At 45.3% G+C, this 453,965-nt stretch overlaps 2 protein-coding genes across 2 annotated transcripts; one reads left to right on the top strand and one right to left on the bottom strand.

Annotated features, from left to right (window-relative positions):
- Positions 1-260: 260 nt before the first annotated feature.
- LOC138578496 (potassium voltage-gated channel subfamily V member 2-like) lies at positions 261-42,072 on the bottom strand. Its single transcript, XM_069649711.1, has 2 exons — positions 40,549-42,072; positions 261-12,288 (listed from the first exon to the last, which is right to left on the bottom strand). The coding sequence occupies exons 1-2, from the start codon at positions 41,812-41,814 to the stop codon at positions 12,022-12,024; spliced, it is 1,533 nt and encodes a 510-aa protein (XP_069505812.1). The 5' UTR covers positions 41,815-42,072; the 3' UTR covers positions 261-12,021.
- Positions 42,073-54,841: 12,769 nt separating this feature from the next.
- Positions 54,842-397,050, top strand: LOC138551759 (transcriptional regulator ATRX homolog). Its single transcript, XM_069642527.1, has 4 exons — positions 54,842-54,953; positions 170,825-170,964; positions 202,203-203,783; positions 396,859-397,050. The coding sequence occupies exons 2-3, from the start codon at positions 170,907-170,909 to the stop codon at positions 203,153-203,155; spliced, it is 1,011 nt and encodes a 336-aa protein (XP_069498628.1). The 5' UTR covers positions 54,842-54,953; positions 170,825-170,906; the 3' UTR covers positions 203,156-203,783; positions 396,859-397,050.
- Positions 397,051-453,965: the final 56,915 nt, after the last annotated feature.

Genomic DNA, 453,965 nt, shown 5'->3' with positions numbered 1-453,965 from the left:
GATGTGGGCACAGCACGAGACATATAAAATAAATTAAAATGGAGACAAAATGCAAGAAAAGATTGAGAAATGACATGGGCTCTTAAAAAGGGAAAGAAGAAGAATCTGAAATCTAAAAGTAAATGTTTAAAAAATAATAGCTTAAGTGAACAGGACGGTAGATCTGAAGGATGATATATTTGTCAGAAATTAAGAAATCTAAACCTGGGCTAGAATTAGCTTTTAACAAGTGTTTTGCAATATGTAAAATATCGAGATCATGCTATGCAATTACTTTAATTTTAGCATTTGTGATTAAAAAAAAACTGCTGCATGGACTTTTAGTAGCATACAATTGAAATCCCCTTCACTAGGAACTGCTGTAGACAAACGTAGGAAAACTGTGATTAATAAGTGTCCTAACCGGGGGTCTAGATATATATTGGCTGGCAACTGAGGAGTGATACGCACAGGGGTGGAGGAGGTGCAAGACATGGTTCCTACACCATACAGTGGCAGAACGACAAGGGGATACATTTGACAGATATTCAACGGGCACATAACAGATGGGGTGAAAACCATACTCTTAACTCTGACATTCTTTACTGGAAGGTTCTGAAGTAACATTGTCATGTACCTCCGCGTACAATCTGGCTAAGGTCACGCGATCTGAAATTGCCCGGTTTTATGAGGGACGATGGCCTCCTCTCCCAGGCTAAGAGAGTGCACTACAAGGGCGAGCCTCGTCATAAATAGCGCACGCTCAGGAGCACACCTGAAGAGAACGGTCACGAACCTCAAACAGCGATGGAAACTACTAAAGCTTCAGAGGATAACAAAATGCATATGTGAGGCTATCACGTGACAGTGGCAGGTGCAAGGTGTCCTAATGCAGCGCAATATCCCTGAACTTCATTCTTTTCAAATATGCCATGCGCCACGCCATAACACTGTGAAGACTTCCATACCATCACCCACATCATAACAAAGCTGTATTGCTGCTCGTCCAATCCTATAGCCGGCCTCTCCTCTATTGTTCCATCTCCATCCTGCCCACCCTGTCCATATTCCTACCAGTAAGCCTTCTCCATGTTTTGCGGAAGTACTGAGCATCAGAGCCTTTGACCTATGGCCATCAATGTTTTGCAAAGACTGCAATGTACTCCCACCCTAGCTGTCACAGCGGCACAGTAATAACTATGTGTTTCAGAATGGCTTCCGTGAATGTAAGCAATCTTTTATTCTGCGCAAATAAGCTCTCAAACAATGCACATCTTACAACTTGTGTTCTCTATCAGGAAATCTCAAAATAGTTCACAAGCCAGTTCCAAAACTTTAGGGAAACTCACAATCTACAGTGTGACCCTTAGTCTGGGCTTAGTCCACCTAGTGCAGGGGACTTCGAGCCGGTCTTCAGGCGTCACATCCAATGTATGTTTTCAGGGTCTCCCTACAAAATGTATTGAAATACAGTGAAATGAAATGAAGCATTCACACCGGTGTTCGAGTGCAGTGATGGGCATTAACGGCCTACCAGACTGAGCCAAAATAGTTAGTGCCCCTCACCATCCACGAATATGGGTGTGAACGCTATTATCATACTGGCTTTGGGCCAAGGGTATACCTTTTTTTTTTTTTAAAGGGCAAATTCATTCCCTTTCTTGAAGGGGAAGCTTTTCCCAATCAAAGATGGCTGCATAGATGCGACAGGAACACAGTCAGGAGCAAGCCCATTGTTCCTCTCTAGGGCAGTGGTTCGTCAGGAGGAACATGGGGTGACAGATTGCATGGGGGTGATTCTGGACAGAGGAGTGATGTGGGTTAGATGGGAGCGGGTTGGCAGGGAATGAAGGGACCATGTGGGTAAAGAGTTCCCAAACAGGATAGGGGGAGCCAGCAGCTCCCTCCCAAAGCGAGCATTCACTCTTCATTCCAGCCAGGTATTGGAGGGAGTTGATTGTCTGGCTCTCCTGCACTAGATGCTAGTGGGATTTAATGACATTGTGGTTAGCAAACATAGTGGTTACCCTGAAAACATGGTGTGGGTGGTATTCTACTGGGCTGGGCTTGGATACCCTTAATCACCTTAGGAGATATCCATCGATATCTCCTAGTTTCAACTAACCATCCTGATCCAGCTCTAACTAGGTTTTACGACAGCCTTCGAGTGAATTCACTCTTTTCACTCCAGTCAAAGCCAGCAGATCTGAATCAGCACCACTATGTTCTTTCAAAAATCTCTGTGTGCATGCATTCTAGGGGTCCTTGTTATCCCTGCTTTTATATGCCGTAGTTGGCTCAGGTGATCACCCTACAGGCTCTTCAATTCTAGATATTTTTAGACAGCGCACATAATGCAGTGCCAATGGGAGAATGTACCTTAAATCAATGATCGCTCCACTTAACCCTACTTCTCTCCAGTCAAAGCTCAACCCCTCCACACTGGTATCCATCCCGGCTCCTCTGATACCCCTGCCTGCTACTGCTATATCTGGGTGTGTCCCCAGCGTGCAGAAATCTGTTGCTTCAAGGGTAAGGTTTGCACTTTATAAAAATCATACATACATACATTCATAAAGCTGTGAAAATATGTAATATAAGTCAGGATGTATGTTTGTCCCTGTATATTTGTCCGATGCCGTCATGTGTAGTAGAGACAAATCTGCATAGCTTCACCTGTTGTCACCGCTAGAGGGAGCTGTTGCCTTAGGATACATAGAGGCAATGCCAATTTACATAGCTTCACCTGTTTGATTAATGGATCCATGGGAATCCAAATACAGTCTATAATGAAGAGACAGTAGGCCAGGCAGAGGGTCCAAGGCAAAGGTTTCACAGGATATTTGCCGCCCTGCATAATTCTCTTCATTACCATACAGAAGTATCTGTACAATGCATGTCTAGGACCTCTTAGAGTTAAATGTATCCAAATGAGATTATTGCACTCTATAGGGACACTTTGGAAGATTTATTGAAAATCCTGACTCATTTGGCAAGTTGTCTTGGCATTCTCTTCTCGCCCTCGTTCCTGCAATCACCCCACCCCACCCCACCCCTCCACTCCTACACTTTTTGTTACTCATTTACCTCTATATATCGTTATACTTTGCTTGTTTTTTCAGTATTATGTGTGCTGTGTGTACCCTGTACTCTGCCCCCAATGTTTACAGCAGACCGGGGTTGACAATTTCAAGGACGTGTGCAATTAGGTCTTTTTATTTGGGGGTGAAAGCAGAAGTGAGGTGTGGCAGGAGGCACTGGCCCATCGCGGAGTCTCTCCTACCCATCAGTTGAATAACTCTCCCACATATTAATTAATTTCCAGAGTGGTAACCATCTCTCCCAACCCTAGAACAGCGAACATTATGTGTTAGGTGTAGGTATATCCATCTTGGCCATTCTACTCAAAGTTCTGCCCATAGTCATCAAAGTGCAGTAGCCACTCATGTTCCAGTCTAGCGTGACACCGCTGCAGAAAGATGCTGTTGTCTTACTTGTACACAGATGATGTTAGTGTGTAGTGAAACGAAGAGCTTGACGGCATATGAGGCCCACCTGGCCCAGCCCCGTCCAGGCGTCCTATTATGCCACCTGCCATTATGTTAGGTTTCCCTGAATTTGATGCAACATGAGGCCTCATTATGGACGACACAAGCACTCGACTCCGCTCTTGTTTTTGTTGACTTAATGGCACATTATTTTAACAAACAAAAACAATGAAAACAATGTGCTAAGTTAGTGAGGATGCTCCATCGTGACTAAACATTCTGGACGACTAAAAAAAAAGGTGTTTGATTATCACCTCTAATATAAATACAATACTTTAGGACTGTCTTTCTGTAGTGACACCGCAGCCTTCAAGTGGATTTGAAACTTTCATATTGCTTTTGTTGAACGTGTGTAGAAGTGTGTAAGAGTTGGAGTGGCCCTAGCTCCCTTACACTATCCTGAACCGGTAGGGTTTTAACCACGTAGTTTTTCTTGCTTCTTACGTGGGCCATGAAAACAAGGGATGGGCAATTGTCTCTGACTTCCCCGCGGGCCACGAATCAGCTTTTCTACAGACCGCCTTCTCTCTGGGTTTTAACGGGGTCTCCGGAGAAGAGCCTGAAACTCCCTGAATTCCAACACGGTAAGAGCAAGCAGCAAAGTGTGGCTGACAAATGGGGGAAGGCTCACAGCTGTGCACAGCAGTTTAAAGGTGATGCACGTGAGTGGGCCGCACGTGCTGCCTTTGTGCCTCTTCCTGGTTGATGGCCTCCTCTCCTATTGATCTAGCTGAAACTCTCCGTTTGAAAAACTGATTTTACAGTTAACAGTACAAAAGTACACAGCAGCCCTGTATGGCAGAGCAGGGAAGAGCGGAGGACCATGAAACAAAAGCAGTGTGTAAAAACATGTATCTGCATTTAAAAGGAAAGTGTTTGAAGCACGAAGCACTTGATTCAGCAGTGACCTCTCCTGTGATAAGCACCAGATTTAGGTCTCAATATGTTTGCAGACTTAAAAGACAGAAATCTGTTGTAGCGTATTATTCTAGTCTTGTCCTGTCCTGCTGGCCACCTACGTATGTTGTGTAGAATGTTGATGACTGATTGGCAGCTCAGGAGAATGGTGTGGGTTGCTATGTGAGTGTTCCAAGAGTGTCAGTTGGGGCCTGAGCTTGGATGTGTGAGGATGGGCGGTGAGTGTGCTGTGTGCGTCCTGTCCTGTGATATATACTAAGAGTAACTGGAACCCCTAACCTGTAAGTATGTATAATACAGTCTACCTGGTTCATACAAGTGGCCCCACAGCTGGTCTGTGTCCGGACATCTGAAAAACTTTGTTTTTCAACATATTGGGGACGAGCTGAATCCAAGTGAAGGAACAGGTCATAAGGAGTTTTGGCAGGAGTCAAGAGATCAAGTAAGGAGAGCTGTTGTGGGGAAGCAGTGCCAGTCAGCCACCCACCGCTCCCCCATTTATTTCATCCATCCTCACCAACAATGAGGAGTGTCCCAGCGACGGCCAGTAGAGACCTGTGGGCTCGCATCCTGCTCTGTGTCCGTTTAGAGGAGTCCTGACACTGCCCCTAAGGTCAGTACAGACTGACACAACATGGAGAGCTGGGCCAAGCGTGTGTGATGGGGAGACCCAGGGGGCTGTGTGCGTTGTTGAGCCCTGAGGGAGATGAATGTCTCTCCCGGTAGGTCTCCTTTCCCCTTGTTTGGCTGAGATAATGAGCGCTGTGACTGGCGGCAAGCCATGAAACTGTGGGCGCTCTCAGCAAATTGTGTTTGTCAGCTACAGTTTTGCAGATCTTCCGTTAGAGAAGTTAGTCATATTTTACATTTTGTTTCGGTAATATGGTGCTGCCAGGAGTAGCCACGTGTGGAATATGTTATGCTCTGTTTTCTGTTTGTTGCGTGCATGGTGAGTGGTGTGGTTTGTTCTATATTTGGTGGTTGTTGGAGTGTAAGTGAGGAGTAGTTGGGGTATGAGTGTTCTGTGGTAAACATCTGGATGGGATATATGGTGGCATAGGTGATGAGTGATATGGTTGTTTGAATTGAGCTTTTGAGTGTTAGGGTGGAAGATGGCAGATTACGTACCCCATTTTGTGTTGCTGCACTTGGATATGTGTTGCACCGCTCTTCTGGTTTGCAGTCCTATGGACGTGGGCATTCTGGTTGCTCTGCCTGGGCTCTGCATCCATAAAACAGGGCTGCATCCTACTCCTTTTGTATGGGCTACCTGCTTTTCCCTGCCCTGCTATTTTTCTTCCCCACCTTTTTGGTTCGTTTGTTTTGCTCCTAGAGTGTTTTCCTGTGGCTATGTTTGTCCTAGGGTGTGGCAGGCCCTACATCCAAGATTGGCAGTCTTGGATGGAAGGTGTTTTGGTTTGGTGGTTGGATCAGGCTGTGGCAGTGTGACTGGGTGTGTGGAGGTGTGACAGGTGGTGTGTATGTCGCTTCTATTGGTGTGTGACGTTGTGTAGGAACGTTGGTGTTGTAATGTATTTTTCTAGTCTTGTCCTGTCCTACAGGCCACCTATGTATGCTGTGTAGAATGTTGTTGACTGATTGGCAGCTCAGGAGAATGTTGGTGTGTGTTGCTATGTGAGTGTTCCAAGAGTGTCTGTTGGGGCCTGAGCTGAAGTGTGTGGGGATGGCCGGTGGGTGTGCTGCGTACTTCCTGTCCTGTAAAATATTCTAAGAGTAACTGCAAACCCCTAACTTTTAAATATGTATAATACAGTCTACCTAGTTCATACAAGTGGTTCTGCAGTTGGTCTGTGTCCAGATATCTAAAAATGTCATTTTACAACACAATCCTGCATTGTGATGTTGGATACATTACATAGGTTAACTGCATGGGTTGGCCTTCAAAGCAAATCTGTCATTTGCAGGTCCCTCAATCCGCCTCCGTCTCATTTCTGATGGAGTTGTCCAAAACAGTATGGTATCTTAAGTATTAACAAAGACTGGGAAAGGTCTCCCCTTCGAAGACAAACATTCCACATTAAAAGGCTTATACTAGCTGCCTCATAGCTGTCGACTGTTCCAAGTTGCAGATTCACTCCTTAGATGGGGACATGCTTGTGCAAGTGGCCGGGTGCGAACCTCCCATTACGTTTCATTGGACTTGTAGAATATTTTCGGAGGATGCAGCAGAAATTCAGAATTTTCACACGATTCACAAGATTCAGATATTGGCCAGGCACAACTTGTTTTTTCTGTTGTACATGAATGGATATGTGGTATGTTTTGTTGTAAAAGAATGTAATAAGCCCCTTTAGGAACCATTGTAGACATATACTTGCTCCTTTGCTCGCTACTATTGACTTGGCCATGCAGATTGGGTGCAAATGTTGTGAGTCATAGTAGTGTGATAAGGCGTGCACAGATCCCCCAGTCAATGTTTGGAGTTTTGTTCTCCTTCTAGTGGGCGGGGCAGGTGGGTAGAGTCTTAAGCACATTCGACAGAGTCTTGAACGGCTATTGGCGTGGGATTGCGTGAGGTAAGTCGTAGGGTTTTTGATTTTCAAATGTAGGCAGGTCTGGCTTACTGATGTATGGCCAACCTAAATTGAAGGGAAAGGACTCAAAGTTCTTTTGTGCTGGCTTTGAAGGGATAACATTCTTGACCCGCAAGTGTTTTATTTTGAAACAGTGAACTGCTATGGAACCGTTCTCATGGGTGCCAGTAAGGTTACATTTTACATTCAGTGGAATGCTAGGTCATGCTGTAGAGGTGGAGCCAAGTATCCCCACCCAAAGCTCCTCCCACATGTTGCCTATATGTTGGGAGCCAGAGTGTGAGACACGTGCACTGCCAGTGAGAATACCTATAACAAAGAGAATCCTGGAAGTAAGATTCCCATTGAGAAAGCCATATATGGATTCACGACAATATGATGGCAATTTGAATGAAATCCCGAAAGAAGCATGAAAACTGAGCAAAAGAGATGATTGGTGACGTCATGAAGAACAGAGCTGACGCAACCAGAAGAGATGCCGAGATGAGAGAATATAAACACTCTATAGGCACTCTAAGGAGGAGGTGTCAAAGATGAACAACATTTTGGGCTCGAGATGACAATGTTCATGCTACAGAAATAATTTAAAAGATATCAAGTTGTTTTATAATTGTACAGATGCAGTAACGCAAGTAGACAGAGTATTCTTAAAGGCTGGCTATGTAGTGAATAGATTGAGGCGATGCACCAGCGTATGTTCATAGGAAACTTATGAATTATGGATGATTCCACAATGCACTTTAGCAGAGCTAGATCCAGTGAAAAAGAAGTTTTTCATTGTGTCGTAGTCAGAAATTGGAAAATATAACCATGCAGGTGAACCTAGGAAGGGCTTGGCTGGCTCAACACCAAGAGGTCAAGGCCACCTAGGGCCTGAATGTTCGCACAGTCGTTAAGAACGTGTGAAAAGAACACACCTCCTGGCCTAGTTGAGGAGTGAGAACATTGAAGAAGTCAGAGATTCATCATTTAATAGTATTTTAAATGCAGAAAGACTCAAAAACATGGTCTGCAGTCACGTGGTTGGATGAACCTAGACACTGGGTTGTGCTGTATCGAAACCGAGAAGACAGAGTATGCCTATACTCCCTCATATTCTCGAGCTCAGAGAACATTTCCGAGGCTAAGTTCAAAGCTTAATTGACTGGCAGACTGCAAGGGTGATGATAGATGAACAGGCTAATTGGTGGGAAGCTATGGTTATGATCAGCCCAACCGCACCTGGATGTTAGCCAGCCTTCTGCTTGCGTAGGTGGAATATTACAGAGTGGTAAAAGGGTGCCAACCAATTATATAGGGCCACGTAATAGAGAGCCCTATAGTTTGTAGAACCAATGGGGCGTTGTGCATTTGATGACGTTCGTAGAAATCTGCACTACAGGAGGACTTAGTTGCCCCACCTGATGTTAGAGACCCAATCACCTTCCCAACAAGTATGGAACATATACCTAGATGTTCCCTGTAATCCTATCACCTTCCCAAATAGGTTTTTGTAGTTTGCAACATAGGTTGACGTCATGATGACAGTTTTTAGTATAGAAATTGTTTTTTCATGACATGCATTGAGTGTGAAGATCGAGCAAATTTGTTGATGTTTGTTGTAACTCCTTGTTTTAGATAATTGATAATAAAACAGTTACAATTGCCAACTTCCTGAGTTAGTTTGATTATTGATGTCTGAGTATATTCTGCATCTCCATCCATCTCAAAGTATTGCTACCTCGTCTTAAAGGACTGGGTCGGACACCCCAGTTCAATGCCATCCACGTTTCCCTGTAAGATGGTTCAATGTTGATACAAAGCAAGGGCAAAATGAGAAAAACAAGTATTTACTTACTGAAATCAGGGTAAACCACATGCATGTGTTATTTGTAGAGTTTGAAACTGAGCTACATTATATAAAATTCTAATTGCAGGATTTTACACGGACACTGGCGAGATGAGCCTTCGGCCTTTGCAAACTCTCAAGTGATCGCAAATACATACACACACTGCTTTAGTGTATTCTGCTTACTCAAGTATCCATGAGGATGAAGCAATACCAGGACTATTACTAGTGGGTCCCAGGCCCCTTCCAAGAGGGTCTCCACAGTGCACAACACTTGGTACAGCCGACAAGCAGGGGTAAATGCAATGCATTTCAGCAGCCAGTCTATTTTGCGTTCTTTCACTGCACCCCTCAAACTGAAGAGGTGGAGAGGATGGAATTTCTGTGGGATCGTCATACCCCCTGTTTATAGCCTCCCATACACACCGAGACACCTCCGTTCAGTGGTTTCGAAACACTTGGCGGCTGAGTTTCTAGTTCTTAATGAAGAAATCACAATACATCAAATGTGCATTCACTGAAGAATTGTTTTGATAATTTTCTATTGGGAGCACAGGCTGGCCTGGGCTTACATTATTTAACAGGAAGAAGAGTTGTTTTGCCAGAGCTCCGATCTGTCCCGCGGGCCAGGGGTTTAACCAGGAACCTCCCACATCTGCTCCCAAGATGCGCTCTGACGCAGGAGCGGCCCGTGCTAAAAAAGACTTGCATGAGGGACTGGATGAAGGAACAGCCAAAGCCCCACATACTGTTCAGAGGCTGTCCAAATAAGTATGTCTGTTCTGCACCCTACAGACATATTTCTTTTAGGGTGAGTACCGTGACCAATAAAAAGGGCAGCGTTCAACTACTATTACTCGCACAAAAAACTTTCTTATCGAATCACAATCACAGACAGGTTTCACATTTACAATTGTGGGCATCCTCACTCTCCCAAAATGCTCTTTGCTTTTATGCAAATTCATCAGGCTTCAATTCCATTAAAAGATGTGACCTGACCTGAGGCCAAGCCCCTCAGCCCTCCCCACTACTGACTTAGCTCCTACCCCCGCCCCCCAAGGAGTAGAGGGTTCCCACAGTAAATTGTGCACATTTCCAGCAATGAGTGCCTGCTGTCTCCAGCTTCCATATTATGAACATGAGGCAGTTGGAAGTACATTAACTGGAGTCAAGCACCACCATGTGTATTGTGTGCGCGCGCTGAAATAAACACTATTTCTGCTAACCTGGCTCTTGCCTTCATTCGCTTGTGGTCACTCAGGGGTGCCAGGGGATCCCTCTCATTTTCCCGAGGCACTGCATCATAAAAGTTAAGGCATTCCCATCAGGGAATGTGTGGAAGGGGACCTCCACCTGTGCAGCAGCTGCATAGCATTTTCGAAGTGCGTTAGGGAATTCCCTTCAGGGAATGTGCTGGAATAGGATCTCCATCAGCGCTTTTAGCGCTACAGATACCCTTCTGTAAAATGAAAGCGCTCTTTCCACACAGGAAGCAAGGCAAATGCAGGTGTGCTTCCTGTGTGCGTGAAGCACACTTTGAAAAGTGAGTCCAAAGATCTTGCATAGCCTCACACCATGATCAGGTCCTAAGTACCTTGAGAAATTGACTCACGCATCATTTCTTTGGAGATCCATTAGCAATAGCAACTGAAGGGGGTCAGTCTAAATATAGCTATAATTCAGCCAACAAACTGCTCCTGACATTGCATTGTAAAGTTTGATGTCACATTGTTTGCATTTTCATTGGCAAGCTGGAATTACTTTCTATCTTTGGCTGATTGGTGATGCAGAATCAGAGGCGTACTGCAAACGAAATGTTCTGTGATGTTGTTATCCTTCCACACCTTCTTTCCTACCCACCCCTCTGGTCCCCCTGTGATGTTCCCTTGTGCCCCCCCTTCTAGGTTTTGCCTGTTTTGCTTGATTCTTCTACCCTGCTCCCCCTCCCCGCCCTCCAGCCTACTTCTGCAGGAGTCTGTCCGGATACATTTTGGGTTCACCATCACCATCTTGTGGCCAATGCTGGATTTGACTTTTATGGACTTCATTGATTCCCGGTGCGTCACCCTTTGGCATGGTGGCCCTGAATCATGCTGTTCCCATCTTCATCTTGTATCCAGGCTTGCAACATTATGTGTTACGACTGACTGCTGCAATTGTATTCTCTCTCCCCTCTTGCTGCTCCACTCTTTTTGACTACATGCTCTCTGTTCTCTCCTCCTCTCCCTTTTCCTGTCTCCTCCCCTCCTCCCCTTACTTTCCTCTATGCACTTGCTCTATCAGAATTGTCCCTGGACCTAGTATGATAGCAACCTTGTTTGTCTTCTCCACCCTCCCCTTGCTTGTCCCCCCCACTCCAGCACTATCTGAAATGTCAGGCCTAGCGCGATAGTCGCTTGTTTGGTTCCTCCCCTCCCTTTCTGCACTCTTCTCCCTCACCTTTTGTTTTTCTCCAGCTCTACCAGAAATGTCGTCAGGCCTATTATGGTAGTCGCCTGTCTGTTTCCATTTCCTTCCCACTCTCCCCCTCCCTTCCTTATCTATGTCTTAGCTCTTGCACTATCTGAAATGTCGTCAGGCCAAGTACGATAGTTAATTTCATATCCTTCCTGTTCATGGCCTGTAAGAATGTAATTGTATTTTCCATTGTTCCTTCCCTTGCTTTGAAGCGCTTTGAAACACATTGTGTATAGGCGCTTTATAAATAAGCTATCATATCACATGCAAAAGAGTGCATTGAAAAAGATAACAAGCATAGAATGTGGCAGAGTGCAATAGATCTGCCTGAGGCAGGGTGTGCCATTGCAGTATAAAGGTTAGAGGTGCACCCACCCGAGCTTTACCATTCATGACATTTGATGCTAGCGCTTGACAATGAAGTGAGTAACTGGGTGTTTCATGGTAATCCCGGGCAATACTATTTGAATGTGGATATTTTAATGCTAAAACCTCCCAAAGATATGAGTAGCTGGGATTTTGATAGAACGAGTTTATAAATTATTAAAATACCCTTGCAAATGATTAAAATGCCAGTCATATAATCTGACAACCAGAGCAAATTGTGTTAGTAACTACTAGGCATATAATAGCAACAGCTAGAAAATTGTGACGATAAGTCAAATGCTTATACAGTGTGCATCCCATAAATCTTCAGCAATGTCATTTGCACCAAAGACACCTCTTCCAGTCCCCTTCATCTCGGCGGATCTGAAGCCACAAAGCAGCATTCTACGAGTTTCTTCATGGCCCTCGCTTTGAACCTTATTTCTGTTCCAGATTTGATGGTCGTCGCGCTTTCTTGTGCTTTAAGCTTGGCATAGAAGTCTGAGAATTTGTTGTAGAGAATGGAAATCGGCATTCCATTCAGTATGATGCCGAAAGAGATGCAAAGGAACGCAACGACCCGGCCCAGTGCGGTATCCGGTACTGTGTCACCGTAGCCCACCGTTGAGAGACTGACCTGCAAAAGAAAAAAAAGCAATGACTAGTTACACACTCAACCATTTGGGTCCCAATCACTGCATTTTGCTATCACTGAAACTAGCGCAATGTCAGTCTCTGTGGCACAATGAAGTACTACATTTTCCAAAAATGTGACGTTGATTTTGTGTCTCAACACCATTTATGGCCCCTTTCAAGCCCTGGGCCGGGAGGATAGCTCAGGGGCAACATGTCTGTCTTAGAAGCAAAACAGTTCAGAGGCTACACATTTGTCTTAGAAGCAAAACAGTGCAGAGCAACACAGGTTCAAATCCCATACTTAGAGATGTGTCTCGAATATGGAGCTCATTATAAAAGACAATTTTTTTATCAAGTAATTGTCATTTTCCTATATTCACAGCACTGATTTCTGTCCAAACCTTCTATTTGTGGTCCTTTCTCGTAGTTTTGTGCTGGCAATCCACTCTTCCCAGGAGCAATTCCAAAGACACTGGCCTTATTATCGTTGCAGCAAAGAGATCCTTCCATCCAGTGTCGGACAATCATGTCTTCCTGTTTTCAAAGCACTGTCTACTTTTGAGCGCCGTGTGCCAGTTTCTCTGAAAGCTACACATGGGCGAACCTAATGCATTTCTGTTAGACTGTCCTGGTCGATGGCTTGTCCACGTATCCAAAAAACATGAGTAATTTACTTCTTTCCCAGTTCCCAGTACTCAGTACACCTATCACTAGAAGCCAACCCAAAGTACTAAGCTGGATGATGTACCATTTCTTTGGTCATGTCACTGCCACGTTTTGACAGTATGGAATACAGTGACCTCATAGCCACTGTGCGCCATTGATAGCCATGGTACACCAGAGCCTGCACCTTTCTCTTAGATACGTTTCCACCATGACCAGTCCTTCAATAGGTGTCCTACTTTTTTCTCTCATGTCCTCTATCAGTTCACTTAACATAACATCATGCCAAATTGCCCTTCCTATCACCCACCAAAGCGACAATATTTGAGCTTGCGGTGCTTCTGTTTTCCAAGTGTAAACCATAAAAAACTATTCTTGGGGCCCCAGCCAATCGGGAACTACTTATAGGAACATCCTATTCACTTTCAACATATTGGGTTAGTGCCTTTTCATACTTATAGTTTTACAAAGGTAGCGGGCGCCCCTCTCTCGCAAGAACAGACATGATAACCTGTTCAGTGGTTATTAACCACTTGAGAGTTCGCAGCCACTGCTTTTACTCACTGTGCCTTTCACAGATGGGAAATATCCATTTGCATATCAGTCTTTGTCCTGCCCTGGGGCAGTCCAGCACCGAAATACAATGGCAATTCCAATCTGAACGAGAGTACCACCAGCAACCCCATACACGTGTTTCACCCTTGTTGGGGATCATCAGTGAGGTGAAGCTGATGCCTCTCTAAGCACAGTGAGAGGGAGACCACGTCTGGTTGCCCCCAGGAGACCTAGGGTTACCAATCCCAGGTTCCTTAACAAATAGTTTTACAAAGGTAGCGGGCGCCCCTCTCTCGCAAGAACAGACATGATAACCTGTTCAGTGGTTATTAACCACTTGAGAGTTCGCAGCCACTGCTTTTACTCACTGTGCCTTTCACAGATGGGAAATATCCATTTGCATATCAGTCTTTGTCCTGCCCTGGGGCAGTCCAGCACCGAAATACAATGGCAATTCCAATCTGAACGAGAGTACCACCAGCAACCCCATACACGTGTTTCACCCTTGTTGGGGATCATCAGTGAGGTGAAGCTGATGCCTCTCTAAGCACAGTGAGAGGGAGACCACGTCTGGTTGCCCCCAGGAGACCTAGGGTTACCAATCCCAGGTTCCTTAACAAATAGTTTTACAAAGGTAGCGGGCGCCCCTCTCTCGCAAGAACAGACATGATAACCTGTTCAGTGGTTATTAACCACTTGAGAGTTCGCAGCCACTGCTTTTACTCACTGTGCCTTTCACAGATGGGAAATATCCATTTGCATATCAGTCTTTGTCCTGCCCTGGGGCAGTCCAGCACCGAAATACAATGGCAATTCCAATCTGAACGAGAGTACCACCAGCAACCCCATACACGTGTTTCACCCTTGTTGGGGATCATCAGTGAGGTGAAGCTGATGCCTCTCTAAGCACAGTGAGAGGGAGACCACGTCTGGTTGCCCCCAGGAGACCTAGGGTTACCAATCCCAGGTTCCTTAACAAATAGTTTTACAAAGGTAGCGGGCGCCCCTCTCTCGCAAGAACAGACATGATAACCTGTTCAGTGGTTATTAACCACTTGAGAGTTCGCAGCCACTGCTTTTACTCCCTACTTAATAACCACTGAACAGGTTATCATGCCTTGTTCTTTCGAGAGAGGGGCGCCTGCTACCCTTTTTTGTATTGTTGAAAGGAACTTGGGGTTGGTCACCCTAGGTTACCTGGGGGCAACCAGACGTGGACTCCCTGCTCACTGTGCTTAGAGAGGCTCAGTTTCACCTCACTGATGATGCCCAACAAGGCTGAAACACGTGTATGGGGTTGCTGATGGTACTCTTGTTCAGAGAGGAATTGCCATAGCATTTCGGTGCTGGACTGCCCTTGTGGGCGGGACAAAGACTGATATGCAAATGGATATTTCCCATCTGTGAAGGTACAGTGAGCAAAAAGCAATGGCTGCGAACTCTCAATGTGGTTAATAACCACTGAACAGGTTATCATGCCTTGTTCTTTCGAGAGAGGGGCGCCTGCTACCCTTTTTTGTATTGTTGAAAGGAACTTGGGGTTGGTCACCCTAGGTTACCTGGGGGCAACCAGACGTGGACTCCCTGCTCACTGTGCTTAGAGAGGCTCAGTTTCACCTCACTGATGATGCCCAACAAGGCTGAAACACGTGTATGGGGTTGCTGATGGTACTCTTGTTCAGAGAGGAATTGCCATAGCATTTCGGTGCTGGACTGCCCTTGTGGGCGGGACAAAGACTGATATGCAAATGGATATTTCCCATCTGTGAAGGTACAGTGAGCAAAAAGCAATGGCTGCGAACTCTCAATGTGGTTAATAACCACTGAACAGGTTATCATGCCTTGTTCTTTCGAGAGAGGGGCGCCTGCTACCCTTTTTTGTATTGTTGAAAGGAACTTGGGGTTGGTCACCCTAGGTTATCTGGGGGCAACCAGACGTGGACTCCCTGCTCACTGTGCTTAGAGAGGCTCAGTTTCACCTCACTGATGATGCCCAACAAGGCTGAAACACGTGTATGGGGTTGCTGATGGTACTCTTGTTCAGAGAGGAATTGCCATAGCATTTCGGTGCTGGACTGCCCTTGTGGGCGGGACAAAGACTGATATGCAAATGGATATTTCCCATCTGTGAAGGTACAGTGAGCAAAAAGCAATGGCTGCGAACTCTCAATGTGGTTAATAACCACTGAACAGGTTATCATGCCTTGTTCTTTCGAGAGAGGGGCGCCTGCTACCCTTTTTTGTATTGTTGAAAGGAACTTGGGGTTGGTCACCCTAGGTTACCTGGGGGCAACCAGACGTGGACTCCCTGCTCACTGTGCTTAGAGAGGCTCAGTTTCACCTCACTGATGATGCCCAACAAGGCTGAAACACGTGTATGGGGTTGCTGATGGTACTCTTGTTCAGAGAGGAATTGCCATAGCATTTCGGTGCTGGACTGCCCTTGTGGGCGGGACAAAGACTGATATGCAAATGGATATTTCCCATCTGTGAAGGTACAGTGAGCAAAAAGCAATGGCTGCGAACTCTCAATGTGGTTAATAACCACTGAACAGGTTATCATGCCTTGTTCTTTCGAGAGAGGGGCGCCTGCTACCCTTTTTTGTATTGTTGAAAGGAACTTGGGGTTGGTCACCCTAGGTTACCTGGGGGCAACCAGACGTGGACTCCCTGCTCACTGTGCTTAGAGAGGCTCAGTTTCACCTCACTGATGATGCCCAACAAGGCTGAAACACGTGTATGGGGTTGCTGATGGTACTCTTGTTCAGAGAGGAATTGCCATAGCATTTCGGTGCTGGACTGCCCTTGTGGGCGGGACAAAGACTGATATGCAAATGGATATTTCCCATCTGTGAAGGTACAGTGAGCAAAAAGCAATGGCTGCGAACTCTCAATGTGGTTAATAACCACTGAACAGGTTATCATGCCTTGTTCTTTCGAGAGAGGGGCGCCTGCTACCCCTTTTTTGTATCCTTTTCATACTTAGCTGAAAAATAGTGTGATTCTTTCCCTATTGATTAGAGACCTGTGCAAGATCATTTATCGTTTTGTTAAACACCCAAGACATGGTTATTTTCTCAAAGTTACATTAAAGGTCTACTGCAAAGCTGGCTGGCGGAAAGTCTGAGGAAAGCAGTTGTTTCTGGTGGGTTTCATCATCGAACTTGCTCTTGTAGGAACGTGCAATCTAATAACATAACTAATGAACAATAAATGCCTGATATGTGACATTTCGCTAGATTAGTTTGCCACGTAGGATGACGTTAGTACATACGTAGGTTAACGTCATTGATGATGAGTTTTCCTTAAAAGATCTCAGTTTTTACTATCTGTTTGAAAAAGAGGATCGAGCAAGTTCATGTTTGTTATGCTCCCTGCTTTAGATAATTGATATTAAAACAGTCTTCCTTTTGCCAACTACCTGAGTCATTTCAACTATTGATGTATGAATAAAATAACTAATGAACAATAAATGCCTGATATGCGACATTTCGCTAGATTAGTCCTCTGCATAAGGGAATTCTCTGCAAAGAGGGATCAAAATAGTGTCTTCATAATCTTTAATCAGTAATTGTGAAGGATGCCATCTGGCAAGGGTGTAAATGATGTGGGCAAACCATCTCAGATAGGTTGGTCTACTAAACAAAGCTCCCTTTCCTTAAAATTCATGCCAAAACCAGTGTACACTTGTGCCCTGCTGCCTCAGTATCCTGGTCTGCAGCTCCTTGTCTCCAGTGGCACAGAGAAGGTTCAGAGGTCACAAGTGTCCTGTTTGAAATTGAGAGCAAAGTCACTGTAGTACAGAGGTTGTAGCATTTTGAAGGTTTAGAGTCTGTCAAAAGCAGCACAAGCAGGCACTGTTGGTTCAAAGCTAGTCAAACGTGGTTCAAAGATAGCTCAAAGCGGTTTGTGCTCTGGCTCTCAGGATGCTGCGATTCCCAATCCAGGGGCTCAGGGACAAAATGAGTTCCTGTTCTCCCAATATCGGGGAGACTTGCAAAGACCTGCAGAGGTCAGTCACCTCCAGTGAGAGCTTGGGCATGGGTGTAGCTGGCAGAAGGGCAGGTCTTGCTCCAGCAGCAGGTCAACTCCAATGTGCGCTGGGAGTAAGGGATCAGAGAGTTCCTCTGTCTTGGAAGGCTCAATCTTTACCTCATTGGCAGAGGCCTTTGGAGAAGACTGCTCTCCCAAAAGAGGTCCAAATGAGGTCCAAATGAGTTCTTCTTGCAGGTCCAAAAGTGAATCAAAGAAGGACTGGGAGACCACCTCTTTTGCTGGCGAAATGCCCAATGGAATTGAATGAAAACAGGCATGCTTTAAGTGGTCCTATGTATGTCTTTTGAACAAGTGTTTTTGGCTAGATGCAACAAACCAAAAGTGCTTTGTGCTAAAGGAAGGGTAGGAGGGAAGAAGAGATAGAGAGAAAAGCAAGATGGTGGAATCCTTTTAAAAACTGTGCTGGGATCTCTCTTTCTGTGCCAATAGCACCACTTTTTAAGACACATAGCATGAAGGCCCTTTGGTATGCAACTCCCTGGTGTGAGGCTAGTCCTTATGTTTAGGGTGTTCCCTTTGATTGCTCTTTCCCAGGAACGCTTCTGCTGAGGGATGCCCTGCTGGAGAGAGGTGTTGCCGACCTCACAAAGGATCAAAGAGAGACAGCTCCCACTGAGTACTGTCCTGCTGGTTGCAGCAGAGACAGTCAATTTGGGTACAATATACGCAGTCTATCCATGTTTGGTCACGCCTCAGACTGTTGCCATAAGTATGGTACAGATAGTTTCTGGCTTCAGTTACGTGAATTACCAGCCACCGTAACCCAACTCAGGTATGGGTATGTTAAAAGATTAAATTACCACCAGGATGGTATTAAATCATAATTATGCTGTTTCTTGACAGAGTTGCAGATTTTAAATGCAGCCTCTGTTCTGCATTAAATTGGGTGTTACAGCAGCTGTAGAAAAGGCATATGTGATCTTTCAACCTGCTCTGTACCCCCAGGGCCTCCCACTTCTGAACCACACTCAGCTGTCTACTCTCATGGGCATTGCAAAGGGTTTTCTGCTTCAAAAACCTTCATTGCAAGCGATTCTGCCTTTGTTCTGTGGTGCTCTTCAGATATGCATAATTATCCCTGATAAGAAATTCTGTTAGGGTCCGTGTCAGCTGTGGATGGGCCCTGCAATCCCTTCTATGCTCAGCATTCCATGCATTGCAGAGGTAGGAATTTGCACTCAATGTTATCAACTCGCAGATGCTGGTGTGCAACTTACCACGCTCATACCTAGGAGCAACAATGAATGCCTTCCTAGGTGTATCCCTGGGCTCTAGCTGCCACTGTTGGCATCACAGAGGTACTTCACATGGCTTGCTTTTTCTAGTTGACTACCAGTAAATACCGGGGTCACTTGATAGCAATGTCTGTATTAGATCTGTATCGTTCTGGATGTAAAAGCTGAACTTGCAGTGGGAAAAGTACCCAGCGAGCAGTCTTTGCCCTACTCTGCACACCAGATCGAGAATGGGCGGGCGGACCTGGCCAGAGGCCAAAAAAGTGATGGGCAGAAGGTTTTAAATTAATCTGAAGCACTGGTATTGCTCTGGGCAATCTTCCACACCACCGTTTGTTATCTCGTCTGTGCCATTGCAATCCCCAGAAACCTTCTTCTCAGCACAGCAATTCAGGTTAGCATTTCAGGTTAGGTTATGGCAGCTGGCCCATGGACTGCACAGATCCAGTCCCGGCCCAAAATATAAGACTTCACCACAATGGACAAACACCTCACAATATTTGCTGGATCTCTGCCCAATGTTGTTTTCTCGCTTCTTGTTGATAGTGGCAAAAAGCAAATTAGTCCCATTGAGAGTACTGTACAAATCAAGCAAACGTGATACATGTATGTAGTGTAGCATGCTGTATTTCTCCAGGGTTGAGCACTTTAACTATCAATATTATTAACCAATTTAATTGTACTCAGTTGATTGACCTCTGGTAAAGGGCTATGTATGCCCTGGATGGATTCAACTTGTTAATCAAGATGCCCTCACATCTCTGATGGGTGCGCTTGGCTCTCTTCCCGGCCTAGGCTCTGCCATCACTTTGCTCCTTAGCAGATCATCCCACACAAGGGGCTGTCACCGATTGGCCTTACACGAAAACATTAAGATATATAAATCAAAAGTTGTTATTAGGAGATTTCTTGGGGTGTTTTCTTGATGTGATGTAGGGGGCCTGGTAATTTGACTAAAGCAGTCTTCTAGCTGGTCCATTAGCCTCACAGGGTCTGCCATCACCCCAAGCCGGGCTTCACTGAAACACAGGATCAAATTGAATGCTAGAGGTTGGAAAACCCTACTGTCTGGAATAACCTCACACCCAGGGGAGAGTCTGAAGCCGGCACCTTCACTAACTAACTTCTGCTGAGACTTCCTAACGGGTACCCTACTCCAGTTCTTCCCAACAGATAATTTTCCAATTTGATTGGTGCCTGGTTTCCCTCAGACACTCTCTCCCTCTCATGCACTCCTTTCCATTCCCTTACATTTACTTATTTTCTTCTCCCATTTCCTCCCTTTCCAGCCCCCTCCTTGATCTTCCTCTTCCTACTTTCCTGCCCTCTCACGCCGTCTCCCACTCACTCTGATCTTTCTCCTTCTGTTCTCCACCTTTTCTCCCCACCCCCTCTCACTCCCCACTGACTCTCTCTCTCCTCTCACCTCGTTTCCCTCAGTCCCTAAAGTTCATTCACACTCTCACTCCACCTACCTCTAGCATCTTTCATCTCTGTTCTTCTACTTCCCCCTCTTTCCAATCCTACCTGTCTCCACTCTATACCTTTCACCCCTCCAATCACTCTCCATTATCTTTCTATACCCTCCCCTACCCCAAGAGCACTGTTACACACCCCCTCACTACACTTCCATTCTCTCTTACACCCCCTCTCATAAAACAAAGCTACACTCCACTAGGTTCCATTCTCTCACACATATAATCCCTCACCTACACTCCTATCCAGCTGCTCACAGGCTCCTGAGCACTCTGATCCACCTTTCGTCCTCCTTTAGATCTTTAGGTCCACTTCCACAACTCTTTAACTCACCCGAACATTCCTCATACTCTGCGGCTACACCAAGGTGTTTATACCTGTGGGTTCTGCTTCTCCCCCTCCCCCATTCGCTGTGTGCTCCACCTGGCCCTGTGTCAAACTCACCTGTGTCTCTGCAGGAGCAATGGATGCGCCTCCTTTGATCCCGAGTTCTTACTTCCCCTGTTTCACCCGGAGTGTTATGGAGAATTAATTTCCCTCACCTAGTGAGTCCCCCAGCAGCTTTGCTGGATTTCTGGAGTTTATTTTTTTCACTTGGTAAGAGTGTGAGCTTTTCCCCGACTCTTACCCATGTTTTGCCATGTGTCTTTTACCTGTTTTTTGTGATTGTGGACTCTGGAGTACACCACTTCAGTAGTCCCCTTCTTTTGTGTGTTACACAGCACCTTCCGTGCAGTGACACAGGGTTGTCTTTTAGACTTCCCACCAGCTCCATTTCTGAGGCTGACTACAGTCTCCCAGAACAGGGTAAAGTTGCCATTAACTTTACTTAGTCATTTAACCACAGATCCAGTAAACCCCATTTTACATGGAGTACTAAAAAGGGTTACTCCTTAGCCCTTTTTATCTGCACCTCCTAGAGCATTGTTTCACTCTTTTAACATTTACACTTGGCTGGTGGCAGTGGTATCTACCCTAACTTTTCTACCGTGATTATATTATATAAACGTGGTATTGTTTTAGGCTATTATATTAGCCTCGAACATAAACCCGCTTGACCAAATACTTTTTCTTTTGCTTCTGGTCGGGTTTATTTTCCATTTCTTTTTGTAAAAGTCCTTCTTGTGTTTTACTTTGCGTGGCAAACCAGGTTTGCCTCCTTTTTTCACTGTCTTTTGGCAGGCTTCTGCCAAGAAGCCCTCCTCCAGGCGCCTGGGTGTCTAGGTGGGCTGAATGTGAGGGAGGGGTGTAGTCACTTTGCCATGATTGGCAGAGGTGGTTGTCTGGGCTGGACAACCCCCCTGTTGCGTGATTGACAGCCAGGCTGTGTGAATGGGAGATTTTCGCATAAAAAGCCAGTCTCTTGGGCTAGAAGTCAGAGTCGCCACTGGAACTACAAGGACCGAAGAGAAGCTGAGAAGAAGACAGCTGCTGCAACTACCCCGTCCCAGTGAAGCCCTGCTGCAGTCCCGAGCTATCTACCCTTCGATGACAAGAGAAGATACAGTCCAGAGTCTTCTTCCCTTGGGACTGGTGGGAATAACCAGCTCATCTTCCACAGCCAGAGGATCCTCTTCTTGGTCGAAATCGGTGCACACTGCTGTAGTGGTCCGGATAGCCATCTGAAGAGCCTCTCCTGTTTTTAAGGAGTGCACCTTTTATTCACCGTCACTGCTGCCGGCTTCATCCCTGTGTGGTGCAGACCCCTCCAGACGTCCTCCTTTGCACCGAAGCTCCGGGAACCGTGGGTCTGCAGGAAACCAACAGGAGCAACTGTCGTGGCACCAGCTTCTTCATTGAATAAGGTACTGTGTTCTGCTTGAGGAATTAGGGTGAATAGCTTTTCTTCGCCTCCAAGACTTGCCCTTGTTTTCCCTCCTTCTTATGACTTTTGCTTTCTCTGTTGACAATATCTAAGTACTGCTGGCAACGTTGAATCTTGAACTGTCCGACTGTGTGATCCTCGACAACAGGAACCCGGTTCCACTTGACACTGGCTCCGGCCTATTGACTCTTGAATTCCATCAAATAGTGTTCTCTGATTCTGTCTGCCTTGACAAAAGTATTGCCTATGATTTTGCCCCCAACTCTCTCTGGTTAACTCAGGTGCTAAGTGTGTTTTTGCCCCGGTAACATTTATTGCCACGGATACGCATTTCTTTAGTAAGACCGAACTGTCATTACTGTCAAAAAGTGATCGCAAGTGTATTTTCCCGGTAATGTCTTTTGTTTCACAACACCGGTCCGTTAAACATGGGGTACTTACCTTGAGTTAGAGTGTACCAAAGTGAATTGGTTGGTTGTAGTGTATTTTACGTGTGGTTTTGAATTAATAGAAGTGTTGTGTTTATAACAGATGGTTTAAAAATAAATGTACTTATATTTGTTACCTGAAACCTTGAGTCATTCTTTGCTTGAGTCACAGTAATTGTGGTCCCTTTGTGTAAACTCTGCTACTGCTCATATACTCTTGAGATAAGCCTTGCTACTCCGCTACTGCTACCACTTTAACATAGTAGTACAGCCTTGTACCAAAGGTAAAACCTGTATTGCCACCTGTAGTCTTAATTGTGTGTAGTGATCCCTAAGGGCACTGCACAGGATTCTGCCTAACACGGAGGAACACCTATCAAATATAAGATGCACACTCCGACCTGGGTTCACCTGATTCCCCTGGGCCCCTTCCCTTCTCTCTACTATGTGATGTGATGTCGCCTAAGGGCTTACCTTGGTTTTTAGTGGGGTGTGCACTCCATCCTGCATTCGCAGGGGCGCGATTCTATGGGAGATTCACAGCCCTACACTCGTAGGGATGATGCCAATGTCTGTTTGCTGAGTTCTGATGCCACACGCTGTTATATGCCTTCACAGCGATGCAGAGTGTTCAATGTGCTAGTTTCTTCACTAGCAAGAAAGTCCTTTCCACAAGGTGAACGTTGCGCGGTGGATTTTGAGAATCCGGTAGTGTCCGAATTGTCTTTATTTTGCCAAAGATATCTTGGGTGAGTAGCGCTGCGTGTAGAACTCAGAACCACCGGAGGTTGATCCGGAGCAGGTAAGCAGAAGCAGGATGATCCATGACGCCCTTGGGGCCTGTCTGTGGCTGTCTTTTCCCCTGTGGGTTGGTCATGCCTTGCAAAGGCACAACAAGTTCTCTTAGCCACGCCCACTGCAAATAGTGTCCATACTCTGCTGGCTCGAGACTCAGGTGAGCGGTGTCTTTTTCACTTGATTCTCTTGACAGGCACCTGGTTGTTGTCTCTCATCAGAGTTCCTCTGCTGCTTGCTAAACCCATCTGGTCTGGTAGTGCATTCTGGTAGGGTAGTTCTGAAAATAAACAAAACGAACTCGAGGGAGAATGGAAGGTGCATGGCTTTGGGTGATCAAGGGTGTTACTGTTCAATTCATCAAGAGCACATTCAGGGGGTTTCAAGGAACCCCTAACTCCCTCACCCACCTTTGCCGTATGACAGCCTCTGGCATTTATGGGAGGGGTCACTGTTCGCCGGCCAGCCATTGTTCTTCGCTTCCAGGACAGAACAGATTTGACTAGAAACACCTGCTACGGAATCAATCTACTTTCCTATTAAGAGTGAGCATTCCTTTAGCTTTTTCAATGTTCTGTTGCGTTGCCTTTATGCCTGTTGTTAATGACAATTTACCAATATCCTGCCGACTCAGGTATTCAAGAAATGTTGTTTATGAATACCATAGTCGATCACGGATATCACGTAAGGCTGCTTCTTGTCATGTCATTGAAGGATCAAGAGACATGTGGTGTCAGCTTTTTCTACAGCAACGTGTTTCTTGAAATGACCCCAGAGCAGTTGCATGGTCTTTGACAGCTGTTCACTGCAGTCAGATTCTGGACATTATCAGACGCACAATCATACAGCAAGTGACGAGAAGGTAGACAGGACAGTAGTGAAACAACAATCCTTCCATTTTACATGAAATAGACGGTTTCCCATCGCTTCTTGCACCCAGATGTGCCCTCAGTGAAGCACGTGATGCCTTTACAAACCACATAAGTAACGAGTGTCTGTGTAGTTCTGCGTTGCTTTATATATCTAACTGCTCCTAAATTGATAAATTATGAACTTTAAAAAAACATGTTTTTCGTCTAGGTTTTGTGAATAAAGTTCAGAAATAGCTGTGCCTGGACTGAACTATAGCGATATGATAACGAATTCTCTATTGACCAATTAAAAAAGCTGTGACTGATGCCAAGTTTATGGATTTGTTTTGGCTATTAGATGGTGCGTTTGCGCCACTTATGAAGCCAGAACTATCGGAATAGGAATAGATTTAGAAGTGAGATGGGATGTGAAGGGGGACGCTGAGCCAGTTAGTGTACTGACTTCTTATCATCCCTTGTCCATCAGCGACCATGCTAATCTCTAAGCCTTTCCCACCCACTACCTGCCCCTCCCACCCAAAACACACCCTCCTGGGATCTCTTTGCTCTAGCTCTGGTATGCAGTAACATTAGACTATAGACTTGTATTAGGAAGCCATTGTTATTTTTGAGCAGTCGTCTTCTTTGTGATAATAGAGTAATTGCAGTTGTCAATCGACTCCTTGCGTAATAAAAATATTGCAACCAATTTTGTCTTCAGACACTTGATTTTGAAGCAATGTGTGTGTCCTCACATTCGTTTCTTGCATTGACTTCCTGTTAAAAATAAGCATCAAGCATCAGCAAAGTCAATATTTCTGTCTCTTTTATAAGTATTAGGTAGGCGTGTGCCAGGCACTGCCATCATATGCCCTGGCACTCGCATTGCCAGCTGCTGCCATCTTTTGGCAAGTTAGTACCATCATATGAGTGCCTACTAAGGGCCAACACGTTTTTGCTTATTTTTAACAGCGCTCTGTTTGTAGATGGATAGCCTCTCAGGTCACCCGGGATCCTGATATAGGCGTGGCCATGAACAGGTAGGCAAATAAGCCAGAACAGGCTGAATGCCGACAAGAATCTGAATATGTTGCAAACTATCTGCCAGGAACGTAAGGCTAGAATAATGTGGTCTTTACACAGCGCATATCTTTGAGGTGCTACATGATTACACTGTATAGACAACATTAGAATTTGAATTTGTATTTACTTTGGTTTATTTTTGTATATTTTCCTGCATTTATGTGCCATAGAATAATTTGTCTTAGTCGGTGAGCACAAGCTATAGTCATAAGTTATTTCTGGATTCAAATCGTTTAATGCATTGTTTTAATTGTAATAATATTAAAAACGTGTACAAGTTTTATAAAGAAACACTTTTGGTAACATGGCTATTTTGTGCAAACAAGTGTTTTGTGTATGGTGAATCCCACTAATTAATAATACTTGGTCTGGATATTTCTGAGCACCTCAACACCACCATTTGGAACCATTGTGAATATGTCCTTCACTAGACCATGGGTCTCATTACGACCTAGGCGGAAGGGGGTTAACGGCCCCGGTAGAGCTGCTGGCGCTGTTCCACCCCCTACCGCCTCATTGCGAGGTCTGCTCGCGGGTCCCGCTAAGGACGCCCGGTAATTTCTTGTGAAAAGCTTTTGTGTGTTAAGCATAAAACAGTGTTTTGTGCATAGGGTGACTATTGTGATATGGTCATATTTTACTTCTTAAATAGCCTATCCAATGAGAGTCACTGAGTTTACTTTTTCTTTACATGGTCTGTTCAATTAAGTGTCTTTTTTAAAATCCCTGCAGCTCATTGCACCATTTTTTCAAAAGCATCTCTAGTAAGTGTTGTTCATTGTGCTTTTCTGTAAACTGGCTATTCAGGGAAGAATTCATTATTGCTTCCTTATGTGAGGCAGAGAGACATTACGTTCATTAAGGATGTAAGTGGTCTTATATTGCACCATCCTGCCAACAATGTTAACCTCGCTGTGCATGGTTCTATAAGAGAAAGGGGTAGGCAGTGTTAGTGGGATAGAGGGAGGCAGATACAGAAAACCAGTGGTGTTGATGAGTGGAGGTTAGAAGCACCTGTTCACCATGTGCAAATGGGGTACTCTGTTCTTGTGAGAGGGTATATACCACAGCAGGTTAGCCATACGTGATACCCTTCGGTTACAAACAGCATTTGTTTGGATTGTCGATAGAAGGGCAATAGGGTAGGGGCATGTTCAGTACACAAGCCCTAGGGTGTTGTCTGATTGGGGAGAGTGAGGGGCAAGGTTGCAGGATTGTAATAGCAAGGTGTTAGGTTAATGAAGAGAGGGTTGGGAGGAGGTGGTGGTAGGCTAAGGTAGCTTCCTGGGTCTTGATTGTGGATAGTGAAACTGCAGTGTGCTCCATTGCCAGGCAACGGTTAACATCTGCAACCCGGACGGGTGTGTTATACGTAGACCTGTATAGCGGTTTACATGGCTTGTGTATAGGAATCAGATTCTGATTAGGGTGTTGCCTTTGGGCTGAAGGGGATATTTATTTGACATATTAGTTTGGGAGATGTGACACACATAAGCCTTATAAGTGAGAGGAAAGGCTTGTGAGTGATTTTTGAAAAGCTGAGGAGCGTCTTAGGTTGGATTGACGGTTTAGAGTGATTTTGCCAGGTGGTTAGACGCCATGTCCGTTTACTATGCGTGGTGAGGGAACAGGCTGTTACTTCTTGTTGAAGTCCGGTTCATTGCTCTTTATCTAGTTCAGTTAGTTGAACAGCCATGCATTGAGCTGTTTCCTAAATGCCTGGCATTTCTTCTCCATGCAGAGATATTTAGATAGCATGTTCCAAAGTGTTGTAGTCACTAGGGAGAGTGAGGATCCTCCCTGTCATTTCCAATTAAAGCTCTGGTCTTTGGCTAGTGCGATGTTACTTGACCTCAGTGTCCTGGAGGTTGTGCAATGCTGGACCGTCTGCATGAAAGATAATGGCCCCTTTCCGTTGTAGAAGAACTGAGCAATGGGGAGCGCTTTGAAATGTATCTTTTTCTTGATGGGAAGTCCATGAAATATGCAGAATGCTGGGGAGTTGTACTCAAACCTTTTCATCCTGAGGGATATACTAGCTGCTGCATTTTGGTAATTTTCTCATGAGGTAGTCTAGAAGTCTGAGATAGAGGCTATTTGCTTAACCCAGTCTTGATAGCACTGGAGATATCGCAGCCATGGTTTGGTGGGTGAATGTTAAGCAATGTAAGGTATGATGCAGCATGGAGTGCAGAACTGGAAAAAAGCAGTTTCATACAATAGCTCTAATCTGTGGCTCAAGTGTGAGAGCAGTGTCCATAGCAGTTCTGAGCTTCCTTAGCATGGAGGATGAGGTTGGAAATGGGCCCATCTCCTCAGGCCAAGGGGTTGATGCAGTGTTAGATGGAACTGGATTGCAAATCATCATTTCAATTTTATGACGGATTGAGTTTTAGGCTAACGAAACATGGCTTTACAATGCAGCAGGACCTTCACTTATGTTATCTATCCCGGATGGCTATACAATAACTAGGCAAGACCAAGATGGTGCCTGAGGAGGTGGCATTGCCATCATCTCTAAAACGTGTCTCTCGCTAAGACTAGCCCCCACGCATCTGTCACAATCATGAGAAGTTCTCTCTTTCTAAATTCCAGATAAATAACTCACAATCACTTACCATCCACCTGATATATAGACCGCCTGGTCCTCTCGGCGCCTTCGAGGAGGATCTACACAACATACTCACGAACAACCTCAAACCGTCCTCTCAATTACTCCTATTAGGGGACTTCAACATATGTTTTAATGACCAATGGATAAAAATGTCACAGATATAGTTAATACAATCAACTCACTAGGTCTATCTCAAAAAGTTAATAAACCCATCCACCTAAAAGGGAGAATACTGGATTGGAGAGCGGACTATAACTGCACAGCTACTATCTCATCTATCCTGCCTCCATCGTGGACAGACCACTCACTGGTGTCCTTCTACCTATCTACAATAAGACCCACCCCATTGGCTCCTCCATTAGCACCACCATGCCTAACAAGAAATAAAAAAGGTATTACAGCAGAGAAAGTAATCCCTGCTATCCTCCCCACTCTTAATGCATTGCCAGAAAATCTTGATCCTAGCACTCTAGTTCATGAATTTACCAAAAAATATGCTCACCACACTGCCCCTCTCAAACTAAGACCCAGCAGACCAATAGCCCACATAAATAAACGGTTCACACCACAACTCAAAGACCTTTGTATCTTGAAAAGAAAAAGTGAAACCAATTGGAGACTTTGCCCCTCCAATGAGAACAAAGCTAAATTAACCTCACTCTCCTCGTATTACAAGAAGGAAGTTTGCCGGGCAAAACGTAATTCCTATGACGAGCGTATTGCCAAATCTAATTCTAGTATGAAAGAACTTTTCTCCATATTAAAAGAACCAACGTCACCAATAGCCATACCTGATATCTGTACCAAAGACAAATCTTGGTGTGCAGACATCCAACATGGGCTAGCCAACAAAATTAACATGCTCCAAAACAAAATTCAGCAAAAAAAAGAAATACTGAATCTACAGCACTCACCTAAACACCCTCTACCTAGTGCGTCACCGCCGGCTTACAATGATATATTCAATTTCTCTAAAATGTCTACTTTGGAAGTAGAAAAAATCATCCTGTCACTGAAGCCCTCTAATTGTAAAGGAGACATTTGCCCAGCACAACTAATAAAAGATGCTGCCAGAGAACTATCTCCATTCATCACTAAACTGATTAATGCTTCCTTTGCCTCAGGCACCATTCCTGCCAACCTTAAACAATCTTGGGTGCTCCCTCTCCTCAAGAAATAGAAATTAGATCCTCTCATCCTTACTAATTACCGTCCCATTACCACTGTCCATTTCTACTTAAAATACTGGACAAAGCTGCCTACAATCAAATTCAAAAACACCTTGATTTGCACAAACTCCTAGGTAACAGACAATCTGGCTTCCGCCCATTACACGGAACGGAAACAGCATTCATTGATTTAAAATCCCAAATAGACGAGCTGAGAGACAAAGGGAAGACAGTACTTCTGCTCCTACTTGACCTCTCAGCCGCATTTGATATGGTTGATCATAAAGTCATCTGTAGACACCTTGACTCTGCCGCCCATTTCTCCCCAGAAGCTATCAGATGATTGAATCCTTCCTGAGTGAGAGAACCATGAGAGTCTTCTCTCTATCGGCAGCTGCAGACCCAACCCCTATCCTGTGCAGTGTTCCCCAGGGCTCTTGTGTTTTGCCAACTCTCTACAATATCTTCACCAAACCCCGGTTTGATTATCTGGACTGTCTGGGTATCACCTACACCAACTAGGCAGATGATACTCAGATTCTCCTCCCGCTTTCTGTGGATCATAGCAAGGACACGGAGTTGGTAAACAAGGTATATCTTATCATCCAAGCATGGATGGCCATTCATGGCCTATGCTTGAACGATGATAAGACCGTGTTGCTAATTCTGGATTCAAGGGCCAACATCAAAAAACTAGGCCAGGAGTTTTCTTCATTCAATATCGACGGGAATACCATCAAAGTCTCCAAGGAGGTAAAAACCCTTGGTTTCTACCTGGACTCCACATTGTCCTTTGATAAGCAGAGAAAATCCTTGACCTCTGCTACGGTCTACACTTGCAAGCTGCTAAGAGCTGGCAAACCATTCCTCTCTGATGATAGCTGCTTGATCCTGGCCAGAGCCCTAATACTTTCCAGAATTGATTATTGCAATGCCCTATATAGTGGTGCCAGTAAAACCACCATCCGGAAGCTCCAAACTTTACAAAACCATGCCTTAAGAGCAGCCCTAGGCATAAACAAAGGAAATCCTATCTCCTCCCTTAGACGCCAACATAAATGGCTGTCTACTGGGAATAAAATACAGCTAAAGACGCTGTCATTGACTCATAAAGCTCTCCAGCTACCTTACAGACAGATTTCAGAGAAGAATCTCTCCTAGACCTACCAGAGCTAGCAATGTTAACTGCCTGTCTATACCCAGATACAGGCTTACCACTATAGGTGGCAACAGCTTCCCTGTAAAGGAGGCTAAATTATGGAACTTACTGCCACAAGACTTGAGAACTGACCAACCTTGGTTTATAGTGATAATGTAGAAAGACAAAATGTAGAAAGTCAAAATGTTGAAAAATAAATGTAGAAAAAAAAATGTTGAATTTTATTTGATGACGTTTTTATTCGAAATGGGGGGTTTCCCCCCAACCCCCCTTTTTTTCTTTTTTTTGTTTTACCTATTTTTTTTTATTCCAGGACCCCAAAATAAATATATAATTTAAAAAAAGGGAATTCGACATTTTTTTTTCTACATTTATTTTTTGACATTATTGTCATTCTACATTTTATTTTCGACATTTTGACTGACCACCACCAACCTTACCTGCACTTCAGAAAAAATGTTATAAAGCACATCATCTCGACTGACATTTAGCTTCCTACCTTTTAAGCTGTGTCCGCAGCTGGAGTCACCTACTCCTACTCTACAGGACATTATCCTCATCTAACTCTGCGCTACCAATTGAAACTCATGTGCTTTCTATTCTAATTGTGGATCTAAGTGCTCTACGGAGTGTAATACTCTGTAATCTGTATATTTGTACATTACTTATTGTTGTAACCATATAAACTGCTACATTTGCACTTTGTATAATGTTGTAACTACTTAAGCCTTTATATCATATTTGTATTTATCTGCATATTGTGTAATGTGTAACTATGTAAGCTTTGAATTTCCATACTGCTGCGCCCTACTACTTACAGGTCTGGTGCGCATAATAAGTGAATAAACAAACAAACAAACAAACATGTATCCACTTGTGCAAAGCATGCTTTTATGTCTGAGGGGTTTGTTATCGCTTTGTTATGAATTGTGTTTAGATTATTTGTGTGTCTTCTGATTAGTTGTGGCAGGCGGCACCAGCATTGTTGATGAGGTCCAGTAGCAGTGGTGTGTAGATGTTGATACGAAGAGCTGCCAGTGTGGAACCTTGGGGTAATCCGCAGGTCAGAGGTAAAGGTTGGGAATTGCAGGGAGCCATGAATGGTTTCAGTTCTACAAGTGAGGAAGGAGGTGATCCAGCATAGAGCTGTTCCTTTCATTCCAAACTCTACCAGTCTCTTTAGGAGGATTTTGTGACTGATGGGGTCAAACGCAATTGAGAGGTCCATAAGAATCAATGCAATCTGTGAGTTTCCTTCTGCGTTGTTTTTGAGTGTGTTTCAGATTGAGTGCAGGGTTGATTCTGAAACTCTGAGATGTTCTGAAGCTAAACCAGGACTCATCCAGGAGGTTGTTTGGGCATTGGTCTGATGCTAGCATAATTTAGTATAAGTGGGACACTCTCAGCCTTTATGAAATAAATAGAGAATGCTCTGTTATGGATTGGAACACGTTGATAGGGTACAGATACTCAGGATGTCCTGTAGGGTTTCAAGAGTCCTATGCAGAGAAAAGGCAGAAGAAGGTTGGAGTGGTGGGATGGGGATGGAAGCATCATTGGCACTGTGTTGTGGCAAATGTACTTTGTTATTCATGTGTTCATGGATTTGGAGCATCTTTTCATTGAAATTGACAGCAATCAAATACCAGAGTCCATGAGTTGAGTTGAAGTGAGGGTTGCATTGCAAGCCATCAAGTTTTTGAATTCTTGAATGATCTTAAAGGGGAGATTAGGGTTACCTTGTGGCTGGTATTCCCACCTCTAAGGTTGCTGAAGCTTTTAGCAACCGTCTTGGTGGAGGCTGCTCTTCATAGCCAAAAATAAATGAGGCCGAGACTGGGGCACGAGTTTCCTTCGGCTTCACATTGCTTTGGCAATGGGTGTGCCCTGATGGAAGCCACGCCAAGAAGAGGGTGCTAGATATGGCGTTCAAGGGTGCAGTCTGAAAGGGAGAAGCAGGCAAGCTGGAGGCAGTGGATCAGCAGGCAGTGCTGATTGCCTGGGAAAGAAGAGAGACACAGGGGGAGCGGTGGAGGAGCGGTGAGTAAGAAGGGAGTGGGGAGATGGGCAGCACAGCGGAAAGAAAGCTGGTGCGGAATGGGCCATCCAGTTGCATGGTGATGGGGCAAGCCGGAGCGGGAAGAGCGGCTATGTGGAGAACCTACAACAAACCGTAGAGTGAGTGGCCGTTATGCTGGGACACCGGGGGACAAATTGGAGAGTTCATAGGATGTCCGTTTTAAGGGAAGGAGGAATTCCGCACAACTACCAGGTATTAGTGCCTGGCATTCCTCGATCCTGACTGCCTGGGCCACTCTGGACATTCTGAAAAGGGTGGTAACCCACCTATAAACTCTGAGGAAGAGCCGACCGTGCTCCAATACATGCACACACCCGAAAATGGCTCTGACAGAACCCCGGTAATTGTCTCATGGGTCAACTTCATTGCATTGCAATATCATCCTGAGGAAACAACTGTTTTAACACATTGGTAATATAAATAACTGTCTTTCCTGCCTCCTCACCCACCTTCCAAACATACAACGGAAAATACATGGGATTCAGCCAATAAAACATTCATGGAATAACTAAAGACAAAAGAATGATATGGGGAGTTGCTTTACTTGCGACTCTGCGGAATAGCCACCCGCTTCTCATGCTCTGTACTCTATGAGCTGGGCACCTTCCCAGTTTCTAAACACGCAATGCAACGGAGTCGTCTTGGAGATGGGCAAAGCAGGTACAGAGGCTGCCCAAGTCAGCAGGAATTGGTACCTACCACCGTGCTGAAGCTACTGCCCCTATGCAAGCTGTGGGTAACCGGGGGAAAAATACATTGCAGAAAAAAAGCGTATTTTAACATGGTGTGTTAAGCAAATACAAGTTGGCCTTTTTCACTTGGATGAAGTTGCTGCATTTGGGTTTTGGGATATTTGTGCATCTTTATGTATTTCATTCGGAAATAAGACACATTCTATGGATTGAATAAAATATCAACTAAAACCATAATACCATATTAAAAACCAACAATCAGTTGCAAGACTAGATTCAGTTGGAATGTTCTCTCGAATGGGTCCAAAGCCCCATATGATAGCGATTGAATTCAGCAGAAGCCATTTGCAACTGGTCAACTGGAATTCCCACCAAGAATCACAAGAGGCAATGCCTTAAAGATTCTGTCCTCTTGTTAACATGACAAAGTGTGCCAGGCTGGCCGTGCTGCTGCCATTGCAACAAGGGTACGCAAGAGGCAGATTTGTGCTATGCAAATGTCAGTTAGCCTGTCATATAATAAAATACAAAAGCATCAGTTCACTGCACAACACATTTTGTCCATATACACAATTTGTTTAGTCAACAAACACCCAGGACAGTTATTCTGATTTGTTCATAGTGATTGCAGTAAAGAATGGGTAACTTCTTCATAATACTGCAAATGTAAGTTTCAGGCGTTTCCCCATATTTGTCTGCCTTGTTTTTCCAGGCACAGGCAGTGATTGCCATATGTTTATGGCATCTGCTATGCCTGTAAATTCGAATTAAGGTAATGTTGCTAGCTTCTGGCATGTTCATATGCCTGTTGTTTTGCCTCTTGCCTAGGGTGGCCTCCAAAGTTGGGCCCACCAGTAGGAAACTGACTGGTTTAAAGGTGGTACAAATGATGCGTCTAAATTACACATTTTCCCCAAGACTGAGATCTTTATGGCAGTTTCATGCTCTGAGAGCCACCAGAATATGATCTGAGTTTGTTGTCTTCATTTGTCCACCATTTCACCATTGGCGCCAATGTGGTTTGTGATGCCCAACAGTACATCTGACAGTTAAGCACTCTGCATGACAGCATCGGCTCATACCTGCAGACAAAGGACCCTAAATACAACGGGGCACTGTCCCACATGAGTGCGACAAAAGGCCTGTGCCCTTACTGGCACATGGTGGCACGATTGAGTCCTGAACACAGGAGTCCATGGGTGTGTCAAGTCTGGAACCCGGGCATGAAACTCCAAATACAAGATCTTAAAGTCTCCTCTAAAACCTATGGAGGTGGAACTTAAGGAGAGAAGCTGTTCATTTACTTCCCCTCTGATTTTCTGTCCCCAAGGCTGTAGTGGCAGAAGTAGGATCAGCGGAGCCAAGGGACTAGGGCAAATAAGTATTTGAAATAAAGTGTGTGTCTGTATGAATCTTTGCAAGGGGAACCGCGATGGCATTTTGGGGGCACAGAGTGACGGTGGAGAAGAACTTGAGCAGAAAGCACCAGAAAAATCTGCTTCACAGAGGCAATTCTTGTTGAGACATATCCATATGAAATATTGAGATGGGCTACATGGATGTTTTTGGGCACACAAGGCATAACTTCTGTATTTTACAGAGGCAACACAGGCACCTATTGTTGAGATAGGGCTCTGACATTTTACTTTGGCACAGGCAGCATGAAAGGGGGCAGTGCTGGCCTATATTGTTTAGGTAGGCAACATGATCCTGTTTGGATACACACAGCACGAACATTTGTTTTGCAGAGGCAATGCTGGTATATATTGGTGAGCAGGAGCCTTGTGATTTATTTTCCACTAGCAGTACGAAAGGGGAGGCCCCACTGGCATGTATTGTGGAGTCAAGTCTCATATTCTCTTTGGCCACTAGAGGCATGATATGGGCACAGGACAAGCGTATATTATTGTGACAGGTCCCATGATAAACATTTGGGGTATGCAGTGATTTGAACAAATTCAGCTACAGAGAATGCTGTAATAACGAAAATGTTATAACGAAAAATATTGTATTGTTTGTTTAAAATGTATATGTGATTGGGGTAAGGGGTTAAAACGGGTGTGGAGGAAGTTTGGGTGTGTGTAAAACCATAGGGAAACAGGGGGTTTTGGGGGACCCCCCAAATTAAAAACAAAAAACTAAACTAAATTGAAATTGATATTTTTCGTTATAACATTTTCGTCATTACAGCGTTCTCCGTAATTTAATTAGTTCAAATCACATGGAACCACATTGGGCACACACTGGCGTGAATGGACAAGCACTGGCATATGATCATGAAATTCTTAGGGCACAACCAGCATCCCAGGAAACCTGTGCTGACATATTCTCACAATTTCCTTTGGACACTAGCAGCATGATAGGGGCGCAGGACTGGCATATATTGTTGAGACTGGACTCATGCTATTCTTTAGGCACTATTAGCGTAACTACTATGATGGCGGCAGCTCTGGAATATATTGTTAACTATCCTTCATAACATTATTTGGGCCACAGCAGCGTAAAGGTGGGTGAGTTCGTGGTATGTAGTGTTGAGTCATGGCTTGTTTTGGGTACTAGTAGCATGAAAATGCATTTTACATTGTTGAAACATGCTTCATGATTTTCTTTGGCCATAGACAGCATAATAATGTATTTTAAAGTGGGGAACAAGAGGCATGAACGTGTGCTTTTTAGGGGCAGTGCTGAGATACATTGTTATGAAGCCCATGTAAAATGGCCTTTAGGCATAACCAGCATGAAAGGGAGGCATCACTGGCATATACTCTTGAGTTAGGCTAATTATATTCTTTTAAAAACAAAAGAGGTGATGGCTGATAGGTTTAGAATTCATCTTAACCTCTGGCATTGCTTTGGGCAACCATCCAGACCATTGTTCTTTACCTGCCAAGCAATTAGAAAAGGGGAAAGACCATATGCATATCAGGTTTCGTCCCACCCCAAAAGGGGCTGCCGAACCCGAACTGCTTGGTCACATCCCTTTTGCACGAGACCACAAGCATCCCCAGACATGTCCGGCCTCATTGTGTGTCATCAGTGATGAGTAACGTGGGTCTCTAGGCCCAGCATGCATGTGGCCCACGTCTGGGCATACCCGTGATATTCTTTGGGCACAAGTATCATAAGAATATTTTTATAGTGATGATGCCGGTATATATTGTTGAGCAAGTCGTCATAATTTGGGTAACATTTCTGTTCACCCCCTTGCCTACTTACAGCTTCCTTCTCAAATACAGACCCCATGGGTACAATAGACACTTTGCAGAAACCCTTAGTGACTCTATAGCAGCCATCTTGGTCTCCCACCTGCTACTCACAACACTAGGGGACTTCAACATGTGGTTCGACATCCCACAGAACCGGATGACACAATCCCTACTGGACAACATTGAAATCCTTCATCTATCACAACTAGTCTCAGGCCCCACTCACTCTGCAGGTCATACTCTAGACTTAATGCTCAGCTCTACAGACCACATTGTCTAACTGCCACCCCACCCACTTGTCTGGACGGACCACTGAACCATCCTCTTCACTCATTCAATTTTAGACCCTGCCTCGTCCCCCCTCGCAGCACCAGGGATGCCCACCCACCCCTCTTTGGAAGAAAATGAAAGTTACTCCTGACCAGGCAGACTCCCTACTTGCCTCCCTGTCCTCCACCCCCTGTCCCCATTCGGGCCATACATCCACCACTTTGATCTCTCACTCTCAGAAGCACTCAGTACACTCACCACAGTCAGATCATACTCTAGCAGACTAGGCCTATCCCCTAGATGGTTTACTACATCCCTCAAAATTCCCAATTCCCAGAACAACCTCCTAGAGCGCAGTGGCGTACATACTCATACATGAAAAAACAGAATAACCTACTCCCGTCATCTTAAAACTTACCAGGCAGAAATACGCAAGGCCAAGAAACCCAATTACTGGAATAGATTCACCAACACTCTGAATACCTGTAGGGAATTCCACAAGCTCCTCTCCAAATTCATTGCCCCAGCATGCACCAGCTCCTCACCCACCCACACAAAACAGTCAGTGACTCCTTCTCAGAACACTTCCCAACACAGCCCTAGAAAGAAACATTGCCATAGTCACTAAAATAGCATCACTCACCACCCCCTGCCCAGCTACTTCGAACAGGACATCAGAACCACATTCTACACTCCTATTCTTCTCTTCCTTCTCCCCACTCTCCCACCCTGAGTTTCTAAAGCTACTGTCTAACAGCAGCCCCTCAGGATCCCCTGGAGACTCCTGTCTCCACTCTACTAAAAGAAATCCTATATTCAACCTGTGTCGGCACCTCACAAGATATATTGGTAACGCATCCCTCACTTCCGGCACCTTTCCAGCAGAATTCAAGGCCTCATACATCAAGCCCCTGCTCAAAAAGCCCTCTCTCGACCCCTGTGTCCTGACAAAATACAGACCCATCTCTAACAGCCAATCCATAGCTAAACTAATCAATCAAACAGTCTACACCTAACTATGCCAGGTCACAGAATCCAACCAACTCCTCGACCCCGCCCAATCCGGCTTCAGACCCCTAACAGGAACTGAATTGTGCCTATTCTCCATCTGGGATGATCATAAAAGGCACTCAGAATCGGAAGGCTGTGCTGCATTCATTCTACTCGATCTCTCAGCAGCCTGTGGCATCATTGATCACCCTACCTCAAGTCCAAATTCCACTCTGTTGGCATCAGGGATGCAGCTCTGAAGTAGAGAACCTGCTTCTTCTCAAACAGATCCCAAATATTACACATGCCTCCATTCTCCTCGACTCCCTGACCTGTTACCCACAGAGTGCCACAGGGTGCCTCTCTCTCCCCTCTGCTCTTTAACCTCTACCTGGGCCACCTCCCTGCACTCATCCAATCATACGGCCTATCTTGCTATAACTACGCAGATGACACCCAAATCGTCTTCAAAAACCCAAAGGAGATGGCCTTCGCCTATCCCTATCTCGCATCATGTCTCTCAGAAATCGAACACTCGATGACTAGTAACCACCTCCTTCTCAACCCAGGAAAAAACAAGCTCATGCTCTGCAGAAAGAATGCCCTCTCCCTCCAACCCACCCTGTGGCAGCTCTCTTTAGATCCACCCCACCTCCAACACAGTAAAAGACCTTGGATGCATCATGGACACAAACCTGACCCTATCACACTACATCAATTCCGTGGCAAAAAGCTGTTACCTACACATGCGCATTCTCCGCTGCATCTTTTTTCCTTACCTGACCTTCTCTGACAGAGCCTCCACAAATATTGCTATCGTCCACTCACACTTAGACTGTGCTAACGCCCTAAACCTGGGGGCCCCCACATCACAACTAAGAAAACTCCAATGGGAACAAAACACTGCTGTAAGGTTTCTCCTCGCCCTAGGCCCTAGAGAACACATCACACCCGCCCTACATATCCTTCACTGGACATAAACTTACACACTACAGCCCCACCGAAACCTGAGATCAATCGCACTCCTCTTCGACATTCCAGGGGCAAAATCATCCAGAATGGGGGGCTCGTCTTTCTCAGGCCCAGCACCCACCATCTGGAATGCAATCCCATTGATCATCTGTCTCAAAGAGGATCAACTCACTCTCAGAGTAGACCTCAAAACGTGGCTTTGCTCTTCAGCATACTGACAGACTTAGTCCATGTCGTAGGTGAACTATCACCCCTCCGGACAGGAATGCAGGGGAACCTAATAAATCAACAAGGCGGAACCAGGGCCCCCACTGAAAACATTTCAGTCAGGCCTTATGCCAGGAGAGTCCATCATGACACTCATCCTCACGTCTGATTGCTATGGGCTGCTAGTATGGACGTAGCCATTCCCCACGTACCTTCGGGCAGCTTAAAGAAAATGCACACACGCGTTTTATGATATTAGGGACCTAGCCACTCCCTACCTACCTTCATGCTGGCAAAAAATGCACACATGCATTCGAGAATCCTTCCTTCACATCTCACATCTCAGACCACGGTCCTCCAAATAGCGTTCTTCCACACAGCAATTCGAGGCCCCACCAATGGCAGTGGGCACTATACACATGCCATACAACATATAATATAAAACATATCATTCAAAAGGTTTTATTGTGTCAATTTGGCAGGTATTCTAACATTGCCAATTCTCTTCTTTGGGCACTGCCAGCATGCAGATGTATTTCAAAATACTCCTCTCTACTGTTGATGGCCTGGCATCTGTGGGAGCATTTCATTTGTCTCCCTACTGAACGTATTTTAAATCCTATACCTTTTTCCCCATATGTATTTGCACGTGCACCGCTTAGAACTCTTATTTTAAAATATGTATCCAAACGCCACTGATTTGGTCCAGGCTAGCTCACTAAGCGCGCTCCCTCTGTATGACCAATCTGGGGAAATCAGTTGTGCTCCACCACTTCAAAATGCACCCTCTACCACTGCATTTGTGAGCGGCTTTTCCCTTGACTATTTTAAAAAAGTAAAAAAGTACACTTTCCAATATCTCACAAAGACTATGAAATGCACCTATCTGCTCTCTACTGCCTGACTGTTTCTTCACTCCTCTCACCATCCTGCCAGCATTGTTCAGTAAGCCACCTTTGCTCTGGCCTGATACAAAACACAATTGTAGTCCATAAGCTTTCATAATGAGTGGCTGGTCAGTGTTAGATCACTTCCCCATTGGTGGTGGCAGTGCTGACAGATACCTGGACAAAGGGATCTAAGTGAATGTTACCCATGACTGCTTGCAAGTGAAAGCTAGGATTCCATGAGTTGGAGTCATCTCTCCTACAATCGACACAGGGTATTCTCTTGGACAATGGCACTCCCTACTTATGCTTTCCTTAAATCAACTGTGGATAGGGACAATAATAGGGAAACGTGACATTGTGCATGAAGATACAGATCTCACTCATAAACAGACAACATTAGGACTCCAACAGTATACGCAGATATTTTTAAATATTAATCATAAGAAGAGGCATTGTGCATCCGTCTCGGGGGGATAGCTCAGCGGCAACGTGCTTGCCTTGGAAGCAAGATGACACTGAGCAACACAGGTTCCATCCCCGGGTCCGCGCTTAGAAACCTCTGGGTATTAAGATCATATCATATCTCTCCTCCAGAACACGGACAACAGCAGCATGTCAGAACCGTAAGTATTTAAATTGGAGAGGCATCGATAGCAAAGTCCTCCAAATCAGATATACCTGTGTTAGTCCTAATTTTCAGGTGCAGATTTGAGCCATTTGTTATGTATTTTTCTTCTATGCTTTCTCATTCATGCACTCTGCCTAATGCATTTAATCGGGGCGCCCTGCCCTGCACTTCCTTATGCCTCAAAATGTCATTCTCTGTAACTTTCTCATGCCAGCGAGTAAGTCCTGATGGGCCTTCAAGTCTCTTTCACTTCCAAGCCACCACTTGCAAACGTTTTAAAGCATTTCCAAGAGACAGCAGGCTAGGCCTGGCAACACCCAATGCTACTGCATCTGACTGAGACCCCCAACATACATTCACTGTGCATACTACTCCCGCAGGCATGCTCGACAGAGAGAGGAAAGGACCCAAACTTACCGCTGCCCACCACCAGGCAACAGGAATGCTGGTGAAATTCGTACCGGGCACATCATGCTCAACAGAGTGCATTAATGCAGAGAAGGTGAAAACTCCCATGGCGATGAAGAGGAAGAGGCAGCAGACTTGCTGATAACACTGTCGGATAGTGAAGCCAAAGGCTCTCAGGCCTGTGGAGTGCCGTGCCAGCTTCAGGATGCGGAAAATACGCATCAGCCGGATGATCTTCAGCACTTTTCCCAGTTGCCCCACCCGCTCCATCTTGTCCATGTCATTGTGGTGCAGGTGGATATCGGCGTCCTCGGACAGGTGCTCGAAGATGATCTGAATATAGAATGGCAGGATAGCCACCAGGTCTACAATATTTAATACCGTCTTCAGGAACTTCCGCAGATCTGCGGTGGCGATCAAGCGCAGCAGATACTCAACGCTGAAGAATATGACGCAGAGGGTCTCTACGTGCTCCATGCAGGACTTGCCATTGATACGCAAGTGGTGCAGTTCTTCTACGGTGCTCAGACACATTGCGACAATGGACAGCAATACGAAAATGCTGGACATGACGGCTAGGATCTTGGCCGGAACAGAGGAGAAGGGATTTTCCATCAGATTCCAGATCTTTTTCCTGAATTCGCCCAGCCACTGGCCCTCAAAGTGTTCCTCCTGGTCCAGAGGCTCGAGCTCGACTTGAAGCTCCTTCTGGATCTTCAAGTAGTCTTTCAGCTCATCTTGGTGTTCCATGAAAAGTGTCCGGCAGCACTTCTCAGAGCACGACAAGTTAATTCCCCAGTACTCAATCTCCTCAACGAAGTTGGTCGGGCACAGTTCATCCATGATCCACAAGACCCCACTGCGGTAAAAATGCAAAATGCAGTGGAAGATCATGGGATCCCGGTCAAAAAAGTATTCATTTCTCTGCACAGAGAAATCGTCACAGAGGTCTAACTTCTTCACCGGGTCAGCCCATGTGGCCAGCTTTCCCAGCCGTGTGACTGGGTAGCGGGCAGCCAAGCGGCAGTCCATCTGGAAGGCTTTTCCACCAACATTGATGTTGAGGCTGAAGCAGTTCTTTGTGGCTGGGATGCCTGTGACATTGCTTCCAGCTGCGCCAATGTTGTGCGAGGAACTCCACGGCTTCACTATGCTTGCTTGTGCAAATGGCAGGGAATGGTCCCAGATACCGGCATCCATGGAAGTCCCATGTTCACAACTGCCAATTTTTAGGTTTGCTGAAAGACTTGATCTCCTCTCCGCGTAACCTTGCATTGCCTCCTCTGTGTTGGGCCACCCTTTGCAGTGGCACAGACGCGCAGTGTTGATATTCCGCTAGGTGGACACTGAGCTGGTATCCCTATGCATCCGGACCCTCAGACGGACAGGGAGCACTGGGCACCCCCATGCCCTGTCTATGGGCATCCCTTTTGAAACTGGATGTTCCCAGTTGTGGCAACTCATTTCACAATGATTGCAGGAAAGAGGATTCGCCTGCTGCATCTTGCTCCCGTTTATGGAGTCAGAGTTGAGAACAGGCCGCTTCTCCCATCTTAAGACACTAATAGGATTGACTTCGGAGCCGAATTAACTGCCGGAGGGCAGGCCCCTTCCTAGAATGATTAGCACACGGACAACTGAACGTCTCACTGTGGCAGATCGCTCCTCCTGCGCCGCAAAACCTACATGAAGAGCGAAGCCAAAAGCGTGTCACCCTAAAATACTTACACGTTGTTCAATCGCTCATAAGAAAAGATATATTCTGAATTATTTGATGGAAATTCCCCCTCAACCTATGTGGCCAATATGTATTTTCTATAGCACATATCCGTGCCATTCTTACCTCACTTTTTTACCTTATTGTTTGAACTTGAGAGAGATTGACAGTAACGTAAAGCGCTATTGACACAGACACAATAACATCACGTATGTCTCTGCAACTCACTCTCTTTCCATTGTGCCCCGCACTCTCTCTTTTCCACCGTCATGGCTTTCATGGGTCAGAACAGCACTGTACCACGATGGCTACACGGAGTGTACCTTGAAAGCATCAGAGGACAGGGCCCCTGCTGCGGGACAAACGTAATGGAACAGAGCTCTAATCTCAAAAGCAGCTTCCGCATGAGCAGAAAACGTTCAGTGTCACACAGTCAGACACTTCTCTGGCACCTCACAGCCTCCCGTAGCAACAACTCGCCTCATGGAAAAAGGCGCCAAGACGAGCAGGCAGTCGACCGTAAAAAAGCCTTCGCAAAGCCAACAGGTCTGGCTTTTTACACTCTGGAGGTAATCTTCGTTCTGAAGCGAGTCAGAAAAGATGGAGGTAAATATAATTACCACCAATTTGTCTGCTCTACCTCAGATTTGTGAATTTGTAAGGCAGAGATGCGGAGTGGGGCGTGCATACTGTGTCTGCCCTTATTTTCCACTCTGTCCTACCTGCCTAACCTCTGGAATTTTTCCAGAGACTCCGGAATTTTAGGCATTTCTCCTAGTCTCTGGAAAAGACCCTGCAATCTCAGGAATTTTGTCGGTCTTTCCGGGTCCTGTCATATTCTCCACCTGATTGGCTGCCGCCGGTAGCCAATCCGGTGAAGTGGGCGGGACTCGGAAATGGTGAGAAATGTTCGTGCCCACTCACTGCCGTCACCACTATATGAGGCCGCTGCTGGCGGCCAGCATTCACTGACTTTTTTTTCAGTGCGACCGCTGTAATAATGCTACTTACAATCCATGTCATTGGATTGAAAGCAGCATTATTTCGGCTGCGGCGCCGCCTTCATTTTGCTTACTATAGCATTGAATGAATTAATGATTTTCAGTTCTATAGTAAGCAAAATGAAGGTGGCGGCGCCCTGCCAAAATAATTTTGGTTTCAATCCATGTCATTGGATTGAAAGCAGCATTATTTCGGCGGCTGCGTGCAAATATCATGTACTCGATTTGGAGCGATCTGGTGGAGTTGAAATCATGATCCCTGGGGCAAAAGAAATCTCCCGGCAATCTCTCACCTGCTCTCGGTCTGTTCTAGTTCCACTTTGGTTGGGGTCTCCCTGGGACTAGGCTCTCTTCACTGCTCCAAACTCTGAGGAGAGAAGAAGCACTAATCATTGCATTGAAAGCAAGAACCGAGTTTATCTTTTTGGCAGGTGGGCGGGGTGTGTGGGCAGAGCCATGTGAAACTAGGCAGAGTCTTGTGTGGCTGTGGGCGGGGCATAAATCTCAGGAATTTTGATTTTCAAATGTAGGCAGTCTGTCGTACAAATGCAAGTGCATTCTCACAAGTATGGATTATCATGCTGGCGCTCAGGCTATAGAATCCTGCGGAATCCGCTAGAATTACCACCTGGTAAAAGTAAGAGGAATCCATAAGAATCCATTATAAATGCCTCCTAAAATCGTTAATTGATGGAGGCATTTACACTTTTTCACCACATAGTTGAAAAGTGAAGAATTTCACCATAGAGTGTTTTCTCCTCTCGTTTCCACCACGTGGTGGAAATCAGAAATATTGCACGAACGGGACCTGGGACCTTTTGAACAAAATTCCAAACTAAAACCGTCCCCTCCATGCAAACAACTTGAGGTATCAAAATGACTCACTTTAATGGAAATCTTTCTGAGAGTGCAATTTGCATTCAGGAACACGCCACTGTGTCTACCTCAGTTCTCCGAAGGTGTATATTCATCATTTTAGTTTTTAAAAAAACCACTGATGTGATATTCTGTGTCAATTCCACATCCGGTCATGCCTAAAAGTGAGACACGTACTGGAGAGGAAAGAACGCACAATGGAGCATAGAGCCTAGAAGCTGCAGATATGGAGAAAGGTGTCTCAAATCTTCATCCAGACCCAACATAGGCCCATCTGCCTCATTGAAATCCCTCTTCAAATCATCTGCAGGGAGAGGAGGCAGCCATTTGCTCCCCTGGCACCCGCAGCCATCCACATTGCAGTGCAGAGCCCCTCATGCCCTGCAGTCCCCCACAATGTCCTGCAGAGCCCCTCATTGTAGCCCAACCTACCTGTGCTGATTTCATGACCTACCATGGAAAAATACCAAGAAGGGGTGTGCTATGACTACGATTTGAAGATTGTAGTTAAGATAGCAAGTGGCTAATGAGACTGGAAGAATTGGAGAAAGATGGGATTTCTTTGTTTACGTTTTGTCCTATCACATGTGGGGGGTGGACTGTAATAAAATATATTGGAGTGTTTTAACTGTTGCAAAAATGTAAATCATGTGTCAAATTATGTGGTCCAGTAAGACTTGGGTTAGTTTGACTAGACAGGATCATCTAGCTCCTCCCCAGACGATTATACAATAAACTTGCTTTATGTACAAACGTGCACTCATTCCTTAAGTGGTGGGCCTGCTTGGTTCAGGTAATAAGGGGCCCAGCCATACACCAATGATTGAAGTTGAACTGCAATGAGAGTCCTCTCTCTCTCTATAATAAAGTGATGAGCTAAACAGAATGCTAAATTCAATGCAAAAATCAAAACATTATTGAGCTGTGGCCGCCCGTGGGGAATATCTGTCACTGACAATGCTTTGTCTTATATGATAATGCATTTTACTGAGTAAATTTTACAGGGTAATAAAGGAAAACAACAGACTCTAGGCAATCAGTCTTGGTTGTGGGGGTGGGCGGGGTCGAGGCAGGGAGAGAGGGAGTCCCATTCTCTCTGTAGTGGCTGGCTGAGTGTGCTGCTAGGGGTTAGGGAATGTCACTCATGCTGCGGCAGCTAGCTATGCCGCATTAATCATCGTACATGATATAAACTTTTCTTCAGATCATAATAATACACTTTATTTCCTAAAAGCGACTAGCCACTGGGAGCCTTAGATTTCCAGTATATACTACTCATGTTGGTTTCACCATTTTACCGACACACACCCCACTAGTCTGCTAGTTGTAGCAGGCATAGAAACTTGCCAAGGCTTATTGTCACTCCTCTCTAGTGCTTTGTTTGGTTTCCCCCCCCACCCTGTCTTGTAATCTGACTGAGTTATAAAACTGCATGCCCCAGTTCCTACCTTGCTTGCCACCTGTCCCAGTGGCCCTCTCATCACCTTTGAAAAACTGCCTTAGGTCTGCTTTCATTAGTTTGCAGTATATGAAACAAATAAGTACTATTGACTAAAGTGGGTTCGGATTTACCCTTGTACTGCATTTCCGAAAATATCATTGTAGAGAAGGAGCCAAGTACCCCTACCTCAACCATCTCGCCCATATTGCCTATATGGTGGGAACCAGTGTGTGAGACACGTGTAGTACCATTGAAAATACAGATACTGAGGAGACTCCTGGAAGCAAGGTTCCTATTGAGAAAGCCATACCTGCATAAATGACAGAATGGTGGCCATTTGAATGAGATCCCAGAAGATGCAAAGCAAATGTCTGGAAGAGAAGAACGGTGACGTCACACACGAAGCTGGACTGACGTACATTGAAGAAATGCAGAGACAAGAGAATGAAGATATTCTATAAGGCATCAAGAAAGTATCAAAGATAGGTGACATCTTGGGATCAAGATGAAGAGGCTTAAGCTACAGAAATGACGAAGATATCAAGTCATTTTACACATGTACATATGCAAAGAAACACAAGCAGACAAAGTATTCTTGAGGCTAGCTAAGTAGTGAATAGATTGCGGGATGCACCAATGTATACGTATATAGGAGCAAGTAAAGAATGGATGATTTCACTATGTGTTATAGCAGTGCTAGACCAGAAAAGGAATGCCTTTTCCAGTGTGTCGCAGTTGAAAAAGCAATTGAAATACAGAAGCAACCCTCAGAAAGCCGAGGCTGGATGAGCCCCAAGAAGCCAAGGTCGTAGTGTAACTGCGATGAGCAGACATTAGGTACAATCGTGTGAAAGAATGAAACTCCTGTTCAAAAGACATTTACACAAACAAGGAAGACGTCAGAGGTCTATTAAAAAATAGTATTTTAAATAAATACACCAGTGCTCAAATGTGTGGTCTTCAGTCACGTTGTAGGATGAAGTTGGACAAACATGACGAACCACACCTACGCAGGGAGGCAGAGCATGCCTTCACTCCCATGAATTCTCCAGAGCAAAGAACATTTCCAAGGACAAGTTCAAAGCCTTAATTGACAGCAGACCGCTGAAGTGATGATAGATGATATGCTAATTGGTGGGAAGCTATGGTTATGACCAGCTCATCAGCACCTGGAAGTCTAGCCTGCGTGCTGCTAATGTAGGTGGAAAAGTACTGTCAAATGTAAGAGTGCCAACCAATTGTAGGGGGCCGCGTAATTAAGGGCCCTATAGATTGTGTAGCCAATGGGATGTTGTGTATTTAGTGATGTTCATAGTGACCTGTTTGAGGGGAGGGCTTAGTTGCTCCACCTGATGTTAAGGAGCCTATCATTTTCTTAGACTAGTATGGAACGTTTACTTAGGTGTTCCCTTAGAACCAATCACTCTCTTCAATAGGTTTTTGTAGTTTGCCACGTGGGATGAAGTTAGTGAATTTGTAGGTTAACGTCAACAATGACGGGTTTTTACTATAAGTATGATGTTTTTTATGAGAATTGTTGAGACCATGCTGTGAGACGTCCGTTGATGTCCGTTGTATTCCAATTTTTAGATAATTGATATTAAAATAGTCAACCTTTTTGCCCACTACCTGAGTCTTTCGATTATTGATGTTTGAGTGACTTCTGCATCCCCATTCATCTCATAGTATTGCTACCTCATCTTAAAGGGCTGAGTCGAGTCCCCCAGTTCAACATACTATAACATTAAGTAAATGTGATGACAAAAAAAAAAGACAGCTCAGTTTGGCTGTTGTGCTCAGTTTGGGGGGTATATGCAGTTTAAGGTTAAATATCATCCTTATTTTGGTTGTTAAACTTTCAAGTCATGACGGTGTTTGCTACATCCAAAAAAAGGCATTAGTTAGCCTATTTGTGATTGTTTGAGCAAACCTTTATACATTGTCTGACTCCCCTTGAGTTAAAACGATTTTTAGAAGGGAAGTCGTGACTGTTTTGTCTTTGTGTTCTAGAAAAAGGATCTTCTCTTTTTCTATTGTTTTTGTGTCATTTTAACCCTAGCAATCCAGGGTCAGTGTGACAATCTGTGGGCTATTAAAGGACTGTTCACCCCATTAGATGCCACACGAGCCTTTGGAGAGGAATATATATCCTCTTTAATTTCCCTGGTGCGCTTCTTCTTTTAATTACAGTTTCTTCCAATTTAAATACATCTGGAAGAAAGTGGTATAGGACGTACAAGGCTGGATGTATTACACATTATAGAAGCTGGTAATTTGACTCTTATTCTGTCACTATTAGACAGGCGTTGTAACACTACAACCTAGTTGAGAGCACACTTTAGGCAGGGATAGTATATTTCTTGTTCTATCCTTCTGTCTTCTGCCACAGCCTTGTTTCTACATTTTTCTCGATGTTTAGCTAGATATTAGCTGAAATTGTTGTCCTGACCACAGTTGTTTGGTTTATGCCGACTGGACCGCTTTTGGGTCTTATTTGGCTGCTAACAGTTTATAATACACATGTGTGTTGCCTATCTATTGTGTGAACAAACTTTCAAGTCACACAGTTCCAGAGACTTTTCTTCCGTCCCGTGACAGTGACCTGATAGTGTAAAGGTCCAGATTTCTAGTGCCCCTTGTATGTAGTGGGTTCATTTCCCCTGGAAGATGGGGATCAATGACTAGTATGATATCACCCCACATGGCACAGGCACCACACATATCTATCAGCCGGGTCTGTCTTATACATTACAGTCACAGGTCAAGCTTCACTCTGTCTCAATACCAAGTGCCGAAGTGGCGTCTCCAGTTCCACTCCTCATGGAACAAGGCTAATATATTATCCCTGGCCTGGCTGCATATATACCTTCCTCCTATGTCATGCAGTATATCAGCGATATACTATATCTATCTCAACAGACACCGATATATACACAATGCATCATGCTCCAGCACACCCTGCGTAGGTGTGCCCCTATGGGAGAAAGAAGGGTTGTGTCTTCTGTCACCCATTTTTGCAAGTACATCACTGGCTGCTGCTGCTAAAAAAACCAACACAACCTGTTGTTGGTTTTGCTGCCCTGGAGGGCTTCAATCCGTAGAACACATATTAAAACTATATTTATTTAGGTCTTTCCTTTGAACAGAATTAAGCTGCAATATATATCACCTTTCTTGGCCTTCTCTCTGAGCCTGCTGTGGGGGTGGTGCTCAGAGGTAATAAATAACTGGTAGACCTCCTGAGAGTCTGGTGCCGTGTAAAGGCTCCTTGGGCTGGGGCAGAGCCAGATATGTGTAATAGTGGTTAGACAGGAGCCCCAATGCTTCACCACACTACCAAGTGCACAGACCCAACTTTGCACCAGTTGGCCTTTGTTAACTTTGTAGAGGAGCAGATGTATACATCCTCAAGAGATCCCGCCCCCTACCTCCTTTGAATTAGAGACATGAGACCATCCATGCCTTGTCGGACACCAGCTATCGTGCCAATACCGCAGCAAGTATTTGGAAGGAGATATCATTCAGACAACCTTATCGAATGTACCCTCGAGTTGATGACACCCTACAGGAGGCACTCCCTGAAGGAATATGAGAAAGAGCTAAGAAAATGAACTGATGAATGACATCATAAGAAAGTGTGTGCGACATCCTGAGATACTGAATGAAGACAATGCATGGATCCTAGAGGATAAATCACGAGTAAAGAATCGACTAAACTGTCAATATAGAAAAGAAGATTACACGTTAACAAAGTGCTGCAGAAAATAGACACATGAAGAATGTACAGAAGCTGACACGTAAGGTACATCAAGTCATATAGGCTAGCTATAAGTAGTGAATAGAATGCAGGTGAAGCCGCCATTGTACAGAAAATGGACATTGGCATCATGAAATAAATAAGCCAAAAACCATTAAGGGGGGGAGAAAACTCTTGTTGCAGTAGAATAGCAGGCTAGTGGAGCTGCCTGGCAAGGCTGTCTGGCCTGAAGACAAGATCTTAGAAATCTAGGTCAGCTATCTACTCTGAAGAAGAACAAATGTCCAGCGGATGAATCCTCTCACGTTAAGTTGCAAGAAATAGCCTCCCTGACTCTCTGAGGTCAGAAGCAAACCACCTTGTATTTAGGAAACGGATGAAGACATACCTCTTTAGATAAGAATTGGTGGCGTCAGCGGCTGTTAGGTCTTCCCAGCCAACAGCAAGTGTCATTTCATGCCTGTCCTTTTTAGTCTGTATTGTACTGTTCAAGTGCCCTGATGCCCTCGGGCTACCGGCACTATATAAAAATAAATACATACATACATACAGAAAGAATACTAAGGATGCCAAGTTTTAATTCATTTAAAGCATTTAAAAGCTGCAGAATGGACCAAATTGTGTTCTCTTGTCACGTGGGCCAAGGATGGAAATAGAGTTCGAACTTGGAGTTCCAGACACGATAGCGAGTGCCCTCCCCCCCGTGCATTTCCATGATGAGAATACTCTGCAAGGCCAAGTACAAAGACAATTTCATCGCAGAAGGCATGGATGAATGCGGTAGCTTCATATCCTATCTCCCTGCACCTGGGTCTTGGCTTATGTGCTGCTAAATGTACCAAATGTTCCAGAAATGCCGCAAGCATGACAATCAATTGTATTAGTCTGTATAACAAAGGATCCAATAGCTTAGAAAACCAATGAAACACTGTGTAACAATTTTTTCTTAAATGACATGTTTGAAGAGGTAGGCATAAGTTGTGCACCTGATAAAGAACAGCCAATAACAAGCCTAGCTCCAATATGATTGTACATCTAGATGTGTATCTTAACCAATCCCGACCCTTGATAGGTTTTTCACTATTGCCATGTAGTATGATGTCACTCTGACGCATAATGAAGTATAAGAATTGTTTTTTTTGTGGAAATCATTGAGAGACTAAGTGTACGTCTGATGATGTTCGTTGTAACCTCCCTGTTTTAGATAATTGTTAATAAAACACTAACTTGCCATCTTCTTGAGTTTGATTTGGACTCAGAATTATTCTGGTGTAATCCCATCCATCAACAAATGCACGTTCCAAGGGCCATAAACTCACGTGGTAGCAGCGCGGATGGTTTCAGATCAAAACTAGTTTGACTTCAGAGTTTTGGATGATCGGGCATCCTCCACCATTACCTGGAAGATGGTGGAGTTTCCTGTGGAGAGCGGCCGATAGAAATAAACTTGCAAAAACAATTGAGATGGTGGTAAGGACCCTCTTTGAAGAAATTCCTGCTCGGTTTCCACTGGCGCTACGCGGACAGAAGGCGAAGTGGTAGGATTGGAGAAGGAGTCAATACCAAAGGCCTTGAGTTGATTAATGGATGTAAGTAGACTTAGGGAAATGGCAATATAAGGGGCTGGATTGTGTTATTTTTGGATAACAGGAAATTTTGTGTGGATAAAGGAACGCCTAAGTAATCCTATTTCAAGGGAGATAAAAGAAGACGTCTCAAATTCCAGTCGGAATATTAAGAGAGAGAATACGCACTGTCAGGACTGTGTAAGGTGGCGTCTAAAACCCTGCACGGGGTGATATAATTGGAGGCAAGGAGAGAATACCTCTTATTATAAATAATTATAGGGAAAGGGAAGGTGATCACAGAAGTTATTAATGTGTATTGTGTTATTATTTTAAGTATGATTTCATGTATGAAATCTCGAGAGGTAATAAGCTGTGAAGGTTGAAAGTGACGTTGTTTTGGGTTAAAGGGTAGTAAACGATTGGTACCAATCAGAAGGCAGATAGGTTGTTTAAGCAAAAGAGGATTGAGCGGTGATTGATGGTGCTTGCTCATATTTATTGAGATTAAAAGTGTTGAGCAATAAACTGTGAAATAGGTAGACATTTATTAACGATCTGGTAAGTATCGACAGTCAATTGTGACTTGTCATTATGGAGGACACTCCTCTCATGCACCTTTGTACAACATTACCACGACATGCGTCCAAGCTCAAACAGTACAGTGCAGAATGGGTAAAGGGCACAGCTGATAGAATGTTCATGCCATGGCCACAAGGGGGATCATTGTCAAAAGAAGTATCACAACACATGACCACATATGTGCACACTGCGTACACAGGAATGAAATTAGGGAAAAGCCTGTCAGTTTTAGACTTTGGAAACTGTACCAAGAGGAGAAAGAAGACCCAGTACAGGAGGAGTGGATGCTTAATCAGTATAAAGGGGAGGGCACTGAGCCCTCAGCTCCTCTTACTTTGCCCCAGATTAAGAGCGTAGATACAGAGGAGATAGGAGTTTATCCTTTAAAGCAATTAAAAGCAGCAGTGGGATATATTAATCCAACATATGAACCCCCCGCTTACAATAGTGATGACAGTCCAGAAGACAGCAAAAGGAAAGAAGATGCCAGTATGTTAGTACGGGATAAAGAAGAAAGAGACAAGAGATCAAATATATCGACAGATATAGAAAGAGAAATTAAGAGATGGAAAGGAGGAAAGGATAAAGCTGATGAGGTAACGCTTGTACAGAACAAATGGATGGGAGGACAGATTTTACTCAAGTTAGATGGAAAAAGCATTGAGGAGGTTAGGCAAAGGGAAGACAAAGACGAGCAAGAAAAGAAGGATAGGGAATAAGAAAAGTGGCTGAGAGAGGATGAACAAGGAAGTAAAAGTAGGGAATGACGGGAACAGATGTATAGAGAAGAACAAGAAAAATACAAAAAGTGGGCAGAGAAACAAAGGAAGTACGACACTAGAAAGAGAGAGATAGAAGAAAGGGATAGGAAAGAAAGAAAGAGAGAGGAAGAAGAAGCACTACAAGCAAAGGAAAAAAATTACAGAGAAGGAGAGAAGAAGAAGAACAAAGGCATGACGAAGGGAAGAACAAAGGCAAGAAAAAGATAAGGCAAGAAGGGATGCGAGAAAGTGAAGGGAAGTGGACGAAAAAATAAAACAGAATAGAAGGCAGCAAGGTCTTGATGTCAGTCTCATTCTTAAAGAACGAATAAGACCAAGCGAGGAAATACGGGGGCAATGGGACACAATAAGTGCATTTCTCCCAATGAGAGAAAAGAGATGGAGAAATACCTAAAGTAGCACAGTAAGAGGAAAGATAGGATGCAGAAAGGATTGATAAGATATATCAGCAAATAAGAAAGAACAGCAAATATGGGACTCAAGGGAGCGTTAACCGATCCTGATACCTAAACCACGGGATGAGGAGGAAAACATGTTTAGTGATGAACATAGAGCATTGTGAGCAGATTACATTTAGATAGAGAAGAGGAGGATGATAGTCACACTAGTTGGGGTCTAGCAATGTCATACGAGGAAAGTGAGTCAGGTTGTGAGATAGAGGGAAAGGGTACATCTGGTTTGGACACAGAGGTAAGACGGTCAGATCTGGAGCATCCTAAGGAAAGAACACCAGATCTCATACCATATCCTGAACTTCCTCAAAGACGATCTTGTAGTGAGAGAGGAGTATATCCACCTTATGTGAGTAGGTTAAGGTAATTACCAGCACAAAGAGGGACAGGCAAGATTACCCCTGCATTAGGCAAACTAATAATGGGATCAGATTTTGGGATGGGGTTCTCACAGTTCCCCTTGCTAGAGAAGGGGGAGCAAGACCGCAATATATTCCATGGCCGCAGATGGATAAGGTTAACTTAAAATGCAAGCTCCCTAGTTTGACTTCGAGGGGCTCGGAAATGGATATACAAATTCGAGAAAATGACAGGGGGAAACACGCTGGCCCTAGGAAACATAAATGGTCTACTGGCAGCTATTCTTGGAGAGAGAGGTGATGACATTTGGAGGTAAGCGGGATATGCTAGTGTGACAGCACAAAACACAGCGCATGATGGAGCACCATGTAATACTTGCAGGGAAGATGTTTGGAGGGCTCTCAGGGGACAGTATCCTGATACATCAGATATGGGTGCAATTATGACGACAGGTAAAATGAAAGAAGATGAGGACCCTATTGCTTATATTCAGGATATTCAACCTCAACTCTTTCCTTTACCATTGGCAACATGACTCTCAGAGGCGATTAAGGTTAGCTGAGGGCACCATGAACATGTGGGTTCAACTCAGTGGCGCACACATGGTGAGCAAACCTGGAGTAAAGTCCTACCCTGGCTGCAGTGGATGAAACAGACTACTCTCGGAGAACAAGCACGTGGGCACTGGGAGTCACCTCTCAGGAGGAGGCCATCACAACCAAGAGAGTATCCAGTCCCCCTCAGCACTACGTATAGAATGCAAATTGTAGCTTAACAAGAAATGATCTGTCCACTAAGGCTATACGCATGCCAGTTTCTCTTGGGCATAGGGGAGGAGGGTCGGACATTGTCCCACATGTCGAGCTTTTGGGAGGGCTGACTGTGTCCTTTCCCTGGGACCGCATATTAAGGGGCTCCAGAGCCATGGAATAAGCGATGTTCTTCTCCAGAAAAAGCAGCTCTCATCTGCTCCTCTCCACGGTAAACTTCGAAGTCGTAAGTCCTGTTGCTTTCTTTCTCTCTTTCTTTCTCTCTCTCTCCAGACTCTCAGCAATCACACAAACAGCTGCATTCATACACCAATCAACTCAACCAATCACATGCGGAGGTACCCTACAGGTACATTCATCAACCAATCAGACAGTAAGGTGCTCCAGCAGCAACACCTCAACCAGGAAAGGGGCAAAACATTCGACCTGGTCGGTGGCTGACACAGTGCAGCTGAAAATGCCCCACCAACTACTCCAACCTATATAGTGATGCCACTGTGCCACAGCAGCAAGACACACGTTTAAAACATTATTAACCAATAAAAGGGAACCTACCCCAAGCCGAGAAAAGAACACATGAAGCTGGACTCTTAGCACTCCTACCACGAAATCATTACCATAGTCATTCAGACACTCCTACCTAAGTCTACCTAAGGAGGGAGATTGCGCGCTTAATTAAAGCTTTGTATTTTGTTTTGGATATTCATTTATATGATGGTTTCCAAGTGTGTCAAAACTCTAGTGTGTGCTATCACTGCCTTAGCAAAACGTACTGCAGCTGTGCATGTTTTAATCCATGCCTGTTCCGTGTGGCCCTTCCTCGTTCACTATAAGGCATGTGTAATTTGCCACACAAAATTAACGCTAGCCTTGCTTCATCCCATTGTATGCCACATGCATCCCTTTCCGCTTTGACCCTGGCGTATCAATCTATGCCAGGGAGAGCAGAATGCATGCATTGTGACAGGTTGACTGTGATGTCAATAGAATGCCACAAGAAGACCATTTCCTCGCAGGTGGAGTCTACTGGACAGCACTGGGACCCCTCCCCGAGACCGAGCTGGGATGAACATCTGGCAGCCTCTGCCTCACCCCTTCAGCAACATCTGAGGTGCTATAGTTTTATTCTCAATCACATCATAGCAGCGCCGAGATATGCAAGGGGAAAGTTGTTCATGTTGCATTACTCTAAATTGCCAGAAGAAATTGCGTTTGAACACTGAAGCAGGTCTATTAGGGAGATCGTGTGTACAACTTCCGTGCCCAGAAAGACTAAAAAGACTTATGGTAAAGTGCATTAATGAGATTCGGGTATACTGCACTACCTTGACTTAAAATCTCACCACATCTTGGCTCGATACAATGGTGTCCAGTGTTGGATGTATACTTTTATTTAGATTAATGTCACTATCGCCACCATTTAGTAATAGAAAATGATGGACGGTAGCAAAATAAGGTATTGCACTGTCCATTTATTTCCTTAGTTTGAACAGTCCATCCGATGTGTATAGTTCTCTAAGGAGGTCTGTGCATTGCAGATGGAGCAGGTGCACAACTATCTGTTATAGTTTGATGCTCCCAGCTGGAATTGCCTGTGATGTCAGAGTGGAATGCCTGTGAGTGTTCCAGGAGTGACAGTTAGGTCTCGGGCTGCCTGGGTGTGAATGGCCCAGAGGGTGTGACCTTGTAGTAGTAATAGTAGTACAAGGAATTATTAAGTGCACTCATTACCAGGAAAAAACAGTTTCAAGGCGCTGTAAAAAAGTGCAAGCAATCCAATACAATAAATAACGTACACAGACAAAATTATGTATGAAAACAGTAAGACAAAAAACACCAATCCGAGTAATCCTGCCAATCCTGCTCAGTTTGTTCCATTATGGAGCATACACAAATTGCAAATTATGTTTTAATATGATCTTAAAATTCTGAAGATCATCACTCTTTTTGTAGTGTAGGCCCACTCCCCGACTTACACGTTCAGTACAAAGAAATAAGACACATCCCAACGGGGAATGACACTAAGAGAACAGGCTGCAAGAGTTAGTTGTCTTTATGTAAAATTGGCATCCAGAGAACTCCGCTGCTTGAGAGCGCTCTGGAAAACATTACAATTGCATGAGGTTATCAAGGCAAAAATCGTCATTGATGACGTCATCACATAGGGGACTACATGGACACAGGATTGGGTAAAACATTCGGCTACATATGCTGCTGTAGGTGATTGGCTGTTCGGTTGACGGGAGGGTGAGCGTCACAAGGTCCATCTGCCTGTGTCCGGGCGGGGAGAGGGTCAGGTCGCGATGAAGCAGGGCAGGCACTAACTATTCTAACATAATATACTGTTTTTAAACATGCACTAAATAACAGTCACTAAAGCTCCTTTGAGCAAATCATCAGACCCTATACATGTTACACTTGTGGTAACACCATTATTCACTGGGACTTATATGGCTTATCAGAACTCGGGGGTCTTGGCCTAGGTGATATCATTGGTCGTGGGGTGGTTCTGGGCGCATCAAAGGGGCTAGAGGGCATGCTGACATTTGTTAGTTCTAGGGTGCAATATACTGTGACAGAGGTTGGCTCTTAGTTGGGGGCAGACTGGGGTGGGCATCACACCAAGGTTACATGTCTGGTATATCAAGAGAATACCTAGCGGGGCCATGGGGTTATACTGGCAGTAATTCTCCAACAGCGGGAGTAAGAGGGCACAGGCAGGTTTGTGGAGATGGATGAGCTGCAAGGCATGGTTTGAGCCAGTTCACGCATAGGACAGTGATCTCAGAGGAAGGGCGAGGCGTTACATTTGTTTTGTTGCAATTACCTCCGGCTCAGGCGTGAGAATGGAGCTGCAAAGCTTTCAGACACGGGGAGAAAAGGTGGGGGCCATGAGTGCGATGTGTGCGGCGCTGCAGAGGGGAGAGAAGCCTTTTCATATCATCACAGTGAGGCCTAGTCCAAAGATGGAGTCGGGGGTACACAAAATAGATGCCAAGTGTCTCTACAACAGTCCCACCTATGTCATCGTCAGCACGAGGTCTGGTTATAAGCATAAGAGCCATGGAAGCGTCCCCCACTGTTGGTCGAGCAAGTGATGCATCTTGAGCTGAATGTATGAGGGGGGCCCAAATGCCCATCACTCCCACACATTCCCCCCTTTCATTACATCTAAAGTAACAAATTACTTTTTATTGTTATTCTCATTGCGATAATACTCTTCTTCAGTTAGCGCTTCATCCCTTGCAGGTGTACCGTCTATTGGCATCCATGCCCTACATACACTTCCCAAGCTATGCCCATTCCTGGCATACTCATCAGGTGTGCACGTCATATATATTCCTCCATCTCCATCCAGGTCCACCCACACTTCCCTGTACCACTGCAGCTTCCTTGGTTCTTTGATCGTAGTGTGATATAAGTTATCTACCCTATCCCCATGTTGGTGGTAGATAGCAGTCATGCGGTATTTTGGGGGGTTTGGCTCTCCAGTTTGTATCTGTGCATCTATCATGGTCGTTACCGTTGCCTGTCGGCCCACTGTTACCATCATCATTGCTGAATTAGGCATAGATTTTGTGCAACATCGGATACCTAGTTGGCACACACAAAAAATAGTAAAATAAAAATGATAACTGGAACAAACATTTTCACCATGTCTCTGAACCAGGATGGTATCCAATTGAACATGTTGTCAAACCAGCTGCTTGGCTCTATTCCTCCTTCTTCCCACATTCTTTCCCCCAGACTGTGTACTGCTGAGATGATGTGGTAGAGGGTCCCATTATCTGCATCTTCAGAAGGTACGAATGTACAGCATGCGCTCCCGATTTTTCGGCAAACACCACCGTCAATTGCTGTGAGGAGGTCCAGGAAGTACCGGTTCTGCATTGTCATTAGACGCAAGGCACCAAGTTCCACCTTGATAACGTTGAATCCCTCTTCAGTGTCATTGGCCAGTTGGATCAGCTCCCAGCGGACAATCTGTAACCATTTGGTGTTTGTTCGTGTCTGAAGTCCTGGCGTAAGGAGGGATGCAAAAAATGTCTCTGCTGAGTTAAAGAGCTTGTACTTTGCAGGAATCTCAGCAAGGAGGTTGGACGATTCGGTAGAGATGTAGTTTGATGACCTTCTTTTGCGTGACAGCATTTTTTTTAAGTCATTTTCAGATAGAATATCGTAAGAGAAAGACTCTGTAGGTGCTGGTTGGGGCGCTGCCGATGTGCTAGCCGATTGCCCTGCTGCCGATATGCCAGCCGATTCCCCTTCTGCCAATATGCCAGCCGAACCTCTCCCCCCTTGGATATTGCTTTCTGGAATCACCATCAGTGCGAAATGCAGAGTGGCCAGGGCGCTAGTACCTCTCCATGATGCCAGTAGATGCACGTAGGCTTGTTTGCTACACACCCAATACATGTCCATGAGTGCGTCTGTACCTTTTTTCATGTCTGGGATAATGATGGCTTTGTATTATCGCTTGTTGGCACCCATTGGCACCTTCCCTTCTCCGTGGAAACAAAGTTCATGTGAAATTTCCTTTTGGGTCTTGATAGATTTTTCGAGAGCAGTAACCCATGTGAGTTTTGCAATGTGCTGGGACTAAACGGGAGCACATGTTTCTTTGACCCATTGGAAGTTTTCTTCAGTTAGTCCTCTCACTGCTTCAGCTTGGCACTCGATTGTCTCGTCATGCCACTTATTGGGCCTCATTACGACCCAGGCGGTAACCATGGTGCTGGTAGCGCCATGGTTGCCGCTGGTATTTTACCAACTCCGCCATGGTGACATGGGGAATTACCGCCCCATTCCAAGGTTGGCAGGGCAGTGATTCCCCATTCACCATTGGCCCTTCTCCATTCCCATTTTTGCCCCCATAGGGCTCAATGGGAATGGGAAAGGCGGTAATTACAGTAATTGTGGTACCGTAATTACCTCGATAGTCCCTTTGTGGGTTCCTTCCTTAACGGCTGGTAAAACCAGCCGTTAAGGTCGGGACCCGCAAAGGGACCTCGTAATTAGGCGGTAAGGGTTTAACGGCGCCGACACCTTTTACGGCGCCGTTAACCCCTTACCGCCTGGGTCGTAATGAGGCCCATTCTCTGTAAATCTTGTTCCTTTTATGACGGAAAATGGCTCTTTGATGCAAATCACTCCTTGGCGCTTGTTTGTGCACGTTTTCTCGTTCTGCAGCATTTCTATTGTGACTGTGTGTGCCTGGAAGGTGCTCCGAATTCTACACAATACAAGATGAATTAAACATTGGGCGTCTGGCAAGGGCACTTCCTGAGGTATAAGTATTTTAGGTGTGCCTGATGCATGCAGTATGAGAGAGCAAACATAGCAGCTCTCATTGGTGGCTTGTTTTGCGGTTTCACTCATGTCTGAATACCATTTGTTGGACTGATCTGGGTGGCGGGGGTCTTCTATTTCATCCAATCCCAAACCATGGTAAATATCATATCTTTTCCCTCCCGCCCCCCTTTTCCATCTTCTCCTTTCCCCCTTCCCTCTTATTGGTCATTTTTACTCTTTGATAGAGCATGGGAAATTACCCCGGCCCATGTCCTGTCATTGCGTTTATTAGCAGCTTGCCAGGCCTGTGGGTCTGGTGTTTCTAGTTCATTAGTAGCAGCAATATTAAAGTGCATTATAGTGTTTTGCGAGGTAGGTTCTGCGGTTGTTTGTACATCAGTATTCATTAGATCAGGTTCGCTTTCCCAAAAATAATCCTCATCATACTGATTGGTCTCGTTCACATTAATTGGCTTTATAGTAAGAGGTGGAAAAAGGGGCACTGGTTCTGTCCGGTTCTTGTGCAACGTGGTGAGATTTGCATGGGCAGAGGGACTGTGTTTCCACATTGTTTTCACACCGGCCCATATAATTGTTGAGCCTTCTCGTATTAAGTTTATCCCACTCCCCCCTTCTTTTATATCCTTTACAATAAAAGACACTGTATAGTACCATGCCATAAAAATAGCATCACAGAAAACAATATAATTGAGTATCTTATTCCGCACTCGTAATTGTAATACTTGTTAGTCCTATTAACTACCCTATTACCAACTAAAATTGCGTTGTGATCGGTGAGTGTAGTCCTTTCTGCCATTGTACCTCCTGAAAGGGCGATATGAATTTGTTAAGTAAAATGCATACATGCGTTATCATTTTACAGTTATTATTTTTTCCACTACTTTGTTACTCTATTTATTATTCTTATAGATGTGCACATCTCACTATTATTTTCATATTTTTTTTAACTTTAACAGAACACATTTGCTATCTGGTTTACTTTGTACTTTACAATCATCAATTACTTTTCTTATTCAATAGTCAATTAAATCATAGATCAGTAGACGGAGAGACAGATAAGCAGAGATAGCGAGACAGAGAGATAGAGAGAGTGATGGAGACATATCTCAACATAATTGTTTGTCAGTACATTTCATTTTTTACTCATCTCTTCCTTTGTGCGTGTTTTTACTTTTCTTTTACCCACTTGCAACTTCTTTGCTATCACCATGTTCATTTTGAGGAATTGAACTATTGCGTGCCTTTCTCACATCTGACAAATGCACCCAATATTTCAATCCCTTCACTTTCACTGCTGTGGGTGTGCAGTAAATGTCCTCATAAGGGCCATGAAACCTCTGAGAATTCCATCTCTACACAAAACTCTGTACATAAACATGTTCACCTGGCATAAATTGACCCTTTGGGCTGTCGTGTGTTGGCATTGTGGTATCTGTTGCTGCATTTTCTGTAAATTGTGGTGCAATTTGTCTTGCTATGCTACGCACTGCCCGAGTTAAGTTGGTGAGGTATTCCTTAAATTCATCCCCCAGCACTGTGGCAGCTCGGTGAGCATCTGAAGCTCCTCTCACCGGGGAGAGTGGTGTGTGAATGCGCCTGCCGGTCACTATTTCATGCAGGCTTAAATGATGGTCCTTGCTCGATTGCGTTCTGAGTTGGAACAGTGCTAGCGGCAAGCAATATACCCAGTTTTTCTTCAGCGTGTTACACAATTTTGATAATTTTCTCTTGTGCAGGCCGTTGAACTTTTCCACTACACCGTTAGCCATCGGGTGATAAATGGAACAAGATTTGTGCTTGACCCCCAGTAACGTCGTCACTTCCTTGAAGAGGTCATTCACAAAGTGTGTGCCATTGTCTGATCTTATTAAATCGCAAATGCCCCACCTTGAGAAAACCTCCTGCACCAAAAACTTGGCCACACATTTCGCATCGGGGTGTGGACACAGTCCAGCTTCCACCCACCTTGAAAATGGGCACACAATCACAATTAGGTATCTCGCTCTGTTACACCTCTCCCCCATGTCCGCATAGTCTATGTGGAGCTCTCTGAATGGACCTGCTGGGCGTGGCAGTGTTCCTCTCAATGTCCTCAGTGTCATTCCTGAGCTGTATGTCTGGCAAGTTGTACCTTTTATTGTAAATCTAGACAACTGCTCTTGCAAGTTTGGGATAAGCCAATGTTCCTGTATGTCTGCTGCAATGTGTTGTTTTGTTACATGGGTTGGGAAATGTAGTTGCTGAAATGCAATTTCCAGTAGCTCTACTGGCATCACTACCTTCCCTGTTAGCTCTTGTCTCCATATCAAATCTGTTGCTGACTGTTTGCACCCTCTCTTGGACCACAGCTCTTTTTCTTCTATCGGCGCACGCCTTTGAATTTCTATTACCTGGGAAATTGGTGTGTTGTTGTATCCTTCTCCTAGTATCTCTGTTGCTGGCGTTTTAACAGTACATTATATTGCTTGTGGCATATTGAAATAGTGGCATCTTTCGCTGCTGCGTCTGCTGCCGCGATTCCCAATGAGATGAAGTCTGTGTTGGCTGTGTGGGCTTGGCATTTTACCAAAGCTATCACTGACAGTTCTGCTAATGCTTCTATCAGTTCATTCAATAAGGCGGCATGTTGTACTGGCGAGCTGTCTGCCCTTCGAAACCCCTACGTCTCCATCGTGACAGGCCTGAGTGTACTGTTGTTGTAGCATATGCTGAGTCAGAATATATTGTGAATGCACATCCTTTAGCAGTGAGCAGCACTTCAATTAGCGCTGTCAATTCTGCTGCTTGAGCTGAGTAATGAGAGGGTAGGCGCTTCTGTACAATGATCTCATAGTCTTCCTCTTCCATTCTTACAACTGCCACCCCCACGTGTTTTTTTCCCGTCTCACTGTCAATTGATGCTGATCCGTCAACGAAGTATATTTCTGCCTCCTGCAGGGCATTCTCTTTTGCTTTAGGAATGTCATCCTCTTCTCCCTCGTAAGTGGCGCAATCGTGTGTTTTGATATCTTCTACTTTGCAAGGTTCTGTGATGAATGTAGCTGGGTTCACTGTTTTGCACCTGACGACATGGACATTGGGACTCAATATGATTATTTCGTATGCTGTTGCTCTCTGTGTTGTTAATGTTGATTTTGATCTTTCTATAATCGCGAAGAGTCAATGTTCAGCGTACAATGTTACTGAGCATCCCATGACAATCGTGGCACTTTTTTCTATTGCGAAGGTCACTGCAGCGAGAGCTTGTTCGCATGGGAAGTGACCCTGCATCGCTGAATCTAGTGTGCTGCTATAATAGGCCAATGCGATGTTTTCTGTGTCAGCACTGCAGTCATTAAGATACCATTGCTGTGTGAAAAGAGATAAAATTCCAGGTCATAATCAGGGTTTGCTAAAACTGGTGCGTGTGTGATGAGATCTTGTAGTTTAAAAAACTGTGTCATCATTTAATTCGACCATTTTATTGGGACATTATTCTTTTGCACTTCCTTCAGGGCCTGTAACAGTGGGCGCATGTAAGCTGCGTAGTACAGTATCCATGCACGGCAGTAATTACATATGGTGAGAAATTTTTGCATGTACTTTACTGTTTTTGGTATGATCATGTGGCGTATTGTTGCTGCTCTGTCAGGTAAAATTCTTTTGCCATCTTTTGAAATCAACTGTCCTAAATAGAGCACTTCTGCTAGGCAATATTGCAGCTTGCCTTTGTCCACCTTGTATCCTTTTGTGGCCAGTAGATTTAGCAGTGTTATCGAATCGGCCCTGCACTTTTCTTCGCTTTCACTGCAGACGAGCAAATCATCTACGTACTGTATTATCGTGCTTTCTACATCAATGTTGCCAATATCTTCATGCAAAATTCTATTGAAAATGCTGGGGCTCTCACAATATCCTTGAGGTAACCTACAATGTTCGTTTCTGTTTCCCCCCAGCGTAAATGCTGTGAGGTACCGGGAGCATGGGTCAAGTGGTATTGAGAAGAAAGCGTTCTTCAAATCCACTACTGTGAAACACATAGCATCTTTTGGTATGCTACACAATATTGATGCTGATTGGGCACTAATGGGAACTCTTTCTGGATCATGTCATTAAGTGGGCGTAGGCCTTGGATCATCCTCCAAGCCCTGCCCTTTGCTTTTTTGATCGGAAAAATCACTGTATTACACAGTGAATTAGATGGCACTATTATCCCTTGTTCTAGTAGTGCATTTATTGTTTCTTGTAATCCTTCCTCTGCCTCCTTTGATAGTGGGTATTGTTTTACTCTAGGGGGTATGGTGCCTGGCTTCAGTTTTATTCTGATGGGCGTAACCTCTTGTAATAACCCTACATCATGGGGGCCTGTCGTCCATATTTCTGGGAATACTTTCTCCATATCACTCTTGAATATGGTGGGTGGTACATTAACACTGGCCATGAGGGGGTTGTGTATTTCTCTGTGTTGAATCATGATGTCACACAGCACACTAATTTCCATTATTATTTCCCCATCACACTCGTTGTCAGTAAATAGCTCTTCATCAGTTAAATTGCGCAACTTTATGTTTGGGTCTATACACAGCACTGTTCTCCATTCACATCCATGCGTGTCCAGTCCTATTACCGCAATAAGCTTATTTGAAACCTGTACCCCTTCCAAATTGATAGACAAAATTGTTCCTGGTACAATATCTGTGGTTACAATTGGGCGGAAAACAAAATCTGAGGGCACCTTCCATTCCTTCCTTGTTATCGCTGGCACCACTCTTGCCAGCACCCTGATACCATAAATGAACATATCCATATCTATGGGCACCCCTCTTACCGCAACTTCATTTGTCATTGTGCTAATCATCAACATTGCCCGCACGGGGCACACTCCTGGGGTAGAACAAACTATTCCCCGCTCAGAAAAAGATATGATCATATTTGATTTACTCAAGCAGTCTCTTCCCAACAAATGTATTGGCGAGTCTTCATGATACAATAGGGGTGCTCGCACTGTTTTGCCCCCCACCGTTATGTCAAGATCTTTTGTGTAAGGAACTTTTAAAATAGCCCCAGAGAACCCTTGCGTTTCCAAATTTCTGCCCGAGAGTGGGAACTGGCCTTCCATGAGGCACGATCTTTCAGCTCCTGAGTCCACCATAAAGATGAACTGTTTGTTGCCTATCACTGCCCCCACTAGTTGTTCATCTTCTGCACATAGGGTGGTCTATAGGACTGGACACGCAAGCGCTTTCTGTGGACTGTCCTAATCTGCATATGTCTCTGTTCCTGGAACAGAGAATACATTATCTCCCACCACCGCTACACCGCGGAAAGGTGCTGGTGCGCCATTTGCAGATGTTGCGAAAATATTGTTGTTTGCGTTACCCATAGTGTTTTGCCTTGCCATTTGTTGTGGCATACCTCTTTGCTGTGGATGTGGTTGAAGCTGTTGTCTTTGTTGCATTTGGGATTCGTTATAGCATTGCTATTGTTGTCCACTCCCTCCCACAGGTAACCCATAGGGACTACCTGGGTGTGGGTGACCATACTGCTGTTCATTTCCCATAGGGGGCTGCCCTTGATAGTATCCCGTAGGTCGCATTCTACACTCCCTTGAGTAATGCCCCACCTCCCACAGTTCCAACATGATCCTTGTGGTCCTCTCCTCAACCCATGTCCTCCGAATCCTCTATTCCCGATTCCTCCAAACCCACCTCTTGGTCCTCTGAACCCACCTCATCCTCTCGTAGGCCTCCCTTGCCACTGTGGCCCTCCATACTGCTCCTCTCCATCCCACTGCTCCTGCCCATTTCCTGTCCATGTTGCAGCCATTCTTGCTGGACTATTTCCTCCCCCTTCTTCTCCTTCACTCTGTCTGTCAGTTGATGTTGTGGAATTCATAGCCGCGACCTTCACTAACTTATTTTGCACTAATTTCGCTTTGTCCGCCAACCTTCACTGTGCTATCTCCTTCTCTCTTTCTTTGATCCTCCTACAATGGTGTACAATTATACTCTGAATCCAGCCCTTGGCTTCTATCCCAGCGATTTTATCCAAGGCCTTCTTTACCTCCTTCGGGAGCCCCTTTTTTATTATAAAGTAGATCATAAAGTAGAACAAGGTGGTAGATTGGTCCCACGTCATACCCGTTTCACTTCTCCACAGGTCTTGCACCCAGAGAATGAATTGAGTAGGCTCCTCCTCCTCTCCCATAGTACATTGCATCACTAAGTGTAAGTCTGGAGTGCAGGGCCATTTTAAGCACCTTTGGGGCCCTGGGCACGGACATCTTTGGGGCCCCCCTCCACCAAAGGAATAAAGGGATCAAGAATACTGGTTGCGCCCCCCACCCGTCGCGCTCACAACCTATAGGTTGATATGCTTTCTTGCAGCATAATAAGCATGTTTACTCCCTTTATGTCTCCTTATCCTCTTCATTGTTGCTCTAATCAGAATAATAAACAAGTAGCATTTGAAGACCAACATTAGCAATCTACAAAGGGGTTACTGTTCTAGTACATACAGGATACTTTTGATCATTAACATCCAGGACGGTAGATGTAGTATTAATGCAGGACTGTATGTAAAAGGTATATGTAACCCATAATAGACAGAGAGCACACATTAGCTGCCTCACAGAATGCACAAGTGCTCAAGCATGGATAACGACCACCAATTGGAAGAAAGGAGAATGCTACACATACCGTAGCATGGATAGTGGAGGCAGATTAGAAGCTACAAAGAAGGTGTCTTTATCCAGACAGACTGAAATTAGAAGTGGGATATGGTTTCAAATAGTGTTGCCATTAGCTATCAAAGGGACATATGCCTGTGGTGTGTGATATAAATATTTTCACTATTAACAGAGTGAAATCGCGAATAAGGCTTTTATGAAGATCATACCATGAGAAGGAAATCACCCCGAAGGGCTGACAATTTTCAAAGGTTTAGGGACTGGCAATATTTAGAGGTTAGTCAATACAAGAATAAATGAGATGCCCAGGATCACCCATTGGTTAAGGGGTGAGGGGTGAAAATGGGATTTGTGCCAACTTATTTGAACACTTTCTTTTCCAGTTCTTACCATGAACTAAAACATTCTCATTTTATCAAAAAACGGACTTGGAAAGTACACAAGTCACATTGCCAAACATTACCATTTTTAAACAAAATATTATAGAAGAGCGTTATGCAAAATGGGACTGATTCTAGCTTAATTCTCTCCATCAAGGGAATATATAATAACCAGCATACCAATCTATGTGTTTTACCAAATTTAATCTGGGTTTGTCTTTTATATTTTAACTCTTGAAATACTTCCAAAACAATGGCTTGTGACATTTTCATTTATAAACATGCATGAAAACCTTTGACTTTTACCAAAAAGCAAACCGTTTTTTGTGTCAAACAGGCAGACCTTAAAATATGCTTGCATGAGGCTTGCAACATATGGTCCGCTCTCTTCTGTCTACCACCCAAATGGCCTACATAAGAAGAAAGATCAAGTAATGGGCTAAACGATACCAGCAGCATGCAAGAAGGCAAACCTCACAGAAGACAGCACAGTACTGTAAGATATATTAGATGATTTGACCAGGATTACTGTATCATCTGCTGGCAAATCCATGATGCAAACATGAACGCTGTCATTCCATAGTCTTGAATTTGGATACTTATTCACCTCTTGGACTAACAGTTTATGCCATTGTTGGAAGCGATTGCCTACGTTTTACAAACCTCATCTGAACAAACCAATTTCTAGACCTTCACCATAAGGATGATATGTTCGTTTTTATAGCAGCCCCTATCTGGTACAGGTACATTGCTGATAATAGCAGATGTTGTTCTGCAAAACCAAGTAATTGCGCAGGCAGGTTTATAAACTTCAGAAATAGGAAAGGCTCTGCCAGCCTTGCTGGAATGTGATATTCTCACCTTGCATAAGAATACATATGTCTGCAATGGGTGCTTCACACACTGAGCTAACTTCCGAACCAATGGCTCTCAATTCATCAATATGCATTTCACTGTTGCCTATTGCACATGATCAACATAATTCCCACAGGAAGGAAAGAATGCTACAGAGTTGTGCCGTAAGGAACACACAAACTATGTATAACACAGTGAACACAGAGAGCAATACATGATGAATTGATCAAGGCAGAATTAACTTGTCAAAACAGAAAGGCAATGGGTTTAGAGCCTCAGCAGCACCCCATGAAATATCCTGATGTCTGCTATTTGAGACTGATGAACAATGGAATCTTACTTCTTAAGATCAGCTAGCCTTGTGGGGCCCCCTCCAGGGTGGGGGCCCTGGGCAAGTGCCCCGTTTGCCCTCCCATTAAAACGTCTGTGCTGGAGTGTCTGGAAATGTCCTCTGCAATGCATCCCATACATGAGCTCTAACGTTATTGAATGCTGACCCATCATGGCGGTCACAATTCGTAGTCACTCCTGGGAACCCCGCCTTCACCCACACTGCGTCCGCTTGATCACCAACAGCGGACTGCAACAAACTCTTCACGTCCCCTATAGCTAAAGGGACCCCTGCTGTGTGCTTTTCGAACTCATGTATCCATTTCCCCGCCCCGCCCAAAAGAGGAGGGGAGAAGCTTCAACAAGTTGCTCTTATCCATCTGTGCCCATGGTATGTAGTGGGGCCTCCCTGCCCCCTTGAATATCAGAGGCATCTGTAGCTTTGTTTTTCCTCCTCTCTTGCTTACCATTCCCTTCTTCGTTTTACTTACCAGCATGTTTCCTACTCTTTGTCTTAACCTCCCTTGCCTCCTTGGTGCTGCCCTTTCATCCTCTTGGTCGAAGTGGAATGGCAGTGGTGATCCCGCCGCTGCCACCCCTTCTTCATATTCATCTAGATCACTCCACACTTCCTCTACATCTTCCTCTGACCCCCTTTCTCCTTGCCCCTCCCCTCTCTGGCTATCTGGGGTTGTAGGTCGTATTATTTTTACAGGTCTGCCATTCAAATGAAACAGGAATTCCCCTGATTGCCGCTCTTATTCCTGACCTTGTGGGATTGGCGCTGGCGGTGGCAGGGACGGTGTAGAGCCCCCTGCAATGCTCGGCGGATGCATGAGGTCACCCGTTGTCATATGGTCGTCTTTTCCCTGCCCCTGGCAACATTTGGCCCCTATCGCACAACGCTCTTAATCGTATTATCTCCATCTGTGCATGCGCAAGCTGTCTGTCTAAGTCCGCTGTTAATCGCGCCACATTCACTGGAGGGGCACTAGTTGATCTTACAGCCTTCCCGTCTCATAGGGAGGCGGGGCGGTGGCTGATGTTGTTGTCCTGGGCATTGGTGTGGTATGCGCTGGAACTTACAGGGGCTCACTCTAACCTACTGCAGGTCTTGTCAATAATGGGTAGATTTTCGTGGGATCATTCTCTTTTGCGGGTGTCGTACATTCTCCCCCCGCAGACCCATCTCCTCTTTTTTAATTATCGCGTCTTTACTTACCTCACTACTAGGTGCTACCTTTTCGAACATATGCCACAAATCTAGCACCTCCCTTCTGTTCTGCAACTGCTTACCACTGTATTTCGCTGGCGGGTGTGTTGATACCAGATCCAGTACCCTCTTATCAAATGACCCTCCCTCCGGCCATATAGGCTGCACGCTGTCACCTTTTATTTCCACCACCCACTGATTGTGATACTTTTGAATTTTTTCGCTATATAGAGGGAGATGTTGACAAATATGTGCTAATGGTGTGTTTCCTCCCATAGTGACTTGTGTGTTTCTCTTGCTTGTGTTTACTTCCTTTTTTTTTTTTGGGGAAAATTAATATACGTTCTCAATTTTCTTTAACTCTTTGCACCAAAAAACTTCAACAATCTTTTCACTTACAACCCTTTTGCTGGGACCGAATTATATCAACATTTAGTATTAATTATTCTCCAACATTCAAAACATTTTTGTTCATCAATCACAGTTTTTTCAGCACCATTTCTTGCTAACCATTATATTTGTCAAATCACAGATACAAAGGCACTTACTGACAGACCGACATGTAACAAAAACACGAAGAACATGCAACATGAACTACCTTCTCCTTGTCCACTGTTTTACTTATTCTACCTCATCGCCCCTTACTCTTGCTGTCTCATGCACTCCCCACCTCTAAGCCCCCTTGGGCTGCCTCTTTAAGAATTCTGCTCACACAGAAAAAGAATAATCTATATTACTACTCCGAGTCTACTAAATATATGAGACTCCTACTTTTTCTCTTTATCTTCACTTGTTCCCTGCACTGGACGAGACAATGCTATGCGGCGTCGCCTTCTACCCCGTTCGGGCTAGGCTCCCTTATTTCTCTTTACTTCTTTTTACCACAAAACTTAATGGCCATATAAGGATAGATAAGAAAAAAGCCTCAGTACCATTCACACAGACCCTAACTTTATCCCAGCTCATTTATGATTTTGCCCAATCCTTTATCTTGTTCCCCTTTTCCCGGACCCTCTTCTCTCCCTTAAAGGTCTCGCAGCTGGTACTCACGTGTTCAGTGGGGTGGTCCGAGAGCCACCGTTCACGGTCTATCCACAATCTGGTCCGCACCCCAACCAAGCCATGGCCCACTTTGGCGAGCAGTTTTTAGTTGGGTATTTGGCAAGTGGGAACCCTTGAACCCTCTCTTTTTTGCACACAAACTCGTCAACCGTGGAGGCGATGGTTTTGATGGGGAACATCCCGGATCTCGCCACACGGCACGGGGCCTCGGGGCACCTGTCCCAATCACGTTGCGGGGGTCACCAAATTGTAGGCCCACTCCCCGACTTACACGTTCAGTACAAAGAAATAAGACACACCCCAACGGGGACTGAGACTAAGAGAACAGGCTGCAAGAGTTAGTTGTCTTTATATAAAATTGGAATCCAGCGAACTCTGCTGCCCGAGAGCGCTCTGGCAAACATTACAATTGCATGAAGTTATCGAGGCAAAAATCGTCATTGATGACGTCATCACATAGGGGGCTACAAGGACACAGGACTGGGTTAAACATTCGGCTACATATGTTGCTGTAGGTGTTGCTCCCTCTGGATTGGCCGTTCGGTTGGCGGGAGGGTGAACGCCACAAGGTGTGTCTGAGCGGGGTCAGGGTCATGTCACGATGAAGCAGGGCAAGCACTAAATAATCTAACATAATATACTGCTTTAAACATGCACTAAATGACAGTCACTAAAGCCCCTTTGAGCAAATCATCATACCCTATAAATGTTACACTTGTGGTAACACCATTATTCACTGGGACCTATATGGCTTATCAGAACTCGGGGGTCTTGACCTAGGTGATATCATTGGTCGTGGGGTGGGTTTGGGCACATCAAAGGGACTAGGGGGCATGCTGACATTTGTACTGTGGCAGAGGTTGGCTCTTCGTTGGGGGCAAACTGTGGTGGGCATCACACCAAGGTTACATGTCTGGTACATCAAGAGAATACCTAGCGGGGCCATGGGGTTATACTGGCAGTAATTTTCCAACAGCAGAGGTAAGAGGGCACAGGCAGGTTTGTGGAGATGGATGAGCTGCAAGGCATGGTTCGAGCCGGTTCACGCATAGGACAGTGATCTCAGAGGAAGGGCGAGACGTTACATTTTTTTTGTTTTTTTGTTTTTTTTGTTGCAATTACCTCCGACTCAGGCATGAGAATGGAGCTGCAAAGCTTTCAGACACGGGGAGAAAAGGTGGGAGCCATGAGTGTGGTGTGTGCGGCGCTGCAGAGGGGAGAGAAGCTTTTTCGTATTATCACAGTGAGGCCTAGTCCAAAGATGGAGTCAGGGGTACACAAAATGGATGCCAAGTGTCAACGTCAGCACGAGGGCTGGTTATGAGCATAAGAGCCATGGAAGCGTCCCCCACTGTTGGTCGAGCAAGTGATGCATCTTGAGCTGAATGCGTGAGGAGGGCCCAAATGGCCCATCACTCCCACACAGTAGTATGGATAGGTAGTGTCTTACACAGTCGGCAGCTTGCAACACATTAAGGTTTTTTCCATAGGACATTTTTTGTGGTTTTCCCATAATGAGCACTTAACTTGAGAAGGCGTGACGGGATGTAGTGTTGATCCACATTGGATAAGTACTCTGGTGAAATGCTATTCAGTATTTTCCAGAAAAATGTGAGGACTCTAAACTGAACCAGCCCTCCGATTGTCTCTGTGCTATGTAGTGGCCAGAAACAAGATAGAGAAACAGCCAACTAAGCACTCCTTTCAAGATGTCTAGATAGTTTTCCTTCCAATATTTTACTAAGGAGGATTGGCTTAAACATTTCTGTGGGTTGTACAAAGATGGCGTGGTTTATAAATGTGTGAATATTGAGGGATTTTTAGATAAAGGCCTAGAGATGATTGAATGTTATCACCCCCGTGGCTGCGAGGCTCAAGTTCAAGACACTCTGCATTGTCCACAAGGCTTTCTGGGGCCTGGGACCTACCTATCTGGAACTGTGCCTACCTAAATACTGTCCCTCACAAGCCCTCTGCTCATCTACCTCCAACTTTGGATTTGGAGGGAGATCCTTATCCTCAGCAAGTGCCTCCCTCTGGAAAGAGCCTCCCTGCCGCCCTGCGTCTTGAGGCTGATCTTCTTAAGTTCCGGAAACTTCTCAAGAACTTCCTCTTCTCCTCTTCCTTCTCTCTCCCTCTACCCTGCTAACCTACCTCTCTGCTCTTTCCCTCTCCCCCTCCTCTTCCACACAGCGGGATGACTGGCCGCCTGGTTTACCTCAGAGTTGCACAGGTCCCGGGCACACTGCCAGTCCTCTCTCGCACTCGCCTCAGGGCCCTGCACTCACCCCACCCTCACTGCACATGAGAAATTACCCAAGAGAGTTGCTCTCTCTGCACTTACACCAGTTTCCACCGACTGCGTGCACTTGGACCTCCCACTCCCTTTATCCATGTGTGCACTTGCACGATCCGAATGTACTGTGCTGGAAGATCGTCTGTCTGCTCTACCCTGTCTTCACCCCTTGATTGCACTTGGTAAAACTGCAGAGTCGCCGCCAGGCCTATTTTCTTTGTCTCATCTGTAATTGCTTTATACGCACTTAACTCTGCCTGTGCAGAATATTATCGTCTCAGAATTTCAAGGACTCTGATTCGACTGTTGTCTTTCCCCATGTTCCCACCATGCTTGAGTGCTTTGAAACACTTTCCTTGTGTATAGGTGCTTTATAAATAAACATTACCATATCATAAATGGTTGTTACACTGGTAGAGGCAAACAGTGCAATTTTGAATTCCAAGAGTCAGAAAGCTCCAGGTCCAGCCGACTTGCTGTAGGAAGAACCAGAAGTCTGGGCACCAATTATATTTAAATTGTTTTTAGCAGTTGTTAAACTTAATCAAGTCCCCAATTCCTGGCGTAGTGCTGAAATAGTGCTGATTTAAAAAAAGGTGGCAAGGAAAAACCCAGAGAAAATAGGCCTATTTCATTACTCAATGCCACCGGAAAAATATTTGTGAAGGTGGTACTAAAGCAGTTGCAGGATTGTGACAATTAACAAACTGATATTTCATCTCCAGTCTGGTCAGGGACAAGCACTATTGATCCATGTTTTTGCTTGTCCCTCATCTTACAAAAATATACATTACTGAAGAAGATGAGGGTTTCAGCAGGTTTTTTAGACTTTCAGACTGCTTTTGACTTTGTCCCTGGTGACCAGTTATGGCAGGTAATCTTAAAACAGGGTATGCCTGTCCAATTGGTAGGAGTAATTCGACAACTCTTCGGTTACGGACCAGTTTAGGGTGGACAGGGGGATGCAACATTAATGAGGTCCTTTTGGAGCTAATGACTGAATGTCCAGGAGGTAGTGTTGATCCCTCAAAACTCGGCACTGATACCTCCCGCGCACTATATTTTGCAGATGAAGCCATGCTGCTGGCAACATCACCTATGGGGATCAGGCGGTGCCTGGAGTGTTTCATCACTAAATGCTCCCAATTGTGCTTGACCCTAAATAAGAATAAGACCAAAATACTGTATTCAGACCAAAGAAAACAAAACCCTGTGTATGTTGATAGTAGATGGAACTAACCAAACAATTTTCTAAGAGCACCACTATTTCTTTCAAGAATAACCTATGATTTGTTCAGGTTCGGTGAATCTTACTCCCAAGTAACCTATTATGATTACTTGGGAGTAAGATTTACCGAACCTGAAAAATCGTAAGTTATTCTTGAAAGAAATAGTGGTGGTCTTAGAAAATTCTTTGCAGAGCATGGTGAAAGCGCTGTCTCGATGGCTGTTAACATCTACAAGATCCAGACTGCATCGGCCACTCTCTATGGAGCCGAATTATGGGGTCACATTAACTGTCAGAAACTGGGGTTTGTGGGCAATACATTTTTAAAAATGTGATCATGGGTAGTATAGCTCAGAGGCAACACGCTCGTTTTGGAAGCAAGACGACGCGGAGCAACACAGGTTCGAATCCCGGGTACATGGTTAAAAACCTCTTCAATTTTAAGTGCGTTATAAAAATCAGTTATAATTATTAAGTGCGTTATAAAAACCAGTTATAATTATTAAAGCTCCCAAGAAGCTTTCCCAATGCCGCTTTGTTGATGGAGTGCAGTCTTGAGCCGATTGTTACACATATAGGGCCTCATTACGACCCTGGCGGTAAGGGGTTAACGCCAGCGTTAGCTGCGCCGACCCCTTACCGCCAATTACGAGGTCCCCTAGCGCCATGGTGCTTTTAACACCTGCTTTTAGCAGGTGTTAAAATCCATGGCGCTAAGGGACCATGGAGTTAATTACGCCACCGTAATTTACGGTGGCGTAATTAACGCCTTCCCCACTCCCATTATGCCCTATGGGGCAAAAATGGGAATGGGGAAGGGTAAATGGGGATTGGGGACTTACCGCCCCGCCTAGGTCGGAATGGGGCGGTAAATCCGCCAACCACCATGGCGTAAACGTAGTTTACGCCATGGTGGTAAAGTCACGGCCCAGGCGGTAACTTACCGCCTGGGTCGTAATGAGGCCCATAGCCTAGTAACCAGTATTTTACTATGGGCCTCATTACACGGATGGCGGTATTAGCACATGGACCAAGGTGCCATTAGCACCTTGGTCCATGCCGGTAAAATACCAGCACCACCTTGGTGGAAGGGGGAATTACCGCCCCATTCCAAGGTTGGCGGGGCGGTAATTCCCCCTTCCACCACTGCCCTTCCCCATTCCCATTTTTGCCCCATAGGGCATAATGGGAATGGGGAAGGTGCTAATTACGGCACCGCAATTTTGCGGTGGCGTAATTAGCACCAAGGTCCCTTAGCGGGTTGGTTTTTAACGCCTGCAAAAAGCAGGCGTTAAAGCACCAACCCGCTAAGGGACCACGTAGTAAGGCGGTAATGGTTAACGGTCACCGTTACCATTAACGGTGACCGTTAACCATTAACGCCATCCGTGTAATGAGGCCATCAGACTCTGGATGGCTCCAGATCTTGGAAGATACCGTGAGGCCCTTATTAGTTTAATCAGATACCCAGCAAGGTACTCACTTCCATGGGTGAAATATGTAAAGCAGCTGCTGAGCGGACTGGGTTTAAGTGACATCTGGCAGAATCCCCAGAATGTATCCAGCCGTACCTAAGAAGAGGTGAAACTGGCTGTTAGGCATATCAAATATGAACTCCTCATAAGCTCCTGTTTAAATTTAAAAATAGGATTGGTTTATATGCATTTGAAAATTGAACAAGGAACTGAAACATATTTAGACTGAATAACATTGGCCTATGCGCACACATTATTCATGGAACTCAGAACCGGTACCCTTAAGAGTGCGAAATTCACCAGTGGCTGGAAAGAACAAAATTCAGAACTTTGTCTGCTGTGCAACACATATCCAGAGACAATTGTGCATTTTCTGCTATTTTGTGATAGCTATAAAGACTTGAGAAACTGTATGTAGTACCCCTGTTCAGGAAAGCCCATATTACATGTGTTGTAGAAGTTTTGGTTTTATGCCAAGTTACTGAAATTGCTAATGATATATTCTTTGTGGCACAATTCGTTTATGGAGCCTGGTCATGCAGCAATTACTTGACTAGGGAAATAAACTAAGTCTGAGCTTGACGATCTTTTAAACATTTTCTACATGAAAACTGTATGTACTTTTTAGCATTTCATTATTGTTGTTTTTAATGTATGACATATGTACCCTGGATGTGACACAGAAGTGTTGTTTGAATGGTGATGTATTGAATTGTGTATGCTGAAGGCAAATTTGTTGAATAAAGCATAAAGAACAAGAACAGAACTAATGAGAGAGAGGTTGGAAATAGGTCTGAAATTAACTGGCTTATCTGGGTCCACTTTTGCCTTTTTTAGTAAAGGGTTAACTAGCGCTGCTTTTAGTTGAGCTAGCATAGTGGCCATAGTACCACATTAAGGTTTTTTCCATAGGACATTTTTTTTGGTTTTCCTATAATGAGAAGATCCTGTGCACTTTACTTGAGAAGGCATGATGGGATGTAGTGTTGATCCACATTGGATAAGTATTCTGGTGAAGTCCTATTCAGAGGCCGATTCATGGAATTAATGAGCGCTGAAACTTTCGGCGCAAGCGTGCGAAAGCGTGCGAATCACAGTGCAAGTGCGAAAATCACAGCGAAACCCGCGCACAGCGATTCATGGAAGTCTGTGCGCGTGTAAATCCCTGTATGTGCGCTAAAATTCTGCGTGGTGCACACTGGCGCACACGTCTCCAAACAGCGTGCGCTAAGCGCACAGCGAAAGCGCACATAGCGCAGTGCACACAACAAAAGTAGGCGGAACAGGGGACGTAACACGCAGAATGGGGAACAATGCGTGAAAATGTGGGTGTCACGGGGAAGTACAGGAGGCAAATGCGCGGAACGCCCACACGCGCGTCCACAACACGTATTCATGGAATCGAACGGGGCTAATGCGTGCGCCAAAAAAGACGCGCTAATCCAGAAACACGTATGCCAGCAGGAAGCAGGCGTACGTGGACCCGCGCAGCATAAAAAAGCGCACAAACAAGAAACAAGCTCAGACGCCAAAATTAATATACCGTTCCTAGCAGCAGTGGTCGTGGGACACCGCAGGAGGAGGAGGAGGATAATCAGGCCCAGAATTTTTACACTCAGAACCAGCCTTTTTGGGATGCCTGATGACCAGGTGTATGGGAGGTACAGGTTTCCACCTCACATAATACTCGACCTGGTGAGTGAGTGGGAGGATGACCTCACATCACCCACCCTGTGCTCCCAAGCACTCAGCCCCCTGGAGAAGGTCCTAAATGTACTGCTCTTCTTGGTCACTGGATCATTTCAGCGGACAAGTGCTATAGTGGGGGGGTGTCACAGGCCACGCAGTCACGCTGCCTACACCAGGTGTTGGCCATCATGACTGCACGCCCATCAGTCTGTAGGCACATATACCTGCCCAGAACACCTGCAGAAAGGCAGGCTGCCGTCCAGGATTTCTATGGGGTGGCACAATTCCCCAAAGTGCTAGGTGCCATGGATTGCACCCATGTGGCTCTACGTCCCCCCAGGGCATCTGAGCACATCTATAGAAACCGCAAGCACTGGCATTCCATCAACGTGCAGGTAGTATGTGATGCCAAGGGAATCATCACCTCAGTATATGCCAACTATCCAGGGTCCACCCACGACAGTTTCATTTACAGAATGTCAACCCTAAACCGGGACCTAGAAGCTGGGCGGCACGGCGATACATGGCTGCTTGGTGAGTATAAATGCCACTGCACATGCATCATGTCAGATACTGAGTAATGTCACAACCCCACTAATGATAACCATCACCACCTCCCCAGGGGACAGTGCCTACCCTCTGAGCACCCACATGATGACGCCAATTCGGAACCCCACCACGCCACCCGAGGTAAGATACAACACAGCCCATATTGCAACCCGGGGCATAGTGGAGCGCACATTCAGAGTGCTCAAGTCACACTTTCGCTCCCTTGACCGCTCTGGTGGGGAGCTGTTATATGCTCCCCCAGTAGTGTGCAGGATCATAGTGGCAGCATGTGTCCTGCACAACGTTGCAACACGCCGGGGCCTGCAGGTGGACATGGTAGTGCCCCCACATCCCAACCACATGCACGGCTGCTGCGCATGGGAGGGGAAAGGGCACGTGGTGAGGCAGCCTGTATGCAAATGGTGGCTAATTACTTCACCTACAATCACACCCCGGTGGAGTGCACACAGCCCTGGCACATACCAGCTGACAATTAATGATGAAGACATAAGGGACACTCAAATGTCACAACCATACCATCCTGAGATTGGTCACCTGGAAGTGTTACATTGTGTGCATCTCTACCTACCCAAACACCACCAATGCTGTGGTCATCAAAAGACATACATCTATGCTGATAAATCCATTACCCCCTTGCTAAATACATCATGAGAACAGCTCCATGTCACCCAACCCCTTCCCAGCTCCACCACCAAACACACCATAGCATGTCATGCAATGTGAAAGCAAACAAAGCAATGCAGAAGACCTGACACAAGTGTCACAAAGTACACTGTCATTAATGGAAACTGCCCACACACAATATGCTCCCAGTAATGTAAAACTAACAGCACACATTACCAAATACTTACCACCGACACAATGCTGCAACACACCATGGGAAAATGCAAAAACATGACAGTACTAAGTTCAAGTAGTGGTAGTCTTACAACCTGAATACGCCAGCACATCGACCACTTACAACTGTAGAGTGTTGCTGCCACGCAAATGTCTCAGTGTACTGCATACAACATGAACTGCATCTGCAAAGTAGACGGCCTTGTGAAGACATGAGGAAGGAACCTGCAGATTAGGAGGAAGACATGGATGCACAACCACATATCAATACACCATGCAGTGTACAATATAACCACAATATCCACTAGGGATGTCTACACAGTATTGACTACAGACTGCCCACACAGCTCATGGGAGCCCAACGTCATTGTGTAATTCACTGTCAATTGGTCACACCCTTTGCAAGCCCATGGAAACGGGAAGCAGGAGGGGTGTGTGTCTCACGAACCCAAGCATCTAACCCAAACTCAGGACAATCCTGTATGTGCCCAGCCGGAATACAGTGGATGCCCACAGGAGCCACACAAGGCAACAAACTGTAAAAAAAAAATCAAAAATCAAAAATGGCCATGTGGGGACCGGGGGGTGGGGGAGGCCACCCAGGAGGTTTGAGGACAGGGTACACACCAACACCCACCTGCGTGGATGTTGGGGAAAAAAAAAACCTCCTTGGGCTCATGGCCTGCACGGCTATGCCATTGTGGGAGAACTGCTGTCGCTCTGCTCATCCTCTGCTGCTGCATCAGGAGGCGGTGGCACTATGGGATGCAGCCCACGCAAAGCCCTGGTATGGTCCTCCCTGGCAGCAAGCATGCGGGTCTGGAAGGTCTGATTCTGGAGGATTAAAGTGCAGAGATCCCCATGCAGCACATCACAGGTTGCCTGCATTTCTGCATGCATGGCCTCGCGTGATGCCCAGATCTCCTCACGTGTTGCATGCAGCTCAGCTGAGAGCGAACGTGTGAGCTGCTCCAGCTGCTGTTCTGCCCTTAAATTACTGGAAGCTTCAAGTTCAACCAGAGTCTGCCTGAGGTTATGTAGTTCTACCCTCAGGGCTTCCCTGTGGCCCTGGGACTCTATTGATATGGATTTGCGCAGAGTCTCCAGCGCCGGCCGTCTGTCCCTGTTGGACGCCAACATGTCTTCCCTGTGTGATTGGCAAATGGATTCTGTTGCCTGCTGTTGTTGCTCCATCTGCCTTTCAGGGGGGATAATAGAAGTGGCCACCCTCTCCATTGCCTGAGCCATCATTTCTACTGATGCTGCCTGTTGGGTTGCCATACCGTACATGGAGTTTTCCCATACTTTATTGCCTGGTGGCGCACGGCCACCGCGTCGACGGGCACCACACCTGTTTGGGGCAAGGCGATATGCACCTTGCTGTGCTGGCACTGGCTGAGGCTGCAGGACTGCATTCCCCCTCTGATCTGTTGGCCCAGGAACAGGATCAGATGCTGTGGTGTGTGACCCTGCATCCGTAACTGCCAAAGGCGGACCTACCAACACTGACATCCCCATAGAGGGTTCTACCCCTGGTCCAGGTGGGTTGGACAGAACAGAATCACTGCCAGAAATACTTACCTGCGACGGCACATAAGTCTCATCATCCGACTCAGCACCTGAATAGAGGTCTGGCGAGGTGCACCCAGAGGCACCCCTGGACAGTATGGTCTGCAGTAACATTGGGTTTTCACCCACCACCACACCACGTCCCCCACTGGTGCCTGGTCGTGCCTGAGATTCCTCCTGGGTCTGCACCATCTCCTCAACCTCAACAGCACCAAGTTCGTCATCACCTGCAAAAACATGAAAGACAACAAATGGAAACAGGCATGAGCACCATAGCACACACATAGGCCGTGACAAGCCAGAGATCCAGTACATGATTTACGCATGTCCCACATGACTATAACCATGCCATGCATGCACTTTCAAAGAGTTGGAAGTGGAGCCAAAAAGGCAGACACTGGGGAGAGCAAGATGGAAATGCAACACATTTGCAGCATGTTGGGTAGCACTGGCATCAGACATCAGGCTGAGAGTGGCATGTCCAATACACATACATGACACATGCCACCACACAGATGTCATGTAGCATAGCCACGGTAAATTACAAAACTACAACAATATGTCAGTGAATTAGTACTGTCACACATCCATGTCACATCAACATGATGTGAAGATTGATGCTGAATAGTGTTGCAAAATATGCATGTGCCACACACTGAAACACATCCAGTGTCCAATAACACAGTCATTGTGGGCTGATCAATGGTTGGTCACTTTAACATTACAGGAAACATTTGTCATCTTCCACATACAAACAGGCCCTAATAAAAAATGTCTGCAGCCCAAAACTCCATCGGCCTGAATGGTGTAATCATTAACATAACCAGGTAAAAATAGTGGTCCAGTGTGGGCTGTAAACAATGACCGAAGCATATCACATATGTTGCAATAGGGCAGAATAATGCGTAGCAAAAGTGGGACAGTGGAAACAATCAGCCTGAATGAACACTTACAAAATCTGAACAATGTAGTTGCAAGATGACAGTTCAAGGTAAAGTGCACTAATGTGGGTCTAATTGGCAACTGTGGGCAGAAGGGATAAAGTCATACCCAAATCCAAGGCACGTGAATGTATGGGAGGAAGCAAATGGGTGACCCATAACACTCAGGAGTACACACCCTCACCTGGCACTCAATGAGAACCCGTCACCCAAACAACATACACATGGATTACACACACATGCATGGGCACTCACCGGACAATGAGTTGTAATCAGGTAGTTCTCCCACACCTTGGATTTGTTCCTCTGTGATGAAGGTCCCAGCAACAGACTCATGTTCAGTGAGTTCATTGTCCTCTTGTGGAGACCCACCGCCAGTCACCAGAGTAGCGGCATGATTTGAGGCCAGCTTGTTCTTTGCTCTGCGTTTGAGGTCATTCCACCGATTGTAGCAATCATCAGCTGTGCGCCTCACAAATCCAAGTGTACTTATGCGGTTCGCGATGGTCTGCCAGTGTGCCCTACGTTGACCAGGTGTGGTCTTGCACCCTGCAGTCACCAACATTTCATGGCTATGTGCCGACACATAGCTCACAAGTGCATCAAGTTCAGGGTCATTAAAGCTAGGCTTCCTTGACGTGCCGGACTGTGTAGCCGTGTCTGGGGTCTCAGCCTGTAGTGCCAGAGCACCCTTCTTCCTCTTCTTCAAAGGTGGAGCTGAGCCTGAGTGGCTTGCGCCGCTCTGGTCAGTAGGGGCAGAAGCGCAGGTGAACTAGGTACTGGGAGTGTGCGAAGGCACAATGACCATAGGTCTTGGTACAGGCATTGGCTGAAGTGTGATGTTGGCAGGGGCAAAGTTAGTTTGATGGACCAGGACCGACACTGTCCCGGCTGGGAGACTCAGAGCTGGGGTAGATAGAGCTGCACGTGTCCCTGCAGCCTCCCCACCCTGCCTACTTGGGGCAGCAGATGACATCGCTGCCCTAGATCCACATGGCCTGGTGACACCAACTTGCACCGATACATGTAGCTTAGACTTGCTGACCTGGAAGTCAGCCTGGGAGTCATCCTGTGCCGGCTCAGGTGCCACAATGGGCTGGTCCAACAAGGGCTGAGCTGGGATGGTGTCAGCCACGTTTCCCTCAACCATGGGGGGGGCATGGGTGTCCCTGATTGGTCCTCCACACATGGGGGTCTAGAGGCACCCTGCAAATCCTGGCCACTTCCCATACCGCGCCCACCACGCCCACCTTTTGGAGGTCAGCCACCTTTGCCTCCCTTAGCGCTAGGTCGCCTCCCAACCATGCCACTGATGTTGTTGTGCGTATGGGAGTTGCAGTAAACAATTGTCCTGGACAATTGGGGGTGAAAGGGGTAGGGTACTAGATGGAATTCGTACCATAGTGCTCTAGCAAGCCTCTGTGACCCCTGGGGGAAGATGACGGGTCACGCAAGGCAAAGGCACCCCAAAAACAAAATGTAACGTGCACGCAACCCCTCATAGACCACGTGCATGGAAAAATGAACCCGCACTACACTGTGGCACCCAGAAACACAAAAACAAGCGTACGCGTGTTACACGCAGCCTACAATGACCTCTGAAGGGGTACGCGACACACGGGGCAAGCACAGTTGGTAAATGCATGCGCGACTCACCGTCTGCCTGGAAAAAGAACGTGAAAAAAACGCGCGTGTGTGCGTAGGCAACACCCCCATCAAAAGAAGAACTGCATGCTGTCTGAGGAGACAGGACAAAAGAAGAAGTGAACACTGTTTGAGGAAACAGGCCCAAAAAAAATAAAGAACGCTGTCAGAGGTAACAGGGAGTACGTACTTGAAACGCTGTGAAGTAATCGCATGTGAACCGACAAGAAGTACAGAATTCACCCACTCGCTCTCCATGAAAAGCACATACAAGGGAATGGGGTCCTACACGTACCTTTTAAAGAGGCCCACACGTACAGCGTCACTTACGCGTGTACGCGCTAAGGCCCTTTCCTCCAATTACACGAGCTGACACTCGGACGTGCAGTTTTTGGACGTGTTGATGGAAACGCCCGCGCGTGTCACGTCACTTACGTGCGTGGGCCCTTTCCTCGGATTACAAGCATCCACACGCGGACGTGCATTTTTTTCACGAGCGCTGAACCACTATGCCCACGTCACAAGGGAAATGCCCCCGCGGGTCACGTCACAGAAGCGCTTATGCGCTAAGGGCCTTTGCTCCAATGAAACCGCGTACGTGTGCTGATGCGCTTATGCGCGAAGGGCCTTTCCTTGAATTACACGCTGACGTCCAAGATTTTCGCATGCCAAATCACTCCGTATCAAGCTGGCCACGCAACATCACACGGAAGACCACGCTCCTGCCCAGAAGGCCGAATTACTGCCCCCCAGAGCCCTGAGCACGCTCCCACCTGCCATCTGCCGCTGCCTGCCTGCCTGCTGCCCACGTGCCCTGCTATTTGGTGCCTGCACGTCAGCCAGGGTTGCAGTTGCTGTGTCCACCCCTGCTGGAACAGAAGACTCCCGACTGGGATACCATCGCTCCACAGCCCAGCCCCAGGACCCAGTTGCGCACCCACGCCTGCCTCGGGGGTTGCCATGTCAGGGCAAACACCATCTGAGACCACTGGCAACCCCCAGCCAGAGAGTCAGAGGGCCACCAGCTTCAGTGTGAAGGAAGTTGGTGTCCTGGTGGAGCATGTCCTGGGGCATTTTGATGCCCTCTTCGGAACATCACGCGCCAACAAGGAAGGATGGGAGAGGATCTGGGGCGACATAGTGGTTGCTATCAACGCGGAGGGGGTGGCAACCTGCGACATCAAGCACGTCAAGAAGCACTGGGAGGACTTGAGGTCCAGGACCCTCTACAAGGCCCGGCGCCTCGCGGAGGGGGGCCGGGTCAGCATGAGTGACATCCAGATGAGGGTCCTGGAATGCGTAGGCCCAGCGCTCCATGCACAGATCCTGCAGAGGAAGACCCATCTGGAGTTGAGCGGTAAGTGGCCAAGCATTGGTGTGTGGGACAGGGCATGTTGCAGTGTGCTGCTAGTTTGATACTTGCCTGTATGTGTGACATAGGCCATGTATGGATGTGTGTGTGCAGGGACATCATGGTCATGCATGTGAGACCAGTAATGTGTGAACCACATGGTTGGTGCATGAGTTACAATGCAACATGGGTAGCTATATGGCAAATGCACACATGAAAGCATGCCAGTGTCTGTTCTTGCACATGGTGGGGGTGTGAGGGATGGGTGATGCTATCATGTACATGTATGGTGCACATGTGTGTGTGTCTGAGAAGTGTGTGTGTGACTTAGGTACGCCATGGATTCATGACACATGTCTGTGATAATGTGTGCATTCACTCATGCAGTGCGCTCACCGTTGTATGCACTGTGTCTACCCACTGTGTCTGTGGTGTGCAAGGCATGATGCATGACCCTCCGGTGATGTGTGTGCATGGGATCAGTGTGAGCCATGATGCATGTGAGTTTGAAGGCAAGATTCTGGTTAATAGAGACCCTTGTACATGGATGCTGATGTTGATTGCAGGCACCGTGCCTGTTCATGCATGTGTGTTGCGTGCATTCACCCATGTGTTTTGGAGGGACAGGATGGAAGTGATGTTAGACACTGCAACTCATGTGTTATTGCTTCCTGTCTAGGGGAATGTTGTACTGTACCCTGATGCTTGTGTTCTATATCTCCCTCTACGCAGCGTCAAGTGAAGAAGAGGGCGGAGACGGCGCTGTGGAGCCAAGCGGCGTGGATACCTCCACCGGGCGGCGACGCAAGGCCCAGCCACCCTCCCAGGACTTGCCATAATCCGGGAGCAAGAGGGCTGGTGCCGCGTCTGCCACTACGGCTGTGGCAGAAGGGCCAGGTAAGCCCCCACAGGGGCTTGCAATGGCGGAAGACGGTACGGAGACATCCAGATTGGTGGTCTCCACAGAGGAGGAGGAGCCCGCTACTGAGCCGGACATGGGGCCTGGTGGGGGTAGTACCACTGGTGCAAGTGGTGCAGTCCAAGGCCAGGGTCAGGAGGCAGCACAGGTCACCGTGGAGGGGCCTGTGCATGTCCCTGTCCTTGACCCTGTGACTGCACCACCATGTACCAGCAGGGATGCCCCGTCCCAGGCGCGGCCGCAGGTAGGGGAGAGTGCCATGTCATCTGCCTCTCCACTACCTGCGGACGAGGGGTCCCATGACCGCATGGGCTCCGTCCTGATTGGTGTTGCATTGCGCACGCGTGACATTCGTGATGACATGCGTTCATCCTGGGCGGAGAACGCACACCATCACGAACAGCAGCGTTGCGACGTGGCACTGTTGGGAGGGGCACTGGTCGGTGGGTTCCTACATGTGTCACGCACTCTGGTGGACCTCTCCTCCTCTGTGGAGACTATGCGCCAGTCGTTCTCCCTGCCGTCTTCCGGCCCAGATTCCACCAGGGCCCCCTGTGGACCTGGCCCGCCCAACACAGCCAGCTTGGTGGAGCTCACATCCCTGCCACAGTCGGGAGTCGGCGGTCCAGCAGGGGTGGACACCACAACTGGAGACCAGCTGATGGAGGATGTGCAGGCACCATCGGACAGGGCATATGGACAGCAACAGCAGCAGGAGCAGGCTGTAGGTGGGAGCAATGATGGCTCAGGGCCATCGACATCTGAGGGGCAGGCATTGGCCAGAGGGCAGGAGGCCCCAGGAATGGGAGTGTCTTCCAAGTGGCAGCGGTTGGGCCAGCGGATAGATGCGGAGCGGCGGCAGGCGGAAGAGGCGCGGCTCACCATGGTCAGGGCGGAGTTCTCCATGCATCGGGCATTGAGGCGGGCAGAGTGCCTCGAGACAACTCACAGGGAGTTGGAACAGGCCATGAGTGCATCCCTGCGAGACCTCGGGGCCAGGGCAGAGGCCCGCCTCTGGGACATCGACATGGAGTTCGATGATGCCCTGGCCCGGGACAGCACAGAGTGAGCCGCAGGACTTGCCCGCCGCCATTGTATATAGTTAGATAGTGTTAGGTTTCCTTTCTGTTTTTGTTTATTTTGGGGCGCTTGGACAATGCACCACGTTTTTGCATATAGTTCTTTATTAGGTAGTCTTTTTTGTAGGTTTCATTTCATTTGTTGGGCTCATGGACCCTGGATTGGTGATTTGTATATAGATGAACAGTGGATTTTTCTCTTTTTTTTCAATTTCACCATGGAGCAATGGATTTCACTTATTTTTTTCCCTTGGATTTGCTTTGTTGGACTGACACTTTGGACACATTTTCATTTGGATTTCTTTGGATTCTGATTTCATATTTTTGATTATTTTCTGGACATGCTGCGTTTTATTTCTTCTTCACATTATTGTGTGTTTTCTTTTCATTACATTCATTTTGGGTTCAATACATTTTTGTTTCATACTTCGATATGTGGTATTCTCTCATTGATTTCATGCATGTCATGATGTGGGTTTTCACATTCACTTGCACCCATTGTGTGTGTGTGACGGACATGTGTTTACATACTTGCCATTCGGGTTGTATCATGTAATGGCCATTTCTATGTGGGTGGATGCAATACTTGGTTGGGTCTTTGGGCTGGGGTGGCGTGGCGTGGGGTGTGATGTGGCTGGCCATAAGGCCCATGATTGAGGATCGTCATGACGTGGGGGCATGGGGACATGAGTGGGGGCCTGCTGGCAAGTGCCCCTCACTGCTGGGGGGTGGGGGTGCTGGGGGACATGAGTGGGGGCCTGCTGGCAGGTGCCTCTGACTGCTGTGGGGTGGGGGTGCTGGGGGACATGTGTGGGACATGAGTGGGGGCCTGTTGGCAGGTTCCCCTGACTGTTGGGGGGTGGGGGTGCTGGGGACATGTGTGGGACATGAGTGGGGGCCTGCTGGCAGGTGCCCCTGACTGCTGGGGGGTGGGGGTGCTGGGGGACATGTGTGGGACATGGGTAGGGGCCTGCTGGCAGGTGCCCCTGATTGCAGGGGGGTGAGGGTCCTGGGGGACATGAGTGGGCATGAGTGGTGGCCTGCTGGCAGGTACCCCTGATTGCTGGGGGGTGGGGGTCCTGGGGGACATGAGTGGGCATGAGTGGGGGCCTGCTGGCAGGTGCCCCTGACTGCTGGGGGGTAGGGGTGCTGGGGTACATGAGTGGGGGCCTGCTGGCAGGTGCCCCTTACTGCTGGGGGGTGGGGGTGCTGGGGGACATGAGTGGGGGCCTGCTGGTAGGTGCACCTGACTGCTGGGGGTGTGGGTGCTGGGGGACATGAGTGGGACATGAGTGGGGGCCTGCTGGCAGGTGCCCCTGACTGCTGGGGGGTGGGGGTGCTGGGGGACATGAGTGGGGGCCTGCTGGCAGGTGCCCCTGACTGCTGGGGGTGAGGGTGCTGGGGGACATGTGTGGGACATGAGTGGGGGCCTGCTGGCAGGTGCCCCTGACTGCAGAGGGTGGGGGGTGATGGGGGGCATGAGTGGGGGCCTGCTGGCCGGTGCCGCTTACTGCTGGGGTGTGGGGGTGCTGGGGAACATGTGTGGGACATGAGTGGGGGCCTGCTGGCAGATGCCCCTGACTGCTGGGGGTGCTGGGGGACATGAGTGGGGGCCTGCTGGCAGGTGCCCCTGACTGCTGGGGGGGGTGCTGGGGGACATGTGTGGGACATGAGTGGGGGCCTACTGGCAGGTGCCCCTGACTGCTGGGGGGCGGGGGTGCTGGGGGACATGTGTGGGACATGAGTGGGGGCCTGCTGGAAGGTGCCCCTGACTGCTGGGGGGGGCTGGGGGACATGCGTGGGAATTGAGTGGGGGCCTGCTGGCAGGTGCCCCTGACTGCTGGGGGGTGGGGGTGCCGGGGGACATGAGTGGGGGCCTGCTGGCAGGTGCCCCTCACTGCTGGGGAGTGGGGGTGCTGGGGAACATGTGTGGGACATGAGTGGGGGCCTGCTGGCAGGTTCCCCTGACTGCTGGGGGGTGGGGGTGCTGGGGGACATGAGTGGGGGCCTGCTGGCAGGTGCCCCTCACTGCTGGGGAGTGGGGGTGCTGGGGAACATGTGTGGGACATGAGTGGGGGCCTGCTGGCAGGTGCCCCTGACTGCTGGGGGGTGGGGGTGCTGGGGGACATGAGTGGGGGCCTGCTGGCAGGTGCCCCTCACTGCTGGGGAGTGGGGGTGCTGGGGAACATGTGTGGGACATGAGTGGGGGCCTGCTGGCAGGTTCCCCTGACTGCTGGGGGGTGGGGGTGCTGGGGGACATGAGTGGGGGCCTGCTGGTAGGTGCACCTGACTGCTGGGGGTGTGGGTGCTGGGGGACATGAGTGGGACATGAGTGGGGGCCTGCTGGCAGGTGCCCCTGACTGCTGGGGGGTAGGGGTGCTGGGGGACATGAGTGGGGGCCTGCTGGCAGGTGCCCCTGACTGCTGGGGGTGAGGGTGCTGGGGGACATGTGTGGGACATGAGTGGGGGCCTGCTGGCAGGTGCCCCTGACTGCAGGGGGTGCGGGGTGATGGGGGGCATGAGTGGGGGCCTGCTGGCCGGTGCCGCTTACTGCTGGGGTGTGGGGGTGCTGGGGAACATGTGTGGGACATGAGTGGGGGCCTGCTGGCAGATGCCCCTGACTGCTGGGGGTGCTGGGGGACATGAGTGGGGGCCTGCTGGCAGGTGCCCCTGACTGCTGGGGGGGGTGCTGGGGGACATGTGTGGGACATGAGTGGGGGCCTACTGGCAGGTGCCCCTGACTGCTGGGGGGCGGGGGTGCTGGGGGACATGTGTGGGACATGAGTGGGGGCCTGCTGGAAGGTGCCCCTGACTGCTGGGGGGGGCTGGGGGACATGCGTGGGAATTGAGTGGGGGCCTGCTGGCAGGTGCCCCTGACTGCTGGGGGGTGGGGGTGCTGGGGGACATGAGTGGGGGCCTGCTGGCAGGTGCCCCTCACTGCTGGGGAGTGGGGGTGCTGGGGAACATGTGTGGGACATGAGTGGGGGCCTGCTGGCAGGTTCCCCTGACTGCTGGGGGGTGGGGGTGCTGGGGGACATGAGTTGGTGATCACTAGTGCAAGGTGACATGTCGCTTGGCTGGGGGGCATGCCCATGGTGGATGGGCTGCCTGTGGGACATGACCAGGGGTGCAGGGTAGACCCCTGTGGTGTGGGGTGCATGCAGGAGCCGTAGAGGGTGTAGAGCGAACACCTGGGAGGACCCACACTGCCAATTCACGTGTAGGACTCCCAGCACACCTCCGAAAATCACGTACCCCGCTCTGACAGCAAAATTGCGTGTGAAACTTCCCACGCACCCCAGGAATGCACGTACCCCAATCGCACAGGGCCTATCGCGTGTGAAACTTCCCGCGCACCCCAGGAATACACGTACCCCACTCGCACAGGGCCTATCGGGTGTGAAACTTCCCGCGCACCCCTGTTATACATGTACCCCACTCGCACAGGGCCTATCGCGTGTGAAACTTCCCACACACCCCAGGAATCCACGTCCCCACTTGCACAGGGCCAACCGCGTGTGAAACTTCCCACGCACCCCAGGAATACACGTACCCCACTCGCACAGGGCCTATCGCGTGTGAAACTTCCCGCGCACCCCAGGAATACACGTAACCCACTCGCACAGGGCCTATCGCATGTGAAACTTCCCGCGCACCCCAGGAATACACATACCCCACTCGCACAGGGCCTATCGCGTGTGAAACTTCCCGCGAACCCCTGTTATACACGTACCCCACTGGCACAGGGCCTATCGTGTGTGAAACTTCCCGCGCATCCCAGGAATACACATACCCCACTCGCACAGGGTATTTCGCATGTGAAACTTCCCGCGCACCCCAGGAATACACGTACCCCACTCGCACAGGGCCTATCGCGTGTGAAACTTCCTGCGCACCCCACGAATACACGTACCCCACTCGCACAGGGCCTATTGCGTGTGAAACTTCCTGCGCACCCCAGGAATACACGTACCCCACTTGCACAGGGCATTTCGCGTGTGACACTTCCCGCGCACCCCCAAAATACACGTTCCCCTCTCCAATCGTGTGTGAAACTTCCCGCGCACCCCAGGAATACACGTACCCCACTCGCACAGGGCCTATCGCGTGTGAAACTTCCCACGCACCCCAGGAATACACGTACCCCAATCGCACAGGGCCTATTACGTGTTAAACTTCCCGCGCATCCCAGGAATACACGTACCCCACTCGCACAGGGCATTTCGCGTGTGAAACTTTCTGCGCACCCCCGAAATACATGTTCCCCTCTCCAATCGCCTGTTAAAATTTTCCTGCACACCCCAGGAATACACGTACCCCACTAGCACAGGGCCTATCGCATGTGAAACTTCCTGCGCACCCCAGAAATACACATACCCCACTCGCACAGGGCATTTAACGTGTGAAACTTCTCACGAACCCTTGTTATACACGTACCCCGCTCCAATCGCGTGTGACACTCCCGTGCAGCGGGGTACGTGTATTCGGAGGGGTGCGCGGGGAGTTTTACAGGCGTTTTCGTGGTTGGGGGCCTGTGCGCCATGTACGGGATTTGAGTGCTGTGCATGGCGCATGGGGAGGGGTTGGGGGCGTAACTGGCGCTGCTGCAGGGTCGCTGCGCCACTCTGCGCCACGGCTGGTTTTGGAAACTAAAATCCATGAATACGCTGTGCGCGGAAATGGATTTTAGCGCACGCGGCTGGCGCTGAAATTCGCACGCGCACACTGTGCGCCAGCCGCGCACGCCACTTGTGCGCTGAATTCTACGAATTACCCTCTCAGTATTTTCCAGAAAAATGTGAGGACTCTAAACTGAACCAGCCCCTCAATCCTGAGAATGAGAAATATGTATTATTAACCATTCATAATGATTTTTTGAATGCCTAAATACATCTTAAATTGATCCTTATTTAAACTTTTATTTTACTGGGTAATGTTGTAAAGGTAGAATTGTGAGTTTTTAACTACTGCATCAATTTGTGGTAAGAATGTAAGTTGGCTATCCAAAGGTACACCCAGGTCCGGGCCACTATCACTAGTACTGGAGCATGCCCAAGACTAGAAGGCCAGGGGCATGGAAGAGCAAGTTCAGTTGAGCAGCCTACGAGGAGACGTTCATTGTGCCTCCATTTAGACATCAGCAACTATCTTGCATCCAGCGCTGGACTGATGTTGGACACTGTCTCCAAGCGCTGAGGCAGGATTTTATGGTCGACATTGTGGAATGCTGGTTATAGTTCCAAAGTTTTCTCCCGTGTAAGGAGTACGGTTCTCTCCATGCTATGTAGTGGCCAGAAACCAGATTAAGAAACAGCAAAGTAGCCTCTCCTTCCAATATTTTACTAAAGAGGATTGACTTAACCATTTCTGTGGGTTGTACAAAGATGACGTGGTTAATAAATGTGTGAATATTGAGGTATTTTTAGATAAAGACCTAGAGATGATTGAATGTAATCGCCCATTAATGGTTATTACACTGGTAGAGGCAATTTGGAATTCCAAGAGTCAGAAAGCTCCAGGTCCAGTTGACTTGCTGAAGGATGACACAGATGGCTGGAAACCAATTTTATTGAAATTGTTTTTAGCAGTTTCTAAACTTAATCAAGTCCCCAATTCCTGGCGCTAAAATAGAGTTGATTTAAAAAAAAGGTGGCAAGGAAAAGCCCAGTTATGATAGGCCTATTTCATTACTCAATGCCACCGGAAAAATATTTGTGAAGGTGGTACTAAAGAAGTTGCAGGTTTGATGACAACTAAAAAACTGATATTTCATCTCGAGGCTGGTTTTCAACAAGGGACAAGCACTATTGATGAATGTTTTCGCTTGTCCCTCATCTTACAAAAATATACATTACTGAAGAAGATGAGGGTTTAAGTAGTCTTTGTAGACTTCCAGACTGCTTTTAACTGTGTCCCCAGAGATCAGTTATGGCAGGTAATGCTCAAGCAGAAGGTGCCTGTCCAGTTGGTAGCAGTAGTTTGACAACTCGTCTGTAACAACACTGTGGTGGGGAGGTGGGGCCTCACAGGCGAGGTTACTGACCAGTTTAGGGTGGACAGGTGGATGCAACATTAATTAGGTCATTTTGGAGCTGGTGACCGAATGTCCACAAGGCAGACTTGATCCCCCAAAACCCGGCACTGATTCCTCGCTGGGACTATATTTTGCAGATGATGCCGTGCTGCTGGCAACATCACCTATGGGGATCAGGCAATGCCTGGAGTGTTCAATCACTAAATGCTCCCAATTGGGCTTGACCCTAAATAAGAATAAGACCAAAATACTGGTATTCAGATCGAAGAAAACAAAACCCTGTGTATGTTGAATGGAAGTAGATGGAACTATCCTTGAGCAAGTAAACTATTATGATTACTTGGGAGTAAGATTCACTGAAGCTGAAAAAATCATAGGTTATTCTTGAAAGAAATAGTGGTGGTCTTAGAAAATTCTTTGCAGAGCATGGTGAAAGCGCTGTCTCGCCGGCTGTTAACATCTACAAGATCCAGACCGCATCGGCTGCTCTCTCTGGAGCCAAATTATGGGGTCACATTAACTGTCAGAAACTGGGGATTGTGGGGAATACATTTTTTTTTATTATGTGTAGTATAGCTCAGTGGCGATGTGCTCGTTTTGCAAGCAAGATGACGCAGAGCAACACAGGTTTGAATCCTGGGTCAATGCTTAGAAACCTCTTCAGTTTTAAGTGTGTTATAAAAAATCTATTGTAATTATTAAAGCTCCCAAGAAGCTTTCCCAATGCCCCTTTGTTGATGGGGTGCAGTCTTGCCCCGATTGTTTTACATATAGCCTTGTAAGCAGTATTTTACTGGATCAGACTCTGGATGACTCCAGAGCTTGGAAGATACAGAGAGGCCCTTATTAGTTTAATCAGATACCCAGCAGGGTACTCACTCCATGAGTGAAATATGTAAAGCAGCTTCTGAGTGGACTGGGTCTAAGTGACATCTGGCAGAATCCCCAGAATGTATCCAGACGTACCAAAGAGGTGAAATTGGCTGTTAGGTCTGCCTAATGTTAAAAGAGGCTTTGGTTATACCTTTACTGAAGAAGCCATCCCTTGATGCCTCAGTCCTGGCTAATTATCGCCCTATTTCACTGCTTCCCTTCCGTATGAAGGTACTAGAAGCAGTGGTTACTCCTCAATTGCAGGCCTTCCTCGAAGGAGAGAATATCTTGGATAGCTGCCAAATGGGCTTTCTCCCACTGATGGGCACGTAATCGGTCCTGGTATCAGTTTTGGATGACCTTACCATGACTAAAGACGAGGGGGGCTTGGCAGGCCTTATTTTACTGGACCTGTCTGCCGCCTTCATGGGATTCTGATATCTAGGCTACAGGAAGCAGGCTTCACGGGGCGGTTTTGAATTGGTTCTGTGCTTTTCTGAGTTCACGTTCGCAAACAGTTTGTTTCTATCCCTATCTCTAGCCCTCTCTCTATCCCTATCGAGCATCCTCGGTGGCAGTTATTTGTGCGGTCCCATAGGGCTCTGCCTTGTCCCCATTACTTTTCAATGTATATATCAGGCACTTATTCACTCACTTGGGTTCTGGGTTTTCTCCAATGCTGATGACACTCAGATCTTGTTTAGACTGGATCCATAACAGGCTGACGTGAGCAAAAGATAAAAAAAATTGCATGTACTCTGTCCGGGCTAGATGGAGGCAAATTGGCTCAAGTTAAATGGTGGAAATACAGAGGTCGTGATCACCGGCCCCCCCTGAGGTGGCTAGAGGATGGAGCTACGATTTCTGGGCAATATTACTTGGTCCTTTGCCTGAACCAGCCAGAGTGGTTCGAAACCTGGGTGTTAAAATACCGGAATCATTGTCTATAGAGGCCCAGGTCAACACAGTATGTGGACTGGGTTTCCTTAAACATAAACAATTGAAGAGGGTCCTCCCTTTTGTTCCTGAACATTTTCATGCACAGATAGTGGCAGTGTGCGTCAATGGTAGCATTGACTACTGCAATGCTATTTATTTAGCACAACCATTGTATCTCATCCAGTGATTGCAAGATCTGCAAAATGCAGCATTGCGCCTAGTGAAACATCCCGTTTGGAGCAGGAGCTACCAAGGCTCGGCAATCGCTTCACTGGTTGCCTATTGAGGCCAGGGTAACATTTAAAACCCTGTGTATTATTTTATTTTTTATTTTATTGTGTTACAACAGAAATTCGGTTGTTCACATACAAAACAAATAAAATCATACATTTTTCACATAATAAAAACAAATAGCCATACATATTTTTAAATAACCGAGGAATAACAGAGGAAGGGAAAGCAGCACATAATGTTACATTAAACTTGGCTTTTAACAATACTCTGGTGCGATAAACTGAACTTGCTGTAAAACACGAACCACGTTTATGGTCAACGAGGTCTCGTGGCCAGCAATCAGCCTTTCCCAGAACATCATTGAGGATAATCAATCGATTGAGTCAGTAAAACGACCAAAGTACTCTGTCTAGCGATCCACGTCCCTTGACATTCTCTTAAAATATGTGCAGTAGTCTGTCTGCTTGGATCTTCGCATCCTGGGCACAATATTTTGGCTTTCTCCTTTAATCCCCAGCGTATTAGCACATCTCCTGTCTGGACTGTATTAATTCGAACTCTCAAAAAGTTCTGCCTCACTTTTACATCTGGAAATTTTAACAGATATTTCAGTAAAAAATCCAACTTTTTGTCACACGTGGAAAAGGAAGCAGCTACAGTTGATCCACGCATATGGTCTATTGTGTTTATCCAATCCATGGTTATCAAGGCCTTCTTGGTCTTCATAGGATTAGAGATTAGTGTCCCCACATCACTATCACAACCAACCATTATTTTTAACAACCGGTTCTCAAGATCCCTCAACAGGGTTGACCAGATGTGCCAGAAGATCTTCATACAAAGTATTGACCTGAGGGTTTATTATCAATCGATAAAGGGACAAGAGCCTGCAATCTGCCTGTGATTTGAGGGATCTGAGACCTAACTCATACCTCAAACTTACCATTGAGACATTATTGGGCAACCCCAACACTTTTTTCCGAATAGCACCTTGAATTTTCTGCCAGTTCAGGTCCCAAGCCATTGGTTTTGATTCAAGACTGTACATGAGTACAGGTACAATTTTAGACATATAAAACCTTATCACTAGCATTAGGGAATATTTGCAATACTGCCTATTTAGCTTCTGCATTTGAGACATTAACTTGGATGCTTTGGCGGAAAAATTGAGTACATTTTGGCTTACTTTCGGAATTGAGTACAGAGTATATCCCAGATACACAAGCTCCGCAACCACTGGGATTGTGTGACCTCCCACTGACCAAATGTATTTATGGCCTTGAATCCTATTCTTCCTAAAGATTATTATCTTTGATTTCCCTGGGTTGATAGTAAAATCGTTCCTCTTGATATAGATATCTAGGGAATTTAACAACCTTTGGAGGCCCACAGCTGTATAATCCAGAAGAACAATATCATCAGCGCACATTAGCCATTTGATGGAATTTGTGCCGATATTTGGGCTTGCTAGTGCCGCCAGATCTATTTTCCTGCCAAAGTCTGCCATATAAAGGTTAAATAAAAATGGGGCAGCCATGCAACCTTGTTGGACTCCCCTACCTACTTCGACATACTCAGACAGTAGGTCTTTGGTGGTTAATCTTACTCTAACTGTATTGCCCTCATGAAGAGCTACCAGCATAGCCACAAGCGACTTTGGAGCTCCCCGTCTATCTAATTTGGACCACAAACGATCTCTATTTAACAGATCGAAAGCACTAGAAAGATCAATAAAAGCGCTGTATATCTCTCGTATTTTCTTATTTCCAGGTTTTTTCGTGAGAGTAGCCAATATTATACCATTTAGGGAAGTGGAATGACCCCTCCAAACCCCAGTTTGTTGCTTAGACAAGATGTTATTTTGCCTATCCCATTTTTCTAATTCTCCAAGCAGAAGATTTGCAAATAGCTTACTTTCAATGTCCAACATAGTGATTGGTTGATAGTTTGTTGGATTCTTTCTGTCCCCCTTCTTAAAAATGGGAATAATGATTGCAGACTTCCAAGAAGGGGGAATCGATTTTCTCCTCAGTATTTCCTGAAAGAGCTCCATCAGAATTTTGGCCCACACATTTTTATTGCCTTTTAAAACTTGATAAGTTAGTCCATTAGGTCCGGCCGTTCTTGATGATGATGCACTAGATGTCAACTCGGAAACATCATCCTCTGAGCATTCCACAGACCAAGGTACATACATCAGTGATCTTATAAACAAATTCTCCCTTTGGTTTTTGAAATTGTTGGGATGAATGCTTAAGCCAGTCTGTTTCTGAAACTATATTGGCTTGATTAGACATTTGGTTACTACTTACTTACCGAGTTGATAATTGCCCAAAAGCTGCGAGATGTAATATCGCAAAGCGCCTTGAGCATCAACTCCCCATCCTTCTGCAGCTGATTTATTTGGCGCTGTTTACACCAGCTTTTATAGTTGTTTTTAATGATTGTTATCCTTTCTAATAACTGACCAGTATCTGATACTTCCCCCCTCATGAGCCTTATCCTATTACGCATTTCTTGTTTTTTGAGCCTGGGAACTTCGTCAAAGGTATGGGTGTTTGACAAAGTCTTACGTACAGTCATACTCTGAGGACGCTCTATGGACAAGAGCAAATTATAAAAGCCAGAAGGGCTACATTTATGCCTCAAATCAGCGGCTTGGTGATCCCTCCAAACTAGTTGGAGAACATCATTTAAATTCACACCATCTCTCTTATATTTGACCAAACAATTTTTCTGATTATTAACCATCACAGACTGTAACACGAACTCAGATTTTTGTAGACCTCCAAGAGAACGATGCTTCAAGACGCTTATGATCACTAGTTCCACCATCTCTTACGGCAAAATGTGTACACCTACCAAACAGCCAGGAGGATTGAAAGATGTAATCAATCGTAGATGTGGCTTTCCCACGGCTCCATGTTTTAGCCGGGGGAAGGTCCCCTTCAATGGAGCCATTTATCATCCTCATATCCCAATCCAGAAAAAAGGCCAGCCATCTTCTACCCCTGACGGACACAGTTTTGTTTTTTGATTCGTCATCCACCGATTGGTTGAAAACACGTTGAGAATTCAGGTCTCCAGCTACTAAGACAGGTGTCCCTGGATAAAGCAAGTTAGCCTGAGTCAAAAGATGGGCCAAATGCTCCAGAAATGTTTTGAGTTTTACACCGGCGGGGTTCCAGTATAAATGTATGGCTATCAGTTGCATTAGCCCCTCATACAATGATACAGATAAAATAGCAGCCAAAATACCTGCCTGACTAGTGGGAATAAACTCTGTCTCCACTATAAGGGAGGTCTGACCGGCTATCATCAACACTCCTGCTGGTCTCCCCCACTCCGGGGTGATGGCCGGCTGATGTGTAATTCTAAACCCCATGAGTTGAGGAGAGTTAATTAACCAGGTTTTCTGAAGGAAAATTAGGTTGATATTACCAAAAACCTCTTTCCTCTTTTTCAACTCACAAATCTCTGATTTTCCCGACTAAAGAGAATCCTGGTCTATCCCTAGTCTCTGAAACACCTGGGTTATAATCTCTGATAACATAGTCCATGCTACTTTTGATGATTCGCCTTGAGAGTTTGAGCTGTTATTTGCTGGTACACTACTAGAGTTGTGCTTGCACTTAACACCCCTAACTTCTGCTTGGCCTTCCTTGCTTCCCTGTGCCTCTTATTGTGTCATGAAAGTATGTACATCCAAACCATATCGCTGGAGTAGCCCTGTAGCGGCCAATTCAGCGTTTGCTCCAATCTTGGAAGAAAACCCAACTTCTACAATGTTGGCTGTTTGAGGTTCGAGCAACTTTACAAACTCTATATCCATAAAGTTCTGCTATCTTTTTAAAGAAAGCCAAAATAGCCCACTGATTCAGGAATTTTGTGTTGAGTTTGTGCTTTAGACATGAGAATTGACAAGGGGGGTCCTGGAAGTCTCTCTGCCAGACATTAGTCCTGGTTACGAGAGACTTACACCCCTTGTCAATTTGCATATTTAAGTAACTTTGGGTCTCACCCTAAGTTACTAGGGGAATCCAGACGTGGACCCCTTGCTCACTATTCTTAGAGAGGCACAGCTCCTCCCTACTGATGAGGACCAACCAGACCGAAACACGTGTCTGGGGATGCTGTTGGTACTCTTGTTCAGAGGAGAATTGCCTAGCATTTCGATGCTGGACTGCCCCAGGGCAGGACAAAGACTGATATGTTTGGGATATTTCTTCTCTGTGAATGATAGTGAGCTAAAGACTCTGGGTAAGTCTCTCGTAACCAGGACTAATGTCTGGCAGAGAGACTCCCCGGACCCCCCTTGTCAATTTGCATATTTAAGTAACTTTGGGTCTCACCCTAAGTTACTAGGGGAATCCAGACGTGGACCCCTTGCTCACGATTCTTAGAGAGGCACAGCTCCTCCCTACTGATGAGGTCTAACCAGACCGAAACACGTGTCTGGGGATGCTGTTGGTACTCTTGTTCAGAGGAGAATTGGCTAGCATTTCGGAGCTGGACTGCCCCAGGGCAGGACAAAGACTGATATGTTTGGGATATTTCTTCTCTGTGAAAGATAGTGAGCTAAAGACTCTGGGTAAGTCTATCGTAACCAGGACTAATGTCTGGCAGAGAGACTCCCACGACCCCCCTTGTCAATTTGCATATTTAAGTAACTTTGGGTCTCACCCTAAGTTACTAGGGGAATCCAGACGTGGACCCCTTGCTCCTTATTCTTAGAGAGGCACAGCTCCTTCTTACTGATGAGGTCCAACCAGACTGAAACACGTGTCTGGGGATGCTGTTGGTACTCTTGTTCAGAGGAGAATTGCCTAGCATTTCGGTGCTGGACTGCCCCAGGGCAGGACAAAGACCGATATGTTTGGGATATTTCTTCTCTGTGAAAGATAGTGAGCTAAAGACTCTGGGTAAGTCTCTCGTAACCAGGAATAATGTCTGGCAGAGAGACTCCCAGGACCCCCCTTGTCAATTTGCATCTTTAGACATAAAGTCTTGGTACTGAAAAGGGTGAAGCTTCCTCTTGACAGGCCCCAGGAGCCCTGCCACATGGGCTAACATCCTCTAGGCATGTTCCCTTTGCTCCTTCAGTTCCTTTAGCAGAAAGCCCTGTACTACTGTCCTCGTGTAAAACTGAGCAAGCTGCCATCACGAAATCAGAGTCAAGCTGGGGTCCAAGAGGTTTGAAAAGCGGTAGATCTTTATTTACAACATCCAACATCCATAGCTGAGGCTTTCCCTTTTGCTAACCCCTTGAGAAAAATCGTGGCCATTTTCAGAACATTTCCTTGCTGTGATATCATTTTTGGCTCCAATTTTCTCCTTGGGATGTAAAATTGGGGTAAGTTTTACTGATCTTCCCACCGCAGTGCTTTCCTTCTGACCAATCATTGGATTCCTTATTTCTCTGTCAGCTATCTTCCCCATCATAGATGAACCGACAGCAGAAGCTCCTAGCTTTTCCCCCTGTGTATCATCCGTTTGGATTCCGATGGTCACCTTCCTCATTTCCGTCTCATGAATCTCCAACATCTTGAGATTGCTCTAGCGGTTCCATCCCATCTTTTCTTGGTGCTTTGCCCGACAAATCACCTAATCCATTCATGAAGCTATTTACACCAGAGTTCTTTATTCTTTTAGCTTTCATGGTTTTCGTCTTCTTTTCTCTGGGGAGCACAGTGGGCCTAGAAACTGAGACAGATTTTTTTGTTTCTTTTGGCCCTTCTTCTCCCCTGATAATTTTACTATGAGCTTTCTTTCCAATCACCTTCTACCTCTTTATCCTCAGGTTCAGAGGGAGAAATTACCTCCCTTATGGGATAAATTGTTTCGCATAGTTCTAGTTCCACCACGTGAGCCAATCTGCAGAATTCTTCTAACACAGACTCTGAGAGGGGAGTGTCATCGAAGGCATTGGATTCGAAAGAATGGTGCAAATTATGGGTAAATGGTAAAAATCATGACGATTACTGTGATGGATTTCCATTTGCTAGGGGGAATCGCCTAGATTTTTAAAATGTTGGGATACCTAGTGAATAGATCATGTCATGACAGTCTGATCTGCTATTCTGTCTACATTTCAGACGGCGTTCTGTTTTTAAAAAACTGTTGTCAGTGGGTTTGTATCCAGATGGGCTTGCCAAGCCATTCAGTGTATAATTGAACTTATCACCATGCATATAGAAGACACTGCATGCATACTTCCTGCTGGGCATCAGTATTTCTCATGCATTGCAGCAGCATATCAGCACTAACAGAGCTGAACGTTTAGAAACCCCAGCTAATTTGATCACTACAAAGTGTTAACCCGTTTTTTGGTTGTCAAAACATCTACAAATGTTCTAGAAGTCTAATTGGAGGGAACTTTCTTGACCATTTAAGGAAAGGTGCTCGCCAAAGCATTTGTTGCTGGTATGTCTAGAAACAGAGTTATTCTACATTTCGCATTGGCCTTTTTTGGATTGAAAATGTGAATTCCTTTGAGTGAAAGAAAACTATACCAGTACATTACAAAGGCCTGGTGGCACATTCAGTGGTAAAACTTACATCTAAAGTTATATCTAGCTTTATGTGGTAGTCTCGGAGGAGATGCATTTATAAATAGCCAAAGCCCATTTGATATCTATTTATTCAACTGGTTTTCCAATGACCCATACAACTATGAGAGTTTTTGTGCATCATTCATTGTCTGGCCTTGAATTTTACCCACAACAAACTGTTGGGTCCAGCCTTAAAGGGTCCATTCTTTCTCTGCTGGGAAGGGTTGAGACCTTCCGAAGAGGACAGAATATCCCTGCCCCCAGGGTAAAGTGGAGACCAGTGTGTCAAAGAAAACCCTGCCAGCACAATAGGAATGCCACACCAGGGGAGACATGACTTGAGTCTGTTTGATGTAAGACAGGCAAGGGAGGGGGAGTTCATAGTAGCACAGGAAAGAAGTTACAAACAGGACAGAGTTTGTACACTCTTGGAAATGTCTAGGCCACACACACTTCATACACACCATCCCCATTTCCTGCAAACAAGGCACTCTGGATGGCAGATATAAAAAAGCAAATCTCTTGTTACATAAGCTCAGATTGCCTCTTTCAGAAGGCTTGAAATGGAAAAATCTGCTATACAATGGATATATAGCTTAGTTGAATCATTTTTGGACTCAAGAAGATGGATTTCACTGAAACTATATTGATGTAGAGGCTGCCCAAAGTCATCAACTCTGCCTTTGGGGTGAAGACAAAGCTTTTCACAGAAGGAGACAGGCCAACCCATCAACCAGTTCAGAGGAACAATTGACGTGACCTGCTGTTGGAAATGGCCACTTACTGCCTAGACATCTGTACCGTGGACTTGCCCTGCTGAAGTGGCAAACCAGGCAAATGCCTATAGCAACTTAGATGGCTGTGAAGGGCAAAAGGACTCCCCTTTACTTAGATGCCCTGTATAGGGCCACACAGCAACCTAGGAACAAAATAAGCTGCATGTGGGGCACTATGCAATTTTAAACTGCTTTAAGTGCATGCAAGCAACGCCAACCCGAACATCACCTGCCTGTGGCAAGCTTCTTTGAGCCAAGTGGTGTTGCCACTTGGTGAATTGCAACATGTTTGACAACATGTTGCTGAATCCAGTTGCATCAGCTCAACCGCCTTAAGCTCAATTTGACGCACCAGAAAATGGCAAGTGTGATGCTGGAAATGCATTGGAGGGACAGGGCCTCCATGTCCTTGTCCTGTACTCACTTATTATGTGTGTTGTGTTTTGTTTTCTACACAGAAGTCCAGGTGGAACCCCTGGCAGTGCAGCTCTTCCTCTTTTTGGTTGTGGTGAACAGAGACCCTTGGGATACGCTTATGGCACCTATGGGTGGGAGTATAACTCTGTACCCCTATTGTATGTTTTTGGGCACCTGTGTGTTGCCCATAGAGCAGGGTATGGGCTGGTGGCAGCTTCATGCTGATATGACAGGAGCTTTGAGTATCCTCCATTTTGGGATGCCCAGGCCCTGCCGTAGCAATCAGTGGATTCCTGATAGCAAGATGGCCACTGGGGCAGCTTGGTTTCTATTGCCTGTTACCTTGTTTTCCCAAAGTCTCCCGTCCCCTGACTGGCTGTTGGGTGGAAGAACCATATATGGTATGGCGGGTAATTGCATGCCAGACTGGCTGGAGCCTTTCCAGTGACTGTATGTTGTGGGGACACCCTTGGGTGGAATCTGGGTGAATGGAGTATGTGACCAATATGCATTCTATGTTATGGGTGTTTGGTTTCTGTGTGTGTGACACAATGAATGAGACAGCCTTGTCCGAAACTGACATGAATGCAGTATAGTGTGCTGAAAGGCTGGTTCTTGCCCCAATCCACATTCCTTGTTATGGGTGTCTGGGTGGAAGTGAATGGGCTGAATGTCTTGAGCCTGATTGGCTGGCTGCCTGCCTGCATGAATTCCCTTCTGTGTGATTGGCTGACTGAGCCGGGCACAGCCAGAGTCAATGAGGTATGGATGTGTATATCTGGGGACCTCTCACTTACCAATTTGTTCAGAAGCTGAAGTTGAAACTTGAAGCTCATCCTTGAAGCCCAGCTGGAAGAAGAAGACTGCTGCTGCATTCCTTCAAAGTAATCTAAAAGCTGTCGAGTCTGTTGAAGACTGATTGAAGAGAGGACCTGGCTTGGAGACCTCTTCCCGAGCTACGAGGGACCATCGTGCAAAACTGCTGTTCTTCATCGAAGCAGCCTGGAAGCCAGTTCTGTGAGTCTGATATCCGGGGAAGAGGTCCACCGAGAATCCTGAAGAGAGAACCGGGACATCGTGGCCATCGAAGTCCATTGCTGTTCAGAGGTTTTCTGTGACCGCTGGAAGCCAAGTCAAAGCGTGTCACCCAGAAGCGGGGACACCTTGACGCTGTGTAACTCGATGGCCGGAGCCGCGAATAATCAACCATTGCCTAAGAACATTGACAGAGGGCTCCCTTGCCATCACCATTGACCACCTTGTCCCGCCAGAGAAAGTCGAGGTTGTCGGCTACTGAGGAAAGTCTGCCAGTGGGTTTCCCACCACCAGAAGCTGACAAAGACGTCCCGAGGACACTGACGGAGTGAAGATCCAAGGTCCAGCCCATGGTCAAGTCCCGATCTCCAAAGCTATCCGAGGTATGTGCTGCAGCTGCAGCACTGACAGGCCAGAGGACCGCCGTACGTGATTCCGGAGAGCCGACGCCCACTGCCAGACGTGAATTCATCAATGAGTCTCATTTGTGGCACCAAACACTTTGCATTGAGGTGTACCACACCCATTCACAGGACTTCCACGATCGATCATCGAAAAGCACTGCGAAGGTCGAAGCTGCAGAATCACTGAAAGTTTTCCCCTTTTCCTCAAGGTTCTCAAGGATCTCGATACCCCGTGGTTCCCACTTTAAAGGGAGTCCATCCTCGAAGGATACTGTCGATGAACCATCAAAGAAACTCTGCCACTTCAGGGACATTGGGGTGGTTGAACTTTTTAACCAGGAAGCAAGGCGTATTAAATATTTATGGACTGGGATTGTTAACTCTTTATTTTTTTTTTATTTTTTTATTTATTGATTTAATTGCTTTGCAATTTTTACAATATTTACAAAAAACAAGAAACAAACAAAAGACAAACAAAAATCCTCCTAAAAAAAACAAGTGGTTAGATTAGCACAGTAAACCCATCAACAGGGCCTCATAATCAAAGCTTGCATGGTTTTGGCTAAGCACAAACTTTCTCTAATCATTTTTTTATGTCCAATGACAGGATCTTGGTTAAGAACGAAACTGCAGCTATAACCCATGTTGTAGAGTCTCCATTTATCACAGCTGACCATCTACCGGGTGGTAAAGTTTGTGTTAGTGGGTGGAAAAAAAGTTCATATTCAGATCTCAAAGCTTTGCATGCTGTCAGTAGATGTTTAATAGATTCCACCTGGTCTGGAAGTTGACAAAATCTACAGTGTTTCGACTGGGTTAGTCCTCGTATACACTTAATCTCATTCGTGGGGATTTAAGCGAGTTAAGCCCTAACATGGTTTCACTTTCGGGTATTTGATGGTAAATCAGCCATCAGTTTGTAGGTTGCTGCTTTCTCCTCTGTGAGAATCCAATCTGATTCGAGAAGTTTCTTCTTCACTCTTATAGGATTTCGCAGAAGATCTTCTTCTGAACAGACTAGGACTTCTAGTTTCTCCTTAGATCTCCCCACCCATTTTATCAGCATTGGGCTTTTGTCTCTCAATAGCATGTTTTATCAATTTCATAATACTGATGTTATGTTCAACCAAGATTTTCCTACCAAAGCCAATTCCTTCCATTGTACCACTCCTTCTAACGAGGAAAAGCCCAATTCCCTTCTGATGATGGAAATGGGAGTGGCGTTGGGTAGATTCAAGGTTTTTTTCCACACAATTGCTTCTAACTTTGCCCAGAATTTCTTTGGAATCTCCAGTGTGGCTTCCGAGCCATATGTGAGAATAGGGACAATTTTTTGTTTGTAGAACTTTATAGCTGTGGAGAAGCTGCCAAATTTCCTATCTAACAGTCTTGCCTGAGTTGCTAGAACTTTTGCTTTGCCCATTAAAACTTCTTGTTGAGGGGTCTCCACCAAGCTGTTACTAATGGTGGCCCCTAGATACTTGAAAGACTTAACCTTTTCGATCTGGGTTTGGCCCAATCGCCATGTAAAGGTTTTTGTTTTTTCAGGGACTCTCTGAAACGATAGGATTTTGGTTTTTGTCTGGTTTATTTTCAGATTATTCTGGTCCACATACCTCTGAAGGCTATCAGGCTATCTAACTGTCTTTGCAGACATATCTGAGTCTGGTTGATTAAGACCAGGTAATCTGCGTAGAGTAGCCTTGGTACCTTATCTTCTCCGATAGTTGGGGGAAAAGTTTGCAGATCTACTTCAAAGTCTTGGATATCGGAGATAAAAAAAGTTGTAGATTGCTGGTGCCAATGGACAACCCTGTTTCACTCCCAAAGATGTTGGGACCGGGGTGGAGAGTAAACCAGCCTGTCTTAACTGGATTTGGATCTTCGTATCTATATGCAGAGCAATTAGTAGAAGTAGAACTTCCTCCGGGCAGCTTCTCTTCTTTAGCTTTGACCATAGCAAGTGACGATCCACCCGGTCAAATGCTTGTGTAAGGTCCACAAACACAATATAGATTTTTCCATTATCTGAATGGGCTTTGTTTTTAGGAGGTTCAGAATCAAGATGTTTGATGAGGTGGTAATAGATTTTACGAATCCCATTTGAAATGGATCAATTGAATTCAACTTCTTTGTCCAGTTGTTAAATTCCTCGAGAAGGAATGATCCAAATATTTTACCAATTACATCCAACAATGCGATTGGTCTTTGGCAAACTGGATCGTCCTTTTTACCTTTCTTGAATATCGGCACGATGGTAGCCAATTTCCACAATTCAGGGATTTTCTTCTACTTGGAAATATTCTCAAAAACAGCATTAATTAATTCAGCCCACTCGTTGACATGTTCTTTTAACATGGTGTGTGTATGCCCATCCAGCCCTGGGGGTCTGGATGAATTTAGCTTCATGATTTTAGTTACTATTTCCCCTTTATCGTAGTTGAATGCCCCGTGTTTCTCAGAATCTGTTTCTGTTTTCCATTGCAGTTGTTGAGTATCCCTTTTAAAGAGCTTTAGAAAATGATCATGCCAAGTCAGTTCGCTTATTGGATTTTGTTGTGGGTCTATATCGATGGTTATTGCTTTATTTATTAAGCTCCAGAAATCGTTTGATTTCTTCTTGCTCTATATTTTCAACATTAGCTCAGCGTTGTTTTGTAAAAGTACATGTCTTTGAACTATGATCCATGCTCTATAGCTTTTACATGCCTCTTTTGCTTCTTTTTGGCGTCAAGTTGGCTTGAGAGGGCAGCCAGGCATTTTAGACGTCTCGTTGTTCTTCTTTTCGTCACTAGTTCATGATCATAGACGTGAGATATAGTTCTTGTTGGTTGGTGAATGATTTGCCCTTCTTATTATGAGCATCAAGAAGGGGCCTATAATCAATTGGTCCATTATCTGTTGAACATGAGTCTATGTATTTCTTTGTTAATGAAAAAATATCTTTGGATTTCAGACTCAACGATTTTTCCCATTGTTCACAGCAACTGATGTCATGGCGATTTTCATTTTCAACCTTTGCGGTAATGCTAAAGTCAGGATAAGTGGGTTGTGATCACTATTTGTAGTTCTTACTACTGTATAGTCCTTTATTATTGGGAGGAGGTCTTGTGAAACAAAGACTTGGTCTAAGTCTGCCTTCTCCGACCCTCTTTCCCAGGTCGGGACTTTAGTGATATCATTCCAGTTCTTCAGTTTCAATCAGTTGATATCCCAAGGTTGAGTTGCTTCTGAAAAAAGGCTTCCACGCTTCTCCCCTTTTGTTAGTTTAGAGTTCGTTTTTGCAGTGGGTGATTGCCATGTTGTATTCAAGTCGCCACACTATATCACATTCAAAGTCTGATTATCGGCCAGTGCCAGTTCCAACACACTTGTGATCACCTCCAAGAACGTTTTTTTCCACTATTAAGTGAGGGTTCCAATAGCATGTAATTATAGCTATATTACTCACAACTTTTGTGGAGTTTCTGTCTGACTTGGTGGCATAGTTCACAAGCACTGCCAAACAATAAAGGTCAACAAGCAGAATCTTCAGTAAAGTCACGCCTGATCCTGCTTTTAGGGCTGTTAATAGGCCTAAGAAAGGACGGCCTTTGTCACTTTTCGCTGCAGGTGCTGCTGTGATCATATAGCCATCTAAGTAAGGTTGGCTCTGAAGCTAGGTTTCCTGGAAGCATAAAACGTCATTTGTCCCCAAATTCATCTCACTTTCTTTCATTAAATGTGTGAAACTGCTGGTATTCCAAGATATTGGCTGGTCAAGTGGCACAGCGAGTAGATCGCTCGCTTTGACATCTGTGCAGAGCCTGCTAAAGCAGATTCGAATCCCGGCTGGGCCAAACTCAGCCTTTCATCCTTTCGAGGTCGATAAATGAGCACCACACACCGTGGGTAATAATAAGCAGCGCTCAGATACCTGACGGTTCGTAGCGCTATATAAATGTCAAATTATTATTATTTAGTTTAAGCTCATCATGGGACTGTTGATGAATTCCTGGCAAATGGATTATAGGAACCTTTTGAATTTTTAAAGCTTTCTCTGATGGCTATTTCTGGTTTCTCACCAGTGCTTCTGCGATAAATGACCAATTGTCTTCCACATCCTTCAGTTTAGGTCTATCAAATCATTGACCTTATTAGAGGTTACCTCAGAGATAATTCTTGGACCATTAGGAACTCTCCCTATATTAAGGGGGGGTCATCATATTTAAATTACGTTGTTTCATTTGTCTGCATCTGATCATGCCACCTTACATCGATCTTTGACTTCACTTTGATATCCGCCATGTCAGTTTCTTTGTTTCGGAGTGGTTGGTTTTTAATTGTGTGATCGACTGGTACTAAATCGAATACAAAAATCCTCAAGTTGTCCTTTGCGTCTACCAACATTCGCTTCACAATTAAGGAAGGGATATGTAGGAAAACAGAATCTAATCGATGTTTAATTCCGAATTCCACAATCTTTAAGTCGTCCGAAGTCAATGGACGCAAGGATGGGACTTGTTGAAAAATGTGCATTAAATTCTCCTGTTAAGGATCAGCTTCTCTTTGTTGCTCTGCAAATCCTTCAAGTTTGTATGACCGCTCACCTTTTTGTTCCCAGATATTTCCCGCTGGAAGGTCATGATTCACTGAACAATGACTTTTTTGGGGGGATCTTGGATCTCTCTTTTTTTTAGTACCGCTTTCTTTTGATAGGCCACAATCTCTCGGTAATCTGTGATATCCTTGTTATCCTTAGGGTCTATGATGGTTAAGTGGGCAGTATCTCGAGTGTCTACATTTTTTGTTAAATGTCCTTCATTCTCTTTTGTTTCTGTGTCTTTGTTTAAAGTAAAAAAGACACTTCTGTGTTCATTACGTCTCTTACAGACTGTTGGGTCTGTATAACCTTGAGTTCTGTCGTTCTCCTTTTTTCTGATAAAGTTAGAAATTGCGGATCATAGTTAGTCATCGGAATTGCAGATCTTGTAGTTTCCTTGTTGACCACTAAATCGTGGTTAGACTTCACTTACTTTAAATTAGACTCCAGGGGTAATTCGTATTCACAATGTTCAATTGAATAGACTGACATGTCCATCAGGTTAATCGATTGATCTGATCCATCGTTTGAGCAGTCGGCTGCAATTTCTGCTTGATCACCGTCGTCTTCAGGATAGTAAATAGTTGCAACTTGTTGCACTGTTCTTTCTTTTCCGTCTCTAGTATGTATAACCGTAATTTGCGCTTTCTGGTTATTGTATCAAGGTTTCTTTTTATAGTTGTTGAGTTCACCTGTTTCTCTTTTTGAGCACTTCTTGGGGGAGTAGCCTCCTGATCAGGCCATCAGAGGTCTTGCTTAAAATTGGATATTCTTTATTTTCTTTTTCTTTAATCGAGAACTCACTTTTTTGGTTGTCAGATTTTGGTGAAGCATGCTTTATCGTGAAGACGGGCAGTCCATCCTCTACTTGCGCTGTTAGTAGAAGTTTTATGGGTTCTGGCAGTTTTTTCCCACCAGGTAGATCACTTTCAATAATCTCCATGATAGGGGCAATATAATCTCTTCGCCGTTGGGCCTGAGGTGCAGGGAGGACATTTGTTGTAAGAATCTATTCTGTTGTCTGACAACCTCTTTCAGTTTGATGCTGTTGTAAATCCTCTTCGAGTTGATGTTGCTTTCTCATAGCTGTAATATAGCCCTCAAAGAAAATTAATTTGGTGTGCATCATTGCAATTAAGGTTGTATTATCCTTCATTGCCTCATTTAGCCCTTCATAAAGTTTTGAAAAAGGTGCAAGGACTATGGTAACTGTTTAACAGGTCAGGTTTTTTTGAACTATCACTTGTTCTGGCCTCCAAAATATCCCCAGATTGCCTGCTTTTAGAGTAAGAGGAAGAAGAGTTCGGAGTAGAGTAAGAGTCCATGCTCTTCTTTGATCTATGGTGTTGGACCTTATCACGGTTGGAGTGTTTTGGGGTTTCCAGTTGAGCAGAACCCCCTCCATGTTGAGAGGGGTTTAGAAAAAACCTGGGCCCCTCCGACACAAGAAGATCATGACTTTTTTCCAGGACTCCTTCAAGCAAAGCCTCTACTCTTTGAAAGTCAGGTAGGGAAATCGCAACACTAGCCATTGTAGGTCGAGGGACCAGTGTTTCAGTTTCAGTTGTCTTTTTTTTATTATTAGGACTTTTGTTGTTCTCCCAGCAGTCTTTGATGGCAGTAAGAGCTGCGTTCTTTGCTATCTCGTCCGTGGGTATAGGTATCACCTGATCATTTGTCGATGTTTCTGCTTGATTTGGTGATTTTAGCATTTTTCAACTTCCGGTAAGCCTATATTCAGCAGCCCCAGTACGGGCACCCCTTCCGCTGATGGTAGGTCTGACGGGTTGCCCAAATCTCTGGGATTCTCCGTTCTGGGACAGTCTATTAATTCTAATGTAGGGTCTCGATCCAACCTCTCTGCCAGGAGTATAGAGCTGATAATCGAGTCCTCATGGGCTCATTCTAAGATTTCTGCATCTGAGAGTTCATGAGATGAAACTGGTGATGGTTCATCTGGATTCATTTTTTGTTTAAAAAAAAATGTAGCAAGCTTTTTGAGATAATAGGGCCTTTTGAGTTAATTTTCCTGAATGTTCTTTTTGTAGGTTTCTTAAGAGCCAAGGTAGACATGCCCCTTGGGTTCAATAAGCGTCTAACCCCCCCATGGCCCTTTTTTTTAACCTAAGGTCCAGTTTTAGAGAGAGTTCTTGATTTCTTTAGCCTTTTTGTGCTATTGATTTTATTCGCCTGATTTTTCTTTTTTCTACAAAACATCAGCCTTTTGGCTGGATTTGTCAATTTCAAGAGGTCAATGGCCGGTACAGAGTTTTCTGATGACAATTCAATTCCGTTTTTTTATTTCAATGTCATTGTCATTGCATGTAGTGTCCAAAAGACTAGGGCTTCACTCTGGTTGTGATTTTAATAGGGTGGAACTAGGCAGAGGGAGTGGGTTAGCTTCTATGTTATTAACCATCAGGGTAGCTTCCAATCCATCCATTTGGGGAGGATGGTGCGAGTTGAGTGAGAAGGGAGCCAAAAGTTGTTCCTCCCCACTGACCTCCCACCCTCCTGTATTAAAAACATTGACCAAATTGCTTTTTGAGGATGTATTGGCATGTATCACTGCTTTCACCAATGTGATACGCGGTTGAGAATCCAATAACATACTCGCTGTATCATCACTCGCGGCCGGGTGTCCATTTACCTCCGGCCTCAACTCAATCTCCATAGATGTATTGTGGAATGCATTTCGCCCAGTTGTCACGCTCCCATCCCTTCCCCCCATAAGGCAGGCTGCCCCCACTCCCGGGGAGCCACCAAAGCGTACGCCTGCTCATGGCTCTGCACCAAGTCTGTCACACTGAGAACCCTTGCCATGCACCGCAGGGATTCCCCAGAAGGTGGCGGCTCCTCCAGAGATTCCACCCCAAACACTGGGCTCGGCGATGGTAGGAATGAGGTTACATTATTACGTATCATATCCAATGTGTCAGGGTTATCAGGCGCAATATGCGGAACGCCACATCCTTTGAAGGAAATAGAGTCTCACAGCAGTGTAGAGTGCCACGCAAGCAATGTTCCAGCAGTCAACAGACCCAAGACTCTATGTTCGACTCTGTGTCCGCCCTGCGGAATGCTAGAGCTTTTGAAGGAAATGATAGAGTCTAACAGCAATGTAGAGTGCCACGCAGGCAATGTTCCAGCAGCCAACAGACCCAAGACTCTACGTTCGACTCCGCGTCCTCTCCGCGGAATGCCAGAGCTTTTGAAGGAAATGATAGAGTCTCACAGCAGTGTAGAGTGTCACGCAGGCAATGTTCCAGAAGCCAACAGACCCAAGACTCTATTTTCCACTCCGCAGAATGCCAGAGCTTTTTTAGGAAATGATAGACTCTCACAGCAGTGTAGAGTGTCACACAGGCATTGTTCCAGTAGCCAAAAGACCCAAGACTCTACGTTCGACTCCGCCTGTACTTAAGTCTTTATTAAAGGTTGCCCAGGTGGGGGGATCCTCATTCAGAAATGTGCATCTATATCCAAAGAAAGCATTCTGCTATTGTTTAACTTTAACCTGCCTTCTTTCCTTATTATCTATGCTGATACACCTTACTGAAAGATGTGTATGTTCTACTTTAACTGTCAGCAGTTGATGCATTTTAAAGGAATCTAAAAGTTAGGTGTGGTACCACATAGCATTGTATAGATTTGCCATATTAGAATTACCAGACTACAAAGTGTGTTATTAATTGTGTATATACCGCTAACCCTTACTTTTATATAAAGAACTGTGTTAGCACAGAGTATGGACATTCCTTTGTGGGGTCCTGGGGACTCACTGTACTTAAGAACCAGCCTGCATCACATCCTGAGAGCTTAAGCCCTTGTTGCTTGTCCATAGCTACCATATAGAGAACCTTGGCTGGGGTGCTTTGTGCCTCTACACTGCCATATAAAGGGCAGAAGTACAGATACCCCTCCAGTCTTTACAGCAAGAATCTTGGCTCGATACAGTCAAACGTCAGGAAGAAGCTATTAATGTATCCTCCTGCTCTGGTTCTTTTGACCCTAGTGACAATTAACAGCCAATTCCTTAACTTTTTAAAAGACATATACTTAAACTTGAACATTGCTGCAAAGACAATTTCTACCATACCCTCATGTTCATACCCAGATTGCCCTGTTCAACATTTTGCATACATTCTCTGTCCTCTAGAGAGCACCCCCAATGTGTACAAATCAGGTTGGTGGTGAGCCAGCCTGCAATCAGACATGGCGATTGCATAAGCCATATGGCTACTAGATAAATTCATGCAGCCCTTAAGGGACATTGGCTATGTTGATGTTAATGTTAAAGGATATTTATACTGCGCACTATCACCATCGTAGTGGTCCCCTGGCACTCTGGTGGATCTGAATGAAAGGGGACTAGGTTAGGGCATGTTAGTAGGATTAAGTTTGGAGAGAGAGCAAGGGATCTGTGATGTTCTGTTGGCAGCTTATGTTCAGTTAACACCGTTCGCTGATCTTTTTGGTGTGGTATCCGGTCGGAGTCTGTTGTGTGCTGTTGTGTGAGGCTCTGTGTGGTGTGTTTGTTGTTGCAGAGTGGTGAAGTGTGTGCGGGTTGCTGCAGTTAAGAGGTATGGTTGTGTTTAGTTATGGTTTGAGAGGTGTGTGAAGAGGGGTGAGGTTTTAGTAGGGTTGGTTATTAGCATAGTTGTCGGGAGATAATACACATTCATTTTGTGTGTCTTTCGAGATTTAGGCAAAATGTCTTCCTTACAGTGATCTAGTTTCAGCATGACAAGGCTGTCTCATCTCTCTGTCGATATGTTGCATTTGTTAACCTCTACAATTCTATCTTTGTTCTTACTTAGGCCATCCCCTAGATCCCAGTCTGTGGTTGATGCAAAGTGGTCCCTGAGGATCTATCTACTTGAGACCTATGCCCATATCCATTGCTCTGTCTAAGTGTGACGCAGTACAGTTCAGTCCTTACCAGGATGTCTGGATTGGTGTACATGAATCACCATACCTATGTCTCAGATGCTTTTGTTGTGTGTGTTGGGTTAATCGTTAGGAAGTCAGTACATCTCCAAGAGCACTGTTAGGGTATCGTGTATATCAGTCTAGTGCATTCAGTCTTCTACTTACTAGCTTGGGTGTGGGTTCCTTAGTGTGGTGATAGTGGTCTCGGTTTTATGGTGGGTTCGCTTATATGCAGGGGTTGGTTTGACGATGGTTGTCTTGTGAGCATGAGGTAGTAGTTGGTAGTGTGGAAGCACAATTGCGTTGGGTTGGGGTTTATGCAGGGTTCATGTAGTCATGTCTGTCAGGGGGATGATTGGTAGTGGGTAAGGTTGATAGTTGTGCCTGCTGTTTGAGTCAGCCTTGTTAACTATTGTTCTGTCCTGATTGGGTTGTCGCTCGCGGTTGGTTCCACCTAGCACTGTCTCTCTTGTTCTTGTGGGTGTTCCCCTCTGTTGGTTCTAGGTGTTGTCTGTACCGTCATGGGTTCTGTCAGCTGGTTCTCTTTGCATTTTTGGTTATATTGTTTCAGTTGTTTCGGTCTGGTTCTGAGGTGTTGAAGAGCCAGGCTTTTAGTAGTTTTCTGAATTTGAAGGTGGTCTTTGGTGTTTCTTATTCCTTTCGGGAGGTTGTTCCTGGTTTTTGCCGCCAGGTGGGAGAAAGAGGGGCCTCCTAGTTTTTTCCTAGCATATGGCTTTGGTTCCAGGTGGATTTCATTGCTTGATCTTAGGAGTCTTGTTGACCTGTTTATGATTATTTTTTTTTGTAGGAATTGTGCTCTCTGGCCGCTGATTGCCCTGTGTGTTATGCACATTATTTTGAATATGATACATTGTTTAATTGGAAGCCAATGTAGCATTTTTAGCGCTGGTGTGATGTGATCTATTCTAGATAGTTTGGGGAGGAGTCCAGTGTAAAGACTGGTAGGGGGTGTCTGTACTTCCGCTCTCTATATGGTAGAGGAGAGGCACAGAAGACCCCAGCCAAGATTCTCTATAAGGTAGCAATGGACGAGCAATCAAGGCCTAGCTTCTCAGGAGGTGATGCGGGCTGGTTCTTAAGTACAGTGTAGTCCCCGAACCCCCACAAAGGAATGTCCACACACTGTATTACTGAAAACACAGTCTTTATATAATTAATATTCAAAGGTATGTACACGATCACAATAACGCACTTTGTACTTGGAAGTCAATAATGATAAATATATACACGTCTAGAGTGGTACCACTAATGTTATCAAATCTCATTAAAGTACATCAACTGTACGGTTAAAATGTCACACAGATCAATAACGGGTAAACCAGCAATAGAGATAGGAAGGAACGCAAGATGGTTGAAACAATAGGCAGAATACTGGCCCCGTTACCTAGACACAGTTCTGTGTGGAGATCCCCCCACCTGGGCAACCTGTAAATAAAGATATATAGTACAAGCCCAGTCCAAATGTTCAATAGTCTTACTTCTTCCTGTTAAGGCTTTACCCCCCCAATGTACCTGGTGGAGTAGAGATCTCCGACTATGCACCGACCGATCCTTCTTAAGTGCCTCCTTTTAAGGCAGGAGTCACGGGTCGTCGAATGTCCGACGGTGAACAGGGTTAACTATGGTAGGGAATTGGCAGCTTCAATCCTAGCGCTGCTCGTCGACGACAGAGCGTTGGCGTCCTGCAAGGAAGAGGCATGCGGGGCACCTCGGTGACAATAGTTCTGGACCGCAAAGAGATGATGAAGAACTGTGGCCCAGCAAGGGCGTCGAATCGTCGGCATCTCTGTGGTCTTTAGGTGGCGGGAAACCCACCGGTGGATGCTCCTCGCCGCGTCGACGGTCGGGCCTTCTCCAGCGAGCGATAAGCGGATGCCGATGCAGACGAGAGCGTCTGATGATCAATTGAAGTTCTTAGGCAAACGGGTCCACAGCGGCTCCGGTCGGCGATGGCGGTCGTCGACAGTGGCGGACAACAGTCCGAGTGCTTCTCCTTGGAGTTCTGCAGCAGTCCCCGTATCGGGTCGGCAGCCTGTCAAAGGTCTGTCTACCAGAGAGCGTTGGCAAAGATCAACTGTGCACGATGGTCCCTCGTAGCTCGGGAAGAGGGCGCCTTACCAGGTCCTCTCTGGGTCAGTCCTTGGAAACACAGCAGCCTTCAGATTGGGAAGGAGAGCAACAGCAATTCTTCTCGTCCAGCAGGGCTTCAAGGTCAAGCGTCAGTTAATACAGTTACTCGTCGTAGTGGACTTCAGCTTCTGAACACGATTCCTAGCAGTGAGAGGTCCCCAGATATACTCTTGATCTCCCATTCATTCCGCTGGGTCACACTCAAGCATCCAATCACGACTACGGGCATTAATGCAGGCAGGCAGACAATCAGGCACATGAGGTATTCAGGCCATTCACTTCTCTCCAGACACTCACAACAAGTTACGTGTATTGGGACAAGTACCGAGCCATTCAACACTCCAAGCTACATTCATACCGGTTTCGGGCAGGGTTGTCTCAGTCATTGTGTCAACCACCAGATACTAGACACCCACAACACAGAATGCATATTCGTCACACACTCTATTCACCCAGGTCCCACCCACAGGAGGTACCCACAACATACATCACCGGGAAGGCTCCAGCTAGTCTGACTGGGCCTTCACAACAACACCATACATGGCACTTCCACCCAACAGCCAGTCATGGGGAAAGGACAGAGTCAGGGCTTCCCAGGACTTTGGGAAAACAAGGTAATGGGTAATAGAAAACAAGAGGCCACAGGGGCCATCTTGTTTTCCATCAGGAATCAACTGATCCCAATGGCAGGGCCGGGGTATCCCAAAATGGAGGATACGCCGCACACCTGTCACATTCAGCATGGAGCTGTCACCAGCCCATACCCTGCTCTGCGAGCCACCCACAGGTGCCCAAAAACATACACTAGGGGCACAGGGTTGTTCCCCCACCCATGGGTGCCATAAGGGTATCCCTCGGGTCTGTTTACCAAACCAAAAGAAAGAGAGCTGCACCGACATGAACTCCTGTGCGGAAAACACGACAGAACACACAATGAAAAGCAGTACAGGACAAGGATACGGAGGCCCTGTCCCTCCAATGCATTTCCAGCATCACATCCAGCAGCTGCATTTTGGATGTGTCGCAGTTTCTTCATCAGGTGTTCCGGCATTATGAGGTAGAGGCTGTTGTTGTAATCAATTCTTGACATGATGAGGGCAACCATTGTCGGTGTTTTGTGGGTGAAAGACAGGAATAGTAGGATTCTTTTTTTTTTTTTTACTTGTTTTAATGGTTTACAATTTTTACAAGATTACAGTTGCCTTAACTTTTTATGAATAAGTCCTTTACATCAAATGTGTTCCTACAAGGAGATGAGGGAAAGAAAACAGAAAGATGAAAGGAAGATAAAAGAAAGAAAAGCAAAGAGAAGCATAGAGTTAGAAGAGGAAGAACGATATAAAGCAGCAAGAGGAGAGAAAACAAGGCAAAAACCCTCCCCATAATGTCCTCCACTAAATATCCAACATCTAGTGTGTGAGATGGCTGTGCTGGATTTTCCAGAAACTGTCCTCCCATGACGTTCATATTCTTGTTTGTTTAGGCTTTTCGTTTCCTTTTTTCTTACATTTCATTTTGCTCCTGCGCGAGCCAATGTCTGTTGCAGGATTTGTGCCACTGCAATCACGAGTGAAATCTTCTCCCCACTCTTCAATCGTGACCACCTGGCTTCCTCCTCGTATAGTTTAAGTGTAGAAAAATGGTGGTTCCGATACGTTTTCCTTAGTTTGTTGGTTCCTGAGCAGGATAGCAGTAGATATCTCACATTTTCTATCTGCTCTGGGTTTTCACAGTGTCGTCACTTGTTCGAGGTGGACAAGCCTCTTATGGCCAAAATTTCATTGGTGTCTAATAGGTTTAAACAGGCCCTTAGAAAGGTGTTCCGAAGGGCTCTGTTCAGGAACTTCTTCATATATTCCAGAATTTGGTTTAACTTTTTTATGTTGATCGGCAAGTTGGTAGTTAATTTATTTTTCGCAGCAATTTCCTAGGTTTTAATCCAATCCATATCTTCCATTTTCCTTTTGACCTTGATTGGATGCTGCCTTAATTCTTCGTCTGAGCTGGCTGTCTCTTCAAGTTTTTCCTTGTTTTTATTTCCCACATCCTTAACATTTTGTTGTGACCTGCCTTGATTTCACTGTTAATTATATCCAATATTTTAGGGCTTGTGGGAAGAAGGATCTTTCTATACAGCATGAAGCTGTTTACGAACGATCGTGGCCTGGAGTGACTGCAGACTCAGCTCTCTATGTATCAAGGCCATTAGTGTTGATTTTGGCAATCCCAAAACATTTCGCCAATAAAAGCCCTCCAATTTCAGCCATATTTTTGCAGGAATATATGGCATGGCTTCTGCTACATATGACAGAGATGGAATTGCTTTTGCTTTGTAGAAGTTAATTAGGTTCCATGTCATTTCATTGCAGAATGTTTTTTCGCTGGTTTTTTTTACCACGAATATCTTTACCAAAAAACATCAAATTTTGTATTTTTTATTTTTGGGGAGTTGCCCCCCAAAACCCATCCCCTTTAAATTTTTTTATATTCCCGTACACCCACACCCAATTTATATATTTCCCCCCACCCCAAAAAAATTCGATGTGTTTTTTCGGCAAAACAATTGAGGTAAAAAGAAGCGAAAAAATATCCCGCCATGAAGGGACATTGTACCGTTAATTATGGGTACAGTAGAAAACTGGCCACATTTTTTGTCCACTGCTCTTGTCTGTGCTGCTAGCTTTTTTCCTTTTTCAAACAAAACTCTTTGCACCGCTGTTTCTGTGGTGATACTGTTCACTGTTACTCCAAGGTATTTGAATTCCTTTACTCTGCCTATCTGGATTCTGTCTAGATACCACTTTGGTTTTTCAGTTCTTTTGCTTGATTTTTCCAAAATCATGATTTTCATTTTGGCTTTGTTGATTTCCAGGTTGTTAAGCTTTTTGTATGCAGATAAATTGACCAATTGTCGTTGAAGACTGACTGCCATCTGGTCTAGCAGAATCAAGTCATCTGCATACAAGAGATGTGTTTTTTGTGTGTGTCCTATCGTTGGCGGGAAGGATCTTACTTTCTGCTCAGAGTTTTGGAAGTCACCCAGGTATGTGATGAAGAGTGCTGGGGCAAGGGGGCAGTCTTGCTTTACCCCTCTCGTTGTAGGGATCTCCTCGGATAGAACACCCTGCTGGTTTAATCAAACTCTCAGAAAAGTTTCGGTAGAGAGAGCTTGTTCTGGCTCCAGAATGAATTTTGGGCACCTCCAAGCTGTCAATTTCTTCCATAATGTGCCACTATGACCTGATCAAAAGCCTGCACCAGGTCAATAAATGCTATAAAGACCCTTGGGCTCCCTTCCATAATTTTCCTTTCAAGGTGCTCAATAGTCTTATATTTGCTATTGTTCCTGTATTTTTTACAAAGCCCGCTTGAAACGGGTCAGCACAAGGTGCCTGCCTAGCCTTTGATTGGAAACGGGTCAGTAGTAGTGAGCCAAATACTTTGCCAATAACATCCAATAATGCTATTGGCCGGTAGTTCTTGGGGTTTCCTTTACTAATTGGGACTACCATTGATGTTTTCCAAGATTTTGGTATTGCTCTAGTTTCGACACACCTTTTAAACACCATGTGTATAAAATGTGCCCATTGCTTTGGATGGTTTTTGAGGTTGATGTTGGTTATCCCACCTGGGCCCGGAGCTCTCGAGTTGTTTGACGTCCTCATTTTTTCCAGGATGGTCTCGCTATCATGTGGGATGTCCGAGATTGTGCGTCGTTTCTTTTCCACACTACAGATTTCTCCAGCCAGTGATTCAAAAAGATCCTTGAAATGAAACAACCAATATATTCTCCCCTACGTTGTTTGGACGCACATTATTTTTGCTTGATGTTGCTCTCACAAGCAACCAAAATTCTCGTGATTTGCGTCCACAGATCAGTTGCAGCATCTCTTCCAAGTATTATCAGTACAATTGTAATCGCTATCCCATTATCAAGGATTTATATTTTTTTTGCTGGCAGTAGGATTCTTTTTGTTGAGTGAAGGCAGAAGAAGCATTTCTTAATTATTGTGTTTACTTGTGGTTCTAAGGTCAGTGCGTTGTCCATTCGAACTCTCATGTTTTTGACTACATTTGATGGTGTGGCCACAGTTCACAGTTCTATCGGCCACAGTATGTAGGTGTTGTTCTTATGGTTTTTGGATAGAATCATGATTTTTGTCTTTCCTGGGTTGATTTTTAGGTTGTTGGTCTTCATCCAGTCATAGATTTCTTTTAGACATTCTCCTAGAGTCGATTGGTCTGCTTGTGCATCTTCGATTTTGTAGATGTTTTGAGTGTCGTGTGCACACGTAAGATTGTATTTTTTGAAGATCTTGATTAGCAGAGTCTGGTAGATGTTGAAGTACAGTGGTGATAGTGAGGATCCTTGTGGTACTCAGCGGTCGTTAATTCATGGAGCAGATTTGAAGGACTTTATGCAGACAGTTTCTGTTCTGTTCGCTAGGAATGATTTTATACAGAGCAGTGCTAAATCTGTTATACCTATATATTCAAATTTCTTAATGAGGGTGTCATGGTTGTGTCGAAAGCTGCCGAGAAGTCGAGCAGAATCAGGGTGGAGATTGTGTTGGAGTCAACGTTTGTCTTTAGGTCGTCCCAGAAGGATAGGCGCACCGATTCTGTTCCTCTTGCTGGTCTCAAGTCGACTTGTGCTTGCTCCAGCAACTGGTGTTTTTCTACAGGCTCTTGGGCTTGTTTGTATACGTAGGTTTCTAGGAGTTCTGCTGGGAAGGGGCTATTTGAAATAGTTCTGTAGTTGGAGAGGTCTTCCATATCACCACTTGTGTTCTTTAGAAGTGGTTTAATATATGCTGATTTGAAGGATCATGGTATGGTCCCTGTCGCAAGCAACAGATTCAAGAGATTTCTGAAATATTTTGATGGCATTCCTTGTGTGAGGATTGATTTGTAGAGGTCTGGGGGCAGGGATCCATGGGCGAGCCTGCTTTCTTGCTATGTTTTACCAGCTTGACAAATGTCTCCACTGATATTTGGGGGATGTTTTGGAGTTTGTGCTCTGGATCCTCATTAGATACGGTCAGTTGTCTGTTAGAATTGGTCGGTCTGTTTTGTATGCTTTGACGGATGTTGTTCATTTTATTTTTGAAATGGTCTGCTAGGTTGTTGCATAGTTGCTGTGAAGGTATTGGAGTGTTTTCGCAACCTGGTGGGTTTCTCATTTCGTTTATGATGTTGAACATTTCTTTTTGTTTGTTGGTGGCTTTAGTGATTCTGTCATCATTATGCTTTTTCTTTACCTTTTGAATTTCCTTCTTGAACGATCGGATTTGTCTCTGGAATTCAGTTTTCCTATTTTGGTCATATTCTTTCCTCCATTCTAGTTCCAGCTTCTTGTTTTTTCTTTTTCATGGTGCTTAGTAGTGGGGTGAACCATTTTGCCAATGCTCTTCTTCTTGAGGGGGTGAATGGTTTTTCCAGGGAGATGTTTTCGATTGTATCAGCAATCCATTTATGTAGTAGGTCTGTTTTTCCGTCTCGGTCTGCCTTCTCCAGTTCGGTTACGGATGGTTTTGTCAGCTCTAGTTGTTCTATTAGGTTGCTTGCTTTGACAGTTTTCCAGTTTCTTTTTGTAGTGGTTGGGAGTTTGAGGGGCTGGTTGGTAGCGTGATCACAAATGTGATAATGAGATGGTCACTCCAAAATATCTGTTTGGGGGTTCGGTGGTGATATGTTTTTTTGGTTATGGACAATCAGCTGTTATTTTGTCTTGGTCTCAGTATTTTGAGCTTTTAGGAGCGTTTCTGTCTGTGTTGACTTGCTTCCCCTTTCATCTGAAGCATTCCAAGTTTTACATCTGCTAAATGGAATTGTGGGTTCACTGAAAATGAAAACCTGGCATGTGTGTTCTATAATGAGGTGCCTGTTTCTTAGGGCCCTGGGTAGGGTGCTTACAGATCCCAGATGCCACATAGCACAGCATGCTGCTACACTATATTGGGGAACCCCTAGACAACCCACCAGGCCCAAGCTTTATGGCAGAGGACTCTCACTGTATCAGGATTCTGCAAGGAAAATATTCCAGGAAGGGGAAGGTGGTGCACAAGGTTGGGGGTATATTGCCTATGAGAAGTAGGGGAAAAGTAATTGGAGTGTGTGTGAGTGTTTTTTGAGACATCAATGTTTCCTTAACAGGAGTTTCATCAGGAGACTGGATTTACCTTTTTCCAAGATGGAGGAAATGTCCATTGAGTCTGATTGGTTGGAGACCTAGAAAGGCAGCTTAGAATGTTTGGTGGAATTCTAAACTGCCTTTCCTTCAAGACATGAGCTGAGCAGGTCACAGCACACACGAGCTTCCGATTTAATTGATAATACACAGTCATTTCTGAAAGAAACCACAGAACAAGTATACCGACAAGAATCCTTAAGCTAAGTGAATTCATTTTCTTAATTTTCTTTTAATGAACTCAGTCGTAGGTTAAGCAGAGTCAATAAGTAGTGTAAATAGTTGATAGATGCAGTGAATAACTAAAAGTGCTTAAATGAGTCCTTGCGTTTTAAATCGTGACAGGAGCAGGTGACTTAGAAGGTCAGAGACACAGGAGACCGTTATCTGCTTCTTAAAATGAGCTATAGTAAAACGTGAGTGGCGGTGAGACCGAGGAGTTAGAGGAAAGAACCTCTTTGTGTGTGGGAGCACAGTGACGTAGCACTGCAGGTATCCTAGCAATGTGACGAGAGTGAGCAACTGGAGCACAGCAGCGCAGCAAATCTTGCTGAAGCAAGCGTATTCAGCAAATCACATAGACGAGAGCCTGGAATCGCAGTGAATCTAGCTGACATTAAAAGCTTACTGCGCATGAAAGTAAATGAGAGTGTGGCAGTGCGGACAACCAATACAGGGGTGAAGACTTGACAGAGCAGAGCAGCCAGGTGAAAGGAAACAAACGCCTGAGAGAATGCAGGGCGTAGCAGCGCAGCGTGATAAAGACCCAACTAACTGCAGGCTCAAAGAATAAAGATATCTAGGAAATTCTAAGCATTTATGCAGACTACAGAAGGAACATTAATAGGTGTAATATCCTGAAGAGAAAAAGACTAAAAAAAACTCAGTAAAGAGACCAGGTCAGCAAGTTTGATCAAGAGAAATGTACTGATGGGACAGAATTTAAGATACACAGTAATAGTCAAAGAAAACTAAAGAGAAGACAACTACAAACACAGGATAAACACAGGATAAACAAATGAAAAGGACTGTAGAGAAACATCCAATGAATTCCTCTAGCTGAACTCTTCTGTAGAGAAAGTTATCAGTACAAAGAACAAACCGTCAGTATTGTGAAGACTAGTAAGAGGATTCAGAGGTGCCTTACAGCGCTGACAGAAGGCAGGCAGGTAACCAGCAGAGGAGTTGTTCTTCAAGAGAAGGGAGTTAAGGAGATAAGAAAATAATAATCTCTTGCATCTGGATTGTAGGTCTACAGTTAACGAATGAAGAACCGTGGAAGAGATTCATAGCAGTGCTCTGTCATTTTTCTGTTTTATCACTTCCCCTTTCACCCGGGGTTGTTGGCTCAGCAGTAGTCAATAAACCTGTGGAGTCCACAACCTTGCAGGGGTTAGCAGGGCTCTTCCTTAGCCTCCATGGGGTCAGAAGCTGGGACCTGACACGCTGGAAGTATGAGAATGTTATTGCTGTCCTTTAAAGGATGCTCTGATGACCAGTTTGGTAGTGCTGTATTTTGTGATCAGCCTGCTGGCTTGTAAAGGTCTCACAATAGTGGATAAAACTACTGTGTCTGTTTGAGCAGCAAACAGTGTGGCACACCCGATGGCAGTCAAACCACACAGAGTTTAGCTTGCTTTACCCATGGTACACAGAAACTACAAACCAAGTGAACCAATTCCAACCCCACATCAATCATGCCAACAGGTGCACACACTCCCAGTAAGCACCATCTAGCTAGAGAGCTCAGAGTGTAATAAAAGCCCTCAGCACGTTGGCTTCAGGTGAGAGTGAGGAATTGGGAAGGGCAACATGGAGATTAGGTAGATGCAGAACGAGAGGGGAAGGCAAGTGGATGGAGTGATGAGCAAAGATGTGGAAGAATTGTGGAAAAGGACGGTGGTTGCAGACAAGAAAAGGAAGGAGGAGAGAGTATTGTGAAAAAGGTTAGAGAAAATGCCAGGGGGAGGCTGGAAGGAGTTTAAGGAGATAGCTGGAGAGAACAGGAGGGAGGATGATGGGAGGAGGTTTGAGGAGGAAAAACATCAGAAAGGAGATTGGAATGAGTTGTGATGAGGAAGGTGGAGAGAACATCAAGAAGGAGGTTGAAGGTGAAGTTTGAAGTTTGAAGCGAGATGGAGGATGGAGTGTTAAGTGGAAGGTAGAATGTACTCAGGAGGAGGTTGGAACAAATCATGAAAAGAAATCTGTGAGCACATTAAGGAGGAGGTTGGGAGGGAGGACCTATGAGGGATTGAAAGACAATTCAGGCAGAAGCGGGTGAAAATGCCAGAGAGAGAAAGGAGGATAAGAATATTAAGGATGGTGGAAGATTATCAGGGGAGAAACAGAGGATAGATGCATGGAAGTGAAGGTCGAAAGACAAGAGAACAGAGGGGAGAGAGTTCCCCTTGGGAATTAGACCATTGCAAATCATTGAGAAGGAAAACAAGGTCATGGATTTAGGCCTAGATTCGGGACCCTGGGTGAGTGGGGTGATTAAATAGGGAGAGTACAACTGTTACATTACCAATTTCTTGGTGGAAGCTCTTGCTTTCTCTAAGCCTTTGACAAGACCCTGCTTCAGACCTTCTGAGGCTGAGCATTCAGGTGGGCAGAATCTCCTATTGCATCTAGGCAGAAGAAGTGGGCTGGAGCCCAAAAAAGCAAGAAAAAAGAAAGAGAAGTTAAGAACACTAAATAAAGTAAAATGTTTGTAAAATAAATGACATCTAACTACTAATAAAAGTTTTAGGGAACGACTTAGATATAGTGTTTACTTGTTATGTTATGTGTACAGGTGGTCAAAATAGGGACACACACAACATTTAAAAAAAATATTCCAATTCGAGTAAAATATGAAAAAAGCATACTTTAAGTTTTAGCTTGTTCAATTTTTAAAGATGTTCTATTTGCAGTGTGGACATTTTCAGAAAAGTCGTATGTAATGACTCTGTGTATTGAGTCATTACACTGTGGATGTTTATTGTTTTTTATAATTATTATACTAAATTGTCGTAAGCTTCTTAAGTGTGTAGGTGGCCAGAAAAAGCGTGCACACCAAATTAAAAAAGTAGTAGTGTAATGGGTAGTGTAATGGCAATTCAGACATAATTTCACACTGCACACAACTATCTGGGCAAATATAAGTTTAAAAAACTATTCCCAGTTTTTAAATATTTCAAATATAATGTCTACATTTTGAAATGTCATTATTAACTTCTCATGTGTGCATGTGGCTAAACAAAGGACCCACACAGATTTGACAAGAAGTAAGGAAATTACATTTGTTATGTTCTTAGTGTAGCTTTTGCTAAGTGTTAATATGTTCACACACACAAAGTTTTTTATTGTCTACCTGTTATTTAAAATATTGCTATGAATATACTTTTAAAAGATTTATTTTCACCTTTCTTCTTCCTATACCTTTGTCCTTTCTCTTGTGCTTTGCAGTTTGTCTGTTTTTGTTATTTGAGCTTTTTATATGTTTGTAAAGTTTTTTAATATTAAGTGGCAGAGTCCTTTTTGTGTTGTGTATTTTTACAGTTTTTATTTTTCCTCGATGGTCCTGCATTTCAAAATGACCATGGCCAGCAGTGATGATGAGGTGTTGTAGGTGGCTTCAGCTTTACCGCCACAGAAGAAGCAATGTGTACAAAAAAACATAGCTGACAGTTGTCAATATTTCTGCTTAAAGGACCAACACAGCAAAAAGGCTTCATTCTGTGTCAGTGATGCCCCACTGGTGGATGCCGGTGCTGGAGGTGGTGCCAATTTCCGTGCACATAATGCATGAGCCCGATGCATTTTTATTTTGCAAGCTTGTGTGATTTCTGATACGCATCATCCACATCAACCCAGTGGACTCACACCAGATGATTTATCATGATTGATGTTCCCAGGCTTTGTGACGGAACATTAAAGGGCCATGTCTTAGTGTTTTCTTGCACAATGTGCATAGTACATACTGCACCACTTTTTGAGAACAGTTTTCTTTCACCTTAAAGTATCGCCAACTGTCTGCTGTGGTCTTGATTCCAGTAGCTTTCTTCCTCAGTGGCAACAGATTGGGGTTCCAAGTGGCATTGTCATCGCTGCTGCTATCACGGTTGGACATGTGGAACGTCCAACTGGGGAGGAGAATGTAAAACAGGAAAAAGACAAGGCCACAAAAAAGTAAAACACTTTTAAAAAAAAGAAAACAAAAATAGACAAGCTGAACAAATCACAAGACAAGGGAAAAGTGGATTAGAAGAAACGTGGGTTAAAAGGAAGGAGAATCAAAGGGTTAAAGTGCCAAAGGTTCTTTCAGTTACTTGGATAACCTTACACACTGCTGAGTGCCCTGAATGGTCACTTTTGCACACACAAATGAGCTCATACGGTGTGGGGATAGCCATATAAATACACGTAGGAGTTATGTGTAGGCACGGAGCAGCAGCATGTGGTATGATTGGCTGGTGCATCAGGCATGAAGATGTTTAGTCGCATTGAAGGAGGTTGACATCCTATTGGCTCATTTTGCATGTGACAATTTTGTTAAACGGCATTGGTGCAGCTGCATCAATATATTACAACGCGTGATTGGACCGTTCGTTGACGCGGATAGGAGTCACAAGTAGGCATGGAGCTGCAGCGCCTAATATGATTGGCTGGCGCTGCAGACACGCAGATTGAAGGAGCTTCATTTCCTAGAGTGTTATTTCACACATGCAGATTCCGTTGTTGGGGAGAAGCTGGACCCCCCCCAGGGCTGTGGGGGGCCAGCAGCCATACCCTCGCCAGCTATGGGAGGCCCCAACACCTCCCATATGGCCCCCAGAAATGCAACAGAGTCCCAAGCAGGCAGCAGCATGTTTCAAACTGCATTTATTTCTGGGCAGCAAAAAAGAAAAAAAACACACAGAGCATCGTGCACATCGCGAGTTCAGGCGCCGTCTCCCCCGGGGCTGGCTTGCAAGCCAGCTTTGTAATCACACTGCAGGCTGACCTCACAGAATTGGATCAGCTCCCAGAAACCTATCTCCTCCTGCTATTGGCTGCTAAGTGGTAGGTTACCTATGTAGCCCTTATAGTGAGACTGACAATTGGATATTAACCTTTTGCGTCAGTGGGTTGATTTAGCTGTGCCAGCCCCCATTATCTAATTCTACCTTGTTGCAATATGACCTTGTTCCCATAACTTTTTAGCTGAACAAGCAGTTCGCACCTGGGCTCTGGGTGCTGGGCTGCGCCATTCTTGTTACAATTTATGTTTCAAATGTTGTGCGAGTCCTTGAGAAAATGTCTTTCTTTCCCGGAAAGAAAAAAAAAACACACTGGGTTGCCGTGATTTATTCGCATTTGTGGATAATTAAAAAATGTCTGTCTGCAGAAAGCAATCTTATCTTGAATGTGCGGCCTTGGCAGGTCGGATGTTTTGCGAGGAACATTGATGAAGGCTCCCGCAGCCAGTGTTCAGTGAGGGAAATGAACTTGGCTGTAATTTTCCTGAAACATGGCTTTACACTGTGCATTTAGACCATGTTAATTCATATAGGCATTTGCAAGCCTTTAAACAGGGATTTTTGTGTTTGTAGATTCTGATATTGCAGCATTGATTCTAATGTAGCATGGAAGTTGCACTGTTGGTGAAGTGGGTGTGTTTCAGCATATTTGTCACCCATGGGTGCGCTGGGGCCTGGTTCAAATGATAAGTGCGCTCCTTGTTCTTCCTGCTGTTCTTCTATATATGCGCTTGGGGTGAGGGGGCATGGTTTTGGTCTCGATTTTCCCTCTTCAGTCCCCCCTCTGGTCGACTTTGTCGACCACACCACCAAGCAACATTCACCTCCTTCCGGTCTGCATATCTTTGTCAATTCCTTGAAGTGTCCATAATTTTCTGCATTGTTGTTGATGAACAGTACATATAGGAGTGTTCTCCTTCTGTGTTCCACCACACTCACTTCCCTTCGTACTTCCTCTGATCACAGGGAGTGGCCACCTTTATTACTGCTGGAACCATGTTGCACACCGCTATCTTAGTCCGGCTCTTCCTTTCACCATGTCTCTTATTTGCATTCCGATGCCTTCTTCTGTTGTTCTCTTACACCTTGCAATGTATCTCTATCTTGCACAATGATGCTGTGCTCGGTACTAGTCCTTCCGTTATCACCTTCAATCAACCAAGCAGTCATGATGTCATCCATTACCATGCAAGCACTAGCTAGTTCTTTGCTTTCTCTTTTCAGATGCATTTTCTGCTGATCATTCTTTGGTATGCTAGTACTTCACCCAATCATTCTTCTGTCTCGCTCGAGAAGTAATTCCCCCCCTCTTTTTACTCCTCTGTCTGTTTCTCTTCTTCCGTTGTTTTCTATCTTGGTGAATGTGTCACTCTTCACATCTTCCTTGGTCATCACCAACAAGGGCATGCTGATGCGCACCAATGAACACTGTCCTCCCCAATTCAGTGGTAGTTTCTCTTGATCTTTAGATGCATGTGCTCAATAGTAGTCCATAAGCAGTGATGTTCCTGCTCTCATCTCGCAACTTCTCTCAACCTTCTTGCATCCAGAATGATTGTCCACTTCTTGTCACTGTTGTGCTGGTAACATAACGCTGGTACCTTAACAGTATACGTCCTTCTTCATTCTCCACCCAAGTGACCATCTTCGCTCTTTTGTCTCACTCCGTTAGGCACTTATCATATTTTTGTCTTTTATTTTATTTTTTTCTTCTCTCTTTTTGTTTTTCTTTCTTCTTTTATTATTTATTTATTTATTTATTTATTTTTCAATCTCAATGTTGCTGTCTTCCCTTGCAATCTTCTTCGCACCTTGGGATACATGGGCGTCGTGCTCTGCTATAGTAATTTCTGTTGTAATCAATTCTCTTCCGGCATATGTTAAAGAACAGTCAGGACAGCTCTCTCCAGTGGTGTCCCTACCAATTTTGTACATATGTGCATGTTGTTGGTCACTTCTGATATGTGTGTTATGTGTATGTTTTACTCCCTTTGTGTCTGCCCTTAACTCTCTTTACTTTAGCAGCAGCTTTTCCTTACCCACTGACGCCGTAACTCTTCCTGCTTAGGTTAGGGAATGTTAGCAGGGGATACAGCGGTAATGCTCACTATTACATATAATTTTCAAAGTACCACCCCCATTATTCCGTTCATCATTAATAGTCCCATCGTGAAGGTAAAAGTCCTTATTTGCGTGCCCATAACCACTTACGCTGCTGGGTCCTTCCAGCTGATGAGATGATAAAGTTGCCCGCCTGAAAATCGCAAGAAAGGCGTTAATACGTTAGTACTTGTTAGTAACCTCAAGCTCCGCGACCTAAACAATCACTAAGGGCAAAAATCAAACCTCCCCCTGGACATTTCGTGTTTTCAAAATTTCTCAATATGGGTAGGGAAAATCTTGGGCTGTTTATTCAATGGAAGCAAGGAAATATACTTCAGGGAAACATGCTCTAAGGGGTCTGAGGTTCTTGATAGGGTGGGCAATTGAGTGGGGAATGCTTCACGATGTTTTAATCAGTAGGCCTCACAATTTCTAATGGAAGATAACATTAAGGAAATTTCCTACACATTTCTAACAGCATACATACGCAACAACCTGCATGTGCGGGGAAAAGAGAAGAAACAAAACACTGTTACAGCTGTAGGTGCAAAAAATGTAATATGAAACTCAATTAAACTTTGGAAATGCGTGTGTCGGTCCCTATTCTAGTTGCTAGTGTGCGTTGGACCATAGGATGGCCATGTTTCCCTAACTCAGGAGTGTTCGTGCTGTTTTGCAGTTCATGAAAATCTCTTGCGTTGGCCCTGTTGATCGTTGCTCCCTCGTTGCCAGGGTGGCCACCGCTTTGTAGGGCTTGACGCCTTACACTTCTAACAAAGTCTGTCAGGAGGGGAAAATGTCCCACTGTAGTCCATAGCCATTGGGTGTTGGTTGTCGGTTGTCTTCAGGCCTGCCCTGGGTCCTTTATATCTGACGAGAAATGAAATGGAAGCGCTTGAGACCTGAGAATTTACATATTCTTCAATTTCTTGACCTAACCTTTCTGCACTACTCTCACACTATTCAGTGTCCTAGTGGGAGGAGCCAATGGTACACCTATGCACCATCCTGTCACCACCTGGTGGCGTTCAATGGCGGTCTGACTGTAAATTGTTACACAATTCGAAATGTACCCAGAAAATGGGTAGGCACTTAATTTATGTGAAGATACTCATTACACACTTGGATCATATATATGCAATTTGGGTGCTAGTGTACAAATGGGCCTTTGGATCTTTATATTTACTGTGCTTTTGTTGTAAGCTATTTATAGTGTGTGCCTTTGTCCCGTGGGGCACCAGGCACTGACAAGCTAAATAGGGAAACATCAGGGTGGTAAATTTGTCATATAGGGTGGCTGTGTTTCTAAATTAAGTGCACCATGTTACTTAGTTAAGATAATCGCAGGGTTTTTAAATCTTTTTTTTTTTTCCTCTGGCTCCTCTCTCACTTCTCAGGGCGTGCCTCGCAGTGAACTGCAGGCACTTTAAGCTGGTACTAATGAAATCCGCTACCAATTATTCGCTACCTGTCTCTCCCCCCTCTTTTGTATTTATTTATTTATTTATTTACTTATTTATTTCCTCTTTTCTTTCAAACCCAACCCTCACAATTTACTCCCATTCTCTCTATCCCACCCCATGTCCACTTTTTAAACCCTACCTACTCTGTTAATTACTCATTTAGTCTAGTATTTTATTACTCCACTACTGTAATTACTGTTCCATTTAAACAATATATTTCTCCCCCCAATATCTGCTCTCAAATTTTAATACAACCATCATTCTCCAGTTCGTGCAGCAATGACCTCTTTCCCTATGTGTGTTGGCTAATGCATTTGTGCCGGTGCTATTTTCAAAAGCGCTAGTGGCATTACCACTTGCACTGTCATTTTGTCGCCAAATTAATTCTGTTGGGAACATGGATCATCCACCCCTTACCCCTATTTCTCTCCTCCTGTGGTGAACTGTCAATGAAATGTAGGCCTCCCCCCTCAAGTGCACCTTCTTCCACCTTGTGTGTCTTATTTAATTGTTCTGTGTTAATCGTGTATTCATGAGCCCAGTCTCCTCACTGAAAGATGTGTGCTCAAAATGTAGCTAAATGTACTCTCTTGTGATGCGCTATCATTATGCACCCCCCTCTGTACCGTGTACCCCCATTATCCTTAAACAATCTTCCTTACTTTCAACATGTGTATGTCTGGTGTTTAACAAGTTATGGGTTTCTCTGTTAATAAGGTGGTCATAGCCACATCGCTCATGATGTCACAAATGTCTCTTCCCTAATGCATGGCCTAGTCGCCCCACTGTCACCCAGAAAAGAAAATGTTTTGATACCTATCACCACCTCTATGCAATTGTCCTCTGCATTATTGAGTGTGCGTGAGTGTGTGTGGCAGAGTGAGTCAAATCAAGTTTGTCTTGGGCTGTCCTATTAGCGGTATAATGTCAATCTATGTCCTTTGAAAGGTTTGTTCCCCATCAGGAAGACCCCACCCAGTCATGTAACCGGTACCATTGCTATTGTGTCAGTGTTCTGTATGGGTGCTGGCTGCTGTGCAGTGTCCCTGTGTTGTGATTCTAGTCAGTCCTGGGGTAGTGGTGCTGTCATTTGTTGTGTCTGTACATGTAGTGGTGACAGTACCTGCGTTGGTGCTTGTGGTGTCTGCTGAAATGATCCCATCCTGCCCCATGTATCCTCCCCACATGGGCGGTGCATATTGTGATATTGTGGTGATTGTTGACACTACTATTGTGATTCTTGTGCGTGTGTGTTGAGGCTGTTTTTAACTGCCCCTCCCATTGCATACTTTAATAATTTATTTTGTGCCTACTTATCCTCATCTGCCTTTCTCTGCCCCTGTGTCATCAAATATTACACTCCCGGAGGTTCAGAAGGGTGAGTCCCCTCTTCCCTCTGCTCGTGCTGGTTCACCATCAGCTGACCCCAGGCATCTTCCCTTTCCTTCGTGCACACAGTTCAACTGTAGCCATGTGCTTTTAAAGCTATTCCCGTGTAAGTGCTGTGTATGTGTGTCCTTAGCGATTGCTGCACGCTTCTGGAGAAGCCGCCTATGAGCAGCCATGGTCTTTTTTAATTTACCTTCAGTACTTTTGAATCTTTGCACACTATGTTTTACTGACTTATTTCGGCATGGAAGCTGTGTGCTACACAACAGGTGAAGGGGAATCGTTTCTGTATTGTGTGATACATTTTACCTCTATTCAATTCGAAAATTTCGATAGTCCGCTGTTCAGGGAGCAAAAGTTAGAAGATAATTGAACATTTTTCAACTTCTGTGAGCCTTCTTGGCTCCGCACCTTAGCCAGTGCACTCCACGTGCAGCCCATCTTCACCAAACCATTGCCTTCTCCGGCACACCCCCACAATCTTGCGCATGTGTCTTCCACACACCGCCTCTGGGTCACCTATTCTCCAAATCCAAAACCACACCACTATCTCCTCACCATCAAAACTCTGTGTCCTATGCATCAATCTGAAGGTGACGTCACCAAACTAAAAGCACAGTGCAAATGAACAGACAAATGTGCATACACAGAACAATAACTCATTTCTCCCAACCCCACAAAAATCCCAAGATAAAACCCCACAATCCCCACAGCTGTCTTCCTGTCTCAACTGGAACAAGGTAAACCACAATAAAACTCTTATAATTGGACTGCATACGCTGCGTCGCCTAACGTGTGATACGCTCCTCACCAGGGGACCTTAACCAGCCAACTATCATCCACTCACTGAACTAAAGCGCTCAATTAGCAGGGAACCTCATCTACTCATTGATCTATAACGTCAATTCATAGGAAATCCAGACCCCGTACATGAAATCGCCATCCAGACAAATCAGCGCGGCACTCCTGTTCTATATGTAGGGAGTCACTACCCCACCCAATAGGCTCAAAAACACAAGAAGGGACCACTGCCACCGCCCCAGTCCCAACTACAATTCACGTGCCGATCACCACCAATGCGCTGAATTTTGCGACAATGTACAATCACCCACCACCCAATTTACAATCCCTCCCTCAGTTTCTACCCAAACAAAAGAACTTAACATTTCTGCAACATACTGATCAACAATGCATCATAATACTTTAAACATTCCCCCCCTCAAAGCCCATGTTGCTAGTTGACTTACATTTTCCTATGCTGCACTGGCAGTTGCTCCGTTGCTGGACACCCCCTCAAGGCGCTTCACCGGACCCCTTCTCCTGCAGGGTTCTCACCTGCCCTCAAGCGGGGTATTTCCAAGTGGCCCCCGAAGCCTTTAGCCGGTTACGCGTTTTCCGGTGGTCTTCAGGTGCAGGCGAGGGTCCCACAGCTTCCTTGAGTCGGCGGCAGGGAGTTCAGTTCAACGCAGGGCTTGTGCAGGCAGTGCTCATTTACCCATGTTACAATGAGCAATGAGCCTCACAGAGGGCACCAACTTGTTGGGGAGAAGCTGGACCCTCCCCCAGGGCAGTGGGGGGCCTGCAGCCATACCCTCGCCAGCTATGGGAGGCCCCAACACCTCCCATATGGCCCCCAGAAATGCAACAGAGTCCCAAGCAGGCAGCAGCATGTTTAAAACTGCATTTATTTCTGGGCAGCAAAAAAGAAAAAAACACACAGAGCATCGTGCACATCGCGAGTTCAGGCGCCGTCTCCCCCGGGGCTGGCTTGCAAGCCAGCTTTGTAATCACACTGCAGGCTGACCTCACAGAATTGGATCAGCTCCCAGAAACCTATCTCCTCCTGCTATTGGCTGCTAAGTGGTAGGTTACCTATGTAGCCCTTATAGTGAGACTGACAATTGGATATTAACCTTTTGCGTCAGTGGGTTGATTTAGCTGTGCCAGCCCCCATTATCTAATTCTACCTTGTTGCAATATGACCTTGTTCCCATAACTTTTTAGCTGAAAAAGCAGTTCGCACCTGGGCTCTGGGCGCTGGGCTGCGCCATTCTTGTTACAATTTATGTTTCAAATGTTGTGCGAGTCCTTGAGAAAATGTCTTTCTTTCCCGGAAAGAAAAAGAAAACACACTGGGTTGCCGTGATTTATTCGCATTTGTGGATAATTAAAAAATGTTTGTCTGCAGAAAGCAATCTTATCTTGAATGTGCGGCCTTGGCAGTTCAGATGTTTTGCGAGGAACATTGATGAAGGCTCCCGCAGCCAGTGTTCAGTGAGGGAAATGAACTTGGCTGTAATTTTCCTGAAACATGGCTTTACACCTTGCATTTAGACCATGTTAATTCATATAGGCATTTGCAAGCCTTTAAACAGGGATTTTTGTGTTTGTAGATTCTGATATTGCAGCATTGATTCTAATGTAGCATGGAAGTTGCACTGTTGGTGAAGTGGGTGTGTTTCAGCATATTTGTCACCCATGGGTGCGCTGGGGCCTGGTTCAAATGATAAGTGCGCTCCTTGTTCTTCCTGCTGTTCTTCTATATATGTGCTTGGGGTGAGGGGGCATGGGTTTGGTCTCGATTTTCCCTCTTCACCATCAAATGGCATGGGTGTACTCATGTCAATGCACTGCAATGCGTCATTGGCTCGTTCATTGATGTGGCTACAAGGGTACAGCAGTCCATGATCTGATTGGCTGTTAAAAACAGGCACGAAGCTGCGTAGCCGTGTCAATGAGGCTTTCGAAGTAATTGGGCCTTCCATTGGCACGGCTACTGCCGCGTGCAAGTGTGACTCCTCATCGGGTCATGAGATTGGTTATTAATTTAGGCGTGAACACTTCATTGCACTTGGGCATACCCACGCATACGGAAAACACATCACGGTTATACCGCTCTCCCAAACACCTTTTTTCATGTTTGCTGTCATTGCTTTTTGTCTCTTGTTGGGTGAACTTCATTATGAGCCTTCAGGAACTTTTAAAAGCAACACCTTCATTTATCCATTCCTTTTTTGCCTTTCTTCTTCCTATACCTGTGTCCTTTGTCCTTTGTCTTGTGCTTTGCAGTTTGTCTGTATTTGTTATTTTAGCTTTTTATATTTGTGTAAAGTTTTTTAATATTAAGTGGCAGAGTCCTTTTTGTGTTGTGTATTTTTACAGTTTTTATTTTTCCTCGATGGTCCTATGACTAGCAGTGATGATGAGGTGTTGTGGGTGGCTTCAGCTTTACTGCCACAGATGAAGCAATGTGCATAAAAAAACATAGCTGACAGTTGTCAATATTACTGCTTAAAGGACCAACACAGCAAAAAGGAGATTGAGGAGGTCATGTGTAATTGCTGTGGTAAGATTTTGCAGAAGGGACCTTCACACAAGCCATTACAAAGCTTGAGGACATCCACATTAATTCAAAATCGTGTCCATGTTCATTGGGATGAAGTGGATGAATCCTATCAGAAGACTCATGTGAAACATAAGGTCAAAGCACATGGAGCAAGATCAGCACAGCAGTATTTGTGCCACAGACTTCCAATTCGATTACCAGCTATTTTTCACCAACTAACACCCAACCTTAGTCCATCCTGCCTGCACCCAATCATTCGAATTCTTTTGTGATGTGCAAAACCTGTTACAGCTTGATCAGGAGGTGGCACCCTAAACACTTGGGACAAGGCTCTTTCAGAACATGCAAGCTATTGCCAACACTAAGTATATTTTTAAGGGTCCATTATTTTTACCCCATTCTTTAGAAAATAAAACACAAAAAAAGTATAATATAAAATGCAAAGAAATGTTTTTCTTTTTTTAACCTTATGTTATATGTATGAATCCTTGTGTTCCGTCCCAGTTCCTACCTTGTTTTTCATTAGACACCAAAATGGTCCTTTCCAGGGCCAACTTTTCTTTTATAAAAATAGATGATAAAACCCATACTGTAAATATGGATCAAAGACCTTTAATTGATATTTCCAATACAGTGTGTGTTAAAAAAAAACTATATATCCTTATGCATTTTATTATAGCCGCGATTATGCCATGTGGAAGCCGGGGGTAGACCGCCACAGTCATTGCTTTATTTTGCTGTGCATGCATTTTAGTAGCCGCGGCTATAAAAACATTTTTTTAAAAACATATCTACATATATATGGGAAGTAGTCTTGTGAAGATTTATTTTAATATATAATGTGGGTAGTCTTTGTACACAGTTACTGTAACACTTTAATACCTTCCTATTCATCAACAGTACATATATATGTAAACACTTTAAGTAAATATACAAACAAACTTTTTTAAGAACAGGTTTATTTGGGGGAATGTGGTTGCACAATTTCTTTTTATTTTACTATATACACATGATACATCATTTTCATTGGCCAAATTGACTGTATTATTAATGTCAATTATGTATGTGTAAAAAACCAGAGGGTGTTTCATGAGCTAGTCCGGGGGATCCCATACTCAGCTGGCCAGAGAAAGGCCATCACTTTTGGATCCTGAACCTGGGGGTGGACAAGCGAGGGAGGATCACCTGGAGAATGGGGGAGAAGCACCCGATGGTGAGACATGGTATCCTCCTTTTTCCCTTAAACCCCTATCCCTGTTTATTTGATGGGGAAAACACATCTCCCATAATTCCTCCCCACGCTACATTGACAACACTGCTGAGCCAAAGAGGATGAGGAATGAGGTCAAATATATTACTCCTACTGATATGCAATGGCTCTGTCCCTGTAATAAGTCCAGGCACATAACCCTAACTTTGTACACCTGCCACTTGTCAACACACCTGGTCAGGCGGATAAAAGCTGGTGAGCAAGGATGGGTACGAGAACAGCTCTTTCGTGGCCGATACGAACCAGGCGATGGAAGTCGGAAGACCAAGGGGCTGATCTGCATTTACCGAGGTCAACAGAGAGCCAAGAGAGAATCCCGCACTTTCAGGAAGCCATAAGGGTTTAAATGCTGAATCTGACAGAGTGGAAGAAGGAAGCCTTCAAGGTAGTTGAAAGCGGCTTGCAACCTCCCTGGTAAACAATAGAGTTGGAGAAGAGCAGAGGAGCTGTTGGAAACAGCTTTGACTGCTGCATGAAGCATGTTGATGAAAGAAGAATGATTAACACAACTAGTGAGTTTTCGAATGCAACACAAGTCTGCTTTGTGTTAAACAGCAAAAGTAGCTGTAACCGAAAAGTTGCTGATAAAACGCATAATGAAAAGGACATTTGCTGAATTGTAAAAGGAATAACAAAGTGGTCCTATGGCAAGAAAGTAACTGCGATCCCGAAAGAAAGGAGAATGAATGAAAAGCAAAGTATGTAAACTCTGAATATGCCAAGAGGGCAACATTTATCAACTTTGAACAGGGCCAAGAAGGCAAACTAAAGAAATTGAGAGACTACAAATACCAAGAGGTAGTGGTGTTACATATGAGTTTTGGAAAAGGCCAAGAAGGCAAAGCAAAGAGAATAATAAAATCCAAGTACCAAGAGGCATTGGTGTTGTAAGAGAAGGAAGATTGTGAATTGTAACATTATTGAAGGAGAGGTCAAAGTGGTCATATAAAGGTCTATGTAACATCTTTGCAGGTTCGAAAGTCTTCAACAGTGAAAAGACACCCTTGACAAAATGTGGGGAAGGGAACCCCACGAAGAGCAAGACATGCTCGAGCCCAGCCAAGGGAAACCTGTGCAGAACCGTGCGATAAGGTGAAAGGTGAAAAACAGGCTTGAGCCCGGCCAATGAAAGCCTGGGCAGAACTGTGTGATAAAGTGAAAGGTGAAAGACAGGCTTGAGCCCGGCAGAGGGAAGCCTGTACAGAACTATGCGATAAATGAAGAAAGTGAATGTGATTAAAGAGGCAGGTTTGAGCCCGGCGGAGGGAAGCCTGTGTTGGATTGTGAGAAAGTAAAGGTCCAAAGTGGAGCTGTTTATTTGTGACAAGGCGGACGAAGCCTACGGAAGTGATTGAACTACCAAAAGCTTGAAGCCCAAACGTGTACTGTTCATTTGTACCAGTAAGCCAAAGTGTGCAAGACTGAAAGAACTGTACCAACCATCTATACCTTTTAGGAAACTCTCTAGACCTTGTGGTGCTGAACGTGGGAAGGTTAGTTGTTATTTAAGCCATTCTGACATTTCCTTTTAGACATTATTTTCCTTTTCTATTCCCTTAACACATTTGTCATTTTGAGAAGGAGGGCAAGGTTCATTTCTTTTAGTATAGATCTTTTTATTTTGACTAGACTGACTTGGACGTTTTTGTTATTCATTTAATGGAGGAGATTACTCCCATTCTAGAGTTAGGGGGGCCAGTTAGGAATGCTACCAACCCAACCAAAATACCAAATAAAGGTTTTGAAACCTGTATCCATTGTGTCTGTGTCTACTATTGATACCATGCCTTCCTTACATATGGAATAACAAAACCCTTGAAATTCAAGGAAAAAGCTTTAGTTGCAGGGACGTTAACATAGGCAATGCATTCTAATAAAACCTTTAAAATTCAAGGAAAGAACTTGAGTTGCAGGGACGTTACGGTGAGAACAAGGAAACCTCTGAAATTTAGCTAAAACCACCTTAACTTCGCACCCCTTGTTGCACAGCCTATGACCACAATGAGGACAACACAGATCACATCACTGATGACAACACTAATTACACGTGGTAGGAGAACACTGATAACATCATAAACATCATAAATTGCATCACTGATGACTTCACTGGTGACAACACTAATTACATTGTATATAACAGATTACATCAATAATGGCATTACACAAAACATGATTAATATTTTAGCTCATAAAAACTTTCTTAATAACAATTCAGGCCATGGACCATACCATAGCAAGTGGTCAGTTAGTGTTGCAAAATACTAATGTGCATGGTTAAAAGCCATGCCTAGTGTCCCGTCTCTGTTTTAACATATACAGTGACCAACATTGAACGCTGTATCCAGTGGCCATTGCTAAAGGCCATAGCTAGTGCCTATTAGTTTGTTAGAATATAGAGTCGGCACAGCCAAAGGCCGCAGCCACTTGCTAGTATTGTGTTGAAGACCATGTGGTTAGTGTGCATAATATACATTGGGCACAGACAAAGTTCATTGCTTATGGCATGTTAGTATTTTAAAATATACAGTGGACATGGCCGAAAGATGTACAAACTGCTCATGGTTAAAGGCCATGACTAGTGGGCCATTTATATATAAGAATATATAGTGGGCACAGCCAAAGATTGTGACCACTGGCCAGTATTGTGCTAAAGCCCATGGCTAGTGGCTGATTAGTGTGTTCACTATACAGTGGACAAAACTGAAAGCTGTAGCCACTGGTGAAGGCCAAGGTCTACAGTTGGTGGCCTGTTAGTGTTTTAGAATATACTGCGCACATGGATGAAGACTGTGGCCAGTGTCCATGGCAGCCTTCTTATATGGGGCTACATACTTTTATGCTATATGCCTTTTCATAGTGACTTTCACAGCTTGTATTTTCTTGCACATTTAGGGCATTTGATGTACTCTACAATGTTACTGTATTCGCCAACATTCCCATACTCCCCAACATTCCCCCCTTACGTCCAATGAGGGAAGAATCTCCCTAGAAATTCTCTCTCATACTCCTCTCCCTCCTGCTGCCAGTCATAGACACTTCTGGGTATCCATATTTTTTATATATATATATATATCCTAAATCTACTCCACATATGGCATAATCCCATGGGGTGCATCTTAAGCAGCTGGTTTGCCAATGAATCTTATTTGATGTTTATGCAGCAAGTAATTTTCTGGGTCTAGGATGGTGACCACTGGGTGTCTTCTACCAACAGTGCCTATATGTTGGGTACTTTCTTACCTCTCCTACCTGTGGTTGTGGGTCGGTTTGACAGCTTTCATCTTTCCAATGAGGAGTGGCACCACCTGTCATAACTGCAAGGAGGTTACGTTTATTAACATGAGACACACAAAAAGTGGCATTTATTTGATAAATACACAAGAGTATTATTAAGAGGATGAGAATAGGAAACAAAACTCTGCAAAAATTGGTGAGCCATTCAGGTATCCATGATGTAAGCATTGTAGCCAGTAATCATCCTTAACAATTCCTCCTGCCATGTCGGTTGTCAATCTGGACATTTGCTTAATTGCGAGGACATTTGCATTGTCTGCATTGTTGAGAGGCACGTATGTACAACAGGTGCTTCCTATCTTCTTGCAAACCCCACCATCCATTGCTGTCAGGTTAGGTTGAGCAGCATCTGATTCTGAAGTTCCCCGATCCTAAGGGTGTGATGTTCCTCACGGATTGCATTGAGACCATTGTCTCTGGTGTTCAAAGGTTTCATCAGGTTCCAGGGTATAATTTGGATCCATTTTGAATTGGTTGCAGTCTGTATCGCTGGAGCTAAGAAACAAGGCAAAGAATACTTCAGTGTTTGAAAGTAGGTGGTACTGTACAGGTATCTTTCCCAGAGCCTTATCTGCCTCCTTTGAAAAATAAGCTGAACATTTCTACTTCTTGCCCTTTGTGAGTTCAATTTGTCCTTCAACTATTGGGGGCTGTGCAAGGGACTAGGGTTGTCCTTAGGGAAATTTCACATGCTTCTCCAGGACCATCATGACATGGGGCATGCAAGGTTACTGGTGAGTAGAGGCCGCTCCATGAGGGTGGTCAGTAATGATAGGCTTTACTTCTGTATTGCCACAGGATAATCATCATTGTGGCTCAGTCTTCATTTAACGCTGGCATTAGGTACGTCTGATTGCAGTTGCTGTTACTGTCAATGGGCGTGCTTCCTCCGCCTCAAGATCGAGTGAGCTTCTGTACTGTGAGAGATGCATGGTAGCAAGAGATGACACAGTTTGAAAACCTTTAATCTCAATGGTCAGGATGGTGTTAACGCCTAACTTGCCCTAACTGTAAGATGGGAATGTTCCCTAACAGAAAGAAAAGTAAGGGAAGTCTAAGTCTGTCAGTCCAAAACAAAATACTGCCTGTGTCAAAACCTATGGTTGTCCTCACTTCTACAGAATAATAGGGCGAATGGGATTTGGCCAACTCATTAGTGTTCAAAGTAAAGACAATGGGCCTCATTCCGAGTACGGCGCTAACCAATGGCGCTATTAACGCCTTGGTTGACGCCGTACCCGGACCGGCAGTGCCTTGGTGGATGGCGGAATCACCGCCCCATTCCAAGGTTGGCGGGGCGGTAATTCCCCATTCACCAAGGCTCTTCCCCATTCCCAAATGAGCCCCCATAGGGCTCAATGGGAATGGGGAAGATGCAAATAACGGTGACCGTTCATTACGGTCACCATTATATGCTTGGAGGCCCCTTTGCGCCATCGACTTTAACACCTGCTCAAAGCAGGCGTTAAGGGCGAGGGCGCAGAGGGAACTCGGAGTATGGCGGTAAGGGAATACCGCCACCGGTCTCGTTACCGGTGGCCGCTATCCCTTACCGCCATACTCGGAATGAGGCCCAATGTGGCAATGGAGCCTTTCTGCAGCTCCCTTCCCCAAGTTTAAGGCATTCATGAATATAAAGCTCCACACGTCTCACAGGTTTCACTTGGCAATGAAAAGTTCACATAGCACAATGTTCACTTGGTAAAAAGTTCACTTGGTAAAAGAAGTTCACTGTACCTTTTCCCGGTGCGTTCTTCGGGCTTCTCGGGTCTCCTTACCCTGAGCCCAGAAGCCTTTTAGATCATGCAGCTCCTTGATTTCAATGTGGCTATTGTGCTCCCCTGGTCATGGCGCAGTTGTCAGACCACAAGGTCCCATTAAAGGTCGCGCAACCAATAGAGTTAATAGAGTTCTCTTCTCCTTATACTGAGGTCTCTTTTCAGAGCCACCACTAAAGAATAAATAACTGAAATTGCATTTAATTTCCACCCCACTCCCCTTTGAATGTCCGTAATGTCCATCGGCACCGCGGTAGTCCGTGGACAGCACATGCCACATCCGGGTCTTATGAGGATGCTTGGCATGGAAAGGTGACTGCGGAGACTGCAGGCAGTCGTGTTGTCTGCAGACATCAGGGGGATCAGCCAATCAGGTTTCCTGGGTGTGGTGTACAGGAAGTGAGGGTAGCAGGAGTTCTGTTAGTAGAAGTTGTGAGAGCATTGACAATGGCTGTGACTATGCATTTGAGAAGGCAGAGTGTGTGGATTTTGGGGGACTCTTGTGTCCATTGGTGGAGGAATGAAGTGGATGGACTTGCTCCCATTTTGTACAAAGATGCTTCAATTGAAACATCTGGACATTATCATTCTTCATTGTGGAGGAAACAGTTTGGTTTATGTGACTGGAATGTTATTGCAGTTTGCAATGAAGGAGACATTGGGAAAGTTAAAGGAAATATTGCCAAATTCGAAAATTAATTTTTCTTGCATTGCACAAAGACAGATATAGATGTGTTTGAGTTTATTTGGTCCACAAATGGAAAAAGTAAAGTGCAACAATAAAGCTTTGTATGCGTTTTTCTGCGAGATGTTGGCATGACATATTTTCAGAATGATAACATTAAATTTGATATTGCCAACATTTCTTTCGGAGAGATGAAGACAATCTAACTGATGTGGGTAATCAAATTTTCTGGAAAATATTCAAAATGTTTGAAGCAGTTTTTGTGAAAGTTAGAACAAATAATTAAGTTCAGTAAAATGTTTCTTAGTTCAGTATATAAAACCAAAAATTTTAAAAAATATATAAAAGTCAAACACACACAAAAAAGGTTCTTTTAAGAGCCACAATTTTTTAACGCAAAACAGTTAAAATGATTTCAATTCTCCCACCCCACGCCTGCACTTTTTTAGACGCAGGGATCTTCACTTCTTTTTTCTAACTGTGAAAGTTGGCTGTTTTGTGTTTTTTTTGTTTTATAGTTTTTGGGGATTTGTTCTGTTTTTTTTGCAGGAGAGGCATACTAAGGTGAGGAAGGGAAGGGATGAGAGGAAAGGGAGGGAAGGAAGGGGCACCAACCACATAGAGGCAGGGGCAGGTAGACAGTGGAAGATGTTGAGCGTGCCTTAAATTTAAGATAGGTGGCAGTATTTCTCATGCTCCTTGTGAACTGCCTAAAAAGTACTTTGAAATGTCTCTGCCCCGCAGGGCAATGTGTCACAGTACATGCAGAACACTGTGACCCTCGAAAGGTAAGGATCTACAGCATCACATATGGCCTGCGGGGCGGCCAGTGGGATACTCTACCCCAAAGGAGTACTGTGTGTGCTAGCAGCAGTGGTTGAGGAAGATGGCACAGTGTAAGATAGCCTGCTCCTCTCTGAGAAAGAACCAGCCTTTCTCTGTGCAACCAGGTGGTTATAACGGACGTGGTGGTGCATTGATGTGGTCCTGAAGGAGAAGTGCCCCTGTTGTCGGCGACTGAGTTTCACCCCACACTCAATGCATTCAACAGGGACAGCCTTTGCCTTTGGGACCCCACCCATGGTCCTAAAGAACTGCCACACCCAGGACTCACTCTGGGGGCTTGAGGTAGGCACTTCCACAACCTCATTTTCATCTTCCTCTTGATCCTCCACTACATCATCATGTCTGTTCCCCTGTCCAGGCCCTCTAGATGGTGATGGTGGTGGGGATGGTTGGAGAGCAGAAGTGGCCATAGCAGATGCCATGATGCTGTCCACAAAGGAAGTTCTGCAGAGCAGGTGCTGTAAAATGCTCTCCCCTGGATACCCGGATTGAGAATGAAAAAAAGTAATAGGTGAGTCCCTTCTGAGGAACCGTCTGCGGACAGTCGTGCTGTCTGCAGACAGCCGAGTCGCAAAAAGACCTTGAAAAGTTGTAGAAAGTTGCCAGATGAACCAAGAAGGGTCCTGGAAGCTGTGGAAGGGTAATGTTTCATCTTGAAACACCCTATATTTCCTGAAAATGCCCTTTTAAATTGTCTGCGGTCACAGACACCATTCACGAACAGGATGACATGCCGCATGGTTGCGGTCACCGGATGACACCCGGGTTTGTCTGTGGCCCTGATGGCCGTCTGCGGACACCCATATGGTTGGAATCATAGGGCGCATTGGCTGGGTGTCCGCAGAACAGGCACAGTGTCTCCAGACTAAGTGAAAGTGTGTCCCGTGAGAAGGGACATGTCCGGATATAGTGCCTGTCAGGGGGCACCTACATTTTGAGTGCAGACACCCTGATAGTCGTAGTGTCCGTGGACTCATAATTGGAGTTTTAAAAAAAAGAATGAAATATCACACAACAATATGCAACACATTTTTAGTATATAAAATACATTTATTTATGAAAAGGATGGGGTATCGGAATAGGAAACATAAACAGGAGAATTTGATGGAGATGATTGCTGGGGACAAGGGAAACAGGTGCAAGAAGGATAGTGATAGGGAACATTTTTAATGACATGATTTTTCACATATTGTAAAAGTTCTTTAAAATCTATACTTAGTTCATGATTTGATTATTTCCAGTTGGGATAGGGCTTCTCTTTGTGATTCTTGGGATTGTGTATAATTAAACTGGGGAGTGGTTTCTTCATGAAAAATGTTTACTGTAACTAAATCAGAAATTACTATTTTAGTAAGGTGGGTACAAATTACATTATTTGTTTACATTAAAATATGTATTGTGTACCATTAGATATGTTATCGTCACTCATTTCTTTGTTTGGGGAGTTCTCCTCTCTCTCAAGTGTGTTTGCCATTTCTGTAAGAAAAAAAAGTGCTTCTGTCTTATAACACATGTTTATATAATGAAAGCTAATAATAGAGAAGTACATACAATGCACTTACTATTTGGTGAGAATATGTTCTGCAATAATAAGGACCTGGCGTTTGTCAATCAGTATGCAGAGTTCTATTGAGGAGATTATATGAAGTGTACAGTTATGGTTTATGGGTGCTAAATGAAAAAATCATTTGTATTTTTTAAAGTAAGTGTTTGTACAAAAAGGGATATTTGTGTGTCATATACATTAGTAATCATTTTACGCACATGTGTTTGTTGGTTGAAGGGGTACAACTTTCTTGGGTGTGCCCTATGACTCTGGGCTTTGTAAATGCTGCCCGATGCCTGCGGACTACCACACTATTTGCTGACTCCTTATCTGCCACATTGGGGTTGAGTATAATATAAGGAACGTGTAGCAGATTAAGGGTGCACAAACTTTATTTAAGGGACAATATGGTTAAGTTGCACTAACAAAAACCTGTGAAATTCAGTGAAAAAACTTTGTTACAAGTAAAACTGAAAAACCCTTGAAATACGCCAGTGTTCGTTCTTAGCAGTGCTCGCAGGTGGCACGAGTTATGGTTGCTTAGCTTATCATAACCGGCGAATTTCAAGGTTTTTCTGTTTTACTTGAAACCATACCGTCCCTTTAACAAAGTTTTTCCACTGAATTTCATACTTTTTTCTTAGTGCAACTTAACCATAACGTCCCTTTTAACAACGTTTTTTCAGTGAATATATATATTTTATATAAAACCTTTTTTTCCATAGAAGCATTGGAAAGAAAATGTTGCTCAAGCCTACAGCCCAAACCACTGGACGGATTTTCACCAAATTTGCAACAGGAACGGTGGATTGGTCCTGAAAGCGTGCTTTTGTAAATGGGTCCAGTAGTTTTCTATAAAATAGGTGAAATGTAGGTAATAAAAAATGGGTGATATCTGGGTTCGGTCCACGGACTCACTTCCATGTTCGTGCCGCAGACAGGCTTCCGATTCATCTGGAGGGCGGTGTGATGTCCGCAGATACCCAATGTCCGTTAATTGGTTGTTGAAAAGCGTGATATGCATCATATTTTTCTGAAACGCCCGCCATGTTCTATCCACGAATATGTGTGGCAGTCCATGAACAGCGCAGTGGGTAACAGGGCTGGAAAACATGTTTTGAGTCATGCAGTGTTGCAAAGAAGGGCTGGGAAGGGTGGGGGAGTGAAAGAAAGATGATATGGGGCTATTTGTTTAGGCAGAATAACAGTGTGTGGGGCATGGCAGGCACGGACACTGCGGTAGTCTGCAGACAGTGTCTTCTGCATGGAGCTTATCTGGTGACTGCAGGCAGGCTTTAATAGGGTAGGTGAGTGGAATGTAGATGATATGAGGATGTTTGCGTACGTTAAAAAGTATGCCATGCACCCAGGAATCTAGGCGGTTGCACAACCACCACAGCATAATATGGCCATGTAACCAAGAATCTGGCCACAACCATTGTAATAGCTGTGGTGTGGTGGTTGTTGCCAGTGGCCAGATTCTTGGGTGTATGGCCGTATTATGCTGCGGTGGTTATGGCCATTGCCTAGATTATTGGGTGCATGGCCATAGGCCATAGGCCATAAGCCATGCACCCAAGAATGTAGGCACTGGCTACAACCACCATAGCATAATAATATGTGTACAGAAATGGAATTTGGCCATTGGAAACAACCATTATAATATGTGTATAGTAATTATACATAGTGTGTAGGCATTGTATAGTTTTTGTAACATGGTGACACAATACCATTGAAGTGGAAATGGTACTTTTGATTGATGTACCATTGGGGGTAAAGGTTGACTTTGTTGTACATGGTAATGCAGGAGAAATCTTCTTTCTCTGAAAAAAACATAGCATAATATGTTAGGTAGGATAGTTCACAATGTCACATTGCATACAATCTCACATATTCATGTACTTTGTAGACCCTCATTATTAGTACGTTCCAAGTACTATGCTTCAAACAACAGTACTGTGTGTTTTGCACAGTTGCTGTTTTTGTTTGCATAATCATTGGGTCTTTGGGAAAACAATCCATGTAGGATTGAAAAAACCCTAGTACATTTATTTGAGGTTTCGTGTTACACTATGTTTGATTGAATTGTGCAGTACTTAAAGGATTGTTTAAGGTGCACAAATAAGTGTATTTGTTGTTATAAGCAGTGTTGCAGTAGGAAGAATTGTAATGGTATAAGTGTTTTGCTTTTCAAACGTGCTGGTGGTATAGCTGCAGGTAGATACCAGTTGGTGTATTCTAACTGTTTATAGTTTTGCAGTTTTGAAGGGTATGTTTTAATGCAGTTTGATTCCTGTTGGTGGATTCTATTTTACTATTGGAAACTAGTATTCCAGTATTATGGGTGCAGTTAGATTCCGGTTGGCGTATTCTAACTGTTGATAGTTTTACAGTTTTGAAGGGTATGTTTTAAAGCACTTTCATTCCTGTTGGTGGATTCTAACTATTTCACTATTGGAAAGTAACATTGCAGTATTATGGGTGCAGTTAGATACCAGTTGGCGTATTATAACTGTTGTTAGTTTTATAGTTTTGAAGGGTATGTTTTGAAGCACTTTGAGGCTTGCTGGTGTATTCTAGCTATTTTGCTATTGGAAAGTAGTATTGGAGTAGTATGGCTGCAGTTAGATACCAGTTGGTGTATTCTAACTGTTGACAGTTGTACAGGTTAGTGAGTAAAGTTTGTAGACCCTCATAATCAGTACATTCTAAGTACTATGGGTGAAACAACATTATGTGTGTTTTGCACAGTCATTGTTTCTGTTTGCATAATCATTGGGGAAAAATCTATATAGCATTACCAAAAATGTACTACATTTACATCTGTTGGCATATTGAAACTGTTTTCCATTTCAAAAACCGCATTGTAGCACTATGGGTGTAGTTAGATACCAGTTGGTGTATTCTAACTGTTTATAGTTTTACAGTTCTGAAGGGTATTTTTGGAAGCAGTTGCATACCTGTTGGTGTCTACAGTGCACCAACTAACAATAGTTTTACAGGTCAGTGGCCCTCATTACGACCCTGGCGGATTTTTTCCGCCATCGACGGACTTTCCGGCCATGGCGTAAAGTCCGTTTACGCCATGGCGGATGGTGGACTTACCGCCCCATTCCGAGGTCGGCGGGGCGGTAAGTCCCCATTGACCCATTTACCCTTCCCCATTCCCATTTCGGCCCCATAGGGTATAATGGGAGTGGGGAAGGAGTTAATTACGCCACCGTAAATTACGGTGGCGTAATTAACACCAAGGTCCCATAGCGCCATGGATTTTTACGCCCGCAAAAAGCGGGCGGAAAAATGACCATGGCGCTATGGGAACTCGTAGTTGGCGGTAAGGGGTCGGCGCAGCTAACGCTGGCGCAAACCCCTTACCGCCAGGGTCCTAATGAGGCCCAGTGTCTAAATTTAGGTTTAAGGAATATTAAGTAGGCATTTGTTAGATTTGCTGGTAATCTGTGTTTTAGAGTAATGGAAGTGTCATTGCATTCAAACCAACCACATTTCAATGTATGCATTATAGTGACCTGCAGTGGTTGTGGCACAAGTGTGGTATATTATGCCTACTGTTTTGAAGGTTTTCTTGCCAAGAGATACTTGCCCATGTGTGAAGCTAGTAAGCTTGCAGTTGTTTTTGTTACCATCTACGTTGTTCCTTAGAAGCATTACAATTACATATTGGCTATGTGAGTGTAAGGTGGAACGATGGTCAGAATTACAAACAGTGCATAATATGCCATTATTTGCATTTTGGACCAGCTGATGAAATGGAATGGATTCACAATTAGGTATTGATACATACACAAATCCTTCATTAGGGATCTGCTCTTTGCAACATGGTTGCCGAGATTGCATGTATGCTCCCACGTGTATGACATCTGGAAGATGTCATTTATAGGTATATATTTGCTTTTTAGCACTTGCAGTAAGTACATTAGAAATTCTTACAGATCTTCCTGTGTGTTTATGGTGAATTTTACCATTCCTGCACAGTAGTCCAATTCTTGCCTTATTCCTGAGACACTGTAAGTGTTGTCAGGATTATTTGTTGCATTTCTATAAAGGACGTGCATTTGCAAACACAACTGGTCTGAGCTGTTCACGTAAATGTTTTGCACAATTGGTGGCAATTGGAACAGAAGATTGATTGCTAAATTTGTATAGCAATTTACACTAGTTGTGTTGGCAAATTTAAATGGACCAGAGAGTTCTATCTCTGTGTCATTTTCTGGACCTCCACTTGTTTTGTCAGAAGACATATTTCTATTTGTTTGTGTTGATAGTTTGCACTAGATAGTTTTGTGGTTGTACTACTCGATGGAGTAGCAGTTGTTTTTAGTTTCTTTGGTGTTACTGTTGGGAGATCTCTTATAAGTTCTGTTTGTATTTCTTTTAAAAAGTTTACCTTTCTCTGGAACAGGGTACATATCGAGATGGTGTGTGTAGAGTGCATAGAGTCTGTTGTACTCTACGATGCAAGGAATGTCAGCCTTGACTTTGTTTGCATCAAAATGTAATTGAAATAGTCCTTCTACTCTACGTAGACGTGACAGTGCTACATAACTCATAGCTTCTTTAAAGAATGTGCTGCCAATGTAAACCAATGTCTGATCTGGGGTTAGGCCTTGTAATTTGTGAATAGTGACTGCATATGCAAGAGACAGAGAGAATTGTTCTCTGCGTACATACATGTCTTAAAAAAGAAGGAATTGTGCTGATGAGCGCCCTATCCTTTAAACCTCCAAAAGTTTGTCAAAGTGGATGTTGACAAACTGAATGTTGTTGTCATGTGGATACATCTAAAAGGCAACAACTGTACCAGTTGCTCTAGTGATTAAACCTTGCTCCACGTCAAGGTTATCTTTCAGAATTACTCTGCAGTTTAAACACAATTTTAACATTTTCTCCAAACCAACTGTGTTGGAGATGCATTTTTGTTAGCTATTTAATCGTGCTGTTGCTTGTTGACGCACAGGGAGTTTGGAGCTAATATGCACTTTTGGTTGCATTTCCTTTTTTAACATTGTCTGATTCAATTGCATAGAGCTTGCTAGGGTTGGCATTAAGGACATACATTTTAAATTTTATTGTGCTAATTGTTCCATGACATCGGGAGCAGATGTGTCATGCCCATATAGCTCATGGATGAGTCTTCTATTTAGAATACATTGGGCATCTTTAGAAAGAAGACCAGTCTTAATGCTTTTTAAAATGTTAGCATACTCTGCAGACTGAGGCGTGTTTTGAGTTAGTTCTCTGTATTGGAAATTTTGCCAGAGATTTACATTTCCTTTACTGCCAAGTGTGCTGCAGCATTGTGTCCTAAGGTTTTAACAATAGGTTAACCTTTCACTGGTGTTAATTGTAGGAGATATCCAAAAACAATAACGTGTTTTCCTCCAAAGAGTTCTTCTTGTAATCTGAGGTGAATTAAAGCCAACATTTGGTTGAAGACCATGCTCACATCATCTATTCGGAGCATTTTCATTTGTTTAAGACTTCTGCGTAGTTCAGTAGCAGCTTCTGTTGAGAGTATGTAGTACTTTAATTTGTTTTGGTGTTCTACTGGAAGGAGCAGTATTCGGTGTAAAGTAACACCTACTATGTTTTAGGCAGCTAAACCTGTGGGGGCTGTTACAACAGCTAAAATGTTGGTGTTTGTTATCTTTTGTAGGAATTTGCATATGATTTTTATTAAGAATGTTTTGCCTGAACCAGCTTCACCACTTACATAGAGGTACAGGTTTACAATTTTGACAGCTACAAGTTTTACTTTCAAGTTCAATTTCTTTAGTCACTTCTAGGAAAATGCTAAATTGTTCATTATTTAGTTGCGATTTCAGCAGTGCCAAGTTTTCTTCTGATTGCTCACATTGATACATAGGGCCTCATTACGACTTTGGAGGCAGCCGTGCCCTTAGCAATGGCACGGCTGCCTCCAAAATCGTGTCCAGGTCCGGGTTCCCTAAACGGGGAAATACTGGGCCATTCCGAGTATGGAGGGCCCAGTATTTCCTCCTTCAGGGAACCCGGGCCCGGTCCTTCCCCATTCCCATTCGAGCCCCCATAGGGCTCAATGGGAATGGGGAGGGAGCTAACAACGGGCCCATTACAAACAAGCCCGTTGTTAGCTTCCTGGTCCCCTCTCAGGACCCGCTCTGGATGTCTGGATAAACCAGGCATCCAAAGCTGGTCCTGCGAGGGGACCTCGTAATAGTGCCGAGTGGGTTTAATGGCGCCGGCACCATTACCGGCGCCGTTAAACCAATTCCGCACTTGTTGTAATGAGGCCCATGGTGTTTTCTACTTCAGTCATGGGTAATTCTGCTTCATTTACTATGAGTGGCTCTCCAAGTGGTTTGTGGCTCCCTGTAACAGAAGGTTGACTGCCCTCAGGATTTTCTTTATTAGTTGTGCATGAACTTCTTCCTCTTGTTGGCGTTCATTGTCCAACAGTTTTTGTATTCCTTGACATTGACATTTGTTATACTGCTTACATTTGCATTGACTGCAGCCTCAAATGAGTCATGGGTGTCTAATACATTTTCTTTTCTCCATGGTTTAAAAGGTTGTAGTAGGGACATGTAGTAAAGTTCTCTACGTTGAGGAGCTTTAAATGATAACTTCATATGATTAATTAGGCCTGGTTTGGTAAGGTTGACGAGGCTCCCTTCACAAGGTGATACCATGTATTTTCCACTTTTTTTCATCTGGTTTAACATTATCATTGTAGGAGAAATGTTGGGCTATGTGGCATAAGCACATGTTTTCCGAAGCAGTACTTCTGTTTGGATAGTATGTGTCTAATACATTGTTTTTCAAAATGTCCTGGCTGTCGGGATCTTTTTTTACTATTGTTGCTATATCTTGGTAGGATTTCAGCACTCTTTTTCTGGATGCAGCAGGACCAAGGCTTAGCCAGACTATGTGTTCAGATTTGCCATATAAGGCTGTGCCTGTTAAATGGTCTGCAACTTCGTAGCATCCACATTCTCTATGGGAGAGCATTTTTATGCCAAAGAGGTACAATTTTTGTGACAGTGTTTTGTCATCCCAGAGGTCTTTAGCTCTGTTTTCTCGGCTTTGGTTAGGTAGTCTGAGACATATCTTTGCAACAGCAGTGGAATTTTCTGCAATATATTGTATATCTATGTTTGCATTCCACATTAGGGCAATGATTGCATTGTAATCATTGATGTACTTTGAAGCTTTGTTTCTTTTAATGCAGTATGTGTTTTTAGGTCATTTGCCTTTCACACTGTGTATAACAGAGGACACAAAGCTCTTTACTTGGCCTTTTGCTGAAACTGGTAGAGGGAAACCAAAGCAGCATTTGGTCTAGTATTTACCTTTGTTTTTATATCTGTGTCTGCGGTACTTGCCACACTTACGTTTTTGGAAGTGTAAAATGTGTGTATGTAGCTCACTATGTGTGGTTTCTGAGGGGATGTCATAGGTTATGTATTTGTGAATAAACTGCAAAACAGTGGCATCACTGTCATTACCAAATTTAAGAACATCTTGTATCCACAAAAGCATGTGGATGTGTGGTGCTCCCTTGGATTGATATTCCGTTCTCCAAAAGAAGTGTTCCACTTCTCTGAGGGGAGAAATATTTTTTTACAGGTGAAGTGCAGCATGGCAATAAAGCGGTGGTGAAAGTATCTTGATACATTTACAGGGTCAAGAGAGCAGAGTTCTCCTTGTGTTTTTATGTCTACCCCTTCTTTGTTTTGGTTTACTATGCGTAGGAAGTCGTGCAAGTCCTCCCGTGCATATTCTGCACAACTTAAAGTGACAAACCATGTGGGTGGGCCAGGGTTCCTTAGCTTACACCATACATCAGTGTGATGTCAGAAGCAGTATTCCTTTGTACCACACATGTTTGCCAAGAGATTTGTGATACTTGAATGCAAAACTTTATCTTTGTCTTTTGTCTTTTGAGTAGTTGGGTAGCATACATGTTTAAAAAAATAGAACCTGTTTTCAATGTGTGTGCAACTCCGTAACATAGAGTTGCTATTCACTTTTGAACAGGAGGTGGAATATGTATTCAACATTTTGTCTGAATCTGGAGTCTTCAGAATACATTTGTAAAATAGCTCAGTGGGTTGAGCTCTCGCTGCTGCGATCTGAGCGTGATCTGCAGGTCACATGTTTGAATCCCGGCAAGGCCAACTCAGCCTTTCATTCTTCCGAGGTCGATAAATGAGTACACACTGGATAAAGGCACTATATAAATAACACATCATTATCATTAAAGAGCAGTATTCTGATGCTGTTATTTGTGTGCATCTTTCATCATATCTTCCCTCTTTTCCTGTAGGAAAGAGTAGAGGAAAGGCTCATGCTTCTACACTTTTTTCCCAATCTGGTGATTGGAGATCCTTTGGCTTGACACATTTGATATGTTTCTAGTGCATCATCTATGGTGTCTTTGGAGTGTAGTGGGTGAATTGTATACTGCTCTAAAATATTGGATGCCGTAATAGAATCTACAAGTTCAAATTGGCCAGTTGGTGAGAAATCCTCAATTATTTTGGCGGTTTCCCTTAAATTGTGTTCAATATTTTTATTTTTGTAGTACTCATTGTTCTCTAAGATATTGTAGGGTTTTCCTAACTTTGTTTAAGTCTCCTAGTTGTTGCCAAATTATTTTGTATTTCATTGGTACACCATTCACTAGGTCAATCAAAGATTGATCAGTTGGCCGTTCTACTCCTAGAGTTTCTACATTTTCTTTAAGATCTAATGGCAAATAAACTACTTTGTCATGAATGCCTTTTAGTAATTCAGAAGGAGGCAATTTGGCTGTTTTGGGTTGAAGGCTTACGGGAGTCAAAATAGCTAGGAACAGCAACAAGCGCTTCTATTCCTCTAAAGGCTTGTTTCGAAGGCATTGGGGGTTGCCATGGCGACGATGGCCAGTACTACGTCTACAGTCACGTGTTGCTCCGGTTTCCCGGTCACGTGACTCCCGCGTTGTGGTCACGCAATCTTAAGTCCGCCCAGTTTGCTGTTTCGGTGCTTCTGATTGTTTTCTTTGGATTACTACAGTGGCGCTTGCTATTTTGGATCTTGTCTCTTCTTGACCTCTGGCCTGTCTATTGGATTTTGCTCTTGTCTTGCCCTCGGTACTTCTGCTTCGAACTTCAGCTACGAACTCCTGCTACGACCCGGACTTCCTTTTGACCTCGATTCTTGTCTCATGCTTGTTTTGTCTGATTACCTGATTCTGACCCGGAACTCTTGGATCCTTCATCCTAGGCGTACGCGTGCCGGCGGGAATAGGATACGAGTGCTGGACTAGAGACTGCCTGTAGCACTTCTGGGATTATTCACTCTAGGCGTACGCGTGCCGGCGGGAATAGGATACGAGTGCTGGACTAGAGACTGCCTGTAGCACTTCTGGGATTCTTCACTCTAGGCGTACGCGTGCCGGCGGGAATAGGTCTTGCACCGGACTGAGGATTTCTTCAACTCCGTGAGTCTGGGCTCATTTCGGACTCTTCTGTGGATCCGGGGAGATCAAATTTATCCTACTTTCCTCGTTGCTTCCCGTCTCACGGATATACAAGTAAGAGTCCTTATTTCCCGTTCATTTTCCAGTTATTGGTTCTTTTGCCTTTCCTTGTCTTATATAGTTCTTGTATCTTTACAGAGGCTGTCTGCTTCCATTCTGTTGTCATTTTCTTGTCGGGATGTACCATACCTTACCCTACTGACAATCAGTGAGTTTTCAGTCTATCTTGCGAAATTACCATTCATCGGGAAGGAACCTGCAGTCATCAGGAGTTCCAGAGGGTCCTGTTCATCCTTCAAACATCTTTCAACCAATTGACCGCTCAGACTGTTTTTATATACAACTGAGTGTTACATTGGTGGGAAGAATATACCACTGCACTACGGGTTCAACAGCTTCTCTTCGGTCACCAGGAGCTTTACCCTGTTAAGGTTCAGTGCTCTGACAGTCAGGATGGGCATTGAGAGACTATTGTGTTTGATCTAATCAAAGCCCCACAGTTCCAAATAATACTGGGGATACCTTGGTTGGAAACACATAATCCTTGTATTGATTGGCGAGAGAAGAGAATAACCTTCCCGGATTGTGCACAAACCTGTTACCCAAAGAAAAATCAGAACGCAGGCCTGGCCACAGTAACCACAGCAGTCATGCAACTACCTCCAGAATACCAAGAATTCCAGGATGTCTTCCAAAAGGAACAGGCAAACACCTTACCTCCTCACAGATCGTACGATTGTCAAATCAATCTCATACCCGGTGCCCAACCCCCTTATAGCAGGATCTATGCCCTTACGGAACCTGAGAACCTTCACCTACGACAATACTTAGACCAGTACCTTGCCAATGGCTTTATTCGCCCATCCAAGTCCCCTGCATCTTCAGCTTAGTTCTTCGTACCCAAAAAGGAAGGTGACCTCAGAACGTGCATAGACTACCGCGCATTGAACCAGATAACTGTTAAGAACCGATACCCATTGCCTCTGATCCCTGAACTACTAGACCAAGTGAAGGATGCTTGTATATACACTAAATTAGATCTCCGGGGGGCATACTATCTGGTACGTGTAAAGAGGGCGACGAATGGAACACTGCTTTCCGCACTAAGTATGGGTTATTCGAATATACCAGGTGATGCCTTTCGGGTTGTGCAATGCACCAGCAGCCTTCCAATACTTCATGAACGATGTCCTTCGTGAACTCATTGTGTTGTCGTGTATATCGATCTTATTCTAGTATACTCCCCTTCAGTATCTGACCATGTGAAGCACGTCCAAGCAGTCCTTGAGAAATTGTGCCAGCACAAACTATATGCAAAACTAGAAAAATGTGTTTTTCATGCCACAGAAGTTGAATTCCTTGGGTTTATCCTGACCCCAAAGGGAGTCCGAATGGACTCACGGAAGGTGGACGCAATCCTTAAGTGGCCATCACCAAGCTCAGTTAAAGGAGTACAAAGCATGCTTGGCTTTGCCAATTTCTACCGCAGATTCATCCCAGATTGTTCACATGTTGTACATCCCATCACAGCACTCTTGCGAAAAAATAAACGCTTTATCTGGACTGAAGAAGCAGAAAATGCCTTCCAAGAGCTGAAAGGGAAATTCACATCTGCACCTCTGTTAAAGCACCCACGCCCTGAACTTCCATACATAGTGGAAACCGATGCATCCAGTCTAGCCATGGGAGCTGTCCTGTCTCAAAAGGATCCTGAAACTGGCCAGTTTCACCCAGTAGCATTTTGGTCCTGAAAGTGCTCGGCACCCGAGTTAAACTATGCGGTTACCGACAAGGAGTTATTAGCCATTAAATCCACCTTCAAGGCTTGGAGGTACTATCTTCTCGGTGCCAGGCATACCATTACTGTGATCACCGATCACTAGAATTTAGAGTATTTAAAAACAGCCAAGGCCCAATCGTTCGTCAACTCCGATGGGCATTGTTCTTAGCCAAGTTCAATTTCGTGATAACCTATCGACCAGGTTGTAAGAATGGTAAAGCAGACGCCTTATCCCGAATAGGGATGGGAGAGGCAGAAGTGAACCCAGAACCAGTACCTATAATTTCCGAACAAAGGATTCTTGGCATGACTACTCTAAAGACACTAGAGGACATTCAGGTAAAGATCCAGCAACTCTTTGATCCTACAGCCCTGCAGGACTGGGTAAAGAAAGGCCCAGACTACTCTGTCACCAATGATCTGCCTTATTCCCAAGGGCGGCTATTTCTGCCACACAAGGAACTACAAGAGCTAGTCATTTCCCGTTATCATGATACCCTAATGGGGGGGCACCCAGGTATTGCAAAAACTGAAGCTAAAATTAAAAGACAATTCTGGTGGCCCACCTGGCGAAAGGATATTAAATCATTTGTGATGTCTTGTGGCATTTGCGCCCAAAACAAAAGTCAAAAGAAAAAACCAGCTGGACTCTTACAACCTTTAGACATTCCGCCTACACCATGGCACACCTTATCGTTAGACTTTATTACCGATCTACCTCCTTGTAATGGGTTTAACACCATTCTAGTTATTGTGGATCTTTTTTCCAAGATGGTCCACTTTATCAATCCTGACCAAAGAATTCCTCGAAAACATTGTTCGCATACATGGATTTCCATCCGTGTTGGTCTCTGACCGGGACAGTCAATTCATTTCACATTTTTTGAAAAAATGCTGTCAATTGGCGCAAATCTATGTGAGGTTATCGACCAGTCACCACCCCCAGACCGATGGTTAAACAGAGAGGACCAACCAGACTCTCGAACAATACCTGCATTGTATGTTACATCAGATGGAGAGTAAGTGGAAAGACATTCTTTGGATCGCCGAATATGCATACAATAATTCAGTACACTCTGGAACTAACTGGACAAAGCCCCTTTTATACCTTATATAGGCACCATCCTCGAACCTCAGACCTTGACTCACCCCAAGACTTAGAAATGCCAGCAGTGGACCATCTGCACGCTACGATTACACAAGCCTTTAAGGAAGCAACTACACATTTAAAACAGGCGAAAGAAAAATACAAGAAAGATGCTGATCGGCATAGAAGTGATTCTCCACAATACCAAATAGGGGACCAAGTATGGTTAGCCACAAAACATATACCTCTAAAGGGAACACAGACCTTCAACCCCAGATATTTGGGACCTTACTCTATTAAGGCCATTATCAACCCGGTGGCTGTCAAGTTGGACTTACCTGCTAATATGCAAATTCATCCCGTCTTTCATGTGTCACTTTTGAAGCCAGTACAACCAGGGACAAGACTAACCAAGCCTTCAGACCCCATCCTTGTAGACGGAGAACCCGAATTTGAAGTTAAGAACATCCTGGACTCCAAGCTGATAAAGTCAAAACTTTTTTATTTAATCGACTGGAAAGGTTACGGACCACAGGAAAGGTCATGGGAACCTAGTGACCATGTTCATGCACCCCGATTGGTGAAAAAATTCCACCGAAATTTCCCAGACAAACCGAAACCACAGGAAAGAATGACTTTAGGAGGGGCCTTGGGGGGAGTGCTGTCATGATGCCTACCCCCGGGGACCCAGACCAAGTCCAGCAACCCTGGAAGCAGGCATCAAGTTACCCCAAGCAAGCCCAACAACCCCCGCTAGGGGCTATTTGGGTGCAGTCCTGGCACCTATGGTGTCAGGCTCATATGGAGAGTCAGTCCTGGCACCATAGGCGCCAGGCTCATAGATTAAAACTTACCTGATGCAGACCATGCTGCAAACTTACCTGATGCAGACCAGGCTGCAAGAGCTCCAAGCCAAACGAGGCTAGGGACTATTTTTTTACTCAGGTGGGGCTGGGGAGGAATACTTACCTGGGACTACTTTGGAGGCTATTTAAACCACACCCGAAGAGCAGCACACGCTTCGCGTTATTCTGCATCCAGCAGCGTAACGCTCAACGTGCCTGCAAGTCTGCATCCAGTCTTCTGCCACGCCCGCCTCAAGTTTGGAGCTCCTAGAAAAAGGGAGAAAGAAGGAGTAAAGGTTAGAACAAGAGCAATACATTTGATCCTTACCTGAATTCCCGATCCATCGCGCCTTCGAGCTGGAAGAAAGAAGTTATTTTATGCGTGTCGCCTCACCTGCTGCAGCGCCGCGCTGAACTCACCGGCCTTCGCAGCATCTTCACATTTCACCGCATCCTCCTGCATGTTACCACCGCACTCCGGCACCTAAGGAGAAGACAAGAACAGCAAGGTGAGCCAAGGGAATACACAGAGGATTACCCCCCATAGACTTACCTGATTTTACCACCGGGGGTACTATTCTTCTTCATGGGTCGGCGCAGCTTCCACTGCATCCTAGCCGAACCCCGGCCCCTAAGGGGAAACAAAAGGACAGCAAGGTGAAGCAAGGGACTAAAGAGGGGAACCCTCCTCACCACAAAAGACTTACCTGATTTTACCGCCGGAGGCATTATTCCCCGAGACTTCATACTTTCTCTCAGCGCCTGAATAAGGGAGAAAGCAACAGGTTACATATGGACATTATTTTATCGAACTGTGTTGGATAATACAAATCCTTACCAGAACATTACCGGTTGCCACGAGGAACTCTTCAGTAGGGTCAAGCTGCAACCTGCAAGGAATCGGACAAGAGTGAAAGTCAGGCATTTGACCTCTTATGAACTACATACTTACGGCGTCTTGCCGGGAATATCGGAGTCAATATTGTCCTGGAACTCACCAATTCCTTCGAGCCAGTGAAGCAACTGGTTATCTACACGCCCCTGCGCTCAATGCAGGATGGAGAGCTCATCTTTTCAAATCATCAGGTGAGACTATAAGAGGGAACAACCAAGGTGATCAGTGGGGAGAACAGCAGGGTGGGGGGATTTATGCTCAACTCCACGGGTGGTTAATTCCCTTTCTCCACTTGCAGAAGAATATTCCTACGGGCCAAGCAAACGAAGCTAGGTGGGCCAGTCCAGTCCATCATCTCGGCCCTACGCGTCACATTGGTGGAGACCGCAGCAGTCCAGTCCAGATCGACACCTCTGTGGAAGCCAGGTGAGCGTAACAGCTGTCACATTGGAAAGGCTGGAGAACAAAAAAACATGCACAAGCCAACGCCAAGGAGTAGTTTGCCTCGAGGAACCATTTCTTGTCATCAAGGGGACACGATTTGCAGATAATAAATGGCACGAAGAAACAATACAATGCAAAGCAGAAGCGTTTCGAGGCCTACCAAATGACACTTTCCAATGCATAAAAGGGGCATGTAGCCACATCTGGTGACAACACGTCGCAAAGCTGACATGGGTCACAGCACTAGAAAAACCTATCAAAATACAAAAAGAAGTGCCACATGAACTGTGTTTTCGCGGGGAAGGAAAGGTAAACATGGGAGAAGCAAGAAAATGTAATCCCCGACATGAAGAAAGGCACAGCTGCATTAATGGACATGTATTGGGTTTGCGGCAAACAAGCTTACCTGCACCTCCCCACATCGTGGAAAGGAACTTGTGCTTTAGCGACCCTCCACACAGCCCTGATGGTAATACCGGAGAGCCACATCCAAGGGACAGCAGAGCAATCGGCTGGCATATCGGAAGCAGAGCAATCGGCTGGCATATCAGCAGCAGGGTAATCGGCTGGCATATCGGCAGCAGGGCAATCGGCTGAACCATCGACAGCACCCCAACTAACGCTAACAGAAGGTCCAGCATATGAACTATTGTCAGAATATGAACTAAAGAAAAGATTGACATGAAGTAAAAGATCCTCCAATTACATCTCATCTGAATCATCGAAACTACTTGCTGAGATCCCGCAGAAATACAAGCTCTTTTCATCAGCAGAGACATTTTTTGCCTCACTTCTCGCCCCTCGACTACAAGCATGAGCAAACGCCAAATGGTTACAGATCATGCGCTGGGAGCTCATTCAATTGGCTAACGACACTGAAGAGGGGTTCAACGTGATAAAGATAGAACTCCGGGCGCTGCGCCTAATGACAATGCAAAATAGATATTTCCAGGATCTCCTCACGGCGATGGACAGTGGTGTTTGCCGAAAAATTGGGGGGGATGTGTTGCACATTCGTCCAACTGAAGACGCTTATAACGGGACACTCTCCCATGTAATAAGTGCAGTACACAACCTAGGAGAAAGGATGAGAGTGGAAGAAGGAGCAGAGGAAAGTACATGGTTCGACAATTTGTTCAGCTGGATACCATCATGGGTAAATGTGACAATGAAAATACTGATCCCCATCATCATTTTTGTGCTCCTGTTCTTTTGTGTGTGCCAACTGGGACTACGGTGTTGTGAGAAAAGCATGCCGACATCGGCTATGATGATGGTGACAATGGGCCGACCGACAACGGTAGCTACCATGATAGATGCACAAATGCAAACAGGGGAGTACACCACACCACAGTACAGAATGACAGCAATTTACAGGCAATATGGGGATATAGTGGATAATTTGTATTACACAACAATAAAGGAACCAAGAGAGTTGCAATGGTACCAAGAAGTATGTGTAGATCTAGATGGGGATGGAGGTATTTACTTAGCGTGCACCCCAGATGAATATGCCAGAAGAGGAAACAGCCTTAGAAGCGTTTGCAGAGCATGGATGCCCATAAAAGGTACCCCTGCGTGGGACGAGGCAGTGGCAGAGGTTGAGTACTACCGAAGGGAGAACGAAAAGAATAAAAAGTAGAAGTATTCGTTACTTTAGATGTAACAAAAGGAGGGAATGTGTGGGAGCAATGGGCCAATGGGCCCCTCCCTACCATAACTTCTCAGTACAAAACTTGGACCAAGTGCCTCTGGTGGTGGGTACGCCCCTAGCCCTTATGCAACACTAACTTTTGGTTATATTCGCGTAGATGGGACCACCGAGCAGGACACAGGGCATCCATTTTCTGTACCCCCTTTCGACTCCATCTTGGTAACTAGGCCTCACTGCGATAGTACGAAATGCATCTCTCCCCTTCTTCCTGCCGCTGTAGCTCGGAGCACATGGCCGCCACCCTCGTCCTCACTCCAACTGGAAAACTCTGCAGCTCCATTCTCACGCTGAGGCCGGAGCTGCTTGCAACAAATAATGAATGTAACACATCCCTTTTCCTCTGAGATCACTGTCCTGCATGTGAACCAACATGAGCTAAGCACATAGCTCGTCCATCTCCACAAAAGTGTCCTTGCCCTCTTAACCTCGCCAGTTGAAACTTATTGCCGTCATAACCCTGTGTCCTTGCAAGGCATCCCTTTCATGTGCCAGACTCCCAACCTCGCTATAAAGCCCACCCAACAGACCCCTGTGCAGTATATCATGCCCAATACTAACAAGTGCCACATACCTGAGATTCTTGTGAGACTAACCCTATAGTTTAATGACAGTATTATAGTGGTCAAGGCCTTTAAACCTCTGACCTGTGTAACCCAAATGTATAGATGGTGTAAACCCTCGAGTGATTTGTATAACGACATGAGATACTAATAAGAGTCTTTTTGATCAACTGTTATTTAGTGCATGCATTATTCAGAATGTATTTTCTTAGCTTAGATAGTGACCACCGTGTTTCACAGCGACCTGACCTTCACCCATCCGGAGCACACTGTCTGACGTCAATCCTCCCACCAACCCAGCAACCAACTCGGAGGAAGAGATGATGCCCACACCTAAGCCACCACCACAGCTGACCAATCCTGGTCCAACGTAGCATCATATGTCAACTTGTAGAAACATTATATAAATGTGTTATAACTTGTATGTGGTCAGAGTGCTCTCAGAGATTTACATAAACTTTCCTTGTAACTCTCGCAGTCTGCGCTTTTGTGCCTTATTCCCTGTCCAGGGAGTGTCTGTCTTATTTATTTTACACCTGTAAAACAGGAGGGCACTAACACAGGGCATGCCACATCTGGGACTTTTATGGATGCTTGGCATGGAAAGGGGACTGTGGGGATTAGCCAATCAGGTGTTCTGGTTGTGCTTCATAGGAAGAGATGGTAATAGTTTTTTGCATTGCTGTGTGTAGTGAAGATGGCTGTGGTTGCAAAGATGGAGAGGCTCGGTGTGTGGATGGTGGGAGATTGTTTTATGACTAATCTGCAGAGGTACACAGAAATATGTGGCATTTCTGCCAACCTTGCATTGGAGGGAGTGGAGGCTCTTTGGTGTGGTGTGCTTGGGCAAAGTTTGAAAGGTTTATTTGCACTTTGTAAAAATATGGATGTTTTCAACACTCCAGATGTCCTTGTGGTGCATTGTGGGGGACTGTATTTGGGGTACGTTAGTGCAATAACTTTGCAGAGTGCAGTGAAGAAATTGCTGAAGGCACTAATGCAGCTCTTTCCATGTGCAAAGGTGATATTTTCCCATACACCACTTCGGGCTCTGTGGTCCTGCCCCAATGTCTTTGGTCTTCAACAAGACGCAGGAAGGCGTCTTGTCAACCAAGCCATATCTTATTTTTTTGCGCTGTTGGGATGTCATCATTCCCAAATGACAACGTTCTGGAGGATGGTGCAAGTCATTCTTTTTGTAATGGCATCACTTTGACGGATTGTGGCAATGAAATCTTTCTTGCTAATCCTCAGAATGCACTTAGAAAGTTCTTGTAAAATCATGTAGACTGCATTTAGTACGTAGAGCTAAATAATCTAAAAAGCCCCAAAAACAGATAAAAAAGCTCTTTTCAGAGCCACCACTAAAGAATAAATACCTTACCATGGGCCTCATTACGACCCTGGCGCTAAGGGGTCTGCGCCAGCGTTAGCTGCGCGGACCCCTTACCGCCAACTACGAGTTCCTGGAGCGCCATGGTCATTTTTCCGCCCGCTTTTTGCGGGCGGAAAAATCCATGGCGCTCTGGGACCTTGGTGTTAATTACGCCACCGTATTTTACGGTGGCGTAATTAACTCCTTCCCCACTCCCATTGAGCCCTATGGGGCCGAAATGGGAATGGGGAAGGGTAAATGGGTCAATGGGGACTTACCGCCCCGCCGACCTCGGAATGGGGCGGTAAGTCCGCCATCCGCCATGGCGTAAAGGGACTTTGCGCCATGGCCGGAAAGTCCGTCGATGGCGGAAAAAATCCGCCAGGGTCGTAATGAGGGCCCTTGTGTTTAATTTTCCTCCCCACCCCTTTGAACTGGACGATCTGTCCGCGGACCCTGCGGTAGTCCGCGTACGGCACGTGCCACATCCGGGTCTTTTGAGGATGCTAGGCATGGAAACGTGACTTTGCATTCCAGGGGATTGGCCAATCAGGTTTCCTGGGTGTGGTAGGCAAGGAGAGAGTGTGGCAGAAGGTCTGTTTGCTGAGTGGAGTGAAGATGGCTATGGCTGTGTCTTTCAGGAGGCAGAGTGTGTGGATTTTGGGGGACTCATGGATCCATTGGTTGAAGATGTATGCGGAGCAGTGTGAAGTGTATGGGAATCTTGGATTTCATGATTTTCATGTGGAATGGTATGCAATTTGCGGCATGAAGTGGGTGGACTTTCTCCCATTTTGTGGCAATTTGGTTACGCTCCAACAACTGGACATTATCAATGTTCATTGTCGAGGGAACAGTTTAGATTATGTAACCAGAATTTAATTGGTAAAATTAAGGAAATGTTCCCAACTCAGACTAATCTTTTCTCGCATTGCCCAGAGACAGATGTGTATGCACTCCAGTTCATTTTGTCCGCAAATGGAGAAAGCGAGGCGCAGTGTCAACAAGGCTGTGTGTGCATTTTTGGGAGATGTTGGAATGACGTTTTTCCATAATGAAAATATTAAATTTGGCACTGCCAACATTTTCTGCAGAGATGAAGTACATCTTACTGATGCTGGAAATCAGCTTTTTTTGCAAAATATCTAAAATGCTTTGAAACACTTTTTGCAAATGCTGAAAGAATTTTGCAGTAGGTTTACTAGGCCTAGTTTACTTTAAAACTTGAAAAAACTTTTCAAAACAAAAAATACAAAAAAGGCTCTTTTCAGAGCTACCACTTTCCCATACAAGTTGAATGCTTTTGATGACACCACCACTCACTTTTTTTTTTCAATGTCCACTGACTACCGTGCTGTCCGCGGTCTTTGAATTCTATTTTTGAACTGTGAAAGGTGGTTCTAAAAGGACCTTTTTTTTTATTTGTTGTGTTTTATATTTTTTTGCCTTTTTTCACAGGAGACACAAGGAAGGGTAGGGACAGGAATGGAGGGTAGGGAAGGGGCTCCAACCACAGGGACGAAGGGGCAGGTGGAGAGAGGAAGATGTTGGGTGGGCCTTAATTAGGTAGGGGACAGTGTTTCTCGTGCTCGCGGACCACAGCCTCGAGAGCACTTTGAAACTGCTCCCCCCTACAGAGCGGTGTGTCAAGGGTCGACTGTGTCATCTATGGCCTGCAAGTCTTCCGCAGGGATCCTCTGTCCCACAGGAGTGTCTCTTGTGATGGCAGGAGCAGATGATGAGGATGTGATAGTGGATGTCAACCTACCCACCCCTTCGAAAGGTACAACCTTTTGCACTGCTCCCTTGGTATTCAACCTTAGGTGTGGCCGCATGAAGGTGGTCCCGTAGCTATACAGACGCAGTTTTCCATGACTGAGTACAACTTTGCACTTAGTGCATCTAACCTTGTCTGCACGCACCTTGGGTACCCCCCAACAGTGGTAAAAATCCTCCACACCCAAGATTGACGCTGGGAGCTGGTGATAGGGATTTCCACTTCCTCTTCCTCCTCTTGATCCACCTCTGTATCTACACACCTGTTGCCCTCTCCAGGCCCTCCAGATGGTGGTGGTGGTGGTGGTGGTGAGGCAGCTGTAGCAGCCATGGAAGCCATTCTCAAGAAGTACAAAACAAAGCAGAGATAGGCAATATCATAATCAGAAGCAGGTGCTCACTCCTGGACAGCCAGAAACACAATGAGGAGCAGCAGTGGGTGTGTCCCTTTCAGGGGTGCTGTCTGCGGACTGCGCAACTATCCGCAGAGAGTTCAATACACACGCAGGGCTAAAAAAGTTACAAAAAGTTTCTAGCTCAACCAGGACATTGTCTAGGACCTCTGTAAGGGTGAAGTTTCGGCTTAAAACAGCCTGGATTGGCCAAAAATGCACTTTTTAACTGTCTGGCGGTACGGACAGTGTCTGAGGATACTACAGACATGCAGTCCAGGTGCAGTCTTAAGATGACGTCCCCGGACGACCGCGGATAGGACGGCTGTCCTGCAGACATCTATTGCACGGTAGACGGTGTGCGCATGTGTGCCATTGTCCATAGGACAGGAGTGGGGCTCCCAAACTAATTAAAAGTGTGACACGTACGAGCGGACAGTTTCAGACAGGCACAGTTTTCGGTGGGAAATCCAGATCAAATGCGCATGCGTCCAGGTGTCTGCAGGACAGGAGCAGGGTCCCCAAACTAATTGAAAGTGTCACACGTGTAAGCGGAGAGCTCCGGACAGGCGTGGTGTTCGGGGGCACAGCGAGATCAGATGTGCATGCGTCCAAGTGTCCGCAGGACAGGGGCGCAGTCCCCAAACTAATTAAAAGTGCAACAGGTGCGAGCGGACAACTCCGCAAAGGCACAATTTTCGGTGGCAAATCCAGATCAAATGCGCATGCGTCCAGGTATCTGCAGGATAGGAGCAGGGTCCCCAAACTAATTGAAAGTGTCACACGTGTAAGCGGACAGCTCCGGACAGGCATGGTGTTCGAGGGCACATTGAGATCAGATGCACATGCGTCAAGGTGTCCGCGGGACAGGGTTGGTGTCCCCGAACCATTTAAAAGTATGCCACGACCTTGCGGACACCTCGGGACAGGTGCGATGTCCGGGGGCACCTCCATTTTTGTTACGGACAGCCTGGACAGTCGCGCAGTACGCAGACTCCAAATGGGGCTTTTATAAAAAGAAAAAACACACGCACCAGCAGTACACACATACATATTTATTAAGACAAATAAATACAATCAATTAGGAAAGGGATGGGGTAGCAGAATGGGAAACATACACGGGGAATTGGGGTTTTCTACAGACTGTTCATGAGGGGAGGAAGGGATTGAGGTTTCATTTTAGCGTCTATGATTTAAGGAATTTGATGTGGATGATTGTTTGCAACAGGGTAAATGGGCACAGGTACAAGTGAGGCAATGGTATTGAATATTTTATTTAACATGATCTTTAACAAATGTAATTAACTGTACAAAATTATTGTTTAATTCATCCATTTTTGCAGATAGGTTTAGTAGTGCATTTTCTGCATTTGGAGTTAGGGGCTGTCTGTGGGCATCTTCTTGGTCATTTAATAGTAATTCGGGGCCACTTTCTTCATTGCACTATGTACTGTTAAAAAGAAAACCATGTTTTAGTGACATGTCAAACTACTTTATCGGGTTTAAATATTGTATTCTGTATCATTAGAGTTGTTTCCATCACTCATTTCCTCATAGGGGAAATGTTCTTCCAACCACTCCTGGGTGCTTGCCATTTCTGTTTAAAGAAAACAATACTGCTATTTCTTACAAGTCATTTACATATAACAAACTGTAATGGTACAGAAAGAAATATAGTGTACTAACTACTTTCTGTAAGGGTTTCTTCTGAGTAGCTTGGAACTGCTTGTGATTGTGTACGCAAGGTTGCACTGAGGTAATACTGTTAGATGTACAGTTCACCTTTGTGCTTGGTGCATTCCATTATGTTGTGCAACCTATAAAAATGTACTTCTGGTTTCTTAAGTACAGAATTTGTACACATTTTTTTTTATGTGCTACATATATCTCTTGTTGCTCAAAGTACATGTCTTTGCCAGTTGCCTTATACAACAATGTAAAGTAACCACTGTGCTTTTGGGCAGTGTGAATGCTGCCCGCAGTCCACGGACAGTCGCACAGTCCGAGGACCCTGTGGCAACCGTGATGTGTGACAGTATGATGTAAAGGACATGTAGACAAATTAACGGTATCCTGGTAAAATCCCATGAAATTCAGTGAAAAAACTTTGTTAAAGGGACATTATGCTTAAGTTCCACTAGTAAAAACCTAACACAATCAGTGGAAAAGCATTCTTGAATGGTTATTATGGTTATATGTAAAATCACCAGAAATTTGCCAGTTATGGTAAGGTAAGTAACCATAACTCACACCACCACTGTGCACTGCTAAGACTAACACCCACAACATCAAAGATGACATGACGATTATCACGTCCTTTCAAAGGGTTGTGTTTATAATGTTGATACAAGATGTTACGGGGGATTGTGAGATCTATACAAAACTACTTAAAATATGAATGAATGTATTAATGCAAAGAAAACATTATATCATAATGTTCTTCTGAATAGAGGAAGGTACTCATAAATACACATAAGAAGTGGTTGCAGCATACACTGTAGAAATTGAATATTTTTATTCTGCGAATTTTGCTTTGTGAAATCATAAAAGATATCCTTGCACAGTTTTCCGTAGTGGTAAGTATGGAATACATAGGTAATATGTCAAGACCTACTACATATGTGTCTTAGTACAAACAATACATACAAAGACCCACAGTGCATACAAATTAGAGGATTATGCTAGGTTTTTACTTGTGAAACTTAACCATAACGTCCCTTTAACACATTTCTTTCACTGAATTTGATAGGTTTTTATTAGTGCAACTTAACCATAATGTCCATTTAACAGCGGTTTTTCACTGAATATAAATATATATATATATATATATGTACATTTCTTGTATAACTTGAAATTTCACAACATTGGCCTTATTACTATTAATACATACCGTGAGGGTTATTCAAGAAGTTGTATGAGAATCACTAATTACTAATTCATCTTACTTCATGGGTAATAGCATTTTGCATGCCTTCTCTCTTAGCAATTGGTGCTCTGATGGTGCAATTTATCCTACAGAGGGAATTGTCACACCTGATTCATTCTGTCTCATCAGGCAGGTTTTTACACGCTGCTCTGCTCTGAACATTGCTCTGTTCCCACTGACTTGTGACCTTAATTATAATACATTTTGATGTGCTGCTTACGAACACAAATTGTTATATCTCTTTTGAATACAGGCTTGGAAACTCAGCTAAACTGATGTATTTTGACCAATCATATGCAGTGTCTTGTCCTTTAGCTTCAGGGTCTGATATCTCCCTTTGTTGCTGTTTCATGACCTCACTTCCGCAACTCAGGCCTGGAAAAATGCTCTCCCCCTTGCCTTGACCATTCACTGTGCAGCATTCATTTTTTGACTTTGAAAAGTTGCAATTTGGAATGATTGTGCCTCTTCTGCCAGAGTCTAGCTAGTGTTTTCTGCTGAGGGGATGGGGAGTTTTCATACTTCAGAGATAGTTAACTAGATCATGAGGCCTACATGTAATTTGTATTTAGCTAAGTTGTGTATCCTAAAAGCTCAGGAAATGCCGTTATGAGCGATGGGGTGCAGCATTCACTTGGAGCACAGGGTTAGAGGGGACATCTTCATGACAGCAATCTCAACCCCACTGTCACCCTCCCACTCTATTTGCCACATGACAGCAATAAGCACACTATCTGTGTATTTCACCTCACTCTCTGTTCCATACTACTCTGCAAACACAGGTGTCAGTAAATAACCTCTGGTAAATTCCTTTCAGTAGACCACCATTCAACTCATGTGAAACAGAAATGCATTAACATCATTAAGGCCCCTCCACAGTTCCATAAGCTCTGGCGCTCACTACTTCTCAGCGCTAGTCCCATGTAATGCTCATACCATTCGGCTTTAAACTTGATGTCTCAAGTAAAAATCAAGGCACATCCCTAAACATATCAGTTTGGGTAAGCCACTGTACCCACACGTTCCTCTCATTCTTCTTTCTAGGAGAGCTGCCCATCAACCTGAAAAGTCAACTTAAGTGAAAGTGGTATCCAGCTTGTGTGAGAGCTCACTTTTTCAATTTTGAAATTGTGCATGGTCCAATGCATCTACAGGAATATAAATTATCCTGTTGTCTTTAGTATGAGCTAGAGTGGGAGTAATCTGGAAACCGTAGATTGAATTAACTGGTAGCCAGAGACACACCATAATTTGCCCACAGGAAATGGTTAGCGGACGAGTTATAGAAAAAGTTTGGGTTTGATCTGAATATGTAATGTTAATGAATATGTGGTGTTTCACTTCTCCCTAGAATTAACCAGAGGTTTACATATCAGGAAACTGACCATAAGAATGAATCAAATGGTAGGAGGAGTAGCATGCTTCAGGTCTATGTGCAAAGGGCAACCCCTTAATATGAGTCTTAGGGTGTATGGCACACAAACAAAATCAGCCACTAAATACGGTGCATCGCTATGGGGTTTTATAGAAATCACTTCTGTAAGAATCTTTTTTGTCTTCCGAGACCTGCACCAAATTACGTGGTACATACCGAATAAGGTGTACATTTCTTGGAGAATGAATGGCGCACAGAACCAGTCCAGTGTTGTCCTGGCTGTGCATTTGGTCGAACTCCAAGGCCTCTCTTACGCAGAACATTATTAAAGAATTATTAATAACAGATTGTGCTTTTAACATTTCTTGCCTGATTTACGTAAGAAAAAGCCTATCCTCGTCATGCATGATGGACAAGTCAGTGCAGATATGTTTTAAAGAAGATTATCTTTCACGTCTAAAAGATAAACGTGAGTTCAGAGAACTTTCAATTAATGTTAACAATAAACATGCAATTATTAGTACTGTATATACTATACAGGAATATCTTACTTGGAGCCATAAAACACACTATAGATGGCTACTCACAAGAGCTTGTTTTAACTGTCTAGCAGCTGAATGACACTAGCTGCCCTTTATGCAATGAAGCAACTGAAGATCTGCTACAGTTTGTCATGTTTTGTCCTGCATAGCTGCAAATCAGAAATCGAACAATGTTATTGGTTTTAAGACAATTTGATTGGATCCAGTGTCGCCCTGCATTATGTTACCTTCTCTCGGCCAATTCACCGTGTACCACCTAGTCTTACTGTTGTTTCTCAGACAGGCATTTAAGAAATAAAGGGATCATACTGGCAACGCATGTACTTTGTATATACAATGCTTTCAACGGAAAATGTGTTCTACGATATGTCTATGGAAATATTAACTAATTTATTTATTTATTTTATTTTATTTATTTATTGCATTTGATTACACGCTCAATCCCTGCTGTATCACGACAAAAGTTACAGACATCTTAGTTATCATACACGTAAATTACATACATCTTGATTCTCGTAATCAGTTACATTGACACATACAATTGTCTAGAGGAGGGTCTTGTGGAGCAACTTTGTGTATTTAGTATTTATTGAATATTTTTTATTCAAATGCGGGGGATGGTATTTATAGATAATTCCATCACTGCCACTTTTTTTGGTATAGGAATTATTGCCATTTTTCCCACAAGGCCAAATTATAGTTTTTGGTGGATTTACTGAAGGCAAAATTACCAAGCGGTAAATTTGCAGATTCTTGGAGGACAAGTGGCAGATTTCCCTTCAGCTTGTTATGGTAAATGATCCACTTCACTTCCAAAATACCAGATTTACCACGCAGTAATTCAGACGGTGGTAAAACCACCAAAAATCCCCATTGAGTCCAATGGACTCCATAAACAGGAACTTGCACTGCCCTGCCACCATTTGTAACCCTATGATAAGTCCACAGGACCAAGTGGTGGTAACAGTAATCTAGTTTGGTGGCAATTCAGCGGATGTACCACCAAATTACTGCCAAACTCTGAATGAGGCCCATTGGCCCTTACTCCATGTTTAACGCTGAAGTGGAGGATTAACCTCCAGCATAATGCCGGAGGTAATTCCCACACTTTAAAACCAAAAATTGGCAGAATTACTGCTCACATTAATACAGCCAAAAAAAAAACACCCTATCACACTTGTAATCCTGTGGGAAACCCACAGGGCCAAGTGGTGGCCATTTTGTGCAATTGCCACCGAATTACTGCTAAACTCTGAATGAGGCCCATTTTTCTAATCCTGTTCCTTCCCCCCGCAGTCTCATACTATGATCTCCAGTACTGAGGATAATCTACCCTTGAGTAATCTTCCCTCTTGCTTGTAGCTGAGGATCTCCTCACTGTGGCAACAAAATACAACTTCTGTAACTGGTTGCCAGTGTAGTATGTATGGTAAAAAATGGGCATGTGGGAAAGGTATGGTGTTGAGATCCCATTCTGAAGGTGGGTGAGGGGAACATAATTGAGATCTCACACTTGATCCTGAAAGTAACGTTTAGCTGGCTGCATAAAGGCAGGTAACTACCCAGGTTTTAAAACATATCTCCAAAATGACATACCAGCTGGTAATAGCCGGTCAGGTAAATGTCACACAATTACTGTAATTTACACTCTCTGTCCACTGTGTCCCAGACCTTAGTTGGCAGATGTTTTACCCTGGTATTTAAACTCATCATCAATTCCTAAATGGGTGATTTTGACATGGCATCCTTCAGTTTATCAACAAAGTCTTTTCTTTGGTGAAAATTGCTTAAAGTATTACACTTAGTGCATTGTTGAAATAAACATTTGTGCCTTTGAAAGTCTTCTTAGCCATTTGAGTCTAAATTAAATTGGCTCTTAATATGGTGTTAATCCCCTGTTCAAAAGGCTGGAATGGGGGTTAACAACCCGGCAGCCCAAGTTATCGGGCCAAGCGATGCAAGGATGGATAACGAGCACACCAGACCATTACTCCCCCCCCCATTGCAGCACTTGGAATAGGGAATAAGGCTATTAGCACCCAGGATTGCCAAAGCAGTATTTTCCTTTGTTGAACGGGACACTGCGTGCGTCCTGTTGAACGAAGGAAAATATTTTTCCAAGATATAGCTGCCATAGTTCGGGAAGGCCAGAGCTCCGTTCAGAGCCTCTCTCTCCTTTGCATGGTGGCCTGCGGGAGCTAAGAAGAAAAACGGCTGCGGTAGCACGCACCGCTGCAGAAATAGGGTAATTGGGGGGGTGGGAATGTGTGGGAAAAAAGGGGCAGAGGTGGGGGGAAGATGGCGGCAGGTGTAACCAGCCATCAGGCAGCATGGAACGTGGGCTAAGATCGCCGGTTTCAGCACATGTTCCTAGCCACCTGATTGGCTGGCTCCCCCCACCAGGGTGCAAATGCTGTATAAGTAATACATTTTTCACTAGAGTAGCGACATTGAAGCTCACCCATTAGGCTTCCATTTCCTTACAGATGGTTCTGGATTCACCTGGTCCAACACAGCTCTCCTGAACTTTGCTCCTCCAATACGTGTTCGCAAGACATCGCAAATGACATGGGGAAGAGTTGTTGCAAGCACCAGCCCTCAGTAAAAGACATTGAAGAGGAAGACGGTAAGTAAACTCTCTGAATTTGTGTATTGCTTTTGAAACATGTTTCCATCCACCAGTAAGTTTTCTCGAAGAGCAAAGCTTAACAGATTATTTGGGAAAGAGTCTGTTGGGAAAGTCAGTTATAGATGGGTAAAAAGAAATGGAGGTGCTGTCATGTCAAATCCATGCAAAATAAACATGTTAAAGACAATGGGGATCATTACGACCTTGGAGGTAACCATGCCGCAAATTGCAGCATGGTTACCCCCTTACCGGGTACCGGGTCCGGGTTCCTTGAATTAGGAATTACCGGGCCATTCCAACCTTGGAGGAACCAGTAATTCCTCATTCAAGGAACCCGAACCCAGTACATTCCCATTCCCATTAGAGCCCCCATAGGGCTCAATGGGAATTTATGGGAATGGGGAGGGAGCTAACAATGGGCCTGTCAATAACAGGCCTTTTGTTAGCTCCCTGGTCTGCTAGCGGGACCCGCTAAGGGCACCTGGTTTTACCAGGCACCCTTTGCGGGTCCTGCGAGCAGACTCTTAATGGGGCAGTAAGGGGTTGACGGCTCCGGCACTATTACCGGCGCCGTTAACCCCTTACCGCCAAGGTCGTAATGACCCCCAATATCTGTATCAGTTGTACAAATTGTTCAAAGTGACAAATCAGCTATTGCCTTTTACACTCAAAGATGGCTTTCTATCTTTTGATATGGCCTCCATTGTTACAGTGCCACACTTTGCCATCCCACTCCATGGAATTTTGAAGCCTTTCCTGTCGGGATGTTATCAAGCATGGTACACCTGTCTGTTTCTTGTACAGATGGCTTGAATGTCAGCTATTCCTACAGTGACCACGATATAATTCCACATTTTTCATAAAGTAGAAAGAAGATCATAGTCCAATTAAAGGAATAGTGCACTCAAAAATTGTATTGTCCGGAGCGTTCAGGCATGTGCTTTTAAGAAAACTGGGATCGATCGTAAAAACATTTCCTATGGACCTTACCTTAGTTTTCCACACTTTTACACATGAAAAATCAACGAGCGGGACACAGCCATCTTGTGCTAATTGTATCCGTGTATCGATCGCCCTAAATTCAAGTGCCCCAGTGGCACTTAATCATATCACCCACCCCTGAAGCTGACATCACTAGATGCACACGGCCCTTTTCACAACGCAAATGCACGTCTCGTGTCAACATTCTCTGTGCACCAACTAATGATGAGTCTCCATGGAAATGGCAGGACGCCTCTTTCCTCAATGACTATAAACAGACCGTTTCTCATCAGACAACATCAGAGTTGCTTTTTCAATCGTTTCACTCTATATTTTTTGGATAGCTTGTGACTCGTTTCAGCTATCTTCATTGCACGGAGCCCCTGCGAACAGATACTTATACTAGCATTACTATTGATATCAATTTTGCTGCATAATGGCAACAATACAGCCCTACCAGTACAAGCCGGAGTATTCTGAGGCGGAATTACTTGATAGAGAAAGATGCAGAAACGATGGGGCAATGGACGACAGTTGGGAAGAGGAATCGATGGATCCTGAGCCAGAGCCTAATCGCATAGAAGACATTTCCACCTAGTGTACCTGCAATTGGGGCAAGGTCATGCCAACCGAGGAGGAGAACTGCTGCTGCCAAGAAAACTCTGGATGCTTGGCCTACATATCTGAGGACGATCCACCACCGCTATGCGTTACCAAGCTGCATGACTTCAAGGCAGCCTGCCTCGCAAGGTCCGTGTTGAGGATTATGATGGTGCTTATGCACGTACTTCACGCAACATTTCTCCCTCGCAATAAAGTAACGAGTAAGTGTCCTCTAGATGTGATGTCATTTTGACCACTGAGCCCACTAACATTTCATGTTTGTCTCCTATATTGTTGTAACTTTGATCTATCACTGACTAATGAATGTAGTCTGCCAACTGAGTACATTTATCGTGCTTTGGGGAAATCAGAGTGTTCATCCTATGCGTCTTTCACGTTCAACTAAGAAACAATATTTCTCTGTGCCCCACACGTTATGGATTGCATGGGTGTTCACTTTTGTTATGTGTCTACTCAAAACCCGAGTTGATTGATCCATGAAGTAACATTTGTACAAGCAACTATGCCATAGGATACAGGGTGCATTTTCAAGTAAGGTTTGTACACTTCTCAGGTTACATTTAAATACAGTATGTGTGTTTCTCTTCCACAGGTGGTACAAGCTGGTGGCCTACTGTTCACTAACTATGGTGGCTTTATCCGAGGCTTGGATTCCGCGTTCAACCAGTTATACCCGCCTGTGTTGTTGGGGCCATTTGCGCCCCATTCCCCAGTGACAGCGGACAGTACAGGGGATTTTCCCACACTGTTCCACAACCCAACGTATACAATTGGTAGTATATTTGTGCCATCAACATCAACAAAATAAAACACAAAGACCTTTTATGAATAGTTGTTTCAATTTTTTAGTGAATCAAGGACACGCTCACTTGTCTATGAGGGACATGAAAGAATGGTTGGTCCCCTTTTAGGCTCACCTCCTCTGACACAATGTACACTTCAAAGGTATCGTCTGCACTGGGGCCATTGTTCACATGGCCTCCCCAGACCCAGTGTCTCCAGGCACTCCTTAAGTAGACAGCACCCCTGCAATCCACATAAGTGTGTCTCCCTTCAGCAGTGTTCCGGCCCTTTTCCGCACGCCTCTTGCCCATCCATCCTCCCTCCACTATCAATGGCAGTTTTCACTTGTGCCGTGCGCTCCCAAGGGGGCTGTCAGGGTGGGAACGGCCAAGATGCCAAACACCATTTACACTTCTAAGATATCTTCTGCACAGGGGCCATTGTTCTCATGGCCTCCCCAGACCCAGTGTCTCCAGGCTCCCCTGAAGCAGACCGCGCCCCTGCAATCCACATATGTGTCTCCCTTCTGCAGTGTTCCGGCCCTTTTCCGCGCTCCTCTTGCCCATCCATCCTCTATCCACTATCAATGGCAGTTCGCACCTGTGGCCGCACGCTCCCAAGGGGGCTGGCAGGGTGGGAATGGCCGAGGTGCCAAACATCATGTACAATTCAAAGGTATCTTCCACACAGGGTCCATTGTTCACATGGCCTCCCCAGACCCAGTGTCTCCAGGCTCCCCTGAAGCAGACCGCGCCCCTGCAATCCACATATGTGTCTCCCTTAAGCAGTGTTCTGGCCCTTTTCCGCATGCCTCTTGCCCATCCACCCCCCCCTCCACTATCAATGGCAGTTCGCACCTGTGGCCATGTGCTCCCAAGGGGGCTGGCAAGGTGGGAACAGCCAAGGCGCCAAACACCATGTACACTTCAAGGGTATCTTCCAAAGAGGGGCCATTGTTCACATGACCTCCCCAGACCCATTGTCTCCAGGCTCTCCTCTAGCAGAACCCGCCAGAAACACACCCACTTTCCAAATCCTTTATAAACCCCTTGATATTTATCCGGAAAAGTTCTCGGGGCACTGGAAGTCAACTCTTGATCGTGCTACCTGTTCTCCTGCTACTACCTCCCCTGCTTGGTGAATCTAATTGTTTGTTAGTCAAGGTAAGGGCAGGTCACCTATTAACTTCATTATATTCGTCTCTTTGTGATCTCAAATTTTCTATCTATATGTACCCAGTAGGGTAATGTTCATTCATCTCAATGACTTTACCATTGTCTAATGTTTCAAGTGTTCTGATTTCGATATATAGCACATTTCATCAGTGTCCATTGTTATAGAACCGCATCTTTCTCGGACCATGTCTATAAGCATGTTTCCTTTTGATGCATGGAAGTACATTCAACAGACGAGTAACACGTTACGATTTGTGTCACATCAATCAATTTTGTAAGAAAGTTATCCCAGTCTATGGTCGACTACGCAACACAGGTTTGTCTTCTTTGACCAAAACAAACATTACATAGAAAGATGTGATATAATTCCATCAATCTCGTGCCTTTAATTATTTATACTTTTTTAATGCAGATCTTGTAGATTTTTTCAAGAATGCCTGCTTATATGGTTTTGGGTTGCTGTTCTAGGAGCCATGTCAAAAGTCAGGGCACAATCCTGCATACATTCCTGAAGGAGATTGATTTAATAAGAAGATGGGTTCGATATTGTGGTTTTGCGGTGGTCGAGATTGAAAGTAGAGCCCAGGCTGTCTTTGGAGACTTGCGCGCCAATCGTTTCCACATCTGCAGCCTGCACTTTACCGCAGATATGTACGACCAATCGGAATACTCAAAAAAGCGTCAACCCAGAATGTTGAGTAAATTGCTTCCAAATGCAATTCCAACTCTTTTGATGCACACGCTGCCTCAGGTGACTCCCGGATGATGAATTAGCTGTAGGCGGTGGTGTACTAAAAAGGTAACTTCATGAATGGATTGGTGCTTTCGGTGTAAATGTGTCTTACTAAAGTTTGCATATTTACCAGATTGAATTACATTTTAACTATACCACATTTTACTATACAACTGTCCCTGGTTTAATGGAGCCTGAAATGAAGTGATTATGACCATGGAAAATAATGCCATAGTGCCCTTCAAAAGAAGGATAATGTTTTCATAATTGATTGCTTGACATGTCCATTTATTTAGGAGAGCATACTGACGGAAGCACAGACCCTCGCAAGTGACGAAAACACTGACACATCCAGTATACCAATGGTGAGCCCTACAGACTTGCAGAAGTTCATATTCTCGACAGTTGGATCTTCCCACATATCTAATGCCAATCTAATTTTCCCTTTTACCACTTCATGACAATGCACTGAAAATGAAGGAGCAAGATTCTGCATCCATTTCTTTTCCGGAGTCAACAACAACTTCAAGCGCCTATCAGTAATTTTATTTCCCTTTTCAATTACGAGAATGTATTATGCTTGGAATTTCAAATAATATGAAATTGTTTATGTATGCTGTCAGTTGTTTACACTAGGTGTCATTTATGGGTTTCTCTTTATATGTACCATTGTATGCATCCCATTGTCTCTGTTCCATTTCGCAGGTTTTCATCCGTACCAAAACAAGTGCTGTGTTACAGGGGGATGCTGGTCCTTCGACTGCAATTACATTGTCCTTTGCAGCTGGTCCAGAGTATGAGGTATGCATACTTACAGCTCCTTTGAATGAAAGAAGGTAAATCCTACATAGGATACCATTAGACAGTGACATTCATATAAACTTGTAGTGCTTCAAACTTTTATAATTTCAGTTCTAACGTTACACTTCCTCTCTAATGCAGAATACATTGCAAAATGTTTGAGGGCAACATTACAATCAGTATGTTTTGCACAGTGATATCTGATCAAGTACACTTGCCATCACTCATGTGAAATTTGGAATGTATATTTTGTCTAAATGATGTACACTGTTTGCAAGGGTATGTGTGTAAGCGCTGTGTGCGATGAAAGATTTTAATTTGCAATTCTATTGACTTTTAAAAAAAATGTATGAATATTCTATTCAAGGAATGTACACAAGGTGTGGAATTAGAAGTGGAGGCACATGATCAGAGGTGGTGGATCAGCTTGCTGATGCGGTCGTTACAGACAAGACCACAGGTTTTACAGAAAATCAAGAAAACAAGGATAACTAACAAACAATTTCATTTTCTAGAAGGGTTTTGGGCTGGTGTTTTCTTCATGACATGTTTTTGAATTTATTGTGCTATCTGCTGTATGTGTGCTATACATTGAACATGTTTTTACAACATATCTCCTAGAGGCACAGAAGGAAAAGACAACAAATGAAACCAAAGATGTCACTTGCCAAACAGATTTCACCATGGAGCAACCACTATTTGAGGCGCAGCGTGGTCCAGTCAATAAGCACACTTGTCAAGATGAAACTGAATATAATGAAGATGCATTGGAATTCCTTGCAGACCACTTGACACAATCTACACCCACAAAAAAAGGTCCACCCAATAAACATTTGAATTTGACAGTTTCTCCAATTCGTGTGCAAATAACACATGTTGAACTAACAGAGACTGAAGCTTCAATGCAATTGACCGATGAACTTACCAAAGATTTTGACTTCAGTTTGGCTAGTTTGAGCGATCTGTCCACCACAGTTGAGTCACAAACCACATTCACATTCATTTCATGCAGGATGATTGGCTAATAAAGGAGCATAAATACATGGGGCCTCATTATAATTTTGGCAGTCCGGGAACTATGGTACCAGTAAGCTTGCCGGTACCATAGTTCCCGGACTGGCAAACTGCGAGTTGTGCTCGCAAGTGCCTTTCTGCCCACTAGGTCGGACTTGGCGGGCAGAAAGGCACCCGCGAGCACAACTTGTCTGATGCACCGGCACCGTTATAAACGGTGCCGGTGCATCTGACCTCCCCATTCCCATTCGGCCTACGGGGCCAAATGGGAATGGGGAGCATCTTATTTCCGGCGCCCGCGAATGGGCAATTACTGGGTCCAGCAGGGCAGTAATGACCTGGTAATTGCCCATTAGCGGGTGCCGGAAAAAAATGACACCAGCGGTAGCCCTGCCTGTTTTACAGGCACGGCTACCGCCGATGTCATAATGAGGTCCATTGTTTTCGACAGCTGCCTGGTAGACATTATACTGATGCTGAAATGTGTCCATACATTGAGGGGGAAAATATGCTGGCAGTCATTGGTGCATGTGTCTCGTGTATTGCAAGGCACTAACCTGAAAATCCAAGCCAGCTGTGTCAGCCTCCATCATACATTTTCATGGTCCGCCCAATCGATGCTGGGCAAAGTGCCAGCTGGAAATCTACTATGTTCAGCAGCTTTACTTTTCAGTGGCTCTACTTTCAGTAAGATACCCAGTTTCTGTCAATTTGTGAGAGTTCAGTTTGTTGCTAAAACCCAGTACTACAAATATCAAAGGGAATTCTTATTCCCCGCTATTAGACAAGCCTGGAAAATTGAACATATGTCAATTGAAAGCACATTCACTGGCAAACGATTCTGGCTAGCTGGCGACGGACAGTGTGACAGCCCCGGATTTTCAGCAAAGTACTGCGCATACCACTTTCAAGAAATGGAAACAAAAAAATTGTGAGTTTGGAGATTGTGCAGGTGTCTTAATGTAAATCCTCAGTGGCCATGGAGAAACAAGGTTTCATAAAATCCCTCAAACATCTTCAATCGAGGGGTATGCAAATAGACCTCATAGCCACTGACAGGAGTGTTTCAATAGCCAAGGCCATGTGAGAGCAGTTTCCAAACATTCGTCATCAATTTGATGTATGGCATGTTGCCAAATCAGTGAATCCAAAATCACAGCTGATGGTAAAAAAAAGGGTTTGGAAAATATTTTAGAGTAGTCGCAGTCTTTCAGCAACCATCTTTGGTGGAATTTCAAAACTTGTGATGGGTCTGTAGAAATTCTACTTGAAAAATGGCGCTCATTGAGGCACCAATGTTCCAATGTTCACTCATGGACAGAAAACCAACATGTTGACGAATGTGCACATGGACCGTTATCGGAGGAGCAGGAACGCAAGAAGAAGTGGTTGGTGCCATGTTCACCTCCACACAAAGCTCTTGAGAAGATCTGTATGACAAAACTCTTTCAAGAGACCTGAAGGGACTCACAGAATTCTGGCACACCGGAGATTTGGATGCGTTCCACAGTACGTGCCTAAAGTACAGGCCCAAAGGGTGGCATTTCAGGATAGACGGTATGCAAGCCCAAACATTACAAGCTATATTAGCGCATAATGGGAACCTAGGTAGTGTGTGGGAGGACAGGTCATTTTGGACCCCCACTCCCCTCCATTCCCTATCCCCGACTGACCTCTGCACTTGCCCCACTGCTGGTCATGCATCTCTGGCCAAAGGTGTCGAGCAGCATTGGGTTGACACGTGGGTGCAGCACCCGTAATGAACCCTGACTCCATTTTTGTTGCTCAAGCAGGCCTCATAGCAAAGCCAGCTTGCATGCCTGCAGCTCTCCCCTGGAGCTGCGCACAGTTAGCCAGCTACTCCCCCCACCTCCGCCTGTCTGGTTTCCCTGCAGCTGCCCTGTTCTCACGGAAGACTGGGCACGAATGGCTACAAACTAAACACTGTTTCTCCCGCCTTCCTCCTTACATCACTGCCCTGCAAATGACTGGGCCAGAGCCTGGGCCTGGAAAAGAAATATTATCTCCACAAACCTGCCCCATTATTTGCAGACACTGCCCATAAGATATATAACCTGTATAGCCCCCAACCTCACACCCTTTTGATGTAGCAGATGCGTGCCCCACGACTGTGTGCCACCCTGCTTCACCCGAAATGATAATCCCATCTGAGACAATAAATTCCCTTCTGTGTTAACGTGTGATGAAGCTGTCCCTATGAGATGAAACAGAACAATCTATAAATAATTGAAATGAAAATGATATTTAGAACCCACATGCTCTTGTTCGATGGTGTAGATTATTTGTTTTTAGTATTGTGCATATTTGAAAATGTGTCAAGATACTAGGAGACTTATGCGCGTGATGTAAAAGGTGCAGTCTATGGGGCCAATGTAAATAGAGCAATTTGTAACACAGTGACCATAGTATATGTGAAGATATAACCCACGATATAATCAGAAACTCCTTTTTACTTGTTGTGAATGAAGTCACAGTAAACATGTTCAAACCCCATTCCAATGGTTTACTTATAACTCCACTAATCGATCTAGGCCAAACTTGAAGAGTCAAAGGGTCTTCTCTCCCCTCTCCAGCAGCGCCGCGCACGATGAGCGCACAGCCCCCACCTTTTTTCCTCTTTATGATAGTGCTCCGGCCAAAGGCCCATGTCTCATTGGTGCCTTACTGCAACAAATGTATCCGCTCAACCATCCAGTGGGCCCGCACAGAGTGTTCACCCCCACGCCCCCGGACACAAAATAACCCCCATAGCGTCTTCCCTTTCAGGGATACAATACAAATGTATGTATATATAACCTGTGAAATATATGGTTCTCCCCCAACTGTCATGATGTCAATGGTTATTTTTTAGGTGCCTTTTATTACGTACTTTGAAGTAATGTTTAGATTAGAGAGTTAGTATCAATCACCTTATCCGGAGCCACATAACCTTCACCTCACACTGACCAGCCCGGCTGAGGCACGTGATGTCCGCCTTCCCGCCAAGCAACTATCCACTCATCCGGAGGCGGTGCCTATGAAGCTATACTGGATCCATGGCTCCTCCAATGAACTGTCATTTCTGTACATTATACAATTTCGTCATTCATGATGCTGTAACCCTTTTTAAAGTAATGTCAGAGTAATGTTGGGCAGAGCGTTCTCAGAGTTTGCAGAGTTCTTTGCTTGCCCTATTTTGGTTTTAGATAAACTTTACCTTTAACTTCACCTACACTTGGTCTTGGTCTCATTCCCTCCTGGGGTGTGTCCATTATTGACTCTCATTGGGGAGTTTGAATTTCATTTTGGGGGACTGCTCACTTTCAGTAGAGAGCAATCAAGAACTGCCGCAAACTTTGGGATGTTTCGTTACACCTTGGCCTTTGTAAAACAAAGCAAAAAATGAGTGGCAAAGCCAATATACCAGGAAATGGAATTCGATTTTGTGAAAGATCTCACTTTGACTGTGTTGGCCATGCATACTCATGGAATGGATCCTGATTTTGTTCCTAGGACACATAAAATTCCACAAAACATTGCAAACAAGCCCTGTCCACCTAAAGCTGAACTTGTTGAACAGTTGACTTCCCGGTATAAATGATTTGCAGCAGTGTTCTTAATGTGCTCACTATAACTTTTGGGATATGTTCCCCAATGTTTGTACATTTTACACCAACAATGGAATGCTATTAAACTCGAATTTCAATGCTATAAAAAGTATTAAGAAGTGATTAATTATGCAGATTTAATCTGGTTTATGATTCATTAATTTATATCTTTCTCCTTCCCTTCATTTATATTACTGGTCCTCGAACAATAACATAAATGCCCGTGGCTGCTAGGTGCCTGTAAATCGCTCTGCTAGACCCAAACCACATTCACACATGCAGTGCGTTGATGGCCTAAATTGTCTTTTCAAATGTATCCTCTTTGTCAACTTTTTGCTCCGCTCTTTTCCCCATTCCCCCTCAACTGGACCTGCACAATCATCTGCACTGCTTGGGTCCTCAGGATATAGGTAGACGTGTGTTGCTTTTTGGGAGAATGTATTACTACATGGGATAAGGGCTGTGATGTGGGTCCTTGACTGATCAGGGCACAGGAGGGTCAGATGGATATCAGCATGAAAGGAACTGCAGGGTCTGAGCTGGTGGGCTCACGCCTGGCGGAGGGAGTTTATTTGTGCACGGGAGGTTCAGTACATACGTGCCAATGGGGAGGAGATGGTGTGGGCTGGCTGAGCGAGGCGCAGGGGATGAGAGAGCTGCATTTTTACAGTCAGATGGTTTTTCGGGCCTAGTAGAAAGATGTCATTCGGGCTATGTCATTCGGGCTATTTCAAAATGGTTTCCTAATGCTGGCCTTCAATGTGTTATTTACGATGGGGTGTGATGTAACTAGATGTGAGTGGGTTGGCTATGCCTCCCTACTTGGTTATTACATATGTTATGTTTCGAGAGTGACAAACAACGGAGATTGGGGGAAAGTATCGTCTACTTCCCAACACTAGTAAGAACGTTGTCTCTGTCTTCCCTCTGTTCCCCCTGCATTGCCTCGTCGCACCTTGAAGCACATGTGCATTGGCACATTATAAATGCAATATATTGTATCATCATATGCTATCATGGTCTGTTTGAGACAGACACAAATGGAATCTTACCTTACACCAGACTTTCAGTGGCTTATATTATCTGTTTTACTGACCTTCAGATTAACTGGTGGATGCCAGCAAACAATTTGTTTATTTTTTTAACATATTTCGAATGCCACGTTGGTCGGCCGGGCTCATCGCTCCCATGGAGTGAAGGTCACTTTGTTTGATGTTGCTTGTGGGTAGTTCCCACCGACGCATCTTGTACAGTATGTTTTAGATTGATGGCTTTCCATCACAAAAATGAAAACAACCAGGCATAAAAGCTCTAAAGAAGCTTCAATTGTTATTCGACCTTGGACGAAAAGGAGGATTCGCTATAGCTTGAAGGGGAGAAGGTGTTGAAAACCCGCAAAAATTATAAGATTCACTATTTTAAAAATGGACATTCGAACATTTATTTACATTCTATGAAAACAGTTGTTCTGAGCGGACACTCTGCATTACGCCAAGAGAATGGAAATACCAAATATTATCTAAGTTGAACTATTCAGTTTAAAGACAAGTTTATAGACAAACAAGCAAAGGTTTCATTTTTTGACCGGTATTGCTTGCTTACATTGTTATGGGTTGTTCGTTGGAGCATATTGTGACGATTATTCATCGACGACCCGCAAGCACAACCTGTATGCAGGCTAGTGATATATAAATCACTTCGTCCCATGGCATATCAGTGTGTGCTATAAACGTTGTATTATTGGATGAGCCGGGTGCAGAACATTTTCAAGGGGACTTGGTTCGCTTGTCGAAATTTGATTTTGCCAGTTCTGTTACATTTTTAAAAAAGTTAGCAGGCACTCCTCGCTAGAAAGAACATAGCATGATAACCTATTGTGTTTTTTTTTTCACACTTTGGGTGTCTGCAGCTTTTTGTTTCCATAGTTTGTGGTTTGTGTTCATTATTAGGTTTCACCCAGTGCAGAATTACAGGGTGAATGGATACATTTTAATAAAGAACGGCTACTAAAATATATTTTTATGTTTTCTACACAGCTATATTTTGCCATTCTGTGAATGCCGTAGTTTCCAGATTCCGACAGATGGATTTTTCAGATACGCCTAAATGGATGGATTTACATTATGCGGATGTCGGGCGATCGCCCGGGACTGATATGCCCTTTGGTGGTACCTGCAACAAGGAGCAACTTGTCACCGTTTACAGTGGTCTAGCAAGAAGCTGATGCAGAAGCATTGTGATTCAAGGTGCATTGAATGAGCATCTTCTTCTGAAAGGAACACTGTGTGACTCATGATAAGGTTTTGATAAAGTTTTGATACTATAACCCAAGGACTTTCATTAATTGGTGGTAAATTGAAATCACCGGATGTTCTCAGAGTTTGTTTGTTTGTTTGTTTTATTATTTGTAGTGCGCTCCAGACCCGAGGGTATCAGGGCGCAAGGGCAACAAGGATATTCTCAGCTTGGTTACAATGCTGCACAGAATGTACAAGTTTATACAGAGGTAATATAGGTGAAGGTACGTGACGCATTAACAACAATATACAAAATGATCATAGGAGGCAAGGATCGGAGGTTACCAGTCATTTTCCTTTACCCAGTGGATATAGTTACGCCTGAAGTGAGGGTAGGCGTGGGCTGTTCTTAGAGATGGAGGCTGGGAATTCCAGTGTTGGGCTGCCTTCACCTGGAAGCTATTCTCTAATTTGGTTCGTTTGAATCTGGGCACTGTGAGGAGATTGGAATTCGCTGATCTAGTTGATCTCTTGGGGGTGTATCTCATGAATCTGTCTATAAGGTAGCGGGGGGCTGCATTATTGACGCATTTATGCGAGCGTGAGGCTACCTTTAGCAAGATTTTGTCAGTAGTAGTAAGCCAGTTGTTTACTCTCCTGCTGTTGGTGATATGTTCTTTTTTGGGGATGCTCAGAGCTGCTCTGAGAGCATTATTTTGCAGAATTTGGATTTTGTTTGTGATATATTCATTAGCCCTGACGTAAAGGGCATTACAGTAATCCAATTTGGATAGGATGAGTGCTCTGGCTAGGGGAATGGAGCTGAGAGTTGAGAGGAAAGGTTTGGCTGCTCTGATTAGTTTGCAGGTGTAAGCTGTAGCGGATGCCATGGAGCTGACCTGTTTGTGGAAGGAGAGGGTGGCGTCAAGGTAGAATCCCAAGGTTTTAACTTCCTTGGCCACATTAATCAAATTACCATCTATAATAAAGCTAGAGTATTTGTGGTCAAGTTTGTTTAGGTTAAGGGCGGTGCCCGAGATGATGAGATCTGTCTTGTCATCATTCAGGCATAGACTGTGAGCGGCCATCCATGCCTGGATGATGAGGTACACTTTGCTCACCAAGGCCAAATCCTTGTCGTCATCTCCCGTCAACGGGATGAGGATCTGGGTATCATCAGCATAGTTGGTGTAGGTGATACCCAGACCGTCGAGATCGTTGAAAAGGGGCTTCGAAAACACATTGTACAGAGTGGGGGAGACGCATGAACCCTGGGGGACCCCACATGTGATAGGGATAGGATCAGCGAGGCTGTGGTGGAGAAGACACGCATGAACCTGTTGCTGAGGAATGATTGAATCCAGCCGATGGCCTCTTGGGAAAAATGGGCTGCTGAGTCGAGGTGGTTACAGAGCATGTTATGGTCCACTAAGTCAAATGCCCCTCAGAGGTCAAGTAGAAGTAGTAGGGCTTTCTTCCTGTTGTCTCTAATGGTGTCAATTTGGGCTTTCAGGTCAATGAGGGCAGTCTCAGTCCCGTGTTGTGGTCTGAAACCTGAGTGTCGGATTCCCAGGAGGTGATTTTTTTCAGGGTATTGCTGTAATTGGAGACAAGCTGTCTTGTCTAGAATTTTGAGCAGGAAGGGGACGGTAGGGATGGGTCTGTAGTTCGTGGGCATTGACGGGTCTAAGGAGGGTTTTTTGAGAAGGGGGAGAACCCAAGACTCTTTCAGGTTACTGGGGATGGTGCCTGAAGAGAAGGATGAATTGATGAGTTTGGTGATGAATGGTCAGAGGTCTCTGGCAGCGTCTTTGATAATTTGTGCGGGGCAGGGGTCACCTTGGCAGTTTGAGGGTTTGAGGGTGAGGATAATTTTTTCAATCTCTAGTGTTGATACTGCTGAAGTGGTGGGGGGGTTTAGGTGTAGGAGATTGGGGAAGAAGGGGGGTGTTGGCTGCGTGGGTGGTGCGGGATAAGGATTCTTTCTTGTCATTGATTTTAGTTTGTAGGCCAGACACTTCATTGAACAAGGCATTTTGGATGCTCGTGCACCATTGTTTATCTTTCACACATGTGTCAGGTACTAGGATGGGTGTTTTCAGCTCTTTGAGGATGGTGAATAGTTCTTTAATACTAGAGTTGGCTTGCAAGATTCTTGTGTTATAGGTCTCTTGTTTGGCTAGTATGATTTATTTTTTGTAGAGGGTGGAGATTTTATTGAGGATCATCTTATTTACTTCCGATGGAGATAGTCTCCATGCCTGTTCACTTTTACATTTTTCAAGTCTGAGAGATTTTAAGTAGGCGGAGAACCATGTGTTCAGGTGTCTTTGAGGCTTACTCCTTCTAAGTTTCATGGGGGCAATAGAATCCAAGGACGGTGTCATGATTTTGTTATATTCATCTACAAGAGTGTGGGAGTTGGAGGTTTCAGGAAGTGAATTAAGGGATGGGATGATGAGGGAAATAAGATTTTCCGTAGTAATGTTTTTCTTATTTCTCGTGGGAGTAGCTGAGGCTAGTGAGTTATTAGTGATGGCTGGGGTGAAAATCTTCAAGGAGAAGGAGAGGAGATGGTGGTCAGACCAATACTGGGATGAGATAGCTGTAATAGATGCAGCACAATTATAGTCTGCCACCCAGTCAAGGGTCCTCCCTTTGATGTGGGTGGGAAGGGTCACTCTTTGGATAAATCCTAATTCGGATAGGGTGTTGGCAATAAGTGTGGCTTGGGAGTCTTTAGGGTCTTTAAAACCTAGGTTGAAATCGCCTAGAAGTAGGCTTTGGGTAGTATTTTTTGGTTGTTGGTGAGGATGGTTATTAAGTCTTCCTAGAATGAGGCTAGGGAACCAGGGGGTCTGTATATGAGGTGGATAGTGAGGGTCTGAGAGTTGATGATGAGTAGTTTTACTAATAGTGATTTGCAGGAGTTGGAATTATCTGAGTGGGTCTTGGCAATAATGGTGAGGCCTCTGCCTTTAGAGCCAGTTCTGTCAGCTCTTAGGATGGTGTAATTTTTCGGGATGGCTAACGTGAGGGCTGGGCCAGTGGCTGCATGGAGCCAGGACTCAGTGATGGCTAGGAAGTCCAGTTTTTTGGCTAGTATAATGTCTGCTATGTCTGTAGCATGGGCTACCATGGAGCGTGCGTTTATAAGGGCCCCTCTAATGGGAGGGATAGTAGTCTTAGTAGAGGCAGGCCTTGTGGCCTGATTGTCAGGATTGGGCGTAGCATAGGTGTTGATGGGGTTGTGTGTGGTCGGTATCGTGGGTGTGGCCATGTGCTCCGGTGTGGCCCAGTTGCTGGGTTTGGAGTAGTGGCAGTCCCTAGCATGCGCCTCGGATATATTGGGTAGCCGGGCGCATAGTCTGAAATTTCTAAGGGGAGGGCTACGAGGGGTGGACATTTTGGAAACGGGGGTGGGGGTAAGGTAGTTGGACTGGCTAGTCAAATGAATGAGGTGTAGAATTACTCTTAGTAGCGCTGAGCAGATGCCTGGGATATACATTATAAGTACTGGTGGAACTCAGAGGAGAGGTGAGGTGGTATTGGTTCTGTATGGGTGAGCAGGTAAAGTGGGTTGAGAGCATACAGGTATATGGTACTATTCTAACAATACCGATGCAAATCAACTAAGGAACTGGAAAATTCTACAATGGCGTGGCAGAGCAGTGTTGGGCAGGAAAGCTCTGTCAGATAGCTTGGGACCGCAGCGAGCAAGAGGTGGTACAGTTATATCACTTCGGGTATCAGACAGATCTCTACTAGCTAAACAGTGTAATTACAGGTATTAACACTTCAAAGATAGTATCAATTAAAGCAGTGGTAGAACTGTGTTAGCTAAACAGAGTGTATCAGGCAGGCACAACCGTAAAACGTATTAGCACATCAAAGATAGTATCAATTAAAGCAGTGGTAGAACTGTGTTGGCTAAACAGAGTGGATCAGGCAGGCACAACCGTAAAACGTATTAGCACATCAAAGATAGTATCAATTAAAGCAGTGGTAGAACTGTGTTGGCTAAACAGAGTGGATCAGGCAGGCACAACCGTAAAACGTATTAGATCATCAAAGATAGTATCAATTAAAGCAGTGGTGGAACTGTGTTAGATAAACAGAGTGTTTTCAGATAGGCACATCCGTTTTGCGTTTTGGCGTGTCACAATGATGTTAGACAGGCTCGTCAGTGGAGCTAATGGGTGGGCAAAGTCGGTTATTAGGCTGCATCTAAGTACAAGGTAGTACCCGTCCAGTGGAAGTGGATGCGAATGCAGTAAATCGGTAAGGTGAAGCTGGTGGGCAGACACGTGAAATCAGCACCGTGATGTGTCACATTCGCCAGGAGGCGTGGCGGGTAGGTGAGGATCAGCTAGTGCGGACGTAGTTAGAGCTCTGATAAAGCTGGAGGCCTTCGCAGTGGCAACAGGAACAACAAACAAGAAAGGCTTTCGGCACGAGCGCAAGCAGTTGAAATATTGCAAACACAGCGTTGTTAAGTGTCAGCACAGTGCAAGTCAGGGTCATATACAATGTCACAACAATAGTAGTAGTAGTGCGTAATGGTAAGGCATACGCCACTCTATACTCTGCATGTGGGAGGAGCAGTACAATTATGTGGAACCGTGGTTACGGCTCGTTTCGAGTGAACAGATTGAGTAAAGTTTGTGAGGTAGAAAGGAGGGACTATCACATAGATATGTGTTATGAGAGTCAGAGTGTTTTTTGTGAAATAAAAGCACATTGTAAATTGCAGAGTATTGATGTTTCCTTTAAGAATTGTGTTTTCTATTCTGATTTGGGATGCGCTCTGCTGTGTGAGGATGTGTGTGTTAATATTCCAGGTTCTGCGTCAACTGATGTTAAGACGAAGGTGATGACTGGGCGCATTTGGCTACACTGCCCACTAACGTCATGAAAATAGGTGGAGAATATCGCTAGCAATAGTGATGTAAGCTTCAAGGGAGGGTGATATGATTTAGTGCCTATGGGGCACTTGAACTTAAGGCGATCGATCCACAGATAAGATTAGCACAAGATCGCTGCGCCCCGCTTGTTGCTTTTGCATGTGCAAAAGTGCAGAAAACTAAGGTAAGGTGCATAGGAATAGTTTTTACGATCGATCACAGTTTGCTTAAAACCACATGCCCGAACGCTCGGGACAATAACATTTTTGAGCGCACTATTCCTTTAAGTTGAACTTTCAACCAATCGTGGGCAATTATCTAACAGGTAGCCACAGGCAATCAAAATAAAAGTCCAATTCAATTTTACAAAACAGGTAGACAAAACATTGCTTTGTGTTGCTAAATATTATTATAAAATATCCCATGCAAGTCCTTTCAAATAGTTTCAAGTAAAGATGCGGAAGACAGAGCTGGTTTGATCCTGGTTGAAGCCAAATGCCTGATTCTGGCTTGGATCGAGCACATTTGTGGAAGAAGAGCTCAACTGGAGCCAAACCAATCATCACCACATCATCCGTTACATTACGAGACTAAATTAAAGTGGCACTGCCACCCAGTGACAGTTAAAAGAACAGAGTACTTTGCTCATCTCTTGCCAGGAATTGGATGTTGCCGAAAATCTAAAGATGCAATCGGAGCATGTATGGTCTGAAATCTGAAATATTTCAAACTGCAACCAGAAGCCTTGGCCTCTGCACTTGACCAATATGTGCAATCTTCAGAAAATGATTATCCTTAAATGGGTAATTTTTCCTTTGTCTGCCACAATTGGGCACTAACGGGTGATTCTATTAAAGGTGTACTACATAAAAAGGCCCTCTTATATATATAGTGCATTAAACTACAGTGTTTGTGCCAAAATAATACAAATGTTGATTATTTATACTATGCACTCCACAGGTTGAAGAACCCCTAACTTGCTCATTGCTCTGTCACTTATGAATCTTGTTTCTCTCCTAACGGAAAAGTGAAATAGATGATGTACTAAACTGTTTGGTTGGCAAGAGGGTTTGCATGGGGTATTTTCCTTTACTTTATAAGGAGCCTGCCAGGATCATTTCTTTCACTCTCCCCCTGCGTTATGAGCAGTGGCTGTGGATTCTCCACATAGAACCCGGTTTGTTAATGAGACGGCAAAGGGCATACTGGTCTTCAGCAAAGTGGATACTTGTCTACCCATGAGGCTTTCGACCAGCCACACAGCCTTTTATTGTTTGTACTAAATCTCCTACTATCCAGGATGTGTGGGTGCTGCCTGTTGCACACCTTTGTGCCAGTTAAAAGACTGAGGATAGTTCCCCCAGGGTTTAAGCCTGCTATCAGCTGTGCACAATAACCAGCTCAAACTCTGTGTGAAAAATGACTACAAGTAGCAGTGTTTTTGTTCTGTGTCTAAGTTTTGAAAGTACAGTCGCAAAACACAATGGATTGATAGAACAACACTACTTTGCATCCTAGTACATTCAAGATAATAAAAATAAAATGATAATCACTTGTTTTGCTTAATGTAAAGATGTATTTATTTGTCAGGTTGTTTTTAGTGTGAGTCCTCTTTTTCAAAGAGAGCATTATTTTAGCCCCTTTAACCCATACATAAACACACACACATATATATCAGCTAGAGATGAGAAGATATGTTGTCAATTGTCTAAACTGCAGACAGGGATTAAATCCCATTTTACAGAAAGTGGGTGATAGTGGACAAAACATTTAATTTGTATCTTCTAAAATTTGGATGCCAGTGATAGGTTTCCCGTTATGGGTGTAAGGAGGCAGAACATCAGTTTGTGTTGTGGGGTCAGGGAGGAGGATGCTAGATATTGTTTTTTTTTGTTGGTGTTGCAGAGAAAGGATAACAGAAAAGGGGTTGGTATTTGAGGGTGGGGAGGCAGATGGAAATGTATGCATCTTCTACTGAATTGGCTCATGCCTGGCTCTTTGAGCTAAGCCATGCCCCGTTTTTCTGCTCAGGATCGGATCTACCCCTACCCATTCATTTATTTACTACCCCACCTCTAGTTTCAAGGAGAGCTTTGTATCCATTAAGAGTGTATCAGCTATGCAACATTCTCAACAAACATTGGCATTTACTGACATTGGATGAAGCACTCAGCACATATAGCTGAAGCAGGTCTAACATTGTTTACCGTAGAGCTCCTATCCTATGGAATACATTGTGCCCCAATCATATGGAGGTGCAAGAACCTGTTAGAACTTGGTTGGTTTCAGCACAACAAATAACATTTTTTTTCCAAATGCGGACACTACAGAATGTGCATTTACGCAGTTGACAACACACGTACATTTTCTGTTACACACTCATATTCAATAGATATCAAAATTTGATGGATTGTCAGACCAAATATGTTATCTATGTGATTATCTGTGTATGCAAGACATTTTACATAGGACGTACAAATCGTTTTCACCAGCCGGGAGCTTCACATTCTAATACGAGATGAATTGAGCACAACTGGCAGCCAAGACCTGAGACTACCATTATCACTGCATTGGAACAAAGTGCATCACATGGATAATAAGAAGGACATTACATTTCTGGCAATCGATCATGTTAAACAATCAATGAGAGGTAGCAACAGAAAAATGGAGCGCCAGTGTTTACCAAATTCGATCTTTGTGGAGCGTATCATTTGGTAAGAGTGCGTCAGGGCGATGAATGGAAGACAGCATTCCAAACCAAATTTGGGCTGTTTGAGTACCAAGATATGCTCTTTGGTTTGTGTAACGCTACAGCAGCATTCCAATTTTTTATCAATTAAGTTTCACAGGATTTTTTAGAAATATTCGTAGTAGTGTACATTGATGATATCCTAATATTCTCCAAGGATCTGCAGCAACATGAAGAACATGTTAGAAAGGTTCTACAATGACTAAGGTAAAACGACTATTTGCAAAGCTGGAAAAGATCCAAGTTCATACTCAGGAAGTGGAGTTTTTGGGGATTACCATCTTTCCAAAGAGTTTGGAAATGGACATGAAGAAGGTTAAAGCTGTTAATGAGTGGCCATCACCAGCTTGTGTGAAGGATATTCAAAGTTTCCTAGGCTTCACACATTTTTATAGGAGGTTCATCAAAGATTTCTCTCAGACTGTTTCTCCTATTACCAAACTTCTTAAGAAAGGAGTCACATTTGTTTGGACGGAAGAGCCAGAACAAGCTTTTCAGAAATTAATTACAAGTTTTACTTCAGGACCTATATTGTTACACCCTGATCCCCTTCAACCTTTTTTTGTGAAGGCAGATGGGTCCAATTTGGCAATTGGAGCAGTACTCTTTCAAGGACAGCCGGAGGCTGGTCAATTACATCCTGTCCAAAAAATTGCTTCCAGCTGAGATTAATTATACGATTACTGATCGAGAACTTCTGGCTATTAAAAAGGCTTTCCAGGAATGGAGAGATTATTTGTTGGGAGCGAAGTTCACAATCACAGTTTTAACCGATCATAGGAACCTACTGTTCTTGAAATCAGCCAGAACATTATCTCCTCAGCAGCTTTGATGGTCTTTATTCATCTCAGATTATGATTTCATTATTACCTTCACACCTGGACGTATGAATGGTAAAGCTGATGCTTTATCAACGATAATGTTCAATGGTAGAGGCAGAGTGCAAAGTTCAACCGGAACCAGTGAATGCAGAGAATCGATTTATTTTGAGTGCCACGTTGGAGGAGGACTTATTTCTTAAGAAGATCTTATAGCAGATGTCTGAGAAAGAGATGCAGTCTTGGGTAGAAGAAAAACCAGGAAGACGTATGGTTAATGGTCTTCCATATTTTAACTCCCAAATATATCTTCCCAGTAAGGAACTGGCCAAGGAGATTTTACTATAATGTCATGAGTAGGGCATCCTGGAATTCGTAAAACACTAGCATTAGTGGAAAGACAATTTTGGTGGGAATGCATGAGACAGGATATTGAAAACCATGTGAAAACCTGTGAAGTTTGTGCTCGGTCCAAGTCAGGAGGAGGTAAACCATAAGGTTTACTCAATCCTTTGCCAGTTGCTCCCAGTCCTTGGGTTACTGTTTCCATGGATTTCATAATGGATCTTCCTAAAGATCAAGGTTGTGCTACGGTATTGGTGGTGGTAGATATGGTGACCAAGGCGGGACATTTCATTCCTATGAAGGGAGAGATCTCAGCAAAGAATCTAGAGAAGAGTTTTTTGCAGGAAGTTGTGTGGCTACATGGTTTGCCAACACAAATTGTGTCTGATTTGGGGCTGCCATTTATCTCTAGATTTCGGCAGGCTTTCTGCAAGAAGTTGGGAAATGAAGTACAGATTTCTTCTAGTTATCATCCACAAACAAATGGGCAAACTGAGCATGTGAATCAGGATTTAGAAAAATATTTAAGATCCTACTGGCAGGAAAAGAGGAGTTGGGTTGATTTACTATGGTTGACAGAGTTCAGTTACAACAATTCCATAAAGGACTCTACTAACTATTCTCCTTTTTTCAGTAATTATGGTTTCCAGCCCAGATTTTTGAAAGAGATAGGGGGTCATTACAAGTTGGGCGGTAAGGGATACCGGGCACCGGTAAGGAGACCGGTGCCAGTAATCCCTTACCACCCAATTCCGAGGTCCCTTAGCGAGAACTGTAAAGGACATGTGGTCTGATCTCGGAATGAGGCCCATAGTACCATCAGAATATTCAAATCCAGAGGTTGAGCACAGATTGACCAGTATTAGAGACAGTCTGGCTAAAGCCACTTTAGCTCTTTCAACATTCAAGTTTAAGGCTTTTGCAGATCGGAAACGTCAAAATGGTCAGCATTATCAGGTAGGGCAGAAGGTGTGGTTGTCTACAAGGAATTTACATCTGAAAGGGAGGACAAAATTCAGATTGTGATTTATTGGTCCATTTGAGATTGAGAGAGTAATTAATCCAGTAGCGGTCACGTTGAGGTTACCTTCCAATATCAAAAGTAATCCTACATTTCATGTAAGTTTGTTGAAACCCTGTGTGGTAGGAATTCATTTGGGGAAGCCACCACCAGCTGTCATTACAGAGGAGAACAAGGAAGAATTTGAAGTTAAAGAGATTCTTGATTCCAGGGTGGTTAGAGGAAATCTACAGTATCTAATAGATTGGAAGGGGGATGGCCCAGAGGAAAGATGTTGGGAAGACAAGACAGACGTGCATGCACCTCGTTTAGCAGGGACATTTCATAGAAGGTTCCCTACTAAGCCAGGCTCTGGGACAGGGCTTAGTGGAGGGGGTACTGTCAGGGCTGGCAGGTGTAGGTGGTCTGGTAGGGGGAGGTGGCCTCTGGTGATTCATAGAATAGGTTTTTTTTTTAATAGGGCTGAGCATTACAGGCTTCCCAAGCTAAAATGCTGAAATGTTGGGGTTATCTGATTGGTAGGGAGAACAATGGCCTGGTTACTTGGCTAGTGCACAGGGTTATTTAACTGCCTTTCATCCAGAGAGTTTCAGAGACAGGTTGCGTAATTTATAGTTCCTTAACTTAGGCCCCAATCCAGAGTCATGAAGGCCGGCCAAAGAAGTAAAGAAGTCATCAGCAGCAGAGAGAGTCAAAATGCTTAGCAGACCATTAGGTGGGAGCGTTTCAATTTGAACTTTTATGCTGGGAGGCTTATAATCTGAATTTTACAGCTCACTCTGTCAATTAAGAAGGAACGAGCATATGAACAGTATGAACAGTTTGAGAGTAGAGTAAAGACTGCTGTGGCAGAACTGTAACCTTCCTAGTTATTTGTAAATACGTTTTACAGAACTGTAATCTCCCTAGTTACCTGAAAATAAGTTTTGGTTTGATGTCAGCATAAGTGCTTCGTATGAAAGCCCTTAGAGTTGTTCCTCCAAGTGTAGCTAAGCAGCATGTGATTCAACAGCTGATTCCAGGAAAAAACAGCAACGTTGATGTAATATAGTTTTCACGCGAGCAGCGCGAGAAGAGCTGCATATTGCATGAAGTCAGCGTTGTGTTTTAGATGCTGTTGCCTAGGGATCTAGGCCCAATGAAGGACGCACACACGGAGGGATAGGAGGAACGTCTTTATTCTTAAACAACCAAGCAAGCTCTGGCGCTTACCGCGCACGTGCCCCATAATTCCCTTGCCCAGTTAGACTCCGCCTTTCCAACGGAGGGGGCTCGTGAGCGTTAACCCGTTGAGCCCCGGGTAACACTACCCCCGAACAATATGTCCAAACATCAACTTGACACTCTGTGTCCAAACAATAACTCAACACTCTTCAACAAGTCTCATCGGCTTCCTTATGAGTCGTCTCGGCTTCTCACCTTGAGTCCCAGGATCTGGCTCCTCTTCAGTCGCTCCCCTCTGGCTCATGTCCCCGGGGTCTCCTTCCGGGGGAAACCATTCATCATCCCTCTGCAACCTTGGTTCTGGTGAGAATGCCCGCTGAGGTCCTTCTGTGTTTTCTCTTCTTGCGTACTGCCTGAACTGCTGACAGTTTCTGGTGACGGCCCTGTTCTCGTCTTCAGCCGTTACCATCGTCCCTTTCACTGCAACTACCCTCATGGGGCTTGGAGCAAACCGCGGGTCTGTCTTTCTAGCCGTCGGTTGTTGTACCAGGACTTCATCTCCTACCTGGAACTCCGGCGGCACCGCTCCTCTTCGTGCATCGGTGCGGAGCCTCGCATTTTCTTTTGCCACCGCGTCTCTCTGGAGCAGATCATGGTCAACCGGCTCTGCCTGCGCCGCACTTCTCGGGATGCGGGTTCGCACCTCATATCGGAACATGAGCTCGGCGGGCGTCTTATTCGTGACCTCATGAGGAGTGTTCCTATAGTCTCTTAACAGACGGCATAGCGCTTGGTGTGTATCAACTGCGTCAAGCCGGGCCCTCTGTATAGTCTTTTTGATCGACGCCATGAAGCGCTCGGCCATTCCATTTGCCTGGGGGTGGCGAGGTGTGATCTTCATGTGCCTGAACCCCAGGTGCTCTGCCAGTGTCCCAAACTCATGTCCACAGAATGGTGGTCCGTTGTCGGACTTGACCCATTTGGGGATCCCCCACTCACTAAAAACCTCTTCTATCGTCGCCGCCACTTGAGTGAACGCCGTGGAATTGACCACCTTGGCTATCGGGAACCTTGAGTGCTCATCTATGAAGAGTAAGATGTAGTCACCCGCTTCGGTCGGCCCGTAGAAATCCATGGCTACTCGTTCCCATGGGTGATCAGGTATTTGAGTATGCTGGAGTGGGGGCGGTCGTTCAGCAGGGGCTGTGCACTGACAGGCGTGGCAGTTCCTTACCCACTCATCAACGGCTGCATCCAGGAGAGGGAACCACACGTGGCACCTGAGCTGCTTTTTTGTGTTCTCGGCTCCTCTGTGGCCTTCGTGCGCTATGCTGACCACCTCACTCCTGAGTGTGGCGGGGATGACGATCCTGCACCCTCTGAGCAGAATATTGTTGTCCTTCACCGCAAGTTCACCATGTACTCGGGCTAGCCGCTCAATTTCTTGTTTGTTCACCCCAGGGTGCGCTAGGATGGCTCTGTGGTGGTCTTTCCATTTGCTGGCCATCGTGAGGCTGATCGCCAGAGCTGTCGTTGGATCGGCTGCTGATGCGGCGGCTACTCTTTCAAGGGACAGCGCCGGAGGCAGCGAGTGGGCCGCCACATATTGCACATAGGCGACGTCACCCCTCCGCGCGAGCGGGGCCCCTACGGGGTGTCTTGAGAGGTAGTCCGCGGGGTTAAGGTCGCCCCCCGGGCGATGTACGATGTCATAATCGTATTCCTGGAGGCGGATGCCCCACCTCTCAATCCTCGGCGGCATCTTGGTGTGCGGGTTCCCAAACAGTGATAGAAGTGCGGAGGAGGAGCAGGAGGAGAAGGATCGCTGGGTTGCCCACCACGTGGGAGTGGAGAACAGCGGACTGCTGCAGGAGGAGGAACAGCGGACTGCTGCAGGAGGAGGACTCCAGTGTGCAGGAGAAATCCTCGTCGCCAAATGTTGCCTAGGGATCTAGGCCCAATGAAGGACGCACACACGGAGGGATAGGAGGAACGTCTTTATTCTTAAACAACCAAGCAAGCTCTGGCGCTTACCGCGCACGTGCCCCATAATTCCCTTGCCCAGTTAGACTCCGCCTTTCCAACGGAGGGGGCTCGTGAGCGTTAACCCGTTGAACCCCGGGTAACAGATGCACGCGTGTACTAGACTGAACAGCAAACTCCAGCGCAAGGTTTTTGTTAACCTTTTTTTTAGACGAGGTGCTTGAGCAATGCATGCGTAATAAATCACTAGCCACGTTAGTGTCGTGTTTTTGAAGTGCGCAATTTCATCCTGCTTACAGTGTTGCACGCGTGTCGTTTGTTTATTCAGAGTGCGGTGAGGTCTTGGGCAAGAATACTAACAACGCGTGCGTAATAAAGCTAACTCATTTCTGTACGAGGTACCTAGCTTTCGCGTCAGCAACATGAAACTCTTCAAAAGTCAATTGCAGCAAGTCCGTTTTTGTATTGACTTTCCCACATCAAAGCATTTCTAAAGGTGTTCACAGCAGTAGAATTCAGGGAGAATTCTACATGAGGAGTTCCTTTTGTTTTAGCTAACAGCTTACTATTGAAGTGTTAGAACCTTAGAAAATGAACTTTCCTCCAATTACAATTACAAGTAAATGGAAAAAAGATATTAACTCCAGTCAGCACTTGCAAACAGTTTTAAAGACATTACTTTCAGTCACTAACCCCAGGTTGTTTTAGAGATATAATATTTATTACAATTTGCCAAAAGAAATGGAAAATACTCTGTTTTAATCTACCATTGTTTGTGTTGAAAAGACGCCCCTTCAACGTTTCAACAGCATCAAGGCAAAACAAGTATTTCTTCTAGAGGAAGCTGAAAATGCAGAAGCTGATCATTCAGTAAAAGTTACAGGAAGAGACTAGTATAGTGTACATACATTCTTAAACCTTATTTACTGGGAGCACCAGAGTTAGTCATTTTTAGGAAGAAAGATTCAATCTGACTAAACCACGTCTCTAAGCATATTGCAGAGACAGAGCAGGTAACAGATTTGATAGTTACAGTAGTTATCCAAATGTATATGATCTACACAGAGTGAATGTAACCTGTTTTACTACAGATACCAGTGACGTGCCAGAAGGTTGGGAGTCTGCTGTATCTCATTTATTATTTTATCCACTACCCCTTTCCCTTCCTTGGGATTCTCGACTCAGCTGTTAATATAGGGTTGAGCAGGGGACGCCTGGTGAGGGTCTGTGGGATCAGCATCACTTCCTGCGTATTAAAGCAAGCCAGTCCTGACAAACTGGAGGCCACGTAGATCTGTAAATTACGTACCACAACTCAAGGTCTGCCTATGGAAAATGAACTAGATGTTTTCCTGTGAACTGTCATATAGCAGGACATGTTAAAGAATTCTAAAAGAATATATATTAACATGATTATCAGCTTTCTTTCAATTTATATCCAACTCAAAGGAGCATGTGCACTGATGAGTATTAGAAGTTAGTAACGCAGTACAAATGTAATCTAATTAAATATATATTATTATGGCATCGTCAATTTCAATGGAACCAATATGGCTTTGACTCGAATCAATGAATGGTAATCATATGGGTAACCAATATACTATATACACTTCTACTTATAATTATATTTACAATTTCAAACAATGGGCATCACAAATATAAATATTTCCAATATACTTTTCCTGATTTAAGCATGAGCTTGGGCAGGGCAATACAACTGGGAACTTTTTCAGCCTCCATCGATTGAAAAGAGCCTCTGAAACAACACACCTGAAAACTGAAACCATCATCACCCTGGTACACGCAAGAACTCAACCTCAGCAAAAGAGTCATCATGAGACACAGGAAAACCTGGTGCTTCTGCAGGACCGCATCCGGCCTGACACTCCTCAAGGAACTCTGAGAAACCTGCCAAAAACTCATCAACACAGCCAAGGGCTCCTACTACCAGAACACCATAACAGAAGCTAAAAACAAAAGCAGAGCCCTCCTCAAAGTGGTCAAGCACTGCATCAACCGACTACCCACCGCTGCCATGCCACACTCCATCAAAATATCCACTGGCATCAACAACTTCTTCATTGACAAAATCAGGAAGATTTGCCAACACATAAATACTAGCTCTGCATCCACAGAGCCACCTCACGTCTCTCCTCACGTAATCTCCACACCCTGGAAAACATTCAAGACACTCTCAACAGAGAACATGGTAGAAAAGCTGGCCACCCTCAAAGCCACATCGTATAAGATGACATCTTCCCAATATCCATCTGCTATTCTTCCCTATCTGGAGATCATCAGCAGCTCCCTAACTCAAGGCACTGTCCCATCGACCCTAAAAATAGGACAAATCCTCCCTTTGTTAAAGAAACCCACTCTGGATCCTAACAATCTAGGTAACTATCGCCCCTTCACCCATCTTCCCATCCTAGGTGAGATCATCAAAAAATTGGTAGCCGCACAACTGCAGCAACACATTGATGTTTCATGTTGAAATTTTATCCAATGTTCATTAATGTTATGTTGGTTTTTCAGGAAATGTTGAGTGAACGTTTTATATTTAGACCAAATGCTCCACTTATTTCTTAACCCAATGTGGTATTCTTGCTGGAAATTGTAATGAATTGTATTCTTTAAAAAAAAACTGTTTTGTTGCTTAGTTGAAGGTTAATTACTGAAGAAAAGATGTGTTACTGACGACTGATATGGACACCAGCAATCTCCTCCAAACCTACAAATCAGGATTCAGACCCAGATGCAGCACAGAGACAACAATCATACAGGTGGTCGACGACACCATCAACTTCCTTGATGACGACCACCCCTACCTCCTGGTTCAACTCGGCTTCTCGGCCGCTTTCAACACAGTAGACCACAGGTGCTTACAGACACCCTACATCAGTGCATTGGGATCAGCAACCTTGTCCTACGCTGGTTCAAGTCATATCTCACCAACCGCAAGCAGTTTGACTCCTCTAGATTGCCAATGCTACCCACCACCTGTGGAGTCCCGAAGGGTTGCATCCTCTCCCCAGTGATGTTCAATCTATAAATGGAGCTTCTGGGATCCCTCCTAGCCACACACAACATCCACATCCACCAATATGCTGATGACACACAGCTATACCTCAAGATCGACTCCATCATGGACATGCATGGGCTCAAAACCTGCCTCTCACTCATCCAGTCTTTTATGTCCAGTGCATACTTGAAGCTCAACCCCTCCAAGACCGAATTCCTACTCCTCACCAACAACACTGAACACCCAGACATAAAGACCTTTCTATCAACCATGAAATCTGAGGGCTTCACACCGGAGCTCTCAAAAAAGGTAGCAGGCGCTCCTCTCCAGAAAGAACATGGCATGATAACCCGTTCCGAGATGAGAGTTTGCAGCACACACTTTTTGCTCACTGTACCTTTCACAGATGGGAAATAGATGGGAATAGCCATTTGCATATCAGCCTTTGTCCCGCCCACATGGGCAGTCCAGCACCGAAATGCTATGGCAATTCCTCTCTGAACAAGTGTACCAACAGCAACCACATACATGTGCTTCAGCCTTGTTGGGCCTCATCAGTGAGGTGAAGCTGTGTCTCTCTGAGCACAGTGAGCAGGGAGTCCACGTCTGGTTGCCCCCAGGTAGCTCAGGGTGACCAACCCCAAGTTCCTTGCAAATATTTCAAAAAAGGTAGCAGGCCCTCCTCTCCAGAAAGAACATAGCATGATAACCTGTTCTGAGATGAGAGTTTGCAGCAAACAAAGACCATTATGCAAATTGATATTTCCCATCTGTGAAAGGCACAGTGAGCAAAAAGCATGTGCTGCAAACTCTCATCTCAGAACAGGTTATCATGCCATGTTCTTTCTGGAGATATCACATTGTCCATTTGGGGACCATTTAATCTCATCATTGCAATCACACCTTCTAAATCACATCAAAGGCAGCTTCTGCAACCAGGTCCAACCGACTTTACTGTGACACCATTATACAAATATCTACAAGATACTAGCCTTGAAGACGACGCTTTGTCGAAACACGTGTCGGCTGAACATAGGATTCCATTAAACTGTTTAAAACTTGTACCAAAAGAATCATCATTGTATACCGCATCACTAGCCAAGTACTGAAATGTGGATTAGCGTGTTTGCATGTCACTCTACTCTATAATATACCACTTTTTCCAGGCAGCAGTGGGTGCCTGGTAGTTAGGCTTGCAACGCAGCAGAATTCCAATATTAATGCAAAGTGTGCATAGCGCACGCACAGGACTGTTTGCCACTGCCCCGTTGTTGGAATTCATATATTATTGCACACTGTTATGATTTGATAGGAAGGAATATCAAGAACAGCAAACTATGAGAAAATAATTGAATCATTGCACCAATGATTGACTGAACGAAAGAATGTGTCAAGCTTGAAAAAGCCTGGGTGGTGAAACTCATGGCCACGCAGTCAGCCTTTCTGTAATTTCACATGAACTGCGTCCTAGAACCACAAACATTTGATAGATATATTGTTAAGCAACATTGACTATTTGGTTCTGAAATTTAGTTTGAATGGGTTTCCACTACCACTTGCATTTGTTGAATAAACTGAAGCAACAATTACCACTTGACTTTTCTGAAATATTATATGGATGGTTTTCTATAACCACACGTTTATGTCGACACATTGTGAGATAACAAAGTGTATCAATCACATAATTTAATCAACTATATGACTACAAACAAAATAATCTTTGCACTATCTAATGTCATTGGGGCACTTGTACTGAAGCCTGCACAATGTTTCATGCCTTTTATGCATTTTGATGTGCATCAAAAAGATCTGCATGTCAAAAGATAGACAGTAAATCATCAACCTTCTATAAATGTGTACATGCCTGTTTTAAAATGAAAAATATGCTATGTTTCAATATTGTAAACAACAGGTACAAAGAAAAAAGCGTTGTAATATCGGTAGTTTCACTCTATAGTCCCTTGTAGCTCCTTCCACACATTTTGTCATGCAACCCTGAATAAATAAAAAAATACAGACTTAAGGTCAATTTTTCCCTTAAATTCAGATGTCTTTACATGTTACAATAGCCACTTCCCCAGTGTATAAATTCACCAGAAGGCTCAATAAATCCTCATCAATGCCTCTGTTTACAAGAGTCTTGCAAAGAATGGGATGATCCATATTGCGGGAGGCTGTGTGCAAGTCTATAAAAGGCAAGATATGATTTCTCATTTCTCGCCTCAAAGTTCTTGTCCATGATGAATGCCAAGTGTATACACTGTTCCGTCGTACCCACTGACTCATGAAAGCCAAGCTGTAAATCAGATAACTAACCTTTTTACTCACCGCAGGCTTGCAGCGTATGTATTAAAAACTTCCCAAGAGTTTTACACAAACATTTGATACGGAAATAGGTCTATAGTAAAAAGGAGCTGGTTGGTCTCCCTTTTTAAATGTAAATAAATTGACAATACATGATAAAACCTAGGAAGAATGGATCATTGTAGTAATTAGGAAGCTTGAAAAACATTGTCCAACAAAGGACCAGCTCAGTGCTTGTCACTTGGGACACCATCCGGTCCTGGGGCTTTCAGTCGGTCCAGCAGGTTGGCATATTCAGTAATCTTTGTAATAATCACTTCAGCTGCAAGCTTATTAAACCATGTGTACATATCAACAAAAAGGACATGAACAATATTATCTCTACAATAAACATTAAGAACATTTTAATACCATACAGAAGCTATGGATTGCCCTGTACTGCATCAACAATGCTATTTGATGATGAACTCAAAGCAACCATCCCGTAAAATGTTGTAGTGTCCTTGGCAGAGGACTCTGCATGTACTGTGTCCCACACTTCATTTTCAGCCTTTATATTGGCATTAAATAGTGAAGCTCTATAAAAAGCGCTGACCTCCATAATATGCGGTCTTGCAGAGTTGGTAAACCAATTCACTGATTAACTTTTTAATTTTAATTTCCGTAGATTTTGTCGTAATGTGGATTTGTTTCAGGATATCCACCTATCAAACATACTTTTTTTAATCCTGGAATACAAACATGTTCACACTAAGGTGCCCCTATGAAGTAAAATGTGCTATAGGTGTTGGTGCTTTAAATTTAGGAAATCATAGTTGTGTGTTTGTTTGCTTTCTTCTATTTTATGCGTAAAAAACTTACTACATTGTTGCACGATGGAGCCTACTGTATGAATTGCATATGTGAATGTTAAAGCTTCAATCAATACATTTGAAAGGAAAAGGTAACATGTAGTGTTATCTTTTTTAGATGAAGTAAAAAGAAAAATGAAGCAAGAAAATATTCCCCCACAATCGACAAATAAAAATGCTTCAGAAAACCATCGACATATAACAAAAGTAGAGAAGGAATACAAGCATGAACAGGAGCGAGAAAGGGTACCAAATAAAAGGCAAAAAGCACAGGAACAAGATGAACATACAAGCAGTGAAGAGTGGAGTGATTCTGAAGAAGAGCTTAATAAAGGATCAAAGAAAAAACCAAGAAAATATAACAGAATTCAAAAGGGAGAGAACGAAATTGAAGGAAGGGAAAAAAGAGTAACTAAAATGCACAAGAAAGATGTAGGTGTGGATGGGGAAGAGAAAGCAAGGAACAAAGAGGAAAGGCAAGAGAGGAGAGCAAAGAAAGTCAAAATAAAAGAGGAGGATGAGAAAGAAGTGGGCGGCAAGGAAGGAAAAAGAAATGAAGTTGAGGAGGATGTGAAGAGAGTTAAAAGAAAAGAAAAAAGTAGAACTAGAAAAGAGCACGAAATGGGGGACAGGAAAAGATCAAAAAGAGGACGAATGAAAGACAAAGAGGAAAGTTTAGCAAAATCAGCTGAAGACGAGGAAGAATGGGTGGGAGAAGATCGAGTAAAGGTAGTCAGTAAGAAATATGGGGAAAAGAAAAGGGTTGTCAATAAACAGGGAAAAGGACAAGAACTTGAAAAATCAGAAAAACAACCAGAAGCCAAGCACAAAGGATATACAGATTCAGATAATGATCAGGGGAGCAGAGAAGAAAGTGAATTGGAGAAAGAAAAGAGAAAGAAAGGACTAAAAGTAGAAAGAACATCTAAGAAAGGTCAAAAGAAAGAGCGGTCCCTTGAAGAAGCATTTTCGAAAATGCAGTTGGGAGGACTACGACAACTGAAAGGACAAAAACTTGCAACTATTTTTATGAGGGACAACATACTTGAAATAGTATTTGAGAAAGACTAGCCCCTTGCTACAAAATATAAGCAAAAGGATAACACAAAAGGCAAGGGCTAAATAGAATGTGAAAAGGGCACTTTAAAGGACAATCAAAAGGCATTAATAATGGGTAAATGTGAGGAAAAGGATGAACAAACAAAATAGGATGTGGGAAAAAAAAATTTGAAAGGAAACTGACAAGAAAAGGGAACAATCAAAGTTATAGCAAAAAGACATATAGAGACGGTAAAAGTGAAGAAGCAGCTGAGATTGGAGAAGGTAAATAACAGGGATCAGAACAAAAGGAGCAGGGAAAGGGCAAAGTAAGGTTTCGGAACTATGGAAATGGTTTAACAAAATCTAAAGAATAAAGCCCGGAAGAGATGGACCACATTGCAACGGTAAGAATACAATCTAAAATGAGGACAAGTAAAGGCAAGAGTCAAATGGGACTGATGATAATGGAGTTCAGGCAAAGATACAATGAAGGACATTTAACATTCAAAGAAGAGAAGAATGATATGGATATAACAAAAAGAGATGAGCCAATAACTGTGAACAGAAAAAGGAAATGGGAAAGAGTGACGAAAGAAACCACAGAGGGAAAACACAAATAACCAGAAAGCAGACAGCAGTGACATCCCGAACAAAGAAGGTGTGTATAAAACAGCATATTGCACAATTGAACACATTGAGGCATAAAGATAACTCAGAAACAACTTTCCTACCTTAGTGTTATAATATTGACAACTATAAGAATAAGAAAAGAAATGTTACTTTTTACTTGCGTGTTTCTCTCATCCTCTCTGGCCATTGTACCAAAAGGATACTAAATTGGCAAATTGGTGGGGGAAACTTGGGCAATTTACTTTATATTTGTATAGTGTGTTTAGTCATCAGTTTCTTCTATTGCAGTTCCTGAGAGTTGACTGCCACTATAAATCTCCATTTCCAATTCATACAGTCACAATGAATTCAACATGTTTTAATGACACATTAAATGAAAATATTTCCATACTTAAGGCATAGCATAATAAAATAATTGCCCAGTACACAATGAAACTAACACATGCACAGACATCCTTTTTTCAGCAGCATCATCCTCTGGTCAGAAAAGACAATAAATGTGGCCTTTTAGGTTAACAGTGAAAACTAGAGACGTCTTTATGGGAGGGCAAAAGGGGCACTTGCCCAGGGCTCCCACCTTGGAGGGGTCCCACAAGGCTACCTGATTTGAAGATGTAAGACTCCTTTGTTGACACGATTTAAATAACATACATCATGATATTTTATGGCATGGTGCTGAGGCTCTAAACCAATTGCCTGTCTGTTTTGGCAAGTACATTCTGCCTCGATTAATTCCTCGTGTAATGCTTTTTGTGTTCAATGTTGTATGTATAGTTTGTGTGTTCCTTGCGGCGCAACTCCTGTAGCATTCTTTCCTTCCGGTGGGAATGATGTTGATCATGTGCAATAGCCAAATTTCAAATGCATATTGGTAAATTGAGTGCCAAAATGGTTCAGAAGTTAGCTCAGCGTGTTAAGGACACAATGTAGAGATATGTGTTCCTATGCAAATTTGAATAGCACATTCCTGTAAGGCTGGCTGAGCCTTTCCTATGTCTGAAGTTCATAAACCTGCCTGCATATGTACTTTGCCTTGCAGCACAACAGGTGCTATTATCAGCAATTTACCTGCACCAGATAGGGGTTCCAATAAAAACGAACATGGCATCATTATGGTGAAGGTCTAGAAATTGGTTTCTTCAGATGGGGTGTTGCAGAGACGTCTTTATGGGAGGGCAAAATTGCACTTGCCCAGAGCCCCCACCTTGGAGGGGGCCCCACAAGGCTGCCTGATCTAAAGAAGTAAGCCTCCTTTGTTCACAAGACTTAAATAACATACACCATGATATTTTATGGCATGTTGCTGAGGTCCTAAACCTATTGCCTGTCTGTTTTGGCAAGTACATTCTGCCTCGATTAATTCCTCATGTAATGCTTTTTGTGTTCACTGTGGTATGTATAATTTGTGTGTTCCTTGCGGCACAACTCCTGTAGCATTCTTTCCTTCCGGTGGGAATGATGTTGATCATGTGCAATAGCCAAATTTCAAATGCATATTGGTAAATTGAGTGGCAAAATGGTTCAGAAGTTAGCTCAGTGTGTTAAGCACACAATGCAGAGATATGTGTTCCTATGCACATTTGAATACCACATTCCTGTAAGGCTGGCTGAGCCTTTCCTATGTCTGAAGTTTATAAACCTGCCTGCATATGTACTTTGCCTTGCAGCACAACAGGTGCTATTATCAGCAACTTACCTGCACCAGATAGGGGTTCCAATAAAAATGAACATGGCATCATTATGGTGAAGGTCTAGAAATTGGTTTCTTCAGATGGGGTGTTGTAAAACCTAGACAATCACCTCCAACGATGAGCATAAACTGTAAGTCCAAGAGATGAATAAGTATCCAAATTTGGAACCAAAGCATTCATGCTTGTATCCTGATTTGCCAGCAGACAATACAGTGATTCTGGCCAAATCATCTAATATCTCATACATAACTGTACTGTCTTCTGTGAAGTTTGCCTTCTCGCGTGCTGGTGGCATTGTTTAGCCCATTACTTGATCTTTCTTCTTATGTAGGCCATTTGAGTGGAAGGGGTGGTAGACAGAAGGGAGCGGACCAGATGGTGCAGGATTCGGGCAAGCATATTTTAAAGTCTGCTCATTTGACACAAAAAACACTTTGCATGTTTGTAAAAGTCAAAGTTTTTTCTGCACGTTTATAAATGACAATTGTACATACCATTGTTTTGGAAGTATGTAAAGATTTAAAATATAAAAGACAAACCCAGATTAAATCTGTTACATCACACTGATTGGTATGCTGGTACTTATATAATCTTGATGATGGAGAGAGTGAAGCTAGAATCATTCTGTGTTACACCCTTCTATATTATTTTGTTTTTTAAAAATTGTCATGTTTGGTAATGTGATTGGTGTACCTTCCAAGTCAGTTTTATAAAATGAGATTATTTTAGTTCATGCTAAGAACTGGTAATGGAAATGTTCAAATGCAGAAATTGCAGAGTTGGCACAAATCCCAGATTCAACCCTTAACCAGTGTGTGTAATACTGGGCATCTAATGTCATCTTGTATTTCCTAGACTCACGAAATTGCCAGTCCCTAAACCTTTCAAAATTATCAGCCCTTCAGAGAGATTTCCTTCACAGGGTATGATCTTCAAAACAGCCTCACTCATGGTTTCACTGGCTATAGTGTTGCTTCCACTATAAGAGTGTACATTGATATAAACCACAGGCACTTTATTCTTTTGATCTCTATTGGCAACACTATTTGAAAACCATGTCCCACTTCTAATCTCAGTCCGTCTGGATACGGACGCCTTCTTGTTAGTTTTTAATCTGCATCCACTATCCATGCTATGGTATGTGTAGCTTTATCCTTCCATCCAATTGGTGCCCTCTATTCATGCTTGAGCACTTTTGCGTTCTGTGAGGCAGCAAATGTGACTTCTCTGTCTATTCTAGGTTATATGTACCTTTTACATACAGCCATCCATTAATACTACAGGTTGCACACCTTCCTGGATGCTATTGATAAAAAGCCTCATGTATCTATGCTAGAAAAGAAGTAACCTCTTCATAGACTGATAATGTTGGCCTTCAAATGGTACTTGTTTATCATTCTGATTAGAACATGAATGAAGAGGGTAAGGGGACTTAAAGGGAGTAAACATGCTTTTAAGCTGTGAAGCAGCACATCAACCTATGGGTTGTGATCGCGGCAGGGGGTCGGGCAGATATTCTTGATCACTTAATTCCGTTGGTTTGGTGGAGGGGGGCCCCAAAGAGGTCTGTGCCCAGGGCCCCAAAATTGCTTAAGATGGCACTGGTGAAAACGAGTACAAAACATTCCTAGATTCAAGGAACTCAAAGTGAAATTATCAGGGCACAGCTAATCATACTTACATGAACGCGGTGTCATCCAAATGCATCTTTGCGAGCGGGGTACGTGTATTCTGGGGGTGCGTGGGGAATTTTACACGCGATTGGCCTGCCGCGAGCGGGGTACGCGTATTCTGGGGGTGCGTGGGGAGTAATGCACACACTTTGGCAGTGTGGGCCCTCCCGGGTGTGCCCTTCCCCCAATCCCCATGCCCTGCAGGCAGCCCACACCACAGGGGACCACCCTACACCACTGCCAGCAGCCCCCTGACTCAAAAAAGCAAACCATTCCTCCATGGTAAAAAAACACAGTAAAATCAGGTCCATAACTATATACAAATTAAAAATCAAGGGTCCATGACCTCAACAATCCAAAGGAAACCTAACAAAAAACCTACCTAATAAATAACTATCTACAAAAAGGCGGGGCATAGTCCATGCGCCCCAAAGGAAAAAAAAAGAAAGGAAACCTACACCTATATAACTATTTACAAAGGCGGCGGGCTAGTCCAACGGCTCACTCATTGATGTCCCGGGCATCATCGAACTCCACTTCAACGTCCCAGAGGCGGGCCTGTTCCCTGGCCTCAAGGTCTTGCAGGGATGCAGCCATGGCCTCCTCCAACTCCCTGCGAGTTGCCTCGAGGCACACAGCCCGCCTCAACGCCTGGCGCATGGAGTTCTCCACCCTGACCATTGTGAGCCGTGCCCTCTCCGCCCGCAGCCGCTCCGCATCTATTTGCCAGCCCAACCGCTGCCACATGGAAGACACTCACAATCCTGGGTCCTTCGTGTGGTGGACATGTTTAGGCCTGTGCATGTCTTTTGTGAATCAAACCTTAGAAGAAAGGGGATAGGGGTCGTGGGAAGTAATATAGAGGGGCCTGGCAGGACACTGTGGTTTGTGGGGCTGTCCCCCCTATAAGATAAGAGAGATGGGTGGGAAGAAGGGCAGTTGCGATGGTGTCTCCCGTAGAGCAGCCTGCAAGGGGGGGGGCAAGAATAGTGTCTTCCTGCAGCACCAAGGCCGGTCCCAGGAACCTGTCTATGGTCAGTAGTATTCTGTGCATATGGTGGAAGCATACATTTATTCCACAGAGTTTTCCTTTTTTGGTGTTCTTTGTGTGGGAATCCATCATCCACAAGGTGTATGGCATTCAGCACCTACTTCACATGTATTAAAACACTAAGGATCTTATTTTTGTTGCGGGCATAATGTGAATGAAAGGGATAAAAGCTTTTTGAGTATGGTTTTAGCACCTTTCATTCACATCACGGCACATGTTCAAACATTTGCATGGCTGAGAGGAGGGGCAGAACGCAACTTGCATTTCCGCCACTCCCTTCCTCTCCACCATACAAATGCTCCAGCATCTGAGCTGGCATGGATTACACAGCAGGAATTCAATTATTTAAACCATCCAGAGGACAGAACCCCCTTGTTTTACGCCATACCCAAAATTCATAAAAATCGGGAAATCCCCTGGATGTCTCCTAAAAACCCTCTAGGGTGCTTGCTAAGGGATACTATGGACACAATTAATAGTTTTGAGAGGCAACCCTTCGATCCAACAAATTAATTATTTTTATTAATGGATACAACACCAGCATTCCTCAAGAAGAGGCACTGGAATGTGCCCGCATACAACTGAATTTCAATGATTTACAAGGTAGGGTTCCTGTTGAATTTATCATTGAGCTTCTCCAAATAGCTTTAACGAAGAATTTCTTCAAATTCAACAATGCATTCCACCAACAGGTGAATGGCACTGCAATGGGAGCCACATTTGCCCCAAGCCCTGATGTTATTTATATGGCCTGCTTGGAGGAGAAATTCAATTACTCCACGATGAACCCCTTTGTGGAAAACATCCACCACTGGAGGCGATTCATTGATGATATAATCTTTATATGGAAATGTAATGCGACAGCTCTAGATGAATTTTGGCATTGGGTCAATGAACAGGATCTCCATATTAAATTCACAATTAGCTGGAACACACAAGAGATCCATATTCTGGATTTAAATATTTTCTAACAGGAGGGGGCTCTCCAATATATACTCTTTAGAAAATAAACGGATCCAAATATCTTACAGCAACACAACAGTTTCTATCCACATATATGGGCAATATTTGAGGGTACACAGTAAGTGCTCTTCTCTCAGTGATATCCAGACACATGCAGCCTCACTCACTCAGAGATTGAAGGCCAGGAGTTACTCCAAATAATTATTGAATCATTCATAGAAAAGAGCAAGGTTTACCCCATGGGAAATACTCCTGCCACCCAAGACCAGAGACAGAGAAAATGAAGATCTTAAAATTACATGTGTAACCACTTACTGTCAAAGTAAACCCAGGCCAAGGACAATGGTGAAGAAATAGTGGCCCTTGGTAAGAAGAAAGGCCCTGAAAAGATCAAAGAATCTTAAGGAATATTTGACACATGCCCAATTCCAGAAGAGAACAGCGAAGAGCACATTATGGAATTTGAGACAACTAACATCACCCATGCGGCAACTGCACAGTGTGCACATTCATGAGGAAAATGACATCTTTCACAGTGGAAGACCGCCAGTGAAAACTAAAACAATTCACCAATTGTAAGACACCAAACACCATTTATTGTATTCAATGCCCTTACGGCAAAAATCATGTGGGCCAAACTAGTAAACCAACCAACAAAAAGATTGGGTAACATCACTCGTGCATTCGATGCATAACACAGACAGCACTGTTGGTGGAACATTATGTCTCACACCAACATTCGGCAGATGACATAATGTGGTGGGTCCTGGATACAGTGAAATATTCATCTAATACAATCAGGGCACTCCTCCACAAGGAAGCATGGTGGATCCACAAGCTAGGGACCCTTATTTACTGGACTGAATGGGGAACTGCTCTTTCCATAAAAGACAAATCCCACCCCTACACTAAGAACACTCCCGAAAATAACCCTCCATTAGGAAACAGGGAGGGAGGTATGGCGGCAAATGAGCTTAACATTGGGGTGTTTGGTACAAGACGGTATACAGTGGGCTGTCCACAGTGGCATGCCGGCCCACACTGGGCACCCAGAGATACATATCCTGTAACCAGTTACATAAAAATTAGACACTGCAGTCTCCCATACAACCTCAAAGCATGAGCACTCAAAGAGTTATACACCAGGTTCGCACCACAGTATCTTTCTCCCATCACTTCTGACAGCGCAAGTATGCTGATCCAGGCAGCCTGGGCAATGAAATAGATTTCTACATATTGCCAGGTCAACCCAGTATATTGTATAACTACCCACGATGTGCATAAAGATGCGTGCGTGGCTGGTTGTGTTGGTACATATACATATATGTATACAGGTGTGGGTTTGCGCATGGGTGCGTTGGTCAGCATGCATGTACATGCATGTGCGAGTGTGCATGCACATGTGGGTATATGCACGCTCCAAGTGTAAGCTTGAATACGTGCACCCACACATGAGTGGTAGGTGGTAGCTTAGATAAATACTCACACATACATACAGGCCGTGTACATACAGGAGAACTCGCAAATAGGGACACATACAAGCTTTCCCATCAGAAAAATGTAGGTTGAAATAATAGGGTAACGGCTCACTGAATGGCGGCGTCAATTTGTAAACACACTCCACAACGTTGGATTGTCAGGAACAATATAGGGTCATCCAGTATGACAGTAGAAAAACTAGCACGAAATCAAGGAAGGCAACTAGCACTTGGAAGGCACGCATTGTCATTTGCATGGCGATCCCCAGGCGGCATTAGGCTCACGCAGGCAACCGTTTGGTCACCATGGTAATGGTACATGGATTCCAGAAAACATAGCCATGCCTAGTGATGCCAGGTTACCCCAAGCGACGCTTTGAAACCGCTAACAACAGCGCAGTACAAACTTTGTGAGACGCCAAGAGTAAGTGCTCCTAACCCACCGATACGGCTACCCGAGATAATGCATGGGTGAGCCAAGGCTTGCTTTAAGTAGTTACAACAGCCACAGAATAAATATGCTTAGGGCTGACCGAGATGTCCTTCTTGTCCCCTAGCACTCTCTTGATGTAGGAAAACGGCAGTGATACGAACCTGACAGCCAGTGGGGAAACGCCAAAAGGAACAGGCAACGGATGCTGCAGAGGTAAGACACAACTAGGGAAATTAAACCATTCCATCCTTAAATATATATACACAAATAGCGCAAAAGGAACAAAGTTTCTGTATAACGGGAATGTATGAGATCAAACCACAGCATCTATTTAAGATTGGCATCAAACGTGTTCTACACATAATTCTTTTAGAACCAACATGGGAGGCATTGACTCACCAGCCTCTTGGGGCTCCTGGCTCCTAAGAGTCAGGGCCCAACATGTACAGCTGACTTTATAGAAGCACTGCTTTCCGGGTAAACAGAGGTGAACCCATATGAAATGTAACATTCTAATTTATATCCCACTGTGACAAAAGTACAGTTGGCAATATGTTATTAAGAGTCAATAGACTTCCATACAAATGTACAATATACATATCTTACAGGCTCCACAGAAACAATTGAGAACCAGACGGTTCCAACTAATGGAAGCAGCTGACCATGAAGCATGGGCAGACAAAGCGCTCTGCTTCAAGAAAGGCGCTGCAACAGCTAAATATAAACTATTAGGTAAGCAGCTTTTCAACTATGCTCAGCCCCAAGGGATGCTACATGAACAAAAAGTACAGGAGGGTGGGAATCTGCCCCAGAGGGCTTCACAGCATCCTGTTGTTTTCTTTGCACAGTGCTTGACAGTGGCACAGAAATCAAATTGAGGGGGAGAAGGGAATCAAGAAAGTAAGGGGAAAAGGAGATGCCAAGCGGGTTGCGAGGCAAGTAGCTTTATATACTTACACTTAGATGCAAATTGGAGCTTATGAAAACATTATACATAGAGTTTTTAGAAATATAAGATTAAGGTTTTATGTCATTTTTCAGGGTTGAGTAATAACAATAGGTCCTGAAGAAGGCAGTCTAATTCTTACACTGGCGAAACGTCAGATTAGTAGAAGGGGTCGCTGAGATCCTTCTGCTAGCTTGCTACAGCATAGAAGAGAAATTTTACAAACGTATTCTCTGTTACGTAGACTCTGTTATATTCAAATGTTATGTATAGGCACCTAGGTATTTAGAGATTCTGTTGTGTGCAAATTGTGTCTGTTGACACATAGGGGGTTAGAGGAATCACAGTATAAGGTGATACTGAGGAACGTATTCTGGATTTTCTTCAGATTGATGTTGTTATGATATTTTGTATTGAGAAAATGTTTGTCTTTTTGTAGAAACAGACTTTATACAATGCATACTTGTAGAAATGAAATTGGTTGGAAACAATGTGCATATAATGCAAAGAAAGGTTGTAAAAGAAGAACATGAGAACCGGAAATAGTGGAAGGTCAAAAAAAATACCAATAAATATATTTGGTTTATGATATTGAGTTTTATGAATTGTTATTCATTTACTGCAACAAACCTAAAGGAGATCTCTGCAACAGGATAAAGCCGGCAGAACCCATAGCATGGCAGGGCGCATGTACAATCACAATTAAACCCTCCCTGACATGCTTGCATGGCAGGGAGCGTGTACAATGGATCCATATGGGTTAGGCCTGCTTTATGCTGTTCCAGGGATCTCCTTTTTTATTTTTCTTTGCTTGCATGTCAGGAAGGGTTTCATTTCGATTGAGAACACTACGTACTATGTACGCATGGTAAGCAGTGTTCCCAGTTGAAATGAAACTCTTATTAACATGCAAGCATGCCTGGGAGAGTTTTATTCCGAGCATGGCAAGCGGCGCTCACAAATAAAGGTAAACGCTGCATGACATGCCAGCTTGCCAGGCAGCATTCACGCACTTTGCACAGTCCAAATGGGAAGGGCAAAAGGCAGTCTATGCTGCCTTTTTCCCCACAGTGCAAATGATGACTAGTGGGCGGCGGGGGCCCGTTTATGTTAAAGCGAAAACGTAACGTGTTCCTGCCACCAAATAACTAATTTAAAGAAAATGAGCTCCAGATATATTTTGGAATCTTACTGGGTGCACTTGTTCAAGATACTGGTATTTACTTTCAATTATAATGTAATGTGGCGTGTCTTTGAAACGTATTGCATGTTTGGGATGTATGCTAGCTACATGCTTAAGTGATGTTACTGCTGTTATTTGTGAGGGTGAGTTAAAGTTCCAACAATGCTACTTTTACTCTGCATTGTTGTATTCTCCACCTTGCAATGCAGATTTCCCATATCCCACTGAATATATATGTATCAGTCTTGGGGAAGTTGAGCGAGCTTTTATTCATAAGAAACGTGGTAAAGCTGCAGGCCCAGATTTGATCCCAGGAGATCTGTTCAGGGACGAGGTGGACATATGGTCCCCAATCCTATGCATAGTCTTCATCATTAGAAAAGGCCAAATACCGGAGTCCTGGAGGAAGGCTATAACAATCCCACTGTACAAGAGGGTGGCAGGAATCTCCCGGCAAACTATTGCCCAATTTCCCTTCTAGACAGTGCGGGTAAATATTTTGGCAAGTTAATCCTTGCTCACCTCCAGGACTGGGCTGACAACAATAATGTAATTACAGACCTACAGGCCGGTTTTAGGAGTAAAAAGGGTACGCTTGAACAATGTTTTTTCCCATACATGTTGATCCAGAAAACCGTTGTTTTAAAAAATGAAATTGCATGCAGTATTTTTAGACCTTAAGACTGCTTTTCATTCAGTTTCCTGTGAAAGATTGTGGAACATTCTAATTTCCCGTAAAGCCCCTTCTAATCAGCTACAAATCGTTGGCCTGTTGTGCTCCGGAAATAGTGCTTCCGTCCGCTATGGGCTGGAAGGAGGGAAACCACAACGGCCTTCGTGGTGAATAGGGGGCAAGGCTGCACCCTGTCACCCCCATTATTTTACTTTTATACACAAGAAGTTATTAATAATCTATTGAAGGAGTGTCAGGACTGCCCAAACAAATATCCAGAACTATTTTATGCGGGTGATGCAGTGTTTTGGCTACCACTCCGCAAGGCTTAGAGAAAGCTTTGGCAATTTCTTTTCCAAAATGCAAGGAGCTACAATTGGAGCCGAATTTAGACAAATCTAAAGTTCTGGTGTTTAGGCCCGATTCTCAAAATTCTCACCTTTGGTGCTCATGGTGGAGGGAGTACAGCTCGCCCAAGTCAAATGTTTTTATTACCTCAGGGTGAGGTTCCAAGATACGGGAGGTTGGGTAGAGTAGGTAAGGCGTTCTGTCACCATCCATGGAGAAACACAGTGAGTCCATCTAGTCCTTTCATGTTACACATGGAGGTGGTGCTATCTTTCCTGCCCTGGACCTATATTGAAAGTAAGCTTTACCTGCAGCCCTATATGGGGCCAAACTATGGGGACACGCTAATGTAAAAGATATCATCACGAGTGAGCACAAGTTCCTAAAAAAGCTGATGTTACTACCTATGAGTGCTCCCTCTGCCTTGGTTCTCATTGAACTTAATGTTGCTGCTCCGGTTGTCCAGTTTAAGCTCAGACCAGTTTTATTTTCGCTAAAGCTGTGGAAACAAGAGGGGTTGAAAAACACTCAGTTAGCACTGATCATAGCATTAGATGGTGGGAAATCTATAGCCTGGGTCCGCCATATAAAAAAATCTCTTTATGATGTGGGAGAAGGCAATCTGTGGATTAATCCCGAGACCAAGCCCGCGGGCACAAAGAAAAGAATTAAAGAGGCTTTGACTAACAATCACCGAGTTTAACTGATGTATAAAGCTACAAAACTTAAAACGGGCCCGGTCTAGCTGGCGCTCACCCCCTTTGGTATCAAACGATATCTGGATTATATTTGGCCATCATTTGAAAGGTCTCTAGACCTATGCCTAAGAATAGGCATTCTACCAGTGGCCGTTTTCACACAATCAGGGGGTTCAGTTAACAAAGCCCAGTGTCTTATGTGTGGGAATACAAAAGAAACTATTTTATCTTTTAGGTTATTTTGTGAAAAATCTAAGCACCTAAGGCGAATGTGTTAGAGTCCCGCCATGCGGAAGGCTGGGACTATGGACACCATATCGGCAATGATATTGCTGAGGCAGAGCTTAGACGCCTTTGTGGTGTTTAGGTGTGCATGTTACATACACAGGTCCTGGCTCCTAAGGAAGAAGTTGCTGAGTCCAACGATCAATTGAGTAATTTTATTTAAGTGCCTACATGGTAGCAAGTAGGGTTTTTGATACGCTATCAACTATATCATAAGGTACCAACTTTTTAATGAATGCATATAAACTTGGCAAAATTGCGCAATGAGGCTGCGAGCACCGCTCTTCTCATTGTTCGCAGCTACCCATGAATTGTCTATATTTTCCTTCAGTTTTAATACTCCCATGAATTACATATATTCTCCGTATCAACTGTGTACTAACTTTGTATTGTTCATATATATATCTGTATCCATTGTGTATTATTTTCTCTTTTTAATGTTTTATGTTTAACTTGAAGGCACAATTTCAAATAAAAGTTTGTTGACTGACTGCTACTTTTAATGTAGTTTTTAATTTAGTTTGCATTTAAAATGAATTTTACATTTATGTTTAATATGTTAAACTTTCATACTATCAACAATTGTAAACTTTACTTTATTAAATAGCAACCTTCAAGAAAGTCGCTTCCAAAGTCGTAGTTACGCTGGTGGAATACTGCAGGACAGCTTTCACTCTGTGGATCCCTAGGATTACTTGCTTTTGGTATGCTAATTGGACTTTAAAAGATTGCTGGACACTTCTTATATAATTTAGGATACTCAGTGATAATTATACATCTTAAATGCACCTCTTTCTTTCCTTAGGTTGGCCCTGCCCCTATTCCAATAAACCTTTGAAAAGGGCTGGGTGCGCGCTTCAAGAATGTTGCTTCCAAAGTCAGCGTTACGCTGTTAAGCTGGTCAGCTATACAGCGTAACGCGACGCGACCATTATTTAGTACATCTTTATCTTTATCACTAGTGTAGTGACTCTTTGACCGCCTACTCCTGTCGAGCAGGCATGTCAGCTCCGTTAATCAATATATCTTTGACATGCCAATGAACTAATTGCCTTAGCCGCGTGTTAGGCAGAATCACATGCAGTACCCTTTGAGACCACTACATGCAATTAGGACTACAAGTGTAAGCACAATTTCACCTTTGGTACAAGCCTGTACTAGACAGTAAAGTGGTAGTGATGGCTAAGTAGCCAGACTTATCTCAAGAGTTTAAGTGAGCAGTAGAACAAGTTACACAAAGGAGCAACAAATGCAGTGATTCAAATATACACTTATTCAAGGTTTCTTGGTAAAAGAATATACATTTATTTACACATTTAGTTAGAAAACATTACACTAGCACAAGCAGCTCAATATCACACACTAATAAACCACAAAAATCAGGAAGTAATTTAACAAGTTTAGCTCCAAAATGAAGTGGGAGCAAAATGGCACTTCAAATACTTATAAAGGTGCGGAAAAGACAAGGTTATAAGAATAGACAGCCCAAATACATTCATAGGCAGGGCAAAGGGTTTCAGTTAAATACAAACAGCAATTCTTCTCATAGGCCTGGGCCAAAGTCAATGGTTCAGAATCTTTGTATAGGATAACACAGTTCTGGTAAATAACGGTTAAGTCTTTGCCACTGAGTTTAGAAGAATTTGGCTATGCGAAAAGTTTGACGAGTGTTTAGAGAAGGACAAGCCTTCGAAGTTGAGGAAAGTTTCACGCACTTTCTCGATGGGCGAAAATATTTCCAGACCGCGTTTGCACACAGTACCTTTTTTAACAAAGAAAGCTGTAGCTGAGACAGTTGTTCCTGGCAGTTCGGAGAAGGTTTGTTTGTTCGTTAATTTCTAATGTGCACTAAACCCAAAGGTACCAGGGAGCAGCAGTCAGGAGATGCAAAGCTTATATAGTAACAAATATAGTTACAGTGAGGCAAATATAATTACAGGTATATTCACAGTAGGGCATGTAAACAAATAGACATGTTAGGACAAGTTAAAGCATATGAGTTTGCAGGTGTATTTACAGTAAGGCATATATACAGATATACAGGTTTAGAGGCGGTTAGGGCAGGAGGGTAAAGAGAATTTTGTTATGGGTGGACAGCCAATTGTATTGGCGTCTAGTTGTAGAGATATGTTCTCTTTTATTCACGCCTAGCGCAGCTCTTAAGGCATTATTTTGGAGGGTTTGTAACCTCTGGATGATGGCCTTATTTGCACCGCTGTAGAGAGTATTACAGTAATCTAACCTGGAAAGTATTAATGCTCTGGCCAAGATTATACAAGATTATACAACTGTCATTAGACAGGAAGGGTCTACCTGCCTTAATAAGCTTGCAGGTGTAGGAGGTGGTGGAAGCCAAAGATTTCACCTGTTTGTCAAAGTACATAGTAGAGTCAAGGTAAAAACCGAGGGTTTTCACCTGGTTGGCTACCCTGATGGTGTTTCCATCAATGGTAAATGCTGAGTATTCAAAGCCCAATTTCATGAGGTTATGGTGGGTGCCTAGGATGATAAGCTCAGTTTTATCATCATCAGTTTTATCATCATTCAGGCATAGACCGTGGCTGGCCTTCCATGCCTGGATGATGGGATACACTCTATTCACAATGCTACATCTTTGCCATAATCTCCCGTAAGTGGGAGGAGAATCTGAGTATCATCTGCATAGTTAGTGTAGGTGATACCCAGAAGGTCTAGATCATCGAACAAAGGCTTGGTGAATATATTGTATAATGTAGGTGAGACACAGGAGCCGTGAGGTACACCACGTTGAAAGGGACATGGTCTGCAGCAGCCGATGGGGAAAAGACCCTCATAGTTCTGTCGCTCAAGAGTGATTCTATCCATCTGATAGCCTCTCTATAGAAATGGGCTGCTGAATCCAAGTGATTGCAGAGGACCTTGTGAGCCACTAAGTCGAATGCCGCCGAGAGATCCAGCAGTAGGAGGAGGCAAGTTTTCCCTTTATCTCTCAGCTCATCAACCTGTGTTGTTAGGTCGATGAGGGCTGTTTCCGTCCCGAGCAGTAGGCGAAAACCAGATTGTCTTACTCCTAGGAGTTTAGGCAGTTCTAAATATTTTAGAATTTGGGTATATGCAACCTTATGAAGTATTTTGAGTAAGAATGGTACCGTCGTGATGGGACGGTAGTTAGTAGGAATAAGTGGGTTTAAGGATTGCTTTTTTAAGAGAGGGAGTAACCAGGATTGTTTTAGATTGGATGGAATAGTGCCAGAAGCAAAGGAGGCATTCATCAGTTTTAGTAATGAATGGTGCGAGGTCTCTGGCCGCATCTTTTATAATTTGAGCAGGGCATAGATTGCCTTTGCAATTGGATGGCTTGAGTGATAAAATGACTTTTCTACCTCTAATATAGATACTTTGGAGAAGTGGAATCTAGCAGTCTGGTCAATAGGTGTTACGCTAGGAGAAGTAGGGTTATCTGATTGTAGAGGTAAGTTCAGCAAGTCTTTTTTTTGGGCAATTTTATTTTGGAGAGTGGTTATTTTGTTAGATAGAGCATATTGGATCTTTGAGCATCACTGCTCTCCTGAACATCCGTGAAGACTTACTCTCCAACCTTGATTCTAACACTCCTTGTGTTCTCATTTTGCTCGATCTCTCTTCTGCCTTTGATACTGTCAACCATGCCATCCTGCTCAACTGTCTCCGTGATAACCTGGGTATCACTGGTCAGGCTCTGGCGTGGCTGACTTCTTTCCTTTCCAATCGACCCTCCCAGGTCCAACTTGGGTCCTTCCTCTCTGACGTCTTCTTCTCCACCTGTGTTGTTCCCCAGGGATCTAATCTCTCTCCCTGGCTTTTCAACCAGTACCTGTCACTCCTTGCCCACTGCATCGCCGCCCTCTGCCCCAACTTTCAGTGCTATGCGGACGATACCCAACTCATTTTCAGGCTACCCTCGGCCTCCTCCTCTCCTTCCCTCTTCTCTGACTGTCTGTCTGCTATCCAGGAATGGTGTGCTGCCAATGACCTCTGCCTTAATGCCAGTAAGACTGAGATTCTACTCATTGGCACACCCACTCCCTCCTTCCCTGCAGCTCTCTGGCCGGCCTCTCTTGGCCCTCTTCCTGCTCCTACCTGCAAGGCTAAAAACCTCTGGGTCATCTTTGACTCTACTCTTTCCTTCTCTCCTCACATATCTGACGTCTCTAAGAAGTCACACTACCAGCTGCACCTCCTCAGAGGTATTCTTCCCTTCCTCTCCTTCCCCCAGAAGCTCACTGTTCCCGAGCCATGGTTCTCTCGAAGCTGGACTACTGTAACAGCCTCTATCTTAATCTGCCTGCCTCCACTCTCCGCCCTCTGCAACTCATCCAGAACAGAACTGCGAGACTCGTCCTTGGCCTCAAGCCCAGGGACCGTATCTCTCCAGGACTGAAATCTCTACACTGGCTCCCAGTGGCTGCGAGGATTAAGTTCAAAACCCTCTGCATTATCCACAAGGCCTTCTGGGGCCAAAAAAACATTCAACTCTCTCTCCCTAAATTTCTTCCTTCCCGAGCCCTTCGCTCATCCGTCTCCAACTCTCTCAGGGTCAGCCGCTTCTCAAAGCAACGAGCTGGGGGTAGATCTCTCTCTGCGGCAGTGGCCTCCCTCTGGAACAGCCTTCCTGCCGCCCTGAAACTTGAGGAGAACAATCTCCGGTTCCAGAAGCACCTCAAAACCTTCCTCTTTGCCTCTGCCTTCTCTGTCCCTCTCCCCTGCTAAATTCTACACTGAAATTGCACTGAATCTGCAACTGGGACACTCTCACCGACCTCGGTCCTGGGCCCAGCCACTCTCCACTTGCACTGCCTCCCTGGCATCGCATCCCCTGCACTGCGGGACTGTCTCTGTATCCCTACAGCCCCCCCTTCCCAGCACTTGCCTGCACTTACCTTGCACTTGCCACCAGCTGGCCCTATTTATTTATTTATTTTTATTCTACTTACTTGTACTGCACTTCCCCCTCCCCCTTGCACTTTCCCTTCCCCTGCCCCTGAACTTGCGCGGTCTGAATGATACCTTGCCTAGTAATTTTGTCTAGAGTGTTCAGCATAATTTTATTATATTGTTGGGACTAGGTTGTCAGCTAGTGCGTTTAGAGTAGGTAGAATGGCAGGGATCACCTTGTCCACTGTGATATTCTTTTTATTCCTTGTTGGACAAGGTGGGGGCATGAGTAGGGTCAACAGAAGTGGTCTGATAGTAGATAGTGTGAAAGATGCGAGGAAGTGGTCTGTCCACAGTTGTAGTGTGATAGAGGTGATGGTGGCCGTGCAGTTGTGTTCAGCTACCCAGTCTAAAGTTCTCCCTGTGTTGTGGGTGGGTTCATTAATTTTTTGTGACAGGCCTAGTCCTTCAAGGATATTGGCTAATTTGAGAGCATGCTTGTCTGTAGGTTCGTTGAATCGTAGATTGAAATCACCTAGTAATAGCACTTGGGTAGTTGTTTTGAAAGTAAACTGTTAGATAGTAAACTGTAGATGTCTTCCTCAAATGTCCCAATTGGGCCAGGTAGTCTATATATTAGATGGATAGTGAGTGACTGGTACTTGGTAAGGGAAAGTTTGGCAGTGATTGAGTGATTTGTGGGTGGTTAGTCTCAAGGAGAGGCTGGATCTAGAGATGATAGCGATGCCTCTGCCTCGCGTTTCATCTCTGTCTTGTCTAACTAATGAGTATCCATCAGGATTGCTAGCATGAGCGCGGGGCCTGCTGCGTCATGTAGCCAAGATTCAGTTATAGCGAGGAAGTCCAAGTTACCATCTACTATTAGGTCTGCAATGTATGTTGCGTGGGCAACCAGAGATCTAGCGTTTATGAGTGCTCCTTTGAGGAGAGGCAACTAATTTTTGGCTGTGGCATGGATGGGTAAGGGTAGGTCAGCGTCAGCGTCAGCTAAATTGAGTTTGTGAACAGTTTGCTGGTTAGTATGTTGGTTAGTATTGTCGTGACGAGGCAGCAAGGTTGTAGGTTTATTAAACTTCTGTGGCAGTTTGTTTTCTTATTTATAGGGGGTAGTGATCTCATAAGTAGTTCGTGCAGTTTGGTGAGTCTGGCACAAAGTTTGAGGTTTCTGTCCTTTGTCGTGCATGGTTGGGTTGCATAAGAAGCTGAGCCTATTGCAATACAAGGGTTAAGTTGGATAGTACTGTGGTTATTAGCTGCCGTATTGTTCAGAGTGGGTGAGATTTGTATCATCTCCACTACAGGAATCAGCCAGTCACAGTCCACTGAGAGGCTAGTTGTGAGGAATATATTGGTAAAAAATAAGCTTTACATACTTTCTAGATTTGGCATAATAGGCACGTGTTAAACTAGGCGTAGGGTAAGCCTGTAAATAGGCTGTAAATAGGAGGGGCCTAGGGAGCAGATTCAAATAGCACCGGATAGTAAGAGCATATTCATGTGGCAGAGGCAGTAAAATGCATACGCATGGCAGGAAGGAGCGAGTACAAGTAGTGCAAGCGAGTGAGCACAGTCACATATAGCTAGGAACAGTGAGCCAGTTTGGCTATCGGGTGGCCACGATGTGTAGATTTAAGTGCCATGACTCAGTGTAGGTGGGAACAATTTGAAATCAGATAGCATTAAGTACGGAGAGCACATTTGGGCACAATTGGTCACTGCAAGGTAGCGGTTCTAGGGCATAATCACAATATATTTCGGTGCAATTGGTCAATACAAGGCAGCGGTTCTAGGGCATAGTCACCATACATTTGGGCGCAATTGGTCAATGCAAGGCAGAGGTTCTTGGGCATAGTCAAAATACATTTGGGCGCAATTGGTCAATGCAAGGCAGTGGTTCTAAGGTGTAATCACAATATATTTGGGTACAATTGGTCAATGCAAGGCAGCGGTTCTAGGGCATAGTCACCATACATTTGGGCGCAATTGGTCAATGCAAGGCAACGGTTCTAGGGCGTAAGCACAATATATTTGGGCGGAATTGGTCAATGCAAGGCAACGGTTCTAGCGCGTAGTCACAATACATTTGGGCGCAATCGGTCAATGCAAGGCAGCGGTTCTAGGGTGTAGTCACCATACATTTGGGCGCAATTGGTCAATGCAAGGCAGTGGTTCTAAGGCATAATCACAATACATTTGGGCGCAATTGGTCAATGCAAGGCAGCCGTTTTAGGGCGTATCACAATATATTTGGGCGCAATTGGTCAATGCAAGGCAGCGGTTCTAGGGCGTAGTCACCATACATTTGGGCGCAATTGGTCAATGCAAGGCAGCGATTCTAGGGTGTAGTCACCATACATTTGGGCGCAATTGGTCAATGCAAGGCAACGGTTCTAGGGCGTAGTCACAATACATTTGGGTGCAATTGGTCAATGCAAGGCAGCGGTTCTAAGGCGTAATCACGATATATTTGGGTGCAACTGGTCACTGCAAGGCAGCGGTTCTAGGGCCTGGTCCCCATACATGTGGGTGCAATTGGTCAATGCAAGGCAGCGGTTCTAGGGCGTAGTCACAATACATTTGGGCGCAATTGGTCAATGCAAGGCAGTGGTTCTAGGGCGTAGTCACAGTACATTTGGGCACAATTACTAAATCAAATGGCAACGGGCGAATGTTCGCGATTATGTGGCAAGTGAGTAGGAGAACCATGCGAGGGAATATGGACAGGGAGTTTAAGACAGTCTAGAAGTGTAATTGCAGCAATGTACAATGGCAAGGTTAGGCTGATGAGGCCACGTGCTATGATTAACAGGGTCTGGCAATTGCACAAAGTAGGCTTTGAGAGTTCAGCCTTGAGTGCGTAGTGAATACCTGTGAAATAGTACCATCACAAAGGTTGTGATGCGGCAGTCCGCCGTGGGCTTTCCTGAGCTTGGGGGACCGGAAATAGTTATAGGTCAATTATGGGCATGCATAGTGATAGTTTGGGTTATAAAAAAAAAAGTCTGCATTTTCGGCTGTCGAAATTCTCAGGTCGACATTTTTTGTACGATTCCCTCTGAAATTAGCATCTAAGACCATTTCAGCATTACTTTATGCTGATGATCCGGTGCTACTTAGATGCCCTCTCTGTCTATGTCAACAAGAATCTATTGACAATTAACTTGGATAAAACTGAAGTTAAGTTATGTAATCCTAATAAGAGAGCCAACATCCAAAACATTAAACGGGTTGTAGAAGAGAAGCCCTTATACCGTGTTCAACAATATACATACTTGTGTGTGGTGATCTCCGATGTTAAGAATGAAGCGCAGTTGCTGAACTGGGTGACGAAATTGGACATGACCATTTCCCAATCTATTATCATTCAGACCAAATATGGCAAATTTTCTATAACACCGGCTCCAATATATTTTCGACTATAAGTTACCCCTATCATGTTGTATAGCCCTGAAACGCTAGAGATTTGAGGCTACATTTTGGAAACACATTCTTGGTCTTCCAAGGTGTATTATAATTGCTTGGATTAGAAACGAATAAGGACTGATATCCTTGTTAAGATGTGTTGTATTTACATGGTATTGATACATTCAGTATAATTGTTCACATGTATTAATGTAACCAGTTTTCTGTTATACAGCATTTAAACAGTTCATGTTACTCATGCCTAATCCATGTTAAGTATGTATACTAGTCACCATTGTGACCTCATGTTATTCCATTAGAGTGTTCTGGGCATGGGAAGTTCTGAAGTGTCAGTTGAGGTTGGCCCTCCGTGGCGGAGCCTGCTGCCGTATGTTTATGCTTAATAAACATTGTTTAATGTTACGTGCGCGTTGCTTTAACTTAACAGCTACATTTTGGAAACACATTCTTGGTCTTCCAAGGTGTATTATAATTGCTTGGATTAGAAACGAATAAGGACTGATATCCTTGTATGCGCGATATGTGTGGCAACTAATAGCCTTATGCAGGAAGTGCCCTTTAGCAAACAAATCAAATATACTTTCTAAAGATAAATTTGCCAGGAGGTGGCGTCAAGCGGTGATTAATGCTTTGGCCTATGCTGATGTGTCCATTACTGACCTTATACAGAATCCATTCCGAGTTAAAACTAAATTATTTCAATGGGACTGGTCGAGAAACAAACAAAAATGTCTTTTTTATCCTGACTTTGATTGTAATGTTTTTCTGCATGAGAAATATAGCATAGCAGAGCCTTACATCAAATCGCCATGGCCAAATCACAGATCGGATTTTTAAGATTGAGATTTAATCTATGGCCAACTCAGGAGGTGTTGACTAGACGCAAGATCATCTATCCACAAGAGAACTTTTGCCATTGTTGCAGAGTTAAAACGCAACCTGAGACCTTGTGCCATCTATTGGTAGAATGTAGAGCGTTGAGTAACAAACGCTCTCTTTATTTGAAACCAGCATTGAAAGAGTTCAGAGAAATGACTTCAGATACCTTTTGGTTGATGATCATGTGCGGATTGTCTACTCCTCTTTGACTTGGTGCAATTAGATTTTTGAAAGATTTAAAAGATTAGAAAATTTATGTGGACTAATTTAATTGACTGTGATGTTTAATAATCTTGATTGGTAAACTTTGTATTCTAATGTGTCCTTACAAGTGTTTCTTTTTTTTCCTTTCTTCCTTCTTTTTCTTTTTCCTTTTTTTCCTTTTTCTCTTTTAATAAGTTTGAACATTGTTATATAAGTATTGTGTGATGTGTTTTTCAGTTTTATTTTGATCTTATGAATACTGAAGTGCAAAAAGTGAAATGCGTAACAATTATTGAATAATGTGATCTATGCCTAGCTAGTATTGTGTTAGGCTTATTTTATTGTATTCTTTTTAATATTGAGTTGATTATGTGAATAATGTAAATGAGATTAATGTAATGAAAATGAATTGAATTTATGATGTTGTATGGAATTTGAAAGGTTGATCCAATCAGCCAACCAAATAAAAAAAAAAAGATGTATGTCAGCTTAATCAATGATAAAAAAATAGCAACCTTGACTTTAGATAAAATCCCAATTTTATTTCTAGAATGTTTGTATGTCTTTTGTCATTTATGTTTCTTGGTGTAAAAATGTAAATTGCAACCAGTATTTTACTACATTTATTAAAAGATTATACGTATATTGATTATGGATGGTAGTAATGGGGACTCTAACGGAGATAGGACCTTGCAAATAAAACCAAGTAATTTCAAGTAATTGTTTCATACATTTCCTTCCCTCTGTTAATCATTGAGGGCCTGCAAGGCACGATTGAACACGCTTAGAGAGTTAACCAAGAGATTTACAATTTCATTTTGATATGCTTTTATAAGTAAATACTGGCAGAAAGCAAAGTGATTTCTGCTTGTATTTTTATGTAAAAATGAGCAAAAACAGTAAACAAGGAGCCTTAATTAAAGTGCAGGTATTGGATGTGTTGAGAGAGCGCATTACATACATGTATTTCTGTTATCTAGTGTCTACATGAGTAATGAAGTTTACGAATATGCTACACCCTAGCATCTCCAAATTGTACATATGTGTTGAATTTACATTGAACTTATGTTGAATCAATCAATGGTAGTTCCACATTTAACTGCCCAACGTATGATTAGTACTATTTAGACATTATGATGCACACTAATATTTATTTTTACTTTTGGTTGCATATGATTTTATGTTTTTACTCTTTGCGATGCAAGTAGCTGAGTAAAATAGTACACTACACTGTTATTGTGATATTTATTATTATCTAGGTTGACTAAGATTTCATTCTTACAGTGCACTGCATGTTTTATACATTAGACTGCATATTTGTGAGCTGTGCCTAGGCATTATGCTCCACACTAAAATTTACTTTCAATATTTTACCTGTGTTTTATGTAATGAAATGTTGACCAAATACTAAACTCTATTTACAAATTCTAAAACCTAATTAGATGCACTATTTGGGTATTATGTTTCACATTTATTTGATTTATTATTAGATCTTACTTTTACATTTTGCTTTAATGGTATTAAATCTTGGAAAATATATGAAAATATGAACTTTGTTTATTCCTTGCCTGGTTTTTATTTTCAGTTATCGTCAAATGGCTTGTTTTAGTTTTAAGTAGTATATTATATGCATTATTTAAGTTAGATGGGAATCTTATGCTATCATGATTGCATTCGTACCGCACACAACTTTCCCTCATGTAAACAATATTGTGACTTCTATTTTTGAATTGCCATGGTGATATACGATTGCTTGTCTGTAGTTTGCTCCATAAATTGAAATTTGATTATATTTGATTATATTTATAATTTGAATTTAACATATGTTGTTTGTCTCCACTAGCCCTTTAAAATGAAACAATTCAAATTAACTACTTATCATTATTTCTTAATTTTATGGTTTGTTTTATTGGAATTTTACATTGAGGGCAGATAATATTACATGAAGCGTTTAAAAATAGTTGTTTAAAAGGGATTTCGCCCACATTGGGGATGAGTACGTTAGTACAGTATTTCCATTACTGATGTACTATTCAATAATTACATTCATTAACATGCTTGGAACTTAACCCTATTAAGTGGTTGTGTACTGTATGACTTGCCTTGGCAAGAAGGAATGTTGCGATGTCATGTGGAGTGTTGATGCTTGAGTGTTGGAATGTATGGGTGAAGGTTCTAGCCTGGTCAGTTGGTTAGCCCTCTGCCTGGGTGATGGGCCGCCAGTCTTATTGTCCTATATGTAACTTGAATGTAACATATAAAACTACTTGTAAAGATACCTGTGAAGCCGGTAATAAAGCTAACAAGACACCTTAAGAAGGATGGGAGCTGTATCATTTCATTGGCGATGAGCTGGTCCTTTATCAAATGGAACCTGAGCGTGAAACTGAAGGAAAGCTGGTGAACCCGCTGCAAGGGGTGCAGGAAGAAGTTGAAGGACAACACTGCCCCCAATCAAGTAAGACTCATCACCCAGAGTGGCAAAAAGGGGAGGTGGAGTGCAGATTACAGGTGCTCACATCGGAAGCGTCCATATTGGAGGTATTGAATCTGCATGTACTGCAAGGAGAGCTGAGTCCTGGGTGTGGAAGGGGATGGTGACCCATCTGTTGGAGAAAGGGAAGCTGTTCCTCAGCAGGAGAAAGTGGGGAGGACACACTGCCCCCAAACAAAGTAAGACCCAAAAGGGAGAGGATCATATCCCCGTTTCAATTGAGAACTACTTTCACAGTGGAGAAGGGACAGTCCACTATAGAAAAGAGGAAGCGTTCATATCAGCAGGAGGAGGGTGTGCCCGTGATTAGGATAAAGGACATATCCCGTGTGCTTGTGAAGGGGTGTATCTCAGTCAAGGAGGCCACTGGAGGGGTTGAAATTAGGAGGTTGCATGTTCTGCGGTTTCCAGGACTAGATGGCAAACATCTACGAGGTAACCTTGGATATGGGCTACATGCCATGGCTCTTCAGTGGCACAAAGTGACGGTTGGACACGGAGAGGTGTTTAATGCTGTCATGACTTGTCTTCGATTCCAAAGCAGGAGCTGCTGAGCCCCACAGTCCCACTAAAGTGTAGCACACTCAACCAGCTTTAAACAGCGGAGCATGTGACACTCCTGGTTGAAATGGGATGTGAAGAAAATAACAATTTCCTGAACTTCTTCGGGTATCTGCAGGAATGAGAGATTCATAGAATGTTAATTGAATTCATTAATATTCACCTCTCATACATTATCAACTAAATAAATGCCAGAACAATTACCTGATAACTCCTCTGCTACTGCCTAGAGGATTGTGCAAGGATTTTTTGTCTCTCAATACACATTACTTCCAATATTAACAGCTGAGAAATGTACTATTCTATTCTCTACTTAAACCATGCATTGAAATATCAATTTAGGGTAAATTCACACACTGGCTCCCGAATGCGTAATGGCATGAAATGTGGTTTGGTTGAACTGGAATAAAGTGTTCCTTGAAGACTTGGATGTATCCTTTAAATCTTTTAACTGCCACTGAGAAAAATGTTGCATAATAAATTTACCAATAAGGCAACAGGTGCTTGAGGAATAGTGTCCTTGTTGATCAGAGGCAATTAGCTTATTTGCTCACATTCAGTCATAAGACAAAATAGCTCTTCTCCTAGCACATAATGTCAATGGGAAAAACACTTTGGAAGAATGTTATCCCTTCTTTATTAAACTGGGAAAAACAATAAACGTGGCTTTAGTTGAAGAGAATATTCATGAAAAGTGTAAACTACAATTCCCATGCACACTGTGCCTTTAAGAGAAGGTAATGTTCTTTGTGGCTGAAAACTGCAGTTCCTTCAATAACTAGCACATTATGGGCCATTACAGGGGTGGCGCTCCCGTAATGAAGGGTTCCGGCACGGGACCGGCACCCTTCATTACGGGAGCGCCGCTTACAAGGTTCCCTTTGCGGGACCCTGTAAGGACGCCTGGTAAAACCAGGCATGAGGGAGGTAATAATGGGCCAGTTGTAATGTGCCCGTTATTACCTCCCTCCCCATTCCCATTGAGCCCTATGAGGGCTCAATGGGAATGGGGATGGGTTCCTGCAAGGAGGAATTACCGGGTCCTCCTATGTCGGAATGACCCGGTAAGTCCTCATTGCAGGAACCCGGTATTGGAGACCGGTATGGAGGCAGCCATGGCGCTAATAGCTACTCGTAATGAGGCCCCATGCCTTTAATCTGAAAAGTATGCTGTGTGGCCATGAACGTTACTGCAGCTTTAAAGTTCAGTACAGTCACTGTGCAACAGAATGCTTTTAAAAATGAAAGTTCACTCCAGAAAATGACATGCAGTAAGAGTCTATGTACCGAGCGCAGTCTCTGCACTAACAGGAACCAGAAAATACAGATTTAGAAACCACGCTGATAAAAATAAAAAAAGCGCAACGCTTACCTTGTTGTGGTATGGGAAACCGGATGGAACTTCCCAACCTCACCTCATGAAGATCGTTGTAGAAGAGGAATACGCTACCCGAATCTCGACGACACAGTTGAAATCAGCTAATCGCGACGCAGCAGCTGGTCTTCATAAATCACTGGAACAGCACAGGATGCATCTGACAAGGTAAGTAAACAGACAGTAAAAATACATCCGTAAGATTCTCTCAGCCAAAAACTCATGTGCACACTCATGCGCAAAAGAAGTCAAAATCCATTAACCCCTTAGGAGCCACACATGCTTCTCAGAAGTCTTTTCCAAGGGAAAAAATATAGTCATTAAAAATGAACAATAGAAGTGCACGTTGAACAAGCAGTACTTAGCTTATTGGTTTAAAGTTGAAGAGCAGAAAGAAACGTGTGCCCTCTTCTTATCTTCTCAGAAGTATCTTCTCAGAATAAATTCTGTCTAGTCATTTCTTTCTTCATGGAAAAATATGTTTTCTCTTGACACCTAGACCCAAACTTCAGGAGCCAACTAAAACATGACCTGCTTACATGGAAACTGAAATGAAAGGCAGTTTAGAATGCTGGAGTCAGTCCTTTGTTTTCCCATCATCCAATCACGACTCCAGTTCCTTCTCTCCATCTTGGCTTGGGTTCCTACCAGCATTCTGAACACTATAGTTAAGGCCCAAACCACTCCAGGAAGCAAATCTTGAAACAGCAAAAAATAAAGCAAAACAAACTCACAGAAAATGCATGCAAGCACCAGACAGGTACTAATGTAATTCCTATACTCCCAGGGACCTGGCAAATGCCCGACATTTGATGTGGCACTGATGACGCAATCGGGCCTGTGGAAGGGGTTGGTGATGTGATGGAATGCGCATTGTGTACAAAGGATGGCAAGGTGCGTCATCCGACGCGTTAGGTTGGTGGTTGCAGTGCGTGTCATCACAGCAATACAGATCAGCTGAGTTTCCGAGGAAAGCACCCTCCGACGGGCTTGCAGCATCATTGCAAAGCACGTACTGGTTGATCCTGCTACGGGCAGAAGTGGTAATGCATCCATAAAGCGAGCATTCGACGATAAGAGTGTGTATCATAATGAACAGTATCTGTTTTCAGCAACGGCGTGTAAATCAAGCAGTTTCTGATCGCATTAGAAGTAAAGATGGAAGTGGTATTCGCTGAGGAAAAGCATGAAAGAAGTCAAATCGGAGTCTGAGCATTCGACGTGGGACAGATCTGTGCATATCCTGAAGCAGATCATGAGAGAGGAGGCGATCAATGGCGGGCGATCCATGAAGGTTTTCATGGTGTGAAAGGAAAGGAAATCATATATCGTCAAGGTATATATGTGAATAGGGGGCAGTGAAATGTGAAACTTATCTCCAGTATTCTTGGTTCTTAGTGGCATGTACATTCTTCTTATTTGCTGGCATTTTCTGGTATAGTGGACGATGTTTTCAATGAGGAACACATTGTCTGAAGAGGGTGAAGATTTGTTGTGGCTAAAGGACAAATTAAATCGGAAGCATATGGAGTGTTGTTTCACGTGATTGAACCTGGAGGGGAGTGTCAATGATAAGTTAGTATTGCTAGGTGTCTAAACTTTACCTTTTGAGGATTTTCAGCTTTTAGGTTGCCATTGTTATTGTCCTATATGTAACTTAAATGTAACTTATGAAACTACTTGAAAAGATACCTGTGAAGCCGGTAATAAAGTGAACAAGACATCTTAAGTGGTGGCGGGGAGGTAGCGCCCCCAGTCCGAGTCGGGCTGGGACAGCGGTTACAGTCACGCATGGTATAACGAAGTATGTGTGTCGGGTGGTAGCGCCCCCGGTTATGGTGTGGGCATGTCGGTGGTAATAGTCATGTGGCGTCACACATGTATTTTGATTTTGTGGTCTTGCGCCACGTCCATGTTGTTTTCTTGCACACAGGCAGCTGTGTTTGGCCGTATGTTCATTTATGACTAGTTCCATCCTCCTCGGGGTCCAGAGTGGTCCAGTGACATTGGCTGTCGGTCTCGGTGTGCATGGCCAGCCCATCGGGTGTCGGTATGAGTAGTAGAGTGTTAGTGCACATACTGTGTGCATGCCCTGGTGATGAGAGTCGGTGTGAATGTGTTGTGCAGGTGTGAGTGGAGGTGTGTGTTGTGTAGTTTTCTGTTGTGTGATGTGCCAATACAGAGAGGGGAGATGTGTTGTGTAGCGCTTTGTTGGGTATGTTGTGCTAATGCAAGGGGGGGAGATGTGTTGTTTATGGCTTGCCTGGGCAAGAAGGAATGTTGCGATGTCATGTGGAGTGTTGATGCTTGAATGTTGGAATGTATGGGTGAAGGTTCTAGCCTGGTCAGTTGGTTAGCCCTCTGCCTGGGTGATGGGCCGCCAGTGTTATTGTCCTATATGTAACTTGAATGTAACTTATGAAACTACTTGTAAAGATACCTCTGAAGCCGGTAATAAAGCTAACAAGACATCGTAAGAAGGCTGGGAGCTGCATCATTTCATGTTTACATTAGGTGTGGGAAGTCTTAATGTTTGAAAAATTGCTACTAGCAGATCATACAGATCTTGCTATTCCCGGTTTGTAAATAATTGTTGGTTAAATTCAGTATTAAAGGCAAGTAGTACCAGAGTAGGAAAATGGTCTTTAGCTGGGTTTGTATTAATGTAATTTAAAAGGATATTTACAGATGCACTGGCATGCTGTATTGTAGCCATTTACATTTTCTGAATTAAAGATGTTAAATATAAAAGGAAATATAATGCAGCATTAGTATAAAAGTTTAGTACAGTATAATTTAAAAAGCTGATGAACTGTTATACAAGGTAATTGTATTTGGTGGTAGATTTAAATGGTGTACTGCATTTTGGTTGCGTTTGTTTCTCTTTATCATCTATGGTGTTGGTTGTAGGCTTATTTTTGTTATGTGATTTATCTGGTGTACCTCTGGTTACTTTTTTGAGAATGTGAATTTGAGGTAAGTGAGCTGCATGCCAAGACTGTACTCTATCATATTGTTTAATGCATGGTATATGAGCTGTGATGACTCTTGAAAGTGCAACGTAGCTCATTCCTTAAGTGAAAGGTTCTAGACAACATTGGCAATTGACCTATCTGAACTTAGGCCTGGTGATTAATGTCATAGCATATGCTCATGCCGGTGGAAATTGTTTTCTAGTAGCATGCATTTCTTTAAGGAATGGAAAATATATAGGGCCTGACTCATGGAATTGTGTAGCACGGTGCAAAGTGACTTTTTGTTCTCCCCTGTTCCCTTCCCTTGCCTTGTCGCGCTTTGAAACACTTGTGTACGAGCGCGATAGAAATAAAATATCAATCAATCAATCAACAAACACTGTGATTCACAGAACAGTGCACAGTGTATTCTTGCAGTGGAAAGTGACTTTGCACCAGTACAAAGTATATACACCTTGCACTGCTCTGTGAATCAGGGTGTTTGTTGGCAGTGCAAAGTGAGTTTACACTAGTGCAAAGTCATTTTGCACAGTACTAGAAATTCCATGAATCAGGCCCATAGTCATTCAATTTTGTGTACATCTGCAATACAGTCAAACATTATGTTGATTGAGTCTATACACACCTTTCTGGTATGGTTTTCGATGCCTACTATTTAGCCCATGGCTCCATTCACTAATCCTTGTTCCAGATTTGCATTTCTGTGCAATCTAACTTATGCTTCGATGCACACATTTGGATGATTCCCACCACATCTATGAATACTGAAAAAGAAATATTCAAAAAACACGGCAGAAACACTATATCCCACAAGACAAGGTTGCTTCCAACCAAAAACAGATCTGCACCCACAAAACAGACATCCTGAGATCAAGGAAACCTTACATTTGCAGGCGAATCAATAAGGCCCCTCATCCAGAGAAATAACTTTACTAAATCATAAATGATATAGGAAAAGAAACTCTGCTTCCTGCAGCAAAGTACCTTCACCTCTCCAAAAACGATGTGTTCATCTCACCAACCACTTTAGAAGAAACGTTCTAAACATACAGCAAGCCATCAACTCTGCCATATGGAAATAATTTGGAACAAACATTCAAATCCTGGTCAATGACTTTCAGCCTACAACCCCATCAATGAAAAGCTTTAAACCAACAGCTGAAACCCACTTCATAAAATACTCTACACAACCAAACCTCTAAAAAGCTATATATACAGCTAAAGCTTAAAGCATATAGAGTCTAATGTTTCTATTTGAAACAACCTCAAAAATCCCAACAGAATACATCACCTCTGCACTAGCACTCCTTGACATCTCAATGACCTTTGACACTGTTACTCACAATACATTCATTAGAAAGCTTAAAGAAACCAGACTCCATAACACAACTTATAAAATGTATAAGTTACACTATTATAGTTGAATAAGCGCCTTATAAATTACCAATAAAAAATTAAATACAAAGTATGAGATCTTTCCTGATGGAAAAGACAGAAATCAACTGGCTCCCCTCCTTTCACATCAAATCCATGACCCATTACCTGTGGAGCTCCCCAGGGAACAAGTCTCTCTCTGCTCCTTTTCACCATCTATATGACCTCCTTGCAGAAGATCAAACTCTTATGGGCTCACCTGTTTCAACTATGTAGAGTACACACAAATTATACACAAAACGACTAAGGACAGAAACTCCAGCACCACCCTCAGCAATTGCTTTACACGAATACGTGATTGGATTATGGCCTACTACCTAAAACACAACTCAGACAAAATGGAAATGATCATAGTCTCATTGCATGCTGTGCCTGAAACACCTCTACCATGGCCTCAGGAAATGGGTAACTGCCATAAACCTTCTAAAATGATCAAGAACCTAGGCATGTTAATGGACAATTTACTCAAGCTGGAATCCCAAGGAGAGGCAATAGTCAGTAAGTGCATCTACAATCTGCACTCTATGTGACAGATTATGCCCAAAATCTCCTCTAGCTCACAGAGTGCTGCCCACCTTCTACCTGGTTCTTGGAAGAATCAACTACGCAAACAACATTTACCGAGCTACCATACAAAAATCTTCAACAGATCCAAAACACAGCAGCTAGACTACTGCTGAGACTCAACAGGAGGGAACACAACACTGGATCTCAGAAAACTCCACTGGTTAACAGTCCAAAAAAGGATCCAGTTCAAGGCCCTCTCCATAGCCCACAGAGAATGTGAAGGTCAGGCAGCAGAATTCTTTCAACAAAAGAAATCCTCACTCTACCAGCACACCAGAGACCTAAGATCAGGTAAAGATTTTTCAGACAAAGGCATGGAGTTTCCTTTTCTACTATGGTGGTCGCACATTACAATGTGCTAACAATGAAAATCCACAACCTACAGCACCACTTGAAATTCAGGACAAGTCTTCAAAATCTGGCTCTTCAATGCTTAACAGGCAGAACAAGTTTAACCTACACCCAGCAAGAAGTGGAAATGACACTCATGTTGCATGCCCAGGCACAACCTAAGGAAACGCCATACCAGCTCCTGACAGTCCACCTAGAACACAACGCACAACATGCAGTAACCTATAATGACTAGAAGACATCACATTGTAATGGAAATGCAAACTTTGCATGGAAAAGAGTCATGCACATATCAGTTGCGTGAATAGCCACTAAAAGGGGGGGGTCTCATTTACAGCTAAATAAATGTAGGTGCCAAAGCTGGGAAGGCCCTAAACAATTAAATTATAAGTAGATAGCATATAAACGATAAAGATAGGTTGCAGGTAAGTATGCAGGGTTTAACATTAGGTACTGTAAACAGGCCTCAAAGCATGCCACTTTAGTACAAAATAACCCACACGTTTTAATGTAACATAGCAGCCACTGGAGCTAAGAGCACATTGCAAAAGTACACGCTCCCAGGGTTGAGCGAGAGGAAAGGAATGAACAGCTTATAATACCTTAGAGGTCACAGAGCCGAGCTCACGAGGGGTAGGGAAAGGGCAGTGACCATAACCTCCTTTAACAATTCAGCATATTAGTTATGAAGCTTGCCTCCTGGCAGTTTTGAATTGCCATGGGCAGTTTCAAACTTCTCTTCAGTACAACTCAGCCTGGGAAGCAGTTCAAGGTGTTTTTAAGATGCAACATTAAAACAGCAACTTGACTTTGGTTCAAGGCTCTGCCAGTGTAATGATCAGTAGTATTCCTGTGAGAAGCAGATGGGCATGATCGGCAGCAGATAAATAAAGATTCACTGGTCATCTCAAATGTTTCAAAAGCTTGGCTTCATGATGTGGGAATTGGGGGTTGGATTGTGACATCACAATGTCAGTCTAGGGTGGTGTGGTAATATTTGTGGGACCTGTTGGGAAGGAGATGGTCCTATCCCACCCCCTAGACACCGCCAAAGAGAATAAACATCATTGCGGCCAATGCGGGGACCCGCCCCCTCCACCTGTGTAAGGGTAAGAGCCCTATAATGTAGCGAAGTAGGCTAATAATGGCACCCATGCCTCAGCATTAGGACTCCATTTTGTAGTAGGCCTAAACGCCATCTTTTTACTAGGCCCGAAATCCACCACTCTCTGAGGTTGTGGCATTCGCACCCCCAGCCTCTCTCACAAAAGGACCAAGCCATCCACATACCAGAACAGCTCCGCACAGGCCTTGTTCCCACAGAAGTTCATCCACTCCCTGTCCTCTCAATGTTGCAAATCTCTAGTATCATTCTTTCACAGAGTGCACTCTGTGAAGAGAGCGTGGGACAGGGACAGGCCGCAGCACGAATACCCATCCATCTCCACTAAACTGCCCGTGCTCTCTCACCCTCCACCCCGGCAGGCCAGATCTCACCAGCCCCGACCTCACCATCCCTTTCATGATAAGCATCTAAGTTTCGGGAGGATAGCTCAGTGGCAATGTGCTTGCCTTGGAAGCAATGCGACGTGGAGCAACGCAGGTTCGATCCCCGGGTCCACACTTAGAAACCTCTGGGTATTATGCGCGTTATAAATAACCTAACCTATCATATCATATCATATCATAACCACCTCGCCTTGACTATTCCAGAACACCCACCCTAGGACTAACCCTGAGTAGCAATATATTCTTCCAAATAACAACACATGTCTGTTCGTATCATGAGGAACCAGGAAGCTAGGCAGTAGATCAAGACCCCCAGGAGAGACATGGGGTGCAGGAGGTGTGGTATGAATGAAGCCCTGAATGTGGAGGTCAGAATGCCAATATATTATTGCCTCTCTACAAAGGACCCCCTTGCACGTGATATCCCGGTATCCGCCATTACCCAGTTCCTGTTGTTTAGCTGAGATAGTTAGAAATGTAACACCTGCTTGAACTGACCGTCACCGCAACGATGAGCCCAGCTGACCCACGTGCTACAAGATCGACTGGCGAAACAACGACCAATAGGCACCTGGCATCCCCTATGGAGCAGGTGCATCCATATGTTCACCACCAGCCAGCAACACCGCATCTACAACAGCCAACAATCATAATTGATGATGCAATCATCGCAGGCTAATGTATGTCCTGATACAGGGGAATTATATGTTTGCCTAATGATCTTCATTCGTAGGACGGGTTCAACTGTGTCAGTATGGTTTGATGGTAATTAGTTTAGATGATTATAAAAGTTCTGGATCGAGCGTTTCTATGACAGCGCCATTTCATGCAGTTCTGTTCATTGTTCTGTTTGAATATTGCTGGCCCAGCTGTGTCTGGGGCCCTGAATAAAACTGTGTTACATCTTGCCTGGTATACACTCCTTTTTTTAATTACTCTTGTATTTTTTATTGCTGAGTTCTAAGGGAACCCGCAGTACATTTTAGTGGCCCGTACATGGAACTGCTCCATCTTCACAACCAGATGCACGGATTCCAGCCATGCCTCCAGAGGGGCGCGAGATGGCGTTTCCAGACCAGTACCTACAGCTCAACACTGAGGAGGCATCCCAGACGCAGAGTTCGAAAAGGTCTGAGATGGTCTAAATTTCTCCTGCGCTCAGTAAGGGGTGCTTGCCTTTCACGGGTGACTCTGAGGTCGAGGGGGCTCGAGAATTTCCAAAGAAGGATACGTGAGTGTACCCACACATGAACGTGCTGGGGGGACAGATTATTTTTATGTTGTATAGGACGTGGAGGGTGATTGGCCACAGTAGTCATAGATTTTAGGTCCAGTTATCCAATAGGAGGTAAGTGGGTGGTGGCACATCTGCATTAGAGCAGAGGGTTGCGTAGTAAGTGGCAGAACATGTTAGACAAGAGTTGCATATAGTGCAGGCAATTGGTGTAGTTGCATCACTTTTACATATTTTTTGGAGTGAAAAGGTGTGAACGAGAGAAGAAAAAAGGGGAAGAAGCATATGTGTTAGCGTTATTTGTGAGCAGTAGCAGTTTATCATGATTAGGTGGAAGTTGTTGCAGTTTTCTGTTTATTGTGCTGTGGAAATTACAGAAGGGCCAGAGCCAAACAAACGTGGAAATATTGAAAGAGCTATGTAGCGCATGCAGGTGGCATGGTTGAACGAAAGGAGGAGAAACTGCGCTCTGGGTATACTAACATAGGGCATTGTTGTTGAGGTGATGGGCCTGTGGAGAGGGCTATTTGTGTACTAATCAAAATGAACAAAATGCGCCGGTGGAGAGGGCCATTGAATGTAAGAATGGAACGAGAGGTGTGAGAGGGTGGGGCCTGTGGAGAAGGCCAGTGTGAATGAAAGTGGGTGAACGAGTTCAGCAGTAAGTATAAGATTGAGTGAGTGGGAGTGAGAGAATAAGGATAAAATAGTTTGTAAGGTTAAATAAGAAGCGTTAGGTGCAAAAGGGGAAGGGAAGAGTACTGTAACAACCACAAAGAGGGTGTGATAATATTGTCCCAATGGATGGACGCACCCCTTAATCATATGTGCAAAAGGTTGCCCCAATATCCCAATAACGACACAGCGGGAAAGAGTTCTCAGGAATGGCCCGGAGAGGGGACATTTCAAAAATATATAATCAACAGTATGTATTTATATTTGCTAGCTACAAATAAAGGTTTGAAGCTTAAAAAGAGGTAGGATATTTTAGGTCTTTGGAACCTTTACGAGGAGGTTGAACGAGAGAAAAGGAAAGAGGAAGGGAAGGAGGAGAAGGGCGGGGACCCGCCCCTCCCAACAGATGATACCGTTTATTGAAACCAGCAATAGGATAAACAAACCCATAGCCGGGTCTCCAGGTGTTTTTGTACAGGGTCCAGATACTGCTAGGGGGGTTCTCAGCAAAACAAGGGAAGGTCTTTTGACTGTCAAATGAATTTATATTTGGACCACTAAGCCCTTCGGCTTTCGCATCAGACATACACACACTGCTATACCTGATACCTGGAAGAAGTGTTAGTGAGAAAAGACATGATTATATTGGTTGCCACAGATGATGATAACATGGAGTGACGATCAATATTGTGTATAGACCCCACACTAACATTGACGGGCGTACCAGAGAAGGAGTTGTTTGCAACAAAAGATGAGGAGGAGGGAGAGGTGGTTTGCGAATTACATATTCCATGTCCAGCTCAGATAAAGGAAAGAGCAATACCACTGATGACACAATTAGCAAGAAAAGAGAGAAAGTACATACAGGAAGATTTGGAGAAAGTACTAAACAATGTGTGGCCCACAGGACACCACGATGTGGGAATACTGAAAAGGACGGGGGCAATTCACATAAAACTGAAAGAGGGAGCGTTACCACCACGAGTGAAGCAATACCCTGTCTCAGGAGAAGCAGACAAGGGCATATATGAGACACTGCACGCCCTATGGCAGCAAGGTATCATACAGGAGTCCACATCACCATGCAACAGGGCCATATATCTGATTAAAAAGTCAAAGGGAGGAGTGTGGCGTTTCATACAGGATCTACGCCCTCTTAACCATGATATCGAAGCAGAATTTCAACTGGTTCCAAATCCAGCAACGATTTTCTGCAGCATCCTAGCAGAGGCACAGATTCGAGCACACAAGAATGACTCAAGGGTACTGTGAGGGACCCAGCATATTCAAAAGAGTAATACAAATGGATATCAGTAACTTGCAGGTAGCAAGTACAATAATCCAATATGTGGGCGATCTTCTAATGTGCAACACAACAGAAGATGAATGCAGGCAGGATTCAATAACACTGTTAACATTACTGGCTGTCAAGGAATGCAAAGTGGACAGAGAAAAATTGCATTATTGTCAAACAGAAGTGGTTTACTTGGGGCAGATTGTATCAGCTGATGGGAGAAGAATAGCACCAGAAAGGGCTGAAGCAATACATAAAACACCCCAACCAGAGACAGTGAAAGAAATGCAACAGTTTCGGGGCCTATGCAACTACTGCAGAGCATGGGATTTTGAATACTCCACATACACCAGACCACTACTTCAGGCACTTATGGAAGCGCAGAAAAGCAAAAGTAGGATAAAATGGACAGCTGAAATGAATGATAATTGTGTTGAACACATAAATGCACTGATACATGCAAACATGTTAGCAACACCTAATTACAAAGATAAGTTTAATTTGTTTTCTCACTCGAACAGTAAAGTAATGACTGCCATACTGACACAAAAGAAGGGGCAGGGACACAAGCCGTTGGCATATCACAGTGGAAAATTGAATGCAGTAATGCAGGAACTCTTCCCTTGTGAGCAGGATATGGCTGGCACTGCATTTCCAATTGAAAAAGCATTCACAATAATAAAAGGATGTCCCGTAGTATTTTACGTGGGGCATGCATTGTTTGCAATATTAGAATAATCCAAATCCACATTGACCACTCGGAGAGCATCAGGAAATGAAATAATATTGACAAATCCTGCTATAGAAATTGTCAGATGCAGGACAGTTAACCCAATAGAATTCATTGCAGAACCAATAGAGGAAGGAGAATATACACATGACTGTTTAGCATGCATGAACTGAAATGAAGGGAACCCCATGGTTAAGGAGGAAGTGATTGAAAGTGAGGACATTATTTATATTGATGGTTCATCGAGTATTGACCCAAATTCAGGGGAGAGACACAATGGTTCAGCAGTAGTGGGGCACACAACTGGGGATGGGGAGATTGAGGTTTATTCCTTGAGGTATGATATGATATGATTTGAAATAGCGTTTATGACGCGCCTATACACAAGTGTTTCAAGGAGTGACAAGGCAAGAGAAACAGAGGGAGGACAAAACAACGATCTTACTAGGTCTAGTGAAATTCAGATCGCACAAGTGCAGGGAAGCGGGAAGGGGAGAAGAGCTGGCAGAGGGGTGTGGAAGGATGGACAAGTGCAAGTCAATGAATCAGGAAACAACAAGCAGTGCAGCCAACAAGTGGCAAGTGTGAGTGTTAGAAGTGCAGTATTAATAATTGCAGAAGAGGGGACTGTAGGGTTACAGATACAGACCACAAGTGCAGGGGGTGCCAGGAGGCAGTGAGGGCATGCAGCTAAACATGCAGGGACCTGGGCCCAAATTCAGAGGGTGCCAGCTGACCAGCGCAGGTATCAGACAGGAGATCAGCAGGGGAAAGGAAGGGAGAAGGCAGAAGCAAATAAGCAAACAGGAAGGTCTTGAGATGCTTCCGGAACTAGAGATGCTTCTGCTCAAGTTTCAGAGAGGCAGGGAGGCACAAACCAAAGAAAGAGATCTGCCCCCAACCCATTGCTTGGAGAAGCGACTGACCCTCAAGGAGTTGGAGGAGTGAATAGGAAGATATTTCAGTAGAGAGAGCTGGAGGTATTGCGGCCTCAGGCCCCAGAAAGCCTTGTGGACAATGCAGAAAGTCTTGAACTTGATCCTTGCAGCCACTGGGAGCCAATGGAGAGATTTAAGAGCTGGAGAGATACGATCCATGGGCTTGAGGCCAAGGACAAGTCTTGTGATCCTGTTCTGGATGAGTTGTAGAGGACGGAGAGTAGAGGCAGGTAGATTTAGAAAGAGGCTGTTCCAGTAGTCCAGCCTAGAGAGAACCAGAGCACTGGAGACAGTGAGCTTCTGGGGGAAAGTGAGGAAAGGAAGAATACCTCTGAGGAGGTGCAGCTGGTAGTTTGACTTCTTAGAGATGTCAAAGATGTGAGGAGAGAAGGAGAGTGTGGAGACGAAGATGACCCCAAGGTTCTTTGCCTCACAGGTAGTAGCAGGAAGAGGGCCCAGAGTGGGCGGCCAGAGAGTGACAGGAAAGGAAGGTGCTGGTGAGCCGATGAGGAGGATCTCTGTCTTACGGCATTAAGGCTGAGATCATTGGCGGCACACCACTCCTGGATTGCAAACAGACAATCCGGGATGAGAGAGGGAGAAGAGATGGCTGAGGGGAGTCTGAAACCAAGCTGAGTGTCATCCGCATAGCACTGAAAGTTGGAGTAGAGTGCAGCTATGCGGTGGGTGAGGTATTGGTTGAACAGCCAAGTAGAAAGTTTAGACCCTGGGGAACACCACAGGTAGAGAGAGAGATAGAGGAGAGGAAGGACCCAAGTTAAACCTGGGAGGGTTGGTCAGAGAGAAAGGAGGTCAGCCAGGCCAGGGCCTGATCAGTGATACCCAGGTTATAACGGAGCCGGTTGAGCAATATGGCATGGTTGACAGTATCAAAAGCAGAAGAGAGATGGAGGAGGATGAGGACAGAAGGATGGTTAGTGTCAAGGTTTGAGAGGAGGTCTTTGTGGATGTTTGGGAGAGCAGCTTTGGTGCTTCTGGCAACTCTGAAGCCAGACTGATGGTCATGGAGACAACCAACAGATTCAGTGTGAAGGTTAAGTTGGGAGATGGCCAGCTTTTCCAAGAGTTTGCCCAGAAAATGAGTAATGGAGATCAGGCGATAGTTAGCCGAACAGGAGGGGTCTGCTTAGTGTTTCTTAAGAAGAGGGTGCTGTCATGACCACTGTGAGGGGGCACAAGTTGTGCCACAAGCAGGCTCCCACCAGAACCCCGAGGGCCTTAAAACCACTGCAAAAGGGCTCCTGGAGCCAGTCCTGGCGCCTTTGGCACCAGGCTCAAATGTAGGAGGGAAGAGCTGTTCAGACTAGCTCCCATTTATGTACATGGGCCTTTAAATCCAACATGGAAGCACTCACACAGTCTAGTTCTAGGAACCAAGCCATGCGGTCTAGTGTTTTGGGTGTGGCGGCCTGGAACTACTTTCCCTGGTACTACTTTACCTGGGCTATATAAACCACACCCTGACTGCAGAACACGCTTCGTGTTATTCTGCAACCAGCTGCGTGACGCTTACCGTGTCCAGTTCCTGGTCTTCAGCATCTTCCTGTAATCCTGCAAGAACAAGATTATTCTGTTTTACCTGAGAAAACACCATCCAGCACTCAGCATCTCAACTGGGCTGCAATCTGTGGAAACCAAGAGAAGAAGAAACATCACTCACCTGTGAGTATTAGCTTAAGGACTTCCGGGGAACCGCTACCACAGCGGCTGTTTGAACATTGTGACCTGCAATAACTAGAAAGGGAAAAACAATATTAGAACGCGTGCTTCCAAAACATCGAATTCCATCAGTCTTAGCTGAATCCATCGCGCTATTCCACGCTTCCATCTGGAGCATCACAGCAACATCTGCAAAGGAAAAGAGACATATTCAGGTTGCCTTTCAATATTAAACAACCGCACAGCGCTGTACTTACCTTAACGGATTCCTGGGGCATGTTTTTCATCGCGCTCTCATCCACTCACAGCACCACAGCGGCCTGTGAGAAAAAGAAGAAGAAAACACAGGTTAGCTTTAAAAGACAATCAAGGCGCTGCGCTTCGTGCTTTCTCTTACCTAGAAATGTGCCTCTCCATTCGGCACGCCAGCATCAAGACCTTTGCACCTGAAAAGAAGGAGATAAAGACATTAACGAATTCCCACCATAAACAGAACAAAGACTTACAATTAACAAGAATACCTGCCTACCAGCAGATTCGGGGTCACAGCAGGCCTGGGCCCAAGGAAGGCATACTGCACCAGTGAAGCAATTCGGGAAGCTCGCCAACAAACATCAAGCGCCCCTGCACAAGAAACGCAGGACGGATAGCTCACCCTACAAATAACTAAGGTGAGAAAAAAACCCAGTGGGAAGGGAATCGGTCAGAGGGAGGTGGGAGATTCACCCATTAGAGACAGTTATCACATATCATCCCTTCTGTAATTGCAGATTCATTATTCAGCACTGGGCAACTATGCATCCAGGGTTCCAGATCTCAGGGCCTTCCAGACGCCCCCGGGGATATTAGGTGAGCGTAACAGGTGCACAGGGGAGTGCTTCAGGGGAGAAGGGAAGGTTCCAGTGGTGAAAATGTGGTTGCAGAAGTCAGCCAAGGCTGGAGCTAGGGTGTAAATATGGTCGTTGATGGTTTTGGATGAACAGGGAAGAACCTGTTTTGACAAGACTTTCATAGATCAGACTTGTCTAGAAACCTCGTCGGGTGTGAACAAAGAAAAGGAAGAGAAGGGCGTAGGAGAGGCAACCACAGGAATGCCAGAGGTAGAGGAAAAGGAGAGAAAGAAGGAGGAGAGGAAGAGAGGGTGGACAGGATTTCCTGGGTTTTAGAGGTGAAATGTGAAACCAAGGCCATGCAGAGAGCCTGGGAGAGGAGAGGAGAGGTAGACTGCAACAGGGTTAGCCAGCTCCTTGCAGATTTTAAAGAGTTCTGCTGAGTTGTTAGATGCCGCAGAGACACGGGCTTGGATGTGAGCTCTCTTCTAAGTGTGGACAGAGTCGGTACTGCCTTTGGAGCAGGCGGCAGGCCAGTTTTTCAGAGGGTGCACATGATGCCTGCCATTTCCCCTCATCCACCCTACACTTGCATGTAAGGGTGACGAGGTCTGAGTCGTGCCAAGAGTTACACTTGGTTTGGACTTCAAGCGGTTCCTCATGACTGGGGCAAGTACATCAATAGTGTCAGAGATAGAAGAATGGAGGCTGGAAAGGACTGTGCAGGATGTGTGTCAGCCAGAGGTGCAGAAGGGTGGGAGAGACAGTGGCAGTGAAAGCCTCAACTGACACATGCTTCATGGGTCGGATGACCGAGAAGGTGGGTGGCGGTGCTGGGGTTGGCTGGGCCAGAGAGGTAGAGAGGGAGAGAGACAGATGAGAGGAGAAAGTGGTCACTCCAGTAGAGAGGAGTGGTGAGAGGGTTAGAGAAGTTGAGGTCTGAGATCAGAACATCCAAGCTGTGCCCTGCAGAGTGAGTTGGGCCAGAGGAAACAATAGAGAGAGAAATAGAATTGTAGAGGTTGCAAAAGAGTCCAGAGGAGGGACAGGAAGCATCCAGGTGGATGTTGAGGTCTCCAAAGAGGAGGGGTTGAGTGGTCGAAGCAAGGAGGAAGGAGGGGAGGTTCACCCACGCGGAAAGAAACGAGGTTACCTGGCCAGGCGGCCGATTAATAGTAGCCACAGTAAGAGAGTGGCCAGGAGAGAGAGAAAGAACCTGCAGACCAGGCATTCAAAGGAGGAGTTAACCTGCATAGGAATGATAGAGGCAGGGATCCACTCCGGGAAGATCAAGGCTACACCCTCACCAGGACGATTGGATCTGGGCATGGGAGGATCTTGTAGCCATCAGGGAGGAGAGTGTCAAAACTCGTGACAGATCTGGCTGTGAACCATGTCTCGGTAAGACCGAGAACATCAAGGCTGAGTTCTTCCAGGAGACGGCAGGTGTCGGAGGAGTGTTTGACAGATGAGCGAGAGTTGAGAGTGGAAATATGGAGAAAGTGGCCAGCCTTGAAAAACATCTGTGGAGAGGTACAGGTCAGAAGAACGCCCTGCGAAAGTGTAGAAGGAACCTGAGGGTGAGCAGAGGAAGCAGTAGGAGAGGGCAAGATAGCCAAGGAGGAGGATGAGGGTGCCAGAGAGGGGGCAGAGGAGGAAGGCAACAGGGTGGCCAGAGAAAAAGTTGAGAAGCAAAAGAGGTGGCAGAGGGTGGAGGCAGAGGAGCAGGAGAAGAAAGGAAATTTATGAGGCGCGGGAAGCGTCTATCAAAGAGGAGGAGGTTAGCCTGAGGGCCTTGGACCCAGATGGTGCCATTTAGGTAAACATTAATAATGGTCTTAGAGGAGTGGAACAGGGCCAGGAGGGCCTCCTACCAGGTGCTACCATTAATGGAAGAGGAGGAAAAAGGAGAAAGCACAGAGATTATATGTGGAGTCCATAGGTCTGGCAAAGAAATGACAAAGAGGTTGTCGGTGAGGGTATCAGCAATAGGGAGGCCTGGGTTGGAGACCAGTATATCCCTTTTGAACTTCTTCCTACCAGACTTAGTAAGAAGGACAGGATAGTCAATAGAGAACCATTTAGAGAAGATAGGCGAGACAGAGAGCACCATAGAGGATCCAGAGGGAGGGGAGGTGGGAGAAAAGATGGAGAGGAGGAGTGAGGGGTGGGGAAACAAAGGTAAGGGGAGGAGACACTAGAGGCGGGCACAGGAGGACGGGTGCAAGCAGACGAGACAAGGACAGATATAAACAAATTAATTACAATTCACGATGGGCTTGATGAGACAAAAAAGAAGAGTAAGTAGTAACATAGGCTGGGATGGGGAAAAGAGAAGAGGGGAAGAGGGTAGGGGACCACACGGGAGCAGTGACACGCACAGGGCACATAGGTCAAGCATAGCCAAGGATTGAAGGGGCGCAGAGCACACACGATTAAGGATTGCGAGGGAACCATGCAGGCAGAGGGCGCGCAGGCACGAGCATAGCCAAGGATGGAAGGGGCGCCGAGTTCACATGATCAGGGATTGCGAGGGAACCACGTGTGCAGAGGATGCGCAGGTGCAAATGTAGCCAAGGAATGAAGGGGCGCGGAGCACACGTGATCAAGTATCAAGAGGGAACCACGCGGGCAGGGGATGCTCAGGCGTGAACGTAGACAAGTATGGATAGGGGCGTGGAGTGCACGCGATCAAGGATTGCGAGGGAACCGCTCGGGCAGAGGACGCGCAGGCACGAGTGTAGCCAGCACAATATGGAACAAGCAATGCAAGAAGTGCATAGTAGAAGGAAACGTGACAATAACTATTGGTCTGAAAAGAGTGCAGAAAGCCTGTCAGCAATTCCAATGGAGTACCGGTTATTCTCAAAAGCGACCACTTTCTTTGTTTCCTTATTGTTATTAGGAGTACAGACTGCTGGCAATGCTAAATGGTTGAAGTGAACGCAATCGCGTTACTGAGATTGGCGAACTCAACAGCAAAAGGCCTGAATGCAGTAAAGGAAGAACTAAGGGCACTGCGTCTACTGACACTTCAGAATCGCTATGTTTTAGATTTACTCACTGCTTTGCAAGGGGTTGTTGCACCCTAGTTCCTGATGGAGATGCACCAAATGGAACGTTGCAAGCTGCTATTAATGAAATACAGACACGCTATGAGAGGATGTCAAATGAAGTGAATGGAGTGCAAACAAACACTTGGCTGGACACCCCTTTAGCCTGGGTGCCGACTTGGCTCTCAGAAGTGTTTAAAGTGACTGTCCCTGTGTTGGTCTTTATGCTCGTCACCTTCTGCTTTGGCAAAAGTATTTTGAGACTTTATACTAACAAACTAAGAGGAAGGTTTATGATGCCCCTGAGTGTTGATTGGGTTAATGAGAAAGAGAAGGGCACTAATTAACTAATTGGGGAAATACAGAGGACGATATTGATGATTGGACCACAACACAGCCTGAGGATTTAGAAAATTACAAGGAATTTTGGATATCATGCCTTAAGGATGGACAGGGGTGAATATGGATGGGGAAACAGTTGATAGTTGAGAAGAATGTGGAGGTGACATGACAAAATTAAAAAGATATGGATTCGTAAAAATGGAGTAGCAGAAGAGGGATTGGGGATGGTAAAAGTTAGTTATTAGTACATCAATAAAAGGGGGGAATAATGTGATGGAAAAGCAATCTTTGCCTGGAAAACAGATGCACACATATCAGTTGCAGGAATAGCCAGTAGAAGGGGGTGGGGGTCTCATTTACAGCTTAATTAATGTATGTGCCAAAAATTAAGAAGGGCCTAAACAATTAAATTATAAGTAGGGAGCATAAAAACGATAAAGATAGGTTGCAGGTAAGTATGCAGGGTTTTACATTAGAACGAGGTACTGTAAACAGACCTCAAAGCTTGCCACTTTAGTAGAAAATAACTCACACACTTTAATTTAACATAGCAGCCACTGGTGCTGAGAGCACTTTGTAAAAGTACACGTTCCCATGGTTGAGCAAGAGGAAAGGAGTGAATAGCTTATGATTCTTTCAAGGTCACAGAGTGGAGCTCACAGGGGGTAAGGGAAGGGCAGTGACCATAAACTCCTTTAATAATCCAGCATATTAGTTATGAAGCTTGCCTCCTGGCAGTTTCAAAGTGCCCAGGGCGGTTTCAAAATTATCTTCAGTACAACTCAGCCTGGGAAGCAGTTTGTGGTGTTCTTAAGATGCAACATTAAAACAGCAACTTGCCTTTGGTTCAAGTCTCTGCAAGTGTCATGATAGGTGGTATTCCTGTGAGCAGCGGATGGGGATAATCGGCAGCAGATGAATAAAGATCTGCTGGACATCCCAAATGTTTCAATACCGTGGCTTCATGATGTGGGAATTGGGGATTGGATTGTGACATCACAATGTGGGTCTAGGGTGGTGTGGTAAGATTTTCGGGACCCAATCATCGCAAACTAATGTGTGTACTGATATAGGGGAATGATATGTTCACCCAATCATCTTCGTTCATAGGTTGGGCAGCCTGTGTTAGTATCCTTTGATGGTAATTACTTTAGATAATTATAAAAGTTCTGGACCAAGGAGCATTTCTTTGACAGCACCTTTTCATGCAGTTCTGTTCTGCGTTCTGTTTGAATATTGCTGTACCAGCTACATCTGGGGCCCTGAATAAAACTGTGTTACTTCTTGCCTGGTATACACTCCTTTTTTGGATTACTTTTGTATTTTGTATTGGTGAGTTCTAAGGCAAACCGCAGTACAACATCAAGGTACCACCAAAATAACAAGAAGATGCTTTCCTTGTCCTGCTGAGGTTTAGATATTCTGGAAAATCTCTTCAAGCATCAACCACTAAAGCGAAACACCTCTGAACAACAATGCAACCAACAGTAAGTCCAATAATTTAAAAGCAATACAGAAGCCCCACTGCCTTCCTTTTGATTAACCCTCAATTTTTCTCCAGCTTACTCAGCCCACACAAATGTAAACCACCCACTCACATAAAGCTTTCAAAAAACCTCTCCCCAAACATAAACATCAAAAACGTACACCTCTAACTGGAACCGACATACTCAGCCCCTGGAACAACATATGCTCACACTATAAGCCAATGGGTCTCATCACGAGTTGGGCGGTAACGCCGGCGTTAATAGCCCTACCGCCAAACCCCCCAGCACTAATACAGTACGGCTACAGATACACCACAGCATCTGGAGAATATGCAAATGGAAGCTCCTAATGAACTGACTTAACAAAGAAACGTTCAAATTACTTTAATCAAGTAGGTTTCATCTGTAGCTGTCTCACCATCTCACAATGGCATACAGTTTGCACAGCCAAAACATTTCTTTTTGTTGAACATCTAAATTGCTGATTAATTCTTGCAGTATGTGTTCTTCCACTTGTGCCCCAATCATTGCAATAACTACATCATGCATTGCCATTAGGTTGTCATTGTGCAATTTGGATCACCTAGGAGGTGCTGATTTTTTAGAATGTGGTTCAGTCGCACATTACAGTATGGCTTTGCTCAGCTCTGCTTCTAGGAGCATTTTAAAGTATTGTGGATTTGTGGGAATTGTTTGCTGTTTTGACATTAGTGAGTGATTCTTCATACATGCTGTGTGCACTGGTTACTTCAGCTTCTTCTCACCATGTTAAAATTTATTGAAGAAGACAATCAGAACACTAGATATTTCTCCTAATTGCTGCATGTGGATTATTGGTGGTAACTAAGGCTAAAGTTGCTGTGTATTTAAAGAAACCATTTGTGGTCTTGGTCTTTTTCACCATTTTCTAAAGCATTGTATTTGCAGGTAAAATACTGTAGGTAGAATAGTGATCATCATGCATATTGAGTTTGCAAATTCTGTGCTGTTTTGGTCAATGGTTGCAAGTATTTTAATCTGATCCTATGGTTTCAATACCCACTGTCTACTTTTAGGGTCCCCTAAACTGATCCATTGGATGTCAACACTTTTTCTGTAGGGGCTTAATATAGCAGGTGTTTTTACTTCTAAGCTGATTGATCATGCTGTCAGTGACTTTTCATTAGAAATACCTTATGAAGGATCTTAGAAATTACATGTTTCTGTTTTTGTTATGTAAGTAGGGATACATCAACTAACACCCACTGAACTGTTAGCAACAAACTGAACACCTATGTTTGCATCCCACAAACTAAGTATTACAGTAGAATGCTCATTTTTGTTTAGGGATTGGGAGTTACATTTTAATTCCTAGGAATTATTGGGGAGTTGTCTGATTGTTTCCTTGGGAATCCAAATCCAAACCTTAGTAAAGCTATTTTTGTTTTTAAAAGTTCTTTTACAGTAAGATGGGCATTTGTGTGTCTGTAAAGTTTGGACTTTTTTTTTATATAAGTCTGGATAATTACTTTCATTGGGAAACTCTCAAGTTATACGTTTATGTTAAAAATGTATCTCTATTATGTCACTGTTTGTACCACATCGTGGTGCTCCAATACATCAAATCAGGTGAATTTGAGGGGCAAGTCTTGCTGGTTGTTCTTTTCTCCAAAAGTGGTGAGTTGCAAAACCTAACGTCGGACGTGCAGAAAATTAACAAATTAAAAAACTGGATCTTCAGCTTCCACTTGGAACTAATGCAGAAGCAGTCATGTTTCTCAGACTTTCTCAGTGTATGAAGTGTGTGCTATCCCATAGCATACTGTTGCTAGGTCACTTTCATAAACTAAGCAAAAGAAGTCACTATGGTTTAGGGAAAAATGGGGATCCGCAGAATGCACATGACTGGCGCAGTATTCTGATGCAGATATTTGTTCCTGCCATTTGAAAAGGGTTCTTCTAAGGTTCTTCACAAATGCTAAAGAATGTCCACGCATTTGTTGTATTTGATACAATTTAATGGGATCACTGATGATAAATTGGGTGAATGGTATTTTCCTCAAACATTTTCAGTGTTATTAAAGACCATTTTCGAAATTGAGCATAATTTTCCGTACTTGTTTTGATGCTTATATATTCTTTGGTATTTAGTGAGACATCATTTGAATTCCCATTTAGATTGTCTCTACCACAAATGCAAGTTGTCACCGAAATCGTAGTTCTGAGCATAAAACTTCATTCACCACCATGAAACAGAAACACAACCTGGACATCCTGTGATCATAAGGGAAATCGTGAGATAACCATGAGAATTGATGTTGAGACTTATCTGGGTTAGTCTATATTAATCTGTACGTTACTAACTTGCATTGCGTTTGTTCCTCTAAACTTGAGTGTTGCGGGGTAGCGGACTGCAGGGTTCAGGAAAGTCCTTCTGCTGTTGGATTATATTCCGAATACCTTGGAATGTGGCTCTACTACAATTGAAATCCTGAACTCTGGTCAATTCCTTTTTTCCTTCTTCCAATCTCCTACTCAGTGGGAAGACCTTCCTCAAACTGTTGCTGGTTCCAGATTAATCATATTAACAAATGACTGAACTTGTGATGGCTACCCTGAATGTACTGAGTCTCAACAGACTGCTTAAACATGAATCATCTTCGAGCAGATAATCTAATATGAATTCTTCAGTCATTTTCTTTCAGGAAACTCACCTTCTCTCACAGGACAAACTTCGACTCCGTAATCATATTTCCTCGCAGCAATTTTACGCTGCATCTGGCGTCAAGAAGAGGGTGGAGCAATTTTAGCGTTTAGATTTCCAGTGAACGATGTAGTATTGGACCCTGAAGGTAGACATTTAATATTGATGGGGCACTGTAAGAGCAAATGTTCACATGCATATCTATAAATGCCCCCAACGAAGTACAAGATGAGCTATTTCTATCTCTTCTTCATGCTACAGGTCCTTTTGCCAAAGGTAATTTGATTTTAGGGCAACATTTTTATTGTACTGTTGACCCTAAGTTAGATAAAACTCTCCCAGAATCATACACAGACCTCAGAAATGTGTGTGGATTTGATAAGCTTCTCAGGGAACTGTCTTTAATGGAAACCTGGAGATTATTTCACCAAGACTAAAGAGACTGCTCTCTAATCATGACTCCTGCTCCGCTTCTTTCCTCATCTTCCTTGATCTGTCCACTGCCTTCCACACCGGCAATCACGCCACTCTCTTAAACCACCTCTGCAATACCCTGGGCATCACAGACTGGGTATTGGCTTGGTTGATCTCTTTCCTTTTGATTCGGCCCTCCCAGGTTCAAATAGGCCCTTTTCTCTCCTCTACCTCTCTCTCTACCTGCAGCGTCCCTCAGTGCTTTATCCTCTCACCGTGACTTTTCAACATTTACCTTGCCCACTTGATCTCCACTTTCTGGGGGAAGAAGGATAGCTGAGGCACAACGTGTTTGACCTGGAAACAAGACAACGCAGCTCAACACAGGTCTGAATCCCGATCCAGTGCTTGGAAACCACCCGTTGGTATTAAGCGTGTTGCAAATGAACAATTATAATCTTATAATTATAATCTTCTCTCCTCATTCCCAGTGTTATGCAGATGACACACAACTTTCCTTTAAGCTGCCCTTCTCTTCCTCTCTCATTCCAGATTGTCTGACTGCTATTCATGCATGGTGTGCTGTTAATGATCTCTGTCTTAATGCCAGTAACACCGAGATCCTTCTCGCTGGAACTCCTGCCCCTTCCTTTCCCCCTAATCTCTGGTCACCCTCCTTGGGCCCCCTCCCCTGACCCTCTTGTGAGGCAAAAATCCTTGGAGTCATCTTTACCTCCTCTCTCTCCTTCTCACCTCATATCGCAGACCTTGCCAAGATGGCCCACTTTCAGCTCTACCGCCTCAGAGGCATTCTCCCTTTCCTCACCTTCCCCCAGAAACTCAATGTCTCCAGAGCTCTGGTTTTCTCCAGGCTGGACTACTGCAATAGCCTCTTCCTCAATCTGCCTCTTTCCTCCGTCCACCCTCTTCAACTAATCCAAAATAGGACTGTGCGATTTATCCTTGGTCTCAAGCCCAGGCACCGCATCTCTCCAGCCCTCAAATCTCTCTGCTGGCTCCCGGTGGTTGCAAGGATCAAATTCAAGACCCTTTGCATCATCCACAAGGCTTTCTGGGCCTGGGACTGTGCTACTTCCAACTATCCCTCCCTAAATACCTCCCTGCTAGAGTCCTTCACTTCTCTAGCTCTAACTCCCTGCAGGTCAAACGTTTTGCCAAGCAGAGAGTGGGGGGGGAGATCTCTTTCCTCGGCAGGAGCCTCCCTCTGGAATTGCCTCCCTGACCCTCTCACTCTTGATCTGCATATCCTTAAGTTCCAGAAGCAACTCAGTACTTTCCTCTTCTCCTCCTCCTTCCCTCTCCCCCTCCCCTGCTAATCCCCCCTGCTGCTACGACTGCCTGCCTGGTCCCTTCTGAGTCTTACATGTGCCAGGCCCTCATCCTACCAGTATTTCACAGTTCCCCATTACCAGCACTTGCCTTTGGGCCCCTTCCCCTGAATAGCCTACTGAGCCTGGTTCACCCCTATTCCATGCACTTGTTCCCCTATACCCCTTTCTCCCTGTGTACTGCCCTGCTTGGGCACCCAAGCACTTACCCTGCCTCAGCACTGGGCCCCCTCCTTGCACTTTGCTCACTGCACTTGCACGATCCAAATGTCACAAGGCCTAGTAGGACTGTTTTTTGTTGTTTTTCCTCCCCTGTTCCCCCTCCCCTTTTGTCTTGTGGCACCTGGAAACACTTTTTACTGTATAGGCACCATACAAATGTCCAATAAATAAATGAATAAAATACATACTACTTTCAGTTATTCTATACTGGATATGCTCCTAGTGCCTTCCACCTTAATATCCTGGGTACTCTCCATCTATATTAGTGAGAGATACTTTTCAAACTATGCCACAGTCATGCTGAGAATGCAATCTCAATTATCAGGGTTGACATTGAGGAGGCCCAGAAGACTCTGTAATAACTCTGGTGTGATCCTTTAATTAAGTCACATATTGTTGACGTTGTGTCCAATTACTTTATAGCACACAGACCAGATGACAAAGATGAAAGGAAAGCTATCTGGTGGTGGTTGGGGGTGGTGTCATGAGCTAGTTATCTGAAAGCCGGGGAGCCAAGGAGGTTTGAATTATAAGAATTAGGTGGAAATTTGAGGCTGAACACAAGGTGAAAGGAACATGTACTGCTTTCGGAGCATCCATGTTGGTGTTTCACAAGAAGCATTGGTAGTACTCAAACGGTTAAAAAGCTCATGCTCTCCTGCATACTAAACCCAGACATGTAAGAGCTCAAAATTACATTCAGTGCCTGCGTGAAAATATGGGATGCTGGGTATATGGGAAGGTAGATGTTATCTAGCAATTATCTATATAGAGATTAGTTCTAGCGTGGCACAACCAATTTGCAGATGTTATCAATTCCCTAACACCAAGTATTGCTTGTGTTACTCAAATATTGCTTGTGTTACATAAATGCATCCTTAATCTCTGGATAATGGGATGCTTAGCATCATACTTACCTTATAGACAGATTGGGGGTCATTCCGAGTTTGGAGGTAAGGGAAAAACTATGCCGGTAAAGGATTACTGGCATCGCTTACCGCTACGGGCTATTCCGACCAACCAGACCGCTATTAACATCATCGTAAAGTACGATGCCGTAAATAGCGGTCTGGGTGCGCACACGCGACACACCATGCCGGCATTAGCGGCATGCTGTAAACCGGAGATGATCACACGTGAAGCGGACATGCAGATAACGGCCTCCTGATGGCCGAAAAAGTGCATACCGGCATGGTGTAAATACCAGCATCGGCGACCAGGCGTAAAGAGCCCTGAGCAGTGTTTCCAAGTGCCACAGGTGCACAAAATCAGCACAGGTGGAGGCAATGGAGTCAGGGCCAGTACAAAAGGAGCACGCCCACACACCACACCCCCTCCAACACCAAGATGATACCAATAGTAGTAGCATTACTGGAGCTGGAGGCCCTGCTTGCAATGCCTCAACAACAACAGCCGTCGCCACAGAGGAGACGCAGGAGGAGAAGGAGGGTGAGACAGGCCCAGCATGCCCCACCAGTGCAGCCACCCTTACCACCCCGGCAGCCCCCAACCCCTCGCATCAGAGCCAGTCCATTCAACCTAACCCCTGAGCAGATCCACACCCTGTACCGGCTTGACCGGGACACCATCACCACCATAGTGAACCTGATACACAACAACATGGTGAGCCTCATAGAAAAACGCACTGCCATCCCCCTCTACTGAAGGTAGTGTCTGTGCTCCACTTCCTTGCCACAGGCACCTAACAGCACACAGTGAGGCACATGCATGGCATATCACAACCCTTATTTTCCCGGATACTGAACCAAGTGCTGGATGCCCTCCTCAAGCACACAAGGGACTACAAATCCCTACCACGGACTCCCCAGGAGATATTCGATACAGAAGTTGCCTTCCATGCACTGGCAGGCATGCCAAAGTGTTTAGGTGCCCTCGACTGCACCCACGTGGAGTTGGTGGTCCTGCATGCCATGGAGGTGGTGTATCACAACCGCAAGCAATACCACTCCATCAATGTGCAGATGATATGCAACGCCAGCAAGATCATCACACATTGCTGTCCCAGATATACCGGATCAACTCATGACTCTTTGGTCCTGCGGAACTCAACGCTACCACGCTACATGGAGCGACATGCTGGACGATGTGCCTGGCTGCTTGGTGAGTTGCCTGACTGGTCCATGGCAGTGTGTCAGGGTTGTGAGGTGGGTGGCTGCATACTCCCCCCGGGTGGGAATGGGGGGGAGGCATACTCCACCTGGGTGGGATAGTTGACATCAGTGCACGAGGGGCACATCACCAAACACTGTGCCTCAAAGCAACTGAAACGGTACATGACAACCAAATTCCAAAGCGATGAAGTAAGGCCGACACCTATCACTACATGACTAACAGGTAACCAGCCCACATCCCACAACACATACACCACTCATCAGTGAATTTACTCCAACACTGCTGTATGCATATACGAAGCACGTGCAACAAGATGTCAGTGCACACCATGAACCATCTTGAAGATGCAACCCACACCATTAGTCCATTGAACAGGACACATAGCGGGACCTGAAATGGGGTCAATACATCCAGGGACATCTGCATGTGGGCACAAATTACCTGCAGCCATGTGAGACTAGTACAGTTGTCCAACATGAATGTGCGAACATTTACCTTCATTCCCCTCTCATGCAGGTGATGGTGGCTATCCCTTGAAGCCGTGGCTCCTGACCCCTTTTCCGAAACCCACAGAACAAGCACAAGGAGGACTACAATCGTTACCATACCCGTACACGTGTGGTAATTGAGCAGACCTTTGGCCTGTTGAAGGCACGATTTTGCTGCCTCAGTCGGTCGGGTGGGGCACTCCACTACAGCCATGAGAAGGTGACCAAGATCATCATGGCATGTGTAATGCTGTACAATATGTGCATCTGCCGGAACGTGCCCCTGACCCCTGACATGGAACTGCAACCACCTGATGATGATAAAAGGGAGTAGGAAGATGTGGCAGGACCTCATCACGGTGCCAATGCACAGGAGGGACGTGCTGTGCGGCAGTCAGTGATCGCACAATATTTCTGACACACAAGTCAGCAGAGGGTGACATAATGTTAGGACATAGGGCACCTGGTGTGGGGATACATGTACACCATGCACTGTGCTAGAATAAATGACACATGCGCAATGATGAATGTGCACTCTGGTTATTTTTTTGTAACACAACCGGTGCATTGAAAGTGAAAATATGAACGTGATTAACAAACCCTCCACCACCCTCACCTCCCTCCACCTCCCCCCGCAACTCCTCCACACACCCTCACACCCTCCCTCCACAACTCCCCCACACACCCTCACCCCCCTCCCCCTCCCACCACAACTCCCCCACAAACCCTCACCCTCCTCCCCCTCCCACCACAACAACCCCACACTAGTCCCATAGGGTCCAGGTAGCCCAGATGAGGCTGCCAGTACAGTTACTCTGTGCTCCCGGAGCCAGGGGGAGGCATGTCCCGTCGGCGCTGCACATGGAGCGACCGACGGAGCGGGCTGGTCTGAGTGGAGTTGCTTGTGGACGGTGTGTCCTCATGCTGAGGCTGTTGGTGGGTAGGAGCAGCCTCCAAAGCATCCACTATGCGGACAAGCACCTTGCAGAGGTGGTTTGTGTTTTCGGTTATGGTCTGGCCCAGTGCCCTCAAATCCGCATGCCACTCCTCCCTGGCCTGCCGATTCTCCTGCACAAATTCCAATATTAGGGCAGAGAGCTGGTCAGCCCGCTGTGCTGCTGCGGCTGAACCAGTGGTCCTGCTGGGGATCGGACTGCCATGTCCTGCGGGCGCATCCTCCACATCCCTGAGTCTGTTCTTGCCCAGACTGCTCTGGTGTGTTGTTATCACCAGAGTCACTGAAGGATACCTGGGGGGTAGACAAATCTGCAGGGGTGTGGACTACTTCCACAGGTTCATCCTCAACAGTGCCCCAGATGTCATTGGGGCTGTCCTCAACTGCGAGGGGGGCCGTGGCCGCCATCTCCCCAGCCACATTTGACTCCTCCGACTGTGGCGTTGGGCAGGTGTCTGCAGGCAGTGCAGGGAGGGGTGGGGTTAGAGCGGCCGCCACGGGCCTTGCTGGTGCTGGTGGTATATGTACCAGTGGTGGCTTCCTCACTGGGACACGGCGGCCCCTGCCTTGACCCCTGGAAGTGGAGGGACGGTTGCTGTCCTGGTCATCATTGTTACGCTCACTGTCTGTGGGGCTGAAAGAGAGGGACGGCATGAGTGATGTTTGGATAGCCAGCATACATACATTGGTACGATTGCACATCCACACAATTGTGGGTAATCGGCATTTGTGTAGGGAACGGCACGTCATTCCATACATGGGTGGTAAATGCAGGCAAATGTCGGTGTCACTCATGTTGGCCAGGTACTGTGCTGTCTAACATGCACACTGTTTACATAGAGGACCCTGTGTGCCTCATGGAATTTGTAGCTTTGTGTGGTATGTGTCATGTACGTGACAGCCTTGCACCAGGCACTGGCTTTGGTCTCACTTGCTTCAGCATAATGTACAGGGAGTGTGTGTGGCCGACCATGGCGTCACTCTTTGGCCAGACATTAGCAGTGACTTTCATCACATTTGGCTTTTCAGTTTTTACTTTGGACACTCACCTCCATCAGCGGATGACTTGGCACCACACTCCATTTCCCCGACCCCTTCTATGGATCCGGCCCCTATCATGCTTGCACATGTCACCTCCCAAGGTGTGAGCTTGATTGGAGAACCTGGTCCACCTCCGGTGTCCAAGGCCTGGGCACGGTTTGCAGAAAGGATGTTCTGCACCCTCAGCCGCAGGTCATCCCACCTTTTGCGGCAATCCTTGACGGTGCAGGGGTGTTGCCCACTGCGCTCACCTTCTGGCATACTAGTGCCCAGATTTCTTTCTTTCGCAGCCTCCCTCCTCATGTTGCTGCTAAACACAGTCCCAGCATGCTCGTGTAGGGTGTCCATGAGCATTTGTAGCTCATCTTTCCTCAACCGCTCCTTTCTGAGGCGGGCAGATCCCTTTTTTTGTGCTTTAGGCATTCCTGGGTGCTTATAGGGACTTTCCAGTCGATCACCAGTGTGCCAGGGATCCTGTGTGGTGAGGATGGCAATGGATTGTGTTTTTAAAGATGGCCGCCATGCTCCTTCCCATTCCTGTACAATGCCGCTATTTCCGGTTCTGCAATTTAACGGTGACCGTAAATAGCGGTGACGCTAATTACGGTGATCGCTATTTACAGTCACCGCTAATGCCGCATTGGACTATGGCGGTAGTGTTGTCTATGGTGCGATTCATGCCGGTAGAGGGTTTTTCAGGCACTTTTGCGGCATGGCGCTAGGTCCCTTACCGGCATGGCGCAAAGCTTGTGCCCGCAAACTCGTAATAGTCCGCTTTTAGCGGGCTGCTGCCAGCTCGGACACGCTATTTGTGCCATGCCGGTAAGGGACAGTACTTACCTCCAAATTCGGAATGAGGGCCATTATCTTTCAAAATCGGGATCTATCCCCACCGCTTTGAGTAACACAAGCAATATTTGAGTAACACAAGCAATAATTGGTGTAAGGAATTGATAACATCCGAAAATTAGTTGTGCTCCGCTACAACTAATCTCTATATAGATAATTGCTAGCAAATATATTAATGATTAAATAGAATGTCATTGCATGACATTGATTAGTGAGAGGATGTTAATGACCTCATATTTCTTGTAGGAAATAATCAAGTTATGTGACCATATCGCATTGCGGGAATCTGACCACAAAGTCTTGTTACAAATCACAAGGGTGAGCATTTCTGAGAATAGTTGTTCAATAAGTACGTTATTTATAAATTAAGATCAAACTGAGCTCATTTATCTCGTCATCACATTTCTGCAGGAAACACCACAAGATGAATATTGGTGAGTAGTACCAATACAACACATAACTCTCATGTACATTGCATGACTTTTTGGTGGTGGTATCCCCGACTCACAAACTTTAGAACCCCAGTACTAGATTATGCAATATGAAGGTGTGAGTTGCACTCAAACACTGGCACCCAAACACTGGCACAAGCACAATAGGTATCGACCAACCTGGCACGGGTCGTTTGGAGTACTTCACACACATCACACACCTACCCATGTTTAAGTTTATATTAAACTTTGCCAATATGCATTTAAATAATATAATAATATTGGATGGTCTTGTGTTCTTATTGTTTTTCTCTCCTTTTCCGAACCCCCTTCCTGCCCCCAAATGATGGATGTAGTATGTATATTTATGTTGCTAATATTCATACAATATGTATTTCTTCTATATAACACTGTATGAAACAACAGCCTTGAAAACAACCAAGTGTTGAAACATGTATCAGCTGTAGCAAGTTAACGAATCTAATAAAAAAACGAATATAATCCAATATGATGACATCGAAGAACAATTCATTAGACAACAGCCAGAGAACGAGCACTGTGTACTACAACTAATATAGGTATAGCGCGACTCACCAGTACCACCAATTAATCCACAGATGTTACAAGAGGTTTAGGGTAATACCTCTGTGTACTGGTGACGCAGCTTTACCTAAAATTGAAGTTGACGAACAAGCACACTCACACATGATAGGATATGATATGATATTTTATTTATATCGCGCTCAAACACAGGTGTTTTAGAGCGCGACAAGGCAAGGGAGGGGAACAGTGGAGAACAGAACCAATGATCCTACTAGGCCCAGTGATATTGAGAACGTGCAAGTGCATGGGAGAGGGGGAGTGGGAAAGTGCATGGAAGGGAGGGAGAAAGTGGAAAGTGCAGAGCAAAGGAGAAACAGGATAAATAATAATAAAATAAATAAATAATAAAATCAGCAAAAGTGGTAGTGCCGCCAAATGGCAAGTGCTAGGTTAAGGCAGCAGACAAGGTGGGTCTGATAAGTGCAGGAGGGAAAAAAGGGCGGGGGCTGTATGGGTACAGATACAAACCCCAGTGCAAGGGGTGGCCCGGAGGCAGTGCTGTAGGGTGACAGGGTGAGCAGGAACCTGGGACCAGAGGACAGAGGGTGTCCCGATGCATGGTGCCAAGAGAGAGCAGATCATCAGGGGAGAGGGCGGCGAAGGCAAAAGCAAAGAGGAAGGTCTTGAGGTGCTTCCGGAACCTGATATGGTTTTCCCAAAGTTTTAGAGTGGCAGGGAGGCTGTTCCAGAGGGAGCCAGGCCCCAGAGGGACCCAGGCCCCAGAAAGCCTTGTGGACAAAGCAGAGGGTTTTGAATTTAGTCCTTGCATCTACTGGGAGATAATGGAGAGATTTCAGAGTTGGGAAGATACGGTCCCAGGGCTAGGTGCCAAGGACAAGTCTTGCAGTCCTATTCTGGATTAGTTGCAGAGGGCGAAGAGAAGAGGCAGGTAGATTTAGAAAAAGGCTGTTACAATAGTCCAACCTACAGAGAACCAGAGCTTAGGAGAAAGCGAGCTTCTGGGGGAAGGAGAGGAAAGGTATAGTACTTCTGAGGAGGTGCAGTAGGAAGTTTGACTTTTTAGAGACCTCAAAGATGTGGGCAGAGAAGGAAAGTGTAGAATCAAAGATGACCCCGAGGTAGGAGGAGGGCCAAGGAAGGCCGGTCAGAAAGAAAGGGGAAAAGATGGAGAAGGTGTCCTGATGAGGAGGATTTCAGTCTTGCTGGCGTTCAGACAGAGATCGTTAGCGGAACACCAATCTTGAATGGCAGTAAGTCATTCAGAGATGAGAGAAGGAGAGGAGGTGGCCAAGGGCAGCCTGAAGATGAGTTGAGTATCGTCAGCGTAGCACTGAAAATGTGAGAAGAAAATGGCAGTGCAGTGAGCGAGAGTTGCCAAGTATAGGTTGAAAAGCCAGGGTGAGAGGTTAGATCCCTGGGCAACACCACACATAGAGAGGGAGATAGATGATAGGAAGGACCTAAGTCTGACCTGGGAGGGTCGATCAGAGAGGAAAGAGGTCAGCCAGGCCAGAGCCTGATCAGTGATACCCAGGTTATCACATGGTTTATTACCCCTAGCACTTACATTTCTATTAGGAGATAGATTTGTTAGGACACACTGCCAGCTTGATTACACAGCTGCCGCCCGGTTAAACATTAGACAAAATTGGAAGCAGAAAGTCTGATATTATCTTCATGGTGGATACAAATTTGGGACACACTAGATATGGAAAAACTATTGGCATTCATTTTGAATTCCTTCCAGGCATATGTTTCTGTATGGTCACCATTCATTGAATATGAATAGAAATAATGAGCATGTGCTACATTATCCAATGATTCTGAAGAACATTGCATGGTTTTGATTTTGGAATATGCATGCCTCAATTTGATGTATGGGATAAAACATGTAAATATGTATAACTATAATGATAATGATGTGTTATTTATATAGCACCTTTATCCAAAGCGTATGGCATTGTAAAGGAGTTCCAAATCCAGATGTGTTGCATATGTATCACTTACTTGGATTTTCGCCATTGCCCCAATGTTGCTTTTGTTTTTCATCTTATTTGTACTTGTCACGACTCACTTTTGTTTTATCAAATGTGCTATCATCTTTATTCCTTTATTCTTTTCTTCTTCTCTCTGGTTTATTGCATTGTAATCTTTATACTTACAAAATAATATACAGCTTGGAAAAAAGGAAGTATGCCTATGACTGTCACATACATGTGTTTAATATTCTTTTATTTTATGGTTGTATTGGTTTACTGTAAATTGAATTGGCATGTACATCAACATGAAAATTACTTGTCCTGAAACAATTGGGCTGATCATTTACAGTATCAAGATTCTCAACTCTAGCTGATTGGTCTTGAATATCTTTTATAATGTCAATTATGGTTCAAAGTGTTCCGTGTTGGAGGGGATTTTGTAATTCTCATAATATTTCAGCAGGTTTTTTTTTTACCAGTGTACAAGTTATAAATGAAGTCATGTATAACTATATTTTGGGTACATATTCTAATATGATGGAAAATAAAAGTATATTGTGTTTTGGGGGAACAGGAAATACGGTCTCTTATCAATGTAGCATAGTAGGGCACACATCACTATTCTGAGGCAGCTTTAGTTTTACCTTTGTTCTTGCAGTAAACAATTTATTTTAACAATTCTATATGCTGTTTGGCAATATGACATGTCTGTAGTCATGTCAATTGTTTAATGTGCTTTGTGCATACCAGCTTGTCATGAACATCTTTTATTGTCACTGCTTGAATTAGGTAGAATAGTTAAAAGCTCCATTGACTACTTCAAAAGAATAACCAATATTATTGGTACTTCAAATGTTGTATCACTAAAGTATTGTTATGTGGAAGATGTATGTATCCTTTCGTATGGCATATTGTATTTACATTTTTCAGCACAAAATTGAACAGCATTGTAACAATGGGGCTCATTACAAGTATGGCGGTATTGATTTTTATCCGGCGTCCAGAAAAGGGCAATTACCGGGTCATTATGACCTTAGCAGACCCGGTAATTGCCCTTTTCTGGGTGCCGGATAAAAATTAATCCCCATTCCCATTTGAGCCCCATAGGGCTACCATCAAGTTCTGTTCACGGGTGCCGGTACGGCCACCCGGTAAAACCTGGTGGCTGTAAAGGCACCCGCGAGCAGAACTCATAGTATGGTGGTACGGTGACAATGGTGCTGGTAGCAATACCGGCGCCGTTGTTGCCTTACCGCCATACTCATAATGAGGCCCTGTGTTTTAGTTGATTTTAGGAGGCCATTACCATTGCAGTTACATTTTAACAAAATTGACCATGTGTGTAAACATTTTTTTTTTTAAGTAAAGCTTTATCAACTATGGTTTGCCATATTTGTTTTTCTTAACAAAGTGATGTGTTTATTTCTTTACATTAGTTTTGCTCATTAAAACATGTATTACTTTTGTATAAGAACATTAACACACACTACTTTGAAAGTTTTGTATTTTTCAATCAATCAATTAAACTTTATTTGGCAATAGCCATTAAGTACAAATTATAAAAAAAAACAAGTTTCAAAGTCTAGAGGTGCATATACAGTCATTAAGTTATTAATTGAAAAAGATAACAGGCATGATCAGTCAAACAATCGAACAATTAATAAAAGCATATTGGCCCTTGTCACTTAATTAATAAATTCAATTCTAAAGACGAACTATATCGAATTCATTGAGACATAATTAAAAACATTTTAGCGTAACGTACATTGTACAATATCAAGGTTTTGTGGAAAAGTCAGCCAGTTAATGAAAACATTTTAAGAAAGTTATTTTAATTAAATTGGCTGTCACGATAAACAACCATCAAATAAATAAGTGTTTACTCCTTTTAGAATAATGTTTCGACATTGAATTCCTAGAAGGCCATTAAAATAATTATGTCCGAACGTAAAAATCATAGGGTACTGCTAGGAAGGATGAGTCTATTAGAGAATGCTATATTGTTGTTGTATATTGTTGTATATTGTTACACCACCCTTTTCCTGATTAACCAAGATCAAATATATAATTTATCACTGCAAAATCAAAAGCCACATTTAAGGCATCTGCAGCCTACGATTGTTAGTGGCGATTAAAAAAAGGTCCTAACAATTGTCCTTTTTTTTAGATATTAAAAAAAGTGTCTCCTTAGTGTAATGCACCTCGGGCAAAGTTGCATAAAGTGCAACTCCATCTCTGTAACAACTATCCCATGGGAACATTGATCTGTTGATGTAAAATACCAATAGTGAGTTTGTGAAGCCAAGGGTACATTTCCACATCTGAATGTGCCCTAATTAGCCCAATTCCGGGATAATCCATGTACTGCTCATAGCCAGTGAACAATTTACAACCCCAATATAGGTCTAGCAAAGGGGAACTCGGTCCCAGGGTAGTAGCATCATCTGTATCTTCTGTTGGATTGCATGATTTAGGGTGCGTCTGTCCCTTAGCCTCGGGAGGATAGCGCAGGGGCAACGTGCTCGCCTTGAAGAGCAGCGCAGGTTCCATCCCCGGGTACCCGCTTACAAATCTCTGGGTATTCAGCACCGTTGTAGGAGATTTGTCACATACTTTCACCAAAGCAGATCCTTTACCACCTCTGGCCAAAAGCATCCTGCCGAGCCTCTTTGTACTTGCCCAAGGGGAACTCCAAATTCTGACCCAATGAAACAGAGGTCTGGAATCCACCAACCTTCCTATATGCCCGATACCTGTCCCTTCATGTAGGGGGACCAAAGGTGTACTCCCTGGAAGTTTGAGAACACTTTTTGGAAAGGAATTCTCAGTAGTTTCTAGTGTTTTAGCCCTAACATGGACCCATATCAAAGCTCCATAGGGCGCGCCTTGACGAACGTTTTGTATTTTTGCTTATTTAGAAAATTAAATTGGCATTCTTCTAAGGCCACTTGCTTTTTCTTACTTATTTTATTACATTTCCTCTCTTTTATAATGTGTTTACATGTTACACAACCATTGTCCTTGGAAGTTAACGTTTCATTAATCTTCCTTTTCCTACTTTTTGAATGATTATGTTGTTTACTGTGTGAATTTACAGTATTAAGTTGGTGTAACTTTTTCTTGAATGTTTTTGCACTCGCATGAATTCACCATCATATTGGCAATGTGTGTGCACTGAAAGATGAAAGATGAAAAGCAAGGGAGCGGAAAGGGTCTTAACTTACACCAATCATGTATTATTGCAGCAAACAGCTTTCCATCTTTTTTCACTCCAAACTTTCTTTCTGCTACGCAGCATGTTCTCCCTCCACCCTGCAACTTCCCTTCCTACCCGCTGTACGTATTTTTCTCTGCATGATCAGTAGTGCATCATCATTTCTGTACTATGCAGCATTGTGGGGGTTCCTTCATATTTTTATTCATGGCACCACATTTATTTCTGCTATAGCAACATTATTTCTGCTCTTTAAGAAAAGGTTGGCATAGTTTGAATTTTCCCTTTCAATATGTCCTTCTGGTAGTGGTAAAAGATAAGACTCCTCAATACTGGGTGGGATACTTTTTCAGTGCTTGTTTTAGTCAATGGGCCTCGTTACGAGTTTGGCTGTATTCCGTTGGTAAATCTGCTATCCCCAAGTGTTCACAAGTGGTGGTTAGTCCCCATGCCATGGGACTCCAGTGGGAGTTTTGGCACATTTACTGCCACCTTTTTTCCTGCACCACCCAACTTGGAATGAGACCCAGTGTTCTTTAAGGATCCTTTAATGGTTGCATGGTTGTGGTCATTGTAAGTTCAAGTGCTTAGCTGAGTCCTTTTATCTATCAAATATCTTCCATGTTTGTATGGAAAATTTCATTGTGTTTTGGTGCATGTGGATGAGCACGCAAGATGAACCCACGTTGTACCTATGTGGATTCCTACTTAATAAATGGTCTAGGCATAGGTCTCGGGAGGATAGCTCAGGTGCAACATGCTTGTCTTGGAAGCAAGACGACACAGAGCAGCACAGGTTCGTTCCCCCGGTCCATGCTTAGAAACCTCTGGGTATTATGCACATTATAAATAACCAATCATATCATATCATATCATAATACTGCTCTGACCATTCCGGAATCTTCTCTGGGTGAGATCTCAAAATATTCCAATACCCCACTGCATATATTCCAGATACGTAAAGTATGAGTGACACGTCAGGTGTGCAATTAGGTGTGTGTGGTTGTAGTGACGCAATGGCGGCTGTCAATTGGGAAGTGAATTGGAGCTTAGTAATGGGTGTAGCTTGAGTACAAAGTGTTGTGCTGGTAGTCAAGTTCTTGGGATTAATACTGGATTTCATGTGAGTAGTAGTGTGTCTTAGAGTGTGTTTGTCGCGGTTTGGGGAGTATTGGTGAGGTTCCTCTTTGCCAAAGTCACTTGCGGTACCAATATACCTGAGATGAATTATTTGGGTGGTGCATGAGTGATGAGAGTGTTTGGTCAGTGGAGTCGCTCAACAATGGGCCAAAGCGACGTGTATTTCCAAAATTCTGTGTTATTTGCCCATTGCTGTAGCTGTAGGCGATACAGATTTATAAATAAAAGTATGTTCTGGAATTATACGTTTTGGGGGAGTGTGACACTCATTTAAAGTGCTCCCTTTCAACTTCAATGTTTGTTCAGAGATGAGTGAAGTTTATTAAATATAAATGTATTGTGTTTCGCTAAGCAAGGTACTTTGTGTATGGCTTTTCATCCCTATAATGTTAAACGTAACATACAAGTGTTTATTTTTCCCAACAAAATGTCTGATGCAACAGTGCTGATTTGTCAGTCATGTTAAATAAATGGCACATGAAATGTATTTTAATATTCTCTGAGAAGAAGATAGGTCAATATATGTTATATAATATGCAGAATGAGTTAGATAAGGCCTACATTATTAAATATAATTACTAAATGAAATGAGTGCTTAACTAGAAAATGAGTGCTTAACTAGAGTTCAGTACTCAAAGCAGAAGGTCCAGAGATCAGGTTTCTAGTAAAACAGACCGACCATAATTCAGTAACTGATCTATTATATGAGATGAACAGACACAGCTGTAGATATTCAGAGCACAAGTTTTGATCTCAAAAATACACAACAGTAACCTATTGCATTCCAAGTATCCAGAGTATTCATGGAGCATCACGATTTATGAGGGAAACCAAGTTAGACGTCATAGGCCTGCTTCTTTAGAAAAGGATGCTTCAAAGGAATAAATGCCCATACAACACTATAAGTGCCATCAAAAACAGTCCAATGAAATGGAATAATTTAGCACACCAAGTGCAAAAGTAACGGCCTGGCGAAAAACCAAGCAACTCTCTCAACGCGCCCACATCGGGCCAAGGAATGTAAGGGGGAAAACCACAGGATTTACATGCTTACAAAAACATTTCATGCAATTCTATCATAGTCAATGGGTACTCAAATCAACCCCCTATAGAACCCTGCACATTGGAATCTAGCATTGGCTAATCCTCTCCGGAACCACCCAAGTTCAACTTATCAACTATAAAGCCATCATCATAAGCATCATTAACTCATGGTTTGATAGGCTGACCAGTTTCATGCTAAAAATTATGAAAACGTCTTGATGCTGTTGGTTGGCCATCCTTGGGGTGGGGGGGCGGCCTTGGATGTTGCATCCCTCAAAGATAGCCAAATTAGCAAATAATGAAAACAGAGAGATTGAAACTTGGCTTCAGGAAAAAACAGATACTTCCATCTCATCTCCCATATACAGGCCCCAATGATCACAGACCATTCCATAAATTTGAATGGCTCATTCTGCAACTCCTGTCTCAATACATGTTGCCAACCCAGCTGCACAGTCTTCTAATTAGGTCATGGGATAAATATCTGTTTTAGAAAAAACAGCGAAGGCCCTTTGTGCAGAAAATAAGTTCTCGTATTTGTTGGCCTCATCAATGCATTCTACTACGGGTGCAATGGTACCTACTTGTCATTTGGGCACTCTGTATGCAGCTTAGCTTTATATCTTCATCAAAGTTACTACATGGATCCCAGTGCACCTGGAGATCAAAGCTCTGTGTATTCATCTGGTTATCATCAGGAAAGAAAATAATTGTTGCATATCTAGTTTTGAGTCCTGGGAACAGCCGATTCTCACAGCTCCATCTAACACCATCTATCCTCCCTTCATTCCTGGCCTTGGCTGCCTGGTGTTCTTCAACCAGAAGTGAAAATAAAAGCTTTTCATAAAACAAATAAATTGTGCAGCTTTGAATGGGGCCTTGTCCCAAAATGGCGATACCCTTGCTCAATGTTACAAAAAACTCAACAAAACTAATGTTCTAATAGATACCCTGTTGAGCTATATATGCCTGTGTATTCAGCAACCTAAAGCTCCCTTAAGTGCAGCAAAACTAGTTCCCTAAAGTGTGTCAAATCTAACTCTATTATACTTTTGTCCATAATCTACAAAGCAACATGGCAGCTATTAATGTTTTCTATTTCCACGCTTGCATGGGGACACCGGGAGGCGGTATATAACATTGCACCAACACCATGACATTCCTCCTTCTGGTTAATTTATTAACCAATAAACCTTCAGTCATCATTCCGTCATAGGCATCTTTTGGCAACCATGCTCTGCACACTCCCTTCAAGCTACCTTCACGTGCATCGTACTCCTCCAGTGTGCAAGTCATTAAAAAAACACTCCCCAGCTCCATCACAATCCACTCAATGCTGCGCATAATTCTCAGTGTCCGGGGAGCGAAAAAAGTGCCAGGGGGACCAATCGTGTATTCATTTCTGACCATGCGGTGGAGCTGTCTATGTATGGGCATGTATCAAGAGGGGTGGCCTGAAAGGAACTAAGTGTAAGTGATAACATTTGTGCTTGTGCTTTTCTCTTCCCATGGGTGGAAATATAAAATAAGAAAACTTTAATAGCTGCTATGTTGCTTTGTAGAGTATGGACACAAGTATAATAGAGTTAGATTTGACACACTTTAGGGAACTAGTTTTGCTGCACTTAAGGGAGCTTTAGGTTGCTCAATACACAGGTGCAAATTCGAAATGGATCCAGATTACAAGCTAGGAGCTGCTGTAACTGGAAAATGCTTCTGAGAAAGAATTCAATTCAATCAAGGAGGAACCCAGGGATGTTAGATTGACCACTCTCCAAAATAGGTATGTGCTCAACCTCCTCACTACTATGGGAGGGGAAGTTTGTGTGAAAATTCAAACGAGTTGAAGCACGTTCGAACCGACAAACAACATGTAAAATGGCAGCTTGACTGACACTATAGCTGCCTTACATGCTTTGTACCCTACTATGGTAAAGGAAAGTGGTCCACTGGTAGATGAAGATTGGCCTGTATACCAGGAGCAAGAAAAGAGAAGTGAAAAAGGCAGCAGCTTTGCTGAAGTCTATACTTGGTGGGAATTTCTGCCAATCTATCAGAGGATTCCTGTGAGAAATAATTCTTATGCTTCTTTCTTTGTAAAGTCAGAGAGTGCTGGGTCCACTTCTTAAAATTCACTTCATTAATGGCAGGAAGTTCGGTATTCGATACAATGTGACTTTGTGACAGCACAAGCTGCGTATAAGTGCAGGTGCCTCAGGACCAATAGTGGTCCATCAGTGCTGCGGTTCCTAGTTGAAATCCTGGCATGTCCTTAGTACGCCTACACCCTGTATTCCTGCCTTCAGTGTTCCATTATATCTGAAACATAAAGAAGGGTGTGTAAGTCTCTGTATGTGAAATGGTCTTTCTCTTCATCAATCCACATAAGTAATTTGGCCTACTTTCTCCGTTCAGCAAGACATATGTTATTAAGATGTGCCAGGCCTGTGCTCTGCATCCCATTTACACCCTCTTTCCATCTCCCTAGGTGGAAACCCTCCCCTATTATGTGCAATTGCAGCCTTGTCCAACACCCTTCCAAATCTGTGCACCTTTTGATGCTCTGTGTCCTAAATGTCGCATCCCCTTTATGTGGGCCCTGTAATTCATAGTGAATTGCATTTTTTTTTTATCCTAATCAATACATAATTCTTTAAAGTTTAATAAAATTGTCAAAAATAATTGAGTCATTCTTTCGTGTGCCCAACGTCCTTGAGATAACCCTCTTGTTTTACATAATGCTTGATGGAGCAGACAGGCCTCATTACAAGGTGGAGCAGTGTTGGGTTAAATGCAGTGGTATTACTGTATACTGCCGCATTAAGGCACCGCCAAACTATAGGTTCAGCGGAAAGTTGGAGATAAATCTGCCAGCTTTCTGCTAAATTCTGGTGAAATTACTCCAGCAGAATTACTGCCACAGTAATTCTGCAGAAACGGCCCCTATGGACTAAATAAATGGGGATTTACACCACCACTTGTAATCTGGCAGGCCAGGTGCCTGTAACGGTAATACAGTTTGGTGGTATCTGAGTGGTTTTACCACTCAGATACCACCAAACTCATAATGAGACTCAAGTGTGCCGTATGTGCTGGCACCTCCTGCGGGGAATGAGAGAATGCACATAGCAACTCTGATTCGATCTGTCCCTTACCACCACTTCCAAGTGGCCATACCACATATTATCTACACCATAGGGAAGGCCATCATTAACACAACCATACACTTTTCTGGGTCGAAAACTGCCCTTTTTGTCCTAATTATCGTTCTACTGATGCTATCTAACACATTGATAACATCAATCTCTTTTTGTGCAAACAACCGCCGAAATTCTAACCAATGGAAAGAAAGAGAACAAAGAGAAAACACAATAATTATAACTATACAAATCTTCATATCTCCTGTGCTGTGGGGAAAATGAAAATTAATCTATCTGAAAAAGGATGGATGGAATTAGAAACTGTCACATGAAACTGAACTATACTGTTCTTTCGCTTCCCTCCTTATCATTAGAAATCGGGTGATGCTCTTGTCCTTCTTGTTGTCGCTGATATGCATTAATTCCTTGCTTTCTTGGAGTTTGACAGCAGCTGGGGTTGCATATTCAAACTTAAAAGGCCCCACAAACCTAAGGTTGTTCCAGCCACACACACAATTTGTAACCAGTACTTTATCACCTAGATAGAGCTTTGGTGACGTTATCAGCGCTGCTACATCTTGAGGCGCCCGCTCTTCTCCGCTATCTGCGGCGGCCATAAGTGTTGAGACTTAAGAGAATAGGTCAAAGCCTTAAGATATTCATGAAATTAATCACCCAATACAGCTGCAGAGCTATGAGCATCAGGAAGTGCATTCTCCTGCGGGTGAACTTGGCTGATTTCGCAAAGCAAGAGGAAAGTAATAGAGCAAATACTGAAGTGTAGCACACAACTTCGCAAGGTGCTCCTTTAGCAGACGTTTAGGTGTTCTACAACTCCATTGGCTTGGAGGTGATCATTTTGAACTCAATTTGTGTGTAATTCCCCATAAACATGTCATTTCCTTAAAAGGTTATTGAAAAAATATTGTCCATTGGCAGACCGCAATACTGCACATGACCTCCACTGGGGAAATACTGCACATACAAGAAGTTTTGCAGCTGATTTGGCATCGGGATGAGCAAGCCAACAGGGCAAGGGGCACACCACAGCAACTATTTAGAGGTAGTTCTTACATTTCTTGCTCATATTGATAAAATCAATATGAAGATGGCGAAAGGGCACAGACAGCAGAGGCAGCGTAGATTTGATTATTTTTAGGGTGTGCCCTGCAGTACATTGCTGACACAATGCACACTTGTAATACATTCGGCACGTGCTCCTGTAAATTGGGAATGAACCAATTGTCCTGTAAATCGGTCACTATGGATTGTTTAGATATGTGTGCAGAATGATGTAATTGTTCAAGGGCAATTGTAAGCAGTCCTACTGGCTTCCCTGTAATGTTATGTCATTTCTAAATTAAATCTGTCAGTGATAATGAACACCCTCTTTCTGTCCATAATTCTTGCTCTTGTTGAGGTGCAAGTCCCTGTAGTTCTAATATTTGTGTCAGGGGTAAGGCGTTATATGGTTCAGTCATGTGGATTTGTTGTTGTGTGCTATTACTAGATTTGCCTCTATCTCAAATATGATTGGTGAATATGCTGCTTCTTTAGGTGCAGTTTCTTCTACGTCATTACCATGTGCTATCCTGTCTGTTGAATTGGTATGGGCAGCACATTTTCCCACTGCCACTGCTGAAGGGATCGACAACGCTTCAATTAATCTAAAAAGTAATCGGGCATGCTGTAATGGGGACCTGTCAGACCTCTTAAAACCTCTCTTTTTCCATGGGGATAGTCCTGAATGTACTGTGGAGGTAACATATGCAGAGTCCGAATTAATAGTGAAAAGGTGGTCTTCGTACATCCCAAATGCTGATATTAGTACCATTATATCTGCCACTTGTGCAGAATAATGTGAGGAAAATATTACTTTTGTTACCACTTCATAATCCCAATCCTCACAATGTATCACAGCTGCTACTGTATGTCTCAATCCTGTGGTTTGATCGATCGTTGAGGACCCATCTATGAGCAATATCTCTCGCTCCTCTATTGCATCTTCCTCAGCGTGGGGTACGTCATCATAGATGTCAGTGTATCTGGAGCAATCATGTATATAATCACCCTTGTCCAAGGGTTCTGCAATAAAAGTGGAAGGATTAACAATGCAGTATTTCACAATTTTAATCAAGGGATTTTAAAGAATCACCTCATTGCCTGGAGCACGCTGTGTGGTAAGTGTAAATTTTGATTTTTTCAGAATCGCAAAAAGGCCATGCTCTAAATATAGAGTCACTGAACAGCCCATGGTAATTGTTGATGATTTCACCATTGTGAATGCTGATGCTGCTGCTGCCAAAGCATAGTCAGATGGAAATTGTGTTGCATTAATGGTCCAAAAGGCCACAATAGTAGTCCAGGGGGTTGTGCTCCATTGGATTCATCTGAGTGAGGACAACTGTCACACATACCCATTAGAATGGGAAAATAAGCCAAACCTCCTGTTTATAATTTGAAGCAGCCAAAACCGGGGCAGTGCTGAACGCCTGTTTAAGTTCATGAAATGATTAGATCATTTCTACTGACAAAATAAGGGGACCATTTTCCTTTTGTGCTTCTTTTAGCCCTTGTTAAAGTGGTCTAGTGTAGGTGGTATAATCGAAGATCCAGGATCGGCAATAGTTGCACAGTCCCAAAGACTGCTGCATTTATTTTACAGTGGTTGGCTGTGGAGTGTTGTGTATTGCTTCTTATCTTTCTGTTGTTACTCTCCTTCCTTCCGATCATATTATTTGTCCCAAATAAATTACTTATTTCTGGCAATATTGCAGCTTGTCCTTAGCCATACGGTACCCCTACTCTGCTAATAGTGTCAAAAGCATAGCTGAATCCTGTCTGCATTGATCTTCCTCGGTTCTGCACACCAAAAGGTCATCAACATATTGTATTATTACTCTGTGTTTGTAAAATTCACAAGTCCATTTACAACTCTGTTAAAAACACTAGGTGATTCACAGTACCCTTGGGGTAATCAGGTGTATTGAAATCTCTGTCCACGGTATGTAAACAAAGTGAGATATTGTGAGTCTGGGTGCAATGATATGGAAAAGAAAGCCTTCTTAAGATCAATCACTGTGAAGTGGGCGGCATCTGTAGGAATACTACACAAAATGGTTGCTGGGTTAGGCACCAATGGAAATTCTGCTTCTACTATGTTGTTTAAATGGCAGAGGTCCTGCACACACCTCCAAGACCCCCCGTTATAATCCTTCATGTGCTTCATGTGATTCTCTTGACATAGGGTACTGTCTCACCTGGGGTAATATTGCCCCTTGGTTCAGTTTAATTCTGACTGCTCCTACTCCCTTCAGGTGACCTACACCGTGGGGGTTGCTAGTCCATTGCTCTGAAGGCACTTTTAACAAATCTTCCTGAACGTTTGGTGCTAATGGTTTGGCCAATAGTACTTTCTGGGAGACCTCTCTGTGCTCTGTCAACTGGTAGCGTATGCATCATTATCATCTTGAGAAAGCTGCTTGCTAGTCAAATCAGTCAAGCGCAGTGTTGGATCAATGCACAAAACAGAGCATCACTCAATGCCCTCCTCATCTATCCCATGTAATATTACTCTCTCTTCCAGTGTTATAGCTCCTTCTAAATGTACTGTGATAATTGTTCCAGGTGGAATATCTCTAGAAACTGCTGGTCTAAATAACAATTCGGTGGGCAAACAAAATATTTTATCTTCAATCTGGGGACTCATTACAATAGCACCTCTAATCCATAGAGAAATAAATCTGGGTGAAGTGGCACTCCACGCAAAATGTAGTGACTACAAAATGCCTCTATCACTGCCTTTGCATTGCATAGTGTGCACCTGGAGTAGAACATACAATACCCTTTTCAGTAAAATAAATGGTTTTGTTTAATTTACTCATAATGTCTGCGCACAATATGTTCACTGGTGAGTTGCATGAATACAACAAAGGTGCTGTTATTTCTTGTACCGATCGTCATGGGCAAATCTTCTGTGAAAGGAACTGATAACATAGCCCCAGATAATCTATGCACGTCCATTATGATCTCTGACAAAGGAAACCTTTGCTCCCTGATACAGGATGTGGTAGCCCCTGTATCTGCTAGGAAGGAAAATGTTGTTTCTCCAATCTTTAATCCCACCCGGGGTTCCTCTTCTGGGTCGGGGTTCACTGTTAGTATAGGGAACATCAGAGCCCTCTGTTGGCTGTTTGGTCGTACTGCTGCCTGGGAACAAAAAAGGCTTACCCCCACTACATTGACCCCACAACATTGCAGTACAATGCCCTGTGGTATGAAGTTCTTGTCTCACTGCTGTGTTGATCGCAATGTGTGTGCTTGGAAGGGGTTTGGCAGTTGTTGAATCTGGGGTTGTGATGTTGTGTTCGGAGGTGTCGTGCAGGGTACTGAACATGCTGATGCTCTGTCAAATCGAGTGTGTTTGGTGAGGGGTGTTGCATCTGTTGAGGCTGCATCGTATTCTGCACACTGGGAAAGCTATATTGTGTCTGCTGCTGCATGGGATTGTGAATGTTAGGGGTGTGCTGTGTCTGATACTGTGGGTGATAAGTGAATGATATGCTGGGACACCCCCTTAGCCATAGGGTCCCAACCCATAAGGTTCCACCTCTCTACTCCTACATGCTAGCACAAAATGTCCCGTTCTTCCAAACATCCAACTGTCCTCCAAACCCTCCAAATCCACTGAACCTTGGTCCTGCACCATTAATTCCACCTCCAACCAAATCCACCTCCAAAACTACCTCCCCTGCCCCGCTGGATGCTCCCCTCCCTCTGGGGGAATACATCATCTCTCTCCTCCCTGCGAAATATCCCACTGGTCCTACTTGGGAATAGTCCTGTTCATACTGGCCCTCAGCAGAGTTAGTAATTACTGCCCCATCATTTTAAACTTAGCTAATTTCTTCTGCACTCATTTTACTTCTTCCTTCTCTCTCTCTTTTCCACTGTGTTCTTTTCACTATCTGATTCAATCTACAATAACAAACTATATGAGATTGTATTTCAGGCCACGCCTACATCTCTATACCCACTATTTTGCACAAGTCTGTTTGCACTTCAACCGGGAGACCTTGACACAATATTTGATAAAAAACTGGAATATTCTTGTCCCATTGTTCCCTCATTTCTAAAAGGCACTTCTCCTTACTTTCCTGGATGTATTGTGCAGGGTCCTCATCTATATTTATTTTCTGTGTCATAATAATGTTCATATCAGATGTGAGAGGGCATTGTAACCTTAACGCTTTCCAAACATATGTTCAGCAGTTATTGTATGGCGAGCCGTCATGTGCATAGTTATTCGATGTAATTCCTATGTGCCCTGCCCTCTTGCAAAGATCATCTGCTTGTTCCCCCAATAGGGAGGCGTACAAGCTCTTCATGTCGCTACAGCTATTGTAATTCCAGCTGTTGTTTTTTCTAATTCATAAATCCATTTGCCAGCCCCACCTGTGAGAGACAGCAAGTTGTTCATTACACGTTCTTTATATATGTGGGCCCACGGGAGATACTGCAATACCCCTGGGACCTCCTGTAATAAAGGAAACAGCGTACCTTGCTTCTTACAAAATAATGTGTTCCCTTTTTACTTCCCGTTGGTAAAGTCATTCGGCCTGGTAATTGTCTTGGTCTGTCCCTATAGGGTGTTCCTCTCCTGCCTTGGAGGTTCATTCATTGGTGGTTCATCCAATGGGGGTATGTTGCCTGTTTCCTCAGTCTCTCAGTCTTCCTTTGTCATCACCATATGTGTCATAATCAATACTATTGCAGAGTGCGTCCACATCCAGTGAACTCGCTCTGCCTCCATGCAACTGCATATCACTACCCTGCATTCGTGCTTGGGGGTATCAGACCATTTTATATTAATCTTAAACATAATCTGTACTACCCTCCACTCATCTGGAGCTATCGCTGTGCTCTGTCCCTCTCCTTGCATCTGCTTTTCTCTCGCCAGCTCTTCCTGTGTCTAATTTTCACTATGCATCATTTTCAACTTGTAAAACAAGTGAGTCTCTAGTAGCATCTTTTAGGGTTTCTGTTGACTCATTACTCTCTTCCCCTTGGGGTATGTAGAGGAGATTGGTTAAGCCTGCAGTGGGATGAAAGGGGTAGTGTCCAGACACAGTCTCTTGCTAAAAGGACCCATAGAGTGGAGGGGCTGAGGGCAGTGCGCTTATCTCAGAATTTCTCTGTGTTACTTGATCAATATTGTCTTTCTTCTCTTCCTCAAACATCTGCCACAGCTCAGGAATACTTAATCTGTTCTTGAAAGTCTTGCCTTTATATGTAGCTGCTAAATGTGTGTACATGTGCAGCAGTATTTCCTTAGTATGTGTATGCTATGTGGGCCAAGATTTGAACATTTTGCCTGCTGTCACCTGTACCCACTCATGGTGGTACTTGATCATGTTTTCCCTTTACTGCAGGAGTGCCTTACAAATTTGAGCTAGTGTATTATCCATAATGTTACAACCTCTTACCTTACTAATTAATTAGTCTGCAGACACTGTTCCAGTAGTGTCTCACAAAACACCCCTTTCCCTTAATAAACCAAATCTCATTAATCCAATTACACACCCAATTTTATTTGTATTCCCTAAAGCGCTTTAACTCTCACAGCTATTTCAAATCGTTCACTCCCAAACACTGTCACAACCATGGACCTCCCATTCTCCACAACAAAAAAACACAATGGGCCTCATTACGAGGTTGCCAGTAAGTGAAAAACGATGCCGGTAAAGCATTACCGGCATCGCTTACCGCTCCGGCGTATCATGACCCGGCAACCCGCTATTAGCGGCACCCTAAATAACGGTGCCTCTAATAGCGGCATGGGCGCATACATGCGCCCCTTCGGGGAGAAAATACCGGCATGCCGGTAATAGGAGGACATCCCAACCCATGCGGGCATGCAAATACTGGCATCACAAAGCCGGTAATCACGGGCTGCACAATGCCGGCCATACAGGCATCGCGGACCACACGCAAACAGCAAACAGGAAACAAGCCAACTGCCACATGTGCACACAATCCCCACAGGTGGAGTCAATGGAGTCTGGCCCAGTATAAAATGAGCACACCCACACACCACACCCCTTCCAACACCAAAATGCTACCACTAGCTGTTGCAATCATGGCGCTGGAGGACATGCCAATACTGCTACAACTACAGCAACAACACCAACTACAACAACAACTACAGCAGCAACAACAGGCAGCACAGAGGAGACGCAGGAGGAGAAGGAGGGTGAGACAGGCCCAGCAATTACCACCACCGCAGCCAGCAGTGCCTCGTAGGCAGCCACCAATCCCTCGCACCAGACCCAGTCCATTCAACCTAACCCCTGAACAGATCCACACCCTGTACCGGTTGGACCGGGACTCCATCACCACTATAGTGGACATGATACACAACAACATTGCCAGCCTCATAGAAATACGCACTGCCATCCCCCCGCTACTAAAGGTGGTGTCTGTGCTCCACTTCCTGGCCACAGGCACCTATCAACACACAGTGGGCCAGCTGCATGGCATATCACAACCACTATTTTCATGCATGCTGACCCAAGTGCTGGATGCCCTCCTGAAGCATGCAAACACCCACATATCCCTACCACGGACTGCCCAGGAGATACCCGACACCAAAGTAGGCTTCCATGCACTGGCAGGCATGCCCAATTGTGTTGGTCCCCTGGACTGCACCCATGTGGAATTGGTAGTCCCCCATGCCATAGAGGCAGTGTACCGCAATTGCAAGCAATACCACTCCATCAATGTGCAGATGGTATGTGACACCAGCAAGATCATCACACATTGCTACGCCCGATTTCCCGGATCAACACATGATGCCATGGTACTGCGCAACTCCACGCTACACCGTCACATGGAGCGGCATGCTGAACCACGTGCCTGTCTGCTTGGTGAGTTGCACAACTGGCCCATGGCAGTGCTTTGGGGGTACCGATGTGTAGGGATGCATAGTCCACCTGGTTCGGAAAGGGGGGGATGCATACTCCACCTGGTTGGGAAAGGGGGAGGGTGCATACTCCACCTGGTTGGGAAAGGGGGGGATGCATACTCCACCTGGTTGGGAAAGGGGGGGATGCATACTCCACCTGGTTGGGAAAGGGGGGATGCATACTCCACCTGGTTGGGAAAGGGGGGGGATGCATACTCCAACTGGTTGGGAAAGGGGGGGTGCATACTCCACCTGGGTGGCAATTGTCAGTGATTGGAGAATGCATGCAGAGCTAAACACTCCAGACCACTCCCAAACGGAACATGACACATCACTGGTACAAATAAAACAAATAATGCATATTGATGACAACAAGTAAGAGGTACAACCAGGCCACCATGGTGATGGCAAGCAATGCATGACTGTACAGGATGGCAACTGTGCCAATGCGGCTAGTGTGACCATGCATAGTGTAGAGTAAACTGCTTGAATGGGAGGCGTACTACCACAGTAAATCGTCGTACTACCACAGTACATCTGCCTCAGTATGCATGAGTACACCCTGCATCATCTATTGTACGCCATCCAGACTACCACACCTCATAACAGTATAGAATGCATCTAGGTGACTATTCAGCATATGTACAGGGACATGTGCATGTCCACACCTAATAGCAGCCGCCATGACTGTGCTTCCTGAAGGTGGCAGCTCAGAGTGACACACATCCTACTAACCCCATAAACCCCAGTGAACTCCCTAACCCACCCTACAAACCCCAAATGCCCCCAAATGTACTCCAAGAAAAAGTTCCCTTCATCCACAACCATGTGTCCCACTCCCATTGTCTGGGCACTCTACTTCCTGGACTTTTTGTTGTCCGGGGGTGGCATCTCAGAGTGCCGTGAACTTCTCCGGGTCAACCGCACAGGGCTTGTGGGGACAGAGGATGCAGGTGTTGTACCAGTGGATGTGTCCGAGGCAGGTTCCACGCCTGCTCCAAGGCGTGGCTGCTGCATATGGAGCAGGATGGAGGTTAGGACTTGGGTGACTGCCCCCAGACAGTCCTCATTAGGACAGCCGACGCATTCACGGCAGCAGTGTTTGCAGCAATGGCTGCTGTGGTCTCCCCAATGGCAGTAGCAATGGCCCTCCTACTGTCCTCCCCATCAGCAATATACTTCTGCATGAGGTCCAGCATTGACTCCTGTCGTGCCTCCACCCTCGACAGGCATGCCTCAAAGGTGTTAGTGGGAACTGGAGTGGTAGGAGCTGGGGCGGTGGTAGCTGGAATGGTGGATGGTCCATCCACAGGGCCTACATCCTGTGTGCTGTCCTCCTGGAAGGGGTACACGTCCGAATCATTGAGGTCGGAGTCATGGAGGCAGGGATCGTCACTGCTGTAGGCCTCCATATGGGGCAGGAGGTGGCCAGGGGGCTTGGGGTGGGTGTAGTAGACACAACTGTGTCACCCTCGGGGTCCCCATTGACATCCAAGACGCCCGCGATGGTTGATTGCGCAGGAAGGGACACCCCTCCATCTGTTGTGGGTGTGTGCTGCTGGTCCTCGTGTGTGTGGGCCACACTGGCAGCAGGTGTTGTCTGCTGGCTTTCCACAGGGTCAGGCACACTGGCTGTGGGTTTGGCCTGTTCATCAGGCTGGGGGATGGTGGTGGCGGTGGCCCTTGTCCCATGGCGTGATGTCAATGTCCTTGTACTCCGCTACTGACTGGCATCTTCCTCATCGGTGCCTGGGGGTTAGAAGAGATGCAGGTCATCAGTGATGGTGTCACATGCCAGCAACTTACAATTGTGCTGTTCTGTATTCATACATTCATGCATCCATGTCTTACAGGTGTGTGGCACTTGGTGTTCTGAGGGGGCATATTGGCAATAAATGCATGGCAGGTGGCATGCCATTGATGTGGGGTTTGTGTGTTGGGTAACATGGGCACGGTCCTGGTATGTTGCCCATGTGTTGAATATGGGATTGGCACTCAGCATGCATTTCTGTGTGGCACGGTTTGGGCGGCAATCTTGACTTGGATATGTTGATGTGGGTGTAGGGACATGCATTGCCTTGCCTAGTCTCACTTCCACGTCACTTGTACTACGTCATGGGTTCCCCTAAAGGGATGTGCAGGGTCACTCACATCTTTCTGGGGATGATGCTGCACCCATCTCCATCTCTCCAAATCCCTCTATTGACTCAGGATCAATAAATGTGCTGGCAGTCTCCTCCCAGGGCATCAGCTTAGCAGGTGAGTGGGGACCCCCGCCTGCCGCCATGGCCGCCCTCCTGTTGCTTGATAGGATGTGTCTCACCCTCAAGCGGAGGTCGTCCCACCTCTTGCGGCAGTCACGCACGGTACGTGGGGTGGTCCCCACGGCCGACACCTTCTCGGCGACCTCCTGCCAGATTTGCTTTCTCCTCATCTCGGCTTCACGCTTCATGTCAGTGCTTTTCATTGTGTCTGCATGTGCAGCCATAGTGTCCGCAAGCATATTGAGCTCTGCATCAGAGAAACGCTGTTTCCGCTGCTGGGGGGTTGTCGTCCGGGTGGCCTTGTACATCTTCAGGGTTTTCCAGCACAGCAGTACACGAAAAGACTGGTGGTTAGGGAGGATGGCAATGGATTGTGTTTTTAAAGATGGCCGCCAGCCCATTTCCAGTTCCTGCGCGATGACGTTATTTCCGGGTCTGGTTTTGCGAACCCGGTATTAGCATGGTTGTATTACCGGGCCGGTATTTAGGGATTGCTCCGAGGCAGTGCCGGTATCGGCGGGTCCCATGATGCCACTATCGGGGGGTTGGAGGGCCTTTAGCGGCATGCCGGTATTGCCATTACCGGCATTAGGGTTCGCGCGTGCTCGCGCACTCGTAATCACCCGCTATTGGCGGGTTCATACGAGCACGGACCCTCTCTTACCGGCATGCCGGTAATTAACCCGTTTTAACCGGGCTACTCGTAATGAGGCCCAATGTATTCTAATCTCAACAAAAAAATCCCCTAATATATACACTGATAACCATCAATAAAAAACAGCAGTTATTTATAAATGACGACTTCTTCCTCATCCTCATTCTCTGGGCGAGGGAATTCTCTCCTCCTCACGTCCACGGGACAGAGCAAAACAAATACTATTGCCTAATCTACACAATTTCTAATCCACGCAGTGCTGCTATTCCCCTTATGAGAGGGTATATAAACTCTTCAATTCACCTCAATATTTCACCATAAAAAATGATTACAACTACTCTCTTTTTCCTCAACCTGTTAAATCATCACAACAATAAAAACCTGAAATCTCTACGCTGCTGCATTGTCCATGTTCAGGTAAACTCAATTTCTAGACATCTCTGAAGATCAACAATGCTGAGCCAGGGGGGCGTGGCTAGCCACTGTGCAATGTGCACGTTGTTTCACAGACCTCCCGCTTTGCCGTTCCGAAATCCTGGTGAAATCCGGCTGTTAATCCCAACAAACTGACTCCAGACCGACGTGACTGCTGCCGGAGAAGTGGAGGCCACGAAAGATACCTCGACATGGGTTAAACAAGGTCAGCTTGCCCTGAACAATGCAGTGGGAAGAGGAACATGAGGGACCTTGAAGTGGGCTCAAAATGGCCACCTGAACGCTGTAGCAGGAAGCGGCTGAGACCCCTGGAGGCTTGGACAACGGAAAACTGCACCCGCTTGTGGTGGACTGCGAGAGGGGCAGGAGGACCCTTGGTGAGAACAAAAGGAGCGGAGAAAGCTCCTCGAACCAGTCCTAGAGTGGCCCTGCCTGGAGGCTTGTTCATGCACCTGGCGTGAAATCAGACACCATCCCCCAATGAAAGGTGCTGGAGCGCCGAGCAAGGAGGTGGCCACAGAGGACCATGAAACAACAAACAGCGGGAAGAGAGCCTCGACAAGGCAGAAACATGTAGGCAGAGAATTGGACTTGTCAAAGCTGCGTGCTATATGCACAGAGCCCGATACACAGATCGGAATCGTGTGACCCGCCTGCAGCTGCACGTCGGCGGAAACAAGAAGAAGGGAGCAGAACCGACGGAGCAGTCGAAACGGGGACAGAGGAGCAGGTGAGAGGCACAGACATAACCACTCATCCTGGAGCCCTGAATAACCCCTACCGAATTGATCCCGACCATATTCCCAGGTGCGGAGAGTACCTGATTGTGTGACCGAGGAAGTCAGGGACCGGTAGGAGGGAAACGTGATCCAGCGAGATAATTGAACGTCCCCTGGGACATAATATTGCACGCCCAGCATTGGAGTGCTGAAAGGCATGAGAGACCACGAAGGAGCCACAGTGAAGTGAAAAGGAGGGGAAAAAGCACAGTGTAAGCGCTCCTTAGACCTCGCAACTGGGTCTCCCCCCCCCCTTTTTGGACATTAAGCAGAAGAGAGAGGGAATATAAAGTGGACAGCAGGGGGGTCAGTAGGGAAGCCCAAATAAGGCAAGGTGCTGGGGGCTACTTCCCCATACCGGGAGTGCATGAACCAATATTGGTGCGGCAAAGAGGACACCCTTCAGCAGCCTATCTACCAGGGAGTGTGTCATACTGTGACCATCCTTAGGATGCCAGGCAGGTGACCCAGTGACTGTATTGGAAAGGTGAAACTGAGAGGAAACAGGGAGACACAGTGACCAGGAACGAGCAGTATGCTTGTGCACTGCCCATCAACATACCTTGCACGTAACCTTGACAAAGCTTGGAGTCAAGATGGTTAAGGGGCAGCAAAAGATGGAGAAATATACGGAAGTAAAGGACAGACCACACATACATGCAGGTCTGGACCGGGCTGAGGAGGAAGGAGCGTGTGGAGGGAGCAGAGGGGGAGTGACCCTGGATACATTAATGGAGGCGATACAGGCGACAAAAGTCTCCTTGAACGAACAATTAAAGAAGTAGGGGTGGATGTAGCCCTAGTGAGAGCAGACCTCCGCAGGGTGTGTGAAAGAGTCACACAAGTCGAACAGAGGGTCAGCACAGTGGAGATGACATTCAAACCCTCATAAATCAAGTGCCGGGCCTGGCGGGGGCGACCAGAACTTTAGAAATGAGAGGGGAGGATGCAGAAGGCTGCTCTAGGCAGTGTAACATTCGACTGGTCGGGACACCGGAGAGAGAAGAAGGCCCTAGTGTGGAATTATTTGTGGAGAATCTGGTCTTGAAAGTGTTGGGGATCAAAGGACTGTCCAAACTTTTCACAGTGGAGAGAGCTCACAGGGTGCCAGGTAGGCCCCCACCACCAGGCACCCCACCAAGAGTAATGGTGGCCAAGACTGCGAACGTATGAGATCTTGAAGCAATTCTACAAGAAGCCTGCAGGATAGGATTTTACGAAATCGGGAATACAAAACTGAATTTTTCCTGATTTCAGACTGGAAGTACAACGACAAAGAAGAACATACAATGCAGTGAGACGCCGACTCCGCAAACTGAACCTGAAGTACATGATGTTTTTTCCCAGCCAAGTTGAAAGTGATTTCAGGCGGGAAGTCATAGTTTTTCACATCCCCGAAGGAGGTGTAGGATTGGCTTAACACTCTGCCGCAAACTGGGGAGTCACAGAATAAGAGAGGGTCAGGGTAAACACATCCCGGAGCCGGGAACTGAAGGTAGGGGGAGAAACCAGATCATGTATGGGGAGAGCCAACATGGAGCAGTCACCTAAGGGTAACAAAGGAATGGAGAAGGGGTGGTTTAGACAAGACGGGTGAAGACGGGGGCAATGTGGAACTCTGCCACTCATATGACACCATTGTCCACTGCCCATGAGGAGAGGGGAAGAGGTGGGTAACGCTAGCCAAGGGGTCTACGTGTTGGAAGTGGTGGGATTGAACCCAAGGGGGTGACACCCATGGACTGCAGTTGGGGAGTTTGAGGGTGGGAGGGGGTGGGGGGGAGAGGAGGGAAGGGGGTAAGGGGAAGTTGGGAGGGAATTGGGGCTGATGATACCAAGTTGAGGATGGGTATTATCTGGAGTATAGCTGGGAAACAGGAAAAAAGCAGAGACGCTGGCGAGAGACCTCATTCTGGAAAGTACAACACTGGAAATGAGATAATGAGAGGGGAATGGCAGCATGCTAGGGATCAGTATCAGTCCCCTCCCAGCCCCCCCAGTGGGCACGGCCTGGGGGGGGCTGGGAGGGGAACAGAGCAGAAGGGTACCCCGAAGGGGAGGGACAGGGAACGACTTACACCACTAAAATGGGAGAGCTGGGAGGGCTGAAGATTGAAGCATGGAATGTTACGAGGACTAGGATCCAGACAAAAGAAACAGAGGCAGGAGAATTTCTGAAAAGACATGGGATACATATGGCCCTGTACAGGAGACACACATGGGCAAGGGGGACCTGGCAAAACTGGGGAAGATGTGGGGAGGACAGGTGTTTGGTACATCCTACTCGACTCAAGCGATCTGGGTGGCGAGATAGGTGCCACTATGGGTGGAAACAGTGCTGCAAGACAAGCTTGGGAGGACAGTGATGCTGGTGGGTACATGGGAAGGGCGCTCCTTATGCCTGGTGAACTCATACGCACCGAATGTTGATGACAGGGATTACTTCCCATAGGTCGTACACATTTTCTTATTTTTTTTATTTATTGGCTTATTTGGTTTCCTCTTTGAAAACCTTAAGCCCATACCAAATATAAATATCCATACAACTGTTTCCAAAGAATTAAGTAAACATCATATATACAAAAGAAAAGAAAAACTAAAAGGAATTAGAAAAGTGAAAAAGAAAAGCAGCAGAAGAAAATAGATAATTATGAAATACACTGGCATCATAAAATCACAAAATAAAATACAGATCTTCTTTTCAAAATTCCTTCAAAATCGTCACTGTCGACAGCACTCTTCCAGCAAGAATCTTATCAGGGCAATTATTATTGTCGATTTCTCTCCTTCAACCAAAATAGTCAACCAAAGCTTTTCTGAGGCAGCCCCATATTTAGTAATGATATCTCCCAAAGTAGTAAGTCTTTCTGTTTTCAGGAGCAAACAATTCATAACTAAATGTTTAATTGGAGGAATGGAAATGTGTTCTTTGCAGAGAGTACAGATAGAATATGATTCAGCACCCTGGATGGAACTTCTCAGAAATCTTTGGCCATGTATGTTTAGCCGGAATCTCAAGTATTGCTGACGCAGGAACCAGTTAGGAAAGATTTGGAGGTATCATGGTGGATTGTTAAGTTTTCTCAGAGTAGACCAAAATTCATCTCGATTTTTATATCTAAGTATGTCCTCCATGCTATCGATCCAGTCTTTACCATAGAACTTCCTCTTAAAGTTGTCTGGCTTTTTTTTAGCAATGACTGTTCTGATTTATTTAGATCTTCAATTATTTTCTGACAGATTAACCTCCACTCTTTGAGGATCGTTTCTTTGGGATCTATCGTAGCCTTTTTTAGGATTTTGAAGCCTCCCTTGGGATTGTCATCCAGGCATTTTCTGTAGAAGCAGATTGACTTCCATCTAGCAATAGACTTTAAAGAAGTCAACGCCAGTTCTCATCTGATGATCTGAATTGGAATAATTTTTGGCAGACCCAATATAGTCTTCCAAATGATGCCCTCCAGAAGTGGCCAGATATCTTCAGGTAACATAAGCGTGGGTTCAGCTCCATACGTCAAAATAGGCACCACTTTGGCTCTGTAGAAAGAAATTAGTGGCAATAATGAGAAGTTGCAGATCTTTTTTGGTAGAATTTTCCCTTGTGCTGCAAGGTTTGTAGCTTTTGTACGCAGTACAGCTATACAGGGTAGTTTGTTTCTACTGGTATTGATGTTTATTCCCAAGTATATCAGCTCTTTTACCACTTTAATTGATTCGCCCTTAGAGAACCATACAAAGTTTTTGGCTCTCCTGCCTCGATCGTCATTGCCAAACACCACTACCCTAGATTTTGCTGGGTTTATTATTAAGTCATTTGCTTTGAGATATTTTTCCAGAGCATAAATTTGACGTTGTAATCCAAAAGGTGTTTGGTCGATGATCACGATATGGTCAGTGTATAAGAGTCTGCCCACCAGATTGTTAGCTATCTTTGGTGGAAAAAAGCATACCTCCTCAAATGCATTATCGATGTCTGATAGAAATAGAATGAAGAACTCCGGGGCAAGTGGGCATCCTTGTTTTAATCCCACGTTAGTGGGTATGGCATCTGTAGGTGCCCCTCCTAATCCAATTTCATGCGGATAGATTTTCCCGGGTGCAAATCTTTAAGATGGTCTAGCAGAAAGCTCGGGCATCGCCAGTTCTGCAGCTTAGCCCAAAGTTTCTCCCTACGTATAGAATTGAAAGTTTTGGAGAGGTCAATAAAGGCCATATAGACCTTATATCCCTTGTTAATTATAGCCTTAGCTTTCAATAAGTTGATTAAAAAGATATTGCAACCAGTTCCAATGCCCTTTACAAACCCTGATTGCGAAGGATCTCGTAGCTCTTGATCCCCACTCCATCTGGTTAACTCTTTTAGAATAATGGATCTGAAAATGTTGCCCGGTATATCCAGGAGCGCAATCGCATGATCTCAGCCCTTTTCTGAAAATTGGGACAACTACCGCCGATTTCAACGAGTCCGGGATCTTAGCGACCTGTATTATGCCCTTAAATAGATGATGCAAAAAGTTAGCCCAAAGCGCTGGATTTCACGTTATGTCCAATGAATATTCAATGTGGACGTCCATCATATCCGGGTTTATTCTGAGATCTGGAGGTTGGACTGACTCCACTTCTTCATTGATTTGCATTTTTTGATAGTGTAATTGCCAGGTCTTTACCGTGATAGGATTGGACAAAAGACCATCTTATGGGGCATCTAGTGCGTTTATAATAGACCATATTTCAGCAGTGTTCTTGATCTTGATGTGATTTAACATTCTTTGAGCGTCTTGGTTCAAGATCGATTTTTTATGAAGCTTCAGCCAGTTACAATATTTCTGTTTTAGCTTGTGGATTTGTGAAGACTCTTCCACAAGTTTGTGTTTCTTCTATCTGGCAATTGCTTTCCTAAGTGTTCTCTTTTTTAGGAAAATCTGATGGTCAAAAGCATGTCTATGGCTCATTTTCGGTCTAGACTTCAGCCCACTTTGATTTTGTGCAAACTGGTGTACCAGGGGGCCGCAGTTTATGCACTTATTACCCCATTCACAGGTTATTTGCAAAATCTCTCTTGTCAAGTTCGTTGTTAAAGAGTCGATATTTTTTGCTTGGATCGATAGTCTATTCTGGGGTGGATATATAGCTGTTTTACAGTCATACCATGGCATTCGTTCAGCCATATTGTTGTAACAGACCAGTTTTAATTGGTTGTGATCGCTATTATCAGCGGCCACAACTTCAAGGGTTTTTAGGATCCTACTCATGTCGGAGGAGATGCATATATAATCCAATATTTTGGAAGCTGCTGCTCCCCTGCAAGTTGCTTGACCTGGAGAATCCCCCTTCATCATGCCGTTCAGTATAAGGCAGTCTCTGGACTGCAACATCATTCTCCAGCTTAATACCCTCTTTTCTTTGTTGTCGCAGGTGAGCGAGTCAACAAATATAGGCTAATTGGTCTGATTCAAACGTGTAAAATTTAGGTTGCCTGCTATCAAAATCAAGGGATCATTCCATTTTAATCTCACCTTGTCGATTTGGTCTGCAATATCATCTTCAAACGTTTTGTTTCTTGGATCAGCCGGGTTCCAATATAAGTTTAAGAGAATCAGCATTCTTGTTTCGATTGTAGGAGAAGATGGGAGTTGTATTTCGACCACTTGTATGAATGGCGTAGGATTAGTGGTATCCATTAGCGTCCAGCCCAGATCGTTTTTTACAGCCACCAGCAGGACACTGCTTGGTCTGCCAGTTGGCTTTTTATAGGCTGGGTTTAACAGCACCCAGTATGCCTCCATCAAGAGTGGATCCACCAACCAAACCTCGTGGAGACATATTACATTGGTTTTTGGAGGTTGGCTTGCATTCGTACACATATGAAAAGCCTCTTGTGTTCCAACTTACAATAGACCCTTTCTGTTCATAAGACAAGGTATGGCATTATTGTTTTGGTAGTTTGTCTGCCAGAAGTTGGAATAACCATCTCCAATTGGATTTGCCCCCTCCCCCACTCGCTGTTTTGGATTTGAGGCTTTTTATTGCTTGCCAATCTCTTTGTGGTTCCTCTTTTTGTCGGTAAAACTGCCCCTTATTCGTTTCATCCACTCTTTCTTTCTGTAATTTGGGTTTTAATGAGTTTGTCGATTGGTACTCCCTCATATCAAAGCCAAGTGGTCTCAAAAGATGGGCTTCTTTAAGCAGAAGATGTTTGATCAATTTTGAGGTTAGATGAACCACAACTTTGTCAGTGCATCTCTCTTCCGGAAACTCAATTAGTACCAAATCTTTTGATGTCACAAGTGCAAGACTTGGAACATGGTGTAAGAGACGCACAGCGTTGGCTCCATTGAGTACTAATCCATCTTCAACAAAACATATTCTCTCAAAATCTTCAGGCTGTCATCAAACATTCCTGCTCCCGCTATCAATCCATCCTCTTCCACCCGAACAGAGGCTGGGGTTAGTTGTTGCATTTTACATTTTATTGGCGGATTAAGTTTTACTTTAGACTGGGACCCTACATCTTGCCAGCTTACAGTTTTCTCTGCCTTGTTAGTGCAGGGAGCCGTTTCTTTGCAGAGAGGTGAAAACAGGCCCATTGGACCAGCTGGGTTCCTTGTTAGGACTTCATGCACGTCAGTTTCACTAGGCGATTTGATAAGGGGCTGTTGCACGTATTGTTTTCGTAAGGTCTTTAAAAACTCTTGGATTTGTAGGTTAATTACATCCTCTTCCGGTGTGGATTGAGGTGCCTTTGTTGGAAGCTGATCTGAGTCAGTTGGCCGTCATCCTCTTTGTACAGCTTCCTTATTTGGGAACTTTAAGTTTACTTTGTCCAATAGTATCTCATTGTCATGATCGGAGGATTCTGATTCCGACTCTTCAGACACTGAAGACTCGTCTGCTGATTCATGATCCTCCTGTAAGTTGGTTTCTTCGTCTGATATACTGTAGGTAGACAAATTCATTAAATCTACTTCATTAGGATCGCCAGCTTCTTGTTTGTAGCCTTGTTTAACCCTGTTTTCGTTTTCATCACAAGAAACAATTGTGTCGATGATATTAGCTACTGCAGGATTTTTTGGTTTCTCCGCTGGGGGCCGCTCAACTGAGGGCATGGATAGTTTTTTTTTTTTTTTTACAAATAGGAGACTTTGATTCGATTTAATTTTAGAAGGCTTAGCTTGATTTTTAGGTTTCTTTGCAGGACTTTATTTATCACTATTCCCAGTAGCTGAAGCTAATCCTTTTTTAGTTTTGTTTGGAGGTTCGTCTGTACAGCCTGGCTTTTTAGTTTTACCTGAATTTGGCACAGCTTAGCATCCTTAGCTACAGAGGCTGTTAAATGAGATTCAGCTGACAGAGAGCGAGCACTTGCCTTCTTGTGGACACTTGAAGAGAACACAGTGTCTTCTTCTAGGGAAGGCACATTGTTTGACTCATTAATGACAATTGAAGTCCCAACCTCTGTTCTCCTCGCTGACATATGTCTCGCGGTGGACTTGTTTGCTAACAGTTTGCAGGGTTAGTGATCCCTCACGTCTGGCACGTCTGTGGGGAAGTTGAAAAGATTAACTGCTCAGTCTCACTCTAAAGATGGATTATAGTGCTCACTGACAGGCGTAACAGTCTTCTGTTTTTTTTCTTTTATGATTGGATCTAAAATATCATGAAGAAGTTGAGCTACACCTGCACCACTGTTCTTCATGGTTTATTCAATCGCGTGACAAAACCTTCAATAAACATCATTTTGGCCAGCATGGTTGATTGGTCTTTGATTGTCTCTTGCATTGATTCACGCAGTTTCATAAACGGAGCTAAGATGTTCGTTAGCGTTGAAACAATAACAGAGTCATTATTTTCCCCGGTAGTTCCCTCTTTGTTTCCTGCCTCAGTATGGGTTTCTGAAGACTTGAGGGCTGTTTTCTTCTTGTCACTTCTTAGCTTGCTTGATTTAACTATTTCCAAATCAGTCAGTATAGTTTGCACACTTTAATCGCAGAGAGTAACTCCAAGCAAATGATTTCTATGGCGGTTAGTAGGCCCCCTTGCCTTTTGAGGTTCTTGCGCTTTGTCGTTTTCCAGCTCCATATTCAAAGATTTTTCAAGCAGAACCTGGTCAGGTATTTCAAAATCATTGGTGGCATATTCCGACGGTGGTGTCTCTGGGCCCTCTTTGCTGTTGTTTGTCCCTAATGCAAAAGAAAATTGATGCCCTCTGGGTCTATCGTCTAAGGCCAAACTGAAGGGTTTCCAGGTATTATAGCCACGCACCAGAGAGATACCTTTCAAATTATTTTGCCTTGTTTCTTTTTCATTATTGGGATTAACGATCCACCTTGATTTCTTCCCTTTTTCATTAACTGTATGGAAAGTGTAGTCCTCTCCTGTCAAATTTCCCAAAGATCCCTGTTTGTACGTTCCTCCATTTTTAAAGAGGAGTTCAATATCCATTTGTGCTTTTCTTTTGGCTGTGCATTTAACTTTGTTGCTTGTAGTAAAATACTTCAGTGTAGGTGTGCTCTTATAAGAGATAGGGATCTTGGGGTCTTGAGTATTCCTTTCGTGCTCAGTCGGTCTGGTATAATTGTTAGGGCCCGGTATAACTTGATGTTCGTTTCCGTTTTGTTCAGAATCAAGGTGTTTTGTTGCGTCATCATGTTGTGCTTCATTGGGCAACTTGACAGTTGGTGACAATATACGAGTGGGAGCATCGGCAGACATGTCTGCACTTTGCTTGCTACCTACGAGGGCCAATGTGTTCAGGAGGCTCCTCGTAGCTGCGCTTACTTCAGCATTGATAGTAAACGGGCAAGGCGTTCCTTCAGGTAACGAGGCGGACTTGTGGTTGATACATTGTTCGAACTGAGTTTCTGGGTTAGGTTGATGTGGGGCACTCCCCTCCTTAGTCACCACTGGCTCACATAATTTAGGGTCAAGTTGCAAGGCGGTGGCAAGACAGGGCCCCCCACTCATTCTGGGCTCAATGTATCCATAAGGAATCAAGCTATGAGAAAGGAGCCCTCCTCCCCCAGCGAAGCACGCACTTACCGTTTGTTGTAGGATCGATGGGGGGTACTCTGCTCCGTTCTTTCCACCAAACACCGGACACCACACACTCTGCAAACACTCCGCTACGCTGTGCTCAGGGGGCAGGTTTTGTAGCCAGATCGAGTGTGGTTGGAGGTGTGTCTTGATGAGCCTGGATGGGAATTGTAGTTTCTGTAATCAGCAGCACGAAAATAAAGTTTTTCAAAGAAAGATGCAAGTTTTGCTGACACAACAGCAGTAATCCAATGGCACAGAATCCCAAGAGAGACAGTCCTTGCAGCACACCAGACACTCTGCAAACACTCCTACACTTTATCGGGGCACACAGAGGGGAGATGATCATATGGGAGGGATTTGAATTGCTACCTGGATGCACGCCTAGATGGGACTGGGGGAAGTGGACCCAGTAAGAAACATATGACAGCCTCCCTTCACAAGGTGATGGAGAAACTGGATCTGGAGGAAATATGGAGGGAAAGGTATGGGGAAGAGAAGGGGTTCTCATACTATTCAGGGATGCATGGGTCATATTTGTGCCTAGATTACCGCCTAACGGGCAGGAAATGCTATCAGCAATTTGAAGGGCCAGAATACTTGTGTCGCACCCTTTCGGATCAATGCTGGGGAAAGGCAGGGGACCTCCCTGACGGTTGTGGCGAATGCAGAGAGAAGCATTGGGGAATGGGGCCTTTAGGGAGGAAATACACAAGGGGATTGAAACTTACTTTGAGCTAAATGAGGGATTGGTAATGTCAATTGAGATGCTCTGGGAAGCCTTCAAGGCAAATATAAGAGGAGTATGTGACTCCACGACAGTGGGTATGAGAAAAAGACTGCAGGAAACGCTGTGGCGAATGTTAGGCAGAATCATATGTAGTATCCTTTCGGAACACCACACACAATTAAGACTACAAGTGCAAGTACAAATTCACCTTTGGTACAGCCTGTACTACACAGTAAAGGGGTAGCGATGGCTGAGCAGCCAGACTTATCTCAAGAGTAAAGTGAGCAGTATCAAAAGTTACACAAAGTACAGCAATTTCTATGGTTCAAACAAACACTGACTCAAGGTTTCTGAGTAAAAGAATATACGTTTATTGAAACCATCATTTATAAAAAACAGTTCATTGATATAAAGCAGACAATCACAATCTTAATATACTACACACCACCCAATGAATTCTGGACAAGTTAAGCTCAAAATGAAGTGTGAGCAAAATGGCACTCCAGTAATTTAAACAGGGAGGGAAAGACAAGGTTATCCAAAATTAAGCAGCACCAACAAGTAAGTAGGTAGGGCAATCTAGAAAAGGCTTACTACAACTAGGATTCAAATCAATAGGCTTGGGCCAATGTTAATGGTTCAGAGTCTTTGCAGAGGATCACACAGTTCTGAGTAGTTTGCGGTTAAGTCTTTGCCAAGAGTTCGAAACAAAGTTGGTCGGAAGAAAAGTTATTTAAAAGAGTAGAGAAGGACAAGCCCTCGTTTTAGTGAAAGATTTCAAACACTTTCACCGCGGTCGGATGGAACGAACGACTGATTTGAACAGTACCTTAGTAGAAGAAGAATGATGTAGCTGAGGCAGAACTTCCTGGCAGGTCCTGCAGGCTCACGGTTTCTGAAGCGACTGTCGGACTGACAAGAAGGGGGAAGACTGGAGGGTCCTGCACTGCCCAGGGAAGAAACCAGCAGCAGAGCAAAGTGACGAATAAAAGGTGCGCTCCTTCAAACTCAAACAGGGTCTGGTCCTCCTGCCTATCCGGTTCACTGAAGCGATGCACAGAAAATTCGACCAGGGAAGGGAGGATTTGCTTGGTGTTTGGTGAACTGGTTGATCCCACCAGCTCAAGGGAAAAAGATTCCTTGAAGATATTCTGTGTCAACGAAGTCTAGGAGATTCGGACCTGCAGCAGGGCTTTACCGGGAGGTTCAGTAGTTGCAGTAGTCCTCTTCCTTCAGCTTCGCTTTGGTTCTCTCGATCAAGTGGTGACTCTGCCTTCCAAGTCCCAGAGATCTGCTTTTTATGCAGTTTTCCCCCATTCACACAGCCTGGCTGTCAATCACACAGCAGGGTGGCTGTCCTGGCAGGACAGTCACCTAGCCAATCAAACAAGAGTGTGACTTGGGTCTCCAAGGAGACCCTATGAAGGGGGCCTAAAACCCCTCCCTCACATCCTGTCCACCCAGACATTCAGGCGCCTAAAGGGGGCTTCTGTGCAGAAGCCCGCCAAAGGACGACCAACAAAGGAACCAAGCCTGGTTTGGCACGCAGAGTAACACACAAGAAAGGCCTTTACAAAAAGAAAAGGCGAATAAACCCAGCCGGAACCAAATAAAATTAAAAGGGGTCCAGCGGATTAAAGTTCGAGGCTTAGCCTCTACCAGTACCACAGCTATTTTCATAGCTCACGGTCAAATAAAAATGGTAGCTACCACTGACACCAGCTAAATATTAAAGAAAAGACAACCCTGTGTCACTGCACTGAAGGTGCTGTGTCACACACAGTAAAAAGATGATGCCTATGGATTAGGTGAGACTCCACAGTCTATGAGCACAGAAATTTAAAACACACAGCAAAACACATGTAAGAGTGGGAGAAAAAGTCTCACACTCTTACCAGGTGATAAAATAAACCCTAGAAATCCAGCAAAGCTGCTGAGGGACTCAGTAGGTAAGGGAAATTAGCCATTCTGGAGAATTCTCCCTAACAGCGGACAGAAGGGCAGGTGGCGAAATTAGATAGGGAAACGGCAAGGGGAATCTGGGTAAGAGATAGGCTGGTGCAGCACCTTGAACTTTATCACAAGGCAGACCTGACACGCTTTGATAACAGTAAACGAGTTGTCCGCCTACACGGGGAGGGAGATAAAGCAGGAAAACGGTTAGCGTGGTTGATAAGTAGGGAAAGCCCAAGACGAGTTATAACCCAGATCAGAACTAAATCTGGTGAGATAGTGGGCCCCCAGGAGTGGATTAATGAGGCCTTTGCAGACTTTTACGGGGAACTGTATACTAGCAAGAGGGCTATGTGGAGATAGATGTGGAAGATCTATTAGAGAAGGTTCGATTACCGAAACTAGGGGATGATGCGAGGGAAGAACTAGAGGCCCCGATAGAGGAGGGAGACATTAGATGGGCGATACAAACTATAAGGAAAGACACAGCTCCTGGTAGTGACAGCTTCCCATAAAATTTTAAACAGAATGTATAGACCTCCTAGCCCCAAAACCTAAGAAGGTATATGATGAGGCATTTGAGAAGGGGAGCTTACCAGAATCCATGAGGGAAGCTATAATAATGGTGATTCTGAAAGATTGGAAGGACCCGTTAGAATGCATGTCGTACAGACCCATATCCTTATTGAATATTGATTGAAAAATCCTTGGCGGAGAGGGTAGTGAAGGTAGCGCTGGCGGAGAGGGTAGTGAAGGTAGCGCTGAAGCTGGTCCACCAAGACCAGTGTGGGTTTATCGGGGGCGCAAATATGTCCAGTAACATCACTTGCCTCCATCATATCATGGATCATGTAAAATCACAAACACAACTAATGGCGATCGCCTCCTTTGATGCCATGAAAGCGTTTGATTCGCTTTAATGGAAATGGCTGTTTCAGGTGTTGAGAGAGTTTGGGTTTGGGGAAATTATTTGTAAATAGCTGGGCCTGCTATACAATAAACCGAGGGCAAGCGTACGGACTAATGATTGGGTGTCTGAAAAAAATGGGAATTAAGCAGGGGGATGAGGCAGGGGTGTACAGTGTCCCCAATATTGTTTAGCCTTGTCCCTTGAGCTTACAGCAAGAAATAATAGAAGCAGGGATAGAGGCAGACAGTAGGTGGCTTATAGTTTCACTATATGCGGATGACCTTTTCTATATGTAGCTAATCTGTGGGATAATCCTCTGATGCTACTATAAATACAGATGAACTTTCGACGCATGTGTCAAGAACCGAGGCTTTCTCCCCCAACTCCTCACCTGATTCTTCTGGGAAGGATTCTTTAGGGTTGGCCTCTGGCTTCTTCTGATCCCTTCTCCTTGAGGGAGTCTTGTCCTTTGGAGTTCGGACCTTCTTATCGTGTAGGTAGGGTCTGGCCCCTCCGGAGGCCACCTTGGCAGAGATGTAACTCTAACCTCGGGGATCCCCAGAGGGCCAGTCCTAATTTCCAGGGAAAAAGCACGAATGCAGAAAAAACCCTGTTTCCGGATGGGCTCAGATGGGGGACAGTCGGTTCGTCTCAATCGACAAGGAAGGCGTTGTTTGCTCTACACCAAAAAGGAATGCTGGTTGAATAGATGTCTGATTCCACAATTGTCCAGACTGTATGGGGTATAAATGGAATAGAACACCAGAAGTTCTCCAAATTGAATGCTGATAAGAGTAAAGGGATATAAGGTGAAAAGCCAACACCACGTGATAAGAGACCGAAGATGGATATAAATAAGATTAGGACAAAAAGAATATCCTGAACTGGTTATGAAAGGCTGACCGAAAGGAAATAGAAATGTATACGGATTTAGTCTAAATAAGCAAGAGCAAAAGGTTCCCAGGGTGTAGTCAGAGCAACAGGGACCCAACAAGTGAAAGGCAAGGCAGCGCCGATAGAAGTAAGAAATACCGGCGCCCACAATTCAAAATAAAATAATAAAGGAGAGGCTGAGTAGCGAAAGGAACAGGAACAAAGAAGGACAAACTAAAGGCAAAGGCACAGAACAGGTGGCACCGAGACACCGGGTGTAGAAAGATGAAGAAGATAAGGCGGGAAGCAAAACAGAGCAAACAAACAAAAGAGGCACAGGCAGGAAGGAGGATGGTGACTAGAGCAGGATTCAAGGCGGTAAGTAAGTTCGCTGTAGGCACGGAAGGATCCACAGAAGAAACTCCAACACACGAACCGAGCGTTGACAAACAGATACAACGCACCGGCTTGTGGGAGGAGCCAGCCTCTTAAAGGTACGGCGGCCATCTTGGGTGAAGACTGGAGCGCGCGCTGATCATAGCCTCCAGCGCTTCCACAATCTCCAGTTCCTGACAGCATGTCTGGCTTTCATATCAATGAAGGCAAATCGGTTTTGTTCCCCCTGGGGGGTTACAAGGATGCCTTGGGGAAGACCTACTCGCGCTGGGGATAAGATCGGAGGTGGAATCATTTAGATATCTAGGCGTGCAGATATTCCATGAGTACATAACACGGGGCGGGTATTATCGAGAATAGGGGATTGATACAATTTTGGAAAGACTTACGACTTTCCCTGATGTGTAGACCCTCTGCAAGATGGTGATCCTGCCGAGACTGCTTTATTTCTTTGCCAATATACCATACGTGGCAAAAAAAATCTTCTTTAAAATGCTGGACAGCAAAATAGGGGAGTTACTCTGGTATACGGGTAGAAGAAGGGTGTCCTTAGCAATACTACACAGACCTAGAAGGGAGGTGGGGTGGGTCTACCAGATTACGAGAAATACTTTATTGCAGCACAGCTACAGTTGGTGCAGGAATGGGGACAACCAGGGGGGGGGGAACTCTGAAGGGATTGTTGGGGAACCTGCTGCCGTATCAGAAGGGGGTTGAGTTATTATGGAACCCTATGGGCATTACAGGAACTAAAATTGTATTTGAGGCAGTTAGGGGAACATGGAAGTAGTATACCCAGAAGAAAGGACCCAGAGGTCTATATAATGGCGATTTACCCTGAGGGGTGGACCGGAAATTACGGCAGGCAATTGGGAGAGCAGGGTTACAGAGGCTCTGAGATAAAGGATGTGAGGTGGTGGGAGACTTATTTGAAGAAGGGAAATTATTGACCTTCGCAGAATGGTGCACAAAGTATGAGCTGCCAGGGGGCTTATTTTTGACGTACAGAGCGGCAGCCTGTAGACTGGTGGAAATGTGGAAGGGGATTTCGAAGGAACCAGAAACAAGCCCACTATTACGGGTACTATTGGAACAAACGGGAAGTAAAGCAAAGATTTCATGCATTTATAAAGCCCTACAGGAAGAGGAAACGAAAGGGGAAATAAAGGTGAAAGACAAATGGGAGGCGGATATGGGGTATCAGATACCGGAAAAAGAATGGGTGGGGCTCTGGAAGCAGGTCCAGAAGTTGTTGCGAAATGCCCGATTTCAATTGGTCCAATTTAACATTTTGCATAGAATGTACGTCACCCTGACCAGATTACGGGCGATGAATGAGAAGCTGACGGGTGAATGCCTTAGATGCGGCAGACGCCCAGCAAGGTTCTGGCACATGATATGGGGCTGCAAAATCATAGCAATATATTGGAGCAGAGTAATTGATGGGGTGAATAAATTGCTGGGGACAACATTGGAATGTTACCCAAAAATATGCATATGGGGAAGAAGCATAAAGTAAGGAATAAGATGATACAGTTCTTACTGATATTAGCGAAACGCCGAGTGGCTATTGCATGGAAACTCCCACAAGGTCTGGCAATCGCAATGGGGCAGGCAGATGCCTGTAGATGGGGAATGGCTGAATTGTCAATACTACAAGGGACAGGAGCTGAAATGGTTGGAGAGGGGATAACAGTATGCTGGGGTCAACTGCTAAATGACCTATTAAAGTACAATTACCTGAAACCACCTTGAGACGATAATGGAGGGAATGGGAGGGAAGGGTGGGTAAGGATGGAATAGGGAATATACGATAAGCTAAGGGAGATCCCTGGTGGGTAAGAAGACTTGCAGTGCCGCTCATTCAGAGGAAGAGAAGTAGGAAGCAGTCTCGCTGGATGAACTGAGAATAAGTATAAAGGGGGGTGGAGGGAAATGTTAATTCTGTCATTCTTTTTGTTGTTATGGAAAAAATGCAAATAAAATGTGTTTTTAAAAAAACAAACAATGCTGAGCTTCCTCTCTCAACTGCCTGCACCACCCCGCACAGCAGCCACGCATGGGATTGGGCAGACTTTCGTAGAACTCTGCACCTGCTCACCTCTTTCTTTGTGCGCACTGGACCGCTATTCAGCGGTCTGACGCCACCGCCTAAGGTGTCCAGTGAGGAGCCCTGAACCCCTCGAGGATGCTGGAGATCTCACTGGGACCTTCAAATGTATAGGTCACACCAACAACAATCCAATTAAATGAAATATTGGAGCACAGCATCTTTATCTACTTTATTTTAAGTAACAGCCGGGAGAAAAACCAAGCAACTCTCTCAACACGTCCACGAATATAAGGCAAAAAATGACAGGATTTACATAATTACAAAAAACAACATTGCATACATTTCTAGCATAGTCACTGGCTACTCTAATCAAACCTCTATAGAACCCTGTACATTGGAATCTACCATAGGCTAATCCATTATCTCCGGAACCACCCAAATTAAACCCATCAACTATAATATCATCACCATGAGCATCATTAATTTGCCATTTGATTTGCTGGCAGGTTTCATGCTGGGAGTGATACGTGTTGATGCTATTGCTTGGCACTCCATGGGGTGGCCTTGGATGTTGCAACCCTCCAAGACAGCTGAATTAGTAATTAATGTGAACAGAGAGATTAACACTTGGCTTCAGGAAAAAACAAATACTCCCATCTCCCCTCCCATGCTCAGGCCCCAATGATCCCAGACCGTTCCCTAGCCTTGAATGGCTATTTCTGTAACTCCAGTCTCGATATATGTTCCCAACGCAGCTGCACAGTCTTCTAATTTGGTCATAATAGCTTTTTTTAGAAAAAAACATGGCAAACACCCTGTGCGCAGAAAATAATTTGTCATATTTGTTGGTCTCATCAGTTAATTCTACTTTGGATGAAATTGCACTAACTTGTCATTGCGTATGCAGCTTAGCTTTATATCTTTGATACTGTTACTACATGTATCCCTGCGCACCTGGCGATCAAAGCTCTGTGCATTCATTTAATTATCTGGAATGATAATAATTGTTGCATATCTAGTTTTGAGTCCTAAGAACAGCCGATTATCATAGCTTCAGCTAATACCGTCCTATCTACCCTTCGTTCCTGGCCTTGGCTGCCTGGTGTTCTTCCAACAGAAGTGAAAAGATAAGCTTTCAATAAAATGAATAAATTGCACAGCTTTGAAGGGGTCTTGTCTCACAATACTATGATAACCTTGCTCAATGTTACAAACAAAACTCAACAAAACTAATGTTCTAATATATACCCTGTTCAGCGATATATGCCTGTCTATTCAGCTTCCTAAAGCTCCCTTAAGTGCAGCAGCAAATCTAGTTCCCTAAAGTGTGGCAAAACAAACTCTATTATACTTGTATCCATAATTACAAAGCAACATAGCAGCTATTCAAGTGTTTTTATTTATATAGTTCCACTCTTGCTTGGGGGGTCCAGGAGGTGGTATATGGTGTTTCATCTGCCCTACTTGCACCATTAAACAACATTGAACCCTTTGACCTATGCAGAGTGATAAAGCATGATTTCTTATGTGTCTGCTTCAGGCCTGTGGTCTCAGAATATTTGTTTAGCAGATGTTTTGGTTATTGACAAACTCCAATAAACATGTAATACACAGATTTGAAAGCATAGTATATTTGTTCATTTAAAAAATACCAAATAATGAAACCACATTATTGCCTATAACATTTGAATCCTTTGACTGATTTAAAGACCATAAATAGATTTCAATTCAGCAAGGTGGTGTGCCTGGCTTGCCTATAAACAGGATATATCAATTTGTGAATTATGAATACATGTACACATATCAGTAACTTTCTCATATTACTAGTTCTTGGAACATGAAGGATGTCTATGAATTCAGAATTGTTGTGCAATTCCAAAATGTATGTCTCAATCATGGTGCAGGTGCATACAAGAAATTATAAGAGAATTACATATTTCAGTCCAATTTGACTATACTTCCAGAGGGGAGGAAAATACATCTACTTGTCATAGTGAAAAATACATTCTGCCATTCAAAGTAAAGGGGAGGGTTGTTTGGAATATAAGCATCTAAAGAGAACATATTATAGGCACCATCCATTCAGGAATTGCTGCATCAAATGATGCTGCATAGGTAGTGTTAGTTAAGTATTTAAGGTTAAACGCATAAGAAGTTGGAAACGCTTTAGGGAAAACTGCAGAGGAAGGAACCTTGTCTGACATGCAAAGTGCAAATAGCGGTTCCACTTGGATGTAACTGTAACGCTCACCTGGTTCCCACGGGGGCGCTGGTCTAGTCTGGATTGCTGTGGCCTCTTCTTGCATGATGCGCAGGACCCGGAACACCGATTGGACAGGACCTCCAAATCGAGCTTGCCTGGCCCGTAGGAATATCCTTCTGCAGATGAGAAAGGGGATTAACAGTCTGCAGAATAGTGTGATAGCTCCCCTCTTTCCCCCTTCGTTCCTCTCTAACTTCCTCCAAACCCCGGTTTAAGCTCACCTTATGGTTTGGAAGGATGAACTCTCCATCCTGCCTCTGGTGCAGGGGCGCACGTTCGTCCAGTTACTTCACTGGTTTTCAGAATGGCGCTGGCAAAATCCACTTGACTTTCCTGAGTGATGCGCCGTAAGTATGAAAGTTCAAAGTTCGAGTGAGGCCCCCTTTATGTTGTCTTTGTAACCTGTGATCTGTCCTTTATTTCAGGTGCAGAATGAAGGCGATGCGTCGAGGGGTTAAACTGCCAAGGTGAGTAGTGATGAGGGCGATCCCTCTAAATGTCCTTATCATTCCCCAGAAATGTCTCTTGTCCTTTCCCCATAGGGGCCTGGGTACGGTACCTGCCAACGGGGCGGCGCCGACCCGAAATGTGGAGAAAAGCCGGTAAGTATTATGGCTGTTAATCAGGCTTTCCTTCTGTGTTCCTTCTGCTCACCTTTTGTTTCTTCCTCTCTCCCCTAGGTGCAGAGATGTAGCGTCCGATGCTGACAGCCGCGATGGAGCCGGGAGATGTCTCGAGGACAGGTGAGTGAAGCGTGGCGCTGCAGCGAGCAACGCAATGCTTTTAAATGGAAGTCTTTCTTCAGGGATGCTGGCGAGAAGATTCCTGATCCAAGTGAGAAGTTTGAAATAGTCCTTGGTTTTCACCTTTCTCTTCTCTTCCTTCCTTGCAGGTCTTCCAGGTTCGAGGCGGGCGTGGCTGGAGTCCAGGAGCAGGAGCAGACACGGTGAGCGTTAAGCTGCAGGAAGCAGAACAACGCGAAGCATGAGCTGCTGTCTGGGCATGGCTTAAATAGCCTCCAAAGAAGTCCCAGGTATGTATCCTTCCCCAACTAGGTATGTATCCTTCCCTGGCCACGCCTGAGTGAAAAAATAGTCCCTATGAAAAAATAGTCCCTTTCAGGTCTCAGGGAGGCCTGAAGCGTGCAGCATGGTCTGCATCAGGTAAGTGCACAAAACACCTCCCTTTATGTGCCTGGCGCCTATGGCACCAGGACTGATGTCCAACATGAGCCTGGCGCCAAAGGCGCCAGGACTGAGTCCAAAGAGCCCCTATAAGGAGCCGCTGAGCTTTTACGCAAGCTGTGCACTATGTGGGACTGGGCCTGTATAGGAATATTTTGGAAGTATATTGAAAATATAATTCCCTAGAGTGTATAATTTTAAAGGCATATTATTCTCTGGCAGTAACCAAATATTGATTAATCTCCGAGTTCTAACTCGGGCAGTTTTCCTGTCTCTGTGACAATGGTTTACAATGTAACCCTCGGATTTGCAGGAATTAATAGACTTCTTGACCTGTGAAAAACAGTTTACATAAAAAGAAAATCCTGCATAGTGTTTTATACCATTTAAGGTGGAATGGGAAGGGGGCTATTTTCTCCTCTTTATTCCCAAGAAAATAATATCAATTTAAATAACCAATGTCATTTTTCCCAAGCAACATTGCACAGAAAAGAAAGGGTCTGCCTTAAGTGGTTACTATTTTTTTGTTTTGTTTGTGGCTTGTATGGTTTCCATTTAGAAAACCTTTAGCCATTTTTATTAATACAATGCAATTGCGGAAATACATGCAAACAGTAAAATAAATAAGCTTTTCTAAAAGGAGAAAACAGAAAAAAAGCAAAAAGAACAAGGAAAAAGAGATGATAAAAATGAAGACAAAAGCAAACTTATGATCTTGAACATTATGAAAAGAAAAATGACATCTTCATTGTCTCGAATGTGCGTGCAAACTCAATTTGCGAAGATCCAACTATGCAGAAATTCTGAGCAGGAATTTTGTTAATGCGACTGTGAAGTTAGGCTTCTCTCCTTCTATTAGGATAGTCCACCACTCGTTTTCTGTAGATGCCCATATTTGTCGATGACACTTCCCATCTCACTGAGTCTTTCTGTCATTAGCACCGGGCAGTTAATTACTAAGTGTTTGATTTGAGCCATGGAGTTTTTTTCCTGACAAAGACTGCATATGGGAATTGGCTCTTGTTCGCTTAGATTTGCCTTGGCCATTTTGGGCAGAAAGACGTTGAGACGGAATCTCATGTATTGTTGTCTCAAGAACCAGTTGGGAAAGAGTTGTATGTACCTAGGGAGTGTATTCAACTTTCTCTCCGCGAACCAAAAGTCCTCTCGATTTTTATACTTATAAATTTCCTCACAGGTTGTGATCCAGTCTTTACAGTACAGCTTCTTTTTTAGCCCACCCGGGTTTTGGATCAGTGATTCCTCAGTTTCATTCAGATCTTTATTAGCTTCTGGCATATGTCTCTCCACTCTTTTAGGATCATTTCTTTAGGATCCATCATTGCTTGTTTTAAAGTTTTTAAACCCCCCCTTGAGGTTTTTTCCAAACATTTCCGATAAAAAGATATTGAGATCCACCTAGCAATGGCCTTTAGAGACGTTAGCACTAATTCCCTTCTGATAATCTGTATCGGGATACTTCTTGGTAGTCCCAACCTCTGACTTCCAGAAGATCCCCTCCAATAAGGACCACAAATCTTCAGGCAGCATGAGCGATGTTTCTGCGCCTTAAGTCAAGATAGGCACCACTTTAGCTCTGTAGAATGATATTAAAGGGATCAGCGAAAATCGGCAGAATCTTTTTAGCAGGATTTTCCCTTGTGCTGTCAAGTTTTCATCTTAGTTGCGCAGCGCAGCTATGCGGGGTGTTTCCCATCTACTGGTATTGATGTTAACCCCTAGTTAGGTAAATTCTGTTACCACTCTAATTGGTTGACATTTGGAAAACCACTCAGGTTTTTTACTACCTCTACATCGATCAGGGTCGCCGAAAACCATTACCCTAGATTTTGCTGGGTTAATAATTAGATCATTTGCTTCCAGGTAGATTTCCAAGGCAGCGATCTGACGCTGCAGACCAATAGGCGTCTGATCGATGATCACGATATCGTCGCCGTAAAGGAGTCTGCTAATGTTGACATTTGCGAGCTTCAGAGGAAACGCGCGTATTTCTTCAAATGCATCTTCAATATCAGATAACTCTGGTGCTAGTGGGTATCCTTGTTTTAAACCCACAGTGGCTCCTAAAGCCAATTCAAATGGAGTGTTGATTCCTTTTTTATCTGAAATGTAAACTCTCATGTGCTTGTGACCCCTTAAATAAATCTAGCTATTGTGCTCTCCAAAATAAAAGATTCTCATTTAAACCTAAGCTTGTGGCCTGCATTCTTGAATCAATGCCTAACATTTTAAATTAGAATCAGGTATAGAACAAGACTCTTATATGTGAATCCAATGTTTTCTCTGATTCCAGCACTTGCCATGCTCCTGCCCAGAAGGCCATTTTCCTACCCCCCAGAGCCCTGGGCACACTCCCACCTGCCATCTGCTGCTGCCTGCCTGCCTGCCTGCTGTCCACGTGCCCTGCTGTTTGGTGCCTGCACGTCATCCATCTGCAAGGGTCCAGTTGCCGTGACCATCCCTCCTGGAAGAGAAGACTCCCGACTGGCATTCCATCGCTTCACAGCCCAGCCCCAGGACCCAGTTGCCCACCCACTCCTGCCTCGGGGGTTGCCATGTCCGACACACCACCATCTGGCACCAGTGGCAACCCCCCAGCAGAGGGCTGCCAGCTTCAGTGCCAATGAAGTTGGCATCCTAGTGGAGCAAGTCCTGGGGCATTATGATGCCCTCTTTGGAAGTTCACACGCCGAAATGAAGGAAGGATGAGGATCAGGAAGGACATTGTGGCTACCATCAACGTGGAGGGTGTGGCAGCCCGCGATATGCTACACGTCCGGAAGTGCTGGGATGACTTCAGGGCCAGGACCCTCAGCAAGGCCCGGCACCTCTTGAAGGCAAAGCATGCAGAGGGGTGCCGGGTCCGCCTTACCAACATCCAGATGAGGGTCCTGGAACGCACACACCCAGCACTCCACCTCCAGATCCTTCAGAGGCAGACCCGTCTGTAGTCGAGCAGTAAGTGTCCATGCATTCTGATTGGACGCTGTGCATGTTGGGGTGTGGCAGGAGTGTGCAGGTTGCACATATGTCTTGGAAGGGCCATGTATGGATGTGTATGTACAGGAACATGAGCCTGCCGCATGCGAGTCCAGTCATGTGTGAGGCACATCAATGGTGTATGTGTTCAAATGCATGGTGCCCAAATGCATGTGTCGGTACACACATGTGTATATTTATGTGTATGTACTGTGGCATGGTTGTGGTGTGACACATGGATGCTGGTTCCACTTTCATGTATGTGCACAATGTACATGTGCGTGTATTTGTATTTTACATGTGTGCCACTGTGATACACCATGGATGCATGTGACACCAACATGTAGGAGGCTGATTGGCAGATGTGACATGGATGCCGATGATTTAACTACGACAGGTGGTGGAGATGTACAGATACATGTATGTCTGGTGGCGTGTGTGCATGTGTTTGGCACTCCCCATGTTGCATATGACATCAGGCTAACCTTTGGATGCTCATGCTGTTGTGTGTATGGACGGTGCTGCCTGCTGCAACATTCCTGTTAATTTGCGCACGTGTGTGGGTTCAAATGATAGGTGTGTTGGGGATTGTGATGACATGTGTGAAGTTTGACACTGCCACTCATGTACAACTGTCATGTGCGTATCAGAACATTGTACAGTGCCCTGATGGCTGTGTTCTGTCTCTCCCTGTCTGCAGCGTCAACTGATGAAGAGGGCAGAGACGGTGCTGTGGAGCACAGCAGCAGGGATCCCACCTCCAGCCGGAGACGCAAGGCCCAGCTCCCCTCCTAAGTTGTCATCTCGTCAGGGAGTGAGGGGTCTGGTGCCACATCCGCGGCTGCAGCTGCCGAGGGTAGTTCCAAGAGGCGGAGGTCCGAGGTGGACTCCTCGCCAGCAGAAGGGGCAGCTGAGACCCACAGGGACCTATGGAGGAAGATGGCACCGAGTCATCCAGGTTGGTGGAGGGTTTGGTTGAGGAGGAGGCTGTTGAAGGGCCACACACAGGGTCCGGAGGGGCGGGGATTCCACTGGTGCTAGTGGTGCAGTCCAGGGACAGGAGGCAGCATAGGTGGCCGCGGAGGTGCCTGTGTGTAATCCTGTCCCCGATCCTGTGACTGCATCCTCCCACACCAGCAGGGATGTGTTCGTCCAGACCAGTTTTCAGGGAGGGGATCTGCTAACAACAACTGGCAATCCGGGACCGTGTTGAGCCTGACCTGGCTGGGGTGGCGTTGCGTCAACTTGGCATCCGGGATAACGTGCAGGGTTCTTGTGAGGATGCTGCACGTTATTTCAGATGCCTCATTGACCGTGTCAACTGGCTAGGAGGGATCACCGGTGCTGGGTTCCTCTGTGTGCTGGGCCTTATGCCGACCCCCTCCTCAACTGAACCCCCTATGCGCAAGTCGTCCTCCGTGCCATCTTCCGGGCTACGTATCACCCAGGCACCTTGTGGAGCTGCCTCTGACCCAGCGGACAGGCTGATGGAGGACACATCCCTGCCACAGTCAGGAGTCGGAGGTCCAGCAGGGGTGGCCACCCCAACAACTGGACCCCAGCAGGAGGAGGACGTGCAGGCTTCAACAGGCAGGGCACATGCACAGCAGCAGCAGGCTCAAGGTGGGAGCGATGATGGCTCGGGGCCATCAACATCAGAGGGGCAGGCATCGGCCGGAGGGCAGGAGGACCCTGGATTGGGAGTGTCATCCGTGTAGCAGAGGTTGGGCCAGCAAATAGATGCGGAGCGGCGGCGGGCGGAAGAGGCTCACTATGGTCAGGGCGGAGAACTCTATGCGCAGGGCGCTGAGGCGGGCTGAGTGCCTCGAGGACATTCGCAGGGAGTTGGAGGTGGACATGGCATTATCCCTGCGAGACCTCGGGGCCAGGGGACAGGCCCGCATCCAGGACGTTGAACAGGAGTTCGATGATGCCCTGGCCCGGGAAATCAACAAGTGAGCCATAGGACTTGCCTGCCGCCATTTTATATAGTTCATTAGTGTTAGGTTTCCTTTCGATTTTTCTTTCATTTGGGGTACATGGACTATGCCCCACCTTTTTGTATATAGTTATTTATTAGGTAGGGTTTTTTGTAGGTTTCCTTTGGATTGTTGGGCTCATGGACCCTGGATGTTTACATTGTATATAGTTCAGAACTGGATTTGACTTCATTGATTTTTTTTTCTTCCCATGGAGCAATGGTTTTCTATTTTTTTTACCTTTGGATTTGGTTTGATGGACAAACCCTTTGGAGACATTTTCATTTGGATTTATTTGGATTCAGCATTCATGTATTTTTCATTCATTTTGGACATCCAGCTGTTTGTTTATTATTTTTTTTCTTGTGTGATTTTCTTTCATTCTGTTGATTTTGTATTTAATACATTTTGATTTCATACTTCATTTGTGTGGTATTCTCTCATTGGTTTCGCGCATGTCACGATGTGGGTTTTCTCATTCACTTGCCCCCATTGTTTGCATCTGACAGACATGTATTGATGTGCATACTTGTCATTTGGGATCTATCATGACATGGGGATTTCAATGTGGAGTGGATGGAATACTTGGTTGGGTGTTTGGACTGGTGTGGCGTGGGGTGGGATTTGGGTGGCCACAAGGGCCATGAGTGTGGATTGTGATGACGTGTTGGGGGGACATGAGTCGGGGTCTGCTGGCAGGTGCCCGTCACTGCTGGGTGGGTGGGGGTGCAGGGGGACATGAGTCGGGGCCTGCTGGCAGGTGCCCGTCACTGGGGGTGGGTGGATGGGTGGGGGGACATGAGCCCGGGCCTGCTGGCAGTTGCCCGTCACTGCTGGGTGGGTGGGGGTACAGGGGGACATGAGTCGGGGCCTGCTGGCAGGTGCCCGTCGCTGGGGGTGGGTGGATGGGTGGGGGAACATGAGTCAGGGCCTGCTGGCAGTTGCCCGTCACTGCTGGGTAGGTGGGGGTGCAGGGGGACATGAGTCGGGGCCTGCTGGCAGGTGCCCGTCACTGGGGGGGTGTGGGGAGACATGAGTCGGGGCTCACAAGAGTGCTCACAAGTGCATGGTGCCATGTGGGCTGCCTGTAGGGCATGGTGAGGGTTGTAGGGTAGTCGCCTGTGGTGTGCGCTGCCTGCAGGGCATGGGGAGGGGGGAACCGCACACCCGGGAGGGCCCACAATGCCAAATAGCATGCCAAACTCCCTGCATACACCTCAAATACACGAACCCCTCTCTCGCCTGGAGTATCGCATGTAAAACTTCCTGCGCACCCCCAAAATACACGTACCCCGCTCGCACAAGGCCTATCGCATTTGAAACTCCCCGCGCACCCCCAAATACACGTACCCCACTCTCGACTGGAGTATCGTGTGTGAAAATTTCCGCGCACCCCCAAAATACACGTACCCCACTCGCACAAGGCCTATCGCGTGTGAAACTCCCCGCGCACCCCCAAATACACGTACCCCGCTCTCACTGGGAGTATTGCGTGTGAAACTTCCCATGTATCCTCCAAATACATGTACCCCGCTCGCACAAGGCCTATCGCGTGTCATACTCCACACGCACCCCCGAAATACACGTACCCCGCTCTTGCCCAAGGCCTATCGCGTGTGAAACTCCCCGGATTTGCACAGTACCTTTAAATGGAGAAGAAGCTGTAGCTGAGGCAGACGTTCCTGGCAGGTCCTGCAGGCTCACAGTTCCTGAAGCTACTGTCAGACTGAAATGAAGTAGGAAGACTGGAGGGTCCTGCACTGCCCAGGGAAGAAAGCAGCAGAGCAGAGCAAAGCAGCAAATAAAAGGTGCGCTCCTTAAAACCCAAGCAGGGTCCGACCTTCCTGGCTATCCAGTTGACTGTAGCTCTGTACAGCAAATTCGACCAGAGGAGGGAGGCCTGGCTTGGGGTTTGGGTGAACTGGTTGGTCCCACCAGCTCAGGGGAAGAAGATTCCTGGTGGATCTTCTCTGTCGTTGGAGTCTGAAGATTCGGACCTGCAGCAGGGCTTCACCGGGCGGTTCAGTCATGGTAGGGGTCCTCTTCTGTCAGCTCCTCATCGGTTCCTTGGTTCCAATGGCGACTCTGCCTTTCCAATCCCAGAGACCTGCTTTTTATGCAGTTTTCCCCCATTCACACAGCCTGGCTGTCAATCACACAGCAGGGTGGCTGTCCTGGCAGGACAGTCACGTAGCCAATCAAACAGGAGTGCGACTTGGGTTTCCAGGGGAATCCTGTGCAGGGTTCCTAAAACCCCTCCCTCACATCCTGTCTACCCAGACTCTCAGGCGCCAAAAGACGGCGAACAAAGGAACAGAGGCGTAGCCAGGATTGTTCAACAAGTGGGGCCTGAAGCCAATGTAGTTGGGCACACCCTAAGGAAAGCTCCCCCACAGATGGAAGGGAAGGTTTGTCCCACCCCGCAGATTTTATAGAAAAAAGTGTGCATTTTAGCTGAAAATTTTAGCTAGGATAATGAATCAAAAATTGGATGAGTTTTGTAGATCTAATGAGATAACAAATAGTAAACTTTCCCAAACAGACTTTCATAAAACATCAAATTCATAGTTTAAAAATGATTTGATAAACATGATTTGAAAGTAGATAATATCTGTAAATCATCAGACTGTGCTTTTGTTTTTCCTGGGCAAATTAAATGTTGACGTCAAAATGCCCCGACAAGAACAGCATTTATATGTAACACAAACAACTCCCAGAAAGATCTACCACCCACTACTGTGCTATGAAAATTTGCTCTGGATTGGACACTACAATGTCAGTGGCTACATAAATGATAGACTAGTTATATTGAGATTTTGCTATCAACAAGGAAAGCATGGATGGTATGTGCATTTGGACACAGGTATACATTACATACAGTTCTACATTATAGCTGTATTAGGATAATGCATTGTGTGAAAGATGCACACATGTAATAGAAAACAGATACATTACTTTAACCAAATATTTTTATTGTTTTACAAAAGTCACAAACATGTGGTCTATTCTACATTTTTCACTTGAATAGCTTTCCATCCAAATGTTCACTTTCCTTTTATCATATCCATGTCTTTTGTTCTTTGACATTACCCAAACTTATAATGATTATTCCTGTCATTTTCCCACTACCTCCCACTCTAATATAGCATTCTGTCTTCAATGTACAAGTTTACAGAAATCGGTGCGATCACTCTATTCATCCTTCACTACATCCAACAACTCTCTGGACACATCTTTCCTTTGCACACTACACCCACCAACCCCATTTTCACATTCCCTTTCTTCCTTCGCTACATCCTCCAACCCCTTTCACATTCCTTCCTTCATTGCATCCTCAAATCATCTTCATGTCCTTAATTCACTCTATGCTCTAACCCTTTGAACACATTTTCCATCCTTCAACCTTCTAAATAGTCTCTTTCCCTCAATGCATGCTTCAACCCCCTGTCCACATTCTGTCCTTCCTTCACTCAGACTCCAGCCCCCTTTTCACATTCCCTTTCTTTCCTTCATCACATCCTCCAACCCCCTTCTTACATATCCTTTCCTTCCTTCACTACATCCTCCAAACCCCATTTCAAATTTTCTTTCCTTCCTTCACTAAATCCTCCAACCCTCTTTTCACATTTCCTTTCCTTTACTACATCCTCAAAACCCCTTTTCACGGTCCCTTTACTTCCTTCACTACATCCTCCAACCCCCCTTTCACAGTCCCTTTCTTTCCTTCACTACATCCTCCAACCCCCTATTCACATTGCGTTTCCTTCACTACATCCTCCAACCCACTTTTCACATGCCCTCGCCTTCCTTCACTACACCCTACAACCAACCCTCTCACACTCTGTCCTTCCTTCACTATTCCCCAACCCTCAGATTACATTCACTGTTCTTCCGTCACTGTATTCGTCAACCCTTTTACAAATCGATTCTCCTCTTTTTTGCTTTGAAGGTATCAACAATTGAATCAATGTTAATTAATGAAGACAATTTCCTCTCAACAGACAGGACGCATAATGAGGACAGTCTGTTTTCTGTCATCCTTGATCTTAACCTTGTTTTAACACGCTTCAATGTACTAAAAGTACGTTCACATGATACTGATGTAACTGCAAATGTTTGGGACACTCTAAGCATGTTACACAAATTTGGAAATGCTGCTTCTAGACCTTTTAACATTTCTAGAGAAACCGAAACATCTAGGGTACTTCTAGGTTCCTTTTGTAAATTCTGCAAAATCACATGCTTAGCCTGTGTCAGTTCCACCTCACTTGGCAGAAAACCTAACACAGACTTGTACGTGTTGAGCAAAGGCTGAAGTGTAGTGACATCAAGAAATTTGAAACTGGCAGGGGAACATGCTTCCACAGCCCCAAACAATTCACAATTTAAACTAGAAAATCTCCTTTCTAGCTCATCAAGAATAATTTGACAAGTTCGAGAAACAAGGGATTCTACTAATGCAGAAAGGGTTACATTCTGTTCCACAACTCTTGAACTTCCCAAAGTAGACATAATAAGTGAGTCTTGAAGCTTTTTGGGCACAGTGCCATAATGGCGTGGATGTTCATCTACATGTAGTTCCGAGATGCTTATAGATGCAGCCATGTCCTTGGCTGCAGTAATGATATCAGCATTGTTAGATTTACAGTTCTGCAGATCCGATTTGACTGCATCAACAAGTGCAACACAGCGAGCTGATCGGACAGACATCTTGTTATACAAAAAATCTTTCTGCATACTACTAATGCACTAACAAAATGTAAGCTGGTTACTTGAACTAACAACCCTCTAGCAGTTACAGCCTGTATCTTATTTTCACCCTCAGCAATGTAATCCAGAGTAGATATAATAGGTGTTAGCTTGTCATGAACTGCTAGAATACCGTCATACTTACAAACCCATTGTGTATCACACAATCGTTTCAATTTGATTGTTTGCTTTGTTGGGTATAGTCTCCTTTGGTTCTCAAGGAAAAGGACATGAACAGTCGTTTGTGACATGAAAACATACAAGCGCTCGAGAACAGCAAAAAAATCATGTAATGTGCTAATTGTTTTGCAGCATTCAACTAATACCAAATTAAGGCGATGTGCACAGCAGTGAATATAAAGGGCTGTAGGGTACTTTTTGTGCAGTAATGCCTGTACCCCAGAACATTTGCCACTCATGACACTTGCACCATCGTAACATTGGCAGATACACTTGTGCATATTTAGACCCATCTTATTTACAATTACGTTTTCAATGCAAGTCACCAGATTTTTGGCATCCAGATTGGTAGCTTGGGTGAACCCTACAAATCCATCACAAAGTTCACCACATGCATTTATGTACCGAAGCACAAAGCTAACTTGCTCGTTTTTGTTTTCATCTTTTGTCTCATCAACAATTAATGAAAAGCAAGTGGCGGCCTGTATCTGTTGTCTTATTCTATTAATTACATCATCAGCCATTATATTTAACAACTCGTTCTGAACATCTGGCGATGTGTATTTACCATTTTTTGGTTGCTGTGACACAATTGATCTAAAGTCTGAATTTAAGTCTTGTGCAAAAGAATGCAATGCCAAAAAATTGCCCATATTCACATTAGATGCATTACTGTTCCCTTCAAGATCATCACTGCCTTCATTAGGTTTACTTAAACTTTCAACGTGCCCTCTGAGGGGAAGATCCTACTGTGCACAGAGTAAAAGGATTTTGCAGACCACCTTCAAATAGGTGCGATTCTTTTCCTTGACTTGGGTAGACACCTAACAACCAATTAAAAAAGAAAATCCTTCAATACTGAGACTATGCTCTGCCAGAAGCATTGAGCCTGCTAATGATAGATGCACTGGTTTGGTGCAGTACAGAAATATAAATGTTTTCAAGAATAGGATACAAACACTTATTTCTTTTCATATAAATGACTAATATAGATTCACAAGTCATTTTACTGGGCTGGTACTCTGGGGACAATAAAAGAATATATAGTAAAACTGAATTAACTTTTTAAATTGAATGTTATCTGCATTTAGGTAAATAATATTTTTCAGGCAGAAATTAACTGCTTTTGCAGAAAGAAAGTAGGAAACTGCTACTACTCAAGGTAATACAAGTCCTGGGTAAACGGATACACCAACAAATTATTAAATATCACAACTCTGGATGGTAGCTAAGAAATGTGCACTCCATATGTATATAGGAACTGCTTCTAGGCACTTAACTACACATCTGAGTGTTGAAAGGGAGAAACATAATTTTTTTTGATTTGGGGAGACAGTTTTGAGTGATTTCCAGAAGGGCCTTCTGCATGCACTGAGGTTCAGAGCAGGATTCCCAGATGGACGAGGGGAACAGCCTCCCAATGGGATGAAAAATTATGCTGGGGTGGGGGGAGGTTGGGCTGTAACAACTGTTAGATACCATTACCTCTTATTTGCCCCTGGCATTGCATAGGGGTATAACTCAGAAGAGTTTTCATAACAATTTGTACAGCCCTTTGATTACAACATTCTGGTATCAGAGAAGTACATTTCTTCTTATGGTTATTGAAGTACAGATTAAAGAATAAAGCAAGTATACAAAAAGTGCCTACTTTATCTACGAGGTCATCAATCCCCATACTGTTTGTGTGGTTGTTGCGGTAGTCTTTCCACCGGGTCATTGAATGTATGTGTGTTGAACTGATGGCATGTCTGCGAAATCCACCACTGAAACCACTTGCATGTTTCCAGTCACAGTACCCACCTAGCAGAGGTTGGAATATGATAAAATATCAAAAGACATTATTCCATTCTGTCCACCCAATCTGGGTTTCTATTGTCAGTGCACTGCATGGTGCCACAGTCTACGGTCTGTAGATTGTATGACAATTCTAAATGCATCACAGCATTACTTATGGACCATAGATAAAGCAATGATGATGAATAGCAAATTGTAAAATTAAATTGGATTCACTATGTTTTCTTTGAAGTCATCCCACTCTTGAATTTTAATATTATTTACAGCACAGCGACTGCACATACTCTACATCTTCAATTCCTTCTTTATGACTGCTGACTTAATTGTAAACATTCAGCTTACAAAGAAATTGAATGCACATTACTAGAAATCTAAAACCTCTTAACTTTACCCTTTAAAAGCCAAGTGTAGACCGCTCACCAGCTCGCCATCTCAGACAGTAAGTAAGGATAATTTCTCCATGAATTTTAGTACATTTTGCCCATCCAACAAAGGTTGTCATAACTCACAAAGCAGAACGTAGGTATAGTTTCTTATCACAGTAACTATTCTGATGTTTTAACTAACTGTCATAAGATGTAAACAAACTCACCAGCATCAATAAAAGGGGATTTGCCTGTTGTATCAGCCAAACTGTTACTGCCAAAATGACGGCAGGAAAAGCAGTAAGCAGAGTCCATTTTCTTAGAGTACTCCAACCATTTAGTATTGGAGTACCATGCTTCTTGGAAGGACCTGGATTTTCCACCTATCACTGTGATTGGAAACTTTATCCGTGGTTGAAATGGTTGCTCAAATATGGATCCCAAATCATCAGGAAACTGTCTAACTACTGCTTCACTTCCTATCTCACATGGTCTTCTAATAACTTCACAGTCTACATCTGATGGAACTGGTGAACATCCATCCAGTTCTGTACTGCAGCTAGGTCTATCGGGTCGATTAGAACTGTGGTGATCATCACTAGAAACAGACGTATGCAGATCTCCAGCTTCTTTGACGGTAACTGAACTACAGCTTGGTCTAGTTAAGAAATCAGTGAGCTTCCTCTGTCGCTTCATGTCTGAAACCTAATCACTAACAGATTAACACAAATATATAATTAATGACATAATTAGGATGTATATATGAAGCCGCAGCAGAGCGAAGGCCAGGAGCAAAGGCCTAGCTCGCTCTCAGCGGCTCCGCTGCGAGGGGACTTGCACCAGCTGACACGCTGTGCATCCCCTGCCCTGCACCTCGTAGCACTGGAGCACGCGAGAACAGCCGCCGACAGAGCCACCCACCGCTCTTAACCCACCCACGCCTCACTGAAGCCATCCGGATCTCCAGGACTCCCGAAGCTGCCTTTGGCCCCCACTGCCCCACCGCCAACCACGAGGAGCCGAGACTCCAGAAATCGAAAATGGCAGCCACGGCCGTTGCCATGATGACCATCCAGCAACATGAGACAGCCAATGGCCATCGGTCCAGCCACCAGGCCCGCCCCTCCACCCCTGCGTTATATGGGCTGGCGGGACACCGACAGGCGAAGCCGCAGCAGAGCGAAGGCCAGGAGCAAAGGCATAGCTCGCTCTCAGCGGCTCTCCGCTGCTCGACTGCGCAGACCGCAGCCTCCAGATCTTCTCCTCAAGGTAAGGGTCATGACCCTGCTCACTACCCGCATGCCATTCTACCCTGCACGCTCGCAACCAGGAACCTGCGGCTCGGGTCACGCATATCTGCCTACCCCCCGCCGACTTCCTCCCCTGGGGCTGCCTCCAGATTAGCCCGCCTTGGGGCCAGGATGTCCCGCTCCCTCTGGCGCAGCGGTAGCGTCACCCCCCACTGCCATGCTACTGCACCTTGCACGGCCCCTCCCTCCTTTCCAGCCACTGATGTAGGGGCTTGCTCCCGCACTACCACTCCATGGAAGGCCAACCACGCTCCCAACGGCACTCTGGTGTGTTGCCTCTTGCCCATCGGATCACACCAAGGTACGTGCCGACTCACCTCTTCACCTGGGACCACCCATCCTTGTCAGCCAAGCGGACCCTATTGGACCCTTCACGTGTCACATAGAACCTTGGTACCACTCCTGACCACGTCCAGCAATTCCCTGACCCTGCTACTGATAAAGTGTCTTGCAATATTCTGCCTGTATTGAGGCCTGTTGCCCCTGCTAACACTGATGCGCCTTGTACTTTGTTGCCTGTTTCTATGACTGCTACCCCAGGTAAAAGTGTTGCGCCCTCTACCTTGGTGCCTGCTTATATGACTGCTGCCCCTGCTAATACTGATGCGCCCTGTACTCTGCTGCCTGTTTCCATGATTGCTGCCCCTGGTAATAGTGCTGCGCCTTGCCCTGTACCGCTAACTCGCACTGTGGCAACTCCTGCCACCACCGACCGCACCCTGCAACCTAAGGACACCACATTATACTGTGCCTTAGTTAACGCCCGGTCCCTGCCCGTGCACCCTCTCGATATTCACGACCTTATCACCTCTAATAAACTTGACCTACTCTTCATTAGTGAAACCTGGCTAAACGATACATCTGGCCCTGCCCTCTCACTTGCCATCCCGGAAGGGTATTCCATCCATAGACAAGATCGCTCCACTCATAGAGGTGGGAGGGGTGGCTGTCATTGCCAAGGAGAATCTACAATTCAGAAGGATTCAAGCAGACTTGGGTCAGAGCTCTGATTACCTCCTGCTCAAACTCCAGCTCTCAGCCACCTGTACCATTGCTTTCCATGCTGTCTACCGCCCGCCTGGGCCGAGCACTGACTTCCAGGAAGCCCTAATTCACTCGCTCTCAGACAATCTAAAAAGCTCATCTAAAGTTATCCTCCTAGGTGACTTTAACCTCGGTCTCAATGACTCTAAGGACTCCCACGCCACTGCCCTCAATAAAGCTCTCTCCAACCTTGGGTTCTCCCAATCTATCTCCAGGCCCACCCACCCTAAAGGCCGGACGCTAGACTTGGTTGCCCACCACAAATGCACCCTTGAGGTCAAAGACATCTCCCCTATCCCTTGGTATGACCACCATTGCATTAAATTTGACATCACCACATCAAAAGGGCCGCATAGGCCAGCGATTTCGCTCCCTGCCGCACTCACCAGAAGCTCTCTGCAGCTCACAAAGGAGAACCTTACTAAACGTCTCCTCGTACCTGCACTATCTCCGCCCTTCTCTAATGATCCATCAGTACTTGCTAAAGACTTCAAAAGGATCATCACCAAGGCCATGGACACTGTAGTACCTCTTACCCTAGTAAAAGCAAAAAAGGTCAAACATACTAATGCCTGGTTCACCCAGGAGCTCTCACAGCTACGTAAAAAAAAAAGAGCTGCACTCTCTGCCTGGAAGAATAACCCCAAAGACACCACTAAAGCAGCTTTTAAGGCCCTATCCACTGAATACAAAAACGCCATAATCAAGGCTAAGGCATCCTCCTTCAACGCTATGATTTCAGAATCGAAATCAGGGACCAAAGAAATCTTCTCCATCTTTAGAGAGCTTGAGACCCCTGCCTCCCCCCCTCCTACTCTCCTAAAAGATGAAGCCTGGTGCAACAAAATTCAATCCGCCATGCTGGATAAATTGGACACTCTACACGCCAAGATCCTTGCACACCAAAAAGCACTCAACAACCTTCTAGCCAAACACATTGGCTCCCCTGCTCCACTAGCTGACACCAGCCTAGCCCCTCTGTTTGAGTTCAAGGACATGACTGAAACCGAAGTCGCTGCCCTCCTTAGATCCATCAAGCCCTACAATTGTAAAGGGGACGTCTGCCCAGCCCAGGTGATCAAGGACTGTGCCCCTGCCCTTGTACCCCTCATCACTGCCTTCATTAATGCCTCATTCAAGTCTGGCCATGTTCCAGCTGAGCTCAAGGAAGCATGGGTTTGTCCGCTTATCAAAAAACCCTCCTTAGACCCTTTGGTCCCAGGGAATTATAGACCCATTACCACTGTCCCATTTTTACTAAAAATCTTGGACAAAGCAGCATACCTGCAAGTTCAAAAATTCCTCGAAGATAACCATCTTCTGGGTCTTCGGCAGTCAGGCTTCAGGCCAAGACATGGCACCGAAACGGCACTTCTTGACCTCAAAAACCAGATGGACGACCTCAGAGATGCAGGCAAACCTGCTCTACTCCTCCTTTTGGACCTATCAGCTGCATTCGATCTGGTGGATCACAAGACCCTCTGCCACCACCTTGCCACCACAGCCAACTTCTCCCCGACTGCCTGCAACTGGATAACCTTCTTCCTGCAGGACAGAGCAAGGAAGGTCTTCTCCGACTCTTCCTGCGCTGACCCGAGCATCATCCAATGTGGCGTCCCACAGTGATCATGCATCGCCCCAACCCTCTACAACCTCTTCACGAGGCCGCTGTTCAAGATCCTGACGCCCTGGGCATCTCATACATGAACTATGCTGATGACAGTAAGGTGCTTATCCCCCTCTCCGGGGACTACCTGTCTGACCTGAACACGCTCAACTCCATTAACACCACGATCCAATCCTGGATGGCAGAAAACTGGTTATCCCTCAACAGCGAGAAAACCGAGCTTCTGCTGATTGGCTCCCCGTCCACCCTGGGCAAGCTGGACAAGCAATACAACTCCTTCACCATAGATAACATTCCTATCCCTGTCTCCCAAACAGTCAAGACCTTGGGTGTCTACCTGGACCCGAACTTGAACATGAACAGGCAGGTCAATGCCATTGCATCCTCCTCAGCCTACTACTCCAAACTGCTCAATGCAATCAGACCGTACCTCTCCCAACAGAATTGCCTAACTATCGCCAGGGCAATCATTGGCTCAAGAGTGGACTATTGCAACGCCCTTCTAATAGGGACGTCAGGAAAAAACCTAGCTAAACTCCAACTAGTCCAAAACAATGCCCTAAGGGCCACCACTGGACTATCACGCAGGGACCACATCTCTGACCTCAGGCGTCAGGTCCACTGGCTACCAGTCAAGGAAAGAATCTTGTTCAAAACCCTTGCCCTTACACACAAACTGTCTTCACGATCAGGCCCCTATATATCTCGTCCAGAGATTTTCTAAACCCTGTGCTTCCAGGCCCTCCAGAGTGGCCTACTCCAATTTACTAACTGTGCCAAAAACCCGCAGAGTGCGTGCTGGTGGCACGAGCTTTCCCACCATGGCATCCACCCTCTGGAACTCCCTTCCACCGCACATCAGACGACTCGACTCTCACACTGCCTTTCGCAAGGCCATCAAGACTAGTCTCTTCAAATAATGTGCGTGTTTTTTGTTTCGCTACCCTGGACCTATGTATCTGTAACACTGTATGTATATTCTAAGAACGCTTCTGGGGTGGCTTTTTTGTAACCCTTAATCAAGCCTTCTTACGTACCACTTATCAGCACCTCTATGCCTTAGGGCTGCAGTGCGCTTTACAAATGTAAAAAATAAAAATAAAATATATTAAAAGAAATAGCAACAGATAGTAATAGTAGAAAGTCACAATAAAAGCATGTCATTCCATTGTAAACACATATTATATTGCACTATAAAAATATACAACAAATAAATATAGTGTGAATCATTCTCTTAAGTGGTGCCAGACCTATATTTCCAGTGCCAATATATTGCCCACAATTAGTGAGAGCTAATGTAGAGGATTTCAAATCTGTTCATTTGTATGATACCAACCAAAATGTTCGGATTATATGCCAAGTACCAATTAGCTTACATTGGTGCTATTTGTTGTCCTCTTCTTTCTCACAGATCCCCTCATGAGTAATTTGAAGGCTGGCTTAAGATGCATTGATGCTCCTGGTGAACACCAATTCCCCCAGTCTTCTTCCCGGGGCAGCTATGTGGTTCATAGATAATAATGGAGATGCTTCCTAATGAAAACTGCAGTGGGTTATTTCTCTTGGATTACCGTTGAGCGTGCCTAACATGAATGCCACCTTGAATGTCTTTATCCCCCCAAAACCTACTCCTTACCCCACATTAAAGAATAATGTAAAACATGTTGTGGATAAGCGAACACCCTGAGGTCTGTCGTTTTCCAGCAAGATCACATTTAAAGTGACACCATGAGGCCTCTTTACAACTAGAGCGGACCCGTAATGAACGGTGCCGGTAAGGGACCTGCACCGTTCATTATGGGCCGCCTCATTACGAGGTCTGCAACGGGTCCCGCTCTGGAACGCCTGGTCAGACCAGGCGTACTTAGCGGGACCCACTAGCAGACCAGGATTCTAACAACGGGCCCGGCATTAACAGGCCCGTTGTTAGCATCCTCCCCATTCCCATTGAGCCCTATGGGGGCTCAAATGGGAATGGGGATGTACCGAGTCTGGGTCCCGCGAAAGGGATTTACCGGGACCTCCAAGGTTGGAATGGCCCAGTAAGTCCCCTTTTTCAGGACCCGGACCCGGACCCGGACCCGGTTCCCGGTATGGGGGTAGCCATGCCGCTAAAAGCGGCATGGCTATCTCCATACTCGTAATGAGGCCCAATGTCTTTACTGAGGTCTACTTCTGCCAATGACAGAGCTTTGACCTCCTATGAACTCATACTTTTGGCAGATCTCACAGACCAAAAGTGTGTATATAAAGCTGTGCTGTCACATCTCCGAAAAAAAATTAATTGAGTCAAGGCTCTAGTCCTAAAAATGGAGGAACTCTGATGCACGCATTGGGACATGACATCACAGGAAATGAACAAATCCTAAAATTGAATTAGATATGCTAAATTATATTCAACTTAAATTGCATAGACTAAATACACATTTGCCAAGAAAAACTGATTTCTTATTACTCTGCTGATTAACTATGAAAGGAATGCACTTTTAAAATCTAATAAACTTCCCCAAAGCACGTTCTGTATTGCAGGATGGCAATTTAAAACTTTTTATGGGCCAGTGCTGAGCTATTCATGTGGTCTTGTGACAAAGGGTCTCACCTCCTAGATGCATGACCAGTGTTCAAAAGCAAGTGCAGGATTAAAAAAAATATATACACAATAGGGACAGCATCTGCCCTTTCACAAAAGCGGGTAGACGCCTTCCACCCACATGGTCCCTCGACGTGTGCCCTGATTTAAATCCTTTGGGGTCAGGCACATAAGTTATTGGTGGGGCTGGGATGAAAATATGCTAATTTCTTAAAATAAAACATACACTGATATACACAGGTTTACAATTGGGTTAATTGTGTGCCCCATTACTAAATATATCAGCGATCATTCAATAGTATCTACAAAGTCACTACTAGTGAACACACATTCCCAGAACAGTTTTGCCCAAGATCACAAGGCACTCCAGTGCAATCAATCCCATCACTTTTGAATACCTATCAAAGCAGGGAAGGAATTGGGCCGGAAAGAGGCAGAGCTGCGCTGCGGCAAACTGACGCCATTCCTTGGAGACCCGTGGCCTATGCCCTTCCAAACTTGAGGAAGCTCTCTGCCCCCGACTCCCCAAGTCTCCTGAACGCTGTGTTTTTGAGTGTCAATGCGTGCAGCGAACCATATGTAATGCCTTCACAACCTACATCTGAAAGTTGTCCATTGCTTACCAGAATAGTCCACGCTCAATCAATGAAATGGTCCAAAGCTGTATACATGTCTCGCACTTTGCACAAATTTTACTGTCATGTTGAATATTTTGACAGAACAAATAAACATTACACAAAGTGTGCATTGCATGCTCAGAAGGAATGGACATTTAAATTCATATCAGACGTTTGATAAATTGGCAGCCATTCTTATGTTCCCATAATACACTTCGTTTTTATGCAAAGCAGCTAACATTTGATATTAATGGCATCCAGATTCAACACTTACCTCCAGCCCTCGTTACCCCACAGACCACATGTCCCACCCCCTGTTACCGCAACCGCCATAGAGCAGACCGGGGGCTTTAGCCCACCTCCCCCCAAAAAAAATGTTGGGGCTATTATCAGGGACTTTTGTCTGATGCCCACCTCCCCTCCTTCTATCTCACCCCTTGCACACCCATCTGTACACCCTCCCCTAACTAAGCCCGACCTCCCGACCTCCACACCTGTATGCCGCCTCTTGTAACACATGGTAGACATCATGTTCATATGCTCCTCTTGCCACTTGGGGTAATGCATCAGGTTTTGTGTGCCACAAATTATGACTATGCATTCCTAGCTGCCTCCCTACAACCTGGGGTATGGCTTCATGCTGTATGCTCCAACCTGTCGTTCTGCACTTATGTAACTAAGCAAGGGCAGTTGTTCGCTATACAAATTCAAATAAATAAATAAATAAATAAATATAGTGCACAGTTAGTTTACTATGAAAGGCTAGTTTAATATGTAATGTGGTTTGCTTCCAAGGCATTGCTATCAATAAAGTATTATTTAAGCACATGAAATGAAAAGCAAACCCTTAATAAACATCTAGATCAACTAAGCCTAGGAAGATGTGCTCAGTTGCTTAAATTGTCTGCATCCCAGTTTCACCATTTAACCAAAGTGTGTGATCCTGGGCAAATCATTTAATCACACTGTGTCTTATCTGCAGCTCTGTAAGTGATTCTGATTCACTTCAAAGTTTATGTTAATATATCATGCTATTATAATAAAGAAACAAATAATGCCTATAGAGTTGCTCCATACATAATAAAAGCACAATTTAGGTATTTTGCACCACAAAGTTATTTTGCCACTTGGTCACTTGAACTCACTTGCATGGTGCGTCCAAGTATCAAAGACTGATTGTGGTTCCTGTAATGTCCTTTTCTATAAAGTCACATCTTGGTGCAATCCATATGCAAATTAGGATGTTTTCATTTATTTTGCGCCAGAGGGCCTGGACAGAGCTCTAATAGATTATTTCCTGCATCGGTTATGATCCTGCAGTTTAAATGTTTTGTTGTGTTAAAATGCCATATGCCACTAATGGTTAAACAAAAGTAGATTGGGGCAGAGGTGGGCTGTTTGGGGGTGTGAATGAGATGTATGGAATTACCTATTTTCCTCATAAACCTCATTTGTGAGAAAAAGAAGCACTGCAGCAGGACTTTTTTCATGACTCGCCCTCCTTTCCTCCCCCACTCTGGCAATGCTGGAAACTTCCCTGCACCCAGGGCTGTGACTGAACTGAAGGCGGGCAATGGGCAGGCATGAAGGCGCTCGCGTTGAATGCAAAGCAGAATGATGCGCTGCAAGTCCTCTTAGCCCCCCTCACCCCTCAAACGCTTGGTCACTGTACACCTGGTTGGTTGGCATCTATGCAGTATCTATCCTTACAGTAGTAGTAACAATAGATATTGCATAGATGCCTACTTCATTCAGTCAGGGGTGGACTGGGAACTACAAGACTGGAAATAATTACTGCGGAGTCGGGGACCAAAAGAGGCCCTGGAAATAATGTTCAAAGTGGCCCCATATGGCACATTTTCAGCAAGTCCAATGCTTTTACTTTGAGAAAATTTGGAAATACCAAGAGGCCCAGGATGCAGAGGCCCACTGGGAAATCTCCAGAGTTCCCTGTAGGCCAGTCCACCCCTGCTCAAAAGACGCCCAGGGTGCAGAGGCCAACCGGGAAATTTCCAGAGTTCCCTGTAGGCCAGTCCACCCCTGCTCAAAAGAGGCCCAGGATGCAGAGGCCCACCGGGAAATCTCCAGAGTTGCCTGTAGGCCAGTCCACCCCTGCTCAAAAGAGGCCCAGGGTGCAGAGGCCAACCGGGAAATCTCCAGAGTTCCCTATAGGCCAGTCCACCCCTGCATTCAGTCAACCCTCGACCCATGCATTCAATGACACTGACTCAGACACACTTGCACACGCACACTATGCACTCTGCTAACAACACACACACACAAACACCACAGTCCCTCAGTCACTCACTCAGTGTTTACATAGGCATATCAAATACAACACACATAACATAACATACAAACACGCATGCACCAGCATTCATGACACGCAGGCAGGCATATACACATAAGTGCATTAAGAACATGATGGGCTCGCTCGCCGCTGGCGCTGCAGTGCTTACCTTAGAAGAATAGTCTTCTTGGGTCTGTGGGCACAGGCACAGCAGCAGCCACACCCCTGGACACGGAGCTCCCCAGACAGAGAGCTGCAGCTGCCAGGCAGTCAGTGCACAGGCAGACACGGTATGGACACGGAGACCCGTTCTCCTTAAACAAAAACAAAAAAGTTTGCTCTGTATATGGTGGTTGGCCCGGGGATGACCTTTGCAGGACCAAAGTGGTTGCATAGCAACCAGCGCAGTGTGTGCCAGGCGTGCTCTCCAACAAAATAAAAAAAATAAACAAAGTGAGCAGCACTGTCCTCCTCCCTCGCAAAGCAACGTGGAGCAGAGGGAGGAGAGGTGCTAACAAAAAAAAATGTGTTCCCCGTCTAAAAATGTGTGCTCAGAGCAACGCGGGCATTTGTTATTTTTGGGTGGGCCTTGCCCGCTCAGGCCCTACCCTGTCTACCCCTCTGCAAAGGAACCAAACCTGGTTTGGCGCGCAGAGTAAAACATGAGAAAGACCTTTACAAAAAGAAATGGCGAATAAACCCAGCCAGAACCAAATAAAAGTAAATGGGGTCCAGCGGATTTAAGTTCGAGGCTACCAATATAGCCTAAAACAGTACCAAGGCTATTTTCATAGACCGCGGTAGGAAAAATATGGTAGATACCACTGCCACCAGCCAAATCGTAAAGAAAGGGTCAACAAAACAATGTTCCATGAGAGACAGACAAAAAGGGATAACTATTAACCCTTTCCAGTACTCTATGTAAGATAGGTTGTACTGTGTCTGTGAATTTAAAAGGACTAATAAAGTCAATGGCAACTTTTCATGTTCTGGGAGACAGTAGTCAGTCCCAGAAAATGGAGTTTCAAGTGGGAAGTCTGAAAAAGACAACCCTGTGTCACTGCACTAAAGGTGCTGTGTGACACACAGTAAAAAGATGATGCCTATGGAGTAGGTGAGGCTTCATAGCCCATGAACACAAAAAATGTAACACACAGCAAAACACATATAAGAGTGGGAAAGAAAGGCTCACACTCCTATCAGGTGAAAAAAATAAATCCTAGAAACCCAGCAAAGCTGCTGAGGGACTCAGTAGGTAAGAGAAATTAGCCATTCTGGAGAGTTCTCCCTAACATATATACCAGCAATTGGACCCTGACCTTGGCTTAGACGTATACAGAGATGCACTTGCACATAAATCCACACCAACCACTGGAAATGTCTATGGTTGTCTTCATGAATATTTCATTAGACTGAAGACCATACATCATCAATTGATGCTGGCAACGTATTTACAACAAACTGGATCCAGAAGATACTAGCAGTGACTTAATTTTATGATGTTGCACCTTAACAGGTGCAGACTTTATCATATCATTGACATGAATGTTGTTCACTAAGAAAATTAACCTTACAAAGATTTCCTCCTGATAATTTCACCTCAGACATTTCAGGGTACTTAGAGTTGTTTAGTGTCACATAAGTTAAGAAGCTGGGTTATCTGTGGGGTGAACCTTTACCGGGACATATTGTAATCGTGGAACTGCCCTCCTGCCTCTCACCTTCAAGGATGAGGGACTACATGCATTTCGCACTGGGGTCCCATGCTAGTTGCCTCAGGGGCAGCCCTTCTGCTCCTGCTGCTCCTCCTCCTCCTCCTCCTTCTCCTCCTCCTCCCATGTGCCATAACACACCCGCACTTCAAAGTTAGTGTCTAGCAGTCACCCATCGCTCCTACACTTCACTTTATGCTGTATCCTAATTCCATTCTATCTCTTCTTTGAACTACCTGGGGACGGTTTGGGAACTCTCTCAGTGACAGGGTTTCTGTCATCCCTACTTTCCTTTGACTACCCTTGGTTTGCATTTCCTGTTGGTACCTCCTCCCTGTTTGGCAGTCAGTCTATCCTCAATCTACAGTGATGTCCAATATCTTTCCTTGGTATCTCACTCATGCCTAAGCACAGAGGCTAGTCCTTTTCAGAGACCCCTGTCATTGTGGCTTTAGCCATTATGGCAGTGTTCCTGTCATTATGTGTTCAGATTCTCCCCTCCCCAATAGGAGTGGGGGGAATCTAAGGGAATCCCTCTCAGTTGCTGTGTCTGATAATGGCATCATTCACCGAAAAACACTTTCCTTCTTCAAACAACCTCAATCTTCTCTTCACAGACAGCACCTGCTGCCTGCCCTGTCCTGTCACAAGTCCTCCTAGCCATAGGACTAGCCCACTGTCCGTCATGCAGTCAATATGATAAAGTCTCTCCCTTGCTGCATCCCTGGCGATACCATGGTGCCGCCTACTGCCAGATCCCTGCCACAGCAGTGCAGAGCCTCGCAATCAAGGAACAATCATCATGACATTACACAATGAACTACTTGATTGGAAATTAAAATCTTATATCCCAGGGAGCAATGATCCTGACTACTGTCCAGTTAAAGAGGAAATCCAGCCTTCTGAGTGTCAAAAAAATAAATGTGACATATTACATATGCACTCAAACAACATGCTCACTCTTGGTCACTCCCCTAACCATGGTGGAACTCAGTTGTGTCTGACATGCTGCCAAATAAAAAGAGAAAGCATTACATGTTCATGCTTGAGTTGTGGGAATCGTAGAAAAGAGAGAGAGAGCGCGAGAGACAGAGAAAGAGAGATGTTTTTAATAGTCGCTGTGGGTACTCATCCAGTGGGTTCCATGCCTTGGTTTACTCCTGAGCAAGAACGTACATTTGGTACTTGGATTGGTGACATTGTCACAAATATCTTGCTGTTTCTTGATTCTATGCTTCCACTTGATACTGATAGGTTTTTGTTCCAATAAGCCTTCCAAGGCGAACACATTAGGCTTATGGTGGAGTGCAGGGCTTGCAAGCTTAATGAGCTTAATAAATCTTGTTCCAGTAAGGCTTGCCTAACTAGTTCAATCATGAAAAGGTGTGCATGTGTGTAATTGTTTAATTGCATGTGGCCCATCTGATATTACTGCATAGTTGTTCCATGGTAATTGTAGTGCTTCAGGATTTTTCACTGTGTTCAGTGGTACACAATTAAATTCGTTTGCCTCTTGATCAATGCAGAACAAACTTAGTTTTGTATGACCATCAATACTTAACGGAACTGTGTTCCATGTGTGTTCCGCGTTTAGGGATGTGTGTGTTCTGGGATGAAAACTTTCTTTAGTTTGTTCATTTGCACATACTTCACATATTCGGACAGTATACTCTTTATTTTATTTGTCTCTCTGCTTCCACTGCGCATGTTTTAAATTATTGTTAATATTTTGGACTTATAATCGGAGTCTTGCTCCTTGATCGATGTGTTTTTTGGGGTTTTTTTTAGGTGTGCACTAATTCAGGCAAAGACCAAGGACTGTACCAAATATCTTGACAATTAAAGCAGAACATTTAGAGATTTTGCCGAATTTCATAGTGCATTTTTCCAGAAATGTTTGTGCATGAAAACACTGATGAAACTTCAGCAAATTTGGCATTGATTTGACTAGATCAAGGCCCTTCTAAATTTGATTAACTTTCATGCTTGGGAATCAACGTTATACAGCAAAGGAAGTATTTTTGCATTTTCCTAAGTAAAGTTCAATGTAACCTTAACTTAACCTTAACTATAGAATCACAATCACATGATATATAAAAAAACTTTGTTAAATGGGCGAGAGAAAAAACTTTGCTAAAGGGGCGCTATGGTAACAAGTAAAATCCAAAAACACAAGAAAATTGCCATTTATTGTAAGCTATGCAACCATAACTCACACCACCACGCACTGCTAAGACTAACACCCAGGACATCAAAGATGCCATCACAAATGACATCATTAATGACCAGGACCGAGGGCCAGGCCCACTGTCCAGGCACTTAAGTTATATCACTATTTTCTGTACTTACATTTTGACACTTTGGAAAAATAAAACACAGGACAGATTTGCAAAACCATGCTTTAAGGTACTTGCTGACGCTCCTTGCGTAGATTTGCTGCAATCCCGTCCAGCACTTTGGGCTGTAGTTACAAGCATAATTTATTTTCCCATTCAAACCTAAGGCTTCGGCCATGCTGCATGCCGCAACAATCAAATCAGAGTAAACCTTTGCCCGTGCCGAAGGCCAGGCCAGCGGCCCAGGCACCAAAGTTATATCACTATTTTTTGTATTTACATTTTGACACTTTGGAAAAAATAAAACGCGGGACAGATTTGCAAAACCATGCGTTCAATTCCTTGCTGATGCTCCTCGTGCAAGTTTGCTGCAATCCCGTGCAGCACTTCGGGATGTAGGCTGCAAGCAGAATTTATTTTCACATTCAAACCCACCCCGACTCTACCACATAGCTGGTCCCTGGTGGCCATGCCCACTTTTAACCCCATTGCCGGTCCCTGGCGGTCATGGACAGTGGCCAGATTGTCCGGTTCCAGCTATGTGGTAAGGTTTTTCAAAATGGGTATATGTTTGAATTGGAGAGGAAGAGGAGATCCCTCTTTCTCTCTTGGCCCCACTTTGGCCATCTCTCCCTCTCTTCCTACGTTCTTCTCTTTCTCTCTGACAACACTTGACAAGGTTTCTAGACAAGGCTGATCGATGAGTGTCATCCAAACAGGTGCTCCCCTTCTCCTCCAGAACCATCAAGGACCATATTGGCACCCTCGCTCCAGCCTTGGGCGATTTCTGTAATCACTCTTCCACCACCAGAACTTTCCTCTCTACCCTTAAGCACTCCCTGGCGTACCCCCTCCTCAAGAAGTCATCTGCCAATCCTACCTGCTCAGCAAACAATCACCCAATGTCTATCACCCCTTTCCTGGGCAAACTCTTTGAAAAGCTGACCATCTCCCAGCTTACTTTCTACACTGATTCTGTTGGTTATCTCCATGACCATCAGTCTGGCTTCAGAGCTGCCAGAGGCACGTAAATTGCTCTCCTGAACACTGTGAAAATCTGCTCTCTAACCTTGATTCCAGCATTCCTTCTGTCATCATCCTTGATCTTTCCTTGGCTTTTGACATGGTCAACCACACCATCCTGACCAATCGACTTTTTGAGAACCTGTGCATCACGGATCAGGCCATGAAGTGGCTGACCTCCTTCCTCTTGGACCCCCAATCGCAGGTCAAACTTGGTCCCTTTCTCTCCACTACCTCTCTCTCTCGACTTGTGTCATTCTCCAGGGCTCCATCCTCTCACCCTGGTTTTTCAACCTCTACTTGGCCACTTTGGTCCAACTGATCTCTACCTTTTCCTCTAACTTTCAGTGTTGTGCAGATGACACTCAGCTTTCCTTCAGGGTCCCCTCAGCCTCTTCTCCTCTCTTGCTCATTCCTGACTATATCTATGATTCAGGATTGGTGCACCTCCAACGATCTCTGCCTTAATACCAGTAAGATGGAGATCCTTCTCATTGGGACCCTGCCCCCTGATTTTCCTTTCTCACTCTGGACGCCCGCCTTGGGTCCACATCCTTTGCCTTCCTGCGAGGCAAAAGGCAAAAAAACCTTGGTGTCATCTTTGACTCCACTCTCTCTTTCTCTCCTCACATCTCGGACGTCACCAAGAAGTCCCACTATCAGCTGCACCTCCTCAAAGGGACTCTTCCATTTCTCACTTTACCCAAGAAGCTTACTGTCTCCAGAGCCCTGGTTCTCTCTAGGCTCGACTACTGCAACAGCCTCTTTCTCAATCTGCCTTCCTCTACTCTCTGCCCTCTGCAACTAATCCACAACAGGAATGCGAGACGTATCCTTCGCCTCAAGCCCAGGGACTGTATCTCTCCAGCCCTGAAATCTCTCCACTGACTTCTGGTGAACGCAAAGGTAAAGTTCATTGTCCACAAGGATTTCTGTGGCCAGGGCCGGCACTACATCCATCGCTCTCTACCAAAAGATCTTCCTTCTTGAGCCCTTCGCTCAGCTACCTCCAACTCTCTAAGGGTTAGACGCTTCTCCAGGCAGAGGGTGCGGTTTAGATCTCTCTCCTCTGCAGGTGCCTGCCTCTGGAATGGCCTCCCTGTCCCTCTAAAACTTGAGCAGGACCACCTGAAGTTCTGGAAGCAGCTCAAAATGTTCCTCTTCTCCTCTGCTTTCTCTCTCTCCCTCCCCTGGTGACCTACCGGTCTGCTGTACCGACTGGTTGCTTGGCTATAGAGTTTCACTGGGTACCAGGCTCTTTTTTCCTTGATCAGTCACCCTTGCACTGCCTCCATGCCTACCATGCACTTAGGGGCTGTAACTGTAACCCTACAGTCCCTTGTTCTCCTTGCACTACCGAGAGCTGCGCTGCCCTGGCTGCACTTACTCAGAGCATTTTTGCCCTTTTTATCTCTCCCCTACACCCTCCCACTTTCCCATTGCACTTCTCCTTCTCGCACTTGCACGATCTGAATGACTCACGGCCTTGTAAGATCTATTGTCTTGTCGGTCTTCCCTTTCTCGTCTTGTCGCACCTAGAAACACTTGTGTACAGGCGCATTATAAATGACTTATATCTTATCAACAGTGTGGCACTCCTCAGTCAGACATGAATCACCTGGGTGAAGCCCCTCCAGAGCCCACGACTTCTTCAACATATTGTTTTCAAAAAAGGGGGGCGAAGTTACCCTCTGGATGCCAGTTGCAGTCTATGCTACAGTCCAGCTGCAGTAACCCCCACAATCCAGTTGCAGTCACTCCGCACCCCTCTTTTGAGACGATATACGGGTGCGTGCGTGCGTGCGTACTGTAAGAGGATTCAATTCAACACTACAGCTAAGTCAATGCCTAGTCTGGGATACTGAATGAAAACCCTTATTGATATATCTTTATGTCCAGTTCATGCGTTCTGGATGACTACCCCTATATAACACCCCTCTCTTGGAATCCCCCTGACCCCACTGAGCCAAGAAGTAGTTCTGTTTTGCAAGTTAAAAGGGTTTATTTGATAATTTAAACAATAGATATATATATGACACTTTATAATAAATTAATAATTGAATATCACACTTAATCTGATATGATACAGATTAACAACAGAGAATCGGGCACTAGCACACTTCTTTATAATTACTAAGGAGTTGAGATGAAATGGATAAGGTAGCACACTGGTAAATAGGAACAAAAGAAGAAGGTGGTACAAAATGCTTTATAGAGTTCAAATGGATGCAAGGTTGAATGAATGAAATGCAGTATAGAGATACTCAATATGATTTCAACAAAACAATGTAATCACTTTTCTCTGGCAATCCCCTCCCCCCCTTGATGCAAGGCAAGGAAATGGAAGGACAACACACAGTTCTCAGAAATGCAATAAAATGTGATTCAGTTCACCCCAGCAAGCTTAGACTACAGAAGTTTGAAAACACAGATAGGAGTTTTGAAAACACAGGCCCAAATGCTTTGATATGTGCTAGCAATGAATGAGAAATATGCTGGAAATGCTTTTTAATTCCCTTTCAGAGGTTCAGGGTGAGTGGTATCTAGTTAATATTAGTCCAGGCTCACACTAGCAATGAGGCCGGGATAGTTACCAGGTTAAACGAATTTCTGGCAAATGGAAGGCAAGCAGCAGCTGATTTTACATGTGGGGAAATTTGCAAATCGCGGCAAAATTCGCGGATGCGCCGAGCGCTATTACAGAGGAACCACAAGGACTATCTCTATCGTTTTGGGGTCCTAGGAAAGCCTAGGATCTCAGCTTCAAAATGAAAGTTACTGCAAGTCTCTAGCACAAACGGTTGCGGAGATATGAACGATTGAATAAAGGTCGTTTTTCAGATTTGAAATTTTAAACGCACACTTTTTCAGCTTTAAAAATGATGGCAGGATAACACAATTGCTAAGCTGCAGTTCTACTTAGGTTAAAAATGGATTGAATTATATTATTTTAACTAGGAGATTGGTTCTGCACAGTTTTCTAGGTACTCACACTATATTCTTGAGTGAAATGGGCCTCATCACGGATCTGGTCAGGGTTTTAGACTCGCCTCTGGTCTCTGCACTTCACAGTGATCTGGGTCAGCTCTCTCTGGTTCTCTGGTCTGGGTCTCTAGTTCTGGATAGATTGAAGTCTCTAGTTTGGCTCTCTGGAGGTTTGATGGAGGTAAAGTATGGATTTTTCCGGCAGAGCGTCCCGCTGCAGATGGAATTGAAAAAGTCCCTATCTGTCCTGTCTGTCTGCTTTTATGTGTTTAGAATGTGGGTGTGTTCTAGCATCACTGACCCTACCTCTCTCTCAGCTTCTAATTGGTCAAACTTCCATTTCTTATTTGATTGGGGAATGAACTGTGAGTCAGAGGGATGTCATTTTATGGCTTGCAGATAGGACACTCCTCTGTCAGATTGCACACATTCTATATTTGATAATAAAAGACATATTTCACAGTTACACAGTTGCTTGAAATTACATATACATGGTGTGGCTGAATTTAGCCATGTCTCTGTCCAAATCTGCTGTTTCTAAGAGCTTGCATTCAGAAATGGCAGATAATTGACTTTTTAACTGATTTTTCACTTTCTGACATTGACCCAACTTTACATACATGTGTGCAGGGAGTAGGGACATTAACTGATGAAGTTTCAGATTTTTAACATGCATACATTTAGAGTAATATCCACTTTTCCGCTAAAACCCCCCTGAACATGCCACCGGGTCGAAAAACCTCTTAAAATGTGGGCAGAAAAATCACAAGAATTATGGTATCATTTATAAAATTTTCACATGTCCGCTCTATGAGTTATTCATCTTTTTTAAAGTTATGTTCTGGCTCCAAAGGGGTGTGGTTTACCCTCAGCACAAGGTTGAATACTGGTTTTTCCAGTTCTGCCAAGCCAGCTTGCTCTCACAGGCAGTGCCCCTCCCCTTTCCTCAGGAGGAAGCCACTTTTTACGACCATTTACGACTCCTGCCAATAAAACCTTTGCCTGAGCCAGGACAGGGCTTTGTTCACTTTCCTGCAGAGCACAGGTAATTCAATTATCAGATAGATGGCATATCCTTAGTGTGAGCAGCAAAAGGGCAGCTAGGCCTGGGAACACAGCTGTGACTCAAGTTTCACTCCTGATGGGGGTAGTTGCCAGGCAGAATTCAGTTCCTTAAGCCAGGTTTCAGATAAAATGTCACTTTTTGTTCCCCAGTTTCTGCATTCAAATAAAACTAAACATTTTCACATATGCAGCTAGAAGGCTGATTCTAAGTTTAAAACTATGACATTTAAACAGTTACAACCTATGTGACACTCAAAAGTAGGTCACTCAGTAAATTTGAACATTTAGATTTGTAGTGTCTTTCAGTCCAATGCAACTTAAACTGCTGAAATCCACAGCGCAGCCAGTCTTGTTATAAGCATTTTTCTGGGCTCTTCATTTCCCAGATTTTGTAGGCACACAACACTCCATTCTACCAAATGTCTGCTGGTGTCCAGTGAGTTTTTAGATGTGTTGCAATGTTTGAAATAGGCACTTTGGCTTGCCTTCAGAGAAACACAGGGTGGTTTTAAACTGCCGGCTTTTGGATAGTGGTGAGTACTGGTACTGCACCCATTTTTGGGATTTAAGAAAATGAATTCCCAACAATTCTAGGTTGCATTTGGCAATCAGCATTGCCATTCCCAATGGTTTCAGACTACTGTGTGGGTAGTCCAATGGTGGTTTTAGTCAGTTTCCTTCTGTGCCCATAACATCGGCAAAAATGAATGGCAGCCTATTCTTCATGCATTTCCCTGTGCATTTTCTGGGAAGCTCTGGCCATCATGAGGTTTTCCATGTCAGTACTGCACAGTTTTGAGGTAGGGCTCGGATGCATGGGTAAATACATCCCACAAGCCCCCCTCTTGCGATGGCCATTCTATTTCACGAATGGGACTCGCAAGACCTGGGATGTTCCCTCATCTTCTTCCAATAGATGGCACAGTTCAGCATCTTCTTCTCCATCCGTTACTGATCGATCGGTTCTCCTCGCCAGTCCTGATGGGAGTATTGGGCGGTCCACTGGGCCCATTGGATCTTCGTTCCCGGTCTCCGTATCATCCTCCTTGGCCCGTCTTCAGGTTTTCTTTCTCCTAGGACGACAAAGGAAGAGCGGCAATACCTACTCATAGACTTTTTCCACCACTGTTGAGATGGTGGGACAGCATATGCATTTCATCATGACGAAACATTACATTCTTATTTTGATAAAAAACAGTATAACTAAGAGACAGTTTCATGCAAATCACAATATTTTAGAGACTAGATGTTGTCTGTTTTATGATTGGAACTGAATTAGTCTGATACAGTACCCGCTAGGATTCCAGAGGATTCCTCCAGTTGTTGCAGAGTGTGCCTGGGATGGCAACATTTCAACTGGTTTATGTGGACCCACTTGTCTTCCCCCTCTGCCGAACCGCCTTTGGGGATGCGGATCTTGTAGGCCACAGGGGAGATTTTGTCTATGATCTCGAATGGTCCCTTCCATGTAGGCAAAAATTTGCGCTGCTTGGCCTGGTTCCTTTGGAAGTTGTATAGATAGACCCGGTCCCCCACCTGATATTCCTTCCTGGAAGTTTTCAGGTCATAGTGGGTCTTCATGCTATCAGCTGATCTTTCTAGATTCCGCTGAGCATAAGCAAAAGCATGTTGGAGGTGTTTCCTTAAATTCTCTACATACTCATGAGTAGTGGAGGCATTTATCAGTGTCTGCTCTTGGGTCCTATAGAGCAAATGCTGAGGAAGCACCATCTTGCGCCCAGTCATCAACTCAAATGGTGACATTTTGGTTGCAGATGAAGGGGTAGATCTGATAGCCATTAGGACCAGAGGTAATCGGATATCCCAACTTGGCCCAGAATCTGCCACAAACTTCTTTAATATGCTCACAATTGTCCGGTTATATCTCTCTACTGCCCCAGAAGAAGCTGGTCTATAAGCAATATGCAGCTTTCTCTTGACCCCCAGTATCTCCCACATCTTTGTCATTACTTCACTGGTGAAGTGGCTACCTCTGTCTGACTCAATCCTTTGAGGTCGACCAAAACGGGAAAAGATGTGGTTAATCATCAAGGCAGCTGCAGTTTCTGCCTTGCAATTTGGGGCTGGGAGACATTCCACCCACTTGGTAAACAAGCATGTCACAGTCAACATGTACTTATTCCCCCTAGCCGAGCGAATCACAGGGCCTACAAAGTCGATCTGTAAATCTGACCATGGCAGTGTCATTCCCCTCTTTTGGAGAGGCGCACGGTGCGTGAGGGATGATGGCTGAAATTGTGCACACACAAGACAACCCTTCAAATATTGGTTGAGGTCCTGGCCCATGTGTGGCCAGTATGCAACCTCTCTTAAGATTTCCAATGTTGTGTGAAACCCCCTATGACCGGCGGTGGCCGCATCATGGGCGTGACTTAACATCAGGCTTCGGAATGAGGTAGGAACCACCCACTGATCATGGCCAGCTTTGGATTTCCTTACCAACAAACCGTCTTGGATCCGGAACATTTTTGGACATTTCATCAACACTCTTAGGTCCTCTTTCCCAATGTAATCGGTATCCGTCAGGGGAAAGTTCTCAGGGTCCTCAAGGTGCTGGTAAAATTTACCAATAATTGGATCCCCCTTCTGAGCGGTAATCAAATCAGCATCAGGGGTCTCCTTACTCCATTGTACAATTGAAAGGTCGTTGTGAGCATTTGTCTGGGACCTAGTGATGGCAGTGACCTGGATTTCCCCCAACAGGGACTCAATCTCAATTAGACCCCCTTGGATGGCCCCGGTTTTGGCCAGCTGATCAGCTAAGTCATTTCCAGTTTTGTCTGGTCCCTCTACTTTGGAATGACCCTTAATCTTTTTCCAATAGATGGTCATCCCATTCGAGGTGACCAGATCATCAATGTTTTGGATCAACTTCCCATGTTTCAAGGGTTTGTTGTTAGCACATAACATGCCTCTGGTTTTCCAATTAACCAGGTGCTCCACGAACCCGTTCCGTACATAATCCGAATCTGTGATTATGACCAGTTCGTGGAGTTGATGCTGGACAGCAGTGAGGATGGCCTGATGCACAGCCATCAATTCTGCCACCTGACTACTTCGGGGACCAATTTTGTATCCAGCGGAGGGTTCTGGGGACTCATTCACCCATGCATTCCCTACGCCAGCCACCAGTTCTTTCTCCCCGTTGTTGTCAACATGGTAAGAGCATCCATCCACATAGACAGTGGGCATTCCCTCACACTTGTCCTCTTCAAAGACTTTGTGTGGGGAATTAAGGTATGCCTCCATGTTGTCCTTTATTTTTAGACTTTCGTCCTTGAGACAGTTTTCTCTGGCACAATCATGCAAGTCAGCCAGACCTTGCGCGAGGGGACTCTTCTTGTTTTGGCCATATCTGACCTCCACAGGAAAGCCTTGCATTGACAGAATCCAGGAAGTAATTCGGGAATTACTCACATTTCCAGCCCGGATTCTGTCACTTTGGAGATATTGAAGAGGCTGGTGTGGAGTCTCCACTATAATGTGTTCCCCCTGGATAAACGGGCGGTAATTCTTCAATGCCCACACCGTTGCCAGGAGTGCCTTCTCACAATCGTTGAATTTTTCCTCCACAGAGGATAAAGTTTTGCTCGCATAGGAGATTACTTTATTGACCTTGTCATGCTTTTGGTATAATACGGCCGTCAAGCACGTATTAGAGAACCCTGTCTCCAGGAAGAACTCCTTGTTTCTGACAGGGTAAGCTAGGCAAGGCGCTTGTGAGAGGCTTCTCTTGAGTTGTCTTACTGCCTCGGATTGTTCTGGACCCCATTCCCACTTGACCCCCCCCTTTAGGAGATGAATCAGGGGTCTGGTGATCTCTGCGTAGCCCTCAATGAACTTTCTGCTGTAATTAGTCAGTCCAAGGAGGCTCCTTAGTTCTCGCAGAGTTGTGGGGTCTTTCAGTTTCTGAAGTGCTTCCACTTTCTTTTCCTGGGGACAGAGGCCATGAGGAGTAATCTCATGCCCCAAGAAATTAACACGGGTTCTACACCACTGTGCTTTCTGAAAGGAAAGTTTTGCTCCGGCGGCCCTCAACTGGGTCAGAACATAACGGATCTCCGCTATGTGTTCCTCCACAGATGAACTTTTGATGAGGACATCATCTACATAAGCCAGGTTACCCCTTGCACCCAAGTCAGGCATGGCCTTGTGTAGAAAAATGTTGAATTCATTGCCGGAGTTGAGGTATCCGAAGGGAGTCCGGGTCCAGGTGTACTGCTGGCCCCCAAAGGTAAAAGCCAGCTTGTATTGGTCCTCCCTACTGACAGGCACAGTCCAGTATCCATTGGTCAGGTCTATTGCAGTGAATACCTGTGACCCCTGGATCTGGGCCAGCCCTTGGTCAATGTAGGGCAGAGGCCATCGGGAAGTATGGACCCGTTTGTTGAGCTCCCTGAGGTCGGCACAGAGTCTCCACTGGCCGTTTGGCTTCAATATTCCCAGCACCGGATTATTGAAGGTGCTGTGGACTGGACGGATTATTCCCCGGGACTCAAGGTTCTTAATTATTTCAGTAAGGGACTCCATTGATGCGAGAGGCAAGCGATATTGCTTCACAAACACAGGAGTCATGCCAGGGTCCGTGGGGATTGTTGTTGTGTGGATGTCAGTGCGACCACAGTCATATGAGTCTACCGCAAAGAGATCTTGGAAATCCAAGAAAACTTGTTTCAACTTTTGCTTTTGTTCCAGAGTCACACAGGCATCAGCTAGGTTGACTCTCTCTTCCACCATCTGCCTGAAGCCTGGAAAGACTTCTGGTTTGGCTATTTCCGCGGCCTCCTCCAGCTGGGTGGAGAAGTCCCTGGTCAGAGTGCTGATTTGGACCGGAGGCTTCAGGTGGGAAAGGCAGCCTTCATGAACCTGGAAAATCACCTCATCCCTCCTGAAGTCACACGTCACATCTTCCTTACCATAGGGGCAGGAAGTGTACACCAGGAAGTTCCCCCCATGCCGGGTGAAAATCCTGTCTGGTGTTGTATTGTCCTCACTGTCACTGTCAACACAGTCCTTGGGGATTGGTCCTAACAGTTCATTTACAAGATCAATGGAGAAATGTCGGTCATCAACCGCCATTCCAATAATGGTGCCTGCGGCTAGAGTAATACTCTTTAAGTCGCTGTTATCCACCTCTATTAGAATGGTGTCATGTTCTATGTTGACTAATGGAGTTGGGTTTACCCCCAACCCTTGCTGTTGGAAAGAAGCATTTAGATGTATGTAAGCATCAGGGTTTTTCAACTCTTGTCCCCTTTTAACTTTCACTTCCAGGGAGAATTGTCGGGTCCTTTCTGGGATGGTGACTTCCTCTTTAACCTGAATTTCAACTGCATAAGGTAGCAATTGAGCTGACCTAAATGCTTTTTCTGGATCATCAAAGCCCACGGGATTATCCGCTAATCGGGACCAAGCTTTGAAGTTTATTAGGTCCAAACTAATGGCAAAGCGATTGAGAATGTCACTGCCTAAGTAAAAGGCGGCAGTGACGTCTCGCACGACCCAACAATTATGGACTATGCTCTTGTTGCCAATGGAGATTTTGAGCATACACCTGCTTGGCAGGAGATGTTTTGAATTGGGTGCTTCCAGGTCCATTTCCCATTTGTCTATCAGTTTGAAGGTGGGAATGGCTGGATCTTTTGGAAGTTGGCGAAACAGGGCTTCGCTGATGAAGCTCTTACCGTTGTTCACACACACTCGAGCGAGAACAGAGTCCTTCCCATCATTTAACTGAACAGGGATGAACAACTGCTCTCCAATTTGCTGAATATCAGCCAGGCTCTGAGCTGATTTCACATCTTTCTGGACTATAGGAGTGGGAGTTTCAGGTTGTGGATTGGTATAGAATTTCAGAGTGTTTCCTTCCAGCGTGGAATACCACTTTAGACTGGAAGGAAGGTTGATTTTCAGAAATAGAGAGGACCCCCCATCACCAGTCTGTTGTCCTACTGCTATGACTGTCACGTCTGGAATTTGGCTATTCTGGAAGTGAAATTCTACTTGGTCAGATTTTTGTTCAACCATGTGGCAGGTGCCGTTTAAACTAACATGGTTGACACTCTGTTTTAATTTTATTGGTCGGCTAGTCTGGGTCCAGAGGACCTTGTTTACACAATCTATTAGGGGTGACAACCTTCTCAGGAGGTCATTCCCTAGTAAACAAGGGGTGCCCTCTGGGGTCACAACTATGACCGGGTGTTTCAACTTATGTCGCCCAATTTTAATGTCCAAATCTGCCGTCCCCTCGACGGGAATTTCCTTCCCGTCAAAGTTCTGCAGTTGTCCAGGAAGAGAGGTGAGAGGAATTTGGTAATTCTCTCCCCTTCCTGCATTCAGTTCATCAAATGCCCTTCTGGACAGAAGGGTAGCTTGAGATCCAGTGTCCACCAGTGCCGAGATTGTACCCTGCCCCTGTACTTGTACCGGGGCATAATATCTTCCCTCCTTCTCCTCAAGGGGGCACAGATAATGTACATTTTTGGACAACTGGTGGGCTAACTTTCTGGTTTTGGACATTGCTAGCGAAGAGATTTGGGCAGAATTCTGTGGAGAGTCTTGGGAATCTGAAAGAAAAATTTGGCAACTGGAGATCAGAGCCATTGTGGGTTCCCCTGGTTCCAGTTCTGGGCCGCCCCCCCCTTTTTGGAGGCAGTCCCCAGTATGGGTTTGAACCCGGGGATTTTCTTGCTGTTGGTTCTGGGATGAGATGGTGGGCGGCGGTAGCTCAGTCTCCACATCTCCCCAGTCTGGATTTGCATTCCTAGGGACCCATTTTTCTTTGGGAGGAGTTCCCCCCTCTCTGAAGGAGAAGATCCTTTTCTCAGGATCCTCTGAGGATCCCTCTCCCTCAAATTGGAAGATCTGTACCTCCTCCTCAAACTGAGTCTGTTTGGGTCTTTTGTTTCTCCTACCCCCCCTCTGCTCCTTAGGAGGCAGACTTTCAGGGGCAAGAGATTTTGTTTCCGGTTCCTGGGTTTCCAGGGGCTGTTTACAAGTGAGGAAGGAAGCTTCCTCCAAGGCTTTACACCCCCCTTCCCTTTGTGCCTCCTCCCTGGGAACCGGTGAGTTATCGGGGTGCTGCCCCCGTCATTGTTCTGGAGCACCAGGTCCAGAGTTGGGTGCGTTCTGCGCCGGCATGCTGATCTGAGGGTTCTGCTGCGCCCTCAGTATATGACCCATATCCCGCGCCATGTTTTGAATCTGGCGCTCTAACTGGGAAACCCGCTCAGGCTGATACGGGGCCCTGTTTTCTCCCCTGGGCTGATCCCGGGAAGGGTAGCTATCCCTCCTCTGGTAATACCCCGGGTTGGGAAGATTTGGGTACCCCTCCACCCTTGGCCTCCCCTCTCCCGGATTCAGTGGTCTGGGCTCAGGGAATTGGGGAAAGAAGGATGGATGGTTTTGGGGCTGAAAGTTGGGTGGATATCTGGGGAAAAAGTTCTGCCCAGGGTTTGGTAAATTTCTGCCCTCCTGTGGGAAGCTTGGAGGGAAGTTCCCTGGGTTAGGTGCTTGTCTGGATCCCCCCCCTTGGGCTGGAGGAGTCCACACATAACCCAGGATGGGTCGATTTCCCTTGTAACGGGGACTTACATAATCAGGAGAGCGAGGGACCCCATTTGTGGGGCTGCCTCCTTGGCTCCCTGTCTGTGACTGACCCGAGGACCTCCTGGGCCTAGCATTATTAGGTGCAGGCAGGTTTTTAGGCCCCCCCATCTCCAAATCCAAAACGGGGGTGACCTTTACCTCTGCCACCTTGGCAGCAGCAGGGGTGCTGTTGGCTTTGGGGTTTTTCTGGGCATTACTTTTGCTATCTATCGGTTTCTGCACCTCATAGATCCGGGTAGCCTGTTCAATGACCCAGTCTAAAGATCTTTTCTCGTGAAAATCCCTCACGAGCTGGGTCATGATATATTTGGGCAAGGCATGGAAAAACGTATTTATAAATTCCCTGCTATCCGTGCGCACCCTTCTTGTGGTCTGTGCAAAAGCACGCTTTAACTCCTGCACAAATTCTTGTGGGGCCTGATCCTCCCCACATTGCAAATTGTAGGCTGCCTTGCGAGCCTCTTGAGGATTTCTGTGAACAGAAAAATGTTTCAGGATGGCCGCCTTATATGTGGACCATCTTAAATGATTTTGGTCCTCCAGCCCCGCAAAGAAACTGGAGTATTCCGGGGAGAATGTCCACTTTACATATTGAATACAGCTTTGGCTGTCCTTCAAATGGAAAGTCTCCATCATTTGTTCAAACAACTCTAAGTGCTCCCAAACAGAATACTTAGCGTTCTTATGGTAAGGCGTGATGACGCTCCTGATCGCCTTAATCTGCTTTAAGGGGTCCTTAAGCAAGGCCCTTTTTGCCTTATTGGCCTTTTTGGTTCGGGTAACCCTTGTCCATTCATCCTCAGACTCAGAGGCACTGCTCCCAGAGGTTCCCGTCTGTTCTTCCAGGTTTTCCCGGATTCTGCGAGCCTGGGAATGGCTGGCAGAATGTGGGGACCTGGTCTCCTGTGTCCTGCGCAGTTCAGAGGAGTCTTCAGATTCCTCCTTGCTGCCAGGATTTGCTGGGTACCCCCCCCACTGACCTAACTGGGCAGAGGTTTTCAGGATGCCCTTAATGGGCCTATTCTCCCGGGGTTCCCCACTGAATTGCACTGTACTTGGGTGCCCATACCCGGATGCCAACCCCTCCATTCCTGAGTGGTACTGGCCTATGAGCCCCATACTCTTAGCTGCATAGTAATCTGCCATCCCTGCAGCCCTGTGCTCATGTGCGCCAGGGGACATGGGGGTGGCAGAGTCCAGGGACTGAGAGGTATGAGGGCCTCTGGTACTAGTGCTCCTGAGGTTATGCTCCGGAGTTTCCCTTTCCCAGCGAACCTCATCTCTATCCGCCCCTGCTCCCTGTTGCAATGCAAGAGCCTGCATTTGTGCTTTCAGTTCCTCTGTTAAGGCCTTACTCGACTCTATCAGTCTCTCCTGCATCGCTACCTGTTGCTGGAGCCTATCATTGTGTTGACAGAGGGCCTCATTCTCCCTCTGTGCTTCCTGGTTGGTCCTGGAGAACTGGGCCAGTCTTTGCTGCAGGAGGTTTACCTCCTGGGCAATGTCCCTATTGGCCTGCTCCTTTCTTGCTAGAGCATCTTCCACCCTTCTGGTGTGCTCTACCAAGTTCTGGTTTTCTTTTTGGAGATCACCCAGCCCCTGGAGGGCCAGGTGATTTTCTTCAATTTCCTTTTTTAAGTGGCAGACTTCCTGGCCTATGGCGTCTCTTTCCTGACTAAGAGCCTGCATTTGTGCCGCCAGGTCGTCCCTCTGCCTTTGGAAGGTACCGGCTTTCTGGCGCTCCTGGTCAAACTCTGTCTGGGTATTCAGGTCTTTCAAAATCAGTTTATTGCTCTCTGCCTTCTCTCTATCTAGGTGGCTTTGCAGGGTGACTACCTGCTCAGCACATGCCCTATTGAAGTCTAGCTGTTGCTCCAGCTTTTTCTGGCTTTGCAGTAGGGAGTCCAAACCTTCTTGGTGTTCCTTCTGCAAGGCCAGAAATCTGGTATCCTGTTCTGACTTTTCCTTTTGCAGCACATCCATATCCTCCTTCATTTTAGTGATGTACAGTCTGCTGTCATTTTCTGACTCCTGGCTCCTCTGCAGCCTCTGCTCAGAAGAGACCAGGTCAGATTGGACCTTGTCTAACACCATCTGTTGCCTATTTGCCAGATTTTGGCTTTCAGCACATCTATCCTGCATGTCTCCCATATATAGGTACAGGTATGCTGCTATCCTGGCAATCTTATTGTGTTCCTCTTTGGCTTTAGGAGCCATATATAGTTCACTCAGGGCCACATGTAAGGGACCCTGATCTCTATATATATCTGACCCTGTTTCAGTGACCTGTTGTGTGATGGCCTGCAACCACGCATCCTGGCCCTGTTCGGTCCATTCACCTCTCACAAATAGCTTATGCAAGAGGTGCTCTCTGGCTATTTTCATGTCTACTAAGGTCGTCATTCTAGAGATTGGTCTCTGTCCTGACTTACAGAAGTTAGTATTTTATTTTTGCAGAACAGAACTTTTCTTGGAGTGTCCCTTTTGAGGAATGCTTCACAGCGTAATGCAGCGTGGTGATCCGACCGGATGTATGTATCCCGTCAGTTAGCACACTGTATTAAGCTGCACAAGTGGTATTCTAACCCAAACGTCCGGCTCGAGCCCCCAATTTGTAAGAGGATTCAATTCAACACTACAGCTAAGTCAATGCCTAGTCTGGGATACTGAATGAAAACCCTTATTGATATATCTTTATGTCCAGTTCATGCGTTCTGGATGACTACCCCTATATAACACCCCTCTCTTGGAATCCCCCTGACCCCACTGAGCCAAGAAGTAGTTCTGTTTTGCAAGTTAAAAGGGTTTATTTGATAATTTAAACAATAGATATATATATGACACTTTATAATAAATTAATAATTGAATATCACACTTAATCTGATATGATACAGATTAACAACAGAGAATCGGGCACTAGCACACTTCTTTATAATTACTAAGGAGTTGAGATGAAATGGATAAGGTAGCACACTGGTAAATAGGAACAAAAGAAGAAGGTGGTACAAAATGCTTTATAGAGTTCAAATGGATGCAAGGTTGAATGAATGAAATGCAGTATAGAGATACTCAATATGATTTCAACAAAACAATGTAATCACTTTTCTCTGGCAATCCCCTCCCCCCCTTGATGCAAGGCAAGGAAATGGAAGGACAACACACAGTTCTCAGAAATGCAATAAAATGTGATTCAGTTCACCCCAGCAAGCTTAGACTACAGAAGTTTGAAAACACAGATAGGAGTTTTGAAAACACAGGGCCAAATGCTTTGATATGTGCTAGCAATGGATGAGAAATATGCTGGAAATGCTTTTTAATTCCCTTTCAGAGGTTCAGGGTGAGTGGTATCTAGTTAATATTAGTCCAGGCTCACACTAGCAATGAGGCCGGGATAGTTACCAGGTTAAACGAATTTCTGGCAAATGGAAGGCAAGCAGCAGCTGATTTTACATGTGGGGAAATTTGCAAATCGCGGCAAAATTCGCGGATGCGCCGAGCGCTATTACAGAGGAACCACACGGACTATCTCTATCGTTTTGGGGTCCTAGGAAAGCCTAGGATCTCAGCTTCAAAATGAAAGTTACTGCAAGTCTCTAGCACAAACGGTTGCGGAGATATGAACGATTGAATAAAGGTCGTTTTTCAGATTTGAAATTTTAAACGCACACTTTTTCAGCTTTAAAAATGATGGCAGGATAACACAATTGCTAAGCTGCAGTTCTACTTAGGTTAAAAATGGATTGAATTATATTATTTTAACTAGGAGATTGGTTCTGCACAGTTTTCTAGGTACTCACACTATATTCTTGAGTGAAATGGGCCTCATCACGGATCTGGTCAGGGTTTTAGACTCGCCTCTGGTCTCTGCACTTCACAGTGATCTGGGTCAGCTCTCTCTGGTTCTCTGGTCTGGGTCTCTAGTTCTGGATAGATTGAAGTCTCTAGTTTGGCTCTCTGGAGGTTTGATGGAGGTAAAGTATGGATTTTTCCGGCAGAGCGTCCCGCTGCAGATGGAATTGAAAAAGTCCCTATCTGTCCTGTCTGTCTGCTTTTATGTGTTTAGAATGTGGGTGTGTTCTAGCATCACTGACCCTACCTCTCTCTCAGCTTCTAATTGGTCAAACTTCCATTTCTTATTTGATTGGGGAATGAACTGTGAGTCAGAGGGATGTCATTTTATGGCTTGCAGATAGGACACTCCTCTGTCAGATTGCACACATTCTATATTTGATAATAAAAGACATATTTCACAGTTACACAGTTGCTTGAAATTACATATACATGGTGTGGCTGAATTTAGCCATGTCTCTGTCCAAATCTGCTGTTTCTAAGAGCTTGCATTCAGAAATGGCAGATAATTGACTTTTTAACTGATTTTTCACTTTCTGACATTGACCCAACTTTACATACATGTGTGCAGGGAGTAGGGACATTAACTGATGAAGTTTCAGATTTTTAACATGCATACATTTAGAGTAATATCCACTTTTCCGCTAAAACCCCCCTGAACATGCCACCGGGTCGAAAAACCTCTTAAAATGTGGGCAGAAAAATCACAAGAATTATGGTATCATTTATAAAATTTTCACATGTCCGCTCTATGAGTTATTCATCTTTTTTAAAGTTATGTTCTGGCTCCAAAGGGGTGTGGTTTACCCTCAGCACAAGGTTGAATACTGGTTTTTCCAGTTCTGCCAAGCCAGCTTGCTCTCACAGGCAGTGCCCCTCCCCTTTCCTCAGGAGGAAGCCACTTTTTACGACCATTTACGACTCCTGCCAATAAAACCTTTGCCTGAGCCAGGACAGGGCTTTGTTCACTTTCCTGCAGAGCACAGGTAATTCAATTATCAGATAGATGGCATATCCTTAGTGTGAGCAGCAAAAGGGCAGCTAGGCCTGGGAACACAGCTGTGACTCAAGTTTCACTCCTGATGGGGGTAGTTGCCAGGCAGAATTCAGTTCCTTAAGCCAGGTTTCAGATAAAATGTCACTTTTTGTTCCCCAGTTTCTGCATTCAAATAAAACTAAACATTTTCACATATGCAGCTAGAAGGCTGATTCTAAGTTTAAAACTATGACATTTAAACAGTTACAACCTATGTGACACTCAAAAGTAGGTCACTCAGTAAATTTGAACATTTAGATTTGTAGTGTCTTTCAGTCCAATGCAACTTAAACTGCTGAAATCCACAGCGCAGCCAGTCTTGTTATAAGCATTTTTCTGGGCTCTTCATTTCCCAGATTTTGTAGGCACACAACACTCCATTCTACCAAATGTCTGCTGGTGTCCAGTGAGTTTTTAGATGTGTTGCAATGTTTGAAATAGGCACTTTGGCTTGCCTTCAGAGAAACACAGGGTGGTTTTAAACTGCCGGCTTTTGGATAGTGGTGAGTACTGGTACTGCACCCATTTTTGGGATTTAAGAAAATGAATTCCCAACAATTCTAGGTTGCATTTGGCAATCAGCATTGCCATTCCCAATGGTTTCAGACTACTGTGTGGGTAGTCCAATGGTGGTTTTAGTCAGTTTCCTTCTGTGCCCATAACATCGGCAAAAATGAATGGCAGCCTATTCTTCATGCATTTCCCTGTGCATTTTCTGGGAAGCTCTGGCCATCATGAGGTTTTCCATGTCAGTACTGCACAGTTTTGAGGTAGGGCTCGGATGCATGGGTAAATACATCCCACAAGCCCCCCTCTTGCGATGGCCATTCTATTTCACGAATGGGACTCGCAAGACCTGGGATGTTCCCTCATCTTCTTCCAATAGATGGCACAGTTCAGCATCTTCTTCTCCATCCGTTACTGATCGATCGGTTCTCCTCGCCAGTCCTGATGGGAGTATTGGGCGGTCCACTGGGCCCATTGGATCTTCGTTCCCGGTCTCCGTATCATCCTCCTTGGCCCGTCTTCAGGTTTTCTTTCTCCTAGGACGACAAAGGAAGAGCGGCAATACCTACTCATAGACTTTTTCCACCACTGTTGAGATGGTGGGACAGCATATGCATTTCATCATGACGAAACATTACATTCTTATTTTGATAAAAAACAGTATAACTAAGAGACAGTTTCATGCAAATCACAATATTTTAGAGACTAGATGTTGTCTGTTTTATGATTGGAACTGAATTAGTCTGATACAGTACCCGCTAGGATTCCAGAGGATTCCTCCAGTTGTTGCAGAGTGTGCCTGGGATGGCAACATTTCAACTGGTTTATGTGGACCCACTTGTCTTCCCCCTCTGCCGAACCGCCTTTGGGGATGCGGATCTTGTAGGCCACAGGGGAGATTTTGTCTATGATCTCGAATGGTCCCTTCCATGTAGGCAAAAATTTGCGCTGCTTGGCCTGGTTCCTTTGGAAGTTGTATAGATAGACCCGGTCCCCCACCTGATATTCCTTCCTGGAAGTTTTCAGGTCATAGTGGGTCTTCATGCTATCAGCTGATCTTTCTAGATTCCGCTGAGCATAAGCAAAAGCATGTTGGAGGTGTTTCCTTAAATTCTCTACATACTCATGAGTAGTGGAGGCATTTATCAGTGTCTGCTCTTGGGTCCTATAGAGCAAATGCTGAGGAAGCACCATCTTGCGCCCAGTCATCAACTCAAATGGTGACATTTTGGTTGCAGATGAAGGGGTAGATCTGATAGCCATTAGGACCAGAGGTAATCGGATATCCCAACTTGGCCCAGAATCTGCCACAAACTTCTTTAATATGCTCACAATTGTCCGGTTATATCTCTCTACTGCCCCAGAAGAAGCTGGTCTATAAGCAATATGCAGCTTTCTCTTGACCCCCAGTATCTCCCACATCTTTGTCATTACTTCACTGGTGAAGTGGCTACCTCTGTCTGACTCAATCCTTTGAGGTCGACCAAAACGGGAAAAGATGTGGTTAATCATCAAGGCAGCTGCAGTTTCTGCCTTGCAATTTGGGGCTGGGAGACATTCCACCCACTTGGTAAACAAGCATGTCACAGTCAACATGTACTTATTCCCCCTAGCCGAGCGAATCACAGGGCCTACAAAGTCGATCTGTAAATCTGACCATGGCAGTGTCATTCCCCTCTTTTGGAGAGGCGCACGGTGCGTGAGGGATGATGGCTGAAATTGTGCACACACAAGACAACCCTTCAAATATTGGTTGAGGTCCTGGCCCATGTGTGGCCAGTATGCAACCTCTCTTAAGATTTCCAATGTTGTGTGAAACCCCCTATGACCGGCGGTGGCCGCATCATGGGCGTGACTTAACATCAGGCTTCGGAATGAGGTAGGAACCACCCACTGATCATGGCCAGCTTTGGATTTCCTTACCAACAAACCGTCTTGGATCCGGAACATTTTTGGACATTTCATCAACACTCTTAGGTCCTCTTTCCCAATGTAATCGGTATCCGTCAGGGGAAAGTTCTCAGGGTCCTCAAGGTGCTGGTAAAATTTACCAATAATTGGATCCCCCTTCTGAGCGGTAATCAAATCAGCATCAGGGGTCTCCTTACTCCATTGTACAATTGAAAGGTCGTTGTGAGCATTTGTCTGGGACCTAGTGATGGCAGTGACCTGGATTTCCCCCAACAGGGACTCAATCTCAATTAGACCCCCTTGGATGGCCCCGGTTTTGGCCAGCTGATCAGCTAAGTCATTTCCAGTTTTGTCTGGTCCCTCTACTTTGGAATGACCCTTAATCTTTTTCCAATAGATGGTCATCCCATTCGAGGTGACCAGATCATCAATGTTTTGGATCAACTTCCCATGTTTCAAGGGTTTGTTGTTAGCACATAACATGCCTCTGGTTTTCCAATTAACCAGGTGCTCCACGAACCCGTTCCGTACATAATCCGAATCTGTGATTATGACCAGTTCGTGGAGTTGATGCTGGACAGCAGTGAGGATGGCCTGATGCACAGCCATCAATTCTGCCACCTGACTACTTCGGGGACCAATTTTGTATCCAGCGGAGGGTTCTGGGGACTCATTCACCCATGCATTCCCTACGCCAGCCACCAGTTCTTTCTCCCCGTTGTTGTCAACATGGTAAGAGCATCCATCCACATAGACAGTGGGCATTCCCTCACACTTGTCCTCTTCAAAGACTTTGTGTGGGGAATTAAGGTATGCCTCCATGTTGTCCTTTATTTTTAGACTTTCGTCCTTGAGACAGTTTTCTCTGGCACAATCATGCAAGTCAGCCAGACCTTGCGCGAGGGGACTCTTCTTGTTTTGGCCATATCTGACCTCCACAGGAAAGCCTTGCATTGACAGAATCCAGGAAGTAATTCGGGAATTACTCACATTTCCAGCCCGGATTCTGTCACTTTGGAGATATTGAAGAGGCTGGTGTGGAGTCTCCACTATAATGTGTTCCCCCTGGATAAACGGGCGGTAATTCTTCAATGCCCACACCGTTGCCAGGAGTGCCTTCTCACAATCGTTGAATTTTTCCTCCACAGAGGATAAAGTTTTGCTCGCATAGGAGATTACTTTATTGACCTTGTCATGCTTTTGGTATAATACGGCCGTCAAGCACGTATTAGAGAACCCTGTCTCCAGGAAGAACTCCTTGTTTCTGACAGGGTAAGCTAGGCAAGGCGCTTGTGAGAGGCTTCTCTTGAGTTGTCTTACTGCCTCGGATTGTTCTGGACCCCATTCCCACTTGACCCCCCCCTTTAGGAGATGAATCAGGGGTCTGGTGATCTCTGCGTAGCCCTCAATGAACTTTCTGCTGTAATTAGTCAGTCCAAGGAGGCTCCTTAGTTCTCGCAGAGTTGTGGGGTCTTTCAGTTTCTGAAGTGCTTCCACTTTCTTTTCCTGGGGACAGAGGCCATGAGGAGTAATCTCATGCCCCAAGAAATTAACACGGGTTCTACACCACTGTGCTTTCTGAAAGGAAAGTTTTGCTCCGGCGGCCCTCAACTGGGTCAGAACATAACGGATCTCCGCTATGTGTTCCTCCACAGATGAACTTTTGATGAGGACATCATCTACATAAGCCAGGTTACCCCTTGCACCCAAGTCAGGCATGGCCTTGTGTAGAAAAATGTTGAATTCATTGCCGGAGTTGAGGTATCCGAAGGGAGTCCGGGTCCAGGTGTACTGCTGGCCCCCAAAGGTAAAAGCCAGCTTGTATTGGTCCTCCCTACTGACAGGCACAGTCCAGTATCCATTGGTCAGGTCTATTGCAGTGAATACCTGTGACCCCTGGATCTGGGCCAGCCCTTGGTCAATGTAGGGCAGAGGCCATCGGGAAGTATGGACCCGTTTGTTGAGCTCCCTGAGGTCGGCACAGAGTCTCCACTGGCCGTTTGGCTTCAATATTCCCAGCACCGGATTATTGAAGGTGCTGTGGACTGGACGGATTATTCCCCGGGACTCAAGGTTCTTAATTATTTCAGTAAGGGACTCCATTGATGCGAGAGGCAAGCGATATTGCTTCACAAACACAGGAGTCATGCCAGGGTCCGTGGGGATTGTTGTTGTGTGGATGTCAGTGCGACCACAGTCATATGAGTCTACCGCAAAGAGATCTTGGAAATCCAAGAAAACTTGTTTCAACTTTTGCTTTTGTTCCAGAGTCACACAGGCATCAGCTAGGTTGACTCTCTCTTCCACCATCTGCCTGAAGCCTGGAAAGACTTCTGGTTTGGCTATTTCCGCGGCCTCCTCCAGCTGGGTGGAGAAGTCCCTGGTCAGAGTGCTGATTTGGACCGGAGGCTTCAGGTGGGAAAGGCAGCCTTCATGAACCTGGAAAATCACCTCATCCCTCCTGAAGTCACACGTCACATCTTCCTTACCATAGGGGCAGGAAGTGTACACCAGGAAGTTCCCCCCATGCCGGGTGAAAATCCTGTCTGGTGTTGTATTGTCCTCACTGTCACTGTCAACACAGTCCTTGGGGATTGGTCCTAACAGTTCATTTACAAGATCAATGGAGAAATGTCGGTCATCAACCGCCATTCCAATAATGGTGCCTGCGGCTAGAGTAATACTCTTTAAGTCGCTGTTATCCACCTCTATTAGAATGGTGTCATGTTCTATGTTGACTAATGGAGTTGGGTTTACCCCCAACCCTTGCTGTTGGAAAGAAGCATTTAGATGTATGTAAGCATCAGGGTTTTTCAACTCTTGTCCCCTTTTAACTTTCACTTCCAGGGAGAATTGTCGGGTCCTTTCTGGGATGGTGACTTCCTCTTTAACCTGAATTTCAACTGCATAAGGTAGCAATTGAGCTGACCTAAATGCTTTTTCTGGATCATCAAAGCCCACGGGATTATCCGCTAATCGGGACCAAGCTTTGAAGTTTATTAGGTCCAAACTAATGGCAAAGCGATTGAGAATGTCACTGCCTAAGTAAAAGGCGGCAGTGACGTCTCGCACGACCCAACAATTATGGACTATGCTCTTGTTGCCAATGGAGATTTTGAGCATACACCTGCTTGGCAGGAGATGTTTTGAATTGGGTGCTTCCAGGTCCATTTCCCATTTGTCTATCAGTTTGAAGGTGGGAATGGCTGGATCTTTTGGAAGTTGGCGAAACAGGGCTTCGCTGATGAAGCTCTTACCGTTGTTCACACACACTCGAGCGAGAACAGAGTCCTTCCCATCATTTAACTGAACAGGGATGAACAACTGCTCTCCAATTTGCTGAATATCAGCCAGGCTCTGAGCTGATTTCACATCTTTCTGGACTATAGGAGTGGGAGTTTCAGGTTGTGGATTGGTATAGAATTTCAGAGTGTTTCCTTCCAGCGTGGAATACCACTTTAGACTGGAAGGAAGGTTGATTTTCAGAAATAGAGAGGACCCCCCATCACCAGTCTGTTGTCCTACTGCTATGACTGTCACGTCTGGAATTTGGCTATTCTGGAAGTGAAATTCTACTTGGTCAGATTTTTGTTCAACCATGTGGCAGGTGCCGTTTAAACTAACATGGTTGACACTCTGTTTTAATTTTATTGGTCGGCTAGTCTGGGTCCAGAGGACCTTGTTTACACAATCTATTAGGGGTGACAACCTTCTCAGGAGGTCATTCCCTAGTAAACAAGGGGTGCCCTCTGGGGTCACAACTATGACCGGGTGTTTCAACTTATGTCGCCCAATTTTAATGTCCAAATCTGCCGTCCCCTCGACGGGAATTTCCTTCCCGTCAAAGTTCTGCAGTTGTCCAGGAAGAGAGGTGAGAGGAATTTGGTAATTCTCTCCCCTTCCTGCATTCAGTTCATCAAATGCCCTTCTGGACAGAAGGGTAGCTTGAGATCCAGTGTCCACCAGTGCCGAGATTGTACCCTGCCCCTGTACTTGTACCGGGGCATAATATCTTCCCTCCTTCTCCTCAAGGGGGCACAGATAATGTACATTTTTGGACAACTGGTGGGCTAACTTTCTGGTTTTGGACATTGCTAGCGAAGAGATTTGGGCAGAATTCTGTGGAGAGTCTTGGGAATCTGAAAGAAAAATTTGGCAACTGGAGATCAGAGCCATTGTGGGTTCCCCTGGTTCCAGTTCTGGGCCGCCCCCCCCTTTTTGGAGGCAGTCCCCAGTATGGGTTTGAACCCGGGGATTTTCTTGCTGTTGGTTCTGGGATGAGATGGTGGGCGGCGGTAGCTCAGTCTCCACATCTCCCCAGTCTGGATTTGCATTCCTAGGGACCCATTTTTCTTTGGGAGGAGTTCCCCCCTCTCTGAAGGAGAAGATCCTTTTCTCAGGATCCTCTGAGGATCCCTCTCCCTCAAATTGGAAGATCTGTACCTCCTCCTCAAACTGAGTCTGTTTGGGTCTTTTGTTTCTCCTACCCCCCCTCTGCTCCTTAGGAGGCAGACTTTCAGGGGCAAGAGATTTTGTTTCCGGTTCCTGGGTTTCCAGGGGCTGTTTACAAGTGAGGAAGGAAGCTTCCTCCAAGGCTTTACACCCCCCTTCCCTTTGTGCCTCCTCCCTGGGAACCGGTGAGTTATCGGGGTGCTGCCCCCGTCATTGTTCTGGAGCACCAGGTCCAGAGTTGGGTGCGTTCTGCGCCGGCATGCTGATCTGAGGGTTCTGCTGCGCCCTCAGTATATGACCCATATCCCGCGCCATGTTTTGAATCTGGCGCTCTAACTGGGAAACCCGCTCAGGCTGATACGGGGCCCTGTTTTCTCCCCTGGGCTGATCCCGGGAAGGGTAGCTATCCCTCCTCTGGTAATACCCCGGGTTGGGAAGATTTGGGTACCCCTCCACCCTTGGCCTCCCCTCTCCCGGATTCAGTGGTCTGGGCTCAGGGAATTGGGGAAAGAAGGATGGATGGTTTTGGGGCTGAAAGTTGGGTGGATATCTGGGGAAAAAGTTCTGCCCAGGGTTTGGTAAATTTCTGCCCTCCTGTGGGAAGCTTGGAGGGAAGTTCCCTGGGTTAGGTGCTTGTCTGGATCCCCCCCCTTGGGCTGGAGGAGTCCACACATAACCCAGGATGGGTCGATTTCCCTTGTAACGGGGACTTACATAATCAGGAGAGCGAGGGACCCCATTTGTGGGGCTGCCTCCTTGGCTCCCTGTCTGTGACTGACCCGAGGACCTCCTGGGCCTAGCATTATTAGGTGCAGGCAGGTTTTTAGGCCCCCCCATCTCCAAATCCAAAACGGGGGTGACCTTTACCTCTGCCACCTTGGCAGCAGCAGGGGTGCTGTTGGCTTTGGGGTTTTTCTGGGCATTACTTTTGCTATCTATCGGTTTCTGCACCTCATAGATCCGGGTAGCCTGTTCAATGACCCAGTCTAAAGATCTTTTCTCGTGAAAATCCCTCACGAGCTGGGTCATGATATATTTGGGCAAGGCATGGAAAAACGTATTTATAAATTCCCTGCTATCCGTGCGCACCCTTCTTGTGGTCTGTGCAAAAGCACGCTTTAACTCCTGCACAAATTCTTGTGGGGCCTGATCCTCCCCACATTGCAAATTGTAGGCTGCCTTGCGAGCCTCTTGAGGATTTCTGTGAACAGAAAAATGTTTCAGGATGGCCGCCTTATATGTGGACCATCTTAAATGATTTTGGTCCTCCAGCCCCGCAAAGAAACTGGAGTATTCCGGGGAGAATGTCCACTTTACATATTGAATACAGCTTTGGCTGTCCTTCAAATGGAAAGTCTCCATCATTTGTTCAAACAACTCTAAGTGCTCCCAAACAGAATACTTAGCGTTCTTATGGTAAGGCGTGATGACGCTCCTGATCGCCTTAATCTGCTTTAAGGGGTCCTTAAGCAAGGCCCTTTTTGCCTTATTGGCCTTTTTGGTTCGGGTAACCCTTGTCCATTCATCCTCAGACTCAGAGGCACTGCTCCCAGAGGTTCCCGTCTGTTCTTCCAGGTTTTCCCGGATTCTGCGAGCCTGGGAATGGCTGGCAGAATGTGGGGACCTGGTCTCCTGTGTCCTGCGCAGTTCAGAGGAGTCTTCAGATTCCTCCTTGCTGCCAGGATTTGCTGGGTACCCCCCCCACTGACCTAACTGGGCAGAGGTTTTCAGGATGCCCTTAATGGGCCTATTCTCCCGGGGTTCCCCACTGAATTGCACTGTACTTGGGTGCCCATACCCGGATGCCAACCCCTCCATTCCTGAGTGGTACTGGCCTATGAGCCCCATACTCTTAGCTGCATAGTAATCTGCCATCCCTGCAGCCCTGTGCTCATGTGCGCCAGGGGACATGGGGGTGGCAGAGTCCAGGGACTGAGAGGTATGAGGGCCTCTGGTACTAGTGCTCCTGAGGTTATGCTCCGGAGTTTCCCTTTCCCAGCGAACCTCATCTCTATCCGCCCCTGCTCCCTGTTGCAATGCAAGAGCCTGCATTTGTGCTTTCAGTTCCTCTGTTAAGGCCTTACTCGACTCTATCAGTCTCTCCTGCATCGCTACCTGTTGCTGGAGCCTATCATTGTGTTGACAGAGGGCCTCATTCTCCCTCTGTGCTTCCTGGTTGGTCCTGGAGAACTGGGCCAGTCTTTGCTGCAGGAGGTTTACCTCCTGGGCAATGTCCCTATTGGCCTGCTCCTTTCTTGCTAGAGCATCTTCCACCCTTCTGGTGTGCTCTACCAAGTTCTGGTTTTCTTTTTGGAGATCACCCAGCCCCTGGAGGGCCAGGTGATTTTCTTCAATTTCCTTTTTTAAGTGGCAGACTTCCTGGCCTATGGCGTCTCTTTCCTGACTAAGAGCCTGCATTTGTGCCGCCAGGTCGTCCCTCTGCCTTTGGAAGGTACCGGCTTTCTGGCGCTCCTGGTCAAACTCTGTCTGGGTATTCAGGTCTTTCAAAATCAGTTTATTGCTCTCTGCCTTCTCTCTATCTAGGTGGCTTTGCAGGGTGACTACCTGCTCAGCACATGCCCTATTGAAGTCTAGCTGTTGCTCCAGCTTTTTCTGGCTTTGCAGTAGGGAGTCCAAACCTTCTTGGTGTTCCTTCTGCAAGGCCAGAAATCTGGTATCCTGTTCTGACTTTTCCTTTTGCAGCACATCCATATCCTCCTTCATTTTAGTGATGTACAGTCTGCTGTCATTTTCTGACTCCTGGCTCCTCTGCAGCCTCTGCTCAGAAGAGACCAGGTCAGATTGGACCTTGTCTAACACCATCTGTTGCCTATTTGCCAGATTTTGGCTTTCAGCACATCTATCCTGCATGTCTCCCATATATAGGTACAGGTATGCTGCTATCCTGGCAATCTTATTGTGTTCCTCTTTGGCTTTAGGAGCCATATATAGTTCACTCAGGGCCACATGTAAGGGACCCTGATCTCTATATATATCTGACCCTGTTTCAGTGACCTGTTGTGTGATGGCCTGCAACCACGCATCCTGGCCCTGTTCGGTCCATTCACCTCTCACAAATAGCTTATGCAAGAGGTGCTCTCTGGCTATTTTCATGTCTACTAAGGTCGTCATTCTAGAGATTGGTCTCTGTCCTGACTTACAGAAGTTAGTATTTTATTTTTGCAGAACAGAACTTTTCTTGGAGTGTCCCTTTTGAGGAATGCTTCACAGCGTAATGCAGCGTGGTGATCCGACCGGATGTATGTATCCCGTCAGTTAGCACACTGTATTAAGCTGCACAAGTGGTATTCTAACCCAAACGTCCGGCTCGAGCCCCCAATTTGTAAGAGGATTCAATTCAACACTACAGCTAAGTCAATGCCTAGTCTGGGATACTGAATGAAAACCCTTATTGATATATCTTTATGTCCAGTTCATGCGTTCTGGATGACTACCCCTATATAACACCCCTCTCTTGGAATCCCCCTGACCCCACTGAGCCAAGAAGTAGTTCTGTTTTGCAAGTTAAAAGGGTTTATTTGATAATTTAAACAATAGATATATATATGACACTTTATAATAAATTAATAATTGAATATCACACTTAATCTGATATGATACAGATTAACAACAGAGAATCGGGCACTAGCACACTTCTTTATAATTACTAAGGAGTTGAGATGAAATGGATAAGGTAGCACACTGGTAAATAGGAACAAAAGAAGAAGGTGGTACAAAATGCTTTATAGAGTTCAAATGGATGCAAGGTTGAATGAATGAAATGCAGTATAGAGATACTCAATATGATTTCAACAAAACAATGTAATCACTTTTCTCTGGCAATCCCCTCCCCCCCTTGATGCAAGGCAAGGAAATGGAAGGACAACACACAGTTCTCAGAAATGCAATAAAATGTGATTCAGTTCACCCCAGCAAGCTTAGACTACAGAAGTTTGAAAACACAGATAGGAGTTTTGAAAACACAGGGCCAAATGCTTTGATATGTGCTAGCAATGGATGAGAAATATGCTGGAAATGCTTTTTAATTCCCTTTCAGAGGTTCAGGGTGAGTGGTATCTAGTTAATATTAGTCCAGGCTCACACTAGCAATGAGGCCGGGATAGTTACCAGGTTAAACGAATTTCTGGCAAATGGAAGGCAAGCAGCAGCTGATTTTACATGTGGGGAAATTTGCAAATCGCGGCAAAATTCGCGGATGCGCCGAGCGCTATTACAGAGGAACCACACGGACTATCTCTATCGTTTTGGGGTCCTAGGAAAGCCTAGGATCTCAGCTTCAAAATGAAAGTTACTGCAAGTCTCTAGCACAAACGGTTGCGGAGATATGAACGATTGAATAAAGGTCGTTTTTCAGATTTGAAATTTTAAACGCACACTTTTTCAGCTTTAAAAATGATGGCAGGATAACACAATTGCTAAGCTGCAGTTCTACTTAGGTTAAAAATGGATTGAATTATATTATTTTAACTAGGAGATTGGTTCTGCACAGTTTTCTAGGTACTCACACTATATTCTTGAGTGAAATGGGCCTCATCACGGATCTGGTCAGGGTTTTAGACTCGCCTCTGGTCTCTGCACTTCACAGTGATCTGGGTCAGCTCTCTCTGGTTCTCTGGTCTGGGTCTCTAGTTCTGGATAGATTGAAGTCTCTAGTTTGGCTCTCTGGAGGTTTGATGGAGGTAAAGTATGGATTTTTCCGGCAGAGCGTCCCGCTGCAGATGGAATTGAAAAAGTCCCTATCTGTCCTGTCTGTCTGCTTTTATGTGTTTAGAATGTGGGTGTGTTCTAGCATCACTGACCCTACCTCTCTCTCAGCTTCTAATTGGTCAAACTTCCATTTCTTATTTGATTGGGGAATGAACTGTGAGTCAGAGGGATGTCATTTTATGGCTTGCAGATAGGACACTCCTCTGTCAGATTGCACACATTCTATATTTGATAATAAAAGACATATTTCACAGTTACACAGTTGCTTGAAATTACATATACATGGTGTGGCTGAATTTAGCCATGTCTCTGTCCAAATCTGCTGTTTCTAAGAGCTTGCATTCAGAAATGGCAGATAATTGACTTTTTAACTGATTTTTCACTTTCTGACATTGACCCAACTTTACATACATGTGTGCAGGGAGTAGGGACATTAACTGATGAAGTTTCAGATTTTTAACATGCATACATTTAGAGTAATATCCACTTTTCCGCTAAAACCCCCCTGAACATGCCACCGGGTCGAAAAACCTCTTAAAATGTGGGCAGAAAAATCACAAGAATTATGGTATCATTTATAAAATTTTCACATGTCCGCTCTATGAGTTATTCATCTTTTTTAAAGTTATGTTCTGGCTCCAAAGGGGTGTGGTTTACCCTCAGCACAAGGTTGAATACTGGTTTTTCCAGTTCTGCCAAGCCAGCTTGCTCTCACAGGCAGTGCCCCTCCCCTTTCCTCAGGAGGAAGCCACTTTTTACGACCATTTACGACTCCTGCCAATAAAACCTTTGCCTGAGCCAGGACAGGGCTTTGTTCACTTTCCTGCAGAGCACAGGTAATTCAATTATCAGATAGATGGCATATCCTTAGTGTGAGCAGCAAAAGGGCAGCTAGGCCTGGGAACACAGCTGTGACTCAAGTTTCACTCCTGATGGGGGTAGTTGCCAGGCAGAATTCAGTTCCTTAAGCCAGGTTTCAGATAAAATGTCACTTTTTGTTCCCCAGTTTCTGCATTCAAATAAAACTAAACATTTTCACATATGCAGCTAGAAGGCTGATTCTAAGTTTAAAACGATGACATTTAAAAAGTTACAACCTATGTGACACTCAAAAGTAGGTCACTCAGTCAATTTGAACATTTAGATTTGTAGTGTCTTTCAGTCCAATGCAACTTAAACTGCTGAAATCCACAGCGCAGCCAGTCTTGTTATAAGCATTTTTCTGGGCTCTTCATTTCCCAGATTTTGTAGGCACACAACACTCCATTCTACCAAATGTCTGCTGGTGTCCAGTGAGTTTTTAGATGTGTTGCAATGTTTGAAATAGGCACTTTGGCTTGCCTTCAGAGAAACACAGGGTGGTTTTAAACTGCCGGCTTTTGGATAGTGGTGAGTACTGGTACTGCACCCATTTTTGGGATTTAAGAAAATGAATTCCCAACAATTCTAGGTTGCATTTGGCAATCAGCATTGCCATTCCCAATGGTTTCAGACTACTGTGTGGGTAGTCCAATGGTGGTTTTAGTCAGTTTCCTTCTGTGCCCATAACATCGGCAAAAATGAATGGCAGCCTATTCTTCATGCATTTCCCTGTGCATTTTCTGGGAAGCTCTGGCCATCATGAGGTTTTCCATGTCAGTACTGCACAGTTTTGAGGTAGGGCTCGGATGCATGGGTAAATACATCCCACAGTACGTGCACGCACGCATACACACAGGCGCGCATATGTTGTCGGTACGTTTTCATTTTAGGTAGAGATCATCCTAAATGGGAGACAGATGCCTGCATTGTGAAACAATCTTCAAACATTTGATCGCCAAAATACTATCTATGTTAAGCCAGGAAATGACAACCCTTTACTATTCCAGTCACCCTATGACAGCTTTTGAATTGGTAAAATCCCGTCCAAGCCACCCTTGTGCAAAAGCATCTGCTGATAGGTGTTTCGCTCCCATCAGTTCATCAGAGGAGTATAGCTTGCCTAGGCAGGAGCTCATCACCAAAAGCACAGGGAGACGTGATGCTTTGGGATTTGTTCGTCATGTTGAGTGGCACAATCTTACATTCTTTTGCCTCTTGATTATTGCACAACAAACTTAATTTTGTGTAACCCGTGATCCGTGCTGTGCATGTGTTGCATGTCACGTGTGCCATTTAAGGATGTGTGATTGGTGAACTTTCTGGGATGGGATCCAAAGTTAGGGAAGTATTTGTGCATATTCCTATGTACAGTACAATTGAAACTTAAATTTAGTGTCACACAACAAACACATATACACTGTGACCTAACCTCAACTTTCCTATTCATAACCTATACCTAATACTTTTTCAACTACCCTGAACTCATCCAGTACCACTTGATAGCCGTCTTGCAAATGAGAAACATGATTGCCCTTTCAGTAGATTGGAACAACTATTGCACTCACCTTTCCCCCATTTCCAGTCTGGCTTCCATCCTACTCACTCCACTGAACTGCCCTTATTCACGCCTCACACTTCATCCTCTCTGCCATGCCCAACTCTTCTCGACTTTTACCCTTTTAGATCTGCTGCATTTTATTCTGTCGGCCAACATATACTCTTCTCTCTACACCTACATCTCTTGAACTTTCTGGTGTTGTTTTGCAATTGTTTTGCTCTCATATCTCATATTCCGTTTCTTGGCCTGAACGCATCTCGTGCCCATGACCTCTTCAATTCAGTGTCCCTCAAGGCTCTGTCCTTGCCCCATCCTCTTTTCACCATCTCCCATTCTGCTCGTATTACTCCATGTAATCTCTACTATATTTCTACTTGGATGACGCATATATCTTCCTCGCCTTTTCTTCTTTCACTGATTATGCTACCATCTCAAACTGTCATTCTGACATCCAGTCCTGGATGAAGTATCCTTTTTCACTTCAGCCCATCTGAAATCCAAGTCCTCTTTTATTCTTGCCACCTCTCTTGGCATTTCTATATTTCCTGCTGCTCTCCAATTTCCTCCTTCTCTACTCTCTTCCTTTGCTCGGAATCTCGGTGCCAAATTGGATTCTTCTCTCTCGTTCCCTTTGCAGGTCTCTAGCACATTCCCATAACTATAACTTTCACCTCTATAATATTTGTCCAGCCTGCCCTTTTCAGTCTTTTGAGACCACTAAAGGTCTTTTTTTATCTTTCATGCTCTATCATCTCAACCATTGCTCTGTGCTTCTCCTTTGGCTCGCTGCTTATCTTGCTCCCCTCCACTCAGTCTTCAATTCTGCCATCGGTCTTCTTTTTTTGCCCAGACCTTCTATAAATTGTACTCCACTTTCCATGTCCCTTCTTCTTTGTGACCCTCACTTACTATTTAATTTCCTCATTGTATCCATGGTCTCGCTCCTCTTTAGCTTTTCTCTTTGGGTTCTTGCATACCCCTTTGTGCCCAAGCCACTCCCAATCATTCAATTTCTGTTCTGTCCCTAAGCCTTCTTGTGTACCATTTCAATTTTGCTCCTTCTCTCTTTCTTGCTCTAAAACACTAGAGCCCGCTTCCTCAATTTATTCGGTACTCACCCTCCTTGCATACTTTCCATGCTCGTCTCAAGACAGATCTTCTTTCCACTCTTTTAAATCATATATTTTATTATTTTGCATTTACACATTTGTATTGCACTGCCTATTCTCATATTGTACAGAACCCTGGCAAAAGCACTAAATTAATCCCAATATAATACGAAATATTGACTGTTGACATGGCAGAGGCAAAACGATTCTTTTTGTCAACGCTGCATTATGCACTGCAGTTGAGAATGAGGCCCCAGTATTTGTATTGGAACTGGACTGCCATAGGGTACATAATCAGGGCCACAAAGAGACTCCGAAACTCTACAAATCTATGGCAGTAGTGGGCCCACGTGGTATAGAAATTCTTATCCCCATTTTGGTTTCCAAAGGGTTTATTAATCTCTCTGCCAGATTTAACAAAACATGAGCTCGTTTAATGAGGGAACCATGTTTGAGCTCAAATTATGCAGCGCTTTTAGATACCAACGGCTAGTGGTCCTGCCCCCCCCACCTCAATATCAAGAAGCAGAGGTGCCCATCATCTCTCTTGAAATATCTTCTAATCAGTGGTCTGCTTCTTTATTCTACTAGATTCTCTGGTAAGGTCAAGAGTCTTCGCTCACCATCCAGACATGCCTTACAACAACTCAAATACAGTGGACATAGCCGTGGCACCCAGCACCCTTACCGAAGCTGGTCAAAAATGATAAAATGAGTGTCAGGGAGAATGTACAGGTCTCCATTAGAAGCAGCATCCTGACTCAGTGACAGATTAAATGGCTCACCATCTCAAGCCACCACTTTTCCACTGCCATTCCCTTATATGGTCTGGGAATTGTGAAGTTCCTGATGTTCCTTAGTTACTACTCCACTCTTAATATGCATAATGAATGGGGTCAGGAGCATAACTGGGGATGTATAACAACTAATTTTTCAAGACTCATTTGAGCCCATAGGCCTTCTGCTAGCTGTACAAGGAACATCTCAATCCATGATTATCCTTTTATCTAGCAAAATGTATAGGCCACAAGGATTTTTCAAACTATTCAATATTAACATACCATTCCATGTCAAGTCCTATTTCCTATTTTGTATTTTGTATCTCGGTAAAACCTATACCAATTGCAGCGGTTTCCAACAAGTATAATTCAGGTGTCAAGCATAGATCAATAATTTCAAGAGTATTTTCATAAGGTCCACTCATCAATGGATCCAAATTAGTTGGTGTTGTTTATTCTAAATCTTGTTTTGCCCACCATACACATTGCCTGCATTAACACAACCAAGGCCTTTAAGGCTGGCAGAAGGCTCTGTATCTTACTTCACTTGTGAAATGATGCCTGTGGAGGTGCCACTAAGGGTGAAAATGAGGTAGGAAAGCGCATGCTGAGATATCCATTAGTGATAACCACTATAGATAAGACACCATTGTGTTAGGCACAGATTGTTTAAAGAGACTGTTGTCACTAATTGCAAGAATCAAAGGGGTGCTCTGGTCTTTGGCCAAGAGGCTGCTGAAGTTTCAAAAGGTGGCAAAGAAACACAATGCTGCAAAGGAATGTCACAAAATAGCCAAGGCTAGAAATGATGTGCTCGAGGTGTATCTTCAGAATGGGTGTGTCCCTAGCATCACTGTCATTTTAATGTTCGAAGTCAGATTAGGGGGCAGAGTTAGAACAACCACTGGAGATTCATTTAGACCTGAAGAAGAGCTGGCGGACACAGATAGACGGAAACACACTAAGATTTTATTTGCATGAGGAAGACGATGTGCCCCATGAGGAAACCGTTGATGAGCAGGGAAAATACACATCATCGATTGCTGAAACACAAATGAAAGGGGATCGTCCACACATACCGGTGCACATATATGGGCATCCGTGAAAAACTGAGGTGGAACTGGCTCTGGAACAAGAAAGACGTTTCATTAGTGAGCAGGTATGAAAACAGATTTTTGACAGGAAGGAAGTCTCATTTTTTTCCATCAAATATCAGCAAATATTTGGGTTGAATGGACACCGTATTGTTGGAAGATGCATGTTGAAAAAAGGTAAAGGATGTAAATGTATCCACTATAACTTGTGTATAGTGAATGGAACTGAGGCTTAATTGTGTCTGGGAAATGGCATCTGGCACAGGATGAGCATGGCTCTGGATTTATTGAACCAGATGGTTTGGTCCAGATTGGGCGGCAGCACACAAGAATTTAAAAACAAAAGGCAGGTATTTTGCCAAGGCCAATTAATGTCACATGCAATTGAGCTGAAGGTAAAGAGTGCTTTATTTATTTCCGCATCCGCTAGACAATTACAGTGATTTTGAACCCCAGGAAGGGTTAAAAACGGATAAAACCTTATACATGTGTGTGAATCAATGAGGTCAAGAGGCAGAATAGAATGTGAGTATAACCCACTAATTGAGGTTGGGTGAAATTCCGTCTAGATACTGGTAGATAAGTGTCAAGAGATATTTACAGAATAAGGTAAACCAATAAGGATGGCAATTCAAGAATTACTTTATTCAAAGCATTGTGCTAAACAATTTCTATATGGAAACTCATATTCTGTGTATATACATTAACTGTTGTTGATTTATAACTTTTGTTATATGTTGTAAAATTCACATACCCTCACTTGTTTGTTTTTTCTTACTTTTTCTTGTTTTTGACCTAAACAAATAATGTTCGCTTATTTTTCCTCTCTGAACTAATTAATTTCTTCACAGTATCAGTGCGTTAGGTCACCATACCTGGAGTATTTCAAGGGATATCTGGCAGGGATACCCGTACCCATGATTTTATTCTTAAATAAGTTACTATAAATAAGGCCCCACGGTGGAACGAATATTTGTGCATACTACTATTTAAACCCAGCCACCGGTGGAAGTAGGGGTTTCCCCTTCTATGTATACATAATTCAAGAATCACATACAAAGATCTGGAAAATCCAGTCATCAGCAGTATTCCTTGGGCATATGCCCCACGGGTGCTGATTCACCTGAATGTATTGAAGTATGAAAAGGGTATTCAGGGTGCAGTCTGTGTAAATATCTAGGATCTAGATTTGTCACCCACAAGATTACTGCATTTTGTTTCAGTTGGGCGATGGAGGTCAGGAAGAAGGGCAACTGCATGAAGTTGAGTCTAAAATTCCACGAATTTAAGAGTGTCCACAATTCAGAAAGATATCTCCACACATTTAGAGGAAAGCACATAAAATGCCCCTCTAGAAGCCTTCCCAAAGTTCTCTAAACTCAGAGGAGCAAACTACTACTAGCTCCTCCACACTACAACTCTACAGTCACTCTCCTTTCACTCTGTAGTCATTCACTTCACAATCCCTTCTTATGCCACCTTCTCTACACACAAACACACACTCACACTGCAGTACAACTTCCACTCCCTAGCCAATACCTCACCTGCTCTACAATTCACCTGCACAATACGCTGCTCCTTCCTTCCTCCTGATGGTCTCTTGGTCGTTCTCCTCTCGCCTCACCCGAAAAACCCATACTTCCTGCTTCATATCCTCTGCTTAAATCCCCCCCCCACCCCCACCCCTGTGAGGAATGAATAACTATCCCTGGCCAATTTGTCCCTTTCGTCCCCATTCAAGGCGTGAATGTTCAGCACATTTTTTCAAAAGCAGGCTAAGCCCACTTTCTCTACGCAGGCTCACCACAGAGTTCAGCAGCCTGGAAAGGTCAAGGTTTATGTTCTTGTTGCATGGTCCCGCTTCACTTGGTCTCCCGGTAAGTCTCTATAGGGAGAATGGGTCCAAACCTCTTTCCCTGTCCTGGTGGTCTTGGAGGCCTTTTGGGTGTGACGTGAGCTCACCTGTGTACTATGGATGTCCTCTGAGGGCCTCAGGTTTTACCCATACACGGGAGGTTGTCTAGTGTGGCTGATGTCCTCCCCAGGATGGAGCACTATGGTGTTAGTGCTGGCTTTGCTGCACGGATCTCCATTTTCTTCTGTGGCTGTCTGGTAGCACTTTGGATCTTGCTGCGACTTGAGACCAAGCTGGAGATAAAGATCTGAAAGCAGACATACTGGCCCAAGAAGGTGGGGGGCAGGAATTGGGCCGTCTGGGCCTCCACCGTCCACCTCAGGGGTAGGACTGAATCCGAATTACACTCTGGTAGTCCTCTTGCCCCTGACTGAGGGGTTCACACCCACACTTGACAAGGTCAACATACTGACCTTCTCACAGTTGCAAGATGTGTTGCAAGATCTATATAACAATGTGTGTTTAGTGTGCATCAATTTCCAAACCAGTTCTCCAACTCAGAGCTCCACTTTGGACGAAGGTTTTAACCCTTCAATGGGTCAATTTGCAAGTGGATTTTAGTGGTCCCGTTCAGAGACCAGCATGTGAGAAGTGATACATTGTTACCATGACATTTCTCTTGTTGTGGTGGATAGAAAGTATCCATGCATCTAATTGCAGCACACAAACTAGTGCTAGACCGATGGTGAATTAAAAAATGTTTCCAGGTTTTGCCTACACAATAGGATAATATCAAATCGTGGAAGTCATTTGACAAGTGCAGTAATGGCTACAATGCAGCATATCCCTGGGGTAAAAAGGAAACTCTAGATTGCATACAAACTGTCCTCAAGTGGGAGTGTGGAACGGTGCAATAGGACCATTATCAATATCATCAAAATGTTTGTGACAGAACCGGGGCTTAGGGGAGCCTTTCAAGTTCCATTAGTACTCATGGCCATAAGGGCAATAGCATCAAAACCAAGCCTACATGAACTGGTTACGAGCAGGAAAATGGTACGCCCATAAAACAAAACATTTATTAGACAGGACAAAGGAAACCGTTTTGATAAATGCTTCCACAATGCATGTGTGAGTGGAACACCCAGGAAAACATTTACAACATACATTTGCATGGGTATGGAGCAACAGAGAAATGGCAGCTGAGGGTACCAAGTCCTATTATGATATGAAAACAACGGTTAAAGAGTAGTATGGGATTGGGTATAAAAATGCAACTTTGCAAAGGGTAGGCATTTGAAATTCATGACTTCTTTTCATGTCCCCTGTACAATTGTGGATAACAGTTCCTCATTGGTGAAACAATTTGTCCATGTGAACCAGCTAAAACCGCATCACCATGAATATGAAATGAAAAGGTTAGAGTAACCACCTTCAAATTGTAAGATTTGAGGTGGTGTCATTTGGTTGAGTGTTGGCGAGCCGCACATCAGGTTGAAGAGGAATGTGGGGGTCAGCTCAATCCGAAAGCAGCATCCAGGAATTCCCGGGTGGCTCGCGCCACGGGCGCCTGTAGAAGGGGTGCAAAGTTTTGGAGTATGTATGCACAATTGAAGGGCACCATAGCCTGGGGAGGTTTTCTCGGCAGGGGCATCCCATAGGAGGGGACACATCAGGGAAGATACAATTTGGTACTATGGTGCCCAGGGTTCAATTGATAGAGGTCAGAGCGTTGGGCCGTATTCGGTCTCAAGTGACATGCATGAGCTCTGTGTGGTAGGGGGGTGGTGGAGTGTCCATGGCCGGTAGGCAAGTGGTGGTAGTTTGGAGCACTTTCCATTGAATTTAGCAAGGGGCCCTGCCGACTGCGTTGGCCACTTTCCAGCTCATGATTGTAAGTACTGTGTATGAGGAAAATGGAGTTGTCATCATCGGGCAATCAGAGTGGCTCTCCTTGACAGATTTCTAATGGGGGTTTATGTGGCTGAGTTGTAAACGAATTCCATATATATATATCTTCGCCCTCCCCCCCCCCCACATAGGTATTCACAATTCTGCCATTGTCCAACCCTAGGGTTTACACACTTTAGTTAGGTGGAGAAACCGGGATTTGCAACCAGTCCACAACTTAGGGAGTTGATCATATATCTGCTCAGGTCTAGTTTGTAGAAATGTTAGAAATGACTTGCAAAGCACAGAAAACATAATAAAACAACTCAACCAATATGTAATCTTTTTTATAGAAGCATGTAATTGAAAAGTATAATTGTAGTTTTGTGAACGCAAAGGAAACTACCCTCACATGGCAACGCAGTATGCACTGATAGAGCTTACCTGTCCGATTTTGAGGTTGTTTTGAAGCGGAAGGAAGTGTGGTCATGTCATCGCACCCAAAACTCACTGAATGCTATGCCAGCTAACAGCTCAGTGAGTTGAATGCTTCTTTCGAAATCGTGTTAACCCCACATACCTCAGACTCGAATCCTGTTAGAGGGTTGTCACAGACGAACACCAATGATTAGAGAGATGTTTCAAGGGTTTTTCTTTTGCAATGATTCATTTGAGAGGATGGGAGCTGCAATGCGGGAATAACAGGACACACTAAAGACCGCCCTTCTATCGTCTCACATGAGCTTCCCTCCTTCCTAGACCAGGCCTCCCTGTTCCCCATGTAGGCAACTAGAGAAAAGTAACCCCCTACTGTCTATGATGTTTACTATGGTGAGGGCCTAACGGCTGCAGCCTGATCTCTTGCTCTTGCTCTCCCTCTGACCTTTGTCTACGTGGAACCTAGCCTGACTTACCAAAAGGCATGCTCTTTATAATAGGAAATGGTGCCTTCCAACTGCTGAGGTCTCAATCAGTCTTACACTTCTCATGCTCTTCTCTTCCCGATTTCCTTTATTTACCTTCCTTCTTCAATACTCTCCACTCTCTTCTAATAAACACTACTGCCCTCACTCCACACTCCTTCTCTGGAAACGATCCTCATTTACTCTCCCAGTCACCCTCATCATTCACACTCACTCCCCCTACTCTTGCCCTTATCCTCAGCCACTTATCATACACTCACTCCTTCACACAAGTGCCACTTTCTCTCACCAGACAATACCTCAATTTTAAAACTCTCTCTATTAGTCTCCTCCATGTGCCGCTCCACCACCTGGTCCCTTGGTCCACCCCCTTGCTCCTTGACCTCACACGAACATCTCACCTGCTCCCGTTGTGCTCATCCCTTTTTATACGATCTCTTGCCTGGTTCAGTTGTCATCACCCCCTTAAATTAATTACCACGTTCACCTGGTTCCATAGGCCAATCTTTTTCTGTCTTTCCCTTTTGTGTCAGGCTTCCAAAGTCAGACATTTTAAGTAGTTGCTTGTGGCCGCCATGTTCACCTGTAGCTGGGAAGCGTCTTCTGCACTGGCGTGGATGTGTTTTTTTGCTGGCACGGGGTCTTTGTTCATCTCACTCTACCATGGATTGGGTATCTCGCCAGGTGCCGCTTTGAATGCTGGATCTGGTAGTTCTGGCATACAAAATAAAACTAGGTCATGAGAGTGTAAGGTAGGCAAGGAGTGATGAACGTTGGTATTTCCCACTTGCAATCAGGCACATGGGGAGGGAACAGAGACTGCGGCCCTCTCAATTCCCTCACCCCACCTCTGGGGCAGGACGGTCTCAGGCAAGCATCCTGGTAGGCCTCCCTCCCCAGATTCAGATGGGTCCCATTTCCCCCTTCACAGGGTCAGTTCCCTGATCCTGTCAGAGGGTCCTACTGTTACTTTTTGTTTCCCTAAAACGTTTCAAAAACCCAGAGGGAAGGCAGCTCTGCACACATCATTACGTTCAAACAGCATACACACCATTACATTCAAACAGATATACAGAGCATTACACTCCAGCACACATACAAACACTTTATTTATACAAATACACACATTTTCATTCATGCAGTCACACAGGCTCACATTTGTGCTTCCCTCCGATACGTATGCACAGTGGATGAGTAGGATAGGATAGGATTAGATAGGTCCCAGGAGGATAGCTCAGCGGCAACGTGGAAGCAAAACGACACGAAGCAACACAGGTTCGATCCCCGGGTCCGCGCTTAGAAACCACTGGGTATTCAGCGCATTATGAATAACCTATCATATCACATCAAGGACGCTCACCTCACATTCTGATTTGGCCCCTAAAAGGCATTTTCTGCATCTGTAGTTGGGAGATGAGCACTTCCAATGCAGGGTTTTACCTTTTGGTCTGAATGCAGCCTCCATAGCATTCACCAAATTAATAGACACATTTTGGGCTCAACTACGTCATACAGGTATGTATAGCTACCAATATCTGGATGATTGGATGGTCAGAGCCACATCAGAAAAAATTCGAGGGTGGATTTTTGTTCTCTCCTGGACCTGTTATATAATCTTGGTCTTTCCATAAATCAGGAGAATCTCATATTCATCTAAAGACTGTTTTTCCTGGGACTGCCATGAGTTTCCGGCCTAGAGTGGTTTTTCTCTATACAGAAGATCAGACATTTAAATGACCGTCTCCCGTTTCCTCCGTCGAGGCATGATTTTGGCATGGTGTTTCCAGTGTCGCCTTGGTATACTTCGCAGATCACTGGAACCAGGCTTCAGGTCCTCAATCGTCGCTCATTCCAGTGGCAAAGGCTTTACATGCATATCTTCACTGCAAGTCCTAACAGGTGAATTTGCAGGCAGGTTGCCCAATTTCAGAACTCAGTCCCAAACCGGCCATTACCCATTTCCTGGGTTGACCAAAGGCCATGTACAGAGGGGTGGCGTTATATCGCCCCATCAGGAAAACAGGAACACATGAATGTCTTGGAACTCAAAGCTTCAAATGTATGCCATACTTAAAACAATGCTAACTGGCCACTCAATGGCAGAATCCAGCCTGTCATGAAGGAACCGAGTGCTGCTCGGCTTCTGTGTAGATGGGGTGAAGCGCACATATAGATAACAGTGTGGCAAATGTGCCTGGGTCCTACAATTGAAACCACAAAGTGAGTGTGAGGAATAAGCACCTACGAGGCAGGTGCAAGTTCATACCACAATGACATTTAATGCACCGATGTGAATGGCAGACTGTGACCATGAATGGTAAAGTTGGCAATGCTGCAACCCAGGAACCAGTAGCCTGCTAAGATACTAAGCAGCTCATGATTCCTTGTTGCCATGGAAGTGTCCATATCCTATTAGAGTTTGTGCTCAGTTTAACTCAGTAGGAATGCTTCCCCTATGTTGTGGTGAATTTCTTGATCACTAGTGAGTTAATTATGAAAGGAGTTTAATAGAATTCAGACTAACACATGGATGTTAACATCTGAGGCCCGATTTACACTGCATTTTTCAATAGGACTGGGCCATTGAAAAACACTTTTGTAAATCAGGCCCATGGTGGTTATAGCAATAGCCAGTGCTCCAGATAGGATTTGGAACTGGGAGTATTTTACTCCTTTTTAAAGTTGGGAGTAAAATGATTTTTTAGGGAGTAAAAATGTAAGTCCAATTCCCAATTAGAGAATGTTCTAAGCGTGTAAAAATATAATGCTATGCCTGGTACATTCCTAGAGAGTTTGAGGTTTGTCGGAAGCGGCTGTATTGTTGCGCAGTGACGGTTTGACGTACGTTTGAGGAACGTTGGGAGGTGCCTTCCTTCAGCGTGTTCAGCATTTGGTGTGTGGAAGCCACAAGTCGCAATACAAGACGCGGCTGATACCACCAACCCTGCTGGCTGCTCCGCTCTGCTGGACCTCACTGCCCTGACTGTTGGTGCCTTGGTTGGTGCTTTGGTTCCCGGTGCAGAGCCCTCTGTTGAGCCTCCTGTGGCATTGCTGGGGCCGGTGGACGCATTGCACCACGAAGAGGCCCGTACGGTAAGAGATGAAAGAGTCGAGTTGCAAGAGCAGGGGGCAACAAGGAGAGTGAGGTTGGGCATTGTGTGCATACTCCATTAAAGCAGAGGGGGGCCTGGGGACAGGGGAGATCCAGTAGTGGACTGCGCTGAGCGTGTTGCCGTGTTTCCTGTCATTGTACAGGTTGAGTCTGGTGCTTGGATGGGGGTGCTGCTTTAAAGGCTGTAATTAGGCACCCCTTCGCAGGCCTCAGATTTGAAAGCAAAAAAAAAAAGGGATAACAGGTTGAAAAAATTGAGAGCTTTTTGAACGTGGAGTCTGGCGGTGTACGCTCGAAAAGGTACTCTTGAACTCTTCATCCTTATATTGACTGTGCATTGAACATACGAGTGTGATCTTTTGTTGGAAAAAAATTACTTTAAATTTAAGAAGTGGCAGGCTGACAATCACTGAAAGGGGGAGGGTGGCTCTGAAAGTCCACGAGGAGGGAAGAGGGATGAGAGAAGATCTCTCAGACATTACTAATCATACTGACTACTCGGATCCTTTGGTAAATATGACTAACAACGAAGTAACATCAAAAACGCTGGACCCTGACACTAGAAAGAGGGGAGACGCTGAAGAGGACAGGATTCTTCCCGCAAGTACTCCCCCATTATACTCTGAGGTAGTGGCTAGCTCTCTCTTGGAACAACCGCGGGACACGCCAGGTGCCACAAACAAAACAGACAAATCCCATGTAACACTTACAAACTTAACAGAGGAACGACATGTGATTGAGCAAGATGTCCTAGACCATTCATTTGAACGTCTATGTAGTGACATAGATCGGATTATGCAACGACCCTATCGGACACTAAACAAAGAAAGTGACGCACTGAAACAACCTCCTCAGGGAATTCCGAGAGATTGGGAACAGCACATAAGTCCACTTCATAGATTAAAACAAACAATAAGTGACAACTTCTTTACGCCAAAAAACATCACTATGAGAAGAGAGTCCCACATCATGAAACAAATGGATACACTGGGACTAGCATCCATTCCAGTATTGCATTTGGTTTTGGAATCACTCCTCCACTTGTATGATAATATCAAAGTGGCTGTACAGGGAAACACACTAAAACTAGACACCATAGAGCAGGGACTGAAGAGTCTTCCAACATAGCAAAGGGATCTGGAAACCAACCAAGCACGTCTTTATGAAGAGGAGGAGAGATACAAAAAGAGACGAGAAGAACAAAGGCGAAACCCCTGAAACTCTGAATTATCACATATACACCCATGTTTGTGGGTGGAGACAAGTAGTGGATGGTGTGAACCGGACCTGGAAGAACAAGATCCCAGTCATGCGACAGAGACCCCGGATTCTCCAACACCTCTCTCTGATCAGTTAAATACAACTGAACAAGGAGAAGATAAACAGGAGGAGGTGGTGCAGGACCCCCTACCAGATGCGGCACTGGGCATTTCAGTGCCAAACCAGGAGCAAGACGGGTGGGTAAACTCAAATAGACAGAAGAGGAGAGCAAAAACTCAAAAAAGATAAAAGAAAACTAAGAATTTACCTGTACCGAATACAAATAAATGAAATAACTCAAGACAGTTCCTGAATTCCCATTCAGTGGGAGGAAAGCAACAGGCAATCAACTCAAAAGTGTGGCACAAAACAGCAAAAGTGCCCTAACAAAAGAAGCAAAAGGACAATCTAAGAAAAAAGCAGGCTAAAATGACCACCCATCTGGGAAGTCAAGATATGGCCACAGAGAAGACAAACACTTGTCTCCGGAGGATAGTTCATGGACAACACGCTCGCCTTGGAAGCAAGACAACATGGAGAAACAGAGGTTCGATCCTCGGGTCCATGCTTAGAAACCTCTGGATATTAAGCACGTTATAAATAACCTATCATATCACTATGGAGAATGATGAAAACGAGTCCCTGGTGAAGGTGATACTTGTTGAGGAAACCCCCAAATAGATCAAGGGTTAATGGAAACACCTGAAAGATCACCACCACTAGTTTCCACTCAGGAAAAAGTGAAAGTGTATGCCCCAGAAAAGGGCGTTGGGATGGTGCATGGGGGAGGAGTTCCTAGGGCTCCGCACGACTTGGAAAACAAAAGTCCAAATACCAAAAAGGATAAAGCCACGTTCCAAGGTACGGAAATGGGGTGGAAATCTGGCCTTAAGGAAAACATGAATAGAGGGAACATAATCAGAAGATTTCAGGCTGTACCTCAGTTGAGAGCCTTACGATCAGATGACATTCATAGCGTGGCCTTTCCGAAAAAAGGTGTGGAAAGATCAGTCTGTTTTTTTTGCTTCCAACCAGATTTCTCAATTAGTCTGGAGAAATCTTAATGCCCTCACGTATTTCTTTTTTTTTTGGTGGAACCATCATCTCAGGAAGAAATAGACTAAATCCGGCCCCACAAATGGAAACAATAACACCACGCACATTGGAAATGGTAGTAGGCACATTGGGTTCAACTGGGAATGGAGATGAGTGGGCCTGGCTGGAAGAGGCGATTTAATTGTTTAAAAAAGGTGAAACAAAGTCAAGACCATCTTTGAAAGATCGGATGTAAGAATAAAGTCATGGAACATGTGTGGCTTTCTGAAATTAACAGGAAGAACAATGACGTTTAAAGGAATAGTGCGCTCAAAAATATTATTGTCCTGAGTGTTCGGGCATGTGGTTTTAAGGGTGTCCAGTCAACTCGTCGAAAAAAAACTGGTCGACTGCAATTTGGTCGACGCAATTTGGTCGAAAACCAAATGGTCGAATTTTTTTTTTTATTTATATATTTATTTTTCGGGTTTTCGTTTAGTTAAAAAAGGGGTTTTTAGAGAAAAAAAGGGGATTGGGGGGGGCGACCAAATTGGTTCGACCATTTGTCTGGTCGACCAATTTTTTTTGACGAAATGTCTGGCAACCGTTTTAAGCATACATTGATTGATTGTAAAAACATTTCCTATGCACTGTACCTTAGTTTTCCTCAATTTTACACATTCGAAATCAGGCAACCGGGCGTGGCCATCTTGTGCTAATCTAATCCCCCGCCCCTGAAGCGGACATCACTCGATGCGTACAGCCCATTTCACAATGCGAATGCACGTCTCGTGTCAACGTTCTATGTGCGCCAGCCAATGACATGTCTCCATGGAAATGGCAGGACGCCTCTTTCCTCAATAAGTATAAACAGACCGCTTCTCATCAGACAACATCAGAGTTGCTTTTTCAATTGTTTCACATTCTTTTTTTGTGTATCCTGTGGCTCGTTTCTTCTCTGTTCAGCTTTCTTTGTTGGTCGTAGCCCGTGCAAACAGATACTAGTACTATCATTACTATCTATTTTAATTTTGTCGTATAATGGCAACAATACAGCCCTACCAGTACAAGCCTGAGTATTCCCAGGTGGAATTAGTTGAAAGAGAAAGATGCAGAAACGATGGGGCTTCGGACGACAGTTGGGAGGACGAACCACTGGATCAAGAGCCTGAGCCTAGTTACATGGAAGACATTTCCACCTGGTGTACCTGCAATTGGTGCAAGGTCATGCCAACCGAGGAGGAGAACTGCTGCAGCAGAGAAAACTCTGGATGCTTTTCCTACACATCGGAAGAAGAGCCACCGCCGCTATGCATTACCCAGCTGCATGACTTCAGGGCCGCCCGCCTCACAAGGAACGTGTTGAGGATTATGATGGTGCGTATGCACCACCTTCGCTCAACAGTTCACCCTCTCAATCTAAATAACAAGTATGTGTACTCTAGATGTGATGTCACTTAGGCCACTAACATTTCATGTTTGTCGCCTATATTGTCGTAACTTCACTCGCAATGTGGGGAAAACATAGTGATCATCTTATGCGTCTTTCACGTACAACCAAGAAACAATATTTCTCTGTGCCCCAAACGTTATGGAATGCATAGTTGTTCACTTTTGTAATGTGTCTACACTTTAAAGCCCAAGTTGATTGATCCATTAAGTAAAATGTGTACTAGCAACTATGCCATAGGATACAAGATTGCATTTTCAAATAAGGTTTGTACACTTATCATGTTCATTTAAATACAGTTTGTATGTTTCTCTTCCACAGGTGGTACAGGCTGGTGGCCTATCGTGTGTTTACATGGTGGCTTCATGGGAGGCTTGGATACTGCGTTCGACCAGTAATACCCACCTGTGCCATTAGTGCCATTCGAGCCGAATTCCCCAGTGACAGCGGTCAGTACAGGGAATTTTCCCACACTGTGCTGCAACCCGAAGTAGACAATGTGTAGTACATTTGTGCCGACACACCTGAACTTTTCTGAATAGTTGTTTCAATTTTTCAGTGAATCATTGTAACACTCACTTGTCCTGGCAGGGCTGACTGGGTGAGAACGGCCGAGGTGCCAAACACCATGTACACTTCAAAAGCATGCTCCCCTGTAGCAGTCCACGCCCCTGCAATCCAAATAAGTGTGTGTCCATTCAGCAGTGTCCTTTTCTGCACGCCTCTTGCCCATCCATCCCCCCCCCTCCACGATCAATGGCAGTTTACACATGTGGCCATGCCCTCCCAAGGGGGATAGCAATGGCCAAGGTGCCAAACACCATGTACTCTTCAAAGGTGTCTTACGCGCAGGGGATATTATACACATGGCCTCCCCAGACCCTATCTCTCCAGGCATGCTCCCCTGAAGCAGACCGTGCCCCTGCAATCCACATAAGTGTGTCTCCATTCAGCAGTGTTCCGGCCCTTTTCTGCATGCCTCATGCCCATCCATCCCCCCTCCACTATCAATGGCAGTTCGCACCTGTGGACGTGCCCTCCCAAGGGGGCTGGCAGGATGGGAATGGCCAAGGTGCCAAACACCATGTACACTTCAAAGGTATCTTACACGCAGGAGCCATTGTACACATGGCCTCCCCAGACCCTGTGTCTCCTGGCATGCACCCCTAAAGCAGGCCGCGCCCCTGCAATCTGCTTAAGACAACGCCATAAAGACATCACTCATTCACATGCAAACCCACTTTTCTAATTCTTTATAAACCCCTTGATATTTATACTGAGAACATCTGTGAGTACTGCAAGTCAGCTCGTGATCGTGCTACCTGTGAACATCTGTAAGCACCAGAGGTCAACGAGTGATCGTGCTACCTCAGAACCTCTGTGAGCACTGGAAGTCAACTCTTGATCGCACTACCTGTTCTGCTACTAACTACCATGCTTGCTGAATCTAATTGTTTCTTAGTCAAGGTAAGGGCAGGTCACCTAATCATCTCTTTTTGAACTCTAATTTTGTATCTATTTCAAACGAATGTACCCAGTAGAGTGATGTTCATTCATCTCATTGGTATTTCCATTGTCTTGTGTTTAATTTGTTCTGTTCTCGATGTGTAGCAAATGTCATCAGTGTCAATTGGGATAGAATTGCATCCTTCGCGGACCATGTCTATAAGCATGTTTCCTTTTGATGCATGAAAGTACATTCAACAGATGAGTAACACGTTACGATTTGCGTCACATCATTCAATTCTGTATGAAAGTTATCCTAGTGCATATTCGACTACGCTACACAGTTTTTGCTTCTGTGACCAAAACAAACATAGCATAGAAAACTTTCATATAATTCCATCTTTCTCATGCATTCATGTAAAACATTTTTGTAACTATGTTTACATTTTTTTTACAGGTTTTTCAACAATGCTTGCTTGTATGGTTTATGGTTGCCGTTCTAAGACCCCCAACAAACCTAAGGGCACAATAATGCATACATTCCCAAGGAGTATAGATCTAATAAGAGAATGGGTCAGACATTGTGGATTTCCGGTGGACGAGCTTGAAAGAAGAGCCCAGGATGTGTTGGGAGACATGGGCCAATCGATTCTGCATCTGCAGACTGCACTTTACCCTTGATATGTATGACCAATCGCAATACACAAAATAGCATCGACTCAGAACGCCTCGTAAATTGCTTCAAAATGCAATTCCAATTCTATTAATGCACACGCTGGACCAGGTGAGTCCCGGATGATGAATTAGCTGTAGGGCTTGGGGTACTGAACAGGTAACTACATGAATGGATTAGTGATTTCGGTGTAAATGTTTCTAACTAAGCTTTTCAAATTTACCAGATTGTATTACTTTATAACAATACCACATTTTGCTAGCCACCTGTCCCTGTTTTTAGGAGCATCATAGAAAGTAATTATGACCATAGAAAACTATGCCATAGCGCCCTTTGAAATAAGCATAATCTTTTCATAATCGGTTGCTTCACATGTCAATTGTTTTAGGAGAGCATACTGATGGAAGCATAGACCCTAGCTAGTGACAACATCACTGACATGTCCAGTATACCAATGGTGAGCCATACAGACTTTCAGTTCATATTATTGGGAGTTTGATCTTCCCACACATCTAATGCAAAACTAATTTTCCCTTTTACCACTTTGTGACAATTTACTGAAAATGAAAGAGCAAGATTATGCATCCATTTCTTTTCTGGAGTCCACAACAACTTCGAGCGCCTATCAGGTAGTTTTATTTTGCTTTTCTATTTCGCAAATAGAAATAGTTTACGTATACTGTTTGTTTACATAATGTTTCATTTATGGGTTTCTATTTATATGTAGCATTGTCTGCATCCTATTGTCTCTGCTCAATTTCACTGTTTTCATCCATACTGAAACGAGTACTGTGTTACAGGGGGATGCTGGTACTTCGACTACAATTAAATCACCCTTTGAAGCTGGTCCAGAGTTTGAGGTACTGTCAGTACACATTTAAGGTATGTGTACTGACAGTTCCCTTGGATAAAAGGAAGTAAATCCTACATCGGATACTACTAGACAGTGACATTCATATAAACGTGCAGGGTTTCAAACTCCTATCTTTTCAGTTCTAACATTACAATTGCTACCCTAATGCAGAATACAATGCAAAATGCTTGAGTGCAAAATTACAATCAGTAGGTTTTGCACAGAGATCTCTGATCGAGTAGACTTGCCATCAATCAGGTGAAATTTGACAAAATGATGTACACTGTTTGCGAGGGTATGTAAGCGATGTGTGCGATGAAAGACTTTCAGTTCAAATATGATTGCCTTTTTTTAATGAATATTCTTTTCAAGGAACGTATACAAGGAGGGGAATTAGAAGAAGAGGCACATGGATCAGAGGTGGGGGACCAGCTTGCTGGTGCGATCGTTACAGTGAAGAACACGTTTTCACAGAAAACAAAGAAAACAAGGGTAACTTACAAACATTTTTTTTTAATAAAAGTGTTTTGGCCTGGTATTGTCTTCATAACATTTTTTTAATCTAAAGTTCTATATACTGTATGTTGGATTTGCATTGAACATGTTTTTCCAACCCATCTCCTTGAGGCCCAGAAGGAAAAGAAGTATATAAACACAGACAACAAATGAAATCAAAGATGCTGCTTGTCAAATGCCAAACAGATTTTGCCATGGAGCAACTATTATTTGAGGCGCAGCGTGGTCCAGTCAATAAGCAGACTAGAGATGCTTATGCCCAATGGCCAGAAAATTAATTGAATGTAACAGGCGAATCAAATAAAGTGTTCTTGGACCATTACTACAATGTGAGAACTCGACAAGATGAAGATGAAACTGAGTATAAGGAAGATGCTTTTGAATTACTCACTGACCACTTCACACAATCTACACCTGCAAAAAAAGGGCCACCCAATGAACAATTGGCATTGATGGTTTCTCCAATTCGTGTGCAAATAACGCAAGCAGAACTATCAGAGACCGAAGCTTCTACGCAATTGACTGAGGAACTTGCCAAAGATCTCGACTTCAGTGTGTCTAGTTTGGCCGAATTGTCCACATCAGTTGATTCACAAACGCATTCATGCAGGATGATAGTCTAATAAAGGTGCGCAAATGCATTGCATTCGACAGCTGCCTGGTAGAGATTATACGGATGCTGAAATGTGTCCATCCATTGAGGGGGAAAGTATGCGGGTACCATTGGAGAATGTGACTTGTGTATTACAAGGCACTAACCTGAAACTCCAAGCCACCTGTGCCCAGCTCCATGGTACATTTTCATGGTCCGCTCAACCGATGCTGGGCAAAGTGCCAGCTGGAAATCTACTGTGTGGAGCAGCTTTACTTTTCAGTGGCTCTACTTTTAGTAAGTTGTCCAGTTTCTGTCAATTTGTTGGACTTCAGTTCCTTTCTAAAACGCAGTACTACAAATATCGAAGATAATTTTTATTCCCCGCTATTAGTCAAGCCTGGAAAATTGAACAAATGTCTATTGAAAGGACATTCTCTGGAAAATGGTTCAGCTTAGCTGGTGATGGACAGTGTGGCAACCCCGGATTTTCAGCAAAGTACTGCACATACCACTTTCAGGACATGGAAACAAAAAAATTGTGAGTTCTGTGGTCATGCAGGTGTCCCAATGTAAATCCTCAGTGGCCATGGAGAAACACGGTTTTATACAATCCCTGGAAGATCTCCAATCAAGGGGAATGCAAATAGACCTCATAGCCACCGACAGACATGTTTCAATAGCCAAGGCCATGCAAGAGCAGTTTCCAAACATTCGCCATCAATTTGATGTATGCCAAATCAATCAATAAAAAAATCACAGCTGCTGGTAAAAAAAAAGGGTTCTGAAAATATTTTACAGTGGTCCCAGTCTTTCAGCAACCATCTTTGGTGGAGCTCCAAAACTTGTGCTGGGTCTGTGTAAATTCTACTTGGAAAATGGTGCTCAGTGATGCACCACTGTTCCAATGTTCAGAAAATTGACAGAAAACCTACATTTTCTCCAATGTGCACATGGACCTTTATCGGAGGAACAGGAACGCAAGAAGAAGTGGTTGGTTCCATCTTCACCTCCACATTAAGCTTTTGATAAGTTCGTGTTTGATAAAACTCTTTCAAGAGACCTGAAGGGACTCACAGAATTCTGTCACAGCGGAGATTTGGAGGTGTTCCACAACATGTGCCTAAACTACAGGCCCAAGAGATTGCATTTTGGCATAGACAGGATGCAATATCGAACATTACTAGGAGGTATTAGCGCCTAACGAGAACATAGGAAGACAACAATCGAGAACTGCAGGGAACTTTAGTATGCTTCGTTACACAGTGGCCTTCGCAAAAAGAAGCAAAAAATGGGTGGTCAAGCCAATATACCAGGAAATGGAATTCAATTTTATGAAAGATCTCACTTTGACTGTGTTGGCCATGCATACTCATGGAATCGCTCATGATTTTGTTCCTATGACACATACATTGCCACAAAATATTGCAAACGTGCACGGTCTACCGAAAGCAGACCTTGTGGAACAGTTCACTTCCCGGTTCAAATGATTAGCAGCTATTTATATGTTCAACAATGTTTATACATCGTACATGACCAATGGAAATCTATTTAACTTGAATTTAAAAGCTATTAAAAGTATAAATTGTCCAAATAAAGCGTCCAAATTGTCTTTCCAAATGTATCCTCTTTCTCAATTTCTTTTTTAATAAGTGCCTGTTAGAGTATGCCATAAAGTGTAACTCTGTGCTTTCACACTTCCCGCTTTTGGCGAGCTCTTGTGGGTCCTTCACTGATTGGGGGAGGGTCAGATGAATATCAGCATGAAAGCAAATGTGGGGTCTGCAGTTGCCTTAGCAAGCATGTGTCCAAAAAGCTGAATAAATATGTGTCCCACTAAGGAATGAGTCTAGGATAGATAAACTTGGCATGCAAGTACTACTGACTGTAAGCAAAACAACGCATGAAAGGGGGCTGTTGGTGTGCCTGAGGGATCAGCTGGCTTAGGGAAGCCCTGCCTGGCCCTGCGGGCCCCGTGAGTTAAATTGTGCAAAAAAGTGCTTATTTTGTATGGCGCTCTGAGCGCGTTGTTGTGCCTGCTTTCCCCCCTCCCACTTCCTGGTCCTCCTCTGCCTTCCCGCCTCCCTGCCCGCCCACACCCCCCTCTGATTGGCTGACTAGCAGCCTCCCTCTGGCCTACTCGGCGGCTGCTCCCCCGCTCGCTTCTTTGTTCATTCGAGCGTGGGAGAGCAGTCACTGGTAGCCCGAGTGATCAGCTGGCTTAGGGAAGCCCTGCCTGGCCCTGCGGGCCCCGTGAGTTCAATTGTGCAAAAAAGTGTTTATTTTGTATGGCGCTCTGAGCGCGTTGTTGTGCCTGTTTTCCCCCCTCCCACTTCCTGGTCCTCCTCTGCCTTCCCGCCTCCTTGCCCGCCCTCACCCCCCTCTGATTGGCTGACTAGCAGCCTCCCTCTGGCCTACTCGGCGGCTGCTCCCCCGCTCGCTTCTTTGTTCATCCGAGCATGGGAGAGCAGTCACCGGTAGCCTGAGGGATCAGCTGGCTTAGGGAAGCCCTGCCTGGCCCTGCGGGCCCCGTGAGTTCAATTGTGCAAAAAAGTGTTTATTTTGTATGGCGCTCTGAGCGCGTTGTTGTGCCTGCTTTCCCCCCTCCCACTTCCTGGTCCTCCTCTGCCTTCCCGGCTCCCTGCCTGCCCACACCCCCCCTCCCCTTCCTCTCCTCCCTCTGCCTATATCCACCCTCCTTCCTGGGCAGCCCCCCTCGGCTAAGGGCCCCTTAGGCAAAGGGCGGCTCCTACGGTTGCGGCTCCCTGTGTGTCAGCAGGTGTCCGCAGGGGACGCCTGGTGCCTGTACTTCTATCTCCACCTTCTCCCGGCCCACCCCTTCTATTCCTGGTCACTTCATTCACATGGTGTCTTCACCTCACTATGTCCCACAGTTGCGGTAACTAGGGTTTTTCTCCCCTCGCAGGATTCTCACACTTAGGTGACCTCTGTACCTAATACGCACTCACCGTTCTGAAATGTGGTAAACTTGGCCTTGCCGCTTACTTCCTGCCTGTGTGCTCTGTGTGCTCTCGTATCGTCTGTCTCCCCCTCCCCACTCCCTCCTACTCCATGGTGCTCTCTATCTCGCCTATCTTCTCTAACTGCTTCTCTATTGACTATCCTTCTCTCCTCACTAAATCTGGTAGGAAAAAGTTTAAAAAGGACATCCTGGGGTCCAACCCAGGCCTCCCTATCGCTGACACCTACACTAGTGCCTGCTCCAAGGAAACTCTCACTGACATCCTCTTTTTCGTACCTTCGCCTGTCCTATGGACCCTTCATATGGTCTCTGTGCTCTCTCCTTTCTCCTATTAATGGTGGCACCCGCTGGGATGTCCTCTTGGCCTCCTTCCACTCCTCTAAGGCCATCATTAATGTCTACACTAATGGGACCGTCTTGGTCCAAGGCCCTCAGGCCAACCTTCATCTCTTTGATAGACGCTTCCCACGCCTCATCAACTTCCTTTCCTCTCCTGCTGTCGCCCCTCCTCTGTCCTCGGCTTCCTTGCCTCTAACCTCCCTCCCTGCCCCCTCTCGTGCTACTTCTTCACCTCCCTCTTCTACACCTCCGCAGGGCGTACCTCTGATCTGTACCCCTCCCCGGAAGTCCTTCAAGGATGGCAACCTTCTCCACATTGCCACTCTTAACTCTCGCTCTGCAATCAAGCATTCTTCTGATATCTGTCACCTTCTTGAGGAACTGGACCTTGACGTCCTAGGTCTCACTGAGACATGGTTCACGGCCAGCTCTGTCACCAGCCTTGACACACTCCTACCTGACGGTTACAAGATCCTCTCCGTGCCCAGGCCCAACCGTGCTGGTGGGGCTGTGGCCCTTATCTTCCCTGAGTGGATTCCTGCCTCTGTCACTCCTACGCAGACCTACTCCTCTTTTGAATGCCTTGTCTGCCGTTTCTCTCTCTCTCCTAGCCATTCCCTTACCCTGGCTACCTGGTCAAATCTCCTCCTTCCTCTCTGAGTGGGCGGACCGCTCCTCCTCACTCCTGTCCTCTACCACTCAACTCCTCTTTCTTGGTGACTTCAACATCCACTTGGATGCCTCCTGTCCCCCCACGGGACTTTTTCGTGACCTCTGCGACTCTCTCTCACTCTCTATTCTCCCCTCTGGGCCTACTCATTCTGCAGGGCACACTCTTGATGCTCTGATCTCTTCTGACCTTCCCCTCTCCGTCCCTCTCTCCACTCCTCTCTCCTGGAGTGATCACTTTCTCCTATCCTCCCACCTCACCCTCCCTACCCCACAGGCAAAGCCACCCTCACCACTGCCACCCACCTTCTCGGTCATCCGACCCATGAAGCGCGTGTCAGTTGAGGCTTTCGCAGCCACCTTCTCACCCCCACCTCCCCCCTCGGCTGACTCCCACCCTGACACAGCCCTCTCCATGCTCCACTCTGCTATATCTGATACTCTTGATATCCTTGCCCCTGTCATGAGAATACGCCTGAAGCCCAAAGCCATATGTAACTCCTGGTATGACTCGGATCTCGTCACCCTAAAACGCAAGTGCAGGGTGGCAGAGAGGAAATGGCGTGCTTCATGTTCATCCTCTGACAAACTGGCCTGCCGCCTGCTTCAAAGGCAATACCGTCTCTCCGTTCTCACCAAGAAGAGAGCCCTTATCCAAGACCGCATCTCTGCGGCATCTAACAACTCGGCCAAACTCTTTAAAATCTGCAAGGAGCTTGCCAACCCTGCTGCAGTCTCTACCCCTCCTGTCCCCTCCCAGGCCCTCTGCACTGCACTGGCCTCTCACTTCATCTCCAAAACTCAGGACATCCTATCCTCACTCTCCTCCTACCACCTCCCTCCCTCTTTGTCCGGCTCTTCCTCAGGCCCTTCTGCAGCCACCCCTCCCCCCTCCTTCTCTGCCTTTACCCTTTTTTCTGCTGACGAGGTTTCCAGACAAGTCCGATCTATGAAAGTCTCGTCTAAACAGGTTCACCCCTGTTCCTCCAAAACTATCAAGGAACACATTGACTCCCTGGCCCCTGCCCTGGCTGACTTTTGCAACCACTCCTTCACCTCTGGAGTTTTCCCATCCCCCTTAAGCACTCCCTTATGCACCCTCTTCTTAAGAAACCCTCTTCTGATTTCTCCTGGCCGGCTAACTATCGCCCAATCTCCATCACTCCCTTCCTGGGCAAGCTGCTGGAGAAACTGGCCATCTCCCAGCTTAACCTCCATGCTGAATCTGTTGGCAGTCTTCATGACCATCAATCTGGCTTCAGAGCTGCCAGAAGCACGGAAACTGCTCTCCTGAACATCCGTGAGGACCTGCTTTTGAACCTCGACTCCAACACTCCGTGTGTTCTCATTCTGCTCGATCTCTCTTCTGCCTTTGACACTGTCAACCATGCCATCCTGCTCAACCGTCTCCGTGATAACCTGGGTATCACTGGTCAGGCTCTGGCGTGGCTGACCTCTTTCCTCTCCAATCGACCCTCCCAGGTCCAACTCGGGTCCTTCCTCTCTGACATCTTTTTCTCCACCTGTGGTGTCCCCTAGGGATCTAATCTCTCCCCCTGGCTTTTCAACCAGTATCTGGCACTCCTTGCCCACCGCATCGCCGCTCTCTGCCCCAACTTTCAGTGCTATGCGGACGATACCCAGCTCATTTTCAGGCTACCCTCGGCCTCCTCCTCTCCCTCCCTCATCTCTGACTGTCTGTCTGCTATCCAGTTATGGTGTGCCGCCAATGACCTCTGCCTTAATGCCAGTAAGACTGAGATTCTGCTCATTGGCACACCCACTCCCCCCTTCCCTGCAGCTCTCTGGCCGGCCTCTCTTGGCCCTGTTCCTGCTCCTACCTGCAAGGCAAAAAACCTCGGGGTTATCTTCGACTCCACACTCTCCTTCTCTCCTCATATATCTGACGTCTCTAAGAAGTCACACTACCAGCTGCACCTCCTCAGAGGTATTCTTCCCTTCCTCTCCTTCCCCCAGAAGCTCGCTGTCTCCCGAGCCCTGGTTCTCTCAAAACTGGACTACTGTAACAGCCTCTATCTTAATCTGCCTGCCTCCATACTCCGCCCTCTGCAACTCATCCAGAATAGAACTGCGAGACTTGTCCTTGGCCTCAAGCCCAGGGACCGTATCTCTCCAGGACTGAAATCTCTACACTGGCTCCCAGTGGCTGCGAGGATACAGTTCAAAACTCTCTGCATTGTCCACAAGGCCTTCTGGGGCCTTGGGCCTAAATACCTTCAACTCTCTCTTCCTAAATATCTTCCTTCCCGAGCCCTTCGCTCATCCGTCTCCAACTCCCTCAGGATCAGCCACTTCTCGAAGCAACGAGCTGGGGGTAGATCTCTCTCCGCGGCAGGGGCCTCCCTCTGGAACAGCCTTCCTGCCCCCCTGAAACTTGAGGAGAACCATCTCCGGTTCCGGAAGCACCTCAAAACCTTCCTCTTTGCTTCTGCTTTCTCTCTCCCTCTCCCCTGCTAATTCTTCTCTGAAACTGCACTGAATCTGCAACTGGGCCACTCTCACCGACCTCGGTCCTGGGCCCAGCCACTCTCCACTTGCACTGCCTCCCTGGCAACCCCTGCACTGTGGGACTGTCTCTGTATCCCTACAGCCCCCCCTTCCCAGCACTTGTTCTGCACTTACCTTGCACTTGCCACGAGCTGGCCCTTTTATTCATTTATTCTACTTACCTTGTACTGCACTTCCCCCCTCCCCTTCCCCATGAACCTCTCCCCTCCCCCATCCCCTCCCCCTGCACTTGCGCGATCTGAATGACACCTGGCCTAGTAGGATCGTTGTCTGTCTTCCCCTTGTTCCCCCTTCCCTGCCTCGTCGCGCCTTGAAACACTTGTGTATAGGCGCGTTACAAATGCCTTATCATATCATACGATTTCAAACACAGTGGGGATAGGTGTTAGTGTTACCAAAATATATGACGACTCCCAATTAGCTATATGGGAGGTGAATTTGAGGTGGTGCGGGGGAAGAGTCTGGGGACCAGATGCGTTCAAAGGGAACAGTGGTCATGGGTTCAGGGGACAGCGGCATGGCAGGAGGGGGTTGGAGATGGCATGAGTCAGTCAGCAGAGACGGATTGTGCACTAAGGTTGGAGCAGGGTTTGGTACGACATTCTTGTACGAGCACATTTTGTCAGGGCTTGAGACTCGCTACTTGCAAACATGAATAGCTGCATTGCCGTGAGTACAGGAGACGGGCTGAGCTGGCAGGTAGTGGGGGCTGGCTGTGTGCAGAGCTGGGAGAGTGAGCAGTTCGCCAGAAGGGCAGAGGGACTCTAAGAATAAAGCATTTGGAAGTAAACCAAATGAGGTTCAAAGCATACACATTAGTACAGCGTTAATACACTTATGAAACATGGGTGATGCAAATAGGTAAAGGAGGTGTGGATGTGTCTTCCAACTTAGCTTAGACGTCATTTGACCAGTATGAGAATGGTTCAGGGGGTGGGATATACCGTCTCTCCTCCAACATTTGTTAGTGCACGCGAAGTTCAGAGGAGATGGAAGGGCACTTGTATTTATGACTTGTGAGTGTCGCACGTTATCCGCAGAGCACATTCCTCCTTGAAAACAGGCCGCACGCAGATGCTTGCCGAAACACTTCATTGACAATACGAATGTTAAGAACAAATAACCCTGACCTCACCCACGTTGCATCGATGACCTCTCTCTCCACGTACTCACACCTTTCACACGTCCCCCTGCATCTGCCCCCTACTTGTTATCTCTTACAAGAATCTACTCACATGTGCGTGCTCACCCGAACTCCTACATCACGGGGTTCCAACACCGGTCTGCATTCTCCTTGGAGCGCCGCCCCACTTCAAAGAGCAAAGAGGATTTTTCTTAAAAACGGCTCCTGCTATACCACTCGACCACTCGGAAACCACGTGTTTATTTGGGGCTGGACGCTGCAGGTGGTGGCGGCTCCTTCTGGAGAAGTGGCCGGAAGCCTTTTCAGGTACAGGGGGATGCTGGGATCATGTCAGGGTCACCAATTGAAGGAACGCCCATGAATGCTCACACCAGAGAGAATACAACCCTCTACAGAAAAAAAGCCAAAGTCGATCTTGTAAGGATAACAAGTTTTAATCTCACACGCAGATGAGAGCAACAGCAAAGAACTCTGCTGCTAAGATTGTTCTGCCAAAGAGAGGTACAAGCAGAAACATATAAAGGAAAACATGGTCATAGATAACGCAATAAATACAATAAAAACATGTGCGGCTGATTGAATGGACCCTATAAAAGGTACCACCTTAATCCATAATGGATGGCAGTTTATTGGTCCCAGCCCGTCTGTCCGTCCGTCTTCCATCACATGGGCGCTGCAGAGCTTAATGTCTTCTCACCTCGAAGGTCAGAAAACAAATTAGTTATAATCCTACTATACAGCTTGTTTTATCACTCATACTGTGCACTTGGAAGGCCTTAAGATGGACACACAGGAGGTTCTGGGGCACTCCAACCTTCACACACACATTTCACTCCCTCCCTCCCTCCCTCCCTCCCTCCGCGCCATCCGGCTCCATGGTCTCCACCATCATTTTGAACTACAATGTATCCCTCTCAGCACCTTGCAATACAAATCACAAGAGAGTCACTTTGCCGAGACGCCCTGTTGTCCTTCTTTGAACATTTCAGGAATTGTCACTTTGGGGTTGGTGATCAAAGGGCTCCTGGTGCCATGGAATTCAGGGGTCTTAGGGTTTAGTCAGTAATATGGGCTATAACTCGTGGTCACCCAGGAATGGGTCAGGTCATGCTTTGGCCAGTTTGAGATAACATGCACATCAGGCGCCGGTCTCTGATCGCAGCCTTGTAGGGCACATTCCTCTTGGGTGAAAGAATGTTTCTTAGAAACACTTTTGGAACAACGTATAGACTTGTGGCGGTTGAGGGTGTGAACTGTCCTTCTGGGCGCTTAGGTGTGACTGGGGATTTTACCTATGATTACTAATATCTACTCAAAATAGCAATGCAGCTTGCGCCTAATACTGTGCTATGCAGTTAAACTATATTGGGTTATACTGAAGTAGGACCCTGTTAAACGGGAAGGCATCCCTCTCACCGTCCCTCCTCCCCCTGGCCCATCATAGTGCCTCAAATGCTTCTCGCCTCACTTTAAAGTGCTTAGGGCGGGGCTGACCCCTTCCCAACAAAAGTAAATGGCTACAATCAGTTCAGTTCTGAAGTAAAAAGTGTTGGATGAAGGGTCACTTGGCCATTGGGCGCTGTGATGGCCAGTGAAGAAAAAGAAAAAAAAAGACCAAATGGACAAGACCAAACCTGAAAAATGAATATGTGAGAATGTGATAGAAATTGGCAAAATAGGTTATTGTGGCAGAGGAGATTAGTTGCATAAATCTTGCCTCAAAGATGCAAACGGCTCTCCCAAGTAATTTGAAGCATTAGGGACTCTATTGCCAAAATATGTACTTTGCCTTTCAAATCAAGGTTTGTATACCTATGATTGTGGTTTATACTGAACCCAGGAAGTGGGGCCACCAGGAGGTGGTACCACGTAAGGGAGGAGAGTAACGGGTGAACCATCCAGTCAAGCTCCTCTACAAGCCAGTGCATCACAACTGCAGGTTGCATCGCCCAGAGCTAGGCAAGATCAAAATACTCAGTCTAAAGTAGAGGCATTGCAAGGTCTGCTGATAAAAGGAGGTTAGAGAAGAAAAAAGCATAGCCACATAGCCAGATAGTGCCTGGTATCAGGAATTCTGCTGGCACACACTGATTGAGACTCCATAAGCACCAGACATAAGGCTGCCAGGAGCTAAAATGGACATTTCTGGTAGACATATGCTGAGATTATCTACTCAGGAGAGGTTTCACTGACAATTCTGAGAGATGGAAATACAGTTACCGGGGGTGAAGGGTGTCAGTGGCAGAGAGCTGATGAATGATATGATATGCCATTTATAACGCGCCTATACACAAGTGTTTCAAGGCGCGGCGAGGCAAGGGAGGGGGAACAAGGGAAGACAGACAATGATCTTACTAGGCCAAGTGTCATTCAGATCGCGCAAGTGCGTGGGAGGGGGCAAGGAACAAGTTACTTACCTGTAACTGTTGTTCTCCAGCATGGGTCTGGCCTGGATTCACATGCTCATGAATATTCCCCGTCGTCAGGCTGGGAATCCTCGGTAAAGAAAAAATCAGTATCAGTTTCGTTTCTGATCTTTCTTTCGTAGTAGTAACCAATCACTGATCTCTGCGTCATACTGACCAGAGCCAATGACTGCCATCTCCCTAAGCCCCGCCTCTGGCAGCCATCTTCAGATTTGGTAGCACGTGAAGTGGCAGTATGACCAAGTGAAGAGCCGCAGAGGGGTAGGCGGGTGGGTTCGCATGTGAATCCATGCCAGACCCATGCTGGAGAACAACAGTTACAGGTAAGTAACTTGTTCCTTCTCCAGCATGGGGTCTGGCATGGATTCACATGCTCATGAATATAAGAATACACAGCAGTACACACATGCACAACCACGGGAGGTGGCAACAGGCTCAACATTAAGCAATACAACAACTCAACATTAAGCGTCTCTTACCTCCTCACCAGGCTCACCTTAAGCGAACAGGTTGCGCAGCACTGCTTGGCCGACCCTGGACTCCTCCCTGGAATCCTGATCGACGCAGTAGAATCTCGTGAAGGTGTGTGTCGACCTCCAGATAGCAGCCCTGCAGATGTCCAGCAGGGGCACACCAGATAGGAACGCCGTAGTAGCAGCGATCGCTCTGGTCGAATGGGCTCTCGGACGGCCTGGCAGCGGTCGGTGAGATAACCGGTGGCAGTGCATGATGCAGCCGGAGAGCCATCTGGAAATAGAAGACTTTGAGAGAGCCTTCCCTTGATTCACAGGTCCAAAGTTCACAAACAGCTGTGATGTCCTCCGAAAACTCTTCGTGCGGTCCACATAGAACTTCAGCGCTCTAGCCACATCCAGCGAGTGCAAAGTCCTCTCGGCCGGCGACGAAGGAGACGGGAAGAAAACAGGTAACACCAGGGGCTCGTTAAGATGGAAGGCCGACGGCACCTTGGGCATAAAGGAGGGGTGCGTCCTAAGCACCACCCTCGAGGCATGGAAAGTCAAGTACGGTGCTTTGCAGGATAGGGCCTGGATCTCTCCCACTCGTCGTGCGGAAGTAATGGCCACCAGGAATGCAGTCTTCCACGACACAAACTTCATCGGTGCGGAGTGCATCAGCTCGAATGGGGGCCCCATGAGCCTAGTCAGCACCACGTTAAGTGCCCACGCCGGGGCCGGGGCCTTCACCGGCGGGAATGACCGGAACAGTCCTTTCATAAACTCTTTCACCAGTCGATGGGACCACAGTGACGTCCGTCCTGTGGTTCTGGTATATCTGGAGATCGCCGCCAGATGAATCTTAATGGAGGCATGGGCTAGCCCAGCCTTTGCCAGCGATAGCAGGTACGGCAGCACCTGAGGGGCCGTAATCCGTAGGGGGTTGATCTTCTGTGCTCGGCACCAGATAGAGAACCTCTTCCACTTGTTACCGTAGCATTTGAGAGTCGAGGACGCCCTGGCCTTTGCAAGAACCTCTCTGCAGTCGGCCGGTATATCGTACCCTCCAAACTCTAGCGCTGCAGGAGCCAAGCCTGCAGGTTCAGCGACGCCGGGTCGTGGTGGAAGATGGCGCCTCCTTCTCTGGAGAGGAGATCCGCATCCGCCGACAGCTTGATGGATGGGGACGTTGACAAGTCCAGAAGGTCCGGGAACCAGATCTGCCTCGGCCACGCCGGTGCGACGAGGATCATCCTGCACCGGGACCTCTTGAGCTGGTTGATGAGTCGAAGCAGCAACGGCAACGGAGGGAACGCATACAGGTATAGGCCGTCCCAGGGGAACGAGAACGCATCGCCCATGCTTCTCGGCTGGGGAAACCTGCTGGCGAACCTCTGGCACTTCGAGTTCGTTGCTGTTGCGAACAGGTCGATTTGGGGTTTGCCCCATCATCGGAAGAGTTGATCCACCTGATCCTGGCGCATCTCCCACTTGTGACACGTGCGCAGGTCCCTGCTGAGCGAGTCGGCAATGGTGTTTCTTTCTCCTGCCAGGTGGAAGGGAGCCAGGAACATCCCCTGGGCGACCGCCCAGTGCCACAGATCCTGTGCCTCCTTGGATAGGGCTGGGGATCTGGTACCTCCCTGCTTCCGTATGTAAAACATTGTTGTGGTGTTGTCCGTGAAGATCCGCACCACCTTGCCCTTGAGCGACGGGAGGAACGATTTGAGAGCCCAGAACACGGCTCAGAGTTCCAGGATGTTGATGTGCAGGAGCTCCTCCTCTGGGAGCCAGAGGCCTCTTGCGTGGAGATCTCCGGTGTGGGCGCCCCCAACCTTCCAGGGAAGCGTCCATCGTCACCGTCTCGTGGTATGCCGGCGTCTGAAAGTCCTTGCCCGCCGTGATGTGCGCTCGAACGCCCCACCACTGAATCGCCCGTCGGAACACCTCGTTGAGGGAGACCCTGTCTTCGAAGGTGCCCGTCGCCTGCATCCAACGGGCGTCGAGAAATTCTTGAAGAGGGCGCATCCGTAGTCTGCAAAGGCGCACCAGGTCGATGCAAGAGGACATCATCCCCAGGAGGGACTTGATGGACCTCACCTTGGCCACGTCCATGGCTAGCAGGCGCTGCACTTTGCCCAGAATGGTCTTCATCCGTTCTTCCGACGGTGCCGCCAGGCGCCTCCCTGTATCGAGCTTCGCTCCCAGAAATGGGGCCACCTGCGACGGCACCAGGTAGGACTTTGGGTAATTTATGGCGAATCCTAGGTCTGTGAGTAGCTGGACGGTCCTCGCAGTGTGTTCGACGGCGAGTTCCCTCGTCCTTGAGTGGATGAGCCAGTCGTCCAGGTAGGGGTAGACGTGAATTCACTGCAGACGCAGCCGCGCCGCCACAGGTGCCAGGCACTTGGTAAAGACCCTGGGGGCCGACTTCAATCTGAACGGCAGTGCTCTGAATTGGTAGTGGCGTCCCTGGACGACGAACCTGAGGAACTTTCGGTGACTTCTGAGGATGGGAACGTGGAAGTATGCATCCTCCAGGTCCAGCGACGATAGGAAGTCGCCTTCCTCCAGCTGTCCCAGCACGTGCTGGAGGGTGACCATCCTGAACTTTTGTGACCTGATGTATTTGTTCAAACGACGAAGGTCCAGGATGGGGCGCCAGCCGCCCGTCTTCTTCCTGACGAGGAAGTACCTTGAGTACACCCCGGAGCCCCAGAGCCTCTTCGGGACGGGCTCGATGGCGCCTTTCCTGAGCATCGCCCGTACTTCCAACAGCAGTTGCGGGACGTGACTTTCTTTCCTGGCCACAGGTGGAATGTGAGGGCACTTCTTCAGGAATTCAATAGTGTCCTCTTGCCAGGGTATCCAGCACCCAACGATCGGTGGATATGGACTTGCACACGCCGATGAACTTCGTCAGCCAGCCTCCCACCGGGGTGCTTCGGTGGGGGCCCAAGGCCATGGCCGGTTCAGTCCTGCTTGGAGGTGGTGGCCTTGCCGCCATGGCCACCTTGCGGTAGGACGACGAGCCACCGCTGGATCCCTTGGAGGCCCTCCGGAGGGGAATTCGACGTTGAGGCTCCTGACCCCGCCGCTTTCTTCTTTGCCGCCACCGAGACGACCGAGTCTGGCGTTGGCTGGGACCTGAGGCACAGGGGAGCGGTCTCAGGGACCCAGTACTTCTTCTCGTACCGGTCACGTTTGGCTGGTGCCGTGGAGGGGTTCTTGAGTACCGACAGGCCCTCCTCCCAGATGTCATCGATTAGAGGGACCGCGATGACAGTCTTCCTCTTGGCCTCCCGGCGCTGATAGAGGAAACCTTCCTTTTTCTGCTCCTCCGGGCAGAGCTGGAACAATTCGGACGCCCTGGCGATCATGGCGTGGAATGAGCCAATCTCGTCAGGTGGAGATGCCCGTGCGACGGGAGACCCGTTCTGTCGTCGTCGCGCTCAGAACCCGTCGTCGAGCCCACCGCACCGTCATCTCCCAACTCGTGGGAGGATGAGGATGGAACTGCAGGCCTCACGGGGGCGAGCGGAGGAGAGGGTTGGGTCCTCCGTCGTTTGTTCTGATGACTTCCCGACGGGCCAGGTTGCGGGTCCTCCGGCCTGGGCAATCTCGTCCTTATCTCAGAGCATAAGGACTGGATCGCAGACAAAATGGCCGCCGAGCTATCCTGAGGCCTAGGTTCCGGCTGCGCCGGAAGGGAAGGCTGCTCTTCCTCGCCATCGTGGTATTCCTCGGTCATCTCCCGAGGATCTTCCTTGCGGGACCGAACCTTCTCGAATTGTACTTCGAGATTCCTCGTGACCTCGGTCAGTTCCTCCTCTGAGGCGGACTCCGAGCTCGAGGAGGCTACCGTGCCCCCCCCCCCTTGTTACATCATAGTGGCCATGACGATGGGCTGAAAAGAGGATTCCCTCCTTGGCAGCAGGGAAACTCTAGTCCCGGAGGCAGTCTCCGCTGGCGGGGTCTCTCCCGGCTTGGCCAGAGTCGCCACAATCGCCTCGATAGAGGCCTTTGCCTGCTGGGTAGGGGCCTTCACCACCTTAGGTGCGTCCTGGGCCTTCTCCTTAGGGAGAGGGGCGACGCCTCGCTCCCCCTCACCTGAGATCGGATGGGGCTTCTCCCGAAGCTTACCCGGGGTCTCGGACTTCCTCTTCCCCGAACCGGAGCACTGGCTCGTGGTTGACGGTGCCGGGGAAGGTGCGCCCTGCCTGGCAACCGAAGAGCCCGACCTTTCGGCGCTCCCGGAGCCAGTGGACTCACGGCGCTTGGCCTGGTGTTGGGCCCCCGTCGCCGGGGCGCCCGCACAGGACTTAGAAGCCCGCTCGGACCCTTTCTTCTTCTTCTCACCCGTTGAGCCTTTCTCCAATCAGCTGGCGAGACGAGATTGACGGTCCTTCATGGTCCGCTCCGACAAGTTCTTGCAGAACTGGCAGTCCTTCTCTACATGAGTCTTGTCCCCATGAAGACAGTAGAGGCATCGCAAATGTTCGTCCTCCTTAAACACATTCTGCAGCCCGCATCCAGGGCAGCTGCGAAACAGCTTGGGTCCGGGTGACGAACTCGTGTCCTGGGCCATCTCGAAGTAGGCCGCGAATCTTCTGGAATCCTCCAAGAGGTTGATTCGACGAAATCTTCACCCTTGAGGGGCGTGGGAAAATCCTGCAACAGGTACCCGTTAACGGGAGTAGAAACGGTGGAGCTTGAGGCTCGATTAACCGAAAAAATGTGAAAATTCACCTGAAAAAGCGCGAAACACGCAGTAAAAGCTCGAGAGCTAAGCACGAGGACTCCCAACACTTGAACGTGCGGTAAAAATCTGAAGATGGCTGCCAGAGACGGGGCTTAGGGAGATGGCAGTCATTGGCTGTGGTCAGTATGACGCAGAGATCAGTGATTGGTTACTACTACGAAAGACAGATCAGAAACGAAACTGATACTGATTTTTTCTTTACCGACGATTCCCAGCCTGACGACGGGGAATATTCATGAGCATGTGAATCCATGCCAGACCCCATGCTGGAGAAAGGGAAAAGTGCAAGGGGGAGGGGAGAGGGGAAGTGCAGTACATATGATAGTAGAGTAACAAGATAGTAACAGCCAGAGGGCGGTAAGTGCAGATAAGTGCTGGTAGGGGACTGTAGGGCTACAGAAAACAGTCCCCAGGTACAAGGGTTGCCAGGGAGGCAGTGCAGGTGTGCAGCTGGCGGGGCCTGGGCCCGAGAACAGAAGGGTGGCCAGGTAACCAGTGCTGTATCAGCCAGGAATTCAGCAGGGGAGAGGGGGGAGAAAGCAGAAGCAAAGAGGAAGGTTTTGAGGTGCTTCCGGAACCGGAGATGGTCCTCTTCAAGTTTAAGGGAGGCAGGAAGGCTGTTACAGAGGGAGGCCCCTGCCGACGACAGAGATCTACCGCCCACTCGTTGCTTGGAGAAGCGACTGACCCTGAGGGAGTTGGAGGCGGATGAGCGAAGAGCTCGAGAAGGAAGATATTTAGGAAGACAGAGTTGAAGATATTTCGGCCCCAGAAGGCCTTGTGGACAATGCAGAGGGTTTTGTACTTAATCCTCGCAGCCACTGGGAGCCAGTGCAGAGATTTCAGTCCTGGAGAGATACAATCCCAGGGCTTGAGGCCAGGGACAAGTCTCGCAGTCCTGTTTTGGATAAGTTGCAGAGAGCGGAGAGTAGAGGCAGGCAGTTTTAGATAGAGGCTGTTACAGTAGTCCAGCTTAGAGAGAACCAGGGCTCTGGAGACAGTGAGCTTCTGGGGGAAGGAGAGGAAAGGGAGAATACCTCTGAGGAGGTGCATCTGGTAGTGTGACTACTTAGAGATGTCAGAGATGTGAGGAGAGAAGGAGAGTGTGGAGTCGAAGATGACCCCAAGGTTTTTAGCCTTGCAGGTGGGGGCAGGAAGAGGGCCAAGAGAGGCCGGCCAGAGAGCAACAGGGAAAGAGGGAGTGGGTGTGCTGATGAGTAGAATCTCAGTCTTACTGGCATTAAGGCAGAGGTCATTTGCGGCACACCACTCCTGGATAGCAGACAGACATTTAGAGATGAGAGAGGGAGAGGAGGAGGCCGAGGGTAGCCTGAAAATGAGCTGGGTATCGTCCGCTTAACACTGAAAATTGGGGCAGAGAGCGGCGATGCGGTGGGCCAGGAGTGCCAGGTATTGGTTGAACAGCCAGGGGGAGAGGTTAGATCCCTGGGGGACACCACAGGTAGAGAAAAAGATCTCAGAGAGGAAGGACCCAAGTTGGACCTGGGAGGGTCGGTCAGAGAGGAAAGAAGTCAGCCACGCCAGAGCCTGACCAGTGATACCCAGATTATCACGGAGACGGTTGAGCAGGATGGCATGGTTAACAGTGTCAAAGGCAGAAGATAGATCAAGCAGGATGAGGACGCAGGCAGTGTTAGAGTCGATGTTGGAGAGCAGGTCTTCACGGATGTTCAGGAGAGCAGTTTCCGTGCTTCTGGCAGCTCTGAAGCCAGACTGATGATCATGAATACAACCAACAGATTCAGTGTGGAGATTTAGCTGGGAGATGGCTAGTTTCTCAAGGAGCTTGCCCAGAAAAGGAGCGATAGAGATTGGGCGATAGTTAGCCGGGCAGGAGGGGTCGGCAGAGGGTTTCTTAAGCAAGGGGTGCACAAGGGAGTGCTCCAGGGGGGGATGGGAAGATTCCAGTGGCGAAGGAGTGATTGCAGAAATCGGCCAGGGCTGGAGCCAGGAAGTCAATGTGGTCCTTTATAGTTTTGGAGGAACAGGGGTGAACCTGTTTTGACGAAACTTTCATAGATCGGACTTGTCTAGAAACCTCGTCTGCGGAGAACAGGGGAAAGGCAGAGAAGGAGGGAGAAGGGGTGGCTGCAGGAGGGCCAGAGGGAGAGCAGGGAGTGTGGGGAGTGGGAGGATAGGAATAAAGGGAGGACAGGATGTCCTGAGTTTTAGAGATGAAGTGAGAATCCAGTGCCGTGCAGAGGGCCTGGGAGGGGACAGGAGAGGTAGAGACTGCAGCAGGATTGGCCAGTTCCTTGCAGATTTTAAAGAGTTCAGCCAAGTTGTTAGATGCCGCAGAGACGCGGGCTTGGATGTGAGGTCTCTTCTTAGTAAGGACAGAGAGCCGGTATTGCCTTTGCAGCAAGCGGCAGGCCAGTTTGTCAGAGGATGTAAATGAAGCACGCCATTTCCTCTCGGCAACCCTACACTTGCGTTTTAGGGTGACGAGGTCTGAGTCGTACCAGGAATTGCATTTGGCTTTGGGCTTCAGGCGTATTCTCATGACAGGGGCAAGGATATCAAGAGTATCAGATATGGCAGAATGTAAAGTGAGTAGGGCTGTGTCAGGATGAGAGTCAGCCAAAGAGGGAGCGGGGGGTGAGAAGGTGGCGGCGAAAGCCTCAGTTGACACGCACTTCATGGGTCGGATGACCGAGAAGGTGGGTGGCAGTGATGGAGGTGGCTTTGCCTGAGGGGTAGGGAGGGTGAGGTGGGAGGAGAGGAGAGTGATCACTCCAGGAGAGAGGAGTGGTAAGAGGGACAGAGAGGGGAAGGTCTGAGGAGATCAGAGCATCAAGAGTGTGCCCTGCAGAATGAGTCGGCCCGAGGGGAGAATAGCGAGTGAGAGAGAGTCGCAAAGGTCGCAAAAGAGTCCTGAGGGAGGACAGGAGGTATCCAGGTGGATGTTGAAGTCTCCAAGAAGGAGGAGTTGAGTAGTTGAGGCCAGGAGTGAGGAGGAGAGGTCCGCCCACTCAGAGAGGAAGGATGAGATCTGACCAAGTGGTCGATAGATAGTAGCCACAGTAAGGGAACGGCTTGGAGAAAGAGAGAGCCTGCAGACGAGGCATTCAAAAGAGGAGTAGGCCTGCGTAGGAGTGACAGAGGCAGGAATCCACTCGGGAAAGATCAGGGCTACACCCCCACCTGAGCGGTTGGTTCTGGATGTGGAGAGGATTTTGTAACCATCAGGTAGGAGTGTATCAAAGCTTGTGACAGAGCTGGCCGTGAAGCATGTCTCGGTGAGGCCGAGGACATCAAGGTCAAGTTCATCCAGAAGGCGGCAGATATCAGAGGAGTGCTTGACCACAGAGCGTGAGTTTAGCGTGGCAATATGGAGACGGTTGCCATCCTTGAAAGACTTCAGGGGAGGGGTACAGATCAGAGGTACGCCCTGCGGAGGTGGTGTAGAAGGAGCAGAGAGGGAAGGGGAAGGCAAGATAGCCAAGGAGGAGGAAGAAGAGGGAGGCGAGGTAGTCATGGAAATGGAATGAGAGGCAAAAGAGAGAATATGCTGAAGATATAAATAGCTTCAAATGCAAGGCAGGACATCCTGAGTCATCTATTATGTTGGAATGTATGGCAAAGTACAGATGAAATGCCACTGTTGGCATATAGTAACAAAGGGCGCTGGCATAACACATTTTGGCTTGATTCATCAATTTGCCAAGATATAATACATTACAACACTTGCTCCTAAGCCATTGAGTCAATAGAGTGTTTAACAAATGATCTAGGGTTAAGCTATAAATACGTCGCGTGTGCTTGTATAGTAGGGTTGGTTGCAGCGCTATGTGTAAATGGGGCATTATCGAATAAGGGTAAGTGGTGGTCGGCATAGTATCGGAGTAAAAGGATCATGGGCTTTTAATAGTAGGCTCAAGGTGGAGTTTAGTGCACAGGATCAGTGGACCATTTAAAGGATATATAACAAATACCCAACTTGCTACAAAGAGGAAGTGCAGAGGGGCATTCCCAAAGCATACATATGGAGTTGACGAGCATCAATAATTATACCTCGTCATGCCTGGGGCATGGACATTGGCGGGCTAGAGTGAAGCGCTCAATTTGAAAATGCATCCTTCTGCCACCCACCGCTACCCACATATCTTTTTGAACCGTAAAGGGGTTGGATTGATTTCATAAAAAGATATAATTCACTATTTCACATAAACCTTAAGACCCCAACTTCAGCTCAGACGGGGTGGACCAGATTCAGGATGGATGCTCAACCCCCACAGGCTAGTCAGGCTGAGATCTTTGCCCCACACCCCTCCTCCGCTTAATCACTGCATCAAAATAGAGTGGTGTAAATCAAGGCGTGAATGCATTACACCTTGATTTTACTCAAATATTTACCACTCCACCCCATTTAAATGGGTGGTGTGTTGTGCAAGGTTATGATGTTTTAATTGTAATTTTAAAATGTGAGACATTACTGCTTAATGATCTTGTAAAGGTTGCCTTTCATTTTTGTTTATAGGAGATGAATAGGCGAGAAGAGGCAGAATAAAGAAGGGGATCTGTCAAGAAAACCACACCGAAGGACAGTAAAACTTTCAACACAAGCCAATCAACCAAGACAGCTATTAGACCAGGGGCAGGAAGTAAATAATACACTGAAATGACATGCAATAATGCCAACTTTAATACAGTATCTCCATCTTGCACACCAATCTTTGTTCGAGTATCCATTGCATTCTGAAACTTTCTAAACAAAATGTACTGTAAGCAGAGATATGCCAGACACACACACACACACACACACTTAAAATGTGAAAGCAAAAAGCCAAACCCTCAAACCAATGTACTAAAGACAGTGGGTGCCGTCGTCACTGTTCAATCAGGTGGCGACTTGACATAAGATGTCAATGTAAAGGCCAAGAACCTGTTCACAATACACCCTTTTCACTAGAGGTGGGAGAGCCAGAGATTTCATGGGTAGGGCCGAGCCAGAGCGGAGCCTGAAGGTCAGGCCTGGTTCTAGGAGCCCACCACGGGCTGAGCCCAGGAAATGGCTGCACAAAACACTTTCTCCAAAATCCCCTCCCTTCAGATGAGAGGGAACCCCATATTGCCGTCTTCATGTGAACACCAGAAGATCATAATGCCAGAGTAATGTATTTGATCACACTGGGAGTCAGGGCTACACTTCTCGTATGCAAGGGTCTGAGAAGGGTGTGGGGAAGCCCCCCCCGCTCCCTTCCCCCGAACTCCCCAATAGCCACTCCTGGCATCACAGCCAAGTGCAAATCTCAATGAAAGCCCACAAAACATGACCTGGTGGTGATGCGCACAGAGGGGGCTAAGGGGCAAACATGCAGCAGGTGACAGCACCTCGCCCGCCCGGGGAACACAGTTGCTGCCTTCACTCAAATTCCCTTTTATTGGAAATTGTTTTCAGATTTGGTTTTTTTGAAAGCACTGCGCATCTTAATACACACCCTTTCATCAAAGCTTCAAAAAGGCACGGATGACATTCGGACATAAAGCGCACAGACAAATGCATTTTGTAGGGTTTGACACATTACTGACATTCCTCACACAGAAATGATCAGCCAACACACATCTCCATACCATTTGTTGTCGGTGTGCTCCAAAACAACGCCGACAAAACTCTTAAACAACAGCACTGGGAAGTGCCATGATCTCACAGTACAATACAAACCTGAATGAGGTAAAGTGCAGTCACCTTATAACGATATTGCCACATCTGTCTCTAAAGTAAATGGCACAGACATTTTGATTTACATATTTTAGCACACAGTTTTCCATTATCGATTCCCCGTTCGGCTAATCCATGACTCTGCTCCAGTGCTGGCCCCAGGTCTGCCAGCACCCAGTGTGTAATGCAGAACAGCAGGGTGATCAGTTCTCTTGTTCGGCTGATAGCCGAACAAGAGAACTGAGCACCTTGCTGTTTTTTTAAAACTGTTTTTAAGCGCTGCGCCCAGTGTATTTCAAAGGGTGCTGTGCCAGACCTCGTCTCCAGCTCAGTGTTATGTAAACTTAATTACATAACACTAAGCTAGAGGCAAGGCAGCGCCCTGCTCTATATTGCGCCTTGCCCATCATGATGCTGGCCCAAGCATATCCACAACTCGAACACAGTGCATTCTCTGTTCTGCCCACAGCTTGGAGGATCAAGCAGCGTAAGTGATCATGTCGGAAAGAATAATTATAGTTTTAACACTGGTGTGTCTTCCGATTCCCACTGGAGTGTTGGGTATTATAGTACGGCATCTTTTTTTTTTGCAATGCATGCTACTGCTGTAACCCCTAATAACATTCCCTCGACCCAAGCAGGAGGAACTACCATGTCAGTTGGACGAGAAGACACTGCAGGCAAGGTAAGGAGAGGTAAGCGCAGTGTAGATGCAGACATAAAGGGAGTTGATACATATCTCACAGAGACAACAGGGGTCACAGACAACATGTGGTATAAACTCATGTCCAAAGTAGGGAGAGACCCCACCAGGGAAAGCTCTTATGTCTTCTCCTTAATCCCCTATGCCATGAGTGCTTCTAGAACCTTCATTGCAACTAAAATACCCGCAGCTAAAGCACAATGCTTGATGTACCTCGCAATGGTCCAAACGCATGGCTGGTTCCAAGGGAAGACAGCAACATTAAGATGGATGCTACAGGGGACCTTCCCATATGAAGATAATTACATTAAGACACTAGACATGAGGAATAATTACTGGCAGCTCGATGAAGGGTTGCAGTACATACCTGATGGGCTGGAGAAAGGAGAAACAAAGACTGTCACACTAAAGAAATGTTCATGCCCATGGGCGAGAGGAAAGGAACCAGGAGGAGTGCCCGGCTGCTGGGAGAGACCACAGATATTGATCTATGGACTTGTATATACTAACGATGGCTGGGAAGATGGAGTGGTGGAAAGCAAGGCACTGACCTTAGCCAACTCACCAGTGAGCAAGGTGCAGGAAGAGAATACCAAATTCCTGAAGGAATGGGACAGGAGTGCAAAATTGGTAACATGGGTAGAGAACAAAGCTGGACCAATGCCAATAATTCCCCTAAAGACACCAGCTCTGTGTTACCAGCACAACGGCGATGCAGAGGTTGGCGAGAACGTGAAATGCCAGACTATTCAGACAATCCCAGCAATGGGAGCAGGAACGGCAGTGCTGATGGGTCACTATTGGGCCTGTGGATCTAAAGCATGCGAGAAACTGCTACCTGATTGGGGAGGAATATGCTCCCTAGTACACATCAACCTGACGTCATTAGTGGTACCCAAGAAAGATGTGAAGCTGGATGACTTTCCGAAGATGGAAAACAATAAGCGAAAGAAGAGGTCACTAGAGGTAGCACCACCTGTCCAGATAGAGCGGATTGACGAGCATCGAGGACTGAGCAGAGTGAAAAGAGGGGGAAATTAATTCTCAGGCCAATCAGAAGCAGCATTGGACGAAGTACCAGCAGGACACAGACTGTTCAGCAGACCACAGATGTTCTTTGCATCACTAATACCAAGAGTACAGACATACGCAAATGCCAAGTGGTTACAGATCACTCGTTGGGAGTTGATGGTAACAATAAATTCGACAGTGAATGGGTTCAACGTCATAACGGAAGAGCTCAGAGCAATAAGATTGGTGTTGCTACAGAAACGTTCTGGATCTCCTCACAGCAAAGGAGGACTTTGCGCAACAATAGGGAGTTCATGTTGCACATTCATACCGGCTCACGAAGATAACGGAAGTCTCTCAGGTGCAGTTTCACATCTGGCACAGATGCATGTCAAGATAGAGGATGAAGCACGTGGAACGGGGAAGGACAAGAGCTGGCTAGCGTACCTGTAGTCATGGATCCCATCATGGCTGTCAGATGGACTTAAGGTGATAGTTGGAGCACTGGAACTAGGGGCAGCGTCCCTGTGTGGGATCAAGATCTGCATTTCAAGGTGCAAGAAAACAGCAGAGGAAGCAATAGGAATGCAAATCCTGATGGATTTGAACATAGGAGCAGCAATGGATGACATTGTGAGAGAAAGAGACAGACTAAGGGAGAGGATAACGATGTGTGACCTATTTCCAGCAGGAACAAAGGTGGGCAATCTGCGTGACCCAAGGAAGTATGAAGGGAAGTGTGTTTGGTGCAACCCCGAAGGAGTGTGCGCTTACATGTACTCGTCCTTTGATGATCATGTAAACTATTATGGACACCTCCGAGGAGTGACGAAGATATGGCAACTTAAATAAGACAAGTGGTTCTTTTGTGATGTGGTTGACAAGTCGACCAGAGGGGAGACTGAAGGGGGAATGTCGAAATCTACCCCTGCTCCCCCTCCCACAAGACACACAAACCGGAGGAAGAACCGAAGGCAACATGACGGTACAAGTTCGGCCTGATTCCCACTGCTACCATAATAGACCAGTACATTGAAAGGTACCCACTCAGTTAACCCTGCAGCCCAGGAGCAGTGAATTAGTTGCCCAAAATGGGGGAGGAGCCACGAGACGCGACCAAAGATACCTACATTGACAGTCTTGACTAAAGCGCCAAGAAACCATGCATAATGGTGTTAGAGACATCACGACATAGTAGCGTTAGACATGAAGCACATGTGCCATCCGCACATCGGGACGCAACTACACACCCAAATACACGAAGAACACATGCGTGCAGTTCTATGAGTTAGAGGACCAGGACATATACATACTGTCTTCACGTTAATTATTTTGTCATTAGCTTGCCTGCAGCAACGCAGAAACCACAAGAAGCAAGAGATCCTGTATAAAGGCTTGCAGATCTTTAGATGCAACTAACCCTATGGAACTGCAGGAGCACCCGAGGGACCCGACAGAGCCATGAACCTACTAACCTATGGATATTATATAGAGGAGCATGAACACGAAGAAGCCATGCCATGGCTTAGGAAATGACAGTAGGAAATAACCACCTCAGTAAAGGCTGAGTTGAGCTGAATTCAGAGCGAACAGGAGAGCAACTCTGTGGGACAGGGCCTGCTGCCAAGACCACCAAGATACGAGTGACTTTCCATTCCCTGAATTGCAGTAACACCAGCACAGTAAATGCAAATAATTCCTAATAAATCTGAATAATTCACAGCTCCAGAAGCCCAAAACACGGTCTCTGAACACATGATCTAGATGAGCTGATGATGGACCGAAACTAGCAGCTGAGAAAGCGGAGCAGTTTCGCACAGCCAGACAATGGCTTGCAACAAAGTTGCTACAGGAGAAGCCAAATGTTACATGATATGGACCGGCACTCAGTCTTTAGTGGTGAACACAAGATACAATGCAGACACATAGTTATACTTATTACCTTGAAAAGGTACACCTAGCGCAGAGAACCGATTTGAGTCCCAGGCCGGAGGCCAGCAGCTCTAGCCAATCACAGTGCAGGACCCTAGGGGTGGGTAGAAACGGGCAAGAACCAATGATCAGACCCTCACACTGCAACATTGTAGCAGTTAAATTAAAAGGAAACCACCTGTAAGGAGCTTGGGGCTGCAGCATTTGTGGAATTGATGCTCTCTTGCAGGGTTTTAACCATCTTGCTGGCTGTGAACTGGTGATAATGTCACTCAGAGCCATACGACTCTGCATGTCTCTATTGCAGGAGCAGGAAGCAAATGGCTGCTCTGGGAACACCACATGGGTTGTGAGACTATATGTTTAAGGTGGAAGTTCATGAAAGACCCCTCAGGAGAATTACAATGAGAATTGCCAAATTCCACTGCACGTGAAGTGGGTTGATCTTGCTGGGCTACTTCCAATCAAGACCTTTCTCATGGGAAGGCGACTGTAAATAAGATTACTGTAACGTGATGCAGCAGGACTGCTGCAATTTAACTCTGATGCGAGTTAAGCTGCTTGGATTTGGGCAGCCAGCCTCTCAGTCCGATCTCTCTACCTGTTTCTTTGTGTGGCAGTGTTTAGTAATTATCGTTTGCCTGCTTGGTGCACACTTTGTTAGATTCTAGCACAATACTTGGCCCTCACTAGTGGCCACTCACAACAGTAAATGCATACACTCACATGAAGGTATACAGCTTATAGATGTGCTTCCTCCAAGCAGATTTCAGTCCACCACCTCATAGCAATGTTTATTTTGCCCCTCCAGAGGGTGCTTCACATCTATGGGCCTTGTCTGTCGGGCACAGGGTCTGCAAATAAATCTACTAAAGGTCCAATGAAGGCACCCGGCATAGGGCTCCCCACCACCCCACCACCACCTGCCATATCTAAGCAGGCAGATCAAGACACTTCACACTGAAAATGGTTCTTCAAGAGGTCAGAGCCACATCTAACACCAAAAAGCACATCTCTGACTTTGCTTTAATGCCAAAATAGTCAACATCAGCATGAAGAGCAGTGATGCAGAAACCAACATTACTATAAATGCGGAGACTTTACATGCGATCCCTCCATCTGTTGCCATAAATCATCCTCGTCACAAGTGGATCTTGGGAATTTGAACTTTGAGCACACTCTCTGACGTTTCAACAAACCCCTGGAGGGTTCCTTTTGCAGAAGCTCTCTGGAGTGGAAGATCCTGCATTTGCCCAAGTTGCAATTTTCTGCTCCTTTCGAAGCAGATAATGCCCACTCCCTGCAAAAAGCAGCATGGCCAGACTTCCCAGAGACAGAAAATCTTTAAGATATTACGATTGTAAAGAGTGATGTTTGGAGGCGCACATACATTTGAAAGTAAGTCACTTTGTTCACTTATCTGTTCTTAAGTACATTTAGGAAGAGAACCCACCGTTGCCCACCGCTCAAGTAACCCCTCCAAAATTTGCTTGTAGAATGCTTGGACTAGGGACATTCTACATTTACTACGCATGACCTCACACACCATCTAAGGTGCCACACCATCATTCACCATACCCCCCACCTCCCGCTACTCAGGAAAGGCAGCCAAAATTGCCAAAGAAGGTCAACGATGCCCACATGGAAGACCAGGAGGAAGTAGAATAAATTTGCCTAACCAACTAAGGGAATGGAGAGCCCACCAAGATATCCAGACCCACCCTCCTCATTCAGACCTCGAACAACCATCTGCCCCAAACACAAACCTTTGATAATCAGTCAATCACTTTCTCACCACAGTCCCAGAACTGATTTGACTATATCTGCACTAACAACCTCAATATTTCTTGCCATACGATGCTGGAAAAACAAATTATCTTTAACCACATACAAAACCACGAGTGCCTTATAACGCTAAATCAATCACCAGCAACATACACATAATTGGCATACAACACTATTTGATGCCACAACAGCCATAAATACCATATATAATTCACTTTGATAGACTGATTGAGATTTTATTTCCATCACGCTCGTACACAAGTGTTTCAGAGTGCGACAAGGTAAGGGAGGGGAACAGGGGAGAACAAAACAGCGATCTGACTAGGCCCAATGACATTGAGAACGCACAAGTGCATTGGAGTGGGGGAGGGGAAAAGTGCATGGAAGGGGGGAGAAGTGGAAAGTGTGAAACAGAGGAGAAACAGATAAATAACAATAAATAAATAATAATGGCAACAAACAATGGTAGTGCAGCCAGCAATTTGCAAGTGCTAGCTTTAAGGCAGCAGATAGGGTAGGTCTGATAAGTACAGGAAGAAAATAAGGGGGCTGTTTGGGTACAGATACAGACCCCAGTGCAAGGTGTGGCCCAGAGGCAGTGCGGGAGGGTGGCGGGGTGAGCAGGTACCTGAGCCCGAGGACAGAGGGTGGCCAGGTGCACAGTGCCCAGAGAGAACAGATCAGCAGGGGAGATGGGGAGCAAAGGCAGAAGAAAAGAGGAAGGTCTTGAGGTGCTTCCGGAACCGGAGATGGTTCTCCTCAAGTTTTAGAGTGGCAGGGAGGCTGTTCCAGAGGGAGGCCGCAGTCGAAGACAGAGATCTACCCTCAGCTCGTTTCTTTGAAAAATCACTGACCCGGAGGGAGTTGGAGGTAGAGGAGCAAAGAGCTCGAGAGGGGATGTATTTGCAGAGGGATAGCTGAAGGTATTTTGTTTCCAGGCCCCAGAAAGCCTTGTGGACAATGCAGAGGGTTTTAAATGTAATCCTTGCATCCACTGGGAGCCAATGGAGAGATTTCAGAGCTGGAGAGATACGATCCCAGGGCTTGAGGCCAAGGACAAGTCTCGCAGTCCTGTTCTGGATGGATTAGTTGCAGAGAGTAGAGGCATGTAGATTTAGAAAGAGGCTGTTACAATAGTCCAACCTAGAGAGAACCAGAGCTTGGGATACCATGAGCTTCTGGGGGAAGGAGAGGAAAGGCGGAGTACCTCTGAGGAGGTGCAGTAGGAAATGTGACTTTTTTAGAGACCTCAGAGATGTGGGCAGAGAAGGAAAGGGTGGAGTCAAAGATGACCCCGAGGTTCTTAGCCTCGCAGGTGGGGGTAGGAGGAGGGCCAAGGGAGGCCAGCCAGAGAGTGAGGGGAAAGGATGGTGAAGGTGTGCCGATGAGGAGGATCTCCGCCTTGCTGGCATTCAGACAAAGATCACTGGCGACACACCAATCTTGAATGGCAGTTAGGCAATCAGAGATGAGAGAGGGAGAGGAGGTGGCAGAGGGCAGCCTGAAAATGAGTAGTGTCATCAGCGTAGTACTGGAAATTTGAGCAGAAAGTGGCAATGCATTGGGAGAGAGTTGCCAGGTATTGGTTGAAAAGCCAGGGCGAGAGGTTAGACCCTTGGGGAACGCCACAGGTAGAGAGGAAGATAGATGAAAGGAAGGACCCAAGTTGGACCTGGGAGGGTCGATCAGAGATGAAAGAGGTCAGCCAGGCCAGAGCCTGATCAGTGATACCCAGGTTTCACAGAGACGTTTGAGCAGGATGGTATGGTTGACCGTGTCGAAGGCAGAAGAGAGATCGAGGAGGATAAGGCCAGAGGGAATGTTAGAGTCAAGGTTGGAGAGCAGATCTTCACAGATGTTCGGGAGAGCAGTTTTCGTGCTTCTGGCAGCTCTGAAGCCGGACTGGTGGTCATGGAAACACTTGTGTATGAGCGTGATAGAAATAAAATATCATTATCAATCTCAATATCAATGGAGAGAGCCAACAGAATTGGAATGAAGGTTAAGCTGAGAGATGGCCAACTTTTCCAGGAGTTTGCCCAGGAAGGGAGTAATGGAAATTGGGCGATAGTTAGCTGGACAAGAAGGATCAGCTGTGGGTTTGAGAAGAGGATGCACAAGGGAGTGCTTCAGAGGGGAGGGGAAGGATCCTGAGGCAAAGGAGTGATTTCACAAATCAGCAAGGGCCAGAGCGAGGGTGTCAATGTGGTTCATTGATGGTTTTAGAGGAACAGGGATGAACCTGTTTTGACGAGGCTTTCACAGATCGGACTTGTCTAGCGACCTCATCAGGGGAGAAAAGGGGAAAGGACAAGAAGGCTTGTGGGGGGGTGGCTAAAGGCGGGTCAGCAAGCACAGATGGAGAGGGGAGAGGAGGAGTGTGGGTGGAGAGGGTGGACAGGATCTCCTGTTTTTTTTTTTTTTAAATGAAGTGAGAGGTGAGGGCATTGCAAAGAGCCTGGGAGGCAACAGGAGGGTTAGAGACTGCAGCAGGGGTGGCCAGCCGCTTGCGATTTTAAAGAGTTCAGCTGAGTTGTTTGATGCCGCAGAGACACGAGCTTGAATGTGGACTCTCTTCTTGGTGAGGACAGAGTCGGTATTGCCTTTGTAGCAGGCGACAGGCAAGTTTGTCAGAGGATGAACAGGAAGTCCTCCATTTCCTCTCAGCCGCCCTACACTTACGTTTAAGTGTAGCTAGGTCAGAGTCATACCAGGAATTGCACTTGGCTTTGGACTTCAAAAAGGATCCTCATGACAGGTCCAAGAGCATCAAGAGTATCAGAAATTGAAGAGTAGAGCAGAAACAGGGCTATACACCACTATGTGATACTTTAGCAATCATAGATACATCCTAACACTTTGCCTGTCATTTGTTACACACTCCTAATTAGCATATATCTCATGCAATGTCAAAACTCTTGTGAACACTCACTTTACGCTGTACCTCTCTAGGGCCACTTCACTATATGCATGTCTCCAGTGCCCTTGCTTTCATTCTAATGTTTCTCTGCACTCTTACTAATCTGTGTCAGGGTTGCAGTATAAAGTATATGTTCGAAATGCAAAAACGTACTCTTGTCGGCTTTCCTGGGACTACTACTGGTTGGCGGAGGGTGCTCAGTTGGCTGCTCTCCCCAGGCTTGTGTCCATCACCTGGCCATTCCTTGGACAAATTACTCACCATTGTTGTAACGCACGATATTTGGAGCAACAGGTAAGTAATCAAGTACATTTTGGACAACACCCTGGTGCCCACACCCAGGTACCCCTCCAAGGGTAACTTGTGGAATTCCAGGGGCAAGGACATTCTACATTCACTTATGACCTCACACAGCCACTGATAACTCTCACACACACAAATTCCCAAATATTTAAAAGGAGGCAGATGCCCACCTTATACCCATACAAGGTACTTCTTCCACAGATTTAGAGGACCATGCCGCCAGCGGGAAGATGCACGATTTGTCCGGCTTACCACAATGCCCAACAGTTTTGCAAAATTATCGAACACCTCCATACTAAGCTGTAAACTCTGCTCTGGCTCTTGCACATATACCATCATATCAACCATGTATAAGGAGATCAGAAGTCATGTCCCATCCACCAATATCCCAGCATAGTCAAATTATTTTCTCAAAAACACCACCAGAGTCTCCAATGCTAAAATAACTAGCATTGGTGACAGCGGCAAACCCTGCATAGTCCCCCTCTGCCCTCCCAAGACTCTGATACACAGCACTCGGTCCTAACCCTGGCTGTGTGGGGTTCATATAGTTAAATTTTTCCCACCTTAGGAAACTTTACCCAATCTCAAACTCTCACACCACATACATTCAGTCCCAGCATACAGAATCAAAAGCTTTCACTGCATCCAGTGAAGCCACCACACAGGGCACAGTTCAAGCCAGAGTTCTATCAATAACTTAATGGAGCCGCCTCAGGTTAAGGAAGTATTCCTCCTAGGTGCAAAGCCAGTCTGGTGTCAATGTATAAGAGTCCCAATATATTATATATGATATGATTGGTTATTTATAACATGCTTGATAGCCAGAGGTTTCTAAGCGCGGACCCAGGGATTGAACCTGTGTTGCTCTGTGTCGTCTTGCTTCCAAGGCGCGCATGTTGCCCCTGAGCTATCCTCCCTCTCCCAGCAAGTAGGGCAGTCAAAAATGTTACACCTTGGTTCAACATTGACAGCGGTCAATATGGCACACAGTGTGGCTGGGGTTTTCCATCCTTAAGTATCAGAACAATCACTGACTGCTGCATGCTACCCAGTAAGCGTCCCTTCTCATACGCCGACTAAAAAACTTTCAAGCACTCAGGTGCCAACTTTACCATTGAGCCAGTAACCCACCCCCTCCTGGTGTCTTCCCAACCATCAGGGACCTAATCCCCACCCTCAGGTCCCCCACGGCCTCTGCCTGTTTCTTTGGGGTGAGGGTGAGGCTTCTCCATGCAGCCATATAGCCTATTATAGTATTTACTGAAGATCTCATTGATCTCCAACTGGGATGGCCAGCCTTCCCCGCATTCATCTACCACCTCAATAATCGCATGTCGCAGCTTTTGCCCAAAAGCAGAGCCATGCCAGCAATTTCCTTGGCAGCCTGGCAGTGTATACCCAAAAATATAATTTCCTAAGTCTTTCCCAGGCCCCTGTACCCTTCCGTCTAAGTGCCACAAGACCTTCCCTTGAGCCATCTGTGTCGGCCTCTGAATATCCCTCCCAAATTCCTCCAGTTCCTTCGTCAGGGACTTCCTGATCCCTCCTGCCTTAGCGATAGCCTCCCCTCTCACTACCAGTTTGAGTGCCCCCCAGATAGTATCCGAGTCATCAAATATTCCATTATTATGTCTCCTAGGTCATTATGCAAGGCCTCTGCTAACAAAGGCCATACGGTATAGGAAGACCTCCGCCCCCCTACACCCCACAATAGGGCCCATGCCGCCATCAACAGTGATTGATCAAAGGTGTACCTGTCTGTTTAATCAATGTCCACAAACTCACTTACATACCTCTTAGTATCTACATTATGCACAAGCCATATATCTACCAGCACAAGGTCCTGTAACATAACCTTGAGCGCCTTGCCGGTTGAGACATAGCCCCAAACTAATCATCAGACCCATCCATCTCAGGTTCCAAAGTGCAGTAAAAATGTCCCCCCAAAGATCGATAACATATTTTGCTTATGGGCCAGTCTAACATAAAGCGACTGAAAGAAACCATTCACAGCATGATTGGGGTGTATGTGTTCACAATGTACACCCCCTTATGATCAACATATCCATGTACCGCCATCCTCCTTCCTTCCCCATTAGAATGGACCTCCAGTAATCTAAAAAAGGACGGTACCAGCAAGCCATACGAGAACCCCCCCCTTGGCATATGCAGAATAATTGGAGCCAAATCCCACTCCACCCCACTTCTCAACGATGACCTGCTGCTTGTCAACAGTTTAATGGGTCTCCTGTTGCAAGGCAAACTTCACCTGCTTCCTACAAAGGAATGACCTCAACCTATTGCCTTTGAGATATCCATTTAACACGCAGATGTTCCGTGTCACAACCTTAATGACATTTACCATCTTGACAAACAGAATGCTCTGCAACCCCCGTCAATCCCAACTCTCCGCTCCATCCACAAGGTACATGCAAAATCCCTGTGCCCACACCTTTGTAGTACCTGTAATATCAACTGAGTATTCTTCCCCCCCTCAGTGGTCCCCACCCACCCTGCTGACAAACAACCCACTGAACAGCGTACCCCCAATCGAGTGACGAGTGAACCTATCTCCCCTGTCCATTTCTGAACAAAGACCCAAGCACCCAGAACACAAGCACTTCACAAAGGCGGGACGGGAAAATGCAGATCATCCGCCAACAATATGCTTGCGTGTCAAGCAAGTATATGCCCATTCATAGGCCAGAGGAAAGAACTCTGGATGATTCTTAGTCTATGAACATGTGGAAGACATCCTGGAATTTGGATGTGTCTTTTCCATTCCAGTGCGCAGATGCCCAACGGTGCACCGTTCCAAGTCCAGCCATGCTGAGTGTCCGTTGTCAGCAGCCCTCCACTGCAAGCGAAGAGTCTGGCATCCTGTTATCCATCCAGTGGTGTACTGCTTTGGAGGCATCAAAGAACAGCGCCCCTCCATTATGCAGCAGCTTTAGTTTGGCAAGGTAGATCAACATGGACTTCAAGCCTGGTCAGCCCAGCCTTTCCTTAATAGGGACAAACCTATTCTGGCTCTTCTGTACTTGCGCAATCCGGCTAGATCGCCAGCGTATCTGATCCTCTCTGCAGCCTGCCGCCTTCCTGTGGAAACCAGTGGAGGTCTCTTTGCCAGAGATCTGTGCACTCTCTCATTCGAGAATCTTGTGATAGATTCCCTGGCCCAATCTCCTGCAGCAGTAGGTTTTCAAAAAGTTAGTCGGGCCATGCCTCTCCTCCTCCTCAGGCAGCTCCAAGATTCTCACGTTGTTAAGTCTCAACCTTCCTTCAGCGTCATCCATTTTAAGCGGCAGGGTCTTGTTCTGCACTCAGAGCTCTTCCACCTGATATTTCAGTGTTTTTTTGTGGCCCCCACATTCTCAAAGAGGCGGACTTCAGCATCAGCAACTGTATAAGTTAGTGTACGGACATTCGTTCATAGCAGAGTGACATCAATCTTGACCTCTTCCATTTTCAACTCCACAGAGTTTCACAGCTCTGGAATCACTTCCAGTATTCTGGCATCTCCAGCCTGTTCTCGTGTGTTCGTCTCCTCAGGTGCCATGTGGTCTGGCAGCACCAGGGGAACTCTCATCCCGTCCAGTTTGTTCACAAGGTTTCCATTTGAATCTGTTTCTGCCCCCCATTTGGCATGGGTGATCTTCCTCAGCAGTCCAGAGCAAGCAGCAGCGGTAAGTCCCCTATGTCAAAGTCCCTGCAGTATTCAGCACTCCAGAAGCCTGCATGTTGCTGGCTAAGGGTTGTCGGCTGCAGACCATATCGCAGGCAGCAGTCACATGGACACCCGTCTATTCAGGAACTGTCCCTCAGGCAGCAGTCTGGGGATTCAAGAGCTCTTTCCACTGTGGCCACCAACCATCCGCCCCCATGGGAGTCCAGCGTTCCCTGCAGGCATCAGTCTATCTCCCCCCATGATCCGCTGTCCACGGCTTGGCCCTGTGTAGACCGAGCAGGCTACCGCCAACACTGCAGCAGCCAAGTGCACTGTGCAGCTCTGGAAGGGGTAGCAGAACCTGATGTGCTTCTCACCTCCAAGTCGGCTCCCTGCAATTCAGAGGGTCTCCACTCCTGGTATCTCCCGCCACGGCCCCAGTCAGTTCCTTCATGCACAGGCCCTCCTTTGCCTCTGGTCCACCCTCCATTGGATCTCCATGGCACTGATAACACAGCCACTTACAGGATTTCGTCCGGGAGCCCTCAGCTCCTGTGACTTTATGCCATACTAGCTGGCCATGCCCCCATGCCCAAATGTTCTGTTAGGATATTGGGACTTACACACCGCTGCCATTTTCATGGTCTCAAGATGCTCTGGCAGATCTGAATAGGAAGGCTGGTGTGGTTAGTTGGATGACTGGAGAGAGTGCAAGAGAGCTTTGTTGTGTTGTTGGTAGCTTCCGTTTGGAAAGACTGGTCACTGTGTTGGGTTGGATTTTTGTTGGTGTGGGTTTAGTTGTGTGTGTATAGTTTAGTTTTCATGTCTGTGGTTTAGTTTTCTGTAATGTTTGGTTGAGCTGGGTCTTCCAGAGTGTGTGCAGCTTGTCACAGGTTCCAATACAAGGTTTCTCTCAGCAAGGTATTCTCTACAGAGATGCAATGGGCTTGAGGTGAAGTTTCAAAGCAGTTCAAAACTATTTCAAAGCTCAACAACCATTTCTCAGAAGACAAGCAAGTTCCCTCTCTTCTAGACCCAAGACTAACCCAGGGGCAGGGTATTTGACTCAGGTTCGACGACCAAAGGTAAGTAAGAAGGCGATGGGAGACAACAGGGCACCCAATGTTATTCTAAGAAGGCATGGGTACAGGCAGAGGTAGGATTACTTAACCCCCCCTTCAGACTGAGCCTTTCCCAGGGTGCACGATGGATGGTCTGGGGGCACATGGTATTGCTGAGAGGGCAGCCTTCTGTCCTTTGCTCGGGTGAGAGGTGCCCAGACGTTGCAGGTTCAAGTGCTCTTCTGATCTGATGCAACTGCAAAATGCAAGCCCAGTTGATGGAGAAATGCATACTTTCAGTGTGCAGACCTCTTAAGGAGACTTCACGGGATGGAGGAAGGTGGGTTACAGTGATGGTCACCATTGCAGGCGACAACAGAAGTCTTTCCAGCTGCAGTCAAAGAAGCAGCTCCAGGACAGGTTCCCTTGATGCTAGGAAGCTGAAAATTCAGGCGACTGACCCATGGCATGAGCTGCCGACCACCAAAGTTTGTGGCTTCCACATAGAACAGCGATGATTCTGGGGAAGTAGCCCATGACTGAGCTGATCGGTCCACCGAGAAGTCCAGGGACACTACCAAAGGTGCTTGGGGCATGCAACTTTAAGAAGCTATCAAGATTAGCTGGTCCCACTAATACAAGGGTTGAAGTACAGACAATTGCCGTCTGAGATCAGGCAGAGGAACATAGCATCACCAGGTCAATCACTGGAGAGGGTGATGTTCGGCTGCAGAAGTCTTCCTCGGGTTGTCAGCAGGCTGCTCACCTTCAAAGGATTGGTGACTCCAAAGTAGATCTGAAGAATGGCTGCAGGAGTTCTCCTCTAATACAAAACTGGAGGTGAAAGCAACTCCAAACCCACCAATAGAAAGGAGCTGCAGCATTCAGCTAGTAGTTTTATTGTAGTTGACATTTATAGAGTGCCTTTTACCTTCTTTACAGTCTCAATGTGCTAGTGGTGGGAACGTCCTTGCGTAACGAAGTCCAAAACATGGGAAATCATGAGTGTGCGCATTTGGCAATGCTAAGGTATAGGAGGGCTGTCCAGGCTCCGATGAAAAGCATCCCACAAGGTCAGGCATGTGGATGATTGCTGATGGAGGTCAGGAGAAAGTGTGAGTGCAAGAGACTCGCAATGTGTCCAGATGGCCCGAATTGGTCATAGGTCTTCACTGCATACTAATGGCCGAGGTGTTGAGGCATAGTCTGATGTTGGTAGGCAGAACAATTATGTTACCAGCAAGACCACATTTTGTCATGATCGTTGCTGTGTTCTGATGTGTGCGAGTAGCCAGGCCTGTGTTCACTGGAGTGGTGCATTTATACGTACCTAGAAATTCAGAAGGAGATTTTTTGTAGATGCACCTGTTTGTTCAGGTAGTGTCATCCTCTGTCAATTCTTGCAGCTGTGACAAATAGTTAGAAACACACACTAGCCTCCACAAATTACCACTAATACCAAGGCCGAATGCAGTGGGAAGCTATGCTGGCAGACCTTTAAGTGCAGAAGTGGAAATCCTAATATGTCATATAAATGCAACAGTCTCCTCAAAGTACTGCAAAACGCACTAGCCAGTTCTCCCTATGATCTTCAGAGTGCTGGGGACAGGACAACATCCTAATCCTCTGAATATCCATCTAGGAGCAAGACACTTCCCCGTCCCCAATAATCTATCCAAATGCATCACATTTCCTAAGGTATCATGTGAGGTTAACAAATTTGAAATAACAAACAAGTTTTTCAACAAAACTACAATACCGAAAAACACAGAATTATTATTTAAAATATATATGAGGAGTGGTCTAAGGGATTAAAACGATTCAGGAGGGGGCGGGGTTATGGACCTAGGGATAGAGGAGTTGGTGGGGCGTAGCCTAAATTAAACAAATGTATATTTTTTTTAATCGTTTTTCCCAGTATTTTAGGGTTGTGAAAAAAGTTTATTTCAGTTTTCATTAAGAACACATGGAACCATTTTCTAGCCCCTGCAATCCATCCAAGTGTCACATTTCCTAGCCCCAAAAATCCATCCAAATGCAACCCACTTCCCACCCCCACAATCCGTCCAAGTGCAACTCATCAACAACTACTGGTGTCACATCCCACTAGCAGAAGACTTTAATTGTTTGCCTCCAGAGCATTTAGATGTTTAAGAGATTCACTGAGAAATCTCACAATGTTGAGCGGCTCAACGCCAGACGACTTTCCAGCAAAATCGACTTGGAGTCGGAATGAGAGCAAATCCATTTTAGACTATGTCTTTATCACTTCTGATGCTAACAAGCTGATAGCAACCTTTCGGATAATAACAACAAAACTTAGTGATCACAACATGCTCGAGGTGTCTTGGTCCCCCCATTGTGTGGGTAACAAAGATTACTATACGCCACCTCTTGACATTAACAATGCAGGCAACCATTTGAAATGGTATCCTTCCATGATAACTAAATTACAAACCAAGATATCTGAATTACGGCACCGACTTCTAATCCAACTGATGTATCCTACAATGATTGTATTCAGATATTGAAACAAGAAAACCATAAAACATCTCATCCGTCCTATACACAAATATCCACGACTAATTTTGAGCTCTAATCTCAAAAAAGAATTGAGACATATTCTACGGAACCCTTCAAATAGAGGGTGCAAGGTGTTAAAAAATCAATTAGAAAGACAATATAAGAGACAAATTATACAAAATTACAAACAAGAGCAATCGGAAAATATGTTAAAAGCATTAATGACTAAATCGTCAGGAGAAATATGGAAAGTTCTTAATTCCTCACCGGATGATGCTCGTAGATCGATATTACTGAACCCCATCTCGGAAATTGTATGGATGACTCACTATCAAGCACTCCTCCAGAAGCCTATAGTACAAGACCATTAAATCATTTCTGTGCCCATTCTAACTGATTTCAAATTTGATGAATTAGTCATTTTAATTAAGAAATTAAGCTCATAGAGAGCTCCGGGCCCTGACCAGCTTACAAATGCTATTCTTAAAGCAAATCCAGAGATGTGGGCTTCTGTGCTTAACAAGATATTTATCAGAGTTATTAAGTCAGGACAAATATCTCCCTCGTGGCAACAGGCCATAATAATTCCTATATTTAAAAAAGACGATCGGTCGGATATGAATAATTACAGACCGATAGCCTAACTTGATGCCCCGGGCAAGATATTTGCTAAATTAATTCTGAAAGAGTTCTCAAAATGGCTCTGTGATAACCTCTTGGATGTCAACCAGTCGGGATTTGTACCGGGAATTGGAACAATGCAAAATCTATTCATTTCATCTATTTTAAAGGAACAAGCAATGTTATCAAATCATCCAATTTTTATTGCTTTTATAGATTTTAAACAAGCATTTGACTCAGTGTCAAGACAAGTTTTATGGAAAAAACTTCTCGCAGTCGAGTGCCCGTCGTATATCAGATTTTTAATATACAAATGTTATTCGAACACAACTAAAAGAGTGAAATTGACATCCAACGGCCTGCTCTCACAACCAATACCAACTAATTCAGGATTAAAACAAGGATGTCCGTTTGCCTCAATTCTATTTAATTTCTATATTAATAATCTTCGCTTCGCTTTTAATTCAGTTTGTTCATTTCCACCAAAACTAGACGATCAAGAAGTTTCATATCTGTTGTAGGCTGATGATTTGATGATATTAGACCAAACCCCTATTGGTCTCCAAAGGAAATTAAGTGCTCTACATGAATATGCCCAGTCGAACAAATTGATAATTAACCCCTCCAAATCGAATATATTAGTATTTCAACACAAACGACCCATAGGTGATTTTAAATTCAAGCGGCATTTGGGAACTAGCTGTCTAAAACAAGTGCATGAGTACAAATATCTAGGTGTGAACATAAATGCTCATCCGTTAGATCTACCATACATAAGTGAACTCACTGCGAGAATGAGACTACTTGCTATCCAGGGTAAAGCACTACAAAGAAAATACAGGAACTTTTCTATTATTCCTGCAAGAACCTTTTATCTACAGAAAGTGTTACCAATAATAGCTTATGGTAGCCAAACAAAAATAAATCCTATGGCAGTGAAATGGGATGTGCTTGAAGGCATATTTTGGAAACATTCTCCCGGTACCCCGCTGCACTCCCATTTCTTTAATAAGACATGAATTGGGTCTTATTTCTTTGAATGCTTCAGTGTCTTGGCTGATGTTAGCACTTTACAGAATGTCCATAGTCTCGACTGATGCAAGTAAAAACTTGTTTCCTTTAATTAAAAAAGTGTTAATCAAACCATCGTTTACACCACTGCGAGAATGGAATGAAATCTGTAACCTAATTTTACAGCAAGCTGACATTTCTTTAGATCAGCTAATTGAATTCCCGGATAAAGCCAAATTGAAGTTATGGAGAAGTGACTGGATAAACACCATCGATCAAATCAAAATATACCAACCGGTTAAGTTAGGTGCCTTTGAATTGCGTGCTATGAATGTGTTACCGCAATACTTGATCAAATTTCCAGACAGAAGATATGCGGATGCTTTTCTACGTTTCAGGTTCAACCTACTCCCTACGAAAGCTAAACTTGCCTCACTGAACAAGCCTCTTAAATTATCTAAAGTATGTACTTACTGTGAAATGCCTGATTCAATTGAGACAACGAGACATCTTTTGATAGATTGTACAAAGCTATTAGATATGAGAAAGCGGTACCTCCATAGACATTTTAAACACCGTCACTTGCTAACTCACGAGTAATTATGGAAAGCAATATTTAACACCTCTAATACTTCCTTAATCATAGACATCATACAGTTTTTGAACAAACTGAAATTGTTACAACTTGTCTACACTCCAAAATGTTCTTAAGTCGATGAGAATGGTCCCTTTTGAAGATGAATCTGACAAATTGTATTTTATTGATGAGAATAAGTTTTGTTGACATACCAAATTGGTTGTATAAGTTTATCTTTATTGCTACTCTATATCCATTAATATGTATTGCACTACATGTGATGTCATATTGTTGTTTAATTGTTGCCTTAAATCGCTGACTTATTAGTTCATCGTGACATTGTGAGGAAAAGAATAATGTATAATTGAAAAAGTTGTTTATTCAACTGAAACAATTTGCTGGATAAAAAAAAAAAAAAAAAGACTTTCTAGCACCAAGGAAGTGGACTGGGAATAGACAGCCACAGCCCTCTTCCTGTGGTGTGCAGACTCACATGCTCACTAGTCCACGAAAGCAGCAGCTTTCCTGGGCAAGTGCACGAACTATCATTGGATTTCCTGACATGGGAAGACAGTAAGGAGGCCAAACTACAATATGTCCAAAGAAGAAGTAAAAATCTTGTTAGGAGACATACGCACTAATTGCAAATGTGCACATAAAAAATAAAGCAAACATTTCAAACGTAACTGCTGCCACAAACCTTTCTTTAGGCACATCTAAAAGTATCCAAATACTGAAGTGTAAAAAATTAGAGAAATACAAAAGCATCCCTATTGCACTTCACTGTAAGGTGCTATGTGCAATGTAAAAATACAATACAATAATTCAAAACGAAAACAAAGTTTCACAGTGCTGACAGTGAAGGAATGGCCAATTTCCCCAGAACAAGTGGGAAGCAAAGCTGAATGCTTTACTTAAAAAAGTCATATCGGGATCAAAAACAAAGCACAAAGAATGGGGTTCCGTGGAAAATTATGTAAGGCATGTTGCACAAAGAAAATCTTTCCTAACTGTTCAGGTAAGTAAATCTGTTCACAAAAGCCTGGTCGTGTCACTACTGTGGAACCTGCAGCCAGAACATGTCCCTCCAAAGTGAAAAAAGCAATTCACATCGTAAGAATATGAAGGTGGACTGCAAATGGGCTACAATTTATAGGCACCTGCCAAGTCTGTATGCACCAGAAAAAAACTGATCAGGCCTCAAAATCTGCACTTCCACTAGCCATTGGAGAGTAAGAATTGGTGTGTTGTGGGTACAGGTGAGGAACTAAAGGTTCTAATGACTTGAAGACTGGCTAATAAGCTAGCAACTAGCATTGCTCGCCCCTGCTGTGATTTTACATACACATGGATGTGAAACAGGCCCTGTGCTCCTGATTCACATCCATGACATGTATTGTGAGAGGTCAGAAAAGTGAAGCAGACAAATTAAATGTTTTTCATAAAATGCCATTTTATTAACTCAAAAGATTTAAGATTATCACAAATGCCTCACTATCCCCACCCTGAAGAGGATTTCCCTGCCTATCAAAATAAACTAAAGGAAACACTAACCAAAATGAATCTGTCCCCAACACTTATAAATACACCAAACTCATAAAGGGAATATATGGCAATTTAAAGATAACTTATTTCTGTTATGTCCAACATAAACCTGATAACTGTATATCCTTGTATTCTGGGTTAGCTCTCCTTCCCCAGATTCAAACCAGGATTTTCTATCAAAGGTTAAACATAGGAAAGTTCTGCTTTGTAACCAAGTTCTGACTATGAAGTTCTTCTTGCGCCAAAAGTCTTTCACTTGGACTTTAACCAACAGTTCCACTAGATGACAAGCCACTCCACTTGTAGCAAAGAGTTCAACGCAACAACTTCTTAGAAAACAAAAAACACTTGCATAATTTGTCAGGGTGATTTCACAGCATTGCACAAAATATGTTAGTGGTCTTGCCACTTTTTCACATTCTTTAACCACAACACAGTACTTCACAAACTTCTTCCTGGTCCGCTAACCTGCCCGGACTATCACTAAAGGTTTCCTGCCCTGTTATACTCACCTACCAGGCCTAAACACTCCTAACACTACTACAAGTACTTCTGTGTTAAAGTTTACTTCAAATAGTTTCATAAACTCTTTGAATTTTAACAACATAAAAATATACTACTTCTTCTGGGAAGACATGATACACATTGTTGCTGTTTCTTTCACTTTTTTGATTGCCACACGCAATGCAGGTTAGGTTTCTCTCCTCCTGAATTCTTCCTATCAGGAGGGCTGCTCTCCTGCCACTCTTGTTTTCCCACTCTTATCAAACAAATGCTGATAATTTTTTTTTAATGTATTTGATTTCAGCTTTTATAAAACTTTAACAAAAATGTCAAACAGCACAATATATTTCAATAAACATTTCCATCAGTTGACTATTGGCCTAGAAAAAACATCCAACAGGCTACCTAAAACCAATAAATACTCTATAAAAACTCGAATTATACTCATGAATCAGATAAAATCATTTACACCCATTCTTAAATACATTGCTCAATAAAAGGGTCACATTTCATCACTTAACATTCAACATATCTACATCACTAAAAACCATATCAGAATCATGTTTAAAATTACTTAATGAATATCTAACTTTCATTCCCCTGTGTTTATACTCTTGCTCTCATTATTACTGAGCTATTTTTAAGCTTTGTTCCACCCAATGCCATACCCAATATAGTGCAATACTCCAGTTCACAATTTAAGCATTAGATCCAAAATGTCTGCCTTAATCGTATCAGAATTATGAACAGATTTGCCTAGCGTACTCATGTATACTGAGTGTATGGGTAGTTGGCACCTCTTTTCTCGAGAGATACCCAACCTTGACCCTTGAAATGCAAGTAAAGGAAGTTGATTCGTTTGCATTCTAAACATGAAGTTTATTACCGCTAGACTCAGACACTGCAGCAAGTACCACTGTGTTTCGAAATACCGGTGGAATAACGGTGCCACTGCATTATAGTTATGTAGATTGGATTCATGTTGATGGTTATTGTTCCAATCCCAAAAGTTTGCCTTCCTGTGCTTTGAGTCTTTAATCTCCTACGAATAAGTCCAAGAGTCCGGCCCGGGTTCCCAATTTATGTTAGCATAAGTCCAGATTTAATATGTCAAAACATTTCCCACAGCCCACTCCTTCAGACCATTAGTTGGATCCCAGTTCCTTCAGCAGAGGGCAGGGCACTCTGGTGCCGTTTTAGACTTCATGCTCAAATCCCTTTTCTTAAGCAACTAGGTGCTTAGGGATACAGTGCCCAGCTCCACGCGTAGGTACTCCATTGAGGCAGATGGAAGTAGGCTGAAAACCGTCTGCCAAAACAGCCCTTCGAGCTGATTTAGCCACCACACATTTACAATGCTTCCAGCCCATATTAACACCATGGGACAGAAGCATTGCCTGTAGAGGTAATATACCCTCTAGTGTGTAATCTACGGTCTTCTTCACAATGTTACACAAAAGTGCAGCCAATTGTCAGGCTTTTATTTTAGTGTCCTTTATGAGCTGATAACTAGCATCATTGCTAATTTTTAGCCCCAAATACATGTAACTATCAACGTACTCTATTCTGCCTAATGTAGTCGTCCAAGCCAATTTATGAACCTTTTTCCCCAGTGACCAGCATACTTTTTGTTTTTGATACGTTGATGACCAACTTGTTCTCTGATGCATAACTATGCAGCTCGTTTAGCATAGCTTTCATTCCTCTGTAGGTATGATCTAGAGCAACCAGGTCATCAGCAGATGCTGGCCACATGCTCAGTACCCAAATTAGGGGGGACAGTTACATTTAGTTAATAACCGAGGGGAAAGTTCTGTCAGATAAAGATTGAACAGCAGGGGAGCCAGCACACAACCTTGCTTGAGTCCCCTACCTATGCCAATCAATCTCAACATCCCCCTTCCCCCATTATCAAGGCGCACTTGCGCTGTGGTAGGTCTATGCAAGAGCTGTAATACGTCCAGTAACCAATCCGGGCATCCCATCTTTCGATTTTTCCCACAATAACTCTCCATCAACCTGATCGAAAGCTGTTTTGAAATCCATGTAGGTCATATACAGTGGAGGCGTATTGTTCCCTGCAGCTGCCTTCTTGAATCTATCAAGCAGCCTGATGTTGTGCATCGTGGATGAATGGATGCAGAATCCCACCCGGTATTTGTAAATAACCTCCTTTGTCTTTGCCCATGTTGGGAAGGAGGGAAGGTCTTCCCACCCACCCCCAGGCGATATCGGAGGAGAAATAACCACCAAGAGAACATATTAAGGAAGCAGGGGGAGGGTTATATATATATATATATATATACATATATGAGAGTGCGCAATCACCTCAGTACATGCAATGCAAGTTATATGGTAGATGCAGGAGTGAACGCCATCGTGGCGAGCAGCAGCCATCATACAAGTTAGGCCCAAGCATGGCAAATTACCTTTTGTGTGTTAGTATTGGGCCCCTTGCAAGAGCGTGTACATCACCCTCTACCCCGGCCAGGTCTCACAGAAATCATAATATCCTCCATTGTTCCAAGAAAGTTACAGGCCCTCGCGCACCTGTGAAGAATGCGCCCAACAAGGTCATGGGAAGTGACTCTTGGCAGTACCATCCCACAGGACAGATAGCAAAGCCCTCCTTCCCCCAAAGACCCCCCACATGCGGAAAACAGCTTTACCATGCTTTCATCCCATGACCCCCACATGCCATAGTACCATCCAAACCCAGACCACCAGGCATAAAACATTCACACCCATTGATCGATCACTAAAATCAGAAGGCAAGGCTATCCACCTTCAGAAATGGGTCACATGATTTGTGAAGCGAGGTGCAGGGTAGCATCAAAATGGCCTAAAACTAAGGTGGAGGACCTTAGGAGTTGCTAATCTGTCTAGGAGCGAGTGAAGCATGTGACTTAGTGTGACCATGGCTCCCCGGCCCCCCAAGCCAATCCCTGTATCTGCCAGGTGCTTGTTACAACGATAAAATAACATTGTCTGTGTTAGTAGCCAATTCATTGTGTTAGGCCAACTTTACCTCGGATGTCGAGCCCAGCAGCGCCCATATGGACAGAAGGAAACATTTGAAGATTGACCAATGGCCTGGCATCCCATATGGAGCAGGCCCTACATGTATACAGTTTGTCCAGTTAGAATTGCAGAAATGTATGCTATATGATTACGTCATCAGCGACGTTATTTGTGCTTATAATGTGCTGCACATCCACGCAAAGCTCAGAACGTTCTGTGGCAGCAGAGTTCCTTGCAGATGCATTTTCTTTTTTGTAAGAAATACATACTTGTTGTGCTTGTTTTATTTCTGGTGTGAGCATGCAGGGGCATGCCTTCATTTGGTGACCTCAACATGATCCCAGCGATGCCCACACTGACTGATGCTCCCAGGCTGCTTCTCTGAAGGGGCCACGCCTACCTGCAGCAGTCAGTCCCAGAGGTTTGCAGTAGCCATTTTTACAGAATTCATGTCTGCTCTTTGAAGCGTGGAGATTCCCGTCTGCTCTTTGAAGCATGACGCGGCTCTGGAGAGAGCACAGGCCGGTGTTGGAACCCTGTGACAGAGGAGTTCGGGTGAACACGCACGTGAGTATACCCTTGCAAGTGATAGCAAGTAGGGGAGGGGTATACGGGAAAGAGTGTGGGGGTGAGCAAGCGGAAAACAAGGTTGTTTATGTGGTGCAAAGTTTTTTTAAAATTTTTTTTTTTTTTAAGGAGAACATTACAGAAAGGAAAGCAGGAGTGTAGGAAGCTTCCCTGAGTGAGGGGAGAAGGTTGTACCACTTACATTGTGTGACGGAGAAAAGGGAAATACATAGGAGCCCTGCATAATTAGTGGGCTCAGGAATAGTAGTGATTGTTATTTTAGCTTATTGTCTTAGTGTTTTGCGATTTTGTCTTTTGTGGGAAGTGAAGGCCAGAGGAGGGGCATTGTTAGACTAGCGGCTTGTTTTGTGTGTGTGTGGAATACGAGAGTAGGTGCGTATGAAAATAAGGGCGAGTACCTACAAATGGATTTTTTTGGTTGTGACATTTGGATCGTGGGCAGCATGCGATAAGAAGCGTAGGGATGCTTAGAGAGCATAACTCGCTGCAGCGGGAGGAGATGCCTTTAGGAGTACATGTGCAAGGCCTTGGCTCTGTACCAGGAAATAATTGTGAAATAGCATAAGCAGTAGGTTACAGAAACGCAAGAGGGGGTTGCCCCACTCATGGCTAGAGCATGGCACCCATAATAAAGGAATTCTGAAGCACATGAATACATTTCTAGCGGCAAAGTACAAGGGTAAACAACTACAGAAAAGAAAGGACATTTTAGACTTCTAGAAGGTGATTGAGGACGTGGAAGACACCAATGAAGGCGACAAACAAACAGAAGTGGGTGGGGCACAAACAGAATATAAGGGAGTCTATCCATTGGCAGCACTCCCAGCAACAGGGTGCACTAACCCAATGTGTCCACGCGGACCACGGTCACACCACCCCCATATATACCCACTACGGCCACTGCTCCTCCTCAGGAGTGCACCAGGCAGAGGGAATTAGAAGGAGCATTGGAATCGGCGCAAGCAGAATTAGCACGAATACGCACAATACAAAGTGAGGCAAAGGGGAGCGGCTAGACGAGAGGAGAGCGGGGAGATTTTGTTCAGACTGGACAGCACAGCAATAAAGGATGTGAATATAGAAAGGAAAGAGGACGGGCGAGCAGCCAGCACAGGGTACAGAGCTGTAAGGTCAACAGAGGCTTAGGTGGAGACCCAGAAGAGGACGGGTTTGAGGACGATGGTGAGGAAGAAGCACAACAGGTGCCGGAAATAAATCGGAGTGGAAAGTTTATGGGATGAGAGAGTAAGGAGGTTTGGCCGGATGGCAGTACCGAGAAAAAGGGGAATGCCAGAAGAAACTACAGGTGCCGCTGATGCACAGGTGCGTGGATAGGGCGCACTATGTGCCCTGGGCGGAGATGGACCAGAACAATTTGATAAAGGTGCTCCCATCGTTAATAGCAGGGGCGGGGTAGGGGATACACATATTAGAAAAACAGATTGCGGGTGTGTCCCATGCCATGGGCAATATGAAAAGTTTATTAGTGGCGATAGTGGGAGAACAGGCTGGAGACCTATGGATTAAAACAGGATACCGGGAGGTGAGGTTAGATGGCAATGCGCATTTGTATTTGTATTTTATTTATTTGTAACACGCAACCAACAGGCCCGGGGGCATCAGGGCGCCAATCTTGAAATTATTTACTTACATAGTTACATACAAGTATTTACAGCAGTAGTTGAAGTGATGAGATAAAGGCAGACATGTAAAACGAGCAGGGATCATTGCATTGGGATCAGAACATAACAGGGAGAATAGGCAAGGTCATAGTCTTAAAGTTCAGCTAGTAGAATAAGCCATAAAATTAACAAGGAGTCAGAGGCAGAAGCAGGCGACTGCGAACTGTGGTGCATGGAGCAATAGCGGAAAGTCTCAGTTCTGAGCAAGGAGCCACGATTTTGTTTTCAGCTTGAAGGAGTTAAAGGAGTCCTCGGATCTGATGGTGGCCGGGAGAGTGTTCCATAGCTTAGATGCTAGGACAGGGAAGCTTACGCCACCAGCTTTTTGACATTTGAACCTTGGGATCGATAGGCGGTGGGTCTGGGCGGTTCTTTGAGGTCGGGTGGAAGTGTGGAGGGAGAGTCGGTTGCAGAGGTAGGGGGGGCCTTGTTCGCCAGGCAGTTGTGTGTAAGGGCGAGTGTTCAGTGAGATTCTCTGCTTGACAGGTAACCAGTATAGAATAGTTCTGGCTTCAGAAATGTGGTGGTTTCTGGGAATGTTTAGCGCTGCCCTGATGGCGTTGTTCTGGGTGATTTTCAGTTTATTCAAGTTGCCTTAACTAGTCCCCAGGTAGAGGGCACTACAATAGTCAATTTTTGACATGATGAGCGTTCTGGCTAAGGTGATGCTGTTAGGAGTAGTCAGAAAAGGTCTACAAGCTGCAATAAGTTTACAGATGTAAGCAGAGGCTGATCTAACTGCATTTGTTTCTCGTGACAGTGATAGAGTGGCGTCCAAATTAAAACCTAATGTTTTTGTGTCTTTAGAGACCTTAATGATATTTCCATCTATGATGAATGACTGGTAAGATGGATCTAGTTTTTTGAGACGTTGCGAGGAGCCCAAGATGAGGAGCTCTGTCTGACGTTATAGAGTGTAGGTGACACGCAGGAACCTTGAGGGCCGCCTCAGTGAATCGGGGCGGGGTCGGCGGCTGCAGAGGGTGAGAAGACCCTCATGGATCTGTTACTCAGAAAGGATTTGATCCAAGTTGTGGCTGAGTCAGAGAGGTGGGCAGCAACATGAAGGTGTCGGCATAGAATTTGGTGATTGACCAGATCAAAGGCCGCAGAGAGGTCTAGGAGTAGTAGCAAGGCTAATTTCCCATTGTCTTTCAAGACCTCAATTGGGGTTTTCAAGTCTATCAAGGCTGTTTTGGTCCCATGTCTGGGACGGAATCCTGATTGCCGTAGACCCAGGAGGTTATTGGATTCCAAGTAGTCTTAGACCTGCAGGTATGCCGCACGATCTAAAATTGTGAGCAAGAACGAGACAGTGGTTATGGGTCTGAAATTGGTGGGTATGCTTGAGTCTATGGAAGGTTTTTTTAAGCAGAGGGATAACCCATGCGTCCTTGATGTTGTCAGGGACAGTACCTGATTTAAAGGAGGAGTTAATGAAGGCTGTGATGAAAGGGACCAGGTCATGGGCAGAATCCTTAATGATAGGAGCAGGGCAGGCATCGCCTTGGCAGTTAGACGGTTTGATTCTCTTAATAATGTCTTCCACCTCAACAGTGGTGAGAAGGCAAAAGATTTGATATTAAGAGAGGCTAGAGGAGCGACCCTTGATGGGGTTGGTGGACGATTGTCCAGTTTCAGGCTGTCTTGTTTGTCTTTGATTTTAGATTGTAGAGTGGAGATTTTATTCAATAGAGCGGACTGAATGTTGGCACACCATTTACTATCTTTGGTACAAGTGTCAGGGGCGGTGGCTGGAGATTCAAGTTCTTTTAAGATCTTGAAAAGTTCTTTCATGTTCGAGTCTGCTTGTATAATGCGGTTATTGAGAGACTCCTTTTTTTGCAGTGATAATAGCATCTTTATAAGAGAGGGAGGCAAGGATGAAGCTGTCCTTAAGCTCATCAGAAGGGTGGCTTTTCCAGCGATTTTCAGCGCAGCGTTTAGCTTTGCGGAGCACTCTTAACTGAGGTGTAAACCAAGAGTTGAGATGTGCATGCGATTTGGACTTCCTAAATTTGATAGGGGCGATTGAGTTTATGGCTGTGAGCATATTGCGATTGCAAGTATCAGCTAAGGTTGTGGGGTCGGTGCAGGATTGACTGCATTGAGAGATGGGAGTAGCAGTGGGAGAAGTTTCTCTTTAGTTATGTCCCTTTTATTTCTAGTGGGGAGGGCTGGAGCTAACAAGGGAGGAGAGGGCGGCGCTTCTTCAATATTAAAAGGTAATGATGTGGTGGTCAGACCATAAGCAGGGGATTTTGGATAGAACATTAATATTACAGTTGGAGCTGGCTAGCCAGTCAAGGGTCCTTCCTTTGGTATGGGTAGGCTCTTGAATGTGCATGGAGAAGCCGAAGTCAGTTAGTACACTCTCCAAATCAAAGGCAGTAGAGTCTTTAGGGTCACCAAATCCCAGATTAAGGTCACCTAAGATGATAATTTGCGAGTTAATTTTAGTTTTGTCGAGAAGTAGGGTGGCTATTTCGCCAACAGAAGAAGGTGCAGGGCCAGGTGGTCTATAGATAACATGGAGGGTGGCAGTTTGGTTGGGCGATAGAGGTAATTTGACTGAGTATTTCCGCCGACTCAAGTTTGGAATTGGTAGCCACTCTTGGACCAAGAGAGTTTTTATGAATGAAGGCAACTTCGCCCCCTCTAGTTTGGGCAGTATTGCGATCACATCGAGTGATGCCGTAGTCTGGCGGCAAGGCCAGGGACCGTGAAGGTCCCGATGCGGCATGTAGCCATGTTTCAGAAATTGCAATGAAATCAAGTGCTTGGGACGTGATGAGGTCTGCAATGTCTAGTGCGTGGGCTGGAAGAGATATGGCGTTGATAATGGTGCCCTTGATCTGTTGAGATTTAGCTGCTGGGGTGGTGCTTGTCGGATTAATGCTAGGATAAGGTGGGCGAGGTAGTTTGGATATAGTGTGTTTAGGGTTGTTGCTATGTGTGTGTAATGGACAGAATCTTGAGCCTAGTCTCTTTTTTCTGAGCGAGAGGGAGCAAGGTTGATTCGGTGTAGGTTTCCTAGCAAAGTGTTCCAGCCAAAGAGCAGGGTCATTAAGGTACTGGTTAGTATAGTTGTTGCTGAGGTGGTGTTCAATGGGGATAGTCCCGGGGCAACCCATTGCAAGGTCGAATGTGGACAGTAGTTGGTGGTGAGGGCTGAATGCAAGAACACTATCAGAGTGTAGGGTGTGGGAGTTAAGAGGGAGCGCTCATTGGAGATGTGTAGGTGTTACCACAATGAGTAGCTGGGCGATGATGGCTAAGGGTAAGGCCATGTAATAATAAATGACGTAAGTGGTCCTAAAGAGCATGATGGAGTTGTTAAAGCAGTTGGAAATTCAGAGCGAGAGCGCGCTGAAGCGCCTGACCTATAGCAGGTGAGGAGGTTCATATGCATCAAGGTAGGTAAGGAGAGCACGGATACACTAGCGCTGCAAGCTAATAGTAGCAATATGGTTGCAATAGGGGAACAATGGCTAGAGATGTCATACGCAGCAGGAAGGCACAATTTTAACAGTAGGGGTTCACCTGAATTCAAGATTCATAGTAAAGCTCAAGATGCAGTGTGCATGACAGTGCACTATTCAATATCAGGGCGCATGTATGTGGCGCGCTTCGCGGCACTTACCCTGACACACCAGACATACAGTACATCATGCAATATGCCATGGGTGATGACGAAGAACCTGCACAGTACATTATTAAGGTTCAGGAGCTGTGGAAGGCAGAGACAGGGGACCAGTGGGACCGATCAGTTCCTCTTTTCTACTTTGCTACCAAAAGTGACTTAACAAAGGAAGTGCATAAGGCACTAGATAAAATTGTGGGCATTGAAGCGAAAGGGTGGCCGCAGATAGTATACCACTGCAAGCGGATGAAGGAATGCAAAAGGGAAAGAGCACAACAATTGCAGGTGAATGAGGTGAAACTGGAGCAGAGGAAGCTGGCTAAAATGGCTGTAGAGGGAGCGGTGTCCACACCTGCACAGGCGGAGGTGACAGGGAGCACACAGGGGACTGCAGATGTCCTAATAGTAGCGTTCTGGCCAGAAGGAGGACACAGGAAGTGGGGAAGTGGACAGCAATACCCCACCCAGGAGTGGCAACAAGTAGGTCAGCAGAGAGGGAGGGGCAGATTCATGGTGGGCATAAAGGGGTTTGGGGGGATGGGACCAAGAGGGGCAGGTATTGGGTCTTACAGTGTTGGAACTGCGGAAAGTGGGGACATTTTTCAAGGGAGTGCAGGAGCAGGCCAGGGTTTGGATAGAACATGTACAATAATTATCACCCACCACCCCAAAATACACAATGGATGTTGACACAATGGATGGCCTCCATACCCTATGAAATACACCAAGCATAGACACAGCTTCTACCCTGAACCCCAGCAGTGCAAGCACCACAACAGCAACAAGAGAAGTACCCACAACAAACTATACCCCAGCACTGGTGTGAGCGTACATGGGCGTGCCTTTACCCATCCGTGTAATTTCTTTAACAGGGATGTCCCAAAGATTTTACCTGTGACGTACAGCATGGAGAGCAGCCTGTAGTCATCTGGAATATTCCTGTCGCCTTTCTTGAAGGTCAGCAAGTAACGCTTGTCTACATGAAGATGGCACAGTGTTCAATACAAACTGCCCTGAACAATACAAGCAGAATGTCCACCCACACCTCTGCCACTTTTGTCAGGACCAGATTGGCAAGCTCATTTGGACCTGAAGCTCTGGAGTTTTCAACTTCTTAATTGCATTCAACAAAGTCTTGTACGTTAGCCCAATAGGCGAAGGCACTCCTAAATTAGGGCCAGCCCACTCATTTTACTCTGTGACCTCAACATTATTCAAATGGATAAGTCTTACTTCTTCTTTGATAGGGTTTATAATCTCCTTGGCCCTGGTTCCGTTGGCTTGGGATAACATTTAACATACTGTGCAGGTATTTCTCCCACGCAATACCCCCAACATCCTCTACCATTGTGCATTTTTTATCCAGAACCTCCAGTCTCTAAACCAATTCTGATACCTACATTTCTCAAATCTTACTCTACCTATTTTTATCTCCAAAGGTTCCTCCAAACTTCTCAGTTCTTACTGCTCTTCTTAATTTGCACTTTGTGCCATCAAATGCGTTTAGATGTCTCTTGTTCAATGCCATGCTACACTTTTCCCTAGATGCTCCGGACCTGTCTATGACCCACTTTAACCACTCTTCAAAAACATCGAGAGTAAAGGAGATCAATACATCAATTTCATGTTATGTTATGTATGTACTTGTAACACGCCTAGCCCATGGGCATCAGGGCTATCATACCGGGTTGCATACCGTACTGCCCCCGTAATCTTATTTACATTTTTATTTGACCAATATATACGATTTCCTGTGACATTACGTTCATTACCCCCATTTATCTTCAGGATATCTTCCACCTCATAAGATTATATAGAAAGGGACAGTACTGCATGGATGCTGTTTTTTACAAAGTTAAACTCGGGGCTCTCTCGGGGATTGCATCACTCCTGGAAAAATAATGTAATGTTGCCCAGCCCCCCCTATTTTTCCAAGTGGGCTTTTTAGGGACATCTCCCTTAGTTGTCCTATTCATTAGGAAAAGTTCCCCATTCTTGCATTAATTCAACCCATGACTTACCATCATGATTCGTCTTTTTCTGGAGCATTTCGCTCTTAATCTGTATATTCATATAAACCGCACTCTGTTTTATCAACACATCTGGCATTTAGATCGCCCCCCACCAAAATTGCTTCCTGCCTCCCCCCCACTCAACACAAACATCCTTGATGGTGGCATATACTGTGTCTAAGTCAGCAGTCCCCGGAGCACATATCGGTTTATCAATAGCAGTTTATCACACCCTTTGCTCTTTTTAAATAGGACTTCCACTGCCATGACATTATCATTCTGAGTGGGTAACATCAAGCGGTTTAATTTTAATTTGTGAGATCCCCAATGATAAGGCCTCCATAAGGCCTAACTCGAGGACCCTTCTTTGCCAAAACTTAATTGAGCTGGTAACCACCCACACTCATGGGAGAAGTCAGCCAGGTCTCTTAACATAAAAATATTGTGGCTTACAAGAATGTCAAGGGACCCCGACTTCTCCCATAGGTGTGCATGCCCCCTAGTGTTCCAACAAGGAATCCTGATATTTCATTTAGTCCCAACTGTGTATGAAGAAACCCTTTTAGCCACGCCCAACCATTTACATTCTCATTAGCTGGTACACAAGATGCCACCAACTTAACATCCCTTTTATTTTGTTCTTCCAATACCCCACTTTGTCATCTCTCACAACCCCCACCCCCTTCACCTCATCCTCCAGTCACTCACCCAGAGTACAGCCTAGGTTTGATAAAGTGGATTGGTGAGAGATCATCAGGCTTGCTATCTCCAGGAGTGCACAATAAACAAGCGATTAAACCCTTTTTCCGAATTAGGGGTTTAACAAACTCAGTCACTTGAGCTAAGCCCTTTCAAAATTTTATGAAGAATACCCACTACAGTTGACCCTCCCCTTCTTAACATACATTGGTATCACCTCAATTAATAATCTTAGGGTCTAGCTCCTGTTTAGGTTCAGCCACTGTGACTATCTTCTCCTTACGCCTTGGAGCATTCAGTGTCCAATCTATTTTTTTCTCTGCTAGCCACCGGCACAAACATTGCAACAGAAGGCCTACTCATGTTACACTGTGTTGGCACACAAGATATAAGGGACTCCTCACTCACAATTTCTTTTCCTTTAACAGCACACTGGAAAAAGTCCCATGCCCCACTCAAGGCCCTTCATTTGCACCTAGAGTCCCTCTTTCTGTACTTACGTGATTTACAACCAATCACTGTATTGGCTGTGGAATGGAATGGTTCTTTTAGAGCGTTACTTAGTGGCTGATTCTTGGAGGTGGAAGGGGGTGGCCGCAGACGGATGCAAGGGCATAAGTGGTAACTCTGTTGGCAGACACTTGCTCAACTGTACAGTTGGCTGCTGTGGTTCTGTTACAATGTTATTATTAAACTCCGGATTGCAGTGTGTCATGTAAGGTATAGCACAAGGCAAGTAATGAATTGGTGTCAATACTGCCAGCCTTTCTGACTCCTGCCCACTTGCTGGGAATCTCAGGCTATGGATTTACCTCCGCTTCACGGTGGAATAAAGCAGTAATCCTTACATGCGTATTAATGTCATCAGCTTGATCTGTATCCTTAACTTTTACTACTTTTATGAATGACTTAATCTGCCCCTGACGTGTTCCTTTCGTCTTGTTTGCCACTTTTTCAGGCATCAGCAGGGGCACCAATCTAAATCACAAATGACACTACATTTTGATGGACATAGCCTGTCAAGTTTTACTAATACAAAACAATTATGTTCAAATCCTTTTTTGTATTTTGATAAACAGTCACTGCCACAATTAACGAAAAGAATCCTTTGACAGTCCCTGTTCTCCTCACACCCCACCCCACCCCACCTGTATTACTGTGCACTCAGCAATTGGTTAGTCCATGGAGCATGCGGCTGGGAGCAATACAATAACTACTCATGGCCTGTTGTATTGACCAAAACAATTCTAAATAATTTCTTATGTCTACGCTGCATTTCCTCCACAGTCAAAACCGCAGCTTGAGTTTAGCCACCAAAACTCAATCCAAACAGATCTTTATCTACTGCCTTTAATGCTATTCCCTCGCGGTTCACCCACCCGTAACACTGTGGGCTCAGCACTCAGTCCATCCAAAGCAGTTAGATCTGGGTACAACGGAAGGCAGAAACAACACCCATTGTTACCTTATTAAGTTGTCCCGACGAGGGATATTTCCCTTCACCATCGCCGGCCTCTCCAATCTCACCAAAATACTTTACGAATGTGATTCGCGCACTGTGTTCATTCTTATAGTAAACTCCTTAAAGCAACAGTCTCCAAATCCTTACTTTTCCTGGCTGCAAACATTTTTACAGTAGCAAAAACGCTGGGTCCACACAAAAACAAAACACTTTGCTCAGGACACTTCACGCTGATAATGTCTCACTATCACACTTGCACGTCTTTGGTTTAGACACTGCTTGTTGTCCACCTTTTGCCTCTTCCTTACTCAGGCAATGGGGGTTATGGTTAGCTTGCTTCAGAATTTCCCTCTCTTGGCTTTGCAATGATGGTGGACTGTATAATAACAATGGAACACGTTATGTACCTGTACTATTGATCGCCAGCATGGGTCTGGCATGGATTCACATGCTCATGAATATTCCCAGTCAGGCTGGGAATCCTCGGTAAAAGGAAAACCTGTTTCACTTTAACTTACAAACCGTATTTTTCCTTTAAACCAATCACTGTCCTACGAGTCATACTGCCCCCAACCAATGACAGCCCTCTCCCTAAGCCACCTCCTCTGGCCACCATTTTCAGATTTGGTAAGCCCATAACGTGGCAGTATGACGATGAGGGAGGGTTCACAATTCCAAAAACTCTGTCACGTAGAACTTCAAGGCACGAGCAACGTCCAGCAAGTGCAAGGCCCTTTAAGCCGGTGTTGAAGGATTTGTGGAAAAATACAGTTAACATCAAAGGTCCATTCAGGTGAAATTCCGACTGAACTTCGGTGTGAAAAGAGGGGTGCGTCTGCAGCACCACCCTCGATCGGTATGGTTGTTTGCAGGACAAGGCCTGGATCACACCCACCCTCCTGGAAGAGGAGATGGCCATAAAGAAAGCAGTTTTCCACAAGAGGAACTTGAGAAGGGTCTGATGCATAGGCATGAAGGGGGCACCCATGAGCCTCATCAGAACCACGGTTAGTTCCCACGCTAGGGCAGAAACCTTCACTGGCAGCAAAGATCGACAAAGTCCTTTGAGGAACTATCGAATCAATGAGACCAAAGTGAAGACCTTCCTGGAGACCAGGTGTAGCAGGAGATAGCCGCCAGATGTACCTTGATTGAGGCATGCGACATTCACGCCTTTGCCAAGGATAGCAAGCATGGAAGAATCTGCAGGGCCGTGACCCTCAGAGGGGTAATCTTCTGAGACCGGAACCACATAGCGAAACACTTCCGCTTGTGACTGTAGCACTTCAAAGTCAACGACGCTCTGGCCTTGGCGAGGACCTACCTGCAGTCCAGGGGCAACTCATATCCTCCACACTTAGGGCTGCAGGAGCCAAGGTTGAGTGATCCTGGTCCTGTGGAAGGATTGTGCCTCCTTCTCCGTTGAGACAATCCAGAACCATTGCCAGCTTGACCGTAGGCAACGCTGACACGCTGTGAAGGTCAGAATACCAAATCTGCCTCGGCCATGCCGGGGTGATAAGCATCATCCTGCATTGGCACTGTTGAGTGTGTTGATGACTCGTAGGAGGAGAGGCAACAGAGGAAACCTGCACAGAAACGGCTCTTCCCACATGAAGGAAAAACGCATCCCCCAGGCTCCTGGGTCTGGAGGCAAACTTCTGGCATTTGGAGCTCTCAGCCGTCGCATAACAGATCAATCTGGGGCCTGCCCCACTTGGCGAAGATGCGGTCCACCTGATCCTGCCAAAGTTCCCACTCATGGCAGGAGCGCCATTCCCCTGCTGGAATGGTGCTCTCGACTCCCGCTAGGTGAAGAGGGACAATGAATATCTCTTGTCCGACGGCCCAGCGCCACAAGTCCTGTGCTTCCTTGTGAGCGCTGGGGATAAAGTGCCTCCCCCTCCTCATTTCCTGATGAATAACATGTTGGTAGTGTTGTCCGGGAAGATCCTCACCACTTTGCCCTTTCTGAACACTGCCCGTAGCTCCAGGACGTTGATATGGCGATCCTTCTCCTCCGACATCCACAAGCCTCTTTCTTGCAGATGTCCGGTGTGGGCTCCCCAGCCTTCCAGGGTCCGTGGTGACCATCTCCTGGTATGGAGGGTTTTGAAACCCTGTGCCACAGGCAATGTTGGAGTGGAAGCCCCACCACCCTATCGTCTGACGGAACTCACGTCAAGTGGGATCTTATCCGCAAAGCTTCTGGACACCGGTCTCCAGCGAGCATCCAGGAACTCCTGAAGAGGTCGCATTTGCAACCTGCAGAGCCAGATGAGGTAGATGCAGGATGACATGCCGAGCAGCAACTTCATGGTCCACACCGTGGCTGTTTTCATCGACAACAGCTGCTGCACCTCTGAGGGTGATGCCAGGCTTGGCAGTGTATTAAGTCTGGCTCCTAGGGACAGCACATTCTGCAATGGTGTGGTGTCCAGTTAAAGTTTAGAAAACAAAAGGGTCGAATGCAAAAGGTGAGAGTGCATTCGACCGAAAACCAAAGGATCGAATTCTTTTTTTCAAATATATATATATTTTTTTGCTCTAGTGTAGCTTTAAAAGGGTGTTTTTACACCAAAAACAGGGATTGGGGGGGCTCGGCCCTTTTGTCATTCAACCCTTTTTTTTCTATACTTTGACCTACAACCCAATGGTGTCAGGCAGTACTTTGATCCCTCAGTAGCTGGACAGTTGTCTCTGTGTATCCGACGGCCAACTCCCACAAGCAGGCCTGGATAAGCCAGTCGTTGAGGTACGGGTATAAGTATATGTCTGCAGGCCTATCTGAGTCGCCACCGGTACCAGGCATTTTATGACTACTCTGGGAGGCAGACTTCAATCTGAAATGCAGAGCCTTGAACTGGTCGTACTGACCCGGCACTATGAAACGCAGAAACATCTGAGGTTTCTTGTGAATGGGGATGTGGAAATAGGCGTTCTCCTTTAGGTCCAGCTACGTCAAGAAGTCTGCTTCCTCTAGTTGGCCGAGCACGTGCTGCAACATGACCATCCTGAACTTTTGGGACTTCAAGTATTTGTTGAGACGTCGCTGGTCTATGATGGGCCTCCAAATCTCCGGTCTTCTTTCTGACCAGAAAGTACCTGGAATAGACTCCGGTGCCCCAGAGCCATTGGGGAACTAGCTCTATGGCCCCTTTTTCGCAGAATGGCCCGTACCTCTTCCAGGAGCTGACGGATGCGCTGTTCTCAATGGGTAATCAGAGGGGTCCACAGATACTTGCGTTGAAACTACAGGGTGTGCCCCTGGGCGAGTGTCCAGCACCCATCTGTCAGTGGTGATGATCTCCCACTCTGACAAACTTTGTCAGCGGGCCGCCCACCGGGGTGCACAATTGGGGGCCCGACATTCCGGCCAGTTCAGGGCTGTTTTGGAGCCGGTGTCCTGCCCTGCGGGGACAGCGACGCTGTCCACCGCTACCGTAGGTCTGGGAACAGCCTCTGTAGGCTTACTGAATTGTGGATCTGGAGGGCTGACGATGCGAAGAGGAGAAACCTTTGGAAGACCTGCTCAACTTTCCCCTGGAGGAGCAAAAAGAAGAGCGCTGCTGTTGGAGAGTGCCCAGGGAACGGGCCATCTCTGTATATGCCTTGATGGACTCATTGATGACCTTCCCAAATAAGTTCTCTCCATCGAAGGGCATGTCCAACTCCTTCACCTGGACCTCCTGCTGGAAATTCGCAGCCTTCATCCAGCCTTGTCGACGAAGGCAGACACTGTTCCCCATCTGCCAAAAAACCACATGTCGGCAACGTCCACTGTAATGGCGTGATCAGCCGGTAATTCCCCTGCTGGAAAAGAGCAATTGCCTCCATCCTGTTATTGTGGGGTAGGAACTCCAGAAAAGGCCCCAGCTTGTACCACAGCTCTCTGACATACCTGGCTAGGATCGCCAGTTCATTGGCTGCCTGGATAGTGGACGCTGCGGTGTAAATGTCCTTCCTTCCCATAGCATCCATCTTCTTCCCCCGATTGTCCGGAGGGACCAAAGATGAGGAGGACGGGTTAGTCGACAGTTTCCTCTTGGCCGCCGATGCCACCGAATCCGGCGATGGCTGCAACCTCAGGCACGGAGTCCTGCACATGATACTTCTTCTCCAGCCTATCCCGTATAGCCAGAGACATGCAAGGGTTCTTCATAAGGGCTAGGCCCTCTAGCCACACGTCGTCTAGAAGGGGCACCGCCATGATTGTCTTTCTCGTGACCTTGCGCCTCTGGGACAAGAAACCCTCCTTCCTGGTTTCTTTGGGCACAAGTTGGAATAGCTCTGGGGCTCTGGAGATCATGGAGTGAAACAACCCCACCTAGTCTGGTTGGGACACCCTCAGTAGCACCCCCAAATGCAGACATGCCATGCGCTGCGACAATATTCTTGTTGTCATACGTAATCTTGGCTGTATCCGTCTCCGTACCAGTGTCTGGGTCTGCTGGGGGAGAGGGGGGCCCAACACCGATGTTGGGGCTGAATGGGGCATCTGATGACACTTCCTCTTCTTCATTGAGGCTGAACGGGGGGCTGGGGCGCCACTGCAAACGGGCCAGTGCAATCCTCTTCTGGATATCTGAGGCACCAAGGTGTGAAGGGTCGACAGAAAGTCCAGAGACCCATCCCTAGGGTGAGCTGGCGGGATCGAAAAACTAGGCTTTGCCGTGTGCAAGGACTCCTGGTCCTCATCATCCGTGGCTTCTCAGACTTGTCCAACAGTTTAGCAGAGTTAGACGATTTCATTTTTGAGGAAGAACTCGATTGCCGGCTGGCAATGTAGGCAGAGGGTGATGTTGATGGTGCCCTGTCCACCTTGGGATACGCTTCTACGGCAACCACGGTGCACTTGAACTTGCCGTTCTTGGCCTGATCTTGGGCCCCCATGGATGAGGAGCCCTCAAAGGACTTTGAAGACCGCTCCTCGGACCAGCCGGTCCTGAGTGAGGCACGACCATGCTCAGAGCACGGGGCCGAGGCCTTAGCGTTAAGGCACGCCGCCAGTCTACTGTGCCTGTCCCTCGTCGTCTTCTTAGAGAAACTGAGGAATATCTCGCACTACACATCCTTATGATTTGGGTGCAGGCAGTAGAGGCCTTTTAGGTGCTCGTGTTCTACAAATACATTCCGTAGCCCGTGCTTTGTGCAGGGCTTAAAGATATACCTTCCCTCCTTCTCCCCTGGCATGGTCGGAGGGCGCGAAGAAGGCCTTCTGGAATCTTTGACGAACTTCACCCTTGAGGGACGCTGAAATTCACAGACAACGGATCCCTGCTGTTGGCAGATGGAGAAGAGAGCACACAGGCCCTCGCAAAAAAAAGGACCTTTTTCCATTGAAAACAAATGTAGAAGTAGCTTGCAGAGCAAACTCGAGGACTCCCAACAATGAAGCCTGCAGTACAAATCTGAAGATGGCTGCCAGAGGAGGGTTCTGGGGAGAGGGCTGTCATTGGATGGGGGCAGTATGATGCAGAGGACATTGATTGGTTTAAAGGAGGAATACAGTTTTTAAACTATTTTTTTTTTACTGAGGATTCCCAGCCTGACTGGCAATATTCATGAGCATGTGAATACATACTGGAGAACATGTCTATTCACCAAGTGCTTATCATGCCATTTGGTATTCAAAATAATTATCAGTGGCCAGCTGGGATTACAGAGTGACCCAGGGTTACCTAACAGTGGTGAACTCACTGGTTGCTGTTAGGCAGAATCCTGTGCAATGCCCTTAGGAACCACTACACAGAATTAAGATTAAATGTGGTAATAAAAGTTCACCTTCGGTACAAGCCTGTACTACACTGTTAAAGTGGTAGCAGTAGCGGAGCAGCCAGACTTATCTCAAGAGCAAATGAGCAGTAGTAGAAATTACACAAAGGACTACAATTACTGTGACTCAAGCAAACACTGACTCAAGGTTTTTGGTTAAAAAGTAAAAGTACATTTATTTTAAACCATCTGTTCACAAAACACTTCACTTCTATTAAATTAAAACTACACTTCAAGTACACTACATGCAACAAATTCCCCTTGTGCAGAGCAATTCAAGGTAAGTACCTTTGGTTTTGACAGACCGGGTTTATGAAACAAAGACATTACCGAAGGTACATATGCAATCACTTTTTGACAGTAATGACAGTTCGGTCTTACTAAAGATAAGCGTACCCGCAGGAAGAAACGATACCAGAGTTGCACATGAATCAACACAAGAGAGTTGGGGATAAAAATCATAGGCAATACTTTTGTCAAGGCAGATAGAATCAGAGGACACTGTCCTAAGAGTCAATAGGCCTGCGCCACTGTCAAGTGGAACAGGGTTCCTGTTGCTGAGGATCACACGGTTAGTACAGTTCACGATTCGAGATTGCCAGGAGTACTTCGTTATTGTCAAAAGAGGAGGCAAAAGTTATAAGAGGGAAGGAAGACAAGGGCAAGTCTTGGGTGAGGAAAAAGGGGTTCACCCCAATTCCTCGAAGCTGGACACAGTACCTTATTCGACTGAAGAAGAGCTGGTGCTATGGCAGTTATTCCTGGTAGTTCCTGCAGACTCACGGTTCCTGGAGCTTCAGTCGTGGGGACAAGAAGGACGTCTGGAGCGATCTGCACTAACCCGGGATGAAGCCAGCAGCAGCAACAGCGACAGTGAATAAAAGTTGCGCTCCTTTAAAACAGGAGAGGCTCTTCAGATGGCTATCTGGACCACTACAGCTGTGTGCAGCGATTTCGACCAAGAAGAGGATCCTCTGCCTGTGGAAGGTGAGCTGGTTGATCCTACCAGGCTCAAGGGAAGAAGACTCTGGACTGGATGGTCTCTTGTCGTTGAAGGGTAGATAGCTCAGGACTGCAGCAGGGCTTCACAGGGACTCAGTAGTTTCAGCAACCGTCTTCTCCGCTTCTCTTCGATTCCTTGCAGCTCCAGTGGCGACTCTGATTTACAGCCCAAGAGTCCTGCCTTTTATGCGAAAATCCCCCCCATTCACACAGCCTGGCTGTCAATCACACAGCAGGGGGGTTGTCCAGCCCGGACAACCCCTCCGGCCAATGGACGCAAAGTGCAACTTGGGTTTCCAAGGAGACCCTGTGCAGGGGGTGACTACACCCCTCCCTCACATTCAGCCCACCTAGACACCCAGGCGCCAAAAGGAGGGCCTCTACAGAGAAGCTTGCCAAAAGACGGTGAACAAAGAAGGCAAACCTGGTTTGCCGCACAAAGTAAAACACAAGAAGAACTTTAACAAAAAGAAATGGCGAATAAACCCAACAGAGCCAAAAGAAAGAGTATTTGGTCAAGCGGGTTTATGTTCGAAGCTAATATAGCCTGGAACAGTACCACATTTATATAGTGTAATTTCGGTAGAAAAGTTAGGGTAGATACCACTGCCACCAGCCAAGTCTAAATGTTAAAAGAGCACAACAAAGCTCAGAGGCGCACAGGCAAAAAGGGATAGGACTTAACCCTTTCCAGTACTCCATGTAGTTTTAAATGACTACATGGCAACTTTACCTGTTCCTCGGGCACAGTAGTCAGCACCAGAAAAATTGAGTCAGTGGGAAGTCTCAAAGACAACCCTGTGTCACTGCACTGAAGGTACTGTGTAACACACACGCAAAGTTGGGTTCATGGAGTGGTGTGCTCCAGAACCCAAGATCACACAATAAGTAGAAATACACATGGCAAAACACATGTAAGAGTGGGATAAAGGCTCACACTCTTACCAGGTGGAAAAAATAAACTCCAGAAATCAAGCAAAGCTGCTGGGGGACTCACTAGATGAGGGTAATTAGCCATAGAATGAGAATTCTCCCTAACAGTTGCTACAGTTGCATCCGCTTGCTCTGCTGCCATATTGCTGCCTCATTCAAGGAAAACTGCTTTGGTTCACTATCCGCGGCCGGCGCCAGTCAGGAAAGGAGAATTCCTTGCTCCTGAAACACTATGTGCTTATCTGCCAACAAAGCACAACTCTGTCCAGAGCCTCTCTGTCCAGTAGAAAAGCTTTTCACGCCAATGCTTCCCAACGCACAACCTCTGCATACAAGGCCATCAAAGTTAGAGACTGCAATGCTGGAAATCCCTTTTGGAGGGACAGGGCCTTCTAGTCCTTGTTGTACCATGTCTCTATGTTTTCTGACACTGAGGTCCAGCCTCAACCACGGAGTGCAGCTGCTCTTGTTTTCCTTTTGGTGAAAACACCCAAAGGATACCCTTATGGCACCCATGGGTGGGGGGCACCCATGTACCCCTTATGTTTGTTTTCTGGGCACCCGAGAGCAGGGTATGGGCTGGTGGCAGCTACATGCTGACTTGGCAGTGGCTCCGAGTGTCCTTCATTCTTTGGGTTACCCAGGCCATGCCATTGGAATCAATGAAAAAGGCAAGATGGCCACTGTGTCCCCTTGGTTTCTATTACCTTTTACCTTGTTGCCCAAAGTCCTGGGAAGCCCTGACTCTGTCCCCTCCCCCAGACTGGCTGCTGGGTGGAAATACCATTTATGGCTCTGGGGCTGCCTCTTGTCAAACTGACTGGAGCCTTCCCAGGGGCTATGTGCTGTGGTACAACCTTGGGGTGGGACCTGTGTGAATGGAGTTGGGAGTCAATTCATATTCTGTGTTGTGATTTCTGTTTGTGACAATGCCGAAGACAGGTCTGACTGAAACTGGTATTAATGCAGTGTAGTGTGCTGAAAGGCTGGGTTGCTTACCCCAATCCACATTCTTTGTTGGGCCTGTCTGGGTGGAGTGAATGGTCTGAATGCCTGTGAGCCCGATTGGCTGCCTGCCTGCATGAATGCCCTTCTGCATGATTGGTTGACTGAGCCTGGCTCAGCCTGGGTGAATGGGGAACAAATGAGTATAACTAGGGTCCCTGCACTCACCAATTTCTTCAGAAGCTGAAATCGAAACCGATGTTGATCCCTGGAGTCCATCCAGCTGGAGGAAGAAGATTGCAGCTGCTACTCTTCATCAAAATCCAAAAGATGCTGTGCCGATCCAAGGACTGACCCAAGAGAGGACCTACAAAGGAGACCTCTCCCTGAGCTAGGAGTGACCATTGTGCAACCTGCTGCTCTTCACCAGAAGTACCCTCGAAGCCCTTCCTGTGAACCTGCCATCTGGAGAAGCGGTCTTTGTAAATCCTGAAGGAGTACCTGGACATAGCTCGAGCCGACGAAGTCCACTGAGTTCTCCCAGGGTCTGGAGGAGCATTTGTGGCCACTGGAAGCTCATTGCAGTCTACCGGCCAGAAGAGGGGGTACCCTGGCATAGTGCTGCTCGACACCCAGAGCTGCGAAAGTTCTGAACTGCTGAAGAATACTTCAAGGGACATCCTTGCCATCATCACTGACCACTTTTCCCACTGAAGAAGCTCCACAGTCACTGAGTGCAGAGGGAGGTCCACCGGTGGGTTTCGCGCCACTTGAATCCAACAAAGACATCCTGAAAGTCCAGACTTGGTGAGGGTCCGTGGTCCACTCCGGTGGTCGAGTCCAGGTCAACAGAGGTCCATGCTGAGGCCCATGCTGAAGCTGCAGCATAAAGAACCGAAAGTCAGAAAACCACGTAATCCCAAAACCGGACACCAAATGTGACCTCTGCACCCGTCACCGCCAGAAGTCATCGAAGGTCCCTCGGGGTCTTAATCCCATCTGCCAAGTCTTTTAGGAGCCCACAGCAAGTTTCATCTTCCCAGGACTCCTAGTCTAAGGATTCATCGACCAATGGAGAGCACAGCGAAGAGTAAAACTGCTGTAGTTCAGAGAGACTTTGGTTCAATTTTCTTCTTGGACCCGGCATCCCAGTGGCTCCTTCATCCAAGGGGGGTCCATCCTCGAATGGAATAGTTGACTGAAACCGAGAAACACTGCCACTTTGCCTACCAGGGAACCAAAAGGTACTGTGATGAGGAAGAGCATCTTCCAGCCTCAGGAGCCGTCCAGGGGCCACAGATTCGTCTTGCATACTGTTCTCCTGTGGCCTCTTGGGTACTTTGGAGTGGTAGAACCTTTAAAAACAAATTAGAGGATTATTCAAAGTTACTCACTAACTTTTCAATTTCAGGTTGCCCAGGTGGGGGTCCTCACACAATTGTTTACCTCGTCTAAAGACAGCATTCTACCACTGTTCATAACCAACATACCTTTCTTCCCTAATCAGTGCTGTTACACCGAACTTAAGAATGCACATGCCTATTGGAAACTGTCTGCAGTTGGTGCATTTATTACTGAATATAGGTATTGTTGTGTGGTACCTGAAAGAGTGTATATTTTTGATATTTTTGTATTTTTGCCATTCTATGTTAAAGAGACATCGTTAAGCTGGACTCATAAAAACCTATGAAATTCAGTGAAAAGACTGTTAAAGGGACGTTATGGTTCCAAGTAAAACCGAAAAACCCCTGAAATTCGCCAGTTATGGTAAGCTAAGCAACCATAACTCCTGCCAACACCGTGCACTGCTAAGACTAACACCCAGGACAAAGATGACATCACAAATGTCATTGATGACATCACTGATGACATCACATGTGCATTTAATTTTCATGAAAAGTCTGTACAAGGGATTCTTATTATAATGTTGACAAAAAAAGTGTCAAGGATCATTGGAATAAATATCATGAGCTAATTAGTGCATTAAGCAATACATTGATATAAATAGCATTCTATTATGAAGTTCTATCCAGTATACTAAGCTACTCATGCAGAAACATAGGCATTGTGTGCAGCAGACATGAAGATGCAATATTCATAATGTTGACATGTTGAATAATGAAATGATAACTGCTTTCTTATTAGAGTTTTGCGTACTGTGAAACATATAATAAGTAGCTAATAAAACCCACTTATTACATAATTGCATTATTACAGACAAAACACAAAGAGACAAGAACACATACAAATATGGGTATATACAGGGAAAGTGAAGTAAGAAAAAAGCAGAAGTAGTAGCAGAAACAGTTCATAACCTAACTGATTCTTTATGAAGAGAAATTATTGCTCTGTTTCAAAGCTGCTATTTACTCTATGTATATGTATCACATGATGTGACTGGACCCTAAGGAAAGTAGTGTGAGTACAATGTATACAAATATGAGCATATACAGGGAAGGTACAGTAATAAAAAAACAGAACTACCAGAAAGTGCTGATAACCCTACTGATTATCTTCATGCACAGAAAGGATTGCTGTCTTTCAAGCTTGTGTCTTCCCCTATGTATGTTTCATATGATGTAACTGGACCCTAAGGGAATTACTGTAAGAACTTACTTGAAGGATAAGTCTACAAATATAGTACGTTTTCATTTTTTAGTTCCTGAATGTTACTGAAGAAAACCATGTGGCCTAGATATGTCAGTAAAGGAAAAAAGGGGGAGCCAGAACTGTGATGTCATCAGTGATGTAATCAATGACATTTGTGAAGTCATCTTTGATGTCCTGGGTGTTAGTCTTAGCAGTGCACGGTGGTGGCACGAGTTGTGGTTGCTTAGCTTACCATAACTGGCAAATTCCAGGGTTTTTCGGTTTTACGTGGAATCATAACGTCCCTTTAACAAGGTTTTTTCACTGAATTTCATAGGTTTTTATTAGTGCAACTTAACCATAATGTCTACGAACATCTGACTTCATTGCAGACCTTCCGGAGAGTGCCACATGACCATATGCTGGCGCGCGGCATGATGACGTGTGCGAGAACCCGTGCGCACTTCACGATAAGATCTGTGCTTCGCGGAAAGTTCGGAACTGCATTTTCTACTGATCTAGGAACTTTCAACTTCAAAATTTCCCTTGCACAGTTCCAACACCTATTCCTACTCATCCATTAACAATCTAGTGCACAGTACATACTTTTTGCAAAACTGCTATTTATCTTAAAATAGAATCAGCTAATGCCATCCCTCCTCCCCAAGAGACACCACCACTGCTGTAATCAAGGAGCATGAGAAACACTGCCCCCTACCTTAGAAATAACATACGCACAACATTTCCCCCTGTCCACCTGCCCCTCCATATTAGTGTTTGGTGCCTCTTCCCTCATTTCCCTCCCGACCTTTCGTTCTAAGCTCTCCTGCCAAAAGAAAATGCATCCAAAAACAAAATAAATGTTCCTTTAGGAACCACCTTTCACAGTTAAAAAATAGAACTAAAAAAAAAAAGTATAGACTACCATTTACTTTATATTAAAGTACATAGACTCAATAAGATTTTCCAACATTTGCATTTTGTGTTATGCTAATCGGAATACTTCATCCTCCGTTCCCGGGACTGGAACAGTGGATACCAGCCCAGCCGCCCAAGTTATCAGCCCAAGCGAGGGTGGATAACGAGGTCTCTGGACCATTATCCCTCCCATTGCAGCCCCTGAAATGGGGGATGAAGGCCATTAGCAGCCTAGGTTCCCAAAGCGGGAACCCGGGGTTATAAAAAGAGGATTTTTTGTCTTACACCGGGACGCCTGTGGCGTCCCGGTGTAGGAAGGAAAATCCTTTTCCAAGATGGCCACCATTGAAAGGGAAGGTGGGGATTCCATACAGGGCCCCTCTTCCCTTTCCATGGCAGCCCGCAGAAGGCAAAAATAGAACCCTATGACCATTTTACCACAAGCACATTTTTCTTCCCTTTCAAATCTATCCTAATTTCGACTACCTTTGCCACAAAGCCAGTCGCAGGTGGACATGGCCACTTTAATCCTATGTTTTGTCCCTTTTGGTCATGGCCAGTAGCCACATTGTCCAGATCATGACCTTATTCCATGACCCAGACAATCTGGCCACTGCCCATGGCCACAGGCTACCCCTCAGTCACTAAAGGTATACTGCTATTTTTTGTAGCTACATTATGACACTTGTCAAAAAATAAAACACTGGCACATTTCCAAAACCCTGCTTGTAGGTCCTTGCCAATGCTCCTTACGCAAGCTTGGTGGAAATCCACCCATGTTTTATTTTTTCAAAAGTGTCAAATGTATGCACATACAATCGTCATATAACCTAGCCCCCACTTGACAAAATCCATTCAGACTTTTACGAAAACATTTATATTTAGATCTATAATCTTTTTGCAAACCTTTGTGTAGATTTGTCAAATGGCACCACATTTATAAGCTTTTAAAATATTTTGGGACCCCCACGTCTAATTTTGCTCCCTCTTGACAGAATCCCACCAAACTTTGCAAAAACATTTATATCTAGATCTATTATCAGTTTGCCTAATGAAGTGTAGATTCTTCAAATGGCACCACATTTATAATCCTTTACATTATTTTGGCACCCCCCCTCTAATTTTGCCCCCTCATGATAGAATCCCACCAAACTTTGTAAACTCATTCGAAATCAGGTCAGAAATATCCCACCCATCGTCATCACCCCTCACCTCCCCAGACATTATTTCATAAGTTTCACAAGTGCAATGCTCAGAAAATATAATTATCCCAAGCGTTCGGCCATGTATTTTTATACATACGTTGATCTATCGCAAACATTTCCAATTCACCTTACCTCACTTTTCCTCTTTTAAAAACATATGAAATCTGGCATGAGGGCACGTCCATCTTCTGCTATTCTTATCAATTGCTGCATCTGCCTAAGGTAAACCGCCCTGACGTCACTAAATCAAATGCCCCGCCCCTGAACCTTACATCACCAAACGTAGTGATATTCTACACCTTTCTCAGCGACGTTCCTCGTCAGCGTAGCCAAACACGCCCATAATCACCTATGTGCCCTGACTCAGAACCCGAAAATCAACACACATCGACTAACACAGCATGTCACAATTCGGAATATTAAACCATACTTTAAAAGAAAACAATAACACTGTACAATTTGTAAGGTACTTTTATTTCACAATAAACGCTCAGAGAACATCCGACTATTACCACATTCAATAATATTGCAAATTGGTTTCTTCGCTCATGATCCAAAATGTTTATTGTGAGGCACACGTTGTTCTTTTTGCATACACAAGGTGTTCGTTTTCGGTAAAAGAACCGCTTGTGTCGCACAGTGAATTCCAGGGCTTCTACATCAACTTGGGGAGAGACCACCGTAAAGGATGTTATGTTACTCCTAATCGCTAGTACAACGTAAGGGCATATGGGCCCTGGGTGATTGTCCCAAAAAAGAGTCACTGTGATCCAGGCGTTGACAGCTACGTTCAGCTTCCAATTAAAGAAGCCATCAGTTGGCATCTGGAATCCATGACAATCGCAGAAAGGCAGAATATATCTGTTTCGAAAACATAACAGAAAATGTGTCTCAATACACAAACTTTATTACAATGCATCTATTGACTTATTAATTCGGCATAGAGTTTAAACTAACGATTAGCACAGACATCAAATAATCTCAACAAAGAGAAAACAACGTGGAAACTGATACACAATTCGATATGGTCATACATGACATTTTAATGAAATATTAGCATTGAACTTGGGTGAACCTAGTGGTGGTCTACATGCACCTCGATGCTGCACTCCCCATAACCACATAAAAAAGACAACTACACACAAAGATAGTACTTGTGTTTCATTGCAATAAGCAACACAGAGCAGACAAATAGAATATAACCCAAAAATAATCTTCATATAATAATAAGTTAATGCTCGTTCCGGTATACATTTATCGAAAATCAAACTTACATTATATTCACCACTTCCATTCTCTTGGCGTAAGTCAGACTGTAACGCTCGCTGCGTTCGCACAAAAGATTCTTCATAAACTGAATTTACATGTTCCTTACACACTTTTGGAATGCATAACCTTATCAAATCTTCATTATTACAAACCTCCTCTCATTGCATTCCTTACGGAATGGTCCCTTTCTCGCAAGGTCAAAAAACAATTGAACATTATACTGTGTGTCCCATGCGTGGGCTTCCTTAGCTCGCAACCAAAAATTCAAAGCGGATGACCTTCACTCAGAATCAAAATACATTCTCACTTTGCAACAACTTGGCCCACTGTATCCATGACAACTCTTATTCTCATCCACGTCCATCAGACACTGCAGGTGGCTGCCTCAGATGCCAGACTCTAGGGAGCCCCAGTCTGACTCCATTATTATTTTAATTACATTTTAACACAGACACATTAGTCCTTTATTTGCCGCGCTCTGGTTGTACCACAAGCACATCAATTTATAAACATCAAGCGTTTTAATTAAGAGTGCAAAATAACCCGAAATTGCATCTATTTAATATTAATAAATATTCAGCAACCAATATAAACAATATAGAGCAACGGGCATTCGGATAGTAGTATTACTCACACACGATAGACTGCAGACTACAGAAGCAACAATCTATATTTGCAAGTCCACAATTCCATGATTATTCATCTCCATCCCTTGAATGCCAAAATGCAATCCCTTTCGCCTGTACTTTAGGCACATTATGTTGTGGAACACCTCCAAATGTACCGTGTGACTTTCGTGACAAAACAACAACAGTTTTTTGTTTCTTGCAGCCATATCCCATGCCATCCTCATCAACCATCACCTCCCCAGAGATTATTTGATAAGTTTAACAAGTGCAATGTTGTGTTTTTTAATATCTTTCTGCCGCGATGTCCGAGGACACCAAAACACGGATCAAAGATGGCGGGCGCATCAGAACAATCTGACGCACTTCACGCTCTTCACCATCCAATCAGCGAACGCGTCACATGTCCGCGAACATGACACGAGCGATAAGCCAATCGATATCCTGTCCCCGGAGCGGACATAGCTATCACTAATTTTTTTAGACCTACTTTTTGATCGTTTAAAAAAACTACCAGACAGATTTTCACCAAATTTACAAAAGCACACTTTTAGGACCAAGCCGCTGCTCCTGCGGCAAATTTGGTGAAAATCCGTCCAGCGGTTTGGGCTGTAGGCGTGCGCAAAGTTTTTTCCCCATTCACTCTATGGGAAAAAAATAAATTTTGGGACCCCCTAAATAACTTTGCCCCCCCGGACCAAACCTCACCAAACTTTGCAAAGAAACTCAGAGTGGCCCGTATACTTTTTTTGCAAAGTTTGGTGAGGATTCGTCCAGGGGGTGCAAAATTATAAGCCGCCCAAAAAGTGCTCTTCCTATGGGATTAGCAATTTAACCATAACTACACAGGCACTACTGTGGCTGTGTTATATATATGGGATACATTACTCACCGTAATCGTATTTCTGATGCTTGTATCTGCTTAGATTCACATGCTGTGCATAGGCCGACATCTAGTGGAAGCTGCGGAGTATTACAGTTTGTTTTTCGAAAGTCGAAAATGGGCGTCGACACAGGCGTGCCAGTAATACTATCCCTAGTGTGACGTCCACTGTACCCAAGATCCCTCACGCGTGTAGGATCCTCAGATTGTATTTTTTCTGACATGAGGAAGCATGAGGAGTAGCGTGAGTACAGATAATCCAAGCAGATAGACAGAAAAGGTAAGACTACAAGCAATCATGCGCCTTCTCTCGGAGGGGAGGAAGGGTGGGTCGCATGTGAATCTAAGCAGATACAAGCATCAGAAATACGATTACGGTGAGTAATGTATCCCTTCTGAGGCTTGTGGAATCTGCTTAGATCACATGCTGTGCATAGATTAGCGAGCAGTACCAGAAGAAGGAGGTGGGATGTGAGAAGGGTCATGAGCAAACAGGTGTCTTAGAACCGCTTGTCCCACTTGTGTATCTGTCTTGGAATGAGTGTCAATGCAGTAATGCTGAGTAAAAGTGTGAATAGAGCTCCAAGTAGCCGCTTTGCAAATGGTGTCGAGGGGAACATTTGCAATGAAAGCCAGAGTGGCACCAATGCCTCTAGTAGAGTGGGCCCTTGGCGTAAAAGGCAGAGTCTTGTCAGAAAGAGAGTAACACAGCTGTATACAGTTGATAATCCACTTCGAGATAGCGCCCTTAGAGACGCGATCCCCCTCTCTGCCTGTAGCTACGGAGACAAACAGTTGATCTGTTTTCCTTAGCGGTCTGGTTTTATTTACATAGTATAGGACCGCCCTACGCACATCTAGGGTGTGTAGTTTCACCTCAGCCGAGCTTTGCGGGTTCTGGAAGAAAGCCGGAAGCTCGATGGACTGGTTTACATGGAACTTGGATATGAATTTAGGTGAGAACCTAGGGTGTGTGCGTAAAACCAGTTTGTCCTTGTGGATAGTAAAGAAAGGATCCTGCACTGACAGAGCCTGAATTTCACTGACCCTTCTTATGGAGGTAATGGCTACTAAGAAGGCCGTTTTATAAGTCAGGTGTTTGAGACTACTTTTATGCATGGGTTCGAATGGGGGTCCCATGAGCTTAGCTAGCACCACGTTGAGGTCCCATCCTGGCGGTGGGTTCGAAATAGGAGGGTGAAGTCTCTTTACTCCTTCCATGAAGGCTTTAACCACTGGTACTTTCCACCACGAGACCTTGTTATGGGATGTGGTGTAAGCCGAGAGGGCTGCCAGGTGTACTTTCAGCGAGTTAAAAACCAACCCTGCATCCAGCAGGTGGAGCATGTATGTCACAACGTTGGAAGGAGTGCAATCAACCGGGTTGATTTGTTTATTCTGGCACCAGATAACGAATCTTTTCCACTTATCAAAGTAACAGTGCCTTGTATTTGGTTTCCTGGACTCCTTTAGAATGTCCATACACCTCTGTGGTAATTTGAGATGTCCAAACTCTATGACTTCAGGAGCCATGCTGCTAGGTTCATAGAGTTGGGTTCCTGATGCACTGTTTGACCCTGTTGCTGGGACAGTAGGTTGTACCAGGCTGGGAGTCTGATGGGTTCGCACACCGCCATCCTGCGTAGGTGTGGAAACCATGGTTGTCTCGCCCACATGGGAGCAACTAGGATGAGCGTCATAGATTCCTTGTTCATCTTGTACACCACCTTCCTGATGAGAGGAGTTGGTGGAAAAGCGTACGCAAACATCCCTGACCAGTTCATCCACAGGGCATTCCCTTGGGAGTCCGGCTGGGGGAACCTGGATGCAAATCCTAGGCATTGTTTGTTTTCGCTTGTGGCGAATAGGTCTATAGTGGGGAAACCCCACTGAGAGAAGAGATCTTCTACTACGTCTCTGTGAAGGACCCATTCGTGTTCTTCTGGGAGGGAGTTTCTGCTTAGAGCATCCGCTAGGGAATTGAGCTCCCCTGGAACATGTTGCGATGACAGGAAGATGTTCCGTCTGAGTGCCCATATCCATATTTTCTGGGCAAGCTTGGACAGATTTGGCGAACGAGTCCCCCCTTGCTTGTTCAGATAGAACATGGCTGTCGTGCTGTCCGTCCTGATCTGCACCGACAAGTTCAGTAGATGGGGCTCGAACGCCCTTAGCGCTCGGAATACTGCCAGAAGCTCTAGCAGATTGATGTGGTTCTTGGCTACTGAGTGAGACCAGAGACCCTGAGCTGTGTGGTGGAGATGGTGAGCTCCCCACCCAGTCAGGCATGCATCTGTAGTCACCACGGCTTGTACTTCGGGATCGTAAAAGGGTTTCCCCTTTGCGAGATTCTCTCTTGTCCACCAGTGTAGGCTCTGTACGAGTGTTGGCGAAACGACCACTAGATCGTCCCAATGACCACTTGCCTGAGACCACTGTTTCGCCAACCATTCCTGCATGGGACGCATGCGCAGACGCGCGTGGGGGACCAGGTAAATGCATGACGCCATCATGCCCAGTAACCGCATAGCTTTGCGTACTGTTATCTGTTGACCTGACTGATAATGCGGAATTTGCAGAAGTATATTCCGAATTCTCTCTTCCGAAGGGAAGGTCAATCCTTTCTGAGTATCTAGGATAGCTCCTAGAAACTGTTTTGAGGTGCTTGGCACCAGACTTGACTTTTTCTCGTTGATGGAGAAGCCTAATTCGTGGAGGAGGTCGATAGTCCTCTGAATGTTTGACCTGCAAATTCCTGGGGTTTCCCCCGTTATGAGCCAGTCGTCCAGATAAGGGTACACCGGGATTGCTTCCCTGCGTAGGTGTGCAGCCGCCACCGCCAGTACCTTGGTGAATACCCTTGGTGCTGAAGCTATCCCGAAGGGCAGTACCTTGAATTGGTAGTGGCGACTGTCCACCTTGAAGCGCAAGTACTTTTTGTGCGCTGGGAGCATGGAAATATGAAAATAAGCATCTTTCATATCCAAGGTTGCCATGTAATCCCCCTTTTTTAGGAGGGGGATTACCTCTTGTAGCGTGGTCATACGGAATTTTTGGGGCTTGACATATTTGTTGGCAGGCCGTAAGTCCAATACTGGGCGCATTGTCAAATCTTTCTTTGGCACAAGGAAGTAAGTTGAATAGATACCCTTGTTTACCTGGTGTCCTGGGACGAGTTCTATCGCGTCCTTTTCTAGCAGAATGGCGATCTCCTCGAGAAGGATCCTTTGATGCTCTAGGGAGTGCACTCTTTGTCGTGGAGGATGATTCCGGGGACGCTGCAGTAGTTCTATACAATATCCTGCGGATACTGTTGACAGCACCCATCTGTCTGAGGTGATCCCTTCCCAAGCCTGGGTGAAGGTGGAAATGCGTCCCCCTACTGGGGTTGCGTGGCAAGGGACCCTGAACTGAGCGTCACTGTTTTGGTGGAGGCGTGCCCCCGCCCTTGTTGGGGCTGCCTCTGCCTCTTCCACGACCTCTCTTGTTACCCCTGCCGTAACTCTGGGTAGACTGCTGGTTGTTATTCCATTGTGTACCTTGTCCCTGGGCATAGTTGCCTCTTTGTGAATTTTGGCCGCGTGGGCGACGAAAATTATTGTTCCCCCTCTGGTTAGGGGGTTTGTTGGTAAGCTGGCCAAGGGATTTGAGAGTCTCATATTCATCTTTGGCATTTTTAAGTGCGTCTTCGACCGCTTTCCCAAACAATAGGTCGGGTTCCACTGGCTTGTCTATTAAAGAAGCCTGGGTTTCTGTCTTGAATCCCGACTGCCGTAACCACGCATGTCTCTTGATAACAGTACCTTCTGCTATCAATCTCCCTGCGTTGTCAGCGGCGTCGAAAGTTGCTTTTAAAATGCAACCAGACACGGCTCTCCCCTCTGCCGAGATCCGAGCCAGCTGGCCCTTTAACGGTTCTGGAGCAGAGGCAATGAGCGCCGCGACTTCTTCCCATTGATGGCAATTGTAACTAGCCAACAGGGTGGTGGAATTCGCAATCCTTGCTTGGTAGGCGGACGTTGAGGCTACCTTTCTGCCAAACCCGTAAAGTTTTTTGCTCTCCTTGTCGGGAGGAGCTTCTGATGAAGATAAGGGCGTGCCAGCCCTCTTTCTAGTGTTGGTCACCACTAGGGAATCTGGTTTAAGATGTCCCTTTATATACAGAGGGTCAGACTGGGCTGCCCGGAAAATCTTTTCAATTCTGGGGTTGACAGCTCTGGTGAGGTTAGGATTCACCAGGGAAGGATCTATTCTTCGTTGGATGGATTTGAGGATAGGGATGGTCTGAGCGACCGGTCTTCTCTCTCCTACAAACTCCTCCGCGAAGTCCCTTTCCTCCTGTACACCGTGGGTGTCGATGTGGAAGTGTTCCGCTGCTCGAGCGAGAACCTCGTTAAGGAGGGGCTGGTTATCAACTGGAGAGTCAGTAACTGGGGCTTCGCTTTGTACTGGGGAATCTACTCTGTAAATTTCCTGCTCATCTTCTCCCTCCTCCAGGTCCTCATCCTCTGCATAGTAATCTGTCCCGGTTTGTTCTTCCATAAATGCAAACTCCTGGTCCTCTTCAGGGAAAACTTGTCCCTGATAACTGGGGAGTGGAGTAGAATATGGAGTGGAGTAAGGCTGAACCTTGAAGGGTTCAGGTCTTTCGACCCGGGGCTCTTTACTTAGCGGGATAGGATCGGAGGAGCCTGAGGGTGTGGCCCCTTGAGGGTTATATGAAAGAAAGTGTTCTGGGTTCTTATCATAAAAATCAGCCAAGGAAGACATCCTAGACATAACCCTGTCTATGTCTTCACTGGACCATTCCCTGGAACAGGGTATTACTTTAGCAGGTGATTTATTTTCAAGGGTAGACTTGTGTTTGCTTGTCTGCTTAGGCTTTACAGGGGTGGAAGGCTGTGCTTTCCGCTGTTTCCCCCCTTCTCCGTGCGTGGAAAAATGTTTTCCCTGTCCCTTGGGGGCCCCAGAGACTTTCGACGCCTGGCGTCGAGGGTCTGGAGAGGTATCTGTGTGCTTCGGGCGTGGGGCCTCACTGATGTTAACCGCGGTCTCGGTATCTTGGAGCGCGGCCTGGGGGTGGAAGTCGTCTTCGTCTCCCGACGATCGAACTTCCGTTAGTGTGTGTAGCGAGGCACTCTTGGCAAGAGTGGATGATTGCCTTGCGTCGTGAGGCGATCTCGATCGAGAGCGCCCAGAGGACACCGAGTCGGACCGTTCTTTTTGTGCCTCTTTCCGGGAAGTCGACGTCGTCGAGGTCCGGTTGGTCTTAGTGTGTTTAGTGTGTGTTAGGTGTGTAGCGCTTGCGTCGCCGGGGGTCTTCCCCATAGCCGCCTTGCCGGACGACCTTCCGAGGTCGGGGACCTGCGCTCGTCGGCTGTCTTTCGACGCCGTAATGCCCTCGCCGTCCGAAAGTACGGCGTCGCTGCCATCGCTGAAGGCGCCCTCCGCTGCCATGGCCTCCTGCCTGGCGTGGTGGGCCCAACGCTTTGTCGAACGGTCCTTAAGTGTCTTAGGTTTAAACCTACTACACGCTCTGCAGTTCGCTTCGGGGTGATCCCTCGGCAAGCAGAGATTGCACGTGGCGTGCCTGTCGACCCAAGGGTATTTGCGATTGCACTTGGGGCAGAATTGAAAAGGGGTACCCTCCATACGCACCTTAAGGCAGCGGGCTGCTAAGTGTAGGAATATATATAAATGTAACTATATATCAAGAGTGAAGAGTATGTACCACCCCCCACTCTCCCTACTTGTAAGGGCCGAGGCCAGCGGCCTACTAGGCCCGGGCCGAGGCCAGCGGCCTACCGAGGCCCAGATCCGTCGTGCAGCAGTCGACGGTCGATGACTTCTCCAGCCGTCGTCGAGGTTGAGGGTCGACGTTGGGGTGGGGAAGGGAATGAATAAGAATTAAAATTATAATAACAGCAAAAGTATGGCTAAGGCCAGGGAACTCCGCAAGATGCTTCCGACCAGTATGGCGGAAAAAAACAATCTGAGGATCCTACACGCGTGAGGGATCTTGGGTACAGTGGACGTCACACTAGGGATAGTATTACTGGCACGCCTGTGTCGACGCCCATTTTCGACTTTCGAAAAACAAACTGTAATACTCCGCAGCTTCCACTAGATGTCGGCCTATGCACAGCATGTGATCTAAGCAGATTCCACAAGCCTCAGAAATATATATATCTGAACCTTATTTTATAAAAAAAAAAAAGAAGACGTGTTATCATCCAACAGTGTGTGGTCATTCCTTTGTGGGGGCTTGGGTATTCACTTTACTTAAGAACCTGCCTGCATCACCTCCTGAATGCTTAAGCCTTGGTTGCTCGTCCAAGCTAACATATGGAGAACCTTGGGTGGGGTGCTTTGTCCCATCCAGATCGAAGACAGAAGTACAGATACCCCCTCTAGTCTTTACAGAGACCCTGTCGGGACCATCATCCGCTGGAAAGGTGAAGGCAGCTCTTGAGTCGGATTCCCTTCTTCTGCTGCCACTGCAACGTG

The sequence above is a fragment of the Ambystoma mexicanum genome, chromosome 1p (assembly GCF_040938575.1).
Source record: "Ambystoma mexicanum isolate Mex_15411 chromosome 1p, UKY_AmexF1_1, whole genome shotgun sequence".
Taxonomy (NCBI): domain Eukaryota; kingdom Metazoa; phylum Chordata; class Amphibia; order Caudata; family Ambystomatidae; genus Ambystoma; species Ambystoma mexicanum.
The sequence above is the reverse complement of the archived record's forward strand: the minus strand, read 5'-3'. Positions and strand labels throughout refer to the sequence as shown.

Coding starts and splice junctions, on each gene's coding strand:
- LOC138578496 (XM_069649711.1), bottom strand. CDS start 41,814: ATGCAAGGTTACGCGGAGAGGAGATCAAGTCTTTCAGCAAACCTAAAA. Junction 12,289..40,548: donor TTGCCTGGTGGTGGGCAGCG/GTAAGTTTGGGT, acceptor TTTCTTTTGCAG/GTCAGTCTCTCAACGGTGGG.
- LOC138551759 (XM_069642527.1), top strand. CDS start 170,907: ATGGGGAAGAGTTGTTGCAAGCACCAGCCCTCAGTAAAAGACATTGAA. Junction 170,965..202,202: donor AGACATTGAAGAGGAAGACG/GTAAGTAAACTC, acceptor TATCTTTTTTAG/ATGAAGTAAAAAGAAAAATG.